We start from the raw sequence: 541273 nt of genomic DNA, 5'->3' as shown, positions 1-541273 counted from the left end.
TGACCCTGCGCTTTGAGCTGTAGCGGGTGTTATACAGCATTGGCATCGCTACCGCTGTGTACCTGCGGAGTGAAGATACAAACCCAGGCTTTGGTTATTCTGCAAGTGCCAACAAACTTTGCAGGAAATCACAGCTGGTTACTGTGTCTGAACGCTTGAAGCAGTGTGAGAACACAGGGTGAGTCAGGCTGCTGAATCTCCAAGATCTCCACACTCCCTGTTTTGGAGAGCACGATGCTGGGGTCTGCTCAGCATAGCTCTTTTCTTCCACTCTTTCCTTGTTTCTGCCTGCCCACTGCTCCATCACTCAAGCTTATAAACAGAAGGACTGAACTAATGGGGATACACACAGCCAGCCATTTACATCCTCAGGGGGTGTTTCTATGACTGCTTCTGACTGAATTGGGCTCAGACCTCACAGAATCACAGAACAGTAGAAATTGGAAAGGACCTTGAAAGATCATCTAGTCTAATCCCCCTGCTGGAGCAGGAACACCTAAATCACATCACACAGGAACACATCCAGGAGGGGTTTTGAACGTTTTCAGAAAAGGAGGCTCCACAACCCTCCTGGCAGGCTGGTCACCCTCACCACAAAGAAGTTTGATCTCATATTTAAGCAGAACCTCCCATGTTCCAGCTTGCACCCACTGCCCCTTGTCCAATCATTGGATGTCACCAAGAAAAGCCTGGCTCCAGCCTCTTGACACTCCCCCTTTACATATTTATCAACATTAATAAGGTCACCCCTCAGTCTCCTCTTCTCCAAGAGGAAAAAACCCAGCTCCCACAGCCTTTCCTCATCACAGAGGTGCTCTTCACTGCTAAAGCTCTGCCCCACCTATGCAAGCCCAGCTGCAACCCCATCCCCCTTCAGATCTAGTTTACAGCTTTGCAAACAAGCCCTGCTAATTCCTGTCCCAGAACAGTTTTGCCCCTGGGAGATAAACCTTTCCCACATTTTACTGTCAGGCCTGGTGTCCTATAAAACCAGCCATTAGGAAAGAACCCAAGACCAGGCCTGTAGCCCCAGTCACATAGCCAATCACTTGTGGACTGGATTTTTATATTCTGTCCCACATCATCACCCCAGAACAGAAGCAGAGGGGAAGAGAAAAACACTTGCACCCCAAACTCTTTCATGAACCATCCCAAAGCCTTGAGGCCTTTCCTCATTCCCCTCAGCCCACAGCTTTCTCCCCACCTGCCTGGGAGATCAGCAGCAGGCAGCAGCCTGTGGAGCATACCAGGCTGGGAAGTGTGCTGGTGATATCCATGGTCCAGGCACACTGCACACTTCCCTTCACTAAAAAAAAAAAAAAAAACCAGCTCTCCACATGGCCCCAAAGCCCTCCCAGATGGAGCTGCCCTCCCAGGGCCTTTTGTAGGCAGAGGCCAGGGGCAAAGCCCGCCCCCCCATCAGCCTCTGGCGAGGCAGGGCCCAAACCACCTGCGGCTTGGGGCAGGGTGCTGCAGCCGGCCTCGACTACTGTACTATTTAAAGTCATTTATGCCCTCTAAATCACTCTTCCCAAAGACTTTAGCACCACTAGCTGTCACCCTTCCCGAGTCTTTGAGTCCCCCAGGCCGTGTCAAGATGGCCATGGCTTTCTGCCGCAGAGCCCTCACCTGTCAATGCTGATGGCACAGAGGTTGAGGATGCTGGCGGTGCACATCATGACATCAAGGGTCATGAAGATATCACAGTGGATGCGACTGAACCTCCACTCACCAACCACCTGCAAAGAGAGGGAACGTGGTCAAATTGCAGCTGGAATCAGGTCGCATTCGATCAGTCCCATGCTGAGCCAAGCAGGATTGTCCACTGATCCCTTTGAGGTCTTTGTTCTCTCTAGACTAAAGGTGTCTCAAATGATGGCACTGCAAGAAGGAAAATCATCCAAACCATCCTCTAAAGCGTTTCCCTGAGGTCTGGTGGGGTTTTTATCCTTCTCGGGTCCAGCCTGTTAGTCTGTGGGGCAAGCTGCAAAGCCCAAATGGCAAACACAGACTTGGCTCGTATTGCAGTGAGACATGGGAGCGCAAGTCTCCTCAAAGCCAGGGAACTATGCAGTAACTTATGTAGGTCTCTGAAGCATTACAAATAAGAATCAGAAAGGAAATACATTAATTTTATATTATATTATTTATATAAGCAACCCCAATTGTATTTGTAGTTTTTTGTTAGACACTTTTTTTTTTTATTAATTATACATAGCAAAGATCAGTAATAGAGAAGCAGAAGCTTTCCTTTGTTTCTTAGTTTTAGAAATTGGGGAAGTAATTCCTTGCATCTCATTTCTTGTGACCAAAATGAATTTAATTCATAGTGAATTTTTTTGATGTGTTACATGTTGCGATAAAGACAAATAATTTATGATAACACTTCTAGTTACCAGTAGACTTTTTCTTTTCCCTTATCTTGCTGTTGAAACCAAACTTTGAAAATAAAGTTTAATAGCAATTATTAGGACTACTGTATTTGGCATGTGATGAAAAAAGTATATTTCCCTCTAATAAAAATAGAGTCCTACTGCATTTGAAAATAGAATGAATAAGATATCTATTCTTTGGTTATTTCTGCTCTGATATACATAACCATAGGCAGCATGAAGAAGAAAGAAAGAATGACTGCATTGAAGCTTGAGTGACAGATGAACACTCAGTGATTTAAAAAGCACTTGAGACAAAGTCACATCAGTAACTTTGACTAGAATTTGCCCGAAGGCAAAGGTTTCCAGCCAGACATAAGCCTGTGCAAAATCAGTTTCCTGAACTCCCAGATCTGACTTTATGGAAGATGCTGCAAACTACAGCAGTTCTTTCTCTTAGTGCTTTCATTTATGTAGGGGAAACGTCAGAAGTTTGGAGGTAGGAAGTTTGTTTGCACCCAGAAGGATTTTTAAAAGCATTTTCTGTCTTTTGACTTTCATTTCTGCACCACCTTGTGACACAAAGCCTAAAAACCATGAAGATATTTACAGAACAAAGGGCTCTGGACAGTTTTCATTTCAGACTGCAGAGCCAGCGAGGCACCATAGTGTGCCTAACACACATCATGGCAATAGCTCCGTCTCTGCCAGCAAGTATCGTCAGGGGTTTTGTTGCTTCAAGCTACCAGTAGGCTTAGCAGAGTGTGGATATGAGCAGAGAGTGCAAAAGTCCATCAATAACAGCAGCAATCTAGAGAGCTGGATTTGTCTCACTTTGCGGATTGAGAAATCTGAGCTTCCTGGTCAATTCCGTGCACATCTGAGTGCGGAAAGAGGGGAGCATCTTACATCATTTGTGCTTTACTCTTCCACATTATATACAACATGTCTGAGAGACTCATAGCTGGCCCTCAGAGAGCCAGAGCTCCTCACAGCATGAGCCTCTGCTTAAAGTGGAGTGTTATAAGAGAGAAATACAATAGATGAGTGTAACTAATCCCAGAGGCATTAACTACAATCACAACCAGCCTGTGGTCATGTTAATACGCTTTAGCACATGCACAATGCTTTACATTTTTAAAGTGCAACACAAACAATAATTAACTAGAGTGATAATTAGTGTTGTGGCTTCTCAACAGCCCATATCATGTCAGTGGGCTTGTTTTGCTTCGCATTAATACTTAATGGACTGATTGATTATGGCTTCCACTGCTCGCCTCTCTGTTTCATCATTTGCTCTCCTAAACAAATGCATGAATATAAATTGTAAATTGAACGGAGCTTCAGCCTTATGGTTTCTCTCTTGGTCGTGATGCATGGTGTTCCAGCTCCAGGCTGGCTGAAGAACGTGGGCTTCCCAGAAAGGGGAAAGTGTAGCTTCTCCTGCTCTTTCCTCTAGAGATGTATTTTGTTCTTTCCTGCTATTTACTGTTGCAAGGATAATTTGCTGTTGGGTAAACAGGTAGCAGTCTTGGGAGTATTTGGCTTTCACAAAACACTGTGCCACTCAAATATGGCTCTGTATGCAGAGGCATAGAGCTCTTTTGTACCGAAGCGACGTGCTAACGGCAGGAATGTGACAAGTAGCTCACTTGTGATTCTGTTTCTCATATATTGTGACATAAAAGCTCTGGATTTACATCGTACTTCTACAATTGCGTGCTCCTCTTACTACAGTAGTCCTTCAGAAAGACGTTTTTGATTACTGTTTGTTGCAGTTTTTTTAATGCGATATCCGTGATGTAGTTGCAGATTCAGTTTTATGCTTGGGAACGTATGGTTTGCCCGCGTAGTTTTGAAAACAAACTTGGGGTCCTTTCACTCCACATTTATAGGCCAGATTTTCAATGTAATTAGGTTGTAATTCAGCCCTCTGAACACCAGTGTATTTTCAAATGAATCTGTCATCTGTTAGCATGTCCATTTCCTGGCAAGATCTGATCAACTGTTAGGAAATGTAAAACACCTTTGTCTGGTGAAAATCGGGAGGCCTTGAAATAGCTGATGTCTGGGCTGCTAAACTTTCCCTCTCTCCATCCACTTGCCAGAAACGTTCAGTACTGGGAGAAACAGCTGGGTCACCTACCTCCAGATAGACCACCCACGGCATGACCAGAGTTGCTACCAAGAGATCTGCCACTGCCAAGCTCACGATCAGGTAATTCGTGGTTGTCTGAAGGGCTTTTTCCCTGGACACAGCCATACACACCAGCACATTGCCAAACACGATAACGAAGATGAGGAGGGTGAGCAGCATGGCATAGTAGTTATACTGAGGCTTCTGGTCCGCATTGGTCTCGTTGAGCGGCTTGCTCCAGTTCCTGTCCCCGATGTCACCGTTGTACCAGGAGAGGTTTAGGGGATCCATGAAGATAAATGTACCAGGTCCCAGCTCCACCCTGATGCAAAAAAGGTATTGAAAAGACAGTCAAATGTCAACATGTAAAATAAAGAATAAAATGGTCGTGCATGTGCTACCTGACTCCTGGGATTCCCCAGATCCTGCTCCCCCTTCCCTGAATTACGTGCAGATGGTTGGCGGACTGGAAATGTGATGAAGAGCCAGAGGGGAGGCTGAGCTGGTGGTCAGGTACTAGGCAGGGATTCAGGAAGTTTGCTTCTACTCGCAGTTCATCCCCAGGTTTCTGTGGTGTGGGATATCAGTTGCTCTGTGCCACAGCTAATTCAGGCAGAGAGCTTGCCATCTTTGCATCAGCTCTCCTGACATTCCCTGTCTGCTAACTGCTCTATGTTAGGTGCACAAGGTTCAGAGCAGATGAGCCATGACCCAGTTGGTTTATTTTTCATGGGGCTTTGGGCTGGGTTCTGTTTTTGTTTGTTTGTTTTTCTTTTTCTTTGCTTTTCATTATGTTTTTTCCCCCCCAGCAGGGAAATAAATAAATAAAAGAACCACGGGCTGAATTGTGATGAAGATGAGACCTGACAGAGCAGTTTGGAAGTCAGTGCTGGACCGTGCCTGCCTTCTGTGGCTCTCCTGGTGAGGCTGCAGCACAAAGGGGAGAACAGGAGGACACGCCTGGGAGCCTCCCAGAACCCAGCTTCTGCAGATCTGGCACTGGGAGGACCAGTCACTTCGGGCACCTGGGGCACCATGGCAAGTTGTCCCCTTGTTCCTGGCTGCTGGCCTTGTGCTGCACGCCCCTCCCGAGGTAACGTGTGTTTAAAAGCAAAGGGTTGCGGTCTCTACCTGAAGCAGTCATTATATCAAGAACTGGTGACGTGTCAGAGAGCACGGTTAAAGTATAAAGGCAAGAGCTGTTTAAAAGCAACTGGAGATTTTGGCTGCTTTGGATTTGGAGTTTCAGCTTTGAAAGATCTTAAACAGACCTCATTTCACTGCTCAGCACTTCCTAAAATCAAGGGTTTCATATTTCTCAAGCTGCATCTCCATAAAGACCACTGCGATGTGAAAATCTGGCCATGTTCTCAAGACACCCTAAAGCAGGCCATTTCATTTTCTTAATAAAAGACAAAGCGAATTAGATTTATAAAGCCATGCAAGTGATCAAAATAGCAAAACATTTGCAAATATCAAATTCACCTGGGAACAATGGTTTCTTTATGTTTCACTGAGCTTTTGTGTGCTTTTTTCATTCAAAGAACAATTTGTATAATAAACCCTGGAAATTTGTTGCATATGGGTCCTTAATAGCTGATAATTCAAAAAGTGTCTGTCTGACAGTGCTATCAGCGGCACTTGATAGCTCTACAAATGTCTTCTTAAAAACTGTCAAAGTGTCAGAAATTAATTAAATGTTAGCTTATGTGACTCAGAGTGAAGGGGAAAAATCAATGCTAAATGCAGCAACAATTTTTTCTTTTCTCCCATTGCCCTTTGATAATGCAAAGCTATCTACAGAAGGCAGAAACATGCATAAAATGCAGGATAGAGAAAAAAAATCAGGAATATAGAAAAGTATCTGGAAAGTATAAAAGGAGTGGAATGACTTGGTATGTGCAGGATCAGCCCCGTGGCTATTCCAGTGCCTGAGCTCTGACCGCAGTTCATTTCCAACCTGGTAACTCCACAAAATTTCAAAACCACAAGTCAGGTTCACTTCAGAACCCAGAAGAAGAAGTGATGTGAGAGGGTGTTTGCTCCCAGTGGGAGTCACAAAGAACAGCTCGGGCTCAGTTCTGGTCTGGGGAACAAAAACAGCTCAAGGTCGTGCGCATCCCTTCCCTGAGCACCCTGCCCACGTCAGTGGCTTTCGCATGAAGTTCACGGTGTATAAAGGCAGAAAGGCTTCACGCATTAAAACTACAACGCTTTCATTTACAGCATGTCTTGCAGAGGTGTTTTCAAGACCATTTTGTTCAGGCCACAGTGGCATCATATTGATGAACAGCAAGGTTATTTTAGAGAGCCGAGTAATAAGGCAACCTTGTGCCTCTCCTAATTCTGTGTGGTGGCTTTGGTCTGTTTCAGCTTTTAGCCTGGTGCAGAAAAGAGGAAAGCATGGGACTGGCTTTTGGTTGCAAACACATCTGCACCACAGAACTGTTACACCAGCCACCAGCATCCTCAACCTTTATTTTCATTTCAGGAATGAGTTGTGAAATGAGGAAGTGGAGGATCTGTGCACAGCCAGTCCCCTAGGTCCAGGTATCGGTGATTTACCTGGCAAGGCTGGGGGGATATTGAAAACCCTGGATAAACTGAGCAAAACTTCGCTTCCCTTTTCCTCTGCAGATTCTGCAAGATTTTTTTCTTCTTTAAATAGACCCATCTATACAGCAAATTGTTTTGTCCTGTTTTGTTTCTCTTTTTCACAAGGGCTTTGTACACCAGGATTTTTAAGTTTTTGGATCTAGAGTCGTGACATATTCTCAGCAGCTGCGAATTAGGGTAACCCAATGGATGCTGCCTGACATTTCCTGATGAGAGAATTGCAACCCAACCCCTCTTTCCCTGCTGCTCAGGTGGTCAATGGAAGGCTTGGAAGGTCAATGGAAGGGACAAACCCCAGGTGTATGTCCCTGCCACCCTTCCCAAACCCGCTGTCATAAGAGGCTCTGAGCAGATCTGCTCTGGTTTTCTGGTGTGGCTAGACAGAGAGATGAGGTCAGCAGGGAATTATTTTCCTTTTCTCCACAGTTTCACACAAACAAACAATATCACAGAAACAGAAGCAAAGGCTGGAGTTTGTGTAAGGCTCTGTGGAAGCTGCCGGTGGGGCCGTCTGACAGCGCAGCTGCTCTGCCTCCTCTGCGCTCCTGCAGGCAGCTGGTCAGCACGGGAAAAGTTGAAAGCTTATGGCTGAACATGGGAAAAACGGAAAGGTTTGGTGTTTCTGTTATATATATATGGGGAAATAAAACACAAAATTCCAAATATTTTGTTTGAAATAAGGGAACTAAAACAGCACAATTTGTGATTGTGTAATTAAAGGCTGTACCGAGTACATATCTATATGGTAGAAAACAACAGTTACAGGCACAACTCTGTTAATCTCTGTTAATTCCTAACTTTGGACAGTTTGAGTTTTCAGTCCTAAAAATAACCTTAATTTCTCCCGACTCAGACTGGCATCACTTGGCAGCGTTACAGTGGCCATCAGAGCATCTCGTGAGACTTTCAGCGCTGCGGTGCGGAGCCCTGCTTCTTCTGCTGCTGACAGTCTCACGGCAGCACTTTGCAAAGCTGACTCGAGAAAAGAGTGCTTTGTCCAGGCACCTGCATGCTCTTACAGTGGCCGAGGGAAGGGACCACAAATGCACAGGAAAGGAGGTCTCAGGGCCCTCCCTGTGGGACCTGTGGAGTGTCAGCAGCCCCAGGCAAAGCAGGGAACCTCAGGGGTCTGTCAGTGCAGTGACTCGGGACGTGGGTGGGGGTAGAGTCCTGAAACAGAACAAATTATTTGGTGAATTAACTGCAGCAAAGCCTCTTTAATTCGTACTCGGAGCCCACACAGACTGTGAGCGTGCCGGGGCTAATCCAGCTGCGGATTTGCCGAGCGGTCAAGGGCAGGACGGAGCAGCACGGTTGCAGCCTTGCACCTGATGCCGCGGCACAGCCATGAGCCAGCACCACCCGGAGCATTTCTGCTGCCTTCCCCTGCATGGGAGCTGCGTGCGGCCATCCCTGGCTGATCCCTACCACACCAGCTTCCTCGAGAACCCCTGGTCGGCACGGCCTGCCTGGGAGCTGTTTGCCACCCTGAGGAAATCAGCCTCTCCCCACGGGTCCGCATGCAGCTGGGTGGAGGCTGCGAGCGCAGGGATTTTCTCCCCTCTGTAGCTAACTCCCTGCTCTGTTTGGAGAGAAAACTGGAAATGGAGTTGTTTGCAATGCAGGTATTTCTCCTTGGCTCCTGGTGATTGATCACCTCATTAGATTTGTGGCAAACAGGCATCGCAACCCTGGTGCTCGTGCGGTGCTCAGCGCTGGCAGCCCCGAAGCCGTTTGCCTGTGACACCACAACCCAAGCCCTAGGAGCCTTGGTGAGGGGCTGAGTTGGTCCAGGCTGCCAAAATGTGCAGCCAGCCTTTGGTTCATCCTAAAATAGCACAAAAGCTGTGCCCCAGCACAACACATCAAGGGGGACCGAGCTTCATCACCGTCCCTCCACTGCCGCCTGCCAGCACCTGCGGTGGCTGAGCTCTGCGCAGAGCCACCGGCAGCACGATGACAAAACCCACCAGCAGCAGCACCCTGCTGGCAGGTGTTCCTCCTGCAGCCCCAGAGCATCCCCTGCCTCCCTTCCCAAGATTTTTCTTGCAGCCACATTGCCTGTTTCCCCCTGCAGCAGCTACCCAGAGGTGCCCAGCAGGTTACCGAGCACCTAGCCTAGGGCTGGATAGGAAAGGTGTTCAGGGACAGAATTGCTCCAAAGGCAGTTTCACAGAAATCAATGTCTAAGTGATGTTTGCACAGTACAGTGCCTCCCGGAATATTGTCATTTTCCTCTGAAATTTGGGAATCAGTGGGCCACAGGAAAGCTGTCAAACTGCCATCCTTTCTGTCCTGAAGATGCCTCTTGATGCTGTTTACTGGGTTCCACCGAGAATGCTGCTCAGGCACTGCAGTGAAGGGGAATGACATGTTATGTTGGAGGAGGGAAGTGGTGGAAGAGCAAGAGAAAGGGAAACTGGTTTAGAAGAGATGTTTTGTCTCCCTGTTCAGAAGCACTGTGCAAGCAGTAGTCTTAGCTACCTTTGCTCCTAGAGGTACAGAGATTGGAGACAAAGATTTTTTTTTGGAGCTGAAATCTAGCTCTCCAGCATCACACAGCCTTCGTATCTACCCAATACAACAGTTCTTCCCATCAGCTCCTTGCAAAAGCCTCTTGAAAAGCTTCCTCCTCTCCTGCCTTCCTCTATGGGTCCCCACTCTTCAAGTCCTTTGTTATTCAAAATACAAGTGCACGGCATTTTAACCACAGTTATTGTTCACTTCTGAGTCAGAAACCTTGCTGCGTTTCACCTGGTCTTGTGTCATATCTAATTGTGTCTTCCTACTAGGAAGCACGCGTGTGTCCCCCAGGAGCATGTTGTAAAGCACCTAACGGAGGCAGCTCCTCCTGTAAGTGCCCAGAACTAAGGGCTTGACACCATGGGGTGTGTGGCTTGTTTTTCTCTTGCAAGATCTACTGGAAGGGAGAAATTCGGTGATGTTCTCCCCAGAGCGGGGGAAGTGCACATATACCTTGCCTTAGCATCTCTTTCTGCCAACGAAATGCAGATTTTGTTTCTTTTGGAATGAATGAAGGCCATCTCTTCATTCAAGACCTGCAGCTTCTCAAAGGGGTTTACCAGAACTTACTTGGAATTTTCCAACTTTACCATTTTTATATTAAAATCAAAAATAATAATGTTAGCAAGAAAAGGTTGTGGATTTTTCTGAGTAAGTGAAGTTTTCAGAGTACATCAAGACTTCAAACCTGTTACATCTTGCATCAAAATGAAGAAATAAAACTTAAGAAACATAAAATAAGTGCCTGCTCTGAAATTTTAGTTAAATCATGCTCTTTTCTTTGAAACGTTTTAACTCAAAACATTTTGGTTATCCGAGTTTGGAACACATTTTGTGAGCATTTCTAGGGATTTGATCCTCTATCGTGATATGGACAATCCCGAGCTGTTCCTGCCCTGGTGAGGTTCCGCAGCCTTGCAGCGTTGGCACCTCCAGCTCCCCGGCAGCCGCTAGAGCACACGCTCCTGCTGCTGGCCCTCCTGAAAGCAGGCTTGGCAGCTCACAGGCATCTCGAAGGCAGAAGGGCACTTTACATTGCAAATCAGTAGTTTTCCTTCCAAAGTGGAAGTACGTATAAATAGCTTCCTCCAGCAATAATCTCCTTCCAGAAAACCCCATCCCTCCCTTTACCCACGTAATTCGGGAGAGGTTTGGCTCCTGCCTGGCAGGCTGCTGGGGCAGAGCCATTGATTCCTGTTACTCTGGAAGAAGACGTGGGTACAGGGCAAGCTTTAATCCTCTGAGCATTTGGCAGATTAAGAATTTTGCAGGCTGGAGCTGCTCCAAACGCAGCCCACTTGAACACTTCTCAGCTTGGTGGAAAGGATGGGCAGACAAGGATTTAAATCACTTGTATGTGCTCTCGGTTCTGGACACCCAGCCAGATACTGCACAGACCTCGATTTTCAGTGTTTAAGGCTGAACAATTCCCGTCCCAAAAACAAAGACCCCTTCCAAAGTCTTCTGTCAGGCCCACCCAAAAGCTAATTGTGGAAACCACCAGATCTTGTACCGCGGGATCTAGCGAAGTCTGCGACAGCCACAGATAAGGCTGTGAATTAATAGGGTAGATATCGCACATCGCTTCGCTCCAGTGTTCTCACATGGAGATGGCTGCTGTCAGCGACAGGTCTTCTGACTAGAAAGACATCGGTTCTGATTAACTATTGCTTTACTATAGACCTAGCATCCTGTTTGGTACAGAAGACCATTTTTCCCTAATTCTTTTATACGTATACCAATGCTAAATCTCTGACTAGAGACTCTGACTAATCTAATAACCTCCCAGCCTTATGATGCTGGTGATCCTTTTAGATTTTGTTATATATTTGAGATCATCCACCAATGTCTGCAAATAACCCTTAATCATTGGTAGAGCTAATTGCATTATTTCTGAGGAAATGAAAAGGATGAATCTCCTCTCTCCCATCTGCAGGAGTTATCTACAGAGGTGGTTGAAATTTGAACAAAATGTTTATTTAAGTCCTGGTTAAAATGTGGCAAATGTTGAAGGATTTTAAAAATTACTTGGTTTTGTCTGTTTAACGTTCGCTCCGCATTTTGATGCTTGGTATTTGAAGAGTATAACTTAATTTGATTGCAGAAGTAGATTGTGTTAATTCCTCGGTTGAATAAACAATTTTTCCCTGCAGTCAGGCTTGCTGTGTTTATGCAGCACCTAGCACAAGGATGTTTCAGCACCGAGGCCTTCAGCCACACTTTATTAAAAGTAAATAATAATAATTCAGATTGAGGAGATCAAATATTTGCCTTCCACTTATGCCACCTAACATTCATTTAACATCTGCTCTTTTCATTGCCACTCTTGTCACTAAGCTTGTTTGCAAAAATGTTTGCCAAAAGAAGCAAATTCCAAAGGAAAGCAGAGCCGAGCCCTTCCCTTCCCTTCCCTTCCCTTCCCTTCCCTTCCCTTCCCTTCCCTTCCCTTCCCTTCCCTTCCCTTCCCTTCCCCTTTTTCCAAGATTTTGTGGGTGTTTGCCCTGAACTGTACGTGACTAATAGTTTCCATGAAGCCCCTTTTAATAGACTCTTTGTGCAGATTCGAGGCAGCCGTGTCAATCACACAGCAGATCCCGTGACTCCGTCTCGCTCCCCGTGCCACTTCCCTGTGTTTGTAACTTCAGGGGTACCTGAGATGAATTTCTGCCCTGTCCTTCCTGCCAAACGGGCACAAAGGGCAGCTGCAGTCAGAGCAGGGGAGGCGAGGAGCCTCTGTGTATTCCTCCTACATCCACCAGTGCTTCTCAAATTTCACATCCTAATGATCTTTAATCAGTTAATCCCTGACCCAAATCAGCTCCACCTAAATCAGCTTAAATGCTGACTTCCAGCACCCACCTTGGTCAGCTTTGCAAGCAAAATGTAAATGGATGCAGGACAGAGATCCAGGCCGGGACCTGTCCTCTCACATCTCCTGCCGCAGAGCGGGCGCTCAGCCATCAGGAATGGGGCTGGATCCTCAGCAAGCTGGCATCTGCCGTCCTAGCAGTAGTGCTGGAAAGGGCAGGGAGGGACCGTGGGGGTCCTGCTCTGCACCACGGCCGTTCCACGGCAAGTGTTTGTCTGATCATCTCGATCCAGCCTTCCTGAGCATCTTGCAGATATGCAAAGCAGCACGTTCCCTTTCATACAAGCAATATATGTGCAGCTCTAATGATGCTGCGTTATCGTGTCCCCCTCCTCGTTCAGTTCAGTCGGCCCATGGAGGCAGAGATCTTTTTTGCTGCTACTTGTTGTGATACAGAAGCGCGCATTCCTAGAAGAATTATTGCTACTAGGCATGATTTCCTTCCCAGTGGGAGCTTTGTCATTATTTCAAATGGATTTGGCCCCCAGCTCACGGAGCAGAAATAGCATATGTACTTGGATCTCAAGCAGACATGTAAGGGAGTGAGAGAAAGAGCCACATGCAATATTTAAGATAAAACTTGCCTAGGAGTGCCAGGGCACTGATTGAAAAAAAAAAAAAAAGAAAAAAAAAAGGAAGAAAAAAAAGGAAGAAAGCACATAAACTGTACAGAGAGTGAGCCTGCAGAGAGTTACCAGCATCGGGCCCCCTGGCAGGACCCTCTCCCTGGTGTCCTCCCTCACCCTGCAGAGGCTGGGGAGGGGAATTGCTGTGCCTGGCCGTGATGCCAAGGCAGTGACGCCCCGCTGCCACCCCTCCTGTCCCTGGGGTACCCGAGGACAGCCCCTCCTGCTGGCACACGCGGCGGGGGGGCAGGCTCCAGAGGACTCAGGCGCGTTTTCCCCCAGCCTTTTGGCTGAGCTCCTGGAGATGCGATGTGACAAGGAGTGTCATTCGTGATCAGACGGCCCCGTAAGATGCCGGTGGTGCCCCTGCCTGGCTCCCTCGCTGGGATTGTGGGAGCCAAGCGCTGCCCTGTGCCCTCCTGCAGCACCCAGCGTCCGCGGTCCCAGCCTCTCGTGGAGGCAGAGGGGCTGAAGAGAGGCCGGCCTTCATCCCACCAGTGTCTCAGGATGGGATTTCAAGCATGGCCAAAGAAATTAAATGTCTTATTGAACCCCTCACCAGCTTGATTTGAGTGGTTTTCTTCTGGTTTCCTAAATGGCAATGCTCCCCTGGCTGCATTGAGCAGGGTCAGGAGGAGGGGAGGTTTTTGTCTATGATGGGGGTGCATTTTTCTCTTATGAACCCTTTGCCTGGTGTCAAACAAGCTGTGTGAGACCACAGGGGGTTTACAGTGCGTGTTAGGTGCTTCCGTGTTTAGTGGAATTTGGTAGTGGGAGAAGAAGGCAGCCACCTCCTTGTGCCTCGTCAGAGATCTCCGAGAGCCCGTGTGGGTGACACAGGTGGCGTTGTGCTTCCCTGGTGCACGGTGCATTCATTTTCCAGGTGACCACGTGGCTGCTTCGCCTCACCCTGAGCTAAGATGGGAGAAGGGGGGGGTGAAGATCGCGCCTGTCCTGCTCGGTTTTGCTGGTCAGGAGGTACCAAACTGAGCTTCTCACAGAGGCCTTCATTAACACCCCATAAGCTCATTAGCATGCTGAAGTCCAGCTGCAGCTCATGTGCTGCTCACGGCCAAGGAAACCCACCTGCTGCTGCAGCCCCTTTGCCCAGCTGGTGCCCTTGGGCTGATCCTTCAGCAGCGGAGCAGGGCTGGTGGGAGCTCTGAGACCAAATGAAGCCCCCCCTTCTGCCATGGAGCATCACCAGCAAATCCTTAGCCAGGGGAAAAAATGTTATTCAAAGCTCCAAAAGCAATTTCAAAGTCTGAGAGATGTTTGATCCCCTGAGTGATTTGAGTCATTGGGGTTTGAAACCCGCAGAAAAGAGCTACTGCAAGCAGGAGGTGGCTCCAGAGGCCAGCTCGGAGCAGCCGCAGTTGGCAGAGCTGCTTGCAGGAGCTCGGCCACACGAGTGCTGCTTTTCAACACACACTGGCTGCGGATCTCGAGGCCTCTGCTCACAGCCCACCTTGGTCAAGGCTTTTGCCTGTGCTCCTCTGGCTCCCTGCACACTGAACAGCCGCTTTGGGGGGTTTTACCTGGTGGCTTTCACGTCCTCTGTGAAACTTTCCTCCTGCTGCGAGCCATTAATGTACAAAAGGCATTAGTATACACAGCAGGCATTTTGCCCTGAAAAGTTAGTAAACTGAATCGGCAGAACAAACACCGGGAGAGGACGAGAAAGGAAACATCCTCACGGCTGCTGTTTACACTGCAGAAATGCCTCGGTCCCCAGGGACCGTCCCCAGCTTCCCTCTGTGCAAGCGAGGGAAGAGAGAGAGCTGGGGATGATTTGTGCACCGACAGCTCCTGCAGTACAATTCCCTGGGTGGGTGCAGCTGGAAAAATGCTGTGGCTGTGACCATTGTCCCAAAGCACTGCCTAGGTGCCCACCTAACACAGCAAGGACTTGGCTTAATCGGAAGCTTTTAAATCAGCCACAGCAAACAGCAGCCGTAAGGAGTCCAATTCATGCACCCAGTAAGCTGGACCTGCTCTAGTTATGATTTCCATATCCTTTGCATATTCATTTAATCCAGAACGTCATTAATGGCGCTCCAGATAGTCATGAATATTTCCACCCTACCTCGGGGGGAGCAGATACTCTTTCCGATGAAACATTACGAGGAGCCACTAATGTTTTTAATTATGGAGTGCTTGGCACAAGTAATTGTGACAGCTAAAGCAGGACTAAACCCAGTGCTATCTTCAGGGGCTGTTTTATTCATCAGCAGTATAAATAAGGGAGCAGGGACGACTAAAAGCAAAATGTGCATGGTCTGAACAAACACGCCCTGTTTGCTGAAGGTGAAACAAGCGGAGAAGTCCAAGGAAAACCTTCCAGCAGGCACCAGCCTTCCCAACAGAAGTGCCTGGTAACATTGCAAGAAGGATTGTGTTCTCTTACATGCTCATCCTGCAGACACAGTCCCCTTCATCCTCCCATCAAAGCTCAGTGTTGGCATCCCCTTCTGAAGAAATACTTTGCAATGAGATTCAAAGGAGGTTTTAATTGCTGTTTTCTACCAAACCCGTGTCTGATTCTTCTCTGCAAACTGTTGTGTAACAGTACCAAAATAACAGTGAATTTTCTCCTAGTGTTAAATATTTTCTCGTTCTGATAAACACAAGCCAGAAGAGTGGAAAGCCTCAGTCAGGAACGTGTGAATGTGACATCCCTCGCGCATGTAAACCGGCCTGCCTCTGCTGCCTCGCGGTGCTGCCGCCATCTGTGGCCTCTCTGCTGTGTTTAGCAAGGCTGAAGCAAAGAGCAAGCACCAGCACCTATTATTTGGTTCTGAACACACACACACGGGAAGGGTTGCAGGGGAAACTACTGGTTCCCCATATCCAGCGGACCAAATGCTGAGCTGGACAAATTCTAAGCCCTCTTCCCAGCTGCCATCACTGATAAGCCCTCCTTTCATTTATCTCAGAGCCCCTGGAGTGATGGATGCAAACACTTCCATTATACCCCTCCGTATATTCTACATCTCTTTTTGCCTTAGGGACCTCTGAGATATATTTGTTTTGCTGAAACTTGGTACTTGTGGCTGAAATCACATCTACAGCAAGGATGGGAATCTCATGAAATGATAAAGCTGCACCTTTCCCATTGAGCAGAGACAACAGAGGACGTGGAGCAGCAGCGTGCCGGGGTAGCAGTCTGCACGGCCTTGGAGTGTGTGGTTCTCTCCAGGAAAAACAGAAAACAAACCAAAAAAAAATCAACCCACGTCTGTAAGTAAAACAGTTTGCAGTGTGAGCATGGATTGCTGTTGTTGTTTCTGACTTGAATTTTTCACTCAGCTGAAAATCAGACACATTTGTAGTGGTCGAGGTGCTGCCACGCCTGGCACGTGAAGGACATCTTCAGGAAAAGACCTGTGGGGTGAAATGCTGGTAGAAATGGCCACAGTGTTGGACTGTCTCCAGCACATATTTAGTCACTGCTTTTCTTTATAATTTCCTCTTAATGTTCTTTTTTTCTTTCTTTTTCTAAAATACATTTATTGTTTCTATAAACCGTCTGTTACGTGAGGTTTTGTGGGTTTGTTTCTGTGGCCTTCTGAATCAGAAATTCAGCAGTTAGCTGAATTGCGATGTGAAGTGCCAAAGGATCTTAAGTATATTATTATCCTTTTTCATCGTTTTCTGTTGCTGTTGTAATTTCCTAATTGATTCTTCTTTCACAGTAAGAAAAAAAAAATCTACAGATAAATAAAAATAACACTTGGAAGGACGGCAAAGGAAATTGCAAAGCAATAGACATCACATGTAGACAAACATCCTCCTACATAGCGAGTAATTGCATAGCGTCATCGCATGGAGTTCTCTTTTTATTAGTAAAGCATCTTTCAAAGGAAATGCATATGCCTCTATTTTAGAAAGAATATTGGGGCTTTACTGGTGGTGTGCAACAAGGGGATGGTAAAATCCTAATGACAGAGATGATCTCTCTTTCAGGACCATTAATCTCTGTCGGAAGCTCTGAACCCAGAACTTTTGCAGCTAAACCAAATGTTAGTGAGGAAATATTACTGAATTTGTACTGGGTAAAAAAGCAAGCAAGAAAACGTGTGAGAAAAGGGATTATTTTCTGCGAAACATTGATTCAGTTCAACTTCCAATGGAAATGGCTTTGGCCATGAAGTTTTTGGCAAGCCCTGGCTGTTAAAGCTCTGCAGAAGCAGTGCTGTGGCTGGGGGCACCAAATCAGCGTTTTTCCATGAGTGCTGCCTCCCCCCAGCCAGCCTGCTGAACGAGCACTTTTCCTTTTGCACCAAGCGCAGCAACATCTCCCAGTTTACTCGAAGCTTCCTGAAACCACACCTGTGCCAGCCGAGCTCTCGGTACGATGTGATTCCCAGCGTGCCAGTTCCGCGTGTGCCGCAGCATCCTGCAGGGCTCCAGGGCCGTACAGCTCTGGGAAACACTCGGTGTGGCCAGAGCCTGACACCTTTTGCACCTTGCACCTGTGGGGAGCTGACGTTTTTAACTAAGCCTGGGAAATACACAGCTCGCCCAGTGCCCCATCCCGTGCCTAGGAGAGCCTGTCCTGCACCTGGGCGGGCGCTGGGGGCTCGCCATTTACATGGGGAGCCCAGAGGCTGCCTGGTACCCTTGTGTGCAGCTGTAAAAGAGTAACAGTAACCCCAACGCTTCAATAACCTCCTCGCCCTTCTTTACACTGAGGTCTGGGGTCCCCAGACATGGATCGTGGCCAACGCGAGCCACGCTCTGTGAATAACAACAGCGATGTTAACTAATGACACGCAGAAATCTTTCCCAGCACGGGGATTTGGATGTTGACTTTGTGATTCCCCAGATAGTCAGATAATTAAAACCTTCCAATCATTACTGTCAGTTTGCCACTAAAAAGCACAAGTAAGGAGCTTACACACGCTCAGCCCATTCACACAGTCATGGTGTGCCGAGGTATTCCTGTACCACCACAAACACATTTTTAAAGCATCCACGGCCCCACAGAGAGTATAAATGATGCACCTACTGGGACCAGGGTGGTTCTTCTTTAATCACATATATGGCTTTTTTTTTTTCCCAATTTTTAATTTTTTTAAATTAATAAGATCTTTATAACTGAAGCTTCTCAAGCACGATTAACCGAAATGAGTCTCTGCACGTAGATGTCTGAGGGAGAGCAGGCTGGCTGCAGGCACCCTGCTCTCTCTGATGTGGGAGAGGGCGAGATTTCCAAGCGTGGAGATAAGGCTCTACCTCAGAGGTATTCTTGCCTGGAGTGGCCACCAGAGAAAGCAGATAAAAAGGTTAGACGTCTAACTTCAGGCTTCTGCAATCCTGCAGATAATCACAATTCTCTGGATTGTTACAGAAACACGTGAAAGCTTGAAATATGCAGATAGGGAGGTAACTGGAGGTCAGCAGAGTGCCTGCACCAGACAGAACCGTAATTTGTTAAAACTCCAAATTATCTGAGAAATGTAAATAGTGTTTGGGGCCGGTACTCAGCTTGTTCAGACAAGTAATTTGCAAGGTGTAATACATGAGGTAATGCATTTAACTTTTCCGAGATATTTTCTCAGTTCTAGCATCCCAGGGAACATGATTCAAAAACCTGCGATGTTGGTGAAGAGTTCATTTTTCTATAAAGCTGCAAATTGTGCAGCGCGTCCTCAATAGTGTTGATTTTGCTGATACATCCACAGCGGTAGCAGTTGGCAACCTGAAGCAGCGAGTAAAATCAAATACATGTATTTATCAGCTAATAAGTGTGTTTTCATCTCTTGGGACATCTCAGATAGGAACAGCTGAGGCTACAGAGTCTGAGATCTGGGATAAATAATGGAACACGCACAGGAAGGGAGGTACGAATCAAAATGAATGTTAACTGCCAGGGCTGCACAGTCACAGCGGATTTCACTTACTTCAGCAGGACTGCATTGCACTCTGATTAGCCCTCCCCAGACAGCAGTGCACAGGTCGGGTGTTTATTCAGCTCCATTAGAAATTTGAAGTGTGGACGTCATTCTGATCACCCAGGCCTACCTACAGGGCTCGGCACTGTGTTCTGTGCCTGCCTGCTTTTATTGCTCCTCACAGTCTATCTCTTTTTCTCCAGTGCTACATAACACATCAGGCTGCATTTACATTTTCTGAATGGACTAATCACGGCTCTCTGCTTTGATAAAGAGTGTGCAGCCTCCCACATAACCACATGGAAACCAACAGGGAAGAGTAAACCAGAAATAAACCCGTTCTAGGGGGCTGAGAGAAAAATACCCACCAAGATAATTGGGAGGGATGTACAGCAGAGAAGCAATTGAACACATAGTCACATCTTTAAAAAAATTATAATGCTAAAAATATCCAGATGAAGGACAGCAAGAGAAAACATGATTGAGGTGGAACAATTGGTAGGGGAGTTAATACTTATTAGCAACCATTTTAGATTGAATATAGGTTGGTTTTGTAACAGCACAAGGAGTGATGCATCTGACAGGACTTAAACAATTGCCTCCCCCTTCCCCAGAGAAGCTTGTTAGCAACTCCATGGCACAAATTAATCAGTCTCATTTGTGCGCGCCTAAAGAATTAGCCAAAGCAAATGCAGTTACTAAAAGTTTTCCTTCGTAAAATACAGCGGCATTAGACCCCAAACAAATCTTTATAAATCCTTCCTCCATAAATTTCAAACTGTAATGTGATTTAAAATGTAGCCTACTGTATTTTCTGCCTGTAGCCTTAAAGGATAACAACGAGAGATCAGACAAAGTTCACCTAGTCCAGCATCTTTTCCCCAGTGCTAACCAAAAACTATTGCCTGGGCAAGAGCATAAGAATGAAGCAACTGGACGTGTTTTTACAAACACTCTCTCATCATACAACAGTTTATATTGCAGGCATTCACTGAGCAAGGGTGCTTTCTATACAGTTATTAACCATCAGTGGATTTCCTCCGTTGGCATTGATATTGCCTAGTCTCCCCTTAAACCTTGGTCAACAGCGTTTAGGCACATTTAGCATCCTGTGGCAAGAAGCTTTACAGCTAAATTGCATGTTATGTCAACCTGCTCCCCATCCTACATCTCCTAGCTATGAAAAGTCAGCTGTGTCCGTGTGAGAGAGCCAATGCTCATTTCCAGATTTCCTAAGTGTTCAGAAGGACTTTGTGCACAGAGGGTGAAATTGAAAAAGAGTTATTATGAGATGCTTGTAAGGTTCATGAGCCAAATCCTTTTTATTCACATCCAAAGAGCTACGAACAGTTGTGCCTTTGAAGATAAGTATTTTGTTTTAAGTTCCTTGTTGTATTAGAGAATCTGTATGTAAGATTTGTCAAAAATATTCTGATTTACATAAAGAAGTATATGAGAAAAAGGGTAAGTCAAGCAAAAGGTTGTCAGAGATGAGCAAGCAAATGCTTTATAAAAAGAGAGAGTAGGGTTTAGAAGTGCATTCCGTGGCTTTATTCACACAGTGGAAATAAAAACATCCAAATGTTTCCAAGTAATATAAATTCTGCTCCCTTCTGGAGGAAGATTGATTTTGTAAGGTTTGTTTGGTTTTGTTTGTTTGTTTGGTTGGTTTTGTTTGTTTGTTTGTTTGTTTGTTTCCCATCCAACTATTCCCTGCAGTTTCAGAAGCAGCTTCAGAAGATAATTCTGTATAATACCTCAGATGCCAAGGATGAGAAAGCTTCGGGGTAAGGCAGTTCTTATCTGCTCCTTGGGGTTATCACAACCCCAGGGCTATTCGGATGTTACACAGTGTGGGCTCCGTCTATCCAGTAGGACTGAAGTGACCCATTCGGCAGCAAGGGGCTTTAAATTAAGGCAGTCCTTTTTTTTTTCTCTCTTTTTTTTTTCTTTTTTTTTTTTTTTTGTTTAGTCCAGTGGTGAACACAGAGGCACCCAGGGTAATTACGCTTTCTGAGAGTAGGTTTTACCACAGAGAGTGCAATTCCCTGTGGCCTTTTGAGACACACCAAAGTATAAGCATTATAAGCTCTTTAAAGGCAAATTTAAATTCCAAAGTTTGAGAAAACAGAGAATGGGAGGGTGAGATTTTGTTTGTTTTAATACAAAGGTGTGATGTTAGAAGAACACACAAGAACTCGCAGCTATGTGCAGGGCCTTCCTGTTCATTGCAGCCTGTGCCAGTGCTCAGACCTTCCAACCTGACTGCAGCACGCTGCTGTTCTCTTCCAGTTGCATTTAGCAGCACGTTGATCGCTCCTGTTATGTATTGACCAGTGCCTTTGGTCAGCAGGAACAGCCTGAGTCTGCTGCCCTGCGAGGACGTGAGGAAGAATACACCGAACCCGCAATGAAGTGCCGTTAAGGGAAATGCTGAGTGTCTTTCCCAGGCAGGTGTCTCCTACTTCAGCCAAGCTGGGAAGGATTCAAGAGCAATCTCCGTGCCTGCTGCGTGCATGCATGCAGCGCATGCAGAGTGAGTGGACGGCCAGCTGCGATCCCCTCGCGGGAGGAGCACATGCAGGAAATCGCCTTCGCTTTGCAGGTTTGCAGGGATGGAGCCTGCCCACGTCAGCAGGCTCCACGAGGATTTAGGATGGGGTGAGGATTTGGGACGGGGCTGTGCAGCACTGCCAGGATGGGCACCGGGTGACCACCTATCTAATCATAACCTAGGCTTTCATGCAGAGTATGGGAGTGACACAGAAGGAATATGCAACATAAAAAGGAAGCTGTTTGCTTCTGGATACGGTCCATGTTCGCTACAAGTTGACCTGTACTATTAACCCAGCCTCAGCTGCTTTCCAGAGGTTCACGTACTTCCCTCTAGGTCTGACACATGCACTTCTGCCTTATGAATGCCACTGTGCACCAAGCTGAAGCCGTTTTACACTCAAGCAATCCCAATATTTGTGTGCCCATGGAAGTTACATGCAAATGGAAAGCTTGGCAGGCTACACACAATGGGTTTGGGTATGCACAGCTGCATGAAGTACGTATGGGGGACTTCCCAGGATATAATAATAAGGGGAAAGGCAGTGTCCAAACTCACACCTGTATAATCTGTAGATAGATGGTTATTTACAGTTTTGCCATTTCTAATGGTAAAGTCCTCCCTTCTTTCTTCCTCTCTCCACCACGTTTGCATGCAATGCCATCCACTGTCCATGCAAGCAGCAGGTAATCACAGGCTACACAGATCAGTGGAAATACTTTCACAGCAACTCTGCCCGGAAGGATGGCACATAAAGAATAAAGGTTCTAAGGGAGCAGAATTTCTGCAGCATGGAAAAGAAGATAAATGGAGAAAAAAATACACAAAAACTACGGAATTTGTGCTATTCACACTTCTTTGTTAGGGTTCTTTACACTCCTCTGATGGATTTAGTAATACTGTCAATACACTTTTTTTTTCTAAATTGCTACAAAGAAACTCACGGACTTTTACTTAATTTAAGACGTGAATTCAGAACACCATTGTGTGCTTAAAGAGGAACAACTAAGCGAAACACTGAACATGTGAGAAATACAACCCATGCTATTTTGCCGTGAATTGTGTGTGCAATCTATTTGATGAGTTATATCATAATTTCATGGCTGGTTATTTATAAAACAATAAAGTTATTTTTTTCTTTTTGACTCCAAACCCTACTTGAAGAGCAGTGATTCATGCTCCACATGCTGTTAGCTCTGTGGCTCCAGGCTCTGCATGTGCGTAAGTCAGGCTGAGACTTGACAATTAACATGTGAGGATGTGTGAGCTGTGTAGAAACCACCTACAGTCAACAACTTGCAACAAAAATACTTCAGTGCTGAATACAATACAGTGCTGACCCAAAACAACCTTACTGTCTGCCTGCCTGCCCCATCTCCCTGCTTTATGCTGTCTGCAAAAAGGCAGATGCAACTTGTAGCTGAAGGACAACGGAAAATATTAAGACAGAAACAGGAACAACTCGGGCTTCCTTCATGCCACAGAGGTTATTCCAAACCTCGCAGAAAATCTCTTCCCAGTATTTAGAGGAGAATTTCTGACAGCTTGCCTTTCAGGGCTTTCACTGGAAAGCGTGATTAGCACGGGTCTGCCGTCCTTCACTGGGAAGGATAGCTCCACATCAACACTGGTGCTGGGAAGCAGGGGAGGGACAGAAGCTTTGCTTTATCTATAAAAATGAGTGTGGTAAGAGTGTTTTTCCTCAAACACTGTATCTGCACACTCTCATTCTTTTGGGGAATGGACCTACACGATATTCCATCTACGCGTCCTCCTCCTACAGTTTTCCCTGTCACTTTATTTCCATTGTGTGTACGTGAGAGCAACACCGAGCATCAAACTTCTACAAACAACCCTAATTTGTTAGCATCCCTAAATGCATCTTTAGTATTTAAAGCAGTTGTTCATTGGTTTGCAGTTAGTGTTTTAGAAGAAAAAAAATAATCAGGATACTCTGTATTATTTTTTTTCATTTCAAAACTTGCTTTCACCTACTCTTTTTAAAAGAGAACAGCCTCAACAGACCAGACGGTACAATGCCAAGCGTTTTCTTTTTTGCTTGTCTTTATTTGCACTGCTAGGCAGTGGCGGTTTACAACATCTGCTGTTGTCTCTATCGCATTCCCGGCATATTCACAACGCTTGGGTTTCTGGCCGAAAAGCATCAGCACTTCTCTCTTACCTTCAAGCCATACGAATGTCTCCAGCAGCGGAGGCAGGACTTTGTGCCGAATAGATCCACAGCACCCCAACTCTCCGCCGCGGCTTTCCTCCGGCTCTCCCGGGTTTTGGGGGCAGACTTTTGGGTGTTCGCTGGCGCTCCTCCCGACCACGCTCACGCAGAGGAGCAAACCCAAAGCCACCCCAAGCTGCTCTGGCAGCTGCTGGAACTTGCGGAGCGGTTTCGGAGCGGTTTTTTTTTTTTTTCCTGCCGAAATCCCCCGGCCCTTTCCCCCGGCTCAGCGCTGGGTGGAGAAGCGGCGGCTCCGGCCCCGTTTCGCGGAGCCTGGGCTGGGCTCGCCCCTCCTCGCACGCCTCGATCCCAGAGCCCTGCTCCCCCCGAGACCCCCGGGGCTGCCCCCGGGCTGCGGGGACCCGCGGCGCTTCCCTTGGCCCCGGGGGGGGGGGACGGGGACGGCGACGGGGCCGGGGGGCGCCCGGCGGGGCTGGCACGGAGGCGGCCGCAGCCCCGCAGAGGGGAGGGCAGCGGCGGCCCCCGCCCCGAAGATGCCCCCCCGGGGGGGAAAGGAGCCCTTCCCCGCCTGCCCTGCCCTGCCCTTCCCCGCCTGCCCTGCCCTGCCCTGCCCCGCGCCCCGAGGGATGCTGCTGCGGGGCTGCCGCCCGGTCCCCGGCGGCGAGGGGGCGGCGAGGGGGCGGCGAGGGGATGGCGGGGGGATGGCGAGGGGATGGCAAGGGGATGGCGAGGGGATGGCAAGGGGATGGCGAGGGGATGGCGAGGGGATGGCAAGGGGATGCGGCAGCCCCTGGCCGCTCTGTCGGGTGAGAGCCCGGCTCCCGGCACGGCTGCGGGGTCTCAGGTGGAAGGCAAAAGGAGAGTGCCCCCCTGGTACGGCTAGGGAAGGGAAGGAAGGCAGGAATTTCCGAGTCGGGATGCTGCCTCTAGGCGTTATCTCTGCTGAAAACAGCTCGTGTACTTTCTTTGTAAAGGAGCGGATCGATGGCAGAGAGAGAGAGGGAGCAGCCCTCTTCTGCATCCTTCCCCAGCCAAAGTCCCAGCACGGGCCGGGGCTTTGCTGAGCGCCCGGGCTGAAATCCCCAGCGGTGCTCAGACCCTCTGCAATGGTAAATAGGTCTCCTTGCAACTCAGATGAACCATTTCCTGAAAGGATGATGAAAATGTAGCTGCAGTTGCAATATTTTATTACCCTATACTTTAATATCTTTCATGCTGGCTAACTTTCAGAGTATTAGGGGTCCATAATTTTCAAGGTGTTTCCTAATAAAGCTTTTCTGTTTACAGAAGTGGCTCGATTTACTTTTCTGAATGTATTTTTCTTATTACCATATAACCCTACACAGAGAGAAAAATGAATGAAACCCATCTCTTTGGTTAGGTTTCAAAAAGCATTTATTTCTAGTAGTTTTTCTACAACGGAGTGGATCCCAGAACAGTGCTTTCAAGCTTTTCTGAATGTGGAACCTTAAACATTTTATAGCAGAACTACTGACCCCTTTAGGATATCACGCACATGAATTGCTGTGAAATGGACATATACTTGTCTTTCTGAGGCATCTCAGTCACACCGAATCAGTTCGGCTTTCCAAGCATTATTGAAATACTGTCCTTTTTGTCCAAGTAATGCTACACTGTGAGTTTTGCGTGCGGTGCCAAGGGAGACAAATGAACACCAGAGCTGAAACCTTCAGCACAAAACCTAGAAACAGCCACGGGCATTGCTGTAACGTTGCAGTAACCTGGACATTTTCCTCTGAACTGCTTCTCAGTGCCTGTAGAGGAAACATCAGCTGAAGAAAAGTGCAAGAGGCTTTACATGGACTAGGCAGCTGTCCTTGCAAAGTTTAAAGTGAGGTTCACTTCCCTTGGATTTTGTATCAAGAATTTCAATAAATGCCCCAGAGCTAGATGAATCATTGGAGAGAACGAAACACAGTAACAGCAAGAAGTGATGCATTTAAACAAAAACACCAAAAAAAAAAAAAAAAAACCACCCAACCCTGAACCTGAAGCCAAAGTAAAATGAAACTTCGAAACCACAACTATAACCTTCTTATAAGAGTTTTGTCCGCAAGCAGATTTTTTTTTTTTTCCCGCAATGCATTTCTGGTTTGTGATTGCTCATCGAGGAGGCTCCATGAGTTGCTCTTTGGTTGGAGGTTGTTCAGCAGCAGCTCTCTGCAAGCAGGCAATCATGAGGGGTTGTAACTGGTTAATTTGGAGTAGACACATCTCTCCTGGGACATATCTCCTCTTTGATTTTAGGGGTATAATTACTGGAGTACAGTTCCTGAGGCAAATATCATGAGTGCTCGGCAATATTTCTTCAACATGTGTTCTCTCCTTTTGCTTCTCTGACAGAATACTTAGTCATCTGATCAGCACTGGAAGCAGATTAAGATAAGATACCTCCTGCTTTGCACCATGCCACTGACAAAGTAAAATGGCAGTGATATATCAGTCATCAGGATCATCACGGCTGGATAGCTTATTATGGTACTCCTCTATTACATGCTGCTGGTGTGGAAATCTCTGAAGAAAAAGATCTTGACTGACAGCTTTATTTCTCTGATGCGAGGAAAAGCTGGCAAAAAATGCAGAGGATGAAATGTTTCTGAGTCCACTGAGGACAAGGCGGAGGTTTCTTAGGGTCCAGTCCCGAACCACGGACGGACCTTCACTGAGGCTTTGTCACAACTGTGTTCTCTTCTGCGTCAGGCTTGTCTCTTTGGCTTTGTCTTTCTGGAATCAATGTTAAATAAATACAATAACAGAGAGGATTTTCAAAGCAAACTCCTTCAGCATGCACAGTTTTCACTCTAGGGTAACAAAGAAAATCTAACTCCTTAATATGATGTAATTCATTCAAGTATTTCCCGCACACTTTGAAATGGTGCTGAGACTTCTCATGAAGTCCGTCACAGGAGAACTAACTCCGAGCAGGGCAGAAATCTCCTGGTCACGGTGCAGGGCTTGTTAGCTCCCAGGAGCGAGCATCTTGTAAAAAACTCTGGATCTGCAACCTCCTAGAACGCCGATCTTCCCAAGGTCAGCGCTGTGCCGCTAGGGGCAAGGTCAGAGGAACAAAATCATAAGCCCAGGCCATTCACGCCCACAACTCCTCTCTCTGTGGCCCTGCAGCCAATATTACACTCCAGATTTAGCAACCGAGACCCCGGACGAGGGCCGAAATGCCAGTCCCACTGCCTCTTGCACTGCCTAGTCACAGTTCAGGCTGTCATTCTTTCTTCATCTCTTTACGGACACCCACGAGCAGCCTGACTGCTTGCAGAGAGGTCGGGATGGATCCACATGCGCGTCTGAATGGAAGCTGGCAGGGCTTCTCTCTCACCTCCTGCTCAGCCCTCCGTCACAGAGGACTGGTGCAAAGTCTTTTGGCTGGAAGTTTTGCCACTTGTATTAGAAATAAAGAGCACACAAGCATTTATTAAAATTTAATTTATTAATTATTTATTAATTTTTTTGGCCCAAGATGTTCCCCTTCAGAGCAGACATGTCAGATTTCTGAATAAAAGTCTCGAAGCTCAGGAAGGCAGGTTAGTCAGAACGTGTCTTGTGAACTTAAATGTCTGCCTTTTTTTTTTTTTAGTCTATTTGCCAAACAATTAACAGTACCAGACTCTTGTATCTTATTTCTTCCGTAGAAGAATTTTTCCTTGCAAAAGACCTGTGGCACTCTCAGTGCATTCAAGCTATCATCCAATCTGGTCATGATATGCAGGAAATGACTGAATCAGTTCATTTCAAGTTTAAACATTTATTTTTTTTTTTTTTTCTGGAAATTTCCTCATAAGCCAAGATGAATATAGACATCTCTCCGGATAGGAAAAGAAGAATTCGCATCTTCTTCCATCTTTTCGAAAGACAGGCTGGAAGAATGCTACTTTCTGCCATGGATAAAGAGTCAGTATTGACTTCAAAGTATTGTTTTACTCTGTCATAGCTTAAAGTTAGGACAAAATTTCTGGATTACCAGGGACTTGAAGCTTATGTATAAATTAGCATCTCGTGCTCAGCCAAGATTCCGCCTGATCTGTGCTCTCTACCTGTTTTGGTGACTAAGGTCTGTCTCCGTGCAGATGGATTTACTGCTAAATATTTGATGTGACTTCAGCTGCTCTGTGTGCCGTTACGGAGTAGCCTGACACGACCAAGCATAGGCAGCCAGATTTGACCCTGATGTCTTAAGCTGAGGCCTCTGAATAAAAAAGGAAACACGGTGTAAGTGCAGGTATGGTGAACACCTTGCCATTCATCTCTCTGCCTCTTTGCCTTTCTGCAAAAGGAGAATAAAGAAATTAACACATTTACTTCAATGCACAGGGTGCTCTGAAGACTTTCTAAACTTCATTTTATTTATGAAAATATCCAACAAGAGCACTATGCCACTTCTGCTGTTTCTCCTCTAACCATTTAGTATTCCTTACAGCTGCTGTTTTCTCTAAAGTGGTCTACTCAGTTCCCACAGGATTCCCGACAGGGGAACTGCTATCAGTGCACATTCAAGTAAAATAAAATTTGCTGGAGCTGTTTTAAAAACATTTGTTTTAGCTCTCTAGAGAGCGAATCCAGGTTTGAAGCAGATTGTCGATAACAATTTGTCAGGGAATGAAGGGCAGAAATATGCATTCCGAAGCTCTTGGGGCTGCGGAGCACACTCCTCTCCTTCAGGGTGGCTGCTTGGAAACTAAAGTGAGTTAATTTGCTTCTTGTGGATAGCTATAAAAAATGCACTGCTAAAAGTTAGCACGATTTCATGGTATTACCATTGGTTTTCACCAGTTGGTGCCTTTGGAAGCACCTGTCTAGGTGCAGTTTATGAATTCTGATTAACCTTAAGAAAATTCAGTACCGAAGTATTTCAGTGTAGATGGAGTTGAGCAGGTGCTGTCAGACATCCCCTGTCACACATCAGGGGAGTGGAGAAATGTGGAACTGTGATGGCCACCGTTCAGTTGAAGACAGGTGCAGAGTAGAGGTAGAAATGTCCCAGATTTTGAATGCTAGCTAGGTTATTTTAAAAGAGAGACAAAAAAGTCTCCCTGTTCAATCCATCTCTTTGTCTGGTGCTTTTTTCTCTGCTAACAAAGGCCCCTGGGAACCTTGAGTTTTGGCAATCAGCTTGGAAAAATTCACCTGGATTGCAAGAGCTTCTTTTCTTCCATTATTATTATTATTATTATTATTATTATTATTATTATTATTATTATTATTATTATTATTATTTGTTGTACCCCCTTGTTATTTTCCCAAAGCTCAGCAGCCAGTGAAGAGGTGTAATTAAAGTTAATTGTGACTCCTCAGTGATGCCCACACATGGCTTCAGGGTGCCTGTGGCTCTCACACAGCTGCTGCCTGTGAGCACAAACAGGCACACTTCCCGAGGAGAGGTGGGCAATCCCACCTTGTCCCCCAGGAGGATCCTTTGGCATAACCATCAAGTCTGGCCACGCTTCCAGCACTTGACAAAGGTGCAGGTGACAGTGCTGGACTGGCACTGAAGACACTTCTGGCTGTGTAAGCCTAGCAATTGTACACTCCGACAGCATCAGGAGCCAGGGAGTTCACTTTTTGCAAGGGTTTTAATACCTGCCCAGCGTGGCTGGCTGTGACCGATCCATGGTCGAGCAGCTAACACATGGATCAGCCCACGGGGATTTCATTCCTCACTGTAGCACAGACTCCCTGTGTGGCACATCAGTAAGATGGAGTTAAAAGGGTCTTTTTGTTGACAAGATCGTAAGCTTTTCTGGGCAGAGGTTTTCTGTACTTGATGGTATCCTGTTCTTGACTGCAGTCCCTAGACATTACATTAATACAAATATACACACCACTGTAATTGTGCAGGAAAAGATTTAAACTCAGGTCATCACTAAAACTGAATGGAAAGCGGTTTCCCCATTGCCCAGAGGAGAAACTATATACACTATGTAAAGCCTGTCTTGGAAGCCTGCTTATCAAAATAGCAATCGGGAACAATCAAACTGCAATTTGTCTTGGAGGATTTGGGGATCTTCAGAAACTTCTTGTTTTCTATGTAATGTAAAACTTTTTCCAAGAAAGACAATAATACATGCATTTGAAAATCCCACCTCTGTTAAAAAGTATCAAAATGAAAAATTTTTATCTAAACATTGTTATCACAGTATTATTAATGCGATATCTGTGATTTCTCACTCCCACTTTGCTTCTCCCTGTCACCCTGACTTCATTCAAAAATGAGCATAAAACAGGTGTCTTCCTCCATTTGGCCTTCTTTGAAATCTGTAAGTGGTGATTTGCCTTTTCTATGCTAGAAAAAAAATATTAGCTTGTACTAATAAATAAATTGGCTGCAAGATTTCAACCCCAAGGCAGAAGAGGACACTGAGGACACTTTCTTATGGGACCAAGGACAGTCTTGTCCCATTCCACAGTTAAATCTAGACCTCACTGTGAATTTAGCTCCAGTGTGCCTTTCTGACAAATCATGATTTCAGAAGTACCTCCGTTAAATAGCCTGTCTTGTTTTCTGGCTAAAGGAACATTGCTGAATAGCCCTCAAAACGTCTAATTTACCCTCATTGTGGGCTGGTGTAGTGGTTACTCAGTGGACTGCAATGCAGTCCATGTAAAGACAGGCAGTGATTCAGTGGTGCTCTGCCTTGCTGATAGCAATTGTATGAGCTCCTGCTGCTGGGTGAATTAATTGCTGGATTCTCAGGCAGCACACATTTTAAAGGAAGCACGCAGATATGATGCAACTTCCATTCTGATGTTATAATGAATGTTTGATGGCAATGCTAAATGGCCACTAGACAAACTATATATAGTGTAAAATTCAGCCTTGCAAGAGGATTGTCCTGGAGAAACACTTGTCTGCAATAAGCTTTTCCTTCCTAATTAAAAACAGAGTGAGAGCCAGCACCAGGTGTGGAGGTGAATCTGATTATATAAAAGAAAGTCACTGGTCGCGCACTGATTTCCAAGGAGAAGTGATCAGAAAGGGATACAGCAATGAACCAAACAAACGGTAAATCCATGCACAGGGCTTATTTGCGTGAGTAGCTGAGAGTTCTTTATCCATGCAGTATGGAGCTAAGTAAGCATCTCTTCCAGACACCAGCCATGGTTTGCCACAATGCATACAGCTGAACGGCCATCACATTTTTGAATACATTAAGGTTTTCAGGCCCCACAGCAGTTTCAAATGAGCATACCGGAGCCTTCCTGTTACGCGTGGCGAGTGTCAGCTGCAAACGGTGATTTTAGGGTTCTCTGAGACCTCTGCCCATTGCATGCCTCCTTATCCTGGGTAACCACTAATTGCTGTAGTTTATTTCTGCAAAATGGCTCTTCAGCAATTTCCCCTCAGACAAAGTAAGTGTAAAGTTTGTATTAATCATGAGGATTAACATTTATTGATGCAGGAACACCTCGTAAAGGAAACAAGTTTTGCCTCGATGTTCTGGAAGTAGTAGTCAATCTGTTTAATTAACAGATTGGCTTGGCAGAAATCTACTTCCTTCCTGTCTCCTTCATACCCAAATGTATACCACTAACTAATCAAGCCTTCCTACCCTTTTCTGGATTACAGAGACCTTTCCAAATCCTTAACTCTGCATTCCTATATTTTGTGCAGAGGGCGCTCTGCTAGCTCTTTTTTTCGGAAATGAGATTCACAAGCTACCTGGATCCTCTTTGCAGTTAGGGAAATAATTACTTTACGCAATATAATTTGCTTAAAACCATGACAGTTTTAACTATAGTTTAAGGCTAAATGACTGCTCAGCAAGACAGCTGGTAAAATTCACCCTGTAATAAGACTGCAGCAATGTAAACAAGCCCAGCCCATTTAGGGCTTTGAGTTAATATAGATGTCAAATTCTTCTTTCAATATCTCTAAATTTCCCAAGCCATCAGACATTTTCCTCCTTTATAAATGTATTTATAACAAATCTCATCCTTTGTCACCTAAATTCAAAACATAGGTCTGTCCCAAATCCCTATAGTCGATTATGTTTGAATATAAATGAACCTCTAGTGAAACATCATCTAATTTGTTGAAACACTATAGGTACCTGTGACTTAACATAATAAGGAACTCCTGCTGCAGCATAGTTTTAGGGAGCTCCAAGCCTGGCTTTCTTACTGCTTGGAAAGTGGCTGTTCCAAAGAAAACGCAGCTAGAAAGAGCTGCAAATGACCATGCTTTGCCCTTGAGAATATATCATTTTCTGGGTGTTTGCAGTGGGGCACACTCCAAAGAAGGCTGAGGGGACGTGTTAGTAAGAGTTAAGTGTGTGTATACACACGTAAGTTCTGCTGAACTGTGCTTGGATCTTACAAAACTAGAGTCAGTTAAGGGTGACGATCAAATTGAGTTTAGGCAGGAGAGACTGAAAGAGTTTTTCAGCTCCGACTGTGGTAATTTTAGCAAATGTGGGGGGGGCCTAGGACTTGATCTTGGGTTTCTTGATAGCAGCAGGAAGGCTGCTGTTCCCTTCAGTATGCTTTGGATTAGGTCTTTGACGTGTCTAAATCAGCCAGAAACCAGGGTGCTAGGCAAGTGGAAATCATGGCTGCAGAGAAGCTGAAATATCTGAAAACTCAAGACATTTCTATGCAATGTCCCTACAGGCTAAATAATGTCAACCAATTTAAATCGCAACCGGTAGGGAATAATATCTGGGGCCTGATGTCCTCTATCCTGCTCAGATAATAACAGCAATACAGTTGTAATTATGGTGATAATGTTCAAAATTCATTTGCGTTTGCCTGAGTTGTGATGATTTATTGTTTGATGATTATCTTGCTAGAGTTTTGTGGATGGAATAATCTCCCTTATTTACATAATCAAGGCATCAAAATCTTTAGAGCAGGGCTTGCTATCAGCAGCTGGCTGTGCCATGTGTGGTAGGATCCCGTAGTTTTTACACCTTGTGTTGCAGGAGACCCTGGTATCCGTTAGACTATACTGAAAATTTAGTCTTGTACTATTTAAGTGTAAATCACATTAATATAGGGAGCTGTTCCTGCATTACTGACAGCTACTAAAGCTAGTTAATAGGCAGAATCTGTGTACCGTTGCAAGGTAGAGCTGAGAAGGACTGTTGGAATGATACCTTTGTCAAAAGCCAATAAACAAAGAAACATGTACAAAGCATTAAATTTGCAGGCAGAACCGATACGTGGATATGATTTACAATGCGTGCTTTTGTGCAAATTGCTGCAACATCAGAAACCATGTGGTAAGTGTCGACTTCGCCTGGGGGATAAGCTCCAGGCTCCACAAGCTACAGAAATCCTTCGGCACCTTCTGGAAAGCTCTCAGACCCCCTCTCTCCCAGTACCAGCCACAACTTGTCACCAGCTGCAGGAAACGAAAACCACTGACATCACAATGGATGGGGGTGCAGCAATACCACCACGTTTGTGAGGCTGCACTACTGAAGTCTACCCTGATCTGGGCCTGTTCACTTCAACTTCATTGAAACTTACCATTTTTCACTCAATTACTTTTACAAAACTTTTAAAATTGTTTGTTTTCCTCATGACAGATACATAGTTAAAATACTTGATTTCAGTAATGTTTTTGTAAAATGAAGTGCATTTTAGTATGCCTTTCACTCATTAAGAGTTAAGGATGCACAGGTGCCAAGTAGATCTCAGCTGTATGCTTTTTGCCACAGCTGAGCTGCTCAGACACTCCTGTGACACTGGCACTAAAAGCTCAAAAACTGCAGACTGATTTTAAGGAATAAACTGCTGCAATAGGATATTATCTTGCTGTTGAGTTTTAAGAGCAAGTTAGATGACAGTCTGTAAGAAGATTTGAGAGAGGGCTATCTGAGGTAAGACTTTTTTTTTTTTTTTACTGTTTTCTCCGTAATAATATTCCCTTTTCTCTGTAATATTTCTGAGTTTCAAAGAGGTTTTTTTTTTTGTTTTGTTTTTTGTGTGGAGGCAGTGATATTAGAAATTTCTGTGGAGAACTAAATAACAAAAATATATATTTCTCATTTATTTGGGGACACCGATTTCTTTGGAAGGAACATGCAACATTTTCCCTAATTAGACACTTGGAACCACGAGGTTTTTAGATGTTATTTGGCTAGCTGCGCACAAGTTTTCCAACGCCCATCCGCAGGCCCCCGTTTGCTGTGAGGGACACAGACCCCTCACGGCTGAGAGCCCGGCCATGACGGGCAGGGCAGCGAGCACGGCGGCGCTGCCACCCCCGACTGTTACGACAGCGCCCTCAGAGGCCTCAACCAATCAAAGCCGGCCGCATGTCCGTTTTCACCAATGGGCGGGCGCGATCGCCAAGGCGAAAGTGGCGGGCGCCGTTCCGCGTTGCTATTGGCTGGCGGGCGGGCCGGCGTGGTATATAAAGCATTGTGAGGGACGGGGTGAGGTACTGCCCGAGGAGCGGATGAATATGCTGTCGGTCTGTGCTGCGTTATCCTGAGGTGCTGAGGAGATTGCGGCGGGCAGCTCTGTCAGGGAGGTGGTGAGTGGTCAGTACCAAGCGGGAGCGAGATGGGGCAGTGTTGGGGGGCTGGGCGAGGAAATCCGGGGAGAGCCTGCCTGGGCTGAGGTAACGGGGAGGGAGAGTGGTGAGAGGGCAGGGCCATGCTGAGGGGATGAGAGGGGGCGGTAGTATGGAGCAGGCTTGGGGCTGGTAGGTAGACACTAATACCACAAATATCTCTTGCTATAGTGGGATGAAAGTATATACAGGAAGAAAAACAAGAATGCTGAGAAGAATTTAATGTGCAGTAACATTCTATGTGCTAGATGGCTACTTTTTGGCAGTAGATACTAGTATATGACAATCTCTAAGCTGTATGTTGTTCCTTTGGCAGCAGGTGCTAGAACAAAAAAAAAATCAGTCTAGGGGAACTTGCGGTATGAGTGACAAAGAAGAGCAGAGCAGCAGCAATGATGATTGAAGAGAAAGGCAGCCTGGGCAAAGGTACTGCCCTGTCAACAGGTAAGGACTTCAGTTGGTAGCAGCCAGTGAAGAAGAAGGAAGAGGCATCATATGGAACTACGAGGCAAGAATGAGCAGCAAGAGGACGAGGGAACAGAAGACTGAAGAGGAGCAAAAACGAAGGCACCCTGGGGAAAGGGACCGCGCTGTCAGCAGGGCTACAGTAAGGAGAGCAGTGCTGGCACCTTAGGTGCCCAGGTTTGTTTTGCAGTGCGTGACCACCCTGTAAGCAAGGGCTCAGGCTCTCAAGCTGTGCTATGCATGTCTAGCTCTGTTTGCCCAGGGTTCCAGCCTTGGAGCCCTGCTGCAGTAGTGGCTCGAGCTGCTCTGTGCGTCAGCATGGTGAGAAAAGCTGCTTTAAGTAGCTGTTGGTAGGGCCAAGTCGGGGATCCCAAGGCAGCTCCACATAACGACCACCCAAATGAAGGCAGACTTGGAAATGGGGACTACTTTCCTCAGGCCCAGGACTTGGAGCTTCCAACACATGTCTAACGGTTTGTCCTTTGTTTGCACCAGCCAACGCAGAAGAAAGAAAAGGCGTCATGTGGAACGACGAGGCAAGAGTGAGCAGGAAGAGGGAGCAGAAGACAGAAGAAGGGCAAACAGGAGGGCACCCTGGGCAAAGGCACCCAAAAGCACCTGGGAGCAGGGCCAGCCTGTAAGCAGGTGTTGGAGCCAGCTGCTCTAGTCAGCCAGCAGGAACAGCCCCTTCCCGGCCCTCTAGAGGGTGCGGGCTGGGGCGCTGCTCGTGTTGTCAGGGTCGTGTTTGTAGTTCCTATAGCGTGGGCTTAGTCTGCCCGTAGGGCTCCTGAAGCGGTTGAGTTGTGGCTCAGCCAGGCGGGCCGGCCCGTAGCAGGGCCACAGGTTGGAGCCTCGTGCTCTGCGGAGCTTTGTGGCGCTGCTGAGGCGTGGGGTACGGCCCTGTAAGCAGGGTGGAGCGTGCCCCCGTGTCACTTGCTGCCGGGAGCCCCCTGTAGCCAGGTGGGTCTCCGTGGCCCCCGCCTTACATGGGCCTGGGACCATTAGAAGTGGGTCCGGGTTTTCACCCTCCCTGTAACCAGGGCTTGGCCCGACCCCCGGCATTCGGCCGTCTCGCTCCGCTGCCTGTCCTTCCTGCTGGCGGGGGAAGGCTGAGCTCTGGGGTTCCCTGGGTGTTGTGGACCTGCCTGTAATCAGGCTTAGGTCTGGGAGCCTTTTGCTCTGCTGGCAGCTGTGGGGTGCCTGAGCTGTTAGCGGTATTGAGGTTTGGATTCCCCAGTTAGGGGAGAAGGAGCCTCCCCCGGCCTCTGGGCCCAGGGCAGCCCTGTAGCTCAGGGTGCTGCTGCCCTGGGTTCCTGGGCGCTTTAAATTGTCAACAGCTTCTCGAGCCCCCCTGTAAGCAGGGGTCCAGGCTCTTGGGCTGTTGCTGTGTGTGCCCAGCTTCCTTTGCCCAGGGAGCTTGCTTCGGAGCCCTGCTGCAGCACCGGATGGAGTTAATCTGTGCGTCAACACGGTGAGGAAAGCTGCTTTAAGGTGGTTTTGTTATGGCAAAGGGGGGAGTACCTCTGAGGCTGTCTCTCCTTGGGGGCCTGGTTGCAGTGGGGTCCTGCCTTGGGGTCTTCGGTTCCTTGTTCTGTTCCAGCACAGGAGTTGGAGCTTCGAACCCCGTTCTGATGGTTTTGTCCTCGTTTGCAGCAGCCAGCGCAGAGGAACGAAGAGGCGTCGTGTGGAACGACGAGGCAAGAGTGAGCGGGAAGAGGGGCAAAGAGGAGGGCACCCTGGGCAAAGGCACCGCCCTGTCAGCAGGGCTCTAAGTAGAGGACAGTAGCGCTGGCACCTTAGGTGCCCGGGTAGGTTTTGTGCTGGGCGACCTCCCTGTAAGCAGGGCTCGGGTCTTTGCTCTTGTAGTTGGCCTTTTGCCTCGTTGCTCCTTTGGCTGCCTGGGGGGAGCGGCCCCCTGGAAGCAGGGGCACAGCCGCTCTCTCCGCACCCGGCGGGGCCTCGGAGCTCTCTGGACCCCAAGGCCCCCCTGTAGTCAGGGGAGAGCCTTTCCCCACCCCCTTTTTTTGGCCGCCTAGCTCTTTGTGTAAACTACTTGTCTGTCCAAACATGATGAACTATTAAAAACTACTGTATAAATAATATAGAATGTAATATATAACATCAGCTATTACATAATAATATATATAATATGATAAATACGAATTATATGAAAAGCTATTCTGTGAAGTAGACGAGCTATTGCTGGAACAACCTATTATTAGGTGTTCTGTGTATTATTGCCCCGTAGCTGGGGTGCGTAGTACCGTTTGGCCACACCAGAAGCCCTTTTGGCCTCTGGAGGTCTCCGGCATCACTGTAACTTCCGGGCAGGTCTGAGGTTCTCGCCTTCTGCTTGCGGGTGGCGTTTTGCTACCCAAGAGTTGGTTGCGTTGGTTCTTCTTCCTCACTGGGACGTTATCTGTCCCTGTCCTGTCCTCTGTGCTCCCTCTCCATTCTCCAGGTCGGTGTGAGTGAGCGAGCGAGCGAGTTTTTCCTTAGGGCTCTCTTAAAATTGCTGCAGCTTAGCCTAAACTTCCCCGGGGGGACGGAGTTCTCGGTGCGGCTTGACGAGGGAGCCTGTGGGTAGTGACGGAGCCCAGGCTTGACCCATTTTTTTAGGGCAGTCAAGTGGCACAACAGTAGTATGGGCACCGCCACCCTGTAGCCAGGGCCTGGGTCTGCGCCCGTGTGCTTGGCTGTCCTGCCGGAGACCTGTGCGAGCGACAACCCCGTAGTTTGGGTCTGTGTCACGAGCTGTGGAGCCCTCTGTCCCCGGGAGCAGGGCCAGCCTGTCAGCAGGTGTTGGAGCCAGCTGCTCTAGTCAGCCAGCAGGAACAGCCCCTTCCCAGCCCTCTAGAGGGTGCGAGCTGGGGCGCTGCTCGTGTTGTCAGGGTCGTGTTTGTAGTTCCTATAGTGTGGGCTTAGTCTGCCCATAGGGCTCCTGAAGCGGTTGAGTTGTGGCTCAGCCAGGCGGGCCGGCCCGTAGCTGGGCCACAGGTGGGAGCCTCGTGCTCTGCGGAGCTTTGTGGCGCTGCTGAGGCGTGGGGTACGGCCCTGTAAGCAGGGTGGAGCGTGCCCCCGTGTCACTTGCTGCCGGGAGCCCCCTGTAGCCAGGTGGGTCTCCGTGGCCCCCGCCTTACATGGGCCTGGGACCACTAGAAGTGGGGCCGGGTTTTCACCCTCCCTGTAACCAGGGCTGGGGCCTGAGCCCCAGCGTTCGGCCTTCTCGCTCCGCTGCCTGTCCTTCCTGCTGGCGGGGGAAGGCTGAGCTCGGGGGTTCCCTGGGTGTTGTGGACCTGCCTGTAATCAGGCTTAGGTCTGGGAGCCTTTTGCTCTGCTGGCAGCTGTGGGGTGCCTGAGCTGTTAGCGGTATTGAGGTTTGGATTCCCCAGTTAGGGGAGAAGGAGCCTCCCCTGGCCTCTGGGCCCAGGGCAGCCCTGTAGCTCAGGGTGCTGTTGCCCTGGGTTCCTGGGCGCTTTAAATTGTCAACGGCTCCTCGAGCCCCCCTGTAAGCAGGGGTCCAGGCTCTTGGGCTGTTGCTGTGTGTGCCCAGCTTCCTTTGCCCAGGGAGCTTGCTTCGGAGCCCTGCTGCAGCACCGGATGGAGTTGATCTGTGCGTCAGCACGGTGAGAAAAGCTGCTTTAAGGTGGTTTTGTTATGGCAAAGGGGAGGGGGGGGGGGGGAAACCTCTGAGGCTGTCTTTCCTTGGGGGGCGGTTGCAGTGGGGTCCTGCCTTGGGGTCTTCGGTTCCTTGTTTTTTTCCAGCACAGGAGTTGGAGCTTCGAACCCCGTTCTGATGGTTTTGTCCTCGTTTGCAGCAGCCAGCGCAGAGGAACGAAGAGGCGTCGTGTGGAACGACGAGGCAAGAGTGAGTGGGAAGAGGGGCAAAGAGGAGGGCACCCTGGGCAAAGGCACCGCCCTGTCAGCAGGGCTCTAAGTAGAGGACAGTAGCGCTGGCACCTTAGGTGCCCGGGTAGGTTTTGTGCTGGGCGACCTCCCTGTAAGCAGGGCTCGGGTCTTTGCTCTTGTAGTTGGCCTTTTGCCTCGTTGCTCCTTTGGCTGCCTGGGGGGAGCGGCCCCCTGGAAGCAGGGGCACAGCCGCTCTCTCCGCACCCGGCGGGGCCTCGGAGCTCTCTGGACCCCAAGGCCCCCCTGTAGTCAGGGGAGAGCCTTTCCCCACCCCCCTTTTTTTGGCTCTTTGTGTAAACTACTTGTCTGTCCAAACATGATGAACTATTAAAAACTACTGTATAAATAATATAGAATGTAATATATAACATCAGCTATTACATAATAATATATATAATATGATAAATACGAATTATATGAAAAGCTATTCTGTGAAGTAGACGAGCTATTGCTGGAACAACCTATTATTAGGTGTTCTGTGTATTATTGCCCCGTAGCTGGGGTGCGTAGTACCGTTTGGCCACACCAGAAGCCCTTTTGGCCTCTGGAGGTCTCCGGCATCACTGTAACTTCCGGGCAGGTCTGAGGTTCTCGCCTTCTGCTTGCGGGTGGCGTTTTGCTACCCAAGAGTTGGTTGCGTTGGTTCTTCTTCCTCACTGGGACGTTATCTGTCCCTGTCCTGTCCTCTGTGCTCCCTCTCCATTCTCCAGGTCGGTGTGAGTGAGCAAGCGAGCGAGTTTTTCCTTAGGGCTCTCTTAAAATTGCTGCAGCTTAGCCTAAACTTCCCCGGGGGGACGGAGTTCTCGGTGCGGCTTGACGAGGGAGCCTGTGGGTAGTGACGGAGCCCAGGCTTGACCCATTTTTTTAGGGCAGTCAAGTGGCACAACGGTAGTATGGGCACCGCCACCCTGTAGCCAGGGCCTGGGTCTGCGCCCATGTGCTTGGCTGTCCTGCCGGAGACCTGTGCGAGCGACAACCCTGTAGTCGGGGTCTGTGTCACGAGCTGTGGAGCCCTCTGTCCCCGGGAGCAGGGCCAGCCTGTCAGCAGGTGTTGGAGCCAGCTGCTCTAGTCAGCCAGCAGGAACAGCCCCCTTCCCGGCCCTCTAGAGGGTGCGGGCTGGGGCGCTGCTCGTGTTGTCAGGGTCGTGTTTGTAGTTCCTATAGCGTGGGCTTAGTCTGCCCATAGGGCTCCTGAAGCGGTTGAGTTGTGGCTCAGCCAGGCGGGCCGGCCCGTAGCTGGGCCACAGGTGGGAGCCTCGTGCTCTGCGGAGCTTTGTGGCGCTGCTGAGGCGTGGGGTACGGCCCTGTAAGCAGGGTGGAGCGTGCCCCCGTGTCACTTGCTGCCGGGAGCCCCCTGTAGCCAGGTGGGTCTCCGTGGCCCCCGCCTTACATGGGCCTGGGACCACTAGAAGTGGGTCCGGGTTTTCACCCTCCCTGTAACCAGGGCTGGGGCCCGACCCCTGGCATTCGGCCGTCTCGCTCCGCTGCCTGTCCTTCCTGCTGGCGGGGGAAGGCTGAGCTCTGGGGTTCCCTGGGTGTTGTGGACCTGCCTGTAATCAGGCTTAGGTCTGGGAGCCTTTTGCTGCGCTGGCAGCTGTGGGGTGCCTGAGCTGTTAGCGGTATTGAGGTTTGGATTCCCCAGTTAGGGGAGAAGGAGCCTCCCCTGGCCTCTGGGCCCAGGGCAGCCCTGTAGCTCAGGGTGCTGTTGCCCTGGGTTCCTGGGCGCTTTAAATTGTCAACGGCTCCTCGAGCCCCCCTGTAAGCAGGGGTGCAGGCTCTTGGGCTGTTGCTGTGTGTGCCCAGCTTCCTTTGCCCAGGGAGCTTGCTTCGGAGCCCTGCTGCAGCACCGGATGGAGTTGATCTGTGCGTAAGCACGGTGAGGAAAGCTGCTTTAAGGTGGTTTTGTTATGGCAAAGGGGAGGGGGGGGGGAACCTCTGAGGCTGTCTCTCCTTGGGGGGCGGTTGCAGTGGGGTCCTGCCTCGGGGTCTTCGGTTCCTTGTTCTGTTCCAGCACAGGAGTTGGAGCTTCCAACCCCGTTCTGATGGTTTTGTCCTCGTTTGCAGCAGCCAGCGCAGAGGAACGAAGAGGCGTCGTGTGGAACGACGAGGCAAGAGTGAGCGGGAAGAGGGGCAAAGAGGAGGGCACCCTGGGCAAAGGCACCGCCCTGTCAGCAGGGCTCTAAGTAGAGGACAGTAGCGCTGGCACCTTAGGTGCCCGGGTAGGTTTTGTGCTGGGCGACCTCCCTGTAAGCAGGGCTCGGGTCTTTGCTCTTGTAGTTGGCCTTTTGCCTCGTTGCTCCTTTGGCTGCCTGGGGGGAGCGGCCCCCTGTAAGCAGGGGCACAGCTGCTCTCTCCGCACCCGGCGGGGCCTCGGAGCTCTCTGGACCCCAAGGCCCCCCTGTAGTCAGGGGAGAGCCTTTCCCCACCCCCTTTTTTTGGCCGCCTAGCTCTTTGTGTAAACTACTTGTCTGTCCAAACATGATGAACTATTAAAAACTACTGTATAAATAATATAGAATGTAATATATAACATCAGCTATTACATAATAATATATATAATATGATAAATATGAATTGTATGAAAAGCTATTCTGTGAAGTAGACGAGCTATTGCTGGAACAACCTATTATTAGGTGTTCTGTGTATTATTGCCCTGTAGCTGGGGTGCGCAGTACCATTTGGCCACACCAGAAGCCCTTTTGGCCTCTGGAGGTCTCCGGCATCACTGTAACTTCCGGGCAGGTCTGAGGTTCTCGCCTTCTGCTTGCGGGTGGCGTTTTGCTACCCAAGAGTTGGTTGCGTTGGTTCTCCTTCCTCACTGGGACGTTATCTGTCCCTGTCCTGTCCTCTGTGCTCCCTCTCCATTCTCCAGGTCGGTGTGAGCGAGCGAGTTTTTCCTTAGGGCTCTCTTAAAATTGCTGCAGCTTAGCCTAAACTTCCCTGGGGGGACGGAGTTCTCGGTGCGGCTTGACGAGGGAGCCCGTGGGTAGTGACAGAGCCCAGGCTTGACCCATTTTTTTAGGGCAGTCAAGTGGCACAATGGTAGTATGGGCACCGCCACCCTGTAGCCAGGGCCTGGGTCTGCGCCCGTGTGCTTGGCTGTCCTGCCGGAGACCTGTGCGAGCGACAACCCCGTAGTCGGGGTCTGTGTCACGAGCTGCGGAGCCCTCTGTCCCCGGGAGCAGGGCCAGCCTGTCAGCAGGTGTTGGAGCCAGCTGCTCTAGTCAGCCAGCAGGAACAGCCCCTTCCTGGCCCTCTAGAGGGTGCAGGCTGGGGCGCTGCTCGTGTTGTCAGGGTTATGTTTGTAGTTCCCATAGTGTGGGCTTAGCCTGGCCGTAGCCGGGCTCCTGAAGCGGTTGAGTTGTGGCTCAGCCAGGCGGGCCGGCCCGTAGCCGGGCCACAGGTGGGAGCCTCGTGCTCTGCGGAGCTTTGTGGCGCTGCTGAGGCGTGGGGTACGGCCCTGTAAGCAGGGTGGAGCGTGCCCCCGTGTCACTTGCTGCCGGGAGCCCCCTGTAGCCAGGTGGGTCTCCGTGGCCCCCGCCTTACATGGGCCTGGGACCACTAGAAGTGGGTCCGGGTTTTCACCCTCCCTGTAACCAGGGCTGGGGCCCGACCCCCGGCATTCGGCCGTCTCGCTCCGCTGCCTGTCCTTCCTGCTGGCGGGGGAAGGCTGAGCTCGGGGGTTCCCCGGGTGTTGTGGACCTGCCTGTAATCAGGCTTAGGTCTGGGAGCCTTTTGCTCCGCTGGCAGCTGTGGGGTGCCTGAGCCGTTAGCGGTATTGAGGTTTGGATTCCCCAGTTAGGGGAGAAGGAGCCTCCCCCGGCCTCTGGGCCCAGGGCAGCCCTGTAGCTCAGGGTGCTGTTGCCCTGGGTTCCTGGGCGCTTTAAATTGTCAACGGCTCCTCGAGCCCCCCTGTAAGCAGGGGTCCAGGCTCTTGGGCTGTTGCTGTGTGTGCCCAGCTTCCTTTGCCCAGGGAGCTTGCTTCGGAGCCCTGCTGCAGCACCGGATGGAGTTGATCTGTGCGTCAGCACGGTGAGAAAAGCTGCTTTAAGGTGGTTTTGTTATAGCAAAGGGGGGAGTACCTCTGAGGCTGTCTCTCCTTGGGGGGCGGTTGTGGTGGGGTCCTGCCTCGGGGTCTTCGGTTCCTTGTTTTGTTCCAGCACAGGAGTTGGAGCTTCCAACCCCGTTCTGATGGTTTTGTCCTCGTTTGCAGCAGCCAGCGCAGAGGAACGAAGAGGCGTCGTGTGGAACGACGAGGCAAGAGTGAGCGGGAAGAGGGGCAAAGAGGAGGGCACCCTGGGCAAAGGCACCGCCCTGTCAGCAGGGCTCTAAGTAGAGGACAGTAGCGCTGGCACCTTAGGTGCCCGGGTAGGTTTTGTGCTGGGCGACCTCCCTGTAAGCAGGGCTCGGGTCTTTGCTCTTGTAGTTGGCCTTTTGCCTCGTTGCTCCTTTGGCTGCCTGGGGGGAGCGGCCCCCTGTAAGCAGGGGCACAGCTGCTCTCTCCGCACCCGGCGGGGCCTCGGAGCTCTCTGGACCCCAAGGCCCCCCTGTAGTCAGGGGAGAGCCTTTCCCCACCCCCTTTTTTTGGCCGCCTAGCTCTTTGTGTAAACTACTTGTCTGTCCAAACATGATGAACTATTAAAAATTACTGTATAAATAATATAGAATGTAATATATAACATCAGCTATTACATAATAATATATATAATATGATAAATATGAATTGTATGAAAAGCTATTCTATGAAGTAGACGAGCTATTGCTGGAACAACCTATTATTAGGTGTTCTGTGTATTATTGCCCCGTAGCTGGGGTGCGCAGTACCGTTTGGCCACACCAGAAGCCCTTTTGGCCTCTGGAGGTCTCTGGCATCACTGTAACTTCCGGGCAGGTCTGAGGTTCTCGCCTTCTGCTTGCGGGTGGCGTTTTGCTACCCAAGAGTTGGTTGCGTTGGTTCTCCTTCCTCACTGGGACGTTATCTGTCCCTGTCCTGTCCTCTGTGCTCCCTCTCCATTCTCCAGGTCGGTGTGAGCGAGCGAGCGAGTTTTTCCTTAGGGCTCTCTTAAAATTGCTGCAGCTTAGCCTAAACTTCCCTGGGGGGACGGAGTTCTCGGTGCGGCTTGACGAGGGAGCCCGTGGGTAGTGACAGAGCCCAGGCTTGACCCATTTTTTTAGGGCAGTCAAGTGGCACAATGGTAGTATGGGCACCGCCACCCTGTAGCCAGGGCCTGGGTCTGCGCCCGTGTGCTTGGCTGTCCTGCCGGAGACCTGTGCGAGCGACAACCCTGTAGTCGGGGTCTGTGTCACGAGCTGCGGAGCCCTCTGTCCCCGGGAGCAGGGCCAGCCTGTCAGCAGGTGTTGGAGCCAGCTGCTCTAGTCAGCCAGCAGGAACAGCCCCTTCCTGGCCCTCTAGAGGGTGCGGGCTGGGGCGCTGCTCGTGTTGTCAGGGTTATGTTTGTAGTTCCTATAGTGTGGGCTTAGCCTGCCCGTAGCCGGGCTCCTGAAGCGGTTGAGTTGTGGCTCAGCCAGGCGGGCCAGCCCGTAGCCAGGCCACAGGTGGGAGCCTCGTGCTCTGCGGAGCTTTGTGGCGCTGCTGAGGCGTGGGGTACGGCCCTGTAAGCAGGGTGGAGCGTGCCCCTGTGTCACTTGCTGCCGGGAGCCCCCTGTAGCCAGGTGGGTCTCCGTGGCCCCCGCCTTACATGGGCCTGGGACCACTAGAAGTGGGTCCGGGTTTTCACCCTCCCTGTAACCAGGGCTGGGGCCCGACCCCCGGCATTCGGCCGTCTCGCTCCGCTGCCTGTCCTTCCTGCTGGCGGGGGAAGGCTGAGCTCTGGGGTTCTCTGGGTGTTGTGGACCTGCCTGTAATCAGGCTTAGGTCTGGGAGCCTTTTGCTCTGCTGGCAGCTGTGGGGTGCCTGAGCCGTTAGCGGTATTGAGGTTTGGATTCCCCAGTTAGGGGAGAAGGAGCCTCCCCCGGCCTCTGGGCCCAGGGCAGCCCTGTAGCTCAGGGTGCTGTTGCCCTGGGTTCCTGGGTGCTTTAAACTGTCAACAGCTCCTCGAGCCCCCCTGTAAGCAGGGGTCCAGGCTCTTGGGCTGTTGCTGTGTGTGCCCAGCTTCCTTTGCCCAGGGAGCTTGCTTCGGAGCCCTGCTGCAGCACCAGATGGAGTTGATCTGTGCGTCAGCACGGTGAGAAAAGCTGCTTTAAGGTGGTTTTGGTATGGCAAAGTGGGGAGTACCTCTGAGGCTGTCTCTCCTTGGGGGGCGGTTGCAGTGGGGTCCTGCCTTAGGGGTCTTCGGTTCCTTGTTTTGTTCCAGCACAGGAGTTGGAGCTTCCAACCCCGTTCTGATGGTTTTGTCCTCGTTTGCAGCAGCCAGCGCAGAGGAACGAAGAGGCGTCGTGTGGAACGACGAGGCAAGAGTGAGTGGGAAGAGGGGCAAAGAGGAGGGCACTCTGGGCAAAGGCACCGCCCTGTCAGCAGGGCTCTAAGTAGAGGACAGTAGCGCTGGCACCTTAGGTGCCCGGGTAGGTTTTGTGCTGGGCGACCTCCCTGTAAGCAGGGCTCGGGTCTTTGCTCTTGTAGTTGGCCTTTTGCCTCGTTGCTCCTTTGGCTGCCTGGGGGGAGCGGCCCCCTGTAAGCAGGGGCACAGCCGCTCTCTCCGCACCCGGCGGGGCCTCGGAGCTCTCTGGACCCCAAGGCCCCCCTGTAGTCAGGGGAGAGCCTTTCCCCACCCCCTTTTTTTGGCCGCCTAGCTCTTTGTGTAAACTACTTGTCTGTCCAAACATGATGAACTATTAAAAACTACTGTATAAATAATATAGAATGTAATATATAACATCAGCTATTACATAATAATATATATAATATGATAAATATGAATTGTATGAAAAGCTATTCTATGAAGTAGACGAGCTATTGCTGGAACAACCTATTATTAGGTGTTCTGTGTATTATTGCCCCGTAGCTGGGGTGCGCAGTACCATTTGGCCACACCAGAAGCCCTTTTGGCCTCTGGAGGTCTCCGGCATCACTGTAACTTCCGGGCAGGTCTGAGGTTCTCGCCTTCTGCTTGCGGGTGGCGTTTTGCTACCCAAGAGTTGGTTGCGTTGGTTCTCCTTCCTCACTGGGACGTTATCTGTCCCTGTCCTGTCCTCTGTGCTCCCTCTCCATTCTCCAGGTCGGTGTGAGCGAGCGAGCGAGTGAGTTTTTCCTTAGGGCTCTCTTAAAATTGCTGCAGCTTAGCCTAAACTTCCCTGGGGGGACGGAGTTCTCGGTGCGGCTTGACGAGGGAGCCCGTGGGTAGTGACGGAGCCCAGGCTTGACCCATTTTTTTAAGGCAGTCAAGTGGCACAACGGTAGTATGGGCACCGCCACCCTGTAGCCAGGGCCTGGGTCTGCGCCCGTGTGCTTGGCTGTCCTGCCGGAGACCTGTGCGAGCGACAACCCCGTAGTCGGGGTCTGTGTCACGAGCTGTGGAGCCCTCTGTCCCCGGGAGCAGGGCCAGCCTGTCAGCAGGTGTTGGAGCCAGCTGCTCTAGTCAGCCAGCAGGAACAGCCCCTTCCTGGCCCTCTAGAGGGTGCAGGCTGGGGCGCTGCTCGTGTTGTCAGGGTTATGTTTGTAGTTCCTATAGTGTGGGCTTAGCCTGCCCGTAGGGCTCCTGAAGCGGTTGAGTTGTGGCTCAGCCAGGCGGGCCGGCCTGTAGCTGGGCCACAGGTGGGAGCCTCGTGCTCTGCGGAGCTTTGTGGCGCTGCTGAGGTGTGGGGTACGGCCCTGTAAGCAGGGTGGAGCGTGCCCCCGTGTCACTTGCTGCCGGGAGCCCCCTGTAGCCAGGTGGGTCTCCGTGGCCCCCGCCTTACATGGGCCTGGGACCACTAGAAGTGGGTCCGGGTTTTCACCCTCCCTGTAACCAGGGCTGGGGCCCGACCCCCAGCATTCGGCCGTCTCGCTCCGCTGTCTGTCCTTCCTGCTGGCGGGGGAAGGCTGAGCTCGGGGGTTCCCTGGGTGTTGTGGACCTGCCTGTAATCAGGCTTAGGTCTGGGAGCCTTTTGCTCCGCTGGCAGCTGTGGGGTGCCTGAGCCGTTAGCGGTATTGAGGTTTGGATTCCCCAGTTAGGGGAGAAGGAGCCTCCCCCGGCCTCTGGGCCCAGGGCAGCCCTGTAGCTCAGGGTGCTGTTGCCCTGGGTTCCTGGGCGCTTTAAATTGTCAACGGCTCCTTGAGCCCCCCTGTAAGCAGGGGTCCAGGCTCTTGGGCTGTTGCTGTATGTGCTCAGCTTCCTTTGCCCAGGGAGCTTGCTTCGGAGCCCTGCTGCAGCACCGGATGGAGTTAATCTGTGCGTCAACACGGTGAGAAAAGCTGCTTTAAGGTGGTTTTGTTACGGTAAGGGGGAGTGGGGGGATATTTAAGGCTGTCTTGGTTAGGGGGGTCCTTATGAGGAGCTGCCTTCGGTTCCATGTTGGCTTCAGGTACAGGACTTGGAGGTTCCAACCCCGTTCTGATGGTTTTGACTTCGTTTGCAGCAGCCCACGCAGAAGAAAAAAATCATGGAATTGTAGGGGTGGGATGGGACCTCGAGGGCTTGTGGACTCAAACCCCCTTGCCAGAAAATGTTCCCTTGAGCGTATAGTACAAGTAGGGTGCAGACTGGTCTTGAATAACTCCAGAGAAGGAGCCTCTACACCCTCTGTAGGCAGCCTGTTCCAGTGCTCCATCACCCTCACTGCTAGTGGTGCACAACTTACTGTGCTCCATTTTGTGTCTATTGCCCCTTGTCCAGTCCCCACTGACCACTGAAAAGATCTTGGCCATATCTCTCTTTCTCATGTACCTCAGGTATTTATAAACATGGGTGAGACCCCCTCTCAGTCTTCCTTTGTAAAGGGTAAACGGACCCAAGTTCCTGCTCCCTAAGTAGGGGTCCAGGCTCTTGGGCTCCTGCTGGGCATGTCCACTCACAGTGGCCTCAGTTTCAAAGCAGGGTGCCTGCTGCAGAGCTCTCCTGCACCGGTGCGTGGAGCTCCTTTGCTGATTAGCATTGTGAGAAGAGCTGCTTTAAGATGGGATTGGTGCGGAGAGCATTTTCTGTTACCCTTGGGTTTGTAGCAGTGTACTGTGCTTCTCTCCCTCACTGGAGCTGAATGGACCACTCACTTTCAAATGGAAAATGCTTTCTTACTCTTCATTTAGTCATTTCCCTGCAGGTAAAGTGCAGTGCTAGAGCACTTGGGAGCAGGATTTTGGGATTGGGGGAGTAATACAGGACCCTTTCTAGAGATGGTGCTCCTTTCCATGTTTTGGGGTAGTGATGGGTCAGAAGAGGTTGGGCAGGTACTTCATCCCAGGTGCTTTACCTTAAGGTTACACAATAAAATACCTTGTTCTACTGTGTATTTCCTATTTGGTTAGTGTGATACATAACTTGGCTTGGAATAAAATTTTGTTGTTGTAATCGTCATTGGCTCCTTTATTACTGTTAGACTGCTCTTGCTTACTCCTGGGCTTCTTGGTGGTTAATTTCAACTAGAAGTTTTATGTAACTCAGTAATTAAGAAAATTGTGATATTCACCTTTTGACTATCAGATGCAGTCTGTGCTTTGTTAGCAGAGACAGCATCTTTTCTTCATAAGTTAGGGCTGTGTCTACAGAAGTTCAGCGATATTACTTCTCCTTGTATCATGCTGTCCTTTTTCCTGTTGCTATCATCCCCCAGGTCTGCTATTGTCCTGACCCCCTTGTATTTCATTAGAGTTTTTTACTTCAGGTATTGCAAAATATCTTTGGTTGAGGCCATCTGTGCCTAATCGTTTTTCGTCTTTTGGGGAAGAAACAAGATGCATTAAAAACAGATCCGTTTTCTTAAAGCTATTCTCAGTGAGTGTTTCAGTTTGACATTAGCCCCAAGTAGTACATACAAAAGGATTGGAATTGTATTTCAAAATTAAATTTTGACTTGACGTTTCTGAGCCTTGTAACTCTGCAGAAAAAAATGACACCAGCACTTTTCATCTGCCTTTAACGTTGGTTTTATACCAATAATTACCACCACCTTGTAATTAGTTGAGTGTTCTGAATCTCTCTGCCTGTCATCACAGAAATGGGGTTGTTCCACTGCAATTGTGAGTGTTGGTGTTACTTGGCTGCAGTTCCTGAGTTTTCCTTCTGTAATTCATATGGTCAGGGGAGATTGGAGCAGTAATCAGCGAAAGCTTCATGGGTATCAGTCTGAGCTCTAATTGTTTATTTTCTTTTCATTATTTTACAGTGGCAGCAGGAAAGGCAAGATACGTGTAAAAAGTCATGTTCTGAGATTGCGTATTTTTATCCTGCCCTGGTTCTGTTTTTTCAACCCAACTTTGGCTTCCCTCTACATTTTCTCCTAGACTCTGCCCGTGTCTACCACTGACACCTGACTCTTCTTTCATGCTTTGTGTCATGAAACTATCAAGGAAGGTGAGCCACAAGCAGCAAACGTTCCACCTCACATTTTGTGTATATTTATTTGTATAGCAGTGTAGGATCCTTAACTCATGAGGCTTGTGCTCTCAGTGTTGCCATTTATGTTCTCATGCGGTAACAGCAGAGGTGGTCGGCCTGCCCTTGCTTAGGCATAGTCATTGCTTGAAGGTGAGACAGGAGCTTTTGCCTCTCTTCTTCGTCACTTCCTGTATTCCTTCCTGCCTTGTATTAATTCACAGGATGTTTCTGGATTCCTTTTGAAGAGGGGGAAGCATGAACATCTGACACAAGTCCCAGAATGCTTTCTCAAGGGGTGGAAAGATAAATACTTTTACTTAACCTTGAAAAAGCACTTACCTGGATTGTTCAAGAGGGCAGTAACTCAACTGCATCTGTTTCCGAGGGACTTCCACCAGTAGTCCCTCTCACACAGTCTCGCTTTTAAATTGAGCAAACTGAGCATGAAAGGATTTTCTTCCCTTAAATGGGAAAAGAGAAAGCCCTCCCTTTTTTTTTTGAAGTGCAGTTTTTAATTATGATTCTAAGAAGGAAGAAACTGTCACAGAAATTATGCCTTTGAATTGTCACGCGAAGAAAACCAGGTGCCAAGTTCACGTTCCTATTGTTACTGCATTTGCCTTACAATTGGGACACCTTGTACATAGGGAGCATTTTGTTGTGGTAGTGTAGCCCGTGGAATGCTAAAATATCTGTCCTCAGGACCCGGAGATGCTCTGAGCAAGAGAAAGTCGAAGCAGAGGATGCAAAGTCTGTGCCAACTTTTCACCCAGCCTGGTCCGTCATTGACACAAAAGCCACTTACCCTGCACGTGTCTTGATGTGAAAGACCTTTGTTAGCGGAATGAAAACTTACTCTTAAACACAGCTCAGCCTCTTTTTCAAGCTGTATGTAGTAGACTTCTTTAATGAAGTTCTTCATTGGGGATCCAGTTGGATATTGGGAAAGAACAACCCCACAAGCAGCATCTGCCATGTGCAGCTGAGATCTTTTATTTAAGATTTTAGGGGGACTTAATCTTTTGCTTTAACTTTTAACTTCAACAGCAAACTAAAGGCCTAGCAGCTAAACCTAAAGACAGGCCAGGTGTTTTCCTAGGGTTTCCAGAGCTTTTCACCGCCTCCTCCTCCACTCATGCACGAGTGCCAGATTGCTGGGTGCAGATGGATCCTTCACCCAGCCCTTGGTGTGATGGTGCTGATGGAAGCTTCTCCTTGGCATCTTTCCCAGAGTAGCTGACGTGACAAAGTGCAGGGTTTGACTGTCCTGGTGCAGGGCTACCAAGGAAGTCTCCTCCTCGCGATCAGTCTTTGCATCCAAAAGGCATGCTAGGGTGGAGGCTGCAGCCTTTGCTTGCTTACAACGCATGCAAGAAGGGGTTACAGTGCTGGGATGCTCCTCGCTCACGTGTGTGTTTGTCTCTCCAGTGGGAGCCTCTGCAAAGTTCAGTAGCAGACCTGCCTCTGTTTGCACAGAGCTCACCTGCAGTGACGAGCCTCAATCCTTTAGGAGACTCATTCCTGTTCAATAAAAGCCAGTAAAGGTCACTGCTGCATGCCTGATTAGGTAGGTTGGATCTTGCCCAAAAGACAGGAGTTGCCTTTGGGTCTTCTGCATTTGAGGCCAACATCCCAGGGACCGGGATTTTCTTTTATTCTCTCCCCCAAGTTTTGCTTGAACTTGCTGTAAAAATGCTGGAAAAAAACAGCGTGAGGAAAAGAACATCTCGGCAAGAACATTGCAACCGTCTCCACTTACTGATTCCTCCCCCCTCCATTACTAGCAAAGGGTTGTTTCATGAGTTAGTAACCGATCTTTAAAAGGAAAAAAACATGCAGATAATCTCCAAGCACCAATTTGCCTATTAGTTTGCATTTGTTTCAGGTTTAACCACCTAGTCTGCAGCACATAATGGTGCTGCAATCACAATACGTATGTTATTAAAAAGAGAGGGACCGAACTGCTAATTGCACAGAGAAATTCTCAGAGGTAATTTAGGTTGAATCAGCTGATAAATATCAGAACAGGGTGCTTTTTATTGAACCAACAAACAAGAAAACTCTGTCTTTAGGATCTGCTAGCAACGCTCTGTGAGCAATTGGTGCTGCCCAAACACTCCCCTGCTGTGACTGAAACTTTTAGGTAAGGCTCCAGAAGTTTTACAGGAGAGTGAGTGCTGTTCCTTGCTACTTTGGATGTGTCTTTCCACTCTTGAGAATTTTTCTTTGCAGCTTTTGTTTCCCGTGGTTAGAATTGTTCTTACTGACATGAGCCTGGGTCCCGCTGCTGTGCAGTGTGGATACGCAGGGCAGAGCATTACTGCCTGTAAGGAAATCACCCTCCTTTCACTAGGGAAGCTGCAACCCTCATGTTAATCCTGTCGCTCTTTTAAAACTGTCCTTGGTGCTCATTTTGCTCACGGTTAGCCTAGTTCACCCTCACAGGCAGAGCTCCTGGCTGGCTGCTGGGCTGGCAGCAGGGAAGGAGGAGATGCTGTCACGTACTTGTGCCGCACCCAGCGCATCTGCACGCCTTTATCCTGCCTGTAACCTATTGGGCCGTGTGTCCAGTTCACTTGGAAAAGAAAAATCCTTCCCCAGCTTTCTTCTCTCTCTGCTTTTCCTCTGTCCTCTCCTCCCGCACGTGGCCCTGGCTGTCAGCGGGTGCTAATGGCCGAGCACAGGAGTCCAAGCTGATTTCACCGTGATTTCCAAAAAGCACACCCAAGCTGAGAGACTGTTTATTTTGTTGGGAGGCAAGTGAAGGAGAACAAATAATAAAACTCTGGTAAACACAGAAACCGAGGGGTACATTACCAGGGAAGCCAGAAGGCTGCTGCCCAAATGCCTAATCCCGGCCAGGATTTAAGCAGATCTGAAATACCATGACGCTGTGCACACAAAGGGCATCCTTCCTTCCCTGACTCGCCACCCAGAGTCTGTGTGTGCCCAGCATCCCAACCACTGAGTCCTCTGTTTCTAGCACAAGGTCAGTGCAACATAATCTATCCTCTGCATCCCCAAACGCTCAAGTATTGCTTTCCTTCTTGGCATAAAAGTACCTTTTTAAGACACTTTTGAAGGCACAGAAAAACCGGCAAAGGAACCAGCTGGACATTGCGCCTTGTCCCTTCCAGGGTGAGGGCTGTGCTGGGAACAGGCGAGGCTGGGAGGCACAGAGGTGCTATGGAAACAGCTGGGTAAGAGCAGAGATGAACGGAGATTGCTTTAGCGCTGCCATTACTCGCGGGTAGATGACGTGTGGCTTCCACTTCCCAGGTGTCCCTCGCACTAAGTTTTGCCCATACGTTATAAAAAAGAAATCTCAGTAACATTAAGCAGTGTACGTAACAGGCAGTGTGAATACACCAGCAGGTGTCAGTGACTATAATTAGGAAAGTTCCTTCCTCTCGGATTAGGACTCTAAACCGGGGACTCCTATTAACCCCAGACCAGCCCAGTTCTGCTCAGCATACTGAGCAGGCCATCAGTGAAAAAATGTGAGCTCATTAAACCCACAATGTACCTATTCTAATTATAACTGTTGAAGTGTGAAGCCATCCTGCAGCAGGGCACACATTGTTAGGATGATTTAAAGTTATTGCTGAGTGCTCGGGGCGCTTTTCTGCAGCCACGTGCCAAACCACGATGAAGGATGAAAGCACGGAGCTAGTTTGGGAACTATTTGAAAAGTGGCTGCCGCTTGGCTGGCTGCTCTGCCCAGCTGACACTTGCAAAGCTAAAGCAGGGGAGTTGTCAGATTTCAGCGGAAAACTTAAATTTGAATGTCATGACACGGAGGTCTTCCTACGGGTCCACTCCTTTCAGAGGAAAGCACAAAGCCCTCTGCAACGACAGGACTATTTAATCAGGGAATGCTTATCATTGACCTGGTAGTGGAGGACTGATGTATGCTGAAGCAGGCAGGGTCTTAACCCTCCCAAAACATCCGATTTTTGAATCTATTTTCCATGTAAGAAACGGTGGCCATCTGCACATACCATGCAGTGCTCCTTCCACTGCTTTGGCATTTCTTATTTTCCACTCACCCTACTACTCCCAGACCTGCATTTGCTTATGGTCACGTAATAGTTGCTGGCTGTTTCTTTTTCTCCGACTGGCTTTCCACCACCAGGGGAAAGTATAAAAATCTGCAGCAGGATGGGAGGCAAACGAATCACTTAACAAGACCTAATTAGTAAGGGAAGCCCTCCCTGGGTAATTGCCACTCATTTTTCAGCTGTGAACACAAGAAGAAAAATACTTTTAAGGAGCTTAATCAAGTCCTTACAAAATCCTGGCAGCACCCAGTAGCTGAACCCTACTTGATCAGGGCTTGAGTGGGGAGAGTGAGAAAAAGCTATTGACAGAGAGTTCCTGGAAAGCTCACCGAGCAGCTAATTAGACAGATTTCTACCAGCAGCACTCCCAAGACTTATTTTCTTGTCCTTCTGTAAACATTCAAAACCCAGCTGGGCAGTTTTAGTAGTTGCCTTTTTGGGCAACTTTTGAGTCTCCTCACTGCCCTGCCTCACAGATTGAGAGTATGCCGTTGTGCACACAGCTTGAAGCCGGCTTTTCTCTCTTCTGACCCCAGGTCTTGAGTATCTGAGTGAGTTTGTTTGCCTTCTGCACACCAAAGAGGCTGTTTTGGGGTGCCAGGCAAGGGCTCCCGCAGGGTTTGCTTCCAACATCTTCCGCCCTTAGTGCTCATTGTGCATATAACAAGCTATCCCACCTTAAAAATCCTCTCCTTTGCGTTTCTGCTCCCTGCAGAACAAACCCAGCAGTGCTACCGCTGCAAAAGGCATGTGTGCTCCTGCAGCTCATGACTCGCACCCTGTGAGCGACTGATTCTGTTGGCATGATAAACACATGATGCAGAGGAACAGCACTAATTATGACCCTGTCACCTTCATCAGCTCCCCACTAATTGTTTTGGCTTTTTTTAATCTCGGTGCTTGGAGATGAAACATGATGTTTGGTTCTGAAAAGGGGGTTGAAAAGAAAAGAGAAGAAAGAATCGCATTTTAAAATAGCAGCATCAGGTAGATCTTTCAGTTGGATTTGAAATTCAAATGACAGAAATTATAACTATTTTTTGTGTTATTAAAATAAGGCACGGGAATTTTTCAGAGGACTTTCTGGGACTGCCCATGCCGACTCTCAGTCCATAAGATCCGCCTCGCCGTTCCCAGCCCGCAAGAAGGGATCTCTGCTTTATGTCGTAATAAAATTTTCATCTCTCTCCAGGCATTATCAGAAACCTCACAAGTAATAACGCTTTTCCTAGGTTTTGAGGATGAAGGGTGATATCTCCTTGTCATCTCTTTCTTTGCACCTGCCCACCACATCTTCGGGCAGCTGAACGCCTGCCCTCTGCACGCTCATTAGCAAACGAACGCGAATCATGCTCCAAAGGTGCCTCTCGAGGCTCCTTACTGACAATTCCGTGTCCTCGCCCCTTGCACCACCAAGCACAGATGTCTCATGCAGACCCTGGGTGCTGGGCACCCCTTTTGTTTGCAAAGAGCAGCAGAGCAAAAATATCAGAGAAAGGCAATGCTCTCCGCACGCTCAGGAGATTCGATGTGGTAAATGACTTAATGACTTAATCAGCACGTTCATGGTCTTGCTGCAAACACTTACAAGAAGTAAGTGCTAAGATGCCCATAAAGGAATGAAGCCAGCTATATCAATAATGATGAAAAGTGTAAGTGTAATTCTCCTGCAGGAATCCAATCAGTTTGGTGCCTGATTTCCCATGGCTGCCTTGAGTAATTTCCATGAGCTTTTGCTTCGGTAGCCTATGAAATAAGATAAGCTTGCTAAGTGAACCCAGTGTTATGCAATCACACGAGTTTCCATTTTACCTCGTATTTATCATCAAGAGGAAATATTTGGATTTACTGAACTTTGCTTTGCAGAAACCTCTCGCTGAGCTTGCAGCGGAGTTCCCGCTTCTCTCTAAATGGAAGATGAAGGCAAGCTAGTGTGGATAAAAGAACAAGTAAAAGTCTGCCCCCACTGAAAGAGAAAGTCCCTCCTGCACTTCAGTGTTTGTAGGCAGGCCTCTGTGGCACCAGGCTGACAGCCTGCCTGCCCGTCCTCAGCTGTCCAGGCTGGAAATCTCTCAGAGGAGGGTTTCCACCCCAAATTGTAGCAGCAAAAGCAGTTCCTGAGGCTCCCTACGAGCAGCTAGAAGACTGATTTAACAACCAGAGCAACAGCCTGAATCTTTAATTATACTTAATGATTAACTTGCAAACAGGAACGTGCTTTGGTGGTGCATCATTATGCTGCAGCTTCATTAAGCTCATCCATACTTTATTTTTAGATGGCAGCCTTCCTTTGGAGCTGACCCTGGGTTATTCCACAGCACTGCCAGCTGCTGGAAGGTACACCAGGAAGGTGGCACTTCACCAGGAACCCTTCCTTCTCACAGCAATCAAACACAGGCTCGTATTTTAAAATCCAGACTTTAATTGTGAGCCCACGTCTATGTGTGGGGGCAGAAGGGAGAACTCTTCACCCAGCTTCATTTGGATGCTGGATTTTGGGGGGAAATAAATACCAAGAGCAGTCTCCATCCAGTGCCAGAGCTCTTTTTGAGCAGAGCTGAGCAAAGTGGCTCTCCCAGCTCTGGGTGCTGTCCCAGGCCAGCTTGCTGTATGGTTCTGTGTTCATTTTACAGTCCCACCACACACACACATGCTCATTGCCCTTCCTGGTCACACTTTAAGGTGTAATTCCTCCCCATCACACACCACACACGGGCATGTGTTTCTCCTCCCGAGCTCAGCCTTCCTGCACCGTGCAGACAGAGCTGCACCGCCCCAGGCGTTTCAAACAGTGCTGGCCCTGCTGGCCCAGCCAAATAGCCAGCTGTAAGCACTGGATCCAGCCAAGGAAATCTCCCTCTTGCCTCACGTTTTGTTCATAATGGGCCCTTTTCTCAGAAGAGCTGAACTATAATTGAGCGAAATCTTCCAGCTGCCTTGGTGCGTCTCTGCCGCACGGCACCGGAGGTTTCAGCCTTTTCTTTTTCACACAACAGCAAAGCTGTTCATGACAGTTTCTTTTCATTTCCGATTCTAAAGCATAATAAATAACAGACTCTCCTTCCACTTGCTTGGCATGGCAGATACTGAAAAGAAGAATCGGAATGACGTGGAGAACATATATTAAAATTCTCTATCTGGATGAAATTCAGCACTGCTGAGCTTGGCAGAAATGAGCAGGGGGTGATCTCTGTGATATGGCACCGAAATGAACGGAGATATCCTCACCTTGACCTTTTCTTCCTAAAATCAAACTAGAAATGAATTGTTGTATGGACTCGTGACAGAATGGGAAGGACAGGGGCAGCTCAGCACGGAGTGCTCCTGGCACACTGATCCGACACGGCCTTGCACCGGTCAGCCCTATTGACACACTGATCCTTGACCTGAAAACAGCAAAATCTTCCCATCTGCAGCGCAGTGAGAGAGCAGCTGGTCTGGTGTCAGCCGCACAGGCCAGGCTTCTGCAGGACATTCATCTGCATAGTTTTATTCTTCACTTTGAAAACGTTCCTTGCCTTTTTCCTGAGGAGTGGGGAGAAGGAAGAGCCGGTCACGTTGTAACACCACACGTGCATGCGTGCAGGTCACCTGCCAGAGGCCAGGGAGCTGCTTTCGTGCAGGGCCTGGCTGCGCACACCTCCAGCCACTGAGCACACGGGCTTCTGCCGAGCACCATTTCAGTGACATTGGTCCTCAGTCTCCGTCAAAGCAATTGAACCTGGATGTGTAGATGCTACGAGTCTTGGTCACTCAGATTAATGCCACTCACCCGATTCCCTAAGGAACCTGGCGGCAGAACTTTATTCATATGGAAAATGATGCCTGGTAGAGCCATCAATTGTTATGTAACTTTATAATTTCATATTTCCTATAACTTCTTTTTCGTTGCCTTTGGCGGCCAACCAGCAAAGCAAATGAACTGTCCCCTGATTGATTTTCTAAGAATAATCTCGTGGCTCTGCCTCTGACTCAGCCCCGTTTGGTGCCGAGGACTGCGAAGCCACCTGGAGGAGGAGGAGATCTCCTCCTCACGGCCATGCCCACGGCCTGGGATGGGGCCGCCCTGCCGTCCTGCTGCTTGCCCATCGCTGCCCCATGGTAGCCTGTTTGATTCGGGGTCACCTATTCCCACCTGGGGATGCACTGGAGGCTTTGCTGGACTTTGCCCTTAGGAAACGGCTCAAAGCAGCAAGCGACACCGCGGTGGTCACCTGAAGCCAGCCTTGCAGCCCCGACCCATGCTCCTCTCCCCGCCTTGCTGCTGGGGTTTCAGTAAAATCTGCCTCTTCCCCCCCGTGCTCCCCTCTCCCTGTTGGCTTCTGGCAAATGGATGTGAATCTGCTCCTCACCACGGGCAAGGCAAGGCTCAGGGGTGGGGGGAGGATTAATTGAAGACTTAATTTCTTTTATTCTCATTTGATTAGCTAAGTGGAAGAGGCACGAGTCCCTGCTTCTGTGCTACCGGAGGCTTGATGTCGGCCATGAATCACAGCTCCCAGCTGCCACACTCCGGCTGCACGTCAGGTTAATTACGATGTTGCAGTAAATATTCTTGCAGGCAGAGCCCATCAATTAGAGCCCTCCGCATGCCGGCTGCACAGCTCAATTTCCATCACCTACCTGAGATGGGACAAAGAGGAGGAAAACGAGCTCGGATAGGAGCGGGACGGCCAGGGCTGGGGGTGTCATGGCAGGGACGGGGCACTTCTCCTGCAGACAGCAGCTTGCTGGAGCCAGAGGAGCCGAGCTCCTTGGGCAGACTGTCTTGGGTGCAGTAAATAAATCAAAGTTACAAGCAATCAATGAGCAGAAACGTGCTTGCAGTGTCTTAGAGGAAAGTTAGATAAACCCTAGCTTGGAAGTGACCAGCAAACCAGAAGAAGGTTTCCCCTTGTCAGCCTGACGTCCAGCTTGTCTTGGTGCTGTTGCACTGCAATGCCATCCACATTTTGCCCTGCCAGGCTGCTGCAGATCAGAAGTTCCCTTTGCCGTCAGCACCACTACTGCACGCAGAGCAGGGCTTTAAAACCGGGGCTGTACTCCGTGCAATATGAACACCAGGAGCCCTTAGGTCTCCCCTTCCCCCTTGTGCCACTCATTCTCTCCGTTAGCAAGTTTATGTTGATTTCTTTCCGACTTTGATTCTTCTTATCTTAATCTTAGAGCCCGATACATCACAAAACATCTTACTGGTATTTGCTGTGAGGCAGATGCAGAGGCAAAGAGAACATTCAGTGAGAGGTTTCCATCGGCTTGCCTTTCATCGCTAATCCTGCAGCGGAATCAATTAGCCACCAGCGTGTTGCTAGCATTGGAGAAACTTCCCTCGCGCTCAGCCTCCTAAGCTGTGCCTCGTGCCTGGGGCCGGAGCTCTTAAAGGATGCTGTAATTAAATGGGCCACTTCTATCTGCTGTGCTCTGCCTGCAATCTGCTGGCCAGGCTGGCCTGCATATGCTGGCCATGCCAGTGAGTCCTGAGCGTTTATTTCAGGCCCTGGAGAGGATCCAGGTGGGTTGGCCCCGCCTGGTGACCGTGCACATAGGTGCCCTGCATGGTGTCAGCCGTCCCTCGCACAGCACTGCCAAAGCACCACCTGCTGCAGCGCTCCTTCCCTCTCTGTCCTTCTGCACGGTGGAGCCCACAAACTGTGCATCCTGGGAAAAAGAAGGATTTCAGTTTGCCCACCAAGAGACCCCATCCTGTACCATTTTTCTCCTCCTGACTTTTCCCTTTGCTCATCTTCCCCCTCTGCGGGTGGGCTCTTTGCTGGACGGCTCCGCACCCGCTGTGGGTGCCAGCCCTGGGGGGAAGCACCGAGCTCAGGCAGCCTCCGCCCCTGCTGAAGAGGCAGGGACTCCAGCTGGCAAGAGAAATCCAGGCTGAGAGCTGCCTAAGGCTTTCCTGGAGATTTGGAGTAATTACAGGGAGCAAAAAAAAAAATTCATCCTTTAAAATGTCAAGCGGTGTTTATCTGAAACTGTTCCCAGCTAAGGGGAAATGAAAGAAGATGCGGCAATAAAAACGAGGAACACCAAATCCGCTGGGCTGCCTGCCCGCCAGGCTCACCCTGGGGACGCACATCCAGGGGCACCATCCATGGGGCCACGGCTGGGCATGGCCGGGACCTCAAAGCCTCACACACCTCTCTCTGCTCAGTTCCACTGCTCTGGGTGCATTGTTCTGCCCAGGAGGGCACAGACACCTGAGGGTCATGGTGCTCCAGCTGCAGGTCGGGAAGGACGGGGAGGTCTCCAAAGCCCCCTCTGGCCTCGGCAGCAGCACTTCCCATGCGTCTTCCCTCCCGACACAAGAGCAGAGGCACGCCAGCTTCTTTGTGCGAACGGACGTGGCCATGGGACACCGCCCGTGCGGCGCTTACGGCGTGAGTCTGGCACTGCATTGGCTCCTGGCTCTCAAAGCTTCTGACTTCCTATCGTGCTGGCTGGGTCTCACTGCTACAGTTCATATGGAAGCAGTAACCAGATAGTAACGATTTAGCTCGGAGTCTGATTAAATATTAATAAACATAATTGGCACTCATAAATCTCCATATCGTTGACCTTCCACGAGTCAGAATGACACAAAAGCGGATCTGTTTAAATAAAATATCAGCACATATACCGGAAAAAAATACATCCCAGTTATAACAACCTGTCATTACTGACATTATTGACTGGCTAGCTTACAGTAGTCAAATAAAAAGGAGAACGTTAATTACTCCAGTAACAGACACACATCAGCTTATGAAGCTATTTGCCACGTTTCTAGAGGGATGCTTGTTTTTAATTTTTGTTATCAGTTGAGTGCTTACAAAGGTTTACTGGAAGCAGAGTGTTTTCTGCCAGTTAAATCAGTGATGTGCTCCCATTGCTTTGAGCTGTGTGATGTGCTACGTCCGCAGATAAACCAACAGCTGCGAGCAGAGGGGGACTTTGTGGCAGTTTCTCCTTTCTCCTCTTCGCCACCTGGGTCCTCTAAAGCAACGTCTGGATGAACATCTCCCTCCCCGTGCTCTGGCAGCACCCAGACTTGCATTGTTTCTAGCAAGGGCTGCACAGGAACCTGCAGGAGGAGGAGTTTGCTCCATCTGGGTACACATCTGCTCCCAAATCGTAGCACAAGAGCCAGAGAGCACCCCGGCACCGCGCGGGTGCCTCCCCCCGTTCTGTTCCAGGAATGAGGGATAGTTACTGACACCAACTTCCCCGCTCTGCAGAGGGATTTCACTGCAGGAGAAGCATAGGAAGGCTCTAGAGAATCAAGCAATGTCAAATAGAATTAAGAATATGGCACAGAAGAAGCCAGGGTCAGATTATTCCTTTCTTGCCTACGCTTTACAGCACCAGTTAAATACGCTGAAGATTTATTCCCACCACCTAGCAGTGGACCAAGCATCTTCATGCTCTAGCATGTGCTGCAGCTTTAACAGGTGTCTGCTTAGCAGGAGCCCTTAGCATCCCAATTTGTAATTCGGTCTGCTCCAACAAACTGGCTCTAGGGTGCCAGCTGGTGAAAAAGTGGCCAGAAAATGCTCAACAAGCCCTGGGCGAGATGGCAGGCGACGGAGAAAATGCCCCCCCGGGGGCATCGCCAATGCCCTGGTGGTGCGTGGGCACCGGGAGCTGCCCCTGCCCCCTCCTGCAGCCAGCGGCCCTGGGGATTCCCTCCAGGATTTTTCTCCCCTTTGCTTCCAGCTTTACACAGCAGAACGAATTTGCTGCCTCTGCCTTGCTGCGTGTTGCCAAGTGATAGCGGTTTTGGAGGAAAATAAACTGAAAAAATAGACTGTCGAGAGGAGCCCAGTGGAGGTGGCAAACTTCATGAAGACAAACCTAATGAGTTGGAAACTGGCAGAAAGGCGAGGCTTTGCCAAGTTACAGCTAAAACCATTTCAAATAATCAAGTTCTCTGCATCCAGGGGATAAAAGTCCCATGCAGAGAGATGAGTCTGCATCACTCCCTCGCACAGCGGGACCGGGGGAAGGATTTTTTCCCTGTTTTGCTCAGAGGTTTAACTTTCCCCTGATACTTCAGTTGTGGGCACGGAGACCAGCAGCTCCCATTTGAGCTACTGGAAATCACGATCACAGCCTCTCACCTTGCTCCTCTGCCTGGGAGCAGGCAATTCTTCGGTCCTCTCAGCACTTTTCTGCTCTGCGCTGCTAATGACTTTGGGAAGGTTACTTGTCCCCGAGTGCTTATAATTCTTCCTCTGCAGCAGCATAATCAGTCATTATTAGCAGCAATTTCAGACTCTAATCATAAAGCTGTTATTTCTGCTTAATCCAAACCACGCTAAATATTAATTTGATATATAATCCCCCTGGTATCTGGCAATCTTGTGCTATTATTATTGTATATTATTATTATTTATGTGGCAGAGTGGCAAACAAAGCACTTTAGTAATCATATCCTTATTTATTTCCACTTGCGTGCATCTCTGCCTTTTGCTGCCCTTTGCCACGCAGTACAAGGCACTAAAGAGCATCCCATGTGTGATGAAAAACCCATGTCCCTGCTATGTTTTTTTCTCTGTCTCCTGAACCATCAGCTGAACAGCTCGAGCTGGAAACTGATTTAATGTCTGCAATCACGGTTTGCATGTAAACATCACTCCAAACTCACTCGAAAAAATAAACGGACCCAAAGCAAACCCGTGAGGCTTTCAAACATGAAGCAGCAGTTTATCAAACGCTGCAAACCTCACCCACAGAGGAGTGACAAAGCTCCCGCAGAACACGGGATGGAGCGCCGTCATTAACAGGCAATTATCTGCTGTGATCGATAGAGCTATTGCACAAGCAAAACTTAAGAACCCCTTAATAACAGGTGAGGAGCTGGTAGCAGCTGGCTCCTCTAGGCTACGTTCAGCCAAGAGAAATGCCACGATTTGCCCGAAAATGAGGGTAGAAAGCTCTTTTTGATCTGATGGTGCTCTGAAGATGTGGCCTGGCGTTGTGGCCATCTTTGAGAAGTGAAAAGCAGAAAGAGCTGTGCCAGGCACACCTTTCCTAGGCTGCCTGCATTTTCCGCAGAGATGGGCCTCTCATTAATGCAAGCCCTCCTGACCCCCCAGGCCCCCCAGCTCAGTCCAGCCTCTCTTCCTGCACAGGCATGGGCGTGCTGCTCCATTTTATTGGCAGCACCAACTGATCACTTTCCGGACACCCCCAGAGAGAGCCGAGAAGCGCTGTTCCCTCCCAAGTGTGAACACCGAGCACGGAGGGTGAAAAGACCTCCCAGCAACCAACCTTGCTTGATTTCCTACCATTCCCCATGCAAAACAGGGCAATTTGTCACCATCCTTCCTTCCTCTTGCTCCATCGACATCTTCCAAATGAGTTACGAGGAGACAGAGTCACAAGGGCAGCGCTGGCCCTGGGCGATGGGTTCCCGGGGGTGCTTTGGGGGCGGCCGGTCCCTGCCCGGCCCCAGCAGAGCCTCCTGCTGCTCCGCACACTGCTGGGAGATTTAATCCGTGCCTGACAGCTGTGCATCCTCGCTGTCATTGTCACTGCTCTAACAATGAAAATTAATGCAGGGAATGTATGTGGGAATTTTCGCATTTCTTCGTGCATTAAAAACCTGTGATTTCTACCTGAGGCGGAGAAAAACCAGCCAAGGGGCACAGGGCGCAGCTCACATCACTTCGGACCTTGTTGCAATCTTCTGGAGCATATTCCCTTGCTGAGCTGCAATTCATTTAGTGTTTGGCAGATGTAAGAGGTGTTCCTGCACCGTGGAAGGAATTTGCTCCTGCATTTAGCCGCATATTTCTTTCACTGCCCAGAAAAATAGGGGCACTGCTGGGGGCAGTCCTTCTTCCAGCAGCAGCTCCTGGCGTCCCTCCTCCACCTCCCAGAGCTTCAGGACAGCCCCCTCGCTCCCAGGCCGCTTTTTTAGCAGCTTTTTAGCATTAGGAGGGACGGTGGAGTGGCCGTGGGGGTTATCCGAGCAGCAGGCTCCTGCAGCCAGGAGCACAGAAATGCACAGCTCACACGGTGCAGCGAAAGCGTGGCCGTGCTGCTGCAGGGCTGGGCACCAGGCACTGAAGGATGAAGGCTGCAGGCGCCAGCTCCCTTTGTATGAATTATTCTATAGCCTTTGTTATGTGATTATATGGTAGGGTATTTCTTAACCTGGGAAGAAGAGAAAAAAATCTCATTCCCAGCGCTGTCTGAATTTTGAATGTGTAACTCCGAAAGCTTAATCATATTCTTCTCACAATGCCTTATGGTTTATATATATTTGGGTTTTTGTTGCTTTTTTGTATTCACTCATTTCGCTGTCACTTTAAGTTTAATATTATTAAAATTGCTCTGGTTTGCTCTACTTAAAATTCTCCACTTGGAGTATTTTTTTGCAAGAAGTGCTAAGTCAATTTCTTTCTCCTATTTTTTATTTGTCTCTAATGACTCATTAGATAAGCACCTTGGAAATTGCCAGCAAGAAGCAATAAGCCCGTTATCAGCAGCAGCCTCGCGGGAAGTTTTGCAGGTTGAGGGCCTTGGGCCAGGATCTTTTCTGGGGTGCAAACACACCCCGCAGAGGTGCAGCATCCTGCGTGGTGCTACACGGAGGCATCAGCTTGAGGCCAGCACCTTGAGGCCCTGCTCCCTGCACACCAAGGGCCAAATCCTGTTGCTCTGAGGCAGGGGGAAGGAGGCAAACCCCTGTGGGGTTGCCTCCATCATCGCACCGCTGACAAAAGCGATGTTTTCCCTGGTAGCAGGAGAACTTTTCTCGCCGACCCGAGCTGTGTCTGTGTACCGCTGCGGATTTCGTTGGAAATTCAGCCTTGGGGCTAATACTGGTAAGCTCCGGGCAGCTCTGTTCTTAGCATTCCGCTTGGTTTCCTCCTTAGCTCAGCACTTTTGGGAGCAATTACACAATTATTTATTTATTTACGTTATTTGTTCTTTTAATTACGTTTGTTCTGCCATTAGGAATATTTGTGGAAAATGTCAAACACCTGCTGTAGAAATGTTAGTTGGATGAGGTGACGCGTTCTCCTTCCATGTCAGAAAATGGTGTGAGTTAAAACTAGGGAATAAGGTGTTAATAGTCCATAGAATAACCCCTGGACGCTTTGGTCCTCACAATGAATTTGAATGCTAATTAGCATTTAAAGCAACATAAGGCTTTTCTGCCAGCCTGATGTGATCTTGACTAATTGGATCGCAAACGGTTTCAAGAAGCAGAGCTCAGATTTGGACTGAACTCGGAAGATGTGTGAAATCGGAAAACACTGGAAATAATTATTTTCGGTTTGAAACTGAGGCATTTACTTGCACGTAAATCAGCTGTTCCTTGAGCTGCGCAGCCCTGTCCTGGCTGATAGCACAGGTAAGGGGCGGTTGCTGTTCCTGTGCTCTCAGAAAGGGCTGGGCACCTTTTCCATGTCCACCTGCACCACCAGAAATGCCGATGCTCTCACGAGCCCCTTGCTGCCCAACAGGGGTAAGGGAAGCCAACCGCTTGGGCTGCTTCAGTAAAATTACCTGATCTGGCAAGCAATAGGGGTGCACCAGCTAGATTGTGTTTGTGCCTACACGGTTGGTCCCACTTCCATTTCTAAAAAGAAGTGAAAGGGGCGTGTTTCATGTGTTGTGGTCTTGAACTTGATCCGCAAGCACACATGGGAGAAGCAGGGGCAGAGCCGTGCCCCTGCAGCAGCGGGAAAAGGGCTGGCAGTGCTGTCCCTTCGGCACCGATGTCGCTTCCCTGGATTCATCTGTTCCGGAACCTTTTGGATAGTGTGAGCTCCACTTCATCCCACAGACGAAGAGATCTTCAGCTCCTAACTTGGCTGGAAACTTCCCCCGGGAGCCTGAAGTCACCTCAGGTAATGTCTTCACGTGCCTCCTTTCCCCACCTCCTCTGCCCTCCTCCACGCACGCCGACATCGCTGCGATTGTGCCTCGGGGCTGAGCAGCACGAGAGCCTCTTTTGCTGATAAGCTATTAAACACTGGGAATCTAATTACTAATACAGCCCTAACTTCGGTCCATTTGCAAAGCTTTGTTATCAAACTATGCCTTCCAAAACAAACGTGCTAATTAGTCACACTGGAAATAGGATGGAAATAATAGCCCATTATTCTAAAACTGTGCTATTTATGCCACAACAAGATCAGTCCTTTGCGGGGAGAAATGCTGAGCGCATGTTATTGCCTGGCTTAGTGCTTTGGAGCTGGGGAAAGATGTGGAAGATGACGAACGGCTCGGTGGTGATGAAGCGAGATGCAGACCAAACGGGGCTGGGAGGTTTTTTTTTCCCCTGGGACTCTCCGGGCGGTGAAGGAGGAGTTTGTTGGCAGGGGAGCTGGAGAGTTGCTCACCGGAGCTGTGGTTTGTTCCTAATATTTACCATCATCATCCTGACCATTCCTGTCTCACCTACATGTACTGTTTAGTGGCACGAGCTCCATTTCAGCACAGATGTAGAGTATCAGATGCAGGATGTAAAGACAGACGCAGGGTATGCCTACACTGGAGGTGAGCTGGTCAAATCCACTGATACTTATTTCAACTCCAGACCATTTTTTTGTGTGTGAACTGTTTCCATCTGACAGAGTTCAGCTCTTCATCCTTTTCCAGAAAGGTTTGTTTTTATTTCGGCAGGCTCTTTCTGTGCCTGTTTCCTGGGTGCTTTGCAGGGAACTGCTCGCTGCTCCCCGTGTTATACATCAACACTTCAAGCGAGTGTAGGAGATGAAAGGGGATTACTGCGTGTGTCCAGCTCTCACTGGTACTTTGCATAACAGCACCTGGCGCCCGTGATGATGGAAAAGGCAGATTATAAAATGACACCAGCCTTTCAATAGAAGAGACCAAAAAACACGAGCTAAGGGCCTTAAAACCGCATTAAACAAAGCAGCGTGATGCTGTTTCCCTTTTCCTTCTTAACTGCACAATGAAAGAAAAATCCCCATCTCCCACAGACAGATAAACCCTGGTGTGACTGTGGCTGCAGGACTGAGGTGTGTAATCCTGGAGCTCGGTGCAGGCACGTTCAGAGGGGCTTGGACCAGGACAGAAGCTCTCTGAAGGGGTTTTCTCTTTCGCGGAGTCCACACTTCGTAACCACTTTTCATAATTCAGTGATTACAGCCAGTATGTTTATTTACATAAGCAGGGGCTGTAATTACATTCTAATTAAAATGTATAATTAGCTAATTAGGATCCATAATGTGGATTAAAAACTAGTACGAGTGTGAGCTTGGAGGCAGATGGTGTCAGCCACGCTGGCCGTGGCTTTGTCCCTCCGGAGGGCAGGGACCTCAGCCCCCGCACACCGTCAGGATGCGAGCACTGAGGAGTGATGCCGCTGGCGGGGGGAAGCATTGAAACGGCCTTTTTTCCCCCAAGATGACCTCAACTTAGTGGTCTCTTACCTGGACAGCCAAGAGGAGTGTTTGCTGCTGCTGGAGACACCCTGATGGTGCTGAGCGAGGAACAGCCGCGCTGAGCACTGAGGGGTTTGCAGGACCGCTGTCAGGTTAACCATGCAGAGAACATGGAAGCTCCCCTCGAGTGCATGGAGTTAATTTTATCGAGAGTTCAGCAGGCTCTAATGAGAACTGAAAGAGCTATCCCTGTTTACAGGTGGATAACCTTCTGGCAGGACATTGATTGTGAGGAGATTTTAGACCTCATGGACCCAAAGCCCTGCCAAAGATGGATCCCCAGGGAAGCACGCAGGCAGGGATCTGCAAACCTAACACTCCTCTCCTCAGGCCTTCAGAAAGAGCCAGAATGGGCAAATTCTGCTCCTTTGGCATGGACTGCAGGGAGCAGAGCCTGCAGCAGGCCGGGTGGCTGCGGCTAAAGCTGTGTCCCATGGGTGCTGCTGTGAGCGCCCGCTGCCCTCGCAGGTGCTGCAGAGGGGGAGAAGGCGAGGGCAGGGCCAGGGGTTCGGGGAAAGCATCTGCTGCGACTGCATCCTCCGACAGCTGATGGAGATCTCGCTGCCCCTTGCTCCTCTGTGCTCCCAGGGGAAAGGAGAAGCTAATGGGGTGGAAGGACTGCCAGAAGGCTGGGGGCTCTGCAGGTCAGGCGGATGCTGTCCTTGCTGCTGTGTTTGCTCAGGCTGCAGAGATCCCTGCAGGGCAGCATGTAGGCTGCGGAGCTGGGGAAATAGCTGCCTGCTTTCAAAAGCATGCAAGTGGTGGTGCGAGCAGAGCTCCTCGCCCTGAGCCAGGTTCCCCAGCACCCTGGGGCCGCAGGAACGAGCAGCGCGTGCAGGCAGTGCTCACTGCAGGCATCCTTCACCTGGCCCTCCTTCGCTCCCAGCAGCTCCAGTTCACGGGGTGCTCTTGGTGCTCCTCCTGCTCCCACAGCTCCCTGGGGAGGCCTTGCTGCAAATGGCACCTTGTGGATGGGGCTGGAGCATCTCCTCGCAGAAAAGGTGAAGGCTGTAGAGCTCTTGAACCATCCACCAGTACCACGTAGCGTCGCAGTACTGAACCCCAACATGCACTCAGCCTGCAGGTAGTAATGACAAAAGTCGACATGCTCTTGGTAGCAAGAAAAAGCCTTTAGCAAAATTACACTGAACAAACACAGAGGAAAACATATGTGCAGCATCTGCCCCTGATGCTGAGCAGTTGTCGGTGGTCTCGGTGTGGGAACGGCCCTCTGCCCCACGGGCATCCTGCACCGCAGGGCCACACACCTTCCCGGCTCTCTTCCCGTATTTCCCTGGTTTCAAGGCCCCCAAGCCCATAGCAAGCTTGTTTCTTCTTTTTGTTCATTATTCAAAACGCATTTTGATTTAATTCTTCTGTTTTGCTGCTTTAGGCGTTAAAATACAGCTCTCAGGGGGTTCCTGGATGCTAAACAGGCTTTGAAATCGCACGCTTTGGTTTTGGTGTGTGGCTCAGCAAGGATTATTGGCCTCAAAGCTTGTGCACTGCTCGAGCAATGGAGCAACCTGCAGACCCCCCAGTGCACATGGGGGTGTGGGGGGCTCCTGTTCAGACTTCCAAAAGTCCCCTCCAGCTGGCTGCTGAGCTGCCCAGAGCTGCCTCTTGTGCCAGGGGTTTGCATCCACCTCTAACCACGGAAGGGGGGAATTGAGGATGTGTGATGAGTAAAGAATTGAGCGACAACAGGGAAGAACCTGGAGATGGAGGCTTGCAGCTGCTGCTGCTGTAGGATTTGCCCTTACTGTTGCTCAGATTTCATAGAATCACAGAATCATAGATTTCAGCCCTTTCTGCTCAGGGTGTGTGCACTGTTGAAGGAAACGGGCTGAAATTCACACCGACGAACCAGGGTGGAAAACTCAATGTGCTGGAGAGGGCTGGACTCTGATGAAATGCAATTAGTAGTTGTGTAATTGCACTGAACAAATCTGACCCAAAAGGAGGGCTTTCAAAGCAGATTTAACGTACGGTGTCAGAGACCAGGCATATAATTTATCAGATTACTGCCCTCAGAGTTAGTGAAGGGCATCTCTTCCACCACTGGAGCAACAGCAGGGAAAGCAGAGCCAGGATGGATGTTTTAAATGAGTAATAAATGCTCCCTCCCTTCCCTGAGCAATTGAGCTTCAGAAGGAAATTAAGCTATTTACAATTCCTGATCAAATCCGGGAGATGATTTCGGTTGGAGAAAAGGAAAGCTCATGTATTTAGTGAGTAATGGTAATGTTTGCAGTAAGTGAGGGGCTCTCAGCGGGTAAGAATAGAAGCGCAGTGGGCTGTGAAAAGTTGCATCAAGGAAGGTGGTCCCAGGAGAATGAGGAGATGTTAATAGACTTGAAACCTCATTGGCATAATGGGTCATTCATATCGAAGACGGTGAATTCAACCTGGAACGGGAGGGGGGAACGGGCTCCCCGAAGCTGAGCTTGTTTGGATGGGTGAAATGAAGGCTGAGAGGAGAAATGATTGCAGGCTATAAATGCACTTAGAAGGAGAACAAACTGAAAAGAGGGAGGAAAAACTCCTTAAAGGAAAAAGCTGTGCTGCAAGTGCACTCCAGTATGAAGCCCGTGAAATCCAGGACGTTTCGAACCTGCAGAACTCTCAGGCTCTGCAGCAGCTTGCTAACAGGAGTCTTGGGAGCCAGCAATCCAACAATTTTAAGATGTTGTTTGATAAAGGCATTAAGAGCATATGTTGATGAGCAGAGATGAGGCAGGTCTGCACATGGACGTGCAGAAGGTGCTTTTCAGTCGAGCACTTCTGGAAGACGGTCCTGGGCTGACGAGGACATAAGCAAGGTGCATCGGGAACGTTTTTCCACCCCCGGGTCTGTATTTTTGTCCCTACGCCAGACATTTCTGCAGCCCCAGAGGCAATCTATTGTAAGCCTTGCCTCCTCTCAGTGCCAATAACCCGTGCAGTGTCACACTCCGAAAAGCACTTAGAGGGAAGGCTGTTTTCAGCTACCATCAGGGTGAAAGGCACGCCATGCAGGCAGGTGCCCATGGTCCTGCAGCATGCCAAGTGCCTGCATTACAGCATGCACAGGGAAATGAGAAAAAATGAGATAACAATGTAAATGCACTCCTAGTACCTGCAGGCTGTATGTTCAAGGATGCTTTTAGGATCCAGATAAGTACATCTGACTGTTTAGCTGTCCTCTGATGGAGTAATAGCATGTGTCCAACTGCACTCTGCTGTCCTGCTCCCTCGTGGTGCTTAGTGCCGTCTTATGAAAGGGTTTATTAGCTAAACTTCAACCCTGCCATAGTGTTCTTGATTGCTCTTAGATAGCTGCTCTGTAGGGAACTGTCACACATCTGCGTTTCTTCTTCTGCAAACCTCGGCAGGGTACAATGTGAGATTTATTTGCATTCTTCCCGGGTGCACCTCAGGCTGGCCGGTGTCACTGCATGGCAGCGGCACCAGCCACAAATCCCAGGCACTGCTGCTGATCCTGCCCGCCTCGCACTCGACCACCTTACCTTGGTGCCTGCCTCCTGCTGGAGCTGCAGCCCCACCAGTTCCCTCCTGCTCTGCACGGCCCCGGGTGGCAGCAAGGTGTGCTCCCTGCAGCTCCAGCTCTGGCGGGGGGGCCTCGGGGTAAAAGGCATTGTGCGTGAGAGTTTTGAGAATTCCTGCACATGAACACGGATGTTGACATGTTTCACTCTGCTCTTAAATTCATTTTGTTCCCTGCTGGATCTCCGTGGGTCCCCAGCAATGTGTAAGGGCAGGGTCAGACTGCAAAGCAACCAATCAAAATGTTTGGAGATGGAGAAGAATGAACATAATATTAATTGCTCCTTAACAATTATTCTACTTTGATTCTTCTCTGAGAAGAAATCCCTCAGGGCGTGTTTGCACCAGAACATGATACAGCTAATGAAACCATTTCAGCCCTGACATCTGTAAATTCTGCATTTATTGGGTGATGGATGAGGATCCAGGGCCCAACCGTGTTCCCTGGTGTGTGGGAGGGTGGACAGGCACTCACAGGCCCTCCGGGTTGTTGTCCCTTGTCTGGTGACTGCTGGGACGGGGAAGGAGCCCCCGTTTGGGGCACCAGCAGGGCAGGCACAGCTCCTGCCCCCTGCCCCGGCGCCAGGAAGGTGCTGCAGAGAGCTGCCTCCGAGTTGTCTCCATTCGCTTCATGCGGTGCCAGCTGCTCTTTAAATAAATGATCCTAGCAGGTTATTACGGGAGTTTCTCCCTTCAATTCCTTCCACAGAGAAACTCATTTTGATGAAATTGCCTTCCCCCAGCTCTGCAATCACCAGCAGCACATAGCCCCAGGGAGGAGGCTCACAGGCAGGGGCGATGCCTGAGGCTGCCCGGCACCAGGGACGTCTCCTGGTGACAACAGGGCTGGCACAAGGGGACCAGGGGGCTCAGTGGCACGGCATGGGGCAACCACCCCAAAATATCTTGTCTCCAGCTTCCAGGGGGTGAGGCCATGCACGCTGCATAGCCTGAATGATGCATCTTCCCAACCTGGTGTCTGGGGAGGCTGTGATGCCCCTTCCTCTCCTTCAGCCTCCAAAAACAGGTTACAGAGCCAGGACCAGAGGACAGGGTGGTCCAGAGCAGGAACCAGCAGCTCTGAGAGGCATTGTGTGCTCTCTTTCTGTGGACCAGCCTTTCCCTGCTGGTTTCAGCCTTAAGAAATTATTTTACACAGGACTTTATTCACTGTCTTTTGGGATGAGCACTCCGACAACAGAGGATGTGGAATAAATCATTGCAATGAACAATACGGTGACAACGTGTCAAGTTTAGAGTAACAACTTTTTATTCCAAGGAAATGTCCAAATAGGACTGGACATTTATATGAAATATGGAGAGATGTGTGCTTCCATTAGACAGGGTAAACGCATACAAGATATAAACTATCTTCCTTCGTGTCACTACACCCCACTGCCTGGGGTTAAAAAGAGTCTTACTGAATAATTTCCCGTTATGAGGTTTGGGATATTGGCCTCTCCTGGAGACGAGACGCAGGGCGAGATGAATGATTTAGTCAGATCTGCTCTGGCAGGTCTTATTTCTTACGGTGACACGAGTGCGACGTTTTGCAAGTCTGAGATTAAACTCTGCCACGACTGTAACAGCCGGTCTAGGGCCAGCCGCTTTACCCTCCTTCCGGGGACTTGCAGACAGATGAAGCACGCTGGGTCTTCACTGCGTGCCGTCAGGGCGCCAGGGCAGAGCTGCACCCCGTGCACCCAGCTGGGGTGACGATGCTCGAGTCCAAGGGCATGGGGTTGGCACCCAGGCCCCGGTCCCTTCGCACACCACAGCCCAAACCCTTGACCTGGAGCCCCTCCGTACGTGGTGCCATCAGCTTCAACAGGGCTTCCTTGCTGAAGCTGGTGGCAGAGCACGGAGAGCTTGGCCAGGAGCCCAGTGCACAAAGCTGTCCTCGCCGAGATGCTGCCCCCACCTGCAAGGGTGCTTGAACCCCTTAGGTGCCCAGTGATCCTGCTGCTAAACTCCCCTAAAGATGGTAATAGGTGGGGAGGGGGAAAAGGAGGTGAAAAGGGGTTAGGAAACACGTTGGGGGAGGGAGGGTGTTGGGGGGGCTACTGTTGATTTTTAATTTTATTTATTTTTTTGACCACAGCATCACTGCTGGGAAGCCACAATCAGAACATCCAGGATTCATTATCCGTGATGAGATTTGGCAGGCTGCTACCAGGATTAGGTAGGTTTTAGGCTGGTGCTTTTGGCCATTTCTCTCATTATGGGCTTACAGCAGCTGCCTTATCTCACTGAGAGGCACTTTTATTAGAGAGGGGACTTGAGGGAGAAAGAGAAGGAATGAGGTAAGGAAGGAAATGATCCAACAAGAGGCTCAGGCAAGGCGATGGCCTGAGCTGGTGGCCACATCGCCTTGTTTGCTCTCCCCAGAGAGCCCAGGGGAGCTGAGGACCCAGCCCTGGCCAGGGTGGAGGCAACCCCAGGATTTTGCCAGCTTCCCTCTAAACAACACCAAGCACCCGCAGGTGGGGGCTGCTTTTTTTTTATCTTAGGTCTCTAAAGAGCCAGAGCCAGAGCAGGACGGTGGGAATCAGGAGATAAAGCTGTAACGCTCTTCTCCTTCCCACCTTCACACGCGTGTGCCAGTGTTTAATTTTGAAAGCTCTCTCGTTTTAGTCACTACTTTCTTATTGCAGGTAGGCAGAATTGATAGAAATATTGATCTTCTTTTAATGAGTTTTAAGTGCGGAAAAGACGCGTGACTCAGAGCAGCGAGGCAGCGCGGGCTGAGATGTGCCTCGGCTTTGATACCTGCTCCTGAGGCACCGTTTTGGAGCTGGCTCTCGCCCTCTTCCCACACTGGCACTCGCTTCTTGAGCTTCTTCCCTTTTGGTGTGTGCAGGGAAGGTGTTTGCCCTTTGGGACCGCTGGCCGGCCGCTCACAGCCCAGATCCTCGTCCAGCTCCTGCAAGGGTCGGTGCTGGGTTGGGTGTGGGGTGCGCAGAGAGGGGACGATGGAGCTGCTCCTGCAGCACCTCCGTGAGCCCCCAACCCAGGCACCCTCAGCACGGGGGGCTCAGCAGCTCCTGGGCGGCTGCCTCAGCCTTCCCAGCGGGCTCCCCAGTCCTCCAGCACCATCTACAGTCCTCAGTGCAGCGAGGAGATGCTCCGGAGCCACCGGGTAGGGCCCAGCAGCTCCCAGGAAAGAGGCAGGGTTGATTTGGGGGCCCCGTGGGGCCCTGACCACTTGGTTTTCTGTTCCCCGCCGCAGGGCAGCAGCTGCAGGGGCCGCCAGGTTCCCCCACCAAGCCTCAGCCCGAACCTGCGAGGCGGGGCTGTCATGGAATATTCATGGGAGTTTCCTCGAGTAAATGGCATTAAAAATTCATCGATCTTTTGAGTAACACGCCATCAGCTGTGTCTTCTGGGCTGGAGAAGCGTGTAAACAAGAAGGGGCCTTTGCTTGTTTGTTTTCATGACACAGCTGTTCCAGGCTGCTCCGGCTGCCTTTTGGTTTTCAGACGGGCTGAAAGTGGTGCTCAGTCTCCTCTCTCCTGGAGGAGAAGGTGGGGTTTGAATTACTTAATTGGAGATGGTTTTACTGTTATTTCTGGGGGGGTGTAGCCAGCTGGAGAAGCAGCACGGCTGGAGGGACGAGGCCATGCAGGGTACCGGGCACTGGGGCTCTTTGCAGGACCCCGGGAGCTGCCGATGGGCTGAGCCCACAGCTCGTGGCCTGGGGCTGATTTCCATGAGGAATTTTGTGCTCTCGTTGGGGCGCCGGGAACAGGACGAGCTCTGCAGCAGAGGCTGGCACTGCTGGTCGGAAGGAGGCCCTGTGCCCTCTTCCTGCGGGGCGCAGCCGGCGTCTGTCAGCAGCAAGAAATTGAGCAGAGAAAGGAGCTGAGCGGGGAGCTGCGGGCCGACCTTTGCTGCTCTCCGATATTCCAGCTGGAGAACCCGGCACCTGGGGAGCTGGGGCTGCCTCCCTGCGGGTCTCACTGCAGCCCTGTCGGGCACGGAGGGGCTCGCCGAGTGAGGGGGGCTCCGGCCCCCCCAGCACCTGTGTGAAGCAGCCTGCGGAGACAAAGCTGCACCTGGCGGCAGGCACCTGGCGTGAGATGTGGGGCCGATACCGAGCACCTGCGGGCCGTCTTTTCTGATTTATTCCTAGCTTAAATCAATTTGCTGCCCAAGGTCTGCTCTAATAAAGGTAGCTGTTAAGGGGGGGCTTGGTCCCAGGTCTACCCGTGCCTTGGTGCCCACTGCTGCAGCCCTCTGCTAGTGTCCAGGGGCTGCTGCTGCTCTTCAGTGTCTCTTGTGTACAGGTGAGCAAAGCGAGGCGGGGAGAGGAGGGACGGCAGGTGGAAGGTGGGGCTGGGGCAGCCCAGCAGCTGCTGGGGTTGCTCAGAGCTGGGGAGGGAGGCGGTGGGGAGCCAGGAATAAGGGGCTGGGAGCTGGGTTTGTGCCGAGGGAAACTCGAGCAGCTCAGCAGAGACATCCTGCTCTCTGGCATGGTGAGCGGCGCTTCCTCTCGGCCCCCCCTGCCTCAAATGAAGCTGTTCCCTTCCAGGAGTCTGGTCTGCCACTGACCTGCGCCCTGCTCCTCTCCATAGGGGCCGGCTGAGGCTGAAAGCTGTCCCCAAAACCTGCCTGGCATCGGGGACACGGCACAGAGCCAGGAGAGCCTGACGGCAGAGCTGAGGGAAGCAAGGACAGGGACGTCCCCAGGACACGGTGAGCCAATTACAGACTTGGGGAGCAAGGGGGGCCCCCAGATCCTGACCTTCCACAGAATCCATGGCCATAGGTCATCCCCTCATGGCACTGGGGGCACAGGGTCGGGAGGGCCCCAGGAACAGGGCCACAGTGACCTGAGAACCTTGCCAGGGGCTTGGTGGTGCCATGAGGGATGGATGAGACCGTGTCCATCCCCTCCCTTTGTTTCTTAAAGATTCTGCTGAGGTATCTCTCAGAAGTCTCTGCACCGTCTGGAGGCTGCTGCTGCTTCTGGGGGCCGTGGTGCTGCTGGCGGGGCTGGCGGCGGGGGCTTGGCTGCTGGGTCAGTGCCTGTGCCGGGACGGTTCTGCCTGTGGGTGCCCAGCGCCCCTGCCAGGGCAGCATAGGGCCCTTCCCACTGCCATGGACCCTTGGGGGCTGCCCGGCCCTGCGGTCTCACCCCTGCTCTCCCCTCTCCTTCCTGAAGCGAGGCACCTCAAGATGCCACCGCCGGACCAGGGCTTCGCCCCACCACAGGAGCCGGGTGCGATCCCGGAGTGTGCTGAGGGTGAAGAGGACGAGCCCGTGGTCGGTGGGGCTCCTGGCAGAGGTTTTCATTCCCCCCACCCCTGGCAAGCCCAGCAGGAGCAGAAAAGATACTCTTCAATAATGAATTTGTCCTGCTGAACCAGTAGCTCGTTTCAGCTGCATGCTGCAGTTGTTTCGCTTGGTTTTTAAATCCTGCTCTATTGGCCTCAGTGTCTTTCAGAATCAACTCAGACAGCTCGCTGCTGGAAGCGCGGGTGCGAGGCCGTCCCGGCTGGCTGCTGGCCTGCCACGAGCGCTGGCGGCTCAGGCTGGGCACCCAGCTCTGCCGGCACCTCGGGGCGCTCCGGTGGGCAGGGGCTGGGGGCTCGGGGTGCTGAGCGGGGCTGGGGGGAGCTGTGGGAGTTGGCTGCAGCCACCTGGGCACCTTCCTGGCCATGGGACAGGGAGGGTGGTGGCACCACAGCTGCTATAGGGCAGGAACCACTCCTGGGAAGGTTCCTGGGATGGTTGTGGTTGCTCCTGCAGGATGACCCACCAGAAGGGAGTGAACCTGACGGACGTCAGGGTGAAGGACGCTCAGGAGTTCATCCAGCTCAGACCCGGCCAGGAAGGCAGCCTGGAAGACATGTGGCAGGTCAGGTACGGGCAGGCCTGGGCTACGGCAGGCTTTGCTGGAGGCACAAAAATACCTTTTTGGGCTTAAGATGGGCAGAAAACCGTGCTGACTTTGCCCAACGAGCAGCCCCGTCGGGGACTGCTGCAGCTCCCCAAGCACTCTGCAGTTTTCTGATCAGAGGTTTGCCCTGCGCAGGAGCACCTGCGAGTCGGGACGGATCGTGGCTCTGAAGTGCTCAGGTCAGTGCCTCCCTCTCCTCGTGAGTCCCCAGGATCTCCACCCGCATCCATCCCTCTCCCCTCCGTCCTGTCCCTCACGGCTGCCTTGCAGAGTGCGGGCTGCACCGCGGGGCCCTGCGGGTGGTCGGGGGCACGGACGCGGCCCCTGGGCGCTGGCCCTGGCAGGTGAGCGTGCGCCACGGCTCCCGGCACCACTGCGGAGGCTCTGTGCTGGCGCCCAGCTGGATCGTGACGGCGGCGCACTGCGTGCACAGGTAGCGGGGAGCTGGGTGCCCGTCCTCGTCCCAGGCCTTGTGCAGGGAGCCCTGAGATGAGGGCCAGGCGCTGTGGTGCTCTGTTACCCGTGGTGCTCAGTTACAGGCGGCTGCACGCCTCCGGCTGGCTGGTGGGTGCCGGTGTTGCTCGTGGCTCCATCGAGCAGGAGGCTGGGGTACCGGTGGAGAAGGTTATTTACCACCCGCTCTATAACGGCAGCAGCCTCGACTATGACATTGCTCTGATGAAGCTCCGCATCCCCCTGAATTTCTCTGGTAAGATGCTGTTGTGGCCTCCCCCCACTTGTAGTTTGTCTGGACCTGCAATGAAGAAGTGGCTGGAAAGCGGCCTGCTCTGACCCTGCCCTTTGGGAGAAGCTGCTTAAGAGGGTCCCCAGCCCCTCTGGGCACCTGGAGGCAGCATGCCCAGCAGCACAATGCTCCCAGCTGTGCCTGGGAAGGTGGCTGTGGGAGCTGAGGCCTCCAGGGGCCTGGTCCAAGGGTGTTTCACCTCCATTTGTGGGGCTGAGCAGCTCTGCAGACTGAGTTCTGCAGGCTGGCAGCTCCACAGCTTCGGCTGCGCCTGCACTGCATGGCCCCGCTGTCCCGGGGCTCACCGCATCCCCTTCCCAGCAGATGCCATCCGTGCCGTGTGTCTGCCACCCTCCCATCGCGACCTCTTCCAGGGCACCCCCTGTTGGGTCTCAGGCTGGGGCTACACCAGACCAGACCAAGGTAAGCGCCCGGCTTGTCCCTGTCCCTCGGTGCTGACCTGCAGCTTTCCCTGCTCCCCACTGAGGTGCAGCCCTTTCCATGCCGCGCTTGGTCCTGCACTGCTCCCCTCCTGTAGCCTGCACCCCCCTTCAGCAGCCTCATTAATCCCATAAGACCCCATCTTCCTCCTGACCCTTCAGCTACAGTGCCGTGCTCTTCCCTGACTGCTTCCTGGAGATCTCGTTTCCCTCCTGGTTTCTTCCCTCCGCAGCACAGCTAACGGAGACTCTGCAGGAAGCTCTGGTTCCCCTAATTAGTACCAGGAGGTGCAACAGCTCGTGCATGTACAAAGGAGAGCTCACGGCCAGGATGCTGTGTGCCGGCTACCCGCAGGGGAAAATAGATGCGTGCCAGGTAACGGGAAGGAGCAACTGGTGCTGTGGGGTGTGCGCAGCCAGAGTGGAAATGAGCAGAAGCGTTACATCCCTGTTGTGCTCCAGTCCTTGCTGTCTTGCAGGGGGACAGCGGGGGCCCCCTGGTTTGCCAGGACGAACTCACGTGGCGCTTGGTAGGTGTAGTGAGCTGGGGCCAGGGCTGTGCCGAGCCCAACCACCCCGGGGTTTACACCAACGTGGCTCAGCTTCTGCCGTGGATTTATCGCACCACAGAGGTAAGCTGGGGCAGGTGAAGGTGTGTGTTCAGCCTGACCCGCAGCCAGGCACGTGGCATAGGAAAATCCAGGTGCTAGCATCCTGTTTTTAGCTTTACCTGTTACTACCCCACGCTCGCTCTTGATGCATGACCTCTGGGCTGACCTCCCACCCCACAGCATAGTACCAATTCTTTATTTTTCCTTTTTATTTTCTTATTGCTAGATCTACTAGAAGCAATGCAAGGAGAGACGTGTCAGAGCAACATCTTGCCCCTTCGGAAGGTCCAGCTTCATACTGTGTTACTGTAACCACAAGAGAATCAGTCTCCCCAGGCAACACCAGACAACAGGGCCAGTATAAATAGTTTATTAAAGAAAATAGCATATTACATTTTTGTGAATAATCCACATGAGAGAAGTGGCGTTTTTCAAAATATCAATTTTTTGTTTTCCTATTTATAAAAAGGGCAAGGGCTCCCAGGAGATGCAAGCGTCATGGGAACATTCTCAACCCCCAAATGAATTACTTAAAGTAGTGAAAGGGGGGAAAAAAAAGGAAAAGCTAGAGTGACAGTCAGAGTTTGGATCAATGTTTGCCTTCGTTTTTCCATTCTCACAGGCTGGACTTGGTGTAAATGGGAACTTGACTGCACCAGCCCGCTCCGCGTGCTTATACCCCTTCAGGCCAGAAACAAGCAGTCTCCCTGCCCCCAGACCTGGCTGTTCCTGCCTGACCCAGCACCCAGAACAGCCATGAGGTTCTGCTGTGATTCGGGTGCAATGTAAAATTTGGGTGCAGTGTGAAAGCCAGCTGTAATTTTGGTATCCCCCAAAATGCTCAGGAATGTAAAGAGAAGTCAGACAAAAGTCCAAACGAAAAGGATACAATGACTGGTAACATTAAAATGTGTAGCTCTATGATCTAAGCTTTTGTAAGCAGGTCATGACATGCTTACAAACCATTACATAGCAGGAAATATTCTGTGTGCAGCAAGGGGCACATCTTGGCCTCTGGGCTACATTTCAACAACTGCTATTGATGAGGTTTCCAACTAAAATAAAGGTATGTTTCTTGAAGTCTCAAACAGCCTTTGTAACTTCAAGCATTATCTTCTAAGTGCACACTTAATTCCTTTTAATTCCCTTCTTGTATTTACTAGCATTTATATCATTCTTAAAATACAGTAAGGTTACTATCAAAAAGACAATAGATGCCAGACTTACTTAATTCATACACAAATCAAAAGTTAAAGGAAGGAGCTGAACTGGCTTCCACAGCTGGCAAAGTCGGATGGAAAACTTTGAATTCAGTTGTGAGATAGTTCCCATGAGAAATAAAGCCATGAGGAATTTTGCCGGTTGTGCAAAACACTCGGCCTCAGTAAACATTTCACTTGGAACAGGGTTTCCTCTTCCCCCCAGTAAAATTTTCACTTTGTTGACATCTGCTGTTCAGGGAAACATGAACAAAACAGGTGGGTAAGAGCAAAATTTGGCACTTCAGCATTCTTAGAAGGACACCAAAAGCTACCACTGCTTGTGAGTTTTATATGTAATTTGCAGGGACAGAAGAGGTAAGACACAAAGGGGGTACACGTCCCCTGCTGTAAAACTGCATAGGTAAGATTCACAAGTGAGAAATAACAATCCCTCTACAGGACCCTTAAGCAAGCAAGCTTGAGATGACATTGTACAGCACCTTGAATGAGAGGCCCACCTGCCAGTAGTGCTCAGTCTCACAAGGAGTTTGGATAAAGGACTTACTTGCCTATGCTGGGCTTACAAGAAGATGAAATCCAAGAAGATGGAATTTAGCAAACATCACAAAAAGCATCTCTTCTTCACCAGGACTGTATACCCATCAGCTCCTAAAGCAAAACTACAATCTGGGTGTAACACCTTCAGGGAGCAGGGCAAGAAGTTGAATTTTCAAGCCCAAACTCCACGTGTGTAGCAGATAAAGCAGCTGCAGTTAGTGCCCATGTGTTACCCACCTTTGATTTCCTGTTCTCAGACTCATAGAGCCATCCCATGGGCCCTGCTGACAGTGAGCTAGGAATTTTTTCTCCTCCCTTAGTCAAGCCTCCAGGAAGCACACACCTAATGCTAAGCTTTTTGTAGTCCAGTACAAGAAGGATCAAATCCAAAAAATAATTAAGATTCTCAGTTCATTCTTGCTTTATCAGAAGATGCAACATGTTACAAGCAAACAGTTACTTGATTTTGGCCAGTGCTGCTGCTCTTCTTTCCGTGTTCTGGAACAAGGCTCGTATCAGACTCTTCACTTCAGCTGGGGAGAATTCAGCTGCAAGAGGCCCCTTCCCATCTGCCCATCTACAAGGAAGAAAGATCTTCATTTAATAAAACTGCATGGAAACTTCACGTTAAAACAAGCCTTAGAGCATTCACAACAAACCACTGCAGTTCTCCCACTCCTGTGATGACTGAATGGTTCAAGTAAAATTAAAAGCATAAAGCATTTATAGGCATGCTACAGTAGTAAATCTAGAAGCAAAACAAATCTAGTTAGCAGCCTATTAGCTTCATGCAACTTAGGTCCAGAATTATTTAATTAGGCACAAAAAGCAACAGGTTTTAAGGTGTTTCTTGCACTTAGTACAAACTTTGCAGTTTAGAGGACAGTATGTCTCCTTGTCGTTCAGATGTACATGTGAAGCGAGTGTGCGCAAGAAACATCTAGCTTCTGACAACTCATGACAACTAAAGTAATAGGAGTCATAATGCAAATCCTCATGTATAATTCAGATGAATACCCCTTGCAAGTTAAGAGACCTAAGAAACGGTCTCTAGAAACTGAAGACCAATTACGTGAAATGATAGCTGCAGTTGCAAGGCACAGCTAACATCAAAAGCAGTGGGCAAAATGCCTGGCTGCTTAGCATCGCGTACTTCTGAATTTAGAGACGTCAAGGGGGGATGTATAATTGCTCTGCGGTTGGCTCTCCCAGGGCACTTTTTTTTTTTTTTTTTACCATTGCTTTTTCACCTGCAGGAGACAGCTGAATATATGACCAGTGAAATGGACTATAAACACACAGCCAAAATATGGCACTAGGAGCAGCTGTCTGATCCTTATTAAAAGTGATTCTCCTTCATCTGAAAAGGCTCTTCTAAATGCGGTGCCCTGCTGGTATCAGACCGCTTCCCAGCTCCCTGTTTAGCAGGTGAAGAACTAACCGACAAGGAAGACACTCACTGATCTACTATTTCTTGGAGGTTAGCTTGCAGGATGATCATCAGCTCTTTGAATGTCATCCATTTCTGCACGTAGACTGGAACTTCCTCTTGATATTTCTTGTTTTTGTCCTCTTCAGGTAGGGGGGTGAAAACCTGGGGTCCTTCCACTACCATGATCCTACAGAGGGAGTACAACCTATCTGCATCTTCTGCAGAGATATCCTAGAATTGAACAAATGTAAACAAAAAGAGCAGTTAGATGTGTCTTTGAGGTGCCAAGCAGTAAATTAAATGAAATTTTTCTTTTTTTTTTAAATGGGACTGTGTGTGTGAAGATGAAAAGCAGTGGTTTGGATTGCATTTAACATTCTCAAGCTAATATAACTGATTTCACGAATAGCTATTTCATCAAGGTCTCTGCAACTGCAACTGCAACTGCAACTTCAGAACAAGGGTTCTGCTTCTGAACTGCGCATCTTGGTGCACTAACAAGGATTTCACTGTGAGGCAGAGGGGTTATGAGGAAGGTCTGGAGCAGTTTATAAGGAAAGCGCTCAGGTAACGCCAGCACAATGATGAAAGCAAAGCTTTTTGGCAGGCATGGCATAAGCAAGTGTCCTAGCTATTAAAGGAAAAGAGGCCACCCAATTCACAGTGGGGGGGCTCTTCAACATGTAGACTACAACTGGCTCCCCTGAAACCTCAATTTGGAAAGAATTTCTAGAGGTCACACACACCACCCCTACGCCTGGCATGTCCACCTCGTGCAGTTACCTCTAGGGCAGCAATCCTAGTGACAATCTCTGAGAGCGCTGTGTTCAGTAAGGTCCCCATGGCCTTGCAGTATATGTTCACTGGAAGGACATCTTGCCAAACTTTCCCCAGTCTTTTCAACTGATGCAATACCTGGAAGACAACAGCTGTACATTCTCTACGTGTTATCAAGAAGTACATTAAGAAAAGCACAAAATGATAAGGTGAGCGCACGTGGACAGAAAAGTTTTACAGAAGCAGAAGGCTATGACTTCATCCTGCTACCACATAAAGCAGACCTTCTTGGAAAAAAATGCCACAATTTCAGTTTGCATTATGGCTCGTGGATCTTTCCCTTGAAAAATGAAATACCCTAGATAAGCACTATAAACAAAAGTTCAAGATTAGGAAACTATGTCATCTTGGAGCATGCGGACTTGAACTCAGCATTCTACACAATGAGACGCAGCCCGGGGGGAAAAAAAGCATGCGAGAAAATTCATCTTTTGCAAAATTTCACTCTGCTGAAACAGTGCACAGTTCTCAGGACCAATATTACATACTGTACCTTTCCAAGGACAACATCTACAGACAACAGCATATTTGACTTTGTTTGCCTTGCTTACCTGCCTTATTGCTTTGTTTGCTGCAGAGTAATTGTCCTCATCATCCATATTAGAAAAATTCCTGGCACTTGACAGCCTCTCCAGGATTTCTCCTTTCTGCACTCGCATCTGGGCCAGAAAACACTCCATTCCTTTAGAAGCAAAAACAACCAGAGAGAAGCAATTAAACAATTATTAAATTTGCTCTGCCTATGCCAATTTAGAGACTGTAAGTGCTGAATAATAAACTTATTATTTTGGGCCAATTTAACCAAGCTCGGTCACGTACTTAATAAGCTTTTGCACGGCATGGATTGCTACAGCACTTTTGAAAAAGAGCTGAGTAGCAGAATTAACTATAGATGACAGGCTAACATTAAACTAGTACAAGCTTATCTACCTCAGAGTTTCCCTCCATAAAATACCGAAAGGTAAAATTACCAAGTCTCCTAAAACCAGGTACCAGATCTACAAAAGTAGCCGCTCCGTCACACAGGATGTTTGTCAAGCGGTATCGGAACTGGTGTCCCATGGTGAGCAAGTGGTGAGCAATATACATGCAGTTGTTGTGATGAATAGCTGCTAGCTGCGGGAGTTTCTGAAGGTTTTCTCTGTCATACGAAGGAGGAAGAAGAAATTTATGCATTTAGACCTGACCCCGTTAGAAAACTGTCATATGTACACTAAACAGCCCATCTGTCCTAGCTGTTGCTGTAAATAACTGAAAGGAATGCTTGGTAAAGCCATCAGTTGGAAAAGAAGTATTTAAACTCCTCCCACATCCACACAAGAGCTTACATACACAAAAGAAGTTCTATGGCTAGTGAAATGGAACCTTGGCATTCCAGCTGCGTGTTGTACTCACATTGGTTGTTTCTAACAACCAATTTTCAAACAGGAAGATTCTTTTTTACAGCGTAACAGTGAGGAAAAGAGAGAAGGCCTTTTCAGTAATACTTCAGTGTTCTTTGACACAATTGTATACTTTAAATCTTCACTGGTGCTCTTTATTACAGGAAAAGCATCGTGAACAATCTTAAAGGCTAAACCCTGTCAATGCCAAGGATGAGGACTCTGTTCTAGTTACCTAAGCATCACTCTAGTAAATGGATGGATAAGACAGTTTACAAAATTCAGTTATGTTCTAGAGATGCAACTTCAGCTCGTGTTTCCTGTGTTCCCACATACACAAGGGCCATCAGGCACAGAACCAATTTCATTCACATCAAGGAAACACTAAAAACTATCTCCTTGGTCATAAGACTGCTAACTCAGAAACTCTCAGGCAAATATTTTGCAGCAGGTATAATTTAATAATGCATTAGGAGCACCAGCTTTTTCCCACTGGAGGAAGCCCTTAGTAATCTTTGGCTGTGGTGGACAAGCAGGGAAAGCGGGGCTATTCCAATCGCACTGCTGTGTCTCCAAACAGGCCCTAAGTAATGCACATACATACACTTACTTGTGGTATGTTGGTACTACGTCGTAAAACAGCTGGAATATATTCCGTACGGAGTAGAAGAGCTGTATACAGCTACAAAGAAAATAAGATTCATGTTAGTTTGTCTGTGGAATTTATATCTTGTCTGCCAAGCAACTCTCAAGCCTTTCTTAAAAAAGGTTTTATTAGTGGTGAAGCACGTTTTTCTTACTGAACAAGGGATAAATTGTCAAGATCAATTACAGCAATGTCAATAAAAGCAGCATCCTGGAAAATTCACAAAGGCTTCTCACAAAAGCTGTGATGACCTTGTAAGTTCAGCGTGGAAGAGATGAACTTCAAGCCACATGTCAGAACAGAGATTACGAAACCCTGCAAACAAAGGGAACAGTGTCCTTTCTCCCAATAGGTATGCATAAGTAGTCAGCCCTCTTTCTGCCACAGTACAGTGAAAGGCATTCAGTACCTAGGAAACTCTCCCTCCTCAGGGTTGTGGTCTCCGGTTTTTAAAACTGACTCTATGTAGGTTCTCAGAATGTTTAATTGTTTTCTCTGAAGAGCCCTGCCAGATGTAGAGCTGGAGTTTTTTGCTTTCATCCAGCACGTGAAAAAAGAAAGCAAGAACTCTCCTCAGAATAGGTGCCATAACTTATCATTTGGATGGAACAAAAGATACGTTTTTTTATCTTTCTAAATAATTGAAACACACGATAAAATATAAAAATGAACACAGCAGTAGAGTTTCTTCCAACTAAAAGACTGAAGCCATGAGCTGCCTTGTGCAGCCTAGGGATTCACCGCGTTTTCACTGCTGCAGTAGCTACAATATGGCAAAACCCACCTGAATGCTCCATCAGAACATAAGCCTCAAACACTGCTTAACAAGATTATTGCAGGGAACATATTCAGCAGCTGCTCCTGCTGTACCAGTCTACCGCACAAACCCAGGGAGCAGCCTCCAGCCAAAACACAGTGTAACTTTAATGATTCATTCTAATTTTTAAGTATCTTCAGCTCTTTTATATTTCTTTTACTCGATTAACAGATGCTTAGAATTGCCAAAGGCAATAAATATCTGACTCCCAGGAATTACCCACTGATATATAATTCCTACCACTGATCTGTGCTGGCTGTAGCCTCCAACAGCGTCTGATAAGCCAGTTCCATCAGTTTCTCCACCGATGAACTGATGCGGCATGTGGGCAAAGAGAACGTGTACTGGCTCAGTTTGGTCTCATTCTCCAAATTCACCATCTCCTTAGGAAGTTGTTTAGATGTTTTTTGCATTTTTAAGTGATCTCCTGACCCAGGATCAGGAAGCTTTGGTAGGGCTACGCACGAATCAGGTGTGATCTAAGGGAAAACAAAAGGTAGAACATTATTTGCAGCCCACGGAAAAGAGGCTGTGGATGACTACAAAATATTGATTTAAGACTCAAGATTAATACAAAGCTGCAGAGGTCCCCTAAGACCCTTGGAGGTCTCATGGCTTATGAACTACACAGCAGACCACGAAGCAATCTATACGGTGTTTCATGCCTAGAAGCAAGGTCTGTAAGTGATCCTCTAAATTTTCTTACGCTTATGACACTAGCCAGAAAAGCCTACAAAAGTAAGCTTCAAACATGTTAAGTAACATCTTGGTAGTGAAATAACCCGCTTGAGCACTATTAAAAACAACTTCAACACCGTTGTTTGCCAAAAGCACCAAATAATCACAAGTAATCAGTGCTCTACAAAACAACGAAAAACCCTCAACTGTCCTAGACAAGCCTTCTTCACCTGCTACACTATTTTTCCACATAGGAAAACAAGATATTGCAACAACAGGCACCTTTACGGTATTGTGTATTTCTGAGGTCATCAAGTTTCTGGCTGCCACAATCACATCTTGACATTTCTTATTGGCGAAGTGGGAATTGACGTTACGAGCGTATTTCAGTAAATCGGTCGTGTCTCCTTTCAAAAACTGCATGTTCTTCAGGGCTTTTTCAAATTCCTCTGTGGATTTAATCACCTGAGAAAGGCAGACACATTCTACATTGATACTTGTGAATTGCCAGTTATAATCTCCTAAAATCCAAGAGCAAAATTAAAGCTGGGTATAAATTCCTCCACTCAGTTGAAGGCAAAAGACGAAATTAAGTTTTAGAGGGAACTATCTAACAGTTCTACAGCAATCTTTTGGAAGAAGCTGGCTCAGTTGGAGGCCATGATTGTACAATAATACAGTCCTCTAGCTGCAAGTTTGTTTCCTGACTTTGCTGGCAACCTAATTCAAAAATCAGAGGAGCAAGATGATTAGATTTCATTACGCTGGGCTACTTGGGGCAAAGGGACTGGGGGGTTTGCCCTATGATCGCTGCTGTTTCAAACAGCTGCCTCTCCAGGAAAAGTATCTTTTGGCATTCTTCACTAGTAAAGATATCACTATTATTAAGATTTTTAAAGTTAAGTTTTTTTAAAGTTTTAAGTTTTTAAAAAAGTGGCCTACACAAGAAACCCGTGATCATTAGACAATTAAAAAAAAACAAAGTCAAACACAGTAGTTCATTCACAGGAAGCCAGAGATCCCGCATCAGCATGTAAAAGACCTCTTCAGCCTCTTACAGAGGCTCACACAAGAGCCTTATGCCACACACCTGAGAACCTCCAAGTCTTAGTTAAATTTGGCCTGAGGTCCTTGGATCAGAGACCCTGCACCCTTAATAGGACAGGAAAAACAAGCCACGGTTTACCTGAGATAAATAACACAGTTCTAGATTAGCAAAAGACACCTTTCTGATGAGGTTGGCCATGTGGCATTTCAACTATATAAATTCGAAAGTATTTCACGCCTACCTCTATATACTGCTCTAGTTTGCTACTGTTGGTTGGGATTGAATTCACTAGGCAGTTCTGAATGAGGCAGTCTGATAACTCTTCCCATATCATATCACCCAGCAGTTCTGCCAGTGTCACTCTGCACTCCTTCTTGTCTTCCACACGCTGCTCAACTGGCACATCTGAATTCAAGAGAACAGAAATGGATTTTAATATACCTGCTTCCTGGACACGACCCTCCACCATTTCACTCAGTCCTTCCTGTCAAAAAAGCATCTTTCAACTGTTCCATAATTTTATAAAGGAGATGTTCTTCATATCCAAACCATGTGCTGTGACTGTGGAACAACCTCCACCCCGATCAAAAGACAACTGAATTTATGGTTAAACTGAGCCCACTTTCCCAGTAATTCCAAAGGAAGGGACTACCTACTCAGCAAGTATTTGTGGAGAACTTCAAGAATGAACTTGATCTTGTCAAAAACCTCCACAGGAGAGGAATGATCCAAGTTAGGATCTTCACACCTAAAACGTAGGATGACCACATCCGACAGTTCTTCTGTGAATGGCTGAAGAGATGGGTATGAAATCAGCGGCTTGAGGATGTATTTCAGCAACAACTGGCCTAAGATATGAAAAAAAAAAAGATATTTTCCTACAGCAGGAGTTTGTTCCAGTGAGGCTGAACTGGCAGTATTTTGGATGCACAGATTCTTCAAGTGAAGTGGAAGAAGCATTGTCTAGACTAGCTGTGTCAGAGAACATTCATGACGTAAAACGCTGGCTTTGGTTTCACTACAGACCACTTGACTCCTATAAAACACATATGGAGGCCTAACAAATTGCTGCATAGTTGATGTAAAATGAACAATTACAAAGCCAGAAGTATGAAATCCTGTCCTAGCATCTGTCATGCTTCCTGATTACTTCTTGCTGACACCTGAGAACGGAAAAGCCCAGAAGCTGACTAAAACCAACAGTCTTGGTCTTTGTAGATAAGGAAGCTTTAACTGGAAAAGCCCTTTAAACCCTTTAATCAGACCATGAAACCACAAAGCCACAGATCAAAACAGTATACTAGAATAACCTGACAGGAAAAGATAAATAATTCTGGGCAGTTTCATATTGTAAAAACCAGAGGATTCACCTCATGCTCACTGGGAAACACAAAGCAACAGACGAAGACGTCTCCCAATGTACGACTAAAGTGAACTGGATCGCAATATCCATCCTACAACAAGCCTAAACTGATATCCACTCAGGCTGCAACAGCTATGTGGATCCAAGGTCTGTCTTACCGAAAATTTTAAGCTTGGTGCGCAGTTCTCCTAGGACAGCAAATGCCTGCAGCACAGAAGCAACAGGCGGGCCAGCAATCTCTTCCTCTTTTGATGGCAGTGTGCATAAGTGCAATTCTGAATGCATCACTGACTCCAGGCTGCTACTTTCTAGAGAAAAGGAAGAAACATCTCTGTGTTAGAATGTGGTCTGAGATACAGCAGATCTGAGAACCTACCACATTCCTCAGCTGGCAGCTAAAGCGATATGCTACCTCTCCTCATTTACACAAAACAAAGTTCCTATAAAAGAGCATCAGAAGAGTACCAAATACCTTGTGTTTCAGTACAGGACAAATCTGCAGAATTCTTATTTCAGTTGCCATGAAATTGACGTTTAGTGACAATCACCCCCCTTGTCCCCACTGTAAGCCAAATCTGATCAAAGGAAAAGTTTGTGTTTTAATGAAGACACCAACATACAAATTCTAGAGCAGCTGCAACAAAAGTAGCAGCCAAAAACCTATCAGAGAAGATAAAGTATTCTTACAACTACCCTAGTAGGATAATATATACAGTCAGAATAAAAACTTTGGAAATCTCTCCTTAAACCAACCTTAATTCAACAATATTACAGTATCTCCTAACTTGTAGGTGCTTGAAACCAGACTTATTTGAAGTAGCAAAGCAAAAACAGTGCAACAAACTAGAATTGCGGGCACCTTTTGAAGGAGGAAGCTTCCATACAGCCAACTTCTGCCATTCTTCTCCTAGATGATAGAGCATATTTTGTGTCTGCACTGTGAGCTCTGTGCCTAGTGCCTTCAGGATCTTCAGCTCAAAGCCCTTGCGGGATTCCAGCATTTTCAGGCTGCTTCGTGCCTGGCAGTAAAGGACAAACACAAAACATGGGTAACTGTTGCCCCTGCTACTGAAAAGGACCTTGTGAAATTTATTGAAAATATTTATCAACAATTTTGCCACACGCTTACGAAGTCATTACCTTTTCCAGTTGTTGAGCTGCTACAACATACTTCTTCTCCAACAACGCAGTGTTGTACTCTTTAATAGCTGTATCAAACTGCAACAATCAAACAGGATCGTATGTAACAGCGTATCTATTAGACTACATAATTTTAAACAACAAGAGTAGACACACGAGTTACCGTTAGTTATTGAAAAGAGAAGCCCCGAATAAAGCCACGAACTGAGCAGCAACCACCACTTAATGATTTTAAGATGCACATCCCTTCCTCACCTCTTGTAGCTTTTTCAGAATACTCAAAACCAGTGTGTCTCGCTCCAGCTGCTGCTTCAATTCAGTAAATTCAGCAACAGCGACGTTTAGGTCTCTTTGAACCTAAAATAAGAAATTTTTCATCAGACATCTGCCAAACATTAATAGATTTCCTCTTAAAAGTGACAAGAAGATATAAAGTATTTCTGTTAATAGAGTACTTTGGTGAGAAAGACAAAAGACTCAATGTTAACAACATATCTGCTCTGGCATTTGATAATGACTTTGTCTTTGGTTTCTATGGCCTTCCATTTTAATCCCTGTTAGAAAGATCCTTATAATTTCCCTACTGGAAACTCATCCATGCTGGTTTCTTTTTTTATTACATTACACGCTTTGTCAAGGCATTGGAAGGAAACTCAGTATCAAAAGGCTATCAAAAGGAGTTGAGTTTTCTTTTAACACAGCCATTTTAAATGCAGGATCACTTGAAGTGAGCCGAAAGCTAACTCAATTGACAACGTTACAGAACCCCAGATCATGGGAAACACTTGGCTTTAGGGTCTCCAAAGGCAGAACTAACTCCAGCGAAGTGAACATGACTTGGCTGGTACCAGAACCTCACACATAGTGCTGGTAAGGTATGACCCAGAAGCTACATATTGAAACTTTTTTTTTTAACCTGGTTTAGTTAACATGATTTTGTGTGTGTGTTTAACTGCTGTTGTTTATTACCTTTTATTTACATTAGATTGGTTTTCATTACATTATTAACACATCATGCTTTTCTGTGAAGAACACCACATGCCACTCCTTCAAGTCACGTTGGAATCAATCAAAGCAGCACAAAAGCAGAGAGGATCCAGCCGGTAGGGCCTGCTCACATTCTCCTCAATGGCTCAGTGAATATGCGCTGCCATGTGCCATGATTTGGGTGGTGCACATCAGTGCCCTCTCTGCCCCAAATCCCCGCGGGACCAACACTCAGCCTGTTTGTCACTGCATCACACCCTACCGCGATGCAACCAGGCGGATCCTTCTCTCTCCTCTGGAGACGTGCGACACACTTCTCCAAGGGCACAACAAGCAAACTACAACTAACAACCCCTTAATTATTCTCAGGCACACCCCAGACGGGACGTAAACCCATGCCATCATTTTTTTGGGGTGATGCCATCCACAGCCTTCAGGCCCGTGTCCTCCATCCCTGTCCCCCCTGCACACAGCAGGCGAGGACCCGCAGGTGCGTGGTGGGCCTGGAAGAAGCTGCCAGCAGCCGGGGAAGCCCAGCAGGTCCCACCTGCTCCTCGATGCCGGCCCTGAGCAGCTCGATGCTGCCGGACAGCCCGTCCACCTGCGACACCAGCTCCTCGGCGCTCTGCGCGCTGGGCAGGAACTCGCTGTACTTGCTGGTGATGGCGGAGCACACCTCTCCCTGCGGGGGCACACGGGGCAAAGTCACCGCCCGGCCAAGCCCTGTCAGGGACCCTCGGGACCCCCAATTCCTCCCCCAGGACCCTTAATTCCTCCCCCCAAAACCCTTAATTCCTCCCCCTGGCCTCTCTTTTCCTCCCCTTGGACCTCCAATTCCTCCCCCCAGGGCCCCCTGGTCCTCCCCGTCAGCCCCTCACGGCCCCCCCATTCCCCCTCCCAGAACCCCCAATTCCTCCATCAGGGCCCCCCCCGGGACCCCCAAATCCCGCCCGGGACCCCCAAATCCCCCCCCCGGGACCCCCAATCCTCCCCTTGGGACCCCCAATTCCCCCTGCGGGACTCCCAATTCCAACCCCCGGGACCCCCAATTCCTCTCCCCCGGCTACTCCCGGCCCTCCTCAGCCTCTCCCGCCCCCCCCCCCGGGACCCCCAATTCCTCCCTCACGACCTCCCCCGGCCCCTCCCGCCCCCCCCCCCCCCCCCCCCGCCTCCAAATCCCCCAAATTCCTCCCCCCCGGCCCCCTCCCGGCCCCCCGGCGCCCCGAGCCGCGCCTTGAGCTCCTCCACCCGCCGGGAGAGCCGCCCGATGCGGGTGCCCAGCCCCTCCTTGTCCAGGCGGCCCGAGTGCGCCAGCACCGCCGCCACCAGCGAGCCCGCGGGAGCCGCCATGGTCCCGCGGCCCGCGCGGCACCACGGGAAGGCGGCGCTACGGCAGGCGGCGGGGGACAGCCTCGCCTCCTCCTCCTCCTCCTCCTCCTCCTCCTCCTCCTCCTCCTTCTAGGGGTGCTGGGGGGGTACCCAGAGCAGCTGGGGGCCTTTGGATGCTGGGGGGGGCAATGGCAGCCCGGGTGTGCAGAGGCGCTGGGGGTCCTGCAGCAGCTGGGGGGGCATACGGCAGCTGGGCACCCATGGGTGCTGAGGGGTCCTAATGGTGCTGGGGGGGTCCCTGGATGGTGGGGGGGTCTATGGGTGGTGGTGAGGGGCAGTGGCAGCTGGGGGATGCAGAGGTGTTGGGGGGTCCTACAGCTGCTGAGGGGGCATATGGCAGCTGGGCACCCATGGGTGCTGAGGGGGTCGCATGGGTGCTGGGGGGGTCCCTGGGTGGTGGTGGGGGGGAATGGCAGCTGAGGGGGCAATGGCAGCTGGGGGATGCAGAGGTGCTGGGGTTCCTGCAGCAGCTGAGGGGGTGCTGTGGTAGCTGGGGGAGCATATGGCAGCTGGGCACCCATGGGTGCTGGGGGGTTGTGCCAGCTTGGGGGGGGGGGCATTGGTGCTGGGGGGGAGGGAATGGCAGCCAGGGGCCTGTATCAGCCGGGGGGGACTATGGTAGGTGGGGACCCATGGGTGGTGGGGGTTCTATGGCAGATGAGGTGACCTGTGGGTGCTGGGGGGTGAATGGCAGTTGGGAGACGCAGAGGTGCTGGGGGTCCATGGGTGCTGGGGGGACCATGGGTGCTGGGGGGAAGGAATGACAGCCAGGGGCCCATAGCAGCCAGGGGGGACCATAACAGCTGGGGACCTATGGGTGCTGGGGGTTCCATGGCAACTGAGGGGACCCACAGGTTCTGAGGGACCCATGGGTGCTGTGGGGGCCCGTAGCCACCTGGTGGACCTGCTGCTTCAGGCCCATCGTGCCCTCCCATGGGTGTCAGGGCTGGGCGAGGAGGCAGTCCTCGCTGCCCTCAGAGGAGGGAGGCCCCAGCCCCCGGGTTTCCGCTGCCTGACAAAGACCTGGGTGGCGCATCGCGCCGCGCCGTGCCGAGGAGCTCTCTCCTCTTCCTCCCCCCCGAAAAGCTGCCGCTGCTTCACGCCATGCGGAGGGGACAGGCCCTGGGCACCTGGGCGCTTCTCGCCAGCGTGGCCGTGGCCGGGTTGGGTGTCCAAGGTAAGTCCCCAGGGCATCGGGTGCTGCACCCCGTGGGGACATGGGGACGGCACCCCCGGCGTGCCGTGCTGCTTTTCCGGGGTTTTGAGGCTGGGGTTTTCCATTACAGCTCCTCGGTGTGAGGTTGACGGGCATGGGTAGGGAGGAAGGAGCGATTTGGTGCAACAAGTCTTGAGGATGGGCTCACCCTCGTGGCTCTGTCAGCCCGCTTAGGACTGGGGCCATTGCTGTGGCACTCTGGATGCCGTGGCTTGTCTTTGATGGCGCAGACTTGTCTGACGGTGACACAGCGTGTCGTTGGACATGGCAGTACTCTGGCGTTAGACTGAAGTAGCCATGGGCTTTGTACCAGCATGCGTACTCAAGCAGGAGAGGCTGTACGCTGTACTCTGCTCCAGTGCCCAGCAAGTAAGACAGGGAATTTGCTCTCCACTTGCAGGCTCTGAGGGTGATGTGTTTGGGCCAAGGAAGCAATTCTATGTTGTTGGTTTTCTTTTTGGATGGTTTTCACTAAGAATGGTTGTTTTCAGTGTCACCCTCTGCGGGGTTTTGCCTCGCTTGTTTGGGCTCAACTCCTGTCCTTGTTGGTGAAAACATTTCACTCGCTGTTAAAATGTCTCTGCTGCAGTTGCACTTCATTACCAAAGCAAACTCTGTGCAGGATGAGGCTCCGACACACGCAGGCTGAATGGGTCCAGATAGATACCTGGTTCCAGTTGGTTTTCGCTCAAAGGAAAATTGGATCTGTACACTACCCAGAGCTGCATTAAATAACCACCTATTGAACACTGGACTGCTTTTGCACTGGGCAATCTGCTTTTTTTGCAGAGGTTTCTGTTTGCAGTGTCCTTTCCGTGTCTCGGGGGACAGCCTAATGCGATGCTGTCTGCAACAGCCATCTCTGTGAGTGAGACTCCTAAGCTCTGCACCACTGCGAGGGCTGAGGACTGAGCTGTCAAGCTCTCTGCTCTCCTTTATTTTACAGGACAGACAATAATTGTGAAAGAAAAAAACGAGAAGGTGTTCCTGACCTGTGGATCAGACAAAAATGTACTCTGGAAGAAAGGTAATGAGCAGATAGCAAACGCAACGGAGCTGGACTTGGGTGCAATTTATGACGATCCCAGAGGCATCTATACCTGTATAAAGGAAAACAAAGAGCTCACTCTCCAGGTGTACTATCGAAGTAAGTGTCAGAAGCCCTGTTTCTAGAGCCACAGGACTGCTTGGAGTTTTTATGCAAATTTTTAAGGGAAATACTGATTTCACAGAGCTTGTGGCTGGTTCTGCCAGTTGGTGAAAGTCTTGCCAGCTCCTGTCCTAGGTCGTCCCGGCTCGGATGGGCCCAGGTGGCAGGGCAGCCACTGCGGTTGGAGGCAAGGGTCAGGGTCCTGGTCGGGGTCCTGCTCTCAGTCCTCGTGTCCTTTTGTGTTTCCAGTGTGCCAGAATTGCATCGAAGTGGACGCTCCCACCATCTCGGGGATTGTGGTTGCAGATGTTATTGCCACCGTCCTCCTGATGGTTGCTGTGTACTGCATCAGTGGCCAGGACAAGGGACGCATGTCACGAGGTGAGGGGAGAGCCCTGCTAGCTGCCGGCAGCTGGGGACAACAAGTGCCTGCGCTTCTCTAGGAGCTGCGTGGTGGCCTTTCAGGGTGCAAGATGCAGGGGCTTTCTACCATGTCTCCCAGAAGAAATAAAAGCACAGAGCTCAAAGCAGCCAGCCACTTGGGTTTGTCTGCAAATGCTCACCACGCTGCCCATGATTCCCCCGATCTTTGACCGCTGTCTTTCTTTATTTAGCTTCTGACAGGCAGAACCTGATCGCCAACGAGCAGCTCTACCAGGTGAGCGTGCGTGCGCACGTGTGTACGTATTTGGGTGTGTGTGCATGGGTGGAAGGAGCTCCACGGGGCTGCAGTGGCGTAGCCACGATGGCACCGCTGCTGGGGGAGTGGCGTACGATGTTGGAGATTACTCTCTGCTGGGGAGTTCACAGCTCTCTCTCCCAGAGTGATGCGGAGGATGGGGCAGGCTCAGCTACCCCATGCTTCTTACGCTCTGGGGTTGTTAAACTCAGGGGTGTGAGGGGAGCTTGCCAGAATCTTGGAAAAGGGAGGTTTAGGCCAGCTTACCTTGTACCCAGGGCTGGACAGACACAGTTGTTGCTCACTTTGCCTTTTTTTTTCCCCTTAGCCTCTTGGTGAGCGGGATGATGGACAATACAGCCGGCTGGCACATGCCAAAGGCCGCAAGTGAAGCGGGAAGACAGCAGGGCCAGTGACTGACTCCTTCACACCAGGTTTACTGTTACAGCAAAGCCACTGCCAGTACCAGAGAGCACCAACACCTGGCCCTGGCACTGCCTTTGTGAACTCGCTGCTGGCAGAAGATGGTGTCGCTTTTTGCCTGGAGAGCCCTCCAGATCTCTGCGAGGATGGGCTGCTTGTAACATTCTGCTCTTTCCACGACCTGTTGCATTTCTGTATTCCTCTCATTAAAGATGAGTCTGTTCCGTAGCCTCCCCGGTCCATCACTTGTGTTAAGGCCCGGGGAGCCATGCGGTCACTGGGGAAGGTCTGTGTTGGATGTGATCTGCTTGGATCCCTTTAGAGTCCTAAGGTTCCTGCCTGTTCTGATAGGACACTGCTGTGCCAGCGCAGACAGGGGTCCGTGGCAGTGCCTGGATTCAAGTGACATCCAGGCCCATTGCTGAAGCTGGGGATGGGGGACCTTCTGAAGGGAGAGGGTTGCTGCTCCTGACTCACTTAAATTCTCTTCCAGAATTGGAGAACAGGGACAGCAGGAGCACAGCAACACTCAGCAGGGTCTGCATCACTCCTGCTAAGTGCCTGGCCAGAGCTGGGGGTGGCAGGAGGCAGTGAACAATAGGATGTTTCCTCTGCACATGCAGGGCTTGGCATCTAATTGCATTCTCCAGACCTCAGAGGCCTGCCAGGTCCCTGGCACCCAGCTAGCCTGCAAGCAGCCTCAGTGCTTCGGGGAGTGAAGCATGAGCAAAGAAGCAAGCTGGGCTAGCTGCCTAGAAGAGCTTGTGTGGGCTAGACCCAAAGAGGAAATGGAAACTGTGAAGGGGATGAAAACTGCAGCACAGACCATGCAAAACACGTGGCAGCAGAGCTGGCCGGGTAGTGAAGGCCAGAGACAGCCCTCAGTCCCCTCAGCTCCGATGTTCCTGGGAGGCTCCACCATACTCCTCTGCCTGAGCATGACCAAAACGGGAGGCAGGTTGCAGGCAGGATCAGCTAGCAGTTAGAAACCTCAGAAACCAGGTCATCCCCCATGTGCCAGTTGCATACAGCTGTAGGCTGTTTTCCTGCTTTTCTCAGAATCTGGGTTCCACGTACCTAAGGCTTTAGAGGGCACCAGGCTCTGAGCTGACTTGTGACTCGATGGTGCAATGCAAGCACCAAATGAGCTCACACGCAGTTTCACACAATGAAAACTGGCCACAAATCTGGCATGTCTGACATGGCAAACAACATTGTGTCTGTACACAGCTGTGGGTGCACTGCACATGTCCGTACAGGAATCACTGAGTGATCAGTCTTAGAGAACAAGAAAGCAACCATTTTCCTGTGGTGTCAGCTCTTTGTACAACAACATTTTGCTCTTCACATCTTCATGGTATTTCCCTTTAAACTGCTCTGGTGGAGGGTGAGCCTGATATGGCCATTAGAGGCCGAATGTGCTGTATCCTCCTTCCATCGGCAAAGCCACCCGAGTAGGACCTCATTAAAAGAAGCAACCATCAGACTGCCTGGTTCATAGCGGTTTCATGGCCATCAGACCTCAAAAACATGTAGCAGAGATGTCTGTCCACACCCAGACAGCAGGAGAAACCCCCAGCAGGGCAAGCCTGCCCTGCGCACATCAGACAAGGAGCAGGGGCAGCATTTACAACGGCGCTGGCTGTGGGAGGCTCCACGCCTCACCCCTGGGAGGACAAAGCAATGCTCGGAACGCAGCTAACACAGAGGATGTTGTCGGTGGATGTGCGCTGATCCCACTGAGATAAGGAGAGCGTGGGATGGCACTGGTTGGGGCAAACACTAGGGAAGTATAAGGCCCTATAAAAGGGAGAAGCACCAGGGTGTAGCTCAAAGCAAAGTTTGTACACCCGGAGCGATCCAGGCCTCTCACATCCCATCCGTGGCAGTGGTCCCCATGGCTAGGCTGAGTAAGCTTCCCTGGAGCAGTGCTGATTTGCAAAAGATGAGAACCTGACCCAGAATAGTTTCAGAGCTGCTGGGGGTTAGTGCTCTCTGTATCTTGCAATCTCCCTCCTTGATGTTTAATGCTTTGTATGGTAAACCCAGCTGTACTGCCTTTAAACCACATCCTGCAGGGTAAGTACAGCAGTCTCAAGCATGAACTTCGCTGGGGTGTTCATCTCCCCATGCCGAAACTCTAGGGCTAAACCACCCCCAACCCCCACCACTGCTGCTGTTTCCTCCCTGCAGAGCTGTTGCTCTCTGCAGAGCAACAGAAATGTGGCTTGCTCAGCCAGCCAGTCTCAGGCCAGAAATGTTCCCACACATTAAGCATCTCTGCTCCTTAAGTTACAACCTGTCCCACTGCTGCTGCTTTGGGAACTGCGGCTCTTCACATCACGCAGATTTGGAACTGCTATGCTGAGTTCAAATAGGTTTTCTTTAATAGAAGCATAAACACGGGAAATCTTTTCAATGCATATCTGGAGGTTCGGTCTCCCATTTTATTAATACATTGCAATTTTTAAATGTATAAAAAGAAAGCTGAAACACCTTTACCAATGGCAAGGCAGCCTGCCATCTTTCTAATAGAGCCCAAGCAGAACTCAAGTGGAGAGAGAAAGGGCAGCCGACAAGGACAAATCATGAGAATCTGCAAGTGACAATAGTTCTGGAAAATGAAACTCCAGCAGCAAATGTACTTGTACAGCCTTCGGGGCACAAGCCGGTCAAAGAAATGTTTTTATCCTAGACTATGCTATCCTAGACTACACTATACAATATCAGTAAAAACGGAGTCCTTGAAGTCTCTGGGATGAGAAGGACAACACAGCAAAAGAGTTAGATGCTCCCTTGGATTTTATGGGTCCTGAGCATTGCCTCTGTGGCCCCAACACGTTCCTTTCAATTCCAGCAAACAAGCTGCTGCAGAACAGAGTGCTGCTCCTGGGGCTGAGCCAAAGGGTCTCAGTTCTAATCTGGGCAACACAAAAATCCCTGCTGTGCTGTCTCAGTCAGACTGCAGAGGTGATACTCATTGATTGCTAAATGGGGGTCAAATCTTAGCTGTAATATCTAAGAGCCCTATAATTTAATAGTAACAAAGATCTAACGCTCAGCCAAGCACTTTAATTTCCTAGCTGGCTTTCAGATGACATGGGAAGGTGCCAAATTCCTGTGTGACCCATTAAAGATGTCCAGACAAAGGTCTGAAACACAAAGGACCCTGGATGCAAAGGGGTACTCAGCCCCCCCATTTCCCCCAGAAGGGCAGGGGGCTGGGCGGGCCTGCTGGCATGTACTGGTATAAACGCTTCTCATTTTTTTTAAAGGAAAACTTACTTTTTTTCTTTTAACTGAAATATTTTCATTCAAAGCAGCGGCCTTGCTATGAAAATGTACATTTTCTTTTTAATATACTGACTGCCTCTGTTCCTTTTCGTTACAGTCATGGGCAGCAAAAGCTAAGAGCCTGAGAGCAGGATAAGGTCAGAGGCCAGTCGCTCTGACAAGGACCCGCTCTTCACCCACCAGCTACCCAGGAGGCACAAGGAGCAAGTGGAGGCACTCGGGGCAGAAATGAAACCGGAGGGAAAATCAGAGCATGATACTGGAGCAGAGAGGGAGGAGGACAAGGGGAAAGGAGGCCAGGAACAACGAGTGAGGCTCCAGTCCTTTAATGAGAAGGAAAACTTCTCTTGCCAATAGTCTCATTTGTTTCTTATCCCTAATGTCAGACTGAAGGAACATCTTGGGGTGGGACAGCATAGGGCAGCAGGGCGCCTGTCCTGTCCAGCCACCTGGCTTACCCCCAAATGCCTGGGCCTCAGCAGGCCTGCAGAGAACTGGTAGCAAGCTGGGCAGAAGCACGCGACTCCTCTGCCACTGTTTTCCATCCAGCCTGTCTTCTGTGGGAATGTCAGAAGCCCCTGGATTCCAGGCCTGCATACACCTCCCGCTGGCCTTTCCGGATGGGCTGTGGGAACAGCAGAGGTGTTAGTTCAGGAATCTTTATTCATATATCCTCAAACACTCCAAGCTCTTGGTCGACACAATACTTAGGAAAAAAACACAACAGAGAGACCAGGTACAGCGCTGCTTTGGCATTGTGCAGTCTGCAGGAAGCTGCAGTTCTGCTCCTGACTCCCCGTGTCGTCACCAAGAGAAGGGGCTCCATCCTCACCACCTTTTTCTTCCACCCCCTGGAAAACTTGGAGGTGGACTGGATGCTTCTCCAAAGGAGAAACAAAGGACAAATGCTACAGATTCCTAGCTCTGGCTACCCTTCCCCAGCCCACAAAGAGGTGGAAAAAAAGGCAGGTTCTCCATACCTCATAGTCTGGGTTTGGAACGGGGGGAGGACGCTGCATTTTCTGACCTGCAACAGAGGCAAAGAGGGGTCAGCCTTGGTGATGGTTCTTTTAACATATCACGATGGACTTTCACAGAGTTGATCCCAGGGTAATGCATACCATGGGTAACATTGTATGGCTTTAATACGAGCATAAAGCATTTAAAGACCCACTGCTGCAGTCAGGAGGCCTTCTGATCACTTAGGAGGAAATCCATCATTCTTCTTCAGGAAGAACTACTTGAAAACATGACAGCCCCATGACCACAGGCCCAGGCTACAGCTCCACAAATGGCTGGCTACCCGATCTATATTCCCCTGGCTTGGCAAGATGCATAGGTGTGAGCACATCACATTTCTGTCAAACCCAACACACAACAGGCACAATGAGCATACAGTAGGGAATTCAGACCTGCCGAAAGATTTATATCTGCTTTGTGGGTGCTACGGAAAAAAATGGCAACGTCTGATCTGCACAAAGCCAGGGTGGTGAAGTCACTACCCTGCATCACCTTGCCCCAGCATTTATAATCTACGAGCCCCTCTGCTGGACTCACTGGGCCACCAAACCGTGGCCTCGGAAGCCAGGAATTCAAATGTACAACTTCAGTAAGACCATGATTTTGATTTCATGCCTGAATGCATGCCTGATTCTGGGTCTTTGAATGCCTGGGACAGCAGCTGAGTGGGCCGGGGTCAGGCTGGGTCGGCAGGCCACACTCACAAGCTAAGCATCTGCTGTACAGTGTTTGCTTCATCACAAACTCAGTGCTGCTTCACAGCAGGCTGGGAAATGGTTTCCTATGGGCAGGAAGCCTTTGACACAACACAGCAGCCACACCTGGCCCCTACAGAAGGCTGTCCAGAGCAACAGATGTGGCTATCAGGAGTGGAGTTTGGCAAGGCCTTGGGGACTTGCGGGGAGCAGAGGATTCTCTCACTCAGCAGGGGAAGTGCTTCGTTTAGCACTTAGTGGACATCACAGAGAGCAGAAACGTCTGAAATAGCTCTTACCTCGTGGCCGACTGCCAGCACCAGCGCTTGGTCTCCCCTTCCTGTCTTTGCTGAAATAGTAGACCAAAATCAGCACCCCAAGGGTGATGAGAAGATCTGCAATGATGATCCCTGTCACAGTCAAGGTATCCAGCTCCCTACAGTTGGTGCACACTGCCAGGAGGAAAGACAAAGGTGCTCAGAAGCCAGGTACCCCATCTTGTCAGCAGAGGGCTAAGGGAAAGGCTACAAATCCAAGATGTTAGTCAAGTGCTTTCTGCTCACTATGTCTGGGCCTTACGTATCTGTTAATGCTAGCAGAAAAGATAATGGTTCTGAGTGAGGAGTAAAGAGCAAACAGAAAGGAAGGAGGAAGGCACAGACCATTATATCCCCTCTCCGTTTCAATCTGCATACGGTCTCGGGGATCAGTGTGTGCAGTACCTTCACTACGCTCTGCTGTTTTGCATGGCCTGAGCAAAGCATCTCCTAGAACATTAGTGCTCTTCTCATGCCTGTCTAGCCTTAACCCCTGCTGCCTTGGCTGCATTCTAAGCACTGAATGTAGAGCAGCTGCCCAAACCTCACCGGGCTCAGAGGCTTAAAACACTGTGTCAGGGCGGAGGTAAACTCTTCCTGGCTGCTGGGTCACAGAACAAGGCTGTGTGCTCCAGACTGGAGTTTTCCACTCTACAAGATAGGAAATGCCTCTAGCCCTTATGGCAGACTACTCTTGCCTTGTCACGTGGCAGAAGCTGTGCAGAAAACATTGTGAACTATGTATGTGGGAACCCCTGATATGAAACCATCTTGGGACTGAGGAGACCAGAAGGGAAAGGCGCAGATTGCAGGGAGATTCATTTTGCCAAAACTGTGCTTTTGGACTCTTTTATTGTCCACACAGAGCAGGAATAACCTCTGCAGAATAGCATTCACTCAGCCCAACAGCACTGAGAATCACGCCTCATCTCTTTTAACATTTGTCAGTGAAAGATGTAGGCTTTACCTCTAGCCCATGTAGATTCTCATAGACCAAATGCTTTTTCACTCACCTCTGGCCTTCAGGTACATTTGGATCGTCTTGTCACCTGATGTACAACTCAAATTGAGAGGAGAACTGTCATGATTCTCTTTCACGTACGTATTGCCTTGAGCCTCTAAACCTTTTGGACTCCATGTTATTTCTTCAGGCAACGGGCATACGACTGTCACTGTGGTTCCAGAAATATCCACCTGGAATTCTTCGTGGGAAGATGGGCCAACAAGAAGGGAAATCATCGTTACAAAGAGCTTCTGGCAAGCTTCCCTGCCCACCCTTGATTCCACCACAACAGTTTTCTCTGCTCATTCTTTGACTTTACTGAACAATGTAAATTCTGTATGTATGCATTTTCTGCATGCACATTTACTTTTAGTTTTTAAGCTCATCTCTTTGCAACACTAGGCAGTATCAAAATACCATCACAGAATGCTCAGCTTTATGTTGGAGTCTGTCCACGCACCACTGATAGTTTTGTTTATCCGTGTGTTTGCTGGTCCCTGCAAATATCCAACCCTGCTTGAAGACCACTAACAGCAACTAGGGGCAACTCATTATAGTTGATTTCTCTGAACAGTGATGGAAGTAGCAACTAAGAAACAGGAAATGTTTCCCTCCCAATGCACTGCTTGAATTCAAATATTTCTAGTCCTTGCCTGTGAAGTTTTATATCATACCATATTAGAATGAATAGAAGAATGCCAGTAAAATACACTTACCCTTCAGTTCTTCATCAGTAACTGCAGGAAACAAATAGTTAGTGTTGGCAAATCAGCCCACAAATCAGCCCACCCAACAAGCCATTGCTTACCACTCTCTGAAAATGCCCAACCCTACTTCAGGATCACTAACAATAATTAGGGACAATTCAAGACAGCCAGTGAACAGGGATTTTTTTTCCTATCCTACAATATTTTTATAATTCAAATACTTCCGTTTGACTAGGAGTTCTCACTTGTGAGGCATAGTTGGTCTTTTTAGCATAATAAATTGTTAAGAATGCTGGTAAAATACACTTACCCTCCTGAGCTGCGGTGCCAACTACAAAAGAAAGAAAAACATGTGTTAAGCAAATTAGCCACTGATATCATATACCTTTCCTGTTTCAAGGATATTGTTTCTGAATTCAGCTGCTTGAAAGACATGTTAATACTCTTATGTTTGTGCTAAATAAAACATTCTGTTAACTGAGACAGGATGTTGTTTTAAAATGAAGTATTTTTCTTTGGAAGCCATTTTTAACATAGAGTAATGCAGAACAGAAATTTGAATGATTTTTGAGCCTGTTTAGAAAAAGATTTATTGCACAGAGTACACCCAACAATTTTGCTTTATCACCATGGGCCAAGGAGTGCTGGAAAATCATGCCTGTTTTCTGCAGTGAGAGCAGCTGTGCTCTACAAGAGTATGCCACTGGTAGAATGGAGCCTGATGCTCGATTTAAGTCTGTAAAGAGATTTGCCTACATGATTTTCTCTCTCTTTGTAGGAAACAAGTAGCCCCATTGAAGTCTGGAGATGAAGTATTATAAAAAGTTTTTAGGAGATCTGCATTAGACTTGTGATCTGCTTTAAAGATATTTGTTGATAGAAAGTAACCTAAGTAAGTAAAGGAATGAGGTGTATTTAAGTGTTTAGTGCTGTTGTCTCAATCCAGGTAATGCCTGCTCTACAGTAGGAGCTACTTATAACAAAACTGTAGATTTGAAATTACACAGGCATAGGACTTGGCTGGAGAGAAGGCTATCTGATGATTTTTTTCTTTGTATAAAATCAATTTAAATTTGAAAAAGAACAGGACATTGCCAAACCAAATGTTCTCAGTTTTCTCAAAGAATAGCAGTTGGTATTTACAGCACATTGGCACAGGAGTTGTAGTCTTACAGCAGTTACCTTTTAGTTACCTTTCACAATTATCTTTCGTAGTTACCAGCTTCTTTATAGCCTTTACAGATACTCCTCATTTCATCTTAAAACAGCTTTTTAAACTCTGGTCAGTTCAAACTGGTAACGTGGAAAATGCTGCCCCTCCCATGATATCACAGTGAATCTGAACACAGAATGGAAGTTATTCACCCTTGATCACAAAATGATTTAAGAAAAGTGCATGACTGAAGAGTAGAAATAAAATAAGAATTAAAAATTCAGACCCTCATAGTTCACGCTGCTGTGGAAAGTAGTGCCTGAAGTTCCAGCTCTTAATTTCACCCACCTTGTTGCATAAATTTTGGAGACCAGGTGTTTTAGTGCTAGCAAGCAAAAACTCCCTAGGGACCTTAGATTCTTCCTCTAGCCTGAGAGGGCTGAATTCCCATTTTTCTGTCCTCTGAGGGAAACACTCACTCTGGAGAGCAGCAGCTGTACTTGCCAGTTTCAGAAGATGTGGATGCATGTACTTTGCAAAACCAGCTGCATGCGCCCGTGCTTTCTCTGCTGCACCCCTGGCAGCCAGCCTTCGGATCCCAGCGGACTTCTGGCCAGCTCTACTCACCCACACACAGCAGGAGTCCCAGGAGGGGCAAGGACAGCTCAAACCTCATCCTTGTGTTCCTCCTTCTCTTGCTCTTCTCTACCATTGCCGATCAGATTGGCATCACTAAGGCTGGCTGTGAAGGAAGAAAGAACACGTTGGCGTTTCAAGTTCTCGCTTACAAGAAAGAGGCCCAAGATTTTTTCCTAGAATTGTGTACGGCAATGAATGGAGCAGTGCCGAGGAGACTCACTGTTTCCAGTGAAACCAGCAAGCAGCCAAGAAAGACAGAACGCAAACGATAAAATGAACCCAGTTCAGGAAGCGTGGAGGCTCAAAATGTCTTCCTATCACGTCATTGGCAGCAAGGGGTGGCTGCTCTGCGCCAGCGCAGTTGGAGACCTGTTGTAACTGCTTTAGGAGCAGCCGGAGAGATAAACAAGCCCATATTCATAACAACTTTTCAATATGAGTGTTTCTGAAGTTCAAACTGCTGCAAGCAACTTAACATACTGAGGGAATCAACAAAGGAACCAGAAACACTACAAGAAGCTCAACACCTAGAAACACCGCGTGGCCAGCAGTGCTCAGACACATCTGACTCTCTGTCCCATCGGAGGTTTTAACAGAATCACAGTTTGGGTTGGAAGGGACCTTAAAGATCACCTAGTTCCAACCCCTGCCGTGGGCAGGGACGCCTCCAATGAGACCAGGTTGCTCAAAGCCCCATCCAGCCTGGCCTTGAACAATTCAGGGATGGGGCAGCCACCGTTTCTCTGGGTGACCTGTTCCAGTGCCCCACCACCCTCATATAAAAAATGTCTCCCTACTATCTAATATACCCTATCTATCCTCTTTTAGTTTGAAGTCACTACTCCTTGTCCTATCACCCCACACCCTGACGAAGAGCTTGCACTGGCTCCTTTCAGAGCTTTTCTGTGGACTAACTCCGACTTTAAAAACACGAGTCAAAGTGACCTGATTCCACTAGAGGGGGCTCCTGCCCCTGCCAACGTGCCCTGCTCAGCATGCCTACCTCTGCAGCCTGCGGCGGGGAGCTTTCTCCTTGCAAACTTGGGCTTCAGGCAGCGAAGGCCTCCTCGGGCTGGGACCTTTCCAGGCTTTGCAGGGACAGTGGCAGGCAGAACACACTGTCTTTCTGTTTTCCTGTGCTTGAAGCCTACAGAGGTAGCAGAGCTGCTATTAACGGTTGCGAGAGTACTGGGGATTTTTAGGGCACCTGCCCAAAGCAGACGCTCAAGGCAAGCCAAAGCTTCCCCTTCCACAAGGGTGCTCTATGCTTCGGCACCTGTCGTGCACATCTCAAGGGACTCCAGATGGATGGAGCTGGCTTCTTGCTCCTTCCCAAAAACGTGCTATTTAACGACATGGCTAATGATAATGCTGTGGGCCTTTATTTAATTTATTGAGGAGCTCCACTTAGTTGTCAGACTTCCTTTTACTTAACTTTGTTTCAAAATGAAAAATAATTACATTACTAGTAATGGTGCCTGGGACTTGGTGCTCTGTTAACAGCTGGATTCAGCACGTTTTGAAACAAGATGCTGAAGGTTAGTGAAAGATTGCAAGTGAAGACTGGAGGAGACCCTCGTCCCCAGTGTGTGCATTAAACAAATGTGGTCCTAACTGAGAGCCAGTGTTGTTGTTCAGTGGCCAAAGGGCAGCGACAGCGAGAAACATACTTGTCCTACTGGACTCTGCACGGGCTGCCTGAGGATAAGAAGTTGCTGCTACGCAGACAGATGATTTTACGAGGTGCCAGCCTAGTCTGCGGGAAAGTTGTGTAGACGACTGCTGGAATGAAGCACAACAAAAGGCCAAAGTGCTAAACTGGAAACTCCTACAGCCTGACTGCCTTGCCGGATGAGTCGATTACCTGTAACACAGATGCACTGATCCATGCGGAGTTGGGGGTGCCTCGGGCTTTTCTGCAGCGATCAGCATGTAATTGGTGGCATCCTGTGCTGAAGAAAGCCATGGACACGAAACCAGCCCAGTGGGACTGAGCCAAAATCGAATGACAGGCTGAGGAAGGGAGCTGTGGAGTCGTGCTGTTTAACGCTGCTCTAACCACACAATTGTGCTTCTCCTTGAACACGTGTGAGGGAAAGTCCCAGAACCAGAGCTGTATACTTAGCTCCACTTAGAGCCAACTGCTTGAGCTGACAGGTAGAGAAGATTCCTGAGAGATGGTCCCTGCACAGCCAGCCAGCCAGAGGCAGCCTGCTGCAGCTCTGCACTCTCCATGGGACAGATCTGCCTCAGCATCCTCAGAAAATGCTGCTGCACCACTGCACTAAGTATGTTTTCTTTCCCCATGGGACCACTATAAAAATACATTTTCAGACTAGAAGAATTGACAGCATCAGTTCCCCAAAGAACAAACTCTAGGAGCCATCATCAGGATCACGTTTCCCTGCTTCCCAGCAGAGTTTCTACATATGCAGTGAATAATTTCTCTCCTCCAAGGAGAGCCAGTCAAGACCCAAATATTTGATCCGACACCACTGCAATTACAACAGATCAGCTTCTTTCAAATCAAGAAAGTCTTGCTTGGAAAGCCTGGACCAGCCTCTCACACCTGAGCAAGAATCCAGTGGTTAAAAAACAGAGCCTGTGCGGATGTGCTTCAAGTTCAGACCTGAGCTGATGTTGCCGAGCAGCAATTACATCTCCTAGGACTGTTAGAGATCTGCAAGCTATTCAAGAATTCAAGTAATTCTGCAGAACAATCAACCATAGCAAGGGCTAAACCCCTCCAGCACATCCTACTTGAATGCATTGAAAATAATGCCCATGCTCTGATCATACCTGGAGCACACACAGCGAGGTCCACATGTCTGAGATATGTCAGTCTACATACAACATGCTAAAATGACGAGTCGTATGACAGACAATAATTAGTGCTCAAGATAAAGATCTCCTGGGCAGAAAAAGATGACAGAACTCAGGAAACATAATACACAGAGTTTATGTTTATGCATAAACCATAAGCATAAAGTTGATATTTTAAGCCACAGGAAGACTCCCTTTCTCTCCTACAGATTCTCTTCTTGCCAATTTTCCTCTTCAGAACTGTTTTTTGCACACTCCTTTTCATTTCTATAACTTCACTTCCTCCCACATCTTTTATCATCATAAAACTCCTCTTTCAGCAATATAGGAACCTTGGAAAGTTCCTTTTCATGCTTTCCAGTGCAAACAGAAAATGATCAGCTCAGTTGTGCACAAAACCCTCTAACGTCATTCCAGGCTAACTTTTAACCCTCAGTGTGACTGATGCTTTTTTCCACAACAAATCAGCTCCAGCAAACTGCCTGCTGAGCACTCTTACAGACACCTGAAAGAAAATCTGAAAACAGGTTGTATCCTCTGCTGGCAAAACAAACAAACAACAATAACAAAAACACAACCCAGCCTAATAAATGTTTACAGTGGCAATGAAAGAAATGGAAATGATGTTTTGGAATAGTAACTGAATGGAAATCTAGTGAGATGCAGTGATGAAGAGTTAACACAGGGCCAAATTATTCCAAGGAAAATAGACACGTGGTATCTCAGAGCTATTAGCAGAGACAAGATTCGCTGTGCTGTTCTGTGGGCAGCTTGTGAGACTGATGTCCTCAGTGCTTTTCTGTATTGCCAAAGTTTTAGCTTGAAATTTATAAGTTAAATATAGATTCAGTACTCTCCTCAGAAACTGCTGCCAGGATGTGATGAGCAAACAGGAGGAGAGATGTTTGCGTGGTTGCTTATTAGCAGGAATTCTGAGAGTCCTGCTGCTGTCTTCTGTCCATCAAAACCTTGTTCTGACCAGCACTGACACCTCAGTGTGTCCCAGGCAATACAAAACCTCCCGACTGCAGGCCACATTGCTGCATGAGAAGACTGCCCTCACTCTGAGCTCAAGGGAGCCCTTCAAAACTCCCAAATGTTAGTGGCATCCTCCCCCTTCCTGCCCTGGCATCCCTGCAGAGGCAATTAGCACCAGTCACAACTAAAGCTCCTAACCCAGGATGGCTGCTTGGAACGAGACCAAGGGTCATACACAAACACAGCCACAGCCAGTAGCAAGTTAAATGCTGTTATATGATTTATGGTCTGATAACACAAACATTCTGCTATTGCTAACACACCTGTACAACTCACTTTCATGCTCTCACAACATCCACGTGCTGCTGGGAAAACATTTTGTGTCCCACTGAGTTTCTCTAGTGCTTTGTGCTGCTTGTTAAGCTCAGTGGGGCTTCCCCAGCTGTGCCTGGACGGTCACTGGGCTTGACTCATATCCGATGTAGTTCTCTTTTGACTTTTCCAAGAATTTCACAAACACTAGTTAATGCAGTTTCTCCATTCTTCTGTAGGATGAAGATCACCTCAATTTAACTATAGGTATCTGTGTTGCAGTAGGACCCTTCCGCTCCCTGAATACATGCCCAGATTACTGCTACAGGCAGTCTGTTTTGGCCTTTTTTAATTTTAATTTTTATTTTTTATATGTACACTATTTGCAGGTTTTTATCAAACAAGTGGCCTTCATTCCTTCAGGCTACCTATAAATAACCTAGGGCAAATTTATGAGCAAAATTACCTCCCCCAAGAGGGGAGTGGTTTCAAGTGGAAGCTGGGAGGAGGGATGATTGCAACACAAAAGAGCAAAGGAATATGGGAGGCAGAAGAAATTAATCTTACCTTGAAAATCTCCCTGTTTTACGCACAAGTGATCTGTACTGCCTGGCCGCACCTTGCCTTTCATTGCATGGGCTGGGAGCAATCCGTGACTCAAACAGGAAAAAGCGCGCACGTTGCCTTGCAGCCCAAACCGAGGGAAAGGAATTTGCTCAACTGTCCCGAGAAGGCTTTGAGAAATTTGTCCTTCATCCAGCTATTGAGAGCCTGAAACAAACTTCTCTTCCCTGCACTGCTCAACCTCCAGAGTACGGACTTGTCTTCCTGATGCATGGCCTCACCTGGCTGGGAGCTGTGCTCTTCCTTGGGGTACAGCTCCGAGGTAAGGAAACCTGATATTGCCTGGCCTCAGTTGCCATCTTGACTTTCCTCTTCTCATCCCTTAATTATCATCTTCATTAAGGCAGTGACTTTGTAGGAGTCTCGGATATTTGTTGTGGACAATTGCTGCGATTCTTTTGGTCCTGGGTTTGCTTGCAAGTGATTGAATTTCTCTGCAAAACAGGTTTAGGTGTGTTTGAGCGGAGGAAGAGCACCGCTCTAATTCTGAGCTAAGGTTACACATCTTTGCCTTTCCTGCCTTCACTCAGCAGGAATCTGGACTTTACTCTCGGATGGTTGTTTTCTTTTTCTTTTTTCTTTTTTTTTTTTTTTTCACTGCCTTTGTTACTAGACAATCAGAGATTGTTAAACAGTTTAGATCCTAAGTTTATACAGTTTATACAGTTTAGACACAGCAATAAATCAGAATGACAGCAAAAAACTCACTGGAATTTTCAGTGGTTTATATCAGTATAACTAGAATCAAAATTTGGTCTGGGACCACCATGTCCTCCTTACCTAAAGGCATCAGCACCCATACTCTTAGCAATTTGTCTTGAAAAAAAATATTTTACACTTAGTTCCTACACTTGTTCTTTTTAAGAAATTTAAAATGAAATCAGGACAACTTAACACTTGGAAAAGAAACATGATCTCAGCCAATGAAATTTTCAAGTGTGAGCACCTGCAGTGGTTTGGCATTTCAAATATTTTCTTCTTTGGGAAAAGGAAATATTTGTCAAGAAATTCTTTGGCTATGAATTATTTTCAAATACAGGAAATGTATTAATTGTCTTTGCCATGAAACCATATTTTACAGCCCCAGATAAGCTATTTTTTCCCTGAGCCACACTGGGGTAAGTTAATTCACCTTCCTAAAGTGACAGGATTTTTTTTTTTTTAAGTGTTAGCATTTTTTTTCCTTCTATAAGTGGGTAAAAGGAAAGTAAGGGGAGTACATTATCAAGAACAGGGAAGACTGTCCCCTTCCAGAGCAGGAATAGCAAGATTTTTCAACTGGCACTGCTGTTTGGTGGAAATTATCAACCTGCTTTCCCTATAATTGTCCAGTGGTGTTATTAACCTTCTCAACAGACACTTCTTACATAAATAAGGGCAGTTTTCACCATGGTATTTGTGCCACACGAACTGATAATACAAAGTGTATAAAAGAAAGTTCTGGGATGGGAAGTGGCAACCATTCGTAGGTGCTTAGCAATGCTACTTGGAGGAAAAGAGCTGGTTTTCTGGAGAAATCTGGGTGGGGAATTGAGCGCAGTAGAGTGTAAATCACCTGCCGTCATGTGATGAGGACAAGCACATGAAGTTATACTGCATCTTTAGTGCTAATCAGAGCATATTGCAGGAGGGCTGCCATTTACAAGTGTACCTCCTAGATGTTGTTTGCTCATGCCTGAAGGAGACATTTCCCCCAGAAAACAAACCAATGTGTATTGTTCCTATAGGAAAGTCCCTCTCCGTGGTCCATTCTCAACTAGGTATCAGATCTGTCAGTGTTTAACTGTGCAGCCACAAAACTACAAAGGAAGCATTGTATCAGCAATACAGATGAAAGCAAACTCCAGTAAAACGAGCACTGTGCAACCTGCATATCAGCTGACAAAAACCTTGAGGCACATGGGATCTTTTGGATTCTGCATAAGCAGGACTACCTCCCTCAGTAATTAAATCTATGGGATTTGAATGTTATGTTAAACATTAATAAGGACAGATAAAGCAGGCTCCTGCGTAGATCAAACAAAGATAAGGATAAGTGATGATTTTACTCGTAAACAGTAGTTTTGTTTACCTCTAACCCCTTGTTGTTTTCTCTGCAGCACTGTGGCCCATCACAGCCCTCGAAGTTTACACTTCCAAGGAGGTGGATGCTCTGAATGGAACTAACCTACGTTTAAAATGCACCTTCTCCAGCAGCAGCCCTATTAGCCCACAACTGTCAGTGACGTGGAACTTCCAGCCTGAGGACCTGAGCTCTCATGAGCCAGTGAGTGAGACCTTTATGCTCCATTTCATTGATGCACACTTGCTCAAATAAACCACTCCTAGGGCCCAGCACTGGCTGGGTAACAATTTCAGGTGTTGGTGTGGGCAAGCACAGCCGAAACACATGAGTAAGTACATCTCGGCCCTTTTCTCTGCAGTTCATAAGGATTACTCTAAGCAAGAAGTTTTGTTTACAGAACCTGGTTCGAGAAACAATTTTTATGTTTAGTTTTGGGAAATCGTGGTTAAAAGATTTGGGGCCTGATGAAACTGTACATGTTTACAGCTGAATCCTGTCTTAGTTAACATCTTGCACCTGACGACTTATGATTTTCTTTGGCCAACGTGGCAGGGTAAGCAGATCGACAAGCACTGTAGTATAACTGAAATAACACTGAACACAGCCTAACAAAGCCTTAGGCCTGCGCAGGACTGAGATCACATGGCTGCTGGAGCAAGGGTATGATCTTTTGAAATTGCCTCAGAGTTCATCTGAGAGAAACTGAGCCAACTCAACTCTCCTTATCTTAGGCCGTGTGTCTCAGCTGGTGCCACTCCACTTTCACGTGCTGCTTCCATCAGAAACACTGCACAAGCCACAGGAATGACAGTTTACTTTCTTTCCTTCTTGTAGGTATTTTATTACCTCAAGGAGCCCTACAAGCTGTCTGCTGGACGGTTCAAAGGGCGAGCCACTTGGGATGGGAATATTGAGCGTTATGATGTTTCCATTGTTATCTGGAATTTACAGCCCACTGACAACGGGACATTCACCTGCCAGGTGAAGAACCCACCAGACGTTGATGGCACAATTGGTGAAGTGCGACTCAGAGTTGTGCAGAAAGGTGAGAGGCCAAGAACCCCACCAGAGGTTATGAGTTTAGCCAGTGCAGAACATCGGCTGGTCTTCCTCCACGTTTGGAAAAATGTATGGAAGCAAAAGCATTATAAGGAGAAAGCACGATGAAAGTTCATGGGTATAACAGAAAAAGGAGCTTAAGAAAAGGTTATATTCGTGGATACAGGTACCCAGCCTAATATCAGCAGCCCTCAGTGTGTCCCTCTTGTGTTTTTCTCCATGCAGTGCATTTCTCAGAAATCCACTTCCTTGTCATCGCCATTGGGTCTGCATGTATTCTGATGATCATTGTGGTGACAGTTGTGATTATCTGTCGACACCATCGGAAGAAAAAGCAAGAGAAGACGACCGAGGTGTCAGATACTGAACTGTAAGGACAAGGGGGAGAGAGAAAGGCTTCTGGGAAAGAAAGCTTGTCAAATGTATCTTCATGGCCACTCTGATTCATTGGCTTGGACCCTACACTAAGCATCTACAATGCAAACTGCTAACACAATTAGCAGTAATTGGCTGCTTACTTGCAGTCAGAACAGAGCCCCAGGCTGAATGAAGTTTGCAGTCTTTGTTTTGCTCTTGCCCTTTAAGGTGGCTCCTCACTCGAGGAGGAGACTGCATAACTTCTTGTTTTATGTTATCTATGTTATACATAACTCAGAACCTGACTGCTGCTCAGGATATCTGATGCTGTTTTTTTTTTTTTTTTTAAATAATAGTAGAGAAAAGGAGAAGCTGAAGATCAGAGAAGAAAAGGAAGCCACTCCATTAGAAGACTAGAGGTCTTTGATAGTATATACAATGCAGGTATCTATTCAAACATTCTCTAATTAATGCTTTAGTGTTACTTAAACATTTCACTTCTGTTCACAGTCAACAGGCCATGGTAGCCATGAACATGAACAACTGAGACTATAGTCACATTTTGCTCTTGAGGAGCCTTCAGAGAGAGACTGACAACTGAACAAGCAGTGGCAACATAACTGCCTCTTAACCATAGGAGGGATTTCTCCACCTTATTGTTGAGGATCATTGTAGGAAAGCCGTTATTGCTGCTTTCCATAGCTTGTCTGCTTTGTGGGTGGAGAAATGAATTAATTTCCTTTCACTAGTTTTGAATCTATTTTTGGATTCATTTAATCTTTATTTTAAATTGCTACAGGAAGACTGAAACTCTTTCCAGATTTGCTGGCTTTGCTGAAACAGCCTAATTTTTAATCACTCAGTTTCTGAGGTCGGCAGATGCCTCTACTATGTTTATTTTCAACAATAATCCTGAGTAATCAATCTGTTTTGTTTCTCTTATAATCTTTCTTCTTAGGTACTTCTGAAGCAGATGGCGAGAGCTTGTAATTTTGGATGTTAGAACAAAGCTGAATTACAGACGCCTGATGCTGCAAGTGTGGTATCCCTGCTCAACCTGAAATTCTTGCAAGAAAAGAGGGTGACATTAACATAAGTTGTAAAGTGTTATTTCCTTCATTGAAGCAAAACAGGAGGAACTTGCCCCATGAACAAGGAAGTTTACTTAATCTTCACAGCTGCTGAACGTGAACAAATTGGCTCTGAGGATGAAAAAATCACAGAAGTCAACACAGTCAACAAAATGCTAAGACAGCTGACTGAATATTTGCTGTGTCTGAGCAGACACACTTGTGCACCTTAAAATTTGGAAGGTACATTTGTGGTGCCCAATTTTTCCACCCTCAAAAACCTGTTTGATGTCACTAAAAGGAGGACTCGCTAGGTGAGGGATCAGAGGGGCCGCTAGCTGCTACAACCTTTATTGTCTGTTTGCTACTTTAAGCGGAAAGTCTTTGGGAATGCATGCTGTTTCTTATTAGGGGTAACATTTCCCAGTGGGTGTGTTTTTCATGTTGATCTTTCTCAACTTCAGTACACTTTGTAAATGTGACAGCTGAAAAGGCTGCCTTCCAGTGCGCACAGCGTGGCCATGTGCTTTGGCAGCTCCCCTTCTCCCACTCCCCTTGTCCTGGTGCAGCCCAGACTGCCCTCCTTTCCCTCTGCTGCTCCAGTCCTGCTTCTCCCCATTATTCCTGGTGGATGACAAGCTGTGAGGTGCAACGCCTCTTGCCCTGACCCAGCAGACCTGCACACCCCACTGCGGTGCCCTGGGACGTGGGCTGGCAGCGGCTGCGCTGGAGGCTGCCCCAAGCAAGTGATAATGGTGTGCTGCCACACTCAAGTTGAATTCGAAAACAGCACTCGGTGGCTGCTAGCATTGTACCAGTCTTCCAAAAACACTATCACCAGTATTTCTCTGGATGCTGTTTACTGCCCCAGGCTGCCATCAGCACACCTTACTCCTGTGTTCAATCTTATTTAACACATACCCTGTACTTCCATTGACTTAATCAATCCAAGGCAAATGAAGCCCCAAATCATTAAAAACCACTGAGCTATTACTGTATTTAACCAGCGCTAAAACAAAATATCAGCCTGTTTGTTTAAAGACTAACTTTATGACTTTATAACTCTACCTGTAATGTGCTGGCCACATTATCTGTTTGTACGATATTACCTTCTATTTTGTTCGTCATAAATAAACATGGTTTGTGGATAAAAGCGAGCGTTAATTTTTCGGTGAGCCCCGCTGGGCCCTGTCCCCGGGTGCGAGGCGAGGCCCCGTCGCCATGGCGACGCGGCGCGGCCATCTTGGGGCGGCCCCCGCCCTCACCTGGGCAGGTGAGCCGCCATGTTGCGGCGCTGAGCGGCATGCGGGGCGGCGGGGCGGCGGCCGCCGGCGGCCTTCTCCTCCCGCGGGGGGCCCTGATCCTGCTCGGTAACGGGGCCGGGGCGGGTTTTTCTGCTCCTCCGGGGGGGCGGGGGGGGGGGGAGAGCTGCGGAGGGGCGGTGTGGGGCCGCCCCCGGCCGGGGCACGGCGCGGGTCGGGGCTGCGGGGCTTGCTTTCCTCACCCTGCGCTCTGCCCTCCGCTCCCATGCCACCTTATTCCCTTCTGCTCGGTACGCTTGAGGTATTAACATTTCCAGTTGGCAAGAAAAGTATTTTTTTTTTCTCGAGACGCTATGTTTTGTATTGTTTGAATTGAATATTGGCAGAGGTGTTTGCAGTACTACAAACTTGCACAGGAATTGGCGGCGCTCGATAGAAATGTGCGCCTGCTATCGTTCAAGAGTCAGCTGTGAAAATTAGAGCAGAACCTAAGGCACGGTATCGCCCTGAAAGTCTTTGTGAACTGGAGCCGAAGGTTTGTGAAAGGGAGGATTCGGGCCATGCTCCTGCAGGGCAGGCAGTTTGCCTCCCTGGCTGGGGCATCGCAGCAGGGGAACGAGGCGGGAGTTTCGTGACATGCTGAAAACGAAAAATTAAGGTTATTTACCATTGCAGTATGCCTCGTAACCCAGTGCGCGTGCAAGTCACTGGCTGCATCACTTTGGGGGTAAGGCACGCTGAGTCAGAACTACCTTGAGGTAGTCTAAAGCTAGCAGGTTGCACTTCCTCAGAGGGCTGGTTGAATTGGTTTCTTGCCTCTAAAACTTCCTTACCTCCATGTCTAAAATTCTGTATGCTTTTGGTGGTATTTTCAAGATAAATACTTTTCGAGGCTAATTGCAATCCCGTAGAGAATAGGTTAGGGAAATGATCTGCTTTGCTTTGGTTTCATTATGGGGGTGATAGTCACTACTGTGCTTCACTCTTCAGACTGGGGTTAAGCTGCACATCCATCAGTATGTTTGGGGCATCATCACTCCCGTGCCTCACAAATAACAACAACCTAATCCTTGTCTTTTGTGCTTGTTCCAAAAGGTATCTGCAATGCTTTTTCCCTGGATATTAAAGCCAGTTCTAAAGTGCGAGCTTTCGTTGGTGAAAAAGTACTGCTGTCGTGCACGTTCAAATCCATTTCTCCCATCACTGAGAGTCTGACAGTGGACTGGACGTACCGGCCCCTCACGGGTGGTCACATGGAGACAGTAAGTGAAGGAGGCAATCTTCTTCTAGTGAAGATTGACCAGGTCTCTGTATATGTTGAAAATCTGATGGTATTTTTTTCCCGTTTGCCCTGCTATGCTTATTCTGCCCTTTGAAGTGCGGGATTCTGCTCGTTGCCTTCTTTCCCATCAGAAATTGCTTTAGTGTTCTTTGGGCAAAAAATTTTCAACGTAAATGTGTAGTTGCACAGAGGTAATTTTGTAAACCTTTGGGTTTTGACACAAGCACTGCATTGTACGCTACAGCTATACGTAGAATGACTGTAAAACATTTGAGTGGGAGCTTTCTTGAAGGCAGCTATACCCTATTAATTCTGTGATGCAATGTACTCCTGATTTTACCTTGGAGTGCTAAAAACGTGTGCAATGACACTGAAGACAGTGATGGTGACAGCCTCTGAGGTTTATGGGCTGCTACTTGTCTTGGCAGCAGCACTTTGAAATGTAAGCATAAATACACAAATCAAAAAGGCAGCTGGAAGCCTCTCATTCAAGGCAGAAACAGAAAATGCGTATCTTTACAGTTTACCAGTGACTAACACTTCCTGAAGAGTTTGAACTCATAGTGGTATCCCTGTATCTGGAATAAAAGGGTGCTGCCCGTATGAAATCAGGTCTGCTAAGTCTTCACTGGTAGGGCAGGAAGTGCCAAAGTGCAGGAAGCAAATTCTGAAGAACTGCCATGCTCTGTCTTGCGTGACACAAGGAACATACTCCTCAGCTACAGATCTGCTGAGGGGAACAAGCTGGTCAGAAGGGTGATGATGACATATGTCAGTGCCATGGCTGGTAGATAAAAGCTTTGGAGTTCTAATGAAATGGGACAGATTTAGAATTACCAGATAGGAACTTGGAGAGTCTCCTGTGTGCAAGCTATTCCTTTTGACTTGTTAGTATGTCTTCCTTTACGTTTACAATCCAAAAAGTAGTTTGATTTCTTAGAGGAGTGTTTTATTACAGCAATTATTGTCTTTCCCTTCTTTTAGATTTTTCATTATCAGTCAGTTGCCTACCCAACAACAGTGGGAAAGTTCAAAGACAGGATATCCTGGGTTGGGAATGTTGCCAAGGGTGATGCTTCCATCGCTATCCAAAGCCCTGTGATGAGTGACAATGGGACGTTCATCTGCAGTGTGAAGAATCCTCCAGATGTTTACCACAACATTCCCCAGACAGTGCTGATAGTTACGGAGAGGGGTAAGCCTCCATTTCATGGCGTGCTCTCACCTGTGTGATACAGCTGCATTGTAGCTTCATCAGAACCTTAAAAATCTGAGCATTGCACGTGAGATTGGTTCCCTGGATTTCCATGTAAGAATTACAGCAAGAATTACCTCAGCCCTTCTTTCTTTGCTAAATACGTAGAGAACCACTGAATTTATTGGGGGCAGGAAGGGATGAAGGAAGCTGTGCTGATAACAAATCAAAAATCAGTCCTTGTTCACGAATTCCAGTCTCCAAATATTGCGGCAGTAGAATAAGTGAGATTTTTGGGAAGTACTGGTCTAAAAATACTGTCACGCCACAAACGCTGATTCTTAGTAATACTTCGTTTCCTTGTCTGCTCTGTGTGTGAGAACTACCCCGAATCTGAAGTTTGGACACGCTGACAAAGCTATGTCATGACCTGCCCGCCTTTGGATTTTTTTGCATATAAAAAACATCCTACTGTGTTGGATATGTGATAAGAGTCCTACAGAGTCCGAGACGAGTTGTTTCAAATTTACGAGCCCTGGGCTGTGTATGAAAAGGCTCTCAGTCCTTCCTGGATGAATGTTTTTCACAGAGACTTAAGAAAGCAGTATTTTACTACTGTTACAGCTGGTCTGTTCTTTGTCTATCCCGCAGGCCTTTCCTTCCAGCTGACTTCAGCAGTGCTGCTGTCCATTTTAGTATTTCTCCCTTCCATCATTGTGGTCATTCTGATGTTGGTGAGGTTGGGAAGGAAATCTGGATTGCTAAAGGAGAAAAAAAAATCTGTCTGCAAGAAATCCTCTATTGAAGTGTCTGATGAGTAAGTTGTGTCTGGAACCTAAAGCCTGTTTTTCCACCTCGGCCTGTTGACACCGGCCAATGATTCTCCCCAGTCCTTCATTTCATAGCTGTCAGCATCTGCAGGTTGGCCACTGAGATCTTCCTCTCTATGAGCATAATTTAGCTAGTGAGTAGAAAGCTTTGGAAAATCCCTATTTTGGAGCATGAAGTAAGTGCAGTACATCCCTCTTTCTGTCAATGGTGTGAAGCCACGAAACTGAAGCAGTTAAGGATTAGGTAGTCTTTCACTTCTGCAGTCAGATTTATTTTGCTTAAATCAGCAAAAGATGTTTTGCTTTTGTGGGTTTTACGGGTTGTGTTTTGGTGTGTGAAAGATCCGTAGCAACGAGACAAACCGAATAATGCTATCTGGTTCCCTCAGTGATGGCCTGAGCACAGCTGCCAAGTCCTGAACAGGCTCTGGAGACTGGATTTCCATCTGAATTGGAGAGGATTGTGTGTTGGGAAGGGTCCGCATGGTGTTGTAGTGACAGCAGTAAAGCCACGCTGCAACTGCTGGAGTTGCACCTGTTTTTGCAAATAATTCCTTCTGTGCTAAATTCTAGAACTGGACTTTTAATACAATGTTTTGATTTATTGTAGTAAGATTTTCCAGCCAAAAGTCACCTCTTGCATTCTTCATGGCACTTGTTGTATGAAATGTCTGCCTTTGAAAAAAGAGACCTGACACTCTCAATTCTTTTGGGGTTTGTTATGCAGAGCCACAGTTCAGTGTGGTAGAAGTAGAATTCGTAGTCCATAGGAGATACTAGTGTGTGGTGGTGGGGAAAAGTCCATCCTCATCCTGTGTTTGTTCTCCAGGTCTGAACACACAGACACCTGCTCAGGGCGACTGAAAGCCTGGTGTTTGAACTGTGTGGTAAGTGAAAGTTGGTGTTTTCATAAGTGGTTTTGTTAAGATCAGCGCTCAGAGGAGGTGCAAGAGCAGCAGGCAGAGCTGTTGATAATTTCTCTGGGCTTCAGAGAACAGTCCCATTTGGCTATGCTTATGCTCCATGGTGATTTCCACATTTTGGGTATCGGGTATAAGAACCGCTGGTCACACTGCGTTACTGGTAGTAGGAGCAGTCCTGAGATCCCCCAAACTGTTTTTTTTTCATTTGACTTTAGATGGAAGCTGACATTTCAAGACGAATATTAAGAATTTTAAGTGCTAACCACTGTACTGTGTAGTTTCTATCAGGCTCTGCATAACCAGTTTGGGGTCTGACAGGGCCATGGTGAGGTGTGGAGGCAGTAACGCTTCTATACCCTGTTTCCTGCAAGGATGGTAGGGTGTTGCCTTCTGTCTTTCTTACAGGTCTTCCTTAGAACGTATTGATCACAACAGAGTCCTGCTGAACTCTTGTGGGTTTTGTGTTTGTTTTTGTGGGGTAAACACAGTTTAGTTTGTTTGCTTCGTGAAATGGGTGGTGTTCTCTAACTCTGTTCACTTGCTATGCCCTAACAACAAGCCTCTGATAATCCGATGTGTTGTGCTGGAACTACTGGATGTTTGCCATCTGCTGTATTTCTTGTGCAAAATATATGTCTGAGTTGTGTGTGCTAGCATTAGCAGCCACAACACTGAGTGTGACACATTCCAGAGTAAGCTCACTAATATGCATACTTGGAGAGTGTGCTTGTTTTTTAACCTGGTGTCCTACAGAGCAAGCTTACCACAGATGCAGCTTTACATCTTTTATACGCAGTCAGGAAGTATGTTAAGGAGGATTTAAATGTATTGCTTGATTCACTGTTCTAATGCCAGTGATTTTAAAATGTAGTAAATGTATGAGCTTTCAGACTGATGTGTGCTGATTGTTTCTACGCTTTAATAGATATAGAATGAAGAATGAGCAAATATACAATTTATGTATGAAATATTTATAATTCTTCACAGCAGTTACAAAGCAGCAGTATTGGCAACAAGAGCTTTGAGAGACGCAGGAAGCAGAAGATGCTTTATTCAAAAGAGAGAGTTGCAAAGGGAGGTGGAAAGGCTGTTGCAAGTGACGTGCTGGGGAGCAGGGAGGTACCTTTGCTTTGTTGCAAGTGGAGAGATTGGGAAAAGGTGGGAGCTCAGATACAGTGAGACATGCTACTAGATGAAGATTTTAAAGATTGAAAAATGTTTTCTCATCCTTTGAGAGCAGGCAAACTTGAATGTAATTCTGGTGCTTTTGCGTTGAGTAATTTGTCATTGGTTTGATACTTTGTTCTGATATTCATCTTAACAACTCTCTGAACACTATCTCACTCACTATACTGAGTCTACTTTTTGAGGTTTCTGTAAAACACTTCCTCATGCTTAATACTTTACCAAATAGTTAAAATAGCGAAGTTGATGAAAAATTGTTTGTAATTGAGATTACTGCAAAATTGGTAAGATTTCCCATATAGGGCTCGTATGTTTGAGCTTCTTTCAAGCTGAGGGCTGCAGAGCTGGGTTCTGAGGATGCCATCAAATCATTACTGTGGTTAGAACAATAGATGATGGGGATCTGAGAGTACGTGGTTGTTCAGAGCTGAAAAACCCAACAGCTTGTTCTGCTCTGGATCTGCTCTGCAGGAGTTAGGGGTGCATTTTAAGAAGACGTCTTTCTGCACTTTGTCTTTTGCTTAAGCTTTAGCTGCTACTTCTTTTAAAACAGATTACGTGTGTTGATGCAGTGGCAATTTGTCTGTCTGTGGTAAGTCAAACGGATTTAGCTACAAGTGTTCATATAACTACAAGTCCTAATTTGTTCAAGCACACCAGCAATTTGGAAAGCATTTATGCTCTTGTCTGAAGCCTAGCAGACTTAAATTTTTTGTCAAATTTCATTACTTGTTTCATGTCTTTGTACGTAGTCTCAATTTCTCTCTTCATACGCTCTCTTTAGGACACAGATGAGGAAGAGCCGTACTGATAAAAGATCAAATTTATGGATAAAGAACAAAATTACAATGCTGAAAATCTTGGCTAGAAAATACGGAGGCTGCTGGATAACCAATGCAGATTGAAGGACCTGTTCTCATCTTGGTATATGGGAATAATAATGCTGATGGGATAATTCACTCTTACATATTTCAAAAATCATTATTTTGAGCTTCTTTTTAACTTATTGGGGGAGGTGGGGGGAATTTTCCTGAAACCTCCCTTCTCCAGTGCCTACAGAAACCTCGGTGCCTACAGCTGTACAGCCTGTTTCCTACCAGCAGTCTGACAGTGTTTGTCTCTTAGTTTACTTCCTAATTTGTTTCCTCTGTGGTTGGTGATATCCCTCCTTTCCTGCACCCTTGAATTCAACTTGCCTGAAGAACAGACTACTCCAGAGTGACACGTCAGCTCTGTAAGGTGATCGTCGTCAAGCACTGACAACATATTCTTCTCATTTTTTTTGCAACATACTAGCAAAGGACTTAAAACAGCCTGATTGAGTTGGTATATGGCATCCTTTGTCTTGGAGCAAAGAGAACCTACTGGTTTTTAATTGCTTCTTGGCTTGATCTACCACTTAATTACAGGATCACCATTTTGTTCCTACTGTCTTCTTATTTTAAGTTGCCATCTGCACAGCAGTGTTACCTTACATTGTTGAGCTTAATCTTTTTACTTGAACAGCTGCGTTACTAGGTACATCTACTTGCAGACACGAAGCACAATTCATATACACCTTATTCTTTTTAAATCAGAAATGCAAATGAGGACTCTGTGTCTGTGGAAATGTAACCCCGTCTACCTCAACTACTGACTCAAGGAATCGTGCCAAGGGATGTTTCATGTTCAGAAGAACTGTCTTGTTCCTCCCCTCTTCTAGTGAAACGGTTCATTTTTGGGAAACACTTAAACATGTGTCATTACTGCCCTGTAGAAAAGAGACTACTTTCTCTACCACCAACCTTGCGCAATAGCGTATAGCAGGGAGCAGCGGAATTCATAGAATGGCGTTCTTCATGGGAGAGGTGCTCCAGTCCTCTGGTCATCTTTTGTGGCCCTCCTCTGGGCCTGCTCCAACAAATCCACATCTTTCTTGTGCTGGGGGCTCCGCAGTCTGGGTGCAGTACTCCGGGGGGGCTCTCACAGCTCTGTTCTAACACCTAAAGAGCTGCTGGTTTTTTCTTCCTTTTGGTATGTGGCACCAATCAAATAGTCGTCTTCCATATGTTTCAAGTTTACTGGTGGCTTTTATGTGCCGTTGCCAATAAATTGCATTGTTTTATTCTAGACTTTGTTTGGCTGAGTACAGGTGGATATAGTTGAACGTGTAAAACTGCCATCGTGTTTTGTTGCTTAGCTATAAAACCTGCCATGGGATGTTGGGAAAAGGTGTACTGAGGCCCCCTTCAGCAGCTCAGTGACGGCTGCTGTTCGCAGGTGTGGAGTTCCTGCCTGCAAAGCAGGTTAGCTGTAGATCTGTTTCTTCAGATAAAGAAATTTATTTTTCTCCTGTCTACAATAAAGTAATATTTAAAAAGGTTGTGCTCTGTGATGACACAATGTTTCTACAACTAAAACTGTCCTGAGAAAGGATGTTGGTGGGATCTGCAGCCTAGAGGAAGTGGCTTTATTGTTCCACTTTCGGCCCTAGTACATCAGACAGTTCTTTGTGGAAATGAATAACTTGTTTTCCAGAAGATGTGCCTTCCACTCTTTGCAAAGAGCAGGCTAAATCCTGGGCAAATCTTTCTGGTGCAAAGCTGAATTGCCACGTTGAAGCTAATGGTGTTCTGGATCAAAAATGGTTTTGAGCATGGATAAGATTTATCTTTCTCTCCCTCTGCTCGCTGAGTGGAAGTTGCTCTGTGTACCACTGATGCTGGGGTAGTGAACAGTGATTGCTGTGGTACTCCATAGGAAAAGGAAGGATGAAAATAAGATTTCAGAGTGACTGAGGAGGGGGTGCAAGCTCAAAGCAGTCAGTGCTGTGTGTCCTGCCTGTGTTCCAAAAGAGAGAAGCTGGCCATGATGTGAAACGCATCCTGGCAGTGGCTCTTTCACCAGTAAGATGCGTGCTTATCTCTGGCCCCTGACCGTAGCAGCAGGAACGCTCAGCAGAGTTACTTGGTGTTGCTTCTTGGTGATACCTCACCGGGACAAGACCCAGCCTATGGGACTGATGAGGTGCTGCACTGCTTGTTCTTGAACTGGATTCCCAAAGAGAAAGCCAGAAGGGAGCACAGGCTGCAAAAGGGTTGCTTGCCAAGAATTTCTTTGTTCTTGACTTCTCACGTAATGAATGATGGCTCAGTTTGCTGTGGCGAAAGGAGTCGGACCCAGCCACATCTTGTATCTGGACTGTCTTCTTCCGAAGCTGCGTTCCCACCATGTGCTCCCAGGCAAATGCATCTGTCATTCTTCTCACCTCTGTAGCAGTCGCTTCTGCCTTGTGATTTGCCAGTACCCTCGATGTAATTCTCAACTTCCTCTTGCGAGTTAAAAGTGACCACCAAACTGAACTTAAATAAGAGACACGAAACCAAAGACTGTTATGTTTTCCATGTCTTGCACGCACAACATCAAGAACATTTAGCACCTGATTAATTCAGAGGCTCCAAATAAGTCGCTGAAGAGCCCTTTGTGCAAGAGACAAGTTGACTGCCCCAAAACACACCGGGTGAGTAATTTTTTCCTCTAATACCTACATTATTTTGTTTCTTTGTCCTGTAAAGATTAGGGAGACATAGGAGTGCTCAGAATTCAGATCCTACATAGGAAAATGTGAAGGCAATGTGGCATCTACGTATTTCTTCTTCAATCCACTTAGTAAAGTCTGTTGTCCTGCGGAGGGATTTGGATATGTCAGCATTGTAATATCTGTAACAGCCTGGGTCGTTGGGTGCTGTCTTCAGCTGGTGCACGCACAGCACCTGCTTGCTGCTGCTGAGGGAGAGCCTGCAAAAGTGTGTTCCAAGACAGGACCAGAATTTATTCTGAGAAATAGTGTAAGAAGTCCAGGAAGGATTTGACGGCAAATAAGAACCAAAGCTTCACTAAGTCAGCGACAGAGAACCTTTGAAGTTCTGAGTGTACGTATCCTGCACACAGGCTTCTGTGTGCTGAGGGATTTTAAAAGCTCGGTGTAGTTTTGATTCCTGGATTGAGGGTGGTACTGGGGAAGCGTATCTCTGGTGGAGTTCTAAGGCGTTTAGCAGCATAGCTGAACAAACAAGAGGAGGAAAGTAGGCTGCTCAGGCCTGCTGCACTGAGGCGCCGTGCACGAGGTGAGCATGAATTGTGCTGTGTTTCTAGGTCATGTGTGCACAAGTGCAGGTTATGCAGCAAATTGGGTCTTGGCAGAAATGCAAACAGCGTAGTCAAACCACACAACTCTCTCCCCTCCACCTCCACAAAACCCAGCCCCCAAACAGGTCATGGGTTTTGAAAGGCGCATTTGAGAGAATTACAGAAGGCTTGCAGCCACTTTTAAGGATTTTGTTTGTGGAAGGGGAGGATGGTGAAAAGCAGAGCTGGTTTTGCGTCACGGACTGTAGGCAGCGACGCCGTGTGCTGCCTGCAAAACCTTCGTGACTGTTTGCCAACTTAGAACAGACCCATGCAGCTAACTCGGGGCCTGCAATCTTGTCTGAGCCTGTAAGAGTGTTTCTGAGCTTCCTTCACTGAGAAAAATGTATTTAGAAATAAAAAAGGAGTCTGGGAAACAAGTCTGGCCATGAAAAGAGACGGAAGTTTTAGCAGGGGATCAGCAGTGGCAGGGCGGAGGCGCTCACTGCACCCTGCTCACTCTTGCTGATCCGTGTTCGCTGTCGTGCTGCTGCACAGGGCTGGCATGTCCCCCTCGCCACCCTGCAGCCCCTGCCAGCCATTTGCATGCGGTGTTATTTTCACTCTCGGTTCTGTAGGGAGTGCAGAGGGTGTAGGCGCTGTCTCCAGAAGCTTGGTGCCCCCAGCTGCAGGGCCGTCGCTGTGGCTTTCTGCTGCGCAGTGCTGAAGGGAGCAGCGGATCTCCGGGTGGTAGGAGAAATTTCAGGTGTTCGCCTTACGTATTTCCTCTGACTCCTCTGGACGGTTTGTTGGGGCGAGCAGCTGGGACCTTTCCCAAATCCAAGCTTTAGTGAAGCTGGTCTAGAGGGCCTCTGGCTTTCACAGCGGAGGAAAAACGAGAGAAGCTAATGAGATTACGGATATGATTCATCTCTTCTTGGTTTTATTCCTGCAGCAGACGTGCCCGTATTGAAAAACATATATGGGTGATGGCAGCCTAAGGTCAAACAGTTGAAAGCGGAGGCTCCCCAAGCTAGAGGGTTTTTCTCAGTAACTTTTTGCCCTTAACAATGTTTACCAGTTTTGAACAGGCATAGCTTTGAATCATGGAGCAGAGACGCAACGAGCAGCAGGGTACTGGCTCTTACCTGCCTGTGATCTGTGCATGAACACCAGCTAGCACGTTCCTGCTGGTGACAGGCGGTTCTTCCTTGGGCTGCAGGATGTCTGCACGGTATAGAAAGGAGGCACAACTTGATTTTTAAAGACACGCAGCGGGTCAAACGGAATACAGTGTCAAAACGTGGCACTGTTTGGATAGATCCCAAAAGGTTCTGGCAGAACTTTTCACGATGTGCAGCGCCCTGGAGCAAGGAGGTTATTTCTAGGGCAGGGAGCTTGTGATTTTGGGATCCATATTCAAACTTGTCTGAGTCTGTAGGAGAAAAAACCATCCCATTGTTTTTTCAGCAGTTAACATCGTGAAGATCTCAGCTGAGATACTGGGGACTCGACCCCCAAACCACCGGAAAGATACATTAGTTAGGGGAAATGCAAAGGTATTTCAGACTGAGCCCTCCCCCAGTCTCTTTCTTCCTTTCTAGGGCTCGGAGCAGTCTCAAACCAGACACATCTGACAGCTGTGCTTCACTGAATCGTAGGCTCCTAGCTGGGACGGTGGCTAACTCTGAGAAGCTGAACATCCAGGGGAGCAAAGATCGTGTCCACCTCCGAAGAACTAGAGGAAGTCTTTTACTAACCCAGGGGTCCAGCTCAGCTGCAAGCAGTTGGTGTCCTTCCCGAGGGGAGTCTGGTGCATGTGTCACCTCTGCTGCTCCACTTAGAATAGGATGAAGGTGATGTTGAGCCTGACTCTGGTGCTGGCATTGCTGGGTAAGCTGTAAGTCCTTCTGGTGGCTTTATCTACCTTGCCAGCTTTCCTGTGCCTTTGCTGAAAGACCTCTTGTTTCCTCTCTTTCTGCTGTGAGAACCTCTTGGGACTTTGCAGGTACACAGGGCTGGGAACATTAAGCATACCAATGACTTCCCTGGTGTCTGTGTGCTGCATATTTCCTTCCTGCACAACTCCCATATATATATATATATATATATATATAGGCTATATAGGCTATATATATATATAGGCTATATATATATATATATATATATATAGGCTTGGAATTGCAACAGCATCCATCATCCCTGTGTGGAGGCCTGTATTTACTCTAAGAGGCTCCAAGGCTTTGGAAGAAGTAAAACAGCTTTACCAAGCATAAGTACAGGGAAAGGTTTCCAAGCTATTGATTTTGGCTCTGCTCAAGGCAACTGGCTCGCTTGGTCTCTGCTGCTGGCAAATATTGCTCATATTTGGCTCCGCAGCTGGTCAAGCCCAAAAGAAACCAGTTTGGGAAGCTGTAGCACTTTGCATTTATTATTTACAGGGCATCAGACAAGTACTTGGGGCTTTGCCAGGGCCCAGCCCTTGGTGGCTCGTGGAAGGACTGAGCAGAGTGGCTAAGGCACCAGGTAAAACGTACCTGCCTGAGTGGCTCCCAGCTGAACCAGCTCACCTAGTCCTGGACAGACGAGTGATAGAGACTCAGCTGCTCTTCTTGCTGGGTTCTGCTAATGCTTCTCTCTCTCCCTTGCAGCTGGTGGAGCTGCCCTCCTGTAGCATTTCCACAGCTCTGCTCTGCCCTGTCTCACCAGGCAAGCAGGTGCCTCTCTCTGTTGCCATTTTGATCTCACAGACTTGGGGGCATGGAGGCTTTCTCATGACAAATTTAAGGCATCTTTTCTGCCCTGCTTGTTTCCCATTCCTAACACATATTTTGTGCCCCCCCCCCCCCATGGTAGCAACTTCTTCATGCTAGTTTTGTCAGCTCTGTCCTTTCTGATGTTCCTCTGTTTTGTCTTGTTTTGTTTTGCTTTGGTCTTGTTTTCCACTGCCCCACTTCTCTAGAAACCCTTAGTGGTAGTTATGTGGCCAGATGCATTCAAGCCGAGGTCAGGAGCCTGTGAGCAAGAGGTAAGGAAGGCAAATGGGCAGGTTGTGAAAGGAGGAACTGAAATTCGTGTGAAGGAGTTGAGTTGCCCCTGGCCTCTTGTAGATGAGAGTGGCACTGGTTCTCCCAGCCAGTGACTCACAGGAGCAACCATGCAGGAGCTGCAGCCTTTGGCTCCAAGACACAGAGGGCTGGGGTTGAGCGACAAGTTCTGAGGTGCCTTCCCCACTTCCCTTCTATGAGGCTTGTTCAGTGAGCGCAGCAGCCCTTGGTGTCTGGTGGCTGGGAGGATGTGCTGCCCCGCATCCCAGGCACGCCAGAAGCAGGGGTCAGGGAGAGGCTTCGGCCACAGGGCCTCCCTGCTGTGCTCCGGACTGGGCAGTGCCGCTAGCCCCGCGTTTGTCTGGAGAGGAGACGCCTATGGGGACAGGCGGGCTGCACCTGGCTGTCCTCCCCGGACTCATCCTGCTGTCCTTGTGCCTGGCAGAGAGATGCAGCGGGTCGGCCGGCTGGGTGTTCACACAGCCTCAGCTTCAGGCCAGCACTGGGAACTCTGTCCTGCTGCAGTGCCTCCTCCGAGACGCGGCAGACGAGAGCTGGACGATGGTGAAGGTGGACTGGCTGCACGTGCCACGAGCGGGCACACAGAAGGTGGGTCAGTACCAGGGGGTTGGTGGGGGGCAGAGGGGGGCCGGTGGCAGGGGAGGGTGAGCGAAGCAGCCCTGCTGCTCTTGGGAGGCTTTGGGGAAGCTGCCTGGCCCTGGCTGCCACGGGAGGAAGGTTCCCCATCTGCCAGCTGTGTGCTGCCGTGCCCCAGGCTGCTGGGGAACCCTGGCACTGGGTGTTGTGTCATGGGGCTTTCCAGGAAGATGTGGGTGTGAGGCGGGCTCTGGTGCGTGGCGAGTGCTGCACGGGGGGAGAGGGAGAGACTGCAGACCCTGCTCTCCAGCAGGGAATGAATGCAGGGCAGTGCCCTGTCCCCTGGGCTCCGTTCACCTGAAGTTCTCTGTGTCCCGGCAGGAGGAGATGGTGTTTTATTACTACAGCAACTGTAGCATCTCCGTGGGCCGTTTCCGGGACCGGGTGCAGTGGCAGGGGGACATCTCCCGCTGGGACGGCTCTATTGAGCTGCGGGACGTGCAGGTGAACGACAGCGGCAAGTACCTGTGTGAGATCCGGCTGCTCCAGCAGAGCAGCATCTTCAAGAACCACACGGTGCTGCACATCAGCCCCATGGCACAGAGAGGTACGTGTCCCGCTGTGCCTCCCCTCGCTTGTCACCCTTCCGACCCCTCGCAGAGGCTCCGGGAGGCTTCCAGAGCTGCCACCACGGTTCTTAGGCAGTAGTGCCAGATCCCTGCGGGTACCAGCCCCTGCCTTGGTGTCTCCCCAGCAGGTCAAGGAGCAGCGAGTGCCCAGGGCTCTGCGGTCCTGGGAGACACCGGGCTTTGGTCTGTGACTGTGGGCTGTGGCTCTGTGGCCATCGTGTTGGCATTCCTGGCAGGACGCACCCTGAGGAAGAGGTACTGACATTAGCTTTGGGTTTATGGGGTGAGCAGAGCACCTCCTTGTATCTCTCCTGCCGTGTTCTCCCTGGCCAGGCACTACCCTGACCTGCTGAAGCTGCGGGGAAGCAGACGGCCCCGCTGGGTGCTCCTGCCCCCGAAGCAGGGTGTGGGCTCCTGCTGCCCTCTAGTGTCACGCTGCCCTGCCCGGTCTCCCCTTTTCTCCCAAAGCTGCCGGGCTTTCTGCTGCCTGCAGAGCCTGCGCCCTTCTTGGTGGGGGCCAGCTTTGGGCATTGTGGGTCCGTGGGACGGGAGCAAAGCGCGATGAGCTCCCTGTGCGCCTCGGTAGCCAGCCTCGCCTGGCAGCAGCAGGGATGGCCTGGCCAAGATGCATCTGAAGGGGTCCCAGTGTCCTAGGAGGGGGGGGACCAAGGACAGCAGGAGCAGGTGATGCGTCCTGCCGGAGGTGACACCAGTGTTGCTTTCCCTCAAGGTCTGCAGCCAACACGGCCCTGGAGAGGACCAGAAATGAAGGCAGCAAGGACAAAGCCAAGGTGAGAGCTCAGGCAGAACCAAGTGGAGGGGAGCACAGCTCTCCTGCCCTGGTGGGGACACGTCCACACCTGGTGGGAACCAGAGAGGGAGGTGCAGTGAGAGAAGGGGAGGGATGGGACAGCCAGCACTGCCAGGCCGGGGCTGAGGCCGTCCCCACGTGAGGCCACCTAGGCTCCCTGCTGTGCCACCGACTGGGTGGAGGTTGGGATGAGCCTCAGGTGACACCACTCAGTTCGGGACCCGGTTAGGGGGAGGCACTGATGCAGGGGTGAGTTAGTGCTCCTGCGGCATTCACTGGGGCTGGGGACAGGTTTGTCCTCCCACAGAGTGGCTGCAGCTTGCCTCCTGAGCAGCCACAGCTGCGTGTCCTTGGGATGCTCCTGACATGGGGTGGGTGCTACGGGGCGCAGGGCTGCGGGAGGGAATCCTGTGCTGGCTGTTCATGAGGTGCTGCGGCTGTTGGCACTGCCCAAATGACTGGGGTTAGAAGGCTCTCATCCTGCTCTCCCCCTCACAGGAAGGGATTTACTGCTCAATGCCCAGCGCTGAGGTACCCAAGGCGGAACAGGACACAGGGAAGAAGAGGAAAGCTGAGGAGACCTACATAACCATGGTGAGGGGGGAGCAGCTGCCCCAAACTGCGGCAGGCACGGGCAGGGGCTTCTTGCACCTGTAGGGTCTTTCCCCTCCAGTGTGGTCTTGTCCAAGGCCTGACCTTCCAACAGCATCCCTTGTCCCTGCCCGCTCCAAATGGGCCCTGGTGCCTACTGAGGGACTCACAGCCTGTCTCCTTGCAGCACCCCTCTTTCTTCCGTGAGAACGGCATCTACGTGGAGCTGGCCAGGAGGGTGATCCCGGCAGAGTGGATGGAAGAGGGCAGATGGGATGACAGACCAAGCGAGGACCCCTACAGCAGACCACAGGAGGCCCTTCCCTGTCCCCCGGAGAGCGGGAAGTAGCCATGCTGGGGGACGTAAACTCCTTAACCAGCTGTGTGCACAAGACATCTTTGTTCCTTTGGTGGGCCAGCATTATGCTGCTGTCAGCCCTTCCTCTAAGAAGTGTCGCTGCTTCGCTCTTATCTCCGTGCCGGAGCTGCTGCTGGGGCTTGTCCTATCCCCGTTATCTGCAGCGGGACCAAGGGAGATGTGTTGCTCTCTTCTCCTGCTCTCTCGAGGGGGACACAGGGGGCACAGCCTTCACTCTCCAGCTTCGATCCCAGCCCATGCTGCTCCGGGACCAGAGATAATGAACTCCGAGGACAGCCTGGTGGGGAAGGGAGGGGGAGACGCAGTGGGAGCCGTGCAGGCATGCCAGTGGTTATCTTCTGAAAATAATAAAACTCAGCGAGGCACAGGGGGTCTTCCCTCTTGCTGGCTTCCTTTAACCTCCTGCTTAAACATGTGGTGTTGAAGCGCGCCAAAACCTGCCTGGCTGGGGGGAGCAATAAGCTGAAATAGGCTGAGAGGGGGGGTCCCTCTGCAGCAGGAGGGGGCTGCCTGGGCTGTACTGAGACCCCCTGCTCTGCCCTGGCTCTGCGAGGGATGGAGGGGAGCAGGGTCCCCCCGTGCATCCCACTCACACATATCTTCTGCGCGCCCCTCTGCTCGCAGCCCAACCCTGGGCCTCTCTGCCCTGCACGGGGTGAGTCCAGGAACCCCTCCGAGGCCTCCGGGGCCGCTGTCTTGGCATGTGCTGGCTGCCGTCCTGGCCCTAAAGATAGATGTTTGACACCTGCAGGTGCAGCGCTGCGGCTGGGGACCACCTCCCGGCCCTGCTGGATGGCACACTGCAGCACCGCGCCGCTCTGCACTCCTTGGTTCACGTCGACACCCTGCTCTCTTTTCCCTGCCTGAGGCCGAGCAGCCGGGGCGCAGGAGGAACCAGTGAACAGAGCTGGTTTCGGGGTGCTGGGGGTGCCCCGTGACCCCCTGCTGCCTTCGCAGGGAGGTGGGACCCCTTCCAGCGGGCTCTGCCTGCCCTGCACGGCTGTGAGACTGTGCTGAGTGTGCAGTGTGTTTGCTCAGCAGTGTCTGTGTTCACCCTGCTCTTTCTCTGGCAGTTTCCCCTCCTGGATGCAGAGCCCCTCCGGCCTCTCCCCTGTCCCCTCCCTCCCTCCCCATGGCCCCCATGCACAGGGACCTGATGTGCTCTGGCTCCAGGGCATCCTTCACCTTTCTCCTTGCTGGTGCTGCCACAGCAAACTACGCTGTCCTGTGGCCCCGGGCAGGAGGACTAGGTGGCCGAGGGGCTGCTGTCACCAGCGCTCTGCTCCCCATGAGGCCACGTGTGGGCTCCTTCTAGCCCTGTTCTCAGCAGCCTCAACCCAGGCTTGGACTGCTTCCACTGAGGCACGCTGCCTGGGCTGCTGTGCAGGCGGCCTCCTCAGGGTCCTCTGCTCTTTTGGGGCCAAGCCAGCCCCTCTGCTCTCTGCCCGGCTCGGGGAGAGCGTTTCTGGGGTCCCTGGGCCCAACTGGGGTCTCAGGAGGGGGAACTGCAGCGGGGTCACCAGCCTCTGGCTGGCCAGGAGCGATGCAGTGCTTGGCCCCAGAGGTAGGGGGGGCTGCAGGAGCTCACAGAAGCCTCCATGGTGAGGTCTGTGCCATGGGGTGATGCCTGGGGCACTTTGCTCCCCGGGGGAAGAGGAGCCCCAAGCGCTGCTTGCTCCAGCAGCAAACTTGCCCACCAAGAGGGAATCCCAGCAGAAATCTTCTTGGCCATGCTGGGCACGGAGCTGAGGAGCTGTTTGGTCCCATCGAGGGGGGACAAAGCCCCTCAGGCACAGCTCAGGACATGACCCTGCATCGTGGGGCAGCATCACGCTGGGACAGCGTTTGCCTTCTGCTCAGGGAAAATTTTCCTGCCCTCCCGCTTCCTGCGCCGCGATCCGCCAACCACAGCATTTAGCGCTCCTCGCAGCCCCGCACCGCTCCGCCGGCCATATTGTGGGAATAAGGCAGCTCTCGTGTTCTATGTCACCGGCAAATAACCCGGGCGTTCGAAAAAAGCCAAACCACCACCACCCACACCACCACCAAGCCCTCTCCAAACCCTAAACTCCTTCAAAATGAGCCCGGAAGCCTGGCTCCCGCAGCCCACCTTGTACCTCACTGGCCTCAGCTTGCTGCTCTCGCTGGGTAAGTGCCGACCCGAGCCCTGCATGCACCCGGCTGCCAGGGGAGAGCACCCAGGCTGGGGAGCAAGCCCCCTCCCCAAACCCTGCGAGCCCCTCCTGGCCCCGGGGAAGGGGCGAGAGATGCTGCCCTGCAGGGATGGGATGGGACGGAGCTGGGCTGCTGCGCGCCCTGCCCAAGCTGCTGCTGCTGGGCAGGGTGGGGGGCACGCCGCAGCTGCACCGTCCCCATACAAAGCCGTGCATCCCGCTGGCTGGAGGTTCCCCCAAACACAGGGCTGTTTGCACACCCTGCAGGGGGAGAGGGGCAGCTCTGGGTTTGCTTGGCTGGGTGTCGGGGGGCTGCGGGGGGCTTGCGGCCGTCCCTCGGTTCGGTGCCGGGTCCGGGCGGGCAGGGGGAACCACGGGCTCTGCGCCCTGCGTGCTGCCCGGCCCCGCAGCCACGAGTGTGTGTCAGCAGCTTTGGGGCCGTATCGATCGGGGCGCAGGGATGCATCACCTCCTCGCAGCGCTGCTCGCCCCGGCCTGGAGCTGCTGGTGGGCTGCTTTGGCTTTAGGGGACAGAGGGGGAATGGAGAGCAAAACACCCAGCGAGGGCTCCTTCGGAGGCTGCGTGTAATTTTACCTCCCAGGCCCCGGGGAGCAGGGTGTAGTGTGACAGCGTTTGGGACTGCACAGAGCACAGGACACAGCCTGGGCAGTCAGACCCTGGGGATTTCTTTCCCCACTTATTTTGTCTTCAGCTGCTGGGGTGCCCCAGGTCCTAGAAATGGGATCCCCGCACATCAGCGCTCCCAGGGCATGGGCATGACCCTGCGAGGACCCCCGGCTGTGGTCCAGCAGTGCCCCGTGCCCGTGCACAGCCCCTGGTGGCACTGCAGAGCCCGAGATGCCCACTGCGCTCCCGCTGGCATCTCAGCCCCCTGCGGAGCTCTGGGGCACCCAGGGGCTGCAGCACCAAGCCAGGCACAGACACGGAGCCCAGGGCGTAGCACAGGAGCTGCAGGGCACTCAAACAGGGCCATGCGGAGACCCCTCCAGCCCCCATCTGCGGGGCCGGGTCTGCGAGGGGGCACCTGGCACAGGCAGACGCCCAGATCTTCCCTTCCACCACTGCAAGGATTGCTTAAAAGTATCCGAGCTGTGTCCAGGCGGCAGGGCTGGGGTGGCAGGGCCGGTCACCTGCTATCGCAGGTGGCGTGGGGATGCCACCAGCTCCCATCCCGCAGCTAGACCCGTGGCTTGAAGCAGCCAAATCTGCAACCTGGAGAAGATTCTTGGGAACCGGGAGCACCTCGGGAAGAAGGTTTGAGAGCGAAGGGCAGAGGTGAGGTGATCTGAAAAGCGCAAGCTGCTGGCGTCATCCCTGCCCCGTGGGGTGCCGCAGGGGTGCCACAGCCCCCTCAGCCGTCCCAGCTCCCTCCAGGGCTCTCTGTGCCCCCCCTCCTGCAGGCATAGCATCAGGGCTGGCTGCCCGCTGCCTGCACAGGGCCTGGCTCCGTGGGCAGAGCTCTGGGTGCTGCCTGGGGGCTGCTGGAGATGTGGGGAGCTACAGGGAAGGGGAGAGGGTGGGAGAGGGAGCGGGGCACAGCCTGTGCACCAGGCGAGCCGCCCGGACCTGCCGGCAGCACCAGGCGCTGACCCAGTTTCTGTGCTGCAGCAAGGCCGGGCTGCAGGGACCGCCTTGTGCCCCCCACCAGGAGAGGCTGAGGTCTTGTCCCAGTCGTTCCCAGCTGGAGAAGCCCTGCCTGAGCCCCGCGGGGTGGGGGGAGCGTTGCAGCCCCCAGGAGCCGGCCCTGGCTGCCGTAGGGCGCCCTGCCTGGAAGGAAACGCGGTGAGCGCAGCCATAAATCTCCCAGCAGCCGTGGCGCTGAGCCCCGGCGCTGATGCTGCATCCAGCCCTTGCACAGCGCTGCCGAGTCTGCGGCAGCAGAGCCTCGTTCAGGCGGCGAGGAGCGGGCTGGGCTTGGAGTCAGCAGAATTTAGCGCTGGTGCCATCGGCCCTTGCGCAGCAGCAAGGCGGCCTGGCAGAGCCTGCAGCTCTCTGTGCGCCGAGGGATGGTGCCAGTGCCGGGGCTGGCCCCCCGTTGTCCCCAGGAAGCCTACTCCTGGCTGGCCACAGCGTCCAGGAGGGCCTGAAGGGCTCCAGGGCGAGCCCTGTGCAGCCAGCCCTGTGCAGGATGGGGTGGGGAGGTGGACATTTGTGGCCCAATTTAACTCGTCCGCATCTCCGCTCTTGTTCCCCGTGCCTGCGGCAGCGCCCTCGGGACTGGGCATGGAGGTGATGGCCCCTGCCACCATCAACGCCTTGAACGGCACCTCCGTGAAGCTCTCCTGCACCTTCAACTCCTGCTACAAGGTGGAGAACAAGCAGTTCTCCCTCAACTGGACGTACCAGGAGTGCAAGAACTGCTCTGAGGAGCTGGTGAGTCTCTCCGGGGCTGGGGATTGGCTGAGGGGTCCCGGGACCCTCTTGGTGCAGTCGTGTTTGTCCCTCTGGGTCATGAGCCCCCTCCAGACGCATGCTCCTGGTGAACGGGAGCCAGCCCACCCTGGGGGGAGTGGGGTGCAGTGTGAGCAGGGAGGGGGGTGCCCAGCTGGGGGGGGGGGGGGGGGCGAGCGCTCGTGGTGCTGAGCACTGTCCCAACCCCTCCCCGTGCCCGCTGCCCAGTTCCTGCAGTTCCGGACGAAGATAATGAACAAGCAGCTGGACCGCTTCGGGAACCGCGTGGAGTTCACCGGGAACCCCACCAAGTACGACGTGTCCTTCACCCTCAACAACGTGCAGCTGGAGGACGAGGGCACCTACAACTGCTATGTCCTCAACCCCCCCGACCGGCAGCGGGGCCACGCCAGCATCAGCCTCAAGGTGCTCACCAAAGGTCGGTGTAGAGTGGTCCCCTCTCCTGGCAGGCACCCAGGGGTGCTGGGCTGGCTCCTGGCTCTGCCTCGAGCCCTGCCCCTGCCTCTTGGCTGCCTCGGCGGGGGCTGCATGGCCTGACCCTGCCCTGTCTCCCCAGAGCCCCCGAAGCGCGACTCGACGGTGGCCGTCATCGTGGGCGCCTCGGTGGGCGGTTTCCTGGCTGTGGTCATCCTCGTGCTGATGGTGGTGAAGTGCGTGCGCCGGAAAAAGCAGCAGAGGCTGAACACGGACGACCAGAAGACGGAGGAGGAAGGGAAGACAGACGGCGAAGGCAACCCAGACGAGGGCACCAAGTAACGCCCCCTGCCCGCCCCCCTTCGCCCCTGTACAGCGTGACCCCCTTGATGTGCTTCCCAGAGCAAGGATTTCTGTCTCCCCCGAGCATCCCTCCTTCCATCGAAACGCCAACCCCGCCTGGAGCAGGGCACGGAGAGGAGAAGGTCCCCGGAGCCTGGCCGTGGCCGGGAGCGGGGCTGGCGCTGCGCCTGGGCTGGGACCCGCTGGGCCCCGCTCCTGCTGGGCACCGTCTGGTGCCAGAGTGCTGTACGGGGCCGGGACGGGCGCTGGGGACAGCGTGACGTGGCAGAGGGAGGGACAGCGAGGTCCCTGCGCACAGAGGTGGTGGCAGGAGGGGCAGCAGGGGCTGGGTGTCCGCGCCCCGTCCCGCTGCACAAAGCCCCAGCTCTACGCCGCAGCCCCGAGGCGCTCCTGCTGTGCCCAGGGCTCGGACACCGACGTCCCCACCCCGAGGCGACCCCGAGAGGTGCCCGTTCCTGCAAGTCCTGTGTGAGGTGCCACGACCAGAAGCTCGTGCTCCTCGGGGCTGTCTCCACCTGCTCAGAAAGGCCAGATGACGACCGCCAGCCCGGGCGTTTTTCCGAGCGTTGCTGGTTCTTGGAGCCGCTGATGGCTCCGGCTGCGTAATGGACGTCCCCTTCTGCCGCTCGGGCTATATTTGGGCCTCAGCATCTCCGCCAAAGATGCTGGGCTGATTCTTTTTTTGTGTGCGTGCTTGCTTCCTTCCTGGGGAGGGTGGTTCTAATGGAAAGTCTTCTGCCGATGTGCCAAACCGCGGCGGTGGGGAGCAGCGGCGTGCAGCTGCTGGGAGGAGGAGGAGGAGGAGGAGGAGGAGGAGGATGTGCAGGGCAGGAGGGGCGCAGCTGTGAGGCCCCATGCAGGACAGCTCCGGCACCCCGAGCAGCCCTGAGATCCCAAAACTGCCTCTCCCAGCCCCCCGAGGAGCCCCGCACAACTCGTAACTGCCATGGCCACGCACTGCCAGCCTGCCCGGCCAGGGGGCCCCGCAGTGCCAGATGCCTCCTGACTGGGGCCCCCCAAAACCCATGGCACAGCTCCTGCCCTGCTTGCAGCAGCTCCCTCCCAGGGGCTTTGGACAAGCCCCTGCCTCTCTGTGCCCGCGTCCGGTGGCCTCAGGACGTGGCAGGGACCGGTGCCAGCTGGGGAGCGCGGGCAGCGAGAGGAGCTGGAGGTGACCTGGGGACACGTCCCCTGCTGCACCATGCCCAGGTGTTTCTTGTCCCACTGCAGGCAGGACACGCTGCTGCGTGGGGCAGGGCAGAGCGTGGAGCCCCGGGGGACCCTGTGCCCAGTCCCTTGTCCCCCGAAAGCAGCACGGCTGGGAACAGGGGAGCACTCCTCACACCTCCCTTCTCCGCCATGTCCCCAGCCGAGTGCCATCCCCACAGCTCCGCAAGCAATGCCCCCATGCCCTGGGGATGCCGGGACACTATGCGTGCCCTGCTCTGTCCCCGGTGCCCCCCGTGTCCCCTTGACCCCCCGGGGGCTGTGCTGCTGCCGTGCCCGTGCGCAGCAGGGATGCGCCGCCTGCTGCCCGCTGTCCTGTGGCTTCCCCCCTCCCGCCAGCTCCCCTGCCTGGGGGGCAGAGCAGCGCTGCCTGCGCCCACACGCACACACCGCACCGCTTTCCTGCTCAGCCGCCAGCGGTTTTTGGGGCTGCCTCCGGCTCGAGGCCAGGCTGCGAGCGGCTCCTCGGGGCACAGCCACCGTCCCCGCGGCCGAAGGTCTCCGACTGCCACGCGGCCGGTCCCGCGCCTTTCATTTCGCTCACGCACTGTCCTTGGATTGCAACTTGCCAATGCATCTGTATGTACATAGCTGTACACACCGGAGAGTCTCTGCAAATATAAATGTACAGGAGGCGCCGTTACCGGCCATGGCTGCACTTCTGGGTTTGCGCCTTCCCATGTTTTGTTTTTGCCAAGCACTCTGCTGGTGGTGGTTCTGCCAAAGCCTGATGTAGGATGTTTTTATTGCTCTTTGTACAGTTAAACGAACAAAAGAACAACAAAATGCAAACTTTGCGCTGGATGCTTTTGTACTGCTGCCTGCAGGAGGGGCAGGGCAGGGTGCCTCTCTCTGGACGTCTGCCCGTGGGATTAAAAGGCTCCACTGAGCCCAGGACTTGGTCCCACATGGGCAGCGGGTTTGCTTTGGGTGCTGACCGAGCACAGAGCAGTTTGTGCTCGGGGGCTGCCACAGAGCCCGATGCTGCAGGGCAGTGCAGGTGCCGGGAGGTGGGCTTTGCTGCCCGAACCCTCCCGCACCGAGCTTCCAGGGATGCTCTGCTCACCCTGAGCTCCTCCGGCTGCGTTGCGGGGGTTCAGCCACCCCTGCTGGGCACAGAGCTGGGGATGCCAGCTGCTGGGGGCACGGTGGGTGGTGCACCCACGGAAAGTGCACGGCACTAAAAGAAACTCTGCTGTGCCTCGGCCAGGCCCTCGTGACCCTGCCTCGCACCTTCTGCTGATGCTCTGCGCACCGAGGGAAGGGCGACAGCTCTGAGCCTCAGCTCGTCCTCGCCCCGGCACGGGGGTCCCCACACACCCTGCTGTGTGCCGCAGGGTGACACAGCACGAAGCTCCCACCTTCCTCTCTCTCCCAGGGGAAGGGCAGGGTGTCACCTCCCGGGGCTGGTGACACCGTGCTCTGCTGGCCCCGGGCTGGGGCTTGTGCCCGGACCTGGCAGGGGAGCAGAGCACCGTGGTGGAAAGAAGCCACAACCTGGGGGGGACACACAGCCCTGTGGCCGCTTGCTCTGGGGCAGTCACAGCCCTCCGGCAGGGCGAGCGCAACAAAGGACACCGGGGACCAGTTGGCAGTTCGGGGACACGACTGGGACGGGGTCCTGGCCACCCTGCGAGTGACGATGCAGGTGCTGAGGAGGGACCTGGAAAAGGGGAAAGCCCGGGGCAGCCCCAGGGGAGCTGAGGAGGGTGTGAGGGCAGCACCGCAGCCGCCGAGGTCCCGCTGAAGTGGCCTCGGGCTGCGTCGAGTCAAAAACTTTCTGCAGGGACACGGCTGTCCCAGTGCAGCTGCCCCTGCAGTGCCTCCCGGGTCACCGCTCCTCTTGCCCTGCTTTAAAGGGTCTGCAGAAGGGGGGGCTGGCAGCTTCGCTCCCCGGGGAGCGGGCCAGCAGCGGGACGGACGGACGGCTCTGCGTGGCAGAGGGAGGCAGGGGAGAGGAAAGCATTGCTGGGGGGAGAGCTGCAGGCAAGGGAGGGCGGAGGGCGACAAAGGCAGCCAAGCACTCACCGCAGTCTGCGTGCCCGGACCTCTCGCTCAGCTCCCAGCCCGCTGCTCGGCGCGCCTGGCCCAGCTCCTGCCGAGTGGCTGACGGCTCCGGGCTGCCAGGCCACCTTGTCTTTTAAAGGTCACAGCCAGAGGACCTTGCAGTAAATATAAGGTGCTGATGGGAAGCTCTGCTCCGGCGTCGCCTCCTCCTCCGTCGGCAGGAGGGCTCTGCCTGCCGCCCCTCGCTCCCAGAGGTTTGGGAGGGGGCCAGGGCAGTCCCTGCGCTGGTGCCAGGGCTGCTCCCTGCAGGATGCTCCAGGGCAGCCGGGGCCAGCGCAGTGCCTGCTGCATTGTGCCGGAGGCTGCAGCCCGACGCTGCTCTGCTCAGCCCTACCCCGCTCCCCTGCCCACGTGGAGGGAAGCAGGAGCCCTCCTCGGAGAGCTGCCGGGCATTTTAACCCTCCCAGCTCCATCTGTGCAGGGCGAGCGAGGGGGACACAGGGGCTTGGTGGCTGCTGTGCCCCCCCAGTGGGCTGCCGGAGCCCACCAGAGCCCACTCACGTCCTGTAGGTCGGCTGTCCCCTGGGGCACAGCATGGGATCTGTGCCAGGGGCAGACCCGCATGGGGCACAGCACCACCATCTCCCAGTTCTCCACTCCCCAGAGCCAGATGTGCCCCGAGAACAGCTCCAGGAGTGATCTGCCAGCTGGTCGGACCCCCGAGCCCAGGCGTCCTGTCCCAGCAGGGAGGTGACAGCGTCTGAGCAGAGAGCGCTCACCTTCCTGAAACCAGACACGGCAGCCTTGTGCTGGGCTCAGCAAAAACTTTCCGCTGAGCCGCAGTATCCCCGCGCCGGACATTTCAGCATCGCGCCAAAATCCCGGGTGCCCTTCCTGGCCGCGGAGCGCACGGCTGGCGGGGGAGCAGAGCCTTTCCCAGGCCCGTGGTGGCAGCAGATGTCTCAGGAGAGCAGCCAGCCAAGGAGACCGGCCGGAGCTGCCAAGTGTGACAGCTCCATCAGGCCGCGGTGACAGGCAGCATCCCGCTCCGTGCCCTGCGGCCGCCGGGGCAGGGCTGGCCCCCACCTGCAGCGGGAGCGGGAGCACAGCCCCGGCTTGCTGCCTGCCCCCTGCCCCTGCCGGGTGCTTGGGGGGGAGGCAGGGTCTGGGGTCTGCAGGGTCCGCAGGGGCTGTGGGGGCTGCAGGGTCCCTGGGGGATGCCAGGGCTGCGGGAGCTGCAGAGGTTGCAGGGTCCCTGGGGGCTCTGGGGTCACCTTGTCCCGGGGGAAGCTGGGCTACGAGCCTGCCAAGGTTTGTGCCAGCACCCATGGGAGCCCCTTCACGTTGTCTGGCCAAGCAATAGGCCATCACGCACCCTAACAGGGATGACAGGTATCCCTCCTCCCCTTCACAGCTCTCTGCCAAGCTGCCCCTCAGAGGTGCCCCCCCCCGCTGCACCCCAATTAGCAAGGCTCCAGCAGATGCAGCGCTCCTCCTCCTGTCTCCTTTGCCTGCCCGCTTGCTGCAGCTCTGCTTGCCGAGCTCTACCCGGCACCTGGCCGTACCCAGCACCTGGCCGTACCTTCCACCTAGCTGCGTTCCTCACCTGGCCGTATCCAGCACGGCCAGAGCCCTCCTGCTGCATCAGCACTCCTCTCCACGGCGCTCCCGCAGCGTCGGCTCAGGGAAGCCCAGCCCGCTGTGCCGGTATTTTTCCTGCCTCTGCTGCCAGCTCTGCAGCCCTCTGTCCCCAACCCACAGGCACTGCTGGCACCCTCTCGGTCCCCCAGGACATCCCAGTGCCCTGCAAAGCCCCCTGCTTTCCCCGTCCCTTATCCCTGGTGCTGCCAACCGGCTGGGAAGGAGCTGCAAAAGGAGCAGGAGTGGGGCGTGGCGGGTCTCTCGATCTGCCCTGGAGCTGACACCTTGGACATGCGGCATCCCACGCCCAACGGAGCGTCCTGTTCAGGGGAGCTGTGCTGTAGTGCCGTACCCTGCAAGGGGGGGACAGCCTCACCTGGGGAGCCTGGCCGGGACACGTGCCTTGTGCCAGGAAGGGGCGCAGCCCCAGACGCGGGCAGTGCCGCACCTCGCCTCCCTTCCCACCACGCCTGGCCTCAGGATGCGTCACCGCCAGCAAATTGCTGCTGCGAGCAGGGGTCCTGCTCTCTAATGGACCGGGGCGGGAAGGTGCAGCTCCATCCTCGCACTTCGCATCACCGGAGGCCTCCATTAGGAGGGCCCCCGCCACCGCCCGTCGGGGTGCGGCTTGCCCAGGGTTGGCTCTAATGGATGTGCCGGTGGGGAGGCTGCTGGTACGCGAACTTCTGTGCAAACAATTACCGGGAACGAGCTCACGGCAGACAAGGGAAGTTTCCAACGCGTTCCCTTTGGCGCCAGCTTTTGCTCCCCGCGCCCTGGCTCCGCGTCCTGCTCTGCGGCCGCACAGATGCTCGGAGCCTCCTCGGGCTGCCGGGGGGGGGGGGGGCTGCAGGGACACAGCCGAGGTCACCCTGCCCGGCTCCAGCCCTGCGTCTTTCGGGGGGGGGGGGCTTTTCCCATTAGCAAACGATGCCGGGGGGGCGACCTGGGGACACCCCGGGGGCGTGCGGGGGGCGCGGCGAGGGGCGCGGCGGAGGGCGCAGCGCCGCCTCCTCCTCCTCCTTTCTCCTCCTCCTCCTCCTCCTCCTCCTGCTGCTTCTCCTCCTTCCCCCCGGCCCGGCTCCGCCCGGCACGGCTCGCCCTCGGCGGGGGCGGCCAGAGCCGGGCGCTGCGGGCAGCCGGGCCCCCCCCGCGCCGCAGCCATGGCCCCGCGCCCCGCCGCCGCCTCGCCGCGCCTGCTGCCAGCGCTGCTGGGTAAGGGACGGGGGAAAGCAGCAGCAGCAGCAGCAGCAGCTCCCACCCGGGAACCGCCGCCCCCAGGGGTGTCCCCCCCCGCCACCGCCACCCCAAAACGGGGGCTCCCCCCCGTCCCGGCGCCCGCTTTTTGCCTGCGCCGCGAGGAGCCGGCGGCCGCTGCGCGCTAACGCCACCGTGTCTGCTCCGCAGCCCGAAGCGCTGAGGATAAGTGGCTTGTCCAAGGTGACTTCGCAGCAGGGTCCGGGAGAGGGCTCCGAAGCGCCGGCTGCAGCCCCTGCCCTGCCCGCAGCCGTGGCTCCCAGCACCCCGGCTGCCTCCTGCCGCCGCCGCGGCCGCGCCCCGCTTTGCCCCTGCTCGGTGCTGAGCGGGGTCCGCTGCTGGCACCCGCCGGGGGATGGCCGGAGGGGAGCAGCCGCTGCTGCTGACGCCCGCCGACAGGTCGTCCTTTTACAGCGCGTTTTGGAAAAGAGCCGTCTGCATGCGCTTCTGCCCGGCTCGGGGTGAACCCGCACCGCTTGGAGCATGAGCCCAGCCCCGGGTTCGGGGAGGTCCCCGGTTCCTCTGGGGGCACGGAGGAAGAAGGGGGTTTGCAGCCATCCCCTCCCTGCTGCAGCCCCTGGGCTGCTTCCAAGCCTCCCTCATCAGCGCTCGCCCATCGCTGCACCCCTGCTTGCATAGCTGGTCCTGCTGCTTGTCCTGGTGCTGGTCCTGGTGCTCTGGGGTGCACAGGGAGCCTGAAACCCAAGGCTGCATTCGCAGCACTTGCTGTTGGGAAACTCCCTTGAAAGGTGTTTTAGAGGGCATAGTCCTTAGGATTATTCTAAGTGAGCTGGAGATGCCAAAAGACGTGTAAGTACCAGGCTGCCTGCAGGATCTGGGTGCTGTTCCCTGGTGACAGTGCCCAAGCTCGGTGCGGTGCGAGCTGCTCGCAGCATGGGGCTGGGACTGGGAGAGACTCGGGGGTGCTGGGGACCAGGGAACTGGGGGGTAGATGGGAACTTGTCCCCCAGGCTTCTAGGGTGGGCTGGGAGCAGGGCCGGGGGGGGGGTGTCTGTGCTGCTCTGGGTGCTTTGAGACTCCCCAGGGACTGGCAGCGGGCTCCAGGCTGCACCGGGGAGCCGCAGCGTGGCTCGGGCTGTCAGTGCCCACGGGCAGGGTTAGTCCTGGCTGTCCTGCCCTGCCCTGAGCATGTCCTGCCTGGGCTCGGGGTGATTTCAGCTCCCTTTTAGCCCCTGTGGACAGGAACCTGGGCAGCCAGGCGCAGCTTGCTTGCTGTGCCAGGAGCTCACATTGATTTTTATGGGCAGTGGAAGTTTTTACGGAACAGCTTTTTCGCGGGTGGTGAAGGCATCCGGCAGCCTTCCAGGTGAACCCCATGTGCTCAGCAGGGCCGTGACTCCCAGCCTGGCTTACTGATGGGCTGCAAGTGAAGCAGAGGGCTGCCCCAAAACCTTTGTGGGGAAAGTGTTGCTCTGGGCTACTGCTGCTTTCTCTTGCCCCAAGCGCCCACCATCCCTGCCAGAGCAGAGAGCAGGCAGCCAAGGCTCTCAGTAGCAGGGCTGCTGCTCCCTGTCTCTGTGCCTTGTTCCTGCAGGCAGGGGAGGCAGACCCCAACCAGGGGCTTTCCCTCTGCATGGGCTGGCCCCGAGGGGTGCAAAGCAGGGTGCTGGGGTCCAAAGTGCAGCAGCTTTGGGCATGTGGAAAAGTAACAGTGGCAGGTGGCGTGGCAAGTTGAGGCAGCGATCTCCCCTGCATTTCCTCTGGGCTTTATTTAGTGGTAACTTATCGCTTCTGTCTTCCTGAGACCACAGCTTGACAGGAACAGGATCAGCCTCCGTTTACCCCATGCATGCAATTCAGATTACACTGATGATGTTATAACTGGGGCAGACAGGATTAAAAGTGTCACGAGCCACAAAGAATCATCTTTCCTGTAAGTAACTGTCCCCGTGCAGCACCCCGCCGGCCCCAGCACCCCTGCAGAGCCAGGCTCCCTGCCCTCAGCCTTGCTGCAGGCAGCAGCCCCGCTTCCCCAGGACACTCCTGGCCGTGAAGCCCTCCTGCAGCACCCCTGGGGCTGGGCTCAGAGCGTGACGAATGCACGAGCCCTCCGTCCACTGGGAGTAGCTCTGTGGTGCTGGAGGAAGCCTCCGTAGCAGAACACCAAGTGCTTGTTGGTGAAGTTAAGTAACTCTTCCCCTGCAGTGCTCGCGCTGCAGCACTGCAGCAGGGCCCGAAGCCCAGGATGCAGGGCTCTGGGCTTGGCTTGGGCTGCGACGTGCCTGGGGAGCTCTTAGCATGGGCATGTGTGGGAGAATAAATCAGCAGCTGAGGAGGCTGCGGGGAGCAGAGCCTGAAGCTGCGGGCAGCTCCTCGGAGTCACGGGGCCGGTGGGGCGAAGTGCCCGAGTCCCCGGGGAAAGCTTTGCAGGGAGGGGTCCCCCCGGTGTCCCAGGTCTGGGAGCAGCGTGCAGGATGCTTTGCCGGGTTGTTGTGAGTGGGGCTGCTCCCCCAGCCCGGAGCAAAGCATCCCCTGCCCGCAGGAAAGGGGTTTTGTGGTGCTGGGGCGGTGCACAGGACCGCCGAGCCGTTCCCTGTGGGGGACCCGGCAGCTGTCGGAGGCGCCCTCGGCTCTCGCAGCTGGGCTTGTACCGGCTCCCTCGAAGCACTGCTCGCTGCCAAGGCAGGGGAGAGGCGCGGGCGAGCTGCGTCCTGCTCTTTGAAGGTCGTCCCCCAGCTCCAGCGGGAGGCTCGGCCCGGCGAGGCCGGCGGGAGGGGAGGCTGCTCTGCCTGGCGAGCGCGAGTCCTTTGCCAGGGTGGAGGACGGGCAGGCTGGCGACTGTCCAGGGCAGAAATACTAATTAGTGCGTGAGCTCCTTGCTTGCAGAACAGAGAGCTCTGCTTGGCTTTCGGCTTCCCCCCCCCCCCACCTCCCCCCAACTTTAAGGCTTAGCTGGAGGAGTTGTGGATGACAACTTCTGTGATGATAACACACGAATCGGGGCTTTAATTTGCATCTTTATCTTCGGTGACGTTCTGGATCCCTTTGAATCTGCGCTGTCTTAAGGCAGCAGACAGCTGGGTTCCTGCAGGAGGAGGACGTGGAGCTGGGGCAGGAGCCTTTGCTGTCCCGCGTGGCTGCAGCACACGGACAAGGGGCCCCCAGCACAGCCCTGCCATGCTCTGGCCGTGCCGGCGCCGTGCCCTCACGCTCTGCTCCCTGCCAGGTCTGCACGTCCTCGCCATCGCCTTGGCCCTGGAGGTGTCGGTGGGGAAGACCAACACTGTGCTGGCTCTGAACGGCTCCGACGTCCTGCTGCCCTGCACCTTCACCACCTGCATCGGCTTCCAGGACCTGGTCTTCACGTGGTATTTCAACTCGACGGAGATGGTGGGTGGCTCGCCGGGCTTTGCCTCTTCTCCTGGCAGGTCCTTTCCAACGATCCCGGTGCAGAGCAGCTCGGAGGCTCTCGGCTGGCTGCCCTCCTCCTCTCGCAGGATGCTCTCCTTCTGAGCCAGCCCAGCTCTGGGGGAACAGGGCGTTGCAAACAGGGGGACTCGAGCACCCGTGCATGTCTGTGCTTTTGGAGTAAAGCTCTTCTGCTCTTTCTGCTGCCTCCAGGCTCGTTTCTTTCCATAAACTGGTGATAAGTTGGCTGTTCAGGTGCAGGTCCGCACTTAGGGCAAAATACGGTTAATTTGCTCCTCCTGTGCTTGCTCTGAGATGCTAAGGGCTGCTCAGATTTGCTTCCTGCTGGGCACGCTCTGCTCTTCAAACAGTTCACAGGAGGGCTGTTGGGAGCAAGTCTGTGCTTATAGCCCCAGAGCAAAGGGACTTCAGCCCCGGTGCTCCTGCTTTTGCATGGTCCATGCCGTAGCTGCAAGAGGGAGGCTGGCCTGCTGCACCTGCGGTGCCGGGGGCGCCGGGGTCCCCATGTCTGTGGAGCGCTCGGGGTCCCTCCGACCCCGCCGTGCCGCACCCCTGCCCCTGCAGATCTACCACGGCAAGATAAAGAGCAAAACCTCCGAGCCCTTCCTGGTGAGCCGCAACCCGCGGGTGGAGTTCGTCGGCTCGACGACGGGGAAGGACAACAACATCTCCATCGTGCTGAAGGATGTGGAGCTCAGCGACGCCGGCAAGTACACCTGCCACGTCAAGAACCCCAAGGAGAAGAATGCGCAGCACAACGCCACCATCATCCTCACCGTGGTCCACAGGAGTAAGTGCCGGCCGGGGTCCTGCTCCTCCGAGTGGCGGGGGCGAGAAGCCGAGGTGCCCCCGGGGCTCCTGGTCATGGTGGGGTGCAGGGTCCTGGGGGGGCAGCGCTGCTGGGACCCCCCCACCCCGTCCTGAGGCCCCTCTGCACCTTGTCCCCGGCAGTGGAGGAGACGGACAACACCCTGACGCTCATCATCGTGGGCGTCGTGGGGGGGCTCTTCGGCCTCCTCATCCTCTTCATGCTCGTCAAGAGGGTCGTCCTCTTCATCATCAAGAAGACGCAGGATGGGAAGTGAGTGCGGGCACCGGTCCCTTGGGGATGCTGCCGGGGAGGGGGGGGGTTGGGGGCCGGGGGTGTCAGCTGCTGTGTGCTCTCCCCCAGGAAGGAGTGCCTCGTCAGCTCCTCAGGCAACGACAACACGGAGAACGGCCTGGCGGGCTCCAAGGCGGAACAAAAAGCCCCCCCGAAGGCATGAAGCAGCGCACGGAGCCCCGGCCCCCAGCAGGGCAGGGAGCTGGGACGGGGAGAAGCCTCTCCCTTCTGTTTCCTTTCCGAAATGCCGACGCTCGAGACACGTTTCTGTTACACACGTGCCTGCAACCTGCACCGCTTCTGGGACACGGCTTCGGCTGCCGCGGGGACGGGGGCATCCTGCAGACGGGGACAGCGCTGGGACGAGGGAGCCCCCTGCCCTGCACTGCCCTGCCCTGCCCTGCGCCGAGGGAAGCGGGGCTGGGTGCTTGGGGAGCCCGCAGTGGGTGCTGTATGTGCCGTGCACCCCTGGGTGCAGGGCAGGGGGTGGCCGGGGGGCCCGGCGTGCCCGGGGGTCAGGGGTGCGATGAGATTGGGGTGTCTCGTTTTGCTCTGATGCTGAGCTTCGTGTGGGTGGTTGGGGGAGCAGGGTGAGGGTGCGCAAAACTCGCCGTGGGGCCGGCACATGGGGCAGAGTGGGGGTGACGTGGGGCTGCAGGAACGGCTCGGCTTCAGCTCCTCGGCTGGCACCCCGTGGGGGCTGCCGCTCCAGGATCCCTCCCTGGGCTGGTGTCAGTTCTGCCCTTCCTCATCCTCCCCTCTCCTGAAGGCAGGGATGCTCTCAGGGCCGAGCGGCCAGGGCTTAACTCGTTAAGCGGATATTTTTATATCAGATTCCCCTGGGAAAAGGGCTGGTTGCACTTCCCTCTCCTGGAGGAAAACTGGCACGGTCGGGCCCTGGCGAGAGGAGCAGGGCCAGGGCTGCCCCATCCCAATCCCGGTCCTGCCACGGGCCGGCGGGGTGACCCTGGGGCCTCGCCCTGCCTCACTTTTCCCCATCTGTAAAAGGGGATGCCAACAGGGCTCTGCCTCTCAGGGCTCGCTGTGAGGCTTCCCCAGCTCACAGCCGAGAGGTGCTGCAGGGTCGCTGGGTGAGGGGTGCTCAGGAAGCCGGGGGTTCTTGCGGAGGGTGCCTGCAGTGGGGGTGCAGGCCTGGAGCAGCTGCTGTTAGGGAGCTGCGTGCCTGCCGTCGTGCTGCCCCTGTGCAGGGGACCCCAAAAAGCCTCCCTGGGCTTCTGAGGAAAGGAGAACTGTAACACAAACCAGCCTTTTTCCCAAGGGCTGCAGCTGGACGTGGAACAGGAAGGGGGACGAGTTAACCCTACAGATGCAGTTCAGGTTGTCCTTTAGGGCGCGATTTGTTCCCTGCCAGTTTCCCCTCCACTCGTTGACAGGATGGGGCTGTTCCCACCCCTTTCCCAGCAGCAAGAGGGGAGCATTGCACTTCCCCAGGCACAGAGGCTTTGCACCAGGAGGGGAGGTAGGCGAGGATTTGGGGGCAGAGCAGAGGAGGAAGGCTGGGGGCTGCCTTACCCGACAGCTGCAGGGCATCCCTGGCACACAGGGACACGTGGGGACAGTGGCCTGGGGCAGGTTTCCTTGGCTGCTGCTTAAATGGGAGCTGGGCCCTGGCTCCCACTCCCCCCCTGCCCCTGGGGACCCCCAGGCGAACCACTGGTTCCTGTTCTTCAGTCTTCCCATCTGTGAAATGGGCGCAGCAAACCCCATTTACCTCCCAGGGGGTGCGAGGCTCCCTGCGCCGCTTTGCAACGTGCTCCGAGACCCCAGGGCGAAAGGCAGGGTGCTGCCAGGTGCTGTGGGGTGCCCTCGTCACGCATGAGAGTTTGGGAGGAAGCGTGAGACCTCCCCGCTGCCCCCCGAGCCCCCAGCCCACCCTCGCAGAAATGGGAGAGGACGGCGAGGGGAGGAAGGAGTTTTTTTTAAAAGAACTGTTTTTAGCTGTCCTAACCCGTCAGCCTTTTTTTAGACGATACCTGGCCCCAGCTCCGCGTACCGCGGGCTATGCCGTGCCGTACTATGCATGGATTGCTCCTTTGGCTTGATGGACGACGTCAACATAACCAGTTTGGGAAATGCAACTCTATCTATGCACGTATGTGTGCGGTGTGGTGGGCTCGGGGGGAGCAAAGGGGCTCGTGCCAGCTCTGCTGGGGCTCCCTGCAGCCACAGGGGCTGTGCCAGGGCGAAGGCAGGGCCAGGGTGTGAGCTGTGATGGCCACATACGTGTGTAAGCATATATAAACACATGTAGGGATCCCTGCAAATCAACACAGGGCGTGTACCACACGCTCTGCGACGACTTCTAAGGCATTTTGCACTGTAGGGGATTAGTTAGCTTTGCCTTGAGTGAAATAAAGTTTGAGTTGACCGGGAACCTCTCCGCTTGGGACTGCTGTGGGTGTTCACGGGGCTGAGCGGTGGCAGCTCGGTGCCTGCTCGTCCTGGGCTGGTGGCTGCTGCTTCCCAGCAGGGCGCACAAAAATGGCCCTGCGAGCAAGTGGGACAAAGCCTTCCGAGGCTGCATGAAAAAAACAAATCCTTTCTTTTAATGGGGATAGCACAACAATCATTTCTCTCTGTAAGACAATAATGAGCAAACAGCAGCGCAGACCCTGACAGTGCAGGATCAGCACAGGGCAATAAATTAACCTCTCTCCGGAAGGGAGCTTGAGCCACTCGGATTCCTTCATGGTATCGGTGGCCGCTGCTCCGAGCTGCCCTTTGCCTCCTTGGGCAGCCCCTGGCGTCCTTGGCCACGGTGCCAGCGAGGGCTCAGGAGGCACTGCTCAGCTCCGGCACTGTGAGTTTGGTCCCAGCTGCTGCTGGAGCCGAGGCAGCCAAGAGAACAGGGACGGGGAGGGAGGCTGGGGGGGACCTGTCCCGGCAGGTCTCAGAGCTCTGACTGGAAGCAGAAAGAGCGGGAGAGAAGGAATTGCAGGGGGCAGCCTAAATAGTCGCATCATTAAGTTGCTGGCTTGGGTCCCAGCAGCTCCAACACCCCTCATGCCCCAGCACCCCCCAAGTCCCATCACCTCACTTCCCTTCCCTGTAGTGCCACCGAGGAGCCCGTGACCACCCCGAGACGTGTGCCAAGGGCCACACACGGGGCTCCTGTGGCGCTGGGTGCGGGTGCACTGACCCTGCGGACGGTGTAGATCCAGTTGAGGTAGGCTCGGACGCCGGTGTAGACGCCGGGCGTGCTGGGGGTGCCGCAGCCCTGGCCCCAGCTGACGATGCCCACCACCTGCCAGTGCCTGCCCAGGTACATCAGGGGCCCGCCGCTGTCCCCCTGCCAAGGACGAGTGCCTGAGCAGGGCCGAGGAGCCCCAGGCTTGGTTCCCAGGGGTGGGAAAGCAGCGGGGAAACCCAGCGCTGTCATCGCACCCCAAATCACTTGGGACTCAGAGCAAATTCCCAGGACCGTGACTCATCCCTGGAGCTGGTTTATCAATAGATGTGGAGGAACCAGCCCCTTCTTTGAGGATCAGGCCCCCCACAGGTGCTCTGTGCCGGGGGGATGCTCGGTGCCGTGCCGCCCCTCACCTGGCAGGTGTCCACCCCGCCCTGCGGCAAGCCAGCGCACAGCATCTTCTCCGTCACCTCCCCGTGGTACGCAGCCAGGTTGCAGCTCGTGGTGTCGACCAGCTTCACCTCCGCCTGCTGCAGGGTCTCCGACAATTTCCCTGTGCAAAATCCAGCACGGCCACTCAGGCAAGCCAGGAGCAGGGAGGAAGGGCGCTGCTGGGGGGCTCTGCCCTCCTCCAGGGGTGCATCCCTCGATGCTGTCCCGCTCACCGTGCTCCTTTGTGTAGCCCCAGCCTGTCACCCACAGGGATGTGCCTGGCACCAGCTCCTCGTCGAAGTAGGGCAGGCAGATGGGCTTGATTCTGTCTGCGAGGGAGAGGCGAGGCACAGGAGGCGTTCGGTGAGGTGCCCCTGCCCAGCCTGGCTGCACCCCGTGCAGCCAGCACAGCCCGGGCAGTTAACGCCTCGATCCCCCCGCACACTGTGCAGGGGAAGCCCAGGACCCTGGGTGCTTGCACAGCTGGGTGCGAGGCGCTAGGAGGCATTTAGGTGCTAAGGCAAGGCACTCCTTGCACCGCTGCTTGGTGCCTTGGCCACCCATGGCCTCGCTCTCCTCACCCAGCCCCTCGGGGCGACGTGCACCGTGTGTCACCTGAGACCTGCAGGGGAGACTGCAGCTTCACCAGGGCGATGTCGTTGTTCTTGGGGGACGGTGGCGTCACCTCGGCCAGGAAGACCTTCTCCACAGCCAGGGTGGTGGAGCCCGAGAGGAGGTCAGAGCCGACCTTCACTCGCCAGCTCTGGAGGATGGGGTTGTTCCTGGGCACGGACACGTGTTAATCCTCCTGCCTTTCCCCTCCGTGACTGCTGCGGGGACAGGCAGCAAAGCCCTGCCTGCACGCTGCCCTGCTCAGCATCACCCGGCTGCGTTGGACCAGGGGGCACAAAGCCCTGTGCAGGCGTGTTAATTAGGGAACATTTAATCAACACACGGCCTCAACCTACCACCAGAGAGAGGAACCTGCCCCCGGGGAGCCCCGGCATGGTGCGGTGCCACGCGCACTGGCTGACTCACCTGAAGCAGTGCGCCGCGGTGAGGATCCAGCTGGGGTCGATGATGCTGCCCCCGCAGATGTGCTCCGTCCTGTACTGCAGGCTTACCTGCCACGGCCACGATTCGATGGCCGCCGGCCTCCCGCCCAGCACGCGCGGCGTCCTCACGCTCTCGCCGCAGCCTTTGGCCGGGTGGCGCGGAGAGGGGGCAAAGCGAGACGTTAGCTCCGGCGGCGGGGAGGGAAGGAACCTGTGCTCTGCTCCCCTCCACCCACGGAGCATGGAGGTTTTGTTGCCCGGGCACCTCGCCCCTCGTGATGCTGCCCGTGCCACCCCGTGGTGGGACACTTGGCACCCCCCTGTTTTGTTCTCTATTTGCACAGCTCATCCCGGCCTTCCCTCCTCCAGCCCACCAGCTGGCTTTGTTTCATCAGGGTAACTCTCATCACCAAAAACAAACCCATCCCGGCAGCCGGTTGAGCCTCTCCTAGGTGTCTCAATTTTTCTGCCAGCTTAGCACCACTTAAACCTAAGTTTTCTCGTGCAAACAGGGAGCAGGGAAGGGCCGGGCTGAGGGCCAGAGCCCAGCTCTCGAGGCACAAAGGGGCTGTGCCGGGAACAGCAAGAGGCTTTGCACACCCGCAGGGCGCAGCCAGGTCCCCGTACTTACTGGAACAAACGAGCGAAACAACCGATCCGGAGAGGCATTTCCTGGAAGAGGGAGGAAAAGGGCTGGGTTCGGTGCAGGAGTGGCCCCAGCTCGGCGCCAGGCAGGCTCCCACGGGTGGCATGGCCCCAACGGGTGCTCACCTGCCTGGCTTGGGCACCTGCAGGCTGCCCTCGCTCAGCACCAGGTCGCGGGGAGGCAGGGGCTGCCCCGCGCCCGCCTCCACTGCTCGGAAGGTCGGGGTGCTGGAAGAGAAGGGGCACGGGTCAGAGCACGGCACGGGGGTGCACGGCCCCGGCTCAGTGTGGGGATGTTGGGAGAGGGCTGGGGCTGGGGCTGGAGCTCCTCTGGGAGCCTGGGAACCTGGTTTGTGGCTCGGGCTGAGCCAAAGGTGGGGTTATGCCGTTCTAAAGGGGTGGAGGCTTTACAGTCAGGTCCCGAATGTTCACCCATGGCCCCAACAAGGAGCTGGCGAGGTGCAGAGGAAGCACGAGCTTAGGAAAGGGGATGGGACCCTTGGCAGAAAGACCCCAGAGGAAAAGGGTCTGGGGGGACAGGGAAAGAGGACACCGAGAGAGGGCAGCAAACCTGGTGTTACCATGCCCCCCCTCCTCCAGGCTGCCCAGGATCCAGGCACAGCTGGGGCTCAGCACCGCGCTGCAGCTGTGGACCCCAGCCCTGCCTGCACCTCTGTGCAGCACCCCCGCTCAGCACCACACACCAGCCCTGCTGCAGCTCCCCTGGGGCTTGCCAGGCTTTGGGAGCAGGGCAGGGTGGGGATGGTGCTGGGGTCACCGAGCACGGTGCTGTGCTTGCATGGGCTGAGCCCATCAGAGCAGGGCTGGGAAAGCAAAGCAAGGCCCACGAGAAGCGGTTTGTGCACCACAAAGAGGGGAGGGAAGGGGAGGCTGCGGCGATGGCAGCCCCCCACCTGCTGTAGCCCATTTGCTCGCACGCTGCCTTGGCCAGGGCCAGGTTGAAGTGGTCGTGGCAGACGCAGGACCAGGCTCCGGTGTTCCTGTTCAGCACCTGCAGGATGGATCTGTCCCTGGAGACGCGGGCTGCAGGGAGGCACACGGTCACCTTTGTCCAGGGGGAACTTGGGCAGGCGGGGGCTCACAGCAGCAGCTGCGAGCAGGGCTTTTATAAGGCGCCCGGGACTCACCACCAGCCTGCGGCCCCTCGGGGACGTGCTGGGGACAGCTGGCCTCGTCCTCACCGTGCAGGCAGTCTGCCTCCCCGTCGCAGACCCGCCTCAGGGGCAGCAGCCTCAGGGGCTGCTTGCAGAAGAAGTAGTGGTAGTCCAGGTAAGCCTTGACTGGGGGCACACGGGGAGCTCAGCGCCGAGCTGCTGCTGCCGGCTGGGGCTCAGCGGGACGGTGGCAGAGCCGCCCCCAGCCGAGCCAGGAGGAGGGAGAGGGGGGCAGGAGCGCACCCAGGAGCCCGATCCCAGCCAGGCAGGCGAGGCTGAGCACGACCACCAGGACAGGGATGCCGACCCGCATAAAGGACCGCCGCACCGAGCAGGTTTTGGGTCTTGTGCTGGGACCTGCAATGCAGAGGAGGGTGGCTCTGCCCTGCCTGCCCCCCTCCCAGCACCCCGGTCCCCGTGGGCATTACCTCCGCTGCCGTTCAGCCGCTCGGAGGCTGAGTCCTGCAAAGCAGAAGGGAAAAGCAGTCAGCGGGCTGGAACGGCAGGGAAAAGGGGGTGGCAGCTGGGGAAGGGTCTGCAGCAACATGCCCTGCTTGCCCCATGGTGATTGCCACACTGAGTGCCAGGCTTAACATGCCCTGTCCCCCCCCCCGGAGGGCAGCCAGAGAGCACCAAGCACCAGCCCTGCCTGGGCAGCCCAGGGACCGGCTGTTTTTTGGCTCACTCGAGGCCCGTGGGCAGGATTAGCAGGGAAACTGCCCCAGCCTGAAGCTGAGGTTGCTTCAGAGACCTGCTGGGGATGGAGGTGGCGGCAGGAGGATGCCGTGTCCCAGAGCAGCACCACCTGGGGTGACCAGTCGGGTCATTCCTCGGTCGTCACCAGTACAGCTCCAGTACCCAGCTGTTCGGTCACAGATTTATTGTCCTAACACAACGCAGGCTTAAAACTTCAGGTTTTATGAAAGCAGCACTTCCTGATGCACCAAGAGACCCTGAGTCAAACCACGTGTGCCTGCTGGGCCGTGCCACCCAGATATGTCACGGCGGGGTTTTGTTCCTCGGCCGGCCCAGTCTGGGGACAGAAAACCAGTGGCACAGCCCCAGTCTGCTCCAGCAGGCATGGCTGTGCTCACACAGGGCTGGCAGAGCTGCCACAGGACCCAGCGCTGGGAACGAGGTCTCTGGGGGGGCTGTGCTGCTGCTAGGAGACACGGCAAACACAGCTGTGCACGGGGCACTGATCCTGCTCGGTTCCCTCCCGGCCCTTTGTCCGTACCAGCTCCCGCTGGGAGATGCCCGGCTGCAGGAGGGAGGCTGCCGCAGGCTGCACCTTGCCCAGCGTGGTGCTGGGCTGAGCTCAGAGCCCCACCGGGTGGGTTTCAGGCAGACACTGCGTGTTCCTCCTGCCCTGTTTTGCACCCATGTTTGTGCCGTGCAGCTCGCTGTTGCTTCCTGATAGTGTGCGTTTTGCAGGCAGCCTCCTGCCTTCGGAGGCGGTGGGGTGCGGCTCTCCTGTGCCCCATTTAATGCCCGTCCAGCCTGGAGTGAGGCCGCTTCCTCAGCTGTGCTTCTGAACCCCACAGGTAAGACTTGAGCTTTTTTCGCAGGGCCTGGACCGAGCGTGAATAGAGGTAAAGGAGACGAAGATGACTGCAATAATCCCACAGATCCGGGCTCTGAAGAGCAGTTCGGGATGGCTGGAGATGCAGGACAGCTGGAAAGGAGCCGTGCTCCAGCCCCAGGTTAGCACAAAGGACGTTTCCTCCCCATCGTGGCCCTGCTGCACCACTTGGGCTGCTGGTTCGGGCTGCTCCGGTGCTTGGGAAGGAGAAGTGTCCTGTGCAGGGCAGGGCTGGATCCTGCCCATTGCTGGTGGGGCCGTGGGGCTGTGTCTGAGCCTTCTGCTGCCCGGGCCCCCTGGAGAAATTCCCTCGAGCCGGCTGCTTATCGGCACGCACGGTGCCTGCAGCACCGCAGGGAGTTTTGCAACGCCGGCCCGGCTCGCTCCCAACGCCACCTCCGGCCTCCAGCGGAGCCGGCCGAGGGCGTGCAGGGCTGGTCCTTCCTGATGCTGGCCTCCTGTGTCATCTGGGGCCGGGGATTGCCCAGATAATGGGATGCTAACGGTTCCTGCTGGAACGGTCCCAGGGCCTCGGCTGAGGAGCACTGTGGGGGTCCAGGGCGGACCCAGGTGGAAGGGGCGACGTGGAGGTGCTGCTGCTTGGAGCAGGTATTGTCCAGTGTGGGTTTGGTTTGTATTTCTTTCAGCCCATGAGCATCCTCACTACAAAATAGACTTTTCCAAGAGCACCCACTTACTCCGAAAGCCACCCTAAAAGCAAGAGCTGCACTGGTTTCATTCGAAGCAAGAGCCGTGCCAGCTCCTGCAGGGGGTGTAAGCACGTAACTTCCTTGGGAAACCATTGCTGCCATAACTCATTGTGCTCCTGTGCCCATGAATACAGCTGTGACCCCCTCGGCTGGGCAAGGGCAAACACCAGCCCAGGAGCCATGGGGACCCTGATGATTTCTGTGCTCATGAGCAAGCTCAGGGGGGATGCTCCCGTGCAAAATCACCTCCGACACAGGTCTCTGGGCTATGCACGGCGCGGTGCTCTGAGCCTGGCTAACCCCATGGCTGCAGGGGATTTAACCCACGGCTGATTGCGGGTGTTGGTCCCACGCAGGGGCTGAGCTCCTCGTCCCGGTGTGTCACCGCTGGAGGGTTTTGAGGTGCCACAGGCCGGGCCACGCATGGCTGCTCCGTCAAGGGAGGCTTTTCCCTCCCGGGGAGCGGCTGCGTGCCAGGCTGGGGCTTGGTGGCTGTGGCTTTGCTTGAGGAATAACAAAAAAGCACTGCGGAAAGCGGCGCTCAGCACATCCCCTGCCCTGCGAGGCGAGCAGAGGCACCCACCGTGGAGCTGCGTGGGGATCAGCCCTCTTTGGGGCCAGGCACTCCGGGGGGCGCGCTGCCTGCCCTGCTTGCCCCCTGCTTGGGGACAGGGCCAAGAGAAACATCCCGGGGACGCCTCTACCCCCACGGCAGGGTGCTGCTGCTGCAGGTAAAGCCCTGCCCTGCCCGGGCGGCAGCAGCTCTGGGCTGGGGCTGCCTCTTTGCCCCTGCGAGGGGGGTGACAGCATGGGTCCCCCCAGCAGTCGGGCTGCGGCCGGCGGTGGCACCGGCTGCCCGTACCCAGGGGAAGGAATTGGGGGCTCGGAGAGGGGCAGAGGAGGGGGAGCGGGCTGCCAGGCACTCACCATGTCCATTGAGCTCCCGGGGGGTCTTCTGCCCACAGAAACCCAGCGGAAACCCTGGGCACGGGGAGGCCACGGGTGCCCCAGCGCCCAGGGAGCTGGGGCCGGGGGTGCTCCCAGCGCCCCGTGCCGACGCTGTGCTAACACTGGGGCAGAACCGCCCGAGCACTCCTTAAAACCCACAACGGGAGTTGTGAAACAGGAATTATGATTTGTATTGTAATATAACACCGGTCTATCAGCAGCACCATCACCTCTGCTAATCTCCGGAGGATCGACCGCTGCGGAGTGACTCACCCGTGGAGCCACTGTCACAAAATAAGTTATCGAGTGAGCTGACAGACAGAGCAGGATTTTTTCGTGCCCCTCTCCCGATGATGAGAGGAACCACAGCCTCCCCGCTCTTTGTCCAGCTCTTCCGCGTTGCGCTGGGCTGTTTTAAATAGAGATTGTTGTAGGTGGAGGAGGAAAGGAGGAGAGGCGATGCGTGAGGTTTCCAGGCCGTCGCATGCCCCTGCCTCTAAGGTCACTCGGTCTGCGTGTGCCTGCAGCACCAGTGACGTGGGGAGGAAAGCGAGCGGTGCTGGGGAGGTGACCCGTGGGTGCAGGCAGGCGTCCGGCCGCGTGGGAGCTGCTGCTGCTGCCCCAGGCTGGCTGCAGGAGCCCCAGTGAGCTGGACACAGCAGAGGTTGCTGGTGGCCTCTCCAAAGTCCCTGCCCTGTGGGGAAGATGGATGTTCTTGGGTGGGCATCCCCCCATCGCTGCCCAGGGCTGGAAGAACTCGGTGATGTTGCACAGGATGGCAGGGGTGCGCAGAGGGGTTACAGCCCCCAGCTCTGCTTCAGGAGAGAGCTCTTTTGGGTGCTTGGGCAGCTCGCGGAGCTGTGAAAGTCGTGTGTGTGTGGCTGACATGCAGCTGGGCTGCACGTCCAGGAATCCATGCTTTGGGAAAAAGAGCGGCTGGCTGCCAGGCAGGGCAGGCGTTGGGTTTGGGGGCACAGGAGCCGCTTCTCCAGCTGTGCAGGCTGGTGCAGGGAGAGGGCTGGGGTCAGGGAGGCTGCAGCTTGCTCTCTGGCCCCGTTGGCTCCTGGCTAGAAAGCCTGGCCTGGTGCAGACTCCTGCTGGAAGCAGTGGGTGTGCAGGATGTGCCGAGCAGCTGATTGCCTTCCCCTTTTGTAACCGAGCTTTCCCAACAGCTGGGGAGCTGCTGCCAGGTGTGAGCACTGTGCCAGCGGGAAGGCTGCGGAGCATCACGTCCCTGCAGCTCCTCATCCGGGGACGTGTCCCCTCCCCGTGCCAGGCCCCCCGGTGCAGCAAGGACCCTGCCTGCCTTGGGGACTGTTAGCCTGACCAGCGATCCTGGCATCCTCGTGCAGGTAAGGGATGCTGCTCTTGTGCTCACTGGCGAGGATTTGGCCCCCTTGGGGTGTGTGGGGACATGGGCAGGCTGCAGCCTCGTCCCTGCCTGTGGGGTCCATGTGGGGTGGATGGGGGCAGCAGCAGCTGGCAGGGGGTGCGTGGTGCTGTGCTGGGAGCTTAGGGCTTGTGGGCAGGTTTCAGGGGCTGTGCACGGTGGTGGGAATTGGGGCAGAGCTCGCGTCTGTGCCATGGGTGTGTCAGGGCTGGTGGAGGCAGAGAGCAGCTGGTGGGTTTGAAGGGGCAACAGGGTGGAGTGAACTCTCCTGCCCGCCCTGGGACACTGTCTATTTTCAGGGACCAAACTGTCACTTAAAAGCAAAAGCAGCTCAAGAGGTGGGTGCTGCCAGGCCAGCAGGGATGGGGCAGAGGCTCAGCCCCGCGTGCAGAGCTGCCCCCCTGTGCCATGCCATGGAGACCCCCTCCCAGCGTGGGGCTGCCCCCCAGAGCATCCCCGTGCCCAGCGCTGTCCCCCTGCCCCAGAGCAGCCGTGGGGCAGGAGGTGGCAGCGCAGGGAGCGGCTTTTCCTCTTTTGAGGTTAGGCGAAGGCTTTGAGGAAGGAGCTGAGGTTTGCAGATGTTATGTCACAGCCCCGAGCGCCTTCAGGGCTTTGCTTCCTGGAGCACAGCTGCTTCCCAGCCCCAGCCATTCTTACTTGGCCTCTTCCGTGCGAGCCTTGGGGTGACACAGGCAACGTCTGGGGTCAGGCAGGGGCCAGGCAGGGCTGGCCTGAGGCTCTGTGGGGCTGCTTGGGTGCTGCTGGGGCCTTGGGTCTGCAGGACATTGTCCCCAGTGCCTCTCCATCCTGCCCTTCCACAGTCATCACCCCATGGTCCTGGTGCCAAAGGGGACGCTGCTGGGGGGGGATCCCTGTCCCTCGGGCTCCCAGCTGTGACAGCAGGGGCCCGATCCTGTCCGCAGCAGGAGCAGAGCTGCCTGCGTGGGCACGCATCGCCCCCAGCCCTGCAGGGAGGCGAGGCCGGGCTGGGGCACAGGCGAAGCCTCGTCCCTGGCGCGAGGGCGATGCCTGCCAGGGCTCCTCTGCTTTCTCCTCTGGGAACCAGTCGAGCCAGCGGGCGAGGAGCGGTGAGGTGGCAGTGTCACCGGGCGAGGAGGGGACAGGCAGGACGCGCCAGGCTCTGCTGCAGCAGCTCCCAGCCCAGGCAGCCTCCAGCAGCTCCCACAGGAAGGCATCAGAGGATGGACCCCGGGGCAGGTAAGCAGACAGCACATTTCTCCCCATACTGAACAGAGGTGGAGATGTTTTCCAGCACAAGCAGGGGCTTGGGGACCTTCCTCTGCCCTCTGCTCTCTTTGGGGCCAGGGTCTCAAGGTCTGGCCGCTGCCCTGGCTCTGCCGTGGTGCGGCGCTGCCGCTGCTGGGTGCGCGGAGGTCAGGGCAGGGAGCACCTCCTGGGGAGAGGGCAGAGGCTGGGCGCGGAGCCGGGCACGGAGCACGCCCTCGTCCTCCCACCAGCAGCAGGCGTGGGGAGAGGGCAGTTTCGGCAGCCGGCTGATTCAGGGAGGCGATTGCACCACGCTCATCCTGCCCCGCAGCTCCCAGTGAGTCACGCCGCGAGCAGACTCCCTGCCCTCAGCCCTGCTGGGGTCCTGGGGCTCCTGGCTCGCCCCTGGCCCAGCAGAAGGAGGACATCCATGGGCTGCCACGTGTCCTGCGCCCCGCCGGGACGGTGCAACATGAGGACAGGGCAGGCTGGTCCTGCTCGTCTGCTGCGCGCCCCGAGGGCTGGCGGCACGATGCGCTGCTGCTCCCCGCGGCTGCCGCATCCCATCAGGTGGAGCGAGTGCTGCAGGCTGCAGGACGGGCTGGGATGTCGCTCGCTGTGTAAACACCGTGACCACAGGGGAAATGTTCTCACCCCACCGGCATCTGCCTAAATTTAGCTGCTCTTAGGTCATCCCTTTCCGCTGTCTCAGTCCTGACGCTGCGAGGCGCAGCGCCCCGTCCCCGTGCTGGGCACCTGCCCCGAGCCCCCCCATGGTGAGCAGCACCGGGGGGCTGCCCCCACACCAGGGAAGTGGCCAAATCCTGCTGTCCCCTCCTGGGCACAGCACCCAGAGCAGCCTCCAGAGCTGTGCCTGCACTCGGTAATGGTGGGACTGGGCAGCGCACTGGGCAGCAAGGACATTCCGGGGAATGGTCTCCCAGTATCTAAAGGGGACCTACAGGAAAGATGGGGAGGGACTCTTAATTGGGGAGTGCAGTGATAGGGCAAGGGGGGTGGTTTTAAGCCGACAGAGGGTAGATTTAGATATTAGGAAGGGATTCTTTACTCTATTTAGATACTAGGAAGGGATTCTTTACTCTGTGGGTGGGGAGGCGCTGGCACAGGCTGCCAGAGGAGCTGTGGGTGCCCCATCCCTGGAATTGTTCTGGATGGGGCTGGGGGCAGCCTGGGCTGCTGGGAGGGGTCCCTGCCCATGGCAGGGGGTGGAACAGGACGCTCTGAGGTCGCTCCCAACCCAAACCCCACTGCCTGACCCCGCAGAGGTGCGGGGATGCTGGGGTGCCTGTGGGACCGCGCTCATGCGGAGCCCACTGGGACGGCGAGGAAGGCTCCGTGAGGGCGCTTGGGCAGGGATTTGGGCGAGCAGGAGTCGGGACCCCCCCGGGGAGCGGGGACAAGCAGCGCTCCCCCCGGGGATGTTGGCTTCCCCCGGCCCGCGGGGACAGCCGCGTCCTCTGGGGGGAGCTGCGCGGCCGGGAACCGGCACGGTGCTGGGGGGGAGCAGCCCCGCGGCCCCCGGCAGCGCCTCCTTTGTGCCTAAACCAGGGCTGAGGTGCGGGGCTGAGCCCCCCCCGGACAAGGGCTTCACGCCAGGGCAGCGCGGGTGGGAGCGGGATGGGGATGCGCCACGGCACCGGCCCCACAGCGCAGGGGTTCGGGGCCAAAAGGCGCTCGGGGGCTCGGTGAGGTCCCGGTGGGGCCGGAACAGGAGCAGACGTGCTGCCGGGGAGCGTGGGCTCCTGCTTACGGCCTCTCCATCCTGTCTGGGCTGAGGGCAGCAGGTCACCCACACTCCCCTCCGGGCTCCCTTCCCAGCTCGCAGGCCAGCCAGCAGCGTGCTCAGGGCAGCGGAGGATGCAGTGCTACGAGCAGGGTCACAGCACGGGGCTCTGGGGGAAGCAAGCTGCTCCGTGTCTCCATGTCCGAGGCTTGAGAGCCTTGTGGAGCACAGCCCCCTGAGCCAAAGGCATGGATGGCACAGGGGGATGCAGCCCAGCCCCACGGCTCCCCTGTTTTCCCGAGGTGATGTTCATAATCCCCAGCCTCCCGCAGGTGTTTGTCTGCAAAGCCCTCTCTCCCTCTGGTTTGCAGGGCAAGAGCCCATCAGTGTGCTCGGGCTCATCCTGGGCCTTGGGCTGGCCCTGCTGATCCTGGTCCTGTTTGGCTATGCCTTTGTCCGGTGCTACCAGCAGGGCCGGTGCTGGCGCCGTGAGTATGGGCAGAGCGCGGGGACGGGCACTGGCGGGGCAGGGAGGGAAAAGGAAAGGGGCTGCAGGGCCTGGGGTGTGGGGAGCACGTCTTGTCGGTCCCCAAAATCCACGTGCTGGATTTTTGGATGCTCTGGGGCAAGGCTGGGTGATTCAGAGGCCAAGGAGTGATTTGGAGATGTCCTGGTGCTGCCGCGTGTCCCGTGGGCTGTCCTGTCCCTGCCCTGCCCTGCACCACCAGGTGAAGGCAAGTGCCCAGCCACATGGCCGAGCACCACAGGGCCCTCTGACAGCTTCTCCTTCCCTCCTCCTCAGGGCCTGACTTTGTCTTCAACCTCTACCACAGCTGGTAAGTGAGGCCACGTGCGGCAAAGCCCCGGGGACCCGGGGCTCGCAGGGTGCCCCCTGCATGGTGCTGCCAACACCCACCAGTCCCTAACCCACCAAGTGGGATACGGGCTTGGCCGCCTGCAGGCAGTGCCTCCCTGGGATGATGATACCCTGGGGACCCCCCAGCTGCCCGGGGAGGCTCCAGCAGCCCCCTGATGTTTCTCCTTCCCCTGCAGTGGGCTGAGGTCGGTGGCGGTGGAGCTGACCCCACCATTCAGCATCAGCGGCTTGCTGAGTGAAGCGGGGGGCGGCTACGTGCGCTTCCAAGAGCAGGGGCTGTGAGGCAGAAACCCAGCAGGTAGGGCATGGCCCCACTCCCTGCATGTGTCCTCAGCCACTTGTGTCCCCCCTGCAGCATCGTGGCCCCCCGGCTGCCCTGCAGAGCCCGGGCGCAGTGTGCGCGGGGCCATGCAGCCGTTGGTGTTTGGGTGCTGGGTGAGAAGTGCTGCACCCCACTGCCTCCTTCCCCTCTTGTAGTCCCGGCTGTGGCTTTCCCTGGGATAGTCCCAAGGTTTTTCCTCTAAAAGTCCTACCCAAGCCTGTGGGGCATCAGGGGCTTTCCCTGGGCTCTGGTTTTATTTCTCCCCTTGCAGGCTTTGGCCTGTGCCGCAGCGCTCTGCTGCCCATGCTGCGAGCTCCCCGTGCCAGGGGGTTCCGTGGCTGCCCTCTCCCACAGCTTTTAGGATCAGCAGGGTGCCCACAGGGTGCGGCTGATGCAGGCTGGGTGCTTTGTGCTTGTGTTGTGCCGTCCCTGGCTGGGGCAGCCCTGCAGTGCTGTCCCTGTGCCCTATAATGGGCCTGAGAACGGGCTCGTGGCCGGGGGCAAAGGGGGCCGGGGCTGGAGCACGTGTGCTCCCCATGCCAGCGCGGCCCTGGCTTCTTCCCCCTGCTGTCTCATCCCCACTGCCAGCAACCACAGAAAGAGCAACCAAAAGCAGCCGTGGGGGAGTTCCTCTGTTCTCAGTTCTTCAAAAAACAGCCCCCAGATATGCTGGATTTCTACCAAAATTGGAACAGAGCAGTTTCTGTTCTACAGAGCTTCTTCATCTGCTCCCTGCAGCTGTGGTCCCCTCCCCGGCCATGGGCAGAGCCGAAAGGTGCCTGGGGCTGGCTGCTCTCCTGGGGCCAGGGCACGGGCTCAGCCTCCCCTTGCTTGAAGTGGAAGAAACAGGGTGCTGCTTCATCCCGAGCACCTAAAGAGAAGCAAACTGTCCCCACAGTCCCCGTGGCTCAGACATCCCAGCGCTCAGGACCAGCCGGCTGTGCGCCCAGGAGCAGGCGGAGCAGGGCTGCAGAAGGGCAAGGAACCCGCCGAAGAGCCAGGAGCCGCAGAAAGGGCCGGCTTTGTGCAATAGGGGAAAACGCGCAAGGAAATGAGACTGCTTCGCATTTCCCTCAGCCAAATATCTGGGCCAATGTGGAAATTTCTGCCATCTGCACTGACCCTGCGAGTGAACGTGTCAGAAAGCCCCTGTGGGTTCCCTTGTGGCTTTCTGGTGTGGCTTGCATGGGCCGTGGCAGCCTGGCACCAGGGTGGCTGGGGCGCAGCAGGACAGGTCCCCGGGGCTGTACCGGGACAGCTCTGTGCCGTGCCAGAGCACCCGGCACACCGTGAGCCCACTGTGGGGTGGGGATCAGTGCCCGTGGCCTGGTGGCATCTTGGTAAGAAGGGGCCAGGACGCCTTGCTCCTGTCCCACCGTGAGTGCGCTGCGTGCTGCTTGTCCTCGTAGCCCCCATTCTGCGGGCACACATCCAGCCGGGTGCCCAGGGGGTGCCCAGCACAGCACCCTCTGCCAATACGTGCTGCAGCCCTCGCGGGAGGCGTTTGTAAATGTTTTTTTATGAATCATTTTCTTGGAAGGAAAAGGAGAGAAGAGAAACCCCGGGGACACTGTGGCTGCGCGCAGGGGAACCAGCGAGAGCTGGGTGGGGAGCCCCATCCTGCACCCCACTGTGTGAGGGGCTGGGAGCGGGGGTAAGGAGGGACAAAACCACAGGGGGCATGGCCGTGGGTGGGAAGGGGGTGGTCCGGAGGGGCCAAGGGGTGGCTGTGGGAGCCTGGGGGCAGCTCGGGCTCTGCAGCTTGGTGCTGCCTTCCCGTGGGTGAGACCTGAGCAGGGCACGGCTCAGCACAGCACCAGGAATGGGGCCGCACAAAATGGCCATGCCTCCCCTCCGTCCTAGGGCATGGATGGGGCTGCCCCCCAAAGCTCAGGGGGTGCACAGCCCAAGCATCCCAGTCCCCTGCTGCTTGTGCCATGGGCAGCAGGCGGTGGGACGGATGGACACGTCCTGGGCAGACCCCTCAGCCTTTCCCCTCGCCTCTCCTCCTCCAGGCTGCTCCTCGCAGGGTTTGCTCCCGTGAAATGCCGGTGGCTTTGTGCCACGCTATTGAAAATGCTCTGGAAATGTTTGCGTGGGGCAGCGCTGGGGAGAAAAGGTGCTTTCTCAGGTGCAGCCCCCACCCCCGGGCCGAGGTGCAGCACCACACGCCGCATGGAGCAAGGGAGGGAGGAAAAAACCTCCTGCAGAGGGATTCGGAGAAGAACATCCTCTGCGTGTTGGGCTGTGACTTCAGCAAGGAAAATGTGAGTGCCCGGAGCTTTCACGCTCAGCGGGACCGACGTGCTCTCAGCGACCAAAGCCAAGGTGTGTGGGTTTCTGGCAAGCTCATCCATTTCACTGAAAGGAGAGCCCCAGCTGCTCACCGGGGGGGCATTGCCGTGTCCCTCGGCCCCTGGGTGCTGCCAGCTGGAGCCTCTCACTGCGAGCAGGAACCGGCAGCACCCGACGCAGCCCTGGATCCGGCCACAGGACTTGACGTCAGGAGTGTAAAAAAAGTCACGCAGAGTTCTGATGACTACGTTTTTCAGAGGAAGTTGAAAAAGAAGAAAAAAAAAAAAAGGCAAAAACCCCAACCCCAAAAATATCTCAAGGAAAAATAACGTGGAAATGGGAGGAGGAGTGGACGAGGACTGCGGGTGGGTGGCAGCATCTGGTCCCTGCAGCTGGTGGCAGAGCTGCCCGGGCAGCGAGAGCGCATCTCAGATACGGGTAATGCAGCACCAGGCACAGAAGGAAGCAGCAGTGCATCAGCAATGTTCTCCTAACTGCGGTGAGTCATGTTTTCACCTGGAAAAAGTACTCTGAGCTGGGTTTACATCGACACGAGGGACTATCCCACAGTGAACTTTCTGGGAAACTAAGCGTCTTTGGAAAAACTTTCCAGTGACCTGGCAGTAGGTGAAGGTAACCTGCGGTAAGTCCTCCCCATTTCACACTTGTTTCCACTCACAGAGAAACTATTTCCCCAGACACAGCCAGACCGTAGGCTTGCTCTGCCCTACCTTGGAGGTGGTCCTGTCTTCTCCTGCCTTTCCCCCGCACCACAACCCTGGGGGCTGCCCCTGTAAAACCACCACAAGGTGTTCAGGGCCCTGTTTTGCTGCAGCTCCCAGGGAACCACGCTCCTTTGGGAAAGCATATCCTGGTCCTCAGAGGGGTGTGAAGCTCCAGCTGGGCTGGTTTGCTCGCCTTTTCCTAGTTCTGGTGTGAAAACACTTTGCTGTGCAAGGCAAAGGCACGTTGCCCTTGTCTGCTGGGGGGAGATGTCCATACCTGAAAGCAGAAAGCCTTAGAAGGGGACGAATGATGAATGGAGCAAATAATCAACAGTTCTTCCTTTCTCTATTTACAAATTAAATAGAATAAATAACATCTATGTGAAAAGTGGCAGGACAGTGAGCACGGTGCTGCATGGGGCCACCCTGGCCAGGCGCGCGGCAGGCACCGCTGGGCTCAGGTGACACCAGCACGCATCCTGCAGCCTGTGCCACCGCGGGTGCTGGCCTGTCCTCGGCGGTCGGAGGAGCGGACGGAGCCCTTGCAGCACAGCCTGTCCCCATGTCCCGTTAGTGTCACCTGGGGCGCTGGCTGGGGGCTGCTCCTTGCTGGGAAGTAGCCCCAGAAGGAGCAGAAGTGGCGGTCCTGGGTGAGTCCGTGCCGGGGCATCGACATTCAGGGGTCAGCGGTAGCTTATCAGAGTAGCTGCTCCCGAAGGGCAGTGGTGGAGGAGGTAGTTGGGCCGGTGCTGGTGGGACGGCTCACAGGCGGCTGTCCTTGCTGCCCCCGTCGAGCACGCTCAGGGGGTCGATCTGCAGCGTGAGCCAGTCGTTGGTGCCGAGGCTGGAGGTGACCAGCGTCCCCAGGAGGTCAGTGTTGAAGATGCTCGGGTCAAAGGGGATCTTCAGGAGTTCAGGGCTGGCTTTGGAGGCCGGGGAAACAACTGGAGCCCCATAGCTTAGCAGAGAGGGGGCTTGGGGCCCCAGCTGGCTGCAGCAGTCCCAGGCAGGGAGTTCCTGAGAGGTCCCCAGGGCAGCAAGGTCCAGCACGTGGCTGCGGGGAGGCTCGGGAGAGGACTGCTTCAAATACCCTTTGGCCACAGCCAGCTCGGAGCAGTCTATGTCCAGCACAACGTCGGTGCCAACCGGGCCCCAAGGGGATCCTGCACAGCCCGAGAGGGGCACCCCATCGGTCTGGTCCTGCCTCGGCTCCACCGTGCCCTTGGACTGCTGCAGGTACCCACGAAATTCCACCTCTTGGGGGCTGTCCTGCCCGGCAGCGGGGCCAAGGCTGGGCTCGCCTCTGTGCCCAGGTTCCACGAGGCTGCTGGCCGGGTGATGGATGCTGCTCTCCAAGCCCACGCCACTGTCATTGCCCATGGGCAGCTGCTGCTTGTAGCCCTGGGCCTCAGGGTGGCTCAGCTCAGAGGAGGAAGAGGACGAGGAAGAGGAAGAAGAGGACGAGGAGGAGGAAGAAGAGGACGAGGAGGAGGAAGAGGAGGCGTGCAGGCAGATGCCGCTGTCAGTGCTGGTGCAGCTGCAGTCCCTGCTCCCCGCCAGCCCCAGGAGCTGTGCCCAGCCCTCGGGCCATGCCAGCAGCTTGCTGCCCGGGTCCAGGGGCGGCTGTGCTGTGCTGATGTTGCTGGGGGCGCTGGGCTGCTGGGGCTCCTTCTGGCACAGGAACAGCTGCTGGACGGGGTCTGCGTCCGTGATCCCCGAGGACGAGGACTCCTGCTCCACCCAGAGCGAGCTCTGCTTTATGAAATTCTTCTGTGAGGGAGAGAAAAGAGGGGAGTGAGCCTTGCTTTGTCCCTGCTCGTGGCGTGCCTCTCCCAACCACTGCCCAAGTCAACACCCTTACACCAGCCGCAAAGGGTGCCTGCGTGCCTGGCTGCCTTACCAGGACGGACGGCGGCCTCACGGATTTCCTTATGTACATGCAGGCCAGCACTACCCCCAGGAAGCCCGAAAGGAAGAGGATGATCAAGATGGTGCTGACGATGTCCAAGACGAGCTCTGCGCTCCCTGCAAGAGAAGACATGCCTAGGTGAGGTGGGAAACACGGAGTCTGTGGCTCACATCACCCTGCAGTGGGCACAGACCCTTTCCCCGGGGCTGGGGGCTGAGGAGGGTCAGTGTCCCGGGAGGCACCCCGTCCCCTGCTCCCCCACGTACTGTCTCTCTTGCCGATGGTGACGCACTGCTCCGGGGTGCGCACGGCGCGGATGGCCCGGCTGGCCACGTCGGGCTCCACGCTGACGCAGTACTCCGTGTCCCAGAATAGGTTGGGGATGTGGAACGCCGAAGCGGTCTCTATCACTTCAAACTGCAACGAGAGAGCGGGCTGGTACCCGAGAGCTCCTGCCTCTGTGGCAGGGCTGGGGCTGGGACTCTCCTCCCTCCTCCTCCATCCCCTGGGCAAGGTCCCTGAGCAAAGCTGCTGATAGCAGCTAGACCGCAAACCCCCATGAGAGTTGGAGGACACACTACAGTAAAACATTCAGAGGTAAAACTTATCTATATATGTTTACATAGATCTACGGTAAAACATATCTATAATTTCTGGCTCAATATTGGCTTTTATGTAGGACTGTGCTTTAAAAAATAAATCAAACTTTAAAAAGTCTTTCAACTTGAGCTGCACTGCATGGGAGGGAGGGTCTCCATGCTTGCCTGCAGGCTGTGGACCCCACGGGACCAGCAACTCATCTCACCGTGTGGTTGTTCTGCGGCCTCCTGACATACACCTTGTAGCGCCTCGCGTGCTTCTGAATGTCTTCGTAGCGAACGGTGCGGTTCCCCACCTTGAAGAGCATCTGCAGCTGCATGTGGATGCTGTTGCCCAGCACGGAGAGGCTCTGGCCTGACAGACGCAGGCTGGCTGGAGATGAGGGATTTTGAAGAGCACGTCAGGGTTGTCTCCTCTCTGTGGCTCTGAGAGCTCCTGCAGCAGGCGGCTGAGCTGCAAGCATCCCTCGTGCCCGATGCTGTTGTTCTGCCGCCTATCCTGAGCTTTGCCCCGTCCCGGCCCACCCCATGGACCAGCTGCCCTCCAGGAAGGCACAAGGGCATCATCCCCCTGCTCTCATCTCTCCCAAAGCAGGTTGACACCGTGCCCTCCACCTACCTTCCCTCGGGGAGAAAGAGCTGCTCCTTTGCCAGGGGGACGTGCGGTTCCCGGACACGGCTCGCACCCGTGAGAAGTAGCGCCGCTCGGGGTCCAGGGTGTAGTACGTGAGGTCACAGCTGAGCTCCCAGATCCTCATGCAGTTTGGGATGGGCATCCAGGAGAAATTGGTGCCGTAGCTGCCGGGAGAAGTGCCTGGGGTGAGCACGGTGCTGGCGTGGTGCTGGCTACTGCTGCCGGTATCAATCTCAGGCAGACAACCCCTATGTCCCTGGCCATCGTACTCACACTTTGTGCTCCACTTCGTAGCTGACGTCGCTGGGGGCGTTGTGTCCCGGCTCCCACCGCAGCAGGTGATACGCCACCTCTGTGTCATAGCGTACGGCCGTGGGTTTTGACAGCATCTCACCTGCGGGACCGAAGGCATCAGGCGAGGCTGCCCTGAGGGCTCCCAGCCGGGGCCACCTCTGTGGTTCGCCTGGACCGTGACCCTGGGTGTTCACCCACCCCCCCAAAAGCTGCAGGCTCAGCCCCGGACAGGGGTTTGCCCATTTCTGTCCCACACTTCAGCATTTGCTCATCCCCCCTCTTTCTCTTCCCCTCCTGCAGGCAGCGCCCGGCTCAGCCCAGCCGAGAGCACCTCGGGGCTTTCCTCTCCCCAGAGAAGAGCCCCCTGACCGCTGCCTGCCAGCACGCTCTCTGTTTGGATTCAGCCTTCCTGTTTTGCTCATCTACTGCCTGGAAAAAAAAAATAGACTTTTTCACACCTCCTGCCTGAATTTCAGTATTGTCACCTGGCAGCAAAACACCGCTCGATAACATCTGTCACCCTCTCTGTGCTCGCTTCCTCAGTAGCCGAAGTCTGGCAGCAAACAGCCAGCCGCCCGCAGAGCGCACGTTAACGGCCAGGGCACCTCACTGCGCTCAGCGGTACGAGGCCCCGCGGCTGAACGGGTAGCAGCAATCAGTGAGGCTGCTGCTGGAGCCTTAATGAAGGCTTTAGGCTCACAGATAGGGAAAAGGAACAGTGAGGAACAAACAGGAAAGGTGAGGGCCAAGCGGGGTCCCTGGGTGAAAGGAGGCTGTGGGCGCTGACGTCCCAAAGTCACACCTGATCTGCAGGTCCCTATCGCAGCGTCTCCCCCTGCCACCCACCCCCGTGCCTTCCCACGTCTCAGTCCCCATTGCCACAGGCTTGGGGTGGGGGGCACGGAGCAGCCCCCGGGAGCACGGGGCTTGGGGTTTTGTGGGGAACTCACCGTGTGTCGGCCAGGCGAGGAGCAGGGCTGCGCACAGGGCCAGGGCTGCGGTGGCGCAGGGGGCCATGCCGGCTCCGCATCCTCTGCGAGTGCTGGGCTGGTGAGCGGGGTGCTGAGCTCTGCTCCGGCAGGCTGCGAGCGCTTGTTTTTCCCCCGGAGGCTGGCTCAGTGACGTCTCGGAGGCGTTAGCGCAGTGGGAGGAAAGTCAGAGTGCAGCGACTTCCACTTTTCTTCACTGTCCACCCACTCAGGCACCGCTAGCCTGCAGCCCAGGCTGGGCATTTCCTGCCACCAGCCCCTAGGAGCAGGGCTCGCAGGGCTTTTCCGAACAAAACAGCACATCACCAAGAAAGGGAAAACAGGAGGGCATCTCGTGTCTGCCTCTGCCACCTCGGTATTAAATTAGATCTGCGAAGCAGAGCCCAGAGGGCAGGCATCGTGCCCAGGGGCCTTACCGAGCGCAGCAGCAGCCCCACGGGGTCCCCTGTGCCCATGTCGCATCCCCACAGCGGCCAAAGCCGGCCATGTCCTAGCTCAGAGCTGCTGCCCCCAGGAAAGGGCTCTCACTTTCCCTTCCCCTGGGCTCAGCCCCTGCCCTCCTGCTTCGGTTTGCCTATTTCTGGGGCTGGGGGACAGCCCCTTGGTCTTTGTGTGTCCTGTAAACGCCTATGTGTGGTGGCCAGGGCACGGCCAGCTTTGAGGCCCTGCGAGCCGTCCCCGGGGCTCCAGCAGCTGTCAGCTGGAGCCTTGGCCCCAGCCACCCGTGACACTGCAGGGCCCCGAGGTTGTGTCCTGCCGGCTGGTGACCCTCAGGGGTCAGGAGCTGAGCCGGCTGCTTTGCCAAAAGCCCTCTGCTTTGCCTTCTGGCGGTGTGAGTTATGAGAGCCTGAGGGCTTTCCTGGGGCCTGTGCGAACCCAGGGGCCCTCATGTGACGAGGAGTGATCTGTCTTGTGGAGAGGAATTTCCCACCGGGGGATAAGTGGAAAGGACAGACAGAAACAGCAAGAGAAACCGAGAGCGCTGCGGACTCAACAGAAAGGTTCAGAGCAGCGGCTGCCCTGCAGCGCGGGGCCTTTGTCACAGTGGGGCTGGCTCCTCAGAGCCATCTGAAACGCCTGAGCAGGAGCCTTGTGCTTTCTGCCCTGCCTCTGAGCGCAGGCCTGACAGCCTCTCCTCCGAGCCTGACTCATCTTTGCTGAGAAGCCCAAGGGCTTCCAGGAGCACACAGCCCGGCCAGGCTCTGCTTTGCTCTCTCTCTCTTCACCCAGCTCCACTTTGTTCTCCTCTGGAGAGCAGCTGATGCCCTGTGACCCCGCGACCAGCTCCTGAGTCAAATCTGGCAGAGACAGAATTTCGAAGTCCCAAGATGAAGTGCGGCCCGGCCCACGCAAGCCACAGCTTATGTTTCATGCGAAGGAATGAAAAACAAAAGCAGCGGGACCAAAAATGAGGAAGGAGGGAGCCTGGTGGAAAAGAGGCAGTGGGGCCAGTCCTGAGAGGAGAAATGGCTGATGATTTAGGGGAAAATGAAACAGACTGAGCAGAAGTGGCGGCCCTGCTGGAGGCTCGCTCTGACACGGTGAGCAGCACGGCCCTGGCCGGTGCTCGTGGATGCTGCTGGGGATGCTCATCCTGCTGCTGCTTTCCCCTCCCCTACTGAATGCTCTTGACATCCCAGGCATCCTGACCTGCAGCAGCATGCTGTGCTGGTGCTGCTCCCCCCACCCCGGCTCAAAGCACCTTGAGAAAACCACAGCCGAGCTCTGCACTCGCCCCGGGGGCTGCTGACCACCGGAGCACCGTGATAAAACCAGAGTGCGAAAAGAAAAGAGCAGCCCCTGTTTTCAGTGAGGGGCGGAGAGGTTTTGAGTTTGTGGGTCTAACCAGCGCTCGAGAACACTGCCGAGTTTCCTTTTCATCTTCAAAATAATTGACTAAGCTTTGCGTAGAATTAGCAGTGTTTTTAATAACCTGGAAATCACCTGAGTCAGAGCAGCACTGCAGGGCTTTCTCCTGAACCTGCCGGGAGAGGCAGCGAGGTTCCTGGCAGGGACCGGGAGCTGAAGGTGCCCTGCTCCTGCCCAGCTCCACTGCCAGCACGCTCAGCACCACTCTGCGGGGTCTGTGAGCACCGAGCCCACCTCTGCTGGGCTGGTCCTATGCCGGCACAGCACTGCCATGGGGAGAGCAGCATTGTCCCCTTACCTTCCCAGTTCCCTCAGGCCTCGAAGTTGGAGCAGGGAGCGGAGCAGCCACAGGCTTTCCTGGTACATTATTAACAGTTCAAAGTGCTGGCTGGGGCAGGGAGGCTGCAGCAGGGCTCACGGGCTCACACCAGCAAGAAGGTGCAAGGATTTCAGCAGGAGGGTGCTGAGCATGAGCATGGCATTTAAAACAAGGTTGCCGGGGTCAAGCCCAGGTGCACACTTCTCTGTAACTTGCTTTCTGTAGGTGACTTTGTAGAAAAAGCAGCAAGGCGTCATTCCCGGAGCTGCCACAGAGGTAATTTCTGAGCCACTATTCGGAAGAGGAGGTGTCTGGTGCAAGGGCACCGGGGCCAGCTCAGCTCCCACGGGGAAGCACCTCTCCACGGGGAAGCATCTCTCCTGCCAGGGCCCTGCTGCCGTGGGCTTCACACCCCAGCAGGGCAGAGCACTCGAAGGCATGGGGAGGCTGCAAAAAGCAGGAAAAATGCTGTCAGTCCTGCACGGTCAGGGGGGATCAGGCAGGGAGTCCTGTGCAGGGTGGAGGGGCAGCGGGTCCCAACCCCACTTCGAGGGTTATGAAATCAAGGGGGCTCTTTAACTTGGCATCCTCCGAGCTTGGGTGGCCCTGCTTGTTTGCTGCACTTCCTAAGAGCATGTGTGGGTGGGGAGCCAGATGAATAAGGGATTTATGCTATGAATAATGCTGGGAGAAACGTGCCTGGAAAAGAGAGTGCTGGCTTTTCTCTCACTGACCTCTTCCAGCCAAGGCTGCGCACCCTGGCCGGGGCTGAGAGCAGCATGGGGCATGTAAAACACCTGCAGCACCACCAGGAAGGACAGCATCGTTCCTCCCTGCCCTGCAGTGAGGAGCTGAGACCACAGAGCAGCTCCGAGCATCAGGGATCCAGTTACAGGCTCCCCACAGCCTCCTTGATCCCCTCTGCCCAGTGCTGGGGCAGCTGGGGCTGGGGGCAGCCGGGGGCATGGCACTGAGGGACATGGGTCTGGCCCCTGGGCTCCTGCATCCCGCACCGAGGCCAGTGTGCAGCTGGCCTTGGTGCTGCTCCCTCAGCCCGGCCCCACCTGGACGTCAGGGAGCACCCCGCTCTGCTGGGTCTTCTTCCCTTCCATCCAGATTTTGTGTTCCTGTTTACCCCAAATGTGAGTTCTGGGTAAACCAAAGCACCTCCAAGCCTGCACCCACAGAGGAAACCGAAGACCGTTGCTTTTTCCATGCACAATTTGAGCGCATCGCTCCACCAGCAGATGAGTGAAAAAGCCTTGAGAGAAACAAGATGGCATCTCATGGCCGTTGCAACATGGCATTCTGACTGCCTGGTCACTGGGACGCAGGAGTGGGTTTTTGCTGGGGCTGTGCATCCCCTCCTGTCCCCAACCGGTGCTCGCAGTGCTCAGCCAGGGCAGGAGAGGTGTGGATGCATGGGGAGGGAGGATGGGGCAGGCAGCAGCCGGAAAAGAGCAAGGAGCTGGCGGCAGAGCTCGGTGCCTGGGGTGCCCGGTGGGCATCTGCGCTCCCCCAGGGCCAGCCCTCACCAGGACCCTGGCCTGTGGCCGGGGCCAGTTCCTCTTGGGGAGCAGAGGCAGCTGTTTTGCACGCCGTGCCTGGAGCAGTTGGGAAAGAGGCAGCGGTGGAGCCGGGCGGCAGGTCCGACTGGTTTCCCTCCTGGCGCTGGCACTGACGTACGAGCCCGCTCGCCAAACAGATCCTGCCCCGTCCCCGCGCACCTGACTTGGCGCCGCGCTGCGCACCGAAGGATGGCTGTGCCGCAGCTCTGACCCCAGCCCAGCCCCGCAGCGGCCCATGGAAGGGAAAACCTCGCCGGTAAGGCACGGGCAGCTCCCCCCTGCCCTGGGGCCGGCTGGGGCACTGCGGGTCGCTCTGGGGCCTGACCTCTTTGCTTCGGGTGTTTTGGGGCTGGTTCCTGTCCCCTGCTCCATGGGCTGTGGATGCTGGTGGGGGAAGGAGTGCAAAGAGCTGCCCAGGGGGGCTCGGGTGCACTGAGGGGGGAGGAGGAGGAGGAGGAGGAGGAGGACTGCTGCCAGCATCCCTAGCACAAGCCCTGTGCTGTTGGAGGGGGTGTCAGGGACCCTCAGCCCCGCTGCTATTCCAGCCAGGAGGGATCTGTGCCTCGGGTGACTTGTGGAGGATGGGGGCCGGCTGGTGGCAGCCTGGTGAAACGGACCCGCTGCCAGTGACACCTGTGGGGGCCACACTCTCCTGAGCCCTCAGCATTTTGGTGGCAGCACACGGGTGGCCCCGGCTGCCCTCCCTGACCCGCTCTCCTGGCGGTTTTCCCTGCACTCTTTACAGGTTGGGTCGCTCAGGGTCGGCTCGGTTTCGGCTGCAGGGCCTCGCCGGGGTGCAACGAGCATCCCGTCATGGGGAAAACATCCCCGGCCGGCACGGGGCTCAGCCCGCCCAGGCGCGGCGCTGGGCAATTAGTGCACCGAGCGCTGCGGCTGCGCCAGCGCCGGCCGGAGCGTGCAGAGCCTCAGGGACGGGGCTGGAGGGGAGGCAGCGCCGGCAGGAGAGGTCACCCTGCTCCTGCCCCCCGGCACCGGGTGCCTCAGAGGCAGCCTGGAGCATGGGGAGCGGCCGCGGTCGCATCCTGGGCTCGTCGCCGTGCCGGGCAGCCTGCAGCCCTGTCCTTTTGTCGAGGCCCCGAGCTCAGGCTTGCCCGCCTCCAGCACTGTTTTGCTGCGCGGCTCTGTCTGACAGCGGCACCAAAAGAAGGCAGCCGCATTGTTTCTTGGATGTGGATGCCTGCACATGGGGAAAATTGCCCAGTTCTGGGCATCCCTGGCAAACCTGGGATTTGTGGCGTGGATTAAATGGGCCATCGGGAGCCCTGGGTACTGCAGGAGAGTCACTTGGCCTGCCCGTGCCTCAGTTTGCCCATCTGTGGAATGGGGTGAGCAGTGATTACTCACCCCCTGCAACATTTTCTGATCTCTGCCTGAAGGGCTCCGCACACTGGCATAAGGCGACCTGTCCCTGGCCCAATTGGGCTGACTCAATCGGCACTGCTTGTCATCCGCGCTTGCAAAATGTCCCTTGCATGCTTCGAGATTTCATTTCCCCGTGTGTGGCCCCTCTGTGGCACCTGGCTCCCACAGCTGGGGGGTGACCAGCGAGCCGGGGGGGGGGCACAGCTCAGATTTGGGTTCTCCCAGGCTGGAAGCACAGAGCCTTGTGCAGAAATACGGTGCTGCGAGGGGATCAGAGGCACCTGCGGGCTCGGGAGGGCTGGTCCCAGGTGTGCAGGGACAATGTCGCCGTTGTTCCCTCGCCGAGCTGACCTGGCACAGAAAATCAGCACTCCTCTGACAGGTGGAAGGCGATTCCCTGCCGGCGGCGGCGGGGTCTGGGCAGCAGGGAGGGGTTGTGAGAAGTGGCAGGAGGGCTCAGCTGGGAAAGATGATCGCCCATTCAGGCAGCTCCCTGCAGCTTATTTAAGCCGGGCTGCTTGCTGCTTGGCTTGATGCTTTGTTTTTCTGCATGGCTGCTCGACCATGATGCTTCTCCAGGATGCTGCTGGGCCTCGGCTCCTGTTGCAACACCGCCGGTGCCGCCTGGCTTCCACTCTCCCTCCCACTCCGAAACTGCGGCTGATTGCTCTCGCTTCCCTCCCTTCCTTCCCCATCGCACCTGGGTGCCGAGCCTCCCGCCCGCCTTTCCCCTGGGATTCCCAGCCTGGTGTGGGCTTGGTGGCTCCATCCCAGGTGGAGCTGGAGGTGAGCGAGCAGGGTCTGGGCTCTGCCACGGAGGGGATGGATGGCCCCAGGGCTCATGCCTGAAGCTTGGGTGCTTTCCGCAACCCTGCTCAGAGCCCTGATGCAGAGCTGAGTCGAGAAGGGCCGAGGTGCTGTGTGTGTGCAGGCTGAGCCGTGGGTTGTGTGCGGGCAGGCGCGATTCCCTCTCGCTATGCAAGGGGCAGAGCAGGGTCCCAGCCGGCCCTGCCGGGGCACTCCTGAGCCCCCACCCCTGCTTGCGCCAAAGCACGGAAATTACCGGCTCTCCTTCTTCTGCCTGACTTTTAGGCTAAAAGCCACAACAGTGTGAAATGTTCTTGCAGCCGGTGGAACATTTGCAGTGAGGACGTCAGAAAAAAATGGCTCAAACCACAGCCGCACGTGTGAGAGAGGCTCTGCTCTGAGTCTGACTTTTATTCAAAAGGCAGCAAAGGATGAGTAAAGGTTTTGTGGGCAGCAGCTACAGCTCTCTCGTCGGGGCAGCACACGCTCCTTGGCAGAAATATCATCCTTGTAAAGCCGCTGCTGTTTGTGCCAGTGGCCACCCAACAGTAACCAGTTGTGCTGGTTGCTGGGAGCCCTGATAAAAGTTTTGTTAGCTTCTCTGATAGAGCTCAAAAAAAAAATATTTGGACTTTAGACTGTTGAGGAAATCAGTAGCTAATAGTTCACCCAAGTGTAAGAAAGGGCATGTGCTTCCTGCTAAGCAGTAATAAGAGCAATTGGAGCTATAGTGGACGTAAATGCTGACCTGGAATGCTTGTGACCCGGAGCTGGAGATGCTTTAGCACCCAGCAGCGCTGGCCCCTGGTGAAGTGGGGTTGTTTTTTGTGCGATGGTGAGCTTTGTCCTTCCCAGCACCGTGATCCTGCTCATCTGATAACTGCAACGCTGCACCTGCTGCGGGAGGAGACGTGCAAAATACCAGATATGTGGCGATAGCTCGCAAACGCCGCTGTAAAAGATATCGTGGGTTTTTACAAAAACCCCACTGATGCACAGGAAAAGCTTTTTCTGGGAAGGGTTTCTGGCACCTGCTCTTTGTTTTATTTGTGCAGTGCAGGACCTGGTGCAGCTCAGCTTTTCCTGCTGGTTGGACACGCTTTCTGACAGCAGGTGCAAGGCTGCCCGGGGATTTTTCATGGTGCAACGCTTTCTGCAACAGCCTGCATCCCACCGGGGACTGCTCAGGAAAAGCAACCCAGGGCTCACCTGGACAGCCCTCGGCAGCGCAGCGCTGGTGTCCCTGCCTTGCACCCGGGGCTGCTGTGAAAGTCTGGCATGGGGAACACCGGGCTTTGGCTGCAGGCTGAGCACCTCCCGGCGTGCTGTGGCCATGGGGTGGGTGATGTGGAGCAGGGAGGTGGCTCTGGGCAGCCAGGAGGCATTAGCGGTGCGGTGCCGCGGCCCCGCGGGTGGAGGTCTGTGCCGGCAGGGCTGGGTGCTCCTGCTGGGCAGCCCTGGGTGCTGTGCCAGAGCTCACAGCAGGCACAAAAGTGCCGTTCAGGGTTTCTCCCTCCACCAGCACGGTTTTCAGTGTGGGGCGGCTGTGGCAGACCCCGCACGGGCAGCGTGTGGCCACGCCGGGTGCATGACTCAGGGGTTAATGCCCAGGAAGTGACAGCGCCGCATTGCAAGGAAGGGCACAGCCGTATTTACAAAGCATGAGCCTGAGCAGGCTCCCGACGTGCTCATTAGGGCCCTGGACTCCCAGCAGGAAACGTGAGGGCAGGGAAAATCCAGCTGGAAAGGGGGACGTAGTGGCAGTGCCGGTGGCACCCGGAGCTTCGCCGTCACTGTGCTGTCCCTCCCCCAGGTGCTTCTTGCTGGGATCGTTTTCTGGTCAGAGGGAAATGTGATCTCCAGCATCTGTGGGGCCAGAAAGCAGAGAGAGACTCGGAGGGGTGTGTTTATCCCATCTCTTGACGGGCACAGTGGCCCCTGGGCTGGGGGCTTGGGTCCCCGAGCTGGCTGTGCTCTGCTGCCAGCAAATGCAGGCTCCGGATCTGCTTTGTCCCCCTCCTCCTTTGGGACAACTTGGTCTAAATTTTGTCTGGTTCTTGTTTACAGCTGGCCTACCTCAACCAGTGCAGTGCCAGCAGTGGTCACAGCTCGGTGAGGCAGGGAGGAGGCAGGCAGGAGGCAAGCAGCAGCCTGCAGGGAGCCGCGCACAGGCCGGCCCATCACTGCCCTGCTCCGGCTGACCGCGTCCTCTGCACGTCTGTAAGGTGCACAGCCATGGCTTGTGGCCAAAAATGTGCCTGGGATTTTACAAATGAGAGGACGATGGTGTAGGAAACAGTGCTTGTGGCGGGCTGCATGCACAGCAGGTCCCTAAAGGAAAGCGAGAGGCTCCTGCTTATGGAGCTGATCAAAACTGGGGAAGCTCCTGGAGGAGAACATCTGGCGGAAAGGAAACAAATACATTTTCTTTTGCGAATTCACAGATCAGGAGTGACACAACGGCAGAACAGCATTCCAGGGTGCAGGACGTTTCAGGGCTTGGAAAACACCGATTATTAACTATTACTAAATAACAGTTGGAAATTGCAGTGTATTTTTCAAATGGCTAATTAAAGATAGATGCATAAATTGGGGCACTAGCCCCGTGGAACTGGGCCACGGTGTGACTGCCCCAATGCCAAACGCCCACTTGATTGCTCCCATCGAAGCTATCAGTTGGGAAAATTTGGCCAGCAGCCTCCACAGGGGGCTGAGCTCTGTGACAGGGAGTTTTTCAGCCTTCCCGGATGGGGTACAGAAGGAGGCCCCTCCTCAGTAACTCTCCGTGCTCCCCACGGTGCTGTGGGTGAATATCCTCCCGCGGCGAAGGTTGGTGGTGCCGGGGAGCTCGGCTCTGAACGGACTTTGGTTTTGTTTTGGGCAGCGGGTGGCAGCCGTGGGGACACCCCAGTGGGTGACAGTCACTGCCACAGCGGTGTCCTCTGCTCGCAGACCACGGCATCGCCCAGCAGCGTCCCTCCCAGCCTCCATGCCTCTGCGGCCAGCAGCATCTTCAGCATCCGACCTCCGCAGCCTCGAGAAAACGTCCTTGGCATTAGCTTCAAGCCCTACAGCCCAGATTCCGCCCCGGCCCCGGCCCCCTGCACGACCTGTGAGAGCACACGTAAGACGACGGTGCCGAGGGTCACCTCTGGCCTCCCTGGCCTGGGGCAGCCCCTTGCCCGGTCCCCCGGGGAGGGAGGGAGGCAGAAAATGCATCCCTGTGCCCACTGCTGGCACGAGCCTCAGCCACCAGCTGGTGATGCCGTGGGGGTGTCAGGGGTGCTGCAGGGCACATGCTGGGGGGGGGGGGGCAGCAGGGTCTGGGTGACCCAGGGGGGCTGTGGCTCCCCCCGACCCGGCCTCCATCCCACTGCCAGGATCCTCGATGTTCAGAGCTCCCTGCATGAGCCAGCGGCGGCTTGCGCTCATCTTCTGCGTCTCCATCCTCATCGTGCTGCTCGTCGCCCTCATCCTGCTGTGTGAGTGCGGGCCCGGGGGGCACCCTGGGGGCCGAAAGGAGCTCGGAGGAGGGGGCACGGGGCAGGGATCGCTCCCGCAGCCCCCAGCCAACGCGCTCCGGGCTGTGCGCGATCTGCATCCCGCTGGAGGGCAGGCTGGGAGGGCTGGCAGGGAGATGCACGCTTCCCATTTTCTGAGTTTTCCTGACATCTGGCGGACAGGAGGGAGCGCAGCTTTCCAGGGAAGTGGCTGGCCCCGGGCAGCCCCGCTGCTTTCTATGTGCTGCTCGCTGCGGGCTGAGCGCAGCCTCCCCAGGAGCCAAGGAGAAGTGGGGCGAGAGGCGTGCAGCCGAGTTCCTGCTGGGTGGGCTCTGGGGGATGCTCAGGGCTGGCCAGCCCTTCCCCAGCCCTGGAGAATGGAGCCCGGCTTGAGCAGCAGCCCTGCACCCATGCTGCTTGGTGTCTGGAAGGCCCGGTGCATGTTTCTGACCCCAGGACCCCATCTGGGTGGGCTCACCACACCTTGCCCGCGGTGGGTCCCAGCCTCACACCCGTGCCCCTGTTTGCAGTTATGTTCTGGCGGTCGCAAACCGGCATCGTGTACAAGGAGCCCGCCGAGAGCTGCAAGGACAGCCCCGTGCGCTGCAACGGCGTCGTCGACTGCTCGCAGAGGAGCGACGAGCTGGGCTGCGGTGAGGCAACGGGGACAGGGAGGTGAAATTCCCTGTGTCCGGGGAGGGGGAGACCCTTGGCACCGGGCACCGCTAACCCCCCTGCTCCAACCCCACAGTGCGGTTCGGGGCCGACCAGTCCCTGCTCCACGTCTACTCCAGCACCGAGAGCCAGTGGCTGCCGGTGTGCAGCAGCGCCTGGAACGAGTCCTTCTCCAGAAAGACGTGCCGGCAGCTGGGCTTTCAGAAGTAATTCCTCCCACCCCACTGCATGCTCTGCTCTTTGCCCCAGCCTTGTGGTTTCACCCAGGAGGGCTTTGTCCAGCGCTGTTGTCTCACCACCTCTCTCCTCCCAGCGCATCGCAGACAGAATACATCCCCCTGCACGTCGCCGGCAAGAGCCTCACGGTGACGAACGAGCGCGACACCATCCAGCAGAGCCTCAACAGGTAGTGGGCAGCCCCTGCCCTGCCCCAGTGCTGCAGGGCTGCGCTGGGGCTGGGGCTGAGGCCGCGTCCCCCTCTTCTCTCCCACAGCTCCCAGTGTCTCACGGGAAAGTACGTCTCCCTGCGATGCACAAGTAAGCGGGCTGGCCGGCCAGGCGCACGGACAAGGGCAGGCAAGGCCGAACAAACGCTTGGGGGAGCGTTTTCCTGCTGTCTTTGCAATGGGTTGGGCAAACAGGGCATTTTCCAAGAAAATTTTGGGGTAATGCAAAGGGATGAGGATTGCACTCCCACGTTGTCTGCTGGGCCACCGAGCACCGTTGGGGGGGAACTGTGGCACGCATCCTCCGGGGCTCGCCCCCTCTCTGAGCCCTTCGCTCTCCCCTCCAGCCTGCGGGCAGAGGATTTTGGGCCGGATCATCGGAGGGAAGGAAACCTCAGTGAGCAAGTGGCCCTGGCAGGTCAGCGTGCAGTACGGGCCCATCCACATCTGCGGAGGCACCATCATCGGCGCGCAGTGGGTGCTCACGGCAGCGCACTGCTTCTTCATGTGAGTGCTGCTGGGTGCTGGCAGCCCTGGTGCTGGTGCTGGGCACAGCCCTGTACCCCTCACATCTCACCCCCTGCTGATTTCCACCACCACCACCACCCCCCCCCCAGGAACAGCATGAAGATCCTGGATGACTGGAAGGTGTACGGGGGGGTCTCGGACCTCAAGCAGCACACAGAGGGCATCCCTGTCTCCCAGGTCATCATCAACTCCAACTACAGCGACGACCACGATGACTACGACATCGCTCTCATGAAGCTGTCCCGGCCGCTGACGCTCTCAGGTGAGGATCTCCGACGGCTCTGCCCTGGGGCTGGCCTGGATAGGTGGTGCTGGGCTGGGGGCAGAGGGAGCCGGGGGCCCGTGGGGCTCTGCTGTGCCACTCATGGTGCCCCATGTGGGCTGCACGGCTGGGGGCAGGCGGGGACCCTGCTGGGGTCAGTGCGGATGGGAGCATTTCCTGCACCCCACGCTCCTCCCTAGCTGCAGGGCTGGTGACTACGGCTGTTATTTTGCTCCCGGCTGACTCACCCCTCTCTTCTCGCCTGGTTTTCATCACGCCTCCCTCCAGCTCAGGTGCGCCCGGCCTGCCTCCCCATGCACGGCCAGCGATTCCAGACAGGCAGGTCCTGCTTCATCACTGGCTTCGGGAAGACCAGGGAGAACGAAGGTGAGGGAGGATGCCGGATGGGCTACAGAGTGGTCCTGTGCACCCCAGCACATGCGAGGAGTGAGCACGTTTCTGCTGTGGTTTGAGGGCCGTTCCCTGCAGGGCTGGTGCACAGCAGGTGCCCTCCTGGTTGCACACATCTGCGAGAAATGGCAGCTTGCTCCCTGAGGGGACTGGGGGCAGCGGGGGGACGAGGCTCACCCTGCCCCACGGCTCCTCTGCCTTGCAGAAAACACCTCCCCAAAGCTGCGGGAGGCCGAGGTGAAGCTCATTGACTACAAGATCTGCAACAGCGACAAGGTGTACGAGGGCTACCTGACCCCACGGATGATGTGCGCTGGGTACCTGCAGGGGGGGAAGGATGCGTGCCAGGTGAGCTGGGGGCACAGGGTCCCCGCCAGGTGACACAGGGCAGAGCTGCCTGCTTTTCCTCACCTCTCTGCCCCCCTTGTGCCAGGGTGACAGCGGAGGGCCCCTGGTCTGTGAGGACAATGGCCGCTGGTACGTGGCCGGGGTGACGAGCTGGGGTACGGGATGCGGCCAGAGGAACAAGCCTGGGGTCTACACACGTGTGACGAAGCTCCTCAGCTGGATATACAGCAAAATGGAGGTGAGGCCACCTGGTGGGGCTGCGTGCATGGAGAGGGGATGGATCCAGCCTGGCCCTGGCATCTGACCCTGTCCTCTCTCCCTTGCAGAGCGAGAACGACTAAGGCCGGGCTGGAACCCGCACGGCTGCGCCGGCTGGCACCGGCCCCCTCACTTTGCTGCCGCCAGGGCGAGATGTGCCAGCAGCTGTGTGCCCCCACATCTCCGGACTGCCCTCACTGTTGGGGATCTGCCACTGCCCAGACCGAAACTGCGGCACCTCCAGAGTGCCCCTGCCCTGGCTGGGGCAAGGGAGGTGGCTGGAGGTGGCCGGCGGTGGCTCTGCCTGGTGCTGCCGGTGCTGGATGTGCCAGCTCCGAGCCACCTTGCCTGGCACCTGCGGCTCCTGTCCTGTAAAAATAGAAGTATCCGCACTGCGGTGCCACGTAAATGCTCACCAGCAGGACAGGGGCATGGCTAGCGGCCGAGGGGCTGCTGCCCATCCACGCGGAGGAGGATGTGGATGCAAAGCAGGAGCAGGAAAGCCGCAGGGTGCCTGTGGCAAGGGAGCCCCTTCCTCTGCACGCTGCGGGGACAGCTGAGCAGGGAGCCCCCAGGCGCAGCTATGGCATCTGCTGGGGGGAGCGGTGATCACTCCCACATGTGCAGATAGGCTTAGGAAGCGCCTTTTAAATGAAGTTCCTCCCCATCAGATAAAAGCCCATATATTTATTTTTCTATGCTGTGGAAATGGTCTGTGCAAGCACTCACTGCTGGAACTGCATGCAGCCACTCTCGGCTCCCCACTGCCCCAAAAGGATTTCGGCAGAGCGAGGGGCAGGCCTGTGGTCCCAGGGAGCTGCGGTGACAGAAGCCAAAGCCCGAGGTGGAGCATGAAGGAAAGCAGCCCCCCTTCCAGTTGCGGCATCTCCCTGTTGCTGGCTCAGTAACTGGTGCCGGATTTCTTCATCTCACCTGCTCAGCACCCAGGGATGGTGTAGCCTACCTTGCCTGGGGCCACGCTGCACTCTGTCCCCAAAGGAAACATCCACGCTCAGCCCATGCCTCAGAGCCGATGTTTTGAGGCATGCACCTGTGGATGGATGGACGGACGGACGGATGGATGGATGCATGGATGGAAGGAAGCTCCTCCAGTGCGTGGTCGGCTGCGGAGGTCCCTCGTGTGCCCGGCTGCCCCGCACTGCTCTCAATAAATGTTTCGGTAGTGCTCCATGCAGACGGCTCTTTGGGACCTGCTGGGGGAAGCTGCTGGGCCCAGACCCAGGCTGGGGCAGTGCTGTGTGGCTGCGGGACTGCCCCTCCTCCTGGCTCGCTGGGCTCCAGCACCAAGGCCACGCGTGCAGCAGTGAGGATGGAGCAAGGAAGGGGCTTGAGACACATGCTGCCACGCAGTGCATGTGCAGAGAGGTCAGCACCCATTGCACGCTGGCTCCTGGGTTTTTTTTTCACGGAGGTGCAGGTGATGGAGCAGCAGGAGGGTCAGGGCTTGGGCAAACATCTCCCTCTGAAGCATCCCCAGCCGTGGGGGCTGCAGCACTTTATGACACAGGGATCAGCGGTACTGTCTTTGATACAGCCTGGAGCTGCCTCGCATCCGTCCCAGCACCCTGCCTCTGCCCCTCGGAGCTGCTGCTTCCTTCCCTGGGGGGTGGTGGCTGGGCAGGGGGGAGCCGACCCGGGGCAGAGGGCTCAGCACCGCAGAATGCAGCACATCCTGTGGAGGAGGTGCAGAAATCAGCTCCCCAGAGATGTGAACGCAGAACTTCCCAGGACCAGGCAGCCACTTTCTGACCCGTTTCTCCCCCAGCTGGCCCAGAGAGGCAGCTGGTTGACCCTTGGTGCTGCGGGGGGGCTCCTTGCACACCACAGATGGCCACCTCTGGCCTTGCACGGCCGTGGGAGGTGCAGGGAATACCTGCCAAGCAAAGCCGAGAAGCTGCTGTGGTGCGTGGGCAGCCGCAGGCGTGTCCCTGTCCTCTCCTCGCTTCCCGGGAGCGCCCGCAGGTTCCCAGAACGCCCGCCCACCGGGGACAAGGTTCTGGCACGCCGAGGGCTGTGGTTTGCAGTTGAATTTTGGGATAACTGCTTTAAGTCTGGCTCTGCGTGTGCAGAAAGCACCTACCTCCCCCCGGCCCCGGAGCCGGCCTCAGGGGGCCGGGCAGCGCTTGGTGGTGGCTCTCACCCTGCACCCAGACAATGCGAGTTGTTGCCTTTTGGGAAGCCCTGAGTCAGCCTGACCTCAAACAGCTTTTCAAAGAAGCAACGCAGAAACCTCCCACGACGTGCTCTGAGGCTGCTTTGAAGGCGCGGAGGCCAAGGGAAGGTTTTTGGCTCACTATACAATGGCCCTGCAGCTCAGCCAGCGCAGGGAGGGGACCTGCTGCAGCTCGGGGCAGGGAGCGATTTGTTCCTGCGGACGTGGAGCCGGACCAGCAGCCTTGCTCTGACAGCTGCCGCTGGTAGAATAGCACTGAAAACCACGGCTAAAAATGGGAACGTGAAGAAGAGCCAAGGGCCAACGTGCCACAGCGGCCACGGGGCGCCGGGCTGTACAGGGCAGAGCTGGCAGCCCCGCGGTGCTGGGCTGGCACCAGGCTGGGTGCACCAGCAGCGCTGCTCCGTGCCTCCTGCTTGTGTCCCTGGGGACAGGAGGTGCCACGGGGCAGCAGGGCTCTGGCTCCTGTGCACCGAGCAGCCCGTTTGCTGATGGTTACTGCCAGCTGCTCCGCGTGCGGGCTAGGGAAGTCAATGATTTTTACCAGAACGAAGGCAGCTGGGCTGGGATACGGACAGGGGCTCCGCACGGCTCCCCTGTTTTATGCCGGTCTGATTAAATCGTGAGCTCCCTGGGATTTGAGTTACAAGCGCCAGCTCACATTTGTACAAAGGCGCTCTGGTATCTCTGCGTTTCTGCTCGTAAAAGTCGCAGTGTGCAGCACAGAGCAGCAGCTCATAATGTTTTATTGCTGTTTGAGATGGCATGTTGGAGAAACAGATCTTCTGAAAGAGAATAAAGCAAAAATTGGAGCCCAATAAGAGCTGATCTTGCTGGAACTATGTTCCTGGTAATGGGGCCGTTTCGGTGCATGGAGGACCTGCACCTCTGCTGAGGATTTCACCTCCTCACAGGTTATTACTCCTCCGCTCTCTGAAATAGCCTCTCAAAGCAGAGAAGTGATTGCAGACCCTAATACAAATTTAATTTATTTCTTCTAAACCTGACATCCAGTGGCCTCTCCTACCAGGCTCACAGAAAGCTGTGCTGTGTTTCCCCAGGGGCTGAAGTTTTCTAACCAGATTAGAAGCGATTAGTTTCTCGTGCAGCTGCCTGGCCAGGGGTTTTATGCTCTGCTGTTCCCAAAGAAAACACGGTGCAGATGCAGCAGATGCCTTGGGCACATCTTCCTCTCCGCTCCTGGAGCACCTGAGCAAACAGCTCCTCTTTTCCATCGTCCAGCACGGCACGGGCAGGGCAGGAGCTGGGCCAGGACCTGCTGGGTGAGACATTTCCCCTTCTCCCTGCCCGGTGCCCCTCGCACTGTGCCTCGCCGAGCGCCCTGCCAGGAGAAGGATTTGCTCTCTGCTGTGGCTCATCTCTTGCACCAAGCAATTTTTTCTATGTATCCAGTTTGTCAGGAGCTGAGGGCGGACATCTCAGTGGGGTTTGGGATAATCCGGTGCATTTCGATGGTGGTTGTCTGCGCAGCCCCAGCTTCGGTGCTGCTCTCAGCAAGCCCTGCCTGTGGGGGGATGCTCGCGGTGGGCAAACACCTCCAGCAGGGCTGGGCCCTGCTCGCTCCTCTGCGTCTTCCAATCCACATCTGGCCGGGCTGTCTCCGTCTTCCTCTGTGCTCTGAAAATCACAGGCCAGCATCCCCAAGGAACAGAAATTACAGAAATGCAGTCTGACCGGCACCATGTGAATCACCGCCCATTAGTGGTGTTTTTCCCAAACTCTCCTTTTATAGCTCTCTGTTCGGTCGTGTCAAAGCTGATTTGTTTATAGGGTTTCAGAGATGACGTTTCTCTCCAAAAATGTTTTGTGGAGAAGAATCTTCAGATTGGTTCCCTCCTGCACTGGGTAACATCACCGCTTGGCATGGAGTCGCTGAACTTCAGCTTGTGCAATCCCCAGGCTGGCTGTGCTCTGTTAGAGAGCGCGGACTTGAGAAGCTTTAATATCGTCTGCTGCTTTGTTGTTTCCTCCCAGGATCACTCAGACCACAAGGAATGGCTTAGGCCTAATGCAGGAAGGTGCTGTTGGGTTAAAAGTAGCCGTATGGCTCTGCACAACTTGGCACTGGGCACTGCTCCAGGCATCCCTATGCGAGGTGGGGACAGAATTTGTCCCCTTCCAGCATCACCGCGGGGCTCCAGCCTTGCTCTAATCCCAGCAAACTTGGACCCTGTTTTAATGTTACCGTACTGTGGCGCTGCTTTATTCCAAGGCCTCTGGGATGGGCTTTCCTGCTCCCAACCCAAACATCTCATCACGGCTAAAATTAGCACAGGCTCTGACAAAGAAACGCCCAGTGTGCAGGGCTCTGGCCGGCTGGGGGGAGCTCCAGGACAAGCGGGGTGCATTGCGGGGGGAGGCGGCAGGCGGGGACGACGTATTGGAGGTCGTATTTTAAGTATTATATTTTTGGTATTTTAAAGCAATATTTTTAGTATTTATTTTTTAAGGCGATATTTTTGGTATTTTAAGGCAAGAAAAGTCTGAATGGAGAACGCGTGGCACTGAGGCCCTGCTAAATCAGAAAGGGCTCCTGCTGCTCCCTGCCCCTTCCCACAGCTCTCTCCTGTCTCTCGGTCTCCTGACCCACTCTCGTGGCCATCTGTGAGTAGGAGAAATGGCCAAACACCCCGAGAAAGGTCTTACAATCGGAGGGGAAAGTTCTGGAGAGCAAGCGGCTCCTCTCCCTCCCTTCTCCCTGGGAAGGCGCCTGCCCCGCGCTGATCCCTTTCTCTCCAGCGTAAGACAACCCACACCGAGATGAAATCATGTCCTCGTTAAAGCTCCTGGCAATGTTCCCACTGACTCGAATAGCACGAGGCAGTCACCCCAGCCCCTTCACTAGCATAAATCAGCGTCGCCTACATTACACCAACAAAAGGTTTGGCCCCGGTTCGACAGAAAATGAGCCCCTGCTCCTTCAGGTTCCCTCCAGCAGTGATGGCTGTGCCGTGCGAGTGCTGGCTGCTGGAGCAGCTTCCCTCCGTGGGAGCAGCCTGGTGGCCCCTCGGCTTGCGGCGCTCACAGCCTGCTTGCTGATCCACCTGAGTTAGTACAGAAAATAAGCCTACAGAGACAATTTTTTACGATTCTGCTTGCCTTGGGCAGCGCCTGGGAAATTTGTGAATAAAGGGAATAAAGATACTAGAACAAAAGGAGAAAGCAACAATTATCCAGCGCTGCAGGATCTGCAGCCAGCCAGCATCTCCTGGCCATGGCCAATGCTGGGGCTATGTGCCCGCACCCCTGCAGGCACCCAGTGCCCTTGCTGCCATCCCCAGGCATGACCATGGCACCAAAATATTTTGTTGTGTGCGGTGGATAATAACAGCTGAGGGCTGGGTAAGGTCAGAGAAGCCCCAAACTTGATTAAAACTGCTCCATCCCTGCCTCCCTCACTGCAGGGTGACTGACAGCGTTATCATGTTATCCCAGCGCATTACAAAGACGTGACGTTGTCCAGCTCCTCTGTGTTGGTCTGTATCTCCTGCCCCTTCTGCATAATTGCCTTGAAATGCCAGGGCTGGTTTATCTTCTTTTTAGATTTTACTGGAAACTGGGAAATGAGCGCGCGGTGCAATATGTGCCATTATTGTCCGTGAGGCTGATTTCTATCTCAGATGCATTTGAGTTATTAGGGGAGGAACCGTCTTGGCGGTGATGGCATTGCCCAAGTGTTTTTCCATGAAGAAATGGCTCTCCAGGGCAGCATGGGGGCCGAGCAGACACGGGTGTGCCGGCCTGGCCTGATGGGGAGTGGAGCCCGGTGGTGCCCACCTCTCACCCCAGCTCCAGCTAAGCCCAGAGGGTCAGCTTTCTGCTTTCTGCTTTCTGCAGCTGGCGGACCTGGGGAGAGTGAAAACTGGGAGCAGGTCCTGAGCACCCCTGGGGGCAAAGCGGGTGCTGTCGGGCTGGAAGTGGCCCCCGAGAGCCACCCAAGCCCTGCACAGCGGACCACCCGGCAGCGTGATCCCCTTCGGCTGCCTGACGGCTCTCGGGGGGTGGTGGGCAAGAAGGCAAAGCCCCCACTGCACGGCCCCCACCTGCAGCTGGACACCTGGGGGCAGAGTGGGTGCTGGGGGCAAGCTGTGCGCAACCCCAAGCCCCCAACCCCAAGCCCCGAGCCCCCATCCCCGAGGCCCTGGCCCCCATTCCCAAGCCCCCATCCCTGAGCCCTGAGCCCCCAGCCTAGAGCCCCCATTCCCGAGCCCCCGTCCCCGAATCTCGAATCCCGAGCCCCCAGCCCCCAGCCCCATCCCCGAGCCCCCCTTCCCCACCCCATCCCCAAGCCCCCATCCCCATCCCCGAGCCCGCAGCCCCCCTCCCGGTGCCGCCGCCGCCCCCCACCCTGCGGCAGGCGCCGCCCCCTCCCCTCCCCTCCCTTCCCTTCCCCTCCCCTCCCCTCCCGGCCCCTCCCGGCCCCCCCTCGCCGCTCGCCTTTGTGCAGCCGCCGCTCGCCGCCCGCCGCCGCTCGGCCCCGCGCGGCCCCTCCCGGCCCGGAGCAGCGGGGGGCGCCGGCCCCAGCCCCTCTCCCCCCCCCACCCCGGCGAGCTCAGGTGGGTCCGGGGGAAGGGGGGCACAGCCTCACGCCCCCCAGCATCCCCCCAGCGCCTTTCGGCTGCCCGGCACCGCCTCGGGGGGGCAACCGAGGGGTGCCGGGGTCGTGCCCCCGGGGGTCGCCGTGCGCCGGGGGGGAGCCGTCGGGGCCCGGGGCATCGCCGTGCGCCTCGGGCCGCCCGCATCCCCGGCCCGGCGGCTGCCATGGTAACGGTGGTACCGCGGTCCCCTCGTCCCCTCGTCGCCTGGATCCCGGTCCCCCCCCCTCCCCTCCCCGCGGGGAGGATGCTCGGGCACGGCCGTGCCCACCGGAGACCACCGTGGGCACACCCTGGGCGCGCGTCGCCCCCGCCGGTGCTCGCCGGGCTCCGTGGGGATGGTGGGGACAGGGGAGGGGGCTGCGCCCCGCTGGCAGCGTTTGGGTGATGTTGGTAAATATTTCGGTAACGCCGTGGCGGTGGTAAACAGCTGGGCGCGTTATCCCGGGAAGGCGTGCGGGAGGAGAGGGAGAGCGTGGCGCTCCGGGTGTGTAATTAGCGCTTGGTGAACGAAGGAACAGACGTCGGAGGCCATGCGGTGGAACTCGGATCTTGCAGGAATATCGCCGTGGGAGGGAAAGTGACAGGTGGTTTGTGGGGTTGTGAGTGAGCCGTGCAGCGTGGCAGGGCGGCCCCCCGGGAAAGCCGAGCGTGGATTAGGACGTGGAGCAATCCCCAGCACGCGTTTGGGCCAGCCCGCGGTGCTCGGAGGTGCCGCTGGCTCCCGCTGGGATTTTCAGTCCCAGGGGTGTTTTCGCTCCCGGCTGGAGATGGAGGTGGCTCCGGAGTGCTGTCTGGGTGCTGTGTTCAGAGGCAGCACGGGGTGGAGATATGGGAGCGCGCGAGGGAAAGCTGCCAGCACGGAGCGCGGCCGCGGCAGCGCCAGGCCACCTGTTGCAGCCTGCTCGCCGGGCGGCCAGCAAACACCCCGTGCCCACGGGACGTAGCGCTGCCCACGTCTTCCTCTCGTGAGGCTCGCGTTTCACGGCCCTGCTTGGAGCTGAGCTCCTTTCCTGAGGCTTGCGAGGAGTCGCGCTTTTGTCGGGAGGTGAGACTTCGTGGTGAGGACAGCTCCCAGTACGGTAAGCGGGGGGCTGTGTGTGTAGCTGTTCCCCTGTGTTTGCCTTTTGGGATGTTTGTGTGTTTCCAGGTTGTAAAAGAGCCTCCAGGCCCTGCAGCTGTCGTGTACCCGAGCATGGGGAGGGCACTGGGGTGTGCGGGGACGTCCTGTGGGGTGGCCGTGCCTCGGCTGCCCCTCATGGTGCTTGTCGGTGGTGGTTCCTGGTTGGAACAGCATCCAGGAGCAGGTCGCCCCACAGAAAACACCCCTTATTTGATGCTCAGCTGATGGTGGGAGCACTGTGGATGCATGGGAGCTTGGAATAGTTCTCTTGGGCTGTTCTTGCGGTGCTTGGTGGCGATCTGGACTTCTCTCAGCACCGGGAGCCACCAGGTCACCTCCGCCTCAACTCCCCAGCTTGGCGAGTGGAGCCTGGGCTCCAGCCGGGTGTGCCGCGGCACCGGGCAGGGACATTTGCAAACTGGAGCTTTATGGCACCTGCTGATCTAAGCAAACGAGGAGCCAGCAGGCGGGAGGAGGCGGCTGTTGCTCAGCTGGGGCTGAGGGCTTTCCCTGCCGGCAGCCATTAGCAGCCTCACTGCGCTGGAGGCTGCTCTCAAACACAGGGCAAGCGGAGCCGCTGGCGAGCCTGCTCCTGTCGCCTGGGGAAACGGCTCAGCGTGCCGGGGGCTGCGAGCGAGCCCCGTAACAGGCACGTGGATTTGTCCAGCAGTCCCTGATGCTTTGGGGCAAACCGCCCCGGGGCTGGAAGAAACCCTCCAGGAGGCAAGTTCGGCACCAAGGTGTGGGTGAGGGACGGAGCACGGGGTGCGGGCAGAGCCTTGGTTAGCTGTGTTCAGTGATCCCCTATGATCGTGTGTTTTTGTGAGGTCAGGGCGGGTCCCTGGGGGTCTGCATGAGTCTCGTTCAGCCAGAGCAGGGCTGAAGTTTGGGTTCCTGGGGCTCCTGGAGAGGGTTTTCTTTGAATATCCTCCGCCTTGGGGCGGTGCCCCAGATACACGAGAGATAACCTGATGTTAGTCGGGTCAGTTGTGTCTTCTACCTGGCCAGCCTTTGAATCGGCAGCAAATCTGGGAAGTGCTGTCCGTGCTGGCATGGTGGGGGCAGAAAATCCTCCTTCCCTCTCATTTAGGAGCGAGGCACAACAACAGGCACATTAATAGCCAGATTGATGCTGACGTGAAATGGCAGAAGAGCACATCGATGCGTAGCTGGAAATGTCCATTCACACATGCACACTCCTCAACGCTCCAGGCAACCGAGCGCTGCTGCCACGGTCTTGGGGGCTTTGCACAGAAACTGGAGATCTTAACTAGGTCTGATCTCCAGGAGGTGCCCTCGGGGCTCCTGACGGAAGGAGGCTGCCCAGCATTAGGCTGTGATCGCTGAGACTTGACAGGGCTGATCTCTGCAAAACAATGGAAAGGGAAAGGGTGCTTCAAGACGCAAGACCATTACAAATTCACCTGCCTTGCTCTGGCACGATTTGCAGTGCTTCGGAGAGCTCATCAGGAGGGACCGGGTCCCTCTGCCTGGATTTCCCCCCTCTCCTCCCCCTCGCACACACAGCACACACGCGGGCAGTGCCCAGACGACGTGCAGAATGGCGAGGAGGGGTTCTCCAGAAGCAGGAGGCTGTGGGCAGTGGCTGTGCCCTGCATGGAGCGAGGCAGGCTGGCTGCAGGCTCGGCAAAGAGGCAGCAGGCCGGGGAAGCCTCCGGCCAGCTCCGGTGCCTGGGAGCTGCTCCCAGCCCTGGGAGCCTCTCCCAAATGCCTGGTGTCCTCCTCCTGCCCCGTCTGCGTCCTCATATACCGCCGGGCTCACAAGAGCACCTCGTGTCTCCCCCTGCCCCAAGCAGAGCCCTGCTGCTGCCAAAAGCTGAGGATGCCCCCGCCTGCAGAGCTTGGCTGAGCCCCCGGAGCACTGCTGGCCCCATAGGGGTGGGGATAGGAGATTGGAGGGGGGGGGCAATATTTTGTTTTCCCCATTAAAACTGCTGACTGGGCCAGGGCGGGAGGGCAGGAGAGCTCTGGGCACCGCTGCCCCGCTTCCTGTGCCGCTCTGCCTCCCTGCTTTACAGCCGATCGCAGTTTTAAGAGGAAAAAAACATGTTTTGATTCAAGTCACGTGCCGAGCGCCGCGCTCCCCGGTCACAGTGGTTTGTACAGGCGCCTTGGTGCTTTGTTTGGCGGCTGCAAACTTGGGGTCAGTAACGGGGGGGATGCAGTGCCGCGTGCCGGGGAGCGGGGCCGTGCAGCCACCCCTTGTGCGGTGCCTGCTGTCCTGCTGCCCCTCTGCTGGGGCACAGCGGGGTTTGGCCACGAGCAGCGGCTCCGTGCCCCGAGTGCTTCAGGCTGAAGGCAAACCCCGTGCAGTGTTTGCTTTTCTCGCTTTGCTTCAGCTTCACACAAAAAAAAAAAAAAAAAAAAAAAAGTGGGTGGGCCAGCTTGAAACAACCCCAAAAACCTGTGACGTTTCACAGAGCATATGCTGCCTTGGAGGAGAAGCGGGCTCATCTGCACTCCAGAATGCCGTGTTTGTTTTTCTGGCGAGGACACTGCCAGGCCCGACGGTTAGCTCGCGTGGAGCTAAGTTTTAGCGTGCAGAAGTGTGTGAGCTGCAAGAACCGAGTTAGCAAAACAAAGAACATATGTGTGCTGTGCGCTTGGCTTGGCGAAAAGCTCAGCTCGGCTGCACTGAGCTCGAGAAGCCAAAAAGCGAGCAGGGGATTGACAGCAGCGCCTGTGCCTGGCCCCCGGCTCGGCACGGCCCCTCGGTGCGCGCACAGCCTGCTGCCAGGTGGTGCCTGGCTTGGCACGGGCCGCCCGGGCAGAAAACAGTTAAAGGACGTGAGATAAAGGCCGTAGGAAAATGTGCAACCAGAAGTTACTGTATCACCAGCTGTTGGGCTCTTTGTACGCGTTTCTAAAACCTGGTAATTATCCAGCATTACGTGCCTGGGCGAGCGAGGGGGATTGCCTGGGCAGAGGCAGCCAGCGGCACGCTCCGGCGGCAGCGCAGCCCCACGCCGCACAATGGCAGCGGCAGCTGCAGGCAGGGGAAATGAAAGCCTCCAGCGTTCAGATAAAGCACATTTGCTTCAAAATGACAGGACACGGAAAGGGAGGGAAGGACGTGAATTATCATGGGAAGCGACTCGGTACGGTGAATAAATGGGGTTGTGGAAACGTGCTCCCTGCCTCGGCGGGGCCAGGGGCTGCTTCCAAGGTGGGCAGGGCTGGTGGGGGTCCTGCAGGGCTCCTGGGGGTCCTCAAACAGTGCAATGGGGACCAGAGAGGGTCCGGGGGACCCTGGTGCCCATGGAGCCCGAGCTGCCTGCCACCCCTCTGACAGCTGGGGGGGCTGGGACAGAGCTTGGGTCAGGCTCTGGAGGGGCTGTAGGGATCCGCATCCGCCAGCTTGCTGAATTCCTGCTGTCGAGGGCCCCTTCCTTATCGGAGCTCATCCAACACGGCAGCTGCAGCGGCTCAGCAGCGTGCGGTGCTATCGGTGCCGCGCAGGGCCCCGATAACCCCGTCCTGCCCGCGCCAGCAGCGAGCCCTCCGCATGTCTGCCCGTGCCCCACACCATGTATGGCCACCGCGCCCGGCACCGTGCGCAGGGAGCTGGCACCGGGCCCACCCCGGTGCTTTAGGGTGGCCCCAGCTCCGTGTCCCCCAGCACACAGCGTGGTGGCCCCTCTGCGCTTTGCACCCGTGGGTGCCCCCCTGACACTCCCTGGCTTCTCGGTGGGAAGCAAGAGCGCAGCGAAGCCGCATCGCTGGGGGCTTGGTGACCACCTGGCAGCCACAAAACGCAGACAAACACACAGGTGAGCGGCTGCAGGTGGTCGGGGAGGCAGGGCCAGACCTACCTCTGCCCTCCTGGTCTCGGTCCCTCGCAGGAGCTGCATCCATGGAGCCGAGGCCACGGCAGCGCCCAGGGGTGCAGGGTGCTGTCTTGGCAGCTCTGTGTTTTCTGAGCCCCTGTGGGGATGTGGGTCCTCAGTGTTCCCCAGAAGTCTGGGGGGCAATGCTCAGCACCTCCTGGCCCCGCGCAAGGCACAGCAGGTCGGTGCTGGTGAAGGGACGGGGACAGACTGCGCCGTCAGGCAGGACCCAGGTTATTTACGGGCCCTCCTTGCTGCCGCAGGTGAGCGCGGGGAGCTGGGGGGCAAGCGCAGCCACGAGCTAGCTATCAAGGGTCACAGGCCTCATTGTAGGAAGGTAATTGCTATGCTAATTGGCATAAATTAAAACATGCTCCGAGTGAAGGACGCAGCCTTGACCTTGATGGGGAGATCGCAGCCCCCCTGCTCGCCCCATCGCGTGCGGCACGACCTTGAGCCGGTGCTGGCAGCTGTGCCACGAGCAGGGCCAGCGCCTCGGGGGTCCTGCTGCAGCCCCGGCAGCACAGAGGCTGCTCAAAATGCAGCACAGGTCCCGCACAAAATGACTGTCTGCCTGCCTGCTGCAGCCCTTCCCAGCACATCCTTTGCCCCCCATGAGCCTCAGTGTCCTGGGGTGGCCGGGGCACAGCTGTGGCACCTGGGGTTGGGGCTGGGTCTGCCGGGTGTTTCTCATTCTCCCCATCCCCGCTGGTGGCAGGGGGGGCTCAGCCCAGGGCTTCTCCCTTGCAGTCGGGCACACGTTGCCTGCAGCCCTTCCCGTGCGCCCTGGTGCCCATCTCCTGCAGGTGCCGACCCCGCTCTCCCCTCTCTCGCAGCAGCCATGGATGCGGCGCTGATCGTCCTGTGCTCCCTGCTGGTGCCGGCGGCCATGGCAGATGGTGGGTACCGGTGCCTCTGGGTGCCAGAAAATGCAGCAGAAACCTGCTGGGGCAATTGCTGGGTCAGAGGGGGGGTGGCGTGGGGCAGCACAGAGCCCTGCCATGAGCAGGAGGCAGCACAGAGCCCTGTCATGGAGCAGGAGGGCGGTGCTGGGTGCAGGGGCTGAGCCGGGAGGCTTGCTCACCCCACAGTGTGCTCGCCTTACACTCTTTGTCTGCTTATTTCCAGTGGGCACCCAGGAGAAGGAGGAAGATCCCTTTAACTACGGTGAGCATCGCCATGCTGGCAGAGATGCGCACGTGTGTGCCATGGGGAGCAGAAGCTGTTGTCCCTCCCCTGAACCTGGCAGAAACGGGTCTCTCTGTCTCCTCCCACAGATTACCAAAGCCTGAGGATCGGCGGGCTGGTGTTTGCCGTGGTCCTGTTCACCGTTGGCATCCTGCTTATCCTCAGTGAGCTGGGGAGCGGGGCTCGGGGGAGGGCTGGGGCAGCCGTCGGGAAAGGCCGTGGCCCAGTCCCACTTGGCCTCGCTGACGGTGTTTCTCTCCTCTTGCAGGCAGGAGGTGCAGGTGCAGTTTTAACCAGAAGCCCAGGTGAGTGAGGGCAGCGTCCCTCCTTGGTGAATCTCTGCCCCGTGCCCAGCTCATCCCAGGAGCACCCCGGGTGGGATGGGTGCCCCCTGCGAGCATCGCTTTGGGTGCCTGGTGCCCAGCATGCAGGGACGCCCCGCTGCACAGCTCCCGGGTGGGAAAGCAGCAGTTTGTGCTCCTGGGCACCTTCCTCAGCATCCCTCATGCGCCAGGGGATGGGCTGCTGGTCCCAGCTGCCCTCACTGTGCTCCTGTCCTTGCAGAGCTCCGGGGGATGAAGAGGCTCAGGCTGAGAACTTGATTGCCTCAAACGGTAAGGCTCCTGGTCCGTGTGCTGTGCAGCTGCATGGCACCGGCTGCTGGCCGAGCACCCAGCCCTGGGCAGGGGGGTTGTCCTCGGCCAGGCTCCGCAGCCCCTCTGCTCTTCCCTTTGCAGCAACGGGAGCACAGAAAGCAGAGAACTGAACCAGAGCCATGCGGTGAGTCCCAGCACGGGTGGGGGCACCGGGGCTGTCACAGCCGGGGCTGCGCATGGGGGTTGCTGCAGGGCCCCCCCTCTGCTCTGTGCAGCTCAGCATCCCCAGCACGGGGCTGGGGCAGGGAACCGTGCGGTGCTGCTGAGCCCCAGGTTCTGCAAGGCCTGGGCAGCACGGCAGGAAAAGGAAGCATCTGCCCGGATTTTCCTTAGCAGCACATTTCCTTCCATTGTGCTCTTCCACCGCCGAGCGGTTTTATTTTTAGGGCTTCTAGAGAGCTGGGTGCAAACCCCCGAGGGCATTTCGCCTCCTGCCTGCCCAAGGACCCTGCAGCCCGAGTTTCTCCGAGCTCCTGGGCTGCGGTCTGCTTTTGGAGAGGGGCCGAACGTGGAGCCTGCGGTGGCAGGAGAGTGTGGGTCGCTGGGGGATGCGGTGCTGCCGCTGGCCTCACTCGCTGCCGTCCTCCCCGCGCAGACCCAGCGACCCGAGGACAGACGCTCGGACTGCAGACACCAACTGCCTGCAAGGAAACTGACCCCACAGCACCAGGTCCCCCCAGGGAGATGCGGCGCTGCTGTGCCCGTGTTACCCTCCGTACTTCCACACCAGATCTCTGCCTCCCAGCCTGACCAAGCTCCCCTCGTCCTGTGCCTCCAGTGCTGTGTGATGTTCCTGTAAGGTGATCGTTGCCTCTAGGACTCCTTGTTGCCGATGTTGTAATAGTGATTTCTCCTCACCTTTCTTGTGCTGTGAGTGTGATGGGGCTGGGTGCGGGCAGATGTCCCCGGCCAGCCCGTGTTCCCTCTGGTTTGCCTCTCGGAGCCGGGCTGGCCACCCACATCCTGCCCCTGGCGACCTGCCCAGGGACCACCGAGGGGCCGAGCAGCCTCCGGGGGTTTGTGGAGCACCTCTGGGGTGCTGCAGAAATTCCCCTGCTCCGTCCCGAGCCTGGGCACAGGAGCTGCAGGGCATGGAGAGCCCTGGGGCTGTGCCTGGAGCCCGGTGCCGCGCATGGACCAAGCCCCTCGGGCAGCCCCCGTCCAGCTCAGACCAGGGGGGCTGCCGAGCGCTGGTGCGTGGTGGTGCCAGTGCTGGGCACCATCCCCCTGGTGGACCAGTCCAGCAGCATTTTGGGGCTTTTCCAGCTTTCTGTGGGCTGCATTGGGAGCAGCAGGAAGCAGCCTGCCCCGCACGGTGCTGCTGCCCTGCTGCACGTTGTGGCTCAGCAATAATCCTGCAGGCACCCAGGGGTGATCCCGGGGCTCAGCTCTGCTGGGACACCTTGGTGCCGGGCGTGAGGCAGGGGGAGCCTCCTGGTGCGGCCCTGTCCCATCTGCTCAGCACCCTCCATCCCTGGGCAGGACCATGCTGTCGGGGCAGGATGCTGCTCAGAGTGTGTGAAGCCGCTGGGGGGGCAGAGGGGGCTGTGAAATCCCCTGGCACGGGGTCACCGTGAGCGAGGGTGGCGAACCAGCATGAACCAGCTCCTCGCCCCCGCTCTGCTCCGCGTGCCACGGGATGGAGCTGGGCGGGCTGAGCCGCCCCCAGGGCTCGGCACAAACACGGCTGAAACAAAGCCCTGTCTGTGGCAGCAAGGGGCAGCGGCATTTCCCCCGGTGCTGAGGCCCAGGACATGGCTGCCTGCATCACTGCTGCATTTGTCCCTTAGCAGTGGTGCTGTCAGCATGCCGGGACAAGGCTCTCCTCCTCCGGGAGGCTTTGCGAGGGCTTCTGGAGGTGCTGTGGGTGGGCTCTGTCCCTCTGTGCTGTCACATCCCCTGGTGGCACCGGGGACGGGGAGCACGCTCCATCCCCTCCGTGCAAGGCAGAGGGACTGTGTCCTGTGTACCTCGTCCCTTCCATCCTGCTGCCACCCAGAGCCTCTGCTCCCCCCATCTCCGTGCTGCTCCCCAGCCGCAGCCCCCTCCGTGCCCCCAGCCCCCAGTGTTGCTGTGTGCGTGTCCCGGTGTCGGTGTTGGAGTGACCGTGGTGTCCGTGGCGTGCCGTCGGTGTTAACACGAAACAAAGCAAACCCCGTGGTGTGTGCAAACGGCAATACCCTGACTGTTGTGAAATAAACCCAGCTACCGTGTTTCCTTCTGAGCGGGAGCGCGTGCTGCTGTGGGAAGGGACGGGTGTGTTCGCTGCTGTCAGCCGAGGGGGCAAGGAATAAAACTTGGTTTCTACCTGTGCCTGGCTGCGTAGTCTGCAGGGGGGAACGGGGCAGGGGCAGCCCTGGGCTGCGAGGGGCTGGGAAATGGGGTGCGGGGGGGACTGTCCGTGTGGGGGGCGCTTGGGTTTCCTGCAGGTTTGGGCCAGCAGCCACGTGGGCAGCGTGGGGAGAAAGGCAGGGCGCAGCTCTGCCCGTCCCCGCGGGGAAGGAGCCGGGCACGGAGAGCCGGGTCCCTTCCCACGCTGTCCCCCAGTGCCGCCAGCCTGGCTCCTGGGTGGGGGCAGTGGCAGTGCCCCCCCACCCCGGGCAGCACAGACAGGGCTTTGTGCTCGGGGCTGTCGCAGCTCCCTCGGTGCCGTGCTCCTTTCTGCAGCCAGCAGCACTTTTAACAATGGCCAGAGGCCGGGCGAAGGCAGCGCGTGAGCAGCGAGCCAGCCCCGAGGGACGCGGGCACAGAGCGCCCTTGTCCTGCCTGCTGGGCACTTCCCGCTGGTGAGGCTCTGAGCTGAGCAGTGCCTCAGCTTCGTGGCACCAGGGATGCTCAGAGGGCCCCACGTGCACCCTCCTGGGGCCTGGCTTCTCCCCAAGGTGTGGGGACGGGCTGGGGCTGGGGCACTCCTCGCCAAGCAGCCTGGGCGCGTGACTCCTGCATGCTGATTTTGGGAGGAGGGCAAACTGGATCGAGCAGCCTGCTGCCTGCCGGAGGCCGGGGCTGGCCCAGTTGGCGAGGGGTGCAGCATCCTGGCACGGGCATCGCCGTGCTGCAGCCAGGCCACCCGGGATGGCTCGGTGCTGGCTGGGGAGCGCTGACCCGGCTGCTGCGGGGACCTGGCATGCCGGGCACGCTGCCCACTTCTCCCCAGCAAAGCTCAGTCCCACCCAGCCCTTCCCTCTGCCCCGTGCTGGCTCTCACCTCCGCAGCAGGAGGGCAGCCCGGCTGGCCTGATGCTTGGGAAGCGGGGCAGGGCGCGCTGCTCCCCTCCCGGCTGGCACAGGGACACTCCGATCCTGGGCTGGCACCGTGGGCGCACCCCCTGCCTGCCCCCCTCCCCTCCTGGGCCTCCCTCCCCAGGGTGGGCGGGAGCCCCGTGCCTCCCCGCGTGACTGCGATAAACATTACACCGAGGCCGTTAATGTTTAATGAGGTTTGTCTCCCAATTAACGCGCTTCCCCCTGGGTGCCCGCTCCCAGAGCGAGACGCCCGCCGGACGGCACGCTGACATGATGGGTGACGGTAAGGGTGCCGGGGGCCGCAGGGGGGGTAGCACGCAGCACCCTGCCCAGCCACCCGGCAGGATCGGGCACATCGCAGTGCGAGGAGCGGGGCTGGGCCCTCCTGATTTCAGGATCGGCTTCCCAGGGGGATTTCTCCGGCCAAAGTGCCCCTCGCAAAGATGTGCCAGCAGGTAAGGTGGCCCACGCGGTGACACGCAGCCTTCAGGAGGATGAGGCTGCTGGTGAGGAGGAAGGCTGCCAGAGAAGGTGGCAGCTCGGGGGCTGCTCTGTGCTCTGGAGAGGCGCCACTGCCCTGTGCAGCCTGGGCAAACAGCGACCGCTTTCTGCTAACCATCGAGCCGGGTCCCTGAGCACAGCTTCACCTGGAGCTCAGGACCCGTGCACCCTGCAAATGCGTCCTGCGAACGCACGGTGAGCTTCGAGTTCACTGGGGTGACACCAGGAATTTGGGAATCCTTTTCTGGCTCGGCTGAACCTGGAGGAAATCAGAGCGCTCTTCCTCGCAGCCCTCGCTCCTCGTCCTTCCCACCTCACCGCCCCGTCCAGGTGCCCGCTGCGAGCCCGGCCCAGGCTCTGGCTCCCACTGGGCTCTCTCCTCTCTTCCAGAGCAAGCACCCGAGCAGGGCCTGGACAGGTTCAGCTACGGTAAGTGCGAGCCGGGCGGCCGGGGGCTGCAGCCCACCTCCCACCTCCCCAGGCTGACCCCGGCGGCTCTCCTCCCCCCCAGACTATGAGACCATCCGCAACGGGGGGCTGATCTTCGCCGTCGTGGCATTTGTCATCGGGCTCCTCATCATCCTCAGTAAGTGCCTCGGGAGGGCTGGGTGCCCTCCTGGTGCTGCTCCCCTGCGGGGACCCTCCCTCACCTCCCTCCTCGGGGTGCTGTCCCTGACCCCCCACGCCAGGGCTGGGGACCCTCCGCAGCCCGAAACGCCTGGGAAATTTCCACCGGGGCACGTTCCCAACAGAAAGCGAGTTGGGAAGGAGACCACATAAATATTTAGAGTTTCTCTGCCAGCGTCAAGGCTTTCAGAGGGAAGGTCAGTAATTAAAAATAGCAGAGAAAACTCTGACATTCCCAGAGTGAGAAATCAGCTTTCCCAGAGCCCTCAGCCCTCGGCAGCTCCCCGGGGGATGTGGTGCCAGGCTCCTGCAAACCGCCCCTGCTGCCTGCATCACCCCCTGCGGGCTTCCAGCAGCGTGCAGGGACATTGCTGAAGAGTTTTGGGGAGAAATATAAGAAAACCACCTGCGTCTGCAAACACAGGGGCAGCTTGGGGGGATGCATGGGCACCCAGGAGAGTGCTCGGGCTCTGCTGGGGAGCACTGGGGGCCAGGAGGCAGCACGTGGGGTCGGCACCGCCCAGCACTGGGCTGTGGGTGCTGTGCAGGGGGCCAGCCCCGGCGCGGAGGCAGAGGGACAGCCCGCAGGAGGCAGAGCTGGTGGTCCCAGCGGGGGGACAGCCCTGGGAGCAGCACCGCTTCGGGGGGGTTTCGGGGGGGAGCTGGGGCAGGGGCTGCAGCCACGAGAGGCCTCAGCTGCTCCTCTTGCCCCCAGGCCAGCGGTTCCACTGCGGAGGGAAGAAGAAGAGGAGGTGGGTATGGTTTTAGGTCGGCCTCACCTCTCCTGCTGGCCGCAGGGGACTTGGCTCACCCTCCCTGCGTCTCAGCCACGTCGCCCCGTGTAACGCCTCTCCCCTTGCTTTTTGCTCCGCAGACAAGGAAACGAGGAGGACCTGTAGCTGCAGGTAGGCCGCAGGAGATGCTGCGGGCTGGCAGCCGGGCTCCCCGGGGCTGCCAGGGCTGGGGGTGATGCTGGGAGCCCCGCGAGGCTTCGAGGAAATGCCCATGTGGGCGCCTGGCTCAGGAGGAGAGGAGCCAGGACGCGCCGTAACCTCCCACTCCCTCCGGTTTCAGAGCTGCCACGATGCCGTGGAAGGAGAGCTTGGTCCGAGGCAGAGCTGTCCTTGCCAAGGGCCACCCCTTGCCCCGCTCCAGTGCCTCCGCCATTCCCCTGCTCACCCCGGGCGAGGCCGGGACGCAAATTGCCCTCGTGCTTTCCCCTCCGTCAGATCCTGCGAGTGTTTCGTGGCTAATAAAGTTCCAGCTGAGACAGGTTAAACTTTGTGCCCCAGGCGTTTGGGCCGCCCACTCTCCCGGCCCAGCACCAATGCCCTGCGGGCATCTTCCACCATGCAGAGCCAGCACGGGTCCCTGCTGGTCCCTCTGCACCCCGGCGGCACGAAGGGGCTGGCTCTTGGTTTCCTTGGTTCGTGTCGGGTCCCGCAGAGGCGGGGGGGGGCGTCCCTGTTCCCGGCCACCTGGGTGGCTTTGCCGAAACGTCCCCGTTGAGTGAGTGTGGGCGGTGGGTGCCCAAATCCTGCCCTTCTCCTGGGGTGCCCAGCCCGAGCCACGCAGGCTGTGGGCACACGCGGGCACGAGCTGGGTGCGAGGGGCTCGGGGCGCGCCTGTTCCTCTCGGAGCGCTCGAGCTGGGCACGGGCGGGGGGGGGGGGGGCGTTTCTGCCTCCGGATCTTTGGCTTCGCAGCCCAAAACCGAGCAACGTCTCCTGCAGCTGGGTGCTGAGGAGGGAATCCCAGCGCCGTGGGCACGGAGCGCCGCAGCCGGCAGCACACGGCGGACACCTGGCGGCGGGCGGTGCGCGGCTGCCGGGGGCCGTGCTGCCCCCCCGCGGGGCTGGGGTCCGCCCCCCATCGCCGGGCTGGGGGCTTCCTCTGGTGCCCTCCCCGCCAGCACTTCCCCTATTTTATTTTATTTTATTATTTTATTTTATTTTATTTTATTTTATTTTATTTTATTTTATTTTATTTTATTTTATTTTATTTTATTTTATTTTATTTTATTTTATTTTATTTTATTTTATTTTTTATTATTTTTTATTATTTTTTATTATTTTATTTTATATTTTAATTTGTAAATAAAATTAAAATTAAAATCAAAATTTTATTTATTTTATAAATAAAGTAAAATTATATTATTTCATAAAATAAATTTTTGTTTAATTTTATTAAATATAATTAATTAATAAATAAAACAATAAAGAACATTTCATTAATAAGTTAAATATGTTATTATTAATTAAATAACTATTATATTTTATTATTTATTAATTAATTACATTTTATTATTTATTAATAATATTTATGATAATTATTGATTATAATTATTAATTAATTATTAATTATATTATTGATTATAATTATAATTATCAAAATATTAATAATATTTATTAATAAATAAATTTTATTATTTATTTATTAATAAATAAATATAAATAAATAATATATAATTATATAATTATATAATATTATATATATAATATATATATATAATATATATATAATAATATATATTATATAATTATATAATATAATAAATATAATAAATAAATAATAAATAAAATATCGTTTATTATTAATTAATAATTTATTTATTACGAAATAAAACGAAATCATTTCATTTCATTTCATTATTTCATTTCATTTCATTCCATTCCATTCCATTTATTCCATTCCATTATTTTATATTATTTTATTTCATTGGATTTATTTTATTGTTTATTTTATTATTTTATTGATTTCACTTCATTCTGTTATTTTATTTTCAATTTACTTTATTTCACTTTTTTTTATTTTAAATTTTTTTTTTAATTTAGCCCCTGATGGGTCCAGGGCCCCAGAGGGTTTCAGCGCGTATCGCTCCGTGTTCTGCAAAGCCGAACGCCCCCACCCTGCTGGCGGAGGAGAAACTGGCTCACCTGGTTCATTTGGGCTTCAGTCGAGGTCAGACATTGACAGGAAAATAGGATTAGCCGGGGGGGAGGTTATTAGACAAAATCCGTGCAATTTGTATAATCTGAGGTGCTTACTGAACACGGTAAGGAGATTATTTTGAAATATAATTTTGATTTGACACTGACCCACTAATAAAGACTCGTGGCAGCTTCGCACAGCTCCAGCAGGAGCCGGAGCCCCTCGGGGAGGGGAGCAGCCCCCATTTTATGGCACCGACGAGGCACGAGCCAAGGGCTGGCCCTGCCCGCCCCCTGCTCTGGGGGCACCCTGTGGCTGCGTCCCCCCAAAAGAAGGAGCCAAGGGCGCAGCATCCGGGGGTGCAGCTGGTGTGGGAGACGGAACCCATCCTCAGGAGGGGCCCTCATGGCCTCCAGGCTCAGGGCTCCCCATTTTCCCCCGTGTGCGGCCGCGGGGGGGCTCGGGGACACGCATGCCCTTCAGGGTGCGCGTCCCCTGGCACCAGCCCCCCCGGAGAGCCCTGCACGCCCGGCCCCTGCGGCTCAGGGGTGGGGGGCAGATTAATGGGAGAGAAAAGCCGTGTCTGGCTCCCTGTGCGGGGGGATCTCTGTCTCGGCACCAGATGGCATTAATAGCATTATTCTGCATGGCTCACCGCCGCCGCGCGCGTGCACGCACGCTTGCACAGCCCTTTGCACACCCGGCTGGGGGCTGTGCCAGCGGACACGGGGTGACACGGAGAGCGGTCCCCGGGGAGCTGCAGGCTGCTCTGGGCGTATGTTTGGAGACCAGGCTGTTATCAGAGCAGGATGGAGCTGGGGAACCAGGACCACCAGAAGGGAAGGTGTACAATAGGTGGCCTCCCCGTGCCGGGGCAGGTGTCCTGCTGGCAGCCCCGGACCATGGGGTGGGCACACGGACGTGCACAGCCCCCAGGTCGGGGAGTCCGCTCCCCGGCACGCACCTCTGCGGTCCTTCACTTTGGGCATTGGTGCCAGGAGCTAGGGGAGTGGCGAGGTCACAAGGAAAGGCCACCACGTCCTTGCTCGGCTGCTTTCCTCCCATCACTGCCCCAGCAAAAGGCTCCTGCTCCCCCCAGGGCTGGGGCAGGGGAGCCGCAGCCCCCATCAGGGGGTGCCCACGGGACCAGCCCCAGCCCCAAGGGTCAGCTGGGAGCTGCTGGCCTCGGGAAGGAAGCATTCAGCTTCTTCCCTCAACCAGGCAATCTTGGAGGATTTCTCTCACACTCCCTTGAGCCATTAATCTTCTGAGAGGAAATCTTTTCTGTGACACAAAGGGGATCGGGTAATAATACCGTGGACAGACGGAGTGCCCTTTTCCTCGGGGAAGGCGCCCAGGTGAGAACGGCTGCCCCCGGGCACCAACTGTTCGCCAGCCTCTGGACAGAAGGGTACAAGGGAGAGGGGCTCCGACCAGCTCCTTTTGTGCTCAATCCACCGTAAATACGAGGAGGGGAGGCACCAGGACACAACAAGGAGCAGCAGCCAGAGATGCTGGCTGCTCGTCTCGCCCCGCCGGGAGCCTGCCAGCACTGCTCTGCCATCTCCGCCATGCCAGGGATGCGTTTGGCCTGGGAGGAAACGCGAAGCAAAATGTCTCCTCGTTAGTTAAAACAGGAGAGCAGCAAATGGTGACTAATGGAGCCAAAGAGGAACACTTGACGACGTGGGGAGATGGGGCCGGGCTGGCGGGGAGCCAGCCACATGCCTCCTTCTCCCTTTGTTCGGCTCTCGGAAAAGGCAGCGCATCCATCAATAGCAACGGAGCTGCCAAAGCAGCGGTGCTCCACGGTCTTAAATTATCCTCCCAGGTGAAGTAAATAACATTTCAGTCCCCGTTTCCCTGTTGCACACGCCCCGGAGCAGCGGTTGCGAGGAGTCACCGGTGGCGCCCTGTGCGCTCCGGGCACCCCGGGGTGGGCGCACGGGGGCCGGGCCGGGGCTGAGGAGCCCGGGAGCATCCCCACGGGGCCGGGCCCTCCAGCTCCGTGCTCGGCCCGGCCGGGACGAGCCTCTCCGCTCTGCGACGCTAGGGGGAGGCAGAAGCCAAGCGAGCTGCGGGCAGGAGCCGGGCCGGGCCGGGGCAGGGCGCGGGGCCGAGCCCCGGGGGCCGGGGGTCGCGGCGCGGCGGTGCCCGGTGCCTGCTGCTGCGCCCCTGCCCCTGGAGGGGCCCTCGGGACGGGGCCGAAGCTGGGGGCTGCAGCTGGATGTGGGTGCTCTGGGGGGGCTGGGAGCACCCTCCTTCGGGCCGCTTTCCCTGACACTCCTCTGAATGCCAGCAGCTTTTTGTTCCTGGGGGAAGAAACGTCCCAAGGAAAGCAGCCGGTGAGCTAGCAGGGTGCTGAGCTCTGGGCACCTTGCAATCCCCGGGGCTCCGGGGCACAGGGGATACGGGAGCTGAGTGTAAATGTGATCCAGACCCAGAGTGAAAAAGTTAGAGCCAGAAAAATCTGCTTGGGCTAGAGCTGCTGGGGCAGCATCGCTCCATGTGCTAGGGCAGAGGCAGAAGTGTGTGGGGGAGAGCCCCTGCTGTGCTCCGGGATGAGCAGGGACCGTCCCTTGCCTGAAGGGAGGAAATCCGCCAGGGACCAGGACATGTGTTGCTGTAATTTCCCATGGGTCTTGTGGAGTTTGGGCCAGGTAAGTATTTTTATGGTGTGAGCATCACCTTTAGCTAGCTGTGCAGCTGGGCGTGCTGCTGGCCGTGGCAGGCTGCTTGCTCTCTGTTAGCAGCGTGTGGCTTAGGGGAGTCTGACATGCACGTGTCCCGGTGTGTTGGTGCAGGTTGGAGCAGCCTAAACAACTCCTGTGATGAACTTTATCCCTTCCTGATCCCAGCTGCACAAAGCCCGTGACGCTCCCTGCCAGCTGATGGGGTACTTGGTAGCAGGACAGCGGCTGCCCGGGCTGAGCACTCATGCAAAGGAGATGCACAAAAGCTTCCTGCGAGCATTCAAATGTGGGAGCTGTGGGAAGTCGAATATCCCTAAACGGTGGCTGCTGTAAATGGAGCTGGAGTCCCAGGTGTGGGCTCGTAGGAGCCAGCTCCGGGAGGGCCTGGCTGCCTGCCCTGCTGCCAGACCCGCGGGGCTGGTGCAGAGCGCGTCTGGCGCGGGAGGCTGACAAATGGCCTTGGCTGCGCAATCAGTGGAGGAGCACAAGGGCAGGAATGAACAGCACGGGCAGCTCAAGGGCTCGCCGTGGCTCCCCGAGTGTGACCCAGGGCTGGTCATCTGCCCCGCTGGGCTCTCCTCGTCTCCTCCTGAGCTCCCTCCCGCCTTGCAGGCAGGTGCTGCCTTCCCCGGGAGGAAGGGGCTATAGGCAGGGTGAGGTTAGTGCTCTCGGTGGGGGCTAGGAGTGATGGAAACCCCCTAGGGGTGCTGAATAGCTGGGGGAGCTAATAGTGAAGCACTGAGTGCATTCACTCCCCCTGCACGTGTGCCTCAGAGGGAGATCTGTGCGGTCCCGTGGGTGCTGCACCAGTGAGCACCCTGCCAGCCCCGCACCCCTGCTTTGTTCGGTGCTCAGCACCTGGCCACGGTGTGAGGGCAGCAGGAGGCTCTGGCAGTTTTTGTAGCTGGAAGATTCCCGTTAGCAGGCTCGGCTGTGCTGCCATCCTGCAGCAGCTGCTGGGGAGGGAAGGGGCAGATGCTTGGCATGTGGCTGGCACTCCCCAGAGCCTGGGACTTGCTTGTGGCCTTGGGAATGGGCCTGAATACCAATTTCCTTGCGAGGTGTCAGCTAACATCTGCACACGGATGGAGCTGGCTGTTGACACCTCGCTTCCTGGAGGGGTGCGTGGGCGCAGGGTGGGCAGCACCCAGTGCTTCGTCACGTCTGGGGACGCTGGTGGCACGGCCCCAGCTGGGGATGAGCTGGCAGGGGAGGTGCACGTGCACGGGTGGGAGGGCTGCGCGCGGGGACACCCACACACGGTGACAGAGCTGCTGAGGCAGCCCAGAACGGCTGTGTAGGGGGTGGTGATGGAGCTCGCAGCACCCAGGAAGGTGAAGCACTGCCTCGGGGGGAGGAGGAGGAGGAGGAGGAAGGGCTGTGGCATCAGGCCAGACCTGCACGGGGTTCTCTCCCACCTCTGCTGTTGACTTCTTGGAGCTGAGGTCTGTGCGGGCCTCATCCTGCTCATCAATAGAACAAGGATGTGGAGAGTCTGGCTTTGGGGAGGGGAAGGGGGCTGTGGGGTGGGCGTGAGGGAGCCTCAGCCCTCCTGGCTTCTGTGTCCCTCCTGTGCAAAATGGCGATGGCCTTCCTGCACAGTGCAAGGGGCACCTCAGTGGCATGGTGAGGTCTTTGGCTATTCCAAAGCACTCCCAGGTAGGAAGGATCCCAGTGAAGAGGTGCAGGTTGGAAATGGCTAAGGAGTTGCTTTTATTCAGTTGTTTTTACTGAGAGATGATGTTACGTTTTCAACTAAATCTAAACTTTTTTAAAAAAGTGTTTTTTCTCTCATTCTTCTGTTTGAAATCAGCATACTTCGGTCTTTCTGTTTATTTTCCTACAAATTAGGATTGAAAAGGTTGCCTTGGAAAGCAAAGCAAAACCATTATAATCAGTTCAAGAAAAAGCATTCTGAGCTCCTCGAATGGTCCAGACAAGTAGGCTTTGGTTGTGACCAAGACTTGGGGAGTAAGATCCTAGGCTTGAGATAAGCCTTAGATAAACATACCCCAAAGTAAAGCATCAATTTGTATTTGTTGCCCGCCGGCTGGAGCGATGCTTGTGCCGGGGAGGTCTGCTGGGCCCTGCGGGGAGCAGCAAGGCAGGGCTGGTGTCACCTCATTTCTGTCCCGGGGCTGCAAAGAAGTTTCCAGGCGGCCCGCGGCGGAGTGGTGCTGCACACCTCGGCTGTCCTGGGCACAGCACTGCGCACACAGCCTGGAGGAGCGGCCGTGGGGCTAGGACACAGCTCCCCCGAGGGAGCAGCCCCCTTGGCACGGGTGACGTCCGGGCTCGCAGAGGATGGGGAGCGTACCTGGAGCGCTCCAGGCTCGCCTCCCCGGAGCGCGTCCGGCACCGGCCGCCTCCTCTCGACCCCCGTGCGCGCCCCCGGCCCCTGCCGCCAGCCGGGGGGGGGCTGAGGAAGGCTGCGAGCGGGCACCCCCCGGGCACGAGGGCCCGGGGGCGAGCGGCGGGGCGCGGGGCGCGGGGGCGGGCAGTGCGCGCAGCCCGGCCCACCCGCCCGACGCCACTCGCCGGGAGAGGGGGGGGGGAGGAGGAGGAGGAGGAGGAGGAGAGGAGGAGGAGGAGGAGGAGCGGCTGCGAGCTCGGCTCTGGGCATCTCAACCTGGCTGGCAGCGCGGCGGCAGGGAGCGCGGCACGCCGGGGGCACCGCACCGTCCGCAATTGCGCCGCACCCCGGGGCCATAGGTGCTCTTTATGGCATGTGGCTGGTAACTTTTTTCCTGCTCTACTCTTTGCCGAAAGGTACGTGGCGCCCGGCAGCGGGGACGCGGCGGGCTCCCCCCGGTGCCCTGCACCCCCCCCCCCGGTGCCCAGCACCCCCTCCGTGCGCCCCCACGGGGCTCCGGGGCCACGGGCGCGGCGCCCCCCGCGGAGCGCTCCGGGGGTCCCGGCGGGGGGCTCGGGGTGCCGCCCGGCCCCCGGGGGGCGCAGGGGCTCTCGGAGCCGAGCCCGAGCCCCCAGCGGTGCCGGAGCCCCCCGGGGTGCGGGCTGCCCGCCGCCCCGACGGGACCTGCCGGGGCTTGCGGCGGTACTTTGGAGAGCTTTGTTCTGGTGTCCCCGCTTTTCCGGGACTACTTAGAGCGATATCCTAATCCCATAAGACAGGCTAAACCCAGCGGTGCTTTAAAAACCCCATCCTTTCCTCCAGGAGGGCTGTGTGAAGTGCAGCCCGGTGGTTCGGTATAAATCAGATCGGGTGGGAAAAAAATAATCGTGAAACAAGTGTGCCGAGGAGATGCACACTTAAAGATTAGAGATTAAATTAAAGTTGGAGATTAAGTGAACGCTACCCGAATCTATGGAGGTAATACTCTAAACCAAGTCTCCGCTACGGATGCAATTAAAAAAGAAAGCCAAGGAGCTGCACGTAACATGCATAGTTAAATCACAGGGCGTTTGTTACAACAATCAATCGATGTTACATAAAGGAATTGCCCGTTTCCAGTTCTGTGGGAATTTTTAATTATGTCCCTATAATAAATTACCTCTTTGTGCATCACCCGATCCGCAGATGTAGCGATGAAAGTGCCCACCTTTTGGAAAATTGTGTGCTCAGAGGATATAAGATGACATTTGCCCTAATTATCTTTTTTGACATTTGAGAACAGCAAAGGGGGAATTTTAGGCAATGAGGAAAGAGAAATAAAAGGGAACAGAGCTGGCTCCTTACATGAGACTTCTCTTGCTGTCTATTGAATTACACATCTATCTTAATGCTAATCCAACGAAAAATATTTACCAAGGTTTAATAGGGCATCCTGTCCAGTGGCATGGCGATGATCAATTATTCCATCAATTATTAATTATGGAATAGCTGCTTTATTGGAGCTGGACTAAAACTGCATTTGGGAGCTTTAACCAAAATCGCTTTTGTTTAGGATCTGCTGAGCTGAACGTGCCAGCGTCTGCTTTGCTTACATTTGCATTTTTACTGTGCTAAAAGGAAAAAAAAAAAAAAAACAACCACCACCAAAACCGGAAACAAATAGCCATCGAGGACACCACAGTTCCTCTACCTCCACCCCCAGTAGTCAAAATAATAACGAGCTGCACCAGGTTATTGCTTTTGCATGTTTTGAGCCCCAGCTTCTTTGGAAAAGGGCTCTCTTCCCACAGAGCTATCTCTTCTGAGAAGAGCATATTAAAAGCCTCCATTAGCACAAGTCCTTGTGGCCTCATTTTCTCTTTTTTTGAGAAATAAAATGTATCTTCAGTATTGAGCCGTCTTGGTGATGGAAAGCGTTAAAGTGAAATGGTTCCAAAGAGAGGACAGCAATACAATGGAAGTTTCATTATAATAATAGGATAAAAAAAATGAATTGCTTAATGCACGATAAACCTTTCAGATACTTAATATTTCTGGGCATCGAAGCACAACCTTTTAATATGTTCCTGCTGTAGAACAAGAGCTCGAGTAGAAACTAAAAGCAGATAAACATTTGATCCAGGGGACCGCTGAAGTTTAGAAATCTCTGAATGGGCTGCATCTGCTTATTTCTCCCTTGCTCGTAAAACAACAACAAAAAAATAGGTGTTTGGCAAGCAAACAAGCAGAGAGTTGAGCAGAAAGAAGGTCTGGTGGCGTGAGTGTGAGCAGCCGCACCGAGGAGGAGGGGATGCGAGTGGCGAGCAGTGTGATGAAGAGCACAGTGGTCAAAACTGAGAGGCTTTGAGCTGGGAAAGCATCTCCCTGCATGTTCTTGCTGGGTCTCTCTGCCTGCTGATTTATATTGGCATTATATTTACATTATGTTCCTGTATTGGGTGCAGTGAACTATGCAGCTTGCATTTTTTAATCTCTCCCCATCTCGGCCCCCCAGCGTGGCACAGCGCTCGTTTCTCTGAAATGAAACATGGAAACCTCATTAAATGCACGGAGGAGAAGGCTGCAGCACTGAGCTCCTCGCCATGCCCGGCGTGCGTTTAGCCCGCGGATAGCCAACATTTCCCAGCACAAGGAGCCATGATGGCAACTTGCCCGGAGCCCTTACCTGCACCCGGCGTAGGTTTAGGGCTGCTCCTGCTTTTGGATGAGAAAATCGAAATAGGCAACCCTATATTTCTTGGTGCGTTTGCTCTCCGGAGGAATAGAGACTGCCTCGCTCGGGTTGCGAGTGCCAGGGATGTGCTACCGAGCAGCCCTTGCCGGAGACGGAGGCTGGTTGGGAGCTGCAGGCTTAGGTCTGGGCAGCGATGGCACGGGGCGCGTTCTGCTGCAGCGCCCGCGGTTCTGCCCATATGGTCCGAGGTGGAGGGATGAGGAGCGCTCTGTCCTCGTTTGAAGCAGCTGACGAAGCGAGAGCAAGAATAAAACTGGAAGCGTGTCTTTGTGGCAGGAATCCTTCTGACATGGCAGCATGTGAGTTTTGAGCTGTGCCGTGGATGATATGAAGTCATCTCACACCCAAATAAGCAGACTGCTAATGAGTGCGACTTCCTAGGAGGGCATGAGGGAGGAAGGTGTTTGGATGTCGCAGCAGCTACAAAGCGTGCTTTAATGGGAAGCGTTTGCAGTGGCTGGTTCGGGTCCAGAATGTTTCTTGTCTTTGAAATCTAAATTATAGCCAGCTACATATTTTTGTGTTGTAATTCTGTGAGTTACCCTTTCCCTGCTTGGAGATCCTTTAGGAATAAACCTGAAGGCATACGATCTGCATATTGCCATCATCACCTGCTAGCAGAGCTGTACCAAATATTTTGGAAATCCATTTCCTGACTTTTGCTAGCAGCAGCTGCCTCTTGGAAAGGCTGTTGGGTTTCGTTTCCGTGGGAGAGAAGGGAGCAAGCACAACTTAAAGGGGAAGGGATGAGGTGTGCGAGCTCCCTTTCACCGCTTGGTTTTACTGACCCGTTTCCCACATCTCTCCCTCTCCTGTCACCCACGGGGCAAAAATCCTTGTCTATGCTTTTTAGAGCGAGCGTGCAAGCTGTGGTTTGCTGGAGTCCTGGGCTGGTGGCTCTGGAGGAAGGCCAGCAGCAGGTGTGCGTGGCCTCTGGTGCATCCCCCGTCCTGCCCGGTGTGCCTGCCCGGCCTTCCTGGTGGCACCATGCTGTGACCCAGCTGGGCCACGTCCCTGCTGTCCCCTCGGGACCTGGACTCTGTATTCGGCATCGATGCGGCTGCTGCCTGCGGTCCCTGGGTTGTTCCCCACCTCCTGGAGGAGCTGAGGGAGGCTGAAGGGAGCTGGTGCAGAGCTGGGGACGCGTCCGGCCCCGCGGGGATGGGGTGGTGCCACCGGTGCTTTCAGGCAGCTGAAGCAGGAGGTGACCCCAGCACCACATTCCTGGGGCCAAGCAAATCAGCGGGGAGCGCTGCTTTTCCACGCAAGGGTTACAGCCTCTGCCTGGGTGCTGCTGTAATAGCTGGAGGTGGTTCAGGCCTTCATTTCCATGCAGATGCATTAAGGAGCAGGCAGCAGCACTCCAAGCCCTTCCCTGCGGAGGACGGGAGGCTGGGCTCTCCTCGCTCCATCTTCCCCCCCCAGAGGAGGTGGCTGCGAGCTCCGAGGCTGCCCCGGGGTGGGATTTGCTCTGGGGCTGGAGTGCCAGGGCTGGGGAAGGTGCTCGGGTCGCTGCCCACGGGGTGCTGGGCTCCTGCTGAGCCCCCCGGGCCGTGCTGGGCATTTTAGGGGCGCTGCTCCCACCCCCAGCGGGGGTCCCTGGGGAGGCTGCACGGACGGGGACACGGCTTCATCCCTTGGGGCTGGAAAGGTGCTGCTGTGGGGTGACATCCATGTGGGAAAGCTGTGCTGCTGGCAGGGGGTGCGCCTGGGCTCTGCAGGGTGTTGGAGAGCTTGAAGGGCACCAGTGTGTGCTCATCCCCTCGCCCCTCTGCTCCTCTCCCTGGCCCTTCCGTGGTGCCCCAAGGTGTCACTTCTTGCTGCCAGCTCCAAGGTCACTCCCTTCGTTAGCAGAAAGGTTATCAAAGCCTTCTGAAGATGAGGGCTTGATGGGAGCTTGTTTCAGGGAAGGCCAAAAGCTGCCCCAGCACTACAGGTGTGCAGGCAGCGTGTGATGGAATTGCTGCCCAAGCCCCCAGCAGCGGGGAGGAAAGGCTACGACTTGCCACCTACCTGTAATTCCCACCCTGCTGCGTGTGCCAGGCTTCAGTTCACCTTCCCCTTCAGCAGGGCAGGTGTCAACCACCCTTAATGAGGATAATAAACGAGTGGCGAGGTGGTGATTAGCCCGCAGTTCTTCACAGCCTCCCTGCAGCCCGTCGCAGCTGGGGGCTGGAGAAGCCCCAGTGCCTCGTGGGGTCCCTTTGGCTGCGGCTGGGCTGCCTGAGCCCAGGAGGGAGGTCTTGGGCAAGGTGCTGCTGGGGGGGGATAAAGAGAACTGGAGTCTAGCACCTGCCCTCTCTGTGGTGCTGCCAACCTTCCCTGTGAATGGTGGCAACGTGCTCGGACATGGCAAACGGTCAAGCCTCCAGTGGTCACTCATAAAGAAGCCCTCAGCAATCAGTGGTGTCTGTATCAGCCAAGCTGGACTGCCTGTGCCCAGAGAATTGCACGTGCGCCCTTGAAATGCATCCTGTTTAGCCTTTTCCCATCTCTGTGGGGCTTCCATCCAGTTACCGATGTGCAAAGACCTTGTTTAGCTCTGAGAAGCTGGGTTTGGGGATGGCAGGGGGGTCCTGAATGCTAACACAGGTGATGTATGTGCATCGAGGGCAGGAAAAAAATGCTTCCTACTTCAGGAGAAACGTCTCTAATTGCACTCACGTGCAGCTGGTTGTTGTCTGAGAAGTCCTAAATCCACTTGGTGACAAAAGGACAAGCTCTTCTGTGAGGTTTGGGGGTGAGGAAGGGTTGCATGCCTGGGCTCTCATCTGGGATGGCATTTCTGTGCTTCTGCAGCCCGTGCTGCCTCTCACGCAGGGCTCACACCTATATCTCAGCTGCCTCTTGCGAGGTACGTGACTTGCTGACAAACCCCGGGGTCAATTTATGGCCGCTCTGCCTTAGCCACTCGTTAGAGTAAATGAGCGCCTTCGGTACAGCACATCGCTCTGCAGAGCTGCGAGCGGCCGTGCTTCTGCTAGTTCCGGAGTTTGGAAAGTCCAGCCATCAAGACTAGTAAATATTCCTAAGGGATGATAGCGAAATGACTTGCTTCTCCCAGCTCAGAAAGAGATATTAATATTTCAATACCTCTAGGTTGCAATTTAGTACAATTTAAGAAGATTGCACTTCGATAACTTAAAATACCTGCCTTTCAGAGCAAGCCAGACAGCGTCCGGCTACGTGGTGGGCTTTGTGCAGATCTGCCTCACCAGCAGCCCGGGCTGTGGTGTTTGGTGCTGCGTGCCTGCCTCGCTGCAATTCCCCCAGCAGAAACCATCGCGTGTGGAGTCCTCCGTAGCTGCCTCTGCTCAGGCTCCTGTGAATTAATGCCCTCAATATTTAGGTTAGGGTCAGCACATCTGACCAGATGTGAGCAGTGATTTCTGGTTTAAAAATATTGCGGTGCTATTTCTAAATATTTAATCTCTCGGTGATTTGGAGACAGTTTTATGAAACATGGAATTAGGATGGTGCTCAATGCTAAATGGTAAAGGAGATTATCTGGATTTAACTCTATGCGTCTGTCACATAACTATTGCCAATCCCATAACTTCCATTTTCTATTAAAAATCCCTTTCCCCCTTTGACCTGAAAAAGCTTCATGGCTAAGCTGAATTTCTGTTTATGAGGTATTTCTCCACTCTTTTCCCCCCTCTACCTCCAAGCCCCCCGGGGGGTGCCTGGTGAGAGGCTTCCCTGTCGGGGGGCGGCTGCTCTCCCATTGCTGCTCCAGGACGGACCCCAGGACCCGTCTGGAGGTGTGCGCAAGGGGTGCAGGATGGGTGCACAGCATGCTCCGTGTGCTTGGACCCCTGTGCTCAGCTCGGGCGGTGGGCACTGCCATGGCCAGCCTATAAATGTGTTGTTTTGTGTGCGGTGCTGGTGCTGGACCTCACCTCTTGCTGGTCCCTTACATCCATGGCTTGCGGGGCCGCTCTGGCTGCGGTGTCCTTGGTGCGGGACCGTCGGGCTCCGAGCAGGCAAAGGAGGAAATTTGGTCACTTTGGGTGATGGTTTGGTGCTGAGTACACGGAGAGCAAGACATGGAGTCTCTCACCTCCGGTTTAGTGGTGCTGAAAGGCACGTGGACATCCAGCTCATGGCAGGACGGGGGCTGCGTGCAGGAAGGGCCGAGGGGCTGTGGTGCCCATGACATGGTGGAGAATGGTACTGAGCATACTGGGGACACAACAGGAGAGGGGTGTGCTCGCTGATCCCGCCTGAGGAAAACAAAACTCTTTTCCGTGGATGTGGGCAGCTTGGTGCTGTGGCCAACAGCACCTCCAGAGCCTTTCCTTGTCCAGCAGCTGCGCTGCGCTGCCCCGGAGGCACGGCCACGAGGATGTTCATGCAAGGAGACTCTTCCCTTCTCCCCCCTGCTCCTGTTCCCTCCTCCCCAAGTTAAGGAATCGAGGTCAGGGAGGGTCCCCGGTGGCTCGTTGGGAGCCAGCAGCGTGGTGTTATTTGCATGTTGGCTCTGCGGCACCACGAGCGGTGCTCTCAGCCAGAGCTATTAATACACCCGCCGAGGGCCGCTTTCTATATCCGTGTCCTGCCGCCCACGCGGAAAAGTGTGGCTAAAAAAAGAAAAAAAACGAGCAAAGTGACTGGGGGCTGCCTCATCCGTATTTATAGGAGGCTTTGCTGGCTGCGGTGGAGAAGGGGAGCTCGTGGTCCTGGAGTGGGAAGGGGAGGCAGGAGGAGCGGGGTGCAGAGGTCTCCTCCCTGCTTCCCTGCAGCCATCCCAGTGCCCCGGGAAGCTTCTGGGCACCCAGGTGGCTGAGAGCTCCTCTCGGATGGCAGGGCTGAAAGCTCAGGCTGAGGCTGGGCTCCCCCCTCTGACCCCAGGAGAGGACAGCAAGGCCGAAGGCGGATTTCCTGCTCCTCTCCTGGGGCTGCTGCAGCACCTGGGGGAGCGGGGGGCTAGCAGCAAACCTTCCTGCCCGGCTTGGGAGAGGCTCAGATGGGGCTCACCAACATCCCGACACCTTCCCTGCAGAGCTGCCTGCAGGAGGCAGGTGCCCCTGGGTGTCCCCAGCCCTGTGGGTGCTGAGGCACGATGTGACCGTGTGCTCAGGGCCACCAGTGCGTGCACAGCCCCAGCTGGGGCCGCACATCTGGCTGGGGGCACCCATGCGTGGAGGCATCCTCACGCTGTGCCTTCTCCCCACCGGGGGGGCGTCCTGGCACCCCCTTGTGCGTGCACAGCCCCTAGCCGTCCTGGTTAGGCACTCGTGGTCCATGATCCGTGCTGCCAGCAAGAGCGCTGGCCTGTGAAGGTGGCCTTTATGCTTCCAGCTCATGCACCGATGTCCCTGCGCTCCCTCCTTCTGCTCTGCCGTGCGTCGGGGCTGGGCTCGGGGCAGCTGCCCCGGTGGGGAGAGTTATCTGTAATAACCCACGGCCTCTGCTTCCTCCGCAGCTCTCACTGAAGATGTTGGAACCAGCCTCTACTTTGTGAACGACTCCATCCAGCAGGTCACCTTCTCCAGCACAGTGGGGGTGGTGATCCCCTGCCCGGCCGCGGGGTCACCCAGCGCCGTCCTTCGGTGGTACCTGGCCACAGGCGACGACATCTACGATGTGCCCCACATCCGGCACGTCCATGCCAATGGGACTTTGCAGCTCTACCCCTTCTCGCCATCAGCCTTCAACAGCTTCATCCACGACAACGACTACTTCTGCACGGCGGAGAACTCGGCTGGCAAAATCAGGAGCCCAAACATCCGTGTTAAAGCAGGTAGGAGCTTGGGGTTTTGGGGGATTTTGATGAGGTGCTGGCTTCTGTCTGGTCTCCTGTGCTGTGTACCCGGCGTGGGGCAGTGATGCCGTGACAGCGAGCTGGTGCTGTGCCTGGAGGAGTGCTGAGCCAGGGCTGTGCCTGCTGCTGCAAGGGGAGTGATCGGGAGCAGAAGGGGCCGGGTGTGGGACAGATGGAGGCAGCCCGAGATGTGTTTGCCGAACAGCATCCTGCCCCTGCTAAGAGCAAGTTCTGCAGCTCAGGTCTGCTGCCAGCTGTGGAGCGAGCTGCAGGGCCACGGTGCGGGGCTTGGGTGCCTCCAGCAAGTGCCTGGTACAGAGGTGCTGCTGCATCCTCGCTGCAGGAGAGGTCACCCGCCCGTGAATCAGCGCTGTCACATCCAGCCACAAACAGGGTGTCCACGGCTGGGGGAGGACCTGGGCCACGTCTGCTTGGAGCACAGAGCCCCCCTGCGCCCCACGGCCCCTCTCAAACCTGCCTGCTCCCATTGCCGCATCCAGCCCAATCATGCCAAGGCCTATTAAGCAAAGAAAAAAGGAGGAATATGGCAAAGAGCTGCTTCCAGAAGCCATTATAGTAAATTATTGACCAGGCTGAGGAGGGCTAATAGCCCAGGAATGGCTTCATTATGTAACCTATTAAAAGTGGGGCTAGCAGAGGGAACATGACAGAAGTGACTACAGGGTTTTTTATTTTAATACCTTGTACTGCAGAGTAAATTGGTATTAACCCCCCTCCCCAGAGTGAATTATTTACCAACATTATCAGGTTACCTATAAACCACAGCGGAGCGGAGGAGGGACAGCAAATGGTGAGGGTGTAATAAATGTGGACGTGCAGCAGGGAGCTGCTGCCCTCCTCGTGCCGGGGCTTTGTGAGGGTCCCTCGATCCCTGGGGACCACGGGGTGGGTGTCTCATGGGGCACCCAGCCTGGGGCTGGCAGCGTGGGGTGAAGCATGGTGCGGGGTGAGCACGGCCTGGCTGCCTGCCTGGGGGCAGCTTGTGCCTCTGAGGTCCTGGAGCTGGTGAGCCTGGGCTCGAATTTGCTAAAACCGGGGAGTTTCTGCAAATTTGCCTGGCAGGGAGTGAAAGGGGGGCTGTGGTTGTGCAGGGCTCACACGTGAGGATGCTCTGGAGGTGCTGCAGGGGACACATTTTGCCCCTGCTCCTCGCCCGCCCTCCTCAGCTCAGGGCAGTGCTCGGCCTCCGCTGCTCTTCCCCATGCTGAGGGCTTTTTTGGGATCGCAGCAGGCTGGTGGCAGGGCTCAGTCCTGGCTTAATGCCCCCCTGTGAGCAGGCCTTCAGCTGGCAGCCTGTCCGTCTGTGCCCCATTAGCAGGTGCAATTAGCAGGCACAATTAGCAGGCGCTTCACAGCGGGGCCACGTGCGGGGCGCTGGGGCCACCAGGACAGCCCGGCTGTGGTGGTTCCCGGTGCTTTGGCTTTATCCTGGTTGGAAATGGCTGCGAAACGTCCCCCTGCTTCTGCACCCACCCAGTCTCTTGTGTCCCCGTTGGTCTCCCCTGCTTTGTGGTGGCCATGCAAGTAAAACCAATTAAAGCTGTATGAAGAAAGCAAATAAAACCCAATTAAAAACATGAGGAATTGGAAAAGTCACAAAGCCTTGTGAAACCTGGTAGTGAGTGCATGGAGTAAATCTCTCTAGCCAGTGGGAGGCTTTCAGTGTGCCAGTGGTGGCTTTAATTCACCCCTGGGAGCAAGAGGCTCGGCAGCAGCAGGGGAAGCCGGGGCTGGCTCAGCATGGAGCAGGGTTTGGGGGTGCTGGGGGCAGCCGAGGGGCTGGGTGCAAGGGGCAGCAGCCGGGCTGGATGGTCCTCGTGCTCCCTGCTGGCCTTTAAAGCCCGTGAATAAGCCTCGGCTCCGTGTGATTAAGGAAGCTTTTGCTACCTAATCTGCTTCGGTGCTGGTGTCCCTTTGTGTGGGCTTCTCCCTTGCCCCTGCATCCTCAGCTCTCTGCCTCCCCGCTGCCAGGGGCACCCAGTAAATAGCAGGGGAGCTGAGGGGTGGCACACATGGGGCATCTTCTGCAGCTGGCCATTTATTGCTTTATGGCTGTCACCTCCCTGCCAGCTGACACCGGCAGGAGGTGTCACCCAGCACCCCAAGGAGACAGGGTGGAAATTCCAGCACCCCTCAGTGCTTGCTTGTTGGGGTAGGGTGCATCGCCAAGGGGTGCTTTCCACTCGGGGCAAACATCTTATTTTTGTGACCTTTGGAGTTTTTTTCTGAAGAGATTTGTCTGCTGCTTTTGTTCTGGCCGTGGGGTGTCATTAAATGAAGGAAATGGCTGTCCCCCTCGTGGTGGCAATGCCCAGGTGTCCTACAGGGCACAGTTACTGTCCCCAGGTGGAGGCACCTGCGCCCCTGCATTTGCATCCTTGGAGTTCCTGGTGCCTGCCGTTGTCCCTGGGCAGGGCGATGGTTCCTGGGCACAGCGATGTCTCGTTTGTGCTGACGAGGCTGAGGCAGACCCAGCTGCCCTAATGAGAGCTGCAGGAGGGCTTGGCACTGGGGAGCACCCTGCTACTGGGGCGTGCATCAGCCTGAGGGACGGGGCAGCTCACAGGCACCCCGTGACAAGGACAAGGCTCACAGCACCCCACGGGGACTGGGAAGGTGAGCAGCAGTGTTATCTCGTGCTGCTTCTGTTCTGTGTGGGCCAAGTGTTGTGGATGGAAGCAGTTTATGGCTGGGTGGGTTTGTTTGTTTGTGAGATGTGGGATTAAAGCGAAAGGAAGCGTGCTTGCTTCCAGCACCATCACGCCACCAACCATCTGCTCTTCTCCGCAGTTTTCAGGGAGCCGTACACCGTTCGGGTGGAGGACCAAAGGTCGATGCGTGGAAACGTGGCTGTTTTCAAGTGCCTCATCCCCTCTTCAGTGCAGGAATACGTTAGTGTTGTGTCCTGGGAGAAAGACACCGTTTCTATCATCCCAGGTAAGAGAGGCGCTGCTGGGAAAACGCCTCCTGCTCTTGGAACGTTTTGGCCTGCTCTGCCATGTCGGGCTGAGTGTCGCGGAGAATGTTTTTGTGGTTTATTGTCTCTGCTGCCAAAGCCAAGGTTTTGTTGCTGAACATGTTGGGGCTTCGTACTGGAGAAGCCTGGTGGTGCTGCGTTCGGGGTCCGTGGTGCTACGGCTGTTCTCTGAGCATCACTGTGCTTGCGGGTGTCTGGTGTAAGCGTGGCAGTGTGTGTCCTGTCCTCATGTCCCCCACGTGCCTGTGCACCAGCTCACCTTGGTGGCTGTGTGGCACCTGGGGCTGGGGCAGCAGCGCCTGCCCGTGCTGTCCCTGTCCTGACCCGCAGCCAGCTGGCTTTCCCTGCCGTCAGTGGCACACAAGTCAATATTCCAGCCTTCCTCGTGTGTTTTCACAACAGCTTCAGCCATGGGAAGAGGAACTCTGCTAAAGGCATCTTGTGCCTCTGTGTTGGCACGGGAAGCCACTTGGCCACCATGGCTGGATGTGTCCCACCCAGCACCAACGCTGCTGTTGTGGTTTGTGGGTCGGGGCCATGGGAGGGACAGCAGCGCCTGTGTTTTGGCAGGGACTTTGCAACCCTTGGGTAGTTCCCTGCAATTTTTGGCATGTACTGAGCACCCTGGGTCCCGGTGAGAGCAGAGAGCCTCTAAAAGCAGAGTCTTGCCCCAGCGGGTCCCCTGGGTGGGACACGACCTGGGCGCCTTGGTGTGGCCAAGCAGGAGGGGAAAGGAGCAGGGGACATGGGTGTGCTGTGCTCCTGGTGCGCTGGGTCCTGCCGGGCTTGTGACAGGCTGGGAAGCAGCACAGGGATACGGGCAGGTGCTGAGCACTGTGTGGAGCCACCAGCATCCCCATGTACTGGGGTGACCTCTTGGCTCCCTCCCTGGCTGTATTGATGGCAGCGCTGGCTGCCCTGCGCAGCGTGTGTAAGCTATAGCAAAGCAATCGATGCTGCTTTCCCCAGGGGATCCAGAAAGAATTAAAGGATTTTGCCCAGAGTGAGTGCTCAGTGCTTGATATTTGCTCATAGGTCAGTAAGTCCCGATGCTCCTCTGGGGCTGGGCACTGCCACGCTGGCCACGCGGTGGGGACGTGCCCAGGGGCGGGCACCGGGGGGTGGCAGCTGGGGGGACAGCCTGGTGCCAGCCGCTGACCATGCAGGGGAGGGAATTTGCTTTAATCCGCCTTGCAGGGATGTTTCCTAAGGAGCTTAAGGAGCAAAGTGCTTTACCTGGAGGGGGAAGAGCTTCCTGAGGGCTGCGGTGGCTCTCGCTGGTGGCAGCCCCTCGGGGCGCAGCTGACCTGCTGGCTCAGCGCTGCCCGCTCCTCCTGCTGCGGGGCTCTGTGGGGTCTGTGCAGCGCCGGCTGCCAGGTGACACCCAGGAGCGGTGCTGAGCCGGTGGCCGGGGCAGCAAGGACACCTCTCAGACACCCGCTGTGCCGGTCCTGGCGCTGGCACCGAGCCTGTGCCGGGCGGCAGAGCCGGGGCGCTGAGCCAGCTCCCTTGCCGTGGTCAGGAGCTGGGTTCATGGTGCCCCTCCTCCCCAGCAGTGACCCACTTCTGACAGTCTTGGGATGAAATATTGCATGAGACTCCTCGCCTCCGGAGCACGGTCTTCCCCGGGCAGCAGTTGGGAAGGATGCTCGTGCAATGACGGGCAGCTGCTCCGCGCCTGCAACAGCCTTTTGCCCGGGAAGGGAGATTTCGGTGTAGCAAACAGCCTTCCTGAATACAAACCTTTCTGGCATTTCTGGGTGTCTTGTGGTATCACAGAAATGCCCGTTTTGTTTTACTAGGTGAGAAACCCCGGGGTGGTCTCTGAGGCCCGTGTACAAGCCTTTTTGGGGGGGTTTGCCCTGAGGCCGGCCGCTGCGCGGAGGACGCACGGAAGGCGCTGGCAGGGTGCAGGCTCGGCCACAGCCTCAGCACGGCCCTGGGGAACGGCTGCATCTGCCCTAACACGGGGTGTGAGGTGGGGTTTCAGTGCCCTGCTGCCTCTGGCAGGGCTTGCTCGATGGGTGGGGATTTCTAGCACTGCTCTGCTGCTTTGGGTGCTCCCAAGGGTGATGAAAACCCCGGGGACTCAAACGGCCGCCCCGAGGAACTTGTGCTGTGCAGTGGAGCTGGGTGGGCTGTTTGCATGCCAGTTGTTTGTTGCTTCTGGTGGTTTCTAAAGCTGTTTTTTGTAATGAAATGAGTAGTGCTTGGCCAGGGCTGCTCAGCCCTTGTCTCCTCCAGCACCTCTTGGGAGGACGAGTGGTGGTTCCTGGGGCTGGAGCGCACAGACACCTTACAGCACGTCATCTGCTCGAACCACTGCCTGGGCTCAGCACTGGTAATAGCTCTGCAGGCTCTGCTGTACTGCAGCTCTGCTTTCAGGAGTAGAAGGCACAAAACTCGGGGCTTTGCTTGGCACCGTGTCCCTGTCCCCAAGCAGCTGGCAGGCGCGGGTGGTGCAGACCCCGCAGCCGAGACCCCTCATCATGGACCGAGCCCCGGGTGAGCCTGGTGCCGTGCTGGCATTGTGCTCCGGGGACGGATCCACATCCTAACAGCTCTGCCCTGAATTTTCTTCTCACCTTGCAGCCCCCGGTGCTGCAGTGCATTCCTGGCACGTGGGAGCAGTGTGGTGTCTGCGCTCCGTCTGAAGAGCAGCGCGTTCGTCACCCGGGCACCCGTGCGCTTGCATGATCTTAACCAGACTTGTTCCCAAGTTCGCTTTTGCGGTGGATTTTTTAATATGATGATTTAATTAGAGTGGAACAATTTTAACATTCTAAAGCAATAATTACCCTAAAGACAGAACATATAAATCGTGTTACAGTGCAGAGTCAACACAAGCAAACATGTTTTGCTGTTGGATTACAAATATAGTATCTGCCTGAAGCTTATTTTTTTTTCTTGCGATCGCTAGAGCTAAAACTGGCTTTGCTGTTACCAAAAACATGCTCTCCTCCTGACCTCCGGTGAGCCTTTGATTCTGTCCTAATTCTTAGCGAGTAAGGCAAGGAGGGGGTTCCTGCTGCTCCGAGCGAGCGGTGTGGCTGGTGAACACGCTGTGCCGGCGTGCTGAGCGCTGCCAGCCCCCTCGTGCCAGAGGTGTGCTAACATCCAGCGCTGTACCGACAGCACTGCGTAGTGCTCCTCCAGTCATCCTCCGGAAACAAAAGGTCTGTGGAGGTACTGCAGCTCCTTCAGAAGTGAATCCAAGCCTTACTTGAAACTGGCTTTTTGTCCTAATATCAGTGCATGCAAGCCACTGCTCTTTCTGAAACTTTCTCCTAGGCTTTGTGGAGGACTGCGCATCCTCCTGCTAACCCTTGGTGCGTCAGGGTATGCACGGTCCTAGCAGGCTCTGTAATAAATCCTCCATCCAGAGCACTCCGTGGCAGAAAACTTTCGTTTAAATGATTGTTTTCACCCTAGGTGCTTGCTTTCTGTAGTGTCCCGATCCCTCTCCCTGACCAAAAAAACACTTTATAGCCCAGAAATGGGGAAATCCCTCTGTGAAAGGGAGGGCGCGCTTCCTGTGGCACTGCTGGTCTTGCAGGTGCAACCCCATCACGCCACGTGTTTCAGGAGCTTTGTGGTGTGCATTCTGTTCTTTGTGGGGGTACAGGGCTGAAAACTGCCCCCTCTCTGTGGGTGATGGGTGGGGGACTTTTTGGGGTCTGCCTGGGGCTGGCGTGTGCTGCGTGCTGCTCCCCGAGCGCTGCTGTTAGCGCAGCGGTGCTCTGCTTTCAGAGGGTGCCTCTGCCTGGCTTCTCTTCATTTAAGTTCCCGACAAGTCTGTTTTTTTTCAGGAGCACCTACTGGGTCTATTTTAGGAGAGATCTTAAAACAATTGTAGCAAAATGCCTCGTGTCTGTATCGCACTGCTGCAGTGGGGGGTTTTGGTGGGGACTCGTGTTATTTGGTTAACTTGGGAACACTGAAACTTACCCTGAAATCAAAGATAAATTCTTTATAGAAGGTTATCCTGCACGTAAATCATCATTAGTGCAGCTCATTTTTGTTTAATGCCTACCTAACTGTGCCATAGTCTAAAAATGTGTGTTTAGTGAAGTCAAGGGTTGCAGAGAAATTACAGGGTTTTCAAAAACCCATTTGCTTTGCTGGTGCTCACATCCAAATCAATCTTGCCTCTCGTTCTCAGCCTGGTAGCACACGTGCAGCACCACTCACAGGATTCTGGCATTTAACGTGGGCTAGTGCTTATTCAGAATAAAGCAGCAGCGCTTACAGATTTGGGGGCTGTGTACAAGATTGCACTTCACACCGAGGCTGTGATTTCAAACTCTGTTGCTATTGATGAATCTTGATGTATACTTGGGGGAGAGGGGTGGGAGGAGGCCGGGGAGGATGCAGCTGAGCAGCATGCTGCCCGCGTCCCTCTCCTGCTCCGCGGGGAGGCAGGGGGAAGCTGCTGCCATGAGCCACTCCAAGAACCCGGCGTGGTGAACGGCTTTTTTTAAAGCCACATCTCTAGGCTGGGCGATGTGAAGTCCGGGAGCACGTGCGTGGTTTGGGTTTGTTGGAGATGTGTTGCATGTGCGACCGAGGGTGCCGTAGAGTCACTGTGCTGTAGTTGTGGTGACACAGAAATGGAGATTCCTGGCACGGACTTGTCCTCTCTCCAGGTACTGCAGGAATGTAACTTGATTTTGGCAGTCGTGGGTTCTGCAGGGCTGGGCACGTAGCGGTGATGCTAATGTGGACCCGATGTAGGTGGGCAGCACTGGGGGGCGCGTCCAGCAGCGGCTTACAAAGGCGGTGATGAGGGTAGGAAATCTGAAATGCTACAAAGTGGATTTCTGAGGAATTGTCAGCCCTTCTCCAGCAATGCGCTCCCTGCTATTTCTGAAGTGTGCTCATTGGAGCTTTAGCTGGCTTTTCAAAACTTCAGTTGTAACCTTGGGAGCACACGTGTGCGTGTGCAGTTATACCCAAACCATCCCTCAGCGGGATTCGAGACGTATTTACACCTCGGTTTGCCTTTTCTGGCACAAATGTGTCGTCTGCCCAGGCTGTGCTGAAGAGTGCTGCTGGGTATGCTGGGCTGGGCAGAAATGATGGCTGGGGGGTGCTGGGCTCTGGCCTGGCTGCATCCCTGGAGCAGACCCACAAGTGGAAGCTGATGGCTCTTGTCTCCATCTTGCCTGGGGTATTGGTGGCCTGGGGCTCAAGGCAGCACAGAAAAAGTGATTATTGGAGGCAGTGAGCATTACTACAGCCATGAACCCATTGCTGAGCTGCTCTTTGATGCTTTGGAGTCGTGTACTCGATACGTTGTGCTGGAAACATGTCTAAATGCAACCCTTCTCAAGGTGCAGAGTGTTTTGGGGTGCTGCTTTTCTCAATAGCTGCTGTTTGAGGGCTGCGGGTACTTGGATGTGCTGCTTTAGTCAATGGAGAGCCACAAAGCCCTCTCTCTGAAAGCTGAAACATGAAGCCTGCCAGAAGGATGGAACTGGGAAAAAAAATCACGGTTTTGTGAAGTTTTAATTGTTTTTGTGAATGTTCTTGTTTGAATGACGGCCTGTTAGGAATTCAGAAAGTATCGAAGCCGGTCTGTTCACAGTGGCTTAGATATGATCTTAATTTAAGGAGACCTTGCTGTGCTGTCTGCAGCAGTGTCCCACTCTGGGATTGTTGAGCTCATCCCAGCGGCTGTTTGGTGACGTGGAGAAGCGTGACAGCTTTCACATGGTTAAATACGACCGTTCACCCCAAAGTGTACGCTCTTTTCTGCTGCACCTTGCAACATCTGCCACCCGTTCTCTGAAATATTAGAAGTGCAACCATACACTAAATCCACTTGAATCTGTCTCGACGCACAATGAGTGCAGAGGCACAGCGTGAGGCTACGGGCAATTAAAACCCCGCTGTATTTATGGGGGCAATGCTCTGGAGCTGGGACTGGAGCTGCTGATGCTGCCTCGCCGGCAGACGTGTGCTGCGTGATGGGGGCAAGGCAGCTGATCCAGGAGGCCGGCCAGCCCGGACCTGGATAATCGAGCATTGTCCTTCCATCAATGGCCTTGTGCTGGGGACATCCATCCCGAGTTACTGGAGAAAAGCTGGAAGCTGGGACCGAATAAACACGGCGAGGTGAAAGGCAGTCCTTGTTTGCGTGTTGATATTTGTTAGGGGCAGGAGAGGAGATGCTGAGGACAGGTACGGGCTGTCAGCACTTTTATTCGGTTTTGCTGAGTGCAGGGTAAGCCCAGCTGGCTCAAAGCGAGCTGCCTGCAGCGAGCAGCTCCCAGTGGTCCAGGACCTGGGCGCTCTTTGGCTTTGCCATCGCTCATGGCGCAGCCCTGAGCCTGCAGCGGGCAGGAGCACTGCTCACGGACAGCACCGAGACGTGAGCTGGGACCGCTGGGCGAAGGCCCAGCAAGGAGCTGGCCTTTTCAGCTCGATTTCCCAGCTTCTCCCTGGCGGAGCAGCCTGATGTGATTCAGAGGAGCGTTGTCCGGCCCCGCTCTGGCTGGGGGTGCTGCGGGACCTTTTCTGCTGTCGGTCCCGAGATCTCCGGAGGTGTCCCGGCGTCCCCCCGCCCCTCGCCCCCTCCCTGGCTGCGACATGTGCCCAGACCTGTTACAGAGGGAAGTAGCTCCAGGCGTTATTCTCACCAAGTGGGGTGAGATTCTGTCTGAAATCATTTCATCCTTCCCCAGAGACTTGGCGTGAATTTTATCTAATCGCCATGGCAACAGATAAAAAAAGGTGTGAGCACATCTCCTTTTGCTGTGATAATTCAGATTTATATATTCAGATCAGATTGGAGTTAGAGATTTTAAAAGGAGCAGATGCAGCAGAAGGTGTGACTGCAAATAATGTGGTGCGAACGTTTGATGATCCTGCCCTTTAAGAGGGGAGAGAGCTTTCCTGCAGGTTTTTTTCTGGAATATAATTATTCCATCAAATCCATTTTAACAAGGACTCATTATAGCCCTGATAATGCAGAGTCACGTTGGAGACGATCTCACACACATGCACACACGCACCAAAAAAAAAAAGGGGGGGGGGATTAAAACAAGTAAATAAAATGCATGTGGAGAGCGAGGGATGAGCACCCCATCGCCTCCAGATGTGCCGGGCTCAGCGGGGCTCTGCCTGCACCCGTGTGGCCACGGCCACTGTCTGCCCTGCTGCTGTGTCCCTGAACAGCACAGCTGCAGGAGGTGGCTGAGGGATGGGGTGGCAGGCCCTCGGCCCCAGGAGGCCCTCGGATCCCAGAAACCCTGCGCAGCAAAGCGCTCAGGGCGGGAGGGCAGGAGGGCTGCGCCTGGCTGGGTTCAGCCTAGGCCGTTTCCCCCGGCTGAATCCTGACTTGGCACAGCAGCTTTGGCTACCAACCTCGTCTAGCGTGCAGCAGAGCTCAGATGCTGATGCTGCAACCAAGGATTGCCTGAGAGCGCCTGAGCTGGGGCCATCCTGCAGGAGAGCTGGTGGCGGCTTTTGCTGTGCCGTTGGAGCTGCGCAAGGGCTGCTTCATCTGAGATCAGAGCAAGCGAGTCCTTGACTGCTTTCTGTGCAGGGCAGAGAAGAAAGGATGCAGACGGTCGCCTGCGGAGGAAAGGTGCAGTTGATCTAGCACCTGGCGTCCCAGCCCCACGTGATGTCCTTGCCCCTGCTCCAAGCCCTGCGGGATGACGGAGCGCGAGCCAAAGGTGGCTTGACAAGCTCCAAGGCATGAAATACAGAGGGGCGTCCGTGCTTGGAGCTGCCATCTCTCTGCCTACCTGTAAGCGTAAATCTTCCGCCACCCCGAGGAGCCGTGGTGCTGGAGGGAACAGAGAAACGGTGCGTGCAGGATGGGATGGATGGCTGAGGGCTTGGAGCAGCAGCACGAGGCAGGTGGGCTGCAAATCTCTGCCCGACACCTTCCCGCTGTGCCACTGGTGCTCTGCCCCAGTTCTGCCTCCACTGCTGCTGGCCTGAGGTTCAGGACAAGTTTCCAGGTGGGAGAGGTGCAGAGATGCTGAAGGAGCCCTCGCAGCACCCCAGTGCCAAGCACAGCCCCTGGGAAGCCGCTGGGAGCGGTGGGGGAGCATCTGCAGGGGGGTTTCGCTCGCTGCCTCGCAGGGGAGCACCTGAGTGCAGCACCTTTCTGGAGGCAGCAGCCGTGATACCTGCTGGGCACAAACTTCCCGCAAAGATTCTGGCATGAGGAGGAGATGATTTATGTGAAAGAAATTACACTGAAGTGGAGAGAGCAGAGGGAGGAGGAGACGCATGGAGGAGCACGGTCTGCTGGTGACAGCAGGATATGCTGCGTGGACTCTCCTGAGTCCCAGGGTGGCTCTGCACACTGGTACAGATTTTCTTCCAGTTATGCCCTGAATTTCAAATTGTAATTTTGCAGGAAATTGCCAAGAAGCTGGGGCGAGGAGCATTGTCCTCTGGAGCAGCCCTGTGCTGGTGTCCAGGGTGAACCCCTGGTGCTGGCACCAAGCTGGGCTGGGCTGGGGGAGCTCAGGACCCCTGGGCTGTGTGCTGCTGGTCCTTGGGAGGTGCTGCTCTGCTGGGAGCCAGCCCTCAGAAGAGCTCATGGTCCTGCTCGTGGCAGAGCCAGGCAGTGAGCTGTGGTGCCGTGGTGTGCCTGCCTCACCCCTGCAGCGCTCAGCAGGACACGTCCCTGGGGATTACAGGGGCTGCAGCCCTGTGTCCTTCAAGAGGCATTTGCCAAGTGCTAATGCTTCCGTGCATGCCACAGACGTTGCTGCTGAAGGAGAGCTGCAGTCCTTGGGGTCTGGATCTCTGCGAGGAGCTGGATCACCTCAGGATCAAGCTGTGGGAAGCACTTAGGTTGGAACCACTGAAACCTCCCTGAAATGCCCAAGCTGGCTTTGAGAATGGTTTAGAGGGAGAGGTTTTGCTCCACCAGCTGCTTGCTGGCATGTTCTGCTTCAGTCTTTTTCCTTTTATACCTCCTTTTTAATTGCCCCCTAATGGAGTGAGGGTGGTGCTGGCCCAGCCCTGTGACCCCGAGGTCCCCGAGGAGAGCTGCGCCCACCGCAGCGGCCAGGCAGTAATTGCTGCAGCAGAGCCAAGTGATGTGCAAACCCCGCGGGTCAAAACTTCTCTTTAAGTCACATTTTCAAGAGCTTGAGCCCCCTGCCCTTGGGCTGGGGATGGAGAGGAGCTGAGGCCGCTCGTGGCAGCGCCGAGCTCAGCCCTGCCTCGCTCCATCCCTGCTGGCGTGGCCACGGGGAGACTCGCACACATGGGGACAAGGACAAGGCCACTTTTGGGTGCAGGAGCAGGGCTGGTGTCCCCAGGGAGCAGCGGTGCTGGGGCTGTGGGTGTGCTTTTTCCTCCCCCCTCCATGCGCACCCGCGCGCGTACGCAGATGCAGAAACAATCACGGTCATTATTCCTACCATGGTGACAGTGACAGTGGCAGAGATGCCAGCTTCCTCACACAGACGGCTTTATTTCATCTCCTCTGTTTTTCAAAGCCTCTTTCATTTTGTATGAGGAGACAGATGTGAAGGGCTGCAGGCTGATAAATTCTGCTGTCTTATGAAAAGAGAGGGTGGGTTTTTGTTGTGGTTGCTTCTCTTCCTCCCGCCCCAGCCCCCTTCCAGCAGCACGACAGCATCCCCCTGGGAAGGATGCTCCCTCCTGGCGCGGGGCAGGGACGGCTGCGGCTTCTGGGGGTTGTGGGGCCAGGTTCTGTCATGGGGTGAGACCCTGGGGCTGTGGAGAGGGCAGCAGGGGAGCAGAGATGGAGCCTGGTGCTGTGGCTGCCCACCCTGTGCCTGGCCCTGGGATGCTTTGGGAGACTTGGGCTCCAGGTGTGCTAAGGACGAGCTGGTCCCAGCTGTCCAAGCCCAGGTGAACCCTTTCCATGGGCTCACGACCACTGTTCTCTTTCCTACAACTCCTCTGGGACACACATTGATGCTAAGAGCTGTTCCCAGCCCTGCCTGTCTGCTCCTCTGTCGGCCTGGCCATGGCCCTTGTGCCTGCTCCTGCTCCGCTGACGATATTCCTGGTTTAAAAATAAATTGCTCCATCTTTAATTGTGGTTTAAATAACTGCTTCATTTTTATTTAAATGTGGCTCTGTAAGGCTTGGAGAACAATTAGGAGAAAATACAGGGCATTGCTCTGGTGCATGTGTTCAAGCATATAATTAATTTTTTTATTATACTGATGTTTGCCGAATCTGGAAAAAGATCTTATTGTTCCTCTCGATTTATTCACGCACAAGACCTCCAAATACACCAGCCATTTCGGGACTCCATTTCGTGAGCCGCGGTGGTGGGTGCTGGCACGCTGAAAGTGGGCTCCTCGGATCACTCGACCTTGCCATTTGGGCTGTGACAGATGTGTAGGAAACCATGGCCCCTGCACCGAGCACTTGGCAGCCTTAAAATATGGGGGTTTGCTTCCTTCCCAGCCTGGGAGTGGGGGCTCTACACCTCTCCAGCCCCTGGATGTGACCTCAGCCCCTCCGCAAGGCTTTTGGTAGCCCTGGTGCTGCTATTGCACCTCCTCGGCTGGCTGGCCGGGGCGAGTTTGTGCTTTTTGTCGAGGAACGGTATTAAAAAGCTAATAAGCGACTTGGGGATGTCGGGTGAAATCTCTGAAAGGCTCTACATGACCCAGGGACCTCTCTCACAAGTGAGCTGGCCATTCAGGAATATAAATCTCATTCAGAGTCGATAGGGATTAGGTTCCTAAGTGCCCAACACGGCTAAAGTGCTTCTGAAAATGTTGCTTGTTAGAGGGCTGCAGAGGGAGCCGGATGGGGTCTGGCAGCTCTAAGCTCATCAGTCAAAGGTGCTTTGGGTGACAGGAGCCACTCGCGGTAAACAAGCTGCTGGCCCCTTGGACTCGTGACAGTTTTTTAACCGTTTATTAAAACAGCTACCAACTCTTCTTGGAAATGAAATCTTAATAGCAAGCGTGGCATAGATTTTTCACAGATGGCAGCACTGCCAAAAGCAGGCATTCAAGAAAACATTCATCAAAAACATTCATTTCTTTCAAAAAGAAATTGACGTTTATAGCGTAGACAAATTTGGGACTCATTTGCTTTGCCTTTCAGTTTCTGAATTTTTAGAGGTCACATTTTTCTGCACCTCTGAGGGCTAGAAACGGGTGTTATTTTTAACTGGGAACTGAGATTCCTGCATCGCCACGTGGCACCAAGGGCTGGGACTTGTGAAGGGGCTGCGTGGCGCGGGGCTGGACGTATGGGGGGCAAGGGGCTTGCCCCCACCTTGGGCGCTGTGCTCCTGGGAGAGCTCAGCCCCTGCCTGGTGCCCAGTCCTTGTGTGCAGTGCCTGCCCGGCCCCCCTTTGGCCCCTGGGGCTGGTCGTGGTCCTTTTTATGTTGGGGCATCGAGGGAAGGTGCTGTGAGGGTGCTTCTGCCCCACGTTCCTCCCGAGCCAGGAATTCCCTCAAGAGGGAGCAATTGGTTCCCAGCTCATCTCCATTTCATCTGAAGGCTGCACCATGCTGGGCTTCAGCCTTGTTATGTTTCCTCCTGAGCAATACCTTCTCTTTCTGCCCTGTTTAATATTCGTTTCCAGAGCCCCCATCGCCTGCTCTGGGTCTTTTTGCTGGGAGCAGCTCTGAAACTGCAGCCTGCCGCTTTCTGGCTGTTCCTGCTGCTTGCAAGTCACGGCCACCCGGTTCCCTCTGTGCTCCCAGCTCCCTCTGCCCGGGTGCTGTGCCCCACGTGTGGTGCTCAGCTTGGCCAAAACCCCTCGTGCTGCTTAACTCAGGGTCCAGCCTTGACCCTTTGCACAACAACCCAGCTGCCAGGCCCTGGGGATTTTGACGAGTCAATCGGACAGACCTGGCACGACTGCACCGAGACCTTTGGTGTGTCATTAAGGGGAAGCACAGGGCCTTTTGTCCCCGTTGCTGGGGAATTTTGGTCGTGGCTGAAACCAGGAGCTCTGTGCTGGTTATTGCCAGAGCCTGCTCCAGCCCCTGCCTGATTACTTGTAGCTGCTTCCCCTTGCAAAGCAGCTCTCATTTGCATCTTGGAGGAGCAGAGCGCTGCAGGCAGTGGAGGCTGGTGACACCACTGGAAATTGCTTGTTGTGTGTCATTTAATGTCCGTTTGCCTTGGATCGCTTGCATTCTCTTTGTAGCATTACACGATGAACTTAATGGTATTATACGCTAAATGGGTGCCTGTAATCATCGCGCGTTTTTTAACGGTGCTGTCTCTTAAATGCTTCCCGGGCTCACAGAAGAGTTAATGCTCCTGTGCTGTTCTCCGTGCTCTGCGCAGCCCGGTACAAAACCTGCACAAAGCCCAGTGTCCGCAAACAGCTCCATCAATATTTTCTTGGGCTGTACAAAACCACCACGCGGCTCTCCCTTTGCCTCCTGATGTAAGCAGCCAGCCTCTGCCCCCCGGGGTGGCTGGGGCAGAAACTCAGAGCATTCACTGAGAAATGAAAGTGGAGAGGTGTGGGTGCCCCAGGACCCTTTGGGATGCCCAAAAGCAGCCACAGCACACCCACAGCTGGCCCTGGAGCTGGCCCCGACTCCTGCCCACTGCGCCCCAGAGCAGGAGGTGCGTGGCTCCCGCTGGCTCCCCCAGGTGATGTTGTGCTGCCTCTTGGCCCACTTCCACGTGCTTAGCGGCGCTCCCCGAGCCCTGATGTTGTATAATCGATCAGACATCCTGGCACGGCCCCTTGTTTAAACAAGAGCTATGGCTATTGCATGCAATAGATGTACGATGCGTGCATGGTGGTGTCAGGAATTAACTTCATAATCATCGCTGTGATCTTTCTTGGCAGAGCTCTGGCATAACCTGTCGTGTCATATCTGGTGATTACACGTGAGTTATAGTTACCCCCGTCCTGCCTTGCTGGATAAGATCAATTGCAGGCGAGGTTTTATGATGACTGTGTCAGGATTCCTCCCCGCCATCCGCCAAACGTGGGAGCAGCTGCTCTGCTTCTCCGGTGCTCTGGATGCTGAGGGCACCGGCTCAAGGTTGCAGCTGCATAATGTGTGCCTGAAACTCGGTGCAGGATCGCCTGATTACGTGCTGGGAAGGGAAGGAGGCACAGTGTGCACTCCAGAGCTCTGGACACCGAGCTGAGGAAGCTCTGCCTGCAGCCCTGCACCGTGCTCTCCACATGGGTGCTCGGTATCGTGTCCATGCTTAAGCCTCCGAGTCCTCCAGCACCACTTCTGTACCCTGAGCAACGTGGATCCAAATTCTTCACAGGTCCAAACCTCATTTCTAGAAGCCATTACACATGCACGCATGTTCCTCTTTCCCGATGGGAAGAGTTGTGCTGTGATTATGTTTGTTGTAGCGGAGAGCAGGTTTAACCAAATGCCCACCTCCACTGTGCTGGTAAGAGCTTCTTGCCATGCCAGCATCCCACGTGATGGGAACGGCTGAATTTTTTCTTTATTTTTATGTATGTAGACAATGAGTGAAACAAAGAAGTTAAAAATGATGAATTGCAACTAATGCTGCTGTGTGATGGAGATAAGACTGTAATTATTTGTTTGGGAAGCATAAATCAACACCAAAGGCCTGATGGAAAACCAAGCGATAATTTAAATCTGTTTGTGTGGGTCTCCTGGGCTGTGTGGCCAAGCATGAACTTCTATCATAGGCTTGTATGGTTTGTGTTCATGCATGGTTAAAGCAGGTCATTTCGGTGTCACATCCTGTGCTTGGGCCTGCGTCCTGGCTTGTTCCTGGCAGGATTTGGCACCTCTGCGCCGTCTCAGGCTTGGAAATTGGCTATTACCACTGCTGTCATTAGTGCTGCAGATAGGATGGTCTGGCAGAAACAAACCGGTCCTGCACCCTTGATGCAGGCCATGAAATCAGCTGGAGCTGTGTTATTCCAGAGTTAGCTCCTGCTGCCTGTCCTGGTCGTGCATCTCGTCCTGGTCCCTGGCTGGTAGCTCTGGGGTGGTGATGCTGCTGCCCCTGCCCCTGTGTCCTGCCCGGCCGGGGGTCCCTGCCCCTCCTGGCCTTGTTGGCAGAGATGAGAGGGCAGTGCTGGAGCTGTCTCAGCTGAGGGTGCATCTCTACCCATGTCAGAGGCTGTAAATTTTTACGTTCATTATGTTTGCTTTGTTTCAATTTAATTAATTGATCAATGAAACCCTCTCGAGCTCTGACCTCTCTTGCAGCCGCCATAAATCAGCTCCTGCTGCTGGCGGAGGGGCCGGACCCAGCCCTGGCTGCCTCGAGCCACAGAGAAATCCTTCCTGGCCACCTTCGAGATTCCTGGCCTCTCCCTCTTCTTCCCTGATGCACTCTGACTCTGTCCCTTGTTCTGACACACTGGATGCCTTCATTTTAGTGGAGGTCCCAGAGAGGCAATTTCCCTGAAAGGGAGGCTCGGAAGCCCTCTCCCCCTCGCTCCTGCCCGCTGCAGCTGCTCCACCACATCCCGAGACCTGTTGTGATGTGTGTGTTGAGACGCCCCCAGCCTCGGACACGTTTCCACCCAAGAAGTCAGGACCGTGGGTTGTTCATGTGCCTGCGGCCTCTGCAAGGGGCTCATCTGTGGGAACACAGCCTTTCTCTGTCTGCTTTCCTTGGCATTTAACAGGGCCCACTGAAACCCATCATTTCTTGTTTGGAGAGCTGGGTACGTCCCAGAGGTTAGGAGCTCCGACTTACAGGGGTTTGTATTTAATTAGAATGAAAATTTCAATTCTTTAATCTGTGTTTAAAATCAGGCAAAAAACTCTCTTGCTCCAGCACCGATCTCTCCTGTCTCAAGCCTGCTGACACTCAGAGCACCCTGGGGCTCCGGGCTTGCTCCAAAGGCCCCCCGTTACCACGCTCCCTCTGCCAGAGCAGTTTCAGCCTGTGCTATTCCCTGAGTAGTACTACTGATCCGGGCTTTTTTTTTTTTTTTTCTCCCTAAAGATAAGGATTCAGCAGCTATGGCTTGAGCCATTAGCCACGTATCTCCTCTTGCAAACCAAATCTGTTTTGCTGAAATCTGGAAAAAGCAAACTGCGTCGTGTTTGGGAGATGTTTCTGTTAATCCAAGCTTTTATTGCGATACTTCTTCCTGAATAAAAGTGTTTTGGAGAAAGGAGGAGCTGCAGAGGAGATGGAAGGGTGAACCCAAGGGTCAAGTAGAAGGATCCATGGTAGATCTCTGTAGTAGAGGGAAAGCTTTTGTGTCCTGCATTACCACCATGTATTTATATTTCAATGTAAAGGGGAAAAATGAACATATTATCAAACGATGCACTTTTTTTATCTTCTTTATGGCTTCTAATGCTATAGCTAGTTTTTTAAAACCACTAAAAGCATAAGCATTAAAGCAATTTTCTAGAGTAATATAGCAAGAGGTCTACAAAAGCTCTGCAACATTTGATAATAGTTGCCATCTTCAGCTGAAGATAATGATGTTAACAAATGTAATGGGAGTAATGAGTGGAGATTCAAAAAGCAGCTTTTGTTTAATTTTTTTGTAATGCAAATGAGTTTGGGAATAAAGAAGGAGAGCGGAAAATAATGAAAACTTCATTTGAAATGAGTCTTAATCCTCGCAGCCAACTGTCGGGAGGAAGAGGGGGAGGCTGGGCTGTGTCTGAGCAGGGCAGGGTGCAAGATCCTGTGGTCTGGAGGGGGTCAGGTGGGGAGGATGAGTGTGCAGGGGTCTTCCTTCCTCACCTCTGGTGTCCCAAGGAGAGGGAAAGGGGATGGCTGGGCCCCAGGGCCCCACTGCTGGAGGCAGAAATGGGGTTTGGGTGCAGTTCCTGGGATCTTTTCTGTCCTTAGAGGTTGGGTTCTGTGCAGCATCGGCCTGGGGATGGCTGCTGTGTCCTGGTACCTGCACAAGTCTCTCTGAAACAAAGCAAAAGTTCCTTCCTCCTGCTCCCGGGAGGCTGAAGTACTTTGTGTTTCTGCAGCACCTTCCACTTTAAAATGATGCAGGCTGAGTTCAAGCTTATGACAGCCCAGTGACTCCCTCTCCCCATCAGAACAAGTGAATTTGCTTTATTTAGATTGACTCCCAGCCAAAGTGATAGGTATGAGGCTGGCAAATAAGCATCCTTGTGATGAGGACTGGCACTTATGCATGTGCAGAAGATTCGGGTCTGTCAGCTTGTGTCAGCTCGCCTTCTATGGAGTGTTTAATCTCGTAACCCTTGGCCAAGAAATGCATTAAGAGATCTGCGGCAGGTAGGAGCTCACGAACTGAGCAGTGCTGGTGCCTGCCTCTCTGCTAACCCGCCCTGGAGTGATGGGAAGAGGGCAGGGAGGAAGCACGAGGGACGTCGGGTGCTGTGTCTGGAGGAGAGCTGGAGGGAGCGGAGCTCGGGGCTGGCAGGAATTGGAGGGACTGAGCCAGAGCTCTCCGCAATGGGCTCTGTCCGGGTGGAATGAAGGGAAGGGAAAACCTTGGGAGGGTTTTGGGGGGCAGGGGATTTGGGGAGCGCAGGGTGCAATGTGCGACTCTCAGCCTGTTTTACACCACCGGAGACCTGAGCTGGGCAGCGCTTTGTCAGCGAGCAGTCAGTGGTCCCAGCTACTTGGATGTCCTTGGGCACTGCTTGCAATGTCCCTGGGGGCAAGTCATGTCCGTCCCCTTCCAGTGCTCAGGGTGACACCAGAAAAATGCTTTAGGTGGATTTTGACATAACTCCTGGCACACACCAGCTCCTAGGGCTCTCGAAAGGCAGCAACATCCCCCTACTCTGTAAACATGGGAGGCCTTCGTGTTCTCCTCATCTTCTTTTTTTTTTTTTTTTCCTTTTTTTTTTTTGGAAGGGTGAAGGTGTGAGTTAGAGCATCTGGCTACACAATTTACAGCTTTTAATTAATCTGAAATTTCGACATAGATTTTTATGATAAGCAGAGGCATATCTGCAAGCAGGGAAGGAACCTTAACGATGATCCAAGATGAATCCACAGGATGAAATATCAGCGCAATAAGCAAGGCTATATAAAACAGAAATGCAAAACAAAAAGATGCCTGAGACATCAAAGCAATGATCTATAAATGAGATTTCTTTTTGGAGCGTTTCCCTGTTGCAACAAGAGCTGTCCCTGCTTGGGCATTTGTCAGCTGCTCATCACTCCATCACCGATTTCTTCGGTAGCACAATACCCATCTTTTCAACAATTTGTTAGGTTTGTGACGGTCACAGCAAAAGCGTTCTTTGCTCCAGCATCCAATGATGATGAAAACGGAGTCAGCAACACCTTAACTGTCCGTGTGTGATGGATGCTCAATGCAGGGCAGTTGAATAGGGCTGCCTGCTGCGGGGCCAGCTTTGGATGCGGTGCTGTGGGTGCACCTTCCCGTCCCCAGCCCGTGATGCTGCAGGTCCCCCAGCCTGGGGACATGGACCAGGTGCAGCAGTGAGCCTGGGCGTTTCGAACCTGTCACCCCGCTCCCTGAATTTGTACGTGGCTGCGGTACTTTGCTCTTCATTTTTGCTGTCTAGGGTCTGAATTGCTCTCTTTCTCTGAATGCCAGCCCAATAATTTGTCTTCTCCACGCAACAGGGCTTGTCTAGTTCCTCCAGAGGGTTTTTCGTGATTACTAGACAAAATGTTCTCATTTTGGTCCTGTTGCTGCCAAGCTCCTTATTGCCTGATTTACCCTTCCTGCTGACCTGTGTCTTCGTCCCCTGCGGAGCAAATCGGGGCCTTTTGACCTGCTGCACGCGCCGTGCTGGGGCGCTCTGCTCTCAGCAGCCACGTGCATTTTGGCGTCAGCCTCGCTTCCTAAAGGAAAGGGCAGGCTGCAACATCGCGTCTTGTTTGTCTATGAGCACAGACCCTAATCACTGCGCCGGTGCTGCGCAGCGAGCGCTTGCTGCGTGCCCAGCATCACCAGCATGGGGTCAGCACACGCGGAGGTCCTGGGCCGATGGGGTGGACCGCTGGGGACACGAGCATGTCCCGATGGTGTGCTGCATCTCCTGGTGCATGCTAGAAGTGGGTGCAGCCCTGGCAGGTGACCGGTTTTGGGCACAGAAGCCGGGCAGCGTTGAGCACTGCTCGTGCCCTTCCCGTGGGTCCAGCAGCCCTGGGTGGCCGCCGGGGAGCTGGGGGAGGAAATCGGCTGCGGAGGTTGTGGGAGTGCTTTGGTCAGAAGGCTCTGAGTTCGGCTTGTGATTGTTCTCCCTCTGTTTGTTTTCGCTGCTCTCGGAGTGGCGTATCATCCTCTGTTTTCTGTCTCCAGCCACCTAAATTCTGGAAAATTGCAATAATGAAGGGTAATGATACAGTGTAGGGAGCAGGCTTCCATTTAAAGTCTTTTAAAGTCATATAAACAGAAGCAGGAAACACTTATTTACAAATATTTTCTTATAGGAAAGAGAGGGGGAGAACAGGCTCCTTTTGGCTCAGCGATGTGAGCCCTCTCTTCCCCACGGTGCCAGTGGGGGCAAGGGGGCAGCCCCAAAACCTGCGGGAGGTGGCGGTGCTGGTGTGGGTGTGCACCAGGCTGGGCTGAGGGGGAAAAGCAGAGCTCCTCAGCACGAGGGAGAAGCGCTGCTTGGTGCCATTAGCCAGAAATAAGCCTTGCTTTTTGCACGCCCTGGCCAGGGGCTGGGTGACCGGCAGCCCCTAATGGCACCGCGGGAACTGGGGTCCTTGTGGTGTGAAAACCTCATTTGAAACGCAAGTGAGGGGCAGGCCGGGAACGTGCTTTTAACATCAATATTCAGAAATAGTGCATGTAAATAATTGATGGTGCTGGGAGCTGGGGCCTGTCTGTCTGTCACAGCGAAGCAGAGGTGACAGTGACAGGCTGGGGCAGGGGGAGGCTCCCGTCCCTCCTGGGGCACCAGCAGTGGCTCTTGCCCTCATCCCTGCGGGCTGTGGTGTGGGGCTGAATCCTCCCTTGGTGCCAGCTCTTCCCGCCGCTCACCGGGTCCTGCCGGGCTGTGGGGACCAAGTCCCTGCTCTGTCTGGTCGAGGTGACAAATAATCATAGCAGGATTTGCCTGACCTTAAATTAGAGCTTAACCCTCATTGCGCTCCCCCAGGCCAGAGCCTCCAGGTCCCCACGGCTCTCTGCTTCGGTGTCTCTCTGTTTTAATAGCTATTTTTACTCCATTTTCCGTGTACCCTTTGTGGTGAAGGTGTTAAGATTGGTTCTGCTCCGAGCAGGCGGAGGCTGCCATGTTTTCCCTGAGACGCTGGCAATTAGAGCAGAATAGCCGTCTCCCTAACGATAACGGATTGGGCAATATCGCTGCGGTGCTTACAGCACGGCACGAGATCCGGAGAAGTTTCAGTGCTGGGGACGTTGGATTCGTGCCAGGGCTCAGCGGCAGGAGGGGGGACCCTGGCCCTGCGTTGCCCCTCGCAGGGGGCTCGGAGCTGCTGCTGGGCTCTGGGTGCTGGAGGGATGGATCCAGAGCGTGGTGCTGCGGGTTTGGTGCTGCTGGATTGCTGGAGCCCAGGCTGAGCAGGGCATGGGGCTGTGGTGAGGGTCCCTCCACGTGTGTGCCCACTGTCGGGACGGGGCTCGGAGATAGGAGAGTCTCGCAGCTCCCCCTTCAAAGCTCCAGCGCTCGGTGCGTGGAGCAGGGGGATAAAAAGAAGCCTTCCCCCAGCAAGAACTGTGAAGGAGAAGAGAGAGCTGGAGCCTTTATTGCACAGACCTTGAACGGGAGGGAGGAGCAGGGCCTGAGCTTCCTGCCGTTCCCTCCGAGCTCCACAAAGCAGCCTCCCCGCGAGGCGAGCGAGACCCAGTGAGAGGTTTTAAAGTTGTGACCTTAGCAAATGTATCAGACGGGAGAAAAGAGCATTTTTTTTCCCCTCTCCCCCATAACAGTGTCAGCGCAGCCGTGGCTTTTAAACCACATTACCCAGGCTTGTCATCCAAGATAAAATGTTATTAAGATAAAATGCTACGCGGGGAGCAGGAGGGGACTTCCCGGCGCTGGGTTTCGGCGCAGCCGCAGGGCCGGGGGAGAAGCTGGCGTCAGGCGCAGGGGCTGCGTGGAGCTGACAGCCAGCATGTGTGCGGCCGGGGGCAGCCCCGGGCCCCTCCTTCACGGGTCAGGGGAGCGCTCGCTGCCGCTGCTCCCCCTGCTCCTGCCGGCGCTCGGCTCCCCGCGTGCCGCGGAGGGTACCCGAAGGTGGGCCGGGTGCTCGCACCGAGCTGCGCGGTGCCTGCCGAGCATCGGCTCTGCCTGCTCTCCCTCTTGCCCCTCCTTAGCTTGACTGGCAGCACCTTGATAATGTGCTCCAGCCCCTGTTCATGTCTGTGGAAGTCTCCTCCTGCCCCTTGCTGTCACCTCTCCGTGCTGGGTGCCGGCACGGCGGGGCTGTGACATGGAGCTGTGTGTGCAGCGGTCACCGTGGGAGCCCCGGGAGCTGCAGGCAGGCGGCACTTGGGTTTTGGGGTGCTCCTGCCAGCTCAGGACACCAGCAGGAGGTCCATCGGTGTTAAGAAAAAGCAGGTGTGGAGGTGATGCTGCATGAAAGTCTCCGTGATTCAGGTCGTGGGGCTCTGCTGGCTGATGCTAGACCTTGCGGCCAGGGGCGGGTTTGGTGCAAAGCCCTCACAGGCAGCCCAGCTCTGCATGGGGAACTTTGGGTTCTGGCTGGATCGGTGCCCTCTGTGTAGCTTCACTAAGGCGACACTTCAAAGCAGGACCTGCCTGTGCTGCCTGATGTCCATCCCCACTGTACCCTGGCCGTGGGGACAGCCCGGGTCTGAATTGGCCCCGGTGCCCTTAGGTCCCAACGCACGGTCCTGGGAGGACCCCAAGCCTGTGGATGGGGACAGCTCCTGCCCAAGTGCTGCAGGCTGTGGGACGAAGCTGGGCTCCTCCCAGGACACCATGCTTGCCAAACCCTGGCAAGGCTCAGCCCTTCTCCGCTTCCTCCTCCTGATGTGTTTGGGAGCCTTTTACACCACTTGGTTTGTCCCTGGGGCTTTCCAGAGCCATCTGCCAGTGGCGAAGACATTTCCTTGCTTCCTTTAAAAGGTCTTGAAATAAAGCAGTGCCCCAGTGTCCTGCTCCTGGGCTGCCCTTCCCCGGCAGCTACAGAAGGCGAGGGCAGGAGGCATCTCGCCTGCACCTTGCTGCGGCTCCAGCCTGGAGTGAAGGAGGGTCCCCGAGACACGCGTGTGATCTGCAAGCAAAGCAAAAAACAAAACATGGAGAGGGAAGAGCTGCTTTGACCTGACACCAAGCAAGGAACAAAAAAGGGGAAGAAAGAGAAAAAGAGGCGAGAGCGTGCCGTAGTTACAAGGCTGGGTAATCCCCCCGTTGAGCCCAGCGAATGCTGTAGCTGGAACATTAACTTGTCCTGGGCATGTTCAGCTTGTAGCAGGGATGAATGTAAAAGCAATGCTGTTAGCTGCCTTATTAAAGGCTTGGGTCTAAGTCAATATGCACATGTCCCAGGTGGCTTAGTGCTGTAATTCCTAAAGCTTCACAGTTCTTTGGCAGCACTTTTTGCTTGGAGGCTTCTCCGAGTCACTTAAAGCCTCCCACCCCCTCCGCTGTGCCGCGTTCCCATCTCACGAGTGGGGAGAGGGCTGGTGCGGCCGGGGCAGGGGGTGGGAGCGCATCTGAGCCCCGTTTGGGAGTGCAGAGCCCCATTTGGGGGTGCAGAGCCCGGGTGGCTGAGCCCGAAGCAGACCACGCCGCCTTCCACCACGACACGGGCTGTGGAGCTGCCAGGGCGCGTGTGGCTGTGTGTGAGTCTGAATGTTGGGTTTGCATCTGCTGTATCCGCTCCGGTTAGCAAATATTTGCAGGCAAAAGGAGATAATCCCTGCTGATACCGGTGTTTACCCATCGCCAGCAGCTTCTTCCCCGTTCCCTGCCTGCCTGGGCCAGGGCTGCGCATTGCCTGTCCCGCCTGGGAGGTCACCTCCCCGGCGTGCAGCAGGGTGAGCCCCTCCCACGGTCACACAGCTTTCATGGTCTGCTTTTTTCTGGGATTTTCATCCTCTCCTGTCTTCTTCCATCCCCAAACCTTCGCACAGTGCCATGCTGTGCTGCTGAAAATTGCTCCATCCCTCGTCAGGAGCTCTGCTTTGGCACTGGGGTTGCCGGCTGGGCTGGCTGTGGAGCTGTCGGTCACCCTCTGCCTGCCCCAGTTTGTGGGGACGAAGGAAAGGAAAGGCCTAAGCCCGGTGCCTGCACTGCAGCTCTGAGGCTTTCCCTGGGTTTTGCTGGTCAGCACTGCTCCACCTGGACAGGGCCCGAAGGGGACAAATGGTTATGGTCCCTATAAGTGCGTAACTATAATATATATGGGAAAAGGTGCCCTGTTAGTACCAGTAGGCCCCAAGGGTGCAGGCGGTTGCAGCGCAGGGCTTGTCATTCTCCAAAGTCATGGCATTTGGTTTTAACCCAGGGACCTCCCTTAAAGCTAAAGAAAGCCCTCACGGTGTGCTCTGCCCCCTTATTTGTGCGATGTTCATGAACACCCCTGAGCCCAGTTCCCACAAAGGCACACAAAGGGAGCAGCCCCTTCCCCGGGGCTATTTCGGGGGTGGCACGGGGAGGGGGTGGCAGCTGGGGCAGGGCGCTGGAGTGGCCATGAGGTGCCGATCGCCCCCCGCACAGCTGGTGCCAGCCAGCTGAACAATAACGCACCACTCCGGGCTGATGGGGCTCAGCCGGGCCGCAGAGCGGGGCCTGTTTCCGTTCATTTCCCCGATGAAATCACACTGCCAGACCACAGATCCCATTACAGGAGGGGAGGCCTCCAGCGTGTGCGTCCCTTGGCCGTGGGATGCCAGCCGGGGCAGGCGGTGGGGTCAGGAGGGCGCTGGCACCGCACATGGGGACACCAGGGTCCCCTTGCCTCTGGGGACCCTCCCTGGGGACACAGCCTCGTGTCCTTCAGGGAGGGAGCTGCCACCCCGCAGGTGTGCCAGCCCCTAGCACAAAGCATCCTCTCTGAGCTGGCTCCCGGCCTGTATTAATTTAATTTCATTTTTGACTCCCCCCTCATGGGCAGGGCAGGCCCAGCTGCGAGCTTTGGCACCGGGCTCGGGTGCTGTGTGCTCGGAATAGGAGATCACACTGCCCCTAATCCTGCTGCGTGTTCCCAGGGCCAGCATTTACACTACAGATATGTGTAATGGGATTTGCACCTCCTTGAGATATATTTACCAGCAGCGATGATTGATCGGGCTATTGATTAACTGCTATTGATTAGCCCTGTGTGGCTTTGAGGTGGCCGGGGCGCAGCCTGCCCGTACCCCGTCAGCAATTCCTGCATCCTGCCGTGAGATCCGTTCCTGCTGCAAGCTGCTTGTGTGCACGGGGTGCTGCGGATCCGGGATCAGCTGGATTTAGACGTGAACTTCTGCAACCTGCTCCTCCTGCCCTGTGGTTGCAGCCCAGCACCAGCAGACTCGCTCCGTGGAGCTGATGTTTTTCTCCTCAATTGCAAAAGAGGCAGCACCGGGCGGGGAAGTGTCCTGGCAGCATCATTAATAGCAATTTCGCTCCTCTGCTTATTGATTCATTGTGGAGTTCACTCTTCCAGGAAGGTTTCAACTGTTACATTCACGGCGTTATTTTGCTGTGTCTGTGCTGAAAAGCAGCCCTGTTCGGCCAGGGGAGTATTCACAGCACAGCCTCCTGTGGGTCCTGAGCCGCTCAGCATCTAAGCTGATGGTCCCAGGGCTCGGACCCTTCGTTAGAAAGAGGCCGTGGGTTTCTCAGCTGCCCCGTGTGGGGCAGGATATGGCCCTGGGGGAGGCCCTTGGGTGCACTCAGGCAGGTGGGTGCTACCTACTGGGGTCCAGCAGCAGCCCCAGGTCACTGCTGGGGACGTGCAGCGCTCGCTGCAGCTCACCGAGACGCTGCTGCTCCGGGTAGCTCAGCATAGGAATAAATGTTTCAGTTGTGCTATAAATAATGGAGCGAGTAAAGATGTTGTGTAAGTGGTGCTCTGGGTTTTGCCAGAAGGTATGTAGTTTGTTGTTGGGGTTTTTTGTTTTGTTGTGTTATGGGTTTTTTCTCTGCTGTGTTTTACCTTTTTCCCCCCTTTTTTTTTTCTCGCGTCCAACACAGAAAGCTTCACGCCAGGGACCTGAGGGAAGGCAGCTCTGCTGCGAGGGAAGAAGATTAAACTGTTGAAACGAAGTAAATCAATTCTTATCGGTGTACTTTGCAGCGCCGCGCAGCCAGCAGCGGTGCCTCCCCGCGGACGGACAGGTCCTGCTGGGGGCACGGAGCCCCTTTCTTTCTGCACCAGGGCATGCTGCTTGCTTGGAGCAACGCCTGTGCCCCTGGGAGGGTTTCAGAGGGATGAGGCACAGGGGTTGGCATGCAGGAGGGGCTTGCTGGTGGCAGGGAAAGGCTTGCAAGGACACGGGTCTGTTGCAAAGGGAGCGAGACCCAGGTTTTTTGCTCTGCCCGAGGTGATTTTGGTGCTCTATTTTTTGCAAGCTCTTTTGCTGGCTGCTGCATGCAGACCCCGCAGCGTTGGCTTCATTTAAGGAGAGAAAGAGCCCCCCCAGCCCAGTTTGTGCTTGATTTCTGGGGGCTGGTGGCAGCCCAGGTGTGAGCAGCAGTGATTGCGTGCCCTTGGCTCGGTGCTCCTAAAATGAGAGTGATGCTGCGCTCCCCGGCAGCTGCAGGGCAGCCAGGCTTGGCTGTGCCCTGGGGAGTGTGTAGGTGCTCTGATCCCCCTTCTTGGGGTGTCCCAAGAAAGCTTTCCATGGTGTGTTGCTTCAGGGGCTGCAGAGGGGCTCTGAGGGCTGGAGAGGCTGGGGGGAGACACCACGTGTGGGGCTGGAGCCACTCAGTTATCAGGGGAAGGAGCCTGGGTGCAATCACAGGTGGGAGAGGGCATGGGCGCTGCTGCCTGCAAGTGGCACAACCGTACAGCTGTCTTCTAATCACGGGGTTTAAGGCAGAAGGGGAAACAACACAGCCCGAGCTTCCGAGCCCGCAGGTTGCCTCTAAGTCAAGGCTCGGAGGCTGCCTCCGCAACGCGGCGTGTGCGAGACCTCGGCTGTCGCGGTGCCCACGCGCGGAGCCGGGAGTGGGCAGGAGGCTCGGCTGCTCCGGCTGCTGCGGGCGGGAGGCCGTGCTTGGTGCCACTTTGTTCTTTGCGCCTCATGTCGTGGCTTGAAACCATCCCGAGGCGTTAATAGGGCACAGAATCAGTGAGGGTGGCCTGCAGAAGGGCTCAGGAAGGGGTGCATAGAGCAGGGTGCCCATGGGGCTGTGCACACTGCTCAGCACCTTCCCGCTTCTCTAGGGAACTTGCTTTGGCAGGGGGGTTGGACCTGATGGTCTCTTGAGGTCCCTTCCAACCCCTACAATTCTGTGATCCTGTCTCTGCTGGGTGCATGAGGAATTCAGGGCAGGCTGAGGCTGTGCACGAGGTTTTGGTGATGCCCAGCGCGGCTGGCGCAGTCCTGCGTGGGGCCTCGGAGTGTGACTGGAATATACGTGCTTAAATGTAATTACCCCCAAGAAAAAAATATTGCTTAATTGTGGCTGGTAATGTTATGCTGTTAGAGCCAGAAAACCCAGCTGTGGGCACGCAGGGGGCTGTGTGCACGTGCTGGGAATGCGCAACGACTTCTGCAGGGAGCTGGGGGGGCCAGTCGGCGAGGCAGCGCCGTGAGGGTTTCTGCAGGTCTGGGGACACCAGGGGAAAACTTTATTTGTTATGTATGTATAGGGGAGCCAGCAAGCCCTACCTGAATTTTATTTCTCATTGTCTATCAGCAGTGAGGTGCTGTCCCAGGTAACACAGGCCAGGCTGAGCTGGGAGCCTCGTGGTCCAGGTTTGGCTGCGAGGTGCTGAGCGGGGCTTGTTTCCCTGCCCGGTGATACCTGGGGCCAGCCAATTTGGCATTTTGGGATGCATCCAACAGCTCCTGGCCTGGTAGAGACGCTGGAGGTGCTGTCAGGCTGGAGATGGCTGTAAGTGCAAGGCACACGGGTTCGGAGGAGCTGGGTTTGGCAGAGCAGCTCCCAGCAGCTCCACGCCTCCGCCAGGGCCAGCACCAGGGGCGCGCCCACCCCCGGGAGCTGGCGGCTCCGCTGGGTGCTGAGCAGCCCCGCGCTCGGGGGCAGTGGATTAGGAAGGGGCTTTACTTCCCTCGCCGATGAGTGCTTTTAAGCACTCGTGTTGTTGTGTGTCCTGCTGAGAGTAAGCCAAATGTTCGGACAGCTGGCCAGACCCCAGATTGGGTGGGATTTATCTGTAGGTGTTGTTGCAAACAAGATCTTAATTGATTTATCTGGGCGCACGACTTTTAATTTTATGGCGGAGTTGAGCCTTGCTCCAAATCCGGGGGAAGGAGAGAGAAAAGAGGTGGCATAGTCTCTGCACCTGTAGGCACAGAGGATCTGGGTTTGGATGGGACTGTATGGCACGCAGTCCCTAAAAGCCCTGCTCAGAAGTCCCCGTAAGGATGCAGCTGGCCAGCCCAGCGCATCCCCAGCAGCAGCGCTCTGCTCAGCATTGCCCTGGAGGGTTTCATGAAGAGGAAGGAGGAGGAAGGCACAGGGCCCTGGAGAGCACTCCAGAGCTCGGAGGAAGGCGGGGAGCTCTGCGGGGCACATCCTTTGTTGTGTGCCCAGCACAGCCCGGGGCACTGAGCCCCCCGGACAGCCGCTGCCCTCCAGCTTCTGCCCCACGAGCCGCAGGCTCCCTGCCTCCAAGCGGTGGGGGAGGATGGGAAGCACCCAGAGGAGACTTTCCTGTGTGCACGGCAGGAAGCATGAATATTTCACAGCTCTCCCCAGGCCTGGCGGCAGCAGATGGATGTAGTTATAATTTTGCTTGACAGGTGCCACGCTCCCAAGGCCTCCCGCTCCCCACCGTCCCTACCCGAGGCCCTGGGGATGGATGAACTGCGACCCCCCGGGACCCTGGGGGGCTCTGCAGGAAATCTTGCTTCCTTCCTGCTTTCTTTGGTGGCAGATCCCTTAGCGGTGGTCGCAGACAGTCCTGGCCCCTTGGCTCTGAGGTGCCATTCTCACATTTGGGGGTGCTTTGGCTGCGCTCCCCTTGCCGTGCTGCTCCCCGGTGCGCGGGCAGGGTCGGGGGCTCGATGCCGCTGCTGGCGCACGGAGCGGGCAGGCTGAGCGCTTCGTCAGCTGCAGGCAGCGGGGCCGGGGCTCTGCTCTGGCCTCCATCACTTCCTGTAGGAAATCACTTCACTTACCCAGATGCGAGCTTACAGGCGCGCTGCCTTCGGGCTGCCCTCCTCTCCCCGGCAAAGCCGGCGTCTCTTACGCAAATCGCTCTTCACGCTTCCCTAATAGAAACTGTCAGATGGGCTTTACCTTTTTTTTTTTTTTCTTTTTCGGTGGAGATGCGGGCGTATTAATTCCACTATGGACATCCCAGCAGCTATGAGAGATCAATAAAATGAGGTAGCATCTGTGACACACACACTGCAGGAGCGGCACCAGCAATATCTCGTCAGCCAAGCGCAGCCAGTTCTGCACGTGCAGAGCCCAAGTCTGGCCACGTACAACGTGGGGCTGCTGAATGGTTTTAGCAATGCTGGCTTTCACGCAGACTTTGGCCATGGCACGCGTTGGTTTTGGCGTGCTTGGGGTTCCCTTCGCTCTCGGCGTGAACATGGCAGCGGGCATGTGGCCAGCTGGGGACGGCAGGCAGGGAGCCAGGGGACGCGGTGGCACCGGGGTGGGGGCTCTGGGTCCTGCTGCTGCCCCCCCCCAGAAATCCCCGCAGCAGGGATTTGCGCTTTGATTATTTTCAAATACCGGTTTGTGTAAAATTTGATTTGAGGAAACATTTTTTTCTCCCGCCTGCTGTAGGATTGAGGGCGTGTAATCCCTCCTAAATCGCACGGACGAGGTTTGTATTGCAATGCCGGTATCAGAGCTAACAAAAGGGGATTAGACGGGAAAATTCTGCGTGAAAACCTGCCACTCTTTGAGGGCTTTTAGTACAAAGAAGATAAGATAGGTAGAGCAGAGCCATTTTTAACCCAGTTTTTAATGCACTCAGAGCCTCTCCTTTCAAACGGAAAGGAGAGGGGAGATGGCACTCACTTTAACCCTTTTGCAGGGCACTGCCTGCCCAATAAACCCCAAAGCCCCTGGGTCAGGCACGCCAGCCCCCTGCCAGCCGTGCTCTCCCCTTCCCACTTGTCACCCCGGAGCTGGGCACCCCGAGTGTCCCAGGGACGTGGTCCCACAGCGGGGCTGTCACACGCCGCCTGTCACATCGCCGTCAGTCGGAGGCGGCATCGTAGCGGAGACAGCTGTCAACCTCTGCGGGCGGATCGCCGCCTGCAAATATATTACAGGAGCTCAGCGAGTGCCAAGGCACATCAGGCCAGGGGAAGAGATGCTCCGGGGGGAGATGAAAGGATCCCTTCAGTGGAATTCATGTGGAATAAGCTTTCCACAGGAGATATTTCCTCCTAATCCTCCTTAGCGCTCAGCTGATGCCTTGAAGCGTCAGGGGGTTACGTGCCTTTTAAAAATTCATTCTTTCTGATAGAACGGTGGGTGTGCGTGTTATCACCTGGCATAGCCAGGCCTTTCCCATGCACGCCCCAAGTCTTGGGCTGTGCGCATCCCGTAGCAGTCCCCAGGCAATCAGCACATGGGACAAAAACTTCCTTTTCCCATTGCTTTCAGCACACCTCCCAGCGGGGATTTGCGTGAGCTGGGTCCCCCAAACGCGTGGTTTTGGGGCTGGCTCCGTCAGGAGATGGGTGAGAAGAGGCACTCGCTGCTGCCTCAGCCCACATCCATCTGCTCTGCTAATTGCAGCTGGACTTAAAACATAATATTCCACTTATCTGGTCAACGGATGCATGTTCGTTAATACAATTGATTACCACTAAAACCTGTCTGATACCCAGATTTACAGCGGGGCTGGAGAGCCAAGGCAGGCTCCAGCCCTGAGCAGCCAGCATCCCGCACGCTCCCCCAGCCGCAGCCTTCCCACGCTGGGCAGCTTTCCCTGCGGCACGGGAGGGATTTCGTCCTGTGCAGGACCCCCAGCAGCCCCCAGCCCGAAGGGGCACAGTGCTCAGGACCTCCCGAGAGAGCGCTGTGCTTCATCTCATGATGTGTGATGCTTTATGGTGCTGGTTTATGGTCCTGGACAGGGCGAGCACGGAGAAGTTATGCGAGCTGCCGGTGCCAGGTTGTCTTTATCCTGCCATATGCACGCAAGGTTCGAGCTGCCCATACTCCCAGCCCCACGGTGGGATAAGGTCCTGCAGATGTTGGTGCTGGCGGGCTGGGCTTTGGAACGAGAGAGCCACCATCAATCTGCCGCGCGTTAACAGCCACCAGCAGGTCGGGCTCTTGGAGGGGACGTTTTCGGAGCAGTTGAGCAGAGAGCTTTGTTACCAGTGATGGCAAAGTGCCGTCCTCAGCACCAGAAAACCCCACACGGCTCCGGGAGATGCGAGGGAGCTCGGGGGGAGCTGAGCTGGCTCCTGGGGCACGATGTTCTGGTGGCCGAGCAGGAGCAGGGGCTGAGCACCCCCTGTGCTGGAAAAAGGGCTCCTGTGGCCGGTCCCTGCGCTCAGGGGAAGCACTATAGCGAGCAGCGTGGCACTGCCCTGGTGCCTCTTCCTGCCCATTGAAATGGGGTGGGAGGAAGAGAGGAGCCTGCGCACCGCCTCGGCTTCGCAACAGCTCGATGGCTGCATGATAAACAACTTGACAAAGTGCTAAAATCCTGAAGGCGGGGCTGGCAGGGAGAAGGAGAAGGGAGGTCATAATTGCATGGGAAAATAATGAACTGCGCTCTTCTTGGAATATGCAGCGGTCTAACAAGAATTAGAAAATTAATTATCTTCTGTAATTAGTGTAATGACCTACACTATTAGAGGTTATTTACAGCAGGAATAAAACTTCCCCCTATAAATGTCACGCTGCGCTGCCGGAATACAAAGGCTGGAGCTCACCCTGGGCCGGGTCCAGCCAGGGGCTGGCGGCCACCACGTGCGCTCGGTGAGCTGGGCATGGGGCGGCCCCGCTGCTCCCGGCAGCTCTGGGGACCCTCCAGAGATCCTGGCACCCTCCTGGCACTGTGTGGAGCTCCTCGTGGGGCAGGGTGTGGCCTTCACGGCACGGGTGGCACCGCTGCTCCCTACAGATCGGCAGCAGTGTGCCGGAGAAGCGACGCTGCTGCTCGGAGGCCCTGGCGGAGGCACGCCAGCTGCGCGTGCATGGCTCAAAATGGAGACATTAGGCTGCTATTGTTCGTCTGCCCTGAAGCCTTCACGGTTCTAAAATTGTCCTTTTATGCGGCCGGGACGTATTAAATTGGTCTATAAGCAGTGTGTTTGAGCGCGCTGCACGGGGAATGGAGTGCGGCACACGACTCCGGGGGGGTGCTGCTGCAGCCTGGCTCCAACCCTGCTCACTCCTCACTGCATTTGGGGGTAGTTCTCACCCGTACCACCAAACTCTGACCGTTCCCTGATTCCTCTAATGCTGCTGCTGCTGCTGTAACTCTTGCCGTGCCCCCTGCCGCACAGGGGGTCCGGGCAGGTGCCGTGGGGAGGGCACCGCGAGCGTGCTGGGGGTGCTCCCCTGGGTCTGCAGGCAGCAGCTGGGCACCGGCAGCACTGGGCAGGACAGGGAGAGGTCCTCAGCACGGCGAGGGTAACCTGAGAATTGCTTGACATTTTAGCGTGAAGTATCATGACTCCTGCATTATTAAAGATGCACTGATAAAATGCCTCACCTGTCACTGAGAACCTACATCAATAATTTAGTTTGGCACCTGGTGATTAAAATGAAATAAGCTCTGGCCCAGTTCTCTCCCAGAGAACTGCCTCGGTGCTGCAGGGGCTGCAGCCTGCCGGCATCGTTGTGGTGTCCCTCCAAGCTCTTGGTGCTTTCAGAATGAAACAGCCAAAAAAGAGATGATCCAGCCTCAGTCTTCAAATTGGGAGCTCTCAAAATGGCCAGGGTGGAGGTTCTTGACCATAACGTGTGTTAAGGAGCATGGGACAGATGCCGAAAATGCCAGAAATTTGGGGAAGGGCAGGCGATGCACTGGGTGACTCGGCACAGTGCTGGGGGCACCCTGCAGCAGCCTGGGGGTGCACTGGGTGTCATTCTGCAGGCAGCACCAGCACCCAGTGCATGGGCTCGCTGGTGCTGGTGGCCACCGGGCAGCTTCGGCATCTGTGTGGTGCCCCAGCACTGAACCGCTCCGGGGGACGGGGGCTGCTGCTGACATCCCTGATGGAAACTCATTGTATAAACAGAACAGAGCTGCGCTCTTGAAACCGAGAGCATATTCCTTCCAACAGACCCTTAATGTAATTTGAATGTACAATCGAGGGTTTTTATAGCTTAATATTCCAGTGTTTGTGGTGCATCCTGGAATTTAAGTGTCTTAAACGTAATTATTGTTAATTGCTCACACGATTCTATAAACTCATCCAATTAAAAAAAAGTTATTAACTTTATAAAATATAGCAGGCATCCCACAGTGCAATATATTTGCAGGAAATAACAGCTCAAGCAGGCAGAGCTGATGTGTAACAAGGTAAATCAGGGATACCTTTTATTCATCCCTGTCTTCTGAAAATCCTTTGGGAATGTGTTGTGTCTGCCGAACCCACGAGACCCTTCCTGCCCTGGGTTTTGTCCCTCGGCCCTGTGTGGCCGGGTGAGAGGCTGTGCCTGCCGGTGGTGCTGAGGGACGCTCTGTGCTCTGGGGAGCAGCACCGGGTGCTTTGCCTTGGAGCCTGGTGGGATCCTTGCTCCTTGTTTGCACTGAAGCTGCCCCGAGAGCTACGCGGCGATGCTGGGGAGCTCCTGAAGCAGGACTCAAAGTGAACAGACATCTCTGGGGACCGTGGTCAGGGCTGGGGGGTGGTGGCAGGGCAGGACCTGAGCACAAGCTGCTCTCCTGGGCTGTGCGCGGTCCCAGCCAGCCAGGGCCATCTCATCTTCCAGCCCAGTGCCACAATTTATAACCACAGATTTATTTATTGTCCCCTGGTCGCTCTGCGCTGCCATGTCACTTGTGCCCTGCAAGAGTTATTTAATGCACAGTGAGCAGAGTTGTCCTAATGCTGCCTTGTGCACATACATCTCCGGCCTGCTGCTTTTGCCCTATCAATGGCCCAAACCCTGGGTGCCAGGGGGCACAAAACCTTTTGCTTTTGGTGCAGCACTGGGGGAAGATGGGAGGGCTCTGTCTCACTTCTTCCAAGGTGGCGGGGTTCCCTCTACCCGTCAGGAGCTGCTGTCCTGGGGGGCTGCGAGGTTTTCTCAAATTGTTCCTTCGGGAACCAGGCAGCAGTGCACGTTATTAGCTCTGCGGTCCATGTCTTGTTACCTGCTCCTGCCGAAATACCTCTCGGGTGAGAGCTGATTGTGCTCTTGGGGAGGAGAGGCAGAAGAGGGGTGTGCTGGGCAGGGTCTGCCCGCCCGGGGTGCCTGCTGGCACACCCCATCGGGTGCTGCTTCCCCTCTCCATCATACTGCTTTCCCAGTAGGAAAGCGAGGGGTTTGTAGGAAGGAGGAGATGGGGAGAAAGGAAAACTTTCTCTCAAATGAAGACAAAATTGAGTTCAGTTCGTGACCAAAATGAGAAATTTCCACAAAAGCTCCATTTTGGTGAAGAAGCATTTCCCGTGAGATCGATTTTACACAAAAGCTTTGGTCAAATGCTTTCTCTGAGAGCTATTTGCGATGTTTGTCTTCTCCCTCTCTGCCCGCATCCCGCCCTGGGAAGCAGTACCCACAGAGCTCTGCATCCTGCGGGGGGGTCTGGGGGCTTCGTGCTGCCCCCCGACACATGGAGCAGGGACAGGGGCCGGCACGGTGGGAGCAGCACCCTGGGGAGCGGGTGGCAATGAATCCGTCATTTACCCAGCAGGGCTCGGCAGGTGGATTTTGATATGGCTGATGATATAGCGGCTTCTGGGACAGTGACGGGCTGACGGAGAGCACGCGCGAGGCGGCATTTGTCAAATTAATGAGGCATTATAAATTATATCCACAATTTTCTCTCCCATTTCCCATCGCTGGCAGGGGGAGAGGACTGCGCATGGCAGCTCCCCGAGGTCCCTCAGCACCGGGGCTCCCGGCTGAGCACCCTCCAGGACGCGGGGCGCCGGCATGGCCACGCCAGTGCATGGCGGTGCTGGAAGCACGACCAGCTCCCTGATTTTACTAGGAAACTTGATGTAACTGGTATTGATCTCTTTATTATGTCTGTGAGGGGCAGCTTCATTTTTCAAGGAAAACAACCTTTGTATCTGAAATATAGAAATTGATTTGGAAGCGGGGGCAGCTTGCGTCGGTGGGGAGGGGGCGGATCAGAGGCCGGCAGGATGAGGCTGAGCTGCAGAATGAAAATAGAGTCCTCCCAAAGTCATGAGAAACGTCGGGCTTGTCTGATTGCATTACCTGCGATCCAGCGTGGAAATAATGGTGTTTGAAAGTCAGCAAATAAACTTTGCTGAAGCTCTGCTCCCTCTCCCACTGCAGGCAGCTGATCCTCGCACCTCTCCCTGATGGCCGAGCAGGGAGGCGAGGGGCAGGCGGGGTTTGGGGTTTGGTTTTGGGGTCCTGCCTGTGCTGGGGGGGTGAGCAGCTCCCGGGTGGCTGCTTCTTGCTGCAGCCCATCCAGGATGGATGGGGTGAGGGTCTGGAGCAGGGCAGCAGCTCAGGCACTATGGGGAGCGTGCCTGCTCCAGCTCTGCAAGCATCTTGGATCTGATCTACGCGTGCAGCTTCATTTTAGGATTGTTACAGCCCCTCTTAATTGGCTCTCGGGCTCCCTGTGCAACTCGCCCAGCACATCTTAATGAGGGATTCTCAAAGACTGTTTTTTTTTTTTCATTTTTTTTTTTCCTGGGACTGAAACGAGGTGGTGTTTAATATTCGTGTGTAGCTCCGCTCATTTGAAAGGTAACAAGGGAGTTCGGTTCCCTGCCGGCTACGAATCATGGTGGAGCTGGGCTCCTAAATCACCTGAGCATTGTGGGGCTGGGCTGGGGGGCCGCTGCCCACAGGCACGGTGACAGCCAGGGCTGTGCTGCCAGCACCGTGCTCTGCGTGGCCCAAGGGCTTCCAGCTCCCAGCTGGCCCAGGGCAGACCTCTTCCACGCTGCCCATGCCTTGCCCCAAGCAGTCACGGGGGTCACGTTATTAGCACGAAGCAATGGATGCTGTCATGCTAGGGGATGCTGCAGAGTGAGGGTAGGTAACGGCATGCATTTTGACAGAGCGGGTAAACCTCCTGCTGCAGGCAGGGCTTCAGCTGATCTTTGGCCGTTCGGCTTAGCCCACATCTGCCTGCACGCGGATTCCTGGTGCTCTGCTCCTTGTGTCGGGTGCTGGTTGCAGGAGGACAAGATGCTGGAGAGGCTGGGTGCAGGCAGCAATCCTGTGCTTCCAAAACGCAGACATCCACCAGTATCATCAGCAAAATGACGAGGTGCCTGTGTGCTGGGAGGGATCGCCAGCAAAGGGCCCCAGTCGTACAAACCTTCGGAGAGCTGAGCAGAACACTTGTGCCTGGCTTGTTAGAGGCCTGAACTCTTGTTTATGGAAAAGATGCCCTTCCCCTTCCCCTCTTCCTCCCTCCTGCTTTCTCTCATTGTCATTTTAGCCTAGATTAAAGGAAATAGGGTGCAGCGCTGTGCGCATGTTCCGAGCGGTGCCTTTTCACAGCGCTGTACTGATGCCAAGCAGTAATGACAGGTTCAAGCTTTTCTGCATCACAAATGAACTGCATGCAAATGTCTAGTCCCGACCAGAGCTTAATTGTTGGCGGGGAGAGTCCTGGCGCCGAGGACCCCACCGCACCTCGCCTCGGAGCGGAGAAGTCTCCGAAGGGTTAATGGGAGTGGAAGCGCCGAGATAGCGGGGAGCCGCGGCGTTTCCACTCTGGTAGAGCCTAACCTGTTAGTGCAGAGCTGTGTGAAGAATGTCAGGGATTTGTTCCAAGCGTTATCGAGATGTGGCTTTACATCTGTAAATCCCTTTACGCATCGCAGCCCAGCCGTGAGGCTTCCCCACGTGACGGCGCGCCGCAGCCGGGCACGGCACCGCTGGCAGCGCCGGGGCCTCGTGCGCACGGCCCTGGGTTTTGGGGAAGTGCCGGGGAAGTGTTGCAGGTTTTTTACGTAACGCTGGCTAAAGATCCGCCACGATGGGCTTGTTCTGGTGCATTAAGGTGTCTTTCTCTCTAAGCTACTTCGGTGCTTTTCATGTTGCCCATTGGCATCGCATCAAGCACGCGCTGCCCCTGCCTTGCACACGTTGATTATTTCCAGTAGGATCGTGTTTCCGAGCAGCCCAGGGTGAGAGGCACGCAGCTGATTTTAGCCGGCCCCTGGGGAGCTTTTCCAGCTTACACCGGCAGAGGATTTGACTTAGTGCTGCTTGTTCTTGGCTTTTTTTTTTTTTTTTTTTCACCAAAATATTACTAGCTGAACTGGATTTAGAAAATGATTGTGACAATCTCCAGCACCATCAGAGAAACATGCTCTATCATTGCCTGTGATGTGTGCTGATGAAGGGGAAAAAAAAAAGAGCTTGTTCATCCATCAGCGATTCAGTGCTGCTGTCTCTAGGTGAGCAATTTGCCAGCGTTACCTGGTGTCACTCATTAGACACAAGATGTAAGGCTCTCATTTACTCCTCGGGCTTCCTGCCACTTATTTACTTTTGCATTTGACTTTGCATGTGAAGCTTAAGCTCCTTTTTAGCCTCTGCTTAACTTTGCTTTCAAATTGCAGCTCGTTAAGCCCTGTCCCAGAGAGTGGGTTGGAAGTCAGAGGAGCACCCTGGTGCCCATCGCCATCAGCCTTACAAAGCAGCCTGTGTGTGTTTCACAGGCAGAAAAGAAGCAATTTCTTCCCTTCCATCACTGTCTTAACTTTCCAAAAAGCCTTGGCTTTCGCTGGATATTGGCTATATTTTTATAGATTAGTGGGTGTATAATTTTTGAGTAAATCTACATTTTTGCATTGAATTTGATGGATGCTTTTAGTGCCTTTAGGGTTTTATTTCACTCAGGCTTAAGAGAAGGGGGGGGACAGAAAATGCAAAGCCTTAACAATTCCTCTGAGGAAGCAGGACCAGGGGCTTCAGCAGGTTTTTGGTGATGGAGCTTTGCTGGTGTTTTGGGGGCAGAGACACCGAGAGACATTTGCATCTGGTCCTTGCTGACTGATGTGCCCTGACCTGGGATGGATTTCAGGCTTGACACAGGCAAAGGACCAAGTCATTTGAGGAACGTTAAACTGAGCTGTGGGATGTGTCAGCAGTGACTTGGGAATGATTCTGCAGGATGCAGAACAGAAAGGTGGAGTGCTCGGCAGTGTGCAGAGATGGAGAGGACATGCCCAGGGGGGCTCTGCATGTTGCTCTGGAAAATCGGCGTCTGTCTTGGGCACCGTGAAAGGGGCTGAGCTCTTTACCCTGAGCACCAGGAGAGCCCACGGTGTTCGAGGCAGTACAGAGCTCGTACTAATCACGCTGCAGGGGCTGTTGTTGAGATATGCATTACAGTGATAATTCTGCAAATTCCAGAGCATTAGTGTTATTAAAGTGTCAGGCTGATATCTTCCTCGGCGTTAAAACTCTTAATGCACTTTATCCTTTCAAACTTACAGTACTCCAAGGTAAAGCATGAGAAAAAGTGGTTGCAGAGCAGAGGATTAACAAGAAAGAAAACGGGGGATGCCCTGATGCAAGGCTGTCGAGTGGATTGCTTCCTTTAGTACTTGTGCCTTTCAGGCAGGTTAAACTCCAGCAAGACCCGTTTGCCTCTGTGGCAGAGGTCTTGAAACCTCGAGTTGCCCACGGGGAGTTAGCAGCAGCGCCGAGCTTTTAGTGGTGTTGGGAGGAGCTGCTTTGTTCAGATACGGTCCACAGTGTGCGTGCACAAGCTCGCCGTGCCCCACAGCCACGAGGCAGGAGGAAAGCTTTGCCCTGCCTGCAGCACCAGAGCTGGCCTTGGGCTTGTGGCCACGGGGGCTTCATCTTCCATCCAGGTGGTATCCCACAGGAAACTGCTCTGGGAGGTGAACTGCACCGACCGCATCCCCTCGTGTCCCTGGTGTGCTGGTGCAATGCTGCTCCCCGGGGAGGTCGCGCGACCGTGGGAGGGAGCCCTGGGCTCTGCAGAGAGCCATCCCTGCACCCGGGCCCTTCCTCCCCGTTATTTTATTGCCTTTACAGCAGCCCACCTGCAAGCACCCTTTGCTACACGCCCTGAGCACGGGCCCGTACCCAGCTCGCTGCTCTCCCGCAGCAGGGGCTCCTCCAAAACCCTGCGGGCTGCCCGCGGAGAGGGCTCCAGTCCCCAGGCAGTGAGTTAGGCGGTGGGAGCCGCTCGTTTTTCATCTCTGCGATAAAAAATCTAATGCAATCATCAAAAAATAAAGCAGCATTTTTCATGTCTGCACCATTAAGAGCGTCTCTTGCTGCTGCTCTCTCTTCCCTCCTACCCCCAAATTATTGAGGCCTCAGCAGTGTTTAAATCTCATGGAAATTTACTTTTGGATGCCAGCGAAGGGGTGGGAGTTTGAGTAATCTCTGGGGCCATAAAATTCCAGAAGTGTTGTGTTCCCTTAATAAAAACATTTTTTATTTGGAAACATAAATGTTATTTTTCCAAGAGCATCATCCCGAATGGGGCTATTCTTCCTTGTCCTTCAGCTTAAGGTATTGCAACTCTTGGGAGACGTTCTCCTGGTTTAGCAGCCATAACCTTACATTTATTACGCATGTGGCTGCAGCAGCCCCCCTCAGATAATTTTGTTTAGGACTGTGAAATTTGCCTTCAAACCTGAAATTGAATCCATTCTCTGCTTTCAGCGGTGTGATGGGTTTCTGCGTGTCTCTCTTTCCCAAGGATGTTTGCCGTTATTGATGCTGAGTGTGGCTATTTATCACAGACAATACAGAACAAAGAAGAATTTATTAATAAGTCTCCCGTTCCCATATGCTTTCCCGAGGAACCTGAAGCATGCTATTTTCTCCTTGCCCCATTTATATCTACATGGTTTTGCTCCTGTCCAGTCAGATTAAATGCTTGCTGAGAAAAGGGGCAGCTGGGCGGCGTGTGCCCTGCTTGCCTTCGGTGCATTCGGAGTCCCCCGGGACTGGCACCAAGGTGCGACCCGGACGAGGACCGGCGTCCCCAAGGTGTCACTTTGCTCTGCTCCTCCGATCGTGGCCTGTGACTAGGAGAAATGTGGCAGTTGCCTGCCCTGCGGGGAGCCCAGGGGTCCTGGGGCAGTGCCACCGGGGGCGGTGGCAGGGCTGGTGCAGCGGTGGCACCCCTGGCTCTTGGCCGAGTGTCACTGGCCTGGGCACACCGGGATTCCTGCTGCGCCTAACAAAAGGAAGGTGCCCGGGGAAGTGGTTTGATCGGTTTGGGTTGGTTTGGCTTTGTTTTTTCCTTTTGCCTACTTACGCACTAATTAAAGGTCAGTCTGAGTTTGCATGCAGCATTTTCTTGTCTGGCCCCGGGCTGCCGCGTGCCCGGGCGCTCGCTTCCCGTGGCTGCAGCAACCACCGTGGGGTTTGGGTTCCTGTACCCCCTTTTGAAGCCCAGCTCCCTGCCACCACCGCCTGCCGCTGGTGGGAAGCAGCCCCACTCCTGCCGCTCCCACTCCCCAGCCCCACAAGCCGTGTGTTAGGCATTTATAGGTTTTTCTCCATGGATACATACGCGGGCACGTTGGTAAAAATACACAGGCGCACGAGTATATTTATCTGTAGTGCAGCGAAACCCGTGCAGCCTCCGAGCTGATTCCCCAGGGTGAGACGCCACCTCCCTCCCAGTGCTTTCAAAGGGGAGCTGTGCTGATAATTAGTGCAAATATTTTGAATCCAGAACTCATCACAGGCCTTTGTCATGGTGACAGGCAGTGACCTGAGATGCATTTCTCCTTCCGTAATGTACCCGGAATATGTAATTAAGAGGTGACTAAAAGATCCTTTATCAGGCTTTGTTTGCTGATGCGGCAGGCTGTTAGGAAACGCTGCTCCCTCCTTCGGTGGCTCTCAAAGTTCCCCGTGGCAAGCGAGGGGATCGATGCTTGCTCCGCTCTCCCAGTTCCTCCAAGGCTTGCTCCTGGTGTCTGCAGTGCCCAGGAGAAGGCAGCCACTTGGTGGGGTGCTGGAAGGGTGCAGCAAGGGGGGCTCAGCAGTGCCTTCACCCCAAAACGCATCGCCAGGTGGCTGGGTGCAGGCTCCGGCACCGCAGGGTGAGCAGCTGGGGGTGCCTTAAGGAAATAAGTCTGAAAGGCCGGGCAGAGGAGGAAGAGAGGCACAAAGATCCCAGCAATGCCTTCCGAGAGGTGCAGCATCGCAGGCGTGCAGGCGCCAGCGCACGCGGCCGGTCGCTGCCAGGCTGCGGTAAATGCGCTGTGACAGCACCTGAGCGAGGCTACGTGCGGAACAGATGTCTTTGGGCTGGGGCTGTAGCACATCGTGATTTCATCAATTATATATCGCTTCCCTTGCCGTAAGCAGGCACTCGGAAGCGGGGCTGTTAAAGGAGACATCGTCAGATTGGGGAATAAAATGGAAACTCGGAGCAGAAAGCCCCGGGTTCGGGCTCAGCCCCGTTCCTGCAGGCTGTGCCGTGCTCCTCACCCTGTCCTCCCGAACATCCCCTCCCACTGCATGGTGCTGGCACCGGGACGGGGCACGGCTCCTCCTTCCCCTCCTGCTCCCCGAGCCCATGGGGTCAGATCCTGCTCCTCTGGCCACGCCAAGCCCTGCCCAGCTCCAGCCCCGCTTCCCCAGCGCCTTTCCCCCTGTGTGCCCACGGGGCTGGTGCTCGTGGTGCCTGCAGGAGCCCAGCAGCCCCCGGCGCTGCTGGCACTGGTGGGTTTCTGCCCTGCTATTTACTGGTTTGTTTGTTTAATTGTTCGAGCGGGCTCCTTTTACCTGGCAATCCCGATTCATTAAAGGAGACGCAGGGCTTTTATTATGACTGTAGAGTGTCGTCTAGTGTTTTCACTGAACGTATAATTTGCCATGTATGAAAACCATTTCCAGAATTAATTTACCTACTGCAAACAGTTTGTATTAATGAAAATGCATTTTTCATGTGGGTTTGCTGGAAAAGCTGGCTGGAGCTCAAGAGCTCACTTTATCCATCCGGCGTGAGTAGGAGATGGAATTTGTTTAAAAATTAAATAAATAACACACCCACCCCCCATTTTTAATACAATATGGCCCAGCAATAATCTCCGAGGCAGACTGCAAGGGCTGCGGAAAGCTCCATCTGTGGTATTTTAATATGCAGCATTGTCTCCCTTTTTAATATACCCCCTTTCCCAGGCTCGTGTTTGTGTAACTGAGATGTGAGATGCTGTCATCTTCCCAGGTCACATTTTGGTGCTCGAAATTAACAGAAGTGGAGATGGATGCAGCCGTGGAGCCCTTCCCATATTAACACGCATATTTTAGAATAATTGATGCTGAATTCATTTTGCAGCCTGGTTTCTCCCCAGCCTTCCCCCACCCCCTCTCTCGTGCACGCATGTAAAAAATCCGGTTATCTGCCCAGATGGCAGCTGGGTGCTCGCATCCCAGCGGGGCCGCACCGCGCGCATCCGGAGGCACAGGAGCAGGGCTGGGGCTGGACATCGACTGCGGCACAGCCCTCGTGCATCAGGATCTGTCCCTGGGCACCATCCCCTTCTGATCCCACTGGGTTTGGGCTGTGCCCAGCACCTCCTGGCATGGCCACACATCTCCAATGGCCAGAACTGGATTCTGGGTGCAGGCAGGGCCAGGGATGGTTTTTTGGTGGAATTCTTGCCCCCACCGGGTTGTGTAACTCTGCAGAAGTGCCTTCATCAAAACACCGCCTGCAAACTTCCAAGCAGCATGGGGAAGGGTGGAACGAGGCTCTCTCAGATAGAAAATAACAAGAACTGGAAAATATTTTGAGGCTAAGCCACTTTGAAAATTCGTTCTTGTTTTGGGATCGTCTTCAATTATTGCATGCTACAAAAAAAAAAAAAAAAAAAAAAGAAGCTCTTTTATGTAACTAACTGAAAAGTAATATGTGGTGGGTTTTTTTGGTTTGGTTTGGTTTGGTTTTTTTTTTGTAAGAGAACGGAGGAGAACATTTGGAAAACGCTAGGAAATTTTCTCCCAAAACACTGACAGAGATGCTCAGCATCCCCGCTCTGGGCCTACAGAGCAAGCATCTGAGCCCGTGAATAATCCCCTGGGGCTCAGTGGACATTTCCTGTGCTTAAAGTTAAGCCTGGGCTGAAGCAGGGGCAGCCCGGTGCCTGTGGGTGGCGGTGGGTGGCCGGGCCACCCGTGCCAGGAGCGGGCAGAGCCCCTCGTGAGCGCGTCCCGGCTCTGCCTCCGCAGGCGCACGGCTCTCCAGAAACCTGCTGGCTCTCTCCCCCGTCGCTCGCGTGTGAAAATTGCAGCTAACTAATTGAGGACCATCGCTAAGCAAACGTATCACCTGCCAATCTGCACTTGTATTATTACAGCCTAACCTCATGCGTTATGTTTATCTCATTCCAGGACTACCGTCAGCAAAGCCACTCTAGGCATAAACTTAATTATATCTCCTCGGGTAGCAGCAGGGTAGTGATTTATTGCTGGCTTTTGTTTCCTTCCTCACCTCACCTATATGTGATTATGCTGTGCGCAGGGGAGGTGGCGCTTCAGACGAAGTGCGCTCCCGTTCCCCTCCGCGGAGGCACCGCTGCTTGGTTCCAGCTTTGCTGGGGGTGCAGACCCCTTGTGGGTGCTGAGACAAGGGCATGGGGGACCACCACGGGCCAAGGAGGTGACACTGTGCTGGGGTCTGGGGCTGGTTCCTCGGAGGACTGAAGGAGTTGGGGAAGTCGGGACGTCACCTTCCTGGTTCCCCTTCCCCATGCAGCCCACCAAGGGGAAAGGCTAGGTGCTTTAATTATTCTCTCCCTCTGGAAACGCCGTGGTAATTAGCAGTGCTGCAGAGAGCAAGGACCGGCTGGGCTCACGCAGTGCTCCAAGGAGGCGAGGGCTCCTCGCTGCTTTCTGAGCCCTGCGCCCATGCCATGGGGCTGGGACGGGCATGCTCGGGGTGCGGGCTTGAGCAGGCAGCAGATCACCTTCCTCCAGTGTGACCCACCCTGTGTCAGCCACCCATGTCCGACGGGGGCCACTGCACCCTACCCAAAATCCCGGCTGCGGGCAGCACCCCATGGGTAACAGCTCTCACCCTGCAGGCTGTGGGTGGGGGCTTCAGGCACTGCCCGGCGCTGGGCACCAGCTGAATACAGGCTGCTCTTTGGTGTGCAGTGCTTTTGTACACACCAACAGCACGGCTGTCGGGGACACGTCTGCTCCGAGAGGCTGTATGCAAAGCAGAGTGCTGCAGTAACGCAGCCAGTGCATCTCTCGGTGTGGTTTTGAGCACATCGTTGATTATTTTTCCCTTCATTATTCACCTGACAGAGCAGCAGGTTGAGTAATTAGTGAATGCGCATGAACTTTGCAGTGTTTTTATGAATAAAATGTTTGTGAATTGGCTGGGTATTGGCGCCGCTAGTGTAGCTCATGCACCCGTTACAGCGTGTCGGGGAGGAGCATCGCCAACCCGCGCCCTTCTGGGAGAGCTCCTCGGAGCAGCAAGCGCAGCTTTGTGCAGCAAAACCCTGCTCGCCCTGCCCGGTACAGGCACAGCTCTCTGCTCTGCTGGCTGTGCAAACCCTGCTCATGTTGCAGTCCTTGCTGCTTTCGGATTAGGAGCCTCTGTGCATGGCTTTACAGCACTGCTGCGCTTTCTCCCCTGTGCTCCCAAAATCGAACCACTGCCCCTTTGCCCATCCCCGCAGAAGGGCTTTGGAGGCGCGCATACGAGGCAGCAGCTGCTGGGGACGGTGGCCAGCTAGGCTTGAATAGCAGCTGAAAGAGATGAATAATTTGTATGCCAACACTTCTGACAGGCTTTTTGGATGCTGCGTCTGGCTGCAGCGCCGCAGGGGCAGCAGGACCTGGGCAGGGGCTGGGGGGGCGAGGTGGGAGCGTTCCCAGGCTGGGGAGGGTGGAGGTCAGGTCCTGTCCCGGGCAGCAGGGCTCTTGTTTGGGGGTGGCCTCTCACCGAGACCTTTAGGGCTGCGTGTCCTGTTGTCTGTGGCCTGTGGAGCAGGACATGATGTCCCTTGCCATCTCTGCGCTCCTGGGTTGTCCCGGCCCCGGTGGCTCCCTGGCATTGGTGCCCCCTTTCCCATGGCAGCCGGCTTGGGCAAGGGCAGCCACAGCTGCTGAGGCCGGTGCTGAGGCCTTGGGCTCTCCTGGCACAGGGAATGGTGCAGAGGCACTGCTGAACTGTGAAGAGCAGGAGGGAGCCTCAGGGAGGAGGCCAGTGGCCGAGGAGGTGTCCCCCTGGGCCAGCGGTGACAGCATCTGCACTGTCTTCTCGTCCCTTGCCCCGAGGGATGCTCCGAGCTGGCATGGCTGGGGGGTGAGCATCTCCCTGGCACCCTTCTGATCTGCCCCAAAGGGATGGTGGCATCCTGAGCGAGGGAGCAGATTCCCACAGCCGGATTCCCACATTTCATGGCCGAGGTGCTGGCCGCCCTGCCCTCCTGCCCGGGGTGCTCAGAAAGCAGATGAAAGCACATCATCTAAAAATCCCATCTCATTTAAAGACTCCATGCGGAGTCTGCTAGCCCTCCTGGTAAGCTGCCCCAGCATTTCATTACTTGTTGCTAGGAAATTGCATCTTATTTCAAGGTTGGATTTGCCTAACTTCAGCTTCAGGCCCAGGGTGCTGCCGGGCAGCTGTAGGGAAGGTGCTGGACATCTCTTGGTGCCCCAGGCCTGTGCGGTGACCAAGTCACCCCTCACAGGTGGACTCAGGCGACCGTGCTGCATCCCACGGGATCTGAGTAACTCCTCCAGCCCTGAGTCATTTCTGTGATCCCCCTTGGAGCTGCCTGCAGTGTTTCCCCAACATCCTCGAAGCATAAACTGTTACTCACTCTGCTGAGACTGCAGCCAGGCGGAGATAGCAGGGAGTTAGGCTGGGAGCGTCCCCCTGTGTCGCTGGGGGTCTGGTGGAGCCCCCCGTCCTGCACTGCTGCTCTCCTCTGCTCCCGGCAGCCTCGCCTCCAACTCAGACACCGTCCAAGCGGACTGCGATGGGTTCGGCGAGCTGCTGCTGGGATCGCTGCAGCTGTCCTGCCCCCGTCATTTCTTGCTGCAAGTCTGCTACCTGGCAAAATTTACCAGCAAGGATTTCCGAGGGTTGGTTTTCCAGGTGGTTGGTGCAAAGCCAGCGGCACTGGGCTGAGACCTGGGAGGCATTTTGCCACTTACCAACCCGACTAGGCTGAGTCCTGGGGAGGCAAAATCCAGGTGCACAGTGAGCCCTGGTACCCTGCTGCTCCTGCCCCTGCTGCTTCTGCCCCCACTTCTCAACCCCCCTCCTCCTGGGGCCTGGGCAGGAGCCGTCCCCACCGGGCGATGCTCGCGGTGCGCGGCTGCGTGCTCGGAGAAGAGGGTCCCCACGTGCCAAGAGGGGCAAGCGGCCCTCCAGCGCCGCGGTGCTTGTCGCCCCGCTGAAGGAGGCAGGGCAGCACTGAGTGTGCTTCTCTGTTAAAGCTGCTGCCTTGTGACAAGCGCTAAATATGCTGACAATAACAGTAATCAGCTGGCCTCGGTAGCACACTCTCAGCCTTGTTCACCGTGAAAGAGATCTCCTCAGGGGGATTACAGCTCGGGTGGGACTTACTCGTGCCGTCCTGGTTTGTGTGCCCAGCACCTCTGCGCCTTCTCAGTGCCATGGAGTGAGCACCTTGGGTCAGGCTGCTGCGCTCAGCGTGGCCGTAATTCATGGTCCAGGTGCCAAAGCCCTGCACGAACTCTGCCAGATGCACCCGGGCATTGTTTGGCCGGGCGGGCCGGCCAGCTGGGCGAGCTGCGGGGGATTTAACAAGGCCCCCGCCGCTGCTTTTTCTCTTGGACTTGTAACTAGGTCAACATACATTTGCCTTGTCTTAATAATTATTGATAAGATGTGGCTGATCGTGCGCCGTGCAGGAGCAGGGCTCCTCCTCCCAGCCACACTGCTATCGCTGGAGTCCCCGCGTAGGGAACCGCTGCTTCTTTATTTAATTTGTGCCTTATCTCTGCGGCAGGGAGCAGCGCGGGTGCAGCCAGCACGTTGCTTCCCCTGCTGAAAGCACAGAGCTCCCCGGCCGCTCTCTGAACCTTTCCAACCCTAAAACGTGGGTGAACAGAGGAGGGCTCATGGCAAACCACTGGCGGTTTTGTGGCTGCAAAGACATTTCTCCCTTCTCTTCCCCTTCAAAAGAGATGGCTCAATTCACCCATGCCACGCACTTCGATCCGTGGGCTCATTACCAGCGGTGAGCCGCAGTGCTCGGGGAGCAGAGGGGAGGTGCGCGTAGCTGATGCCTCTCCTTGTCCCGCCACCAGCTCCATGAGCCTTGGCCAGGTGGGAAAGGCAGGACGGGGGGAGCTGCCTCAGACACGCTGCTTCCAGAGGTGGGGACAGAGCAAAAAGGATCCGGAGCATGACACGAGCCGGGCAGGGTGACTGCATGCAGCCTGTGGCACGGGAAGATGGGGTCTGCCCATGCCTGTGCCCAGGGGAGGGCTCTGGTCTGCAGACATCTGCCTGCCCAAGCGCAGGATTTTGCAGACCCAGCACGCAGGCTAAGTGTTTTGGGAGCACGCTCATTGGTATGGGCTCGCATCTGTGCTTTCTTAATAAAAAATATGCACACCGACTCTTTGTGCAAGGGGGAATGCAAAGAATAAATGTAACCGCTCTCCGAGCCATTCAGACTTCACAGTCAAAGAGGATGTTATGTCCTGGGGATTTTTTTTTCTGCTGCTTTTCCAGTGTTAATGAGCAGGGAGGAAGTTCTGCTCTTTGTTCGAGTTGACTTCCCTTGTTTTTTCCCCCTATTGAGCAGCAGGGAGGGATGGAGGGGATGCACCACGCTGGCCTGTCTGTGCCTGGACACGCGGGACAGTGGCACAACAACAGCACAGGGTCATTCAACTTTAATCCTGCACGTTAGGCAACGGGAGCTCCTTGTATGAGGCTTTTGGCTTTCCTCGTCAGATCAAAAGGTGGTCTGGGCTTTAGCAGGATCCATTTCAGCCCGGTACAATGCAGCAATTTGCAGGGCTCTTGCACATTTCCATTTTGTAGCGAGAGCTCCCTGGCCTCCACGCTTCCCTGTGCAAGTCCTAGGAAACTTCTCACTCCATTTTCTTTGGAGTCAGAGCATCCCCAGCATAAACATTTTGGGCTTTGCCAAGCAGCTGCTCCCCTTGGGTCCCACAGGTCAGTCCATTTTCCTCCCTTTTGCTGCATCTCAACGCACGTGCCTCTCCTCCTGGCTGGTCCTGAAGGTGGGGCTGAGTTTTGCTGTAAAACTTCCTCCCCTGCTCCCCATCTCAGGTGCTGGCAGCCCCTGTGAGAAGCATGGCGAGCATCTCCAAGTGAGAGCCCTGCTTATGCACGTAAACAGAGTGGGAGGATGCTGCTGCAGATGCCCGAGATGACGGCAGACTTGTGCTAGTGAGAGGCAACCGAGCGCTGCGTTCACCTTCCCTGCCTGGCACGCTCGTCTGCTCCTCACCCTCATGCTTTGTGGCACCTTTCATCCCAAGGGATGCTGGCGTGCTTTGAATCGGGACGAGCACGCGTGAGGTTTCAGTGATGACCTTTGTCACGACCCAAATGCAGGCGCCTTGGAGGCGGAGGGACGGTGCCATCACTGCACGGCCCCAACGGGGCTTGGAGACAGCACGGGGCTGAGGTGGATGGCCTGGTCTGCATCCACAGAGACCTGCTGGAGGAGGCCGTAGCAAGGCGTCTGCATTCACTGGTGCCCTCGTGGGACACCCAGTGCCTGCAGACAGCGGGGCTGGCACTGGTGGGGGTGCACCACTCGCCGTCCTTGCGCCCACCGCCCCGACTTCAGCGCCCGCCCGCAGCTGCTTTGGCAAGCCCTCATCATAATGCAGCATGAATTTCATTAGCTCATTTGTTTCTGGCTCTCCGAGCCTGGAGATAATTTAATCCAGAAGTGGCTTACAACGCGGAGTGAGGTTGTAGTCTGCAAAGCTTAATGACCCCCTCTGGCTGCCGTTCGTAAAGCTGAGCTCTGGGGGTGGCTGGCAACTTGGGGTCGGGGCTGACGGCTGGCGAGACCATGGGCTGCACTCAGCACAGAGCAGGACGCGTGCCTCTGCGCCCGTTTTGTCTTGTTAGGCAGATTTTGTGGCGTGAAATAACAGCTGGAGCTGCACCGCCGGGCTCGCTGGAGCTGCTGGGGCTGGGGCTGGAGGTGAGGTCAGGAGGAGACGGCTCCGTTCACACGCGCGTTTTATGTTTCCTGCGTCTCATCAAGGCAAGGTTTACTTAGCAAGCTGCAAAAAATCATTACATATGCTGCTAGTGGCCTGGTTAATTAAGATACACAGTTCTCCGGGTAGGAAAAGCCGACCTATATTTACTGTATGTAGGAAGACATCTGTCAGCTAGAAGCGCGAGATATCCCAGCGCAGGTTTGTCCTGCTTTTTGCAGGCTCTGAATTGCAACTGTTTTAAGCTCTGATGCAGACCAAGTTAATTTTAAGATGACTGTTACTATTCTCAACATAAGGAAGGGCATATTTAGACTCTCAGTACTCAAGAAGGCAAAACCCCCTGCATGTTTCTAGTAATTTTTCCCTAACAGTTTGTACAAAAACAACAACAACAAATCCTATTTGGTTTCTGCAATAGAATATGTTCGAGGGTGATCGTAAAATAGATTATTTTTAAATCTGCAGATGGTTTCCACATATTCCTCCTCAGCTCACTGCAGCTTTCCACCTCAGTAAACCGGTTTGTAATTTAGCCGAGGGCTGTGGAGCAAGCGTTCTGTCGTCTTGTTTTTCTTGTTCCCGTTCTTTATCCCCCCCGCCCCCCCTTTTCTGTTCCCTTTTTCTCTTTTATTTCCCCTTGGTTTTCCTCCGTTAGGAGCTGGGAGCCGTGCAGCTCCGTGCATGGGGTGCTGCAGGTTTGCAGGACGTCCCGGCGGGGCTCCTGCACAACCCTGCAGGGAAGGGGTTGGGGCTGCGTCGTGCTGGGACCCTGCTGCCCTAAACCCATGGGATTTATGGGGAGGGAACCCCGGCACGGTGGGCACGTCCTGGAGCACATCCCCTCCATCTGGCCTCGCTCTCGGGGCGCTCCGGGCTCTGCTGCTCCTTGCTCAGCCGACGCGGACATCTCGCTGCTGATGCACGGCCCTGAGTAAGATAATTAGAGAAAGATTGCACTCAGCCCCATGATTGCAGTTATACCCCCCGATCCCTCAGAAAAAAAAAAAAAAAAAGAAAGAAAAAACAGCTTTTTTATTTCTTTGTTCTTTCATGGTTCAGCATTATAATTATTGAGATTTCACTGCAGGGCAAAATGATCATTTGACAATGTAAGTGGGGAAAATAATTCTGGTGTTATCCAGCAGTCTCACTCTTATTATAATCATGGCGAAACTCCTGCAGACTTCAGTGGGGGGAACAAATTTCCTCCTATGTAGGTATTTGTCTTTTTAAAATTTCTCCCTATTTGATTGCAAATGTTAGGATTTTTTCCCTCCTTTATTTTTAATAACCCGAGTTTGTTGATAGATTGGAAAGGACTGAGGTACCTGTTGTTTTTCCCATTGTTTTCATTAGGCATTTTACATTTCTGTCATTCTCTGCAATCATGATGGATTTTTATGAGCAAATACCTTGGTTAGAGCTATTCAAAACTGTTTGTATAGCAACGTCGACAACAGCAACAAAACCCAATTAAAAAATCAGGGCAAATTTGATGAAAAAAAAATACAAATTGGGGGAAAATCACCGCTGGCTCTGTGCTGCAGCTTTCTGCTGGCAGATGATGGCAGGCGGGGTGGGCTGGTGGCAGACGAGCTCTGCCTGGGGGTGGCCAGGGCTGTGTTTTTTATCCCTTTGTGCGAAGGCACCTTGTGCTGGGGGGGCCGGGGGCCCTGCGGGAGCTCCCGAGGTCACACGCGTCCTTCGCAGAGGGTGCCCAGCCCTGCACGGAGCAGCTCCAGGGCACCTCGGCGCCATCCTGGGCGAGCGTGTGCTTTGAGGAGGTCAGCACTGACCTGGCACCGTTTTTTTTGCGATATTTTCATCCTTTATTTATTTAAGAGCCCAGGAAGGCGCTGATGGAAGAGGGAAGCAGCCCACCACGGGTCAGCACGCACCAGGCCGGTGGTGGTGGAGAGGGCTCCAGGTGGGCAGGGGCTGAAGTCCCTGCTGCAAAGGGCTCTCCGTTGTCCCCCGTCACCCTGAGGCTGATGAAAATGAGCTGACAGAGGCAGAGGCAGCATTAGCCTAATTATGGCCATAAACGATCCCTGGGCGGTGGATTTTCCTTTCTTAGCGACTTCCTGTTTTCCTCTTTGAGATGCAAATTTTTGCACAGTCCTCGATCCAGATTCTCTTCTCATTAGCATGAAATTTGACTAGTTCCATGATTTTTTAAATAGCAAATTAAAAAAAAAAAAAAAGAAATCGACGTTGCGCGCAAAGTTACAGCAAAGCCCCGGCGACTCTCGGGGGCGAAAACGGAGGGGCTGGTGGGGAACATGCCCAGGGGAGGCTGTGAGGTTTGGGGAATAAGGGAGCCCGGTCGGCGGTGGCAGTTTGCCATGGCAGGCTGCTCTGCTCTGCTCTCGCACAGCTGAACAGGAGGAAGCCGTCGGCGGAGCGGTGGGCAGGGGGGGCCCGAGCTCCCCAGCCCCTCCGGGGAGCCCCCGGCCACGCAGGAGCCCCCGCTGCCTCCCCCTGCCAGTGCCGACACGAGTGCACGTCGTGGGCTGAAGCCTTTCATTTTGCTTCCTCCCAGAGAACGAGGCTCATCGTAATAGGAGGTTAAAAAAAATTACACTAGAAAAATCATTTTTTGCAATGAGTGTTATCTCTATGGATTTTTATTTTTTTTTATGCCTGCCATAATCTCTACCCGCTGCAGCTGAGCACTGGGAGAGGACTCGTAATATATCTGAAAGCAGACGGCACTATTTTGCGGTAAATGTCATTCTAGTAATATTTAGCTGTCCTTGGAAATGAAAATACAATTTTTGCTGAAGTGACGCAGGCGACGCGGAGCCGCGGAGTGCCGGGCTGGGGGAGCCACTCGCCTCCCCAGCCCCCCGGTCCCCCCCCAGGGGTGTCCTTTCCCCCGGTGCTGCCTTTCCTCCCCAGCCCCTTCCTCCCCGGCCGCCCTTCCCCTCCGCTTTCTGCCACATAATGAGTTTGATAAGAAATTGTCTCGTTAACAGGATTAGCCATGGAAATCTCTAGTCCCCTCCTATTCATTTTGTAATGCTCTTCATCCTGTTCTGTAATTTTCTGCTGGCATTAGGCGTCTCCGGACCACCTCGGGAGCTGGATTCCTCCTCGTTCCTCGACAGCGCCGGCTGCTGTGCCCGGCCCCCCCCGAGCCCCCCGCGCCCCCCCGGGGATTCCTCTCCGTTCCTTCGGTTTAGCACGGGTGTTTCGTTTCCGAAATAACTTCCCCAAACCGACACAACCAGCCCCAAATACTCTGGATTTCACTGCCCATATCCAGCTCCTGTTTTAGCAGCCGCGCTTCCACGAACAGCTCCCGGGACTCATCGGCATCCTAAAACCCACGGGGGCGAGTTCTGCTCTCCTTTACACCCGTGTGGATCCCATTTTGTAGGCAGCATAATTCTGGATTTACTCCTACGAAAACGAGTTCCAAGACTGGCCCTTTGGTAAATAATTACTCTTGATTTAATAACTCCTACCAGCCCTGCAGGATATGCTGCTTCCAAGGGAGTTAATAGAAAGAGATCTTTCTTAACATCTGTTTTCCCAAGTTTGCTGACTGCTAACCCCGTATCTGGGAAGTTGCATCCAGATATCAGCTTGTTAGATCCACGACGGCCGCACACTGCAAGCAGATAAACTGGAGCAGGAAAATGTCTGAGGCAACTGTGCATTGGAAGTAATATATGCATAAAACATTAAAGTGACAGCAACATTTTTCATTTCCTCGTGTTAAATGAAATTAACGTTTCTGCAGACGATTTCCTTAAGCATCTACCAGGGTCGTGTTTGCAGCTTTGCCGTTTTAAAAAGCTCCCCGTGCACAGAACCGAAACTTCTCCGTGTGCCTTCATTGCCCAAAGAGAGAGGAACGCAGGAAGCAAACCCACTGCACTGATAAAGTGACGTAGATGCAGATTGCTGTTTGGCCTGTAAGATTTGGGGAAATAATAGGTGATTTGTGGCAGGGAGACCAGGGCCACTGTGTGGGGGAGCTCTAACAAAGTGATTCTCACCTGGCAGCTTCCTCGTGAACTGGGTAATTTATTCATCGGCTTCTGCTCCCTCCGATTTGGGTGTCCACGCACAGATTAACTTCCTCTCGCCATGCTGCAGGTGATTAATTTGTGCGGCGGAGATTGCATCCGAGCAGCTGGTGGCCGTCATTAGCGGTGGCCGCGGTGGGCTGGGGCAGCGGTGCCAGCTCGGCGCGTGCGGCCCCCGTGGTGCCTGCTGCCGCCGGGCTGGGGGAGCCGCTGCCGGCTGCCTCACACACCCCACGTTTGGGGTGTCCCAAAGCTCTGCCCCGAGCCTCGGTGGGCAGGGAGTGGAGGTGCTGGGTGCTCCGCGGTGCCGGCAGAGGGTGCCCACGGTGCCGCTGCCGCAGGACAAGGGCACGGGCACCGCGGGGCACCCATGCAGGAGGTGATGTATGTCTTCTGCCAGCTGGAGGCTGTGCGTGACTCCTCTTTACAGCTGTTGTTTGCAGAGGGTGTTCATGCACCGCCGCTCGCCCGGCTCTCCCCCGGCCATAAATCCGGTGGTCAGAGCCAGACGCGAAGCTGGGGGAAAGCACGGCGTTCCCTTTTGGGTTTATTCCCCCGTCCCCTGCAGGCTGGGCTTCTGCAGGTGATTGTGTAAAGCATTAAGAGTTAATTCACCAGAAAATTATCCGCTGCTGAACTTCAGCTCTGGAGTGCACGGGGTGGGATTTGGCAGGGGATTAACCCCCAGAGGGCAGCCCCGGCTCTCGGCCCCGGGTGCGCGGGCACAGGGCTCGCCCCCGCCTGCGCCCTGGGGTGCGTGGGCACGGGGACGCGGCGCTGGGGCTGCCTGGCAGCTGTGTGACAGGGAGGTGACAATTACATCCGCTTCTCAACTGCTCCTGCTTTTTTCTTCTCTCCCTCTCTCTCTCTCCCCGTGCTTTTTTTTTTTTTTTTTTGTTTCATCTCTTCCTCTCAGGAAACCCATTTAAATGCAATTCCATTCTTAAAACATCTCCCTCATGCATGTCTAATGAATGTCAGGCAGACGCGCTGACAATGGGCCCAAGTAGGATCCAATCTCGCCGAGTGTCTACAAGTCATTTGGAAGAAACCCTGGGAGCGCGCCCAGTTTTATTACAGCGTAATTAGAAATAAAATCTTGTTGCAAGAGGAGAATGAGAGATGGGTGTTAATCCTGTAACGGGAGGAGATAGAGCCGTGCTTATAAAGGAGATTAAGGAGGGGAGGCGGAAAGCCTGTCATGACTCCCCAACTTTCATCCCTCCTTTGTGGATCTCCCCTCCCCGGCTCAGCAGCCCCGGCGAAGGGGGGCCGATGGTTTTGGGGTTCAATTCCCTGCCGTGCCCCACAGCCGCCGCCGTGATTCAGCGCTTCTGCCGCCGCTGCTCCAGCACGGGGGGGGACGGTGCCTGGGAGCGTGCGTGGGAAGGGATGGATGATATTTAGGTCTGCAGGGGGAGGGTCCTGCTGAAACCTCCACCGCATGCACCACAGCTGGATGAGGCAGTGGTGCAAACCAGCCTGCTGTTTTTTTTTTTTTTTTTTGGGAGCTTTGTGAAGGAGGCTGGTGCTTGGTGCCACGATGCGCTCCGGCTCCTGTGTGCCTGCAGCCCGCTGGCACCTCGGTGCTGTGCTGGACACTGAGCTGCCACCCGGCACCGGTGAGCAGGATGGAGAGAGTGCACAGCCCCTGCTGCAGCGCTGGGCTCTGCCATCAGGGAACCTTTCCCAAAAAGTGCCACCACCCCGCTGCCGGCCCCAGGACGTGTCGTGGCCGGGGCGCTGCAGGTGCAGGTACCGCAGCTTCCCCGAGACAACGTTTCTAGGGCAGGGTTTTCTTGTTGCAGCGAAACCCTGTTCCTCCTGGATCGAGGAGGAGGAGAAAGAAGCCAGGGAGCCCTTTGGTACAAAGCGTGACCCACTTACTCAGCTGGAGTCGGTTATTTTACAGATGCCCACGGAACTTCAAGGTGGAAATGTTCTGCTGGGTGCTCGGCTGCTCTGCGCTGCTCAGCTTTGCATGGCTATGTAGGAGAAATGTGTTTCCTTTGAAAGGGCTGGGGAGCCTGTGACTGCCTTACACGTCCCCTGGGATCCCGTGTGCAGGGAAACATGTAAATAAATCTGTCAGATATCGTGCAGCTCTTATTAAATTTGCATTGGGCTTGAGTCGCGGCTCCTATTTAACATCTCTGGGATGGATGGATGGATCTTTAATCTTCGCACCTAATCCAGGCGCTCTCTGCTCTAGGTATTTGCTGTGGCACCGAACCTGGGGTCAGGCAGCAGGGATAAAAGGGACCCGTGGTGTGTGGCCACAGGCCCTGCTGCCTCCCATTCGGCAGCTGGAGCAGCCCCAGGACCACAGGACCGGGGTCGCTCCTGGCTGGGTTTGGTGAGCCCAGGCTGCTTGTCCCCGCTCGAGTCCCGTGCTGGGCAAACGGCGCATGGGGAGAGCGGCCTCAGCGGCCGGGGAAAACCACAGGCTTTGTACTTTGGGGCTTCCCTCTCCATGGCTGTCCCCCGGGGAGGCATTTGTCACTTTAAACGTGGCCAGAAATAGCACCAAACATTTATTGAATTTGTCCGGGATGCCTTGGGTTGCATATGTTCCAAGTATGGCTAATTCATAAACGCTGGCACCTATTGATTCTCCTGCAGTTAAAATAGACTGCGTAAGGAAATATTGGCCCCAGAGTACTGAGGGAAAGTTATCTCATTAGTCTTATGAACTATAAAATGTGCTCTCTCCTGAAGCCCTGACCCCATTGTTTTTATAAATCTATATTGGATGGAGCAGTAACTGGTAACCTGTATCGACTGTAATTTTTCTCTTGAAATTGGAAGGCCCTTGGGACTGACGCTGAGGTTTCATGGCCACTACAGGCAGCTGGATGTGGAAGAGGTTTCACTAACAGAGAACGCGTGTGCACGTGTGAGCACCTACAGCAGGAGACCCCCCCTAACGTTCTCTGTGCCTTCACTGTGCTCTCCCCCCTTGTTTCTCCCTTTGTGGGGGCAACGTCTGGCTCCTGGGGGCTCCCAACTACCCCCGTCCCCTCTGAGCCCCAGCTCCCCGTTTTTGGTATCCTGCTGGCCCTGCGGGGGGAGAGGGGAGCCGGGGGCTTGGAGAGGCATTGCCTCAGCAGCAGCAAAGTCTCCCTGGAAGAGTTATTAGAGGCACATCGCTCCAGCCTGGCTGTGGGTGTACTTAATCCTCTGCATCCCGTAAAGCTTCTCCACCTCCTGGCAGGCAGAAAGATCTGATTTTATTCCGCGACCTTCGACGTTAATCTCGCAAGCTAACTGAGCCATAAGTCACTTCGGTGAGGTCTCCGTCAGAGCCGTTTACATCAATTATTGCCCCGCATCTTTCCCTTGAACCAGTGCAGCACTCCTCGGCCAAGTTATTTGTCCCTTGTTGGAAAAAAAATATATAAATAAATAAAATGGAAGCTGTGCTGTCAGGTTGTGTAGACCTTACATTTAATGCAATGGCATGGCTTGCAAGGGGGCAGATGCCTCCTGTCACTGTGCGGCAGCAAGGCCGGCACTAAAACCTGCAGCTTTTTTGCCCGTCTGGAAGCTTTCAGCACGTGGGGGCTGTGCAGGAGAGGAGCCCAGGGAGTGCCTTGCCCCACAAGGAGAGGTATCGGGGTGGGTGCTGGTGTGTTGGCTGCCTTCCTGCGGCTCCTCTGGGCTCCGAACCCATGCTCACATTCTGGCTCAGAGGCTTGACTTTGGGCACGGGGTCTGGGAAAGCCAGTGAGCACCAGGATCCTGGTGCGGGGCCCTAGGTGGGATCAGACGGGGCTGGTTTTGTGTTCGGGGTCAGCAATTCTTTCATCCTCGTGTTGGCCTTCTCGCACATCTCTGTCCAGGAAGCTGCCCGAGGGCCCTGCGGTGGGCGGCACGCGGTGCCGCTGGTCCCTGCTGCCCCTCGGCCTCGTTGCACGCCGCTCCTGCACGCCTTTGTTTCCGGAGGACGAGCGAGTGCGCCTGGGAGCGGGGCTGCAGTTAGGCATGCACAGAAGTGTCTGCGCCGGGGGGAGGCCAGCTGGGGCTGCGGAGCACTTTGCAAAATGCAGCAGCTGTTTCCATAGAAACTGTCCCCCCCCACCCCCCTTCTCAAATTCCAGTGCAGCCAATGCTCTTTGCTTACTGGTTTGATGGGAGATGAAAAATTAATGCTTGATTTGCATGTGGTTTCAGTAGCCTTGCAGGACTGCTCCCCCCTCCCTTTTACAGAGGTTTGCATTAAAACCTTGCTGGTCGAGGGCGCGGAGCACGAGGCTGGCACCACCGTGTGCCTGTGTCCCCTTGCACCGTGGTGCAGTGTGCATGCTGCTGGCAGTGTGAGGAGGCAAATCTGCCTCTGCAGTTGTTGGCTGCAGAGCTCTGACCCCTCCAAGCCTTGTCCCGAGCTCACAGGATGCTGCTGGTGGTGTGGGGAGAGCAGCCCCAGCCCACGGCGCATCTCAGGGCTGCTCCCTTTCCTTCCAGGGGCAATCTGCACGGGCTTTCCAGCCTCTGCCTTCTGTTAGCTTCGGCTAGGCTCGTATCTTATTAAGGCTGCTATTTCTTCTCTGTTTAGAGTCCCTAATGCTCTCATATCAAACAATTAGAGTCAAATACATACATCTAGCTAAGCTGCAGCTGGAGTGGGGTAGTGCCAGCAGGGCTCAGGGCTGCCATCAGCTTGGCTTTTGCGGTGGATGTGCTCCAGTTTCGCGGTGAAGAGCCCTGCTTTGTGTTGATCTGTAGCCTCAAGTGCTGCTGCAGCGGGCAGGGAGAGGCTTCTGCCATCCTGCCAGGAGGCTCCAGGAGGGTTTTCCTTTCATCCCCATATTCCGCTTGCATTTCTCCTGCTGTTAAGTGTTTGACCATGGCACCGTCCTCCACCTAAATCAAGAATATCCAGGTGCTTCAAAAAGGTGCTGGAAGAAAAAGCAGCTGTTTGTCCTCACCACCTAAATCCTGGTTTACCCATCATGGTGCGGGATTTGAAGGAGCCATTTGCAGCCATTGCTGACTTAAAATCTAGGTTTAGAGGTTTTGACTCCAAACATTTGGCTCTGCTAATTACATTCTGCTTGTCTGCACTCGCTGTGTTTCAGCAGGGGGTGGCTTGGCTGGCAACGTGGTGCAGCCGAACAGATGTACCACCCCATCCCAGCTGAGCTTCTGCCAGCTGAAAGGATCCCAGAGGTCCCACAGAAACTGGGATCAAAGGCTCGCTCTCACCGCTGGCACTGGTAGTAGAGCAGGATGAAAGGTGTCTTCCAGGTGGGAAGGGGAGCGCAGACACCCAGAGCTTCTCCCCAGTACCTCCGCTTGCCCTGCTTCCCACATTGCTGCTCAATTGCGCCACAGTGCAGGCCTTTCTATTAATGTTAATTACTGTTGATATTCATTATGAATTATAGAGGTCAGGCTTGACAGGGAGGCTGGCTTCATAGGAGAGTGAACAACTCCTTTCCCCCTGTGCACACCCACCCGAAAGCTGCTGGCCAGCGCCGTGGTGTCCGTGCTGCACTACCTGGTGGCCTTGGCAATCTCCCCCGGTGCTCAAATATCAACTCAAGCCCTTATTTGTTTTCACACGCTTCTAAGTAAGTTAAGCTAATTATTAACTCAGCAGGACAGATTCACTTTTAATTGCAGCGTTGCTATGCAGCACACGGAGATGGGTTTCGTGGTGTGTGCTCCCCTCTCCATCCGCAGCCGTGGAATTGCTGCGAGCCCACGGCCAGCCCGGGGCCGTGCCCGCTCCCCTCCTCGTGCTGCTGCAGGGCCCTGGCGGGGCTCGGCTGTGGTCTGCGGATGGGGACAAGGACACCCTGCGCCTGCCTCGGTGCCTGGGCAGGTGTTTGTGCTGTAGGATGAGTGCCACCGCCCAGGCAGTGCCCAGGGATGCGCAGGCTGCTGTCACACCCCCGTGCTGATATTGCACACACGTGTTCTGTTGTGCACACCCCCGTGGTGATGTTGCACATGCGTAGGATGCTGTTGCAGACCGGCGGGCTGATACTGCACACACACAGGCTGCTGTTGCACACCCACGTGCTGATATTGCACACGCGTGGGCTGCTATTGCAGCCACTGCTGCTTGCCCATTTTGGCCTGAAGTTGCCGGCTGGCCTGAAAATTTGGACCCCAGACATGATGGCAGAGACAGCGCCGGTGGGGAAGGACCTGCATTGTGTGCTTGGCCCCGAGCACGAGGCTTTGCCTGCCTTGGGCGCTGGGTGCCTGGGAGGGAATGTGCGGCACCAGGGCCACCTCGCTCACCCTTCCCCTCCCTTTCCTCTTTGTCTCTCCAGAAAATAGGTTTTTTATTACTTCTTACGGAGGTTTGTACATATCGGACGTGCAGAAGGAAGATGCCTTGTCCACCTACAGGTGTATCACCAAGCACAAGTACAGCGGGGAGACGCGCCAGAGCAACGGAGCCCGGCTCTCCGTGTCAGGTGAGCACGCGGTGCCAGCGGTGCTACCGAGGCACCTGGCGACAGTTTCCAGCCTCACCTCCATCTCCCTGGGGTGCAGGGGGCCACGGTGGCATCCCCACCGCCCGTCCTAGCAGTGGGAGGGTGCCCGGGGGCTGTGCAGGGGGTCCGTGCCGCCCCTCGCCGTGCCGCGCGGCACCGTGAGCTGAGCGAGAGGCGACGGGGCGCGAGGCGATGCGATGTGACAGCCCGCGATGTGAGCAGCCTGACGCGATGTGACGAACGTGCAAGCGATACTGCAGCAGAGCGGCGCAGTCCGTAGTGCCGCCTGTCTCGGGGCGCTCCCGGCTCCGCTGACTGCCCAAATTACTCTGCTCGGGAGGGAGGGAGCTCGCCCGACTCGCAGCCGCATCGCCTCTCCTGCCAGTCAGCTGCAGCTCCCTGCTCCCCGCCATATGGCTTTCCCAGGGCTCCTCTCTTGCACTAACTCCTCGAATTAACCCCACAGAGGGTCAGGGACAGCCGGGCTTGCTGGACCTGCTCGGTCTCGCTCCCATCCAAACCATCCCACAGCGTGGCCGCGGGATGCATCGTCCCCTCTCCCCGCATGCTCGCGGTGCCTCGGTCCCCTCCTGGTCGCTGTCGTTATTTACACGTCACGGCGTTTTACTTCTGCTTGGGAGTAATGAAAGAGGTTTCTTTCCCCTGGAATTTAATTTCACGCCTGAGACTTGGTGATTAATTTTCTCCTTTCCCAGCTGCCTGATGGGCCCCTTTGCTTGTAAATTTTGAAATGTGCCACAGAATTTGTGTATTTTGCACCAATTACGTGTCACCTTGAGTAATTCCTCCAGTGCCGTGTTTATCCGTCCCACCAGCTACTCGGCTGTGTTTCCCCAGGGAGGGGCAGAGCCGCTCAGTGCCGGCTGACGCCGAGGTGGCCCGGCGGTCCCTGTGTCACCGGCGGTGCCCGTGTCACCGTGCACAGGCTCCCCTGGCGTCCCCAGGCAGCTCAGACAGCTGTCGGCTCCTCCCCGTTAAAACCAGCTCTGCCTGCTGGCTGCAGGGCAGGAGCCCGTCTCCCCTCCTTCTCCGGGTGAGTTTATTCCCTCTCCCAACCCAGACCCGGCGGAGTCCATCCCCACGATGCTAGACAGCTTCCAGTCCCGGGAGGTGAAGGCTGGCCGGCTGGTGGAGCTGCCCTGCATCGCCTCGGGGTACCCCAACCCCGCCATCCGCTGGCTCAAGGACGGGCGCCCGCTGCCCGCCGACGGTCGCTGGGCCAAGCGCATCACGGGGCTGAGCATCAGCGACCTGCGCGTGGAGGACAGCGGGACCTACATCTGCGAGGTGACCAACACCTTCGGGTCTGCAGAGGTCACCGGGACCCTCACGGTCATAGGTGAGTGCCGGCGGCGGGGAGAGCTGCGTCCTGCCGAGCTTTGTAAATATCCAGCCTCGAGGCCTTTCTAAAGCCGTATAAATTACAAGCCTTATATTTCAGCGTGGCGTGTCGCGCGCTGGAACCCGCCATAGTGCTACGCAGCGTGTCTGATGCGGTGCTCGGAGCATTTGGAGGAAGTTTATAATGCTGCAGCCGAGGACATGCAGACATCCCCTGATTTACCGCTTTAATCAGGGCCGAGAGAGGGACCTCTGGAAAAGGCAGAGTGATACCAGGGGATGTAAATTGCTGGATGGCAATGTTCTGTTAGGTGCCTCTGTGCTTTGTTTTGCTGATTTGCATAAAATAAGCTCCAGCCAAACAGTAAATACCATCTGGGCAGGCCAAATATTTACTGCCTGCTCTGCTCCTGGGGGTTCCTGCTGTCACCAGCAGCACCGGAGCCACCCTGGCACGTCCCCGGCTCGGCACTGCCCCATCGTACCAGCCACGTCCCCGCTGTGACGGCCGCTTCTAGCCACCCTGCCCCTACACCAGGGCCAACATTAAAGGCCAGGCTGGCAGCACGAGGAAGGGCAGGGAAGCCACCTGCCTTATTGCGCGGTGACATTTTGCACGTAGTCGGGCTGGCACATCCAGGGAAGGGAAGGTGGAGAAAGTACACGAAGGATGAGAGCCGTGCAGTGCGTGCTGGCCTGCAGCTGCCTGGCCCCACAGCCCAACACCACCACGCAGCCAACACCTCTCCTGCTCTCGTCCTCTCTTGCACAGACCCTCTGCGTGTGACCCTCACACCAAAGAAGCTCAAAACGGGCATTGGCAGCACCGTCATCCTCTCTTGTGCCCTCAGCGGGTCCCCCGAGTACGTCATCCGCTGGTACCGCAACACGGACCTGGTGGTGGTGGATGACTACATCTCCATCCGGGGCATCAGCAACGAGACCCTCCTCATCACGGCTGCCCAGAAGAGCCACTCTGGAGCCTACCAGTGCTTTGCCACCCGCAAGTCCCAGACGGCACAGGACTTCTCCATCATCATGCTGGAGGGTGAGCTGGCTTCCTCGGGGCGGGGGCCAGCTGGGGCTTTTCTCTGCCCCTCTCTGAGCTGCCGCACCCCAGGTGCTCACCAGGATGCATTGTGCATGGATGGAGGAAAGCGAGCACCACTGGGGTGGGGGCTGCTAGGGCAGGCTGCACCCAGCCCCTGGGCTGTGCAAACTGTCTGCAAGCAGCTCAGGGATGCAGGGGCAAGGGCCAAAATCAGGGTCCTGCAGTGACCTGTCCACCCCCTGCCCCTGTGCCGAGGCGCTGCCTTCCGTGAACTATCTTCTCCACCTCCTCATGAGCAGGCGTGGGTGCAGGGCACTGGGTGTTCGGACCAGGGATGGTCACTGCTGTGCCTGGCATCCCCTTGAACCAAATCAGACAAGACACGGGGGTGTGGGTGACTGCTGCCGGTGGCTGCTGTGCCCTAACCCCCCTCCCCCTGGGTCCCCCCAGATGGGACCCCCCGCATCGTCTCCTCCTTCAGCGAGAAGGTGGTGAACCCCGGGGAGCAGTTCTCCCTGATGTGTGCCGCCAAGGGCGCGCCCCCCCCGACCGTCACCTGGGCCCTGGACGACGAGCCCATCCCGCGGGACAACGGGCACCGCACCAACCAGTACACCATGTCGGACGGCACCACGGTGAGCCACATGAACGTCACCAGCCCGCAGATCAAGGACGGCGGCGTGTACCGGTGCACCGCGCGGAACTCGGTGGGCAGCGCCGAATACCAAGCGCGAATAAACGTAAGAGGTGCCTGTCTACTTTTAAATATCAGAATAGGACTTTGACTGGGCTTTTGGTTGTGTTCTGTTCCCTGGCAGATCGTTCCTCCTCACCCCCACCCATTTCCCAGGTGTGCAGGTCTCTGCAGCCCCCTTCGGCCCCGCTCACCCCCAGCCCTGCCCGTGGCATCCAGCTCCCCCACGGCTCAGAGCAGGGAGCTGAACTGAGTGCACGGCCACCCTCTGAACCCCGGAGACCCAGAACAAGGCTTCCAGAGGGGCAATGCCTCCCCACTGGGGTCTGCTGTCGCCTCATCCAGCCTTTGGGTCTGTGCAGCAAGTGCCTCCCATGAAGGACCCTGGGGAGGAGGTTGGGGTGGTGCAGAAGTGACCTGCACTGGCCAAGGACCACCTGCTCCTTTGTACCTGCCTGCAGTGTGTTCCCCAAACCATCTCCAGACCCTCCACACTGCCCCCAAGCCCCCCACACCGCCCCCGGTCCCAGCCCCGCTCCCTGGCAGGATGGCGCCCGCGGACGCAGGGATCTCCGCTACAAGCAACGATGAGGCAGCACGGGAAATCGTGGGAAATGAGCCTGGATTTGTCATGTCTGTGTTTTCTTTGTCTGCTAAAAGCCATGGCCGCGTTAATCGCCGCGTTGTTACGGCTGGAGCGTGTTGTTCTGTGCGTTCCAGGGCGTTCTCCAAGGCACGGGGCATGGTGTAAGCCTCTGCCCATTCATAACAACCAGTTAAAGCTTCTAGTCTTATAGGTGGGAGCCAGAGTCAAGGTAACATTAATTTATCTACCGAGGAAGAAGCTTGAAGGGCTATGTTTGTCTGTGTCTCAGGTTTGAAATGGATCTAGTGGCTTTTTGGCTGGAATCCCAGGAGAGTCTGAATTTTGCTGCCACTTACCGCTAAATTTGGAGCAAGTTCATCTCCCAGCCACAAGAAGCAGGAGCAGCGTTCTGAATGAGGATGTTTCATTGTCTTCTTTTTTCCCCCTCTTCCAGTTCCTGACTGCCTGTCACTAGATAAGATTCGGGCTTTTTTTTTTTCTTTTTTTTTTTGCCCTGGAATTGAGCAGGTCCCTGTGACAGGCCTGAGAGCAGGCTGCTAATTTCTCTTTCCCTGCTCTTTCTCCCTGTGCACCCCACGGTGCGCCGGGGGCTCCCCAGCACGGCAGGTCCCTGCTGCGCCTCCAAACACCTTCCCCCTCCATGAGGCTGGAGCACTCGGGCCACATCTTCCAGCCAAACCCTTCCAACAGCTGATGGGTGTGAGGGTGGCCGCCTCGTGTCCCCTTATTCCTGGGATCCTGGGCGCTGAAGGATCTCAGGAGGGAGCGTGCTTTCACAATCGGGATCTTACCCTGAGTATCTGCTTAGCTGTTATGCTGCCATGCGCTTAGGGTGAGGAGTCAAGACAGGGTTAATCTTTAGATTAGTTTGCTATTTTACACAATGGCCACGAGAACAATGTAATTATTGAAGCGTGAAACCTCTTGTTGCAATACTCACCTGCAATACTCTTCCAGTCCTTCAGGCAGCACAAGAGCCAGCCAGAAGCAGTGGGCTGCCTGGCTTTTTGGCACTGCTCGGGATGCCCGTGGGAAGCTCAGAACGGTGCATTTTAGTGGAGATTAAACAAATTGTCAAATGGCAGTCAGGCTCCTGCATGCAGTTCTCTGCCAAGGAGATGGCAAAGCGCTGACAGCTTCCTCCTGAGAGGGGCAGAGTGGCCGTACGGCCGGGGGGTGCTCCCCAGAGGTCTCCCAAACCTCCCCTGGGAGCCCCGGCTGGATGCACCCCGCGGCAGGAGCAGAGAGCTCCAAGGCAGCGGCTGACATCCCTCTGAGGGGCAGCAGCACTCACAGGCTGGGCTTCCCCAGCACTGAAGCCTGCAAATTCAAACCTAAGCATTGTGCCTGCAAGATTGGGTGGAGTTTGCTGAAGTTTGGCTGCAGCCAAGGGTCGCAGCCCCCGATTTTTGCAGCTGTTCTTTTGTAGGTGTGCGCGAGGGGCTCTCGCTGGAGGCTGCTGATGGCCAGGCTGGGTCCTGGCTCTGTTGTCACCTCACTCGCCTGCGCAGCTCGCTCTGCACTAGCAGCTGATCTGTGTGCAAACAAGCTGCCCTTCAGAATTAACCTAGCCTGCCTCTTCCTTCCTCCCCACTATGTAGGTCCCCCGAGCATCCGAGCGATGAAGAACATAACGGCGGTAGCGGGTAGGGACACTTTCATCAACTGCAGGGTGATCGGGTACCCCTATTACTCCATCAAGTGGTACAAGGACTCTTTGCTGCTGCCTGATAACCACCGCCAAGTGGTCTTTGAAAACGGGACTCTCAAGCTGATGGACGTCCAGAAGGGCATGGACGAAGGGGAGTATCTGTGCAGCGTGCTGATCCAGCCCCAGCTCTCCATCAGCCAGAGCGTGCACGTCACGGTGAAAGGTGAGCGGGTGGGGATTGCCTGGGTCAGACGGTCCCCTCCCCAGCCCAGGGAGCCCTGTGCTTCCTGCAGAAGCTTGGTCAGCTCTGGCACATTGCAAGCGGGAGCTGTGAGCCCCTTTCCCACCATCCTCCCACCCAGAATGGGGCAAGGCACAAGCGTGCTCCTCGGGGCAACTCCTTCGGGTTGGGTTGGGGCCATTCCGATTGCACTGGGGTTCAGGGAGCGTTGGGGCCGTTCCTGCTGTGGGCAGAGGCAGGGCAGCGTCGGGCGGGGGGCTCTGCGTCCGGGTGCTGGCTGTGCTCCCCAAGCACCGAGGAGAGGCAGAGCTGGCTCAGCCCGCCCACCTTGCACCCACCTGCGTGCCTGCTGCTGCCCCGAGCCGCACCGGATCCATTTCTTGTTACACGCAGCGAGCAAGGATTTACGGTGTAAACATAGCGTATTAAAACATCTAACCTTTGCTCGGATCACCTTCACTGATGTTTTTCTCTGTGTGTTAGCTTTTAAAAAAATAATACTCTCGGTCTTCCAAGCGCACAGAACATCTTAAAAGCTTCTCCAGGCCATCAATTATTCAGCCCCATTGAGGGAGCTATCAGTCCTAATGAATTGAGTCGGATGCATTCCCTCCCAGTGACTTGCTGAGATTGTGTTATGAGCGCGCGGAGCTATCGTATCTCCCATCCTCAGAGTTGTCGGGTCGGCTCTGCCTGTCGCCAGCTCAGTGTTTGCAGTAAATCACTCAGACAAACACAGCCACGCTGGGGACGGAGCTGGCCAATTGTCTTTCCCTCTGTCTCACCGAGCCGGGTATTTATGGACTGGATTTTATGCTGATCCCCCTCCCTCCCTTTCCATCCACCATTTTCTTATTAGGAATCAGGTTAGCAAGAGAGTGCATCAAGCTGATTATAGATGCAACCCCTTGATTAGCTAATGCTCTTCTCCAAGGCTTTGCAGGCAGAAGTGTGGGCTGCAGCTAACCTTAGGGCAGCGCCGAGGGGACCCCTCTCCCCTCACACCCCCAGAGCAGGGCATGGCCAGCCTTTGTGTTCCTCACCTTAAACCAAAATCCTCACGGAGGGAGTACCTACAGAGATGTGCGCACGCGAAGTTGAATTACATGCTGCACTTTTGCCAGTTGCTCGAAGGCGGATGCAGGATGCTGAAGTTTATCCATATATTTTGGGAAGCGGTCGCCGTGCAACCCCCCTAAGCCTGGATTTACTGCCTGGGCAAGGGGCTGGCGACAGCCTGAGCAGGGCGAGCACACAGTGCTGGGTGGTGCCAGCCGGGCGGCATGTGGCTCTGGCTGTGCCGGATGTCTTCATCCCACCTGCAGCACACAGGCTGCAGATTTACACCGGGCCCTGCCTGCCTGGGTGTTTTTATGGCCACCGGATAAAAGCCCGGGCAGGAAAACTGAGAATGCCCTCAACTACGTTCGGAGCCCGCTCCAAGGAGCAGAATAAAGAAATAGAAGTGCGCAGAGATGGTATGAGCGCCGTAAAGCTTTTAGTGCCACAAGTGCCTGGCGAGCACGCTGCGTGCCACAAGTGAGTTACGCCGCAGGTCTTTCCAAGCAAGCGGTAGTAAAAGCTTTATGGCCCCCTCACGCCAGTGCCTGGCCCGATCACGCCGTTCAGTTTGATCTCTGTTTCTGCCCCTGTTGGGAAGTCCCCGAGCCTCCTCCCCGGCTGCCGGGTCCCCGTGTCCCAGCTCAGAGCCTCCCTGCTCCCCAGGGCTTCCCAGGCTGCCTGGGGGTGCTGCCGGGTCTCTTCTCCATGCGTCCCCCAGCAGCACCCAGCCGAGGTGCCCTGTTGTTCCTGTTATTCTGAGGTGCTCGTTATTCCTGCAGACATCTTTGAAGGTTTTAACTGATCATGTGCAGGCTTGGGACTGTCCTGGTGCTGTCACACAGCGCTGTTCAGGTGACAGCGGCAGGGACGCCAGCTCAGCCGCTCTGCAGTCAGGCACAGCATGAGGGATGTGGGGCTATGCGGCGCTGCTGGGGTGCACTTGGGTGCAGGAGAGCCTCGGAAGCGCCGAAAAGAGGAGAATATGCAGCAGGAAATCAATTGGGAAGGAAAGACACGTGTTAAGCCCTGGTTAAGGGGAGCTGGAACCAGGAGAGCTCTTCTGCCGAGAGGCTGCGTGTGCTGGAAGTGGCCCGTGGGGCATTTGGAGACGCATAAGCCCGGCCCCACTCTGCAATAGACTGCAGCGCATTCCCAATTAATTATTCATTAATTATGGAAAACGGGCACTGCTGGCTCCACGGCTCCAGCAGCTCAAGCCACGTCGCTGCAGCTGGCAGCAGGGCAGGCGGCCGGGCCGAACCCATGCACCCATGGGCAGCACCCCGAGGGGGCGGCGAGCAACCCCCAGCACCTTCTGCTCTGCGGAGCTGCCCGGCCAGGCTTTGGGCCACCCCATCATGGCCAGCCCAGTTCTGACCCGGCCCTGGAACCCCCGGCAGCCTGGTCTGAGCACTGGGAGCATTGGAGAGCATTGGTCGAGGTGTGGGTGGAGATGGGGGATGGCGTACAGGAGAGCGGGGGCGTGCACGGTGGCGCAGTGAGCCCTTCCCCGCTGGGGCTCCCGCGTCTGTACAAGAGGGCATCTTATTTCTGCCGAGGGGACAATTGGCAGCCTGCTAATTTAATTATGGAGGCTGCGGAAAGAGGATCTCGTCTACCAGGTGCTGAGCCTTGTTAAGCTAATTGTCTCCCTCTCTATGCTTTCTTCCCCCTCCCACATTGCCAGAGATGCTGCGGTTGCCTAATTAAGTTATCAGAAAGATAATGGCTGGTTCTGAATCCAGTGCCTTTAAGAAAAGCATCCATCTAATAACTGCTTTTCTGCGAGCAGATAAATGCTGAGGTGGAATTTCAGCTGGTGTGCGCAGAGGGGGTCGGGGAGGCTGGCGGCTCCCGGCACTGGGCTGAGCGCGGTGGCTCTCCCAGGTGGGTCACATCCTGCTGTCACCCCCTCCTGGAAGCGTTACTGGCTGGAACAAAAGCCTGCCTTAGTTTCTGGGCAGCAAATGCTTTGGGTGATAGGGATGCAATGGGTTTGTGAGTTGTTGTGCTGATGGCAAGCAGGCTCGCTTCTCCGTAAGGACGTGCCCTGTGGTGAGACGGGGCTGGTGGGCACTGACCCGCTGTGAGGGCCAGGAGCCAGGACCAGCTGCTTTTCCTCTGTCCCCGTGCCACCAGCCTGTCCCCTCGGGCAAGGGCTGGGATGTACAGTGTGTTGCCTCTCCCCTCCGCAGTCCCTCCTCTGATCCAGCCCTTCGAGTTCCCCCCAGCCTCCATCGGGCAGCTCCTCTACATCCCCTGCGTGGTCTCCTCGGGGGACATGCCCATCCACATCACCTGGCGGAAGGACGGGCACGTCATCCTCTCCGGCTCGGGCGTCACCATCGAGAGCAAGGAGTTCATGAGCTCCCTGCAGATCTCCAGCGTCTCCCTCAAGCACAACGGCAACTACACGTGCATCGCCAGCAACGCCGCCGCCACCGTCAGCCGCGAGCGGCAGCTCATCGTGCGGGGTGAGCATCCCTGGGGCTGCCCCTACGTCGGGCTTGGGTGGGTGGGCAGCGGTGGGTGTAGCATGGATAGAAGCAGGCAGGGGAGGCAGGGCAGCCACATGTAAGCAGAGATGGTCTGCAAGAAGCTGCTGGGGTTTTGGCTCTAACGGCCATCTTTGCGTCCTTGTTATCCAGTGCCTCCTCGATTTGTGGTTCAGCCCAACAACCAGGATGGCATTTACGGTAAAGCTGGGGTGCTGAACTGCTCCGTGGATGGGTACCCGCCTCCGAAAGTCATGTGGAAGCACGCAAAAGGTACGTGTGAGGCGACACGGCAGCGTTTGGGGATCTCTGGTCTCTCTGTTTCGGCCTGGCCACCCCAGCATCGAGCCCCACGAGCAGCCTCCTGCTTGGCTGAGCTCTCATCGCTGCGTGTCTGCGCCCCCTCCTAGGAAGTGGGAACCCGCAGCAGTATCACCCCATCCCGCTGACGGGCCGCATCCAGATCCTCCCCAACAGCTCCCTGCTCATCCGCCACGTGCTGGAGGAGGACATCGGCTACTACCTGTGCCAGGCCAGCAACGGGGTGGGCACGGACATCAGCAAGTCCATGTTTCTCACCGTGAAGAGTAAGTAGCTGTGCTGGCGGGGCTGGGACATGGCACGGCTGCAGGGGGGGCTGCAGGGGGTGCCCCCCCGGAGCACAGCCCGCTGCACACACAGGGACCGGCCTGGCGCTGCCCCGGCACCGCGCAGTCCCCAATCGATGCGGGGCACGGGGGGCATCGATTGCCCTCCTGCAGGGACTGGCTTCCCTTATGCGATTATAAACACTTAGTCCTAAATAAAACCAGGCAATCAATCTACATCATACGGGAGGGAAGGAAATAGCTTCGCTAATTTGACAGGGATGGGCTGGGAAGTGTTGTTAGACACCGTGTTTGAACTGTGCTTATTATTGGATTCCTCTCCCGTTGCTATCAGCAGAATACATAATCTCCAGCTCCTCTTTATTTATTTTGATTGCTGCTGCCGTAAGAGTTCAAACCTCCAGGAAGAGGTGCTGGAGGGGAGGACAGCCCGGTCCTGCTGGTTCCTGTGGTAGCATCCTCACGGTGCCAGAGCGGTGCGCGCGGCTCCCCTCCTTGCTGTCCTTACACCTGGATTTGGCTTCTGTTGGCTCCACGCACCTTTTGAGAACATCAGGCTCATGCTTTCTTGCTGGCTTCCCATGTTAGATTTATCTTAAAATCGTCGTTTCCCTAACAAAGAGGGGAGGGGTGGTGCCGAAGAGGCAGGAGGGAGCTGGGGCTGGCAGCGGGCGCTCCCTTGAATGCCCAAAAACCCTGGGCACATGCACAATGCTGCATCCCGGCCAGGTCTCGCACCCGGCGCTGGTAGGGAAGAGAAACCCTGCGAGCGGTCAGGGCTACAGCCTCCCCCCTGCAGCCTCCCCCCTGCAGCTCCCCCCGGCCAAACGCCCACCGCCCGGCTGCGGCAGCCTCTCGCTCCCTCTCGCTCCGGCGTCTCCCCTCCCCAGCCAGCGTCTACTTTCCTGCGTTTCTTGCGGGGAGGGTCGAGGGGAGCCTTTTCCTCTCCCTGTCAGCTGTTTAATTTATCCCGCTGATTGATGAATTGAAACGAGCGACTTCAAACAACATACTTCAATAAGGCGCAGGTACAAAGTCAAGGCGATTAATCCCGAGTGAGTGTGCAGAAGTCTTGGAGCCTGAACTGTTGCCTTGTCCCTGCTATCTGGTATAATTGCATCCCAGGACAGGTTGCTTGCTGACTTGAATAGCACATAACCTTATTATGCATGTGCTTTTACATTTCCCGGAGACCTCAGCAGCCTTTGAAAAGGTTTGAATGAATAGGTAGACGAAGCGCCACAGCCAATTAAGCATTATATGGGGCTCTTTGTTTTGTTTCATTTTTTTGATTTTTGTTTGTTTAGTGAAATGTCAGGCCAATTAAAGCGAGATCAGCACCGGCTTTCGTCTAAAGCCAGGCCACTGCAGACAGCGTTAAATGAATGTTAATCAGAGCCCAAACCCGCGGTCAGTTGGAGAGAGGGGAGCCGCCGGCCCCACACCACGCGGGGCCAGAGGTGCAGCCCCCGGCCGCACGGCACATCCCGGGTGCTGCCGTGCCAGCGCTGCGGGGCTAACCAAGGCAGGCAAGCAATAAATCAGAGGAGCGTGCACAGCCCCACTAGTGCCAGGAACAGTTAGCTGCTGCTTGTCAGGTGCCGAGGAGGAAACCGCAGGGCTCTGCGTGCAGATTTAACCCTCGGGGCCCTGGCCAGGCCGGCCTTTTGGTGGGGTGCTGTCCCTTGCAGGGTGCACAGCACTCGGGGCATGCGCTGGCCACAGGACCGTGCCACGAAGTTGCTCTGCTCAGCCCCGAGCACGGGCACTGGTCTGGAAGCAGTAATACCTTGCTGCCGTGCAGGGCTGGTGCATTCATCCGTGCTGTTGAAAGCAACTTGTTAGCACCAGGTCGGGTGCGCTGCAGAGCAGGAGGTGTGGGGGGCTGGAGGCTGGGAGCAGGGCACAGGAGCACACAGCCACCCGGGGGGTGGCTCGCTGGCCCGGGCGCAGGTGAGGAGATCACAGCGCATGATAAATGCCATTTAGCACATGGCTGCGTCGGGAGCAGAGAGCCAGGGATGGAGCGGGTCGGGTCCCCGGGGGCAGTGCGGGCTGCGGGGGCTCCTCCAGCCTTGGGGGGGCTCACCGGGCACCGGGAAGGGCCGGAGGTGCCAGGGCGTTCGGTGTCCTACTGCAGGAGCATAACTGATTGCTTCCATGCAATTTGAATTAATCTCATGCTTCAGGTGAAACTCAGCTAATCAGTGTAGAAAGGAAGCTGAAACGGGTGCAATCAAATTAACATCACAGAGCTGGCTCTAAACAAGGAAGAGGGGGGCGAGGGAGGCAGGAGCAGCCCTTGTCACTGGTGTGTCACCGTTCTCATTGAGTTGTCACCACCGGGCTGTGAAGCTGCTCCTGCCCCAGCCTGGCTGGGGACGGCAGAGCATGAGGGGTGCTGACAATTCCCTTGGTGGCCAGTCTTATCTCTCTTATCTCTGCCCAGCAGACAGGACCAGCCTCTTGTTGAGGCTGTGTTAACACGGCCCATGGGCACGGAGGGAGCAACGAGGCAGTGCCGGGGCAGCCGAGCAGGCTGGACGCAGGGGATGGGAAGTCAGACCATGCAGGAGGCAAGCTGCCCATGAGGGAAGCCGTTCTGTGCAGGGGCAGGATACACAGGCTGGGTTTGGGGTGCTCAGCGGCGATTCCACTCACACCCAGCACCCAGGCTCTGGTGTGCAGGATCCTGCACATGTGAGGAGGCAGAAGGAGGCTGCTTGAGATACAGCCGTGAGCATCCTCCCTCCCTTGTTCCTCCTCCCTGCAGCCGGTCCCGTGCAGGATGCTCACAGGGCTCAGAGCACCCCGTGGGTCACCGTGGGCCTGGGGCATCACCAGCACGGGGTGTGGGGGTGTGCCGGAGGCATGGGGCAGCACCAGGGATGGTGTGCAGGGGGCTGCTGCCTCCAAGCCCCGGTCCGTGCTGTGTGCACGGCTGGTTGGGGTTTTCTTCGGGTTTGTTTTGCTGCTTCCTCTGCTCTGGGCTACGTGCCGCTCTCCTGGGACCCCGGCAATTGAGGGAAGTTGATATGTTTACATCCAAGGAGCTGCTTTTAATCAAACATCAATAAGTGCATTTCAGCGAAGCAGAGCCTGAAACAGAGCTCCTCTCCTGGGGCCACCGCATGCAGGGCACGGGCTGGCTCCTCCGCGGAGCCCCGAGGAGAGCCGGGTCCGTCCTCCCACCAAGGGTCCCGGCCTTCGTGCTCCTCCGCACGCTGGAGCAGGTCGGGCTCTGCTATTTTCTCCCCGCTCCTGCCCCTCCATGTCAGCTCGGGGTCCTCGGGGCTGGCCACGGGCAGGATTTCCATGGGCTCCTAAAGAGCTGTCACGAGGCAGAGGAGTCCCCGCGGCCAGGCTCACGCCTCGTGCCAGCCACGTGGGCGCATGCCCCGCACCCTGAAAATGCCGGCAGCTCGGGAGGAAAGGTTTCCTTAGCTGCTAATTGAATTACATTGCCACAGAAAGCCGAGAAGTCGTAGCTCATTAGAGCCTCTTGTGTCCCATTATAACAGTGTGTGTTGCCTTTGCGGATTGTCATTATCATATATTACTGCGGGACTCGGCAGCGCTGTTTGTTTATGCATTACATTTTTTTCGGCTTACCCAGGCTGCCCCCGCCCCCAGCCTGTTTTCCTGCTCCGTGCGCTGCTCCGGGGAGCCGCGGCGGTGCCGCCCCACGCTGCCAGCATCCAGCCCCGCTCGCCCACCCAAAACCCGAGTCCTCCTGGTGGCGATGGCACCCCGCAGGGTGCTGCGCCTGGGTGGGCGGTGGGCACGGCTGGGGGCTCCCCTCCCCTCCTTTGCATCTTGGGGGGAATCTTCGAGGGGGTGGGGGGGGAAATTTCTCCGGCATCTGCAATGCAAAAGCTGCCTTGCTGATGTGGAATCGCGCTCTATATTCTGCCCAGGTTTATACGAGTGAATTATGCAAATCTGTGATGGAAAACATTCTTCCTCTCATCCTCGGGAGTGTAAAACCTTAGTCAATAATTCATACTCGCACGTCTCAGACTGGAGGCTTTCTCTTCATTATAGTGTGCGCTTGGTTATTTGTCTTTCACGTTTTATTGTCTACCCCGGTGTAATGCTATGCATTATAAAATTTATCTGCTTCATTATTTTATGATCCTGAGCCGTATAATGCAGCGAAACGATTCCACTTCGGGCTGCGCGGCCTCTCGGTGAGCCCCGCACCCACGGCCTCCCCGTGGGGTGCTGGGGGCTGCGGCCGTGCCCACCGGGCGAGCCGAGGGGGCGCTGACCCCCGGCTCCCTCCCGCAGTCCCCGCCATGATCACATCCCACCCCAACACCACCATCGCCATCAAGGGGCAGAGCAAGGAGCTGAACTGCACGGCGCGGGGCGAGCGGCCCATCATCATCCGCTGGGAGAAGGGCGACACCGTCATCGACCCCGACCGCAACATGCGCTACGCCATCACCACCAAGGACAACGGCGACGAGGTCATCTCCACCCTCAAGGTGAGGGGCTGGGCTCTGGGGGTTTCATCCGGCTGCCGTTCCTGAGCATCCTTGCATGTCTGGCACAGGGGCAGTTAATGCAGAAAAGCTGCTTGCAGTGCTTGCGAAGAGCTAAAACCAGCCACTGTTCTCGTGCTGTGATGGCCCTGAAAATGAAATCCAGTGGGTTACATTTTCCTTGCACTAAATTTTGCCTTCCTGTGCAGAGGGATCTGGTTCTAAAAGTGCTGGGCAGTGCCAGGGGTGCCTCAAAGAATAAAAGCTCTGGGCACATCTGAGCAGGGGTTAGGAGTTTGGGGCAACCTGTGCCCACAGGCACAGCTCCCCCGGGGCAGGAGTGGGCTGGGGTCCCTGCAGGAAGACGGGGGCTTGGGGCAGCCAAGGCTGAGGTGGCTCCTTTCTTCTCCCCAAACTATTCATAGCTGAAACCAGCTGACCGCGGGGACTCCGTCTTCTTCTCTTGTCACGCGATCAACTCATATGGTGAAGACAGAGGCCTGATCCAGCTCACCGTCCAAGGTACGTGTCCATGTGTGTGAGCCCAGTGTGCGCTGCCCGTCACCGAACCCACGAGGGCTGCCGAAGGAATGCAAACTCGCGCACGGGGTGTGGGATGTGGCAAAGCTTCACAGGGTCCTGCTATTTCTGTTTTTTTTTTCTCTCCCTGTCACCCCGCGCTTTGTCTCTTGACCCCCCCCGTGTCTCCCCAAGAGCCCCCTGACCCTCCAGAGCTGGAGATCCGCGAGGTGAAAGCCCGAAGCATGAACTTGAGATGGACTCAGCGGTTCGACGGGAACAGCATCATCACTGGCTTCGACATCGAGTACAAGAACAAGTCTGGTAGGTGCCGGCGGACCCCCCCTGTGCCACCCCGTGGCTGGGGCTCGCTGCTCCCTGGGGCCGGGCTGTGCAGGCAGGTGCAGAGCTGGCCCCATCACCCCCGTAAAGGGAATGTTCTGCACCCCTGCTCCTTTGATGAAGAAAGGAGAGAGCGGCATTCATGAAATATGTTAATTTATGTTAGATGGGAGCATTTGAAAGGGAATATTTAAAGAGACAATATTTGCAAAAAGCCAAACTGAGAGCCAAATAACAGCAAGGAGGGGGACGCAGAGTCTCTAGTGGGGGACCCCGCTGCGAAAGCCTTTGGGGACTTCAGCATCCACCTGCCCGGCATGGCTGGGATGGAACATGTCCCTCTTGGTGCCACAGGCCAGGGGATGGCATTCGGGTGCTGAATCCCCTTTCTTATTCTTCTGCTTTTCCAGATTCCTGGGATTTTAAGCAGTCCACGCGCAACATCTCCCCGACCATCAACCAGGCGAACATTGTGGACCTCCACCCCGCCTCGGTGTACAGCATCCGCATGTACTCCTTCAACAAGATCGGCCGCAGCGAGCCCAGCAAGGAGCTCACCATCAGCACGGAGGAAGCAGGTGCTGCTCACGGCCTGGGGGCTGTGTCCTCGACGTAAAGCTGGCTGCAGCCGAGCTCTCTTTCGGATGAGTGTTTTTGTGCCAAGGGGGTCCTTTCCCTTCTCAACACCCTCTTTCGGGTCTGTTTTTCCCTAGCTCCTGATGGGCCTCCGATGGATGTCACCTTGCAGCCGATGACGTCCCAGAGCATCCAGGTCACCTGGAAGGTGCGTGGGGCTGGGGCACTGCTGGGGCTTTCCTTGGCCACGCAGTCTTACGCAGCACAAAGATGCACGAGGGCGTGGGGGGAGAAAAACCTGCTCTCCCTCCCCATGTCGGGCATGTCACCTTCCTGCTTCCCTCGCCCTGGGATGGAGCCACGGCAGCCACGTGCCCGTGGGGCAGCACAGTCGGTGCTGTGCCAAATGCAGTCCTGGTGCTGGGCTCACGGAGCAAACAGGGCTCCTGGTGCAAACCCCATCCCAAGTCCCATGGGGCAGGCTGCTCCAGGAACAGGACGTTTCCTCGGAGGTACGAGGGCCAGGACAATTTCTGAAACATCATGAAAATTTGAAGGCTGGGCTTGCGCTCGGCTGCATCATGCAGGGTCCGTATTAATCATGTTTGATAACAAGCTAATTATCTCACAGGATATCCATGGGGGGCCATGGGGAAAGAGAGAATAAATATGGAAAAACTGAGACATTTAGTTGCAAACTGTTCAACCAAAGATCAATATAGTTCAGAATCAGATTTATTTTTCAGAAGGTGCATAATGAAAAATAAAATTGATTATAAAGTTAGGACTTCAGAATGAACTGGTAAGTCAATAAATTTAGGGTTCCAGCTTCTCCCCCCTCCTCCTAGGTCCTGAAAAACAGATTAATGAAAAATAAGATTCACTTGAAAGATAAGTCAGTTCATTTTAGGAGTATTTCAGAGAGATGGATTGCGCTGGCTTTGTAACATAAATTTGCAATCAACCCTATTGATTTCTTAATGCTTCAGAGGAATATTGTTAAGATTGATTTAAACCTGGCCTCGTGCACTCCTAAGGCTGGCTCGGGGCTGTCCCCTCCTGCTGCCAGGCTCTGCCCATCACCTCCCGGTGGGACCCCTCTGGTGGCCCTCTCGGAGCTGGTGACACTTTTGTGACTCTTCCTACGTGCCCGAGCAGCCCAGGGCTCTCCGAGGCCATCCTCTGTATGCCCCGAGCTGCACTGCTGACGAGGAGCCTTCGTCCTCCATCCTCTGTATGAGCAATAGCAGGAGGACTTGCCTCGCCTCCACCTCCCCTCCTGCAGAGCCTGGGCCATGACACCACCCCATCTCGTATCCCCAATTCTTCAGGCCCCAAAAAAAGAGCTGCAGAACGGGGTGATCCGCGGCTACCAGATCGGGTACCGGGAGAACAGCCCGGGCAGCAACGGGCAGTACAGCATCGTGGAGATGAAGGCCACGGGGGACAGCGAGGTCTACACGCTGGACAACCTGAAGAAGTTCGCCCAGTACGGGGTGGTGGTGCAGGCCTTCAACCGCGCGGGGACGGGGCCGTCGTCCAGCGAGATCAACGCCACCACGCTGGAGGACGGTAAGGCTGCCGGGGACGGTTTCCACCCGGCAGGGTCGTGGGCAGCCTCAGGCATCTTAAAAACAACAGGAAAAAGTTTTGCAGCGCGTTTGCTCAGCAGTTTTTCATACTTAATTAAGGCTCTCGTTAGCCTGTCAAACCATGTTCATTTCCTGGCTACATTAGCACTCCTCCTGGGGTATTCAAGGGCCCCTGTTTTAGCAATAGTGTCTTTTCCGTAATTATATTACCTTCATTTTGTTCAAACGGACTATCTGTATTAGTTTATTATACTCAGTCCCTAATTACATGGTGCTTATATTTTTACACCTAAGTAATATGAAACAATAATCATTTTCAAAGAGGATCGTTACGGTGATGTATTATCATTTAAATGCTCATAAAAATTAGAGTTACCTCTTATGGGGCAATGGGATCTAATTACCTCGCATTCAGCCAGCTCTCCCGCTCGCCCCTCGCTGGGAAGTGCAGCGTGTCCCGGCTGCCCTGGTCCTCAGGAGCACAGCGGCTGCACCCGCTGCGGGGGTCTGGAAGGAGCAAAGCGCCTGTTGGAGGCAGGATCAGTGCTAGGGGCTTGGGGAGAAGGGCAATGGGGCCATGGCCAGGGGTTCCATGGAGAGCCGAGGTGCTGGGGAGCCTGGCGGGTGTGGATAGGGTGGCTTGGACATGGGAATCAGCTCCTGGAGGTGGGCGCGAGGGGAGAGGTGCTGGCATCGTCCTCCCGCTGACCGCCCCCTCCTCAGTCCCCAGCCAGCCCCCCGAGAACGTGCGGGCCATCTCCATCACGTCGGACGTGGCCGTCATCTCCTGGTCGGAGCCCCCGCGCAGCACCCTCAACGGCGTGCTCAAGGGGTACCGGGTCATCTTCTGGTCCCTCTACATGGACGGAGGTGAGTGTCCCTGGGGCACGGGGCACGCGGGGGGTGGTGGTGCGGGGCTGACGGGCGCTGTCCCCACAGAGTGGGGCGAGATGCAGAACATCACGACCACGCGGGAGCGAGTGGAGCTGCGGGGCATGGAGAAGTTCACCAACTACAGCGTGCAGGTGCTGGCGTACACCCAGGCCGGCGACGGCGTCCGCAGCAGCGTGCTCTACATCCAGACCAAGGAGGACAGTGAGTGGCACTGCCCCTGGAGCTTTCCCCTGGGATCCCAGTAATGGGATTGCAGATGGGGAGGTGCAGTGGGATCCAGGGCTCCCCAAAAACCCCTGGGACGCAGGGAGGTGGCACAGCTGCTGTGCCCGGGGCAGGCGGGTGTGCACGTGCACCTCCCTGTTCCCTGCCTGATGAACCACAGTCGTATGTGTTAATCAGGTGGGAGAATATCGAGCTGTAGGAGCCACTGGCTAGGAATAAAGAGAAGAGGTTTGCAGCCCCGGGAGCTGGGCTCCTCCATCCTTTTCTCCATGCTGGATTTGCAAAAGGCCTGACCCCAAGTCTCATCCGTGGGCTGGGGGCAGTGGCAGTGGCTCTGCTGGGCATGGGACAAGGGACAGCAGCGGGTGCAGGAGCTGCAGCACCCCGGGTCCAGCTCTGAGCACCTTGGGTGCTGCCGCCAGGGCTGGCGCGTGCGTGCTCTGCTCAGCGGGCAATCGCTTTATGGGTCAGACGCGCTGCCAGGGCCCTTCCTCTGTCTTTTGACCACCGCAGGCTGCAATCTGTCAGAGGTTCCGTGGGCAGACATATGTTGTGGGGCTGATTAGGCCGATAGGCACGCTGTAATCCAGGCACAAGGCGCCAAAGGACCAGCGAGCCTGCGGAGGGCTGGGTGTGCCCGCGGGTGGGTGCTGGCGAGGGGCGCGCAGAAACGGCTGTGGGTGTGCGGGGAAACCCCCGGTGTGCAGCCACAGCACGACATTTCCCTTTTTATTTTATTTTTTTCTTTTCCTTAAGTGCAGATATTTAAATATTTACACCCCTGCCTGCCCTACTTTAATGCCATTATCTCCATAGCAGAGCAGCCCCTGCCCAGGAGCCGCCCGGGGAAGCAGCAGCTGCTGGGGCAGCGCAGCTGGGCAGGGGAAGGCTGAGGCCGGGCACTTAGCGGATTAAGGAGCCAGACACCAGAAGCCAATCACTGGTTCTAAACCCGAGCTGCAATTAACCCAACAGCCTTCCTGTGGGCAGGGGGCCAGAGCCACCCGTGGAGAGGTGGCCGTGACCCAGGGCCGGCCGTGCTGTCCTGCAGGCAGGGGGGTGCAAGGGGCCCCCGGGTCCCTCCTGTGGCCCCGGCTCTGCCACACTCTTGCTCCTTCAGTTCCAGGTCCCCCGGCTGGCATCAAGGCTGTGCCATCCTCAGCCAGCAGCGTGGTGGTCTCCTGGCTGCCCCCGGCAAAGCCCAACGGCATCATCCGCAAGTACACCATCTTCTGCTCCAGCCCCGGCTCGGGGCAGCCGGTGAGGGCATGGGGATGGGGACAGGGCTGGGGACGTGCCCTGGTGTCCTGGGCAAACGTGGCAGGAGGCAGGAATAGGATTACGGGGACCTGCCCCAGCTGCTGCAAGGGGGATGATGCAGGTGGGGCCGTGCATCCAGCCTGTGACAGCTCAGGGGTGTCTGGGGAAAGGCCCCCATGGGTGCTCTGTTAGTCCCATCAACTAGCTGTTGCCTCCTGCCGGCGTTTCTCCACTCCTCACTCTCTCCAGAAGGGGAAATATGCAAGCAGCTGACCAAAAATAAAATAGAAATTAAACCTGGTCCCATCCCTCCTTCACGAGGGAGAGGTTGATGGGAGGTCTGCAGACTAGTGCTTATCAAAAGCTCCTTCTCAAACTCATTTCACTATCTGAGCCTCTGGTTTCCAGGGCAACATAATCTTTTCATCAAAGCAACTGGTAAAACCACTGGGATCCGATATTGTTTTCTTGGCATCTTGTCAAAACTGTCATTTGGTTAAAAAAAATTATGTATACTATACAATATTCATATAGGTGTCTGCTTGTGGGGTACATTTACATCCGCGGGCCCCACAAGGGTGCGCGTTTGCGGATGATGAACATGCAGCTGCCTGCACGCAGCCGTGTTTGCACACAGAGAGAACGCATCCATCCATCCATCCATCCATCCATCCATCCATCCATCCATCCCGAGCAATAGCCCCTTCGGGATCGAGTGCCTGTCCCCCTGCCTCATGCTGACAGGCTAAGGACAGCAGGACGGTGCTCTCAGGGTGGTTCTTCCCCACGTGGCATGGTTTGTGCAGGGAGATGTGGCCCCAGTGCAACACAAACCAGCGGAGAGCTTGTGTTCTGCCTCGTCGTGGGGTTGGGAGCCAGACCATGCCGGAGGAACCCCCACGGGGCCGGGACAGCCGCTGCGTTGGCTGCTGGTGATGCTGAGACAAGCCCCTGTGGGATTTTGGGGACCCCCTCACTGCTGCCCCCCAGTGCAGAGGGGTTCGGCTGCCCAGCCGGGCCCTGCCCCGTGCCCTGCTGCAGCCCAGGGCAGCGTCGTTTCCCTGGAACTAACCACGCCGTCGCAGCCATCTGTTCCTCGCGCTCTGGCCTGGGCTCCCTGGATAAATGACGACACCAGCCGGCTCACGCGGGCATTGAGAAATGCCGAGCGGGGCTGAACGGCTTCTGGGGAGCAAAGCCCCAGCACCCCGAGGAGAGCTGGGTGGGGTGGAGGGCGCCCAGGGACCTCCTTTGCCCTCTGCCAGGCGATGGGAGCGAGGGCTCGAGCCTGCTGGCGGTGGGGATGTGCTGGTACCAGTGCCGTGGGGATGCCGGGGTGCAGGCAGCTGGCCTTCAAAGAGCTTTTCTCCACTGACAGCTCAGGTAGTTTTGCCCAGGCTGGTTGTGCTGAGGGCGATGCAGCCGAGGGTCTAACAGTGGCTGTGCCCCCTCCTGCCCCCCTCCCAGGCCCCCAGCGAGTACGAGACCAGCCCCGACCAGCTCTTCTACCGCATCGCCCACCTGAACCGCGGGCAGCAGTACATGCTCTGGGTGGCCGCCGTCACCTCCGCCGGCCGCGGCAACATCAGCGAGAAAGTCACCATCGAGCCTGCCGGGAAAGGTACGGGGAGGACGGGGACCCTAAGAGGCTGTGCCTGGCACCCGGGCAGCGGGGACACACCGGGGCCACCGGCTCACTGCGGGGACGAGCGTCCTGGTCCCACGCAGAGGCTTGTCCCTGCGTGTCCCCTGCCCCGGCAGTGCCTTGGGGCTCAGCTCTCGGTACAAGCCCGGGGTCTGCCAGGCTGACCGCCTCCTTGCCCCCCAGCCCCGGCCAAGATCATCTCGTTCGGAGGCACGGTCACCACCCCCTGGATGAAGGACGTGAGGCTGCCCTGCAATTCGGTGGGGGAGCCCGTCCCCGCCATCAAGTGGACCAAGGACAGGTACCGAGTGCCAGGCAGCCCCTGCCACGGCGCGGGACAGGGACCGGTGCTGGGTGCCCCGTGCCTGTCCCGTGCCAGGCTGAGGCACGCTGTCCCCTCCCGGCAGTGAGGACTCTGCCATCCCCGTGACGGTGGACGGCCACCGGCTGATCCAGGCTAACGGCACGCTGGTGCTGCGCTCGGTGAAGGCCGAGGACTCCGGCTACTACACCTGCACCGCCACCAACACCTGGGGCTTTGACACCATCATCATCAACCTGCTGGTGCAAGGTGAGGGGCGCCGGTGGGGCGCAGCGCCGGCTGCCTCGGGGGGAGGAGGTTTGGGGCGGGTGCTCACGGGGGTTTGCGCTGTCCCCAGTGCCCCCGGACCAGCCGCGCCTGACCGTGTCGAAGACCTCGGCTTCGTCCATCACGCTGGCCTGGATCCCTGGGGACAACGGGGGCAGCTCCATCCGAGGTACGTAATAACGAAGGGCACATCACTAATTACTCAGGTGCTGGTGGCCAGGGCCAGCCCCACTGTTGCCTCCACGTCTCCCAGAGCTGATGCGGATCTGAGCGCCCCAGAGCAGGATTTGTGCCCCGGTGTCTGCCGTCTCTGGGAGGCTGGGGGCTTCAGGAGGGCCCCAGGACCATCCCTGCTTTCCAGAGCCTCCTTTCTGCTCTGATTCATCTAATGAATTATACTTTGAAACAGCTGCACACCAAGGGGGGAGCAGGGAGAGGGGAAGGAGACCTCGCTTACAATTAATTAAAAGCATGAAAGTAATTACAAGCAAATCTCCCCAGCCAGCAGCCTTTCACTCCAACGGACTCTGTTGATAAATTTGGTTATAATTGGATTAGAAATATTAAAAACATGCTGCATCTACTAAATAAATAAATACCAGGTGGCAGGCACCAGGGGTGCCGGGTGCTGCGGGGTGCCTGGGTGGGCGTCCACGGGGCTGGGAAATCTTGGGGGGGGGGAACGGAGCCTGCCCAGGGCAGCCCCGGGTACACCCCCAGGTACTCCCGGGGTGCCTGAGCTCAGGCAGGTGCAGGAAGGCTCCGGTGCAGTGCACAACACTTCGTTCTGCTCGTGGTGCACACGCAGCAGCAGAAAGCCTTCCTGCCTGCTATTTTTGCTGGAGAACTGGCAAAGGAAAAATGCAAAAATGGCCAAATCCGGTGATGCAGCACGGAATTTGGGAATTTTTGCATAGCCAAAAAGGTCAGAACAGTCAAAGTCGTGGTTCCCACAGCAACAGGGCCGGGCCTGATCCACGCCTGCTGCAGGGCATTTGTGTCCTGGCTCCACGGGTGTCCCCGTGCCGGGCAGGCAGCGCCCGCTGCCGATGCCAGGCACGCATCCAGCACCGGGTGAGCGGGTCTGTGCCGCGCCAGTGTGCTCGGCAATGCGGCACCTTGTCCCAGCTGCCGTGCACACGTGTGCCTCTCCCTGGGAAAGCCCGGAGAGCCGCTACCAGGCATCTTGTTGACGGCAGCGTAACAGGTTTGTTCATCTAGGACACCGTGTGCTTCCTAATACTCTTAATCATGTGAAAGGAGGCGGCGTTCGATGACAGAAGCAACTTCCTAGCAGCTTCCCAAGGGAGCTAGTTAATTCTGCCTTTCCCTTTATAGCCTCGCACCAATCAATCACGGTTCGCACTCCCCGCGCTCCCGTGCAAAAACAAGTAATTGGTGCTGTGCTGGTGGTGCTGGATACGGGCACGGACCCCGAGCTGCTCCCTGCAGCCCCTCGCACCGGGCCGAGGAGCTGCCTCCAGCCTGGGGATGGAGCTGGGGATCGGGCTCCCCGGGGAGGGCACAGGGCACTGCAGGAGCTCGGTGCTGGCCCAAAGCCGTGGCTGCAGGCACCATTCCCCTTGTCCACCCCCCCAGGCTTCGTGCTCCAGTACTCGGTGGACAACAGCGAGGAGTGGAAGGACGTCTTCATCAGCTCCTCGGAGCGCTCCTTCAAGCTGGAGAGCCTCAAGTGCGGCACCTGGTACAAGGTGAAGCTGGCGGCCAAGAACAGCGTGGGGGCTGGCCGCATCAGCGAGATCATCGAGGCCAAGACCCACGGCAGGGGTGAGCCCCGCGGGGCGGGGGGGAGCTGGGATTTACTGCTGGCTAGGGGCAGATAAACCCCGCTACCCTCTGTAACCCTTGGCGAGGAGGTGGCAGCGAGTAGCTTTGACCAGAGATGAGAGATTTCTGCCTTGGCCGATGACCTCTGCCATCATACATCACCGTGCTGCGGCACCAAGGAGCCTGCTTTGGCTGGGAAGCCCCAGGGCTCCCTGCCGTGCTCTCGCTGGGCAGCTCCACGTTTCCATGCTGCACCCCAGGGCCCTTTTCCTCCCTGCTTTGCCCCTTCCTCTGCTGTTTTTGGCTTTATATTTTTGTCCTGATGTAAAAAGCAGGGGATGGGGACGCCGGCAGAACGGGGAGGCCGTGGCCGTGTCCTCCGCGGCGGCACGCTGACGGCTCCTCTCCCGCAGAGCCCTCCTTCAGCAAGGACCAGCACCTCTTCACCCACATCAACTCCACGCACGCCAGGCTGAACCTGCAGGGCTGGAGCAGCGGGGGCTGCCCCATCACCGCCATCGTCCTGGAGTACCGGCCCAAGGGCAACTGGGGCTGGCAGAGCCTGCGCACCAACAGCTCCGGGGAGCTCTTTCTGACCGAGCTGCGCGAGGCCACCTGGTACGAGCTCCGCATGAAGGCCTGCAACAGCGCCGGCTGCGGCAACGAGAGCACGCAGTTCGCCACGCTGGATTACGATGGCAGTGAGTGGGGGGGGCCGGGCCGGGGGCCGTGCTGCCCGGGGGGGACACGCTGGGAGCGCTGACCGCCCGCCCGCCTCTGCTCCAGGCACCATCCCGCCCATCAAGTCGGCCCAAGGGGAGGGGGACGACGTGAAGAAGCTCTTCACCATCGCCTGCCCCGTCATCCTGGCCACGCTGGGGGTGGCCCTGCTCTTCATCATCCGCAAGAAGAGGAAGGAGAAGCGGCTGAAGCGGCTGCGAGGTGAGAGGCGCGGGGCCCAGGGGCACTGCCCACAAAGCATGGCCCCAGACCCATGTACATCTATACCAGCATGTTATGGATGAGGTCTCAAAAAGCTTCCTTTTTTCCCTACCCCCCCCTCTTTTTTTTTTTTTTTCCTTTCCCACAGATGCCAAGAGCTTGGCAGAAATGCTGATCAGGTGGGTCCCGTTCACAGGCTGTTGGGAGGGGATGCTGGGCAGCCCTGGGCTGCTTATAAAGCCCCGCTGGGAGCTGAGTTGGCTGCTCACAGGGTGCTGGTGGGGGCCGGAGGGCTGCAGGGGCTGGGGAAGAGCTGCTGAGCCCGTGCCAGGCTCGAGCCACAGGGGCTCTCCCCAGTAATCGCCGGGTCTGCGTCCCCTCTTACCTCGCAGCAAGAACAACCGCAGCTTCGACACGCCGGTGAAGGGCCCCCCGCAGGGCCCCCGCCTGCACATCGACATCCCCCGCGTGCAGCTGCTCATCGAGGACAAGGAGGGCATCAAGCAGCTGGGTAAGCACCCTGCCCTCCCTCAGCAGCACCTGGCTGGGGAGGGATGAGAGCCGGGGGTGGGCACAGCCCGCCCTGTCCCTGCATTGTCCCCTTGGCACAGCCCCATGGGTCTGGGGGCAGGTCTGGGGGGGCTCTGGGGCGCAGGAGATGCCCCTCACCAGCTGGGGAATGCCTTGGATGAGCTGGGGAGGGGCTGGCAGGCAGCTACAACAGACACCTCGCTACGGAAAGAGCTCTGAGCCGCTGCTGCTTCCCGCAGGAGATGACAAAGCCACGATCCCGGTGACCGACACCGAGTTCAGCCAAGCCGTAAACCCCCAGAGCTTCTGCACAGGCGTGTCGCTGCATCACCCTGCCCTGATCCAGAACACGGGGCCGCTCATCGACATGTCGGACATACGCCCGGGCACCAGTAAGTGCTGGGCTGGGGGCACTGGGGGCAGACAGTGCTGGGCACCCCCCGGGTGCTGCCATGGCTAAAAGCAGCTGCAGGCAAGGCAGAGGGAGCAGGCAGCGCTGCAGTGAGGTGGCTCTGACTGAGCCTGCGTGACCCTGCCACCATTTCCTAGACCCTGTGTCAAGGAAGAGCATCAAGTCCGCGCACAGCACCCGCAACCGGTACTCCAGCCAGTGGACCCTCACCAAGTGCCAGGCGTCCACGCCGGCGCGCACCCTCACCTCGGACTGGCGGACGGTGGGCTCGCAGCACGGCATCACTGTCACCGAGAGCGACAGCTACAGCGCCAGCCTCTCCCAGGACACGGGTACGAGCGAGTACAGGGCATTGCAGGGTTAGGATGCGCTGTTAGGGGAAGTAATATTCCCTGCGGTGGGGCTGTGCCCAGCCCAGGTGAGGCAGGACCCTGCTGCCATCTCCCTGTCCTCGCCAGGGGCTCCTTGGTGGCTCCTGAGCCCCAAGGGCTGTCGGGTGCTGGGGAGGTCTGGCTGGGTGCACCACATCAGGGACACGTTCCCCAAAGCAGAGCGGGGCAGGCAGCATCAGTCCCGGAGCAGGCAGGTGTCTGATGCGTCCTCCCTCCGCAGACAAGGGCCGGAACAGCATGGTGTCGACGGAGAGCGCCTCGTCCACCTACGAGGAGCTGGCACGCGCCTACGAGCACGCCAAGCTGGAGGAGCAGCTGCAGCACGCCAAGTTCGAGATCACCGAGTGCTTCATCTCCGACAGCTCCTCCGACCAGATGACCACGGGCACCACCGACAACGCCGACAGCATGACCTCCATGAGCACCCCGTCGGAGCCCGGCATCTGCCGCTTCACCGCCTCCCCGCCCAAGCCCCAGGACAGCGAGCGGGGGAAGAGCGTGGCCGTGCCCATCCCGCACCGCGCCAGCAAGAGTACGTAGCACGGGGGCTGGGCATGGCACATCAAATACGAGCACAAAGGTACCACGAGGTGGTTCCTGCGAAGGGACAGGGAGAGGAGATGGGGAAAGAATCCTTTTTTTGGATCCCTTTTTTCCTCCCTGCGCAGTAACTGGGTTTTACCGTCGTGATTCTTAAGTGTTTATTTACATGAAAATCCAAATTCTCTGTATATTGTAGTACACTCATGTCAGAATCTGTTGGATTGTGTCAGACTCTAATTGACGTTAATATGGTCTGTCAGCTTCTGATGCACGCCAGGAGGGTGTAAGAGATTCTGGTAGAACCCAGCAGAACATTCAGAGGTTGAGACGGAACCCAAAGGGATATCAGAAGTCCTTAAACCCTCCTGTATTTTAATCAACTCTGTAAGACTGTTTTATTGCAATCTGTTGGACCGTTGAATCTATAGAAGTCCTTTAGAATCTGTCAGAATCTCTTGCAGTCTAATAGGTTTTAATAGATTCTGACAGATCCTACTAGGTTTTAAGTGGCTCTGTCAGATTATGAAACAAATATATTAGATTCTGACAGACCGTGTCCGAACCTCTTGCAACCTAACGGAGTAATAGGTTCTGACTAAGTCTGCTGCGTGCTCCGTCTTCCAGATTCCAGGAGATTCTAACAGGGATTTTTCAAAGCTTGCAGCAGATTATCTGAGACATTAACAGAGTGTAATGGAATCCACCGGAGTCTGATGCGTGGTAGCAAATATTGCTTCGTATGTTAAATCTAGCAGAATCTGTCGCAATCATTCCATATCGAGGAGATCGGGACAGATTTTGCCGGATTCTAACAGCCCTAGTGAAATGTGGCCGGATATTGCAGGGGGGACAGATGTGACCAGCTGTTTGCCGCTGCTGGGCTTTGGTTCCAGATGTGGCCAGATGTTCCAGATGTGGCCAGATGTTTGCAAGCTGTACAACAACTGCTGCAGAGGCGGGCCCATTTAGAGCTGCAGCCGGATGTTTCTGGCAGCTGTGCCTCTACCAGACGTGTCCAGATGTTTCCAGATGCTGCACAGCTGCAGCCAGATGTTTCCCAGCATAGCCAGAGGTTTGCAAGATGACCACACACGTTGAAGAAACGCAGCCAGGCGGTGAAACAGGGGGCTCAGCCACAGATAGATGCTAGGCCCATGGGTAAAACCACCAAAACTGGTGTTTTTCTGTCGGATGAGCTTAACATCTGCCAGGTGTCAGAGGTGGAGGCACAAGGACCTTGTTCCTTGGGATAAGGCACTGGCCAGGATGCATTATTGAACACGGAGCACATTTGACACGGTATCGCAGCAGAAACGTTACAGCATCACAGAATGTTAGGGATTGGAAGGGACCTTCCAATACATGGCATCGAATAATGCACTGTTACACTGTGATAACTATTACTATTACAGTCCCTTTTTTATCGCTACCATGTCTATAGTGAAACACGACAGGCGCAGCGCATGCCGCACGCCCCAGCCGTAGGACAGCGCACGCCACCACGTCCCCGTGGCACGGTCCCAGCGCTGTGCAGCCTTAGGTACCCGCACAGGACCTCGCCCTCACCCCCCTTTCCTCTTGCAGGCGACTACTGCAACCTCCCGCTGTACGTCAAGTCGGAGGCCTTCTTCCGCAAGCCCGACGCCCACGAGCCGTGCCCGGTGGTGCCTCCCCGGGAAGCCTCCATCCGCAACCTGGCCCGGGGCTACCACCCGCCCGCCCGGCACCTGACGCTGGAGCCCGGCACCAAGCCCCCGGGGCTGCCGCCCCCCACCTCCGCCACCACCTTACCTCAGAGGACTCTCCCCATGCCCACCCCGGCCGGCACCGCCGCTGCGCCCGCTGCTGCGCCCGCTGCCACCGCCGAGCCCCCCACGGCCGCCGCCGCCGCCCCCGCCGAGCCGCGCGCACCCACGCACTCCAAAGTGGGGGGCTCGCGGGACTCGCTGCTAGAAATGAGCACGTCGGGCGTGGGCAGGTCTCAGAAACAGGGGGCTGGCGCCTACTCCAAGTCCTACACGCTGGTGTAGGGCAGCGCGGGCACCGCCACGGACTCAGCTCCTCCCCGGCGCTATTTCTATTTAAGTCACGGACTTGTACATAAGGAACTCTTTTGTATAAATGAAACTATTTTCTTCTTCTCCAAACAGAAAAAGAAACCAGGGCACAAAGAATTTGATGTTACAGATTAAAAAAAAAATATAATATATATGTAAACATATATATATATTTCACATCATTTTGAAAGGGGCACAAGGAAAGACTCAGCGACTTTTTTCCCTGATCTCGTCGGTGGTTTTTGACAAAGGAACGTCTCAAAGACATTGCATGCTATTTTACTGTTCTGAAAACAACAGGAGTTGCTTCAATTTGCAAATGCTTATGTGTTAATACCTTTTTCTATGAAAAAAAAACCAGCGCTGTGTGCAATAAAGGTTATGTTTATATGTGGGTGTTTCTTAAGTGGCCAGAGGAGCGCTTGGTGGCACTGGGTTAGGGACAGGACACCGCGGAAGGGAAGGGGGCAGCGAGCAGCCTGGGTGCCATGGAGCCAGGGAAAGGCTGGGAGCAGGGTGCTGGGCTGGTACCCCGCAGCAGAACACCCCAGCACCCAGAGCCCCCGGCCAGCAGCACCCGGTCCCCCCTGCACCCAGCCCAGCACGCTGCACCAGCGAGGAGCCCCAGGCCAGCTCGGCACAGAGCAGCGAGCCACCAGCAGCTCCCCCGGGGCACCCAGACCGTGGCGCAGCACACCGAGTGGATGCAGCACACCGTGGTGAGCCCGTCGCAGCACAGCAAGGCAAGAAGCAAGGCGAAGAGCCCCCCCCATGCAGCAACAACGTGCGGTGAAGCGCAGCGCTGCGCCAGGTCGGGGTGTGTGGCAGCACAGCCCGGCACGATTCTGCCCGGCTCCCTCGAGGCCACAGCTCGTGGGGACGTGGAGCATGGCGCCCCATGGCCGGGCTGCACCAGCTACGAGCAGCCGAGCACAGCACAGCATCCTGCTCCAGCACCTGCCCCGATGAGAGCAGCTGGAGCCGAGGCAAGCAGCACGTCAGCACCACCGCCGGCAGGGCTGGCAGCCTCCCGCGCCTGCCCCTGCTGCCCGAGAGGGCAAACATAGCAGAGGACTTATGCACAGGCTTCCCCAAACTAGAACCTCGCCATCCAGGGGAGGTTCTGCTGCTATTTTAAGTCTAATCGGCTCCCTGCCTTTGTTTCCTCAGTGCCTCTAATTTATCAGCCAGTACTTTAAACAACTGTGCACTTCTCCATGCTTGTTATCCGCTGGTCCCATTTCTCATTTCTTCCTTACAGCGAGCAGACGAACTTTCTCTTTCACCTTAACTCACCTTTTTCTCCTTAAAAGAAAAAAAAAAGAAAAAAACACTCTTGAAAGAAATGGTGTTTAACAGTTATAATCAAGTGCTACAGATTTAACTTTGTACCTCTACTAGATTTTTATTTTAAGTGAACGAAGAAATGGGATGTGTGACCGGCCTTGCTGGTGCCATGACCTTCCATCTCAGCTCCCAGCTTGCAGTCCCAGCCCCTGCTGGTGTCGCTGCACCGCTCAGCAGATCTTGCCGTGCCCCTTGGTTGTCTGAGTCAAACAACTCCTTAAACCCAGGGAAGCTGAAAATGCCTTGGCAGTAACCGGGCAGCTGCTTCCTCTTGGGGGGCCCAGAAAATGAGCTGTTAGGACAAGGTCTTGTGCCCATTCTCATCAGTTTTGGTGCTTATTCCGGTAACATTCCGTGCACGAAAAGGGGTTGGGATTCTTCTGCAGAACCTCTTTTTTTTTTTAATGTTAATCCCAAGATCTGGTGTGAATAGGATTTACTTCTACACGTTTTTCTTATTCATTCAACTTTAACAGGTTTTCGGAGACAGGAAAAAAAAAAAAGGCATTTTTCCAAGTTAGCATGCAAGGAGGGCATGGATTTTGTCCAGCGTTTGTACACATAACATGAGCAAGGCAATTTAATGCTGCAGATCACGTTATGCGGCTCTGACATGGTCTCTTAAGACATCAAAGAGTTTATTTGGCTTGCTGCAAGGTAAGTCATCAAGGGACAATACCAGGGAGCCAGAGGCTGGCAGACGTGCAGCGAGCAGTCAGCGGTGACTCGGCCTTTCCTTCGTCCGCAGATTCCCAAAAAGCACCCGGCTGCACCTCCTGCTGCCCTCCTGCCCTGCCCTGCCGCCCCCCTCGCAGCCCCTCCAGCAAACCCAAGGATCCGCACGCAGCGGCCGTGGCTCTGTCTGGAAGCGGGGTCTGTCTGACAGCACCTGCCTTCAACAGAGGGGAACCAGCCCTGCCCCTTCTGGCTCTCCCCACCAACAGGGGAAAGTGTTGACAAGCAAACTAGCACCTTTCTAAGACTGCAAGAATAGTTCAAGTGCATGTTAAACTTCAAACCCTTCTCCTGGTACAGACTTTACATGGAGCCAAGCCTCCCCCCCCCCATCTCAAAGCTGTGTTACAGCGCGGCAGCCATGCAGCACCTCTGAAATGTCAATCCCAGACTTTAAATAGAAGAGGCAAGAAAAGGCAAGTGTGTTCTCAGCTGCGAGAGTAAGTGGATTAGCAAGATAAAAAGAACAACAGATTAACGTGGCTTTATTATAATCGGCTAGTACAGATTTTCTTCTACATCTTCACAAGAATTCTCCACTTTACCTTCCCCAGCACTTACAGACCGTGGCTTTGCGTCATTCATTAACTGAATTCTAACTCCCAGCACTTGACCAGCACGCCACCCCAGCACGCCCTCTGTCCTTGCGAACCTGCTGCTCTTTATTCTCCCCTGGGACGCACCAAAGCTCACTGCTGCGCGCAGCAATGAACCAGGAGCTGAAGAACACAGCTGCTTCAAGCCATGCTAGCCAAACTTTGCCTCCAACAGGAAACAGGCAGCAAACCCTTCCCCCTGAGCACCTATTGTGCCACAGCACACTCAATCTCCTCATCAACCTCCCAAACAATCCCTGGTGTCCCGGTCCTGCTCCTCCCATCTCTGCTTTTATTTTCCCCTCTTTCTCAAGAACTCTGCACACTACGAAAGCCAGTACTCAGAAATAGGTGCTAAAAAAACGTGATCACCTTGGGCCCTGTCCCTGCCAGACCTGGAATATGTCCCTGTTCAACTCATGGCCTGGGTGACGTTTTGGAGCAAAAGACCAGAACGGGACAGTGGCTGGTAACGGGCAGCTGCCCCAAAGCCTGGTGTTAACAGAGGGCTGCCTTGGGAAGGAAAAGCAGGTTCAGCCCCAGCACGTGCAACCACAGGAGACAGTCTCACCCCCATTCCGAAGCCAAGACACCCAGAGCTCCCCAAGAAAAGCAAAAATCAGCTCACACTCAGCACGTGGCACGCCTCCTGCTCCCCTTGCTGCCTGGCAGCACCCCGTTCCCAGCCAGCTTGTAGGCACCGCGTTGGGTCAGGGAAGAAAGGTGTTGTTCCGCCTCGGCTCCAGCTGCAAAGTGTAGGCACAGAGCTGTTGTGAGCAGAACGAGCCCCAGCTGGGCAGCTGGCCGGGCACAACAGCTCTCAGCCGTGCAGCTCCAGGGCCTGCCACCGTGCAGCTGGGGGTGCTGCCACCAGGGAAAGGCCTGTAAGTGCCAGCGCTGCTGGGCACTGAGCTCCCAGCCAAGAGCCCCTTGCTGGTGGTCCCTGGCTACAGGGCAGTGCTGTCTGGGGAAGGAAGGAGCCACCAGGACCCCACCGACCCGCAGCCAACACCAACAGCAGAGCGCCTACAGCTGTGCATGCACCAAGAGCTACGTATCGGGTTCACGGTCACCACGGCCACAAATCTCACTGGGGTACACAACAGACAAGAGGAGGGATGGTGCGGGGCGTGGGCGGCCAAGGCATCTACTTCTTCTCCTGCTTCTGCTGCTGGTACCTCCTGAAGTGGGTCTGGATGGTGACAGCCGCCTTCTCTGAAGGGTCGCTGAAGAACTTGCTCTCGCTGCTGGCGTCAGGGGTGACGTTGCCTAGGATGACAAGCGAGCGTCACGGCGAGCACAGGCGGTGCTGGTGGCCCTGAACACACCTCCTGCTCGCACCAACAGGGCTCGGCCCCCGGCTTGCAGAGGCAGCACGAAACCACGACTCCGCCAGCTCACGGAGAGCAGAGGGAGACGGAGCAGGGAAACGGGAGGCATGGAAAAGCCCAGCCTCCCTGGCAGCACTAAGCCCTCTATTTACACAGCTTTACTCCCCAAAGACCTCAGCTTCCCCACGTTTAATCACCAAGTATGATACTCACTTACTTTCACACACACAAATAAGATTAGAAAAAAAGCCCGGCACTGTACAGCAATAAAGCTCTCATGCTGATAAATGGGAGCCCTCCCCACTCCATGCTTAATGTGGCATTAGGGAAGTATTGTGAAATTCAACAGGAACTGAATCAAAGCCACTCAGCAGTGCTCTTTTAACCAAGTGTGTCACCGCTAAGCACCCCCCGAGCAGCGATCAGAAATCCTGATGCCAGATGCTGCTGTATAAACTCACCAATGTCACCTGAACCCATTTTTATTCACATCCTAAAAGAAATTGCAAAGTAAAAAGATACATAAAAAAAAGTCCACATTGGGAATCGGCTCCCTCCTGCCCTGCTTAACAAGACACATTGTCAGCCGTAAATCCTGCCCGCTGCAAAAATCAAATGCCAGAGGCTGGGGAGCCACTGGGGGCATTTACTGCTCTATGTTTCCAGAAACAAGCCCCCAGCTGTGCGGGCTGCTGACAGCTCTGTGAGAAATGCACCGAGTAAAGGAGCTCGCAGGGCTCAGTACTGGCAGGGCCCATCAATAACACCCCACCGCCAAACCCACGCGAGTGCCGCTGCCAGCCCAGAAAGCCCCGGGGACCTTCCCCTACTTGTGGGGCAGTGAAAGCCCCCGGAGCAGCGGGCAGGTCCGTCGGGGCTGCTGGTTCATTGAGAAGGAGAGCGCCCCGCGCTGCCACAGCGAGGTCTCCAGCTGCTCAGCACCCTGCCCGCTCCTGCCCGCAGCATCCGTCCCGGCCCTGTGCTGCCAGACGTCGCCGTACCTGCCTTTATCCGATTACTGGCCAACCTGCTCTGAGAATAGAAGGGGACAAATCCTATTTGCCGAGCACTTGACTTCAGTAAAGCTGTCGGACTTAGAAAGAAGAGCAGAGAGGAGGAAAAGGGACAAACTCAGGGTGGTTTTGCCAGGCGGAGGAGAAGACGGGGGGGCTGTTCTGGGGACAGCCCAAGCCCTGTGATTCAGTGGGGCAGGTTGCATGGGAGGGGGGAGGCAGGGATCTGCAAACACGCACATATTTGCTGCTCTGTATTCAACTTTGTGATACCGGTGCCTTCACTCAATGATACTCCGTGTTTTAATGAACACGCCACCTTCCTTCCCATGCTCACGCACCCTCTTGGGGGTGGCAAGCAGGGGGCTGTCCCCAGGGAGAACTGACCACAGAAAGTGAAGTGAAGGAAAGGAAAAAAAATAAATAAAGGGGGCAAGGGGGAGGGAGGAGACTTCCCTCACACAAAGCTGACTTCCAAAATACCCCTTAATAATGTCACAGGGACAGATCTTGTGGAAGAAGAGACCCCAGGAAGGACCTAGGTACTGCAGTGCCTGTTCTGTCATGACCCCCAGTCTCACCAAGAGTTTCCCCCTCTGCTTAGACATTCCTTGTCTCCCCACCTGCCCCACACTCACCTTTCTCTCCAGAAACTGAGTAGATGCTGTTATGACGAGAGCTCCTGCCTCTCTGGAAAGGTAGAGAACAGAAATACAATCAGCTCCATCTCCAGGCAGAGGCAGTGGGAGCAGTCCCTGCCAGGCCAGCTGGGAAGCTCTGAGAGGGACAGGGCCAGCTTCCCTGAGCTTTCTGCTACCCATTCCCTTTGGGAACCTTGAAAATACTTACTGTTGTTCCCTTAAAGAGCATTACAGAGCACTGATTAATTAATTTGCATTTGTAAGAAGTCCTCCAAGGAGAATCAGCGAAGAGCTTTGTATCGAAAATCAGATCTGTGCAAGCTGCTGGTAACATCTCAGGGCGCACACTGGCACGGCCCAGCCTCACTAGGTCCGCACTGCAACCAGCACAGAAGCACCCTGGCAGGTTTGTTCCCTCAACTCCAGCCCCCACCGCAATACTGCAGCACCTGGGGTGTCAGGTCTGCCAGGGAATATTGTCAGCCCTGGAAGGTAACAGCTTGTTAATCCGCAAAAGCGGTCCTACCTTTTTCAGCTTGCCCTGCCTCCTGGAATTCCCCCGCTCTCTGTCTTTCAAGGGAAAGCACAGATCTCTCCCCCTCGCCCAAGCCTTCTGTTCTGAGCAGGCAGTTTGTCAGCAGATGTTTGCTGCTCTTCACTGAGCTCTGCCCCAGCCACTGCCCCGGCTGCAGCTCCCGGTGCACGCCAAGCCCCCCCTGACCGCTGCCAGTTCCCTTTGTGCCAGTCGAGGGCCACCCAGCGCTCACCCAGCCCGGCAGGACGCTCGGGGACCTTTCCCTTGCCGTCTGATTCAGGTGTCCCAGGCTGGCACCGCACTGCCAGAGAACAGCCTGGGGCTGCACAAGTCCCCCGCTGTCACCAGCTGGCACAGCACGTCCGAGCAGGGCACCGCACCCAGCGCCTCCCACCCAGCCCCAGCGCACCAGGTGCTGAACATCTGGGGCTGCCACGGATGGGAGCCAGCCCTGGCAGCGCATCGCTCACAGCCAGCGAGGGCTTCATGGAGCTGGCCCCAGGAGCTCTCAAGAGGCAGGCAAGGAGCACGGGGTGTCCCCTCGAGGACAGCTTGCTCTCAGTCCGCAGAGGCCGCCGTGCTGCTCTCAGCAGGCACCCCGCAGGGTTGATAACCCACGGCAGGTCCCTCCCGAGGCAGAGGGAGCAGGAGAGGAGAGATGAGACCTGGAGAGGCTGGGACTTGCTGAAAAGTCACAAGGGCAGAGCTGGCAACCAGGTTTTAAATAAGCTCTGGGACAGCCAGCGAACGAGCCCTCTCTCCCTATCTCTTGCCTTGGCTGACCACACGAGGAAACGAGGAAGGCAGCACTCACCTCGCTGTCCCGGCTGGTGCGGCGGCTCTGCGTCACGCACTGGATCTGCCAGGGCAGGGGCTGGTACACGAGGTAGGGCAGGGGCTCTTCACGGAACAGGCTGGTCCCGAGCTGGATGGAGAAAGGATGTGCAGCAGGTAGGAGGACAGGGGAGAAGCTGATGAGCAACTGAAAGAGCTGCAATTAAACAACACCAAGAGCTGCTCCCGCTTGCACATCACCGGGGATCACAGCCCCTGGTGACCTTGCTAACTGTGGTGATGCTCAGCTGCCCTTCCTGGCACCACGACGATGGGCGATTCCCACAGCTGCCCTCAAAAAAGGGGGTCCTGGACCCAGGAAAGGTACGGAGGTGGAGGATTTTGCTACTGAGCTCTTAAGGGACGAGAACTAAAACTAAGGAAATTGGCAAAGCAAATACAGCCATCACGGGTAAGGCTGATGCCACGTAGCACCGTGTTAAGTACAGGTGGCCCAGACCTCACCCCAGGGTGGTCTGGGTTAGGGATGACAGAAGGATGTGCCCACCAGGGCAAGTACAGAGTTCTCTGCCTCTTCCCCCAGTCCTGAGTTGCTTCTCTAGGGCCAAGTGCTTTGCTACAACGACAGAAACCACAACGTGCACCCAAGCCACCACCGCGGTCAGCTCGTGGAGGACAAACAGAGCCACGGGGTCACGCAGCCACTGCCAGGGCCGAGAATCAGCAGCAGTTCGTGGCACAGCCCCAGCTGTGCTGCAGGGAGCTTGGGGCACCTCAAGCCTGAAGAACCAGCCAAGCCTGGATTCCGCGCTGCCCACAAAATAACACACCCCTAGAAATAAGACAGAAAGCATCAAACCCTGCCTGCTGCCTGGCCAGCCCAGACTCACCTGTCCAAACGCTCTCACCACAAAAAACAGCGCTGTCATCAGGGTCGCCAGCATGGCTGGGATCTCCGAGGGGCTCCCACCGTCCTGGGAAGTCCGAGCTCTGGGAGCGACGCGCAACGGGCTGAGTAGCCGGCAACTGAAACGTCCCCTTCTGCAGCAGGCAGACTCCAAGCCCCTTAATGAGCTTAGGGCTCATGTTCATCCCGGCAGAGTAATCACCCACTGTCCTTTTGCTCTTCTAATCGCTGAATTTCTCCAACATACATGGTGCTGGCATTCCAGGAAAAGCAAATCCTCTTCTTCCCTACGTACATTTCAGGCCAGTACACTCCCACATGAACACAGCCCCCACACCTCAGAGCCATGGCACGCAGCAAACCTCCGCTGCTTGGACTGCTTCTCCGCAGGATTACAAAATCTCCCGTACCCAGTAGGCATCTATATATCAGATGGGATTTGGGGTTTCTCGGGGCCATCCTGTGCTCTCTGCACAGTCGTTACTTCAGGAGTGGGGTAGGGGACCAAGCGGTTGCTCCAGTTATCACCTGGAAAAACCTACAGGATGGGCTCGATTTCTGCACGGCCAGCAGATCCACACACTGCTCTTCCTGTGCCTACTCTGTCCCTCAGCTCCAGCCCTCCTCTCTCCCCCGCACGTGCAGCAGCCATCCTCCTTCCCTCCCAGCTCTCCCTCCGCAGGCAGGCCCAGCTGTGCGCAGCAGCATCCACCCCAGCCCCTCCGCGTGCCCGCGTGCCCCACGCAGCTGAGGACCACGTTTGGCTTTTTGGCTCCAAGCATTTCGTGACCGCCAGAGTCCCCCAGCCGCCAGCCATCTGAACGTCGGGTTTCCAGCCAACAGCACGGGGCCCAGAGGAGTCAGAGCTGGAAGGATAAGGGCACGTGCCGAAAGGCTCTCTCCTCATCATTTCTGCCACCGTCCGTGTTACACGTCTGCAGTCTCTCGGCACTGGAGAGCCCCCAGGCAGGGCGCAGAGGCAGCCTTCACTGCAGTGCTCAGAGACCAGACGAGCTGAGCCTTTAACCGGACCGCTTGAAAGAAAGCCCCAAAAGAGCAAACGTGCACAGCTGGAAGGGCTGGCTACGGGTGTCCCGGGGCTGCTGGAAGGAAGGAGGCAGGGGAAGGAATAAGCGCTGGGAAGAGAAAAGCACATCCCCAATCCTCCTTGGCTGACGGAGGGAACGTTACTCAGCGACCCAGCCACCAGGACCGCAGCAAGCACACCACAGCGGCAGCCGAAGCTCAGCCACCACCTGGGGGAAATTCACGACTGCTCCAAAAGGAAGGAAGAACTCTGCGGCAGCCACCAGCCTGCAGAGAGGACCAGTTCTCACACACCCCGAGTTACCGGAGAGCGGCTCCAGAGCAAGGCCCCATTTTCCACGGGGGTGACCCGGCTCCGTGCCCCACGGATGAGCCCCCGCCAGCCACGGCAGAGCCACGGGGCACCGGGAGAGCCCCTCCGCCCGCCCTCCTTCAGCCCCAGCTGAGCTGGCCTTGGTCTCCTCCGGCACAGCGCCCGCCTTGCAGCCTTGACACGAAGCTCAGGAGGGAGATAACCATTGTAATGGGTCTGGATGACTGCTTTATGAAAAGGGCAGGCTACAAGCCCATGAAAAGCTGTCCTGCTGGCTGAAAGCCCCATGAAGAATTGCTTTTGTAGTTTTGTTTTTAGCTTTCTATCTGCCCCTGCATTTGCTACCGTGGCCAGACACTTAATAGAATAATGGTAATAAAGCTACAGCGAGCTGAAGTGGTCTTGAAAAATTGCCAGAAATGACCTTGACAAGACAAAACATGAAGCAGCCTGGAGACAAGTGAGGGGAAGATGTGAAAGGTAAGTACAAGCTGGCTATCGAGGGCTACAACAGCACAGCTCGACAAGGAAAAAATAAAGCTACAAATGTCACCATCATACAAAACAGGCTCATGTTGATTTAATTTGCTTACAAAACCAGATACAGCTATCACAAGTTTCAACAGGAAAGATAAACGTATTTGAAAACATATTATTGCTAAGGAAGCAGGCATTTCTCCACACTAATCCACGCTTCTCAGGACACAGACTGGGCGCAGCTACGTGGCTTTGCGGACAGTGTCCAAGAGACTGACAACCTCCCCATGCTGCAGGAAGCCAGCACAGCGGGGTTACTACAAAATCAGCTGGAGCTACTGCCATGAGTTCCTCCAAGAGCTGGGAAACTAAAAGCAAAATCCCTGCGGACGGGGATTGGTGTAAATCCGACAGCAGACAGGAAATCTGCGTTTTGATCCATCCCCTCCTACGGAGGAGGGATTCCCCTGGCCAGCTGCCGTTCCCTGTGGTCACCTGAGGTCTCCTCGTTTGTCCAGGGCCAGTACGAGCTGGCTAGGATTTCTTCAGCAAGGACACCAGTGTGACGGGGCCTGCACGAGGACCACCCCTGCTTTGTTAGCAAGCAGGGGGCGAGAGGATCCATGGGGAGGCCTGAAGCCTCTAGTCAGACCCACAAACAGGAGCCTGGCCAGAAGATCCCGGGACAAAGGTGGGAGGAGGAATTCAGAAAATTTTAGAGCCCAGCAAAAAAAAAAGAAAAAAAAGTAAATACAGACATTCTTCTCGAGTTTTAAAACGTTCATCAAAAATATAGTTCTATTTGCATGTAAACATTCCCCTGCCACACTCACAGCATGAACTGTTCCAATGTTGTGCCAGTATACAACAACCAGGAAGCAAAGCAGGAGGGGGAGTTCTGCCTCACTTTGCTGCGCATCATTAGCCACACTGAGAAACACAAACAGCACTGAAGGGTGAAGAACAGCAACTTTACCATCCTCCCTGCATCAGCTGTCTCTAGAGAGAACGACTTTGAAGATGATTTCTCACAGATGGGATCCCTTGAAATGCAGACTTCCTCATCAGACAAAATGGCAAATGGTACAGCATTTTTTAAAGCATTAAATATTTAAAGTCAGCTTGGAGGAAAGACTGACAAAACAACCAAATACCACTTTTCCCACTTAGCAGTATGAAAGCCTCGCCTGACTTCTCCCCACTGGCTCGAGCAGCACCATCTGCCCCCTCGCAGCTCTGCGTTCCGCCAGGGTGCTGCCGCGCTCTGCGTAACGCCCCTCCAGCACCACAAGGACATCCACCCGGTGCGCAGAGCGATGTGCCACCTCCTCGTATCTGAGAGCAACACATCCCAACCCCTCAGCCTTGCTCCCAGCCACGCAAAGCCCTGGTTCGTGGCCTCGGGAGACTGCTCTCCCCGCAGCCCAGCAGAGCTGCTCCAGGAGCTGCTGCCCAGGTCCCAGGCTGGGCACCGAGGGCTCAGGTTTGCCTGCACAGCCCTGCTGCGTGGGAGCAGACCCCAGCTGCCGAGCTCCGGATCCCTCTCCCCAGGGTACGGAAGGACACAGGTGGGGCTTTGTCTCCTCTGAGCATTCACACTAGGCTCAGAGCCCTAACAGCGCCTGCACCAGCAGGAACTGCTCCGTGCTCTCTTGCCATCCCTGCTCTGCATTGCCATCAGCACATTTGTAATACATGCGACGAGCTCCCACAGCACAGCTATGCTGTGCAGTTCTGGCCAGCCTGGCAGAAAAAGGAGGAAGCAGGGAGCTCTTTTCTAGAAAATCTGCCATGAAAGCCATCCCTGGTTTTGTTCCTATTGCTTCCATCCCAGAAGACAGGAACATTTTGCAGAGAGTTACAATCTACTATTCCCCAGTTATACCCCCAGACTCTACCCGTTTTGCTGTTCGTTCTCCCCTCCTCATGCACTTGCCACAAAAGCCAGATGACTTGGCTCACCTGCAATTAAGCATTTGTGGGGCATCAGCGTGGGCTCATTTCCTGACACATTTCCTCCAGCAAAGTCTCAGACAGATTCACCTCCTCCCCCTTGACCAGTTACTCAAAGTCCTCCATGATTCACAGCTCTGCTTCATGATTGCTAGAATACTAATGAGAGAACTGTTGATTTATTGAAGCCCTGATATTTCACCACTGGATTAAACAGTCTATAAAGTATATTTGGACACATTACAGGATTAGAAGAATCCACCTGGGAAGTTCACTTCCTCCTTCCTCCACTCTCTCGTAAAGAGACTTTATTTCAAGGGCAGAGCACAAAGAACAGTGTTGGCTCTGACCAAACCCCAACAAATTGTTAGGGGGACTACACAGGCCCCAGCTACCACCTCTCCAGGTCCTGCACCCCGAGGCTGAGGGCTGAAAATGCCAAGTCCCACCTTTCAGTAATGGTACACTTTTATTTGTCTGTTTTCATCCAGTCCGAGCTGAAGTAGGCTGGGGCTGCTGGCAGAGGGCTTCTGTGCACCTGGGAAGAGAGGTCTGGCAGCTGGGTGAAGGAAAAGCGAGGCTTACACAAGGGATTAGCACGCATGAGCCAGGAGGCAGGACACGTACTGAGGGGCAGGAACCAGCCTTGCGCACACGTGCTGTCTTTAGCCTGCTGCATCCAAGTCAAATGGAATTAAAGAGGGATTATGGAATTCAAAGGAGCACCGTGCTCAGGACAGCGTGCGCTATCAGAGGCCCTGAGGGATTTGCTGCTAATATCAGTGTACACTGCAAAGGAGATACTTTCAGCCCCAGCATAATGCTGTTACAACACAAACCTGGAAACACTCCCATTAATAGCACTGCGAGGTTCCACTCGTTTGATCCAACCATACGCAGCTGGATGCCTCAGAAAACTGAGCTGGACAGGCTGAGCCCGGACCCTCCCTGCACGGCCACGTGGCCACCCCACATGTCAGGTCCATGCGACTCTTGGCGAGCCTCAGTTCAGGCACCGCCACCTCACCAAGGTGCTGCACCACACACGGAGCTGCCTCCGCTGTGCCTCATGGCTCCCTCATTGCAGGCGGCCTGCAGCAAAACCACTGACGCTGGCTGGGATTGTACCACCAGCACCAGCACCATGCCCTGCCTCCTCCTCCATTCTGCACTTCGTTTTGTTATTTATTTATTAAATTCTCACATGAGCTCCAGCTGCTGTGTATCACAGAACAACTGGGGACAGGGAGAGAGAGACTCTCAGTCAAGTACAGCTTGAAGATGGAAAAAACAGGTCACTCGTGCTGTAACTACTAAACAACATTCTTTTGCAGAACTGGACACTAAAATAGAGGCTAAGGCTTTGAAATTGCTGTTCAGTGCTTTAGAGCTCCTGATTCACTCACCTCCTGCTGTTCCCTCCTACCTGCTGCAGGAAGCTGGAGTGCAATTAGAGACCAAACTCAGGCAAAGGATACACCTTTGAATCCCTCTTGAAGTCTTCTAGCCATTTCTTGTTGGTCTCAATCATACCTTGAATACTCATCTTGTCTGACTCACAGCTCTGGAACTGGGAGTGCTGGAACAGGCGAATCTGCTCACTGTTGTCAGAGAGAGAAAGACGATGGAAATGGGAAAAATGCCTAGACAGGAACAATCCTAGAGCTGAGAAAAAGTGAAGAACCTCTACAGAAAGAGCCACGGTTAGCAAGAAGTAACTTCTTATTGGCTCCAAACGTTCTGTCCAACCACATTATGGAGAAGACCTGCAGCAGCCACCCACTTTGGTCTGTGCAGCATCAGAAAGGCTCAGGTGGTAGCCTCCAGGATCACCTGTCACAGCAAAGCCAGCCTGAGTTCCACTTGGCCCATGGCTGGCACCCTTGGATCCTGCTCCTTTAATTAGGGTTAGCAGCACAACTCTGCAGGAAAGCTGCTGTTACAAGGCAGTGCTGAGCACGTGGCAGTGAATTGCTAACACTATCTAACTTACCTGCCTCATAGCCAGCTTATTTCATATAACAAGGTAGGTAAGAACAAAATCCTATCTGATCTATAAATTATTCCAGAGAAGTAAATGCAGCACAATGAAACACGAACACTTGAGGAAAAAGACCCTTACTCTGCAGGTACGTATCCCAGCTTGTTGTCCAGAGTACCGGAACTTCCGCTGAGTGATGGGAACCCACCTGGAAAAACAGACATTAAAAACAGGTCCCCCTGATCCAAATCAACAGTCTTTAAGCCTGGGTGCATTTGCTTTCTTGTGTTATGGACACGCTATCCCTACAAGCTGAGCCACCAGCCAAGAGCATAGTGGTGTTAAGGAAACTGAGATGGTGAACCTATCCCCAGTCCACAGGGCACTTCTAGGGGAGCAGGTCTGGTTTCTCTTTTGCTCACTTCTTTAATAACTTTCCTTCTGCGTACATCAGAACCTAAACTGCTCTGGAACCAGAATAACATGGTCAGCCATATGTTGCACTGGGATGTTCTCATTCTTGATCTCATTAGCACTCTTCCTAAGAGCACCACCAGCTGATCTGGCCTTATCAGCACTGGCATGATGAGCTGATTAGAATTTGCAGGACTGAAATCAAAAGTTGTAAGCAAACAAGTAGATGGATTAAGGTTATAAGACCTACCTGGGAAGTACTTGTGCCACTTTTCTGCCAGGATGCTGTCCACTGTCTGCCCGGCTGTGAAAGAGCGACTGGAGCTCAGCCCAGTGCTCCGGACCCACTGGTCCACCAGAGACACCCCAGCGGGGGGCACCAAGGAGCCACCTGCCTGAAGTCCTGCCAAGGATGCATACGTAGAAAGGGGGACACCACTGGAGGGCACCTGTGTCGAAGTGAAGAGTGGAGACTGGCGGTTGTTCAGAGAGCTCAAAACGCCGAGGACCCCATTCAGTTCTCTGGTGATGTGCTGCAGAGAGTCTGTCAGGCATTGGATCTTGTCCAGCTGTGGGCCAACCTGTAGATCCGTTCTCAAGTCAACTAGCAGAGGACAGAAGGAATAAAGGGATCACTGGGAAGGTGAGGGAGACGCTGCCTCCCTGGCAGGAGACTCACTTTCTGGAGTGTTTCACTGAGCTGAGTTTGATCAGTCTCTTTAAACTCAAATGAGCACAAGTGAGAAAAACATCAGGTACATCAGAGAGGCAAGAGGGAACGGCAGACACTGTTTAAAGCATTATACATCGGGTACAGCGTACCAAACCAGTCAGGCACTTACATTTAGGCTGACCTAAGCTTGCACTGGACATGCTGTTTGTGTCCTCAGAGTTGCTGAGATCAAAAGTCACCGTCTTCTTGCATGCAGTACTCTTCAGTGTATCTTCATCTGAAAGCTGATCAGAAGAAGGGAAACGTTGCAAATAACACCTGTTGTTCTGTCCCTGGAACAGCAAAGCCATTGGAATACTGCCTACAGCTCATCTACACAGGCTGGACTGCACAGTCAGGCACAGACCACGTGAAGGTAGAGATATTCATCCTCGGTCTCCAACAGCAAGATCTAAAAGAAAAAAGACTGCCTGGTCTCTGGAAGAAGCTGTGCATGCACTGGAGGCCAAATTTAACAGTCGTATGAACTGGCCCTTCTAGGCAGAAGTCAAAGTGTTTTGTGCAATAAATATGCCTTATAATTCTTGCATGGCTGGGTTCCCTCTTTGCACCAACAAGTGCTTAACCATCTAAAGCAATGTACACTCACATTTCATGCTGCCCTAAGGCTACATAGTCACAGGCACAGCTGGACAGATTCTAAGGCTTGCATTGAACAGGAAAGCAGACTAGATCCTAGCTCACATGAGGTGACCTGCCCTTGTTTTCTCTAGGCAGAACTCATGCAGATTTTTCAGGTTGCTTTCTGTATCTACTCTGCAGTCATACACTTAATAGTGAGTCCAGATGTCTTCAGCAGAGGGAAATATTTGCCACCTTGCCCAAGACACGAACAGCTAATAAAATATATAACAATTCTAATGCAAGAGTTTAGTTTATATTGTAGGATACTTCAGCATATTGGTGTTAACATGCATTTGTTTCTGGCCTAAGAAGATCAAAGGCTCATTCAGCAGGTTTTCTCCAGCCAACTTGATCCCTGATGCCGGCAACCCTGCCTGGCAAGCTGCCATCAGCCAGAAACTCACCATCCCAAGCCTCAGCCTACGTTTGTTCAGTTGACTGCAGACCTAGTGAATCATGTGGATTATAGCCTAACCAGGTTTGTCATTCTCTCCGGCTCCGTGACCAGCCTATTCTCTCCTGCAGTTCTCACAGACACACCATTCTGCTCTCAAAGAACGTGTTTCTAATAATCCAGCTTCCCTTGCAAACACCAGTCTTCTGCCACCAGTTAAATAGCCCCCATTTGTACCAAAAGCTCTACAGAGACTCCAGCACAGGGGAGGAGGTCAAGAGCTCTGGGAACTGTGGGAGTGCAGTTGGGCAGGTCCAAGCAGGATGCTGGTGCTTACCTCCTCCAACAGCGATGACTCCAGCTGGCTTAGTTTCTCTTCCTTCTTCTTCAGCAGCACCTGTCCTTTCCGCATAACTGACTTCATCTTGTCCAGCTGCTTTGCTTCCTGCAGGGGATCAAACAGCCAAGCCAAGGAGGAAAATCTGCTTTAGTTGTCATGATGACTTTCACTGTCTTGCTTCTGCTCAGCACAGGAAATCGTGCTGCTGGAATAAAACTGCTTCCAAGTCTTCCAGAGCATAGGGAAATGAGTATACAGAGGGGAGAGCACATGCCTCTGGCAAGTTCACCCCAAGGAAAAGGAGGTTTCAATTCCTAACGCTGCATCCAGCAGGGTCAACAGCTTTGCAGCTATAGTCTGCAGGTAGGAGTGTTCTGGCAGCAAAGGAAATTATCTTTTCCCTGTCTTTAGTTGGTATATCAGCAGAACTGACAAGTACTCTGGAATCCCTTTTCATGCAATAGTTAAACCACTGCAGAGCTACAGCTGCAAACTTGTACTTAGTGATGGGATGGATACCTGCCAGCGCCCAGTGACTCACCTCTTCCAGGTTCTTGCGCACTCCCTCCAGGAGCTGGGAGCTGTCAAGATCCTGCACCACCTCTTGCGCTTTCTGCATATCTTGGTGCCACTGCTGCCTGGCAGCTTTCAGCACCGTGTGCCTCTTCCTCATGGAGCGGGTCTGGCGCACCAGGAATTCCTTGGCATTCCTAATGGAGATCCCTTCGGCAGAGATGTAGCTTCTGACACTACAAGAAAGAGACAGGTATGCTCCTGGCTTTCTGTGCTCTCTGTTCCATCTGGCAAGCCTCATGCAGCTCCCTCCCCAAAAATAGATTGTCTGCGTAAAGCACGTAAGCTGAAGCAAAAACATTTGCTTGTAAAACCCAAGAAAAGAAAAAAACAATACCCATTTTCTGAAGTAGCTGGTATACAGATACTCACTGATCAAATTGCAAGTTGCTGTCCTCGTGGCTTTGAGAAGGTGGGGAAGCAGACTCTCTGGATGAGTGCTGAGGAGTTGAAACATTTCAAAAGCTAATAAATATGTATGGGAAAACAGAACCCCAGGGCCCCCCTTAGAATCAAATTAGGGGCAAAAATTCTGGATGAAATCACCATGTTATCACCCTGACCCGAGATCAGTGCTGGAGATATTCTTTATGTGATATTTTAAAATAAGTAATAAGGACATATCCGTCCCTGACTCAAGTCCTGCTTTTGACTCCAAGGACACTCAGGTATCCCACACTCCTTTCCCCTAATATACAGAAAGCAACAAAAAGTACAAAACACTGATCTCTCATGGTAAAGAAAACGCATCATTGCATCTCAAATGAATTCAGGCAGAAAGAACCAAAGTTGGGATTTTCCAGGAGTTACAGCCTCAAATCTCACAAGGCAAATGACTTTGCAGCCAGCTTTACTCACAGCTTGAATAGTTTCTCTCAGGTCTTCAACATGGAGCTCAGCTTTCCTTCTTGGAGACTCCACGCTTTCTTCTGCCTCCAGTTCTTTCAAAATCTCCTGCTTGCTCCTGACAGCTGCCTCAAGCTCACTGTCACATGAAAAGGTAACAACGGCAGCAGTTGGTTAGACTGCGGGTCCATCTAGCCAGTAATCTACCTGCAAGCGTCCAAAGCAACCTCCAGTTTCCAGGAAGGAAAGGACCAGATGTGCAAGACAAGCGGGAACACAAACATACTGATGACAGGGATTCATAACAGCTTACAGCAGCTGTGTCTCATACAGTTTCCCCCACACAGGAACAGACACAAGTAAGAGACTTCACACTACAGCAGTTGGCAGATACCGACTACTAGATCCAGGGCTGGGGTACATCAGACAATGGAGGCTATCAAGCTGAATAACCAGTAAGACAAGCTTCTGCTGCCCCTGGCTGCTAAACACAGCTGAACCGTTCATGCAACACCTCCAGACAACACTGCTATCAGGTAGAATTTGTACACTAAAGGAAATTTCTCACACACACACACCTGATACGCTTCTGCAGCCTTTGGCTTCGGGTCTGCAACAAATCCACCTGGGCCTCCAGCTCAGACTTCTGGTCTTGGAGCTCTTCAAGAGACCTGCGCAGTTGCCGGATGGACTCAAGAAGGTTGGTGTGCTCCTTCCGATTCTCCTCGAGGCGGAGTTGAGAAGCTAAAGCAGCTTCCTAGAAGCAAACAAAAAATCCCCCAGACTTCCCTGACAACAAGTGAAAGCGCAGAGTGTGCAAGAGACTTTTGCTATCTGCACAGTTCACAGGAGATCCCAGAGCTACAAATGCACAGACCACGTGCCCTCCTAGGGGAACAAGACTGTCTTCTCTTTTTGAGAAATAGCTGCAAGCTAATCAAACTCCCAGCAGGATGGCACTCCAGGCTGAGGCAAGGTGGCAGGGAGGGATTTGCAGACTCACAATTAAGGAGCAACATAGCTTGCTTTTATAAAGCCATGGTTCTAGCGTGCCCACTCTACCCTCCCCAAAACAAAAGCAGCACAGCTCCTCTCCAGAGCTAAGACATACATCTCTTTCTAGCTCAGTCCGTCTGTCTTCATCCAGCAGCTGCTGCCTTTTCTTCCTCAGAGATTCCTCCTAGATATGGTAGACAGCGTAAGTGTCAGAGCATGGGGATGGCAGCAGAGGAGACTGCTGATGCTCAGCAGTTTCAAGACCATTTCAAAATACCTGAGCATTGTTCTGAGTTTTGCTTTATCCCATCCCATTCCCTTCCCTTTAACTTCAACAACAGAAATACTTGTAGGAATATTTCATTATATTTGCTAGAAAAATTTGTATTCCTGTGGAAGGAACATCCCCCTTCTGTTCAGCTGTGAGAGCATTCAAGGCACATAGCCATTTCTGCAGCACCTCACTTTGCGAAGTTTACGGTTGCATCCAGCATTTCTCTACCTTTTCCCTTCCTCACTCCGGTGCTCCTTGGAAAGGAAGGGCTAACAGAAGCAAGCCATTGTAGCAGGATGGGACTTAAGAGATTTGGCACACAGAAATATCAGCCAGTGATTTTTGCCAGCTCCACAGCAACATCTGGAGTGCCTCCCCCTCCCACTCTTGTGCCCAAGATTGAGAAACACTCTTTTCCTTTTCATCACAAAAGAAAGGAGGAGGTAAATCAGGAAAGGTTTGTCTGAAATCTAAAGTGACACTGAACAGGACATGCTGCCATGAAAGGATTTTACGAGCCCTCTGTCACAGCCACATAATGCCTCCCAAGGCAGGAGAGTACACCCAAAGCACTGACTCTCACCACAAATCCCACTAGCCATAAGGCTGTACCGCTAAGAATGCTTAGCCCTGCTCTGACTCACAACAGAAGTTTTAACCTGTAATTTGGACGGTAGCTAAAATCCTGGCTGATCATTCCTCAGAAGTCACCCATGAGGAAGCAGCCAGAGGAGCAGCTCAGGCTAGGAAATGTCCGCAGGTCCAACATGGCTGACTCACCTGGCTAAGAAGCTGCACGGATCTTGCTTTGACATTCTTTGCACGTATTTCAAGCTCATTTTCTGAATCCTGTAGTTTTCTTTCCTGCACAGAGATGTCAACTTAAAGAGAGAACGACACAAGTTCCTCACTCACCAGGCAGAGTTCTGCCACCAGAGGGAACGGGGGAAAAAAAATAATGGGAAATTGTGACCTGCCTCTTGTATCGCCCTTGGTTGTAGAGGGTGATGCACTGAGGTGTCACAGTACCCCGGCCAACCCAAAGCAGCCAAGCCACAAAATGCTAGGCAGTCTCCTCACCTTCTCCCTATGCCTATTCTGCAATAGGGTCAGCCGTTCATCCAGCTCTGCCTGCAGAGCTTTCACCTCCACTTCATGAAGCTGTCGGAGGCGTGCCATCTCACTTCGCAGGCCTTCAAACAGTTCTGCTCTTTGCTTTCTCTCCTGTTTGTTACAGAATACAAACAAGAAAAGTGGCTGAGTGAAACACAGGGTTCTGCAGCGAGCCCCCATGAACACGCAGGACACACACCCTCTGGAAAGCCATCCCACAACAGCTCCTTAGCAAACACCAATTTAAAAGCAAGATTAAAACCTCTTGCTTATAGGCGCAGCATTGTTAAGAGAACTGGCCCTTCTAGGCAGAAGTCAAAGCGTGCATGGCTGCACAGAATGTTTTGACAGGTTAACCTTACAACCTGTCCTAAATTTGCTTTACATAGTGGCACCAACAGCCAGTTCTCTTAAAACAAAGGAGATCCCCCAGTTTTTTGGGTGGTTGAGATAAGCAGGCCTGGCAAGCAGCAGTGCCAGCCCAGGAACAGACCGACTGAGCCATTACAGTGGCCTCCCAGTTCACTGCTCTCCCCCAGCAGTACCTCCTCTTCATACTGATCCTGAGTCCTTGCCAGGACCTCCTGGTGCTCCTCTTTCATCCTCTCCATTTTCCTCTCATGGTCTTTTTCCACTCCCTGGCGTTTCTCTCTCATAAGCTCACTGAGCTGCAATGACGACACAAAGAGGTTTCACCGAACCACTGCATTGCACTGCAGTGGCTCCCCAGGAGAGCAGCTTCCCACATGAGCAGAAAGACTGAAGTTCAGAGTACCTTGCGAGTAGGATCAGGCCATGGCCTGGACAGTAGAAAGCAATCACCCCACTGAGATGAGATGGTGCAGGAGTTCCCCTTCCCTGGATGCACCAGTCACCCTTGGGCAGGGGACTCGGCATCTCAGACCTCAAAGCTCCAAGGAGAGAGGGTGAAGAATCGTCAGCATCCAAGACGAATACTTGCCTCATGTTCATATGCCATTACTTGATATGCTTTTTGCTGCATTTTCTGCTCTGCTCTCTGCAAGTCTTCACGCAGCCGAGTCTCCTTACTCCTCTGTGCCTCCGCTGCCTGGGTTTGTAAGCTAGAAATGGCCTGCCATGAAAACCACCCACAGAGACTTGTCACCCTTCTGACAAGATCCATTTAGTGCCACCCCACAAAGAGCAAACAGCATGGCAAGAACCGGTGTATACAGTCTCACCACCCCCTACTTGGAGCATGTCCAAATGCTGAGCCAGACCAGAACCATGTTTAGGAAGTGGAAAAAACTAGTGCCACCCGCCCTGGCCACATTTGGAGACACTGTGGGAAGGAAAAAACAATTTACATTCTAGGGACACTATCTTTTACCTTTTGATGCTTCTCTTCTGCTGCAGATTTCAGCTGCTGGAGTTCAGTTGCAAACTGTTTCTCCAGCTCCTCTGTTGCCTACAGGAACACGAGCAAAACAATCTGCTGGAAAACCTCTATTTGTAGGGACATGCTGTGCAAGATGTTGTTGCAATTAACGTCTATCCATAAGCATCAAAAAAGCACAACAGTCAACCCCTTTCAAACCAAGTTACATACAAGGTGCTTTTACTCTGTATGTGCTTTCCCTCCTAGAAGACCTCAGTGGATCTCAGTCATGCTGTGCTATGCTGGAAGAATTACAAACAGCCTCCATTCAAGAACCCCAAGCTTTCTGGAGGACTAAAGTAGCAGCCAAAGAGGTATCCCAGCCTGGTAAAATAGTTTGCTTTAGCTTGGCAAAGGCACAGTGTTCTTCCGCTCTTCTGCAGATGCAATGTGGCCACTTAAACAACCATTACTTAATCACCATTGTAATAAAAATGGGGGAGTACTCCTCCTCAGCCCAATCATACCTCCAACAGCATGCCAAACATCTTTTCTTTGTGTTTTAACTGAGTCATTATTAAAGCACGTGAAGGAGTTATTTATTCTCATTTAATTTTAGCATTGCAATGCAAGCCAGGTCAGCATAAACAGCATGGGTCTGACCCTAATCGGTAACAAACAAGTCTCACCTTTCTCTTTTCTGTTTCTAATCTCTCCTTAAGCTCCCTCAGGAATTGTTCCTTCTCTTCTTCCAGCCTGACCATCTCTTCCTGTTGAGCTTCCTCCATTTCCAGCTTCATTTTCTCCAAAACAAGTTGCTTCTTCCTCTCCAGGCTCTTCTTCTCTGTTACCTGCAGAGATTCCCACTCTTCTCTCAATTTTTGCAGCATGAACTCTTGCTCTGCCCTGGCAGGTTTGCAACAAAAAGAGAGACAGAAGCAGGTCAGAATTTGGTACTTTTAACACTGTGCTCCATTTAGGAACCAGACCTAAGAAAATACACTGGTACAGGACAGGACATGCAAAATCCAGAAGAAATGGAGAACCAAAGCACACTTTGATTCACAAGCGTATCAGCTAAGGTTTTGGAAACAAACAGCAGAGCAATCAAGTAGAGACGTATCTGCCAGCCATTACGGCCCATCAGTTTCACCTCCAACCAATACTCCGCTCCCCAGCACGTACAGCATCACAGTTAGGCCCTCGTACTTACTAACCAGGCCAGGCAGCAGCTATGGGAGGCTCAGGCTGGCTAGTACTTCCTCTGCATGGTTGCTGGTGGCATGCAAGATGCGTCCCTCCCAAACCCCCCGAGTTTATATCCCTAGGGATGATAGCTTCCTACTATTTGCAGGAAAACTTTTCACCTTATCTTCTCCTTCTCTGCCTCAGTCTCTGAGGCGATTTTGGCTCGCAGCTTTGAGAGTCTCTCAGTTTCTTCCTTTCTCACACGCAACTCTTCTTCCTCAGAAACCTTTGCCAAATCCTCTTTCAGAGTGCTGAGAAATGAACAACAACAACAACAACAAAAAGTTCAGGAAGCTCTAGTATCTTCCAACTGCCTCCCCAGGGCCTACAGATCAGCTCCCACTACCCGTGCCTCCTGAGCGATGCATCCCCAAGACTCTAGCCAGTTAATTCTTTTCCATACCTTCCCAGTCTGGCTGCTGGCACAGGAGATGCAGCCCCTGAGCATCAAGCTTCTGTGGTGTATTTTTATAGTGTACTGTACCACCACAGGTGGCACTTTTTTCAGTAAGTGAAATCAACTGCTCTTAAGTGAAACCAGACTCCCAGCCAAGGTAACCGGAAGCATTAGTACATCTGTAAGCTTCACACTTGCATACAGCACCTTCTTTTCCCACTGCTTTAGACATCTCTCTCTCCAGGTCCAACTTCTGTGCTGCCCCTTGCACCCAAGACAACATTCCCACAACATTTCACACCAAGATACCTTTTCTGCCTCCCTGTGTGCTGCTAACAACTTATTTGGGGTGGCCCTGGTAATTCTAGTACAAGTCCTGAGAGAAAAATCTCCCAAATAGAGGACGCCACTCCCATTGCTGTCCTGCTCCCTGGATTGCTATTAGAACTTCAGGCATTGGCTGGGTTTTACACAGAAATCCATGCCCTATTCCTTAAAGTCTTGTTTGGAAGTCCCTCTTTAAAACATACAGTACCAGAGCTTCAAATAGTTCCTCTGGGGTAACCTCATCTTCTCTAATGTTCCAATTTCCAGTCCTGTTACTACCGTTTAGCCCAGAATTTGAAAGTCTGCCAGGTGGTAAAGCTCCAAGTACTGAACTGGAAACTTTTCCCAGGTTAACAATAAGAGACAGGTTCACAGCTATATGAAAGCTGCACGTGTACCAAATGGTAGCTCTTCATGCAGGACATGAGGAAGATGCTCTCTTCTCTGTACTGGAGAGAGATTTCCTCAGGCAGACTGCATCCTCTGCATAGCTGCTTTGAGCATTTACAGCACTGACAGCAGACCACTGCTCGTTTCAAGATGTGCAGATCCTCACCCACAGGACTGTCTGGGCCAGGACAGAGTCGCATGCTCCTTCCCACCCCGAGAGCCCTTTTCTTGCCTCTTTTACCCACAGCTCTGCAAAGCAGCACCCGTTTCAAGGTGGTGGCCTAGAACACAGCACAAACCTGCTGCCACCAACAATGAATTGCAGCTGGGAAAGGCTCGGGGGAAACAGGACAAAAGAAGAGTACCTGAGGGATTTTTCTTTTTGCTGATGAAGCTTCTGAGCTTCTTCTTCTTCCTGTTGCCGCATCTCCTCCTGGAACTGCTGAATTTTCTCCTCCTTTGCTTGCAGTAAGTGCATTTTCTCTTGTTCAATCTCCTTCTCCAGCTCCTTGGCTATTTCCTCCAGGGATTCTTCACTAGGCTGGCTCAGGGACCGCTCTTGTTTTATTTCCTTTTCAGGTTGCCTACCAAAAAAAGAAAGTTTCTTTGGCAAAAGGGTGAGAGAACTGAGTAACACGAAGGGAACAGCAACATTCCCCCACACAGTATCACCTCCAAACCAAAAATCTCAAAGCCACCTACTCTACAAGCTTGCCAGTCTACGAAGGGAAAGGATGTGCAGAAGCTCCCCTAGACTGCAGCCACTTGCAGGCTGCTGCGGAACGCTTGCTGTTTAGCTCACAGGAGGCGAGGAACAGCAGCGGAGGCAGGTGGAGGACACGGAGGCAGAAGACAACCTTCCTACAGAGCTTCTCCTGCCAGCGTCCCCTGCAACATTCCTGGAGAATAAATCCGTTCACCTGCTTGCCAGCCAAACTCACGGGCCTCACACCCTGAACTTTTTCAGCCGCAGATCCAGGAAAGCATTCTTCACAAGGCTATTGAGGGATACACGGCCCGGGCTCCAAGCTTCGAGTAGCATGTTATCTCGGATAACAGCTTGGGGTGTCCCCAGGCACCACTGGTTGGAACTCTCATTGACTCCCAGAGACACTCGGACTGATAAATTACTAACCCTAGCCCTAACAGCACTTAGGTCCTGAACGACTCTTCTTTTGGCACACTTACAGCTCACCTTGTGAGGGTGACACAGCCGCACCTCGTGAAGGACCTAGTAGCTTTGAAAACCTGGATCTGACTGCCAGGCATAAAAGCAGATGCAATCAGTACTGGTTTCTAACCCAGGGACTGGCAATACACTTCTCATGGACCAGGTATTTTTCTGCAATTGCAATCTAAAGTGTGCTGGGAGTTTGCCAGCCCTAGGCAACAGAAAGCCCTAAGCTCTCCAAAAATTCAGAACCAATCTGCTTATAATTAAGGTGTTTTTTTTGTGTGTGTGTTTTATTTTTTTTTTCCCAGACACAGAACAGCAAAATTATAAGGTGTGTCTGAAAGAGGCTGAAGGGGAAGGAGGACAAATGAAGAGTAGTCTAAGGACAACATTTTTATTCTTTGCTAGTGAAAACTGAAGCAGCGAGGTTTCATCATGCTCTGAGACTGCTAGCATAAGGCAGAGAGACTTCTGTCTTGCCAGGAATCAGGGAAATAATAGCTCTAGTAATATAACCTTGAGTCAGAGAGAAAAGGTTACTCATGCAGCCATTAGCAAAAGAACGAGAGAGAGGAAAGGGTGGTAGGGTCCTGAAAAAATCCTGCTTCCCCAGCATTCCCCCGTAACACCACATGCTCTGGGCCAACTGCACAGATGCCTACAGAAGGTACCATTTATCAGGCTGCTCTGCAGAGCAACTCGGGCATTTCTACCTTTTTATCTCTTGCTTTTGCTCTAATTTTTGTTTTAAAAGCCACCAAACCAACACACACACATCTACACAAACAATCCCTAATAAAAAGGGAGGTGCTGTGCTTGTCCTCACACCAAGGATAGCTACTCCACCACTTTGTCTTGACAGATCCATTGCCTATTTTTTTCCCAATTACGTCTGCTGATCTGTCATTCGACACAGAAAGCAAAGTCAGCGCGTTCACTTCTATTGCAGTGGAGCTGCAGGAACAGACCAGCAAACACCACCAATTTAGTACCATGAGAGACCACTGGCTTTTGCAGGGAACCCGAGCTCTGCCATCATGTGCTCTGACTTCATTACCTCAAACCAGTGATCCCAGTGACTAAAAGTGAAGTGGTTACCTCCCCCCACACACTGAGACCTCAGTAGTACTCAGCAAGAGAACTCAGGATCTGTAGGAAAATGTTTATCAAGGTGTGTGAGTGCTTAGCCTTGTTAGCGACACCGCTGAGGAGGCTTTTCCAAGACCAAAGCAAACAGATCTTTCTCCACACCACAGAGCCCTACGCCCCAGGCCCCAGGGGGCCTAACATCTCCTAGCGTGCTAACATCACACAGTACCTTCAACCAGTAATGGGGTCGGGGAGGGGAGGACAAAAGCTGTTATGCTTATAACACCAGAGACTTAAACAAACTTAAACGAAGCCCTTACTCTTTCTGTGGGGCAGCAAGATCTTCCAGATTGATTGGGCTATCCAGCGATCCCTCTGCCAGCTCCAGGGCCACCGCCTCTTCTTGTTTGGGATTTTCTAAAGCAACACACTTCTGTCCTGATGTTTCACAACCACTCTGATCCCTCTCACTTTGCAGCACAAAAAAGGTAACAGAATATCAGATTAGCACAGATCAGATTCTCGTGGCTGCCCCAGGTACACAAAGACAGAGGGAAGGTGGGACGTGCAGCTGACTTAGATGGGCAGTCAGCAGCACCAGCTCATGCCTGCCAAGGGGACTCCATTGTCCAATATAGGGCTGCCAAAACCCCAGCAAAGCTCCCAAGAGCCAAACCATTCACACCACCTCAAGCTCTGCCAAACTAACAGGCAGCTGAGGATTTAATGCATCTGTCTACCTCAAAACACTGAATCTCGTTGCTGGATTACCTCCCTCTCTTTGCGAGTTCTTACAGGATTTCCCCAGGATACATCAGCCCTATTAGTAATATGTTGTTGTCTAAATTAGAGATAGAAATATTGGCAGGCATGTCTACATCTACAGTTCTACTTCATCTTGGAAGCACAGAGAAGAGAGACTAGGCAAGCACAAGGTAGCTTTGCAGGCAGAGCAAGAGGACACGCAGCTGGGAAGCAGGTACCAAGTGATAAGGAGACAATTCCTGGGGGCAGAACACGTTTTCAGGGACCTTCACGTGAACAGCTCCTCCAAGCACAAAGTTGTGAATCCCAAGTGCACGCAGCCAGTCATTAAGATGGACTGCAACCTCTTCTGTTCACAAGTTTTCCTGGCACAGGCAGCAGCTTCTTGGTTCCCAGTGCCCCAGAGTGCTGTGTAGCTCTGTGTGGAAGCTAAGAGTTTGGACACAACTCATCTATAAATGTCACATGCTACAACTCTCAAAGGCAGCGCGGGAGCTCAGGAGACCATGGAGCTCACTGCTCAGCACAATATTCCAATTGTTTTAAACAAGTCTCCACAAGCAGGAGGGAAATAGCTCCCCTAGAGAGTCTACAGTTCTCACAGTAACTAAGGGTCTGGAAAGCCTGCGCTGCTCTCGGGGTAACAGCTGTTGCATTCTAGAGATGTCCACACACCAGGATAATAAAACAGCTTATCGCTTACACCTGGCTAAACAGTGACTTCCCCTATGCCACCCCTGTGGAAGGAAGTTGAACGGAACTGTTCCCACCGGAGCTGAACTGCCCTGCCATCGGTAGCAGGAGCCAGGCCCCAGGAGCCTCCAGCTATGGCTCTTCCCAGCAAAGAGCCGGCAGCCCAGCAGAACCAGTACTGACCGAGACTGGGACCTGCCTCAGAACCTGAAGGTCTGTTAGCAGGCAATGGCTAGTGCCTGTCTCCTACGGGTAAATGACATAAGGCACAACGCAATGAGAACAAAGTCAGACCGTCTTTGCAAGAGACTGACGTTCCCAACCTTGGAGCAAAGTCGGAGAGCTGTAAGGGAAATGGAGAGGCCAGCTCCACGGCTGGGGGTAGTCGCAAGGAAGTGGAAGGCAGGCAGTTTTGCTGCCTTCCCAGCCAGAAGCTGAAACAAAGCTGGAATCTGTTGAGACAATACTAAAGAGGTGGTGGGAGAAAGACTGAATGGAAGAAATCCTGTGAGAAGCTGCAGGGTCTCAGGATGTCCTACAGGGAGCTCCTGTACAGGTTACAGTGACTACAGCACAGCAGAGGCAGACAAGACAGGAAAATCATCTGGAGCTAAAGCTGTCCATGCCTCCTTTCTAGCTCTGACTGGTTGTACCATACCTCTCAGCAGCTTTTGTTCTTTTGCTTTGCTCTTCTTCTATACTGGCTTTGCTTTGATCTTTTTCTTCTTCTCTCAGCTCCTGGGCCTGCAGGTAAAAGCAAACAGTGTGGAGTTCGCTGGCTCCTTTGCCATCAAAGCCTCTCAGGACCTCACAGAGGCTCCGCTGAAAAGCGGTGCCACCCTGGTCCAACACACCAGCACCAAGCCCACGGACCAAACTGCATCACAGAGTACTCCAGAATGCCCAGCTGAACGTCTTAGCTTCCTCTCCTGCAATGGAACCAAAGTCTCGAGATATTGCAGGGGCACCTTGGAGGAAGAGATCCATCAGCCCAGAGACATCTGGGAGCTCGGCTCTCCAGGCTGTGGTGTCAGACTGTGGGCTCACGTTGGCTGTTTTCAGTACAGAAGATGAGCTCTCTGCCAGGACTCAGCACTCCTAGCACAGGCTTGGGTTATTTCCCCCGGCCCTGAAGGTCATCTTAACGCATCCAAGTAACAATAAAATTGATATATTGACTGTGACCAGAGTCACAACAGGACTTGATCCTGCCTTGCATCCTGGCTGTCAAACAGATGATGATGGGCAGCATACTTCATGCAGCCACATCTACCTACAGGCTGCTGACTACGCCATCCAGCAGAAATCCGTCTGGGTGTTGCAGACAAAGCCAGCTCCCTTGGTAACACACTCAGAGTGACTTCAGATGGCTTACTTATGAAATAGGAAACACTTTTATATTCAAGTACTTGCTGTTTCAATAGTCAGCTGCTCCTGTTCCCACCTGCCAGCTACCAGGCACCTCTGTCCCTCCAGCAGGGCCACACAAACACGCGTTGTGTAATTCACCTGGGGAGAGGGAACAGCTTCCCTCTCCAAGCTCTCAGTCCCACATGAGAAAGGATTAACAGCTCATCCTGCCTGCTGAGGCTTCTGGATATGAGGTCTCTTGTCCAGAGAGGAGTAGCCCACTCATAAGCTCTTGGGGACCACAGAAACAGCAGGTGAGCTCTTCCCTTGCCATGCAGGAATGTACTGTGGAGCAGGGCCAAAAAAGCAATTAAAACAGCAGTAATTTATGCAAATGTTCAGCAGAGCAAACAGCAGGATTCCCTGCAAGTGCTGTCACCTTCCATCACATCAGCCTGGTCAGAGCTCTCCCAGGCAGCTCCCTGCCACCCCAGCCTAAATAATGACTTAACTCCTGAGAGCTGAGGAGCCCTACAAACATCTCCTGGCTCAAACCAGGCTGCGCCGCCTGTGAAAGGAGAGAAGCCAAACAAATGAAGAACGAGATCTTTCGGGGAATAAAGGTAACCGGTTACAGAGTGAGCTGCTGAGCTCAAGCCTGGGGCCACCGTGACACTCCTGCCCAACCCGCCTTCCCAGGGGCAGTCCCTCCGCAGAAACCACCGACTGCAGATACCTCCAGACATACTGAGAAGGTGACTGGAGCGCCTGCCTGCAGGGAACAAGGGCTGGATTTTAAGCCTTGTCTGTGAAATTGCTGGAGTCTTGCCCCTCTTGTTGCCTCAGGATCCCCAGCAGTCCCAGAGGAAACACCAAATACTGCTAGCAGCTTGGTTTTCTGTCCTGCTTAAACACCAGGCTGAGTCCCACAGGAAAAATCTCAGGCGCTCGCAATACAAAGCCAGGCTCCTGGACACATGAAAGCAGGATGACAGATAATAGGCCGTCTTCTCTCTGCAGAGCATAGCCCCCAAGGGGCCTCGACAGGAGGATTTCCACGGTCTCCAGCACACAACAGCTCAGATCCCATGCCTGCTTCCAGCTCCTCACCGCTATCACAGCAACGATGCCAGCAAAGCAGGATGCCAACACTTCAAATGCCTGCTAAGTGAAGGGTGAAAGGATCAACCTCCCCATTGCCAGCAGAGAAGTCAAGTCTTGCAGGCAGCAGCCCACACTGCCTCTGCAATCTACCACAGCTCCTGCCAAAACACGCTAACCAAAAGCTTCCAATGCTGCGCACGTGTAGTGTCACAGAGGCAGTCTTTTTTTTTGAAAGAGAGTATTTTGCCAATAGATTTAAAGCAAGGCAAGCTCATTGCATGAAAGTAAACACATTGCAACAACCCAGTCTCATTTCAAAATAGCCTCTGTCTTTCAACAGAAAAGAGCAGCTGCAGTTCTGCAGGGGGCACCATTTCAAACCTACCTCTCTCTCCTCAAGACAAGGCTGTAATAAACTCAAAATGTGCCTGCTCCAACAAGACATTTGTATGCACGAGGACTGTGCTGTAGCAAGAGGGAGAGGGGGAGAACACAGCAGGCATATGTTTTGTTTTCCCTTCACATCTGATTATGCTCATTATTAGGCACAAGAGGACAGGTGTATTCTCCAGACAACCTAACAAACTGGATTGCTCCTCTCTGCTGGACAGGTGGTGAGTTTGCCACTCAAGGTCTCCTCCAGTGCAGCTGATCAACTCACTTACAATCAGAGCAAGGCTGAGTAAACCCCAGCTGGAGCCTGACCCTCTGCCTCCCCGTGCAGCACGCTCTTCCAGCCAACGCGCTGATGAGCTGAGAGGATGGTGCAGGAGAGGGGTAGCTGGGATGGCTCAACAGGAATGTGGGGCTGCGGAAGACAACTCAGTAACATGCTGAGAAGACAAGATAAAACCTCAAGAGGCACAGTAATCTTCTCCAGTCAGGACTGCCCTAACATAGCTACATATGGGGCCGATGTGATGTAGGAGGCAGACACGTGCAGGCATATGTATGCTCCTCCATATGCCACAGACTCACTGAACGGATCCTATTTCGCAGCTACATGAAAGCAGGCAAGACAAGCAAATGCTCAGCAATAGGCTTCCCTAAACCCTACAAAACCTGTCAAGGGGAGGCAACCTCCTTTTCTTCATTTTATACGATTGTGTTCTGCTACACGAGTCCTCTTCATTTGCTTAAGAGAAAGAAAAGGGAAAAAAAATAAAAAAGGAAAAAAGTAAAATAGACTCTGCTTCCCACCACTCTGTGGGAAAGCCAGTTGTCTACACTTGTAGTGGGGGCAGTGAAAGGATGCGTCTGTGAGCCTGCACACATGCACCGCTCCAATCACCTCTACTCAGAGTATGTTCATTGTATAGCTTCCCCTCATGGGAAGGACTGCAACTACCTGCTTCTCTGCAGATAAAACAGTGCACCAGAACTGCTGCTCCAATCCCTGCCCCAAAGGCAGGGTGCTTAACATCTCTCTCCTGTTTGCCTCAAAGCCTTATGCCAGTAGCTTCATCCTGTGCTTAGTACACCACAATGCAGTATTTTAACCTGCTGGTTCAGAGATTGGTCCCTGATCACATGTAAAGCACTTACCTTGCACATGGGGCTGTCTAAAACAGGAGACAGAACACCCACATCCAATACCTGCTCAGAAAACCGACTCTGGAAAGCCAAGTCCTGAAGAAGAAAGAAAAGGATCAGTGTCTGACAAGTATGCGCTGGTTTTGCCAGAGCTCCTGAGAGATTAGAATAAAATCCAAACACAGTTTGGAATCCATGCTCATCGTTCCACTGATAGCAAGTCAGTTCAAATATCTAGTGCTACTACAATTAGAAAGGTTTACAGGACACAGGAGACGGCTACATCAAGACTCAGGCCTGCATCCAAGACCAGATCATAGCTGTACTGCAGTCAGATGGCTCTGGTAGTGGCTTGACCAGCAGCAAGCTGGGTTTTCTGCTCCCCGTGCTGTAGGGTCACAGGCAGATGCCATGGGTTACCCAGAGCTACCTGTGTGGATGACAGGTGGGGCAGTGGCACTGTGCTGCAGCGAGGCTCTTTTCACTGATGATCCCGGAGGAAACTCCCCCTGCGGTGCCAGGGGACCGCAATTCCACCCAAGGACGTCATGGAATTGCTGCAGGGCAGCGAGCTCTGCCATACCACCCCATGCACTCCTCCATGCCACAGGTCACAGCAGGCAGGGTGACACACAGCACGTCTACAGCAAGCAGCAGATTTCCCCCCTCGGCCCCCGACCCAATTGCCAATATTGTTGCAAATTTTTCTGAGCTTTTTTTTTTTCCCTAAAAGCCAGCTCCTGCAAGTTGCCCACAGGCCGGTCACTCGCACAGTTCTCCCGACTGGCAGTGGGTTCGTGCGCCTGGCTGCAGACACAGCGTGCATGTGTGTGTGTACACGTGCCCACAAGCAAGCACTAGAAGAGGTATCGTTTGATGCAGCAGCCACTTGCCAACACAGGCTTGTACTAACACTGGTAAATAATGATATTCTCAGCCATTTTCTGGCCATGCTGCCTCTGCTCCCAGTGGCAGATGGCAGCGGCAGTTTCCTGTAGAGACAAAGAGATGCTGATGGGCACTTCACCCCCCATCTCAGGGCTACCCTCCTGCATGTTCTCCCTCTGGGACGCTCAGAAGCCAGGTCCCCCAGCCATACACACTTCCAATAGAAAAAGCTGTTTAGTCCCTTAAAGCATGATTTTATATTGCTTATTATTTTCCATTTTGCAATTATCTGAGCGGAGTCCCAGCTATGAGCGACCTACTTTTGCAGGGATATTACCTCACCCGCAGAATGAACCTGCACTTTTCTGCAGTCTCTGCTCCCGCTCGGTAAAAGCCTGTCATCACACCTGACCGTGGACGTACCACAGCCTCCCCACCACGAGAATACGCACGTCAGGACCTCACAGAGCAGACCTGTGAACACTTCTGAGGGTCTGACCTGGGGCTGGCTTCTCCCTGGGAAGCATAGCCATGGAGTAAGAGAAGGTTTGAGAGTGAGAGCTGGTTCTGCCAACACTGCTCTACGTACACAGGCAGTTCCTGGTCAAGTCATTCATCTGATAAAGCCTGTGCTTGCTCAGGAATTTGCGAAGCACAACTGTGCTTCAGTATCTCAAGAACCCCCCTGAATACCAAAGCTACACAAAGGACGACATGGGTGGCCTGTGCCACAGCTGTAATGTCACTGCTCAGCAGGGAGTCAGGGCAGTAAGAGTGCACGAGATGGCCACGATCTTAAACTGGCTGCACATTCCCAGGGAATGCAAAGCCCATGCCCAAGGGACGAGGGGCTTTTAGCAACTCACCATATGCTGAATCAGGTCGTGGTCTGAGCGGTTGGAAGCCTGCAAGTCCTCCACACATTCACTGGTCTCAGATGCCTTTGAAAGCTGAAAGGAGATACGCATTATGGCCTGTAGATGTGCTAGCCCTGCCACTTCATTTAGGCATCTCCAACTAAAAAGAAGACAAATGATACTCGGAAGACAAATCTGGTCTCTGTATACCATTGGGAAGTAAAATAGCATGCGTCTGAGGTGACTGAACATCTTAGGAAAGACCAAGGGTGTGACCCACAAGACAATCACAAAACACCACTTCACAGAGAAAGGACTGGGGAGGGAAGACAGGTGCAGAGGATGGGACTGGGGAGGGCAAAGAAGTGCTCTTCAAATATCCCTGATAAAAGGCACCTGCTTATGGTCCTGTTCCTTCTGCAAGAATCTCCACAGCTCTGAAATCTCCCTAGACCACCAAGCAAGCGTGCGAAGCCACCCAGAACAGCAGCATGCTTCCTCAGTGACTTCAGAAGTCCAGCACCTTGCTGTGCTATGCCCCCGTGCAGCGAGGACACCTGTGTTCCCAGTCATCGCGAAACAACGCAGAGCTGTTCACCACTAGCGCCCGTGCAGTCCTGCTGACTTCAGCACAACTACCCAGAAATGTAAAGAAAGCACGCAGATGGTGTTTATAAAAGCAAAGATTTCAGCTTTAAGCTCTTCAGGACAGAGCATGTTTTTTTTAGGCTCAGTTTTACAGTTTATCGTTTCTTAGACATTGTCCATCAATGGAATGAGATAAGTCATCAAAATTAGCTGGAGGAAAATCAGATCGGAGAGGCATCATTTATCAGGTCTCACGCTAACACTTCTGCACGACACTGAAAAAACCTGGAAGGTGTGCACCTGACCCCCCAGCCGCGGGGTCCAGGCTGTTACCCCACCCGCACCTCGTGATGCAGAGCAGCCCACCTCCTGCCGGAGCCTGCACAGGGAGCTCCTCATTCCAGCCCGCTGCCACCAGCTGTCCGCCCGTTTCCCTCTCAGACAGCATCACAGAAGCAGTGCACAGACTGGAAGGAAGGCTCCAGGCTCGAGCTGCAGCTCTGGAGCCAGCCCCCAGGTACAGTCCCACAGTCCTTCCCCACGCTGACCTCACGCTTCCCTCTCAGCGTTCTCCCACGGAGCTGTAAACATCACAACCGGCAGCTCACTTTACACTTTTGCCCTATCTCTACATAAGCTGAGAGAAACAACAGAAGGAGAGAAACAAAGCAGCACGGACAGCTGGGCTTGGTGTGAACTTCATTATAAAACCTGCTTGCTTAGTACAGATGGCAGCACTGAAAGCTGAGACTTATTTCTCCTCTAAGGCTTGAAACACACAGCCCCGTCCAGGATTTTTGCCTGTCGGTTGCTTTGGACAGCACTTTGTGTCTGCATAGAAGAATATTTCCTAGCTCAGTACTAAAGTTGCCGATCTGGGAATTCAGAGCACTCGTGCCCCCCCAGGAACAGGCTGCTGATTAGGAAAGCACTTATGCTGACTTAACAGAAGATGAGTAAGTGTTCCAAGTGCTTCCCTGAATCAAGGCCCTACAAAGCAATGGGAAGAGCCACAGCAGATTCCACACCAAACCCAATCCGTGCAGGCAGGTCTCTTACTTTGCCAGCATCCAGCCTGCTGTCTGTTTTCAGATCAGCTGCTTCTTCCCTCATTTCATTTACTATATTTTCATCAACAGACACGGTGTCAACGGTGACAGCCAGGCTTGCCAGCTGATCTGCCTCAGCAGCTTCAGCATCTGGAGATGCAGCTCTGGGTTGCACGGGACTGCCGGGCACATCTGTCCCTGTTGCTTTCCTTTCCTCCAGAGACTGTGGCAGCTCATCAGCTGCCGAGACGTCACCTTCCACCTCAGCATCTTTCTCGCCCAGTAGTTCATTCCCAGCGAGTTTCCCACCAGAATCCTCTTTGTTCTGGCCAGAAAGGCTACCGTCAGCATCTCCAGAAAGGACTTTAACCGGTGTTGGAGGGCATGCATCATCAGCATCCAAGGAAGACTCTTGCCCTTCTTCAGCACGTCTTGATTTTAAAGACTCCTTCTAGGCAACAAGTCAAACACAATTATAGCTACAACATTCTTTAATCCCTTCTCTGGGAAGATGCTGGGGTGAAAATAGTATGGGTTCTTCTGCAGCAAGAAGCAAAAAAATCACAAAGCTTTGGGTGACCTCAACAAGACCAATTTGACTTATTTTCATACCGTCCATCTCAAAGGAAAGGAACGTTAAGATAAACCCACTCATTTCCTGGGGTTGAGACTTTTTTTTTTACTCTATTGTTTTTGTATTCATGGGGTCTCAGCACTAGCAGTGTCTGTTGCAGGGATCATCAGTCCCTGGGAGCACCTTAAATGCTCTGCAATAGGCTCATCCATGCTTTCACACCGAGTCTGTTCAGCGAGAGATGGAAGCTTGCAGGAGAATTACCAGATGTTTAACTTCTGCCTGAAATAACTAGAGAAGGGTAGGCAGGATGCAGCCACCCCACCATCCAGTGGCACAAACTTACAGGCAGGCCCTGATTTAAGCTGCCACTCTGAGCTCAGAGCAAGACCGGGACCAGCTAATGTTCTAGGCTAAGAAATGGCAGAACCCACTGGCCCTGGGAAAAACAATCCCAAGAGCTTAGTCACCCAAAGGTTTGGCTGCCTCTCCCAGCAGTGGGGAGGCCCACAAAACTGACAATAAAAAGCATGATAGCCAGGAGGAAGCAGGAAAAGGTTCCCTCATCAGTATGCAAACAAAACTGCTAGCACTTCCTATTTTCTCGCTGTTTTATTAATGCCGTGGTGTCTTGTCAAACATTAGCTGCATCCTGTGTACAGCGTGTACCATACACAGACTGCATATTTTAACGATGTATTTTTATCAAAGTGCAACTGGAATGCTGTCAGTTTTAAACACGGAGCTGCGGCAAACCGAAGGGATGTCTTGGACATGTCATTTGTCTGCGAGACCTTCTCAGGGCTGAGAGAATCATCAATCAAACCAGAGGGGAGGACAGAGAAATCAAATCACTGGATACTTTCCAAAAAAACTACAGTTCAGAGACTCACCTGCAATTTGCCAAGTAATAAATGAAAGCTTACGGCCTGTTTCCAGCCCAGTGCCTGGTTAGCGAAGGCTCACAAACACCACTGAATCACTAGCCAGCCACACGAAGCTCTCCAAAGGCCTTGATAACACCTTTGGTCCAGAACGCAGACAAATTTGTATGCAGGTGTCATCTCTGCAGTGATCCTCCAGTCGGCCCATCTTTGCTATAATTCCTCTTATCTGGGGATAAGCATGTCTGGAAAGACCAGCCACTGATTGTGCTCCCCTTTGGATAGTTTGGTTTTAGAGTTTTTATGAGAACCCTCTCCCAGGACATCTGACAACACCCAAGAAAAGGTACGCCAGATGAGACCAACCAGGATTCTTATGCTTAAAAAGAGGAAACAGGTGTTTCCCTTTGAGGGGCACACACGACAATATACTGATGTGTCCTTTAATACTGTGCGCACAAAAAGATTTCTCTCCAGGCAAATTCACCTCAGTTACTAGAATATCCCAGAATAACCTCTTTAGCTGGTAGAACCCTATTTTAAGGACAGATGCAGACAAGACTTTTGTTAACATTACGCCTTAATGATCACTAGTGCAACTCACACAGTTCCCCCTTCTGGAGAATCAGATACGCAGGTGGAAGGGAAGGGAGGTTTTCCTTCTGTCAAAAATAGACGGTGGATTTTCTGTGGATTTCAGAGCTAGGAAGAGTCAGCCAGGCTATAATTGGCTTTAGCTGATCTTTTCACAAGCTGTAACACATTTTACCTGTAGCTGAGTGACACTAAAAAATATGAAATTTCTCCCTATCAAATATATTGCTTCCAGACTTCAAGTGATCAGCATAAGTGGGGGAAAACAAAAAAACACATGGGGACCAGCTTTTAGAAAGGCATCCAATTCAGAGACAAACAATCAGCATAAACAGCAGACACCAAAACTGAATCCTACTCATCTCAGGAAAATCCAAAGCGGCACAGTCATCCTGTGTAACAGCTTGAACATGAGAGAGTACGACACAAACCTTCACCATCTTTCTATCTCTAAAAAGGGGGAAAAAAAAAAAATACTCACACTGCATACAGAACTCCTTTGAAAGCTGAACGTGCTTCCTGTTTTCAGGATGTTCTCAGGCAGAGAAGCACAGAGTGGGATAGGTCTGGCAGACCTCATCTGGGAAGCATTTGTTCTTTATGTTTGCACCCCTCTCCATAAATATCGTACTTTAACCAGCAAGAGAAACAAGCCAAGCAACTATGAGATCCACACCACAACACTGGAAGCTGCCTACGGCATGCAGAGCTCAATGACATCATGCAAGCGGGACCGTGATGTCAGAGAGCCACTCGTCACCTCTCTCAGACTGCCAGCTTCCTCTGCGGGGCTCCTCTGGTGCTGGAGACGAGCTTCAGTGACATCAGCTAAGCGGCTGCCAAAGTTCTCCTCCTCCGCTTTGCTGCTCTCCTAATGGATGGGGTAACATCTGCTAGCAAATAGTCACACACACCTCTCTGCACTGGTAGGGCCATCCACCCGTGACAAGTCAGCACCCTGTTTGTTCACTGCTGCGTGCACCCAGACAGTGGAAACCCCTCCAGCCGAAGAGCTTTCCAACCTGGACTCAGGGGCTCACAGCCTCAGATTCCCACACAGCACACTCTCCTTCCCAGCACACGCACACCGGTGCTGCTTCTACTGCTGGCCCGCCCGGTGAACCTCTTGTTCAGACTGCACCAGACTCTTTCCAGATCAAGGCTTGCTCTACTTCCCACGAGTGAGAACTGCTGACTTACTACAGCAGTTCTTCTCCAGGCTTCCCCAGGACGGGAGAGAGCAAGGCAATGAACGCACCAGTCATTCCTCCCCCTTAGCTAGTCATCACTGCACTGATACCTTATGGACGTCTTAATTGCCTTGGAACCAGCTACACTGCCTCCTGCACATACATCTCTGCACTAAGATGTATGCTGTATTGTGCAATGTTTACTTACAGAGACTGCTCTCTTTCACACGTTTCCATCTGGTAAGAGAGCTCTGCATGTTAATTCCCCACCACATAAAGGACCCCCTTGACTCCAACTGTTTACCCAGAGATTGACCTGTACAGAAGGCAGAGTACCAAAGCTTCCCGAGCTGCAGGCTCTGCAGTTTGCGGATCACTTCTGCTGTCACTGGACCCTCTCTCCAGGCACCCAGAGTGAGATGCCTCCAGGTCTTTTCCTCTACTTGCCCCTTTCAGGGGTTCCCAAAGTTCTTTCACATTTTAACAGCAGTCTTGCACATCTGCAGCAACTATTCCATCACGGGAAATCAGGAGGCAAGAAAGCTGGCTTCAGGTGAGAACTAACCCCATGAACAGCCAAGCAAACCAAGCCACCTAGAGGAGGCCCTCTTCCTAAAAGGACATTTGAGCTGTTACATATAAACCTCGCACCTCAAGTTCTTCAGCATCTGTCTTGGGTTTTATTTTCAGTGTTTTTTCCCCAGCTAAAATACTCCTTGCTCCACCAGAGGCCACTGAAAGTGGTAGCATTTCTGTCCGTCTCTGCTTCCTCTCTTCCAGACAGTTGTGTCACATTCAGTGCGGCCTCTACTTTTACCCAACTTCCTTGCATCTCAGTAAGTCACTAAACCCTCACATATTTCTTTTGAATACAGATATTCGACACTGATCCGCAGACTACACGAAACCAGCTGTTTTTATCCCTTTACTTGTCAGATCTACTTTCTGTAGGGCTTGTTTTATGAATTCCTTCCTTCTCTCCATTTTGAAAAGAAGCTGGAGAATGGTTTGGGATGCAGGCTGAGAGCTCACTCGTAAGAATGTTTTTCTACTGCCATCTCATGGAGCTACAAGTGAATTATATTTTTCATTGGGGCACTAATATTTTATCAGGACTGAGATATCACCAATCTGATTTACTAGCTTTTGAGACAGAGCCTGGCTGTTGGGCAGCAATTGCCATTTTATAATAGATTCCTGAAGCCCCACCATGTCACTGAAATGCCAGGACAGCTCTTTGCTCCCGGACACATTAACATTTCAGTGACAAATTGGGCTCCAACGGGCTTCTTGTTGTTTGGAGATGAGAGAGTTGAGCCTTTTTTTTACATCCACTTTAACAGAAACCTTTGCAGTTCTTGCCCAGCGCTGTTCAATAGGTTCTCCTAAGTATTTTACAGCTTGATTGTTTTGTGTACTGTGAAAAGGGTGAGGGAAATACTGAAAACGTTTTAAGAGAAATTAATTTGCCTTTCAGATACTGAAACAGAATTTTCAAAGTGATAAGAGAGGATTAATGTCAGCACAAACAGGCTGAATCACTAGAGCTGCTTGCAACGCACTTCACATTGTCCCTTTGTCATCTTAAGCCTGATCACTGCTAAGAAAGTGCTGGCAAAGAATGCACACCCGCAGGGAAAGCAAGATGTCTGCACAAGGCAACACATGTACTAAACTCATTGCTGATGCTCTGAGCCTGAGCAATGGAATTTATCAGCATGCAAAACAGAAAACGGGTTTCACATTACCACACAAAAAAAAAAGAAAAAAAGAGGCCATATCCAGTCCACTATGAAGAACCTAAGAGATTCTTGTAGAATTGGATGAGAATGTGAGGATGGTGTTCCCAGACTAAATTCCCTTCTCCTCTCTCTAAATGAGACCACTGCAATTTCAGCAGAGGACGAGCCTTCCTTCTACACCAACTGAAAAAAGCACTGAGGAAACAAACCATGCCTCTTCCTCATCAGTCCTTCCTCCCACAACGGGCACAGTGGTGCCACTCAGATCTGAGACCCTCTCCTTTCTGCCCTTCCTTGGAAGAGCTGAGTTCTGTCTCGCCCATCACACCTATGCGACCTTCTCTCTTTCTTCATTCAGAAATAATTAAAACTCCGCCTTGTGCAAACGTGCAGTCAGCTCAAATGCCATCTCTCAGACTGGAAGCATTCTCCTTCAAGCACAAGTCTGCCTTCTGGTACCCACACCATGCCCCTCCACAGCCTGCATCTGGCTTCTCACACATGCTCATACTGCACTCAGCACTGCTGCTGTGCTTTCTCCATCAGCCCCGCTCCAGGCTGTTAATTCTTGTGAATTACAGACATTCATTGGGCACCTTTCCTGCAGCCCATGCGTGGGCAGTGCACTGTCATAGCTCCTCTTCTATCTGGGCAGTTTTACATGCCTGTTTCATATTGTCTTTCTTACCTCAGACTCAAAGCTGCCTCCCAAGGCACTGACATCCATGTGCAGGTTTTTGAACAGTCTTCTTGTCCCACGGAGACTCTAAATGTATTCAAAGAAAGGAAATGGTTGAAATTGAGTTCTGATCTCTGCAATCCCATAGGCCACACCGAAGGAACTTGAGGGTTCATAATTAGTGGAAATAAGGGAGCAGAGCCACAGCAACACACGACAGCAATAAGCCTATAGTCAATTAATCTTAGAAATGCATTGTGGCAGATGCTGATTTATAGAGAGCACAAGGAGAAAAAAGATCAGACACTTTTTGGCAACCAAGCAACACACACAAGAAGTGCAGGACAACTTAAGGCCTGAAGTTAAACTGAATGACCATGGTCAGTCAGCTGCTACTGGGGGTAGCAGCACAGTCTTTCATTCATTGAGGCTCCATGCGCTACAGTTACTGACATGTAGTAAGAACCAATACACAAACTACCTCATTCTCACTTTCTTCCTCTTCGCTTCTCCCTTTATCTAAAGGTACTGTGTTCAGGGAACTCTTCTCTTCACAGACCAATCCCAGCAACTTCTTGGTGTGGCCAGTGGGCTTACAGGGCTCTGCGGGCTGCAAAGTCAAAAAGAAAGGGAAGTCAGAGAACAGGCAAAGTAACAGGGGAGATACAAACCCACTGAAACCCACTGGACTTGGAAAGCTGCCGATGGCAAGAAGTTTTTGAGTTCTGAGAACTTGCTCAGGATTACACAGCTATCCTTGTTTTCCAGAGCCACAGCCAGCTAGGAGATGACATTCGTTATGAGGGTGCACCTTCCTGTTACAAAAAAGAGTCTCCCATCCAAAAGAAGAACATATGCAAAACCTTCCTGTGCCTCCGAACAGTGATTCAGTCACGACCAACTGTAGCAGATGTTTTGTTTGGATCTCTCTGTTGAAGGTAGGGAGTGGCATACAGCTAGTTCCACAGAGCGAACACAATAAAATAAAATGTTTGCACTCGCCAGTGACAATCAGGACTTAAGTCAGCAAAAAAACCCTTCAGTGAAGATGTTGGATAATGTTTTGCAAGTATATTATTTGATTTATACTTTAAATAAAAAAAAAAATACTACATAAAGCATTCTTGATTGATTATCCTGAAGGACACATTCTATAAACAATCATTGTGATTTTAAGTCTTATTTTTATCCAGAAAATGTTCTTTCAGTTTCTTTCTCATTAGATAGGAGAGTGGAAATTTTATTTTTTAGATTACATCATCTGTACTGTATGCCATGCTTCATTTGGATAGAAATTAAAGATCACCTAAAATGAACTTAACAGCATTTCAACAGTAACTGAAAATGTCCTTTCTTTAAAGCTGCTAACCGTACAAAATCTGGCACTGGGCTCCCTAGAAATAGCAAAAAAAAAAACAAGCAATAGTTGGGGAAGGTTTTGTTTGTTTTTTTAAACAGTCTGAAGTATTTCAAAGCTGAGGAGAGGTCACAAATACTGCCTTTTAAACCTCTATGTATTGCCAAGCCCGTGACCTCTCGCAGAGCCTGCTTTTCTGGGCATGTTTCCAGAGAAGACAGAGTCTTACCCGAGTTTCTCCTCTGGCTGCAAGACTGGAGTCCACAGAGCTTCCCACGTCCGAGTTCAGTGAACCACGAAGGATGCCAGCTGGAGAAGCCACGGGGCCACGCAACGGAGCAAGGTTCCCCAGGGGCGCCTGCACAGGTGCTAGCGGGGATCCTGAAGACTAGAGGGTGCAAGAGGAGAGCACGGGCTCGCAGTTGACACTCGTTTCAGAACGAAGGCGCTCCCCCGCGCAAACACTGTCTGCTAACACCGAACCTACGGCCCAAGAAACCGCTCTCGAGCTAACACCAAACAACTACCAGCACATGACATGTGTGGGGAGTAGCAGCTTGATTTACTCGTATGTTTTGTCTTCCAAAGACCCCTCTGAATGCTGTGATTCACCTTACAGCAGCATGGTCATCCGGAAAATAAACAGACATTGCTCCAAAATGGGAGCAAGAGAACAACAACAGCCACACTAACCCACACACCTGCACGCAACCAAACCCAGCACCCTCCAGGAGAGGCTCGACACCACGCCACCCTAGGCAACCTCGGCAGCTTCCCTTCCTGCTTTGCCTTGCTACTCTGCACAGCGTGGAACAAGTGCAGGAGAAGCCCCTGACGGCAGAACGTTTCCCACACCCCGCGAGCTGCAATTACCATCTCCAGGCAGAAACCTGGGCTGCCTCCTTACCTCACACCAGTGGAAGTGCACTTTTTCCACCACTACTGAAAGTAGAAAGCAGTTCTGCAGCAGCACATCAGTAAGAACCTCCTGAATACATCTTTACCTTTCAAAGCACAGCAAGAGCCCTGGGAGCCACCCAACATCCTCACCTCTGAACAATGCAAGCCTGACATTTCGAGCTGTCTTCACCAAGAAGCGGGACCGTTCTCTTTTACTTTGTGGAATTCCCCACCCAAGAAGTCTCGCCTTTGATACACTGCACCGGTTAAACTAGAAGGAGGGGTACGCTAGGATTTTCTCTGTAGCATGCCAGTACAGCCAAGCGCTGTTCCTTCAGCAGAGCACATGCTTATTCATAAATCACAGTTCCTGTACTCTGTGTTAATGCGAAATTACAGACTGAAAACGGAGTTAATTCACTTGCACACTGAGGGATGGGGAGAGAGATGAATGTATACCGATCTTTCTTCCACCAAGTCCCTGCCACGCCAATGGTAACAGAACAAATTACATATTCTGGGCTTAACAAATTATTTCCTACCAGATGGCCATTAACTATGTGTGCAGAGCAGTAGAAGTTAGCTGTCCTTCAGCAAAGATAAACTCACTGCCACTGGGCTAATTAAAACTTTGAGGATAATCTGCAGTTTATCTATATTTATAGGCATAGTTACTATCAGCTAACTGAGCACTAGCACGTACTGTTAATTAGAAACCTAAGCTAGCGATTTGGTGGAGTCACAGATGGGAACCTGCACTAGCAGAGCAAAGCAATTCCTTACCACTACTCAGTGACCTCCCTTATAGGGCTGGGGTTTTTGTTGTTGTTTTGAGGTTTTTGGGTTTTGTTTGTTTCACGGGTTTTGTTGGTGGTGGCTGTTTGTTGGTTTGGGGTGGGGGGGATGTTTTCAGAACAAGAGATTTGGTAAATTCTTATTAACTTGAGGCAATTACTTCTTGACAAAGACAGAACAACCTGGAGCGTTCTTCCAGTGACGGGGAGGCTCGGTGCAGAACATATTCCATGGTGCTAGTGTACAAACAGTGTCAGAGAGCTGTGCCTACTACCTGCCACTTTCTTCAACCGCTGCAAGCTGAGTGCTGGGTTTATGGAGCGGCACCCCTTCTAATAGCTTTTTTGGGGTGCTTGGTATTCACAGAGGAAGGAGAAAGTTACGTTTATAGATGGTCCATCACACCTGTAAATCATCTTGGTGTCCTAAGACCACAGCACCAGTGGTCCAAGGACTACATTGCGCTAAACTGCACTGCACCTGCCTGCAAGTCAATCGCCTGTAACCACTGGGAATAATCCTTCTCTTTAAGGAAAGCTAACTCATTTAAACTTTTTCCTGTTTTTCCTCATTTAAGAGGGAACAGAGACCATTTGTCAAGATACTGGACGTGTACGTGGGAGACCTGGCTTTGATTTACAGCTTCTATATTGCCTTAACCAACTCACTCGCTCCGGGCCTTGAGATTCAGTGAGCAAAATTAGGCTAAAAATAACTTATTTCACTCTCAATTTAGATTGTGGGATTTACAAGAAAAAGATTGAGTTTATACTGTGTTTACCACAAAGGGTCTTAGTGCCATGATTAAAGATGATTTTGTATTCAATATTGCAATCCCATTTGATTGCTGCCCATCACCTCTTTTTTAGTGCTGAAGGCACCTGTCTTAATACAAAATTAATTCAAGATGTAAATTGTACAGTGTTTGCCATGCGAGGAGGATTGCGAACAAAGGATTTTTCATCCTACCTCTTGAGCTTTAGGGAAAGCACTATAACAAATGTCACATTTCCTTATGTAACTTCCAGCAGTCTGCTTTCTCCCTTTGCTCCTGAAAGTTAGCTACAAATCAAGATTTCCCTCTCAGTTCTCCAGAAACGTTTACAACAGAAGTGCCAGCACAAAGGATTTAGTCCTACCTCGTTCCCCCCTGCTCCTTCGCCAACCTCTATTTTGCTGCAATTCTCAGCAGTTTGTCTGGTTTGGGTCACCTCCGCTTCCACGTGCTGACAGAGACTGGTGCTTCCCTGGCAGTCAGCCATCCGACGGAGATACTCAGGGGGAAGCTGCAATTCTTCTGGGACTTTATCTCCCCACGCCCCGGGAGCTTGATCTGTCCTGCCATTTTCTTCCTTCACTTCTGTTTGCACTCCAGCACCGTTAGACTCCTGGGCAGTGCATTTCCCACACGAATCCACCAAAAAACTAACACAGTCAGGTTCTGGGCTGGCACCTTCTTCACGTTCCTGCGACGTGTGGCACGGTTTCATGTCCTTGGAGCTACACTCTCTCTCTGACTTCTCGGCAGGACTTAATATCTGAGACAGGGATGATCCCACGATGGGACAAGGCAGCACAGGCTCTTCTGTGACAGAGTACACGTCCTTCGGTCTCCCAGACTCATTGTGTAGAGAGGAGACTCCCAGTATCTGGGGTGCATTATCGTTCTGAGAACTGTCCAAATCACTGCTATCACACTCTGACATCAAACCACCTCTTTCGTCGTCTTTACAGCCGTCTTTGGCAGATGAAAAAACATGTTTCGACGTAGGATGCACTGCTGAATGAAGACCCACATCAGTTCCTCCCTTTGCATCTATTCCTTGGAAGCAGTGTCGTGTTCCCACGATCTCTTCAGGGGCCGTGGGTAGGCTCCCTAGCACACCATTCATGCTGTCTCCTTTTGTGTCTACTTCTGGTTTCGTCAGATCCATGTGCTTTGAGCCCTCTCTCTCAGGTCTGCTGCTGCTCTCATCGCTCTCGCAGAGACTGATAGCTTGAGCCAAAGCCTCACCACCTTGAACTTTTCTCTTACTTCTGCTCTGAGATACTCTGGTGCGGGAGCTTAGCTCTTCTCGAGCGTGTGGAGCATCAACTGTCTCCTGCAAACCCCAGTCGTTTGTGGCACTGGCATCAAAACGAGTCATTTCAAGGTTCCTGCAGTAAAATCTTTCTTCTCTGGCTTGCAATAAGCTTGGACTTCTTTTCACATCCCCACCAGGTCCTGTAGATTTCTCTCCAGCTGAGAAAGGACGATCAGATTTACGGACACAGTCATCCATCATGTCTTTAATCTTCTGCTTTCCTTTCAGCTTTTCATCAAAGAGCAGGATTTTGTCTTCAGGGGACTCTGGTGGAGTTTTAACATTCTCAAAGTCTTGCGAATAGGATTTCTTTAACACATGCAAAGGTTGTACCGTTGGCCTAACCTCTACATCGTCAGACTGCGAGTCAGAAGAACTGGAACAAAGATTTTCTTGTATTGCCAAAGGTATACCTTGCTCCTGGTGGATGTCTACGTCAAAGCTGCCGAAAGGTGGGCCGTTTCCTAAAACTTTCACCGCATCAGTTAAGGTCTGGCATGACCTGCTGAACTCTGATATAAGAATAGGGTGCAGGTTATCTGGCCACATGTCTGCAAACTGCCTCCACGAATCCGTTACGCACGATGCTCTCCCTTTGCCTTTGTCACAGAGGCCTTCATTTCTAATCTGGCTATCTGGTTCTGGCTCGGGACTCTCCTGCCCAGGGGACAGAATGGTGCAGGGTTTTTGACAAAAGGGTGTCGAAGGAAGAATCCCTGGCTGCATTTCCTAAGCAGATAAATATTAACAAATAACAACTAAAACTTAACATGTAACTGTATATATATAACCCTTATTTAAAGTACAACTATATTTAAAGTGATTTATATATAAATCGATGTGCAAATTTTGGAGCACTTTAAGTAATCTGTATGCACATAATAGAAAATACTCAAATCGAAGGCCTGAGGTTTTCTGGGTTGAAGACGTCTGTGCCTTCAGTAATAACACTCTCTTTCCCCACTGATATTTACCTTGTGACTGGCTAACAGAAGGCAGGAAAGAATTGCTATCACTTGGGACCTAAAGCGCATTTGGCTATATCTGCAGCTGCCAAAAGCAGAGCAGGAGAGCCTCGCACATCTAAACCTGGGTTCAGTGCCCAGATATCACAGCAATGTATGCATGGAACCTGCATAGGCACCTTTTATTGTCTTCTTCAAAGAAAGAATTTTTTCCAGCACTCCAAGTGTTTTCCAGCTCCCCTCCCTCCACTCACACACACAACTGCGGGATAATAATTGTTCCCTTTCCAAAAGACAGTAAGTCATGAAGAAGCAACAAGCTCAGGTTCAAAGTCTAACACAAAAATGTTTTTAATGCCTTTAAGCTGGAAATCCGTGTTCCAGTTCACCGGAATTCCAAAAGCCAAATGGGCAGCCTGACACTTATCCAAGGTCCTTGAGAAGAATCCCCCAGAACCTCTGGTCAGTTGTTTGCACAAGCCAGAGGCAACCTTGACTTCATGGGGCAGAGGGTGCACTTGGTATGACAAGACCCCACAGACGGCAAAACAGCCGTCTCAGTCTCCGTGTCTGGTTCTGATGGCATCCCAAAGCACTGGGTAAGGCCGGCTGGGCAACAGAGGAGGGCAGCCTCCTTCCAGGGGAGCCCCTCTCGTGGGAAGTGGCCTGGGATCTCCCAGAATCTCACAGCTGATTTATAAAACACAAGCCAGGCTTGGGAAGGGGGAGGAGTTTCTGTATGGAAGTGGCTAAGGAAAAAGTCCCAGGACCTTCCTGCCACATGGTGTCTTTACCTTAGCGTTACTAAGGTATTTGGGTATTTGTCTAAATTTCCTTAAGAACAGTCAATATCTGCTACGACTAGCCCAGCAGCCTTGGCCCACTTGCTTCTCAGCAACAACGCTACGGGGCTGCGGCACAGCCACTAGGGGTGTGCCCGCCTAAACCAAAACTTCCTAAGTTTTCTGTGTGTGTGTGACCCAGCAAGCAAGCGATCGCTGTTCCCACTCCAAAGCAGCACCAGTACAGCATCGCCCCCTAATTCACAGCCACTCATCCTCTGCCAGCCTTCTTGCTCCTCCCCAGAGTCACCGCAAGCAGCAGGGCCTACTCACAGTGGGTCGCTTCGGTGACTGCTTATCCTTCTTGTCTTTCTTTTCTTTCTTGTCTTTCTTCTTCTTCTCTTTCTTTTTCAAACCGCCGCGTGCCAGCAGCTTCTTTCGCTCCTGAGTGACAAGTTCTCTGTAGTGGTCATCGCAGGGGTGGTTCCACGTGGACTGGCCGTTAGCAAAGTTGAAGTAGTAGATATCGCCAGTGATATCCTGGCTGCGTAGCAAAAACAGCGGGAGAATGTGAAGGAGCAGCACAGCAGCTCTGCGCACACAAGCAGCAGCTCTATGCTCTGCACAAGGACACGGCTTCATTCAAGGGTTTTTGAAGGCTCTAAAAATATTCCTACTGGGCAACGTGACCACCCTACATTCAGTGAATAGGAGCACCACGTCTCCAAGAACCCAGAGGCATCGGTGTGGGAAGCAGCTCTCCTGGAGACTGCTCACGTCCTCATCCAACTTCTCAAACACCTTCCTTCTTCTTCCACTGCCCCAAGAGAACTGAGCTCCCCTGCCCCCAGAAGAGCCTGTGTACGTTATCCTCACTTCCCACCCGGCACCCTGCTCTGCCACCCAAACAGGCAGCGCTCAGCACAAAGGCCAGCAGAGGCCAGCAATCTTACAAAGCAGCTTCTGACAGAGATCTCTCACCAGGGCTTCCACTCGGGTGGTAACGGGGCCACAATGCCTTCCTTGGCCAGCCACATCAGCTCCGGCTCCTTCTCAGGGTCGATCCCGATGTCCCTTGCAAAATCCTGGATTTCTAGGAAACAGAACAGGAATCTGTGGAGCTGGACTACGCCAGGCAGTACGCAACAAAGCCAACTTCCTCAGCCAAAGCGATGGACACAACGGGAAATCCCGATCCTGAAAGGACACTGCTCAAAGCTGTCAGAACAGCCCTGCGTGTCAGTGAGCGTCCTGCCAGACTGGTGAAGCACGGAGACAGAGGCTGCGAGCTGTCAAATATCCTTGCCAATCAAAAAGCTAATTTTTCAACTCTACATGAAATTCCATTTTTTTCTGCCCTCTTGGCTCATGCTCTCCCAGGTCCCATTTCCTTAATACGCCCAGAAATGGTTTGGCAAGCTTCAGCCCCTTACTGCAGCTCCCAGGAGGACAGGCATCTGCTACCTTGTTCGCTGGGAATGTACGTCTCGTCGTAATCTTCTTCCAGGATGAGCTGGTCACCAATGCGTACCATAGCTCCTGCCATGGCTCCCTGCACCTGGCAGCTGGAAGGAAACAACCCAAAAATCACAACGAACAACCGCAGTCAGGCAGAAGCAAAGCTCCCTCGTCACACAGTGCGTGGCAAAGCCCCAGAAGGAACTCAGCGCTGGGGCCGTGGAGGGGAACGGGGTGCGCTGGGGGTGCCAAGCGCGGATGCAGACGGGAGGAACAAAGCGCAGGCAGCTGGAACTGATGGGGCTTGGGAAAGGCAGGAGGGCACGGGTAAAGCACCGGGCAACAAATCACAGCCTAGGGGCTAATTAATAGCACCAAGCAGGGAATGATGTTACGTTGTTTGTAAGCATGCTTCCACGCCTCTCCTACAAAAGGTAAAGACCACCTGCACTTAATTTTGGCTTTTTAATTATTCATTTAGTAGTGGAGACAGAGCCCGCCTGCTGGCTTTGCACTGCTGGGACACGCGGTGCAGGGCAGGGCCAGGACCTCTCCCCCTTCACACTCCTGCACCTCTTCTGAGGCCGAGGGGCAAGGAGCTCCCCGGATCACCCCTCGCCACGGGGCCCGTGGCACCCGAGGGAAGGAAGACGTGGCGGGGCTGGGCTCCCCGCTCCGCTCCCAGTGCGGCCCCGCATCAGAGACCCCCACGTCCCAGGGGCTGCAGCAGCAGGGAGCCACGCTGACGCTGACGCAGAAGTTTCTACAGACAAGCCGAGCGCCTGCTTCGGGCAATTTTAAACGGGTTCAAGGGGCTGGGAGGAGAAGGAGCAAGGAGAAGGAGCAAGCAAGCAGCTTTGCCCGAACGCAGGGCAGCGCTCCGAGGCCTCCTTGGGCTGAAGCGGCGCTGCCCGGGGACGGGCGGGCTTCTGTCAGCACCCTGCTCGCCTCGGCCTCCCCCGGCTCCCCGGAGGGCCTCTGGGGAGCTGAAAAACTGCCCCCCAACCCCCATCCCCTGCCCCCCGTGAGCGCCCCCCCGTCCCCCGCCCCCCCGTTACCGGCCCCTCAGAGCCGCCGCGGCTCCCTCACGCCGCCCGCAGCCCCGGGGCCGGGCCTCGGGGGGATCGGCCGGGCCTGGGGGGCTGTGCGGGGCGGGGGGCGGCTGGGGCCGGGGTTACCGGTACCGGGGTTACCTTGGTTACCGGGGTTACCGGTTACCGTGGTTACCGTAGTTACCGGTGCCGGGGTTACCGGTGCCGGGGTTGCCGTGGTTACCGGTGCCGGTCCCGGGCCCCGCCGCCGCCCGGGCCCGCTCCGCAACCGCATCCGGGTCGCGTTGCCCCTGGCAACCGCGCGTCCCGCCCCCTCCCGAGCGCCATTGGTCCCCGCGGGGAGCCGCCCGGCGTCCCATTGGCCGAAAGAAGGGCGGGCGGGGCGGGAGCCGCCCCCGGTGCCTGCTGGGGGCTGTAGTCCGGGCCGAAGCGGGGTGCCGCAGCGCGTCGCCATGGCGACCCCGCGCCGGGCCCGGGGCCCCGCGGCCCGACCTAGGCCCGGAGCAGGCCCCGAGCGGGCCCCGCTGCTCCGGGCCGGGCCGGGCGGCTCCGTTCCGTGCCCGGAGCGCTTCCGCCGGCGGCGGGCGGGCGGGGCGACGGCGTCCGGAGCGGGCGGGCGCAGGGGCGGGGAGCGTCGCTCCGCCATGCCCGCCGCCCCGCTCGGCCCCGCGCCGCCTGCCCGCCCCGGCGCGGCCGCCCGGCCGAGGCGCGGGGCGCTGCGGGCCCGCTGAGGGCGTTGGGAGCCGGGGGCGGGCAGCCCCCCGCCGCGCGGCCATGGCTCCCGCCTGGCCCTGCCTGCTGCTCTGCCTCGGCGCCGCGGCCCTGCGAGCCGGCCCGGCCCCGCCGCGCATCCGCCTGCCGCTGAGGGGAGGCGCGGCCCCGCCGCCGGGCCCCCGGGCTCGCCGGGCCCCGGAGGAGGAGGCCGAGCGGAGGGGGAGCTTCGTGGAGATGATCGATAACCTGCGCGGCAAGTCCGGCCAGGGCTACTACGTGGAGATGACGGTGGGCAGCCCCCCGCAGAAGGTAAGGGCCCGGCCCCCGGCCCCTCTGCACCCAAAGGTCCCCGCCAGGGCTCAGCCTCCCTGGGGAGGGGACCCGCAGGGCGGGAGCCCCATCAGCCCCGGGCTCTTGTTGTCAGCACCCCTCGCATCCTGGGGGCTGCCCTGCCTGCCCTCGAGCACCGTTTTCGGGGTGCCCGAGGGTCGGGAGGCACGCTGAGGGCCGTGTGCCGGCCTCGCAGCCCGGAGGAGCCAGCTCCTCCTCTCTGTTACGGGTGAGATCGCGGAATTCCCTGCTGCCCCGTCCTTTTGCACCTGGACACCCACACCCGCCGCCGTCAGCATTGAGTTTGGCCCGCCAGGGTGCCAGTGAAACGCCTGGGGGCCGCGTTTCTTCACGTGCACGGCCAGGTTCCGTCCTGCTGCCGCCCACAGTGTAGGCCGGCTCTGCCAAAACTCCCCGTGCCCACGTAGGCTCGGAAATAGCGGCTGGCTTCTCTGCGTGCACCTCTTGCACGATCTGCCTCCTTCCTCGGGTGCCCAGCACGTTTTTGCGCTGGGGGTGCGCTCCCAGCGCTGGGAACGGCAGGGGAAAAGCAGCAAAAGGAGCGGTTCCCCCCGGCCGGGGGGTTCGTACCGCCGTCACGGAACATCACGCACAGAAATCAGGTCCCTCGAGGCGGTTTCGTGTTGTCCGTGGGTCTTTAGGATGTGTTTTTCTGCTCTGGCAGGGTGCGTTTAGGGAGAAAGGAGATTATTTCTGAAATCTGGTCTTAAATGTGATTTCATCATCCAGCCCTACTGGAGCTCTTGCCTGGAACCTGCCATGTGTCGCAGCTGCCAAACAATTTCAGTGAGAACCACCTGTTCCCGGGCACTCGTGGATTTCAGAAACAGCCCCCCGTTCGGGCAGCACCTCCCAGCCTTGGCCTCCTGCCAGCCGTGGATGTAGGGTGTGTGCGTGTGCCTGCGTGCGTGCGCGTTCGTGTGCTGGAGCAAAATCCCTCCAGGCATTTTAATGGGATTAAAAGACTCATGTGAAAGGGAACGTTTGTGCATAGGCAGGAGATCGGGGAGCACGGTGCGCGTTTATCCGGGAGGATGCGTGCGTCCCCTCCGAAGGCCCACGTGCAGCCCACCTCCCTCCTTGCCTTTCCTTTCCACCTTCCTGCTGCTAACGAGGGAGCCCCTGCGTTCCGTCGTGCTTTAATTTTGCCTGCAGAGCCTCTGTCAACAACGAATTCCTCACTCCCCCCGTCCCTCGGCGTGTCGGTTGCACTGCACGCTTGTGCCCGTGTCACCTGCGCCGGCCGATCCAGCCCAGCGCCAGGAGGAGGGCGGCAGCGGAGCAGCCAGCGCCAGCTCCGGGACAGATGGCAGAGGCTCGGAGCCACAGCCGCCCGACTTGTCCCCCCCACCACCCCACGAGTGCTGCTGCCGAGGCGCCCGGAGGGGCCGTCACATCCAGGGAGCTGCGGGCGGGTTCGGGAAGCAGCCCTGCCACGCGCGGCCCGGCCTCGCTGGTGCACGCCGCGTCCTGGGCTGAGCCTGAAGGATGCGGGTGCGACGCGTGCGACAGCGAACCCGAGTCAGCAGAGCAGGGCCTGCGAGCTCCCCCCGCCGCTTACGCCGGCACAAAAGGCTGCACGTGGCAGCGCCGGTGAGAGCCTGGGGGGAGCAGCCAGGCTCGGGGCGTGCATGCGGGTCCTGGGGAGCCGCAGGTGGCCCCAGCTTCCTGACGCCGTCGTCGTTCTCAGCGAGGCGAAGTCTCCCGAGCAAAACCCCCTTCCCGCGTCCTCTCCCCGCAGCGTCAGCTCAGCAGGTCTCTCTCCAGAGAAACGCCTCCCCGGGCGCCCTGGAGCTGAGCCCCAGCTGCTGGCGGGGCAGGGGGGGCCGCAGGCGGGGATCGTGGCCCTGCGGGATGTTTGCCAACCCTGCCTGGGAGCTGCTAAGCCAGGGCAGCGGCAGAAATGAAGCGGGAGCAGAGCTCAGCATATGGACGGCCGATTAGCGGCCCCAGCGAGCCGTGGCAGCTCGCGTACCAGCAGTCCTCCCCCCCCCACACCCCGTGCTGGGTGAGCAAATCGCATTTCGTGGCAGGGGGAGCCCGGGGACCCTGTCTTGGTGCTGCCCCCTCCAGCTGGGGGTGCCCAGCGCTGGTTGCAGGGCCCGAGGCCGCGCCGGGCAGGGCAGGGGAGCTCAGGGTGTTTGCACAGAGCCCGGCGGTGTTTGCTCTCTGTGCAGCAGCCTGGTGTCACCGACTCCTGCCCCGGCACCGAGTCCTCTCTTGCACAACTGCTCCGAGCCGTGCTCAGCTCAGCCCCTCCTGCGCTCCCCAGGCGCAGCAGCTCCCCCCGGGCAGCCCCCCTGCCCTGCCTCCGCCTGTCCCAGCACCCCAGGGGGGGCAGGCGCAGAGCCCTGCCTCTTCTGCCGGCCGGGGGTGAGCGGGACGTGCCCTGGCCGGGAGGGCAGAGCCAGGCTCGCCGCCGAGGTGAGGCGTGGAGGGCTGGGAAGCACAGGGCACGGCAGCCCCACGGCGCGGGGACGGGGAGGGCATCACTCGCCTGCGGTGCCGAACGGAGCTGGGTGCTGCTGGGTGCAGCCTGGGTCCCGCGGCAGTGGCGAGCTCCCTGTCTCTCTTCCTTCTCCAGCTGAATATCCTGGTGGACACCGGGAGCAGTAACTTCGCCGTGGGAGCTGCGCCTCACCCCTTTCTCCGGAGATACTACCAGCGGCAGCTGTGAGTACGCTGCGGGGCCTGGGGCTGGGGGAAAACGGCCCGGCCGCCGGTCCTTGTGCCCGTGACCCAGCCCCGCGGGTGGTCTCACGTCTTGCTGGGCGTCGGGCCAGACCCGGCCCCCAGACACCCACAGGCACCCGCTCCTCTGCCCTGCTTTCACTCTGGCTCTTTGACACCGCTGCAGGTCCAGCACCTACCGCGACCTGCGGAAGGGCGTGTACGTGCCCTACACGCAGGGCAAGTGGGAAGGGGAGCTGGGCACTGACCTCGTCACCATCCCCCACGGCCCCAACGTCACCGTCAGAGCCAACATCGCTGCCATCACCGAGTCGGACAAATTCTTCATCAACGGCTCCAACTGGGAAGGGATCCTGGGGCTGGCCTACGCTGAGATCGCCCGGGTGAGCGCTGGGCGCGCTGGGGCCCTGCTGCCCCGCGGACAGGCTGCCTGCACCTCCGTCCCCACCTTGCTCCTGGCTTTGCGGGCACCTCCAGCCACCCAGAGCGGGGCCATCAGGGCCAGCTTCCCAGGAGCTGAGCAGCGTGAGACCTGCCTGCCAGGCGCCACCCCGCAGCACCCTGTGAGCGCGGAGGGGCTCGCGCACACGCGGGCGGCCCGGGGCGTCCCGTCCCAGCACAGCACGTCTCGCCCAAGGGTTCAGATCGCCTCCTAGCTCCGCTCAGTCCCAACGGGCTGCTGACGTTGAGCCCTGCCCCAGCAGCGCGCAGAGACGTGATTCCTGGGGGGCACAGCGAGAGGACATCTCCCGGCTGTCCTCCCCCAGGCGTGGAGAGCCCCTGGAGAAGGGGCAGCACTGATGCATCCCTGCCCTGCCTCTGCTTTTCTCCTCCCACCAGCCCGACGACAGCCTGGAGCCCTTCTTTGACTCCTTGGTGAAGCAGACCCAGGTGCCCAACATCTTCTCCCTCCAGCTTTGCGGGGCAGGCTTCTCGCTCAACGAGACGGAGGCCCTGGCCTCAGTGGGAGGCAGCATGGTGAGTGGTGTGGAGCCAGCGCGGTGGGGGGAGGCCGGGGCCTCCTCCTGCGACGCAGTGGTCCCCGAGGGCAGGGCTGGCCACGTGGGGCTGCTCTGGCTGGAGGTGGCGACACGTGGCGGCAGCACCTTCCCGTCCCCGTCGCAGATCATCGGTGGCATCGACCGCTCGCTGTACGTGGGTGACATCTGGTACACGCCCATCCGCAAGGAGTGGTACTACGAGGTGATCATCGTCAGGCTGGAGGTCAACGGGCAGGACCTGAACATGGACTGCAAAGAGGTGACGGGCACCAGGGGAACCGGCCCGGTTTTGTTGCTGCTGCCGGAGGCGTTTGTCCTTCGATTACGGCTAACGTCACCCAGGGCAGCGAATGCTGTGGGTGCCTGTGGTTCAGGGGCTCGTTGCTGAAGGAAGCTGAGGGCAGCAGGCTGCTCGAGACCAGAGCCTGGGACGTGGCGATGGGCTCAAAGGAAGCAGAGCTTGGCCCTGGCCCAGCCTCGGTAGCTGTGCAGGGGTAGCCAGAGCAGCCAGGTGCCGGGAGGGAGGAGAGGAGCTGGGCTGGGGCGTTCAGTCTGGGTCACTCTTCCTCTCGCTGCCCCCAGTATAACTACGACAAGAGCATCGTGGACAGCGGGACCACCAACCTCCGGCTACCGAAGAAGGTGTTTGAGGCTGCGGTGAAATCCATCAAAACAGCTTCCTCGGTCGGTGTGGCCCCTGAAAGCAGCCCCGTCCCCGGTGTGGTGCTGCGGGCAGGGTGGCTGCCCGTCACCAGCCCCAGCATCTCAGCTCTCTGCCCGCACGGCCCTGCTCACCTCCCCTTTCCCTCCGGCAGACAGAGAAGTTCCCAGACGGCTTCTGGCTGGGGGAGCAGCTGGTTTGCTGGCAGGTCGGCACCACCCCCTGGCACATCTTCCCTGTCCTGTCCCTCTACCTGATGGGGGAGGCCACCAACCAGTCCTTCCGCATCACCATCCTGCCCCAGGTGAGTGCTGAGCAGGAGAGCGGCCGGGAGCTGGTCTGCGCGGGGTGGGCACAGCTCCCTGCCCGGCACGTGCATCCCTGGGACAGAGCTGACGGCGCTTCCCTTCGTGCAGCAATACCTGCGGCCGGTGGAGGATGTGGCCACCTCTCAGGACGACTGCTACAAGTTCGCCATCTCTCAGTCCTCCACCGGCACCGTCATGGGCGCTGTCATCATGGAGGGCTTCTACGTGGTCTTCGACCGCGCCCGCAAGCGCATCGGCTTTGCTGTCAGTGCCTGCCACGGTACGGGACGGGCGAGGGAGGGGAGCAGGGAAGGAGCGGAGCCAGAGGGAAGGGATGCGGGCGCGCAGCGGTTTCACGGTGACCAGAGCCTTGCCTTATCCTGCCCGCAGTGCACGACGAGTTTCGGACGGCCGCAGTGGAGGGGCCCTACCTGCACTCCAACATGGAGGACTGTGGCTACAACATCCCGCAGACGGACGAGTCCACCTTGATGACCATCGCGTACGTCATGGCAGCCATCTGCGCCCTGTTCATGCTGCCCCTCTGCCTCATGGTGTTTCAGTGGCGCTGCTTCCACTGCCTGCGGCGGGACCACGACGACTTTGCCGACGACATATCCTTGCTGAAGTGACACCGGAGCTTGGGGGCAGTCCCGGGGCCCGCAGGTGAGGTAGCAGGGCAAGGAGAGGTAGGTCCTTTTTCTGGAGGCAGGACAGCAGCGTGGGGAGCTCAGACAGTCAGCCGAAGCCCTTCTGGCCCCAGGGGACGCTGTGCCCTTTGGGTCTAGCGGGCCAGGAGTGACCCACTGCCAGGAGCAGGCCAGCCTCGAGGTTAGGCCCTTGTGTCCCTGGGTCACCGTCGCCTAGGGCAGCATTTGGGTAGCAGGACAGGAGAGGGAACACCAGCACTGGGGAGCAGGCGGAGATCTGATCCCTTTAACGTTAGGATCCCCCTCTGTGCTCCAGGGCTTTGCCCTGGTTCCTGACACCAGCCACCCCTTGCTGACCTGTAGCTGGCCACCAGCACGTGTTCAGCGTGTGCTTGCAGCCTGTGGGGAAGCAGCATGTGCAAGGGCAGCCATGGGAGCCCCAGGTTTCAGCTGCTTTTATCAGGGACCTGCAGAAACAGTGTGGGAGCTGGGGGGTGACAGCACAGCAACCCTGTCCCGCCTGCAGCCCCCGGTAGGGCCGGGTACGGGTCTCTGCTCCGGTACGAGGATGAGCTGGGCTTCCCCTAGCTGTCCTGCCCAGGCCTGCCGAGCGTGACAGAGTCAAACTGATGAGCCATCCCATGTCTGTCCCCTTCCCCCTCACCCCGTCCTGCGTATCTGCCCTCCTCAGCCTGCTCCGCAGGGAAGCTGCTGGCCTGGGCCCTCCGTGTAGTGACGTGTGTGCATGTGCGCTGTGGCTGTGCCTTCCCCACGCAGCTCCCCTCCCCTGGACGCCTGGGAGCTGGACTCCAGCGAGTGCACCTCCAGAGCCTCCAGCCCCAGCCCCGGGCTTTTGGGAAATAGCCCACGGTGCCAGCCTGGAGCTGCCCGGGGCCGTGGGAAGGCAGGCAGGGGGCTTTCCTAGCGGCTGCTCCCATCCTGCTGCTCTCCTGTATACCGCTCGCTCTAACATTTACCGTGGCATTTCCCTGCCCTCCCGGCCTGTCCTCCCTCTGCTGCCGGCCCCAGGCTCCCTGCTCACCCTGCCCTGGCTGCCTCCCAGGACGGGCAGCATCCTCCCCCGGCTCCTTCCGATCACCACGTCCCCTCTGGGGACCGGGAACCGCCTCACCTCCATTCCAGCACCGACAGCATTTGCCGCGTAGAAGCTGGTGGCTGCTGCCCTCCGGGCCCGGGGACAACAGCCTCTGCTCCGGGACACGGGGCTCTCCTCCCTGCGCTTCGCAGCCCTCGGACTGCACGGGGAACGAAGGAAGGAGCTTTCCCCTCGCGCGCTGCACAGCCTGGAACAAGCAGAAACTGAGCGCCGGGAGGCAGCCGAGCGCTGAAGCCCAGCGCCAGCCCGTTTCCCCGGCCCACTCGCCTGTTTGAAAGCCATAGGGGAGCCAGTGCCGGGCTCGGTGGCCCCCGCCTGCAGCCGCTGCCTTGCCTCGCCTCACCAGCCGGCCAGAACCGCGGCGGCTCCGTGCTGCTGCGCTCGCGCCACGCGTCCTCGCGCCCCGGCACCAGACACGCTCGGACCCGGGCTCCTGCTCTCAAGGCATGAGACACCCCGGCAGCTCTGGGCAACGGGAGGTGGCTCTGGGGACTGCAGCGGTTATTATTTTTTAAACACGTGGTTGTATTTATTATTTTAGGGGGTTGTTTGTTTTTTTTTACAATGCAAGTCACTGGTAGTACAGCTGCGCAGAATCAAGGCGTGTATATAGCAGGTCCATACTGCACCCAGGGGTACAAATAACGGTCGCTTCTCACCTGTACAATATTTACATATAGCTATATTTTTAATTCCAGCGCTGAAAGCCACTGTTCCAAACCCACCGTTAGGGGATTTGGTCCTGTTCTGTTTTTTTTTCAATACGTTTAGCCCTCTGCTCAGTCCTAGGGCCTTGGCCACCACCCAAGCCCAGGGCTCGCTCGGCAGCGGCACGCTTGGATGGAAGCACTTTATGGATCGTGGGCGACCTGGAGTTGGTTTCAGAGGCAGTAGTGCGTGTAAGGGATCTGGTGGTAACGACGGAGGGGTGCAGGAGGGCACAGCTAGATCACAGCATGGTGGTTCTCAAGCTGAAAGGACACGTGGCAGAGGAGGCAGTTTTGCCCTCAATTTGTTCATACGGCAAAGGGAGGACTTTACGGAGTGAAACAACCCTCCCTTTCTTCCTCTGTCAGCCCCCCCTGCAGTCCCCTCCTCCCTTCCCCAGAGCACATGCTCTTGAGCTTGCAGACAGTCGATACCGCTCAGTTTCCTTACTTCTCTGCCTCAGCCTGGGACGTGGAAGCGCTTTGTTTTTAGCAGCGAGATTCACTAACTAAAAAGGCAACGTTCACCCGCAAGCGAAAGTCAGAGCTACCTGTGGTGCTGGGGCCTGGGCAGAGCTGAGCCCCGAGTTCAGCCGGGGACAAGGGCTGGAGCATTACGAGCCTACAGTAATCACCAGGGATAAAGCTCGTTAACGAAATCCTTCACTTAAATATTTCTTCAAAAAAGCAGTGAGGGAGCCAGTGAGCGAGGCAGGAGAAAGCACAGCGTAGGAGACCACAGAAGAGGCAACCCAGCCCTAACACTGGGAACTGCCCCGACAGCCCCTTACACGCACCCCTAAACCACCCCCCTTTGCTGGGTCTGGAAACAGCCTCCAGTTCCCGTGCTGTGCTCCCAAACTCTGCTCGTCCAGCAATTCAGCTCCAGCGCGAGGGCAAAGTTATGCAATTGCAGAGTGCACACAGACCTCCACACCCTTGTGCCTGCCCAGGACCCTCCCCAGGATCCCAGAGACTCTGTTGTGGACCACTGCCTTAAAACGTGCTGACAAGCGTGTGTGCGCACGTGTGGAGAGATTCAGGCTGTGGCCAAATTCAGGCACGCCGTAGGTACCCTGGCAGTGCCTGCACTGACCAGCCCCGAGGCAAAGCTGCTTCTAGCAGCGCTGAATTTGTGCTACAGACTGCAGAAAAAAAAAAAAAAAAGGAAAAAACCTACAGAGTAAGCGCAAGATTTTAAGTGGTGCTGAGCACCTCGTGATCCCACCGAAATCCATGGAGAAAGGGTTGGTGCCTCAGCCCCTGTTTTAGGAGAAAGTACAGGAAAGGGAAAACTAGAATCTGCAACTGGTTGGTTATCCTGAGCTGCAGCACAGCCAAATTTGTTCACGCCCCAGTGCTCCTTCCCCAGGACCCGGAGTTACACCAGGAAACACCAGGTGAAAGCGTGTGCAGGACTCTGCCCAGCGGGAGGAGGGATGGGGCTGGCCGCCGCAGGCTGCCGCTGTAGACTCCAGTACTCTGTAACCTATCGTCTGTGTAAGAACAATGAATGTTAACACGGTAAATTATTACATTAAAAAGAAAAAGACAAAAATACTTCTCACCTAGAACCTGTTCATTGCTAAGAGGGGAACTATCCAGAGCACGAGCAGCCCCAGATGGACGTGGCGTGGCAGGGAACTGCTCGGCTGGGGCGTGGTGATGCCAGACGTCCTGCCAAGGGGAGCGGCTGCGGTAAGCGTGGAGCTGGTGGGAGCGCTGCCCCCAGGGAAGAATACGCGCAGCTAAGGGGGAAGAGGCAGTCACAGCAGCCCCCCAGCAAGGAGCTTTTGCTTTAACACGTTAGAAAGGAAGCCAGTAAGGCTACGAACTAAGAAATGAGCAGCAGCACCAGATCACTGCATAATATACACACTTTATTTATGAATTTGTATGTATACAGACTTTCTATACACACATTACCTATATAATAAAAATGTACATGTGTATACATGGTCGTATAAATATAGAACTGTAGAAATCTTAGAACTGATCCTGTCTATTCACAGCAACTCCTCCCGTGGGACCACTTTGTTCGAGTAGCCGTCATTTGAGACTTGGACAAAAGGGGCAAGTGTCATTTGTGTTGGTTTGTGCCCAGAATTTGATGCACTGGAAGAGAGAGAATTAGTCAAGAGCCACTGGCACAACTCAAAGGCGCTGTGAACGGAGCGTGGCATTACTTTTCCAGAACAGTGCTGGCAAGGGGCGCTCATTTTAAGGGACGGTTTACTTTGCTCCTTAGAAACAGCCCCCATGGAAAGGTCACAAGGGAGCCCTCTCCAGCCTAGCAGACCATCATGATCTACCATCTGCACCGGGAACCTTATAAGGAACAAAAAGACGTGCACGTAGCAGGGAAGCACACTCACCTCCTTGTGAAGCACATGCGAACAGGCCATGGGGTGAAGGTCACTGGGCTGCACAAGCTTCTGGCACATGAGACACAGCTTACAGGCAGCGGGGGTCTGGCGCAAGCAGCGAGGGAACACAGAGCAGATAGTCACAGCAGTCCCACATCCCACCTCAGATCCCACAAGACGTCTTCCAGCTATGTGTCCTGCCCGCTGCAGCCAGGGGCCACAGTTTGCCCAGTTCCTCCCTCTGCACACCAATCCTGCAGCCATTCCCTCCTCCCCCAGTGCAGGGCATGCAGAACCCAAGCTGCTAACCCGTCCCTTCTACCCCAACAGCACGAGTAGCTGTGTGACGAGAGGTCCCAACTTCACTGGCTTGTCCCTTTGGCCACTTCTCAGAAGGGCTCCCTCCCCAGATAGCTTTCCCTGGGGATGGTGAAGTGCTCTAGGAAGGCAAAAAAAAAAAATAAGAAAAGTCTTACATGTGATGCTGTTCCAGGGTAAGCCACCTGGGCCGGGGGCAGGAACATGGGCGTGCTGATTTGAGGCAGCGGAGCAGAAAACATGGGGGCCCTGATTCGACTGAGAGGCTGCAGGGAGGCAAACAAGGCATTATCAAACAGTGCAGAAGGAAAGGACAGCCGAGCTACCCCACGTTAACGCAGGGCAAAACTCCCCTAGAGTAAACGCCCCAGTCAGCAGAGAGGGGAACCCACAGGACACGCCTGGTGCACACAGCCCAAGCCTGAGCTCTGCGTGGATCCAGCAGCAGGCCCCGTGCAGCTCAGCCTGCGAGGAGCCAAGGAACAGGAAACTTCTCACTGCCACCCAGGTTGCCCTCCTCTGCAGCCCCCCTGCCCCCAGCACCACCCCAGCTCTCCCACCTGAGCCCCGGCTGCTGCCCGCTCCTGCTGCTCTGCGAGCTTGGCCGCCACCAGCTGGTTGAGCTCCTCCATGGTCAGCCCCGCCATGGTCCTCCGAGCAGTCTTGATCTGCTGCAGGATGTTGGTGAGCTGGGCCCTGCAGAACAGCAGCCTGCTAAGAGCTCCCACGCACCGCCAGCGGGTCCCCCCCCCACCAAAGGGCCGACGATACCGCGCGCCAGCCAGCCCCGTGCCAGGGGAAGGCTCTGGCACAGCACAAGGGTACGTGCTCTCAGCCATACAAGCGAGACAAATGGCGCGCTGAGCTTCTGTCCCTAAAATGCTGGGAAAGAGTGGGAAATCCCAGCTGGAGCGAGAGACAGCGCCCACCTGTCACGCAGCTCCAGGACGCAGCACCTCAGAAGCTTAAGGCATGGCTGCACGCAGAGAGCTCCTGGCTGCGTTCACCTATCGCTGCTGGGCTCGGCATCAAGCTCCAAACCTGCCTTGCTCAGTGCTGTGGCAAACCTGACAGAGAGCAGCCGCCCTTTGCTCCTCGCCTTCAGGCTTCCTTTACTTCCCTCCAGCCCCAAGCTGAGCTCCACTTCCCCCCGTCCCTGCTGACACCTCACACACACGGCTCCATCCTCCGGGAAGGACAACACGAGGCACGTACTTGTTGCACTGCGGAAACCGAGTCAACAACTTCTCCAAAAGCTTTTCCAGCTTATCCGCCGGCTGCGGCCTGTGAAACTCTGGAGTGACCTTAACTCCTCCCAGGCCCGGCGGAGGAGGGATGGAGGCAGCAGGAGTCATATGAGGACTGTGGGTGCCGATGAGTGACGCCACGACAGGGCTGTTTCTTCCTTGGGAAGCAGGCAGCGGTGGGGAAGGCTGGTTGGGCCTGGAGATCGCGGGGTTCAGGAGAGGAAAGGAGAGCGCCCTAGGGTCGGCGCTCGGCATGACCATGGGAACGGGGACTGGTCCTATGGGAAACGGGAGCCTGGGAGTGAGGGATGGGTTGGGCTGGAATGCCGTCAGCATGAAATCTGTCTGAGAAAGAAAAACGGGGTTGGGGGAAGAAAAGGCTGGTTAGAATAAGCCCATCCTGAAAGCAGAGCTGAGCACCTTCCTCCCCAGCCAGACGGGAGGCGGGCTGTGCCACGGGCACCCGCCACTACACTCCTCGTGACCAGGAAGGGCTGTGCAGACCCTCTCCCTTCTCACCAGGGAAAGCAGGTGAGCCCAGACAGAGCTGCCTCAGGGGACAAGCCCAGGGCTCCAATAAATGTAATCCTGCAGCCTCCTCCAATGCACACAGCACAGGCAGTACCAGTCACAGGCCAACAAACAGGCTGTCCCCAGAGCCTCACAGAAGCATCAGAGCAATCAAAGCTTGTGTTTGTTAGGCTGGAGAGGCACTCACTTCTGAGGGTGGAGGTGGCAGTGTTGGGGTTGGGATCTGTGGGAGGCTGCTCAGCTTTGTTCCATTTCTCACCATCTGAATGTGGTCATTGAACTGGTCCTAGCAGAGAGAAAACAGACGCATTTATCAAAGCCTCTGCCTCGGGAAGTTCTGGGCACTGAATGCCTACAACAGGCAAATTCCCCAGCCGCAGCTGCCTGAGCAAAGCATTCTCAGCCCCAGAATGGTCACAGGCCCTAAGCAGGTCATTTGGTTTCACAGAACAAAAGAGAACGAAAAAGGACCTGGAAACAGAAAAAGAGTAACGGCTTCTGTGGTTAACCCAACACTGCTTTCATATCCACGTGGCTTATCCACACGCACGAGCCTGAAGAGGCAGGCAGATCTCTGCAGCTGCTCACAAACACGCTGACTGTGCCATGCGTTTGGGCACAAACCTCTTTCCTGGGTCTTAAGTCTTCCCTCAAAGAGAGTTGAAATTAAGCATGCAAAGCAGCATTGATGTGAACCACGCATTCTTAGGCCAGGAGCTGTCTGATAGCAACTTACTCTGACACTCTCCTTTGTCATTCGTATCCTGTTCAACCTCATCTCCCACTCCTGCTTTGGCCTCATTGTCTCCAGCGTTGGTGGCGCAGACCTGCAAGAACAATTTAACCTTCCCTCTTGCAAGCATGCTCTCACTTGCAGCAAAGTGGGAGCAGCTGAAAGCAACAAACTCCTCCAAGCCTCCTGCCTTCCCCAGCAGGGCTCCCCTCCTCTGGCTGGGCAGGAAGGAGAGCTCAAACCCAGGCGAGGAACCCCACAAGAGGAGAGCACACAGTGCTACCCGAGTGCAGAGACTGATCTGGTGGACAGAGACATCAACCCCACAGACAACCCAGTGCCTACAGCACATAGTCTAGAGCACAGCAGATGTTCAGCAGACGAACAGTGACGGAATAAATAAGCATGGCCCCACCAACCCCTGTTTCGTGACATTACTGAATCACATTAGATTAATAAAGAAAGCCACAGGAAACCCTGAACTATTTCAGTCAAACCGCTAGTATAAGCAGAAGAGGAGAGAAGGTAATTTCAGTGTTCTGGTGCGCCTATCACTTCTGAGACAGGAACTTACTTGAGGTAGGTGAGGTGTAGCTCTGCTTCTTTTTCTGCTTCTTCTAGTTTCAACACCAGCAGCTCCTTTCGGCTCTCCAGGGACAGGATCTAGCAACAGTCCCAACTAACGTTTACTGCACTGACATTTGCTTACCCCTTCTCCAGCCCCATGAAGAGCCTCATCCTTCACTGCTCCTAATTTCACATAATCTGTCATCAATCAATCTGTCATCTAGAATCTCACAAAGACCCTCTTCAACTACTTTGCAGGTAAGAAGTCATCTACTAACCTCTGCTTTCCAGGCCCGTTCTGTCTCCTCAAGAATGTTCCTGTTGATTTCATTGTGCTGGTTCTTCAGCTTATCTAGCTCCATCTCCCACAGCTGCCTGCAAATAGAGACAGAACAAATGTGCTTCGGCACTGGAACGACTTGAAACAGGAGAGCTGACAAACTCCCACAAAGCCAATTGATCCTCGTAACTCTTGATGGGGTGGAACTGTGGGATACTGACAGCTTCCAGACCATGACACCAGTCACATTTCCCAAGGCTGCATGAGTCACAGTCCCAAGAGTGAGCTGTTCCAAAGCATGCAGACAACCACTATGCAAATGTACATGTAAAGACGAGCAAAGAGGGGAGGCAAGAATTCCCCTCACCAAATTCTGTCCAATTTCAAGGAACGGTGCACAGCTCTGAACTAAAAAGCAACCTGAACCAACACACAGAACTCAAGTCATCCTGATCCTGTAGAAGTTCAAAGGTGGCCCTTTCCACCTGTGCCTGGATCTAGAACATGCGCACTGTTAAAATACCTGAAGTGCTCCAGAGTTTAGAGCAGTTGGGCAGCTGCAGGGAACAGCATGGAGGAATAGGTTTCCCTGATTTCTGGGAAGTTGAAATTCAGTCAGAGGTAGCAGTTACCAGCTGAGTCAATCCACTACACATAAATGCTAATCTTATAGGATCTTTATGTAACAAGTATCCAGGAGCCTTCTTGTGACCAGGATCAAAGAGAATTTAATCCAGAGACTGCGAGCACCAGCCTGCTGAAAGGGGAGATAAAACCTCCAGGGCGCCCAGGTGGACAGCACTGCTAGACCTGCCTCTGCAGCCTATGCCATCAGAAGCACAAGATGCACTCCAAACCAAAATGATGAAATAAGAGTGTTCAGCGCTATTAATCTGGAAACAGCTAAGTGCCTTACTTTTCATCAGACTGCTCTGCAATCAGAGAAGCAATCTTGTTTTCCTTCTCCTCCTGTTCTTTCAGCAACCTGCACAAGAAAAAAAGGACAGATGGAGTCATCCACCGCAGCGGTGTTATCGCACAGCCCCTAATGCTGCAGCTCTCAAGTTTAAACAACGTATTTGCACAGCTGTGTGCCCAACGCAACAGCACACTCTGAAGACTGTTTTCAAACACGTATTGAATAGTTCAATCACCAACATCCTCACAAGCAACAATTTTGCTGTATCATGACACTGCACAACGACTGTAGCATTTAACCTGAGCCCACCACAGAGCTGTGCCACTCTGACACGTACTTTGCAACAGTCCCTTCGGGGGGAAGCAGGCTGAGCACTTGGAGCCGTTACTAAAACGGTTTATCCAAAAACGTCACTGAGCCCTCAAATTAAAAATTAAAACTAAAAAAAATCAGACCTTGAAGACATGTCAGAATGGCTCTATAAAAGCACAAATTCACCATGCAAAGGAACCCTAGGCTCTTTGCAAAGGAATCACATTGCCTGCTTTAGAACCCCTCTGAAACCAGCAAGACTCTTCGCACAGAGCATGCTGCCTACCTCACGGCAAAGTCTGACCACAGCCGAGTCTTTCAAACCATTAGGTATAGGTAGGCTGCTTAAGAGGGAAACTTAACAAGAAACCAAGCAATGTACAACAGAAAACAAGACCCTAACCCTGACACCGTAACTGAACAGTCCTGCCCCCTGCTGAAAGGCTCTGGACTCACAAAGACGCAGCAGAGCCCAGCAGAACAGCAGGTTATCTTTGCCAAGTTCTGTCCATACAAATATCTAACAGGTAGAACAACCTGCTGCCTGGAATTTCACTGTGAGATCGTCTGTATACAAAAGCTGCTCTGCTGTAGTTGAATCCACTCAAAACTGCACAGGCCCGTCCTGAAATGCTCAGCAAAATACTTGCCGCTTCCAAAAAGTTTCAAGTGATCCTCTTTTACTTGATCAGATATACATCGAAGTTAACTTACACTTTTCTTCCTAAAAAAATACTTGTTTTTTCATATTAATACCTTCTGCCTTTCTCACAGAGTTTCTCAATTTCTGCTTTCAGATCCTGCTCTTTCTGCAGGAATTCTTTCTTCTCTTTCTCCATCTTCTTCTTTGTCTCTTCTCGCTTGATTGTAACATCCTGAATTGCTTTCAAGATCTCCTAGAGTAACATAAGCATCGCACAAATGAAGAGCAAAATTCCCAAGGAGTGTTTTTCTTTGTTTTTAAACCCATTAATATCTTAACAAAATTGAAGAGAGATTATGAGATTACACGCGTCATCGGAATCTTTTTAGTAGATCTAGACGTGATTCATAGAGGTTATCACGAGGAAACACAGGAAACAGACAGAAAGTCTGAACTACGTGTTCTCCTGTCTCCTTAGAAGAACTTTGGGGCACTCCTTCTCCTGCTCCCTACTCTAGTTCTAGGCGATACACTACCGATGGTTCCTTTTATCCTAACCTGAGCCACCGCAGAGCTAGTTGCAAATCTCTTATTTAAGCTAGGGATCCGTGAGCAGTGGCTACAGAGATCTAATTAATGCTGTGGAGTTAGTTCTCCTCACTTCACACTGCTCACCCGGCCAGCACTCATGGGGAAAAGCTCCTGTGCTTGTTGAAGAGATGCTGCAAGATCGCCAGCAGGAACAGATATATACGTAAAATGCTGTACTATAACTTACTTCTGAACCGCTCAGGCTCAGCATCCAGATTTGGGCAGGGACCTATCCTTAATGCTACAAAAATGTGCTTGCATGGGCACACGAGGTCAAATCAGCCCACCTTCATCGTGTAGGGCTAAGGGGCAGGTTACACAGGAAGAAGTCTCGGCTAAATACCTGGTGGTTCTTCATCTCTTCCTCCCTCCGCTGCTGGAGCTGCTTAAGCTGTACCTGTAGCTGGTTCTCCACTTGCCTCTGTTTGTCCAACACCTCCTGGTAACGTTCCTTCAGCAAAGCCCTCTCAGACATCATCTTGTCCTGCAGGGGAGAGCAGAAATTCAGGGAGAACCTTCCCTTTCCCTCACACCAGAGACAGCACGGATGCAAGCAGGAAAGCTCAGCAGTGTGTGAAAGCCCACTGGACGCCAAGGTTGATATCGTCAAGAGCCACATTATCGGCTCCCACTTTCAAAGCTCAGACTCCCTAGGTCAAAGAAGAAGGAGGCACTGCCTGGAGCTGCAGCTACCACTACATTTCCCCTGCTAAAGAGGACAGCTCAAGAAGGCCGAGGCTGGCATTTAAATGAGAAAAAACATCCTGTGGGAAGGGCAGGGGAGCCAGCACCAGGATGCCTATTGCCAGGAATAGCCCTGCCTCCGGCTACTTCCTTTACCAGCACATCGCTATAAAACCTTGCTGTGGGACGTCCTGTGAACATTTTTAAGCTTCTCCCAACTCTCTGGGATGATTTGGTACGCAAATAATGAAAATCCACTGCTTGGGTGGGAATGTTTTTGTTTTGTAAACAAGATGTTTAGAAAGAAACAAACGAGGGGCATTTCACTTGCTGAGCAGCCAGAGAGAGACCAAGATTCATATCAGGTGTCCACTGAATTGCTGGGGTGATCTTTCTTGGTCGCATATTAACTATAGCACACGCGAGAGCTGCCAAATACCACAAACGCCATCCCCACCACCACTGCTCTGCAGCGGTTCAGAATTCGGGTCATTTTTGCTGACCGTGGAAGCGCCCCAAGAGCCTTTTTGTCCCCCGTGCTCAGAGAACACGGGCTCCCAAGGCACCAGCGGCCCAGCCGAGCTGCCCAGCAGGACCGCAGACAGGAGGACCGGGACCGTCCGCGGGGCTTCGGCACCCACCAAGTTCTTCTCGATGTCCTGATCCGTGCTGGCGTCCACATCGGCCGTCTTGAAGTCGGTCTGCAAAGGCACACGGACCCCGTTAAGCCGCGGCCCGGCCAGCCCCGACGACCCCCCGGGGAACGCCGGCGGGGACCGGGCCGGGGCCGGCCCCGCAGCCCCCACCTGCACCGCGATGTTCTGCGACGGCTTCGCGGGGGCCGCCTCGGGCTCGGGCTCCTCCGCCGCCCCTCCGCGCTGCCCGCCGGCCTCGGGGGGGCCGCCGCCAGGGCCCGGGCCTTCCTCCCCGTCCTCCTCCTCCTCCTCCTCGTCCTCCGCCGCCGCCCCCTCGCCCCCCGACGGCACCGGGGCCTCGCCGGGGGCCGCCGCGGTCTCCGCGTCTCCTCCGGCCGCCGCCTCGCCGCGGCTCTCGGCGCTGCTCGGAACAAACACCCGGTCACGGCGCCGCCCGGCCCGGCCCGGCCCGCCCCGCCCGGCCCCCCGGGGCCCACCTGGCGGGCGGCGCGGCGGGGCCGGGCTCGCTGAGGCGCGGGGCGGCGGCGGGGCCCTCGGCCTGAGCCCGCTCCAGGGCCATGGCTGGGGCTGGGAGCCGGGGCCGGGGCTGGGCTCGGCGCGGCGCCGCTCCGCCCGCCCCGGGCCGCCCCTTCCGCCGCCGGCGCCGGCGGGGCAGCGGTGGAGCGGCGGCCGCCCTCTGGCGGAGCGGAGGCCGGGCGGGGCTGTCAGCGGCCGCGGGCACCGGCAGCGGAGCGGCACCGGCGGCCGCCGCCGGCCCATGCCCGGTGAGCGGGGACCGGCGGGGACCGGCGGCCCTCCTACCGCCCCCCCCCCCCCGGTACCAGCGCCGTCCGTCCCGCTGGGGCCGCCGCAGGCTCCCGGCCGGCCACGCCGCCGCGGACTTTGGCCCCGGGCCTGGGAGCGAGCGGGGAGGAGGGCGGAGGGCTCGGGGCCGGCGGGAGCCCGACACCGGGACACCGGGACACCGGGCCGGGGGGGGCGGGAGGCCGGGGGGGGGGGGGGGGGGGCCGAGGTGACCGCCGTGAGGTGCGGGGGGGAGCCCCGGGGAGGCGGTGGCGGCGGCGGGCAGGGGGCTCGGTGCGACCCCCGGGGCCCGCAGGAGGCAGCGGGGTGCGGGCGGCGGGGCGCTTCCCGCAGGGTTCGTCCCGGGGGAGCCGGGTGCCGGCGGCTTCTGTTCGGCTTTCTGCGGCGCGGGCTGGGCCCTGAGGAAGCTGCGGGTGCTCCCCGGGGGACAGCCGGGGCGCGGGGGGACCCTGACGGCCCCGCCACGCAAGGCCCGAGCACAGCCCGGGGAACCGGCGGCTCTCCCCGTGCTGCCTCACCGGGAGGGCCCCGAGGCCTGGCGGTGCAGGGTCCGTGCCCGCACCGTGCGCTGCCGCTGTCCTGGGAGGAGATCGGGGGATCGGCGGCGAACCCCGGGCTCCTGGGGAGCCGTGGCTGAGCCTCTCACCGTCTGTTTGCTTTGCTCTTTGCAGCCTGCCTGTCTGATGCCGCATCGGAAGCGGAGGGCGCCGCTATGGAGTGCCGGGATGGAGGCCACGCGCTGTATCCACACGTGCCTTTGGCTGAGCGCAGCCTGGATCCCCTTCGTGCTGCCGCACGGACTCGCCTCCGGCACAGAGCTCGCTGCCGGCGCTGACGGCCGGGCCACGGCACACGGGCACGGCAAGCTGGCGTGGGCTGTCAGCCTGGACGTGCCGGAGGAGGAACTGGAGCAGCAGGCAGAAGAGCTGGCCCGGACTGCGGGGCTGGTGAACATGGGCCGCATCGGGGAGCTCAAGGGCCATTACCTCTTCGCCTACCAGCCCGACAGCCACACGACGCCCGAACACGAAGCAATAAGGAGATCGGTGGACACTTTGTTTGCACAGCATGACAGCGTGCGGTGGCATTCGGAACAGAAGCTTCTGAAACGCTCCAAACGCAGCCTGCACTTTAATGATCCCAAATACCCCCAGCAGTGGCATCTGGTGAGTGGTTTTCCTGCTCCGGTCTCGCCAGCGATCTCGGGCCCTTTGTGTGGTTACAAGCGAGCTGTCACGTGGTGGGCAAAGCAGCGACTATCTCTCCTCGCAGCCAGGAGGAAGCAGGCCGAGAGCTCGCCCTGCCCTCCTCGTGCTCGCCATGATAACGGGAGGAGGCAGCATCCTGCCCAGTGCTGGCCACGCGCTGGGAGCACTCTGCCTAGTGGCCTGCGCGAACCTTTAGTGACCATCACTCCCAGCCTTGCCCTGGTCCCGTGCTTCGTAGCCAGAGCGCACGAAAGGTCTCGGAGCCCCTGTCCTCGGGGCAGACCCGCTGCCCTGCTCGTGCTCTGCTCTCACTGTCCTTTCTGGTGCTTAGAACAACCGCAAGAGCCCCGGGAAGGACATCAACGTCACCGGCGTGTGGGAGCGGAACGTGACGGGGCGCGGCGTGACGGTGGTGGTGGTGGACGACGGTGTGGAGCACACCATCAAAGACATACAGCCAAATTACGTGAGTGCCGGTTCTGCCAAGGGACGGGGCGAGGGACAGATGGACAGCAGGCGGCTGGGTGCGGGGACATGGCTCACCCAGGCCTCCAGCGTGCGAGAGCTCAGCAGAGCCTGGCCCACGATGTTGCCCTAGGCTTGGCCAGGGGCTTTGCACCCGAGCTGCAGGGTTACCGGCACTTGTATTCCCATGCTCCCCTGGTAGGTGGCTGCTTGGATGTGGGAGCTGGCTTCCTCCTGACCCACTGCAGCTGCTAAAGCTGCCTCTGTCGGTCCCTTTCCCACAGCACTAGGTAGTCCTCTTGAGCTGCAGCCCTGTGTAGCAGCACTCTCTACGTTCCTGTGACCTCCAGGTCGCGTTTCAGGCCTCACAGAGTGCCCTTAAGTTCTGCTTTTCCAGAAGAGAGAAGAGCAGGTCCCTGAGCTGTGACTGTGGCTCTGTTTTCAGAGCCCAGAAGGCAGCTATGACTTGAACTCCAACGACCCTGACCCTATGCCTCACCCTGACGAGGAGAACGGCAACCACCACGGGACCCGCTGCGCGGGGGAGATCGCCGCCGTGCCCAACAACAGCTTTTGCACGGTGGGGGTTGCCTACGGGAGCCGCATCGCAGGTACGTGCCCACGACAGCGCCCCGACGTGCTGAGCTGACGCCTCGCTCCTCTCCTCTCCTCCCCTGTGCCGCCCGGCACGGCTCCTGGGAGGGGTGCCTGGCACTGGCGGCTCTGAATCAGCCAGCGCCTTGCCCAGACTGGTTTGTCCCTCCGAGGGAGGGACCTGCATCTGCCTCAGCTCCTCTGACTGACAGAGCAGGATAGGTGCGTGCTGGGGGGCTCCCCAAATCCTCCCAGCGCCGCCTTCCCGCCCCTAGAGCTTGCAGCAGCTGCACATCCCCACCACACAGCTGAAGCCAAGCGAATGTGCAGCGATGCAAACGTGTGCCCGCACCGGTGCAGAGCTGCAGGCTGTCTGCAGGCACCAGGGAAGCAGATTTTTCCCAATTCCCCGTGCTCCCCGGGCCTGCGGTCTCGATCCAGCCTTGTGCAGGGGGTGATGCAGGGTGCGAAGGGCCCTGCACCGTCCTGTGCGAAGCCAGGGGACGTGCTGCCGTGGCCTTGGCTGCCTCCGGAGCTCCGACTCCGCTTTGCAGAGGGAGGTGGGGTGTCTGCCTGGCAGGACGTGTCCTTGGCAGGGCAGGGGACAGCGCTGCGGACGTGATTCTCTCCGCACCCGGCAGGTGGTGCCACGGTCCCTGTGATGGGCCCAGCCCCGAGAGACGGCCGGGCTGGGGCGCAGGGTGGGCCCCGGGGTGCCAGGAGGGTGCTGGGGGCCTGGGGCTCCCCCGGGGCACCGAGGGCAGCTCCACACCCCTGCCCTGCCCTGCCCGCCGCTCTCCTCGTGGGGCGCTTCCCGAGCAGCCGCCCGGGTCCCAGCGCAGTCCCTGGGCTCCAGCCCGCCGGGGAGGCTGCGGATGGAGGCTGCAAGTGACACCGGGCTGGCGGGAGGGGGGACGAGCTCACGGTTTAACCGCAGCACTGGCAATGCAGGAGCAGGGAGGGTTTAGCCCAGGCTATTGAGGCGGGACGCGGCGTTTCTTTTGGGCTTCGGCTCTCCAAACGCGCGCCTGGCCCTGCAGGGCGACGCAGCGTGGCAGCCGCGAGCTCTGGGACGGGGAGACGTGAGCTCTGGGCTGGGACAGGGAGACGTGCCACGGCAGCGAGGAACTGCTGCAGCCAGCACAGCACCAGCCGGGGCAGGCAGAGCCAGCTCGTCCCTGGCGGGGCCGCGCGGCTCCTCCACGGGGCAAGGCTCGGATGCGACAGGGAAATGCCGCGCGCCGCGCCAGGCGAGAGCGGGGATGGGTGGGCGGTTGTGCTGTTTATAAATAGGCTTAATTGAGCTGTGTGCCTGCTTTCCATTCGTAACGTTCTTTGCCAGCCGAAACTGTGATGCAAAACTGTAATTATTAAGGGTTTGGGTCATGGAAAACTCAGCATCGAGCCTTCGTTTGCACTTCTGTAGCCCCCAGGTGGGGTTGCCCTCCTGGTCTGAGCGCAGCGGTTGGGGTGTCCTCATCTCTTGAGCCCTTTCCTCAGCAGTCAAGCGTGCCGCCCATCCCGGAGCGATGCCTGGCCGTTTGGTGACCCGGATGGGGAATTGCAATTGCTCCAGGCAGGGACCAGCTCTGAAGAGCAGCACTGTAACTGAGGGTGGGATGTGAAAAAGCCCCTGGGGGGCAGTGCTCTGGGCATGGGGACTTGGGAGCACATGGAAGTGAGCCCAACCAGCGTTCAGGTGTCCTGTCCCCCCTCACCAGCTTGGTCCTGGCCGTGGGACTGGACAACTCGCTTAGCAGAAAAGCCGTGTCTGGCAGAGGATGTGGAGCTGAGCATGAGGATGTGTCTGCAGCCCCCAGACCCTGGCTGAAATCTCCCCCCGCAGACTGCTCTCTGCTTGTAGCTCCAGACCTGGTTCGGTCAGGCTGGGAGAGCGAGTGTCCCTCCTGTGAACCCGCCGAGGAATTTGTGCGCACTGTTTGCACAGCTTGCTTTGATCCACTTCAGCCACGTCTATTGTCCTCTGTCTGCAGGCATCCGAGTGCTGGATGGGCCCCTCACCGACAGCATGGAGGCCATCGCCTTCAACAAGCATTATCAGATCAACGACATCTACAGCTGCAGGTGAGCCAGGCCACACCGGTACCCAGCAAAATGCTGCACGCCCTGCTTTGCCTGGGGAGAGGGTCACGGTTGGTGGCTGACTGCTCCCACCAGCTCCTCCAGTTAGTCAGGAGGCACCAGAACCAGTTGCCACCTTTCGGTGCCGTGCCTGGCAGGCACGCAGCCGGGCTGCGAGCTGGCAGCTCCGTGCTTCACGGCACCGAGCAGCCGCCTGCTCCCCTTGGGCAGGGCTGCGAGGGCTGGCTTGGTGCCTGCCTTCGCCCTGCACTCGGTTTCTCGGGGTCTTTGTGCAGCTGGACCTCGAGGGGCTGCAGCCAGGTGCCTGAGGTGGGGTGCTCTTTGTAGCTGCTCTTAGGAGCAATGCCCTTGTAAGCCTCCTGTGGGCATTATTGCAACACCTCGTTGCTCATTCTAAGGGCAAGCCTCCACGGGAGGAAGCGTTGCTGTTTGTGACTCGTGTTACACCGTGGTGTCTCTCTTTGCAGCTGGGGTCCAGACGACGATGGGAAAACCGTGGATGGCCCCCATCAGCTGGGCAAGGTACAGAGCAGCTCCAGCAGCACCAGTTGCCCCTGGCCTGGCCCTCCAGCACTTGTGGTTCCTTCCCTGCCTGAACAGGCCGGGAGGGGTGTTGCTGCGTCTGTTTGCTCCCATCGCTGCCAGCGGAGGTGTTGCACCTCGCTGTGTGGTAGGGAGAGGTGACGTTGCTGCGGGAGGGCGGTGTTCAGGCACTATTAGAGGAGCTTTCCAAGCAGAGGCTCGTTCCAGCAGGAACGTGCTATTTCGCAACCTGTGGTGTTATTCTGACACCTTTTGCAACCCAAGGGACGCTCTGCTCAGGAGACCAAGCATTCCCCTTGCTAAGAATCACCTGCAGAGTACAGCCAGCCTGCCTGTGCATGGCTCCTGCTGCCCAGGTCCCGCAGCGAGGGGACTCACTGGAGGGAGCCCCAAAACTGACTCCGCGTTGCTCATGGGATGCGGTTCTGCTTGATTTCTCTTTTGCTCGGCAGCCTCCTGCTGTACTTTTCTAACCAGGAGAGAGCTGCTCTGTGCTGTGCAGAGCAGTGCTGACAACTGAGGTATCAGTTCAAGGTGACGAATGGTTTCCAGTCCTGCGATTCATTCCCTTCCTGAATGCAGAAACAGCTCTAAGAAGCTCTGGGACACAGAGCAGAAGCAAAGCTTGCTTTGCAGCAGCAGAGAGCCCCTTCACTCTGGAATTGGCTTTCCTGGCCAATGCACGACGTGCCTTCACCCCCTGAAGGTGGGCGGAGGAGGAGGGTTGGGTTCCAGCAGGGTGCTTTCTATCTTGTCCATCAGACACGTGTCTTTCCTCGAGGCAGGAATGACATCTGTGCAAGGTGTCAGCCTGAAAATGGGCTTCCCAAGCGGGGCTGATGTCATTGTGTTTCTCAGTAAAGGCAAAGCCCCGGTGCATGTCAGGGCTGAGGCCTTGCAGAGGGGCACCAGGAACGCGTAGGCCGTCTGTGTCAGCAGGAAGGCATCGGTGCTGCAGAAAAGCCAGTCCCAGAGTGAACCCTGGGAGCTGGGAGGGGTGGGCATGCTGTGTTTCTTCTGGAGTTCAAAATCTGGTCAGTCTTTGTGCTGTGATTGCCTGGAAGGTTGTTTTCCCCTTTCCTCTTTTTTATTTTTAATGCAGAATCCACTCAAAATTATAGTAAACTCTAGATGAACAGTTCCCCAGCCCAGATGTTGGCCGCATCTCTCCCTTTGTTCGGCTCGCTCAGGAATCCCAGCGTCTGGTCGGGGCTGTAGCAGCCGCAGCTCCCTGCCTCCGCTGGCGGGGTGGAACACAGCCTGGAGGGGCTGCGGCTGCCCCCGCTGTCACCCCGAGCACTTGGCAGGGCTGGTTGTTGAAATTTCTGAGTGTGCTTTTTGGTTGCCGGCTGGAGATGCCAGGACACGGCTGTGCAGCACGTCCTGTGCCTGTGGGGCTGCGAGGTTTGGGGCAGCCCGCTCCTCCCGCGGCTCCCGGCCGCCTGTGCCAGCCGTGCCTCCTGGCAGAAACCCTCAGCGGGTGCCGGGGGGAGCCAGGGGAAGGGAGAACCTCTGTTCCTGTCCCAACCGTGGCCCTTTCTTCTCCGCAGGCCGCCCTGCAGCACGGCGTGATCGCAGGTCGCAGGGGGTTTGGGAGCATTTTCGTAGTGGCCAGCGGCAATGGGGGGCAGCACAGCGACAACTGCAACTACGATGGTTATGCCAACTCCATCTACACCGTCACAATAGGTGAGTGCGTGGGTCTTCTGTCCTGCTCCTTCCCAACGCGGAGAACTGAAATCGTCTCGAAAGTGCAGAACCTGCCCAGCTGGGGGCTGGCTGGGTAGTGGGAATATGTAGGAAACTCTCCTCTGGGAATGAACGTGGCACTGTGCAGAGGTGCTGGGCTGCCGTCCTCAAGTCTGCAGTTTTCTTTTGAGCTACAGAGCAAGAGGAGCCCAAAGAAATCGTTGCCTGCATTCAGGCATCCGTCGCTGAGGCTGTGACAGACACGCTGCTGTGTTCAGGGAATGGCCTGAGATACAGCACTCCCGTTACATGTGATAGAACAGAAACATCTAATCCATTTTCTTGGGGACAGAAGCTACATGGGGGGTAGAAAATCTGTTTAGTATTTAGGCCGGTGAAGGGTTGTTTTTTGTGGCTGCCTTTCCTGTAGATCTTCCGGCCATGAAAAATACAGCCTTGGGTCTGGTTTCGCTGCCCCGCTCGCAGCAGCGGGCCTTGTCAGGGTTCTGTCTCTGCCGGCAGTGCTTGCGCTGAAAGCAACCCCAGCGCTCCGAAAGCCTTACCAAGGGTCAGCTGTGCTCACAGAGCTGGGCTGGGGCGAGGACCGCAGGGCTCGCACACCGCTGTCTTGGGAAGGGAAGAGCCCACCCGCAAGTAGAGACTGTGGTAGCAGGTGGGGGAGCCTGTGGAAAAGGCACAGGTAGCAGGACAGGTCCCCAGGGGCTCGTCACCGTGCAGTTCCTGCAGTTAGGTGAGACTGGCTCCATATGGTCACTGCCTTTGCTCTTCCCCAGGCGCAGTGGACGAGATGGGCTCCATGCCGTTCTATGCCGAGGAGTGTGCCTCCATGTTAGCCGTGACCTTCAGCGGTGGGGACAAGATGATGAGGAGCATCGTGAGTAGCACGCGAGGCGCACGTCCTCCCCTCTGCTCTGCCTGCCTCGCCTGGCCGCGGGGCTGTAACAGCCCGGTGCAGACAAGGGACGAGGCTCTGTGTCTGCTGAGTGCCGCACAGCGGCCTTAGGCTCGTCGTGGGCTTCTCTGTAAGGCAGGGAATGAACACGCTTTTTATCTGGGCCCTACATAAGCAGTGCTCTGAGAGGCAGGTTCCTATTTCTGGCTGTTCCCGGTGTCGTCACTGCCTGCCAGCAGGTAACCCGCACTGCAGCGACCCTCTCCCAGCAGGGGTGTTCCTGGGCACGCCGTGTGCCTGGCTCCAAATGCAGGTCCCAGCTGTGAGGTCTGCCTCTGAGTGCAGGCAGGACGTCAGACCGAAAGGGACGGGGATTGCACGCCCCTATCTCCCTGCCCTGCGCTGCTGGGAACTGCAGCGAGACATCCTGTGGGACAGGGGCCACTTGGGTGACCCCCGAGAAATTCCTCTGCGCTGCGTCCCTGGGAGTGGCGTCTGGGGAGCTGCCCTGCTGACAGCCAGCAGGAGACAATCCCATCCGTGTGTGCCCCATGTACACAGCAAGAATGGGGCTGCAACGAGGCTCCTGTGCCACCGTGGGCTCTGAAGGGCAGGGGGGCTCTGTGGGGGCTCCCCCCAGGCAGCCCCGTCACCCCCACAGAGAGCCAGGAGCAGCATCGGGCTCTTTAAACTACTTGGCCACAGCTCTTCCCTCTTCTGGCACGTGGGCCTCTCCCAGCTGATTTTTTCCTGAATATTTTTATCAGCTTTTCCTTTTTTGCCAAAAAATGACTTCTTGTCAACAAAATGTCCTTTTTTTCCCCGAGCCAAGCAGCCGAGCCTGTTTCCACCAGCCCCAGGCCTGACCCTGGGTGTTCCTCCCTCGGTGGTGGTGCCCACGGCGAGCTCTCAGCCTAACCAGCCCCTGCGGCTGGGTGCTGCCCCTGGCCCCGGATGCCTCCAGGGGCTGTGGAGCCCAGGCCACCGAGGGGCGTCGCATTCCCAGGCAGGACAGATGAGGGATGGTCTCGTGAGCAGGGAATTGTGGCCGTGGCTCCGTGCCTGGTAGAAGAGGCGCCGACTGCAGACCTGTCAGACAGGCTGCCCCGCGTGCTGGGTGAACCAGGGGAACGGGGAGAGCCTGGGACAGAAGCACGCTGGGGAACAGGGAGAGCCTGGCTTTCTCAGCCGTCTGCGTAAGGCTCAGCAGGCTCTCGTGCAGCTCCTCTTGTCCGGGACCACGGTAAAAATCAGTCCCAAACCGGAGCACGGCACAACCTGCCCACAGCAATGGCTCAGCTCGTGCAGCGGGGAAAGCGAAACCCAGAACGGAGCTAATTTTTTGTTTCAGAAATACCTGCAGTCATCCCAAGCTGGTTTGGAAACTTGACACTAGGAAACAAGGCGGCGGCAGCCAAGAAAGGGCTGTGCTCCCACCAGGAGTTGCTGTGCTCTCATTAGGAGTTACGAGTCTTTGGTTTCACGTCCATCTTCCCACAGCCTGCTCCTGTAGAAGTAGCCTTGGAGGTCTCAGACGCGCTTTCATTTCGAACGCTGCAGTAACGTGGGAGCTGCTGTTCCAGCAGGGCTCCAGAATGAGGGGCTGTGCGTGGCCTAGGAACAGTTCATGCCAGAGCGTCATCCTTTTTCTTTGCACTAATGTGATCCATCCTTTATGAGCTCCTTTCATGTTAAATCTTACACACCCCTTTCTGGACGAGAGCCTCCTGCTCCGAAGCGCCTGCTGGTAGCTGTGCTTTAGGGATGGCAGAGTTAACTTCTCCGCAGCCGTCTGCTGGGCTTTTTCCTTCTACCAGACTATAAACTTTGTATGGTTTCCTTAATGGGAAGAATTTAATACAGCTTCTGGCACAAGCTGCATTTCCTACTGAAAGTTTGTGCTGCCCAGGGTGTTCTCTGTCGGACGTGCAGTGTCCGAGCGCAAGCTGAAGTCGTTAGCAGCTGACAGAACGGTACGGCGTCAAACACGGGAGGCCACAAAAACCACAGCTCTTGGCAGGGCAGGGTGTCTCCCACTGAGAGCAGAGGGAGACGGACACTCGCCTCTTTTGAGGCTCTGTGCGCTCCTGCAGCCCCGTACGATTCCTCTGCAGAGCCCCAGTCGTGCTGGGGCGACGCCGTGGTCGGCGGAGAAGGTGAGCCGTGGGCACAGCTGAAATTCAGAACCCTCCTGGAAGGTCCAGAACAGAAACTGCCTTGAGTTTCTCCTGGAGCTGCTTAGTTCAGACCCAGCTCCTTCCTCTCTCCAAAAGAAGCCGTCTGCTTTCCTCGTTTCATGGCTGTGATGTGTTGTTGGTGAAACAAGGGTCTCCCGGGAGTGTTTGTGGGGAGCTTGGGCTCCCTATAGGCGGTGCCTCCCTCAAGCAGCAGTGGCTCATCCAAACTGGTATTTTGGTCCTAACTGCAGCATTTGTGTCGGGTGCGTGGTGCCCGCCCCTGACCCGGTGCTGCTTTTGGTGCGTGGGCAGCAGAGCTGAGAGGTGGCACCTCCGAAGGCCCCCAGGGATGAGACCTGAAACCAAAGCTTTTCTCTAGACCCGGCCCAGGCTCTGTGGCGCTGGGGCACCTCCGACGTGTGTCCGGGGGAGAAGTGGCACCCGTCCCTTGGAGCAGGGGCACGTTTGTGTTGCTCAGGTCCCTTCCTCACCGAGCTGCAGCCCAGCCCCAGCACAGGGACGAAGCTCTCAGCAGGGAAGCTGGGGCCTTTTCTTTCCCACCCCGGTACTGGTTTTTGCTCCGTACCCGAGGCCTGGCTGGGAACTGCCTGGGAAACGTTTCAGGCTTTCCAGCAGCTAATCCCTGACCCCCTCCCCCTGCTGCTGCCCCGCTCTTGTTGTTGTTCTGCTCCAGGCTGAGGGAGGCTGACGGGATCTCTGGCTGCCCCTTCTGTCTCCGAGCCTGATCTCAGCAACCACAGAGAGAGGGAAAGCTCGCGTGCTGCAAATTCCTCCCTGCTGTCTGGGGGGAAGCTGCTGATGCGGCAGGGACGGCGGGGAGACAGGCGGATTGGCGGTGGTGTGTGCGGGCAGGGGGTTTACGACCACGTCCCTGCGTCCGTGCTGTGGAGGGGGAATCCTTGGGCATCCTGAGAGCTTCCTCTCTCATTTTGTGTGAAAGCCTTGCATGTGGGGGCTTGCCTGGAGGCAGCCTCGGGGTGCTGTGTTTGTACCGGGACACTGCAGGGTGCTCAGCACCCTGTGGGGCAGTGCGCTCCCCTACCCGGGCTGCCACGCTCCGACTCCTCCGGCATCCCTGCGCCAAACCCCGCGCTGCTCTCCCTGCTCAGAGGCTTCCCATCTGCTCACCTGAGGCGGGCAGCATTCAAACACTCCCCTGGCTGGGCTGGCTGCCCGGGAGGGCAGGGAGGTGCGCTGCTGCTGCTCCCCCAGGACGGTCCTCTCAGCCCAGCAAAGGCAGCCCGAGGTGGAGAAGGTTTTCACCATCCTGAGCAAATAATAACCTGGGGCCCCTGGCAGCGCAGGAGGGGGGTGGTGGGGGAAGCCTGGTCCTAATGAGGACAACTGCTGACTCTGTTTTCTCCCCTCCCACTCCCAGTTTTCCGAGCCTCCTCATCATGTTTCCAGCCAGCCCTTGGGGGATCTTTTCCTCCTCTCCAGACTTGCGGTAGAGCAGCAGCAATTACATGAGCACTGCCGATGGTAATGCGTGAGCAATAGATCAGCACTGCGGGGCTGTCAAGAAAACCTACCAGCTTGTGCACCGTCCTGCACACTGCTGGGGGGTGCTCATGCAGGAAATGAGGAGCCTTGCCTCCACGTAGCGTCCCCGGGCTGCGCTCACTCGCAGGCTCTCCACCATCTGCCTTGTTCCCTGCCAGGAGGGCAGCTGCTGGCCCTCCTCCTGCACGGCGTGCTCACACTGCTCATTCCTTAGCTGTGGGCAGCGGCGGGGAGCCCCAGAACCCCCACCTCTGGCACCATTGGCATAGTTTGGGGGGCAGTGCTCTCCTCCCGGTGCCCCTCTGGAGCAGCCAGCACCGCCCTGTGCCCCCAGGGCTTTTGCTGGCCGTTGTTGCAGGCTGAGCGTGGGCTGCCCGGTTCCCAGCCCGGGGCACACCAGCACGGCAAAGCGCGGCCCGACAGGAAGCCTCTCCCCTCTGTCTCCGAAGGTGACAACAGACTGGGATTTGCAGAAGGGCACGGGGTGCACGGAGGGCCACACGGGGACGTCGGCTGCGGCTCCTCTCGCCGCCGGGATGATCGCGCTGATGCTGCAGGTGCGGCCGTGCCTCACCTGGCGAGACGTCCAGCACATCATCGTCTTCACAGCCACCAAGGTGAGCGACTGGCCCTCCCTCCTGCTGCAGCTTCCCTGCGAGGATGCTGCGGGATGGCCGCGGTCCTGCCGCACATCTCTGTTTATGTCTGCCTGCCCTTCCATAAATCTCTCCGATGTCTGGCTCCCAGCAAATGGATTGCGTTCTCCCCTTGCCCCTCGTTCCTCCCAGGAATGCGGCAGAGGCATTTTCCGCTGTCATGATAACAAATGGGGTATTTGCTCCAGGAATGCCTCTGTCTGCCACTGTACAGGTCTGCCACGGGCTCACCGTGCCTGCCTGCAGACCTGGGGAGTGTACGTGAGCACGTGGTGTGCCCGGCCGTGCCAGACCCTGTGCAGTGGGAAGGCGAGGAGAGGAGCTCTGCCCTGCTCCGGCCTTGCCTTGTTTTCTCCAGAGAGTTGAGCTCTTGGAAACAGACATAACAGAGAGCTCAGCAGCAAACGCAGCCCCTGCTTTCGCTCAGCCCTGCCTGCTGCCCGGCTCCTGCTGACCCAGTGGAGCTCACGACGGAGACGCAGAGTGGGAACTGGTCGGAGCTGTCTGATTCGGCCGGGGACAGGGCTTCTTCTGCACCCTCCTGGGGAGCAGGAATCTGTGTCCAGCTAATGCTGTACGTAAAAGAAAACACACTTTGGCACAGGGCAGCGTTTTCCACAACTGCAGGCAAGCACTGCCAGAGTATGACAACCTGATAAGTGATGGGACCCAGATCCATCCTGGCCTGAATCTTGTTGATTTAAAAGACTAGGTTCCTTTTCCCCGAGGCTTCTGCCATCCCACAGGCTGTGGCTTGGGTGGCATGGAGAAGGGAGCAGCTGGCATGTTTCAGAGCGGAGGCATTTGTGCCCTTTTGTGCTGCTTGATTTCCTTTCCGAGGAGCCGGGAAGCCTGTTTGTCCTGGGAGTTGTTTCAAACAAAGGTCAACCTGTTTCTTTCTAATAAGGCCATGTGGGTTTGCTTCCCTGCTGCTGCAGGAGATTTCTGAGCCACCTTCCCCTCAGGCCCAGTTCCTTCTGCTCTGGGTTTACAGGGCCGTGGGTGTCCCCCAAGGTAACGAGTGCCCTGCATTTCTTTCCAGTACGAGGATCGTCACGCGAAGTGGGACACCAACCAGGCTGGCTTCAGCCACAGCCATCAGCACGGCTTTGGCTTGCTGAACGCCTGGAGGCTGGTTAACGCTGCCAAGGTAATCCTGCCCCTGCCCCGTGCGTGCTCCGCAGGCTCCTAGGGCAGACCCGCAGTGGTGGCAGGGACAGTTCCTGTCCTGGCAGCACCGCGGGGTGACTCCTGCACTCCAGGCCCGCACTCGGGCTGTCCCCCTGCGGCCCTCACTACGAGGCTGCTTTTGGTATGAAGTAATGAGGCTGAAACCTGCCCCCGAGCTGCTGCTCTCTCACAACTATATATAGCCATGGGCGAGAGCCTTTGCTCGTGGGAGACAACAGCTCTGATTCATAGCTTGGGGAGGTTTGTCAGCAGCCCCAGCACCTTCCTCCCTGTGCACCGGGCTCCGGGGAGGGGATCGTGCCCTGAGGATCCAGCTGGCAGCATCCTGCCCCACGGCCTGCGGGGATGTGGTGTGGCGTGGTGAGATCCGGCAGGGACATCCCCACCTCCTGCTCCCTGTGCCACCAGCTGCCTGGAGAGCAGAGCACACCCCCTGGCACTCGGTCCTCACCCACACGCAGAGCACCATGCTGTGTGCAGGGGTGCCGCCGGTTGCCAGCAATTCCCCCTCTTTCACGGGGATTTTCAGGCTGCTTGCTTTTCCCCCAGGGCTGTGGGTCCTGCCCCTCTGTGCTGCAACAAAACAGCTTCAAGAAAATGCTCAAAGCCGCTCAGGTGGCCGCAGAGACAAAACCACAGGTGCTGGTTTCGGAGAGTCCTGAGTCTCAGTCAGCACCTCCAGCCCCCAGGCAGTTGCTTTCCTTCCACTCTTAGACACGTGGGCGCCCCTCGCCAGCCCTGTGGTGCTTGCTGCAGCCCACGTCCACGTGTAGGAGGTGTGTTACTGCCAGGAGGTGTGTTACTGCCAGGAGGTGTGTTACTTCCAGGAGGTGTGTTACTGCCAGGAGGCTTGCAGGGGTGGTGGGAGATGAGGAGGTGGGCCTGCAGGGAGGGAGCGACCTCGTGCTAACTCCTCTTGCCTCTCACCTGGCAGATCTGGGAGTCCGTTCCCTACCTGGCCTCGTACGTGAGCCCTGCCCTGAAGGAGGGCAGGAGCATCCCGCTGCTGCCGCAGGAGCTGGAGGCCACGTGGAACGGTAAGAGCAGGCGTGCCACGCCACAGCCTGCGCTCGTGCACGCCGAGGCCCCAGAGCCAGCCAGCTGACGGCCTGGCAGGGCACACCACCGAGGGGTTAAGTGCCGGGCTGCCTGGGCTTTTCCTTCTCTCCTTCCGCTGCCCTTCCCCAGGGGACCCGTCCCTGGGTCTGCGCCCCCTCGATAAGCCCCGCCACGGACAGAGGAGCCAGAGGGCCCTAGCGCAGGGCCCGGCTGGGCAGCAGCCAGAGCCGTTCCTCGGGCTTTGTCCATGTTAGGTAATCTCCAGCTCCCGACTTGGCCGGCCGCTGTCCACATAAACAAGGCGATGCTCGGGCTGCTACCAGTGGGAAGGAGAGCCGGGCTCGGGGGCAGCCCGGCCTCGCACCAGGGCCCAGCTGGGGAGCTCCCGTCCCATCCTGGGGCCTCCGCACCCCTGGCTGCCCCCTGGCAGGGGTCTGGGGCTTGGCAGCACCCAAGCGCAGGGGTCCCTCAGGGAGGAGTTTGGAGCTCAGCAGGCCAGCGTCTCCCCGCAGATGGTCCTCTCCCTTCCCTCCTTGCTGGGAGGTGCTGGGCGGGTGCTGGCCACAGGCTTTCCTTCTGTCCTGCCCCTGCCCCGCATGGCAGCGGGCTAGACCCCTGGGCAGCACACAGCCACCCGGCTCCCCTGCAGGTACCAGCACTGCGGGACCCCAGGGGACAGAGGGGTGACACCCTGCTCCAGCCCTGAGGCAAGGGCTGGGGGTCAGGCAGCTCCTTTTGCCCTAAATGGAGCTGTGAGCTGACAGCTGGGCAGCAAAGCAGCCCTGGGAAGAGGCAGAAAAGGCAGTTTGGAGGAGTATGTGCAGGGGAATGTGCGGCCGGGGGCACTGCTGTCCCCCAGGTACCTGGCCCAGAGTTATCCCTTCCCCACGCAGCCCCGGGAAGCGCCAGGAAGGGGCTGCCCCATCCTGGGGTGCTCCTGCCTGGGGGGAGGCCGGGGAGCGCCCACCTGCACCCACCTGCTGCGTGGCCAGGGCTGCCGGGAGGGGCCGCGGGCTGCCATCTGCTCCGCGCCGTGCCAGGGCTTCCCCTGCTATAATTAGCAGCTCTGGGGCTGAGCGTCTGCGGAGCTGTGAATGGTTTGGGACCGGCACGTCAAGTCCGGCCACCAGGTTTCTCATCCCAGACCTCTCCCCAAACCCGGCTCCTGTGTCGCTGCGGTTCGGGGCAGCCTCTGGGGTTGCCGAAAGCTTGCGCAAACGCAGGGTGGGATGGTCTGGTGAGGGACGAGGAATTATTTCACTGCAGTGGCCAAAGCGCTCTGGGTGGGCTGCTGGTGACTGCCCCGGCTCCTGCCGCTTGGCTCCCCCGGCACACACACACACACGGGGGCAGCCGGGAGGAGGCAGCAGTTCGTGTCCTGTTAAGTGGCACGGCAGCACCTCGGGGCCGGCTGGCAGCAGCCACCAGCCTCGGCCAACCCTGCCTCCCCTTTCCCAGTCAGCGCCGCCGACCTGGAGCTCTCCGGTATGAGAACCCTGGAGCACGTGGCAGTCACCGTCACCATCACACACCCCCGCCGCGGCAACCTGGAGATCAGGCTCTTCTGCCCCAGCGGCATGATGTCCCTGATAGGAACCACCAGGAGCATGGACTCGTAAGCGCCGGGGGGGCAGGGACTGCGGGGCAGGGCACCCAGCAGCCCCGAGCAGCAGGGCCGAGGCACGTGCCCGGCCTCGCAGCTCAGGCTGCGTTACGCTCAGGGGGTTCTTCCTCCCCCCTCTGGCAGGGATCCCAACGGCTTCGCTGACTGGACCTTCTCCACAGTGCGATGCTGGGGCGAGGAGGCACGGGGCACCTACAGGCTGGTCATCAGGGACACCGGTGAGTCCTGCCGCTGGGGGTGGTGGCAGCGAGGTCAGGCTGGGTCTGGGAGCGGCGGAGGTGGGAGCATCCCCTCCCGGAGCTGCTGGGTGTGCCCTCGTACCCCTGCGCCTGGCTCCGTGCCGTGCCCTGGGGAGCTGCCAGCCCGGCACCTGGGCTGCTTGCTGCGGGTTAGCCTGACGCAGTGCCAGGTGGAAGAGTTCCCCACTGGTGCAACCTGTTTCTTCTCCAGGAGATGAGAGCCTGAGGCCTGGGACCTTGAAGCAGTGGCAGCTGACCTTGTACGGCTCCTCCTGGTCCCCAGCGGAGATGAAGGAGCGGCAGAGGTAGGAGACCACAGCCCCGTCTTGGTGGGGAGCAGGAGCTGGCAGGCTAGGGGACGTTACAGAGGTCTCTGAGCCGGAGCTGTCACGGTGAGGTGATGGCAGGGTGAGGAAGAGGGGCTGCGGCCCCGCAGCTGGCACCTCGCACAGGGCTGCCCTCAATAGGTGGCAGAGGGGGGCCTTGGGCTGCACAAAACAGCTCCGTTGCAGAGCTGGCAACCCCCAGTGGTGTGAAAGGCGCTCCGGAGCCTTCACGGGCGTTTGGGATCCTCCCTGGTACAGCCAAACCTGCGGGACCCTCACTGGTGCCTCTGTCCTGCAGGCTGCTGGAAGAAGCCATGAGCGGGCAGTACCTGAACAGCAACTTCTCCCTGCCCTGCCCTCCGGGGCTGGAGATCCCCGAGGAGCAGCACTACACCGTCACGGCCAACACGCTCAAGGTGAGCCTGCTGGGGCTGGGGAGAGGCACGGGGCGCACGAAGCAGGGGTACCCACCCTCTGCAGGAGTCACTGGGGAAGGGGAAACCTGCGTCTCTGATCCTACTGGCACTGCATCCTCTCCCCCGGGAGGCGCAGGGTGACAGGGCAGAGCGTGGGGGTAGTTGAGGCTGTTTCTCAAGGGGCTTCCTCCTCCACAGACCCTCCTGCTGTTGGGATGCTTTGCTGTGTTCTGGACTTTCTACTACATGCTGGAGGTGTGCCTGACCAGGAACAACGTGGGCTTTGACCTGAGCTGCAGCGGCTCCACCACCTGCAAATGGTACCAGCAGGGCGGGAAGCACAGAGCCCTCGAGAACGGCCTGGAGATGGAGTCTGTGCCGCTCTACAGGGAGAAGGAAGCCGAGGATGTCGAGATGGAGTGCGAGCAGCTGGAGCCTGCCCAGGAGGGCGGGGGGGAGGAGGGGTCCTGGACCCCCACCCACCCCAAGCCTCCCACCAGCAGCAGAGCTGCCGGCTTCCACGAGGCAGCCCCCGCCGCAGCAGGGTACCTCGGCCGGGAGGCAGCAGCTGAGCTCCTCTCGGAGGGCAGGGAGCACCAGGCGTGCTAGCTGGGGCTGGGGGCTTGGGCTGCGTCCCCCCCCCTCGGTACGTCCTTCCTGAGCGTGGGCAGCAGAGACTTCCTGAGCCCCCGGGGACCATTGCCGCTGCGTCCTGCGAAAAGGGGTGTTGGAAGTGGCTCAGACAAGGAGAAAGTCTGCTGGCAGTGGAAGGGGAGCTTTCCTTTCCCTTGCTCTGGAAAACAAAGCAAGCCTTAAGCCCGTTCCTAGAGGAGCTTGCTCCCTGTCCCCTGTGCTCTGACCCCGCCACCCCGTCCTCTCCGGCAAGCACACGAGCAGGCGTACGCTTGGGGGGGGGCAGAAGGCAGCGGGGCTTCCTCCATCGTCCTGCCCAGAGGCTGCAGGCAGTAAACGCAACCCCGAGGGTGCTGGGTGCTGCCTCCCCCACACCCCCGTTCCCACATGCTGCAGGGAGGGCGGAGGGCCAGGGGTGTCCCTGCTTGGGGACTCGCTTCGGGGGACACGAGAGCACCCCTGGCAGTGTTGTGGCAGCGCGAGCTCGCTGTGGCTGCTGCCCCCCCCAGTCTGTGTCCTGCCGCTCGCTGGGGCACGAGGGGAGCGCCAAGGCTGCGCGCGGTGCCTGGCTTGGGCTGGGGAGGGAGGCTCGAGTTGCTCTGGCAGCGGCTCGTCTGCGAGCAGGGCTGGTTTGTTCACGTGTCTTTGGGTTCGCTGGTTTATTTTTTTAAAGTTGGGGGTTTGTTTTTTAAACAGCAAAGTCCTTTTGTGTAGCTTTCCAAATAAAGTCTTCTAAAAACCCTCCTCTCCCCGAGCCGTGACTCCTCTGCCCTCCCAGCGCTTGCTCGCTTTGGGAACTCGAGTCACCGAGTGCCCAGGGCTGGGGGGATGCTCTGCTGGGAGCCAGGGCTGCTCCTGGCAAGGGCCGGAGGGGTTGGAAGGAGGAACGGCAGCGGCTTGGGGTGGGGAGGGCTGAGCCCCCCCCCCCCGTCTGCACCATCCACGTCTCCGGGGCTTCGGCTTTCCTGGCGCGCCCGCAGGCCGTGCCCGCAGGACCGGGCGCGAGGCGGCGGGCAGGAGGAAACCTCGGCACGCGGCACTAGATGAATAACCTTTTAATTTTGACAAAAACGAAGTACAAAACCGAGGCCAATTTTCTTTTCTCCCCATTCGCAAGGATCTCTGCGAGAGTGGCGCTTGGCTGGTGCGGGGTGACGGGCGGGCAGGGTGGCTCCGGGTGCTGGGGCGCGCGCCCTCCCCGGGGAAGGGCCACGGGGCACCCGCGGGTGCCCGCGAGCGCGGCTGGGCGCAGGGGGGACGGGACCAGCTGGCGGCGGGGCTCGCAGGAGTGAAGCGGGGAGCGTGCGAGGCCGGAGAGGAGAGGAGGAGAGGAGAGGCCGCCCGGGAGCGGGAGCCGGAGCGAGCGCGGCGGGGCACAGCTGGGCTGCGGCTCGGTGCCGGTCGCGGCGCCGGAGGGGTCGTTTGGGCTGGCTGGCTTTTGGTTTTAAATAAATACCAATCGGTGGGGGGCGGCTGGAGTCGCCGGCGCCCCAGCAGCTGCGGCACGCGGGGCTGGAGGGAGCGAAGACGGAGGTCCTGGCTGGGGCTGGGGGAGGCGGGGGGCTGCCTAGCTGATGATCTGCCGGGGCCGGCCGTAGCTCATCCCCGCCTGTGATGCGCCCTTGTTGCTCCCCATCTGTAAGCCGATGACGTTCTTGCCCTCCTTCAGCTGGCTCTCGGTGAACTCCCGCTTGTGCTCCTGCGCCTTCCTGCGGGGCGGAGGGAGAGGCCATGCGGCACCCGCCCCCCCCCCGGCTGCCGGATCCTTGGATCCTCGCCCTGGCATTGGAATTCCCCCCATTCCCCTCCCCAGGGCCGTAGCCCCAGCCCTCTGCTCCCTGGGGCACCCAAGAAGGGACCGAAACCTCCCGGGGCTGCCGCTGGGCAGCGGGAAGGGGACGGCGCCAGCCCCAGCTGGGTCTGGGGGGGAGCTGGCAGGCAGGGGGCCGGGGCGCAAGGGTCCCCCACTTACTTCATGAACCAGTTGGGGTCCCCGTGGTAGTTCCCGTCGTTCTTGGTCACCGCCAGGCTCCCCAGGGCCATCAGCGTCCTCTGCACCGCCGCCATGTCCTTGGCTGCCGAAGGACAGCAGAGTGAGCGCTGGCGTGGTGCTGGCAGCCCCGGGCCCCTCGTAGCCCCCCGCCCGCAGCCCCCCGCCCAGCACACCTTCAAAGAGGTCGACGGTCTGGAAGATGTCTGTCTTCACCACGCCGTAGTCCTCGGCCGCCTTGAGGAACTGGGAGATCTGCTCCATCTGCTTGAAGACCATGGTGGGGGGGCTGTCGGGGATCTTGACGGGCTTGGAGCCGTCGGGGTAGAGGCTGTTCACCAGCCGGCTGAGGACCTGCGGGCAGAGGGAGGCTGAGCTCGCCGCACAGCGCCGCACAGCGCCGCACAGCGCCGCACAGCGCCGCTCCCACCCGTCCGGCCCCGCACTTACGATGCCGTTCTTCAGCCAGACCTGGAAGCCCAGGCGGCCCCGGTCGGGACGGCCCACGCTGGCCCCGCACTGCGCCACGATCCACTCCACCAGGCGGTCCTCCAGCTCGTCGTCATACTTCTTCTCGATCTTGGACTGGACGTCCCTGCTCATGCCGTACGCCGGGCCCTTGTTGGCCATGACTGCGGCGGGTGGGAGACCTGGGGCAGGAGTGGGGGCGCGTGAGGCTGCGGGGGTGCTGCCTCCCCCTCGCCCGGCACAGGGCACCCCGTGGCATCCACCTCCTGCTCTCCCCGTGCCAAGCAGGGGCTGTTCGACGCCAAACGGCACATCCAGAGGTGAGCACACGGCCGTGATCCTTGCAGTGTGCCCAGACAGACAGGTCCCATCCCGGCAGAGGTGCTTTGTCCCCGCTCTCCAGCTCAGGGTGCGCAGCAGAGCTGCCTCATCCCCATCCCTGCCTGCTCAGCCACCAGCGGGTCCCAAGGGTGCCAACGTCCCTGGCATCGGGCAGCCGGTGGCCGTGGTGCGCCTGGAGCAGCCACACTGCCCGGAAAGTGCCCGGGAAGGAACCGGCACAGCTGGAGAGCGGAGGGCTCTGGGCAGCAGGGCTGGGTGCCTGGGGCACAGCGGGGTGCCGTGGGGTGGCCATGGCTCTCCGTGTCCCCGTGCCCGTGCCAGGAGGCCAGTCCCCAGGAGCCGTGCCCGTGCCCTTGTAAGGACATGGTGCGGGCAGGGACGGCGGTGGCCGGGGCGGGCAGCGCTGGAGGGTGCCAGGAAGGGTGCCAGCGGGGAGAGGCGGTGGGGAGCCGGCAGCCAAGCCCCCCGCTGAGGCGGCCTCACTCCTCCCCACACAGCTCCTGGTTGGGTTTGAGCCAGCCGAGTGCCGGGGCTGAGCTGTGGAGGAGCTGCGAGCCCGCGTCCCCTGAGCTCCCCGGCCACCAGCTCGCCCCGCGCACCGGGCAGATGCAGCCCGGCTCCGGCAGCACAGCCCCGGGATGCGGCAGGGCTGGGTGCGGGTAACGCCGAGCCTGGCTGCTGCCAGCGGGGCAGGGAGCCCCCAGCCCCGGGGTTCAGGCAGCAGTGCTGCATGAGTCCCCCGACGGGCTGTGCCCAGCCCCGGGCACGTCCCCGATGCCGCAGGCAGCGCCGCTCGGCTGTCACAGCTCGCCTGGCCACGGGGCACTGACCGCCAGCCCGTGCCCACCTCCTGCCCTCATCCCCCCGCACTGGGCTGTGCCCCTTCCCGCAGGAACGCAGGAACTGGGGGCTGGGGCTGCTCCGAGTGCTCCCCGAGTGCCCCAGGGCTGGGCAGAGCCAGCGCCCACCACAGCTCTGCTCCCGTGAGCCGCGGAGCCCCTTGGCGACACGGTGCTGAGGACCAGGGGCAGCAGCGCACCCTGGGCAGCGTCCCCAGCCCATGGAACTGCGTCCCTCCCCGTGGGAGCGGGACCCTGATCCGGGGAGCAGCATCCCAATTTGGGGAGCAGCATCCCAATCCAGAGAGCAGCATCCCAATTTGGGGAGCAGCATCCCAATCCAGAGAGCAGCATCCCAGTCCAGGGAGCACAATCCCAATCCGGGGAGCAGCAACCCCATCCCAGGGAGCAGGACCCAATCCGGGGAGCACAACCCCATCCCAGCGAGCAGCATCCCAATCTGGGGAGCACGATCCCATCCTGGGGAGCAGCATCCCCATGTCCCAGGGGCTGGCACCCCGAGCGGGGCACCCTCCGTGCCCGCCACCCCCCCCCCCCCAGCAGCAGGACTCACGAGCGGCTGCTGACGGAGGCGAGGGGCGATGCTCAGCGCGGGAGCCGGCGCTCTGCACAGTTAGGAGGCCGACGCCGAGCTAAAAGGCCGGTGCCGGGACAGTGATGTCAGCCAGCCCGCGGCCAGCCCCCCATCCCTCCCTCGCGGGGCGCGCCAGCCCCGCAGCGCACCCTGACTCCAGCCCAGGCACCATATTTGGGGAAAGACTCCGAAAAGCGGTGACTAAGGCCCGTGCCGGAGCATTCCCCGCGTGCCTCAGCCCCGGCAGTTTTGGGGCAGGGAGGAAGCGGGGCCCCGGGCTCTGATGGAGTAAGTCCTTTTATAGGCAGGCGCTCGCCGAGGTTTTCTGCCCTGACTTCATGGCTGGCTTTCCCCTGCGCTCACCGCCGGGACGGGACGAGCGGGGCTCTGCGGGGCTGGGGGGCACGGGGGGGGGGACCCGAGCGGCAGGGACAGGCCACGCGACGGTTGTGGTGTGTGCCGGGGGGCTGCTGGGGAGCACAGCGAGCCAGGGCGGGCCTGCACGGGGTGGCGAGGCCTTGGGCATCCTGCGGGCGTCTGGCCAGGGCACAGGAGTGTCCCCAAGAATTGCTCTGCCCCCGCTGAGGAGGGCAGGATGCGGCCAGGCAGCCCCGGTGCCAGGTGGGGATGCGACAGGGACCCGCAGCCCCAGGGACCCGCAGCCCCCAGGGCCTCACGCACCCCAGCACATCCATGGCTCCGTCCCCAGCCCTCCCCGGCCCCCCCGCAGTGCCAGGAGCTCCAGCAGGACACAGCCACAGCTCCAGGATTGTCCCCACGGCCACGGGAGCCCAGGGGCTCAGCGAGGGGGCAGAGCCCCACGACCCGCAGCCTCCCTGGGCACCCCTACACCCATGGGTGCGCTGCCTGTCTCCCCAAGCCCCCCCCACCCCAAACCCCGCTCCCAGCAGCTCCCATCCCCTGGGGCACACAGCACCAGCCCCACAGCCTGGAGGGGGGCAGCCCTGGGGGGGCCTCTCAGCTTCCCAAGAGGCGAGGGGGAGGCTGGCGGAGCAGCAGAGTGCGGCTGACACCCAGCGGCAGCGCGGGCAGCCCCGCCGAGCCCCCCCCCCCCGGGTGCAGGACGCGGGGTGCCCCAGCCCCGGCCCCGCAGGAGGAGGCAGGCACGGGTAAAGTGCAGACACTTTAATGGGAGCCGCTTCCCGGCACGGCCGCCCGGAGCACACCCGCGCAGCCGGCTGCAGGAGCAGCGGACGGGAGGAGAAAACCGGCCGGCAGCCTCGGCGAGGGGCTCGGCAGGATGCGGCCCCCGCTGGCCGCCCCGGCACCGGGGCGCGAAGGCATCGCCGCCGCGCTCCGCTCCCCAAAACTGGCAGTAGGCACTGAAGGTCCCGCACCCGTGTGCGTATGGGGCCGCGCGTCCCAGCAGCAGCAGCACCTTTTCCAGTGTCACTTGTCGCCACGGACGGGCGCCACGGGGGACAACACGCAGCCACGCAGCCCCCGGTGCAAGAGAAGGGCCAGGCCACCATAGGGGGTCCCCGGCCCCATTTTCGGCTAAGACACGTGCTGGGCAGGCCGGGGTGGGGGGGCCACAGGCACCCGCTGGGGGCCCAGCACAGTGAGGAGGAGGCACGGCGGGGAGGGGACGGAGAGGCTGGCGGACCCCCAGCACGGGCAGCCCTCCCCGGGGGGCTCCGGCCGGGCTTTTGGCACAGCCCCAGGCGGCGACACCGCGGGGCAGCGGCCCCTCTGCTGCCGGGCCCCTAGAAGACGTAGATCTTGTCCCGCTGGACGCAGTCCAAGTCGTCGTCCAGCGTCAGCAGCACCTGCGGAGAGGGGAGCGGAGGCGCGGTGGGCCGGGGCTGCGGGCAGGGCCGGGAGCTGCGCCCCCTCACTGAGCCCCCGGGCTCCCAGGGCTGTGGGGACAACCCCGGGCGCTGTGCGGGCGGGCGGCACCTACCAGGAAGGAGCCGAACATGGCGATGGAGGAGAGGAAGTGCCAGATGTCGTGGTCGTCGAAGAAGTCGAGCAGGATGCAGTCGCGGTTGTGCTCCCGAGACTCGGCCGGCGTTTTCTGTCCGGGACAGGGCGAGCTGTCACCATGCCCACCCCGCAGCCACCCCGCGCCCCGCGCCGCCCGCCCGCCTACCTGCCAGGTGCTGAGCCCCTGGAAGAAGAAGAAGAGGGCGAAGCCCCAGACCACGGAGGTGCCGATAATGCAGAGCAAGGGGATGAGCTTGATGCGTTCGCCGCTGCGGAGCTGGAGGAGAGGCCGGGGTCACCGCGCAGGCAGTGCCCAGCAGCCCCAGCGGGCAGCCTCCGGCTGAGCACCCCCAAAACGCCCGTCCCCGGTGCCCTCCCCGCACGGCCGGCCCGGGGCTGGGCTCCGCTCGCACCTTCATGATGATGTAGAAGGCGAAGTAGAGGAGCAGGTTGCAGATGCCGATGGCCAGCAGGTAGGAAGCAAAGTCATTGGGGTGGACAATGAGGCCGTAGGCAGCGCTGGGGAGGCAGGGAGAGGCAGCGGGGTCAGCTCAGCCTGGGGTGTCCCCCCCCCCCGTGCCCTGCTGCCCCCCCGAGACCTGCTGGCAGCTCCCCAAGGGCTGCTCCTGCAGGGGATGGGGCGGTGCAGGGGGACGCTGCGGTGCCGCGGGTGCAGGGGCCGTGCTCTGCCCACAGCTGCCACGAGCTGGGTGTCCTCAGCCCGGGGGCTGGCCCGGGCTGGGGGGAGCAGGGCAGGGGCAGCAGCGGGGATGGGGGGGCCTGGCCATGGAGGAAGCAGCGTGAGGGCCTCGCCTGCCCCCGGCTCCGCACTTACAGCGACCAGTTGATGATGTTTCCCATGACCAAAAGCACCATTCGGTCCTGCGAAGGGAGACGGGACGGGGTGAGGAGAGGGCCTGGGGGGCACCCGGCCAGGCTGGGGAGGGTCTGCTGTGTGCCACGTCTCAGCACAGCCCCAGGCCGGTGGCCAGCAAGCTCGCGGGCAGCGACGTCCCTTCCCCTCCCATCACTCACCACGTACATGGGCCCGCTGCACTGCCGGACGCAGTCCGTGTACAGCACGTGCAGGATCCTGCGCAGGATGCCCGAGTCTGCAGGGAGAGGGGAGGTAGTGCTGGGGTCCCTGAGGTAGTGCTGGGGTCCCTGAGGTAGTGCTAGGGGTCCCTGAGGTAGTGGTGGGGGTCCCTGAGGTAGTGCTGGGGGTCCCGGAGGTAGTGCTGGGGGTCCCGGAGGTAGTGCTGGGGGTCCCGGAGGTAGTGCTGGGGGTCCCGGAGGTAGTGCTGGGGGTCCCGGAGCCAGCCCCTGCCCGTCCCAGCCCTGCCCTGCTTGGGGCCAGGCCCCCAGGTTAACCCACCCAGCCCTCACCGAGCTTCCAGCGCCCCATGTAGTAGAGCTGGGTGCTGAGCAGGAGGGTGGCCACGATGTGGATGACGGAGAAGACGATCCAGAAGGCCATGTTCCCTTTGCCGAAGACCTGGGGAGAGAGGAGCAGGCAGCGGGCTGGAGAAGTGGCCACCCCGAGCCGTGCCCGGCCCCACCGCGCGCCCGCACTCACGACGCCGACGACGGAGAAGAAGATGACGACGGCCAGGCAGGCGTAGGCGCTGTAGGCGCTGGCGTTGATGTCGGGGTGCCGCTTCTGGTACAGCTTCAGCATGCAGAGCCCGGCGATCATGTACATGAAGGAGGTGTCTGCGGGACGGCAGCGGTCAGCGGGGCTGGGGGCGGCCCCCGGCGCGGCGCCAGGGCGGCACTCACCGAACTGGAAGTTGGTGTAGTTGGGGCAGACGTGGTAGCAGGCGCTGAGCAGCCCCTCCATCATCAGGGCCGTGCCCATGGCGTAGAAGAGCCCGAAGTGCTTGGGGATGCCGCACTCCTGCGGGGCCAGAGAGGAGGGGAAGTGGTGCCTGGGGAAGCTGAGCCCCCCCGGGCGCAGAGCCCCGCGGCCACGCGTCCCCTACCAGGGCGTGCGTGTCGTTGCGCATGAGCGCCCGGTTGTAGTTGATCTCCCGCTGCAGGATGATGAGCAGGAAGAGCAAGCCCAGCAGGACGTAGCCCAGGTTGCTGAGGATGTTGTTGAAGGCGCTGCGGGAAGCGGTTCAGCCCGTCAGTGCCCCAGGACCCCCCCCATCCATCCCCCCGCAGCCCTGCCCCACGCGCGGGGCACCCCGGCTGCACGCCCGCCGCCCCTACCTGAGGTTCCCCAGCGGGTGGGCGCACAGAAAGTTGTAGTAGCAGATGTCCTGGTTGCCGGTGACGTTCACCACCTGCAGGCATGGCACAGTGAGAGCGGGAGGTGGCAGGGAGAGGACGCAGGGGGACGCACAGGGACGTTCCCATCGCGGGTGGAGAACGGTTTGGGACAGCTCCCCGGGAACGGGCACCCAGACCCCGCTCACCGTCTGGTAGGTGATGACGAGCTGGATGACGGGGAGGGCATAGAAGACGGCGATGGTGGCGATGTTCCTGGGAGGGGCACAGCGGTGTCACCAGGGTGCCCTGCCACCCGCCGGGGGCACCGTGGGGTCGCCGTCCCGAGCCCCCCCCACCCGCACCTCCCCTGCTCACCAGAAGTAGATCTGGTATTTCTTCCGCAGCACCCGCTTGTCCTTGCGGGCCAGGTCGGCCACGCAGAGGTATTGCTGGAAGGAGAGGCAGGGTCGCAGGGGGGCAGGCGGCAGGGCAGGGCTGGGCGCCCCGGCACGGCCCCGCGCAGCCCCGACGGGGACACACCTTGGTGCGGATGACGTTCTTGTCGTAGTCGATGTCGGCCAGCGTGTCGTAGTCGTCCTCCTCGACCGAGCTGAGCGAGTCCAGCCGGGGCCGGCCGGCCACGTTCTCCAGCGACCGCTCCCCTGCGCCAGAGCCGGGGGGGTCAGCGGTGCCAGGACCACAGCACCCCGCAGGACCAAGCCCTCCTCGCCGACACCAATCACCCCCAATTACACCCGCGCCTCCCCTCTAGCTCAGCCCGGTCCTGCGCCGGGACTCGGCCGCGCCGGGGGCAGCCCTGGGCCGTGCGGGGCTGGGGCAGAGCGGCTGCAGGCACAGTGGGGGCTGTGCCCGGGGCAAAGCTCGGGGCAGGGCAGATTGGTTTGATTGGACCGTCCCTGCTCAGCACCAACATCTACCCATAGCAATGCACAGCTGCCTCATCGGGGCGGAGGGGATGCGCCGCTTGAACTGGTCCTGCCCTTCAAAGGAAAGCGAGAGTTACTGGGGCAGGACAGGGACCCAGCGCACCGCCGGCACCTCGGGAGGCTCCCCGGCACGTCGCCAGCCGGTGGTGCCCACGTGGAGACCCCAACACAGGCTCGCAGGGAGGGACAGGGGCCACCAGGGGACGGAGAGAGGCAGAGCTGAGCTGCCACCGGTCGGTGCCCTCGGGGCAGCCCTGGCACGTTGGCTCCGTGGCGCGGCGCGGCGCAGGACTCACCCACGTATCCGTAGGGGACCTCTGCAGAGCCCACGCTGCCCGAGGCGGCCTCGGTGCTGCCGGAGGAGCCGTTCTCTGGGGGGAGGGACAGGGTGGGCTTGCGGCACGGCCACCGGCCCCCGCGGGCAGGGAGGTGAGGGGCAGCGCGTGGCACTCACCGAAGGAGCCGTAACCGTAGGTGTCGTAGGGGACGTGCCCCAGGAAGGAGTCGGGGATGCTGCGGGAGTGCCCTGCAGGAGAGGAGGGGACGCACAGCTCCATCAGCTGGGGGCAGCCACCAGCAGCACCCCCAGCATGGGGCTGTGCAGCCGATCGGTGCGGGGCAGTGCCCTGCGCCCCTGTCTGAGGCCAGGCATGGGGGCACGGCCCGGGCAGTGGCTCGCACGGACAGAGCAAACGCTGGCACCTACCCAGTAAAGATGCTGGGAGTCGCCAGAAAGTCATGGAAAAAGAGAGAGAGAGACTCAGTCAGGTGCTCAAGCCCCAGCCCAGCTGCGTCAGCCCCAGAGCGGAGAAGCCAAACCCCAGGACATTCCCGTCCCTGCTTTTTGGCCTTACTTGAAAGGGGAAAAAACCCACCAACCCCAGGGACATCCCCTCGCTGCCGCCCCCAGTACCCCTCACCCGTGTCCAGGCTGGGCGAGTCCATGGCTGCCAGGAGCCCCTTCCTCTTCTGCTGCCTGCCGAAGGAAGCGGCCGTGAGCAGCGCCGCAGGGCGGCCGTGGTGCCGGGGCTGTGGGTGGCACCGCTCCGTGGGGCAGGGACAGGGGCACGGCTGCCACGGGCGCAGCACCGGGAGGGGACGGGGTGGTGGGCAGGGGCTGGGGGGCCACAGAGCGCTCACCGGCAGCTCTCCCAGCAGGCGATGAGCAGCGTGAGGACGTAGAAGGAGAGGAAGATGCCCAGGCAGAAGAGCATGCTGCTCACGTACGCCTCCGCTGCGGACAGAGCCGGGACGAGGCTCAGGGCGAGCGGTGGCCCCGGGGACCTGTCCCGGGGTCCCTGCAGCACCCCGCAGCTCCCAGCCGCTAACAGCGCCCGGAGCAGTCTCCCACCCAGGCTTACAGGTTATGGCAGGGGACACCATCACCTCCAGCATCTTCTGCCGGTTGTGTTGATCCACGGGCTCATCTGCAGGAGGCAAGGGCAGCGGTCAGCTCCGCGGGGCGGGGGTCAGCCCCGTGCCCAGCACCGGCCCCACAGCAGCAAGCCTCCCCCCGCCAGGCGCCTACCTGGGGAGGTGTGTTTGGAGAGGGGGTAGTAGGGCAGAGGCCCCCCGCACGCCTCGTCCTCCGTCTTCACCACCACCACCACGTAGAAGCTGTTGCTGGGGAAATCCTTCTTCTGCAGCGGCCGTCCCGGGGCGAGAGACAAGGATCAGCAGCGCCGGGCCGGGCCGTGTGGGTCCCTGTGGGGCTGAGCCCCACGGCCGGGGCCTGTCCCCACGCTAAGCGACACCGGCCGGCAGCGGCACGGCCCCGCGCCCACCTGCACCGTGATGGCTGCCTTCTTGGTCATGGTCTGGTACATGCCGATGAAGGCCACGTTGTTGTCCAGGTCGTAGACGGGGCACTGCGGGGTGCAAGGGGCAGTCAGCTCTGCTGAGCGCCGCGGGTCCCCCGGGGGAGTCCCCACAGCCCAAACCTACCAGGATGTCCTGGATGGAGATGACGGAGCAGGGGAAAGCCATGGCCGAGGTCACCTTCACAATCACCGAGTCCACTCCCTCGGGGAACTCGTACTTGAAGTACTGGGGGGAGAAGGGCACGTCGCTGCCCGTGCCGCTCCCCCCCGGCGCGGAGCCCATGCCCTGCCAGCCCAGCCCCTCACCTGCGGCTGCGATGCCGTGGCATTGAAGCTGAAGGCTTCGTTCGTCCTGCGGAGAGCAGGGAAGGAAGGATGAGGGCCGGCCAGGGCAGCGGCTGCCCGGGGAGGAGCAGCCCCGGGTGGCAGCGGGCAGGGAGACGGGGTCGGGCCCCTCACCGCAGCACGAAGTTCTCCACGCGGGTGACGCGCAGCTGGTAGGAGGCGTTGAGGGACAGCGTGGAGACGTCCACGTAGAAGTGCTGGGTCTCCACCTCCGCCTTGGTCTGCGGCTGGCACAGCGTGCGGCTCACCTCCTGGTACGCGTACTTCCTCTGGTACCTGGGGCAGGCAGACCCCGCCGTGCCGTGCCGTGCCACCGACCGCTGCCCACCCCGTGCCCACGGGACCCCCACCGGGGGGTCCTGAGCCCCGCCGATACTCACAGGCCCCGTAGGATGAGCGGCACCTGGAACGAGACCACCGCCTCCTTCTGCCTCACCACGAAGAGCACGGGCAGGTCCTTGTGGTCGGACAGGACGTTCACCGACACCCGGACTCCCTCTGTCTGCGGGGACAGCGCGAAGGCGACGCTTTGGCCGGGCAGCGGCGCCCCGCTGGATGGACTTTGCTCGGCAGACACGTTGGCCCTTGCTGATGAGGGGACGCCGCCCGTCTGCTGTCCCCAGGGCGCCCGGCTCCGCTGCCACCCAGGGCAGGGTGACGCGGGGCTGCACGGCCACGCTGGTGCCCGGGGCTCCCTGGGGTGGCAGAGGCACTGCCTTGGGCCGACTCCTGGGTGCCCAAATGGGGAACGCAGCCCAAAAGCGGGGACACAGCCCAGAAGTGGGGACACAGCCCAAAAATAGGAACACAGCCCAACAAGGGGAGCACAGCCCAAAAACAGGAACGCACCCCAACAAGGGGAACACACCGCAACAAGGGGAGCACCCCAAAAACGGGAACGCACCGCAACAAGGGGAACACACCGCAACAAGGGGAGCACCCCAAAAACGGGAACGCACCGCAACAAGGGGAACACAGCCCAACGAGGGGAACGCACCCCAACAAGGGGGAACACCCCAAAAACGGGAACGTGCCGCAAAAACGGGCCCCAGTCCCCAAAAGGCCCCCGCGAGCCCCCTCGGGCCGGCGCCCCGCTCACCCTGTTGCGCAGCACGGTGTGGTTGAAGGCGTAGATGTTGAGCAGGTCGCCGTCCACCCAGTCCGAGTAGGTCCTGTCGAAGGTGGCCTCCTTCTCCTGCACCTGCCGGCGCTGCTGGGGCTCGGGCAGGGCTGGCGGCGGGGCGAGCGCCCACAGCAGCGCCCAGGCCAGCGCGGCGGCCCCGGCGGGCGGCATCCTGCCAGCATCCCCGGCTGGGCTGCGGCGGACCGGGGGGGGACCGGGGGGGTCAGCCGGGGCGCGCCGGGGAGCCCGGACCCATGGCGCGGGGGGCGAGGCGGTGCCGGTGCTCGGTGCCGGTGCCCGGTTCCCGGTGCTCGGTTCCCGGTGCGGATCGCGGTGCCGGTGCTCGGTGCCCGGTTCCCGGTGGCAGTGCCCGGTGCGGCTCCCGGTGCCCGGTTCCCGGTGGCGGTGCGGATCGCGACGCCCGGTGCCGGCGGCAGTCCCGGTGCCGATGCCCGGTGCCGGTGCCGGTGCCGCCCGGTAAACACGTCCCGGCGGTGACGTCAGGGCCGGGCGGGGAAGTGACGCGCGGGCGGCGCCGACCGAGGGCGGCCCCGGAGCCACCGCGGGGAGCGGGGCCCTGGGACGGGCGGGCGGGCACGGGGACAGGCCGACAGAGACCGACAGACCGACGGACAGACCGAGGGACAGACCGAGGGACAGACCGCCGCAGCCCCGGGACGCCCGCGGGCCTCCCCCCCTTACACGGGGGCCTTACAGCACAAGGGGGCTGGGCAGCTCCTGAACACCCCTGGTCCTAAACGTCCTGTTCCTAAATGTCCCTCCTTCCTAAGCACCCCCTGTTCCCCAATACCCCTCCCGGGCAGGAGCCCCCAACCCACCGCCGCTGCCCCAGGTCCCCGCCCGGCCCACGCAGGGCCGCGGAGCTTCGCTGCGGCGCTCCTTTATTTCCAGGGGTGAGGGGCTCCGAGCACCCCGCGGTCGCACGCTGCTCCCCGGTTGCGGGTCGGGGGCTGGTGGCAGCCACGGTGTGCTCGGGGCAGAGCCAGGGCCAGGAGCTGAGCCGCTGCTAACGCCCGACTCCTGTCCAAGTATTGCCTCCGCTGGACCGACTCGGAGGTCGATGCTGGAGCGATGTGCATTTCCCTATTCATGTCAAGGCTTAAAATCAAATCACAGAGCAATCAGAAGCAAGCTAATACATCCTGTCCAGGGCCAAAACACCAGTTACCTCCACTTGCGGAACATTATTTAGAGCTTCGGGTACAGAAAAACTCCGCATCGCTTTAAAACGGTGGTGAAAGGAAAGGGAAAACACAGGAACAAACAAAAACCAAAGACTAGAGTAAGAACGGAGACTAAACGAGAAGCGAGGACCCAGACGAGCACGACCCCAAACACCCACGGGAGGGAACGCTGCGGATTTACCTGGTGAAAGGCTTCTCTTTGGAAGCTCCCCCCGACCCAGCAGCACCTCGGCAGCCAGTCCGGCGGCCCCCCAGCACCGACGGGACACACGAGGCAGCCAGCACAGGGAACGGGAGACGCACGCGCACACACACACACAGGCCGGAACACGTTGGGGTGAAACATTTACATTTATATTGAAATATGCACTAGACAGAGTGAGTTCTACCAGTTGATGCTTTTTTTTTTTCTTTTTTTTTTTTTTTTTGCCAAAGCAGAATCACAATTTCTTCCTGGGAAGGTTCAAGTCAGTGAGCAGAAACAGGGCAGCGCCTCCGAGCAGGTGGGGAGGCCGCTGCCTCCTCGGAGGTCCCCACCACGTGCCTGGAGCGTCACCCCCCTCCTCCCCAAGTCCCCAGACACTTTTTTCTGTCCTTTCACATCTTTTCTCTTTGCTGCAATAAATAGGGAACTGGCAGTGCTCGCAGGCCGCTGTACAGACAAGATACCAGGCTTCAGCACAGAACTGAAAAACGCAACTGGATTGTTTACAAAAGGAAAAAAGCCCCAAAGGGCCAGTTCTTTCACAGCCAACCATTAACAATGAAATAATTCATGCTGGCCGGGCTGGGGCAGCCCAGCCCAGCCCCGATCCCAAGGGACATCGGTCGCCCAAAGCTGCAACTGAAGCTTTTCTACGCTTCCTTTGGTGAGGCACTCGGTTTTTAGTATTTGCTCAGTGAGGAGGCAGAATCCCTCCTTGCCCTCACACAAAACTTCTCAATTTTGCACGGGACAGTTTCTCACCAGACAGCCCCAAGCACAGCTAAAGTCTCATAGGAAAAAAAAAAAAAAAAGCTGTCCTTCCTTTCCTTGTGCAGCATCAGCACCTGTCCGTGACGGTTACGGCAGCCGAGGAGGAGGGCTGCGAACACTGAACCAAGCAGAGCGTGGCACCTCAGCAAGCCAAGCTTAAGCAGAGCCCCGGCAGAGCCGCCCTCGGTCACGTTGCAGAGGAGCCACGGACCTGCCCAACCTCTCTCCTTCCACTCAGCGCCCCGCCAAGAGCGGCTGACTCACAGCCGGACACAGCCTCAGTTGCACGGGCGCTTAGCTGAGAAGTTGGAGCTTTTTATTGGAGGACACATCCCTGGTTAGCGTCTCTTTAACCAAACGCAGCGACAGCACGGAGGGAAGCAGGGATGCATAGATTAAACTATCACGCTGCCTTCTCATAAAAGCCTAGAAAGCTGAAAAGCTCGCAGGGAGTAGGGCGCTTTATCCCTTCTCCCTAGGGGTGTGTGCGTGGAGGGGGGACAATAAATCTTTTCCCCAAGAATCCTCCACTGCAATGGATTTTCAACACTTGATTTTACACTTTTTCTTACACCGGCTTCTCCAGCAAGCATCTAATCGGAAGCGTGGATACCTTTATCTTAAAGCCCCCGCTGCAAGGCAGCAGGGCTACAGAGTGCATAGGCTGAGCGGGGCGTGGGGAACAGCACATTCCTGGCCTGGTTCACGGGGGTAAGACAATCATCCTCCTTCTACTACAGCACTCCAACACTTTTTACTTTTATTTCGGGGAATTGGAAAGCTTCATCCTTCCTTCATCTGTGTGTAGATCACATATACTGGAAACAAAACACACACTATGCATGCAATCCAGGCAGAAATCCTGCTATGATCAAATCTACAGGAAGAGGGGAATGTAGTGGGGACATAAAAGTATTCCTTAATGCTAGATTATAGACTGCGTTAAACACCAGCACCCTTTATTATAAAAAAGGGCAGACAGACTATATACAGTACCTATGTACTTTCATTGCAGCAGGGCACAGCAAGCAACCTGGACACCTAAACACCCCTCAGTAAGCATACAGCACGGAGTGCCCGCTAAGAAGCTGTCGGTTCCTCTCCCGTTTACCTGCCCAGAGGAGCGTGCCTGGCTGCAGACGGCTCTCGCACCCAGAGAGGTGCAGGGATCTGCGCTGGCAGCTGGCAGCTACCGCAGCACGAATCGCTGCCGCGTCTGCCCAGCGCTGCCACGCTCCAGCTGCGGCAGGTAAGCCGAGGAAGAACAGACTTGGGTTAAAATTACTTTATTTGCAAGTATATTTAGCTATTCGTCTAGGGCTCTGCGTTTAGGGTCCAAAACGGTTTCTTTTCGAAAAAGAGCAGCTTTCACTTTTAGATGAAAGGCTGTTTTCATACCACCACTAGTAGACTATAACCAGCTCTCATAACAACAACAAAAAAAATCCCACCTACTCGCAGCCCCTGTGAGAGGGCGCTCGCTGCACTGGCTCCCTTGCCTGGAGGTGAGCCGCGTCCAGGGCAGGAAGAGGCTACACCTCGGCTTCGCTTTTTACTGTAAGAGGCTGTAGTTGCTTGAATAAAATGTTTATACAAGTAAAACAGAAGCAGTAAAGAAATATACACCTTTGAATCTGTAAAGCTTCAGACTGATTTAGGCCTTGCAAAAAGGGGTTATTCATACGGGTTTTCTTTAGAAAAAAAAAAGGGTGTAACAGTCATACTTAAAAAAAAAAGAAAAGAACGATGAACAGCACTGTGAAGAGCCCTGTAGCACAGGCAACTCAAAGGAATGAAATGTCAGTTCTATAGTAGCGAGGAAGTAACTACCTTGTGTGATATTAACTGGATAATTAAAAATCCTAAACTGAACAACTGTTAAAAGCCAGCAACACCATACACAGACAGGAGCAGAGAACAGGACAGCCAGCAGCGCCTGAATGAGACTGCCCACAGGGAAAGCTGCGCGGAATGAGGAGTGCCCCAGCTGCCCGGCATGGTGAAGCAAGCACGAGCACAAGCACCTGGCAGTGTTACACACGCTCAGTTAGCGGTTTGTTTCGTTACACTTCTGAATTCCAGTTTCATGCTGCTTCAGAAAGAAGGAGTGAGAAAGCAACACGTGTTGCTTAAACCACCCCCAGCAGGAAAAAAAAAAAAAGGAAAAAAGGAAAGAAAGAAAACGTTAAAAGGTGGGACCGAGACTGAAAAAATGCATCTGATCTGTTATTAGCAAGTGGGAAGTGACTCCTGTTCACAGGCTAATACACAGAGCACAACCCCTACAGCCAGGAACGGTGAGCCAGGAGCTGTGTACGGGCTGTCAGAGACAGGCTAACAGGTTCTAGGACAACCACAGAGCAACAATACGTGAGAGGGGCACAGAGTGACAGTCCTGTTCTCATTTTAAATGAGGAATGGTTTAAAAGTAAAACTCTTCTTCAGCTAATTTCCTCCTGCAATAAAACCAACCAAGCCGGCCCTCGTATGTACAAGACCAGTTAAACATCAGCCTTCCCCCTCAAAACACTAGGTACGAGCATCCGTAACATTCTACAATGGAAAGTGCTTTAAGAAAGAAGGATTCTGTAGTGCCAGTGACAGAACTGATCTGATGGGCTGGAGGATGTTAACACTGACGGCAGCTAATCAGGCCAGAGCAGCTCGTTTCTCCTCAGGGGTCTCCTCCAGTAGCTGCATGATCAGTTCATGGAGGGGTTTGCAGATCTTGGCGTAGCCCCCTCCCGTCAGGTGCAGGAAATCAAACATGTCGTGGTACGAGATGGTGCCATCCGAGTGCACGAAGCCGGCGTCCACATCCAGCAGCTGGACGTTGGGCAGTTTGGGGAGGGAGGCTTTGAGCAGGTGGTTCACCTTGGCATTCTTCTGCCGCAGAGGGTTTGGCTTCTCTCCGCGAGGCAGCAGGCCCTGACACAAGAGAGAGGCAGTGAGGAGCTTTCACACAGTAACGATTTCCCTGCCAACGCAAGCATCCTTTCAGGACTCAGGGTGCCTGTGACAGAGGGATCTCATTGCTTTAATCGGTCCATTCAGATCTAATTTCAAATGCAACTGAAGACGGGCTATAAGCACAACTGGCAGGGCACTTGCATTTTTAAAGCTATCAGCTTGTGCTCTTTCCAAAAGCTGTCAGTGGTGCACTGAATGCCTCCGCTAAGCTTCTCAAGGGGACAGCCACCAGCCGACCTGTTAAAACTAGGAGGCAAACCAAGACTTCCAAATCCCCGCTCCGATCTGGGCGCTTTTATCCCTTGCAGGACTTCTTCCACAAAATTACTAAGTGGGACAGCGATGCTGCTAGTGGGAACGATCGCATCCACCTCTGGCAGAGCTGAACTTCTGCAGGGCCAAGCGAGGCAGGGGAGGCATGGACAAAGCAGAAGATAAACGAAGCGACCGCCCTCCCCCCCCCCCCCCCCTCCCAGTATCAGGCGGACACAGCGCAGAGAACACAGGGCCTCCTCACAGCGCTTTGTTTTCGCAGCACTCCGGGAGACATACCAGTACAATAACTTTGGCCTGCGGCTGCTGGGTATTTATCAGGCGCACGATGGCCTCGATTCCGCCTGCTACTTCTTCTGCTGTGTTTTCGTGATTATTTGTTCCAACCCAAACAACAATGACCTACGAGGAGAAGAAACGTTTGCAGCTTTTTCAGAACAAGTTCCAGTACTCTTGCTGACCCTGAAAACCCTGTATAAACATCGCCTGCAACCAGAAAGCTCAGTTAAGAACGTTTAAGTATAAACCCACAACGCAAGAGGTCTTCAGCTGTCAGTTATGCTGCCTTTTGAATGGCATCTCACAGGCCTCGGTACAGACAAACCAGGATGACTGAAGGTTTCCTGTTCAGCCTCGGAGATGCCCGAGTCTGCCCCACCCCACAAAGCCTCTTGGCCAACACGCTGCAGGAGCCCGCACTGGTCAAAAAGATGATGACATATACACAGTGCGCGCTCCTTCAGGTCAGGGACAAGCGTGCAGCTCAACTTCTTTAAGGAAAGATTAAATGCTGTTAAATAACAGAAATACGAGTGACGCTGCCTTCCTGCTGGAGCACACCCTGCATCACTGCCTCGCACCACAGCGGCTTGGGGGCCGCTCGGTGCCCTCAGTAAAGGACTTCAGCTCAGGTGCACACTAGGAAGCTGTTCTTCGCGACATGTACTGAACATCTTTGCTGGCTTTCTACCAAAGATTTCACCACCCCTATCTAGAGGCTGAGAATACTCAGGCCTGAGACACGCTGCAACTCCAACCTGCACCTGGTGATGGTAAATCACAGGCCTGATCACCTCCTGCGCTGTGGCTGCAAGGCCATCTCTCCTGAAGATTCCTCTGACATTTGCACACTCAGCAGCAAAACCCACGTGTGTGAAAGCACGGCCCTGTTCCCAAACACTTCTGGTTTAGCCAAACACGTTTCAGCACTTCATGCATGCTTAGTGCCGAGAGTTGTTCAAACAAAAAGGTCTCTTAAGAGTTAACAGCTCCCTCGGCTGTGCACCGCTGACGCCTCCTGTGAGTCAGCACAAGGCTGCCCGTTCGGCTTCCTGGCCATACCTTCGGTTTAATGTTCTCCAGTTCACCGTTCTTCAGTCTCCACAGAACGTGGCCGGTGGTGTCCCCGCCGATCCCAAAATTCAGTGCATGAAGCGGTGAGAAGAGCTCTCGCCATATCTGCAAGCAGAGATCAGTTTCCCATTTCAGAGGAGCAGCCTGATCGTGAAGGAGATACCGCACAGACACGCAGTGTCGTCAGCGACACTGAAAGGAGCAGTGCGATACCCAAAAACTCACTTCCAGAAATGGCATTTAAGCACAGGACAGGGCTTTACTCCAAGGTCCAGAAGAGGTGGAACTGCTGGTGTTCACTCACTCAGTCCTGGCACAAAGGAAGGGGAAGTTCTCTTGAACAGCTACTTGGTGTCAGGAACACAGAGCGCTGGAGCTGCTGTAGACCACGGTGTCCCTAACCTCAGTTAATGACATGACTGCTGAAGGCATCTAGGATCTGAAGAAATCCCTTCTATTGCCAGGTAACAGAACTAAAAAAACCTGATGGGCACTGGGAAGCAGCTCTCAAACAGTTACTCAGCTACTGCCACCGTGGAGCAGCAAAATTCGTGTTTTGCTCCAGCAAAGTTTTAGGGATTAAGGAAATGCGTAAAACCTAGGCAGAGCCTTAAACAAAATTCTCTTCTCAGGGCGTCTCTAACACCTTCCCTTCGGCACCAGAAAATTAGGTTCGTGCACGCAGCACGCCGAGGGTTAAACGTGCTCTGGCCAAGACACACCTACAGAGATTTCACTCCGGGGAGTTTGGAACCAGAGGTCCACGGAAGGAGCGAAGGGCTGTGTGCGTGTCCGAGGGGAGGCCGTTATTAATTGCTTCAGAGCAGGACTGCGAACGGCCAGAGATAAACCAGGGAGACTTTGTACGGGCGTTGGGAAATGAAGGAAATGGGGCAGAGCTAGCCAGAAGAGACAGCAGTAAAACCAGGACGGAACAGAAGAAGCTGTCAGGACCGTGCACGATCACACGCTGCTGGGTGGGAGGTGCTAACCCGCGGGCCCCCCCAGCCGTCCTTACTGTTGGGCAGTACCTCATACTGCTGCAGCAGCTGCACCATGGAGTCCCCCACGAAGAGCACGTCGGGTTCCTTGTCTTTGCAGTCCGAGACAAACCTATTGTGCTGTTAAAAGAAAGCAGCACCGTGTCAGCTCAGAGTGGCCGCTCCTCACCAGTACCTCTGCTGCGGGGGCCGAGCAGCTCCCCCTGCACGCTTCTTTCTCCGCGTTAACCCGTGAGCTGCTGGGCACCCCTCCCAGCTGCACGAGCCCCAGCGAGGGACGAGCTCTTGGCTCTGAGAGCAGCGTTTTGCCTGCTCTGGGCACTACCCGCAGGCAGCCACAGCGAGCATCCTCCGGCTGCTCCGCCCTGAGTGCGGGAGGAAGCGCTGCAGCAAGAGGCTGGGAGCGCAGATGCTTTGCCTCTGCTCTTTTCAAAGACACCCGCGGAGCGGAGCGCTGCTTTGCACTCTGTTTAACAAAGGGGCCGGCAATTTCCCTCCGTTAACGGCCCAGGCAGAGCATTTCCTAAAGGCGTTTCGCAGCCTGGCGCTCAGGTCTCCTAACGCCGCTGCAGGGCACCGCACTGCCAGCGCGCCGCCAGCCCCTCGGGGGGAGCCGCCCCGCGCCTCCCCCCCCCCCGGCCCCGCCGTACCTGCGACATCCACCGGTCGTCTCCCTGGACGTCCTCGGCGGCGTGCGGGACGGCCGCTGGGTTCGAGTCCCCGTGGCTCATCCGGTTCCTGCGAAGAGAACAGGGCAGAGGGGCTGCGCTCAGTGCTGGCCCCGGGAAAAAAAAAAACAACAAAAACACAAAAAAAACACAATCCCGAGCAAACACGGGGCGCTGCCCGACGCCCGACCCAGCACCGTTTAACGGCCGACCCGGGACCTTTTAACGGGCACGTCGGTTTCTAAACGACACCGACGGGTGCTCTGCCGCGGGCAGCACCGCCTGGCGGGCTGCGACGGGAGTCCCCCAGGGGTGCGGCGCGGGGATCCCCGTTCCCGAGGACAAAGCGGGGATGATTTTTGGGGCAAAACACGGTAATTCCGGGGCCGGGCGGGCCCGATCCCCGGCACGGCCTGCGCACACGGCGTGAGGCGGCGGCGGCGGCAGCGCCAGGCCGCGGGGCGAGGCCGGGCCCCGCCGCCTGCAGCCCCCGGCGTTGCAGCTGCCGGTGCGGCGCCCCCCGTGTCGCGGAGGGGACGCGGCCCAGGCCCCGGCGCCGCCCCGCACTCACGGCTCCCCCCGCGACTCCATGGCGCTCGGCCGGGCGCCTCCCTCCTGCCTCGGCCCGGGCCCGCTCCGCTCCGCGCCTGCGCCGCCTCCGCTTCCGCTTCCGCCGCCGCCTCGCGGCCAACCCCGGCGGGGCCGCGCGCGGGGCGCTTCCGGGCGCGCTGCCGGAAGTCCCGCCCCTAGGGGAGGGGGGAGCGGGGCCGGGGGCGGTGGCGGCGTGACGTCACCGGGGCGGCCGTGACGTCACCGCGCCGCTTCCTGCGGCTCTGTCAGTGCGGGCCGGGGCTGTGAGGGGCCGGGGCCCTACCCCTCCCCCTGCGCTGCCGGTCCCGCCGCCGGTCCCGGAGCCGCTCCACGCCCGCCTCAGGCCCCTGTCTGCGGGCACGGAGCCCCGGGGGCTTCGCGTTTGTGCCCCCGTGTGAGGAAGGGCCCTACCGGGGGCCCGCCGTGCCTCACAGCAGGCCCCGTCCCCGCGCCCTGCCCGGCGGTACCGGCGGCGGGCGGCCCCGCACCGTGACCAGCGCTGCCTGCGGGGGCTCCAGGCTCAAACCGGGCCCTCCCGGCGGGGCCCGAGGTCGTGCCCTGCCCCCACCCGGGGCCGTGCTGCGCTTCGTGGGGGCGGGCAGGGCTCGGGCTGCCGGTGCCTGGCGGTACCGGGGCCGTGACGCTCCTACGGGGGCACCGCGGGGGTCCTGGGCCCCTGCTCCCGGCGGTGAGGCTGGGGCCGAGCCCCCCCCCGGGGCTGTACTCGGAGCGGACCCCGAGATCCCGGGCTGGGCCCCCCCCGGTGCCCCCCGCCCCCCCCCCCCAAAGGCGGGCTGCGCGCTCCCGAAGCCGCGCGGGGGCGCGCTCGGCTCCCGGCCCCGCCCCCTCCCTCTGACCACGCCCCTTCCCTCAAGCCACGCCCACCCCCCTAACCCCGCCCCCTTCCCTCTGGCCACGCCCCCCGACCAATCGCCGCGCGCTGACGGCCGCCTCCCCCCGCCCCCGCCGCGCTGCCGTCACGCGCCCCGCCCCGCCCCGCGGGGTTGCCATGGCAGCCGCCCCCCCCCCCCGGTGAGCTCACGCGGTGCCGCAGCCCCGCGGGGGGGGGAGGGGGCGCGCTCCTCGCGACAAGATGGCGGCGGCGGCTGCAGCGGCGGCGGCGGCGGCGAGCGGCGCGGGGGGGCCCCCTCCGGCCCCGCGCCTGCCCCCGGCCCCGCCGCCCCCGCGGCCCCCGGGGCCCGCCCGCATCGGCTACTACGAGATCGAGCGCACCATCGGCAAGGGCAACTTCGCCGTCGTCAAGCTGGCCACGCACCTGGTGACCCGCGCCAAGGTGAGGGCACGGCCCGGCGAGGCGCGGCCCGGCCCGGCCCGGGTCCCCCCCGCGCCTCCCGCGGCCTGCCCCGGCCGCCCCTGCCCCGCTCCGGCGGCTGACGGGGCCCCGCCTGCCGCCAGGGCCCGGCCCGGCCCGAGGGGGCCGCGAGGAGCGGGGCCGGCTCGGGGGGAGCGGGGCCGGGCGCCGCCAAACCGCGGCGTGAGGAGCGGGGGGGCTCCGGGTCGTGGGCACCGGGCCCGGGCTCGGCGCCTCCCCGCTGCCCGGCGAGCCGCGGGCCCGGCGGGCTGACAGGCGGCCGGCCCCCGGGGTACCCCCGGCAGGGGCCGTGCTGCGGTGGCAGCCCCCGAGCCCCCCCCCCTCGGGACCCGCCGGGGACGCCGCGGGGCCCCGCGCGGGCACCGGGCTGCCCGGGCGGCTGGGGAGCGCCTCGCTCGGGGGGGGGCAGGACGAGGGGTTTGGCCTCGGTGCTGGCGTCGTTATGTAAATGGGAAGAGCCGCGTTCCGCGGGTACCTCGGCGTAAATCAGAAAGTTGTTCTGCCTGGCGACGGTCTGGCTTTTTGCCCAGGTAACCGGGTGAAATTCACCTCGGTTATTTCTGTTCAGAAATCAGTTGCCCGACGTCCCCCGGACAGTTCCGTTCGGAAGCGGGTTTTATCCGCGCGTGTTGCGCGGACTGACACCGGCCACTGGGCCTTCGAGCGCTCGATGCCGCGGTTCCACCTGCAGCTCAGCTCCTGTTGTGCTCTGCAGGGCCCGGCCGTTGGTTTCGCCATGACAGAGCTGAGCCTTCCCCGTAGGAACGGGGGCGATAACAGCTCGGATGCTCAAACGAACGCCTGATCCTCTTGAGTAGGGATCAGCCCTTTGACTCCAAGCCGCATCCCTGTTTTCAGCCTCTCTTTTTGAGCCAAGGCTTCTCTTGGATGGCGTTCACTTAAAGTTTGCAAAATACCGAAGCAGAGACTCTTGTTTGCGTTCAGATGGTTGATTTTTCTGGAGAAGGGCAGAATGTACGCAGAGTTGTCTTTGGAAGCTGTCTTCAGGGTTGACAGGACGGGAGCGAGGTTCGATGCTTTGCGTGTGAGTGATGGGAGAGGTGAAACTAGGATCGTGGTGGGTGGGAGGGACGTGGTTGTGCTGCCCGGCAGCTCCCGAACGTCTGCGCTGACGGGGGTGCGGGTGGTTGGGTTCGCTGTGGGACGGGAGGTCTCCTTGTTGCCTTGTGTCGCCGGGCCCAGCGGAGGTGGTGTCTGCGGTGCCCTCTGTGCTTCTGAAGCGCCCCTCGGCTGGCGGGGCAGAGGCAGCCCCAGCGCCCGCGGCTGCGCTGGGTGAATGAGGTACCTGCGCTGCGAGCAACTGGCGGAGTAGCGGGGAGCTGAAACTGGACCTGGAAGCTTTCCTAACTCCGAGGTCGGGTTTCCCTTAAAATCCCACCCTGCCAAGAGGAGCGCAAGCGAAGGGGCTCGGTTTGCCTTCGGTCCCAAGTGCTGCTGGCTCAGGACTCTTCCTTCTCTGCGGGGGCTGTCGCTGCTGGCTCGGGGAGAGGAGGGAGGGAGGGGAAAAGAGCTGTTTGCTTCGGGCTCTGGGACTCGTGGGGTTAGAGGGGAGGTACAGGTGTAAAATACCTCGGAAAGGGCAGATCTGCATGGAAAGTCTTCTTGAAACGGCAGGGGGAACAGCAAACAGCCGCTGGCAGCTTTGTTTTCAGCCCAGCCATACTTTAAACAGTTCGGCTTCATGGAAATGGCTTAGGGGAAAGCAAAGGCGTTGGGAAGCGTTCCCACCGGTGGTCTGCAAGAACCCTTTGGACGTTAAACACAACTGGGGCACGGTTGTTGCGTGCGCTGGCAGCTCCTTCCAGAGATGTGCTCTTCCAGCGGTAGCTGCGTGGACGACCCAGGCGGCGTTCAAATATAGCCACCAAATCCCTGCGCGGACCTGACCCCGTGTCACGTTCCCGTAGAGAAAAGCTGGTTTGCTCATCACGGCCCCTCCTCGGGAGCCGTGCGCCTCTGCCTTGGGAGGAATTCCAGCGCAAGTGTCCGTGCGGATTTTAAGAGCGTTGTACCCTGTCTTTCCAGGTTACGGTGAAGATAAAAATTAATATCTTGTGTTCATTGCTGCTCGCGAATGTAAAAGGTGGTCTCTTGATAAGGTTCTGCAGCCTGTTTTCCTTTCCTATGGACATTTACCAGGGCGAGCGGACTTTGATGTGACATCTGAAGATAACAGCTTGAGCGTTCCTGGCTCGTGTTCCCTTTTACCTCTAAAAAAAAGGCAGAGCGCTTTGGTGGCTGTTCTTGTATTAAAGGACTGGGATTTCTGTGCCGTTTTGAAACTGAAGGACTGCGTTTATTTACAGAGAGGAGGAGGAGAGCGTGTGCTGGGCGCGCCTGGCTCTAATGGCCTGGCACGTCCTGCTGACACAGAGCGTTGCAGTTTACATATAACTGGATTTCACAAGTTGAATGTGGGTCAGCAGCGTTGGGGACACTACCGAAAGGGAATGTTAATCATCCTAAAGGGCAGGAGGCCTGTATTCGTAATTGTCTTTGCTGGAGCTAATGAAATAGCAAGGGACAGTTGACAATTTGTGCGTTAACCAGGCCGGCGATTTCCATTCAGTCCCTGGCCGCGCGAGGCTGGGATCCTGTGCTCTGTGCGAGCGCCGCTCCCATAGCGGCATGGGAACCGGGGCTGGCTCCCTGACTGGGACCCATCCACCTGCAGGGTGTCTGGCTGCATCTCCCCGCTTCTGTCCTGCTTCCCTTTGTCCCTTCTGACGTTTCACGAGAAACCCTTTTTCATTTGGGCTCTAAGAACCTTCTGAGCGGCTGAATGAGCCGTTTGCCACACGGCTGCCACTGATGCATCGTGCAAGCGCCCGCGCTGGAGCTCCAGCTCCGCTCAGAGTTGTTCCCAGCGCCGCCTTTCTTCATGAGAGCTGATGGATGCGTGTTAACGGGGGGACTTCAGGAGCACGGGGTGAGCAGGTACCTCCTGTCCCCCTCTCTACGGTGCTGCGCTGCAGGCTTCGGGAGCCGCTGCTCTTGGTTGTGCCCTTCCAGCTGGAGCCAGCCCCGCCGCGGAGCGGGCCTGCGAGTCTTCTTGGCGGTTTCTCTGGTGCTGTCCCAAGTAGTGCGGCACTGTAAATGTTAACGTTAAGCCTTCCCTTCTTTATGAACGGTGTTTCTCTGAGTTCAAGCCATTGCGCTGAGCATTGTATCGAGCTCCTCACTGGGAGCTGAGCGTTCGTTCCGTCTCCGTTTTTCTCTCGACATAGCGATGGGAGTTCACGGTGCTGGCAGAGCGTCGCCACCTCCCGAGTCCTGCGACCTGCCTGCTCCGTCGTCTCTACTTTTTTCAACTGTCTCTCCACTTATTTTTAAGTTTCTGGGAGCTTTAACCAGCAGCCGGGTAATGGACAAAGCTAGAACAGTTTGAGCTAGTTTTGCATCGTGGCCTTCTGTCTAAGGGGCTACCTGGAGCTGCCTTACCGGGTCACAACCCCACCCGTGACGCTTTAGTCTGTGACAGGACGCAGCCCTTCTGCCATGGCCAGCTGTAGTCCGGTTGGACAAACGCTGTAATTAAGCTGATTTCTTTTGCCAGGTTTCTAAGGAGCTGAGCCTTTCCTGGGGAATCGGAGACCTCGCTGCTGTAGCTGGGAGGGGGTGCTGCCGTCGGAGACCGGCCGTAGCTCCTGTGGTTTGCGTTCGGGTGAACTAGAGTTACCGGTCAAAATCTTGCGCTGAGTTTGTGGAGGTAGGCACCTTGGAACCAGGATAAAAATCCAGCCGGGAGACTTTGCTCCTAATGAGGCTTTGAAGCCCTTGGAGGAGCCTGGCTCAGCCTGGTGCGCGTTGGTGGCTGAACGCGGGAGGCTCCCGCGGCCGCCGTGACGGGTCTGGATTTATGTCCGTGAAGCGAAGGCAGAGCTGCTCTCGGACGAGTCGCTGGAGAAGTCTCGGCTGCTGCTCGTTGTCCTGCTCCTCCCGACCCGTGGCACGCAGCAGCGAGCTGTGTGGCTGCGGGATAACCAGGAGCTGGTGGTGTTCGGTGCGTGATAGCCCCAGCGGTGCGCGTGGCCGTGTACTCGGGTTCCCTGCCTCGTCGGAGGGGAATTGTTTCTGGTGCTGTTCCCTTCGCAGTGAGCCGTGCAAGGGCCCTGCCCGGTAACCTCTTCCGGTCCTTCTCTTTTTCAGTGCTTGTTGGTGCTTCATCTGCCCCGCTTCTTATTGCTCTTGGCCATAAGCAGGGCCAATGGATGCCAGAGGAGCTGGTGATCTACAGCTATTGTAACACCGCTTACACGGCCTTCGGTTCTCATCATCTGTGTGCTGCAAGAGGGTTGTTTTAGGTGGGGGAGAGGTGCAGCGAAAGCCGAGGAGCTAGGAATGGGCCGAGGCTAAGCACAGTTGCTGCAGTGGGGATAAGGGGGGATATTTATTAAGCCCCACAGAGGCATTAACTCTATCAGCCGCGAGCCGAAATAGTGGCATTACACGTTTCATTAAGGCAGTTTCCTCGCCGTAGGAAATAACGTATGGTTACCAAGAGATTAATGCAGGAGCACGGTTACGTTTGAGGCCGGGGCTCTTCCTGAGGAGCCTAGCGCTGCGAACAGTTAGCAGCAGGGCTGCACGTAGCTGCTGCCGGCAGCGCGGCCCTGCGAGGGCAGGGCGGGGGAATGGCCCCGCGGAACCGGCCCTGGCTCGGCCGCCCCTGGCCGGGGCAGCAGTGTGAGGCAGCGGAGCTAATTCGTGCCTGCCGCTGTGCTGCGCCGGAGGTAGCGTCGCTGGGAGCTGAGGGGGCTACGGCTTGTGTGCCTCCGGCACGGCAGCCTCCCACCTTGTGTGTAGCATCGCTGCCTCCCGAGCGCTGCGGCTGCCGCAGCAGGTGGCCGAGCGGTGCCCGCCTCTCTTCCTCGGAGGTGCCCCGCGAAGGCTCCGCGGGTGACGGAGGAGGGTTTGGAGAGCCAGTGCTCCCCTTTGGGTTGGAAGGGGGAATCCTGTTAGGAGGAAATGGGGGAATAGCAGCGCGCTGCTGGGAGAGCGGCTCCGTGGTGCTGGACGCTGTCACGGGTAAGCAGCAGCTGAAACGTGGGGACGTTGCTGCGGGGCTGCCGGCACAGCAGAGGTTCAGGTTTTTGGTTGAAGTTCTGCCTGGCCGAAGAGATTCTTGCGTGGATTCTGCTTCCCTTGGGAGCTGTGAGGGGCGCTGGCATCTGTCAGGTGTCGGTCCTGCGGCCGCACGCTGCAGCCAGGGTTAAACGGGCTCAAGTGTCTCCCCTCGGAGCTTGCGTGGGTCTGACCAGAGCAATTTTGAAATCCCATAGTTAAACCGTTGTGCTCGTTTATTGCAGACGGGGCCTTTCTGCTGATCCCGGTCCAGGGGCTTAATACGCTGCATTAACGCTTAAATGAAGAAACCACCGAGGGCTGATTCATTGTTAGTCATTATGTGTCTCTCTTCTAGGAGCTCTGACCCCAAGTCTCTGCCGTTGAGGCTGAGCCTCGCCCTCCGCTAAATGGCCATCAAAGGGGCTCCATAAAAAGGGAATTATGTGGCTGGCTTCAGCCAAGTTTCAAAGTAGTCGAATCATACTAACCCACGCAAACAAACTCCCACAGCCGGTGGAACCGACACGTTGTGCCCAAAAATAGCCCGGCTTTTGGCTGCGTGTGCGGGGGGAGACCAGCCCGGCTCGGCTGTGCTCCTCGGAGGCCGGGCAGGATATCCCGGGGCTGCACCGGCGGCAGAAGGCAGCCGGTCCTGGCGCTGCCATCTCGGTGTGCCGGGTGGCCGGAGCCATCTGCGGGCATCGAGATGTTCCTCGTGGATGTGGAGAGCGGCCTCCGGTCGGTATCACGTAACGCCGGCGGTGGCTTCGTTACCGACAGCCAAATTCCGCGTTTTGTGCCATTTCGGTACCTCCTCGGTGTTCGCTGCGTTGCTGTGCAGCAATCGGGAGCTGTGCCTTCAATTTCTTAAAGGACCTGACGCAATTACAGTGCATTAATTACCAAGGTTTGAAGATCACTTAGAAGAAAAGGAGTCTCTGTAGGGCGTCCGCGTGCCACTGCGGGGCTGGAGCGCGAGGCTGCCGTAGTTTGTCAGAGCGCCAGGCGCGGGAGGGCTGGCGGTGCCAGGGGAAGGCACGCGGCTCGGCGCTGATGGGGATAAAGGAGAACGTGGGGCTCAGGCATCAGATTCGAGTATTGCAAATAAAATCTGGATCTTGAGGCCGTGAATGTCTGCTGCCTTTCAGCAAACAGATGGATGCTTCGTGTCTCCTTCCAATAACTTCTAAAATATGGTTAGTGCCATGCGAAGCAGTCTTGATGAAATGGACCCGGCGAAATGCTTTCAAGGCTGAGAAAGCGTGCGTGGATTTCTGCAAAAAGACACATTTCCTTCAGGCTTTTCCTTCTCTACCAGCCCTCTCAGCTCGTGCTCGCTTGGACTACCTCCCTTCCCGCGTGTCCTCGCCGTGCAGAGGATGCAGGAGCAGAAGCGGCCGTGTAACACGCGCACAGGTGTGACACCGCGCTGCTGGCAGGGGGCTTCTCGTGCGGCTCGGCCATCAGCTGGGGGAAACGCTCAGCCTGCGGTGCTCCCGAATCTCTCTCCTCGGTTGGCACCAGGTCTGTTTCTGGTCCCCCTCGTGGTGTCTCACTCAAGCCCAGAGGCTTCTCTCCAGCGGCCAAGGGCGGGCGAGTTGGAGCTGATGAGGCTTCCCCTAAAAACTAATTGTGGCGTTCAACAACATCCAAGTCTTTTTAATGGACTTTGCAGGAATCAGCCGATGAGCTGTGTGTAGCTGTGCGAGTCCGACCAGATAAGGTGCTGAACCGCGGCGGGGATCCTGATTTATGGCCGGTTGCCACTGGTGGGGTGAAAGGAGCCGAGCTGTTCGGTGCGGTGCTGCTGCTCGGAGGTGTGTCGGGGTGGCCCCGGCCAGGCAAAGCGATCACTTGTGAGGGGGGGCAGGCGTTTGGGGACCCCTGGGGTCGCGTTTGGGGATTTCTATGGGTCGTGTTGTATCGCGTGTGCGGAACCTGGGTGGGCAAAGCCTCTCGTCACCTGGGTGAGTTCCTACCGAGGCGTCTGTCCGTGCTTTCCCTTAGCTGGCGGTGCCGCTTCTCGCTGTGTTTGCTCCTCGGGGTGCCTGGGGAAGGAAGGCGCCGTGCTCCCCCTTGCCCCGAGGCCCGGAGCAGCGCCCGCAGGTGAAGCAGCAGAGGCAGCTGAGCTGCCCCGCTGTGCTGGGGCCGCTCTGCCGGCCGGCTGAGCCTGGGGACCTCGGCTCTGTGCGCTGCCTTGGGATAAGGAGGCACTAATCCCTAACCTTGCCCATACTTAGCTCTGCAGGGGAATAATCAGCGCTAGAGAAAAGCGTTCGCCTTTCGCCACTCGCTGTGAGTGCCCAGCCACGTCTCTGGGCTTCAGACGTGCTGGTTTGAGCTCAGCAGCGCTGTCGGGAGCTCTTTGCTCTTTGTGCTTGCTCTTCTCTCCAGAAACGCTTGTAGGAAATCCTTGAGCTGTAATCTCGCCAGTGGCTCTGTCAAGGTTAGCGGCTGGCCTGGAGTGCGGGCGGCAGATCCCGCCCGGGGCAGTGCACACGGCGTCCCACGGGGCTGCAGCCGCCCGCGCTCACCCTCGCGTGCCGGAGCCCCTCGGGTCACCGCAGGGACTGCTCCTGGCCCCCCCGTGCCCTGCTCGGGGTGCGGTCGGCTCCCTGGGCTCCAGGTGGCTGGGAAACGGGAGCGGTGGCTGCGGGAAGCTGGTGCCGCGCCGGGTGCCTGCGTGTCCCCGGGGCTGCTGGCGGCTGGGGTCGGAGGGCTCCCCCCAGGCCCATTGCTGCACGCCGCAGTTGGTGCTGTTTTCTGCGCGTGTAAACGTATTGTTGAGCAGGCTCGTCATCCAGCAACCAGCGAGCAGCGTGCTCCTCGAGTACGAAGCCCGGCTCTGTTCTTGCACCTCGCGAGCATTCTGGCGCAGCGCGACGCTTGCCGGCTGCGCAGCAGCAGTTTGTTCCCGAGCGGGGTCTCATCGGAAACCAACAGAAATCATCCAGATCCGTCCTGGGCACCGGGGGTTTAATATCTGGCTTCGCCTGAGCCGCTTTGAGGAGCGTGGGATTGAAAAGAAGCTTTCCTTTCTCTGTTAGCTGGCCGCTCCGTGTCGGTAGGAGCAGAGCACGGGGCTGCTGGAGGAGAAGGAAACCTCGGCGCTGACGTCCGCGGGGCTTGCTGCCGCGTGGGCGGTCGGTGCCCGCTGCCCTGGCAGAGGTGCAGGGGCTGTGCATTTCCCACAGCAGCTGAGTTATATGGGGAAACCTTTGCTTAGTCAGAACAAAATATTAATGTTTTTTTCAGCCAAGTTGGGACTCGGATTACATAGTAAAAAGACGAGCGAGGGCTGACTGTAGGTATTTTCCCACTCAGCCGGCGCTCCTGCCGCTTGAGTCATTTGCGAGCTGTGTGGGCCTTCGTCTCCACTTCCCGCTGTCGGTGTGCCGTGGTGCTGCAGGTCCCGGGCCGGTGCGGCAGGCAGGGCTGGAGCGTCGGCTGCTCTTACGCTGTCCCTTCGTGTGTGAGCTGCAATGGTTCAAGAGCTGCGCGACGGGTGTGGGGCTGCGGGGCCGTGCCACCTCTCCTCTCGGGCATGGCGAGGCTGCGCGCCCGCCTCCAAAGCAGTCCCCGGGGCGGCAGCCCTGGCACCTGCAGCCGTGACTGCCTCAGTTCCCGGGGAAGAGAAGCTGCCCTCGGTGGTGGTGAGGTGGCGGTGAGCTCCAGGGGTTGGCAGTAGGGATTAGGAGGGAGCTCTGCTCAGCTGGGTCACGCTTCAGCGAAGCATCTGGCTTGCTTTTTAATGGCTGCAGCGAACTGGAATGTTTGACAAACTCCAAACAGTCATTCAGATTGTTTACCTTTCCTTGATAATTGTTCCTAAATAACAGAGCGCAGTTGTACGACTGCTTTGTAGGCCGGTGCACGGCTTAGCTGTTTAATTCTTGGGCTCTTTCTCTTGGATTTGTAAACAGCCCACGGGGCTGCGCCAGCACCAAATCGCTTTCTGATGGTGTGCCGCGAATTTGTTCACCGCTTTCCCTTTTGGAAAGGTGCGTAGCTGTGCGCGTTTGCTGCCGAAGGAATCGGCTAGGTCAGAACTAAATCAGGAGACCTAAAATCCCAAGACTTAAGCCATGGAGGAATTTCTGTCGGACAGAATCCGATACCCATTGGTGTTCCCTTGTGCCTGCTCGCGCTGCTGTCTGCACACAGGTGGTACGAGCTGGCAGGTGCTTCTCTCACGGTTACCGTGGTTTGGTCAAAGCCATGCAAAAAAAAAACCATCGAGGAGCAATAACTGGTTGGGGTGCAGGTACTGCTCGCTTTGGGGGGCATATGGAGGCGAGGTGAAATCTGTGCGTTCCTGTGGTTTGGGCTCTTTGAGGCCAGCAGCGGAGGGGCTGCGCGGCACCGACACCACCAGCGAGACCACAAGGAGCAAGCCCTGCCTGCCCGTTGCTGCCCCAGCGGGGCGGCGGGCTCGGAGCCGCGCACGGTGCAGCTGTTCGGAGGCTGCCCTTGGCACTGAGCAGGGCATTAAAAGGTTCGTGGTGTTCGGTTACAGGCGCTGCTCTGGCCAGAGGGGCGTCGGAATCGACACAGTGCTTGCCACGGGGCCGGTCGAGGCTGTGGCTCCCTCGCAGACTTCGTGGGGTGGAAGCAGGGCCCGCTGCACGGTGCCACCGGGGTGGGAACGGGGCTGGCGTGGGCGCACGGCCCAAGGGGCTGCCATGCGGGGACGTGGCGCTGCCCTGTACGGGGCGACTGAAGGAGCTTCAGTGTGGTGTCAGGTGTGCAGACCTCCAGTATTGGAGACAGGAACAAAGGGAGCAACTTTAGAAATGGAACGAGAGCAAGAATCCTGTATAAAACTTGCTTATTCCTGCCTTCTTTGCTTTGAGTTCGTCCTGAAGGCGGGCAGTGGCAGCTGGAGCAGCCGTTCAGCTGGCGGCTCGGCGTTTCACTGCTCTGCTTCCCCTTCCCTTTCCGAGTCTCGCAGTGCTAACGTTAACTGGGCTGTTTCACCGTAGGTACCGTTCTTTCATTGCATAAAACGACATGTAATGGTCACACACACGCGCACCTCGCTGGAGAAGCTCTCGTGGCAGCTGTTTGAGGAGCTCGCTCTGCCTGCCCGCGGTGGCTGCTGCTGCACCGCGTCCCGGCGGCCAGGTCTGCGCGTCCCGGCGCTCGGCAGGGAAGCGCGGCTTCCTGAGACATTTGCATCGCAAACCCTAAGTCAGCAGTTTGGGGTTTTGTACGGTAGGGTGCCCTGGCTTGTTTGAGTGAGTCATAATTCAAATAGTCACCAAAGCAAACGTGCTTGTCCAAACAAGAGGCGCTTTGCAGAGACACCCAGGCAGGCTGTTTTAGAGCGAGTTACAGATCTCCGAGGCAAACAGCCGAACGCCTTTGTTTTGCCACATGGAGGGCTTGAGGCTTGAACGCCCAGCGCATTGGTCCTGGTGGCAAGGCTGCGCTCCTCCTTGCCCGAAACAAAGCTAGCTGCCTGTCCTCCTGATTCAGGCTGGGGGGAAAAGTGGTTTGGGCCAGGGGGACGTGCTTTCCTTCCCGGGTACCGAACCAGAGGCTGCTCTTTGAACAGCCTGAGATGGCGTCCTCCTTCCCCTCTGCGCAAGGCTCAGCTGTGCACCCGAGTTGGTGGTGGCAAAATCCAGTGCCTGAATGTTCAGGTGTTTGTTAGAGAACGAAGATCAGCTCCCAGTTGAAAGAGTGATTAGGATTGTTTTTTTCTTTTTCGTTAGGAGTTTTTTCATGCTAAACGTGTTTTGAGATCGCGAGTTGTAGTTCCAGACGTGTTTGTTCTGATCCTTTGGCTTCAGCTGGCTTTGTGCAGAGGAGGGTACGGGTGGCTCCGCAAGATCGCCGCGTGTTGTTAGCAGGACTTGTCCCTGGCTTTGTCTTCAGACTCCTTTAAAAACCCGCAGTGCTAATTCCTAGCTTGAGCAGGAACAATTTATGATGTGTGACTTCAGTGAGTCACCTGATCCGGAGTCAGAGGCAGCTGTCAACCACACCGACTTGAACACGCTCCAGAAACCCTGTGCCTGATGCTCCCCGCAGCGAGGGCACCTCCGTGGCTGCGTGGCGGGGCTGCGGTCTGTGAGCAGGGCCCGGGAGCCCCTCAGAGACCCGTGGGGGAGAAGCAGCGGTGTTGCAGCTCTGCAGTGCTGCTCCAGCTCGGCTCTGCCTCCTTCCATGGTCGTGGCCGCTCGCCCGCCTCCCCACCATGCCCCGGCGGAGCGGCCGTCCGCCGAGCGGTGCTGTGATAACCGCCCCGTTTCGGTTCCGTTTCGGTGCCGTTAGGAAGCCGGCAGCACCCCGGCTCTGCTGCTGGGTGGAAAGCGTTTCAGGACGCTGCTTTGGCTTTGGGTAAGGTTTGTGTTCGTATCGGGCCCCTCTGTCCTTGGGCTTCTGTGTTTGCTGCTGGCTGTCGGCGCTCCCCTTGGCGGCAGAGGCGGCACGGGGCCGGGCACCCAAGCCACGTGCCTCCGCGGCTCCCTCCCAGCCCTCGCAAGAAGCCAGGGTCGTGCTTCTGGCGGAAGATCACACAGCTGGCGGGAGGCCCGAAGGAGAGCTGCGGCCCGCCCCGAAACCGGGTCCTGCCGAGGTCCTGGCTGCTCGGCCCCGGTGGAGGCCCGGTGCTGGCGGCAGCTCAGCCCCGGCCCTGCAGATCCCCAGAAGGCAGCTGTCCGCGCGGGCCTCCAGCGAGGCGGTCGCTGCCGCCTCATGGAGCAGAAGAAGTTGGGAGCAGTGCAGAGCTTCCTTCCCAGGTCTCACGGCGTTAGCGTGAGCGCGAGCAGCCGACAGGATCACTTCAGACGTCAGCGGTTTGTTTTCTAGGAGGCAGTCAGCTGCCAGCTTTTGAGTAACTCCTGAGAAGATGCCTAATGTAGGAGCGGGCTTGGTTGTTGGCGTGGACACAAGTCAGCCCTTGAGTCACTCGCTCGGTGATGGATGCTCGCCGGTGCCCGTGGAGTCAGCCTGCCTGCCTCCCTTCCTCCGCACCCTTGGGAGGATCCTGGGTGTCCGGGGCTGCTGGTGCGATCGCAGGAGACATTGCACGAGGGGCAGAGGCCGAGATCTCGCTTTAGGAAGAATGACAGCCAGCGTCCCTGCAAGCCCTCGCTCACCCTGCGCAGCTGTGATGTATGCGCCTATACATTCACGTGGGCTGGAATTGTGTCTTTCGGCAAGCTGCCTTGTGCACCTGCGATGCACTTTAGATCCGCGTTCGATAAAAAGCAAATTAGAAGTTAGAAGTATAATTAGAAGTCGTCGGGGAAATGCTCTGAAACCACTAACGTCGTTTTGGAAAAATGTGTCCTTCGCTCGCGTGTCCGCGGAAGCGTTTCCTCCGGCTCTTCGCTGCAGGCAGTACGCAGGACGGGGCAGCGGCCGTGCAGAGCGTCTTCTCGGGCAGGTAGCAGCCACGAGGCAGGCTCAGCCGTGGCAGCGCGGCCTCTGGGAGCAGCTGCAAAGGAGGGCTGCCGGACAGGGGTAGTTCTCGGCGGTGCTTTTTAATTGGCTTTGTCTTTTAAAACCGCCAGGCAGTGAGATCTGGTAACTGCGTGCAAGGGTTCCGGTGCTTCTTTAGTGAGCCTCATTCAGCAGATACTGATTTCCTTCTTGGTCACCTCTCTTTCCTTCCTCCCCTGCTTCGGTGGCAGAAATACTAAACCTGAATGAATTCCACACCTCCCAAACTTATTTAGGGGCTCGAAGCTAGCCTGCCCTTAAGGTACTGCTTCATTTTTTGATCTTCCTTTGAAGGAGTCGGGAGTCCCCATGTGGTGTCAAACTTGCTTCTGTTTCAAAGGACGCAGGTAGCAAGAGTTACGTTTTGCAGAGGTTTGGTGGCAAGCACACGTGTTACAAGTGGAAAAATTTTGAGTGCGTAGCTTCTGAGCGTGCTTTGAGGTGAGTTCAGCGTGAGGGTTGGACTCCAGCCTTACAGACAGGTGAGGAGAACTCCGGGGCGGCGTTGTCAGGAACGACTACTTCCAAGGTCTAGGAACTGACGTTAATTTCTGACCTGTAAATGAAATCTTATAAGCTCTTAGCTGAAATGGATGGTTTCCAGTAGGTCAGCCCTGCTTGTGCCTGTGCCGTGCTCTGTCTGCACACACCGGGTGAGCTGTGGTGCTTTGGAGGTGGACGTGGGTGCTGGCGATCCCTGTAAGGAGCCGTGCTGCGTCCAGCGTGGGGCTGGGCGGGTGCTGATGGCCGTGATAAACACTTCGTGAAGGCACTGGCCCTTAGCGCCGTTTGTCCAAGCTGATGAGCCTTGTCCTTGATTTTTCCCGAGCGCCTCAGATCATCCCAGGAACTTAGCGCTGCATGGAAAGCGACGTGCTCGTCCAGCTGGTAGGCCTGGGAGCCTCGCTGCCGGGGCCGGCCGAAGGAAGAGGCAGCGGCGAGGTGGCTCCGGTGGGGTCCGGGGCCATCTCTGCCCCTGGGGAGCCGGGCAAGAGAGGGAGCTGCCGCTGGGCTGGATGCGGAGCTGCTGCTGATCTGCTGTTTGTGGCTAGGTAACGATTTATTTTCAGTTAGGCTTCTCTGGTCTCTAATATATTACGCTTTTCCACATATAGTGGAGCCGTAGGCTTGAAAAACTTGGGGAGGGAAAGCTGTGCGTTGTTTGAGAAAGCTCCTGAACCCCTCTGCTTTTATTGCATTCATCCGGCCAGTTCTGTGTTACCTTCATTTCCTCCCTTGTAAAGCAGATTGAAGGAAATGTGCTGGAGAAGTACCTCATCCTGCCAGATGAATAATTCTGGAGGCCAGCCCCCAGCTAATGTCATTACAGCGGCAGCCCAGGGGAAATTTGCCCGGGGTAGCTCGGAGTGCTGACAGCAGGGCTGTGCGCTGCACGGCTAACTTTAAGGCTGGTGGCTTTCCCCAAACTTAATGGAAACCTGAGTGCTTCCAAATTTTGTCAGCCACTGCAACAGGCTCCTGGAGCTTCCGGAGCTGCTCAGCCGCTGCCTCCTCTTCAGGTGACCGTCGGTGAGACGCGTGAAAACCCAGGTCCCTGTCAGGGCTGCGGCTGTCGAGGCAGCGCCCCGGGTTCATGGGGCTTGGATGGAAAAAGCGACCGGTGAGACGTCCCCGTGCTTCTGGCCCTGGGAACCGGCAGGGCAGCTGCGCGGGGTCTCGGAGAAGGTTAGACCCAGAGCCCAGGAGTGGTAACTGCAAGGGTGGCAAAAACCAAGGATTTCTTTGGCTACCAGGTTTTTAGAGCCAAGTCGGTGTTTCAGGAGCTGTTTGAAACACCAAAGATTAGAAACTTGCTTTACGAATAGGAAAATAGCTGTCGGTCTGCCAGCGATTGACCTGCAGGAGCTGACTTGACCAAATACGATGAGCCTAGCAACAAAGCCAGGGGAATTGGCTCTGCTAACAAGGCCATCCTGGAAGGGTTCGGAACCCAAAGGGCCTTGCAGTCACTTCTGTGCCGCTTGGCCTTGCCTCTCTCCGCTCGTTTCGCTTCCTATGATCAGTTGCTCGTAGCTTCCAGGCTCCTGCAAAGTCCTCTCTCGCCTCTTAACCGAGGAGCAGGAACGTTGATGGTGAACGCTGGCTTCCGAGAAGACTAATTTCTCTTTTCCACATCAGTGTCACGCTGGCTGTAGCCTTTCTGTTGAACAGGAACATTCAGGTTGTGCAGATGAAGTTTCACGAAGCTGGCTGACAATGGGCTCTTTCTGCAGCGAGGTGCCAGGCAGGGGAATGTGCAGTAAAGGAGCCGTGTTTCACCCGGGTCTGTTTTCTTAACTACACAACCCGATCTCACATGTACCTCTGCTGGTAAGACACCTTATAAATCGCCTCACTTGGAGAAAGTAGGTGGAAGGAGATGAAACGGCGAGAACATAGATGTGAATTTAGTCTGAATAGTGGTGGTTTTGTTACCCCTCAAGGTTCCTCTCCTTGATTAAAGTAGTACAAGCTTCTGTTATTTCTGAGCCTTGACTTGGGCTGGGACAGCAGGGACAAGAGTTGAGGCTTTGCAGCCTGCCCGTGATGTCCAAAAAAAGCGTGATGGAAGTGCAGAGGGACTCGGGAGGCAGAAGCGGGAGCAGTACCTCTGTGCTGATTCCGTGCAGCTCTCCGGTTCGTGGTGAGATGTTGGTACTGCCGAGGGGTTTAAGTGACGGCACTAGAGGCGGATGAAGCTTCACCTTGCTCCGTACGTTTTGGCTTAAATCTTAAAGCTTCATAAATAACGCGGCGCGTCTCAATAAACCTGTTCTTTCTCATTTGTTTATTGGCGAAAAGAGGATTAAAGCTGGCTTTTAATACTTCCCTCTCCTTTCCCAGGTCTCTAAGCAGAATGCTGTTGTGTGGCTTTCCTACGAGGAGAAAAACTGAACTCCTTCTGCTCTTGAACAGCTTGACCCCTTTCCTCAGCGCCCTGCTCTCAGGGGAGGAGCAAATCCCTGCAGGGGCAGATGAGCGCTCGTGGGGTCTGCGTGCAGGCCGTTGCCTGCCCCGAGGTCACCAGGGGCGAGTGACAGGGAGGTGGGGAACGGCGCCCAGGGTGGCAGCAGGGACGAGCCTCCTTGGGGCAGCCGTGGCTCCAGCTCCTGAGAGCGCCCGAATCGCTCCGCCACAGGCTAATAAGGGAGGGGATGCTCTCCTCATGTTGGAACCGGGGTGCTGTGTAGGAAGGAACGTAAGATTTGTATCATCAAAGGCAGAAAGCAAGAGGGAACATGATTTTGTAGCCTGGTGATGAGGGAACTCCCCTGGGAGGGGATAGGCATCGGTTTCCATCTGTGCTCCAGGGACTGTTTATGTATTTTGTGTTGAGAACTGTTGGATGCAGCACAGCCAGAGCTGCAGTCCTGTGAGCAGCCAGCGAGTTTCTGAGCAATAGTTTGGGCAGGCTCAGATAGCTGGCTGTATTTCGCTGCCGCTGAGGCTTGCTGTCCTTGGCTTCTCTCTTCTGCCGGGCGTTTTTAGGAAGGGGACCTGGGTTATTTACAGGTGACTGCAGGCAGTCGGGTTACTGTAGCTTGGTGCATTAATACATCCCAGCTGCGAGTGTCAGCCAGCCACGGGAGCCCTGCCAGTCCTTGGCAAGTGCAGTCTGTTGGTTTGATCCCCTTCAGATGAGTGGTGTGAAGATAACCGAGGGTTAGATGACTGCCTCGGCTTCTGCAGAGAGCTGTCGGGAGCCGCGAGCTGACAAAGGACCGGTTGTGTGTAGATCTCGGGATTAAGAAACTTCTTTTCACTTCTAACTCTACTTAAGTATTCAAATTGTTAATGAGAGAGAGAGTATGAAAAACTAGCAGGGTAGGAAGCAGGGTTTCCAGTAAATCTCAAACCACAAGAGGTTTGTCATTATCTTGGGGGTGGGGGGGAGCCCTGTTGTCTATTTACTAGAAAGGAACCAAAAAGGCGAGGCTCGGCTCACAGACCCAACACCTTCTTACTTTTTCAGACGCGGGTTTGTAAAAGGTGGAAAAAGATAAGCTGCTTGCCCCTCGGAGAGGTGCACGAAACCAACGGCTGGCTGTCGGGAGCAGAAGCTGCCGGGGTGGTGGTGCACGAAACAAGCCTGGTCCTGCAGCACTTTGTTTAGATAAAAGATACTGGGAGCGTTCGGCAGCAACCTGCAGGGGCTTCAGAGCACGGGGTAACGCGCTGAGCCGCGCGCTGGGCTGGTCGGGTGCGCTCAGCCAGGGGCGCGTCACCCTCAGGGCACGGTGCGCGTCCCGTTAAAGGCCACAGGGCTGGGGTTAGGGCAAACGAGCTGCGTTTCTCAAGCGCTGCCCTGCTGCCTCGGGGTGAGACGCGGGCCGGTGGCAGGCACCGGTGGCCCGCCGACGTCTCGTGCTGAACCCACAGCCCCCGGTGCCAGCTGCTGCCAGGCCGGCGCGGTTCTCGCTCTCCGCAGCAGGACCCGTTCGGATCGAGGCTGAGCTCCCGCAGGGCCTTCGTGGCGGGGCAATGCCCGCGGCGGCTGGACACCAGCAGGCTGTGGGACAGGGAAGGTGTTTCGGCGAGGTACACCTGATGCTGCGGAGGCACTGATGCTTCACTAGCAGACACCCGTCCCCCGTTAAGAAGCCATCGGCTCATGCAAAAAGCGAGGGTCTGAGCTTTATATAACCAAATCCGTTGGCTCTAAGGCTTTTCAGAAACAAATTTTGTGACTGTGCTGGAGGCTAATTACAGCAATATGTATGCCGGCGTTCCGTAGTGAATCAGAATATCTTTGGATCTATCCATATGCTCGTTGTTGCGTTACTTTTCAGCGGGCATGAACGCGGTCCAGGAGGGGGCTGAGGAGGGTGTGTGGCGTGGGAGAGCTTCCAGCGTGCCTCCTGTTTGGGTGAGCTCGCTGCCTGGCTTCCTGCAGGGTGCTGGTGCGGAGAGCCTGGTCTGTGAGGCAGCGATCTGCTTGTGTGCTGTTGCTTTTTAGATCATAAAATGTTGTTGGCCCGTAAAATCGAGCTGGAATGGGTAACTTTAAAAGTCTTTATGTAACCCCCTTTACGTAAGCCCCTTTGTTAATTAGTCATTTACTTAAACAGCCACTGAATAAACATAACTGCATATCTGCACTTCTTGAGCATAGCTGCAGAAGCCCAGGAAAGCGTGCGTGTAGTGCAGAGCTTGGGATCTTCAACCTGGGCTTGCATCATTTTATTTCTTCTCCCTAGATAGGTAGCTACAGTGCTCCAGCAAACACTGCCGTCTCTGAGACGGGGACTTTCTTCCTGCAGTGTTTGAAGAGGCGTGTGAGTTTTACACCGTGATATGCATGGCTTTGGGTATGGTAAGGATGTGATAGGACTGAGAACCAGCCCGAGATCCCAGCCCCTTCACGGCTCGGTGCCTGTGAGGTGCCTGCCCTGCGCCAGCGCTCGGGGTGGGTTAGGTCTGGCCCTGTGCTTTCTGTGACTCTCACCCGGTTGTTTTGTACCGCGGCTGATGAAAGCAATGGGTGCTGTTCATCCTCCTTTCTCCACACCTCTGCAGTGATGTACGGCTGAAGCAGGGATGAGTAATGCTTTTTGAAGAAATGTTACTCTAACCTTTATGCTGGATGCGTCGATTGAACATTTTAATCTCTAGATTTTCCATTTCATTGGGATGACTGTACATTCCTATCAAGTGATTCATTTGATTAACATAAGTTTTCTACGAACCAAAATATCTCTTCAGACCCTCGGAGCACACGGGCTCTTGAGCACAAACCCGTACTTTTGTGGCTGGAGTTCTGCCTTTGCCGTAGCCCCGCGGGGCGGGCAGACAGGTCGGCGTGTGGCGCTGCCCTCTTTGTCCGCTTACCGAACGCCCTCGGTTCCCTCGCATTCCATTTCAGTGACGTTGGAAATCTTTTTTCTTCCTTCCCCAGAGGGACCAAGCAGAGCTGTTTACCCTCAGCTAGCCGGCTTCCCAAGGGTTCTCAAGTACCGTAAGGCTGGGGGAGAGAAGGGTGGCCGGAGAGACCCGGGCCAGGAGCGCTGACGTTTGGTCTTCGTCCCGTCAGGTGCTCTGCCATCACCGCGCTCCTCTTGGTTTTCCTCCTGCAGCTGCTCCCTCGGCTCTTCGGCCTTCCGTGGGCTGTGCCAAAGCTCTGTCCTAAAGCTGCCGTTGCCGGAGCGCGTGCATCAGTGGTGGGAACGTGACAGGGGTGTCCTGGGGGGTCCGCAGGTGGATAATTCCAGGCCGTGCCTTGCTCAGGTTTTTTCTTGGTGGCTCTGAAACTCCCCTCGACGTACACCGTATCTTCGTAGAGTTGTTCGCCTGTGTGGCTTGTTTGCAGCCGCATCTTCCTACGCGGGCAGTACCCTGCTGGCTCACGGTCTGGTTTGCTTCATGGGTGCGCCCGTTGCTCCTCGCCATCGAGATGTGCCTGCTGTGAGCTGTGCTCCGTGGACGAGCTGTTCGCAGACAATCAGCTGGAAAACAACTTCAGCAAGGCAGTGTTTAAATATTCTGCGCCCCTTGGTCATCTTGAACTGCCCGGTCTGCGCCAGGCGTTGCGCGTGTGGCAGGGCCGGTGCTTGGAGGTGTAACGGTGTTAACCCTGGCTCCCGTCAGTGCAGGGGCTGCAGCAGTGACACGCCGCTGGGCTACGTCACTCCCGACGCTAATCCTAAAGCCGTACTCACCTGTGGTGGGGTGTGAATCCCCTCCTTTGACTCTTCTTTTTGTGATTTTTTTAAACCTGGAGCCTTGCCAAGCCTTTAATCCTGCTGGCACAGCAGCTCTCCCCCGTGCAGCTCCCTGTGTGTGCCGGGGTGGTGCAGCTGGCTGCTCCATGGTCAGGTTTTGTGCTCTGACCTCCGAGCCCCGTGGCTGTTTGGCATCGCGTCCCTCTTCCCGTTCCCAGGCACTCGTGGAAGCCGTAGCCTGTAAGGAACACGTTTTTGCAGAGCCCCGCTGATGGGAATGAGTTACCCTCTGCGGGCTTGTGGCTTCTTGAGGAGGTGCACGTCCTGGCCCCGGCCCACTGCAGTTATCTCAGATGTCACTGTTAGTTAGTTGTTCTCGGAGACTCTACCGCATTTCACAACCAGGGAAAAGTTCTCATTTCCCCCGGGGCAGCTGCTGCATTTAAAGAATTTTTGGTAGCTACTGGGATAGAAAACTCCGTTCCGTTTTGTACCTGTTTTATAGGAGATCAGGCTGATGTGGCTGAAGATCGTTTCTCAGCTTCTCTCACGTTCTCTCCAGAAGGTTCTCCCGCACCGTGTAAGCTCCTGTGGCTGGGCCAGCTCTGCCTGACTTTCTCCTCGTCGCTCCCCAGCCCTAACAGAATTGCGCGGGGCGCGCAGGGAAGGGTCCTCGGGTCGAGGCGAGGTTCTGCAGCGCTTGGCTCTCGGCTGGCTGGTGCGTGGGGGAAGGCCGAGGCTCTCTGCCTGCTTACAGGAAATGCTGTACGGTGCTGCTCAGGCAGGGGCAGCACATCGGTGTTTCTGCTGACAGATCTGAAGCGGTGAGCTTATGCTAGTGGAGCTGGTTTCTGTGCTGTGAGCTGGAAGGTAAGCGGACGGCTGGCTGCACGCTGCGGGGTTGCGCTTGGGTTCTGTAGCACTAGGGTTGGGTCGCTTCGCTGGGGAGAAGGTTTCCTGGTTTCTCAGGGCTGCTGCTGAATCCCGTTTGCCTCGGGTGGAGACTCTTGGCACTTGTAGCTGATTTCGCAGTGAGAGCAGCCCCTTGGAAATGACATTTCTGAATGCTGGGCCTCAGAAAGAAAACCAGGCATGGCTGGCGTGGTGATGAAGGGGAAGTTGTGTTTCTGCTGAGCGTTCCAGTTCGAAGTACCCTTGAACTTTGCATGCTCTTCCATCCAGAGTGGCCGCTTGGCGGGGAAGCCTGTGTTGAAAGAGACCTTCCTGGAAAGGTTGGGTGGCACACGACGTGGTTACGGGAGCAGCCCACCCGCCCGCACGTGCGCCTGGCCTGACCAAAGCCAAATCTCTGCGTGTCAGATGCAAGCAGGCACAAGTGGGGCTGCTGAAAGAGGTCGGCTTGCTGGCCTCTGCGTCTGGTAGCGTGTGCTGCAGCGAGGAGAAAGCAGCACTGAGGCACAGGCAGCCGTCTCTGCTGGTGGCCGGCATCCTCCCGTGCTCTGCTGCTGGGCTGAACGGTGTCGGGACTGCACTGCCACACGCTGAAGGTCTATTTTAGTGCTTTTATTTAGTCGTAGCTGGTTGGGATTTCGATATGTGGTTTTAAATTTATTTGGGCATGTCTGGAGGATAAGAGATAAATGTTCCGCATAGAAATAAATTTGTTGGGATTGGGGAGGGCAGGGGGTAAGGGGAGGACTGGGCGGAGGGAGGAACAGCATGCTGCCTTGAAGGCTGAACGCTTCTCGTGAGGTTCTCTCTCTTTCCAAGAAGAGATACTGCAGTTGAAACGCAAGCTCTGGGTTATCCGGTTTCTAGCAAAGACCAGTTTGTTAGCGTTACCAGCCTGGCAGTTGGCGAATGAGCCTTTCCTCCTCTGCATTTAAAGAGAGAAAATGGTGCTCAGCCTTGCCAGATAGGGGCTTTATTTTCCTGCTGGTATAGTTTAAGTTAATAGAAATCTCATTTATCTGCTTCTAGTAATGCCTGTCCCTGGAGAGCAAGGTCATCACAAATGGTACAAATGAATGAATAGACGAGATCGGAAATGTGATCTGAAATTCCTGCAGGCTCGCTCATCTTGCACCCTCCGTGTGTCAAGGGAGACCGAATTTACGTCACTGTGCCTTACATAAGGATCTATAATGTGATAGCTTCTGAGGTTGTGTGGGTCTTATGAGGCTCCCGTATAATTGGTTCAGTATGCGCTCAGCGGAGAGCTGCGCAGCGCTTCTGTGCCGCTCTGCAGCTGCATGGAGAGAGTTGGTGTTAGGGAGCCATTTCTCTTAGGTCTGTGGATCCCTTTTGGCTTTAATATCACGGTTTTCTCTGGTGCTGCAGCTGTTTCAGACTTCTTGGACTTTGAGAGCATGCTAGGTTAAAAATACTAATCGGTGGAAGAGCACGGCTAACTTGTAAATTGGCTTCCTAAGGGCAAACAGTCAATATTTGGATAAAAGGTTGATATCAAACGTGAATAAGCAAGGTACTGTGTTTGGGTGGCTACGCTTCTTCACGCTCTCTTGTGTGGCTGCCATACATCAGTCTTCCTCGAGATCAGCCGATCTCTCGTTAACTCAGCCCCCTGCCCCTTCTGGTCGTGCTCCTCAGAAGCAGCGGTGCGTTTGGAAGCGCGTTGACCAAGGCGCGTTCACCAGGTAAACAGAACTACAAAGCCAGCAGGCGTGGCGCAGAAGAATGGTGCTGAGCTTTAGGAGACGGCCATACAGCTACAGCCAGGGCCACCTCCAATGGTGCCAAGTGAGAAGTTTCCTAAGATTCGCCATTTGCTTTTGGGCGAGGGGTGGGTTTCTGTGATTGACCCAAATCTGGGCAGTTGGTTAGAGCGATGGGGGTGCGCGAGGAAAGCGAGAGCCCCGTTACCCGCTAGCTTCCATCCTGAAAACGCTCAGAGGAGAGGACTCCAGGAAGGGGGACCCCGGAACCGTGCAGGTCGCTGCTCGAAGCGTGCTGAGCTACTTGCAGGCCTTGCGGCACATGCGTGAGGGTTACCTGGGAGCCGAGCGGTGCCTCAGCTCCGTGTGCCCTTCCACACCCCGCGTCCTGCCCCTGCCTCCCTGCTCTGCGGTCGCGTCCCAGCGCCAGCCGGCAGCAAGCGAGCTTGCGGCTGCTCGGCGGCCGTGCTGCTCTTGACATTTATGTAGTGGTCTTGTGATACTCCAGGTTTAGAAAGCAAGCAGCTTGTTTTACTGGCCGTGCCATTCGATATCTGTACAGTGTGAGCTCCAAGCTCAAATCCCCTCCGAGTACAGTACAAGTGGGACAAGTGCTCTCAAGCCTTAGAGCTCGAGGGCCAGGCAGGGCGTACAAAGCCCGTTCCCGATACGGGCAGAGCAGGCTCGCTCCAGAATGGAGGTCGTGCCCACAAGCCAGGACTCCGGCAACGCTTGTGAAAGAATCACTGCAAAGCTTGCACCTGTGCTCCTAATTTTGTTGTGTTTTACTCTTGTGCAGGAACACGGAAAAACTGCTTGAAGTGTCAGAGTGATGGATGTGGGACCGGAGCAGCACTGACCTAGATAGGGAGAGCTCTTATCCACCGAAGGTGTCGGCAAGCTACAGCTCAGGCAGCTGTCTCCAGATCCCCGTTTGTGCAAACGAGAGCTGACTGCTTGTTGTCAGAGGGCTGTGCCTAATCCCGCCCTGTCCCAGCACCTGCGTAGCTGCCCTCCAGGCTCAATTTACAGCATCATTTGGGCAAAAAAAGAGTTTGTATGCCCCAAACCCTCTCCAGCACCCGCTTCGCTCAGCGTGCTGTGCTGTCTGACATTGTCCTTAGGACAGATTTTACCTGCAGACATCTTCTGGCTGTGGTTGGGACCTCTCCTCCGTACCTCTGTCCCACGGGAGCAATAAAAGAACCCCTGCTTGGGGTACCGTGAAGGGTTGGACATCTTCTGGGGGGTGGCACATAGGAGGGTTGCAGGCGACTTGGGTGCCTCACAGCTGAACTGCAAAAGCTGTTTGCTGCATTTCTCTTGCCCTCAGAACGACGTCCGTGGGGGCACGATGCGTAAACGTGGGACTGAATTCGAAAGCGGCTCTTTCTGCCGGCTGCTCGGGGAGGGATTTTATTTTTCTGCTGGACTCCGCAGCGACACGGGCTGTTTAAGCGCGTTGTAAGAGGGACAGACAGGCTGCGCTCCGTGCGGTGGTCGTCGCTTGCAGAAGGCAGCAGGACAGGCTGAGATCTCTGCTGGAGCGAGGTAGCGGTCATGGGGATCTGCTCCATATATAGGCCTCTGCTGCGCTGCCATTCTCAGTTCCTTCAGAAAAATCTTATAAGGAAAATCAAATCCTGACTTGGCAGCCTGTCTGTCTAATCTTTGGTGAATGCAGATGTGCATCTTGGAACAATTTACTCCTGGTTGTGTTTAGGGCTACCAGAGTGACTGTTTATTCCCACATATGGAGCATGGTTTCAGAAGGTAATTTAAACAAATGGAGTGCCACTTCCAATTTTTCAGGCTTCCAGTTTAGGAGCCAAAACTGTTCTCCCGGCTCCAGCTTGCCCACCCTGGCTGTATCAGTTCCCACATGGCCTGCCAAGTTTGCAGAGAGCCTCCCGCGGCCCCCTTCCCCTTCTGGTGAGGCGAAGCCCCCCCGGCCCGGAGCTGCCGGGGCTTTGCTCCGGGGGTGGCGTGCGGGGCTGCAGGCAGGGGACCCGGCACCGTGGCTCTGCTGAACGAGCTGCCTTTGGCTGTGTTTGTGGGGCTGGGGGCTATACAAGCTTCTAGCTGTCCTTCCGTACCTTGTCGCGGTTAAAGTTGGGTTTGGAACAGCAGTTTAGGTGTGTGAGAGCGTCAAATGCCCTCACCTGCAGGGGTTTGTTCTGCAGGGTGAAGTTTGGCGCTTCTGGTTAGCGCCAGCGTTGTCGCACCGAGTGTTATTTCCTAGCAGTGCCCTTCAGGAAGGCCACTTCGATAACAGCAGATGAGCTTTATCTGTGTGGCGTGTTGGGAATCGGTGGGAAATGTCTTCCTCCGAGTTCTGTGGCTGTCAGACTGAGCTGGAGCTCTGGGAGCATCTGCGGTCACCCTGCCTGCGTGGTTCCTGTGCGTTACACCAAGGGTTTGATGATTTACAAATATTTGACTAGAAGAGGTTGATGGTTTTTCTTCCTAGTGCTGAGCTGAGCAGGATGAGAGAGAACCAAACTTTTCCTGTAATAAAACGATCCAGCCCCACGCTTGATTTCCTGGTTGAAGTGATGGGGGGACCCCCCCGAGGAGCGGCAGCCCAGCGAGAGGAGCGCGGGGAGCAGCACAAACCTGCCCGGGGCAGGCTGGGGAAGGAGAAGGGGTGTGCAGGCTGTATCGCACAGAGCCTGACAGCGGGTGCTCAGGAGGACGGGTACGAAGGCAGAACTGCTGGTGCCGTGCTTGCAGTTTGAGCCGTTAATTGCGTTGCCACTTGGTTTACAAAATGAGTTACCTGAATGCACGGGTCTCTTGCTTTTCTGTGCATTTTGCTGTGCTTACAGGGTCTAGGATAACTAAAATAATTCAAAACGCCACCAGTTTGTTCTCGGGAAGGTAAATGCTTTGTTTTCTGCTGAAAGAAAAATCAAAATGTGTTGTTAATTTCAGGCGCGGTTAACACCTGCTGCACCGAGTGCCTGTCTGGTCGCTGTGAGGAATAGGAAATAAGGTGAAAGGGGAAAACCGCCCCATTTCTGGGGTGTTACGGTTATGCGTGGAAGGGAGCGATGCTTGCTTTGCAGAAACACCGGGTCACCTCCCCAAAGATGCGCAGACACTTCTTAGACACGCGCAGTGATTATCAGCCCAGCTTTTCTCGTGCTCCGTGGTTCCTTGAGTTGCGATGCCTTCTCCCTGCCCATCCCGCCGTAGGGAAAAGCTCCAATACTGCGAATTCCGACGTGAAGCTGTGTATCGCAGGCTTGTTTTAAGACCCCCAAATGGATCTGTAGATTGGCTTTATTTGTTTGGTTTTTGTTTTCTTGCAGTTTCTGCGGGTATAAAAGAGGCTTTGTCCTCTGCAGGGCCCTGAATTTCGCGTGTACAAGGGGAGGCATTGAGCAAATTCCAGGCTGCGGCTTTGCTTCCACGTGCCCCTGCTGCATTTACCTGTATTTAGTGCCTGTCTCTGACTCAGTGTTTACTCTTCAGTATTTAAACATTCCCTAGAAATTAAATCTTTTAAGAACATTATTCTTCACACCAAGTGCTTGTAGAAGCCCAGTTGTGCAATGCCCACGCTCGTGTATTGGCTGCTGCCTCACTCCCTCGGAGCGTGATTTACAGCGGCGAGGCAGCAGCTCCGGCGAGCGCCGCGCTGTTACGGCTCTGCAGCCTGCTTTCAAAATAGCAGTGTCTCCCTGCTCTAAAAATACTCGCTTGTCCCTTGTTTTAGTTTTCAGAGGTTGGGTGCAGCACCGGGTATTTGCCGTGCCAGTGTGTCGGTGCTGAGGGATGAAGTCCCTCGTTGCCGCGGGCCTCGCGCTTTTCCAGCCGAAGCTGCTGGCTTGCTGGGACAGAGCGACGTGTGCAGCTCGCGTAAATGGAGCCGCAGCGATAAGTCCACGACATTCGTTTCCACTTCAAGACCAAATATAAACAGAGGTCCTCGAGGAAGCTGGGCCTGCGGCAGCGCCGTGCCGGGGAGACACTTCCCTCTGCCGCCTGGCACGGGCAGGCAGGGGTCCCCCGACCCGGGTGGCTTCGCAGCCTCCTCTCGCTGCCAGGGGGGTTGCAGCCTGGCCGCCCTTCTGCACGGACCCTCCTGTGCCCTGCTTCCCCGGGAGGCCATTGCCGTGCCACGTTTTGGCTTTGAAGTATGTTTTCAGCTCCTCGGCGCCTTATCTGTGGGTTTGAGCCGCTTGTACTGATAAGGGAATCAGATACTATTGTTGGAAATCGCTTCTCTAGGCTGTAACTCAGCTCCGGACCAAGTGGAAGGTAACTCTTTATAAAGGTGGTCTGTGCAGCTATGGCTGTGAAAGGAGCTTTTGTTTAACCAGCAAGCTTGACAAACTTAAACTTTAAGCTAATCTCCGTGTTCCCACCAAAAAATGTCCTTGAAGCTTCCAGGGGAGAGGCAAAGCCCTGAAAGCTCCAAGAAGCAGGCGCTGTCTTCTGGCGTCGCCAGAGCCGTCAGGGGAAATAACCCCAGAGGTTTGGGAGAGCAAGCCGTCAGCGTGTCCCCGATGTAGCCGCTGCGCTGGAAGCACAGGGTGGATGAAGGCAGCCGGGGGTGCTCCCTCCTGCAGGGCGGGCGGGCTGCAGGCACGGCACCAGCGGCCGGTCGCAGGCAGGCAGGCGCTGGCTCCCGGGGGCCGTGCCCCTCGCTGCCTGCCCGCTTTGCGGTGAGGTGCTGCTGGAAACCACGCTGACAGCCGCTGCTCGGGCTGCATCCCCTGAACGTCTTTCTGGGTCTGCGCAAACAGCTAGAAATGCGTGCAGGGGGTGGCGCGGGGGCACGGCTGTCCCGGAGCTCGCGGCACTCGCACTGGGACTTCGCGGTTCGCTTTGGATGCGAGGAACGCGCGAGGTGAGGGCAAGGAAGGGGCTGTCGGGTGCCTGCATTTCTTTTTCTTGGTACTCGAGGGTTAATGTCTTGAAGGCTGCATTCCTTAGCTTCGCTTTTGGCTTCTCTTCCTAAAAATTTCCACTTCATTTCATAACAGTTGTGGAGTGAGGGGTGGTGATACTCCGGAACCTTTGCTCGCCGAGATTGGAAACGTGCTTTTGTGTGAGCGGCAGGGACGGATGGGGTCGGCCACGATTGTTTTCAGGCCCGGGGGAGCCTGGAACAGATCTTGTTTACCAATAATTTCAGCACTCCCTAAACTGAGGGATCTGTAATTAAATTAAGGAGTAGAGATAGTAAATAGGGGCAGTGGTTTTGAGAAGAAAATCACTTTCTACTGTTTTCCTGTGAAAGTTATAAATTTTGACATCTTAAGGGTAAAACCGTGCCCCACTGACTTGATCCCTTCAAGCACCAAGCGCCAAGCCAAGTTGCCGGGTTTCGCAGGCACGTAGTAAACGTCAGATTTGATGGAGAAGTCTGGGAGAGGTGAACTGCAGCCTTTTATAAACTGTTCCAAGCAGGCAGTGGTTGAACCGAGTACCAGGTAGTTTTAAGGCTGGCTTTCTGTGATTGCTCGCTGCTGGTGCAGGTCCTGGTGTGAGGTCTGGCACGGCCCGGGGGGTTTGACACCAGCCTTGGCTATCTGGTGCTGTGTGCTGGTGCCGCACGTGCACGCAGGTGCCAGGCGCTTTGAGCGTGACAGCGCTGGCTTTGTGCGCAAAGCCCTTTGTACTTGTGCCTCGGGAGCTGATAACCCGAGCGGGATAACTGCGACGCAAGGTCTTCTGTGAGCGGGGCTCCTGCTGGCTCGGGTGCTTCGTCAGTCCTTCAGCCCTCCGGTTCGGGGGCATTTCGGGTGCGAAGAGGATGAGCGGTCTGGGGGAAACACCGAGACCTGACAGCTGGCGGAGCAGCTCGAACTGCGTAGCCCCCGGCGTGGTGCTCGCCGTCGGGTTGCTGTGCTCCCACAGAGGCAGGCAGCCTCCCTAGGGCTGTGCACGCTAGCTCAGGTCTGGCGTGAGCCCTCCGGGTTCACCCGTCCTGGTTGTGTCTAACGACCGCCCGCAGCTCGCGGGTGGGAGAGGGCTGCTCCCAGAACGGGCGTCTGTGCGGGAAGGAGAAGCTGCATGAATTAAAGCAGCTATCGAACGGGTTGGCCGCAGCTGAGAGCGGACTGATCCCGAGGGCGAGCACAAAGCCTCGCAGAGCAGTGGATTTTCACCAGAGGTGCACACGCGCACTGCCCCCAGCACTTCAAACACCGTTCTGGGCCCGGGGTCTCCAGATGCACCGGGTGCATGGCGGGTGCAGTGCTCAGCCGTAAGAAAGCGCAGTTTACGAGACATCTTGTGACAGGGCCACTGCTTATTTGTTCCCATAGAAACTGCCATCTAATCATGGCAAGCTTATAACGGCTGTTGCTGGAAGTGCCGCCTCTAAAAATTTCTGAATACATCATCCAGATCCGGCGTGTGCTTCGCTTTATCCTTCGCTTCCCTGCCCAAGTCTCGGTCCCGTCCTGCTAAGTACACTCGGCCCAGTAGCATGCGTACGCCTGACACCTTTAATCACAAAGGAAGGCGATAATATCACCTTAACGGGACGTTAAAGGTGCTGGGTAAGGGAGAGGCGCTCGTTTGCAGGCAGCATCTCTCACCCGGCCTGCAGAGCCCTGTTACGCAGGCATGGGGAGCCCGGCCGGGCTCTGGGTCGCGGGCGTGCTGCCGGCAGCGCTGTGCTCCCGGCGAGCTGCCGCGTCGCGCCCGGTGCCTCGCAAATATTTACCTGCCGAGGGTCAGGTGCAGAGCCTTGGCTTGCTGATAGGTGACGGCTGCTGTGTGGTTTGTGCATCAGGCCGGGCTGTGTGCAGGGCTGATGTCGCGGGATCTGCGCTCGCTCAGCAGCCTTTGTTTGTGCTGGGTGGGACAAGCTGACAGCTGCTCGGGACCGGTCGCTCGCCCTGGCCCTGGTGCGATCTCTGTGGGAGCAAGTGAGCTGCCGCGGGGTCCCTCGGCACAGAGCCCACGGAAGGTGACAGGGAGCAGAGCTAGCTGGGACCTCTCGAGAGGCGCCCGTAATTCGGTGTTTTGCATGAGCTTTTACTGGTGGGCAGCCGTGAAGATGTAGCGTCGTATCGTAATTCCCTTTTCTGCCAGCACACGTTGTAGCGTTAGCTGTTGCTCTTGGTTTGTTCTGAAAACCCAGGTAGATTCACTTTGCTATTTAAAAAAAAGAAGAGACCCAACCTGGCTTGGGAAAGCCCCTGTGCGTGTCTGCATTTCAGAGCCCGGAATGCCACGTTCCCAAAGGGACCGGGGCTGAAGCGCTGTATGGCCTCCTGTGCCACCTCGCCTAGGATTTCTCTGTTACCTTTGTGACCCCAGCGTGATACACCGTGCTCCTGCAGCTCTGCTAACGGGGAGCTATTACACTTCGCGTATCGCTGCCCATGGTGCAGCTCTGTTAAAGCACAGTGTGGTAGTGCTGCGGCGCCCGGGCACGGCCGTCGGGCTGCGGAGGGGCCGAGGCTGAGGGACGGGGTGGTTATGCGGAGTGACAGATTCCTCGGGAGGCTGTTGCTGTTTGCAGAAGGGAAGCCAAGACATCAGCGCTTAATATCTTCCAGAAGTCCTCCGCTTTAACCCCTACGGAGCCTCAGGAAGCGAATCGAGAGCCTGTGTGACGCCCTCCCCGTGGCCCTGCCGCGTGTCCCGGTCCGGGGCTGCAACTCGTGGCTCGCAGGGGGCAGAACTCCTGGTGTTGTACGGGGACCTGGTGGTATGCGCACACTGCCCGTGTCACTAACACCCAGCCGGCTGCTCCCTACGTGTCGGAGACTCGCGGCTGCACGTCGGCGCTGCCTGCTGGGAACGCGATCCCCTCCGAGCTGGGCTAGGGCAGTCCTCTCGCTGGAGGTCTCTAGAGCTGAGCGGTGAACTTGGCTTTATACGTGCTGCTTGAAAACATCCAAAACTAAATGTTCATTATGCTTCTTAACACTTTACTTCATGCACACCATCTAATAACTCCTTACTTCTGAGCTTTTGCTTTTTAATAACCCAAATCACTTCCATTCAGATCCGAGGCTCATTTTCAGCTGTGGATCTGAAATTTACTCCTTTTCCTTCTCATTTGTGTCTTTAGGTCATCACCGAGCCAGAGCGAAATGGTGATCCAGGGTAATTTTCAGTAACTTTTAAAACCCGCTTGCTCCAATACCCTCTCGGTTCCCAGTATCCTGGAAGTGGAGGCTTCCCGTGGACGTTTGAGGCAGGTCTTTCCCTAAAAGCGCGGAAGGTGGCTGTGTCCTGCTCCTCGCCGCCTTGTCTCGAGGAGAGCTCTGCGAGGCAGCAAGCGCGGCTCGGTGACGCAGCAGGCGGAGCGGTGGCCACTGCCGCACGGCATTCTTGATGTGGAGCCTGCTGTGACAGATTTCTTCCTGCATGCGACTACATTTCCAAAACTGTGCTGCTAAGCAACTCCGAGAGCCTAGCGGTGCTCTAACGCGGTGTCAGTGAGTAACAGGCCTCTATGATTTCCTCCAGCCCTGCTGACTGCAGGCAGGAGCATTAGCAATACGAGGAACACGATAATTACGGGGGATCTTGCAAGCAGGTCTTGACTCTGGCTGCTGAAAGGGGCTGGATGTTTTGGTGCGGAGCTGCTTCAGCCATCGCTTGGCTGAAGCAAAAGCAAAACCGAGTCAGTGGTGCCAAGAGTTCACACTCCTGCTTTTGCAGGATGCTCGTAGCTCGGTGCGATGCGTATTAACGAGCCTCGCTGGTCGGACGTGGTGCTTTTTATTTTTAGCAGTATCGGCTCTTCGGCAGCCGCTTCACGTTTTAAAATGGCAATCTCAGAAGATGTCACAAACCCGCGTCTGAGGGGAAGTCAGTTGTGTTCTGCCAGAGCCGGCTGGAGTGCTGCAGGCAAACGGGCGCTAGGTGTGGGTCAGCTCCTCCGGCTCTTTGCTGGACGTTTAGGCCGCGGTGCAGCCTCGGGGCCGAGCAGCTGGCTGCGCCGCTGGGCCCAGCACGCGTTCGTCGCGCCGGCTGGAAGCAGAGGCTGCGGAGGGAGGGAAGGAGGAAATGGAGGAGGTAAACCCAAAGGGGCTCATGTGTGAGATAGTCCAGAAGAAAAAGTTCGTGGCTTTAGTCCTAGGTGATGTTAGCACACTTCTACGTACGGGTTTTACTTTCCTGCTCCTTCGCCGGGGTTTTCAGGGAGATTCTGAGGCAGGGCAAATTAAGGAAAAGAGGCTGTGCCCGCATTCGGTGCCAGCTGGTGGTCGGCCTCCGCACAGTGCGGGGCTGGCTCCTTCGGGGGGGAATTCCTGCAAGTCTCGGAGTGCCCAGCTCCTAACAGCGAGCTTGTTTTGATACTCCCAGAAAGGTGTTGTTACGGCCTGCTGGGAGGCACTGGATGGCACTGGTCAGACCGATGCTGTAAATGAGCTCACCGTAGTCTCCTCCCTCCCCTCTGCTGTCTTGGCAAATAACGGAGCCCTGCTGGGCCTGGAGCACAGATCCCCCCGAGGGCAGCTGCAGCGGTTCGGGTCTCGCCTGGTGCGGACGCCGTTTTGGAACAGACCTGTGGAGCAGCACCCGCGCTTCTTCAGCTTGTTGGAGGGTGTGAAACGGGGGAGACCTGATGTACGTCTGAGGTCGCTGAAACCTTTGTTAAATACAAATGGCAGCATGTGGAGCCCTTCGGAGTCACAAACGCAGCGTTCAGAACAGCTCCCAGCGGCTGTGCAGTGCCGAAGGACGCCGCCGTTTCTGCGTAGGCTCCTGCCTGTGGCTGTGTGCTGGGGCCTGGGGCTGAACTCTGCTTGTGAAAGGCGTTTCAACTTTCTCCCCAGTAATGGCTTTTCCTCTGATTCTTGCCCGCTCTGTCTCCAGGCAACCTGGCCTCCCGCAGGATCCGTGTCCCCGTGACGTCCTTGCTGCTCTCCCCCTCAGATGCTCAGCTTTTTCCGTCGCTGCTGAGGTGCAGAGCTGAACGCATGCAAGCTGCTTTTTGTTTCCCCTCCTACGTGCAGAGTGATGTGCACTTCTCTACATGTGTGGGAAATGCAGCAGATAAAGACAAGAACATCCTGTGTTGTCATCTGATTTTTCCCAGACCTTTCCCAGACCTCCTTCTCCTCTCCTTGATTTAAACCGAGGTTAGCGCCGTGTGCTGGTGGCCGGTGTTGCGCGGGCACGGCTCCGGCTTGTTTATCTGCTCTGAGACAGAGGTTCGGCTGCTTGGGTGCGTGGTGGGTGAGGGACGGCTAAGGAAACAGTCTGAATGTGGTGCCCTGAAGTAAAGGAAAACCTGTACTGAAAGGGGCCCAAGGTGGGCACGTTTCCTCCCAAATCTGGATGCATTTCTTGACCTCTCGTGCATGCAGGCTGGCCGGAGGCCAAGCAACAGCAGGGGCAGGAGTCCACCTGGACCCAAAGCAAAATGCTGCATTCCTCTCTGCGTGTCACGATGACAGGATCCAAGCCATGCCTACGGAGCTGGTCATGCTTACTTAACCAGGCTCTGCTTTTTCACATTGGGTTTGACAAGTTAACCGGTTGAAATCACTTTAAGCGTACCTCCATTAGGTTCTGCGCTGGCTTAACCGAGCTCGGGCAAAAACTGGTTTTAATTAACAAGTGCAGTCTGCGCACGAAGTGCCAAGATTGCTTTTAATTTGCGCAGAACCCGCAGAGGTAGCTCTGCAGACTGTCAGCAGATCGTAAGGCTGAGCCCTGGCAGCGTGCATGTCTCAGTGCTCCTTCCCCTCTCCAGCAAGCCCACGCGGTGCCTGTGTTGCCGTGGTGGATCCCGCTGGGATTAACGCGGGGCCGCTGCTAACGCTGCGAGCAGGAGCTGCTTTCCCATTCCCTGTCTGTCTGCGTTTTATACCTGCAGCCTAGGTTAGATTTGGCCAGATAGCGGCCTCATTTGCAACTCAATCTTTGCGAACTGATTAAAGCGTGCCCTGGTTTGGGGATCTCGGCTCCTGCAGAAGGCAGGCTCCTGTTAGCTCAGGTGTCCCCAGGCAGCAGCAGGGCGTAAGGAAGTCTGGGCAGAGCTCTAGCCCTGGAGGACCGGCAGGGGTGGGCAGGGGGCCTTCACGTAGCCCTTACCTGGGCCGTGGTTCCTTGTGCTGAAGCTAACGTTAACAGTGGTTCTTGGATAGTCTGCCTTTCTAGTCCAGCGAAGCAGCAGAACTAAGCCCTGTAAGCAGGCGTTCAGTTTTCCAGGCCTGCCACCTGCGGATGGACGCGTGGACGTGCCTACGTGTAGTAATACCGGCCTTCGATGTGGGCTGGCATTTGTGGGAGGAGGGTTTGTTTTCTTCCTCAACCAGGAGAAAAAAGAAATTTTCCATACCAGCTCTAATTCATGGCTCTGACTCCGCGAAGTTCTTCCTGCCATCTGTTAAGCACCGTAACAGCTCTGAAAGGCTTCCGAGCCAAACACAAATCACTGGCACAGGCGTCCGGTGAGCCTTGGAGCTGGGGTTTTTCCTTCTCCTGTACCAAAGAGTGCTAAAGAAAAAGATGGAGAGATCAGCCGAAGTGTAAACATGGTACGATGAGGGCAGAACTTCGAAGCGAGAGGAATTGACTGTACCTCCCTTGGTTTTGTTTGAGCTGGTTAGATGTGGCATCTAAAATCCGGTTTGTGAGCGCTTGCTGGCTTCTGCTCAATCAAGTGTGGTCCTCCCCTGCAACTGAGGAGGAGAGGGCAGTGGTGTTTGGGATCAGGACATCGAGCATCTGTCCAGGACTCGGAGCGGGGGGGAAAAGTCGGGAAATGTTGCCGTTACGGGCTGGAGAACTTGAAACTACAGCACTTGGGATTTGCGGAACATCTTCGTGTACTGAGATGGGTCGTTCTTACTGGTGTCCCCTGTTACGTTTCCCTTGCCTTTCTCTGGGATCTTCGTGTCCGTGGTGCTGTCCAACAAGCCTCTGAGACAGGCATGTTAGCATTAGCATGCTCAGCAGCCAGCGAGAGTAACTCTGAATCTGTTGTTGCCCATTGCAACCATGGTGAGGAAATACGCAGGGAAGCTCTGCGGCACTGCACTGTGCTGCAAGGTAACCGTGACAAGTGAAGGGGGGTGCAGGGACTGCAGGCCAGCTTTAGCAGGGCAGTCGGCCCTGCTTGTTGCTTGCAGAACCTAATCTCTAACTTGCTGTGGCTGAACGTGCAGGAGTGCGCCCCTCATCCCCCTCATCCTTCAGAACAGGGCAAAAAAAGGGGGATTTGCGTCTGGGATTGAGCCACTGTTTGGCCCCGAGGCTCGTGCTGGGAAGCAGCGTGGTTTGGAGGCCGTGGGCACCCACCAAAAGGAGGACTTGGAGCTTTGGCTGTATGCGGGTAAAGGCTGGGCTCCCAGAGGGCGGTGCAGTTGAGTTTCTCCTGGCTGTGATGGCCCTACAGCGTTTGTGGGCTGCTGTGTGGGCACTGAGGCGATGAGATGTCTGTACCAGGGCTTAGCTCCCGTACCGAGCTGTCGACGTGAATGTTGGTTTTGTGCTTCTGTCATGGCAATCCCAGCCCTGCTCCCCTGGGACACGGACGGGTCGTAGCGGAGCGCAGCGCTCACACAAGCAGGGTATTAACGGTGCCGCAGGCCTAGAGGATTTGGGCGTATTGACTTTTTGCAGAACACCATCGGTATTTTCTTCACCTTGTGCAGACAAGTCGCTGCATTGATTCTGACGAGGGATGTGGACAAGGTGATAACTTCCTTCCTGAGCAAATGCAACTTCTCGATGCGCATTTTGGTCCACGGTTTCCTGCTTTCAGTTGCCAATATTTGTGTTTATGCCACCTCCAAAAGCCACCAATTTTGCTGCAGAATGGCCTAGTTTTATCTGCAGCATCACCATGAAGCTGGTTCTGCTGGTTGCTAATTGTGAGCTGTGGATGCCTCTTGCCTGTGAGCTTGTCAAGAGAAGTTTTTTCTGCTTTGGTCACAAGCATGCTAGTGTCAAGCTGCGTAGAATGGCACTTAGGAGTCAGGAGTGCATCTTTTTTTTTTTTTTTGGACACTTTCTTATGACTAAAATGCCACAAATTACCTATTTGCATATGCAGAGATCACTCCGAGTGACCCTAACCATAGAAGCAGACTTGCGATGACAGCCTGCCTGACAAACACGTGCCTGTGCCACCAGGCTGTCCGTACAGAAAGCAGAGTTGCTGTGGAGTGACGCACATCAAGCTGAGCTCCTGAACTGGGACGTGACCTACGGTGGCCTAGAGTTCAAGTTTTCTTTATCACACACTTGTGTCCGTATGCTGGTGAGGTGTTTTGACACGCAGCCAGCATGCATTTTGTTTTCTATGTATGCTTGCTTGCTTATCTGGTCTGCAGAGCTCTTCTGAGCGGCCAGCTCTGGCGTGCAGTAAAGGATCCCGACCAGCTGGAGGATCCTGACCTGCTGAAGGATCCCGTGAGGCCAGGTTCCTCCTTCCCCACCTTGATGCTGGTCTCTGCTCTTGGACTTCTCCTTCAGGCTCCGTGCAGCTTTGGTATCTGCTTACTGGGGTGCTGGTGACCCCCTCAGCAGCTGCCTAATCCAAGCAGGCTGTGTCGGAGCTCCCCAGGCGCTCCTGGCAGGCGGGAGCAGCTGGAAAGAGAAGTCGTCCTGTTGCTGCCTCTGACAGCCCGTGGTGTCCAGGAGGATGCTAGCCTTAGCACGACGGGCAGCAGAGGGCTCCCGGGCTGGCACAGCTCGCAATTGTGAGCGTAGAAAGAATTCAGGTGGGTTTTGTCTGAGATGACTCCTCCGCGAGGAGCCTTCCCAGGGCGCAGCAGTGTGAGCAGAGCCCAGTGCCCGCGGCAGGTGCTCCGGGCTGGCCCCGTTAGTTGGACGTCGCGGCAAGAGCCGTGCCCTGGGTTGCCTGCCCTGCGGAGCCTGGTGCTGTCCCAGAGGACGCCGGCTCTCTTGCGTCTCAGTCAGCCTCCTGCGAGCCCCTTTGTGAGCCCGCAGCCCCACCTCGGTGGCAGCTTTGCCTGCTGCGTGCTGTGCCGTGAAGGGCCGGCTGTGGGAGAGGAACCAAGCCACGTGGGCGTGCTCGTCCACAGCACATCTAGGGAACGTCTGAGGGCTTTCCAGGAGGAATTTGGAACAGGACTCCTCTGAACAATTCTAGGAAATGTTTTTCCTAAAAAAAAAAAAAAAAAAAAGCTTTATTTTTTTCAACACAGTCAATTTGTCAGTGCCATCTGTTGGCTCGTTACACGGAGGTGATCAATTGCTGACTTACGGGAACAATTAGCGGCATAAATATTCGTTTGTAACTATCACTGGTTAGATTGATCACAAGGTCACAGTATGAGATGCGTGCGTGGTTTTTCCTGAGTTTTAACTTATGCCGCTGCAGAAACAACTGCACTGAACTAGAAGAGGTGGTTTCTTTCCGGAACGGTCCCCGGTGCAGGAACGGTGAGTTAGGTACAGCTGGAGCGGAGCCAGGGTGGCGCGAAGGAGATGTTAGCCCAGGACGGGGTCTCGCGCTTTTTCCTGTGTTCACTGCACTGAAGGAAAAGGAAATGTCCTCTTTTTTCAGGGCTTCCTTCCACTGCCCACAGACCGCTATTTCCTATCCGTTTTCCCTCTTACGCTCTCCAGTCAGTCGGACGTTCATTCCCAGTAGGTGCTCGGCCTCCCCAGCTCGCTCCGGACGTGGCCGTGACCTCAGGTTGGGGCCCTCCCGCGCAGCGCGTAGCTTAGCAAGCGCCGGGACGGTGTCCGTGAGCTCTGGGTATCGGCCTCGCCGCTACCAGTGAACCCGGTGGAAGATGACCCAATGTGCGAGGGCGGCCGGGGTGAGCTTGGTGCCGTTTTACTGCCTCTCCTTCTCGGGACTCCATCTGTAGCCCAAATGCAGGCGGCGTGCTCTCTGCCGTGTGCGTGCTGCGAGCGCCGGGCTGCTCTTCCCTGCTCACCCTCAGTGCATGGGGGATGCTGCGGGCATGCCTGTTCGGTGTGTCCTTAACGCTGGTTGGTTTTGAGATGTTGAACAAAACGGGGATGACAAGCGTTCAAAAACGTGTGAGAAAGCCAATTCAGAGGGTCAGAAATAAATACTCCGAATGGGGACTGGATTACGAAGCCTCTATAACGCCAGAACATCTTCTGAAGAAGTGCTACACGCGGTTACCTTATGGAGAAGCAGCCGTTCCCTCTGCCACCCTCTGCAGTTGCATTTCTCTTGGACACCAACCGCAGCGGAGGACTCGTGCCGTTTGGGGAGGTGCTGCCGTGCGCTCGCAGCCTGCCCCAGGTCTTCCTCCTGCCGGACGCCTGCTGGGGCACCCAGCCTGTCCTGCCTCTGCCTGCTTTGTCCTCCAGTGCCAGCGTGAATTTATCTGCCTTCTTGGCAGGACAGGATTGATTCAAGGAAGTGTGGATGAACATTAGCCACACTTGGCTAATAAACAGGATGTCTGTATAAATGTGAAGTCCTCCAAGTAGGCATTATTTCCTGTACCAGGACTTCGGCATCTGTTCAGACGCTGACACTTGGCGTGTGCTGTTCAGCCGCTGAATTGGCCTGGTCTGTCTCAGAGGAGCAGCACCAGGCTTCTGGGCTGCCCTGGGCTTTCGGCGTGATGAAGTCAGCCCAGAACAGGGACCAAGTTTGGAGTCTGTGTTTCACTTCCAGTTTTTCCAATTTTTCAAGTCTCTTTAAGGTTTACTTTTTTATTTTTGTACGTAAACCTGCTCCGTGTCCTGGGATGCAGAGAACAGCAGGAGCTTGGAGCAGAAGACGTTGCTGGAGCTCATGGGGAACAGCCGGGAGTTCACATCTGCGAGCGTTTTGGGGTGCAGTGAAGCAACTCGCTGGTTTGGTTTGAGATGCAGTTTCTGTCCCTCTTGACTTCCCGTGTGGAGCAGCGAGCCGTGCTGGTGATGTCGGTGACAACGAGGTGTGCTTCGGGGCTTCGGGTCTCAGTGCCTGTCCTGTTACTGAGCTGCCCACTGCTGTGTTCCTGCTAAGCCGTGACTGAAACTCCCACTGCTCTTCATCAGGCTTTTACCTGGCATGCGCACACACCTAGCACAGCTCGGGAATCAAAAATATACCGAGCAGCATCCAGCACAAGTGCACCAGGAAAGAAGTCTGGAAATGGGACGGCCGAGCCAAGCCTCCTGGCTCTGAGCTAGACCTCCGCGCTGACTTGCAGTCAACTCGAACAATTCACCTCCTTTTTACAAACTGCTGTTGTTGGGAACTTAACTTTTCTTCCAAATAGTGTGTTCCGCAGACTACTAGTGTAAGTTTTAATTGGATCCAAGAAGAAACAAAAAATGAAATGTTTAGAAACGGAGGGAACATTTTGTTAATTGGTAGCAGCGTGTATGCTCCAGACTTGGCATAGGTCCTGCTGCCTGTAAGCTTCATTAACTTTTGATAAAAGAATAGTTAATTTTTTCAGACTGTTTTTTATAGTTCTTCATTGTCTAAGAAATTAGATTATGGTTTTCTTTCACTTTTAATTGCAGCCTGACTTGTACTTTCTTTAGTGGTGTTTAGCCTTGCTCTCTCCCCTCGCTATTTTATGTGGTATTTGCAGGGATGAGGGAGTGCACTCGGGGCTGTTTCTTGGTGCTCCCCGAGGCTACCTGGAAGCAGTTCTTTCTCCACAGACGCCAGCACAGGGCCGTAGTGCTGCTAGTGGGGCCGTGCACGTGAGCTGTCCCAGCTGGAGCAGGAGCCTCTTTGCCTGTCCCCTTCCTGCTGCCTCTGCCACGGAAGCGTCGTGTCCCTCGCGGAGCACCGCAGCTCTCCTGTCTTAAACCTGCCCAAGGGACTGTACCAGGCGTCCCTCCTGGTGGGACAGCACCCCAGTGGACGTGTGTGCTGTGCTAGATGTGCGGCGTGCGCTGTCACACGTGGTCGGAGATGCCAAGGCACGTGCTGGCCGGCTCACCAGCGTGCCACCCGGTGTCTCCTTGAGGAAGGCTGGTGGGCAGAGCAGGGACGGGGAAGGCGGGGAGATGGTGCTGGGTTTGGTCCCTGAGGAGCTGGAACCTCACCAAGTAAAGGTTACCGGGGCAAAACCCTCGCTTGCTGCCTGCCAGGATCCCACTGGCCTCCAATGCTGCAGGGCAGCGCAGCAACCGTGGGGCATCCGAGGGGAGTCAGCCAGGATCCGAGAGCAGGCAGCTCCCCAGCGGGGCAGTCAGGCTGGTAAGGGAGCACCAGCAAAAGGACCCAGGACCCAAAGAAAAGCCGTATGGAGGAACTGGTTAACCACCCCCTTGAACGTTTGCGTTACACAGCACGAAGTGCTGGCGCTGTGGAGGGAACTTGCAGCCCTGCTTTGGGGCTGGTTAACCCGCAGCAGGGTTATCTTCATCCTCAGCGGGGCCAAGCTGCCTCGGGCAAGCTGCTGGACCCCTGCAAGAAGAGCTCTTCCCTGGCAGTGTGCGTTCAGACGGGGCTCGCTTTCCCAGCGGCAGGAAAACCCTCACTCAGAGCGGGATTCGCTGCGGCTGTTTCCCCGCGGCCGGGTTTTCATGAAGTCAGTCTGGCTGAAGCGCCCGGAGCACTGAAGCCAGGCTGTTCTGTGTTGAAATCCTGAATCATCTTTCAAGGGAGCGGGAACATGAGCCAGCTGGGAGACGCAGAAATGGAGAAACTCGGTCTGTTTTGGAAAGCCTTTAAACCACTCCTTCCCCCTGGAAAAAAGGCAATCCAGAACCTCTGCAACAAACCAAAGGGAGCTGCTCCGCCGGGCCCCGGTGAGCCCCCACCCCTGAAACTCCCTGCGCTCGGCCTGCCGCGGGGCGCTCCGAGGGGATTTCCTACTTCCACCCTCGCGAGGAAGCTCTGAATTTCCTGAAACTGGAGCGCTAGGTGGTTTCCCCAGGCTCCTTCAGGAGACTTTTACCTTTTATATTCCATCCGTCGCTGGAGGCACCTCAACTGAATGAACGCATCTCGAAGGAACTCCTCCAGAAACGCCAGCGCTCCCCACCTTTGGCTTCTGAGGCTGGATTTTGGGTTGCTCAAGGGCCGCCCATTTGATCTCGAAGCAGGAGCCTTTGTCAGAAGACGTCTTCGGGCTGGTGCTTGTGTTCCTGTGCCACGGACTCGGGCGTTTTGTGCCTTGCAGGGGTGGAGGCTGAAGACACCACCCATAGCGGGTGCCACGCGTGGCAGGCTGCCGTGCAGGATGGCAGCACGCTTCTCTGCGCCCTGCGTTACCGGGGAGAAAAGCAGAGAAATTCGGTTCTTCTGCTTTGTCTGGACTCGCTGACAGCGTTATATCCCATCAAATGCTCCACGTTCCTTGAACTTGGCCAAAAGTGTCAACTCGAGTCACACAATTAAGCTGGGAAATGAGATTTCCTTAGAGCAAATACGCAGCTGGGAAAGGAGCAAGGAACTTAGGAGCACTCCAGACCTGAGGATTTTCATTTAAATATTTGTGCCTGAAAATGACTCATGTCTCTGGGTAGACATCTTGGCTTCGCTCTTTGAGGAAGCTCTTACTTTTGTTTCTTCTAATATTACTGGTTTAAGCTTTACAAAAGCTTGTTCATACGAGGGAAGTCCTCGATGAAAAGCGTGCAGCGAGTGTTTTCCAAGCCCCCTCTGACTCTGAAGCTTTCCAGCCGACCCGTGAGCTTTGTCCTTGAACACCATCGCCTGCTGATCGCTGCCGCTCGGCAGAGCTGTTGTGGGGGCTGGCTTTGCCGTTTCACCTTGGGTCTTGGCTCTCGCCCTGCTCCTGCCAGCTCCTCCTAACGCTGCACGCCAGAGCTGGCTGCCGTACAGCTTCTGTTCGTGCTGCAGTGAGCACGCTCCGTGACTTCAAGTCCGAATTATTCCTCTGCTCCAAGCGTTTCAAGCGGAAGAAACGGCCGGTTGCACCTGGTGCCTCTCCGGGCTTCTGCTCTCTTCTGCTTACATGCAGGGCGGTTATCCTCCTGGCAAAAAAAAATGTTATAAAATGTTTAATTTTCACGTGATTCAGGATCTTTAAGGGAACATACTTCCCCCTCCCCATAGCGCCCTGCCTATCAGAGCACCGTTTGGCTCTGCTCGTGGCGTTTGTCGCAGGGAAGCGTCACGGGCTTTGGTGGCTGCCGGCAGGGCTGACACCCGCTGGCTCAAGGACGTGCGTGGGGCTCCTTCGCCCGGCTCCTGCCGTCATCCCAGGGCTGCAGGGCCTTGGTGCTGCCAGCGGGCGCTCCCCGGGACCCCGTGCTTGTCCCTTTGTGCTCGGGCTTTCCCCTGCCACCAGCACCCGCGGCCCTTTTGAAGGTCAGGGCTGTTCCCTCGGGCTCTGGGGAGGTTCCAGGTGCACGTGGTGCCGCTCCTGCAGGCTGGCCCAGTCTCACATCCCGCCCTTCGCTAGCAGCGTCTTGTTCCAGAGAGAAAACGGCACTTGGGTATGGGTTTTGATCGGGAGGGACTTTGAGTGTAATTCTTTTTTCAGGTGATGCTTCGGGGCCTCGCGCTCCTGCAGCGAGCGGCCGCTGGCGAGGCGGTTCGGTCAGCACCACTGCTTCTTGCAGCACGGCTGCTGTGGGGCGTGTGTCGATGCCTGCGGATGGGGACGGTCTTGCTGGTGGAAACAAGGCTGGAAGAACCTGTGACTTCTTCCCTCCCCTGGCACCCCTTCCTCTCCCTCCGCAAGGAGCAGCAGCGCGTGCTGCGCCGGCTGTCGGGTACCGGCTGGGGTTTAGTGGCTTCCCCTCCTGCCCCAGCAGCGAGCACGTGTTCCGTACGCACCTTGAGCGTGGCGTGCCTCCGTGCAAAGCACCTGTCCTCGTCCCCAGCCAACGCTGGTGTCTGTTAGAGCCAGGCCTTTCTGTAGCCGGGCTCCGAGCTTGTGTCCAACCCTGCTGGCTGTGCCTCAGCAGCGTTCCTCGCCGCAGCGCCGCTTTGCATGCCCTCCCCCGTGTCTTTGCATGATCCTGCAGCCTTCCTTGACAGAAGCTTTGTAAATCGTGCTTTAGGAAAGCAACCAGGGGAACGTGTAAGAGTGGCTCTTTTCCCAGGTATAGCCCAGCCTCTGAACGAGAAAACTTGCTGGTGGCTGTTAATTCAGCCCACGGATCTGGAGCTAGGCTGGCGTGCCACGGCTGCTGTCTTGCACTGACGTCGGCTGGTGGGGAGGAAGGGGACTTAATCCAAGGCTGACGCGTGCTTTAGAAGCGGCGGTGCGAATGTTTGCCGGGAGCAGCCTGCCCGCAGCGGCCCCGGCTCTGCAGCACCGGGTGGCTTCCAGGGCTTTCCCCAGCCGCTGGGAGCAGCCTTCTCCCTCGGCCTCCTGCCTGCCGAGGGGTCCCGCAGGCTGGAGCTGCTTCTCCTCCCCACTGTGCCAGGCCTCCTGGAAGAGGTTCCTCTGCTCTTACCTGCGTGTGTTGGGCAAACCTTCGCTTATTTATAGGGACCCGGGGTGCCCGTGAGCCCCGGGGAGCCTCCAGCCGAGGCGAGGGAGGAATTGGCCGAGGCTGGGACGTCCGGGAGAGCAGCTGACTGGAAGCACTTAGGCTTGTTTAACTGATCTCAGCGTAGTGTTAGAGAGCACTTCTGGTTTAAAATTGTACAAATAAATAGGATTGTTAGATGCCTGCCGTGCACCCAGCCCCTACCATCGCTGCTGATTCCTCAGCCGTGTCACAGTAAGCGAGGCACTGTGGCTAATGCTGGAGGCCGGGCTCTGGTGCCTTTTCCCCTTCCCAGCCTTCGGTGCCTCCCATCCCCACCTCCACATCTCCGAGAAGCTCTAACAGCCTCGTCCCTGGGGCTTTTCACAGGTGAGGCTCCTGCAGGCTTGTCCCTTCCTTCCGAGAAACGCCTAGGTCTTGTGCTTGGGCTCATAATACACGTCTGGATAATGTACTTTATCAGAAATACCCTAGCTGTCAATTTGTGTGACCCAGCCGAAGTCCATTATAAATCCATTACAGCTGGATGCGTGGGTTGGTAACAGGAGAGCCTCTGGTAGAGGTCTGTAGCAGCTCCTCACCCGATGTAACTGGGGAGAAGTAGGAAACGGGTCACCGTACGGGGACATCTGGGGCTCCCAGCCAGCTCCGTTCCCCTCTGATGCCGAGGGGAGACTGGAGCACGGCTGGCGGTGTCTGCCTTGGTGTCGGGAGGAATTCGGGGTGGATTCCTTCTGCCCTTTGCTCGAGGGGCTCCCGGGCTTGTGAAGTCTGGTTTCACTTGCCTCCAAATCTCGGTCACTGAGAGCTGTTTTCGCGCTGCGAGGCTCGCTGGCAAGCTCCCCAGCTGCTCTGTGCCCCTTCGTCGTGCTGAGGAATTGCAGCTTTCAGGCTGCTGGGGCACGTCTTCAGTGGTAAGTTAACACGGCTGTGGCAAGGCTGAACTGGCACGATCTAGGAGACTGGAATAAACTGAACAAACGCTTGGACTTGCTTGCAATGTATCCATGAGTTTAGAAATAATTTGCTTTTCAGCACAGCATTGGGTGCCTCTGTGAACAGGCTGTGCTGCGGTAATGGGCAACAGCTTAAATGTCCCGCAGCCTGCTGCAGCACTGCGCCCTTAATGAGGTGCCCACTGCAGGGAAACCACGCTGACAATTAGGAAACAAAGCTTCTTCCTGCCCAATTTATGGCAAGCTGTCTGGATTTGGTAGGCTGCTCGGAGATCCCAGGCTCTCTGAGGCACGGACTACGTATTCTGTTCTCCTACAGCGTTTAGCACAGGCGGTTCTTACGTGCAGTATTTGTTTTTAAAAATGCTTTTCTAAATACGTGATTGGGTAAATAACCTTGTTCTCTTTTTCCTTTCTGCTAGGTTGCTATCAAGATAATTGATAAGACGCAGCTGGATGAGGAGAATCTGAAGAAGATATTCAGAGAAGTTCAGATCATGAAGATGCTTTGCCACCCACATATCATCAGGTTATATCAGGTAGGAGCTTTCTGGGGGGTTTTCCATCCCTCTGCACTGCAGCTGTACACCACGTAGCAGTGTTCTGTAGAATTGTCCCTCCAGTTCTCGAGTCCTTTGTTTTCAAGGTCTCAAAGTGCTTCGATTAGAGGGGGGTGGGCAAAAAGTGTGGCTAATCCTTCTCTCTTCTGGGAGATCACACTTCCGCTGTGGGCTGGCCCCCTGCCATTTGTTTATGGCTATTGTGTGCTTTCCAGTTTCCCAGTTGAAACCGGATGTGGGCTCCCCTTCTCGATTTAAGGGAGAGAGTAAGTCCATCTGCCTGCAGGACCGAAAGCGTGCTGCTCCCTTGCTCTCCGCTCCTTGCGCAATTGCCCTGTGGTTCTGAGGGCTTGCTGGGCTGTTCTGCGCTTTCTTGGAAGGTGATCAATAGCAATGGCGCAGCTGCTTTTGTTGTTTTTTTTTAATGTTGTTTGCAGACTTTTTACTTGTTTGGCATTTTCACTCTGCAAACAACATCAGCAGAATCCACGTATGATGCTTTTTACGCACGTTTTTGGTGGTGCCCCTCTGATTGCATGGTCAACTAGAGCAGCAAGGAAGTTGCAAGAGGCCGGAGGTGAGCAAAGTGATGGGGGCAAAGAAATAAAGGAGACCAACACCTTGGTGAAACACTAAATGCTATTTTGGAAGCTGTTGATGAAAGATTCCCTCCCTGAACCTTCTTGATTCAGGGGCTCACCGTGACTTACAACCAACGAGTACTCGAGAGCTCTGTACAAACTTCCCTCTGCTTATGATCCCGTTTCTGGAAGCTGGGGGACAAAGGCTCCTTACCAGAGTCCTGCCTGGTGCTTGCAGGACTGCCACCCCACTCGATGCAGCAATACAGATGCCAGAGGGCTCGCAGTCACGGAATTGGAATGTGAAAACTTGAAATTTGGGGGGGAAATATGCTGGGGTTATTTCCTTCTGCAATGTGGTACTGACGTATGCGTTTTAAGGGAGAAGTTAAATAACCCTCAGTGGAAGTTGCCATTTCCTAGAATCAGCTCTTGTCTGTTCAAGACCAGGCTGCTTCTGATCTGTGCTTGATAGATGTAAGCAATTGTTTCGACTCCAAAGAGTTAAAATTGAGTTGACGTGAGAGAGGTTAATGTTTACCTCTTCTGGCCAAACAGCCAAAAGTGAGATGCCTACTACAGAATTTCGACATTTTAAGGTACTTAGGGAATGCTTCTTTGCAAACTGATTCCTTCGTGCCTTTTTTTCCAAAAAAAATAAATTTGTCCCATCTAAAGCTTTTGATAGGGTACTGAACAAGTGACAGTAGTGGCTCGGCTTTGCTAAGTTGAGAAAAGATTTCCTGCTGTGGATCGTATTTCATTTGGGTGTTCTCTAAGGGTACTTTCTGTGGCATTTTGTTTTTAAATAAAAACTACTGAAACCTGGAGTTGGGAATTCAGAGTTTTTCGTCAGGAATTCGAGTTTCAAAACCATGTTTCTTCGAACTTGCAGTACTTGAACTGTAGAAGTGAAAAAGGAGAAAAAGGAAATAATAGTCCTAAGAGATTCTGCTTGTCCCAGAACAGCTCTGTGCTATTAAAACAGCAATGTCAAAAACCCCAAACCCACCCCCCAGGAGTTCTCTGGACACGTGGCGTTACCGTACGTGGGAGCAGCACGCCGTGCCCTGGGACGTCTGAGCAGAACTGGGGTTTGTCTCCGTGACGCTCCTGTTGGAGCACTCGCAGTAAGAGCAGAGCAGCAGTTGAAGCAGCTGCTGCTGGCCAGGCCAGCTGCGGGTTTGTAAATGCGAAGCCAACGCGTTTGACTCCTAACTCGTGGTGAGAACAGGCAGCGCAGGGCTCCAAGTAGGGAGCCTCTCTGTTGAGATAATAGTCCATCCCAGCTGAAAGGCGAACTTTCACTTGTCTTTGAAACAGGCACTGACAAAAGCCAAAACAAACCCAAGTGTTTCTGTGCTTGTGCAAACAGCCCAGCGGAATTTCACCTGTTGTGCCCGGCACCAGAGGCTCGAGGCCCTGGTAGTGAAGCAATGTGATGTTTTCCCCCTGACAAAGCTGTGAAGCTCGTTAAATAAACAACACAAAGCTTCGAAAAACACTGCCAGCGTGAGCTTGCCCGCAGGCGGATCTTGTAATCCGCTCACAGAACAGCCCTCGGAGCCACCCTTACCAGCGTACGGCCCAGTGCCTGAAGACGGGCATAATGTGCTGCTTCCTTGTCTTTAGCATATAGTGCCTCGCAATATGCTTTTTTCCCAGTTCCAGGTGCTAATAGGGATCGTTTGGGACCCCCGGGGTCCTTTTGGGCTGCAGGTGCCCCACGGGCTGGCAGGGCTGCGCTCACCGGTGCTGGAGGCCCTCGAGCCCTGATCTGGGCCCCGCTGCTCTTCTTGCCCGTTCCTCTCTCTGCCCGGTCTCTTTCCTCCCTTCCTCGGGACGTGGCAGGGCTGTGGGGCTGTTCACTTAGGGGGTCCCTTCTGAAGCTCAGCCCTTGGCTCTCTTCTCGGTTTCTGTCCAGCTCGGTTCTGCCCCGCGTGCCCTCACCAGGTCTCCTCCGAGCCCTTCGCTCCCGCCTCGTCCCTGTTCTCCCTGCCCGCCCGGTGCCTGCACCCGGAGCTCTGCTCTGCCGCAGGAAAGCAGCTGCCCCGCCGCTTATCTTCCTTCCTTCCAAGCACTTTTCTCTGCTGTGCAGTAGATCCACATGGCCCGCTAAAGAAATGACATCTAACCCCTGGCCTTTGCACGTTGAAGCTCTGCGTCTCCAGAGTCCTGACAGACTCTTAAAACGTGAGGGGCTGCTACCTGCGGGCTCCCAGAGGCAAAGCTCTAGCTCTGCTTCACTTCTGGTAGGTCTTAGCTCCTTTGGAAGTCACTTCCCAGCTGAGCCGGTATTCTCTGCTTTGGCAAAAGTGTGTTAGTTGTTTCAGTGCCTGGAAGAGACTGCTTAATGAGAAAGGTGAACTGCTTCGGTGGCAGCAGCCCTGGGAGCTCTCCTGGGCTTCTGGGGCAAGACGAGAGCAGGGAGCAGACACTAAAGGGAAGGGAACCCAAGGAGGAGGAAGGTACAGGTGAAGTGCTGTGTTTAGCTACAGCTTTAGTGTTTAAAACTTGCTTTTTGATTCTTACTTTTCCCAGTTCCATTCCCTTCCTCTGCATTGCTCTATAAACCATAGGAAGGTCACGGTTTTGATGTGATGAAAGCAGCTACATGTATTAAAGGAGGAATGAAAAAATTCCATTAGGCTGCCTCATGCAAAAAGTAACAGTCTCCTTACCTGTCACTTTTCTGTCCTTGTGTCCAGGTTATGGAGACGGAGAGGATGATTTATTTAGTGACGGAGTACGCTAGCGGAGGGGAAATATTTGGTAAGTACATTTATTGCATTCTTCAATCAGATAATGTACTTGGTTAACTACAGTAAACTGAAAATAGCTGCCACGCTCTCTTGTTTCAGTTGAGAGATGCCCTTCAGGCTGAGAACTTTCCATTGACAAGAGGGGTAAAGAAATAAATGATACCTGATGGAAAAATAACTTCCATAACCTCCGTTTCTTCTTTGGGTTTCATTGACAGGTGGTGCTGCTCCTCTTTTATGCTGACTTTGGGATTAAATATGTTGAAGTAGTAACCAGTTAAATTTTAAAAAACAGGGTGCTGAGCGCTTTGCTTCACAGCAAGTCCTGTGAAACTTGTCGGCTATAGCTCGAAGGTTGGCGTGTGTTAGCTTTCAAAAAAAGGGCTGTCCTGCAGTTCTGTAGTATTTCGTTCTCAAACCCATGTATTTTCTTTTTTTTGTTAATCTGATGTTATCTTAGCATATAGTGGATACATCCATTTTAAACTCCATTGTCTGCTAACGAGGTTTTGGCTGAGCTTTCTGACCACAGAAACTAGTCCTTAAAGGAAAAGCAGTATCTGTGCAGCACAACTGCAAGAATCTAATGGCAGCTCTTTAGTACCTTTGTAGATGGCTGTCGTGCTTCCTTCTCAACATCGTCCGTGTTGTTCAGCTGCTTCTTTGGGAAGGTGACAGCTCAAGGAAGAAGCGAGCAGTGGCCGATGCTTGGGAATTGTGGATTGCCTGGTTAAAAAAACAAAACTGACTTAATCCAGCTGAGTTTTCCAGTTGTTTACTCAAACATTAATCTTGGTGCTGGATGCTGAGCAATTCTGAGGGCTTGTGAAACTCATCTTATGTTGTGCAGCAAGCCATAATTGCAGTAAAGTCATTTCAATGTTTATTAGACACTGCTGGTGGTTGTGAGACTTCACTTGTATGTGGATCGCTGCAGAAAAGTATGAATTCCTTTTTACTTTTTCTCCCTCTTTTGTTGAATTTGGCAGAGACAATTCATCTTTTTATAAATCCAGAACTATGTGCAAGCTCATATACAAACTTGGAATGAATTCTCTTGGTTACAAAAATAGCCCTCTACATGATTTGAAGTGAAAATCTAATTGCTTTCTGAAATATTTTATGCCGTAGTAAATTCAGCTCATTAGAATGGCTAATTTCCATTTTACTGCCCCACATTTTATCCTCGTTCAGAGCTGGGAGTGGATAGCTCAAGCACTGCCAGTTACTCAATGGCCATGATGTTTTTCAGGTCCGTGGCCGGGAGGCTGTGCCCTCCTAGGGTGTTTTTTGCATTTCAGGCATTGTGCGAGGCCCGGCGAGCCCTCGGAGTTAGAGCAGAGAGAGGAAAACCCAAGTTTCAGCTTTTTGTAAGCAGGGTTTCCTGAGTAGCCATTAATATTTTGTTCTAACAGAGGAAGCAATTTGCCGGGAGGAAGCAGCAACCCATTTTGGAAACGTTTCCTTGCCGTTGTTGGCATCCCCAGCGCTGAAGGACCTCACGTCCTCGTGGTGTCGGCAGAGATGGCGCCGCGGCGCGGGCCGGCCTCGGGCCTGCTCGTGCTGCTCTGTAGCGTTGCCTGCTGGATGGATGCTGGGGCTTGCTGCTTACTGGGGATAACATTTTGCTTGTGTATTTCTTCTCCTCAGTATCTGTGCCTTGTCTGGAGGCCTGCTGGGAATCGCCGGGCTTGCTGCAGGGGTAGCTGCTGGGCGTGCGTGCAGTGCAGTCACCGACAGGGAAGGGCCAAGTGGAGTCTTTTGGCGAGGGAGAGGGTTTTACTCCGTGTTAAAGTGACTCTTAACTCCCGTCAGTATCTCAGACAGGCTTGGAGAGGTACTATGTGCACAACCTGAAGAGCTCTCAAGCTCAGCTCCTCACTGTGTGGCCCGCAAACCAGAACAGTGTCCCCTCGCACCCTCATGGAGCATCCAAAACTTGCACCAGGGCCAGGGTACATGAAGAAACACCTCAATTTTCCTTGTATTATCTACCGCTATTTCTGGCCACGGGGGGAGTCCTCTGTATTAAACATGCTTGTGCTCAGTCGTTCATCTCTTCCTTGGTTGTGTTTCGATGTCTGCACGAGTGCCGAGCTGCAAAAGGGGTCTGTGTGTGTGTGTGTGTGTGTGTGCGAGGGGCACGCTGACCGCGGCTTCGTGTGTGTTGCACACTGGATGTAGGGCTGGGTGCCTCCTATAACCTGAGTTACATCATTACAGCGCCGTGAGCTGCAAGTTTGTCTGAGGCAAATCTAAGCTGTTTTCCTTTGAGGCTTTAAGAGCCTGCGGAAGGCGTAAGGTGTCCCTTGCAGCTGTAAATGTTCCCTAGGCAGTAACCGGGATGGAATTTGTAGCTGACGGGACGGCGGCGTCTCTAAATGGCTGCTGTTGCAGTATGGCAGTCAGGGCTGGGTGCTTGCCTTCCTCTCCCTCGTCGGTCTGAGCTTTGCAGGTTTCCTCGGTCAGCACCTGAGAGAACTTCACACGTTCCCCAGCTGCATTTCCAGTAAGAGGCAAGCTGTGGCGCGGCCGGTAGCTCCTTCGGTGGGCAGGCTGCGCCGTGTCGTTGATTCGTCTGTTACTGGAAACGCTCTGATAATTCGCTGTTTGCATAGCAGTGCACGGGGATCAGGGAGAAGACTTGTTTTCGCTGGGGACTTAAGCAGCAAAATGTAAACTGTTAGTTCTGTCCCTGTGCATGTTTTGCGTGTGGCTGGGCTGGTGATTTGGCACCATGAACAAATAAATGTCTCCTTCTAAACAGAGGATGCTCTTTGTGCCACATCTCTCGAGTGTCCTTCTTAGTGGAGGTCAAACAACAGTCTGAAAGTGTGTTTAGTTTTTAGCTGCTTACTACAAATACTGTAAGTAATCTGCAGTCCCAAATAATTGGCAGACCAAAGCACGGGTGCGTGGCTGGTCGGCAGAAGGGCGCTGTGCTTGGTGGGCGCTGCGACGGGGAGGCAGGCGCTGCTGCATCTGCCTCCAGCCTGCCTCGGTGTTCCCTCCCGACAGCTTGGCAGAAGCTTTTCTTGTGACCTGGGCAGACACCAAACAAAACAGCGCCGTCGTGAGAAGGTCAGACTGCTTCTGAGATCACAAGGTCACCAATTACTCTGCAAATTCGACTTAATCCACCCTACAGCGGAGACACGAAGCCTAGGCGGCATTTGCTTTCCAGACAGTAAGCAACTAAAAGTGCAGGGAGTCTGTCTAGGGGTTAGAAGTGGAATTTGTGTATCAGCCCTGTCTCTTAGTCAAAAAGCATGCTTTCTTCACCATCGGCTTTAACCACTTTTTTTTTTAATGCGGAGTAGTATCAGGCTCTTCATGTGAGTCAGGAGAACAACTGCTGTTTTTAAGGGATGTGAAATGAAATCATGTGTTGCTTATTGTATGGAAAACACTCCAAGGAGCAACTCCGTGCACTCTCAGATCCAGAAGAGCACACTGGCAGAGGCATTCGGTGCACACAGGACCCAGAGGCAAGAATCTGCGCTTCTGGAGGCGGCGTGCTGGGGATCGGCGTGCTGGCTGCCCAGCTGGGTCATCGCCGGAGCCTCTCTGCAGGAGAGGTTTATGCAGACTAAGCTCGCAATAGTTAATTTTGGCATACAGTTGCCCTTGGTGGTATGTGGAGCATTCTGTAGCTTCATTGTTCCTACCCTTCCTCTGGAGCTTGTGCAGAAATGTCAGCCTTCTCCAAGTGCTGCGCCTACGTGCGGGGCGCGGGGACGGGCCTTCGCTCCGCATCTCTTCGATAAATGTGAAATTTCACTCCTAACCTAAAAGAGTTTTTTGCAGCCTGAGCACGACTAAAGGAAGGGGAAGCAGCATTTTCTGCCTGAGCGTGTGCCTGAAGGCCGTGGCACCGAGTGGCCCCATCCCTGTGTCCCTGCGAGGCCGGGCCCGGAGCCACGGGGAAGGGGGAGCCGGCGGCAGAGTGAGATCCACAGCGGGGCCAGGAGCAGAGGGGTTTGTGATCCCTTCGGAGAGGGCGCCTCCCTGCAGGGCTGTCGATCAGCAGTTTGAGAACCTGGCTTGGCTCTTCGCTACGTATCAGGGCTGAAGTAGGAGCGTCGAAGTCTTTTCCTTCCTGGGCTGTGAAGTGTGTCCGAGTGACCCAAATTGTGTACTTCTGTGCTTCTGGAGTGTTTTCAGTTTGTGTTTGAGCCTGGGCTGGGTAAAAGAAGCTTCTGAGAGCCTCGCAGAAACGTGCCTGCTGCAGTAGCTGGATTTGATTTCTTGCCTGCAGGAGGAACTCTTTAAATGTTTTCAGAAACGTCGAGAGATTGGAACTTTGCTCTTGGTTTAAGAGCGCTTACTACATCCGCAGGCTGCGTTCCCAGATTCGAGAGCATTCAAAATGTGAATGACCTCGGCCCGTTCAGGAGCCGGGCTGCTCTCTGTCAATCAGCAGCGATGCTCGCGTTGGAGTGGGCCCTTAGCTCTGCTCATCGCTGCCACGGCCCTTCTGAGTGAAAGGTGCGTGGCCCTGGGAAGGGCTTAGTGAAACGCGGCGGGACTGGGTGAGATAATTCGGGACTGGACGATGTAATTCACTTGCTAGTAATAGCAGAATTTACTAAGAGTTATGTTGGAATTGGTGCTGGGTGCCCTTCCCCAGCCCGGTTCGGATTTGCCCATGGAGTAAGTTTATCCGGTGAATAAAATGTGATTGACAAGTTTTTGAGAAACACCTTCGCTCTGTTGCACAACGTCCGCAGTGAGACGTGGAGGAGCAGGTTGCCGTTCAGTCAGAAGCAGGCAGACCTGCTTTCATGTCTCGGTAATTAGTATTTACTGCAAGTCAATTATGTCGCAGGTATTTTAATTAATGGGTGGCTGGGAAGAACACAGCCACCTGATGAGAAACCTTCAGAAGTGATTTATTTTTATTATTTTCAAGAGCAGATATCTTCATCGAGCCCTCCAGTTGAAATGGAGTTTGTGGAGTGAAACGGATCTCTTCGGCCTGTTTCGGGCTGGAAGTTGGCGGAGGTCAGCAGTGACCAATGTGAGGAGTAGTGCTCCCTTGAAGTGGGCGAGGAGATAATGCTGGGCATCCATTCCTTACGTTTTGTCTTCGGTTTGTTCTGGGAGCATCGTTGCGCTGGGTCGCTGGCTGTGGCCTGGCTTTGGGAAGCTCTTCCCGAGTTTCTCCAGCCCCTGGTCCCACGTGGGGGCCGGGGCGTGTGGTTGCTGCGGGCTCCAGAGCACTTCACAGGTTTCTCCTGTTCCTTTTGTAGCATTGTCTTCAACTTCGTGAACTTGGAAACCACTATTCCTAGCCGTATCTTCTATCATGCAACATCAGGTGTAACCAGATTTGCTTACATGGTAGATAGTAAGAAAGGGCAATAATCGTTTCCTAACTCCCTGCCAGTTCCTTTGGCTTGTACACTTTCCCTGGTAGAGTTTGGTTGCCTCTTGTGATGAGGCTCGAGGTGTTTTCGCTTCCTTTCTGACATGTTTTACTGCCTGTCTCCTCCCTGTTTACCTAACTTACCAGCTAGTATGATTAGTGGCTTTTGCAAGTCTGGTGCTTTCATGTTCTAAGTGGATTAATTGAAGTCTGCTTGCTGTTGGATACCTCCCTGTGTGATCTCCGGGTCAGCTGGAGACTCTTTCTGTCCCTGTTTGCAATGGTAGCTTCCAAAGGAAGCCTCTCTGGCCACAGGCCCTGCCTTTGAGTGAGAGCATAACTTCAGCAAAGTACTTCAGAGCGCTCAGACTTCCTTACAGAAGTAAGCTCCAGTTTTATACTAAAGCGTGTCGAATATTACAAATACACTTTTGCACCCAAACCGTAGCAAATACCCAGAAACTGGGAATACCTGCGCATATTTTGAGTGTGTGGGACAATTTTCTTTGTTGCGTTGCAGAAGTAAAATAAAAAAAAAAAAAAAAAAGCTCCTGAAGCAGCTTTGGTACTGAGCTGCAGCGTTCTAATGGGGGCCTGTGTGTGTGAGGAGTATTTAGGCTGGCTCTCGCCCCGGGTGCTCCCTGTGGGGTGTGACTAACCGCCCTCCTTCGCTCTGTCCCCCACAGATCACCTGGTGGCCCACGGACGCATGGCGGAGAAGGAAGCTCGGAGAAAGTTCAAACAAATAGTGGCCGCCGTCAACTTCTGCCACTGTCGTAATATCGTTCACAGAGATCTCAAGGCAGAAAACCTACTTCTGGATGCTAACCTCAACATCAAAATAGCAGGTGAGCTAAGACTAGCGGTGTGGGAGGAAGGCAGCTGCTTTCAGAAGTTAATAAATGTAGGCATTGGCTGCTTCCAGGTATTCAGAAAGGAGGAAACGCAGTGCAGCTAAAGGAAGCTTTGGATTTCTGTGTGGCCTGCTGCCCAGAGCTGAAACTGGCAGGTTGTAGCCAGGAGATTTATATCTCCCTTCAAGTAGTGCAAAATAAAATCAAAGAAAAAAAAATGCTGGTTTGGCTTCGTAGGCAAATATGCAGCTATAGATATTGCAGGGTCCCATAACACTGAGTAATGGGCAAGGCAAAGAATAAAGAAGTTGACCTTGTTCTGAGTCCTGCTGCCAGTTTAGGATTTCTTCGAAGCAGGTCAGACCAGGTGAGAGAAGAAGAAGGGAAAACTACAGATGACAATTTTTGGTATTATAAGCGAAGGAGGAAAAGCAGTCTTGGAATAATTTCACTATCTTGCTCTGGCAGGGCAAGAGAATAGCCCCAGTGCTTTCGGTATTTTATTCGTCGCAGGGGCAGAAGCTGAAGTTGGTAAAAACCAGGCCCTTTCAGTCTGTTCCCGGTGTTTTGCTGGACAGTAGGTTTCTTCTGCTACTAACTGCCCCTCCAGAGAGCTCGCACCTGGGGCAGTTTGTTTGCTGACCTACCGCGTCTGCGTGCCTGTGTTCCTCCTGTACATGAGGAACGAGCCTGGGCTGTTGAGCTCTGTGGTGCACTACCTAGACTTCATTTCGCTTTGTTGGATTAAGTACTAACTGATTGAAACAAGAGGATTTAATACTGCCCTGGTCATCCCATTTCATGGGCTTTTGCTCTGGAACAGCCAATACCTACCATTGAATTCTGCTGTAGCCTAATGCATACCAGAGTGTTTTTTGGAAAGCGCTTTATCTCCTCCCCATCTTAACAGGCTTCCCTGGAGAGCTTGTCAGCTTTTACAAGGGTTTGTAACTTGAATTAAAAAAAGTGCCTAAGACTAACTTGCTGCAAAACTCTTCAGTCTGAGAGCAATGTTAATACTGATGCATTAACTTAAACTCTTTAGGGAGCTTATATCTCAGGATGTACATATTTATTTCCTGGAAAGTCTTGTTTATATCTACCAGGAGGTTCCTCACCTTCCTTTTTGAACCTCAGATTTTAGCTTATGGAAACTTAAATCATGGTATGGAACACACACACAGTAGTATCTCTCATGATTTTTCCTTTATTACTTTGTGTTTTTTTTTCATCCTCGCTTTTTGAGGAAAGAATGGGAGGGAAGGGAAAGGAGCGAAGGATTTCTATGAATCTCCCCCTGCCCACTTGATAGCCCCGTCCTGCTTTGTTTCGGTGCAAGGACACTAACCTGTGCTTCGCTGTTCCGGGAGCAGAAGCTGAGCAAGAGGCGTGTCGCTGTTAAGTACTTGAGTGGTTTCTAACGTTTCCTATGTTTTAAGCGAAATCTGTGCTGCCTTGCGCTGCGAGTGCCTCTCTTGGCCAGCTGACAGCCTGAGAGCGCACGCTTCCCAGGGCTGGGCTGCCTACAGTCGCTGAAGAGAAACACACTGACAGCGTGGAGAAAATGGCTTGGTTTTGCCAGGCAGCAAGACTCGTTCCCTGCGTTGGATAAGAGCTTCCATGCTGAAGGAGGCAACAGCCATTGCCTGCTGGCATCCACCGTACTGGGCAATGAGAGGCAGAGCTCCTACCGGAGGGGTTGCACGGGAAGTCTTTTTGGGCAGCGCTTGCTGGTGTCTGTTTTGTGCAGGCAGATGCGCTGACGATTTGAGGCCGTCATGTGTTCAAGGGGTACATCATGTGTTCAAGGGGTACAATCTAACCCGTGTGTGTGGGGTGGAGGGGAAATAAAACCGGAGAGAAGAAAAACTTGAAAATTAACCCAGGAAGAAACTGGAGTGCAGCTGGGTTTCTTAAAGAAGTGTCCGCGAGCACACTGACAAGCTCATTGAATGTCTGAAACTTGTGGAGACTCTTTATCTAGGGGAGGTGGAAACTATTTTCCTTCCAAGGCTGTTCCCAGCACAGCCTCCAGAAGGTATTTCCCACCCTGGTGATGGTAGTGTTTTACTTGGCAGGAGGCTGTAGCAGTGATTTGAAAAGTAGCCTGGAAAAGCTGATTTATGGTATAGGATTTTCCGAGTATTAAGTTTGGTCCCTATAACTCATCAATTACAACTTGACACCAGTTCTTCCATTGTTTCAGGAGAAAAAAAAAAAAATAAGCAATAGCAACCGATCGCTTTCACTCTGGACCTCCCAGGATAAATACTGCAGGCATGCTCAGAGCCCTGTCAGACAGGGCGAAGGAGCAGCAAAACCTTCGCTGCCAAGCCTGTTACGCTGCCTAACTCAAACCTCTTCCCTAATGCACTTAATACGTCCGTAGCTTCCATCAGCTGAGCCCCGAGCGTGCCTTCTGAAGGCTCCATTTGGCAAATCCTGGTCGCTTGTTTTCTGTCGAGCAGCAGGAATCCAGAGAGCCCACAGGGGGCCAGCGTATCACCTCAAGCACCCGGAGCACAACTGTGGGACTGGAGCCATGTGGTTCCGATACGTAGATGTAAAATCTTCAGCAGCTTGCGTAATTCCAGCAGCTGTTGGAGTTTTACCTTTCAGCTCGCCACCAGTGCAGATTTTCTAGCACTTCTGTCGGTCTTTCTGACCTGCATTTGCAGCTTTGCGTTACTTGGTGTGAGTTCAGTAATTAACACTTGCAATTAGAAGTGGGTTAGTGCTGCTATTTCCGCTTGGTGGTAACTACAAGTGTGCTTTTTTGTTGACCGTAACCGTGCTGTTTTTCCCTGAGCAGTAAGGTACGAGTGCTGTTACCCTGGTTCTCACTTTTCCCATGGATGCCTTCTCCCCGCGTACCTTCTCCCAGGCTGAGTCAGTAGCTGCTGGCACTGTGCTCGCTCGTGCTCCCAGTCCGAGGGTTCAGCCAGGAGTTGCGATTATTGCTAAACACGCAGGCCTTCCTGGGGTATGATTTCAGGCAGGAATCCGATCTATGCATTGCTTTGCATTCATTTGCAAGAGCCTGCTCGCTCCTTCGCCTTCGGAGGATAGAAGTCCCCGTCGTACAGCCTAATGTCAGCTCCCTGAAGCTCTGCTCTGGCGAAGCATGAGGGACTGGACGACTGGACCCACTTCTTTGTAGTGCAGAGAGAGGGTTTTGAGGTATTTTCCCTGTACGGCAGCATCATGAGTTTTAGTTTGTCCTTCAAAAACTCCCCTTTCCCTTTGCGGCTGTTTGTGGGATGGGACCTGGTTGCTCCCTGGTGAATTTGTGTGTCCTTGCTTGGGCTGGGATGAGTTGTAGTATTTAAGAAAATTTATTTCAATCATGGGGTGTTGGTTTTTTTTTTGCTTTAGCTTTTTATGTGTTTTTTTTTTTTCCTGTTGCTTTCGAGTTTCAAATTCCCCCCACTGACTTGGTGGGCAAGGGGAGCTTTTCAAGTCTCCTTTCCCCATGCTTGGCCTCAGTTCCTTAAGCACCGGTGGCCTCTAGAAAAGGGATTCCAGCCTCGAGCTCTGTGGGGGTGACCCTGCTGGCTCCGCTTGAGCCCCGGAGCATGGGGGGAAGCTGCAGCCCCCTCCAGCCGCAGGCTTTCCATCCCGCAGCCAGGGCAGCAGTGGGTGAGTGCCGGTGCTGCCAGGGGCTGCTGCTCGAGCAGCTTGCAGCGTCCGCCCTTTCAGCCTTCCCCGTGCAGTTTTTTTCCCTGTGCTGGTGCTCACATAGGTACAAACATTTTTTCTTTCAGCGAAACTTTTGCCCGTTGCATCTGTGCAGTTCCCATCTCTAAATTCTAGAGCAGCAAAATGCCAATTCCTGTCCTGTCCCGTCCCTGGACAGCATGCTGGCGGCTCCGAAGAGCTGCAGGCCTGCCGGACCTCTTAACATTTCCATACAGCCATGGGCTTGGGAAGACGACGGGACGTGTTTGCTGCTTCAGCGATGCAGGTGGTTCCCAAAACGCAGCTCAGACGGTTGTGCGAGCTGCGCCCCGCTGTGCCGAGCTGCGCCGAGGTGGTTTGCCGAGTGCTGCAGCTCTTTGAAGGAGAAGAGCACAGTCCCCTGAAATCAGGTCACGGAAATCCTGCGAGGCAGCGGAGGTTGTGCGCAGGAGCACCAAGTGGCTGCTCGGGGTGTTGGTGGGAAGCCAGCCGGGTTTGCTGGCTCGGGAGCTGGGGGGAAGCTCCGGGCACTGCTGCCAAGGGCTGGGGGGTTCTGTCCAAAAGCTGACACCTGGTTCCCTTTCAGCGGGGTAACTGCAAACGTTCCGGGTCAGACTTGCAGTTTTACGTGGTCTAGGAAACCAAACCTTCACTGGTGGCCGAAGGGCGCGTGCCGAGCTCCTCAGCTTCTGAAGCAGGGACAAAGACTGTAGGGAGAAATAGGCAGATAAAATTAAGGTGGATGTTCGAGATGAATGTTTATTTCTTTCACAAAATAAGGGGGAAAAACTTGTGTTTTGCATGTCAAATATTTTTTTGCCATTTGCATGCCTGTATTAAAATCTGCGTTTTCAGTCAAATTCTCCTGGAGAGCTTTGGGATCTCATGCTCCAGTGACAGGTAGGGGCTGGGTCAGCTCGCGTTATCCCAGATGCGCTGCAGTTGGGAACAGCGATGGAGTAAAAATTAAAATGAAGTTTTTCCTAAAAGTTTTACTTTCCGCAGCCGTACTGTCTATTTTTCCACGATGTTTTTTGGTTTAATCGGTTTGAATTTGCAAACTGCGTATTTCTGGCTGCCTTTGGTTTTTCCAGCATTTCTCGCCCAGGCCTGCCGTGAGGATCTGCTGCTCGTGCAAATGTTGTGAAAAATGTCCTTGTGGCCGGGGGTCCCTGTCCACGTGCATTAATGTCACTCACCTTCCTGCTGGCACAAGTCTAGCAGAAAAATAGGCAAAGCCGTTTGCAAATAACTGCTGCGGTGCCGCTCCTGATAGGAATTGCTCCCAAGGACACCCTGTCATGGGACCTGGAACCCTCCATCTCACTCTGGGTTTGCTTTTGATCAAATGAGTCAAAAAAAAAAAAAGGAAAAGAAAAAAAGAAATGGTTAATGGGGATTCCTTTTATTTTATAAGAAGAAGCTCACTTCTCTTAAACCCAGACATCTGTTCCTTTGCTCTCTCTAGCGCAGCTCTCAGCTGTATTCAGGGGCGGCAGATTAATTAGGGAATGCCGTTAGTGCCCGCGTAAGCTGATGGTTGACTGCCCATAAAGTTAAGACCTTTCTTTTAACTTCTCGTTCAGGATTTATTCTTTGCTGTGGGTGAAGGATTTGACGAGGTTTGTAGAGATGCCTTCTGCAACTGAAGATTTCAGTTCATGTGGTGCTTTCTGGAAAACGAATTTTAAAAATTGCATGTTTTTTCCCCTTTGTACGCGTTCTGTCTTTGCTGGCAGCTGCCCTGATTCTACTGAAGTTGTGAAACTTGTCATCAGAGAGCTGAAGGTTGGAAATTAACACACAGACGTGTGTGTGGTCCCTCGAATATAAGTTGGAAACCTCATTCCAAACCCTTCACCCGACTTTGAGCATCCCTGGCTGGTCTGATTGCTGTTTATTGACTCCAGCTCGGAAATCACGTGTCTGAAAAGTGGAGAGCAAGCTTCAGATCTGTGTTCTTACAGAAAAGCAGTATAGTTAGAGTGTGTGGAGCAGGCCCAAGCTGGGGTATTTTGCAGCAGGTTGTTTAAATGGGGCGAGTTTTCATATGAAGTGGACAAGCAGCTGTTGATATTTGGTTGTCTGTTCTCTCCGTGTGGAGGAAAGAAATTTGCACACTGTTCCAGGTGCCTCTTTTGCACTCTTTATTTTTCTGGTGTCTCAATATCAGTTATCCATTGTGGAGTTCTGTGGGACTTCACTAGACACAGCGAATTATTTCAGTACCATTTGTTCGTGACAGTTGAGGTGGATCATACTGCACTAACCAGCTCTCGTTACTCTTTCAGATTTTGGATTCAGTAACATCTTCACACCCGGCCAGCTGCTTAAAACCTGGTGTGGAAGTCCTCCCTATGCCGCTCCAGAGCTCTTTGAAGGAAAGGAATACGATGGGCCAAAGGTTGACATTTGGGTATGCAGTGAACCTCCTTCTCTTTTACTTTGATTTTGGTTTTGCTCAGTTTGGTTTTGATGCTTGCCGTCGCAGCGGTGCTCAGCCTGCTGACGCTGCGTTGATCCGGGCACGCAGGCACCGTGGTGGTGCAGGGCTGCCGTGGGCAGGCTTGGGCTGTCGGCTGGGTTAGCCATTGGCTTCTGAGGCTTGGAAGAAAGTCTAAATTAAGCCTGAAGGAGAGAAATGAGGCTGGCCTGGGACTGAGACATCACGAGGTCCTTTCCAAGGATTTGCTCTTTCTTGTTTTCTATTTTATTTAAACAACGTTTACTGCTATTAACCACAACCTCTCTCGGTCTCTCCCTCTGTTGCTGACGTGACCTTGGGTTTGGATGCAGAGTCTCGGTGTGGTGCTGTACGTGCTGGTCTGCGGCGCTCTGCCCTTCGACGGGAGCACGCTGCAGAATCTGCGCGCAAGGGTGCTCAGCGGGAAGTTTCGCATTCCATTTTTCATGTCCACAGGTGAGGCACACACACGCTCCGCAGTCTGCCTGCAGCGCCGGGCAGGGCTCTGGTCACATCTCTGCTCACAGACCCCTTGAAACACTTAAATTTTAATAAACCATTTGATTTGTGTGGTGGGTGAGTGATGTGCCAGGAACCTTATCTGCTGGATAGCAGTTTGTAACAGAAGCTAAAATGAGTTCTGAATCTAGAATTTAGAAACCCAAATATTCTTACCTAAAAATAATCTGCTTTCTTGTATACATAATTGCAAACTATAGCAAAACGTTAGCAAAGATACACTTACTAAATTCTGGGAAGTGTGAAAGCTAAAAATGGACTAGTGATGTAGGAATATGGAGGCTTTCACTATATCTGCTTTAGACGAGGCTTTTTACAGCATTATGGCACATTAATTTCCAGCAGTAGCCCCACCACAAGTTAATGTCCATGTCCTGTTTCTGCAAAAGTGTTTTGGAATACTTAAGTAATAAATCCTGTTTCTGAAAAGTGTGCTTAATTCTTGGGTAAAATCAGCTTTGCTTAAGAGCAGCTCGTATTTTATGGTACCTTTAAGTGGAAATGGGGGTCGAAGGCCCGCTTTCCTGGTTCCAAGCTGAACGTCTCACCACACTTGCACGCTCCAAGCTTGGCTCAAGTGGCGGTGCCACACACGGTTCTGCGGGAGCTGCCTGGGAGAGGTGTGCCTGCAGTAAGCCTTAGGAGCACCGTGCTGGCAGCCTGAGCCATGGCTGCTGTGGTTTGTTCTTCAACCCCAAAGAGCCAGTTGGGTCCCCGGCCCATGCCAGCAAGGCGGGCAGGGACAGGGTGACAGCGTGCCACCTAGGGGCGCCGGCAAACAGCACAAGGGCACCGTGGCCTGGCCAGCCTCCTCCCTAGCATGGGGAAATCCTACGTGAGATTTTGGAAGTGTGACAGGGGCATACTGATTTACAGCTGTATTGGCAGGAAAACCTTGCTCCAAAGGTAGTTTCAGATCAGTTTTGGAAGACCATTGAAAATATTCCTTGACTGAGGATATTCTCACCCATAGGAGCTGCGGTAGCGCTGGAAGCTCGGCGCTGGGAGCCAGTGCCACCGTTGCCCTTGGTAGCTTGAAAACGGGAGATGCTCCCGTGTCAGGGTGGCAGCAGCTATTGAGGTGTCTTGAGAGAGACTTTCATTCCTGTGTCATCTGATTTAGATCAGTGCTTAGCCAGAGGGCTGTGGGTATTCAGTGTCAAATGTGGCCCCATTAACTTTGAGCATCAGCCTTTGGTTCTGTCTGGAAGGGGCCGTGTTCCTTGTCCCAACGGTTGCCTGCAGGTAGCATCAAATGTCTGCAGCAAGTGGCGCACTGAGGACTGAACGGGTACGAAGTGCAGGAGGAGAAGCGGTATTTTTGTTGTGTATGACTTCCTACAGAAAAGCATGTTCTTCTGAAAGAAAGACTTGGCCTTTTTTTTCCTTTTGCCCTTGCAGCACAAGGCTGTCGCCTGCGGAAGTTGTGCCCCTCGCTGCGAGTTACTCACAGCTCTGTTCTCTTGCAGAATGTGAACATCTGATCCGCCACATGCTGGTCTTGGACCCAAGTAAGCGGCTCTCAATGGAGCAGATCTGCAAACACAAGTGGATGAAGCTTGGAGAGGCTGATGCAGAGTTTGACAGGGTGAGAAGCTGAAGCGAGCTGGTGTGCGAATGGGGTTTGCTTAGTGCATATAGGACTGCAAATAGACTCTGGGCAAGTAGTGCCACAGAGTGTGTTTCAGCTGCTTGGGAACTCTTGTTCCAAGTGCCGGCGTACTGCCTTTCTACTTTGTGTCCCCTTTGTCTTGCTTTCCACATCAGCCTTCAGCTCTGTATGCTTTTATATTTTCTTCCCCCTTTGAATTACTGTACCGTCAGCCTTCAAAGCTCATGGCAGCTTGCAGCCTGGTGAATTGGTGCTGTAGAGCATTATGACTCATCCGTGTGCCTTTGGGAACGTAAGCACTGAAGTCTGCGTCTGTGCTCTTGCAGCTGATAGCAGAGTGTCAGCACCTGAAGACTGAGAGGCAGATGGAGCCACTGAACGAGGATGTGCTGCTAGCAATGGCAGAAATGGGGCTGGACAAGGAACGCACAATTCAGGTAACACCACAGCCGGTAGTTCTGTGCTGCCTCTTCTGGTCGGAGAGCAAATGTCTGTGCTGTTTATCACGTCTGGTAACTGAGCAACTTCAGCGCAGTATGTAGCTTATTTCATTGCTTGACAGAAAGCGATTGACCACTTTCTCCTTTTCTTTTAGTCATTGAGAGCTGATGCTTATGATCACTACAGTGCAATCTACAGCTTGCTGTGCGACCGTCTGAAGAGACACAAGAATCTGCGCATTGCACCATCTCCAAGTATACCACGGACCATGACCTTCCCCACCTCTGCTAACATCCAGGTAGGTCCTGCTTGTATAACGTTCTTCTAGCCCTAGAAGGCTGGCCTTCTAAACCTTACCTGCTAAACCTGAACTTCCTTGTAAGCATCCTCGTTCTGACGAGTGTCAAAATCTTCCTCGTCTGAGATCTTTTTGTATACTTAGGGTGCCATAATCTCTCTGTTCCCAAGTGGTTAGGTCTGATCTTTGGTGTTAATCTAGTGGTGTTTGTAAAGGAGTTGTAAGAGATGCTACCTTCATGTCTTCTGATCTTGATCCCTCTGCTCAGCAGACAGAGCAGGCAGGCAATACCATGAGCATCAATGTGCCACAAGTCCAGCTCATCAATCCTGAAAACCAAATTGTGGAGGTGAGGTGCTCCCCTTGATGACCCCTGCAAGTTCTTTTCCCAGGCTTGCACTGAAGCCTTTTGATTGATTGACCCTCACGTTATGTTTCAACATCTCCAATATTTTTTCTGCCCAGACTGACGGAACAATGAACTTGGACAGCGATGAAGGGGAAGAGCCATCACCTGAAGCTCTGGTCCGTTACCTCTCGATGAGAAGGCACACGGTTGGAGTAGCTGACCCACGGTTAGTACTGGGCTCTACCTCCTTGATGGAGGATTAAGGGCATTCTTCCTACTTGTAAACCCTTTCTTAGCTAGACTTTGGGGCTATTTATTTTTAGGTTTCTGTGATCTCTTATTAACAGTGAGTGCGCCTGTAGTAAAGGTTTACTCCTAGAATGTGACTTTGGTCCTTCTGAGATGTCACAGATTTATTCATGTGTTACGTTGGCAGATCAGAGGTTACTGCCTTAAGGGAAATTCTAGGCTCTGTTGTATTACAAGAGTTGATACCTTTCAGGTTGGCAGTGGTCTCCAGTTTACCAGGCTGAGAGTTACACCTTACAATATGCCCGTTGATTCCAGACCTCAGCTTTACTCTAGCCAGACCAGGTGGTGATGAATGCATGTATCTGTATCGTAGCTGGTATCAAACCTTTGGTTTTCTGCTCCTACTGTGAGTGGCTTGGAGTTACTCCTGCAAACTCAGTTTTTGCTAGATGGGGAAAGAAATGCAAGGTGTCTCTTCAGCCATAGTGTCTTTTTAAGTGTATGAAACATTAAAAATATCCTAGTCCCATTGAACAACTTGGTTAGCATTTGAGCTGAGGATGAGATTCTTCTCTTCTTGCTGATTAGCTCTGTGTAAGCTTATAGCTGTGTTGACTGTTGTGCAAGCCAATTTTTCGCCTAAGCTGCACTGCTGTCATGTCCTAGCTGAAGTCTTTGTGATAAGTGCTTTCAAGGTTAATACAAAGAGCAAGTGCTGGAAAAAGCTCAACCTGGAGGGGAAAAAAAAAAAGGATAAATGAAAACTGAAAAGTGGCCTGGCTACTTTCTGTGACCACTTTCCAGTGGAGTAAAAAGCTTTTTTGTGAAGGGAAGCTGAGCGCGCTGAGCCCATGGGTGTTCCCTTTGCATCATTGCTAAGTCACCTGTCTGTAAATATGATTGCACAGGACGGAAGTCATGGAAGATCTGCAGAAGCTCCTGCCTGGCTTCCCTCGTGTCACTCCTCAGGCTCTGTTCCTGCAGGTGACCCCGAACGTGAACTTCATGCACAACGTGCTGCCCAGGCAGAACCTGCAGCCCACGGGTCAGCTGGAGTACAAGGTACTGCCTGCTGCGTGTGCTCCCTGCTGCGCTCTGTGCCGCACCAACTCACGTGTGGTTGTGCATTTGTGCTCACGCTTGCTTTCTCACTCTATCTGCCAATTCCTTGGACTCTGTAAGCTTCAAGAATTACACTCTTGCTGCTGCTTGAGGTATGATTCTAGTTAGTTACTTAAACTACGAATGAAAGGCGACAGGAATGTGAAATTGAATGGGTTGGGGAGAGATAGGGCTGCTCCCTGGCTTTGGAGCTGCAGGTGGCAGCCTGCCTGGTAACTAAAGAAGAGTGCTGGGAAGCAGGGAGTTAAACGCTACTTTTCCACTGACACTGCTTCTCGCTGCCCCACTTCAGCTTGGAGATGTTGGTGATGATTTCTCATTTCTCCTGAAGCCCGGAAGACTTGTCTTCTTTCGTCCTAACGTCCCAGTCGTTGGCCTTAAGCCAGGGTTCTAGAAGCATCTGGTACTGGGTTGGTAACTGCACTGTATGTGCTTCCCAGGAGCAGTCCCTGCTGCAGCCCCCCACCCTGCAGCTGCTGAATGGCATGGGCCCTCTGGGGCGGAGAGCGTCAGATGGCGGAGCTAACATCCAGTTACACGCACAGCAACTGCTGAAACGTCCTCGAGGTCCATCTCCACTTGTCACTATGACGCCAGTAAGTAGCCAAAGGAAAGAGCAGAATTGGTGGTGCGTTTAAAAATACGTTCTCCTGGAGGCAGAGATAACGGCCTCCAGGTCACAGCAGACCAAGCAGTAGGCTCAGGCTGTAGCGCTCTGTGGAAGCGCAGCAGTGGCAGTGCCTGCTTGCTTCCAAAAGGCTCCCTGCCTCCGGAGCGGTGGGGGGCTCTGTCCCCGCATAGGAGAGTTTCTGTGGTGTCCTGTAGCCAGAAGCTGGGATGATTTTCCTCGTTGGAATTGACGGAGGATTTGTGAACTTCTTACTACAGTTGTTTTTCTGCTCTTTTGCTGTTAGAAAATTAAAATGTCAGACTTGGGTGTTAGTGCACAATCTGTCTTCCTTGCTGCATCTACATCAATGAATTTTCCTGGTAGCACCAGAAGCAGCAGCCTTGCTCAGGCAGTAGTGTATGGGGAAAGGAAGGTGGGAAGGGGCTCTTGGCTGAGTGCCCTTGGTGCTGCAGAGGGGCTGGCACGTCTTTCTGCAAAAGCCTGTTTGGGAAGGTCAGGTGGCTGCTGTGCGGATGGGAGCACGCTGGCTGCCTTCTGGAGCCCACGGTTTCTCTTCTCTCCGCAGGCTGTCCCAGCTGTCACTCCTGTGGATGAGGAGAGCTCCGACGGGGAGCCAGATCAGGAAGCTGTGCAGAGGTAACCCCCAGTCTGCTAACATTTGCCCTTATTACCCTCAAAGAGGCTCACCCTGTGGTGTTCCGCTGGCTGCTGAATTAAAACACGAGCAACCTCATTACAGGCAACAGTGTTGATTACAGCAAAGGCTTAACACTTCTCTTGTTCTTGTGGGTGTTGATTACTGTAGGCAATTACTCCTCTGATGCTACTAGGTGCTTACAAAACTGGATTTCCCCTGAAATTCTGTAAGCTATTTAAGCAGTATGTTCTCTAGAAACTCTGAAACTGCTAAATTCCTTTGCTTAGTGTGCACCAGCATGCAATCCACACTAACCTGCAAAATGAGTGCTAAGTGATTCACCCCTCCCTGCTGAGTGATGGAGGTAGGAAGGGCTCATCTGTGGCCTTGGGTGTAAATGCAGCTTTTGTATCAAGACGTGCAGTAAACATCCAACTCTGATGCCTTAAACAAAGTGAGCTTGCTGGAAATGTAGGTACCTCTGGGCTTCTAATTTTAGCAGTAGGCCTTAAAACAGTCTGCTCCAATAAGAGAAGGATTGTTAGACATCAGGCTGGAAACTTCTATTCCTTGTCTGCTCCAGACACATACTGGGAAGTGGGTAGAATGTGCTTGTACTCTCTCAATCCATGAAAACACTAACCATGTCCTTGCTAACATTTTCTCGGTAGCTTTTGTGTAGTTCCTTCTGTCCTAACCAGCTGGTGCACTATGTGTTGGGTTTGGTTATGGAGTGCTCCTGTTTCTTACCTCAAACTTGAAAAGTTTTCTGGATTTCCCCGAGTTTGTACAGGCCATTACCTCAAGTAAGACAACATTTTTTCAGGGGCTATGCTTGGGAGAAGGATTCAGATGAGGGGTTGGTTGCAGGCAGAGAAGCTCTGGGGTGGGTAGAGCTCATATCCCAGAGCCTTTGCCAGCTCTTGTCATTTCAGTGCTTCAGAGCACGGGGATTTGAACAGTGGGTGTGTGCAGTGACGGATTGTGCAGAATGTGTGCTGATACTCCTTTTGCCTACCAGAGCTCAGAAGGAAGTCAAGGCTGGTCCATGGCAAAGAACGTGCTTCCAACCCTGCCTTAGAATTGACGCAGCCCTTCAGCAGAACACATCTTGTATTTTCTGCATAGCCTTGTACTCTAGTTCTTTGCCATCCTCATCTTTGTGCTCACTCTGTGTTTTCCAGCTTCATGAGCTGCAGTTCATCCACTTGCCCCCGGCAACATGATGACAGAAATAAGGCCAAGTCGTATTTTTGAGCAGGTGAAGAGCACGCACCTCCAGACAGTGCAGGCTGTGGTCGGTTACCATTCAGCTGCTGTACCCTAACTGCGCACTGTCCTCCCTAGCAGGGCTCGGGAACAAAGATTCTCTGTGCTGGCAGCTGTACACAGATGTGCCACCGAGGTAGCTGTTTACAGGCCTCAAAATTGCAACTTTTATCTCCACTGACAACATCTCACACGGTAGACAGTCTTTCTGGAAGTTCAGATCAGATAAATGAGCCTGATTCTTGGCAACTTGGCAAGGTGGCACCTGGACATCTTACCTGGCCAGATTTTCACTTCTCCTATTCTAAAAGCTCAGGTTTCACTTAAGTCTTGTTTAAGAACTAGCTCAGTTGGAAAGATATCAAAACCCACGTGCAGTATTTTGTAGGGTGCAAGCTGCGGAGGTGTTCAGATCCCTCTGAAGGGCAGTCTCCTTAGCCCTGCAGGTCACTTCACTATTCTCAGCAGTGCTGTCCTCTCAGACCACACATTCTTCCACCAGATGGCCCAGCAAAAGCCCCGTCCAGGTTGTGTGTTAACTTGCTCTCCACCCCCTTATGTTGCAACCCATAACTAGTCATCAGAGGAGAAGGGTAAATAGCAATAACATCAGGGAGGGATGCAAATATTTAGCTTCTCAGAACAGCGCTCTGAACACTCTGTATGCAGCCACCAGCGAATAATTTTTGCCCTTCTTAATCTGACCTTGAAAGCAGCGTGTATTCTTTTCTCTGCTCCAGGGAACAGCCACATCTCCTTTGAGCTTTGGGAAACTTTCTTCCACCCGAAACACTGTTAGAGCTCATGATTGGATTGTTCCCTGGAGGTCTGAAATAAAATGATCTTAGCAAACCACAACTGTAAAGCTCTTTGGGAAACTTTCCCTGTCTGCATCAAATGATTCTTAAACAGCTAATGGCACAGACTTTGGCAAGTTACCACGATGCTAAGCGCTCCTCCTCCTGTTAACTTGCTACCTTCTGCTTCCGTGTCGGTAGTAGCTGGCAGAAGCTGATTTTGGAGGAGACAACTTTTATGCTTTCTGTTCTTCTCTGCTTTACAAGGTGAAGGTGCGGCTGCAAGGAGGCTTAGCAGGGTTAAAAAACGGTGAGAATCCACTCTTAGTATCCCTTGTGTCACTGGCCCAGCGATCTTTGCCACAGTTACCACAGCTGCCGCGTTGCTCCTGGCTCAGCAGCAGGAACAGCTGGGTTCATAAGCGGGCGTTCGTCCCGCCTGTCCTTGAGCGGGCAGCGTGCTGCCCAGGCGCTTGGCACCAGGGCACCCTGCGTAGGTGCTTCACCCCTTATCTTTTCTGGCCCCGTGCCCCTAGCTCTCCGAGCATCGTTGCCACCAGTCCCTGCGAGCTCAGGCAGGCGCTGTCAGGGCTGCGCAGCGTTCCTCACATCCTTACCGAAGCGGAGGCTCTGGGTTGCGCTCTGCGTGCTCCCCGCTCCTAGAGGGGCTGGAGAGGAGCTGCAGGATTTTGATTCCAGTGCAGGGGGCACCTCAGCTTACACTACTGATTCCGGGCTCTGGTGCAAGAGGCAAGCCCAGGGTTTTCACCGAGGGCTGTGGCCCGGAGAAGGAACTGTCTCGCTGCTCAGCTTCCCTCGCTGCTCTTCCCCTGCTCATCGCTGGGCGATTTCTGCTCCACGGGGAGCGGAGCAGGGCCTAGATGGCGCCCTGCGACCGGGCTGGGCACCAGGCCTCGCTCGGCCGTGCACTTTGTCATGCTCCTGAGGCAGCCGAGCCTCTACTCACCCTTAATCCCCGGTGGGGTGTCCCTTACGCGCCCTTCCCGTGCTGTGCTGAGCTGGCCTCTGCTCGAGCGCTGGGCCCAGGGTGTGACAGGTCAGGTCTGAAGTGCAAAGGGCGGCCTGCAAGGGGGTGCTGAGCAGCAGCTCTGCTCTGCGCCCCTTCCCCGGCCATGTCTTGCGAGGTTTCTCATGACCAGTCTCTTGGCTCCATGAAAAGACTTCCCTGAGGCTCGGTAGGGCCTTGAGAAGGAGGCAGGCCTGTTGTAGTGGAGTGAATCCACGCTGACAGCAGCTGGTCATTTTGGTATTCCCAAAGGAATAACCAGCATTCCCCTCGAGCTGAGATGCGGCTTTCCTGCTGGGAAAGGCAAGCGGCTGCTCTCTCCCTCTGAGGCTGGTGTTAGCACACAAGCAGCTGAAGCTGCAGGTGTCCCCTGAGCACTGCAGGCCTGGCGATCTGACAGGCATGGGCAGTGTGTCTGCGGCGTGCTTCTCCCTGGGCGTCACGCAGCTCCCAGCCGGTCCTGAGCACTGCAGCAAGCGCTCTTCCTTCACGTTTCCTCTGGATTATCTAACACTCCCTGTTTTTGGAGTATCATCACATCAGTCTCTTATAAAATGTGCTCCTGCTTGTTGCAGATACTTGGCAAATAGGTCAAAAAGGCACACTCTGGCAATGACCAACCCTACAGCTGAAATCCCTCCAGACTTGCAGAGGCAGCTAGGACAGCAGTCCTTCCGACCCCGGGCTTGGGCTCCACACCTGGTACCCGATCAGCACCGGTGAGTAATGGCACCGGCCGTTCGGGCAGCTTTGCGCCAGGAAACCTGCTCGGATGTCACCGGGAACGGAGCTCTGAGGACATCCTGCTTGGCAGGGAGGGGCGAGGAGGAGGAAGAAGTACCAGGAGCAGGCCCCAGGGCAGATGTCTGACCACCCTGGGGACGCTGGAGTTCTGCACTGGCACGGGCTCCATGCCCGCAGATGCGGGCAGTGCCGGGGCAGGAATCAGCTGGCTCTTCCCCTCCAGTCCCGTGTTTGTGGCTGGAGATGACTTGCCAGAAGGGCTGCCATCACTGAAGGGGATGGGAGTAAACTATTCATGTTAGAGGAGAGCTTTTCTCTGTTGTGTTGGTAGGTGTCTAGTTAGCTGTAGGTAGCAGGTTTTCTATGGAATATTTTAGAGTCAGATGCAGGGGCAGGACTGCACCAAAAATCGTCTATGCCAGGGCTTAAAAACCTCACTGTTCTGCACCAGAGTTGTGTGTTTAGACTGCAAAGTCTCTTTGCAAAGCTCCTGGAGAGCCATTTTATTTCTGATCTGTAACCCCTGATGGGAATGATGTGGGGAAAAGAACCTTGGGAGGGAATAAAAATCACAATAGAAAGGAGGGAACTGCTGCAGATTGTATCTTAACGCACTCAGAATGTTTGGGTGGGTCATTCCTGATTGAGAGGTGTTAATTTGACACAGGGTACTTGGCACAGCAGCAAACCGGAGACACTAATGCCACAGAGAGAGCTTAAAACACGCACTCTGAACCTCTCGGTGCCAGCTGCAGACTGCAGTTTGCTGCCCGTTAGTCTCCCTGTTGAAAAAGCAAGTTGCCTACCAGGCTGGATTTGTGCTCACGCTAAATCCTTCAGCCAGCTCACACTGGCAAGCTTGACAAAGCGCTTTTTATTGTAGCCAGATACCTGCTGAGCTGAGCACTGATGTAATCAGCAGAGACAGGTGAACTCTGAGCAGACTGAGGCAGAGTCAGTGCCACGCTGGAACTCCAGACAACCAAGATAAGCACCTCCGTGCGCTGAAGTTACTCCCCCAGAGCTGCTTGGGGGATGGAAAGAGCGGGAGGGGGGGAAAGGTTTCTAGGGTCACAGAAAAGCTTGATAGGAAGAGAAGTGCAGCTTGCAAAACAGCCAGAATATGCTGTGTCCTACTTTAAGGATTGCTTCAAATCGTGAAGGTAAGCTGGGTCACTCACGCGTTGCAGGAACTGGTTTTTGTTTTGCTTTAACAAATTGTTGAAACGCGCTTACCCAGTCAATACGTTGGTATCACCTCTGCCTCTTGGCTTTGGAGTCCTGAGGCTGGTTGCATCATGAACAGGGTGGCATCTGTTCATTCCACCCTCAGTGTCGTAACATGCTCTAAGCCTGCCTCCCATTTCGCCTGAGAAATACGGAAACTTCATCTGACCACGGCCCAAAGCGACTCCCCCAGTCGTGTCTGAGACACACAGCACAGAAACCATTAGCAGTCTTGTCATCACATAAATAGACCTTGGCTATTGAACAGCTGGTGGGGCTTATTTTAGCACTTAACATATTTTAAGCCATCTTCTTTATACATAGCACCAGTTTTGGTCATGACGACTTAGGATCTGGAAGCAGAATTGAAGTACAGTAGGCAGCATTGATCTGCCTTGGCCGTGTGTGTTTGGGAACCTCGGTGTAATTTTTATCTGTAGCTTCTGCTTTCCACTGATAGAACAAAAGATCAAACGGATTAGGATAATGGATGGGATAGCATCAGAAGGCAGTGGCACAGCTCTGTCCTTGGAACAAAGTCGTGTGTAATCTATAGAAACGAAGTGTGTCCTGCTCAGCCAGGCCAAGTGACAGGAACTGAGCCCAGCGTGCTGGCGGTGTTCCGGCATCGGTCACCTTCTGACAAGGGAAGCCTCTCCAGGAGAAATCATTCTTCTTGGAACAGGCTTCAGCAAGGAGCCAGTACCCACAGCAGCTACGACACTGACTCGTCTGCAGTCGCACACACCAGGATCGCACCAGTCTGCAGGCAGAGGAGCTCCTCTTGGGTCCAGGGCCAGGCTGTGGAAGTGCTGGAAGGAGCACGTCTCCCTGACCTCGCAGATGGGCTTCGGTCGGAGCCCCTACCACTAAACATGGACGACTTTTGTAGAATGAATTTGCACAGAAACCATTAGGGCAGGCGGAGAAACTTGCCTGTTTGTCAGAGGGCACATTTTTACACATGTGGGAAGTTAACCTTGTTAATGATAATACAGGTTTCACCTTGATAGCAGGGCAGGAGCTTAGTGCTCGAGTCTGATAAGGGGGAGCCCCAGCTGTGGAAGAAATGAGCTCCCGAAAAAATCCTATTCTGGCTCCCTCTTATGGTGAAGAAGAAATCTCACGGTGAAGAGAAAGCGTGTGTAGTTTCTTGGCACAGTCGACGCTGGCTGTGTCTGCTCTTCAAGGTGCCCATTCTGACTGCACAGGGCCAAGCAACCAGGACTCTGCGAGTGAAGTGACAGCTTGGCTGATGCTTTAGGAAGACTTTGCCTACTGTGCAGAGTTTTATGTTCTTGCCCTCTTTTTGAATTCAGTGCATCTCTGAGCATGGATGCCAGCCCCCCTTCCTCCTCAGTGGCCGTGGAACACGTCAGGCTGGGAGCAGGAGAAACCTCCCTTCTCCACGTGCCTCTTCTGTTGTCCACAAGCATCAGTAGTCCCTGAGAGGTAGTCAGGGACCTCGTGAGCTGGAAAGCTCCAGAAGTGACTACCGAAGAGGTGAATTTACGTGTTTAGGATGCTGAATAGCTTCTCTAAACTTTCTATCTCTAAGGGATGGATGTATTTGGGTAGACGAGTTGCTGCCCATCTCCGATCTGGTTGGTGGTTGAACCATGTCCAACCTCTAAGACACATTTATCTGCCCAGGCACTGAGGATACTCAGTAATCCCGTTTCCTGTTCACGGTGATGATAGCACATTATTTCTTAATCTAAAACATGATTTATTCTGGTTGAGTGGGCAGGTAGAACTTGGCGTGGCTGCTGTAAATTAAATGTCTCTACCGGAGCTTGTTTTTTAAATCTGGCATCACTAACCCACTTCCCCATGTGTTCAGTTCTATTTACAAGGACTCCAATACTCTGCACCTCCCCACTGAACGCTTCTCCCCGGTTCGGCGCTTCTCTGATGGTGCTGCCAGCATCCAGGCTTTCAAAGCCCACCTGGAGAAGATGGGCAATAACAGCAGCATCAAACAGCTTCAGCAGGTAAAAGAGGGGCGTGGAGGACCTCCAAAGAGCATCTGCAAGGGTTTCTTATTGTCGCAGACTTCAGGAAGCAACAGGTGAAGTCTTTACAGCCGATGGCTGTGGACATGCAGTGGCCTTCCAGCTGAGGAGCTTCCTCCTCCTGTATGTCTGCAGGAACCCTGCCGAATGTCCTCTAAATGTGCTGTCAGCTGCAGTCTGTGAACCTTGGGGGCTTCCACCCCACTCTTTCTGGGGGGAAATAATGCAGGTGCTGTGCCCATACGTGGGCTGTTCTGCCAGCCCTTGTGGTCCCATCAGCACTGCCAGACTGCCGCTGCTGCTCTCCCACATTTCCTATGGCAGCAAAGTTTTGGGGCTGTTCCAGGGTGTCTGGGCAAAGGGCAGTTCCTACACCTTGAGCTTGGAGTATGTTGTATTGTATTCCTTCTGCAGCCAGTGTATGTCTTATCAGTGGCTTCAGTGGGATTTGGCACTGGGACAGGACTTTCACCTTGAAACACAGGAGAAATATGAGATGCTCTTTTCACCTTTAAGCTATCATTATAAAAGCTTTGTGCTTGCATTTCTGAGGGAAGGCAATGGTGCTGGTTTGGTCTCGTGCAGTTTCTCTGTTATCTAAGGCTTGAGCTAGCCATGTTATTACACACCCGATTCTGTCAAATGGATGAGGTTTTCTTTACTGGATTTTTCAGATAGGTAGAGAACAGACTGCCTTGTTGCCATGCACAAAAAGTCACTTGGAGGCTGTGTTGCATTTGTTGCAGGAGTGTGAGCAGCTTCAGAAGATGTATGGTGGGCACATGGATGAGAGGACACTGGAGAAGACGCAGCAGCAGCACATGTTGTACCAGCAGGAGCAGCACCATCAGATTCTTCATCAGCAGATTCAGGTACTAGAGCCTGGACCAGACCTTCTGATGTCCTAACTGGGTTTCCTGCATGGCTGCAGATAAATACTGAGCTGGTCCCTGTGGGACTGAGGAGGGTAGATGGCTCAGCTTGCTGTAGTAAGAAGCAAGCCTGAAGGAGTTCAGCAGCGATGTTTACTCAGCTGCTGTGATAGCTAAAACTGCAGTCAGGAATCAAGTGTTTGGAGAACATGGATATGTCCTACTTCACCAAGCAGCGTTTCCTAAATGTATTTCTTGCTCCATTATTGATCACAAACACTTCTCGTTTTCTGGTGCCTGGTTCAGGACTGTATCCGGCCACCTCAGCCGTCTCCACCCTTGCAAGCTCAATGTGAAAACCAGCCGGCTCTGCTCACTCACCAGCTTCAGAGGTAAAGAAATGGCTTTAGTAAAGCTCCGGGGGATAGGATTTACTCTACCTCAAGCCCAGGGGTGAGCTAGCACACTTAGAGGCCAGGGCCAGGCTGGAAGCGTGTAAAATTAGAATGGCAGAGCCAGTTCCCAGGTGAATGTGCGAGGTCCTGTTTGCTGGATTCTGTCTGAAGGACCTCTGGAAGTAGAGAAATGTGATTCAAAGGCACAAAACTGCTTTGAACAAGTGATTGACAGCTCTGCCTTTTGGCCAGCTTGAAAACATTACCTTCAGTGAGCCAGTTCCTATCATGCTTTCTACTCGGAGCTGCTTCTGGGCTTCTCAGTCCTCTTCAGGCTATCTGTTAGGTAACAGTCCTTGTCTGCATCGCCCCGGCTTGTGGATGAGGCAGGCAGAATTCTGGGGAAGGAGAAAGGAAGGCTTTCTCACAGGCCAGAGTGACTCAGGAAGAGAGCTTGCGGTGTCCTTGTCCCTGGGGTTTTTGTTCTAGCCACTGGGTTATGCTCACTACCTCTGTGACTTAGGCAAGTTAGATGGCTTCCAAAATAGAAGGCAAGCTGCAGAGAGCTCGGGATCCCAAACACGGGCTTTGTGGTGTTTATTTAAAACAACAGAGATGTAGCATTTGGCGTCAGTTCTCTCAGTTGAAAAGGCATCTTAATGAGGAGCACGCATGATGAAAAGGCACTTGTTTCCCTGCGTAGGTTACGGATTCAGCCATCCAGCCCGCCCCCGAACCACCCTAATAACCATCTCTTCAGGCAACCAAACAGTAGCCCACCTCCTGTGAGCAGCAGTGTGCTCCAGCCCCACGGTAAGCACCGACGGTTTACTGAGCCATCTGCACTCCTCGGGGCGGGCCACTTGGCAGAACCGTATGGTCTTAGCAAAGCTCCGGGGAAAACAGTGCGTGTGGGTGCTGGGGGCTTTGGTCCCTCTGCGTTCGAGTCCTTGCGGTTTGCTGATGATGTAAAAGATTCTCCATCTGGCAGCAAGGGCTGGTGTTATCAAGAGCTCGCAAGGATCTGCCAGCTGGAATGTGTTGATGCGTTTCTTGTCATGAGATCCTTACTTATCGCTCCTGGGGGTGGGGAGGAAGGGCTGATATTCTTGGGTTTATGCAAATCACTGTCAACTCTGCTTTGTTTCCCTTTCTGTGCGAGGGCCTCTAGCCGTGACTTTTGCACCCGGGTGCAGTGTGACAGGATTCAGGAGCAGCTCTCCCCTCACCACCTGCAGACATGTGCTGGGGCTCTCAGCACGTCCCAAAGAGCAGCAGCTCCTCTCTCCTGAGCCTTGCTGCAGGTGCTGAGAGTCTCTGTTCCTCGTAGGTGCAGCCTCCCAGTCCCAGTTCCAAGGGATGCCGTCCCACAACACGATCTTCCCGCAGTCTGGTAACTGTTCCCCCCCCCCAAACATGGGGCTGACGTGCCTGGGCCTGCAGCAGCAGTCACAGCCTCAGCAGGTCACCATCCAAGTGCAGGAGCCCGGTGACATGGTCAGCAACAACCTCCTGCAAGGCGCCTCGGTGGCCGGGCAGGGCATGTCCTCCCACACGCGGGGCATGTCCATCAGCCCCAGCACCAACCAGATGCAGATGCAGCACCGTGCGAACCTGATGGCCTCCCTCACCTACGGCCACAGGCAGCTGTCCAAGCAGCTCAGCGCCGACAGCGCCGAGTCGCACAGGTAAGGCCGCCGGACGCCCTGCACCGCTCCCCCGAGCTGGGGGAGGAGCAGCGGTGGGGATGGGTGTCAGGCAGAGCTGCTGTCCGTCACGCGGAGATGGGGCTTCTTCAGCAGCCCCGGGCTGTGCTGCACTTGTTCCGGGGATGAAGCTGTCTCCCTGCCACCAGCACCAGTTCCTCACCCAGGGTGGGGGCTCAGGGAACCTGCGAGGCTGCACTGCCTTGTGGCTTGGGAAGCACCTCCTGCCCGGGGTGGCTGCCGCTGCCTCCTGCCAGGGGCCTGTTGGCTAGTAAGTAAAAAGCTAAGCAGGGGGTGCTTTTGCATAAAACATTCCCCCCCCCCCCCCAAATCATGTTTTCCTCTCGGTACAGTCAGGGTTCCTGCTTCCCTCGCACTTAGCAGCTCTGGACAGGGCTCCACCACCTCATGCTTCAGCTCTCCCTGATGGGTCGCTTGGGTGACTGTGGTCACTCTGCCATCAGAGTAGCTGTTGCCTCCCTGCTCTCACGTGGGCGCAGCAGATCAAGTGGGCCCTGTGCACGGCAGGACCACAGAAAACAGCCTTGTTCAGCTGGAGCTGCCGCAGTACAGTCACTTGTTCTGTTTTCTTCCTTGCAGTCTGAACGTGAACAGGTATTCCCCTGCCAACTACGACCAGGTGCACTTACACCCCCACCTGTTCCCGGAGCAGCCTCGTGTGTCCCCCAGTAACTACAGCCCATCGGGAGGAGTTGGGTTTCCTCCGGCTCAGCAAGCTCTGAAAGTCCCGCAGCTTGACCAGTATCCCAATTTCCCTCAAAATGCACATCAGCAACAGCAGCACTACACTGCATCGGCACTACAGCAAGCACTGTTGTCCCCGACACCTCCCGATTACAGCCGACACCAGCAGGTACCGCACATCCTCCAGGGACTACTTTCTCCCCGGCACTCGCTCACGGGGCACACGGACATGCGGCTGCCCCAGGCAGAATTTGCACAGCTCATCAAACGGCGGCAGCAGCAGCAGCAGCAACAGCAGCAGCAGCAGCAAGAGTTTCAAGAGTTGTTCAGGCATATGAGTCAAGGGGATGCTGGGAACATGGGCACCAGCATGGGACAGAGCCTGTCGGAGCGTCAGTCGTTGTCTTTGCCTTACCAGAGTGCTGACACGTACCATCCGCAGAACAGCCCCCAGCATCTCTTAAAAATCAGGGCGCAAGAATGTATCCAGCAGGTACCTGCATCCGTGCCACCGCACGGATACGTACACCAGCCAGCTCTGTTCCACTCGGAGAGCATGGAGGAGGACTGTGCGTGCGAGGGCGCCAGGGACAGCTTTCCAGACAGTAAGAATTCAAACACATTGACCAAAGGTTGCCACGAGACCCCTCTGCTTGTAAATGCAGGAGGGCACGGGGACCCAGAATCTTTGCTAGGAACTGCTAATCACGCGCAGGAGCTGGGGACACATCAATACAGACATCAGCCCGCTGCTGGATTCAGTAGGAATAAGGTGCCCAGCAGAGGTAAGGCTTAGTGCTGCTCGCATGGATGAAATGCTTTTCCGTGTTGGCCGCGTATTGCTCGTGTTTCTGCCAGAGCACACCATCCCTACCCAGTACAGCAAGGATTTCGTGACATATTTTGCATAGCACAGAATTACCTAGATTCTTTCTGGCTTCTGTGGCCATAAGTAAATTGCAGGCATAGTCTCTCTAATAAACAATGTTAAATAAGAAGGGAACTTGACCAGATTTTTCTCTTTGGAATTTGACCTACTTCTGCAGGCAGATAAAGGCCAGGTCTCAGGATACCAAAGAGATAGGTCTCCAAAGAGATGCTGTGATCTGCTGACTCCTTTATTCTCGGTGATGTTCCCCACCCTGTGTAAACAAGTGCCCAGAAGTTAAGTTACTGGTATAGCAGTAACTGCAGTGGGGCGTATTCCTTCTGAGCAGACCCCTGAGTCCAGGCACTGCTAAAGCTTCCATAAACAAGCTCCCTAAGAACTGTGATAAATGACTTGCTGCTAAATCTGCCTTGCACCAACTGCTCCGGCCCATTGGGAAGCAGCAGCAGCAGCAGCAAGGCTCGCTTGAGCTGGAGGGGATGATGCCGAAGAAAGTTAGTTTAAACTTGCCATTAGTGTGTGAAGACCTTCCCTGCTAGTTGTGCCCTTGCTCCTTGGTGGCTGCATTGGCAGCGGTGTGCTGTAAGAGAAAACCCTGCCTGAGCTGCAATTACAGGCCTTTTCTGTAGGAAAAACAAAATCCTACCCCTTAGCTCAAAGGGCTTTGAAGGGAGGCTTTCCAGGCCGAGCGGGGTGGATCGGCATTCACTGCAGGACTGAGTTGTGCTGGGCTGAAGCCATCAGCTCGCCCTTGGCACGGAGAGCCCTGTTGCAGAGGAGCAGTGTCCTGGGCACAGGAGGCAGCGTTTTGTTTGGGGACACAGCATGGGTTTGTTGGGAAAGTACTGGGTTGGAACAGAGCGGCTCCGAGGGCAGCACGGGCATGCCAAGCCGTGGCCCTCAGCCTGGGGGCAGGGGCGTGGGGGCGAGGCACGGCGCTTCTGAAGCCTTCTGAAATTGTGTTACCGGGGTGTTTTCTCAGTCCTCGGTTTCCCTGCGGTGCTTGAAGCACAGAAGGGAAGAATCGCCCCAGGTTAAGCGGAGGTTGGAAGCTCGGCAGTGTGTTTTGGACCCAATCTTGAGTTTACATCATAATATCGTAAGGCTGAAACGTGTGAAATGAGAGGGGTTAGTGAAGTCAGAGCTAAATTTCTGCCCCGGTACTGATGGTGCTAAAACGGGTTACACAAGGGAAAAGGACTTTAGACTACAAGACTTTGTAAATGAGTAAAAGCAAGTAAATGTTTACAAATAGTGTTGTGTAAGCACTTCTGACAGGGGCTGTTTGGAGGGCTCATGTAGTAAACCATGCTCGGAGACGCAGCTGCTCGGAGCGCCTTCCTCCGGGCTCCCATAACCCACTTGGAATCCGGCCTGTGCTGCTTCGGCTCCCAGCGGAGTGGGCATCCGAGCGGCCTGGGCACACTTTCCTACACCGAAATCCTATAAATCTCCCTGTAAGCACCCATAATGGTGTCACTCACTGGTGCGTGGTACAGCTCTGGGGTTACCGAGTGCAGTGCACGGGTGCTGAAGGACCGGGAGATGCCCGCCCCCTGCGTCGGCCGTAGGTGGTGGGTGGGGGTCGTGCCCGTTTCAACCAAACCTGCACTCAGGATGTGACCCAGCTGCATCTGAGCAGCTCTGCCAGGCCTGCTGAGCCTCCTGCCGTGGGAACCCTGCCTTCCCCCGCGCCGCAGGAGCCGGGCTGGCGGCGGTGGCCCCGCGCGGTGCCAGCGTCACATGCTGCGGGGACACAAAGCCCGCCTGGCCCGGGGGGGTGAGGAGAAAAGGCTTTCTGGCTGCGGGCTCAGCCTGCTGGAACGGCACTGGGGCGAGGAAAGGAGCCCGAATTCAGGGCTCCCCCCCTCTGCTGCCTGAGCGGCGGTGTCCCCAGAGGTGCTGCTGCACCCAGAGGTGCTGCTGGGACCGCCGGTGTGCGGCTGTCGTGGGTCGGGGCCCCGTTTGGCCACAGAGCCTGGCCGAGGGGCCTTCGCCGTCCCCTCCGGCTGGTGCCAGGGCTCGCTGCCGGGCCCAGCCTGGTTTATGGAGGAGCAGCAGCGGGCTGCTGGCGCCTGGCTGCCCGCGCGGCCGTTCCCACAGTTGGAAGAGCGGCCCGAGCGGTGCGTGGGTGGCACGGCTCTGCCAGCTCGGTGTTAGCTCATGTTTTCCTTCTCGTGTTTTCCGGGAAGGCTGACCGTTAACCAAGCTTAACCCCCCGGTTGTGCAAAGGAGAGGAGGCCGGCTGCGTCCCTGGCTGCCGGACGTGGTGCTGGCAGCCCCGTGTGTCTGCGCGCAGGGAGGGATGCTGGAGCGGGCGAGCTGGCGTGGCCGCGTGCCTGGGAGCAGCGCGGAGAGCCCGGGTGGCAGAGCTCGCTTGTGACCAAGTCTGGTCCGGATTTTGGTAATTTTAGGGATGAGTCTCTCCGGAGAGAGCACTTCTCGCATCTCCCAGCCAGGAAATGTCTTGCAGGGATCGCTTCCTGCTGAGTAAGGCCTGTAAAACCCAGTGACTCTTCGGGAACCTACCTGCGGGGTGTCACTTCGGGGCAGCTCCCCAGCGCTCGTGGCCACGTCTGCATGTTTGTGCTCTGCAGGACTCCTCACCAAGAGAGAACTGTTTACATGCATCAGAGCCAATGATAGGCCTCTCCATACCTCAGGACTTTATTCAAAACATCATGTACTTGATGACGATAGGTTTTGCTTGATAGGAATGTAGCCTTTACCCTCGGTCATAAGAGCTTGCGGTGCAGATGGACTTTGCCAGGCAGAACACTCTTGTACTCCTACAGCCAGATTGTAGGAGGGCAGGGAGAAGTCATCTGATAAAAGCTAGTATCCTGGCAACTCTTCCAGCCAGATATGTTGCATACAATTGCCAAGGGGCCCTGCTAGAACATCCTGTGTTGGAGGCTTGGGAGACCCTTCTCCCTCTTCTCTTGTGTAATACGGGCAATGCACGGAGCAGGGTGCAGGACGTGCTCGGGTCCAAGGGGGAGGCAGCTGGGGCATGCTGCGCGACGGAGGGAGAGGTCTGCCTGCCTGCCATCTCGGGGAGATGCTGCACCACGTGCGTGAGAGCAGCCAGCGGTTCCGTCCCACCTGGCAGGCAGCGCGCTGCTCTGCAGCGGTGTTTGTTCCTGCTGTCAGGGCACAGACCCGCAGCCTCACAGCGTCACGTGTCACCGAGAGCTGCCAGTGCCTTGTAATAACCTGCCCTTTTTCTGTCTTGTCTGGTTTTCAAGAGTCTATCGTAGGGAACTGTATGGACAGGAGCTCCCCCGGCCAAGCGATGCAGGTGCCTGACCACAACGGACTGGGCTACCCTGCGCGACCCGCGGCCGGCGAGCACCCGCGGCCCAGGACCCTGCAGAGACATCACACCATCCAGAACAGCGATGACGCCTACGTAAGTCGGAAGAGGCCTGTGCCCAGCAGATGTAGAGACAGCGCGGAGTCCCCTCGATGTGTGTGCATTATGGACGAGGGGTCACGTAGGAAGGACGGCACCCTGCTCCGCAGGGCTGCTAAGAACGAATTGCTGTTGAGACACCCCAGTCAGCACATCAGTTTGCTAATACCGAAAACATTTTAGCGGAGACCAACATGGGAAGTACTGCTTTGCTCGTGTGTTGCCTGATTTGCCCCAGAGCTGGCTGCCGTAGCTATGGCACCTCTTCTTTTTCCCCCAAGGCGTTTCTGGTGAAGCCATTTGGGCTGCCCCAGGCTTGGCTCTGGCTGCGGAGGATTACAGGAGCCCAAAGCCCAGCTTTCAGTTCTGCAGTGCTGCTAAATGACCTGGCTGTTACAGCCCAGACCTTGACCAGGAACAAAGAGCAGCTGCTCTGCTTCCCATGTTTTGTATCCCTGAGAACAGTCATACTCGCATCTTGGCGTGTTCCTTGCCACAGTTTCCTCCTGCTACGAGGGAGAAGGGCTCTTCCCTCATTAGTCACATGCAGGTCTGGAGCGCAGTCTGATCGTCCCGTCCGTTCCCAGGTGTTGAGGTGGCATCAGCCACACCTCTGCTGTCCCCAGTGTCTGCTTTTTACTTCTTCCTAGAAGCCATCACTGAAGGCTTGCAGAAGCTCCCTGGGCAGCCTGTTGGGGATAGCAGGGGGCGCAGCAGGTGACTGGTTCTGATCCCCCTTTGACCTGTGCACTGGTGTCTCCGCAGGTGCAGTTAGATAACTTGCCTGGAATGAGTTTAATGGCAGGAAAAGCACTCAGCTCTGCTCGGATGTCTGATGCCGTCCTCAGCCAGTCGTCGCTCATGGCCAGCCAGCAGCTGCGGGACAGGGAGAGCGAGGGTAAGGACGTGGCCGAGCTGCAGAGACATGGAGGCCGTGGGACCCCGCGCAGGGCGTGGGTCAGGAACTGAGAAGAATCCATGTGGTCCTGACAGCTCGCGGTCTGCTTTGCAGAGCCACCTCTGCTCCCCGTGAGCAGTGCAGCAGGGGGTCTCTCTGGCCCTGACATACTTTTGGGTACGAGCCTGTGACAGGTTGCAGAGCTCACTGCCTGCGTGCTCTTGGCCAGAGATGGTGGGGGCAGCGATCTGGGCTTCCTGCAGTATCACCAGGCAGCCTCACCTGCTGGCCTGATCCCCCCGCAGAAGCTGTGACTCCTTAGTGCTCCTAGTGCAAGCCCTGATGTTGGTCTTTGATCTTACAGAATGCGGAGAAGGTTTGGAAGGTCAAGAGCATCCCAACCTAGGTGATGGCAACCAGCATCTAAACACCTCCTGTTACCCGTCGACATGTATTACGGACGTCCTACTGAGTTACAAGCACCCGGAGGTGCCCTTTGGGATGGAGCAGGCAGGGGTGTAACGAGGAGGGAGTGAGTATCTGTGTCACCTGTTTCTCTCCAGCCACGCACCCAGGCTCGCCTGGATGGCAGACCCGAAGATGTGTTGGCCAGACTTTCACGTATGCCTCCTTCCCCGTGCCTTTGCTCTGGTGTTGGTGCAAGGCTGGAGAAGAGACCAACTCGGAGCTTCTGCGCTCTGTGGCTGTCTGCTGTCCCCTCTGCTCCTTCAGGGAAGGTGCCCTCCTCCACGCACTTGCTGTCACACATTTGTGCCACGCGTTACTGGCAGTGGCTCTGTTCTGGGCATAGCTTGTGGGTCAGGACCATGAATATGGCAAGGGGCTGTGGGAGCAGAATTGCCATCCTGTGGTATCCCCTAACGCATCTCTGCTTTTTCTCTCTGTTGCAGGTTTTATGTACAGCTTTGAAATGAAAAAGGTCCATTTTAAACCAACAGTATCTAGCAGCATTGCGCCAAATTGCCGTAGTATTTCTGACTAACTGGAATACCATGGCCCCTTTCCTCATAATCAGTTCATCCAGTGTGTTGTTCCTTTGGTTTCTTTAATTTTTGCCATATTTGCCTGTAACTCCAGCTATCACAGAAATAACCAGAGAACCCGAGTCCTACACGTCAGCAGAGGATTCACGGAGCCTGAGCACTGAGTCTGGTTTTGGAGGGCTTTTACCGGCCGGGCAGGGCCGCGGGGCTGCTCTGGCCCAGGAGCAGAGGGACCGCTGCCTCCCGGCGCACGGGGAAGGAGCAGGCGGGGATGGAAGCTGAGCGCTGCGCTGAGCCATCGCAGCCCCGGAGCGGAGCCGTCCCCAGGAGGCCGTGCTGCCCTTCCCTCCCGAATCCTTTGCACTGGGGAGGGACCCGGCGGGACCCGAGCCTGGGAGCGGGGGCAGAAGGAGGGGGCCCCGCTGCCCGGCCCTCCCCGCGGGAGCACCTACCCCTGGTGCAATACGCTTCTTGTCTCACCTTCGTCTGCTTTTGTTCTTACTTCATTTTGTCATCGTGCTAAGAGGATCACTTCTTCCCCCACCCTCCCCCTTTTTAACCTTTTATTTTCAAATCCGCATACAACTTTTTTTTTTTTTTTTCCTCATGGCTTAATGTAGGGAAGACAGATTTTTTTTTTCTTTGTTTTCTTAGCTTTTCCTCCTGATCATGTAGGAATTGTTTTTTGGTAAATGTTGTTTTATTATTATTGTTATTAATAAAAGGCAAAAGGAATTTCTGTTTGAGAGAAATTTTTAACTAGATTCTGTTCTATATGAATTGTGACTTGCACCTTTTGTTCAAAGTATTTTATTTCTTTTAATGACTTTGTAATTGTGACTGGTTTTCTCTCTCGTGCCAGTGGCGAAAGTGGTATTCTCCTTTATACAGTTCAGACATGCATAGATCTCTTCTTTGTCCTTTCCATTCTTTCCTTGACTGAGAGAAAGCAAACCCCCAGCAGCCGGGGCTCGGGGAGCACCTGGTGTCATCATTGCCTTCGGGACTTCACGAGCTACAGCTGAAATTCTTCTTATTGACACTTTGGGAATCTTTTTTTTTTTAAAAAAAAAAAAAAGGAAAAATCGACCCAGCCCTCCTGAATTTGCACAGAAGGAAGTGTGAAACCAGCATGGCAGAGGTTAATTCGCTATTGCTACCAATGCCTCTTCCCACCCCCTCCCCACCCTGTCCCCAGGAAAATAATGCTAAACGGATCTGCAGCCCAGAAAACCAGAAAGGAGGAAAAACTCGGCAGCTGCCAAGCAGCATCTCCCCGGCCAGCGTTCCTGCTGGCACCCTCGAGCTGCTCGGGCTGAGTCGGGGCGTAGCTGTCCTGCTGCATTTATTTCCCCACCTGGTGAAGGGGGTCCTGTGCGGGCCGGGGGGCGCGGGGAGCCGGGCAGGGCTTGCCGGGCTTCGGCGGGAAGATGCCAGGAAACACTGAAAGCCTTTCGCTCTGTACCTTCGGTTTGTTTTCCTTTTGTTTACATGACACTGTATTTCTGGGAGAGTTGACAGCCACCCTACAGTAAGCATCCAAAAAAAGCAGGGACTCGCTTAACCGTGCCATTTCGCAGTATCACACTTTTTTTTATCATTGCTTTGTATTGTAGTAATCAATACGCGCAGTATATGTTGAATGTATATTAATATACTTTGCTATTATTTCTGTTTTTTGGAAATGTCAGAAGTATTTTTCTTCCTCATTTATGTTGGACTAAAAAAAAAAAAAACAAGTTTCGGTAAATCTTCAGTCCATTTTTTTGTGGGTCACTTGCAACTAGTCAATTAGTTGGACAGTGGGATCATGACAAATAAAACCATGATTATGATCTTCCCCCGCTCTCTTGTTTGCCTTGTTGCTCAACGCCGGGGGCGGAGGCGGGGACGGCCGGGGGCTCCGGGGGCGAAGGCTGGCGCGGTGGCACCGCTGTCCCCTCCCGCGGCCGGGCACGGGGCAGCCGCAGCGCCGCGTCCTCGCGGCGGGCGTGGGGCGCACGTGGCCCCGTGCAGCGCCCGGTGCTTCGGGGCTGCCTCGCTCCCGGCCTCGCCTGCGCCTTCCTGGCAGGGGCCGCAGGGGCGCCGGGGCATGGCGGAGGCGCAGCCGCAGCCTGGGTTGGAGATGTTTTCCTGAAATCCTTGGCTTATCTCCCTGCCCCCACTGCAGCGATAGGGCCTCCCGCGAAGGCGCCGAGCAGCGCTGCGCCCCGGCTGACTCATCCTGCGGATGATTCCTGCGCGGTGACGGTGACGGGGGCTTCGCTGCGGGGCCCTGCCCGGGGAGGGGGCTCCGGGAGCAGAGCTGGAGCCTGCAGCACGAACCCACACCGGGCCCAGAGCTCCCAGCTGCGCTTCCCCAGCGCCCGCGGGCAGCCAGGCCCCCTCTGCAGCGCTTCCCTCCCTCGGCTGGTGCAGCCGGGTGCTGTTCACCCCGGCTTTGCCAGCAGCTGTCGTGGTGCTGGCATCGCTGCTGCTTCCTTTGCTCCCCAGTTGTGCCTCGAGGTGCCCGTCCTGATCCCCAGGCTGCCCCGGGAGCCTGCAGGGTGGGAGCGCTTCAGCGGGATGCGGCGTTGGCCCCCTGTGTGTGCTGCACCCCTCTCCATCCCCTGCGAGCGGGGAAGGGCAGGGCTGGGGGTCAAAGCCACGGTGCCAGGCGCCTCCTTCCCAAGCCGGGGCAAGGCCTGGAGCAGGAGTAGACCGAAGCTGCGGGCAGGGGAGGAGAGCAGGGGGCAGCTGCCGGGATGGGGATGCGGTGCCCGGCCACTCGGCTGGGCTTGGGGCTGCAGAGCCCGTGCTGCCCCAGAGCAGGGAGCATCGCTCCTCCGCAGGCGGCTTCCCCGTGGCATTAAGCAGCCCCTCCTGGTGCTTGGTGCTCCTCCGCAGCGCTGTCTGGGGGCTGTGCCCTGCTCTGTCCCCAGGCCCCACCGGGCTCCTTCCCTCGGGCTCGGCCCTCGCACCAAGCAGGGAGCGCTCGCTCTGGCTGCCGAGCAGCTGGGCACCAAGGAGGAACTTTGGGGTGGCTGTGCCGGGGTGCTGTGCCCAGGCTGGCTGTTTGCTCGGGGCTGAGCCTTTGCCTCGCTGCCCGGGTCCCCGGCGACGCTGGCGTGGGCACGCAGCAGCCCCTGGTCGCGGCTCCAGGCCCTCTGCACGGGGACATGCCGGGAACCGGGGGGATGTGAGCAGTGAGGGGCTCGGGGGCTTGGGGAAGGAAGGGGCAGGGGCCCACAACAGCGGAGGAAGAAGGGCGAGGGGTTCGGGTTCAGCAGGCCGGATCCCTGCGGGTATAAACCTTGTCCCCGGGCTCCCGGCCAATCCCTGGGGGCTGCCGAGGGGCCCTGGTGGGGCCGGAGCAGCGGGCAGGAATCTGGGTCACCCGGAGCGTAAACAGGCTCCTTGGCCAGCGCGCCGCGTCCCGCGGGGAGCTCCTGTTTGCTCGCGGCCCTGCCAAGCCGGCGCTCCTTGGCGTGCTGGCCTGCGCCCGGGCTGTGCGCACGATCCTTGAACTCTCCGCGCCACATCGCCCGCGCCGGGGAGTGATTTCTTGGGCTGCAGCGCTGGCTTATCTCCGGCGGGAGCAGCCCCTCCTGCATAAATAGCAGCCGCGGGGAAGCAGCGGGCTCACACGGGACGAGCAGCAGCAGAGCGGTGGCAGGAGAGCGCTGGTAAGAGCCCGCGCCGCCCCGGGACGGGATGCTCGCCCAGGCTGCCCCCGGCTCCGGGGCTGCTCCAGGACCCCCGGCCGGGGCATGGGACCGGCGTCCTGCCCCAGAGCGGGAGAGGGCCACGCAGGGACCGTCCCACACGCTCACCCACCGGGGGCACCCTTGGGGTGTTTGGTGCTGGGTCGGGGGGCTCGGGTCCTGGGCTGGCTCTGCTGAGGGCTCCCTTCACCCAACTGCCTTGCTCTGCCCCCAGGTTCGGCCCGAAGATGAGAGTCGTGGTGGTGACCCTCGCCCTGCTCTTCCTGACGGGTAGGTCCAAAGGGGGGCAGCGGGGACGGGGACGGGGCAGGCACTCCTCACCCCCACGGACGGGGCAGCCGAGCCCGGTGCAAGCGCTGCGGGGAGCACCCGGCTTCCCAACCGCTCTGCAAAGCCAAGCCACGGCCCCGCGCCTCCTGTGGCTCCGGGAATACCCCCGGGGTGGTGAGGGCTCAGCGGGTCCCGGGCACAGCAGCGGGGCTGGATCTGCCTGGATCTCCTGGCTGTCTGTCCTGAGCACGCCGTCTGTCCCCGCAGGCACCCAGGCCCGCTACTTCTGGCAGCACGATGAGCCCCAGGCGCCCCTGGACCGCCTCAAGGACCTGGTGGACGTCTACCTGGAGACCGTGAAGGCCAGCGGCAAGGATGCCATCGCCCAGTTCGAGGCCTCTGCCGTGGGCAAACAGCTGGAGTAAGTGGGGGGGGCTGCCCTGGGGGGGTCCTGGCGGCCGTGTCCCCGCGCCCAGCACCGTGCCTGACCTGGCTCTGCTCTCCCCAGCCTGAAGCTGGCTGACAACCTGGACACGCTGGGCGCCGCCGCCGCCAAGCTGCGGGAGGACATGGCCCCCTACTACAAGGAGGTGCGGGAGATGTGGATGAAGGACACCGAGAGCCTGCGCGCGGAGCTGACCAAGGACCTGGAGGAGGTGAAGGAGAAGATCCGGCCCTTCCTCGACCAGTTCTCCACCAAGTGGACGGAGGAGCTGGAGCAGTACCGCCAGCGCCTGGCACCCGTGGCCCAGGAGCTGAAGGAGCTCACCAAGCAGAAGGTGGAGCTGATGCAGCAGAAGCTGACCCCGGTGGCTGAGGAGGCGCGGGACCGCCTGCGCGGCCACGTGGAGGAGCTGCGCAAGAACCTGGCGCCCTACAGCGACGAGCTGCGGCAGAAGCTGAGCCAGAAGCTGGAGGAGATCCGGGAGAAGGGCATCCCCCAGGCTGCCGAGTACCAGGCCAAGGTGGTGGAGCACCTCAGCAACTTGCGCGAGAAGATGACCCCCCTGGTGCAGGACTTCAAGGAGCGCCTCACCCCCTACGCCGAGAACCTCAAGACCCGCTTCATCTCCCTCCTGGACGAACTCCAGAAGACCGTGGCCTGAGTGGCCGGCTGGCGCGGCCAGGGACTGACCCCGTCCCGCTCCCGCAGTGCCCCCGCTGCCGCCCCCGCTCTGCCCGGGCTGCCCGGCACCCGGGGTGGCCGAGGGGACCGGCTCCGGGGGCCCCGGGCCAGGCCAGCCCCGGGGAGCCCCCCCAGGGACCTCCTCCTCGCACACCCCCTTCCCTCCCCGAACCGGAGTCTGTCTCAGCTTCGCCTCTCTTTTATCAAATAAACACGACTTAAGTTATTGGAGCTCACTCAGTCTTTGCAGTGGATGCTGGAGGGGGGCAGCCTGCAGGGGGGACGCACGGGTGCAGCGAGTGGCACCGGGCTCAGCTGCATCCCTGGGGCAGGGGGTGCTGGGGGGGCCAGGGGAAGCAGGGACAGGGAGGTGGCAGGGTGGGTGCCCGGGGCTCTCCCTGCTGCCCCCACCGACCTCTGAGCCCTGTGGGTGCCGGCCCCAGCTCTGCCCAGGGCGCAGCCCCAGCTCTGCGCCTGCCGCAGCCCCGCGCGGCTCTCCCTGTGCTGAGGGCTCTGCGCTGGGCCAGCACGGGCTCTGTCACGCTCAACGCCTTGAGAAGCATCTGCTGGGGGGGGGAGGCACGGCGGGGGCTGCTTTGGTGTCGGCTGAACACCCCCAGCTTGCAGGAGAGGCCCCCATCTCCTCGCCACCCCGGACACACATGTGCGTGTGTTGGTGCTGCGCGGTGCTCACCCGCGGCAGAGGTGCCCACCCCCAGCCCGCGCCCTTCCTCGCCCACGCTGCACACTCCTCCTCGCCACCCCGTGCCCCCAGTGACCCCCGGCACAGCCACCCATCTCGCTTCAGCTCCATTTTATTACAAGAACCGCCACGAAGGGGACGCGTCGCTCCGTGGGGGAGCCGGGGCCGGTGGCCAGGTGGGACCCGCACCAGGCCGCCCCCCGCCAGCCCGCGGCAGGGCTACACGCCCGGCGTCAGCTTCCAGAACTCGGAGAGCTGCTCCTTCAGCCGGGCCAGCTGCTGCTTCACCACGTCGGCGTTGTCCGACAGCCATTTCCTGCAAGGGGACCGGGGTCAGAGCACGGCACCGGGGGCGCGCCGGTGGGCACGGGGCGCGGGGCAGGGTGCCCAGCTGGTGGGGAGGGGGGGGCGCGGGGGCACCTGGCTTGCTGAGCTGCCTCTGACTCCTGCACCGTGGTGAAGACCGACTTGACCACGTCGGTGGCTTGCTTGACGTACTCCTGCACTTTCCTCACCACCGTGTCCGTGTCATCGGGCGTGTCGGCCCCTGCAAGCACAAGCCCCGTGGGAGCGGTGTGTGCGCACCCCTGCACCCCGCGCACCCCGAGCTCCGTCCTCCCCCTTCCTCCCGTCGCCCTTACGTGCTCCCACCGCCAGGACGGCCACGCAGACGAGCAGGAGCAGGACGGAGACCTTCATGGCTGGGGAGAGAGCAGAGCACGTGGCGTGGGGCGGCGGGCGTGGGACCCGTCCCCAACCCCTTTCCCCGGTGCCTGGCGCCTGTCCCGGCCCTGACGCTTGCCGGGGGCTTCCCCACTCACCTGGCCGTGCTGCGCTGGGGCTCTGCTCCGCGGGGGCAGCCCCGGCCTCCCACTTTATACCCTCCCCAACAGCCGCCTCCGAGGGTGCTTGTGCAAAGGTCAGCGGCGGAGTGGCCGCGGGGAGGGGGTGCGTTCCCAGAGCCCTTTCCCGCTGCCAGGTTTGCTCTGGGTGGGTTTTTCTCCCCCCGCCCCGAGTTGAGAAATCCCCCAGCACTGGGGGCCAAGGCTGCAGGGGCTGGCTGGGGGCTGTGCATGTGCATGTGCACACACGTGTGCGTGCAGCCACGCCGGGGTGAGGGTGGCCGTGGGGACAGGCCCGGGGCTGGCGTGGGCTCGCACAGCACAAGGGTGACATCCAGTGGCACCCGCTCCTGGCGTGGGGTAACGCAGGGCTGGCTCTGCTCAGGGGGCTGTGACCCCGGGGGGGCTGCTGGCAGTGCCCAGGCTGCGTCCCCAGCCCCGGGCACCCCGAGGTGCTCAGGCCGGGAGCGGCGCAGGGCCTTGGTCTTGGCTCTCTGGACCTCAGCATCGCCGGTGCCCGGCTGCTCCCTGCCCCTGCCACCCCTGTGCTGCGCCCCAGCACCACACATCCCCGCCGGCCTCCACTCTGGCGTGCTGTCCCCTCTGCCCCAGCCTCCCCGTCCCAGGAGGGTCTCAGCCCCGGGTCCCCGTGCTCCCCCCGTCCCCTCGCTGGCCTTGCCCACACGTCCTGGCAGCGCTGGCCCCTGGCCCCCTGCCAGAGGGCTGGCAGAGCTGCGGGTGCTATCAGCGCCGCGCACACGTCAGGCGCTTCCACGTCGCGACCTTGCTAAAGTCCAAGCCCGGGGCCCGTGGCGCAGGCCTGCGTGGAAGCTGCGAGGCTGCTCGGGAAGCATAAATAGCGGGCGGCGCTGCCCGGCTCAGCAGGTCCTACAGGAGGCAGCAGCACAGGGGAGCCTCTCCTGCACCGCTCAGGATGTCTCCGAAGGCGGCCGCCCTCTTCTTGGCGCTCCTTGCCATCGCAGGTGAGGCATCACGGGGTCCTGGGCCCATGGGGGGATTGCGGGGCTGAGCACGGGGCTCTGCCCTGGGGAGGGACGGGGACCTGGTGTGACGTCCCTGGGGGGGTCTCAAGGCACGGAAGTGCCAGCTCTGACCCCGCGTCCATGCGCCTGCAGGGACGCAGGCCGATGTCAGCGCGGACCAGGTGGCCACCGTGCTCTGGAAGTACTTCAGTGAGCTGGGCAGCAATGCCAAGGAGACCGTGGACCAGCTGCAGGAAGCCGAGATCACCAAGCAGATCAAGTAAGTGCAGCGGCCGCTGCGGCATTCGGGGCTGCAGGGAAGGGGAGGGTGCCGGGTGCTGGGTGCTGGGCGCTGGGCGCTGGGCGCTGGACCCTGGGCGCTGGGCGCTGGGCACTGACCACCTGCTCTCCCCAGCACCCTGCTGCAGAGCAACCTGAAGAGCATGAGCTCGTACACCGAGGAGCTGCAGCGGCGCCTGGTGCCCTTCGCCACGGAGCTGCAGGCGCGGCTGGCGCAGGACTCACAGCGGCTGAAGGAGCAGATCCGCAGGGAGCTGGCCGAGCTGCAGGCCAAGCTGGCGCCCTACGCCGACGAGGTGCACCAGCAGATCGGCACCAACATCCGCGAGCTGCAGGCCAAGCTGAGCCCCTACGCCGAGGAGCTGCGCTCGCAGGTGGACCGGGGCACCGGGGAGCTGCGGCGGGCGCTGGAGCCCTACGCCACCGAGCTGCGGGAGCGGCTGCAGGACAACGCGGGCAGCATCCAGGCCTCCCTCAGCCCCTACGCCGAGCGGCTGCAGCAGCAGATCGACAGCAGCGTGGAGAACCTGCGGGGGCAGCTGACGCCGCTGGCCGACGACCTGAAGGGGCAGGTGGCGCAGAGCGTGGAGGGGCTGCGCAAGGGGCTGAGCCCCTACGCCCAGGAGGTGCAGGACGGCCTCAACCGGCAGCTGGAGAGCCTCTCGCTGCAGATGGAGCGGGCGGCCGAGGAGCTGCGCACCCGCCTGGCCACCAACCTGGAGGAGCTGCGCTCCCAGCTCAGCCCCCTGGCGCTGGAGCTGCAGCAGGCGCTGAAGAGCGACGCCGAGGGGCTGCAGCAGCGGCTGGCCCCGCTGGCCCAGCAGCTGGAGGAGCGCGTGGGGCAGACGGTGGAGGCTTTCCAGAGGCAGGCGGCCCCCGTCGGCGAGGCCTTCAGGCAGCAGCTGGTGCAGCGGCTGGAGGAGATGCGGCAGAAGCTGGAGTCGGGCACCGCGGGGGTGGAGGACCACCTGGACCTGCTGGAGAAGGAGGTGCGGGAGAAGGTGGCCACCTTCCTCAGCACCACAGAGCAGGCAGAGAGCTGAGCCCCCCCCTCCCTCCCCCAGTAGCATTCAGGGCTTCTCCGCGTGGCAGAAATAAACTGGCGCGTTGTGATGCACCCGGTGGTCTGTGTCCGTCCTTCCCCCTGCACCCTGCTGTCCCGAAACCCCCCGGGTGTTTCTTGGCCTCACCTCTGGATTTGGGCCCGGGGACAGACGTGGGGCTGGGAGGGGGCCAGGGCAGGCTGCAGGTGCTGCGCGGGGGCCAGGAACCTTTCTGCCAGGTGAGCACACCAGCCAGGGCTGGCTGCCCCCACACGGGGGCTGAGCCTGGGGCGTCACCGCACCGCGGTGCTGCAGTGTCTCGGTGGCACCTGGGCTCCCCCGGGGCTCCGGAGGGGGAGGCATAACGCCGAGCATCCCCGCTGGAGCCACTGCCATGGCAGGGGCTAGGCGCCCCGGGCCTCACCAGCAGGCTCTCTGCAGCACCAGGACCCCCTGCTCCGGTCCCATGTCCCCAGAGGGATGACCAGCCCCAAGCCCCTCCGGTACCCGGACACGATGGGGACACCTCGCAGTGGCTCCACCAGCAGAGCACCTCGGGGTGCTCGGGGTTGTTGCAGGGGCACGGGAGCAGGGGGGATGTGGGCACCGGAGGAGTCCCCTGGGGCCTCACCCCGCATGCCAGACTTTGCCCAAGGCGCACGGAGACGCCGCGGGTGCTGGCCCCCAGCCCGACCAGTGCGGGGCAGCCCCGGAGGTGCCTCTTGCAGCAGGTCTGCTCCCGCCCCTGTTTGCTGGGTTGCTTCAGAGCAAACACTCAAAGCCCGGTGTCAGCAGCTCGGGTGAGCGGCCGGGGGGGGAGCCGCCCGCAGCAGCCCCTGCGTGGCTGGCACCGGGGCTCTCCTGCCCCTCTCGGAGCAGCCGCTCTTCACGGGGACAAGAGCCGGACTGAGGACACGGACGTGTTTTTCACTGGGGGAAAATCTGTAAAAGAAATGGGCGAACCCTGCCAGGGCTGGGGTTTTGTGGTCCCCAGGTGTGGATGCTCGGGGAGCGGGTGGGCTCGGGGCTGCAGCCCGGGGGGGTTGAGGCTGGCCGGCCGGGGGTCCGGGCTGGCGCGGGGCACGGATGCGCGGGCAGGCGGCGGTCAGATGCCTGCACTCACGTCATGCCTCAGGCACGCCGGTGAACCTCCACATTGCATTTACATGGCGTGAGGTCCAAAAGGTCTCCCACTGCCGACGCGCTATCGCCGGGCTCTTCTGCCTCCCGCGGGCGCCCGTATGAAGTGAGCCCGTGCCGGGCACCCCACACGGGGGACGCGGGAGGTGAGCAGCGGCCAGGTAAGGGGCAGGGAGCCGCCCGGCCCTGGGACACCTCGTCCTCAGGAGAGCACGGCCGGCCTCGCCTCGCAGCTCCCCTGGGGACCGACGTTACCCCGGTGTGCCTGGGGAGCGCGATGCAGGACCGAAGGGACAGGAGCTGCGGCACGAGCTGACGCCTCCTTTTCTCCTTCTCCTACAGCTCCACCGCTGCTGGCCCCGCAGATCATGACCCCGAAGGCTGTGCGTCTGCTCGCCCTCCTGGCCTCCCTGCCGGGTGGGTGCCACGGTTACCCCAGGCTGCCCGCGGCAGGGGGGCGGCCCAGAGCCAGGCAGGGGGTGAAGGAGCGGCCCCCCCCCGGCCGTCCCTGCTCACGCGGCTCAGGGGGTGGATTCACAGGGTGCCCTGAACCCGTCCCGTGATACCCGCGTGCCGCCCTGTCCGTGTCCGTGTCCGTGTCCCCGGGGTGTTCCGTGACTCGCTGAGCCACCGGCAGGAGCCCACAGACCCAGCGCTGCCAGGGGGACGCCTGCCCCCCCGCCCAGAGCACCCCCACCCGGGCCCACGTTTGGGCGATTTTCACCCGGGCCCCACGTCCTGCTGGGGGCGGCCGTCCCCGGGCTCTGCGGGCTGCTCCGCGAAGCCCTGCCTTCCTCCTCCTCCCCCTCCTCCTCCTCCTCGGCTCCACGCGCTCTGCGGGGGCCGCGGGGCGACGCGGACACGCGTGGGAGGAGGCGGGGCCAAGAGGAGGGGGCGTGGTCACCGCCCAGTGGGCGTGGCCTCCCGGGCGCGGCCATTCATAACAGACGCGCCGCCCCGCCCGCCTTCCCCCGATTCCCTCCCCCTTCCCCACGTGGCCCCGCCCTCACGTGGCCGCCCCCCCCCACAACGTGGCCCCGCCCTCACGTGGCGGCCCGGCGCGCAGGCGCGGTGCGGGCCGCGCCGTGCCACAAGATGTCGGCGCTGGGCGCGGTGGAGGCCGGGGCCGGGCCGGGGGGGGCCGCGGCCGCCCTGTTCCGCCCCGTGGGCGCCGAGGACGGCGAGCAGCGGCCGGCGGAGATCGAGTCGCTGTGCATGAAGTGCCACCGCAACGTGAGGCGCCGGGGGGCGGCCGGGGGGCGGCGGCGGCGGCGGGGCCGGGAGCGGCCCCCGCACCTCACCGTGCCCCGCTGCAGGGCGTGACGCGGCTGCTGCTGACCCGGGTGCCGTTCTTCAGGGAGCTCATCGTCAGCTCCTTCTCCTGCGGGGCCTGCGGCTGGGCCGACGCCGAGATCCAGGCGGCCGGCAGCATCCAGGAGCGCGGCGTGCGCTACGCCCTGGCCGTGGCCTCCCGGCAGGTGAGCGGCGCCCCTGTCCCGCGCCGGGCCTCATCCTGCCGGCAGCGCAGCGCTGAGCCCCGGGCCGTGACGGCAGTAACGGTAGCGTGGCGCTGAGCGCGCGGCCGCGGCGGTGCGGGGCTCTCCCTGCGTGCCCTGCTGTGACGAGGGGCGTCCGCTGGCCTCGCCGGGGCTGTGAGGAGGCTGCCCCTCGGGTCGGGGGGGGCAGGGGTTGAGCTGGGCGCTGAGCGGTCCCCGAAACCCCAGCTCCAAGCGTGGCGTCCCGGCCGTGCGCCACAGCAAGCGGGGAGGCTGCTGGAGCTGGCCCGGGGCTAAGGCTGCTGCTCCGGGAGAGCTGCGTGCCCCGGCGTGCTCGGCAGGGTGTGGGAGGTGCTGGGCCTGCGCAGGGTGCTCGTGGTGATCGTGAACTGTCGCGTGCAGGACATGAACAGGGAGGTTGTGAAGACTGACTGCGCCACGACTCGGATTCCAGAGCTGGACTTTGAGATCCCTGCCTTCTCCCAGAAAGGAGGTGGGTATGGTGCCTGCGCCCCCTTTGCATGCCTCCATCACCTCCAAGGCAGTGTGAGGAGCCGGCCTCGTGTCTGTGCGTGTGGTCAGTGCGAGCTGGCAGGGCCAGCACCACTGCTGTAGTGTACTTAATGCTGCCGATGCTTCTGTTTTCTCTCCCTTTCAAGTTCTTACCACCATTGAAGGCATAATTGACAGAGCTGTTGCGGGCCTGGAGCAGGACCAGCCTGTCCGCTGGGTAAGATGCTGTGAAAGAGGAATCTCTTCAGAGATTTGGTACATGCTTACTTTGTTGCTCCCCTACCTATTGGCTCTCCACTCTGCTGATTAGAAGCATATCAGGCTCTGGTTTGTTCTACTGACAGCATCATCTTCAGCTCTGGGTTACCCCTGACGTCACTCTCAAATGTGTCTCTCTCTTTGCAGGCAACAGACAAAGAGGTGGCAAGTAAAATAGATGAGTTCATTGGTAAATTAAAGCAGCTAAAAGAAGTACATTCCCCTTTCACATTTGTAAGTATGTGCAGAAGGGCAGACCCGTTCTGTTGGAAGTGTGGGCTGGCTTCCTAAGGCTTTCTTTGGCTCTCTTCTGCTGTAGATCATAGATGATCCTTCAGGGAACAGCTTTGTGGAGAACCCCTATGCACCACAGAAGGATGAAGCTCTTGTGGTTAGTCATTACAAGAGGACTCCCCAGCAGGCTGCCATGCTGGGGATTGAGGTAACGTGGAGGTGTTGTGCTCCCTTCCTGGCCGGCTGTGCCCTCCCCATCGCTGGTGGTGTGGTGTCAGCTTTCTGCACGTGTGAGGCCACATGGCCTGGGCATGCACTCCTCTGTCCCTCGCTGCCAGGGAGACCCCAAATGAAAAGGCAGGTGCAGGTAGAAGTTAATGCTGTTTCTGGCCTCTCCTGTTGCAGGGAGAGGAGTTGGATGAGAAGCCAGCTGATTCTGCAGAGGATCTGAGGAATGAGGTGGGTGACTTTGCAATCTCATGATGACTGTGTCGAGGTGACTCTGGTACATGGGGCTGGCTGATACTCCCTGACTGCCCTTTTCGTTCCTTTGATCTAGGTACTGCAGTTCAACACCAACTGCCCCGAGTGCAATGCTCCAGCTAACACAAACATGAAGCTAGTGCGTATCCTGTGAGTGACAGCACGGGGTCAGGCTGGTGGCGTCTGCTGGGGTCTGTGCAAAGGCCAGGGTGAGGGTTGCTTTGTGTGCTGCCCTAGACCTATTCTGCTGCATCCATAAGGCATGAATAAATGATATCTAGCAGAGGGCACAGGCCACTTTGAGATTTTTCTATTGTTGAATTTTCCTTGACTGCCTGCTCCAGAAATCCCCCACTTCAAGGAAGTGATTATCATGGCCACAAACTGTGACTCCTGTGGGCACAGGACAAATGAGGTGAGCTGGTAGACTATGGAGCTCTTCTTCTTTTTGTGTGTTGGGGGGAGTTCTTCTGTTCTTTTATGGATAGATGTTTCTCAGACTCCCTGCCAGTGTTTCACACTGCTCAAAACGCAGCAGTTTGGGCAAGCCAAGCGGGGAGGCTGGGCTCACAGTCTGTTTCATGAGGAACACTGATGAAGTGCACTGCACTGAGCGTAAAGCTGAAAAACTGACTTGCTTATGGGTGGGGGCCAGATCACCTGCAAGCTGTGCTGAAGCTGACGCGTACAGCGAGGTTAGGCTGGGTCTGTTCAACTTGCTGGAAGGCTCCTGAGTTCCCCAAATGAGGGGAGAGAGTTCTGTACAGAAGAGCTGCGTTTAGTGAAAGAGGGTCATCGAGCTCCAAACCTGCCCGGGTTCCCTAAGTGTAAGGGGCTGTCCCTGCGTCTGGTGCAGCCTTGGCACTGCGAGCTCAGAGCTGCCAGAGCAGCCCCTCTGAGGGCGTCATGGCCTGACTTCTATATAAACTATGGCCTGACCAGTAAAAAAGTCAGGGCCACTGACTGCCAGGTGTTCCTAGGTGAAGTCTGGAGGAGCGATAGAACCCCAGGGCACCAGGATTACCCTTCGGATTACAGATCCTTCGGACATGACAAGAGACATCCTCAAGGTGAAGAGCCTTCGGATACCTGCCCGCCTGCTTGTTGACTGCCCCCCCTGCAGAGGGTGCCTGGTGGCCCAGCTGTGGGGTGGGCTGTCAGGACTCAGGTGGGGGTTCCTGTTACAGTCGGAGACGTGCAGCGTGGAGATTCCAGAGCTGGAGTTTGAGCTGGGAATGGGAGCACTGGGAGGGAAATTCACCACATTGGAAGGGCTGCTAAAGGACATCAAAGACCTGGTAAGTGGTCCTGTGCTGCTGTCTAGTGGAGCTATGCCAGAAGTGTTTGTATTCCTCTGCAGAGCAGTGCACTGCTCCTCTCATGCTTCTTGTTCCCTTCCCAGCACGGTGTGTTGGTTGTGCTTGTGCTGAAGGGTCCTTCTCGACACTCAGCAGAGCTCAGTATTAATGAGAGCTCAGAGCTCTGTATTAATGTTTGGCCTGTGTGTGGTAAGGACACTGTGGGACTGGGTTTCTCCTGGGTTTCTCCTGCCCTGCGTAAGTGCTGGGTCTGCTCTTCCAGGTTGAGAGAAACCCCTTCACTCTGGGGGACAGCTCTACTCCAAGCAAAAAAGAAAAGCTGCAAGAGTTTGTTGGCAGACTGCAAGAGGTGAGTGTCCTTGTAACCCTCAAACTCCAATGTGGTTTTGTCGTTCCAGTTAATGGAGTGTGTTTAACTGAACTCCAGGGCGAGTGCCACAGAACCTCTTTGAGCTGTTCTATGCTTGTATTCTGTGCTCTCACATGTTTGTCAAGCAGCTGCTGTTAACTAACGAAAATGTTAAACACTCTGAAGTGTGCCGTGGATCTCTTGGTACCAGAAATGCCGAAGGACTAGAAAGCCTTGATGTATTGGCGTGCTCTCTTTCTGCAGATAATAGAAGGAAAGACAAAGGCTCACTTCATAATGGATGATCCAGCAGGCAACAGCTACCTTCAGGTACAGTGGTGTGCACTCAGACTTCCTGAAGTGTTCTGAACAGCTGGGGTGTATTTTCTTTTTTTCCCTTGCGTCTTGGCTGTCAGGGTTCCTTGGGGGCTTGTGTAACGAGGGGGTTTCTGCGGGCTCTGCCCGGGGAAGGAAGACGGGTGGTAAATTGGGGGGAGGGATGATGGCAGCGGTGTCTGTGTGTGGGATTAGGGGCTGGGAATCGGGTAGTTGTGTCTGGGGCACGGTGGACAAGCCTGAGGCTGGGTCCGGGGGTGTTGGGTTTGTCTGGGTTGGAGCTCCTCAGCCCCAGGCAGGAGGGGACAGAGGCTCAGGAGGCTTCTCTCTGCCCCGCAGAACGTGTACGCCCCGGAGGAGGACCCGGAGCTGAAGGTGGAGCGCTACGAGCGCACGTTCGAGCAGAACGAGGAGCTGGGCCTCAACGACATGAGGACCGAGGGCTACGAGGCGGCGGCGGACCGATAGCGGGACCCATAGCAGCGGGGCCAAGCCCCCTCCGTCCTCCTTCCTCCGCTTCCTCAGCAGCAGGACTCGCTCCTTCCCGGGGGCGTGCTGGGAGCGCCGCGAGGGCCGCGTTGGGGTGGTTTTGGGGCGGTTTGGGGCGGGTTTGGGTGTTCCGGGTGTTGTTCCAATAAAGCGCCTGCAGCTCCCGCCCTGCGCCCGGCTCCTCGCGGGGGGGGCGGGGGGAAGAGGCCACGCCCACTCCAGTGACCACGCCCCCACACCCAGAGGCCACGCCCACACGCCGTTCACACGTCACCTGGCCACGCCCACTCCGCCCCTGGCCACGCCCCCGCACCGCCCCGTGTCCCTCGCCGGCCGCCGTCCCCGTCCCGCCATGGCGGCGCGGGGCCTGTCGAAGGCGCAGTACCTGCAGCGCTACCTCAGCGGCCCGCCCGCCGCCCAGCCCCGCCGCCGCCGCAGGAAGAAGCCGCCGGGCGCCGCCAGGGCCGGGTGAGTGCGGGGCCGAGGCCTCCTCCCCTCCTCAGTGCCGCCCCGGGCCCGGCTCCGCGCTCCCCGCCGGGCCCGGTTCCCCCCCTCCCGGTTCCCCCCCCACCCGCTGACGGAGGCCCCGGGCCCGCCCGCAGGATGCGGATCGTGGACGACGACGTGAGCTGGAGCAGCCTGGCCGCCGGCGGGGAGCAGGAGGAGGAGGAGGACGAGGCCGACCTGCCCGTGGTGAGCGCCCCGAGGGGGCGGCGGGCACCGGGCGGGGCCTGCGAGGGGCGGAACGGCCCCGAGGGGCGAGGGGGGGAGAGAAAGCGGGGCTGCTGGGAGTCGCAGGGTCGTTGGGGCTGGAGTCGCAGCATCATTAGGACTGGAAGAGCCCCCCAGGATCATCCGGCCCAGCCGCCCCCTCCCACCATGTCCCCGTGTCCCCAAGCACCACGTCCAGCCTCTCCTCAAACACCCCTGGGACTCAAGACAAAGGGCAGAGAAGCCTCGAGTCCAAAATCCTTGAGTCCAAGCCCTTGGGCAGCTGCTGCTGTCACCCACGAGCAGGCAGCTTACACATCCTTCTTACCCACGTAGTCGCACCTACTCGCTTCTTTTGCGGAGCGTAAGCCCATTTCTGTTTCTTTTTCCTTTTATAAGTTGCGTTGTTTGCTCTGGCGTTTCATCCTTAGGTGGCAGAGTTCGTTGATGAGCGGCCCGATGAAGTAAAGCTCATGGAGGAGTTCCGAACAAACACGAAATGGAAGCTTTTAGGAGGTGAGGCTAGGCCTTCCTGTCACTTCTCCCTGAATGCTTTGCCATTTTAAACAATAAAACTGCAAGGTAAAAATATTGCTAGCTCGCAAAAAATCTTTAAGTGCTGAAGAGATCACAGTCTGTGGAGAACCTTACTGCTGGTAACTTACTGATGGTTTTTCTGTAGACCAGAATGAAGACTCCCAGAGTTCGGACATCTCAGTACCTGCCAAATCTACTGCAAGGTCTGTATTTCCAGCTACAAATTCTTCTCTTAGTTAATCCTTTTTTTATTTGTTTCGGTCATCCTCTGTTTCATTCTGCAGTTTCAAAGTCTGCTGCAGTGGGAGAAGTAGCATACACGGGGATACCTCTTCCGCTGTTGAATCCCCTCTGGATGGGGGAGAAAAGCTGTCAGCTGGCACGTCGTTTAGGTTTTTGCAAGATATGCAAACAGCCATCCTGCAGTCCTTTGATATCAGAGAAATCTGGGTGGTGACTGGCTGCAGACCTGAAATACAGTGAGGATGGCAGCATTGCAATGTGCCTCTCCTCTGACAGCAGTTGTGGGTTGTTCTGTGATCAGAGTCCAGGCTCAGAGACAGCCTGGTGGGGCGTTTTGTCGTGAGAAGGTGATTTTATGAGGGCACAAAATGGGTTTTATAGTCTGAGTGTTACGGGGGTTCCTGTAGACTTTAAAGTGATACTAACAGTGTTTTCCTGTGATCTAAGTTGTCTTGGAAGGTTTCTCAGATCTGTTTTGGTAAGTCTGTGGCTCAGTCATGCAGGTTGCTGATATTCTGTCCTCCTGGTAGCTTTGTAGGTTCCATTTTGTTCCTGTTTCCGGTCTGGAGACAGCAAAGCAAAACACACAAGCTAATTCTCATTTGAAGTTTCCGTCCTCCTCCTAGGCGACAGCGCCACGACTCCCCAGACAACACGCCACCAAGGCAACTGCGGCATGACTCCCCGGATCTGTCTCCTCCCAGGCGAGAGAGAAACAATTCCCCCAGCCTCTTACCTCCCAGGCAACAGCGCCACGACTCCCCCGATCTCTCCCCTCCGAGACGGAAGCGCCACGACTCCCCCGATCTCTCCCCTCCGAGACGGAAGCGCCACGACTCCCCCGATCTCTCCCCTCCGAGACGGAAGCGCCACGACTCCCCCGATCTCTCCCCTCCGAGACGGAAGCGCCACGACTCCCCCGATCTCTCCCCTCCGAGACGGAAGCGCCACGACTCCCCCGATCTCTCCCCTCCGAGACGGAAGCGCCACGACTCCCCCGATCTCTCCCCTCCGAGACGGAAGCGCCACGACTCCCCCGATCTCTCCCCTCCGAGACGGAAGCGCCACGACTCCCCCGATCTCTCCCCTCCGAGACGGAAGCGCCACGACTCCCCCGATCTCTCCCCTCCGAGACGGAAGCGCCACGACTCCCCCGATCTCTCCCCTCCGAGACGGAAGCGCCACGACTCCCCCGATCTCTCCCCTCCGAGACGGAAGCGCCACGACTCCCCCGATCTCTCCCCTCCGAGACGGAAGCGCCACGACTCCCCCGATCTCTCCCCTCCGAGACGGAAGCGCCACGACTCCCCCGATCTCTCCCCTCCGAGACGGAAGCGCCACGACTCCCCCGATCTCTCCCCTCCGAGACGGAAGCGCCACGACTCCCCCGATCTCTCCCCTCCGAGACGGAAGCGCCACGACTCTCCAGAGCCATCACCTCCCAACCGGCAGCGCCACGACTCTCCAGAGCCATCACCTCCCAACCGGCAGCGCCACGACTCCCCGGATCTCTCCCCGCCGAGACGGAAGCGCCATGACTCCCCCGATGTCTCTCCAAAGAGAGTCAGTTCAGCAACGGGAAAAAAGGGCTGCAAAACAACAGAAAAGTCACTGTCAGGGGGGATGCAAGGAGGAGAGCAACCTCATCTCCGGCATGGCTTCTCTGACAAGTCCTCGTCACGTCAGAAGCGGCAGGCTACTCCAGATCTGTCCCCTCCACGGAAGAAGAGAGACGATTCTGACCCAGATTCATCGCCACGTCGGCAAAAGAGGTCTGGGTCACCTAGTCAGAAAAAGCCAAGTAGAACAAAAGGTGAGTCTGTAAGAGTGCTTGTTCTGTCTCTGCTGATCGTTGCTGGCTGCCCCGTCTGTGGTGGTGTTTGCATGCTTCTGAGGGTGAGCAGTGTGGAGTTAGTAGTCCGTAAGCAGGGAACGGTAGTGGGCAGTTTGCCGCTTCTGTTGGTTAAACCAGTGCTTGTAGTCCTACTTGTTATTGGCTTGAGCAGAGTTAACCTACAGGTTAGCTGGGTGAGGCTTAAAGGCTTGTCTGAAAGGAAAACTTACACCTTGTCTCCAAGCAATGCATGTTCAAAGGAATAGAATTTAAAGACTGATGCCGCGTGTTTGTCTTTTCCCTGCAGCTTGTCACCTCTTAAGGTATTGATTTTTCCGTGAGTTACCTCGCGCATCTCCACGTTTAGACCTCCCGTGATTCTGGTATGTGTTTGCGTTACAGGTGCTTCCCCGGACACGAAAAAGCCTAGGCACGTGCCCTCGCCTCAGAGGTGCCTGAGGCATGACTCCGATTCGCCGCCTCCGCGGAGGGCCACCCGGAACGCCTCCGATGCAGACCTTTCTCCCCAACGCAAGGATCGCAGGTTAGGCCTGTTCCGTAGTGATTCCCCTAAGCAGGGTCCTCTTCAACAGAGTCAGAGCAACTCTTCCGACCCTGATTTCTCTCTTCTGCGAAGGACTCTGCCCACTGGGAAGGATCAGCAGAGCTCGAGGAGTCCCACTGATCTCTCGCCTCATCACCACCGTGACTCCAAGGGATCTCCCAAGAAGGTAGGGGTTTTGTCTTTCCATCTGAGCTCTAGATGAGTTCCTTCTGATAGAAAACTTCAAAAGTCCAATGGCTTACGGACTGTAGAGCAGAAATACACCTCATCCATGCAGCTGTGCTGGACTGTCAACTTGTTATGAGATGAGGCGTGAGGTAGGCATAAGGGGACTCTGTCTCAGTCCGCTGTTTTTTTTTTGGAGGGCTGTGGAAGCTGTTCCCAGGGCTGGCAGCAGAGTGGCTTTGTAACGTGGCTGTCCTTCCTGATACTTCTCTTGACTTTGGGCCATCCCCTCATTATGCCTCTGGGTTACTGGACAGCTCTCAGCTAGCAGCAAGTGTGATTCTTGTTTGATTCACAGGCAAACATGATGATGTCTGGGGTCAAAGCTGGCTTGGTGTCGGCTGATGTGCTGCGGAGGGAGCAGCAAGAGCTCAAGAAGCGTGAAAGAAGTAACAAGCGCTTGGAAGGTAGGGGTCTAAAACCACTGACAAGCACCAGCTTGCTTTATTTTTCTCTGCTTTCTGCTGGTTCTTAATGCTGTGTCAGGCCCTGTCCTGAGTGCTGGTTGGTGATGGAGAGCAACTCTGTGGAGCAGCATCTAGACGTGCTGATGGATTCCTGGGGGTAGGGTCAGTGGGCCTCTTGGGAAAAAAAAAACACACTTATAAATGGTGATTTCAAAGCAATGCTAGTGAAATAGTTGGGGAGGTGAGAGGCTTTTATGCTGCAAGTCCTAATCTGAAGAAGTGAACTGGTGTTCAAAGAGCTCGTGGTATGAGTGTGGCTGTGTGGGGCAGCAGCTAAAAGGAAAGGCTGTGATCTTCCCTGTTATCAGTGGGTAACCTCTTTCAATGGCTAGAGCACGTAAAAGGAAAATATGCTGAGATGAGTTACAGTTAGTCACTGAATTATCTGGAGACTGTGAAATATTCCAAAATGAGTGACTTAGGGCATCTGTCACCCTCAGAGGAATCCCGGCACACTGAAACCGTCTTCCGAGACAAGTCAGGCCGCAAGAGGGACCTTGCGCAGGAACGACTTGAGCAGAAGCAGAAAGATGAAGCCAAGTCCGAGAGAGATGAACAATATGCCAGATGGGGAAAAGGGTAAGGGTCTTTCTAGATCCGTGGTTGCTGGGTCTTGCATCACAACTCCACTCCCTGCTTTTTCATCCAGTTCTGGTACCACCAAAGGTACCGCTTATAGTGGTGGTTTTTGTGGCATGTCTTTTCACAGGGTCAGGGACTGAAGGTTAGTAATGTTTTGAGTTTGAGCCTGGGACCAGGGTACAACATACTCCAATGTGCCTTAGAGACCCCCTGAATTATCCTGTCCATTGCTGCATGTGCATTGGGAATGCTGCGCACAGCGGAAGTTCAGGATTGTGATTGCAAGTCACAGTAAAGGATTCTGTGGTTTTGGGATAAAGCTTTGTTTGTGTTCATTTTCAGGCTAGCACAGGGGAGGCAACAGCAGCAGAATGTGGAAGATGCAATAAAAGAGATGCAGAAGCCACTGGCCCGTTATATTGACGATCAGGATCTGGATCGAATGCTGCGAGAACAGGAGAGAGAAGGAGACCCCATGGCTGACTTCATCAAAAAAAGGAAGGCCAAGGAGAACAAAGAAAAGAAAGGTATGGGTATTAAGCTACGCTGGTGTAGGTTTTAAGGCCCAAGGAGTGTAGAAGTGCAGCTGCTGTTTAATTAATAGCATAACATTGCTTCATGGCAGCTTAGTCCTTGTCTGGAGTTAGTGACACAGCAGTATTTGCTATTAGTGGCTTGTTACTAGTAACTGTTACTGTTATTTGTTACCGTAGAGAGTGTATCCAGTGACTTAGGCAGTCAGCACACTGCAGTTTGATTAAGGGAGTGTTGGGAGTTTCCACTGTGAGCTCCAGCTGGCTCTTGGGCAGTCTGTGTGTTAGGTCTGTGTAGATATATATACTTTTAGGGTGATGTGATCACAAGATTGTGCTGTAGTAGTAAATGGTTGTATTGCTCTTTCTGTGTCTAGAAAAACCTAGGTACAATGGACCAGCACCTCCACTCAACAGATTTAACATATGGCCGGGGCATCGCTGGGATGGCGTGGACAGGTACATAAATGTTCCTGAGACATTGATATCGTAGAATAGCAGTAAAACTAAAAGAGCTTTTACTTCAAAGAGCTTACAGTGAATGAGATCTAGCATATTCAGCCTTTACATTGCCAACAATTATGAATGGGTGGTAAATACATCCTTGCCTGGGACAGAAAGGAGCAAGGCTCTAATCTGGTCAGGTCCTTCAAGGCCTGTAGTGGCTCTGACGAGGCACCAGGGGAACATGCTGTGCTGTGTGTTGGCACAGCGTTGCATCTGTTGGCTGATAGCAACGGTGCAAATAGCTTCTGTGACGTGAACACGGGGCAGGAGGCAGAGAGACCCCCTCAGCCTCAGGATGTAGTCGCTGAAGTCTCATCAAAGGCACTAGCTGCTGTTAACCACAGATCAAGGTGGAAGCTCAGCTGGAGACGGCAAAGCAAAAGTAGTGAAAAAACTTGTGATGTCTCTAAAAAAAGTGTTGTTGCTTTAGAAAATCTCCTGTACTGCAGTCTTGGTATCGCTTTGTAGGTCCAATGGATTTGAGCAGCAGCGCTTTGCCAGGATAGCCAACAAGAAGGCGGTTCAGGAGCTTGCGTACAAGTGGAGCGTTGAGGACATGTAGGCAGAAGAAAACCATGCAGAACAGCACGCCTGGACCAGAGGACCACCTTCTGCCGCTGCCGGGGCCGTAAGTAGTGGCTCCGTCTGCCTGGACCAAGCGCTGCCCTCAGCGTATCCCAGTGGGCCGTCTGCCAAGAGGCAAGGCTGCATTTAGAGGAGAGCTGCTGAAAGAGGATTTCCTGCCAGCCAGCGTGGACTAGTGTGGAGAGCTGCAGCGGTGCTACGTGGGGTGCTGCAGTGGCCGAGTGTGCTGGGGAGGTGCAGTGGCTGCTGCCTGCTGCTGCTCTCTGGCGCTCCCTCGTGTGGTGCTGCAGACATAGACTCCTGGCCCATGTATTCCTCGTCTAACAAGCTGTAGAAGCTATGCTAAATTGTTTTATGCCAAATGCTTTGTCCTCTGAAGGTGGTTTACAGATCTTCAGGTGTCTTAAATCTCAGGGTTTTTCATGGTGAAAGTATGCTGAGAACTTGGTCGCTGGAGAGTTAACCTCATCCAGCAGGTCGGTCTGTTCCAGTTGTGGTTGAGTTCTTCCAGAGAGCATCTGTGCCCTAACACTCAGTACTGTGAGCTGATTTGCCTCTGGGCTCCTGTCAGATCTGCCCCCATGTCCTTGCTAGTGAGCCCAGAGGGCTTCTCTTCCGTTTTGTGCAGCTATTGTGCCCTCTAGTTCACGGAGTCATCGGCTTGCAGTGAAATAGGTAAAGCAGAGCTGCTCCTTGTCCTGCTGGAGTTGTGCCAGGCGGGTTGGTCTGTGGCAGGAAGCTGCTTGCTGTGTATCTATCGCTCTGGTTCTACCCTGGAAGAGGCTGAAAGAACAACACGCGGTGTTATACTTGAAGGCGCAATCTTCAGAAGCTCCAGCAGCTCCTTGGGGGTCGATTTCTTGTGGAAATAAACATGCAGAGGCTGCTTCAACTGTTTCCCCTGACCACTATTTGCTTCAGAGTAGCTAATGGTCGTGGATTAGTCCCCACAGATGTTTCTCCGGACAGTGCTGCTTGGCACTTCCTCACCACTGCTGCCTGGGGGCTCGCTCCAGCGCGGGACGTAACCCCTCTCTTGTGATCAGATTTGTCGGGCTTGGAGCTGGAGGCCAGGCAGAGTGTTTCACTCAAACCCTGCTTGCGAGAAAGCACTTCTGGAAATAAATACAGTTGTTCTTGTTTGCGTCCCAGAGAGCATGTATTAACTGCAGCCAGCAGTTTCCATGGAGATGCCTTGTCTTCAATAGTGATCAGGGGCCAGTCATCAGCATTGCTCTTTGCAGCGATCCGCGAGCAGTAGGAGGGCTGTGGGTGAGAATATAATGACAAAGTTTTCTCTGGAGTGTGCGAGCCTTGAGACTTTCTTCCCTGTTTTTCATTCCCTGTTATGTTTCTAGCCATCCTGAAATCTGTATGTACACTTGTAAATAACAGCTTTCTTTTTTTTACTTGATTTGCGTGTGCTGTTTTTTTTTCCAAGGCAAGGATGAGGCGGGTAAATAATTGTCAGCCTGCTGGTGAAAGGATTGGATGTAATTTCCTCTGCTGCCATCACAGTCCGTGGTTTGCTTGGCCAAACAAATTGTACTTTGCTAACGTCTTTTTCTGAGTCTGTTGGTAACTATCCAGCTAAAAGCGGGAACTTGCTGGACCGTAGCTGCGCTGACAGCCCCGCTGGTATTTATGGGGTAGTCGGAAAAGCCTCGCTGCTGGGCACAGGTACCCTCCATCCCTGCTTGCGAGTACATAAACCACGGACTTCTATCCACAGCCAGCGACTGGGGTCAGGAGAGGAATGGAGAATGAGGCGCCATTTGTAGATCCTGTGGGAGTGAGTTGTGGTTTCTACTTTAATAGCTAAACCGAGGGAAACAGCCCTGAGCAGGGCTCATTTTTTGCGGACACAAAAGCAGTGTGAAGGAACGCTTGGCTTGTGTGGGCCCTGCTGTAGCCTCTCAGGCAGGAAAGTAGTTTGGGAGCGCGAGGCAGTAGTGGGAAGCGGCAGTAATGGTTCAGTGCTGCAGAGCTGCTTGCTGCAGCATACTGAAAACCCGCTCTTCAGTCACGCGCAGGTTCTGCGTGTACTTCTCCCTTCACCACCAAGGTCCTGGTTTATTCCTGTAACCAGGAGGAGTTGCTGCAGCCTTGAAGGACAGAGTTACTTTTAACACACTCGTTTTTGATCTCACTTAAGAGTGCTTCTGGAGATGTATTTTCTTGTGTTGTTATTTTTTTTTCTTACTTTTGTTAATGTTGAATTACTGAATTCACCTTAGAATTGTTGCTGTGTTTAGATGCTTGTACTTTGTTGTCCACCCCGCCTGGGTGGAAGCGTGCTGCTTTCTTACAGAGGAGCAGGAGACCGCAGCTGGCTAGCTAGCATGAAAGTAGGGAACATAAGTTGCTGTTTAGGAAGGCAGAGCCATCATGGCACTGGTACTAAGCACGGTGCTTTTTTAGCACCTGCAAACAGCATAAACTTCTGCTCCTGCAACTTACTTTGAAGGCTCCAGTTTTAAAATTTTAAATGGAGGTACGTGTTTATTCCTACCATAGGGACCTTAGAGCAGAGCTCACTATGGTACTGAATTTATATAATACATCTATTACAATTTTATTACCAGATACTTCCTTGCCAAGATATATCTGTGCGAAGTAACAGAGTATAGGAGAGCTTAGATGATGCAATTTAACCATTAAAATGAATCCTTTTATATCGTTGCCTGGATGCAAATTGGCAAGTACGGTGATGGCTGATGTGGATGCAGCTGGACTAATAACAGAGGGGATCCGAAATGGCCCTTCAGCGTGAGAAGGGACAGCAGAGCCGCCTCTCCCCGTCTGCTGAGCGGCCTGGGAGCGCCGCTGGATTGAAAAAGCCTCGAGTCGTGCTGGTGCCTTGCCAAGGGCTTGCCGATACACTGCTGCTGCAGCTCCCTGGGGCTGTGCCCGCTGGAGAAACCAGGTCTGGGGCTCTCCTGCTCCGCTCGTGCCGTCCTCACCTCCCCGGGGTAGGTGCGTGCTGCGTGGCGCAGGCCTGGCCTGCAAACGTGAGCTGGTGGAGGGAGCACGAGCGCTGTGATCCACGCGGGGCCCCTTCTGCTGGCACCTGCTGCAAGCGGGAGTTGCTGGGGAGCCCGGACCTGCTGCGGAGCATCCTGACCAGCAGCGTCCCGCTGTGCTGGGCTCCGTTAGGAGGACGGGAGGACGGTGGGAAGTGGCTCCAAGGGAGTTTTGAGATTTGACAGTAGGTGTGAATGCTTTTCCCTGTAGCTCTGAGCTGAAGGGCCGGCCGGCAGCCACCCTTTGGAAGCAGAGCAGAGCTCTCATAGCTCTTGTGAAAGCTGCAGGACCTGGCCTGGGAGGCTCGTGTCAGGTCAGCCCTTGGCTTATCGCTCGGTGAAGACCGGGATATGAAGGAGGGGAAACGGCAGCGTCGCTGTCAGGATGGCGTTGAGCACACATTTTGCTTCGACAGCAAGAGGAGGAAAGCTGAAGGCTCCCGCACCCAGGGAGGCAGCAGGAGGGGGGTGAGGACGGGCCCTGCCAGCCGGCAGAGGGTGCTGCCAGCCTGGGGAAGGGAGACCCTGGGGGCACGGGGAGCTGGTGCCTGGCACGCGTTTGGGCCAAGGAGGAGGGAGGCTGGTTTGCCCCCACGCCCTCGGTCCGTGTCCTGAGCTTTGACGCAGCTCTCCTGTCCCCGACGTGGCTCTGCGTGAGTGCTTTTGGCAGCAGAGAAGCTGGAAAATGCTCCGGGCTCCTCGGGGATGAGAGGGGTGGTGGAGATGGAGCGAGCGCTGCCGGGAGCGAACCTCTTCGTTACCGTTCCTGGAAGGGCAGCAGCCATGGTTGGCATCTACCGGCAACTTTGATTAGCCTTAACCAAAAAAAAAATGAATATTAAAATCTTAATTTAATTTAAAACACTGTCATTCACAGTCATGGCAAACACCAAGCAGAGTAATTATTATGCAAATTAGGCAGATAGAAAAATGATTAATAATTGCACAAATTAAAAATTATTGTAAACATCCTGTGACGAGTGATAAGTCTGTGAGGAGCGGGTGCGCAGGAGGCAGCGTTGTTCAGCCAGCTCCTGCATCCTCATTTTCTCATTAGCGGGATTTAATTAGCAAACGCTGCAGAGGAGCCGAGCGGGGTTTGGGGGGAGGTCGAGGGCCGCTGCCTGCGCTCAGGTGAGGGGGGAGCGCTGCCAGCCCCGGCCCTGCTGCCGCTGCCGGGACGGGGAGTGAACTTTCAGCTCCCGGCTTCCTGCTCCCTCTCAGACGCTTCCCCGGGGATTTGCACTCTTTTGGGGTGCCCCTGCCGTCCCGGGGGTGCTGGGGGTGGCCGCCAGCCCCTGCCCATCACATCCTTTCTGCTGCCGTCCCCGTCCCTCTGCCCGCTGTCCCGGCAGCCAGGAGCAGGCTTCACCCCTGACCAGCCCCCAAACGGGCAGTTGCTAATTACTGGTGGAGCTTGCTCCCTCTAAGAATTAATGAGCTTATTTGTCTGGCATTTTGCTGCTAATTGCATAACATTATTTTTTCCCCCTGTTCGACTGTTTTACTTTTATACTTTTGACAGTGAGCACGATAATAATAATAATAGGCTTACACTGGCTAATAGGCTTACGTGGTGCATTATTCATGTCAAGGACAAGCAATTAAGCTTGGCCTCACACATAATAATTAGATTTTTGTTGATGAGCTCATCAGTAATGTGTTTAGTTGAGATTAAGAGCTTAATTCCTGGTGGGTGACACCAGCTGCCCCCCACGCCCCCTGCCCAGTCGCGGTGGCGTGGGACGGCCTCGGACGGAGGGTTCCAGCCCTGCCTCTGTCCTTCTGCACCACCACGGCCCGGGGAAAGTCGCTCTGCACGGGAAGGATGCGAGGGAGGGACGGGGAGGGCGCTGGAGGGGTCACACACACGTGTTGGCAAGGGGTGAGTGCTGCGCTGGCTGCTCTGGGTGCAGCGGGGTGAATGTAGGGGATCTAACCCGGCCCTCCAGCATAAGAGGGGACAGGAGAGCCCCCCCTGTCCTCCTGCTGAGGGGTCAGGCGTGGCTGCGGGCAGGCTGGGAGCCCGCTGCAGGGACCTGGAGCCAGCCCTCTGGCCACTTGTGCCAGCCTCCTCCTCCCCGTCGCCCTTTGCTGGAAGCCCCCAGAGAGCCGCAGACCCTCGCTGTGCTCCCCCCTCGGCAGATGAACGGGGCAGGTTCGCAGAAGGCAGAGAGACGTATGCGTGTCGATACTTCACGCTGGGAAACAGCTGAAAGCGGTTTCTCTGAAATGCTGTAATTTCCTCCAGCCCCTCCGTCTCCGGTTCCCGACACGCGCCGCTCCCCCCGTCCCCGCGCTGCTCTGGGCTCTGCTGCTGCTGGGGATTGCTTTGGGAAACCCTGCTGAGGAAGCAGGGGCTGGGGGGGCTCCCAGAGGCCGTGCGCTCCTCCAGGGCTCCTGGTCCCAGTCCCTGCCCTCCCCGGTGTCCCATCCTCACCTCTGAATTCCTCGCCTGGCTCCGTTGAGCAGGTCACAGCCTCCACCAGGAGGTGGGATGGGGGCACCGACCTCCCCCCCTGCTCCCCACCAGGGCCCTGAGGGGGGTGACTGGGGGAGGAGGGTGCTGGGGCCTCCTGGGAGCAGCTAACGAGCCCCTCTGCAGCTAACGAGCCCTGGGTGCCCTGCCGCAGCTCTCCAGGCCGGGGTACCCCCACCACTGCCTCCGTGCGTGCCCCCGGGGCAGACATCCATCAGCGAGACTGACTGAGGGAAATGTGGCTTCTCCCGGCCACCAGGCTCTTTTTTTTTTTCTTTTTTTTTTTCTTTTTGTTTTAAATAGCTCCAATAAAGCAGGTTCTGGCAAATGACACGTTATTGTAACTGGTTCCTGCTGAGATCTCCTATTATTTTTTAATTAAAAAGAGCCCAAGATTTGTCATTTAAATTTTTCTCCAACTGGCAGCGCCTCCGCGGCCTCCTCCAGGGCCCGGGGTGCAGGGGAAGGGCAGGGGAAGGGCAGCTGGGGCCGAGGGGAGGGCACCGTGGGGGGGCTCACCCCGAGCCCCCTGCTTTGGGCTGCGCAACGACCCCTTCCCCAGGCTGGCAGCGGGGCCGGGAGGAAAAACCACCAAGCCTGACAGGTTAGTGATTGTATATGCATGTGTGCGCTTTTCCTAATTATGGAATAATTAGGGACATGCCGAGATAAAAATTACTAATAATATTTACTCTAGACTCTTACTTTTTTTAAATAACCTCTCTCTCTTGCTCATTCTCCGAGTCTTGGTGGAAATAACTTTGCAGATCCCAGTTAATGAATATTTGTAAATGCAAGAACGTTCAGCGCGGGAATATCCAGAGGGCATCCTCTCTCTTCCTCGTAATTTTTTTCACAAGATATTTAATATTTATGGTTCCATATCCTCGTGAATAAAAGGAGCCACCCGCAAACCCCGAGGAGCTTAGAGGCTGGGGATATTTATGGCGCTTCCTCTTTTCCTTTTCAATTACAAAGGCACCTCACATAATTAAGTGCTAATAACCTTGTTAATCTAAAATTGATACTCTTTCTCCTGGCCATCTCTTAATAGAATTAAAAACAGATTAATAATCAACGGGAGGCGACACTGCACGCAATTAAGGCAGAGGGGTGGGGAGCAAGGTTGGGGAGCGCGTTCCCAAACTCGGTCCTGTTGCCTGGGGGGAGCTGGGCTGGTGTTTACTGGTGTCACTGGTGTCACTGGGCAGGGCTGGGACACGGACACGGGGCAGGCTGGGTCAGCCCGCAGCGCTCCGCCGGCCGCCCGGCGGGGAGATGGGTTTTCCCTCATTCTCTTTACACAGTTTAAATTTTTAAGACAAGCAGCCGTGTAACACCGTCTCCTAATGAAACTGTTTTATGTTAATTAATTATGTATCGAGGCTCATTCTCATGCGCAGCCCAGCTCTGCTTCCCCTCTGCCGAGCCTTTGATCTGTCAAAGGCTAAACGGGAGATAAATAATCAAATTAAAAAGCAGCCTGGATGGAAATAAACACAGTTAAGACGCGTTACCTAGTGGTTAGAGCAAAGCACCGAGTCCTGGGGCTCGGGGTCGGGTCCACTCGGCAGCGGCCACGAGGCGAGCAGGGCAGCGGGGGCAGCCCCGTGCCTCAGTTTCCCCAGGGAGCCCCAAGCCCCTGCTGCCTCCCTGCAGCGTCCCTCGGCGAGGTGAGGGGCTGCAGGGGCGGCTGCCTGCCCGGGGAACGGCCGGAGGAGGAGGCAGCGGAGGGTGTTAGTGCATGGCGCTGATGAAACATTAAAAGCCTGCAGTGCTGCTTCTTTCCAGGCTACGGAACAGCTCCTGGCAGATCCGGGCCGCCACCGGTACGTGCCCGTGGTAGCTGGGATGTCAGCGGTGGACGCGGTTTTGGGATTATTTAACACAATCTTGGACAATTTGTTACACCTAAGCGGAGACAGATGTGCATCCATATTCATTCTGGAGGAACTTCAGAAATTGCAACTTCATCAGCCAAAGCAGCCCGGCTGCGCAGCCCTCCGGCTGCTGGCAGGGCTCATCCTGCCCCAGCACCACGGGGCTGGGGCTGCAGCGGGAGCAGGAGGCTGGCCGCTGGGTTCCAGCACCGGTTCCTCTCCTCCTGCCAGGGGCTGTTTCACTGGATCCAGCTCCAAGCAGCATCCTTGGTGCGTGCGAGCGTATCCGCAGCCCTGGGGTCCGAGCCGGCGCAGCGCTGCGACCCAGGTGTGCCTCCGGTGGTAAACGCCCTGCGCCAGGACTTACAGATATAATTGCGGAGTGCTTTATGGCTGTAATAAAACCGCAATGTTCGAGGCTGCACGTAATTACCAGCTGATAGATTTCTCGTCGGAGGGCTTAATGCAGAGCGGGGGCACCAGGGGCGATGCGGGCGCTTGGTGGTGCCCGGTGGGGCGGCCAGCGGGGCGCTGCGGGTGGTGGGCTCCAACGGGAGGGAAGCCCACTGTGGGGAGGGGATTAGTGGCACTTGGCTGCCTCTGGAGCTGCAGCTGCGTTGTGCTGGGCACAGCCGAGCAGTGCCCCTGCCTCTGGCTTGCTCCTTGTGTGCCCGCTGAGCTGCCAGGAGGTGCTGTGCCGGGGGGTCACCCCCTTGGCAGATCAGGGGTTTATGAGAGCGCACCCGCTCCTCTTCGGAGCACCTCGATGCTGGTATCGGCGTGTCTCTGGGCACACTGGGGGCAGCCTCACCCCGCAGAGCACAGCCCTGCCTCGCAGCCCGCCGGTGCCCGGGTGCCCTCGCCAAGCCAGGCGGGTTCTGGCCCCGCTGAGGCCGCTCGCCCCGCTGCCGGAGGCAAAGCCGAGCGCGGCGCAATCAAAGGCAGCGCGCCAAGACGTCTCGTCCCTTCCAGGCTTGCTCCGGGCCCTGTCTTTGGGCTTCTGAAGGCTTGTCTCCAGCTCGTCAGTTCTCGTTAAGCTGCACATCAGAGCCCGAGCTGCCAAGCAGCGTGGAGGGATGGTGCCGGCTGCCAGGGCGGTGCACGGGGCAGGTGCACACCAAGGCCACCAGCACCATGTGCAGGGAGCTTGGAGCTGGGGGGAGCAGCCCTGGGACAGCACTGGGCACGCAGAGGGCATCTCGCCTTTGGAGCAGGGAGCTCTCTTCTCCACGAGGGATGCAAAGTCCAAGCAAGGCAGCCACGGAGCTGCGAGAGGAAGGTGGGAGATGGCTCCTGGACGAGGGAACTCCCGTTTGCAGCAAGACCTCTCCCTCCACCAGCACGGAAAAGAAGGAAAAGCTCTCTATAAATTGCACACAAGGCCATCATGCCGGAGAGTTTTATTTGCTCCACAAATGTCCTCTCTGCTTCTCCTGTCACCGAGAGTGAGCTTCCCTGCTCTGATCCACCCTGGCTCAGCATCTCTTGAGCGAGCTAATCAGGTCAATGCATTTTTAACATGGCATAGGAAATCTTTACATTTTTTGTCAGACTCATTCTTCTCCCCGGTCTCTCTGCAGGGGGCCTGAATTATTTAATGCTGAATATTAAGCAGCGATGTTTTCCCTTTGCTGGGCTGCTGACTGTGCACTTTAGGTCTGGAAAGATTGGCAGATGGTTGTTCTCCGGGGTGGGCGGAGGGGGAACCCATAATACAGAGCAAATTACCCACTTACAGCCAGATTTACAGAATAACTAAGATCCCACTTAAAGGCGTCTAAATAAATAGGCCAGATTTGCTGAAGTGCTGAGCACCCAGTGGCTCTGCTGAGCTACACCCAGCACTAAACACTTACAAACTCCCCACAAAGGCAGAGTGTTTCCGTTTCTTTGTGTGTGGCACGAAAATCTGCTGAAGTTTGAGCATTTATTTCCATCCCTGGGAACGGCTGGAACAGCAGAGCAGGGGAGACCTGGGGGCGGGGGGAGCTGGCGGCGCCGCCGAAACCAGCACCGCCAAAACAACTCCTTTTTGCATTTTTGGCTGCCGCAAGATGCCTGGGGCGAGCCTGGCTGGGAAGGTGCCGAGGCGCGAGCTGGCTGCGTGCCGGCACCGCCGAGCTGGTACCTGCTGGTCCTGCCCCAGCTCGCGGTGGGAGGATGCTCCAGCAGGGCCTGGCGAGCGGTGCCCGATGGAGCTGTGAGCAAGGCTCTGCCACCCGCTCTGAGAGCCCAGGAAATGAAGTGCGGAGACTTGGCTGATGTAACCGTGCCGTGCCGTAACCCTGCCGTGCCGTAACCCTGCCGTGCCGTAACCCTGCCGTGCCATAACCCACGGCACTGGCCAGGTGCTAGCACCGCAGATGCAGCATCCCTGTGGCTGGGTGCATCACTGCCCGGCCCCGCTGCACACCCTGCTCATGGTGCATACGGTGCTCGCCCTGTTTGGGCCGGGCGATGCGTGCACAGCACCCGGGTTGAGGCACGGACGGCGGCGGCACCGAGGCGCCGGCGCAGCGGGCAGGGGTCAGCCCGTAATTGTGTCACAGCAAACACGTGTTGGTGGGGTGCGGGTCGCAGGCGGCGATTATCACCTGACAGGTGAATAAACACAAAGGGCTGGTTTGTGTATCGGGGTTTATCTTTTCCATTAATGGCTTTCTAAATTGGCGGCAGTGGAGCAAAAAAACCCAATTTGAACTCAGAGCATGCATGATTACTATTGTAATAACCTTGGCTAATAAGAATATGATGTGGTGTTAGGCTGGGAAAGAAAACACATTTCTCATTAGCTTTTTGATTAATTACTCCACATAATTTCCTAGGGGGACATGCCTGGGACTGATTGCCTTTGCTTTTGACGTGTGGAAGTGGTTTACCTTAACTTAATAATTTTCTCGGTGACATTTTAATGGCAGTCCTCAATTAATCTCCTGTTGGCTGGAGGCAGGGCCCCTGCCCCGGGCGCAGGGCAGGCCCTCACGCTCCCTGGCATGGCACGGCACGGCACGGCACAGCACGGCACGGCACGGCACGGCCTCTTCTGCAGCTGGGGCTCATCGGGGCCACACGGGGCCTCAAGTGCCGCTGCAATTCCCAGCGCGCTGCCGGGGGAGCACGAGGAGGAAGCGGGCTGATCGCTTGGCCAGGCAGGGACGCCGGGCTTTGAGTAGGATCTTAGCACTGGATCAGACTAATAATTAATTAGCAATGCTGATTAAAGGATTAAGGAGAGGGGGATGAACAGGGGCGGGCTGTTTCGGGGAGGTTACCTTGCAGCTGGTAACCTCAGGTGGTGGTGAGGCTGCAGAAGGCTTTCCTGCGGCGGGGAGACGCACGGCACCCAGTGCCACCACATCACGTGCAGACAAAGCCGGAGCTCACTGCCATGGGGCTGGATTCTGCACCCCCTGTGCCCCATGAGTGGGAACAGGCTGCCCCCTCTCCCCCCAGCGAGCAGCTCTGCAGGGAGCGGGTTCACAGCTCCCAAGGAGGGGGTCTCGCCCCTGGCACTGCCAGCGGGGCAGGGTTGTGCGCCCTGTGCCAGTGCCAGTGGCTGTCACGTGCCCGCTGCCATCGTGCCGCTCACCTGCTTGAAGGGTTTTTCAGCTGGCAGAGGCGTCGTGGTTTTGTTTCAAGTACCTGAGAGTGTGACAGTCGTACAACCGCTTCCTCGCCTCGCGAGCGCTGCCAGGAATCCAGCTGTTAGAAGGCATATGTTTACATGGCTTGGAAGCAACCAATTTCCTTCCTTGCATTATAATATAAATATTTTACAGGAGCTAAAATATTCAAAGATTGTCTGATGTTGCCACATGGAGCGGTATCAAATGAGGGCTGGAAGGAGGGGAAAAAATGAGAGGGGAGCAAACAGAGATTCATTTGTTTCTGTTGCTGAAAATTGAATTATGCTCCGTATTTCTGCATCATAAAATTACCCAGAACATTGATCTCTGCTTATTGTTTCAGGAAGAGATGCTCGGGTTGCGCCTCTGCAGCACAATCACCGCTGGGGTTGCAAAAAGTGCTCGGGGGCCGTCCCGTGGCGGGGATGCTGCCTGGCTGCTGGCCGTGCCGTGCGTGGCGGTGGCCGCGGTCCCCGTGTCCCACACCAGGACGTGCCCCGTGCCCGAGCACCGGGCTGGGGACATCCGCGTGTGGCCACGTTCCCCTCTGCATGGCACAAACCAAAGTGGCCCCTGGCAGGTGGCATCTCCTGCCGAGGCAGCGCCGGAGCCAGCAGCTTTTATACCATAATTAAAACATTGGCAAGTCCACAGAAATTTCCACTAAATAAAATGTCAGGGTAATTCCGTGTCTCACCCTGCTACCGTGACATTTCTGTGGGCATTGTCTGAGAGCTAATTGCATGCTGCTGGGAGCTGATTTCCCCAGGTCTTATTGGGCTTTGCTGTTACTTCGGTGCTGCTCAGGACCTTTATCCCACTGTTCGCCTCTGCCTGGGCCTGGGGGCTCACAACAGAAATAAAAACAGGGCCTGGCACTTGCTGTGAGCCACGGAAGAGGCTTTCTAGCATGACGTCTGCATCCAGACCAGGCTGTTTTCCCAGCAAAAGGGCAGAGATGTGGAGGAGAGCCGGAAAGTGGAAAATCCTCCTGGTGCAGAGCCGAGCTCCCCTCGCCCCAGCCCTGGTGGGGGCGCGCAGCATCCCCAGCGCAGCCCTGGGCAGCGGAGGGGGGAACCACCGCTGTGGGCACCCCGGTGCTGTTTGGTGGCTCAGCACCAGAGGGATTTGCTCTGTTGGTGGGGCTGGGAGGTGCACAGCCCTCCCTCTGAGCATGGGGGGGCAGAGGCAGGGACCAGGGCTGGGGCTGCAGGATGCGTGCTGCCGCACTGCGAGCTGCATGCCAAATGTGGCCCTGCGAGTGGCAGTCCGGTGAGGTGGGCAACGAGCAGCCTGCTAAAACCAGGAGGTGGGAGAAGCCCTCGCTGCATGGCGGTGGGATCTGGGGGGCTGGGGCCACACATTGCCCCTCGGCACGCCGGCCCCGGGACCACGGCAGAGCTGGCCGGGCTGCGGGGAGCGTCAGCGATGTGATATTTATGTTTCCATCTAAAAGCCTGGATCAAAGCAGACACTTTAATCTATTCAACAACAACTCAAGGATTAAAAAGTTGCAGGCAAATCAGGGCCCTAAATTGGTAATGTATTTTTGCTTGTCAGTTGACAAATCATTTTGTAAATCCGCTCTGCAGCTTCCTGAGGTCCCCGTACCAGGGAGAGCTGTGCCAGCAGCTCCCGCACGCAGCCACGGGGGGACACACGGGAGGTGCACGGTTTTCCCACTGGTACCACTTCTACTTGCTCAGTTATGAAGCAGAGTGTGGGGGCACATTTATATGTTCTCTTTTTCTCAGATCATTCTTTCCATCACTCTTGTGTTGCTCCTCCTTGCCGTGAAACCTGCCTAGGGGCTGTCCCGCTGGCCGCACGCCGGGGATGCTGCTGTTGCTTCTCAGCACCGCCCTGCCTCCCTGTGACTTTTATTTACCAGAATGTTTATTTTTCAAACAAAGTAATTACTAATTAATTGGCGAAGAGCTTTATTTCTAATCCCTCGGCTCACAGGAGGGAAATCTGGCCATTTTTGTGGGCGCACACATGTACGGCTGTGGCGAGTGCTTTATGACTGCACCATCTGGCTGGCTGAAAATAATTAGCAGGTGTCCAGTTTGGGGAGCAGGTAATTGCCGATGGACAGATCTATGTATTTCTGCATATGTTCGTGGACGTAACAGCCTGTCTGGGCGGACGGCGGAGGGGCAGCGCTGTTTGCAGTGAGGAAATGAGGCAGAAATGGAGGCTGGGCGAGGGCTGGCCCTGGCGGTGGGTGCCGGCGGGCGGCCGGGCGGGAGCTGCAGGGGATGGTTTAGCTGCAGCCTGCTTTATTCCCCACCCGGAGGGAACGCCGCCTTGCTCCTCGCTAGCATTTGAGCTGGATTTAGGGCTCGGTGCTGTAAAGCTGCTGTTATCTCAGAAGGCCCATTTGGATAACACGGAGGCTTGGTGCTAAAACCTCTGCCCGCTCGGCCACCCTGCCTGCAGCAAACGGCTCTGCACGGCACCGTGTGGGTGTCCCCCGGCTTCATCCTGCCCCAGCCCGGCACGGGGCCACAGCGAGCCCCAAATCCAGCTGTGGGGCCCTGTCAGGCTGGCCGGGAGCAGGGATGAGCAGGGAGGAGGCACCTGATGCAAAGGGGTTTCTCCACGCTGGCTTCTTTTTGTTAGGATTCTTCTTTTCTCTCTCTCTCTTCTGGCCAGTGCTAGGCAAGTTGATGAATTATCCCAATATATATTCTGTCTGGAAAGAAAACACATATCATATATATCTTTGACAAGTTATTATTCTTCCTTATCAGAATATGTGTGCATCCAGCTACGCTATAACTCACCCTTTGCGTCGCTTGTGGAACGAGACAGGAGGAGTCCTGAAATCTCCTGCGTTCCTCGGCACGGCCCTGGCAAGTCCTGAATTAACTGCGGGGCACGTGTGCTTGGCAGCGGGGGAGAGCCCTTGCTCTCGTGCTTCCCCTCACTCTGCTCAGACTTGCACAATTTAGGGGTGCTGGGAGGCCGGGCAGGGGCTGGGCAGGGGGCTGTGCCGCAGCTGGCTGTGAGCCGCGGGGCTCAGGCAGGATGCGACATTAGCACGTCGAGTTAATTCCGTGCCTGCCTCACCTCCAGCTGATTGTTGCAAATTAAATTTCACGGCAATGAGCCGGAGGAGCTGGCGTGCGGCATGGCGAGGGGGGAAGAGGGCTGGGTGGCGAGGCTGCCTGCAGTGAGCCCTTGCCAGCAGCGCCTCGGTGCGCACGCAGGGCACCCGGCCGTGCCGAACGGGGCTGCAGCCAGCTGGGCCTTGCCTGGGGCTCCTCGTTGTGCAGCCCCCAGCCTGTGCTGGCTGAACTCCGCAGGGCTGCTTGTGCTGGCGCAGCGCTGCCACGGCTGGGGAGCAAGGGGGGAGTGTGGCCCCACGGCCGGGGGCTGCCCCGATGCTGTGCCGGGTCTGCCTGTGCCAGGAGACAGAGGTCTGCGGGGGCTCCTCGGCTCCAGAGCAGCGTCCCCGGGAGAGGAGCGGCAAGGTCTGATGAAAATTGGTGCACAGACGAGTGAGCAAACTGTTATGTTTTTTTCCCCCTGTAATGACAGCCCCGGACTCTGAAATGAAGCCCAGCGGGGGACAGCTCTGCCTGGACCGGAGGGAGGGAGCGATGCAATGCCGTGCTGCCGTCCCGCCCTGATGCCATGGGGATGGCCGCACCGACACCGCACACCTTGCCCCAGCTTAGCCCTGCTCACCCCATCCTCAGGGGTCAGCCCGGGCTCAGGGGTGCCTGTGAGCACCAGCTGGCAGCCGTCCCTGCACAGGGAGCAGCAGCATCCCCGCAACGTGCTTCCTGCTCTGATGTGCACCTCAAAGCGGCTCTCGCCAAAGGCTGGTCCCCAGGAGATGGCGAGCGAAGGCTCCTCCTGTGCCCAGCATCCCGAGCAGGCTCAGGCAACTGCGGCAAGAGGGGATGCTTCCCCCTGTGCTGTGACGGCAGGAGTTTGGGGACCCATAGCCAGCTATTCCTTCCTTCAGCAGCACCACAGAGCCCCCCCCTGCCTCCCCGTGGGAGGCTGCCACTTCTCATTCAGAGGGGCGAGGCTGAGGGAATCAAACGCCTGCCGAAGGAGCGGCTGCCCAACATGCCTCGAGGGTCCTGCATCCCCGTGCTGAGGGTCAGGGTCTGTCCCTTTGCCAAAAGACTTCTTTCCCTTCATTCCCCTGGGGTGTGGATGCTCACTGCAGCACCGCGATGCTCAGGGCACAGGACGGGTACCCCCGGGGGCAGCCGCTGCCCGGGGCCCTGCCGCTGCCCGGCCCTGCTGTGGTGGCTTCAAAGTTCGGCCTGTTAGGATTATAGCTCTTCCATCTCCACTGGTTTGAGACACGGCCTAATAGGAGTCTTATAACAAAAGTTGCTAAGCAGCTCTGACATGATTTACTAATAGACTCTGAATGTGCTGTAACTGAGATGGAAATTAATTTAGTGATTAGGAGATTAATATATATGGAGCAGAGCATATCCTGGTTTTTAAAGGCCAGAAGGAAATGTTAGGGTGGGAAACTCCAGCAATTCCTACCAGAAAGGTGCTAGCCCTGTGGGATCTGAACGCATCCTTCCAAAACAAGTCCTTGAGAGGCTGGGGGTGCAGGGGTCCCAGCTGCGCAGGCTCTGCCCTGCTGCGGGTCTGACACCGCACTTCGGGATGAGGGTGCAGGAGAGGGAGCGCTGCATCGTTTTCCACTGCACACCGTATCCTTCCCAACACATTTGTTCTCATTGTTTTGGTTTTGCAGCCACCTGAGCCTGATATCTGGGGGGAAAAAAGCACCAAACAACCCGCCCTCCCCCAGTCCAACCTGTCTGAATTTAGGGCAGAGGCAGCACTGGGACTGCATAACTGAAGGGAAGCACACAGGGTTTGGAGCCTGCCCCTTTTTATTTTTGTTGATTCTTTTTAACAGCAGCTGTGCATCCATATTTATTGAGGGGAAGAGAAGAAAAACTGACTGTAATCCCAGGAAAGCAGAACATCTTGTAATTATCTCAGTAGCTTGGCTAGCACAGGCAAACACAGGCTCCCGCGAGTGGATGCTGACCACGAGCGCTGCTCTAATTTCCCAGATCTGGGTCATTAGGGAGGGCAAACAGGATGGATCTGATGTTGAACATGCTCTGAACATTAGTGGGATAAAAGGAGCTGACGGACAATTGTGTCTCCTCCTGGAAGGAGCGGGCAGGCAGCCGATAGCCGCCCTCCCTGCCAGCCCACTGCCGCTGGACACCGGGCATTGAGGTGCCCACGTGCGGCTGCCCCATGGCACGAGCACGCTCCTGCACGGCCGGCAGCAACGGGTGGTGCTGGACTCTGCCACGGGGACGGGAGCCAGCAGCACAGACAGAACCAGCACCCCCAGGAAACGCGGCCGTTTGCCACCCGCCTGGGGATTGCACGGGCACCAGTGATCACACAGGGGCACAGCACCCAAAGCACTGCCCGAGCCAGGGGTGCCTCTGCCCCTCCAGCGGAGGGAAGCGTGGCACTTCCAGGTGGCAAAACGTGAGCTCTCAGAGGTGCCGATAAGATTTCTGAGAGAGGGCAGGACTGCAAGATGAAGAGTGTGCGTATGTGTTTCTTTTCCCTTCTTATTCTTTTCCTAGCTATCTCTGGTGCAGCCTTGCAAGAAGAAAAGCTTGTGGGCATCTGTGCTCCACTTCTCCCTTCCCCAGGGCTCTATCAATATGCAGGGCCCGTTACCTCGATAAAGGGCCTGTGCTGCCTTTGTACCGTCAAGGTTACCGCAGCGCCGTGCTCTGCAGTACGCTCGGCTCCGCAGAGGGTGCAGAGTGTCCCAGCCTCACCGCGGCACCGGCTGCTCCCGTGCCATGCAGGAGGTGCCACCGTGCCGGGCAGGTTGTGCCACCACGCACTCGTGGCTTTCTAACAGCAGTGGTGGGCATGGCAGGGGCTGCAGGGCTCCAGGGGCTGCTCACCCATCCTCGTGCAAGTTTTCCAGCAGCAAGCCCAACATCCTGCCCTCAGGAGAGGGCTTGGGCGCATGGGAACGGGAAGGCAGACCTGTTGGTGAACAGCGTCGGCACACACACACAGGCTGCCAGACACACCTGCTCCTGACACTGTAATGAAGGCAAATATTTAGAGAATGGCAGCGTCCAAATTGCTCAGCGTTTCAGTCGGAATCAGCAGCCTTTCGAAGGCTGGGATTAATTTAAAGGAATTTACTAGTGGAGTTTGTGGCAGATAAAACAGTTTGCTTATTTCACACTTGTATGGCCACCTGCTACGAACTGTTTGTTCAGTTTCAAATTCTTTAATTAAAATCAACATAAAGCAGATTGAAAACATCCCAAGAAGGGGATGCTTGATTTGCTGGAGGATATTGCAGAAGACCTGCCAAAGCACTGAAAAGACGCTTCTCCCTTCCGAAGCGCCCGCGTGCCATGGGTGCGCGGCTGGGCGCTGGGCGCTGCAGGGGACCCTGGCCGTCAGCCTTGTGTGTCCCTGCAGGGGGCTTGGGGGCCTCGGCTCCTTGCCCCTCGCTGCCCAGGGAGGATTTAGCTGTGCCTATATTTCTTCCTCTCAAAGCCCTTCTGGGTGAGGCGAGCCCGGCGCAGCCCCGCGCTCCCTGCGCGGCTAGGTGCACCGCGGCGCGGCGGCCCCTTTGTGGAGCTGATTAGAGGCCTCCTCCAACAAACATCAAAGCTTCAATTAACACGGGCCGCTTGCAACCCTCTTGCAGAACTCAGATAAGAATAGAATTTTCCCTTGGAAAATGGATTTGTATTTAGCTGCGTGTGCTGTGCAGTAAATGACCTGCTCTGTACAGTGGCAGAGAGGGTCTGGGGACAATTAGGGTGCTCATTGGGAACCGGTTATCTGAAGGAAACAGGCATGCTGCTATTTAGCTGTCTAATATCCCAATGGGAGGGGAAGCAAAATTAAAAACTGTCTCTCTTTTCAGAGCCATTTGAATCTGAAGGAGGATTCCTTTTTTATTTGGTGGCTTTTCACTTGAAGGTTTTTTTTCTCTCTGATTCCCTTATTTGCGTGTGTGGCCGTTCGCAGCAGAGAAGAATGGAGAGGGGAAGGAGGGCTGGCCGGGCGAGGGGCGGTCGTGCTGCCTGTGCCACTGGCTCCTGCACGTCTCCACGGGTGCTGGGCACTGGGATGGAAGGACAGCAGGACAGCAGGACAGCAGGACAGCTGCCCTCCTCGGCCCCGCTCCCTCAGGCGTGTGCAGGCTGCTGCACAACAGCCCCTCAGCCGAGGCTGCAGGATGCTCAGAGACACCCAGCCAGCCTCTCCTTGTATTCAGCAAAGCGCCAGCGTCTCCCACTCCAATGCAGGCGAAACAATAACAAATACACAGTGCAGAAAGTTAATATGTAGACAGACGAGCGTTTTAATAACGGGAAAGGTTAAAAAAAAAACCCTCTCAGCCTCCGTGCGGGCTCCTGCCAGCTCGCGTTCCTGAGAGTCTGGGAGACCCAGAGTACCATGACTGTATTGATTCAATTATTCTCTACAATGTAATACTCTGCATTTGTGTGATAGCAACAAACAGAGTTGAAAGACATACAAAAATAAATGATCTGAAAGTTAATATGGCTGAATGAGCAGCTCTGAATAAGAGGAGAGAGAGCTTTGGTTTTACATTGTAAAATCAATAGCGTGCAGAACAATGTCCTAACTTTCTCCAGGGACCTGGAGAAGACCCGCCTGAATCGATCACTATGCAAATTAATTGAATTCATGAAATCCACATAGCTGGGTAATTGATGCTTCTTATAATTACCTCCGAGTTATGAGCTTTTAGGGGATTTCATTGATTCTTGTGCAGAGAGGGAGAGGGCAGGGGAAGACGAGGGCAGCACGTGCTGGCGGGGGCTGTGTCCTGCGGGCACCTCCGGAGGTTCTCCATCCACGCACCCTGCTTTGGGAGAGGACAGCTTTGGGTTAAGGGAAGAAAAACAAATTGTTTAAGGCTGATATTTTTCTTGCCGGACCATGCAGGCCCTGACTGATGGACCAGAACAAAGGTGACAAAGCTGTGGCCACTATCAGAGGTTTCCTGTTTAAACAGTCATGAGCGCTGGGATTATTGCTTTCACTGGAAGAAAAGAAACACAACGCAGCCAAGCTGAAAGCAAAGGCAGTAAATCAGCAATGAACATAATGTTTTTGTCAGAGACATGCTTGTCATGCCCCAAAGCGGGACCGGAGCCGTCCATCCCCCGAGTGCTGCCCCTCGGCCAGCCCTGCTCCCCTGGGGCAGCAGTGCCAGCTCTGGCCATGGTCAGTTGCCAGCCCGGGTGTCCCTCCGGGAGCCGAGAGGAGGAGCAGGGAGGTGCAGGGTCAGCCAGCAGCTGAACAGTGTTGGGTGGGCGATCGGGGGCTTTGTTCCCTGTTTTAGTCCGAATGGAGGGCATGTTGGGCACCTGGCTGGGCTGGGCGCCCAGCTGGCTCCTTGGCACTCATCTAGAAAGGCTTCTAGGAAGGATGTTCAGCCTTTGGCCTCCTCTCTGCCTTCTGCTCCGATGCTACAGGGCTCCTCTGCAGGGAGCGGGACCCCCAGGGGGTGTGGGTGAGCCCCAGCACCCTGGTGCTTTGCTGAGGGCTGCCTGAAGATGGGCACGCTGTTGCTGTTGCACATCAGCCCGTGGGGACGCCGAGGTGACGGTGGGTGGTGTGCCACAGGTGTGCGAGGTGGGGCTGGCCATGCCAGGCTGTTAGCCCGGCTGACGGATCATGTAAGTGAACAGGTTTTGTCAAAAGGGATAATAGGCTTACATAGCACATTATTTAAGAAAAAGGGACAGGCAATTGAGCTCTGCAGACTAATTAGATTAAGTTGATGAGCTCATCAGTAATGTGCATAATTAAAATCGGGAGCTAATTGTGGGCTGTTTGCTGCCCTACATTAACCGAGTTGTCCCTTGCAAAGTGTGGTGTGGTTGGGTTGGTTGGAAAGCAGCTGGGCTCCCTGGGCTGGTGCTGCTTCCGGAGCCGTGCAGGGGACGTGCAGCTGTCCCCAAAGCTGCAGCAGAGGCCATGGGCAAAGGGTTGGAGGTGGCAGAGCACCTGGATCCCATTCCCAGCATTGTCACCCGCTCATGGTGTGGCCTTCTTCTTCTTCTGCCTCACTGTCCCTTGTTATGAAGGAAGAAATAGTGCTGCCTCTCTGCACGGGCTGATTTAGTGTATATGGGCAAGGCCACCCTCTGCACTCCAAGATTTTCTGTATCTCACCAATTATTTTTAAACTTAATTTTTAAATATCTCTGCTCCAGTGAGTTAAGAGGAAAATGAACCTCTCCCCAAAGCAACAGAAACATAGGCTTTGTTTCCAAATCGATTTCTGCCTTTTTCTGGAGCCATACCTCCTCAGCCTCACCCCAGTGCTGGCTGATCAGCCACAAGTGTGGGCAGCTGGGGCCCCACCTGAGCTTCCCTGTAAAAGAGCACGTTGCTAAGTCTGTGCCCCAACAGGTAATAATCTGGATTTTTTGTTAATTTTACTTATTTAACATAAACACTGTGTGTGGTACACCAGAAAAGGCACCCCCCTGGTTGCCCTTATGTTCCCCCAACGCTGCCTGGCTCACTCATTGGCTCCAACAGCAACTCCTCCACAAAGAAAGGGGGTGGTAGTGAGTTCTGCTCTTCCTCGCCTGGCTGTTCCACCTGAAACCAGCTCCCATCAAGTGCTTTTTCAGGGCTTTGGGCACAGCCTTTCCCACCCGGGATGGCACAGCAGCACCGAGCCCAGGCACCGCGGGGAATCGGGAGGCAAGGGGCAGGTAGGGACAGCCGTGGTGGGATGCGAGAGGATTTGCGCAAAATGGGAAAAATAAAAAGTGAGCAAGACGGGACGGATGAAAAGTAACAAAACAAAAATAAAAAGGGGAAAAAGTAAGCCCAAGTTTTGAAGGAACTGCAGAAATTGCTTGTTCTAGAGAAATAGAGTGTGATGATGGTTAAGATTTATCAATATAGATATAGTGCTTAACAAGACAGACAATTCTCACTGTGTCGTGGTAGCTGGAGTGCTGGTGCAGCCTCTTTACAGCTTTTATCCTTGCTCTCTCGTATTTCATATCTGATCTTTTTTCTTCTCCCCTGCATCAACGTCTCCTCTCTGCTTCTCTCTCTTTATTTTCCTGCACTGCTTCTTTTTTCTTCCCTTATCTCATCTCCCTAACCCTCCTGCTCTCTCTTCACTAAATTGGTTCTCCGCAGAACCACACGCTCTCGGCTCCGTTCCGGGGCCCTTTGCCCAGCTCTCCTGCACCCTGTTCACGGGCAGTTTTGGGGAAGGGGCTCGCTGGTGGTGCTGTGGCTGTGCCCATGCCCGTCCTGGTGCTGTGCTCCCTGTGCCACTGGTTTGCTTGCGGTGTCCAAGATTACCCGAACCACTTATCCATCCTCTCCTGAGCTTGTTCTCCCCTGATGTGGCTTGTCTATCTCTGCGTTTTGCTTTTCGCTTCCTTTCTCAGGGCCCTCTTTGCCGTGGGCTGTCTGATAAAACCTGTGGCCTCCTCTCTTGGGGGCGGCTCGTTGTGTGTGGCCAGAGGGCAGGCAAAACTTTCAGTCGGTCTCCTCCTGGTGTACCACCCTGGGACAAATGTCCCCATAGGGAAGTGACATAAAAAACCTTCATTAGTTGCTGGCTGTCATAGATGTTGGGCTCCCAGGCCTCTGCTATGAACAGGCTCCTGAGCTCTGCCCGAGTTGCCCCTGGCACAGCCCTTACAAGTGAGGATTTAGGGGCCTTACCTCGAAATAATGGCAGGGAAATTTAACACTGATCTTTTCCATGGGGGCCTTTTGTTAGAGCCCGTAAGGTGACCGGGGAGGACAAAATAGCAGAGCAAACCCCTAAGTGCTTCCCAGGTGTATGAAAATATGAGCAGCCTGCAGCTCTGTGGCTTCTCTCTCTGCAGCCACTTCTGGGGTACCCAGGCACACATACACAGGCTGCCCTTCCTTCTCCTTTGTGCCGGGGGGGTGGCTGGTGGGGGTTGATTTTAGTTTTTTTTCAGTTTTTAGTTTTTTCAGTTTTTAGTTTTTTCAGTTTTTAGTTTTTTCAGTTTTTAGTTTTTTCAGTTTTTAGTTTTTTCAGTAGTACATTTCGTATAATATTTATTATTTATTATTTTAGCTTTATTATTTATTATATTACATTATTGTTGTTTTTTTTTTAATACTATTTTTTAACATTTTTCCCCGGTTTATTTCACCTGCCACCCTCTGACTTCCCCGCTGGTTGCCGGTGGCGGTGGCCGAGCCTGGGGCTGTCCCCACGGCGCGGCCGGGAGGTGGCACTGCTGCACCGGCACCGCACCGCACAGCCCCCATACAGCCCCCATACAGCCCCGCACAGCATCCCACAGCCCCGCACAGCATCCCACAGCCCCGCACAGCCCCCATACAGCCCCGCACAGCACCTCACAGCCCCGCACCGCGCCCGGCCCCGCTGCCGGCACCGTCCCACAGCACCCCGCGCCCCCCGCTCCCTGCTGGTGCACATTTTGGGGCTGTGCGCCCTCAGGCAGCCCCGCTGACACCTTTTGTCCCTTTGGAGATCAGGGCTGGGGGCATCATCCCCTGTGCCAGGTCCCCGCCAGCACCCTTGGGAGCCCGCCAGTGGCACCCCTGGGGGGGCCCAGCAGCACGGCTGGCTCCGGGTGCTGCTCGCGGTGCCCAGCCTCTGCAGGAGAAGGGCACAACCCCAAATCCACAGGTTCCCAAGGGGCACACTCACAACCTTCGAACAGGAGAGATTTCTCTCTCGTGGTTTGTCTATTTTTTTTAAAAGCTCTTTTGAAGGGGATAGTTTGGAGTAAGGAAGAGTTTAGACAGATCTGATTCCCCTATCTCAGACAAACACACTCTCCTTTCCCTGACTGCAAATCAACAGGACATGTTCAAGGGAAAGATCATCGCGAAAGAAATGGATTTTCCCCCTACTGCTTTGCCATTTTTGCTTGTATTTCTGAA

The 541273-nt window shown here is 55.6% G+C and overlaps 28 protein-coding genes and 3 long non-coding RNA genes across 97 annotated transcripts in view; 19 read left to right on the top strand and 12 right to left on the bottom strand.

Annotated features, from left to right (window-relative positions):
* The window catches only part of DRD2 (dopamine receptor D2), a 33490-nt gene extending 9237 nt beyond the window's left edge, over positions 1-24253 (bottom strand). Inside the window, exons 1-4 of one of the 3 annotated variants that reach the window (XM_083808086.1) lie at positions 23777-24253; positions 4519-4831; positions 1630-1739; positions 1-62 (exon numbers count right to left, since the gene is read on the bottom strand). The exon at positions 1-62 is cut by the window's left edge and continues 75 nt beyond it. In XM_083808086.1, coding sequence (XP_083664212.1) covers positions 1-62; positions 1630-1739; positions 4519-4800 — 454 coding nt within the window. In that variant the 5' untranslated portion in view covers positions 4801-4831; positions 23777-24253. The remainder of the gene's footprint in view (positions 63-1629; positions 1740-4518; positions 4832-23776) is intronic. The other 2 variants (XM_083808084.1, XM_083808085.1) reach the window with 2 other exon arrangements.
* A 9995-nt stretch (positions 24254-34248) lies between these two features.
* LOC310885318 lies at positions 34249-46372 on the top strand. Of its 15 annotated transcripts, none has more exons than XR_014574695.1 (8): positions 34249-34263; positions 34663-34950; positions 35304-36279; positions 36462-38434; positions 38627-40593; positions 40782-42749; positions 42931-44902; positions 45085-46372. It is a non-coding gene; the product is annotated as an uncharacterized lncRNA (long non-coding RNA). The 15 variants fall into 15 exon arrangements; XR_014574696.1 differs by having other exon boundaries at positions 34660-34950; XR_014574697.1 differs by lacking the exon at positions 34249-34263 and adding an exon at positions 34290-34304.
* A 28097-nt stretch (positions 46373-74469) lies between these two features.
* Positions 74470-78513, top strand: TMPRSS5 (transmembrane serine protease 5). Its single transcript, XM_083808512.1, has 13 exons — positions 74470-74491; positions 74780-74900; positions 75118-75225; positions 75370-75492; positions 75642-75777; positions 75957-76070; positions 76243-76286; positions 76378-76540; positions 76641-76816; positions 77174-77275; positions 77526-77668; positions 77772-77924; positions 78130-78513. Exons 4-13 carry the CDS (start codon positions 75384-75386, stop codon positions 78136-78138), a joined length of 1149 nt encoding a protein of 382 aa, XP_083664638.1. The 5' UTR covers positions 74470-74491; positions 74780-74900; positions 75118-75225; positions 75370-75383; the 3' UTR covers positions 78139-78513.
* Positions 78258-91385, bottom strand: ZW10 (zw10 kinetochore protein). Its single transcript, XM_083808488.1, has 16 exons — positions 91227-91385; positions 90541-90675; positions 89262-89363; positions 89007-89084; positions 88726-88885; positions 88025-88174; positions 87160-87351; positions 86745-86908; positions 85738-85920; positions 85018-85256; positions 83925-83996; positions 82904-83073; positions 82484-82614; positions 81879-82010; positions 81124-81326; positions 78258-80240 (listed from the first exon to the last, which is right to left on the bottom strand). The coding sequence occupies exons 1-16, from the start codon at positions 91341-91343 to the stop codon at positions 80120-80122; spliced, it is 2349 nt and encodes a 782-aa protein (XP_083664614.1). The 5' UTR covers positions 91344-91385; the 3' UTR covers positions 78258-80119.
* Positions 91386-92169: 784 nt separating this feature from the next.
* Positions 92170-95078, top strand: CD3D (CD3 delta subunit of T-cell receptor complex). Its single transcript, XM_083808517.1, has 5 exons — positions 92170-92559; positions 93545-93745; positions 93998-94129; positions 94363-94406; positions 94756-95078. The coding sequence occupies exons 1-5, from the start codon at positions 92316-92318 to the stop codon at positions 94816-94818; spliced, it is 684 nt and encodes a 227-aa protein (XP_083664643.1). The 5' UTR covers positions 92170-92315; the 3' UTR covers positions 94819-95078.
* A 2137-nt stretch (positions 95079-97215) lies between these two features.
* On the bottom strand, positions 97216-108489 carry CD3E (CD3 epsilon subunit of T-cell receptor complex). Of its 4 annotated transcripts, none has more exons than XM_083808523.1 (8): positions 103899-104058; positions 103667-103781; positions 102197-102217; positions 101896-101916; positions 101190-101378; positions 100159-100311; positions 99125-99171; positions 97216-98769 (listed from the first exon to the last, which is right to left on the bottom strand). In XM_083808523.1, exons 2-8 carry the CDS (start codon positions 103749-103751, stop codon positions 98713-98715), a joined length of 573 nt encoding a protein of 190 aa, XP_083664649.1. In that variant the 5' UTR covers positions 103752-103781; positions 103899-104058; the 3' UTR covers positions 97216-98712. The 4 variants fall into 4 exon arrangements, with proteins under 4 accessions (XP_083664649.1, XP_083664647.1, XP_083664648.1 ...); XM_083808521.1 differs by lacking the exons at positions 97216-98769; positions 103899-104058 and adding exons at positions 104682-104825; positions 108359-108489 and having other exon boundaries at positions 98825-99171; XM_083808522.1 differs by lacking the exons at positions 97216-98769; positions 103899-104058 and adding an exon at positions 108359-108478 and having other exon boundaries at positions 98825-99171.
* A 54-nt stretch (positions 108490-108543) lies between these two features.
* MPZL2 (myelin protein zero like 2) lies at positions 108544-114119 on the top strand. Its single transcript, XM_083808519.1, has 6 exons — positions 108544-108677; positions 110515-110681; positions 111315-111525; positions 111765-111909; positions 112253-112340; positions 112855-114119. Exons 1-5 carry the CDS (start codon positions 108623-108625, stop codon positions 112311-112313), a joined length of 639 nt encoding a protein of 212 aa, XP_083664645.1. The 5' UTR covers positions 108544-108622; the 3' UTR covers positions 112314-112340; positions 112855-114119.
* Positions 114120-114145: 26 nt separating this feature from the next.
* On the top strand, positions 114146-122005 carry MPZL3 (myelin protein zero like 3). 4 transcript variants are annotated; one of them, XM_083808509.1, is made up of 7 exons: positions 114146-114239; positions 115324-115490; positions 116495-116705; positions 117357-117522; positions 118365-118422; positions 119446-119616; positions 120428-122005. In XM_083808509.1, exons 1-7 carry the CDS (start codon positions 114188-114190, stop codon positions 120452-120454), a joined length of 852 nt encoding a protein of 283 aa, XP_083664635.1. In that variant the 5' UTR covers positions 114146-114187; the 3' UTR covers positions 120455-122005. The 4 variants fall into 4 exon arrangements, with proteins under 4 accessions (XP_083664635.1, XP_083664634.1, XP_083664637.1 ...); XM_083808508.1 differs by having other exon boundaries at positions 114215-114336; XM_083808511.1 differs by lacking the exon at positions 119446-119616 and having other exon boundaries at positions 114215-114336.
* Positions 122006-122159: 154 nt separating this feature from the next.
* Positions 122160-130210, top strand: JAML (junction adhesion molecule like). 8 transcript variants are annotated; one of them, XM_083808497.1, is made up of 8 exons: positions 122160-123142; positions 125412-125643; positions 127243-127406; positions 127776-128001; positions 128149-128278; positions 128754-128814; positions 129333-129428; positions 129613-130210. In XM_083808497.1, the coding sequence occupies exons 2-8, from the start codon at positions 125601-125603 to the stop codon at positions 129772-129774; spliced, it is 882 nt and encodes a 293-aa protein (XP_083664623.1). In that variant the 5' UTR covers positions 122160-123142; positions 125412-125600; the 3' UTR covers positions 129775-130210. The 8 variants fall into 8 exon arrangements, with proteins under 8 accessions (XP_083664623.1, XP_083664628.1, XP_083664627.1 ...); XM_083808502.1 differs by having other exon boundaries at positions 125412-125650; XM_083808501.1 differs by having other exon boundaries at positions 125355-125643; positions 128152-128278.
* A 1429-nt stretch (positions 130211-131639) lies between these two features.
* On the top strand, positions 131640-137208 carry SCN2B (sodium voltage-gated channel beta subunit 2). Of its 2 annotated transcripts, XR_014574690.1 has the most exons (5): positions 131640-131952; positions 134207-134373; positions 134620-134830; positions 134969-136100; positions 136756-137208. XR_014574690.1 is itself a non-coding variant. In XM_083808518.1 (4 exons), the coding sequence occupies exons 1-4, from the start codon at positions 131883-131885 to the stop codon at positions 135166-135168; spliced, it is 648 nt and encodes a 215-aa protein (XP_083664644.1). In that variant the 5' UTR covers positions 131640-131882; the 3' UTR covers positions 135169-137208. The 2 variants fall into 2 exon arrangements, 1 of the variants encoding a protein (XP_083664644.1); XM_083808518.1 differs by having other exon boundaries at positions 134969-137208.
* A 3913-nt stretch (positions 137209-141121) lies between these two features.
* On the top strand, positions 141122-148208 carry SCN4B (sodium voltage-gated channel beta subunit 4). Of its 4 annotated transcripts, none has more exons than XM_083808514.1 (5): positions 141122-141279; positions 144509-144672; positions 145276-145501; positions 145663-145792; positions 145883-148208. In XM_083808514.1, the coding sequence occupies exons 1-5, from the start codon at positions 141228-141230 to the stop codon at positions 145974-145976; spliced, it is 666 nt and encodes a 221-aa protein (XP_083664640.1). In that variant the 5' UTR covers positions 141122-141227; the 3' UTR covers positions 145977-148208. The 4 variants fall into 4 exon arrangements, with proteins under 4 accessions (XP_083664640.1, XP_083664642.1, XP_083664641.1 ...); XM_083808516.1 differs by lacking the exon at positions 141122-141279 and adding an exon at positions 141796-142131; XM_083808515.1 differs by lacking the exon at positions 141122-141279 and adding an exon at positions 142157-143215.
* Positions 148209-148361: 153 nt separating this feature from the next.
* On the bottom strand, positions 148362-155633 carry TMPRSS4 (transmembrane serine protease 4). 2 transcript variants are annotated; one of them, XM_083808495.1, is made up of 13 exons: positions 155491-155633; positions 152700-152733; positions 152515-152628; positions 152245-152397; positions 152011-152140; positions 151223-151324; positions 151083-151123; positions 150435-150594; positions 150012-150178; positions 149630-149725; positions 149378-149517; positions 148974-149123; positions 148362-148736 (listed from the first exon to the last, which is right to left on the bottom strand). In XM_083808495.1, exons 1-13 carry the CDS (start codon positions 155497-155499, stop codon positions 148725-148727), a joined length of 1308 nt encoding a protein of 435 aa, XP_083664621.1. In that variant the 5' UTR covers positions 155500-155633; the 3' UTR covers positions 148362-148724. The 2 variants fall into 2 exon arrangements, with proteins under 2 accessions (XP_083664621.1, XP_083664622.1); XM_083808496.1 differs by lacking the exon at positions 148974-149123.
* Positions 152756-164276, top strand: LOC310885317. 4 transcript variants are annotated; one of them, XR_014574691.1, is made up of 7 exons: positions 152756-153604; positions 153840-153974; positions 156684-156863; positions 157968-158119; positions 160244-160708; positions 160926-161047; positions 161810-164276. It is a non-coding gene; the product is annotated as an uncharacterized lncRNA (long non-coding RNA). The 4 variants fall into 4 exon arrangements; XR_014574694.1 differs by having other exon boundaries at positions 152768-153974; positions 161810-162725; positions 163087-164276; XR_014574692.1 differs by having other exon boundaries at positions 152756-153974.
* Positions 164277-164420: 144 nt separating this feature from the next.
* On the bottom strand, positions 164421-169811 carry IL10RA (interleukin 10 receptor subunit alpha). The gene is made up of 7 exons (XM_083808489.1): positions 168478-169811; positions 167507-167627; positions 167219-167397; positions 166806-166972; positions 166267-166417; positions 165992-166116; positions 164421-165861 (listed from the first exon to the last, which is right to left on the bottom strand). The coding sequence occupies exons 1-7, from the start codon at positions 168542-168544 to the stop codon at positions 164854-164856; spliced, it is 1818 nt and encodes a 605-aa protein (XP_083664615.1). The 5' UTR covers positions 168545-169811; the 3' UTR covers positions 164421-164853.
* A 1401-nt stretch (positions 169812-171212) lies between these two features.
* Positions 171213-182081, top strand: TMPRSS13 (transmembrane serine protease 13). 5 transcript variants are annotated; one of them, XM_083808492.1, is made up of 13 exons: positions 171213-172528; positions 177415-177586; positions 177843-177944; positions 178493-178615; positions 178714-178843; positions 178951-179043; positions 179131-179213; positions 179431-179590; positions 179701-179873; positions 180162-180260; positions 180490-180632; positions 180718-180870; positions 180959-182081. In XM_083808492.1, exons 1-13 carry the CDS (start codon positions 172508-172510, stop codon positions 180971-180973), a joined length of 1467 nt encoding a protein of 488 aa, XP_083664618.1. In that variant the 5' UTR covers positions 171213-172507; the 3' UTR covers positions 180974-182081. The 5 variants fall into 5 exon arrangements, with proteins under 5 accessions (XP_083664618.1, XP_083664620.1, XP_083664616.1 ...); XM_083808494.1 differs by having other exon boundaries at positions 171542-172528; positions 179131-179174; XM_083808490.1 differs by lacking the exon at positions 171213-172528 and adding an exon at positions 172670-174441.
* A 7499-nt stretch (positions 182082-189580) lies between these two features.
* LOC310885228 (uncharacterized protein) lies at positions 189581-200167 on the top strand. The gene is made up of 13 exons (XM_083808299.1): positions 189581-191942; positions 193508-193570; positions 193800-193838; positions 193949-194023; positions 194128-194164; positions 194424-194473; positions 196309-196378; positions 198049-198215; positions 198652-198690; positions 198773-198847; positions 199604-199640; positions 199763-199793; positions 199963-200167. The coding sequence occupies exons 1-12, from the start codon at positions 191654-191656 to the stop codon at positions 199785-199787; spliced, it is 966 nt and encodes a 321-aa protein (XP_083664425.1). The 5' UTR covers positions 189581-191653; the 3' UTR covers positions 199788-199793; positions 199963-200167.
* Positions 200168-203926: 3759 nt separating this feature from the next.
* Positions 203927-307101, top strand: DSCAML1 (DS cell adhesion molecule like 1). 5 transcript variants are annotated; one of them, XM_083808477.1, is made up of 35 exons: positions 204016-204047; positions 204121-204163; positions 204408-204478; positions 215027-215344; positions 218177-218323; positions 275958-276104; positions 277207-277485; positions 278260-278535; positions 278989-279285; positions 281441-281713; positions 284989-285267; positions 285442-285561; positions 285699-285875; positions 290187-290386; positions 290809-290905; positions 291098-291226; positions 291655-291822; positions 291958-292028; positions 293152-293392; positions 294136-294282; positions 294352-294507; positions 295652-295791; positions 297259-297412; positions 297620-297737; positions 297844-298007; positions 298096-298194; positions 299625-299813; positions 300227-300514; positions 300600-300755; positions 300904-300934; positions 301148-301266; positions 301526-301678; positions 301836-302030; positions 302311-302622; positions 304218-307101. In XM_083808477.1, the coding sequence occupies exons 3-35, from the start codon at positions 204454-204456 to the stop codon at positions 304661-304663; spliced, it is 6111 nt and encodes a 2036-aa protein (XP_083664603.1). In that variant the 5' UTR covers positions 204016-204047; positions 204121-204163; positions 204408-204453; the 3' UTR covers positions 304664-307101. The 5 variants fall into 5 exon arrangements, with proteins under 5 accessions (XP_083664602.1, XP_083664603.1, XP_083664604.1 ...); XM_083808476.1 differs by having other exon boundaries at positions 203927-204163; XM_083808478.1 differs by lacking the exons at positions 204016-204047; positions 204408-204478 and having other exon boundaries at positions 204140-204163.
* On the bottom strand, positions 259435-275951 carry LOC310885302. The gene is made up of 2 exons (XR_014574688.1): positions 269644-275951; positions 259435-266563 (listed from the first exon to the last, which is right to left on the bottom strand). It is a non-coding gene; the product is annotated as an uncharacterized lncRNA (long non-coding RNA).
* A 140-nt stretch (positions 307102-307241) lies between the features above and the next one.
* On the bottom strand, positions 307242-355042 carry CEP164 (centrosomal protein 164). Of its 15 annotated transcripts, none has more exons than XM_083808467.1 (36): positions 354675-354889; positions 353470-353570; positions 352987-353098; positions 352339-352549; positions 349314-350987; positions 346709-346867; positions 345604-345732; positions 345132-345209; positions 342272-342382; positions 339470-339910; positions 337832-337915; positions 336090-336173; positions 332749-332834; positions 330953-331102; positions 328735-328953; positions 327375-327506; positions 326697-326913; positions 326020-326097; positions 325630-325761; positions 325214-325336; positions 324636-324779; positions 324336-324419; positions 323397-323465; positions 322864-323042; positions 322298-322424; positions 321812-321879; positions 321408-321615; positions 320864-320971; positions 319618-319732; positions 319026-319379; positions 318503-318569; positions 317859-317981; positions 312574-316932; positions 311703-311879; positions 310351-310402; positions 307242-308637 (listed from the first exon to the last, which is right to left on the bottom strand). In XM_083808467.1, the coding sequence occupies exons 1-33, from the start codon at positions 354872-354874 to the stop codon at positions 316833-316835; spliced, it is 6267 nt and encodes a 2088-aa protein (XP_083664593.1). In that variant the 5' UTR covers positions 354875-354889; the 3' UTR covers positions 307242-308637; positions 310351-310402; positions 311703-311879; positions 312574-316832. The 15 variants fall into 15 exon arrangements, with proteins under 15 accessions (XP_083664593.1, XP_083664592.1, XP_083664596.1 ...); XM_083808466.1 differs by having other exon boundaries at positions 311703-311813; XM_083808470.1 differs by having other exon boundaries at positions 311703-316932; positions 354739-355042.
* Positions 355043-355166: 124 nt separating this feature from the next.
* Positions 355167-364669, top strand: BACE1 (beta-secretase 1). 3 transcript variants are annotated; one of them, XM_083808485.1, is made up of 10 exons: positions 355167-355538; positions 358165-358253; positions 358438-358654; positions 359112-359249; positions 359397-359531; positions 359855-359956; positions 360088-360237; positions 360350-360521; positions 360632-360907; positions 364288-364669. In XM_083808485.1, the coding sequence occupies exons 1-9, from the start codon at positions 355290-355292 to the stop codon at positions 360871-360873; spliced, it is 1494 nt and encodes a 497-aa protein (XP_083664611.1). In that variant the 5' UTR covers positions 355167-355289; the 3' UTR covers positions 360874-360907; positions 364288-364669. The 3 variants fall into 3 exon arrangements, with proteins under 3 accessions (XP_083664611.1, XP_083664610.1, XP_083664609.1); XM_083808484.1 differs by lacking the exon at positions 364288-364669 and adding an exon at positions 361583-364273; XM_083808483.1 differs by lacking the exon at positions 364288-364669 and having other exon boundaries at positions 355168-355538; positions 360632-364273.
* Positions 364575-373173, bottom strand: RNF214 (ring finger protein 214). The gene is made up of 15 exons (XM_083808482.1): positions 373039-373173; positions 372713-372962; positions 372548-372607; positions 371566-371706; positions 370745-370884; positions 369674-369742; positions 368756-368852; positions 368485-368573; positions 367914-368004; positions 367365-367463; positions 366615-366991; positions 365960-366095; positions 365558-365665; positions 365091-365186; positions 364575-364830 (listed from the first exon to the last, which is right to left on the bottom strand). The coding sequence occupies exons 1-15, from the start codon at positions 373119-373121 to the stop codon at positions 364765-364767; spliced, it is 1902 nt and encodes a 633-aa protein (XP_083664608.1). The 5' UTR covers positions 373122-373173; the 3' UTR covers positions 364575-364764.
* Positions 373174-373184: 11 nt separating this feature from the next.
* PCSK7 (proprotein convertase subtilisin/kexin type 7) lies at positions 373185-391470 on the top strand. Its single transcript, XM_083808479.1, has 16 exons — positions 373185-373326; positions 374038-374532; positions 374906-375040; positions 375485-375650; positions 377628-377718; positions 378204-378258; positions 379830-379968; positions 380763-380863; positions 385032-385199; positions 386281-386388; positions 387364-387466; positions 388947-389103; positions 389236-389330; positions 389563-389656; positions 389976-390093; positions 390292-391470. The coding sequence occupies exons 2-16, from the start codon at positions 374050-374052 to the stop codon at positions 390700-390702; spliced, it is 2424 nt and encodes an 807-aa protein (XP_083664605.1). The 5' UTR covers positions 373185-373326; positions 374038-374049; the 3' UTR covers positions 390703-391470.
* A 296-nt stretch (positions 391471-391766) lies between these two features.
* Positions 391767-395094, bottom strand: TAGLN (transgelin). The gene is made up of 5 exons (XM_083808487.1): positions 394940-395094; positions 393167-393366; positions 392893-393070; positions 392699-392801; positions 391767-392435 (listed from the first exon to the last, which is right to left on the bottom strand). The coding sequence occupies exons 2-5, from the start codon at positions 393344-393346 to the stop codon at positions 392294-392296; spliced, it is 603 nt and encodes a 200-aa protein (XP_083664613.1). The 5' UTR covers positions 393347-393366; positions 394940-395094; the 3' UTR covers positions 391767-392293.
* A 997-nt stretch (positions 395095-396091) lies between these two features.
* Positions 396092-403869, bottom strand: SIDT2 (SID1 transmembrane family member 2). 2 transcript variants are annotated; one of them, XM_083808480.1, is made up of 27 exons: positions 403333-403869; positions 402614-402735; positions 402348-402509; positions 402195-402240; positions 402013-402114; positions 401853-401936; positions 401597-401708; positions 401430-401495; positions 401209-401302; positions 400989-401044; positions 400523-400594; positions 400365-400439; positions 400060-400122; positions 399662-399783; positions 399497-399570; positions 399328-399394; positions 399122-399195; positions 398890-399013; positions 398687-398804; positions 398484-398620; positions 398294-398402; positions 397943-398019; positions 397743-397789; positions 397321-397426; positions 397074-397184; positions 396885-396998; positions 396092-396750 (listed from the first exon to the last, which is right to left on the bottom strand). In XM_083808480.1, exons 1-27 carry the CDS (start codon positions 403525-403527, stop codon positions 396688-396690), a joined length of 2592 nt encoding a protein of 863 aa, XP_083664606.1. In that variant the 5' UTR covers positions 403528-403869; the 3' UTR covers positions 396092-396687. The 2 variants fall into 2 exon arrangements, with proteins under 2 accessions (XP_083664606.1, XP_083664607.1); XM_083808481.1 differs by lacking the exon at positions 400060-400122 and having other exon boundaries at positions 403333-403868.
* A 1024-nt stretch (positions 403870-404893) lies between these two features.
* On the bottom strand, positions 404894-412534 carry PAFAH1B2 (platelet activating factor acetylhydrolase 1b catalytic subunit 2). Its single transcript, XM_083808486.1, has 6 exons — positions 412374-412534; positions 411785-411872; positions 411165-411254; positions 410122-410238; positions 409060-409182; positions 404894-408465 (listed from the first exon to the last, which is right to left on the bottom strand). Exons 1-6 carry the CDS (start codon positions 412391-412393, stop codon positions 408187-408189), a joined length of 717 nt encoding a protein of 238 aa, XP_083664612.1. The 5' UTR covers positions 412394-412534; the 3' UTR covers positions 404894-408186.
* Positions 412535-413481: 947 nt separating this feature from the next.
* Positions 413482-497761, top strand: SIK3 (SIK family kinase 3). 4 transcript variants are annotated; one of them, XM_083808449.1, is made up of 25 exons: positions 413482-413687; positions 457253-457369; positions 460680-460743; positions 466788-466949; positions 472925-473049; positions 473430-473553; positions 475086-475204; positions 475555-475665; positions 475824-475967; positions 476236-476316; positions 476433-476542; positions 477477-477630; positions 478131-478286; positions 478887-478957; positions 482627-482770; positions 485866-486016; positions 486784-486909; positions 487216-487301; positions 488008-488117; positions 488635-488992; positions 489611-490500; positions 493853-494016; positions 494785-494917; positions 495282-495449; positions 495829-497761. In XM_083808449.1, exons 1-24 carry the CDS (start codon positions 413487-413489, stop codon positions 495437-495439), a joined length of 4059 nt encoding a protein of 1352 aa, XP_083664575.1. In that variant the 5' UTR covers positions 413482-413486; the 3' UTR covers positions 495440-495449; positions 495829-497761. The 4 variants fall into 4 exon arrangements, with proteins under 4 accessions (XP_083664575.1, XP_083664577.1, XP_083664576.1 ...); XM_083808450.1 differs by having other exon boundaries at positions 413483-413687; positions 476239-476316; XM_083808451.1 differs by lacking the exon at positions 482627-482770.
* A 1554-nt stretch (positions 497762-499315) lies between these two features.
* APOA1 (apolipoprotein A1) lies at positions 499316-501247 on the top strand. The gene is made up of 4 exons (XM_083808458.1): positions 499316-499586; positions 499840-499895; positions 500163-500316; positions 500404-501247. The coding sequence occupies exons 2-4, from the start codon at positions 499853-499855 to the stop codon at positions 500999-501001; spliced, it is 795 nt and encodes a 264-aa protein (XP_083664584.1). The 5' UTR covers positions 499316-499586; positions 499840-499852; the 3' UTR covers positions 501002-501247.
* A 573-nt stretch (positions 501248-501820) lies between these two features.
* Positions 501821-502685, bottom strand: APOC3 (apolipoprotein C3). Its single transcript, XM_083808457.1, has 4 exons — positions 502546-502685; positions 502366-502425; positions 502145-502271; positions 501821-502040 (listed from the first exon to the last, which is right to left on the bottom strand). The coding sequence occupies exons 2-4, from the start codon at positions 502421-502423 to the stop codon at positions 501944-501946; spliced, it is 282 nt and encodes a 93-aa protein (XP_083664583.1). The 5' UTR covers positions 502424-502425; positions 502546-502685; the 3' UTR covers positions 501821-501943.
* Positions 502686-503388: 703 nt separating this feature from the next.
* LOC310885279 (uncharacterized protein) lies at positions 503389-504966 on the top strand. Its single transcript, XM_083808456.1, has 3 exons — positions 503389-503549; positions 503703-503829; positions 503965-504966. Exons 1-3 carry the CDS (start codon positions 503501-503503, stop codon positions 504890-504892), a joined length of 1104 nt encoding a protein of 367 aa, XP_083664582.1. The 5' UTR covers positions 503389-503500; the 3' UTR covers positions 504893-504966.
* Positions 504967-507047: 2081 nt separating this feature from the next.
* Positions 507048-511674, top strand: ZPR1 (ZPR1 zinc finger). Its single transcript, XM_083808455.1, has 14 exons — positions 507048-507265; positions 507349-507510; positions 507931-508021; positions 508188-508258; positions 508447-508533; positions 508619-508741; positions 508939-508992; positions 509093-509159; positions 509361-509431; positions 509997-510086; positions 510204-510314; positions 510598-510684; positions 510949-511014; positions 511360-511674. Exons 1-14 carry the CDS (start codon positions 507128-507130, stop codon positions 511486-511488), a joined length of 1347 nt encoding a protein of 448 aa, XP_083664581.1. The 5' UTR covers positions 507048-507127; the 3' UTR covers positions 511489-511674.
* Positions 511675-511818: 144 nt separating this feature from the next.
* On the top strand, positions 511819-519712 carry BUD13 (BUD13 homolog). Of its 2 annotated transcripts, XM_083808454.1 has the most exons (12): positions 511819-511977; positions 512112-512202; positions 512652-512736; positions 512903-512960; positions 513627-514813; positions 515237-515378; positions 515472-515565; positions 515923-516031; positions 516532-516670; positions 517016-517200; positions 517584-517665; positions 518182-519712. In XM_083808454.1, exons 1-12 carry the CDS (start codon positions 511862-511864, stop codon positions 518273-518275), a joined length of 2382 nt encoding a protein of 793 aa, XP_083664580.1. In that variant the 5' UTR covers positions 511819-511861; the 3' UTR covers positions 518276-519712. The 2 variants fall into 2 exon arrangements, with proteins under 2 accessions (XP_083664580.1, XP_083664579.1); XM_083808453.1 differs by having other exon boundaries at positions 515237-515565.
* Positions 519713-541273: the final 21561 nt, after the last annotated feature.

The sequence above is a fragment of the Anser anser genome (assembly GCF_964211835.1).
Source record: "Anser anser genome assembly, chromosome: 22".
Taxonomy (NCBI): Eukaryota; Metazoa; Chordata; class Aves; order Anseriformes; family Anatidae; genus Anser; species Anser anser.
Note: the sequence above shows the minus strand (reverse complement) of the source record. Positions and strands in the feature narration are given on the sequence as shown.

Excerpts from the sequence above, each read along its gene's own strand:
- TMPRSS5 (XM_083808512.1), top strand. The coding sequence starts at position 75,384 with ATGCCACCGCCGGACCAGGGCTTCGCCCCACCACAGGAGCCGGGTGCG. Across the intron at positions 76,541-76,640 it reads GCGGCGCACTGCGTGCACAG|TTACAGGCGGCTGCACGCCT; the intron begins GTAGCGGGGAGC and ends CGTGGTGCTCAG. Across the intron at positions 77,669-77,771 it reads GGAAAATAGATGCGTGCCAG|GGGGACAGCGGGGGCCCCCT; the intron begins GTAACGGGAAGG and ends GCTGTCTTGCAG.
- ZW10 (XM_083808488.1), bottom strand. The coding sequence starts at position 91,343 with ATGGCGGCTCCCGCGGGCTCGCTGGTGGCGGCGGTGCTGGCGCACTCG. Across the intron at positions 88,886-89,006 it reads CAGCTCAACAACTGGAAAAG|GCACGAAGCAGCCTGAAAAT; the intron begins GTAATGACTTCG and ends CTTTACTGCCAG. Across the intron at positions 83,074-83,924 it reads GTAGTACCAACATACCACAA|AGAAAACCTTCAGAAACTCC; the intron begins GTAAGTGTATGT and ends TTCGTATGACAG.
- CD3D (XM_083808517.1), top strand. The coding sequence starts at position 92,316 with ATGGGTGTCAGGGCTGGGCGAGGAGGCAGTCCTCGCTGCCCTCAGAGG. Across the intron at positions 92,560-93,544 it reads GGCCGGGTTGGGTGTCCAAG|GACAGACAATAATTGTGAAA; the intron begins GTAAGTCCCCAG and ends TTTATTTTACAG. Across the intron at positions 94,130-94,362 it reads CAAGGGACGCATGTCACGAG|CTTCTGACAGGCAGAACCTG; the intron begins GTGAGGGGAGAG and ends TTCTTTATTTAG.
- CD3E (XM_083808521.1), bottom strand. The coding sequence starts at position 103,751 with ATGGTAGAGAAGAGCAAGAGAAGGAGGAACACAAGGATGAGGTTTGAG. Across the intron at positions 102,218-103,666 it reads GGGACTCCTGCTGTGTGTGG|TTGGCACCGCAGCTCAGGAG; the intron begins GTGAGTAGAGCT and ends TTTCTTTTGTAG. Across the intron at positions 99,172-100,158 it reads TGCTGGCAGTCGGCCACGAG|GTCAGAAAATGCAGCGTCCT; the intron begins GTAAGAGCTATT and ends CCTCTGTTGCAG.
- MPZL2 (XM_083808519.1), top strand. The coding sequence starts at position 108,623 with ATGCATGGCCTCACCTGGCTGGGAGCTGTGCTCTTCCTTGGGGTACAG. Across the intron at positions 108,678-110,514 it reads CCTTGGGGTACAGCTCCGAG|CACTGTGGCCCATCACAGCC; the intron begins GTAAGGAAACCT and ends TTTTCTCTGCAG. Across the intron at positions 110,682-111,314 it reads ACCTGAGCTCTCATGAGCCA|GTATTTTATTACCTCAAGGA; the intron begins GTGAGTGAGACC and ends TCCTTCTTGTAG.
- MPZL3 (XM_083808508.1), top strand. The coding sequence starts at position 114,270 with ATGCGGGGCGGCGGGGCGGCGGCCGCCGGCGGCCTTCTCCTCCCGCGG. Across the intron at positions 115,491-116,494 it reads CGGGTGGTCACATGGAGACA|ATTTTTCATTATCAGTCAGT; the intron begins GTAAGTGAAGGA and ends CCCTTCTTTTAG. Across the intron at positions 116,706-117,356 it reads GCTGATAGTTACGGAGAGGG|GCCTTTCCTTCCAGCTGACT; the intron begins GTAAGCCTCCAT and ends TCTATCCCGCAG.
- JAML (XM_083808497.1), top strand. The coding sequence starts at position 125,601 with ATGAAGGTGATGTTGAGCCTGACTCTGGTGCTGGCATTGCTGG. Across the intron at positions 127,407-127,775 it reads CACGAGCGGGCACACAGAAG|GAGGAGATGGTGTTTTATTA; the intron begins GTGGGTCAGTAC and ends GTGTCCCGGCAG. Across the intron at positions 129,429-129,612 it reads AGGAGACCTACATAACCATG|CACCCCTCTTTCTTCCGTGA; the intron begins GTGAGGGGGGAG and ends GTCTCCTTGCAG.
- SCN2B (XM_083808518.1), top strand. The coding sequence starts at position 131,883 with ATGAGCCCGGAAGCCTGGCTCCCGCAGCCCACCTTGTACCTCACTGGC. Across the intron at positions 134,374-134,619 it reads AGAACTGCTCTGAGGAGCTG|TTCCTGCAGTTCCGGACGAA; the intron begins GTGAGTCTCTCC and ends CCCGCTGCCCAG. Across the intron at positions 134,831-134,968 it reads CCTCAAGGTGCTCACCAAAG|AGCCCCCGAAGCGCGACTCG; the intron begins GTCGGTGTAGAG and ends CTGTCTCCCCAG.
- SCN4B (XM_083808513.1), top strand. The coding sequence starts at position 145,006 with ATGCTAAGGGCTGCTCAGATTTGCTTCCTGCTGGGCACGCTCTGCTCT. Across the intron at positions 145,502-145,662 it reads CCTCACCGTGGTCCACAGGA|TGGAGGAGACGGACAACACC; the intron begins GTAAGTGCCGGC and ends TGTCCCCGGCAG. Across the intron at positions 145,793-145,882 it reads AAGAAGACGCAGGATGGGAA|GAAGGAGTGCCTCGTCAGCT; the intron begins GTGAGTGCGGGC and ends GCTCTCCCCCAG.
- TMPRSS4 (XM_083808495.1), bottom strand. Across the intron at positions 152,398-152,514 it reads GGCTGGGATCGGGCTCCTGG|TCAAGGCTTACCTGGACTAC; the intron begins GTGCGCTCCTGC and ends GTGTGCCCCCAG. Across the intron at positions 150,595-151,082 it reads TGTTTCGCTCGTTTGTTCCA|GCTGCGGCGAGAGCGTGAGG; the intron begins GTAAGTACGGGG and ends ACCCGGCCAAAG.
- IL10RA (XM_083808489.1), bottom strand. The coding sequence starts at position 168,544 with ATGGCCCCCTGCGCCACCGCAGCCCTGGCCCTGTGCGCAGCCCTGCTC. Across the intron at positions 167,628-168,477 it reads CCTCGCCTGGCCGACACACG|GTGAGATGCTGTCAAAACCC; the intron begins GTGAGTTCCCCA and ends TCGGTCCCGCAG. Across the intron at positions 166,418-166,805 it reads GGCCGCAGAACAACCACACG|TTTGAAGTGATAGAGACCGC; the intron begins GTGAGATGAGTT and ends CTCTCGTTGCAG.
- TMPRSS13 (XM_083808490.1), top strand. The coding sequence starts at position 174,220 with ATGATGCTTCTCCAGGATGCTGCTGGGCCTCGGCTCCTGTTGCAACAC. Across the intron at positions 178,844-178,950 it reads CGGCAGCTGGGCTTTCAGAA|CGCATCGCAGACAGAATACA; the intron begins GTAATTCCTCCC and ends CTCTCCTCCCAG. Across the intron at positions 179,874-180,161 it reads CCGGCCGCTGACGCTCTCAG|CTCAGGTGCGCCCGGCCTGC; the intron begins GTGAGGATCTCC and ends GCCTCCCTCCAG.
- LOC310885228 (XM_083808299.1), top strand. The coding sequence starts at position 191,654 with ATGTGCAACCAGAAGTTACTGTATCACCAGCTGTTGGGCTCTTTGTAC. Across the intron at positions 194,165-194,423 it reads AGTTTTAACCAGAAGCCCAG|AGCTCCGGGGGATGAAGAGG; the intron begins GTGAGTGAGGGC and ends CTGTCCTTGCAG. Across the intron at positions 196,379-198,048 it reads CGAGGGCTTCTGGAGGTGCT|GGTGCCGGGGGCCGCAGGGG; the intron begins GTGGGTGGGCTC and ends GGTGACGGTAAG.
- DSCAML1 (XM_083808474.1), top strand. The coding sequence starts at position 207,238 with ATGTGGCTGGTAACTTTTTTCCTGCTCTACTCTTTGCCGAAAG. Across the intron at positions 294,283-294,351 it reads GTCCCTCTACATGGACGGAG|AGTGGGGCGAGATGCAGAAC; the intron begins GTGAGTGTCCCT and ends CTGTCCCCACAG. Across the intron at positions 298,195-299,624 it reads CGGGGGCAGCTCCATCCGAG|GCTTCGTGCTCCAGTACTCG; the intron begins GTACGTAATAAC and ends CCACCCCCCCAG.
- CEP164 (XM_083808459.1), bottom strand. The coding sequence starts at position 354,874 with ATGGGACGCCGGGCGGCTCCCCGCGGGGACCAATGGCGCTCGGGAGGG. Across the intron at positions 350,988-352,338 it reads AGTCACCGAAGCGACCCACT|GAAATGCAGCCAGGGATTCT; the intron begins GTGAGTAGGCCC and ends TTATCTGCTTAG. Across the intron at positions 320,972-321,407 it reads TGCGCAAGAACCTGGAAGAG|GAAGCAAAGCAGCTGGACAA; the intron begins GTGAGTCACTGG and ends GATCCCCTGCAG.
- BACE1 (XM_083808485.1), top strand. The coding sequence starts at position 355,290 with ATGGCTCCCGCCTGGCCCTGCCTGCTGCTCTGCCTCGGCGCCGCGGCC. Across the intron at positions 358,254-358,437 it reads AGATACTACCAGCGGCAGCT|GTCCAGCACCTACCGCGACC; the intron begins GTGAGTACGCTG and ends ACACCGCTGCAG. Across the intron at positions 359,250-359,396 it reads CCTCAGTGGGAGGCAGCATG|ATCATCGGTGGCATCGACCG; the intron begins GTGAGTGGTGTG and ends TCCCCGTCGCAG.
- RNF214 (XM_083808482.1), bottom strand. The coding sequence starts at position 373,121 with ATGGCCCTGGAGCGGGCTCAGGCCGAGGGCCCCGCCGCCGCCCCGCGC. Across the intron at positions 368,853-369,673 it reads GCAGAGCAGTCTGATGAAAA|GCAGCTGTGGGAGATGGAGC; the intron begins GTAAGGCACTTA and ends CTCTATTTGCAG. Across the intron at positions 366,992-367,364 it reads TGCCACCTCCACCCTCAGAA|ACAGATTTCATGCTGACGGC; the intron begins GTGAGTGCCTCT and ends TTTCTTTCTCAG.
- PCSK7 (XM_083808479.1), top strand. The coding sequence starts at position 374,050 with ATGCCGCATCGGAAGCGGAGGGCGCCGCTATGGAGTGCCGGGATGGAG. Across the intron at positions 375,651-377,627 it reads CTACGGGAGCCGCATCGCAG|GCATCCGAGTGCTGGATGGG; the intron begins GTACGTGCCCAC and ends CTCTGTCTGCAG. Across the intron at positions 387,467-388,946 it reads GCTGGAGGCCACGTGGAACG|TCAGCGCCGCCGACCTGGAG; the intron begins GTAAGAGCAGGC and ends CCCCTTTCCCAG.
- TAGLN (XM_083808487.1), bottom strand. The coding sequence starts at position 393,346 with ATGGCCAACAAGGGCCCGGCGTACGGCATGAGCAGGGACGTCCAGTCC. Across the intron at positions 393,071-393,166 it reads TCTGGCTGAAGAACGGCATC|GTCCTCAGCCGGCTGGTGAA; the intron begins GTAAGTGCGGGG and ends CTCTGCCCGCAG. Across the intron at positions 392,436-392,698 it reads GACCCCAACTGGTTCATGAA|GAAGGCGCAGGAGCACAAGC; the intron begins GTAAGTGGGGGA and ends TCCGCCCCGCAG.
- SIDT2 (XM_083808480.1), bottom strand. The coding sequence starts at position 403,527 with ATGCCGCCCGCCGGGGCCGCCGCGCTGGCCTGGGCGCTGCTGTGGGCG. Across the intron at positions 401,303-401,429 it reads GGTGTCCCCTGCCATAACCT|CGGAGGCGTACGTGAGCAGC; the intron begins GTAAGCCTGGGT and ends CTCTGTCCGCAG. Across the intron at positions 397,185-397,320 it reads CCTTCTACATCATCATGAAG|CTCCGCAGCGGCGAACGCAT; the intron begins GTGCGAGCGGAG and ends CCTCTCCTCCAG.
- PAFAH1B2 (XM_083808486.1), bottom strand. The coding sequence starts at position 412,393 with ATGGAGTCGCGGGGGGAGCC. Across the intron at positions 411,873-412,373 it reads ATGGAGTCGCGGGGGGAGCC|GAACCGGATGAGCCACGGGG; the intron begins GTGAGTGCGGGG and ends TTCTCTTCGCAG. Across the intron at positions 408,466-409,059 it reads AGGCCAAAGTTATTGTACTG|GGCCTGCTGCCTCGCGGAGA; the intron begins GTATGTCTCCCG and ends CTCTTGTGTCAG.
- SIK3 (XM_083808449.1), top strand. The coding sequence starts at position 413,487 with ATGGCGGCGGCGGCTGCAGCGGCGGCGGCGGCGGCGAGCGGCGCGGGG. Across the intron at positions 476,543-477,476 it reads GTTGGAGTAGCTGACCCACG|GACGGAAGTCATGGAAGATC; the intron begins GTTAGTACTGGG and ends ATGATTGCACAG. Across the intron at positions 494,017-494,784 it reads AGAACAGCGATGACGCCTAC|GTGCAGTTAGATAACTTGCC; the intron begins GTAAGTCGGAAG and ends GTGTCTCCGCAG.
- APOA1 (XM_083808458.1), top strand. The coding sequence starts at position 499,853 with ATGAGAGTCGTGGTGGTGACCCTCGCCCTGCTCTTCCTGACGG. Across the intron at positions 499,896-500,162 it reads CGCCCTGCTCTTCCTGACGG|GCACCCAGGCCCGCTACTTC; the intron begins GTAGGTCCAAAG and ends CTGTCCCCGCAG. Across the intron at positions 500,317-500,403 it reads GCCGTGGGCAAACAGCTGGA|CCTGAAGCTGGCTGACAACC; the intron begins GTAAGTGGGGGG and ends TGCTCTCCCCAG.
- APOC3 (XM_083808457.1), bottom strand. The coding sequence starts at position 502,423 with ATGAAGGTCTCCGTCCTGCTCCTGCTCGTCTGCGTGGCCGTCCTGGCG. Across the intron at positions 502,272-502,365 it reads CGTCCTGGCGGTGGGAGCAC|GGGCCGACACGCCCGATGAC; the intron begins GTAAGGGCGACG and ends TTGTGCTTGCAG. Across the intron at positions 502,041-502,144 it reads GAGGCAGCTCAGCAAGCCAG|GAAATGGCTGTCGGACAACG; the intron begins GTGCCCCCGCGC and ends GTCCCCTTGCAG.
- LOC310885279 (XM_083808456.1), top strand. The coding sequence starts at position 503,501 with ATGTCTCCGAAGGCGGCCGCCCTCTTCTTGGCGCTCCTTGCCATCGCA. Across the intron at positions 503,550-503,702 it reads GGCGCTCCTTGCCATCGCAG|GGACGCAGGCCGATGTCAGC; the intron begins GTGAGGCATCAC and ends ATGCGCCTGCAG. Across the intron at positions 503,830-503,964 it reads GAGATCACCAAGCAGATCAA|CACCCTGCTGCAGAGCAACC; the intron begins GTAAGTGCAGCG and ends TGCTCTCCCCAG.
- ZPR1 (XM_083808455.1), top strand. The coding sequence starts at position 507,128 with ATGTCGGCGCTGGGCGCGGTGGAGGCCGGGGCCGGGCCGGGGGGGGCC. Across the intron at positions 508,022-508,187 it reads TGCCTTCTCCCAGAAAGGAG|TTCTTACCACCATTGAAGGC; the intron begins GTGGGTATGGTG and ends CTCCCTTTCAAG. Across the intron at positions 510,087-510,203 it reads TGACAAGAGACATCCTCAAG|TCGGAGACGTGCAGCGTGGA; the intron begins GTGAAGAGCCTT and ends TTCCTGTTACAG.
- BUD13 (XM_083808453.1), top strand. The coding sequence starts at position 511,862 with ATGGCGGCGCGGGGCCTGTCGAAGGCGCAGTACCTGCAGCGCTACCTC. Across the intron at positions 512,961-513,626 it reads CCTGCCAAATCTACTGCAAG|GCGACAGCGCCACGACTCCC; the intron begins GTCTGTATTTCC and ends TCCTCCTCCTAG. Across the intron at positions 516,671-517,015 it reads TATGCCAGATGGGGAAAAGG|GCTAGCACAGGGGAGGCAAC; the intron begins GTAAGGGTCTTT and ends GTTCATTTTCAG.